At 35.6% G+C, this 576716-nt stretch overlaps 1 protein-coding gene and 1 pseudogene across 1 annotated transcript; both read left to right on the top strand.

The window, feature by feature from the left end:
• The first annotated feature begins 441477 nt into the window (after nt 1-441477).
• LOC131045005 (probable LRR receptor-like serine/threonine-protein kinase At1g67720) lies at nt 441478-446247 on the top strand. The gene is given in 15 exon segments (XM_057978502.2): nt 441478-441654; nt 442118-442667; nt 442755-443236; nt 443388-443523; nt 443643-443715; nt 443817-443884; nt 443977-444048; nt 444179-444247; nt 444360-444550; nt 444651-444853; nt 444978-445101; nt 445182-445250; nt 445341-445527; nt 445630-445738; nt 445816-446247. Coding segments are annotated over 15 exon segments (2676 nt in total). The 5' UTR covers nt 441478-441572; the 3' UTR covers nt 446077-446247.
• Nucleotides 446248-452640: 6393 nt separating this feature from the next.
• LOC131045004 (probable LRR receptor-like serine/threonine-protein kinase At1g67720) lies at nt 452641-457107 on the top strand (annotated as a pseudogene).
• The last annotated feature ends 119609 nt before the right edge of the window (nt 457108-576716 follow it).

Below are 576716 nucleotides of genomic sequence, written 5' to 3'. Positions count from 1 at the left end.
ATATAATATTATATTATATTATATTATAATATAAATATAATATAATATAATATTATATTATATTATATTATATTATATATAATATTATACTATATTATATATAATATAATATTACATTAATATATTATATATAATATAATATTACATTATTATATTATATTATATTATATATTATTATATTATATATATTATTATATTATATATATTATATATAATATAATAATAGATTATATATTATATAATATGTAACATATAATATATTTTTTAAATTAAAATTACAAATAAAAATTGGATATCCGATTTTATCGGATATCTGATTTGCATAGGTAATTACCAGGCCAAGGTGTACTGACACCCAGGCCAAACAAAAAGTCAACATAGTTTTTCGCATTTTTAGGCGAGTGAAGAAGGCTATTTTTTTCACATTGCCACTTTTTGGACCCCCTTGATCCTGCACTAACCCATAGGAACAATGCGTTATACATTCAAGAAAATAAAACTAGAATCTTGGGAATATTATTACCACTAATATTCGAGAGTGAATATCTTATATGAATATACACGAAGCATGGTGATCTAATTAGCACGAGTGTGACATAAACACTGATCATGCTTGATGTAAGGTTGTAAAAATTGGACATGTCTTTAGGGATTAAGAAGAAATTTATGTGGCTTTAATATTATGATGTCCTATATACTCAAAGCATGGTCGAAGATTTTTCCATATTCTCCATCATCGATATTATGACTACATGATGAATATTGATCTCTTAAGTACAATAAACTAGATAGAGGAATATCATGGGATCTAAGGAAGGGTAATATAGTTGTGTTGGAATATCATATGTGTGTGTAGGAATCATGGCTTAGGAAATGATATGCCAATGTCATGAGTCCTATGAGGTTTAATATAGTTGTGATATTAAAAATATTGCACATAGTGTTATATTGAGACTATAAGATATATATATTAATCTCCTCAGTAGAAGAACCTCTATACTAAACCTATTAGGTCAATTCTAATTGGTAGTGTTTTCTTGTGGGTTTATGTGAACCAAGGTAATTTTTAGTTGAGTAATAAGGTTAGCTGCTAAGTTTTTGTTTATGAAACAAACAGGTTTTGAAGGGACCCGAAACACTTTAACAATGAACTACATCAAAAAGTTGCATCAACACAAATAGTTGCATTGCAACCCCAGAGACAACATAAAACCAACACAAAACCAAAAGCAAGGAAAGGAAAAACAAAAATGAAAGAAAGTAGTGCAATTTCTTGAGGGCCTCAATGGCTTCATTTCCCATCTATGTCATCTTCAAAGCAATCTTCTTCAGCCCCTGAATTTCTTGATTAGCAAATTTCTTCTTCAAGTTAGCCCTTGTTCTCTTGTATGGTCCCATTATATCCTCCATCTTTTTATCCAACATCACAATATCCACTGTAGTACCTTTTGGGTGATAGACTTCAAGCTTTCCAACCATGGTACTAATACTCTCAACCAATCTCTTAGAAACTTTTTGATTGAAGGCCACAAGAGATATCAGATTTTCTTTAACTTTTTGGAATTTGTTTTCCATCTTACTCAGTCTCCCTTCAAAATATTTCTTGAGTTTTTCCTCCACCTCAGAAATCCTACAATCATAATATTTCTTCATATCACTGGCTATTCCCACATTTTTTTGCATTGAATCAATAATAGCTTTTCTCTAATCCATATTCCACTACTCATTAGTTTGAGACTCTTGTTTATTTCCTATATCCCTCATTTTCACATTGATGTCTTTGACTTCATGAAAATCCCATTTAAACATCCCAAAATTATCAACAACCGTATCATGGGCTACAACCAGAACACCATCATGATTCTCCCTTTCCATGCTGAGAAGAGAGGAGTTGGCATTGAGCTCTTTAGGGAAGGGGGGTCTACCACTTTGGCTCGACACCTGGATAGATTTATCTGGAAGAGATTGATGAGATAAAAGAGGGTCAAAATGTGATGTGGACACAAGGGAAGATCTGCTACATTTAGTTTGATGACCTCCTTTCAAAGAAGACCTAGAATCAGAGTTTGAACCATCCAGATCCATGTTCCATTCTTCTACATTTGAGGAAAGACTGAAATGGTCCCCTTGATCAGAATCACTCGAAGCTTTAGAAAACCTAGCCAAGGGAGAAGGTAGGGTTTTGATGTACTCATGAATGAGGAAAATCAAACCCCCATGCAAAACAAGGGACTTATTTTTTGTATGGTCCTTTATGCTAGCATTAATTGAAGCCATCAAATAGAAGGGGAACAAAATTTTCTCTTTATGCTTAAAATGATTAAGCAACACAAAATGATGCCCATAGGCCCTAGTAAATCTACCATCAAGGGTGACATACTTCATTAAAATCACTAAAATAGAATGCCAAATGGATTTGATATTACTCGTATTGTTGCTGCTTTTATGGACCTTTGCAATCTTCGCCCTTTCCTTCTCGATTCTGGGGGAATTTCTTGACTACAACATCTACCATTTTTATTTCTCTACAAAAAATTTCACCTTCCATTGAGAGACCCATGACTTTAGCAATGATTTTCTCATCAATCTCTATTGTTCTGCCTTCAAAATTAATGTTTCCTTCCTTAAATCCCTTAGCAAATTTCTTGGTCACATTTGCATAAGCTCCATGTAATCTTTCAATGAAGGGAGTGAGCCCTCCTCTATCTAGAATGCACTAGATTGTTTTGTTTTTCTTGATCTCCTAAAAATTTAAGGGCTCCACCCTCTTCCTTTCTCCACCCATGGAAACAATATTGGAAGTGTTGAACAAAGTCAAATAGTTGCAGAGAACCCTAAAGAACTCGGACATAATGTGATCCAAGGAATAATAAATGAAACTAATAATTGGAATGTGAGCCATCAAAATAGGGTTCTTTATGATCATTTAAAACCTATCTCCACTGAGCCAAATCATATAATATTAAGGAATTTATTTTGGCTGAAATATTATCTCCTAGCCCCCATACTTTTTCATCATGATTCATTGATACTAACTCCAAGGTTAGCAAAGTAACTAGCCAACCCATTGGATTCCCAAAAGGCATGATAAATATTATGGTTTTGGAAACTGTGCACCAAACTTATTGTGCCTAACCTACAAGGCAAGAAACACTCATCAAATGCATGCATGAAACACTATGTTAGAGGTTAGAAATCAAAATTCAAAACCAAGAAGTTAACTTGAAAACCTAAACTCTAAGCATGTCCCATGTTCCTCTATCTATAAAGATCGTTAATATTGAAGGTGGCCCTCACTTGGAAGAGCACTTGATCTCTTAGATGACAACCTAGAGAACAAGATTTATGAGAATGATTCTAGGATCAAAGTGGATGCAACTAAGATCCTAGTGAAATACTAAGATGAGATGATGAAGATGAAATGAAAAACTAGACGATTAAGATTCTAGATGAGTTCCAAATTGAAAGTTAAGATGATGCTAGATGAGTTAAATGAGCTATATGAGTATGCAATGCTAGAAAATATGTGAAATTAAGTTCAAAGATGAGGAAAAATGAATCTAATTGCTATGAGATGGATGATTGATGCTCATGCTTGGATGCTTGAAGATGGAAAAATCAGTTTCTTAACTTGCAAATTGATTATAATTTGGATGCACAAGATTGTTAGATGAATTGAAGGAGAAATGGGCTCTATTTATAGGATTGAAAGTTATCAATCCATGGGATGATTCAATCAAATCTCAAGTTGACAAATGTCACCTTGAGATGTATTGAGAGGATTATAAGAAAGAATTAGGGACTAACTCCAAGAGGATGGAGCATTCGATAAAGCTATTATCCAAGAAAGCATGCTATTACCCAAGAGGCAACCTCTTGTGCAACATGGGAAAATGGTTAAAGGGACAACCATCATGGCCAAGGGGTGTGGACTTGTAAGAAGCATTAAATACCTCTTGATGACTTTGAAGGTTAATTTGTAAGAGGGTATATAACCCTTAAGTCTCATGTAAGAGCCTTACAAGTTTGGAAGACTCAACAAGTTAACTTGTTGAAAAAGATAAAGTCTTAAATGGATTTTGAAGACTTTCTTCCAAATTTGGAGAAGCGACTCCCCCAAATTTAGGGAAAGGATATGATAAGGAGATTAGATGTGATTATGATGGGATTAGAAGGGTTCTAGAAGAAAATTAGAAAGATAATGGAAAATGTAGGATTTTGCAAGTGGGTGATGGAAAATAGGTATTTTTGGTAAATAAAATAATTTATTTTAGTCAAAAGGGATACAACTTGCATTTGTATGATTTTGCAAGTGGGGGAACTATTCATAAATAAATATTGATTTATTTATATGCAAAGGGGATTTTCAATTAAATTTGAATTTAATTAAAAAGGGAAAAGGGGATTTTAATCAAAAATAAGATTTATTCAATTAAATGGATAAGGGTATTTAATCAAACCTTAGTTTAATTAATGGATTAGGCTAGGAGAAATGGATTTAATCAAATCTTTAATTTGATTAATAGGCTAAATAGAAGAAAAGGGATATTAATTAAATCATAATTTAATTAATTGGAAGAATTAGAGATAATTAAATGAATAAAATTCACTTAACTTATTGTGCAACTTTTAGGTGTCTACATTTTGCCCCTCTTTGAGTCAATGTGTGACCACATGTTGATTCAAAGAAAAATGCTCGATTTGTCACCAAATTTTTTGATAGGATACAGTTTGTCCAAAATTGTTTAATATGAATCCCTAGACATGAAAAATTTATTTTGATACTAAGCGCCGATATGGAATTTGATTGGTCGATGTGAAATTGATGTGATGTTGGTTTGATATGAAGTTATCGATATGAAACTGATGTGATTTGATGATGTTGATATGCCCCCTCAGGCAGTAAATTGAGAAAAATTGTGTTTATCGAGGGAGCAGCCCGATGCATGATAATTTTTGAAATTCTAGTGATTTTTGAAATTTTGTGATTTTTTCAATTGTTTTGGAATTTTCAAATTTTTTTATTTTTTTAATTTTTTCAGAGTTTTTGGATTTTTTTTTTTAATTTTTCAAAAATTTATCACTTGATAGATTTTATTAAAATGATTTTGAAAAATGGGGGTGAGACTATGTGGGGATAGTGTGTACATGCCCCACTTGTCTACTGAGGCAACACAACTACTTGCATCAACATGGGCTATATAAGCTTCCAAGGGCCCATTTCCAACTCATTTGCACACTTGTCTTTGTAGAATTGGAGCTTGGACAAGAGAGAAGAGATGGCACCTCCTTACCATAAACATTGATTTGAGCGAGTTCAACAATTTGAGAGGCCAACGGAGTATGGCCCATTGGTAAGTTCAATGTTCTAACCTCTTTTGTGAATTTTTAGCTTAGTTTTTTCTTGATTTTGGTAGATTTTGAAAGTTTTTTAAATTTTTCTATGGCTTTTTCCACATTTTTCTTTTATTCTCTTTTTAGCACATATGTTTATTTTAATAGCACATATGAAATTTTTTTTTACACATATGTATTTTTTCATAGTGCATATGTTTTGTATCGTGGTGGATATGTTTTTTATTTTAGCGGATATGTTTATTATCGTTGTGCATATGTATCTTAGTTTAGCACATATGGTTTTGGAAATAACGCATTTGATAAAAGTTTTAGCGCATATGATGATTGTTTTAGTGCATATGACACAGTGCACTATTTTTTGATGTTTTGATTAATTTAGACATGTGCAATTTCAATTTTTGAGTTTGTTAGGAGGTTTTGCACGCTATCAATGTGCTAGTTGAATCATTTGTGTTTATTTTTTTTGTTAATTTATTGTTGATGTTGTCTAGTCAATATGAGTTGGTTTGATATGGGTTTGTTTGATATGATTCGTTTGATATGGGTCTTGATATGGGGCTCGATATGGATCTTAGTATAGTTCTTGATATGGGTCTTGTTTGATATAGGTTTGATTCCATATGGGTTCAAATATGGGTCAAATTTGATATGGGTCCTTGGTCGATATGGGTCAAGTTGTTGATATGGTTCAATTTCGATATGGGTCACAATTCAATATGAGTCAAGTTGTTGATATGGGTCTCAAACTATCAATATTTGTCTTGATATGGGTCCTTGGTTGATATGGGTCAATGTTGATGTGGGTAGAGGTTGGTCAAAAGGATGCGAGATATGCATCCTTAAGTCACTAATTTAGATATAGGTTCTGATGTTTATATAGTACTGATTTCGGTATGATTCTGATTCTTGATTTTCAATATGGTTCTAATTTCAGTATGGGACTTGATTAATTTGTTTGTGATATGAGTCTTATTATTTTGTGGATATGAGTTACTGTTTGGTTTTTGATATGATGTTTGATCTAATGTGGAACTTGATGTTGGTACTTGATGCTAATAGGATTATCCTCACTTGATAGGTGCCCCTATTTGATTGATTTTTTATTGCTTGATTGCTTAGAATAGATGTAATTGATAGTATGGCACCCATATGTTGATATAGGTCCATTGAGGGGTTCTCATGCTTTGGGAGAAATACACGAAGACTTTTGTGATGAGAGATCAACTGACTGCTGATGATTTGATAGTTATAGAGGCTTGCAGTCTCATTCACTTGTTGTACATGCCATCCTATCAGAAGAATAGGGCACTACTCACTACACTAGCCAAGAGATGGCATAGAAAGCATAATACTTTTCATTTACCGATTGGTGAGATCACAGTTACTCTTGAGGATGTATATCAAATTTTTTGAATTTTGATTTAGGGAGAGCTTGTAGTGTATGATGTGGAGGAGGTCAGTGGTATAGATGCACTTTAGGAGGTGTTTGAAGATCCTCACATCGTAGGGTACTTAGTAGCTTGGTAGGATATGGTCGACAGCTATGCCCCACTCCCTTTAGTTTTGGTAGGTTTGATTCGTAGCTTCCTTAATCCTGACAAGAGATCAGATGGACTATTAGTTGGATGGGGTAGGGTTCTTCAGTAGATGGTTCATCACCAGATGGCTATGCATGCAGGATTTGCCTCCTTTCTCACCTATACCATGAGATTCACCAAGTAGTGTATGATGATGCACGAAGCCTAGCTTCCAGGTGCACATTACTATAGATTTGGGCATGGGAGCATATTGCAGTTACTTGACCAGTGTGTGATAGATTCAGGGTACCAAGAGCACCCTATTTAATGATGTATAGTCAAGCCACTACACAGCATATGCTCGAGAGACTAGAGTATTGGAGATAGGTGCTCAATGATATGGATGTTGTTGTATGGAGGCCCTATCATGATTGTGAGGCATAGCCAGAGGATGGATTGGAGGTTCCATACATGTACTTGAGTAGGTTTTTGATAGATCAAACTCCTTATGTGGTAGAAAGGTTTATTCTTTCTTGGGTATACTGTCAATTTGGTCGCGTGCAACCTATGTCATAGGGGATAACCTTATATGCTAGGGTGGTCAGGGATAGAGGAGATTGGGGGGCCCCATTGGATTATTCTATAGCTCGAGAAGAGTTCTACTCCCTTCCCTATGTTGTATGGGATATGTATGTAGAGATTGTAGATCTTGGCATGACTGATTATTACGTAGAGTATATGAGGAGAACAGGTTTCCCAATCTGATAGGCCCAAGAGAGCATATTCCTACACTAGAGGATGTCAATAATGATGATGACTGAGGTGGTGGGGGGGTTGTCGGGGTGGTAGGAGAGGACGAGGGAGAGGAGGTGGTAGAGGTGGAGCAATTTGCCATGGTAGAGGATTGGGTGGTGGCAGGGGTGATGGTAGTGATGGAGAAGTAGATGGGAGAGGAGGTGGTAGAGGAGGTGGCCAACCAGGTGCTTGTGGTAAAGGAGGATGGAGAGAGATGCTAGGATGAGGGGGGTCGGTGTTGGCTGAGGATGTGATAGTGATGGAGATCAAGGAGGATTCAGATGATGATGGATCCGAGGATGAGAGATATGATTCATCCAATGAGTAGACTAAGGCTGAGGAGGTTGGTGGGGGAGAGGGGGTGGTTGGATTAGGTGGAGTGGCTATAGAGGAGGAGAAGGAGGATATGAAGCCTCTATCTCATTGAAGGGGAGTTTATATGCCTCGATCAACTCCTATATAGGTCAATGCAGCATAGGATCCACAGCCCGTACAACAATAGATAGTGTAGATTAGGGTGCCTCCATAGCAGCAATAGGCATAATTAGCTGCATTGCAGGCCATGCTACAATGATTATAGGGTCAGTTGACACAAGAATAGGCCTAGATTGTGCAGCTGTAAAGACAAGTTATGACTGTCACACGTGAGGGAGATATGACACATCATAATCTGTAGACAACACAGGCTCAGGTGGCTCAACTCATAACTGAGCGAGATACAGAGAGGGATCTGTGGGGCAAAGCTGAGGAGATAGTACAGATCCTCTAACAAGCCACTACATAGGGGGGTGATGGGTGAGATGATCAAGAGTCTCACGTACCAAACCTCATGAGCCACATATTATGTGGATCTATACTTTGTCATGGTGCCAATAGGTTAGCGAGATCCTAGCTATGCTACTAGCTCTCAACAGGGTGGTTCACACATGCATGATGGTAGTGAGGGGGTCATGGGTCCTAGGAGGGATTCCCCTAGCAGCACAGGTGTAGGGTCTTCTAATTCTCGACTAGCAAGTTCTAGAGGTGGTCAAGATGATCCTGCCCCTTGATTTTGATCATTGATGTTGTATTTGTACTTTGATGTATTTATTGATATGTACACATTATTGTGTTTTGATCATCTCTTGCTCATGATACATTGTTGTATTTTTATCTCACTAATATGATACTTTGATGCTCCTGTGGATATTTCTCTTTGATGCTCTCAATGATATGGTACTCATTGATGTTTTGATATGATGCTTTGATGATCTCATTGATTATTGATCTGATTTGATGTGATGGACCTTGATTATTGATGGACCTTATTGATATGATAACCAAGGACTTTGGACATTTATTGTTTCATTATGTATCATTGTTTTTCCTTTGGATTAACATGTGGTCACACATATGCATTATGATATGATACTATATATGTTTATACATGGTATGAATGTAGCTACTTTGATTTCAATGATCTATATGACTCTTGCTTAGATGATGATGCAGTTGATGTGATGTGTGTGATTTTTGATTCTATGATGGAATGATCTTCATGATGATTTTAATGCATGCCTAATGAATACTATATGTTTTTAAGGTGATATGCCTATATGATGATTTGATGCTTATTATTATGGATATGCAAATGCTCTAACATGTTTTTGTTTCTTTTATATGCTTTTGATGATGCAATCTATTATGCAAAAATATTCTTGATATGACATGGAATCACTTATGTATGGAAATGCAATTGGATATGATAATGAGATGATAATGATTTTGATATGTAGAAACAATGCACCTAAATGCAATGTGATATAATAATGATTTGAAATGTGAGATGTATCTCAAAAATGATGTGAAATGTATCTTGAAAATGAGATGTATGATACAATGTCACTAATGTACTTAAAATGATGTGGAAATGATAATGATATGATAATGTAACTATCTATGATGATAATGCATCTAAATGCAATTTTAAATGATAATGTAATCTAATGCAACAAATGCACCTATGTGGGAAAGATGATAAGGATAATGATGTGAAATCTAATGATAATGGTGTGATGGACAACCTAATGCCAGATTAAAATGATAATGATATGCAGCCTAATGCTAGATTAAAAATGATAATGGTATGCAACCTAATGCAAGATTAAAATGATAACGATATGAAACCTAATGCAAGATTAAAAATGATAATGATATGGAACCTAATGCATTCTCGTTCCCAAATGTTGCCATATGTTTTGATCAAAGTGCCAATGCTTCTTTTGTTTTCATCATCGGGCCTTGATTTGTTGAAAGTTAATACAAGAATCATGGTATAATTAGATCATAATGACCTGAGTATAACTTACATGGATTTTGATATTACAAGGTGGCACAAGTGTCGAGGTATAATTGAACCAAGCCGACCTGAGTGTTGCTTGCATAAAATAGACAAGAGTTAACCTTAGTCCTATACAAATCTGAAATATCCTTGGCGATATACCACCTGATTGCTTCGTAGGACAAATTTCCATAGCACAAGGTTTTACTCCCAAATAGTAGACAAAGAAAACATCACATTCCTTCCTCATTCCTCTAGTCGTGAGACGTCCTTGAGTTACTTAAGAAATATGATAAGCAAAAAACCAACAACCATAGTGAAACATGCTTTCTATTCGAAATGTATTCTTGTCAGATAAAACATCTTGCAAGTATTATCTTTCATTCAATTGAAATCAATTCAAAGCCTTGATGTTTACCCTTCCTATTGCACTCTTACATTAATATGTTCACAGTTGATTGTTTGGTCCCTATTGTAGTTGGTTTGGTGTCTAAACTCAAAGATGAGACACTCCCAGTGAGGTCAAGATTTTTCCCCAACTCTAGATACTACTTTGATATGAATATACATTACATTGATCACCAAGCCATGGTGGGATATGATGCAAATAATTGTTCAGATAATCAAGGATAGTGACTACACTAAGTATGTCTGAGATTATGTTGCATGCTAAAATGTTCTACAATGGCCATTGGCTTAGACTAGATGGACCTAAGATATGTTTATGTATTGATAGATAGAGGAGCTACTTTATCACAAATAGCGCTTGTTGCTAGGTTTTTACCACTTGTTTTTATTGCACTTTTTGATTTGTTTTTGATTTTTTGTATTTTTCTTGATTTTTTTATTTTTTGTGTTACAAGGTGCCTGTTTACTAGGTTTTCACCATAGTAACAAATTTTTATTTTTATTTTTGCTATTTTTTGCTTGAATTCTTTAATCTGTGCATTAGATGACTCAAGTATAGAACTTCTTTAGATAAATTTTGTTGGTAGGCTCATTGAGTATGTCCCCTCCCCTTCAGATGTAGATAACTAATATGCTCCCGATCCATAGGCAAATATGATGACAAATGGTCCCAACCAGTTAGGTTCAAATTTTCCCTTCCTTTCCCAATCTTGCTAATTTAGGGGATTTTCCTTCAGGAGTAGATCACCAATTTTGAATGCCCTTGGTATGACCTTGTGATTGTAGCTCTGGCACATGCATTGTTGATATGCCTTGAGATGATCAAAGGCATATTGTCATCGCTCGTCTTGCAACTCTAACTCTTGCAATTTGTTTACTTGGTATTCTTCATCCAGTATGAGACCTTTCAAGGATACCCTAAGTGATGGAATCTCTACCTCAATAGGTAGTATAGCTTTTGATTCATAGACCAGTGAGTATGGTCTAGCTCCTATAGGTATGCAGATGCTTGTTTTGTATGCTCAAAGTGCAGGATTTAGTTGGACATGTCAATCTTTGCCAACATCATTTACTATTTTCTTCAAGATCTTCAAGATTGTCTTGTTCTAGGCCTCTGCTTGGTCATTCCCTTATGGATAGTAAGGTGTGGAGAAACGATGCTTGATATGGAATTTCTCACAAAGCTCTTGCACATCTCGATTCTTGAATGAGCATCCATTATTAGTAATAATAGACCTACGAATGTCATACGGACAAATGAGATAGTTCAGGATGAATGACGATATTTACTTGCCAGTAACTATTGTCAGTGGGATGGCTTCAATCCACTTTGTAAAATACTCGGTGGCTACGAGGATAAATTTGTGTCCATTTGATGAGGAAGGATGAATCTTTCCTACCAGGTCAAGTCCCCATTGACAAAATGGCCATGATGTAGTGAATGGTTGTAGCTCTTGTGTTGGCACATGTATGACTTTTCCATATATTTGGCATTTTGAACATTTTTTTGAAAACCAATATGATTCCTTCTCCATGGTTGGCCAATAATAACCCATCCTGAGGAGTTTATTAGCTAGGGTAGTACCACTTGAATATTTCCCATAAATACCTTTGCAAAGATTGTGTAAGGAAGATTCATATTCATTACGATCGAGACATCAAAGGAGAGTACCATCAACACCTCATCGATAAATCGTATCAGCGGTTAAGGTATAATGAGTGACTTGAAAAATAAAGCAGCATTTTTTGTTTCAAGAAAGATCTAGTGGAAGGGTATTGTATTCTAGGTAAGCACAGATCTTTTTGTATAAGGGTGAGTTAGAACCGACTAGGGTATAGATGAATTGGGATTCTAAATTATCATAGATGGGGGAAAATAATTGCTCCACTGGGAATTCATAACCATTTTGTTTTGCTGGTATTTGTAGGAGTGAGGCAATGGTTGTCATTGCATCGGCAACTTTGTTGACTAGCCTTGGAATCTATTCAAACTGGATGTCCACAAAGTATTTCTTGAAATCATCCACCATGCGCTTGTAAGGCATCATCTTGTTGTTCTTTGTTTGGTAGTTATTATTGACTTGATTGATGACTAGTTGTGAGTCTTCATAGACCTCAAGCTCTTTGATTTTCCATTTGATGACCACCTTGATACACATCACTAGGGCTTCATACTTAGCTATGTTATTTGTGCAAGGAAACATCAGTCTATAGGATCTCATAATTGTATGCCCCTTTGGAGTGACGAACAGGATGCCAACACCTAATCCATGTTTAATGTAGGATCCATCATAGTATGAGATTCATTATTTTTTATGTGATAGTGAGAACGTGTATATCTAGAAACTCCAGCTGTAGTGGATATTTTTCTGGTAGTGGTGCTTCTACCAGTTGATCTGTTATTGCTTTCCCTTTGATAGATCTTCATTATGTGTATTGAATGTCAAACTCGCTTAGGATCATGACCCATTTAGTTATCCTCTCTATGAGAGTGGCTTTGTTGAGTAATTATTTTAATGAATTGATCTTTGCTACTAGCTTGATAGTGTGGGCTAGCATATAGTGTCATAATTTTTGGGAAGAAAACACCACAGCTAGACAATCTTTTTCGATGGAGGTGTAATTGAGTTCATAACCATTCAGTTTCCTACTGATGTAATAATTGGGCCTTTCCTTTCCTGTTGTATCTTCTTGTGCTAGCAAAGCCCCTAGTGATACCTATGTTGCTGAGATGTAAAGGATGAGAGGTTTGCCAGGTATTGGTGGAACCAAGATGGGTTGATTCATAAGGTATTTCTTGTGCTGATGAAATGATTCTGCACATTTATCTTCCCATCTGAAAGGTACATTCTTGTGAATTAGATGATTAAATGGGAGACATTTGTCTACTAGCTGAGTTGTGAATCATTAGATAGATTGTAACTGACCTTGTAGTGATCTGAGCTGACTAATGTTACTTAGAGGTGGCATTTCCATGATAGTTTGGACTTTTGTGGGGTCCAACTCAATTACCTTTTTGGACACTATATAACCCAATATTTTACTTGATGTGACCCCAAATACACACTTTTTGGGATTTAGCTTGACTTTAAATTACTCCAATATTTGAAATATTTTGTCAAGAATCTCTAGGTGTCCCTCCCTGGTAAATGATTTCGCTATAATTTCATCCACATAATATTCCATGAAAGTGCATCATGTCATGGAAGATTGTTGTCATTGCTCTTTGATATGTTGTGCCTGCATTTTTAAAACAAAAAGGCATGACGTTCCGAGAGTAGGTACCCCATGGACATGTGAATGCCATTTTATCCTAATCTTTTGGAGCTATTTTGATCTAATTATATCCTGAGAATCCATCCATGAGTGATAGCATGCCATGACCTGTCATGAGATCCACAATCATATCAATGCTTGGTAGAGGGAAATCATCTTTAGGACAAGCCTTACTGAGATCCCTAAAGTCTGTATAGATTCTGATACTTTTGTTCATTTTAGAGATAGACATTATATTATAAATCCACTCTGCATAGTCGATATGTCAGATGAAACTGACGTCCAATAATTTCTTAAGTTATTCTTTGACTAGTAGTGCCACATGTGGATTCATCTTCCTGAGTTTTTGTTTAACAGGTTTTACTCCTGGTGCTATGGATAAGTGATGCATGATTAGATTTGGATCGATCCCCAGAATGTGTGCATAGGACTAAGCAAAATTGATTTTCTTTTCTTTGAAAAACCTTATGAAATTTGGTCTTTCATTATCTGTTAATAACTCCACCAGGTGTACTATTTTTGTTGTCTCTATCGTGCTGACATTTATTAATTATGTAGGCTCAATTATTATAGGTGACATTTCTTGATAATGTTCTGAAAGAGTCTCAAGTCTTTCATCCATCAGTGCCTCAAAGATGTTTTCACCATTGGATGCATCCTTTCTTTTTACTTTTTTACAATCTAATGCTACCATTGGATGGTTTTCACCATTAGATTGATTTTGTCTTTTATTTGTTTTGTGACTGAAATACTTGGAACTCTCCTGATTGGAGAAATCTTTATGTGATTCACTGGTGGAGCATGTTTTAGGATTTACTAAATAAAGATACTGGAAAATGGCATCATCATCGTGGAAGGTTGGTATTTAAATACATTCAAGATGTTCTCAGTCTATAAGTTCTAGGTGTATGAGAGGTAAGGGATTGTCTGGTGGGTTAAGGTCCATGGCTATGAGGGTCATGATGAATATGTTTTCATAATTGTCATGGGATGTATCAAGGTCTATGACAATATCAAGATTTAGAATGGTACCCTCCCTTGAATCACTCAATTTGTATTGATGTTGCTCATTCTCACTATCTTCATCGATATGTAGCGGTCCAAATTCAAATGTTCTAGTCCTTGAGATTTGTCCCTCCTCAAGTGTGGATGTATATGTATGGATTATATCCACCTCAATGTCTTTAGTTATATATGAGCAAGTATCCCATTCATATTCATGTGAGTCTATCTCATAACCACTCTCAAGGACTCTATTGTTGTATGTAATGGGGATACCATTTGGTGAAAAGGGTTTTTATTTTGGCATAGTTCTTGCTTCTATTTATGTACTTGTTTGCATTTTGTTTGAATCAGGCTCTGTACTAGGCTGCAATCTATGAATCTATTTTTGAGAATTCTCTTCTATTTTGGTGGCTAATTCCTCTTGTCGATTTTCATGCTCTTCTTCTACTTATTGTCTTTGTTTTATCTTTGCAGATGCTTGTTGTTGGACCACTTCCTATAGCATCTACCTTCGTGCCATTCTGTTGTTTGGATGATGGTATGAGAATTGATCTTAGTGTTGTTTATGTTGAGTATGCTATCCATACCCAAGTCTATATTTGTCTCTAGCTTGTTGAGAGTGAGGTTGAATGGGTTCAATAATGCCTTCTTGGCTCTTTCCAATCAGTCCCTTCCCTCTGTATCCCATTCTCTGCATGATTTTGAATCTATTACCATACTATTTTGTGGGAATGATAACTTCTAGAGCAGTTACTCCTATTTCTTCCTCATCTTTGTAAATCTAGTTGAGAACATCTTTGTCTTCTAACTCATCTACCAGTGTGCCTGCTTGGATGAATTTACCATCAAACTTCCTGATGGGTTGTGCTGCTTTGTGCCTCGATGTTGAAGGTTGTCAATGGGACTTTGGTGATATAGGTAATTGAGATAGACATATGGATTCAAAAGAATATTCCCCCATGCCCTTGTCTTTTATTTGCATCTTTTTGTCAGTCTATAGATAAAGACTTGAGCTTGTCCTGACGACTAGATGATGTAGAATCAAGAGCCTCCCTATTATGTGGTACCAAGGCATTTTCAGCTACCTTCATGGTGTTGCAATACTAAAACATTGATATTGATATCTCCTATCCATTGTAGGGGAACTTAAGACATTGATGATATGTGGAAGGTATTGCTTGCATCTCGTGGATCCAAGGACAACCCAATAGAATGTTGTAAGACAACTCTATGTCTAAGACTTGACATATAGTGTCCTTTTGGATAGGGCCCACATGAATGGGTAGTACCACTATTCCTTTTGATGACAACTCTTCATCATCATATGCTTTTATAGTGATTTTCCTTTTGGGATCAATTTCTTGTTTTGAGAAGCCCAATGTATGGATTCGCTTTAAAGTATATATTTAAACTGGCTCTTCCATATATCAATACATGTTTCACCTAATGTTTGTATACTAAGAGTTTAATGTGGAGTAGGGTGTTGTGTGGATGACTCAAGGAGACATCATCATGCTCTGAAAAGGATAGATTGTGTGGCATAGTCAAATGTGTCACCATGGATTGGAACTGATTAAGATCTAAATCAGTTGGAACAGTAGTGTCTAGAGATTTCTCTAAGATGTCCTTATGTGCCAGTGAGATTATCAATAGCTCTAAGATTGATATCTGGGCGAGCATCTTTTGCAATTGATCTACCAAGTTTTATTAAGGTTTAGGAGGAGTTGTTTCTTTAGATGTGCTCCCCTTCAACACATACTTGGATTGTGGCATTGTTGTCACATTTACCAATGCATACTCTTGTTTCTCTTTAATTTTGATGACATTCGCTTGGTTGTCATATGCTAAAATATGGTTAATGACATTGTCATAGATATGGTTGATGTGGGTGCCTTTGTTATTGGATGGCATCACTCCTCCCTTGTCATAATTAGGAAGAGTATCTTTGAATGCCTCGTGATTGTTATGTGTCTTGTGATGATCCATGGTTATATCTCCTTTGTCCAAAAAGTCTTGAACTAAGTTTTTCAACCTCATGCAACCATTTGTTTGATGCCCCTTGTTTCTATGATAGTCACAAAAGTGTGAGTCATTCCACCATGGTGGTTTAACTTGGGGTTCGTAAGTGTTTATGCTTGGAAATGTGGTAACCTTGTTTGCCAATAGTTCTTGAAATGAAGACTCTAAAGTTTTTCCTATTGGTGTGAAGGTTCTTTGATACTTGGGGGGTGGAGTATTGGTATTGCTTGCTTGATTGTTGTTAGGGCTTTGGTTTTTATTGGTGGTTCGTTGATAGTTGTTGTTGCGTTGATAGTTGGGTGTTTGGTTGTTGTTTATTAGGTAATTATTATTTTGATTATGGGATGGAGGTGTAGCATCTGATAAGTTGAGCACTAGTTGTTTGGGTTTTATGTTGTCTACCACACCATCATTAACCATACCCTTGTTCCTAGTCCAAAAATTGGACTTATCTATGTTGTTATAGTGGTTATTGTAGGTGTTATTGTTCGATGAAATAGCACCTTCTTTAGTGAATTTCAAGGTTCCCCTTTTGATTGATGCTTCTTCCACTTGGATTCCATTCTCAATGAGTTTTTGGAAACTTGGTAGATATGGTAATTTGAGTTGATAACTCATTTCATCATTCAATTTATTTATAAATATATTCATCTTCACCTTTTTAGGTATGTCACATGGATATCTTGAGACCATGTGCCTCCACCTTTGTAAGAACACCTTGAAAGTCTCATTGCTCTTTTGTTTTATATTAGATAGGTCAAGCAGGGTAATATCATGTTGGATATTGTAAGAGTATTGTGAAATAAATTTGTTCACTAACTCATTGAATGACCTGATAGGAGGTGTAAGCTTTGAAAGCCACTCCATTGTTTTCCTTCCCAAGCTCCTTGGGAATAGTCTCATCATGTAGGTGTCATTGTGACAAAACTCCAAGATCATAGTGCAAAATTCCTTGACGTGATCATGGGGATCACTCCTACCATTCAAAGATTACTTTAGTGGCGAATATTTGCCAATGGAAATTTTTTCACGTCAGCGACCTAGGAAATGGCAAATATTTTGTACCGACTGGGGGTGGCCATGTCGCCAGAATATTATCAATTTCCATCAAATTCACAGCCCGATCACCATATGTTTTATGTAATTAAATGTTTATGTGCGAGGATTTCGCCAATACAATATATGATGGACATGCGATAAATTTAATTTTTTCGCCTACACTCTCCGAGGTTGCCTTAATAGATGACCATAATTTGCCTATAGGCATGTGAAGGTTTGTTAGCTAGGAGGACCCAATTCGCCTAGTATTTTGCCAATGCGTGTCTCCATTCACCCTAACTTTTTCCAAATATATTATATTTGCCAATTGTTTGGATGACCCATAATCACCTCAAAAATTACATAAATCGTGTTATAGTTATGCGGGATTTGCCAAATATTTGTATACCGTATAAAATTCCCACGGAATTCCCCATATAAGGATTGGAATAAATACATGAAAAGATTAGATCTATCTCTACACAATTTGGTGGGTTCTAGGCTCTGAATTCTTATCAATAGCGAAGTTTCAGGCTAAGAAAAATCATTGTTATTGACTGCATTGGCGACTCCTAGTGACCTAAAGGTGAGCGATCATATTTTTGAAGTGTTCTAATGTTATTGTGAGTTTATCTATATTTGTTTGCACTATTGAGTTCATTTTTATTTAGTGGAGACTTGTCAGTGCCAAGTGGGTAGCTGGGACATTTAGACCTTAGACATCTAGCTTGTAGGTTGTAGGGCCAATAAAACATATATTATACTTTATAGTCTAGTATTGCTTCTTCAATAAACTGATATTTTTTTTGCAGCCTTTATTTCATTGGAGATGTCAAACAGGAAGAAGGGTAGGAAACGTGAATGTGGGGAAGGCCATGAGAGGCCAACAAAAAGAAGAACATTGTCTTCGTACTTTGGCTTTGGAAAAGATTGTGGTGAAAATCAGGAAGGTACATCATCACAAGTACAAGTACAAAATTTGCAACCTACACTGCATCTTGAAGATGGCAATCAACCTGATATCTCAGATTAGGATGATCTTGAAGAAGATTATCTAGTAGATGCCCAAGTTAGCCATAATGATATAATCGACTTGGGTGATAATGCCATTGATGATAATGCACGAAAGTAGAAAAGAAAAGCCAGATCAAAAAAAGGATGAACCACAATCAAAAAAGGATCGGGAGTGGGATTTGTCAGTGAGGAATTTTCAAATTAATTGGGTATCAAAGTATCCATTCATTGAACCAGTGGAGAATCCAATTGAAGGTGAGCCTCCAATAGAATGGAGGTGTAAGATTTGCACTTGGAAACCTAACAAGGAAATTAGGTTGTAGCTAAAATTTGACACCATAGAAAAGCATATGGGTAAAGTTTATGAAAAACAAATGATAGACGGGGTTGCAAAATCAGTGATAAGATGAAAAACAAAGGAGGAATGTAAGAATGTGAGGAATGACGAAGAGTATTATTTTCATGAGAAAATATAGATGAATCTTGCTGAAGTTAAAGGTTCTATTGGAGCTAGTTTTGGAAAAGCAATGTAAATAGAACAATTGGAAAAAGCTTTTTAGTTAAGTGTTGTTTTTTATATTATGAGCAAAGGGCGTGCTATGATAGATTTCCCATCAATTAGTGGTTTATTATACTTTTTGAAACTTCCTAACTATCCTTATAGAAACTGGTCAGTAAACATTGGATGGGAATGGGCAAGTTGTCTTTCTGAGGTTGGAAAAGAAGATGTAAAGGAAAAAATAAGGGAGTCAAACTTTATTGCATTTTCTATAGATGAAGTTATAGTAGTAGACAATACTTCATGGGTATGCATGCATTTTTATACTATAGAGAATCATACCCTCCAACCTCATCTACTATTTGTTACTAAAATGAAGGAGAGTGCGACAATCGAAAATTTATTTCAACTAGTAAAAAGAATTTTAATTGAATATGGAGGTATCGATGACATGATGGTAGCCAAAAAATTGGTTTTTGTTGGAGCAGATGGAGCTTCAATAATGCAAGGTCACAAGAACGGTCTTTGTACAAGATTGAAACTTGATTTGCACTATACATTACTACAATTCACTGCATGGCTCACAAAATGAATCTAGCTTTCGGAATTGTGAGCAAGTTTGCTTTGGTAAAAAAAATTGAAGTTTTAATCAGAGAGCTCTACTCACACTTCTGTCGAAGTCCCAAGCGATTTATAGAATTTCAACACTTTGTTGATGGAATAACTGATGGGAACAAGCTTCTCAAGGGTAATGATAACAAATGGATCTCTTTGGATGGTCCAATGCATCGATTTTTTTCAGAATATCCATCCTTGATTGGACTATTTCACACAACTCGCGAAAAATCAGATCAACCAAAATTTCCCGACCTTCTTCAGAGGTTAAGTAATCTAGAGACAATCTTAACTTTAGCATCTCTTTTTCCCATGCTAGAGGAAATGAGGAATATTATGAAGGCTGCCCAAAAAAGAGCTCTGTATATTGCAGAATATGCTATGCTACGTACTTGATGACATGCATGACCCTCGACAATCTCTATCAAAATCAACCAACACTATCTCATGAAAAATTTGTTAAGTGGCAGACACTCATAGATTTGAACAATCCTAATAAAATTTTACAAATTAGTGTAGATGGGGAGGTATGTGCCAATGTATAGGGAGTTGGGATACCAATGCACTTCTATGCCATGGTCGACCCCAAGGAACCAGGAAAGCGACCCAGGAAGCAACTAGCAAGAGTTACAAGGGAAGATTTTGACAAGATTGTTGAGACTGTAACTACTTGTGTGAAGAAAATTACATATGATATTTCCTCACAAATTAGAAGAAGATTCCCTCTTGACAACCTACTAGAAGCCATGTTTATTGTGTTTCCTCATTATTGGAGCCTCAACAGTGCAGCTGATTTTCAAAGTAAGCTACTGACTTTGATAAAACAATTTTGTATATCCAGAGAATTGAATGGAGTAACTATAAATGGAATATTAGATGAAACTCATCATTGAGAGAAATCATCTCATTTTACATACACTATGAGAGAACAATATGGCAAAATGGACAACCCCTGCAAAGAGGGATTAGTAATAAGACTTTGGAAATTTATAGTTGAGAACGCAACATTGCGTGATTCAATGCCAGAATATTTAAGGCTTTCTGATTTATGTCTTACCATGATATTGGGTTTTATGGAAGATGAGAGAGTTTTGAGTGCTTTGGGGTTCCTAAAATCAAAGCTAAGAAACAAACTAGACAAAAATTTGGAAAATTGCTTGAGGCTCTATACATCTAGGTATGATGTCCACACTTTTCCTCATGATAGGGCACTGCAAATCTAGAGGTCCAAATGTGAAACAAGAGGTTTGGGAAACACTTCAAACCAAAGTTCTAGTGGGACTATTGACTCATGTACTAGACCTACTAGTAGCATTGAGATGCAGTTCAATGAAGGTATGCAGACTCAGAGTGAAGAAACCACAGAAAAGAATCAAGAAAGCTCTGAATTTGATGAGGATGAATGGCAACTATAAGAGATTGGTATTTATTAATCTTATTACTATATCTCATCATTTATATTACAAAAGAATATTACTTTTTGCAATTATAATTAAATATTGATTTGTAATTGTATTTTTCAACTTTCTATTTCTAGATTTAAAATAGCATAATAAAAGATCATAATGTGTTTATTGATAAAGAGATGTTTATTGTTTATTTAGACATGCTTGAGAACTTATATTTTCATTAATTCTTTCAAAATATAGCCATATGATAAAATTCATTCAATAGTAATACACCAATTTGTGTGATTCTCCATGCAAAAGTCAATACAAAGTTTCAGAACCCTTTGCAAATGACCTTGAATTCCCTTTTATAGAAATAAGGGAGCAACAATAGGTTCAGGTTGAATTGAAACATGTGAAGACTCAACATCAAAATCACAAACTCAGCATAGATTTACATGACCATCATAGGCGAGATTAGCAATTTAAAAACTACTACATGTCTGATGTCTCCTGTTCAAAAAATAGAGTTCAAAATTAAATATTAATTCACGCCATGACAAATTAAATATAGATAATGGCAGTGCCCAAAACCTACTAATCAGAAATAGAGAAATGCATAAATGTTAAAGCTTGAGAGAATTTGAGAATACAAATTTACAGGATGAAGTTTTGCACTGTACATCATAGATTCATAGGATGATGGATTAGAAATTTAGCAATACCGAGTGCTAGTTTTTTCCTATTCATAAAATAGAGTTATTTCAAGAGATACCAAATTCCAAATAGAAAAAAACATAAAACCTTGAAATTAAGAGTAAAATAAGAAAATTTGCAATACCTACTATGATTCTTAAGATTTTTGTGCCAGTTTTTGTAGGGTGCTCCACTCTTTGTCTGATGGAAGGTCAATATTCTATAAAATATGGAAAGTCAACTAGAACTTTGTCAACATTCCATATTTAGAAGAGTGACTTGACATCATTGTTTCACCCAATACCAAATTCAGAGTTGTAAATGGTTGGACGAGTTCCAGAAAGATTTGCGGAGTTGTGCCCTTAGGAAGCAAGTCTAAATCAAACTTCATTTTTATCTCCATTCTTTTTTTGTAAGCTTCTTTTCCAATGAATTTATTTGATGGGTCAATGGTCTTAGGCAAAGAAAGTTTAATCAAATTATTTTTCTTTTCTTGCAGCTTCAATATCCTTTTGTCACATTTATCTATAACTTCTAATGTTTCCCTTAGTTTCTAGCATTTTTGAATGATAGATGATGTCTTAACTACGGCATCAATGTGACTCTTAATTATTGTGGATGCCAAGTAGCTGTCATTGGTATTGTAGACTACTTGCAGAATCTATTTTGCCATATCCTCTTTTGAATAAACATGTATGATCTTCTCAAAGTCCCCTTTGATTTTCATATAAATTACTCTCAGATTTTCATTCAATTCAAACCATTCACACAACTTGTCACTCCTTTGCATTATTTTCCACCAAATGTATTCTTGTATATACTTCATTGTATTTTTCATATTATCTTTCAATTTATCCTCCAAAGTTTTACTTTTATCATTTGCATTGTGCAGGTTTTCTTTCATTTGTGCACATTTTTTTCTTTCTTCCTCTACTTCCTCTTGCAAATGTTTTTCTTTTTCCTTCTCATGATCCAATAGGTCTTGTGTTTTTCTTATTTTGGCAGCAGCAAACTCATAACTTTTGTATAATTTTTGAAAACTGGCTCTTTCCTCATCAATTTTTTTACTGCTTTTAGCCATTTTTTCTCTCAGGTTCTTCAATTATGCATTCATCTTAACCTTCTCTGCAATTTCTACATCAGAGCCCGAATTTTTTATCCTTTTGTGTAAATAATTGCACTTGTTATCTGCTGCTTTCCTCTTTTATTTTTTGTTTACCAAGTCTGCTTGTAACTTTTCTATTTGTTTCTCCAGCTAATTTTTTGCTCTCTCCACCTTTAGCAGTGAAGTGTAGAACACTTCATTAGTCCGTTTTGACACACTAATTTTGTCCACATTATGTACTTTGGAAAAATCCATTTGGAGGGTGCTAACTTAAAATTCAGAGGGATTTATTTGACTGTGTGGTAGATTTTTATCTTTAGTTGGGGGCATAACAACCATGAAATCTATCATATCTTTGTGTGGGTCATATGTTGGAAATACCATGTTCCTTGCAGGTTGTTCATCTAAAACTTCAGTCAGGGCAACCCTATGAAATGCTCTCTTTTTTTCTTTATTTGCATTTTTTGTGTGTTCAATTTTTTCATACTAATCACAAAATTGAAAATCTAGGCTTGCTAAAGAAAGTGAATGTTTGAAAGGTGACATAGAAATAACAGAGACTCTAGTTCCACCTATGCCTGTGGTTTTAACTAATGCATTACTAGGATTACCAACAACCTTTCTTGATCCTATCCCATTGACACTTTCATGTGTAGTTTTCATAATCTTTTGACGTGTGTAATCTGAAGCTACAAATGATTAATTTGTAGTGTCAATGGCACTTGATATAGGATTCTCAATAGTATGAGATTGAGTATCTACTACTAGCGGTCTCTTGTGAGATATATTTTGTTGTATCCCTTGTCCAACACCAAGACAACTAGTATTAGTAGGAGTACCCATGCCAACCCCACCAATCACAGCGGTACTTGACTGAACAATAATAGGAATACAATCCCAGATTCCCCACCAGTGGCAGTGGCACTTGATTCACCACCAATGGGAATACCATGATGTGGTGGTGGTTGTGGATTTGAACCTAAAACAAATGTAGGTGGACCCTAAGGGTAATGAGTAGTACCTTTCCATGATGAATCTGAAGAATCAAGTCCAATGGCTGGTTTAATAGGAGCTTTTGATTTTGAATCTAATGGAAGTTGTACCTCAAGTGGATACCAAATGCCTTCTCCTCTGGGACCTAGACCACCACCTTCAAAACCCATTTTTTCCACAATGTTTTCCCCTTTGCTATATTTTTCTTTCATGGACTCATTGACTCCACCTTAAATTTTAGGGACTATAGTAGTTGTTGGAGTGGGCTCAACCTCATACTCATCATCATCTTCACTCCTATCATATGTTGTTGTGGGATGCTCCATATTCTACAATTTGCTAAACTCTTCATCCTCGTCAATGGTCTCAAATTTTGTACTGGTCTTTGGTTCACCGAGATTCTTCCTCATAGTCCAAAAATCATTTATTTTGGTTTGAGTCCAATAAATCTCTTTACATTCTTGCTGAATTGATTTGGGAATAGATTTGTTAGATGGATTAGCAGATTTTTGGTAGAAATTGTAAGACCTCCTATTTTGGATGCCCTAGCCCTCCTTTGTTGTCCTCTGTGTGTACAATGCCATAATTTGTGATGAAATTTCTACTATTGAAATGTTATTGTCAGTGGAAATTTTCTCCATCTCTTTTTCAACCTCATCCCAAGAGTCCATGTTTCTAAGATTTTCTAGCAATGGTTTACTTTCATGTTGACATAATGCTGAAGAGTTCCCATTTTCCTAAGCCTTGCTTGAACTACACCGATTGGATCATACTGCCAGAGACCCTCATCACCAAAGCTAAAAACTGTCAAAAAGTCATGTGCCACATTGAATGATTTTCTCTAAAATGTGAACCCTCTGTTGGCAAATGCACACTCCAATGAGACATTGTAGGTGATTGAAGGTTTTTTCATTGATGGCAACCTTACAATCCTATGTCACCAGCAAGGCAATCCATTGGCACCAGCAAAGTTAGATTCTACACCGACATCGGCAGTGAAAGGAAGCATACCGGCATAGAAGCCGACAGGAATTTTGCTGTTAATATATTTTGTTTATTATTGTAAAATCATTGTAAGCTGACTTGGGAAGTTGTAAAATGAATCATATATATAAGAGATCATTGTAGAACAAATAAGTAATATATGGAAGAAAATATATAGGCGAAATAAGGCAGACCTATTATGCGAATTATAGGTTAAGGGTTTATGTAAGAAGCAGAGCTATAAACCAGTATTGGATCTGGCATAGTAGATACTATTTTGAAGCAGTACAAGACTTTGGATTTATATCATCTATTTTGTAAGTCAGTGAGACTTCCCATTTTGTAATTGAGCAGTGAGCTTTAGGAACTTGGCCTTCCTGCATGTGCAGGCCCCTCTTATAGCAGTAATATTCTATTATTGGCCAGTAAGTGAATATTGTGGGTCACAAATCCCACTGAGGTTTTTCCCACACCGGGTTTCCTCGTTAAAATATTGTGTTATGGTTTGTTTTTCATGTGGTTGTTTTTATCTCTGCTTATTGCATTACTTTCTGTTTATTGGTAAATAGTATTAATATGCTCTACATGTTTTAAGTTAAGAAAATCTTATTACCAGTTAGATACTGATTCACCCCCCCCTCTCGGTATCTATGGGAATCCTAACAACTGGTATCAGAGCTTGGTCCTCTATTTTCAAAAGCCTAATAGCTTAAGGAAGATCTTAACACTAGTAGAGATGGAAAACTTGATGAAGCAACTAGAAGGAGGTCTCTCAGACTATGATGCAGAAAAATTGAAAAATGTCAAACTTGAAGATGATCTAAAGGCTGCTTAGGATATTATTCAAGAATTTCAAGAAAATCTTACTATTTCAAGAAACAAGAGAAGAGAACTTTGTGAAAAGATGCAAAATGAGAATGATGAAAAGGAAACTCTTAGTGATCTGATAAATAAGCTGAAACAATAAAACATTACAACAAAGAATGAGATGCAGGATATGACTATGAGATTTTGTAAAGAAATTGAAGATAGAAAGAAGAATGAAGAAGACTTGACTAGAAGACTAAATGATGCTGCAAATGAAAACACAAGACTTAGTTATGAAAATGATATGTTGAAGACAAATCTAATGCATGCACAAAATGACTCAAATGAACTCATGAGACAAAAAGGTATCTTGGAAGGAGAACTAGCTACTGCAAATCAACATAAAGAAAAATTCAAGAAAAGCTCAGAAGAAATTGGTGACTTGTTGAAGAATCAGAAACCTAATGGTGATTGGCTTTGAAACTGGTGAAAGCTCTAGTACTGCAAACACACAAGATCATGGCAAACCGGTAAGACAACCTACTACTTATAAATTTAATGGCAAATGCTTTAACTGTAATAAGTATGGTCATAGAGCAAATCAATGTAGCTCTAGAAATTATCAGAATATGAGTACACCCACTGGTCAATGTTCAAAATGCAACAAAGTTGGTCATAATTTTGAAAATTGCAGAATGAATGTGAGATGTTATATTTGTGGAATATTTGGACATTTATCTAATCAATGCAGAACACAAACTGGCATAGGTTATGGAAAGGCTATTCAGAGAAATAATGTGACTTATTATGCATGTAAAAAAATTGGGCATATTGCTAAATTTTGTAGAAGCAAGTCCTCACCGGTAAACAACAAAGGTCCTAGTTTGAAAGGTAAAGAAAAGGTTGAAGAAGTAAAGTAGGAATTCTCAAAACAATGGATCAAGAAATCAGAACTAAATGTTGATAGGAATACTCCTCCACCGGTAGAACAGAGTAACACTCCACCGATAGAAGAAAGTAACATTCCACCGGTAGGAGGGTCTTCATCCAACTGAAGAAAATTCCCTTGAGGGTTTGGCAAACAAATGAGAAATATGTTATTATTCCCTCGGTTGATGGTAAGAAGTTAAAATAACTTCTATATCGGTAGATATGTTAAGTGAGTGTGGTAGTTGGCTGATTGACATTATAAATTAATGTTTTTTGGCTCCATTTTACTTCACCGAGCATTCAAACATTCAAAGAGTGCAAAATTTCTAGAGCTAAGGCATTTCGAGCAAAGAAGCAAAGCAGTTTAGCAATCAATCTTTCCAAAGGCAGAAAAAGGTATTTATAATCATGGCATCCTCTTCTGTACCTGAATTCATAGAAAACCCTACTGTAGTGGAAGTAATCAAGCGCCCTAGGCTCATTTTTCAGTTAGTTCCCGAAATAGCAAAGAAGGATGATAATGTTGGTGATTCAACATTATAATTAGGAGATGAAGAAATTAAGAACATGTACAAGACTGTTATTTGTGATGATTCCGGTAATGTGAAACCTAAACACAAAATAATTGAAACCCTAGGATTCATAGAATTCTCTACATTCTGGATTTCCCTAAGGAAGTGATAAGGATAGTGTTGAGCAGGGTTCATGGTGAATTTTTCTGGCTGGATTCAATTCAAAAAATTACTAAGGAAGCTATAAAAGCTGTAACAGGGTTACCCTCCATCGGTAATAAATTTAACAAGACAAAGAAGGTCTCAAATGACCTAGTAATGAACCTAACAGGTGCAACATCTGACAAAAGGTCTTTAAGGGTGAATGATGTAACTGACATAAATGTGAGATTCATTAGCATGATTCTAGGCTACAAAACAACACATGCAAATAGACTAAATTCAGTTTCTAGCTTTTGCATAAAGAATGCTCACAACATGATTAAGGATAATGTGAAAATTGATGTGTGTGAATGGTTGAAGGATGAATTGATTGACAATCTGGGAAAAATCAAGAAGGATAAGAAAGGGACATTTAGATTTGGCAACTTACTTGTTTGCTTAATGCTACATATAACCAAACAGGTGTCCAGTATAGGTAATAAGAACCTTGGATTTGACATACCAGTAGGAAAATAGTTATCTGACTTATTGAACAACATGGATGAAAACAAAGAGAAGAATATTAATGAATAATTTCAAGCATTAAAGGCCAGAATGAACGCTAGAGTAAGATTATCACAAACAATTATAGATAAGTATAAGGATGACATGTTTTCTGATTAAGAAGGATGAGATCTAGATGGAGGCAGTTATCCCAAGAACAATTTGGGTTACTGAAATGGGATATGAGACAGATGATCACATCATTGAAACATATGCAAAAGCCCTTCTAGAAGCACCTAGTGAACCTAAGGAAGAAGTATTTGGCAGTGCTAAAACCAATGAAAATCAAATTCAATCCAAGAAGAGAGTGAAGAAAGTAGAAGCAATAGTGAGGAGAGGTTCAAGGCAGGCTAAGGCTATCAAAGAAGATGTACTTAAACAAACCAGTATCACTGAAGATGAGTTACAAGCACAACAACCAGTAACTCACCTCTCACTAGTAGCAACTTCTTCAGAAAGTGACATGGCAACAACATTTAAAAGAGTTGTAAGGAAAAGGGAACCTTCACCGGTATCCACACCTTTGCCTAGAAGAACCAAACAAAAACAAGAAGCAGTAAGGCCCCCGGCTAAGAAGATAACTCCAAAGAAGAAAAAGTTAACACTAAAGAAAAGGACTCAACAAAATATTGCTCCAATTGACAGAAGAACAGACGATGGATAGCTGAAAAACATCAACAAATTATATGATTCACTATCAGTTGATGATAAAGATAAATTTGAGAATAGTGTAATTCTACACTTGGATATCTACAAGAAATTTTTGATGCAAATTGTAGATGAAGTACACTAGTAGAACTATTTAAGAGACTTGAAGCTAGAAGGCAAGTTGTTATAGAGCTTGACAAGAAAATGAAAATTGAGAAACTACTTGTTGTTTATCCTATTAACTCACCAAAGGAGAGAGATGATATAATCTTTGAGGCTAACCGGACAGTATTCTCAACTGCACACCAGCATGTAGCACTTATGGTTGGTAGAGTAAATGAGGTTGTAGAGGAAACTGCTAATGCATGGGATATATTCCTTGTTGAGAAAGAAAAATAGGAAGAATATAGAAACCCCAAACCAATCAAAGTATATCAAAAAGACAAGGATAAGGGAAAAGGAAAGGTTGGTGGACCTCCAAGCATCAAAATAATAGATAATCTACCCCCATAGTCAAGATACTCCACCGGTAACAACAACTAAAGATCAACCAATTGATGAGAGTATGGATATATCACAAGAGGATACAAATCCTAATTCTGAGGTATTATATACAGTAGATGTTGATACTCAGAAGGTCAACATTGTGGTAGATAATGACACAATCGGTAAGACAGATATGGTTAGTGAGTCACCGGTAACTGATAAAACATATAACAAAGAAGGTAAACCAGCAAATGGTAACTCAGAACAACAGGTAAAACAACAAATAGAGCAACAAGCAAAGAAACAGGCTCTAGCATAGGAATGAGTTAATACAAAATCAGTTCCATTAGCAACTACTAAGAAAAACAAACCATTGCTTAAGGAAATGAAAACACAGACTGACCTACCAAAGGTCACCGCAAGCAAGGATATTGCTCCCACCAGTGAAATTCAGAGTGTTGGCTCTTCAAATATAGGATTCAAGACAACAAATGTAACTGAAGTTATTTTAGACTCTATAAAAAAAATAATAGATTGTAGTTCACAGGCATATAAGGCTATAGATGACACAATTCTAATTTTGAAGATGATAGCTCCAAAATGTAATGTGGATAATAAGGATTCCTTGAGTCAACTTGACACTTTGTCTAAGTATATTACTGACAACACAGTGATAGTTGAACAAATAAAGGAGGATGCATTCAAAGAGAAGTTAGAAAAGGAAAAACTGAAATTCTTTGAGGAACAAATAAAGAAGTGTACAAGGTAGTTTGACACACTTCTACTGAAATTATGTAGCACATTAAAGGAATTCAAAACTTTGTACAGAGATACTTGTAAGACTAACTTTCTAACAATTGATATAGACAAGAAGATCAGGAAGATATAGGAGGAAATAAATCAACTAGCTAACAATTTCATTAATTCATCTGATTCATTATCAGTTTTTGAGCAAAAGATAACAGGTTTTGAGGAAGAATTACTAAAACTAGAAAGAGAAAAGGAGAGAATAAAAAGTAAGGCTAAGGATCTAAAATTAAGACTAAGTCCAAAACTGGACTACCTAGCATCCTTAAGGAAAGAAATATCTGATGCATTGGTACAAGGACAGAAAACACCGGCAGAGAAAATGCAACACCTCATCGGTACAGTTCAAAGGATAGAGGCTGCAATAAAAGATAGTAAAAATTTCATTGAGAACTTGAATCTGGTTTTGGCAGAACTTTTTCAAATTGTAACCAACTGGTTACAAGGTTGAGACAGGAAACTACACTCTATTGACACTTTGACAACCTTTGTCATTGATGCCAAAGGGGGAGTAGTGGTATGAGAAAAATCCAATAACTTAGGGATCATTTGCTCAGGGAGAGCACACATTTTTGGTAACAATTTTTGGACTTCAATTTTTGGATACTCTTCTAAATTTTTCTCATGAGTGTTGCCATCAATGCCAAAGGGGGAGATTGTTGGCAAAGGCACACTCTAATGAGACATTGTAGGTGATTGAAGGTTTTGTCATTGATGGCAACCTTACAATCCTATGTCACCGGCACTAGCAAAGTAAGATTCTACACCATCACACAGACCACCGGCACCAACAGTGAAAGGAAAAATACCAGCACAAAAGCCGACAGGAATTTTGTTGTTAATATATTTTGTTTATTATTGTAAAATCATTGTAAACTGACTTGGCAAGTTGTAAAATGACTCATATATATAAGAGATCATTGTAGAACAAATAAGTAATAGATGGAAGAAAATATATAGGCGAAATAAGGCAGACCTATTATGCGAATTATAGGTTAAGGGTTTATGTAAGAAGCAGAGCTGTACACCGATACTGGATCAGGCATGGTAGATGCTATTTTAAAGCAGTACAAGACATTGGATTTATATAATCCATTTTGTAAGTCAGTGGGACTTCCCATTTTGTAATTGAGTAGTGAGGTCTAGGCACTTCGCCTTCCTGCATGTGTAGGCCCCTCTTGTAGCAGTAATATTCTCTTATTGGCCAGTAAGTGAATATTGTGGGTCACAAATCCCACCGAGGTTTTTCCCACACTGGGTTTCCTCATTAAAATATTGTGTTATGGTGTTTTTTTCATGTGGTTGTTTTTATCTCTTCTTATTGCATTACTTTCTGTTTATTGGTAAACAGTATTAATATGCTCTACATGTTTTAAGTTAAGAAAATCTTATTACTAGTTAGATATTGATTCACCCCCCCCTCTTAGTATCTATGGGAATCCTAACACCCTCCACATGAGAAAGGCAAGGAAGGAAATGTGCTCTAATTTTGTTGACCATGGAAGTGCCTATCTATGCTCTCCAACTGTCGTACATATTCCAATGCAAATACCCTATCTGTCACATGTATTGGAAGTCTGTATGGTTTTACTGCTGATCCGTATTGGAAGTCTGTATGAAGAATGAGTCAGCCAATTGTATTTGACTTCCGAGTTGAATACAACCTCTACAAGACATAGGCAATCTAGGCATTGGAGTACTTGTAATTTTATTATACATTGGTGCCAAAAAGAAGTCTACAAAATGGTTGTAGTTCTTTCTATTATCATGCATTCCTATCTTTGGTGTCCATTCATATATTGGACACTTTGTTTTGTTCCAAGTCTTCTCATCAATCTTATAGTTCACAAGATTGTTGGTCTCAAATATTGCATGATACTTGGATAGAAGGAGATAGCACAAGTAGGATGAGAACCTAAATGTCTTACAAGAACCTTTTTTGATCATTAGTAATTTTTTTTGCATGGATTGAACAATGTGCTCAATAAAACTATATCTTATTGGCTGACATACACAATAGATCTTAAAAATCATTTCAAGAAGGCTTGCACTCGCTTCCCTATCATTTTCCAATCCCAGGAAAAATGACAACAAGGAAATAGTATCCCCAACCCATGGAACAAAAATCTTAGAATCATAACGAGGCTTATGATTCTGATCCAACTAAGTACCACGCTTTATTAGAGCTTTGATAAATGAATCTCTACGACTTGGATCAAGAATCTCATAATTCTCTACCACCTTTCCTAGGTCAATTTGGACATTTGAGTTTTGTGCTTCAAACCCTAGGTTCAACAAACAAGCAAATTCTCCCATGTTTATGGATAGAATTTCCTCTTTTGTATTTTTATTGACAATTGCTTTTTTATCTTCATCATATTTTTTTAAGTAGAGCATGACCAAATTAGGGGAAGGGAATACTTCAGGTAACACCATGCTTCCCAATCCAGCATCCCACGATGCAATTTTATTTGTTCTTAGTTTTAACATTGCATTGAAAATAGTAAATTTTTCCCTGGATGGATTTGTCGCCTTATTAGACAATGCATATCTAATATCCATGATACGCTTTTCAGCATGGATAGAAGGGTCATAAATATCATGGTATTTATCAGTGAAACATGGTGTTTTAACCAGTTCGGTCAGGTACATTTTTTTTTTCACTTGGCTTCCTATTGAACAACTGCTTCCTGTTTTCCCCAATGTTGTTATTGTAAATAATTCAAAATAATGCTAGATACAAACCAGAAAATGCTAACCCTCAAATTGGACCACGAGATTAAAAAAATTAGAAAAGGCGGGATGTGTTCTAGATTTTACTCAAAATTTCTATTTCACTAGATTGGCACAGACAGTCTCTATTGCAACTTGCATTCCTCAATCTAGTAGATGTTTCAGAATCTCCCTTGATTTACTGGTTTGTCCATGAAATGAAATATGATTATGATTTATGAATCACTTATTTTGACAACTCTGAAAAGTACAAAAGTAATACTTAGGAAAAAATATCTAGAATCATGTTGTAATTTTATTAATTATTATTAATATCTATTCATCGCTGAGCAGCCGAAGGACAAATAATTCATTACTTCAGTCTTAATTCTGAGGACATTAAATGTAAAATGTTCAATTCTAGGCGAAGTTCTCACAAATGTGTTCACTTCTCACATTCGGGCCGAAATCTGCCCTAAGCCATTGATCTTTTCTCATCCAATGGACGATGGTACTTGCTGTCAAATGTCATGGGCCCCATGACTTGTGCCATTTCTCGGGCACGTAACCACACTTGAGTCACTTTTCGAGACTATTTTTTAAGTCTGTTTAATCATTTTAAAATTCCACCCGAAAAAGAGATTTATAGACTTAATTATATTTAATTAAATTTAAAACGTTCAATTCCGGGTGAAGTTCTCACAAATGTGTTTACTTCCCACATTCGGGCCAAAATCCACCCTAAGCCATTGATCTTTTCTCATCCAATGGATGATGGTACCTGTTGTCAGATGTCATGGGTCCCATGAATTCTGCCATTTTTCGGGCATGTCACCACACTCGAGTCAATTTTCAGGAGTCAGGACTATTTTTTAAGTCTGTTTAATCATTTTAAACTTTTACCCAAAAAGGAGCTTTATAGACTTAATTATATTTATTTAAATTTATAACATTCAATTTTGGGCGAAGTTCTCACAAATGTGTTCACTTCCCACATTCGGGCTGAAATCCACCCTAAGTCGTTGATCTTTTCTCATCCAATGGATGATGGTACCTATTGTCAGATGTCATGGGTCCCACGACTTCTGCCATTTCTTGAGCACATCACCATACTCGTGTCACTTTTCAGGACTGTTTAATAAGTCTTTTTAATCATTTTAAACTTTCGTCCAAAAAGAGCTTTATAGACTTAATTATATTTAATTAAATTTAAAATGTTCAATTTTAGGCAAAGTTCTCACAAATGTGTTCACTTCCCACATTCGGGCCGAAATCCACCCTAAGTCATTGATCTTTGCTCATCCAATGGACGATGGTACCTATTGTCAGATGTCGTGGGTCCCATAATAAGAGACATTTAAAGATGTGCAATAGTTTGAGATAACTATTAAATATAATGTTAATATTATTTGTAAAAATATGAAATTAAAAAAAAGTATAGAACATGAAACTTAGTTTCTAGAATAAAAAAAATAACTAAATAAAAATATAAATTTTGATATACAATTTGAAAGGTAAAAGTTTAATATAAAAAAAAAAACATTCAATATTAAATCTAACATATTAATTTAAAGTTTAACAAAATTCTTTAAAAATATGTTTACGATATATAATTTTTAAAAATAGTTTAAAAATACATATAAAAGTTCAACATAAATTTAGTGTAATATAAATTTTAATTTAATTTAATTTAATAAATAAATAAAGACTAAAAATATAGATAAAATTTCAACATAAATTTAGTTTAATATAAATTTTAATTTAATATAATTTTATTGATAAATAATGTGGCGAATCTTATTGATAAAGTTGCACCTCCTAAGGACCTATGCAATATGCATTACCTTTGATCCTAGTGAGACTATTAAAATTTGAAACACCTGATGGCCCACTATAAGTCTATATATCACCTGCAAAGATCAAAGACATACTCTCATGAGAGGTTATCAATGATGATTGATCCAACATGTATGGTGAATGTAATAAGTTAAGAATATCTTTATACTTTACAATTGCATGAAGTAACATATTGATCTAATAAATTTGATTTATTGTTTAAGATCTTAGATGGTTTCTCTTGTCCTACTATAGGTTTTATTACTCTTCCCGTTAAGGTTGGTACTAAGTGCTTAGATGTCATTTTTGCTATCATTCATAAATCCTACTTCAGATCAAATTTGTGTGAAGTTTGGACATCCTTGCCCTTCGTTCTCTTCCATGAAAGCGATCCCATCTACCCTTCATAAATATCTCAAATTTCTTCATTTCAAAATCTTAACTATAAATCATAGCATGTACCCAATACCAACCCACGCATGCACTAGTTCAAAACTTCAACAACAAGTAAGTTGGACTTTTAGTTTTAATTCACTTGTTTTTCATGAGATAAACTTATTTTATATATATATTTATAAAATTATAATCAACCATAATCAATGTACAAATAATTAATGGAATGAACTGAATTTTGTTTTTATATATTAAATATAGAGGAAGAAGCATTACATAAAAAACATCACAGTATTAAATTTATTTCCATTGTTTAACAAAATATTGAAATAACATAGCTCATAGACAAAAAGCATTTGAAAAAATTTCATTAATAAAAATGAAATAGAATTATAGAAAGCATTTTTATAGCCATAAGACTCTAAGAGGCAAACTGAAACAAACTGGAATTTGAAAAATTATCATTAATATTTATGCTTTGGAAATTTACAATTTTTACATCTGAGACTTGAGTCCCTCAAAAACTTAAAAGCCAAAATGAGTGAGCCACTGAGCCTATGAGGTTTTGAGGACATAGGCAAAAAAAAAAATACTAGGGGGTCAGGGAAAGGGCATAGGTAGTGGATGGTTTACAACTTTGCCCTAAGAATCTAGCCCTCCTTCCATGTAGAATTCTTCAGATAGCATAAGCTGCGAGAATTCTTCAAGCCACATGTAGTTTGTAAAGTCATCCAGGAGCAACCATTTTCGGAGGAAGTCTCTTCCAATTGGTGCCCATTTCCTATGACACGTCAAGTGCTCCGCATTCAGGTTTAGGAGAAACAGTTGCCTAGCTACTAGCATTGTTTGGTCAGGGAGGAGAAGCTTGGATAATTCAGTCACCCAAGGGATACCCACCCCTACTTTTGCAAGGATGACAATAGTAATGTTGTCTCCAAGGAAGTCTTCCTTAAACAAATTCCTCAACAACATCAGTGTATCTGCCTTGTCTCCTCCGAGGTCCAGAAGAGACACCAAGAACTGGGATGTAATGTCTGTGTTAACACAGTATCTATTTTCATTTCGTAGAAACTCTCTGCCCAACACCATCCATACAGCCTCATTGGTGAACGACCCAACCTCCTTGCAGTCTGATTGGAGGGTTGGGTATCTAACAGATCCCAGAAGTGCCCTCTGGTCCTCTGTAGAAATGCTTCTCAAGTAGATGGGAGTGTCTGTCTTGAGAAATCAAATTAACAAATTAAACAACCTGAGCATATAAATGTAAACAAGAGGAAGAAATTAAATACCGTGAGCTCCGACGATTTATCTACCAAATGGTAAAGGCTAATTGAAGATGAAAGAAGCAGATATCGTATATAAATAGTTGAAACTCTTGATTGTAATAATTACTTCTCTAATCGTATTAATTTCTTTAAATTTTTTAAATCTTTCGTATCTCTGCAAATCTTTCCCATTAATGCACTAGTGTGCGAAATTGGAAACAACTATAAACCAGTACCAAGTTGGCAAGTACCACATTGGAAGTCATGGGGATAGAGTGGATTGCAGTTAGTGAATAGATATATATTAAATGACCAAAATTATTGATCATGATTCAGAAAATTGGGCCGAAATAAAACTTTAGCCATTGATCTACGATCATCGAATGGTTTAAAATTATTGATGGATTTAAGGTATGTGTCACCCTTCACGTGTCAAAGAGGCCACACTTATTGATACATCGTGTAGAGTCTGGACTCAATGTGATATACTGATGTGATGTGATGTGCCTTGTCTATTAATGGAAATGAATTCATGAAATCGCCAATAAATTATATATTTTTCCATAAATAACAAAATATTTGCCAAAACAAATTAAATAATTTTCAAGCGGTGGATAAAAATTGCCAATACATTTAAATAATTTTTCCTTTGGAGTAAAAATTTTTGCCCATACAATTATATATTTGTTCCTTTTAACAAAAATTATTCGCCTCCTACAATATATATTTTCCCCATAGAACAAGGTATTATTCACCAGAAATTTATGGAATTTTTGTACCCTAGAAAAAAATCGCCAATACAAAATAATTTTTTTCCCTATTTTGAAAAAAAATTTCGCCATCAATATGAAAATTTCCCCCTGAAAAATAATGTCTGATTTGCCAGCATTTTACATAGTTGCCTAAGGGGTGGTTTCTTAAAGTTATCCCTCCTACCATTGTATTTGTCATACTTTGGTATATCTGAATTTGGTGGGAATGGTACCATGTTCAACCTTCTATCAAAAGGATAGGGTCAAATATACTCTAAGGAATATCTTGTTGTGGTCCCTTGTTGCATGTCTCTCATTTTTTGTTGGAGTTCTTGGAGTTGTGTGATGTTGGCTAAGGGAATGCTCTCATCATTATTCTCTTGATGATTGGTATCATGATGTTCATGGGTGTTGTCTTGCTCATCATCATGATCATCGGTTTTGTCATGATCATTAGTAAAGTAATTGTAGGTATATGTCCTTGATTTTGTCCTTTTGACACTTTCACGTGTTGATTTTAATTGATCTATGTTAGAACTTTCTTGGAATTTCACATCCTTTTTAACCAACATGAGGAGATAATTTTGTTTATCCATCTCAATGAGTTTTTCCATAAGTTTTTGTAGACTGCACTTTGTTGGGCTTCTTGGAAAACATCTTCACTTCAAGAGTTAGTTTCTCTATACTCCATGCTTGATCCCATTTGTGAATCTTGCCCCTTGTTTTTTTGAGGTCATGTGTAAATTGGCGTATGGCTATTTTGACTGATATTTGACTCAATAAGTGATAAGCTCCTTGGGTAGATAAGCGGGATTAATATTTCCCCCTTTCTTAAGAGTTTGACTAAATACCGACTTTCATGTGAAGGCATGTGTTTTCAAATATTCTTCATCAAACTCGGTCCCTTTACCACATAGATAGACATGAAAGTAGTGTAAGAAAGTGTGATGTTTTAGGAAGAGTTTATGGTTTATGTAAAGGAACTTCCTTCTCTTTATGAGTTCCTTTTGACTAGGTTGTCTCCTTTTCAACTTAGTCTTTTGACAAAGATCCCTCCTTCATAGATGTTGAGAAGTGTTCATACAAGTGATCAAAGTGATGTTATTGGTTGATATGGATACTTCATTTTGATACTTAAGCCTCCTAGTCAAATAGAGGGTTTGTTCAATATTCCCCTATGACAAAGTACGTCAAATGATATGGGTCAAGTTTCCCGATATGGAAATTGAATTTGACAAACTTGAGCACCTAGCTAGGTATTGTTTTTGAGATAGTTGGATGATAAACTCTTGATCACTTGGTTTGATACTCTTAATTTTGTTGGATGAAAGTCTTGCCTAAGATAGTTGAAAATTTGATAACCACCTCCAAGGATGCTTGTTGGACTTGAAAATCTTCTCCACTTATGATTTCTCTTTGTTTGAACTAATTTTTGAATTAGTTGATTGATACTTTGCAAGATGTTTTAATGTTTGTGACAAGAATACATAGCACACATGAAGACAATGGTCATCCCTATGCTAAACATTAAGTGTATGTTCTTTGAGGATGTGTTCAAATCCCTAATGTTTTTACTAGTTTGGATACAAACAAAACACACCAAGTAGACTCTTTATTCAAGGGTCATTGAAAATATCATAGCCCACTAGTCTTGATACTCCTTCAGCTCAAACATCCATGTCACCCCCTAGAGGGTGCCCATTTTTTTGCCTTTTTCCATAAATTAACCCAAAGTGGATTTCTCCTAAATTGGGTAGTTATCTTGGGAGATGTAAGGTGAGTGATCTTGGGGGCGGATTCTTCCCCACCCTTGCACTATGATATTGCCAATGTATGGAAATTGACTCGGCTCAAAGTTTCTACTTCTATGGTTCATAGTAAAGGTTCTGTTTAGCATGACAAATGATAAACTCAATTAAGAGAATTCCCAACATTTAGAACAAAGGCTTTTCACATCACAAGGATACTAGGGGAAGGTTATCAAATACACACTACTGTTGGAGGGGATTTTCATCAACCTCCACATTTGATTATAGTGGGTTAGTAAACTTGGTGATAAAATTGTTGCCCACTTGGGTCCTTCCCTTCTCCCTAGCCCCCTAAAGACATTTAGGAAGGCAAGCCCTCTAAAGGTTTTAATTGTTTGAAATAAAATAAAGCATGAAAAGAGTGGGTTTAGCTTTTTGGTCACCCAATTAAGGGGAGAGCATATACCTACCACTCAAGACAAAGCATACAAGATATATATATATATATATATATATATATATATATATATATATATATATATATATATATATATATATATATATAACCTTCAAGGAAATGACTTTAATGACTTTCTTTTAAGTCATATTTGGAGATGTTGCTCTAGGAATCATGGTGTTCTTTTTATCCTAGAAAGAAATTTGTTGTCTAACTAGGAAATTGAAATCCCGGTCAACATAAAGTAAAGCACATTGCCTGAAATGAAATCATTTTGCAACAAGGAAATATTTATTGTTCTTTTTAACTTGCAATAATATGGATTGATTGTTAATTTTACCTTTCCAAGTAATGAAAGACTATTTTGTTCTTTTTAAAGCCCAGATTTGAGGTGTGAACCCTAACTTGCAAGAAGGAAATATTTTGAGTTGTTGTTCTTTTTATCCTTGCAAATGAGATTCTTTTTAAACCCAAATGAAAGATGAGGTACTTCTTAGAACAGAAAATTGAGAAATTGAAGTTCCTTTTAACCAAAAAAAAAAGCATGAGTTCTTTTTAACCAACTTTTGAAAAAGCTAGAAAAAGGAAATCAAAAATCATAAATTAAATCCTCTAAATTTGCAAGAAACTATTGGAAACTTGCAAAAACATTGGAAAAAATAGAAGTTAGTGAAATATCAAATCTCCTTGTGGGCTTCTACAAGCCTAATTTCAAATTTTGATTACAAATTTTTCTTTCTGTTTCATATGTGCTAGAAGAGACAACATATGCGCCACTTCATATGCGCAACATAATTGAACATATGCACTAAAACAATTGTAAAATACGCTAATGTACATAGAAATAAAATGGAGCACAGAGAGGAGTAGGTTCGCGAGGAAAGGCAGATGCGCAGGGCGCAGGTCCGTGAGGTAAGGCAGTCGCACAGGGTTGGCTCTGAGGATGCGGATAAGCCGATGCGTGAGGTTAATCGGGTGTACAGGTTCACTCTAGGAGATAGAGATAATGAATATCTACAAGACGACACTAATAAACAGAAATATTCAAATTGGAAAGTGTTTGATGTGGATTGCGAGGAAAATGTTATCTCTAAACATGAGGGGAATTGGGAATCTCCCATCGGGATCATTTTTTAGATCCACCATCCAAATGTAGTCTCAGAAACCCTAATCAGTGTGTTGTGGATTTATCTAAGGATGTTGTTGATGATTGTTCTATCTTTGAAAAACATGCAATTATTGGAAGAATTATTGGCCCTAAATTTCCCAGGAAATAAATCAGGTCATGGGCAGATGAGAATTGGGGTAAACATGTTGTCATTAAATTCCTGCCAAAAAGTTTCTTTGTTGTAGTCTTCGTGGAGGTAGAGGAGAGAGATAGGATACTCTGCTCTCAAAATTGGTTTTTTGATAGCCATCCCTTTTATCTACAGCCCTGGTTTCCTAATTTTGACCCTACCCAGTTGGTGATATATGATAAACCCTTGTGGGTCCGTCTATACAATCTCCCTTCTGAATATTGGAGTAACCCTTGTTTAGAATGCATTGGTAGGACTTTGGGCACTCTGTTGGAAATTGATGAAGCAATCATTGATGCGGATCTATACATCTATGCTAGAATAAAAATTGTGGTGGTCAAAGAGATTCCAACTTCCATTTTCATTTTAATAAATGAGGGGAGTTGGGTTCAACAGGTGGAGATTGAAAAATATATTACTTCATGTGCCAAATGTGGTAGTAGGGGACACCCTATCGGGAGGTGTAGGATGTTTGTCAGAAGGGCATTCAAAAAGCCTCCCAACAAATCTGGCAAAGCTTGGAACCATATGCCTCCTGTGAATTCAGAAGTACCTCTACTGATTGGTTTGATCTTGGCCAATACTGATCTGCCACCAAAGGCATTATCCCAAGATAACGGAACTACTTTAGAGGTCCCCATTTACAACAAATACTCCTAATCCAGGATTGGTATCCCCTTCCCCTCTATCTAATCAAGTTGATATTAATGAGGATAGGCTTTTCGCAGAAGGATCTGAATCCTCCTGGCCTGATGAAGAACCAGAAAATTTGGATGATTTGGATATTTTGGATCCCAGATGCATTAGTCAATCTACAAATACACTCTTGGGTAGAGCCAAGGGACCCAAGGGTCGCAAAAGCCACAAAGTTATTCATGAACAAAGAGCTCATGAAAAGGGTATTGTTAGTGTTATTGATTATCTTAAAGTATCCAAGGGAGGAAAGACCTCCCTTGGAGAAAGATGAGGATTTCCTCCTGGAATGTCAGGGGTTTAGCTGCCCCTAACAAGAGATGCTTGGTCAAAAGAACCATGATCAAGCTGGCATCTGATATCTTTTTGCTTCAAGAAACTAAGCTAAATTCAGAGAAAGCTCTAGATTTTTTTAAAAATTTCTATTATTGGGATGGTTTTTTCAGGAGGCTCGAGGCTCGGCTGGGGGATACGAGATCATGTGGAACCCTTTGCACATCGAGGTATGTAGTATCACTTCCCATGAGTTTTGGATGGCATGTTCTGTCAAATGTAAAAAGTCAAACCTGTGCTTTCCATTGTTGAATATTTATGGTCCAATCAAAATAGCAGATAAGCGTAAGGTGTGGTGTGAGGTGACGGATTTGGCTCTTAATTTGGATCTTGGGAAAGTTGTCATGGCAGGGGATTTCAATGCAATCCTCTATGCAGAGGATAAAAGGGGTGGTCTTATGCTTCCCTCGAAGGTGGCAAAAGACTTTAGAGATTTTGTTACCAATTGTAAAGTGGTTGATATTATCCCTAACAATGGTTCCTTTACTTGGAATAATAGAAGATGGGATTTTGTGAATATTGCTGAAAGATTGGATAGGTTCTTTGTTGGGGAATGGTGGATGCTGAGCCATCACTCCATTGACTCTGCTATCGAACCCCAGAGTGGGTCAGATCATTATCCTATATCACTTAACATTGGACAAGACAAGGAGGAGCATAAAAATTAGTTCAAATTTCTAAGTATGTGGTGGCTGGACCCAACACTTCTCAGTCATGTTAAAATTTGGTGGAGCGAGAGTAATGTTTTCCCTGGTTCCCCCAGTTTTAAATTCACCAAAAGATTATAGTTCATTAAAAGGAGATTGAAGGAGTGGAACTGAACCTCCTTCAAAAACATATTTGCAAAAAAAGCCAAGATTGAAGAAGATTTAGAAGTAGTTAACTTAGTTGTTATGGCCCAAGGAATGACAAATGTGGAATTCGAAGCTGAAAAATCCCTCAAAAATCAGTATTCTGAGATTCTGCGGAGAGAATAATTGTATTGGAGGGACAAGGCCAGGGAGCATTGGGTTTCTGAGGGGGATATGAACACCAAATTCTTCCACGCCTCTGTAAAGGCAAGAAAATGTGCAAACAGAATCTGTTTGATCCACGATAGGAATAATTCCTGGGTCCATACCCCTAAAGAGATAGAACAAGTGGCTCTTGACTACTTCAAGTGGCTATTGGGTGATTGTAGGAAGGATGAGCCCTCCTCCTTCCTGGCTTTAGATGACATAATACACTTGGTGTTATTAGACGCAGATGGGAAGACATTGATGGCTCCTTTTACCTTAGAAGAAATCAAATCGGCCACCTTTACGCTACATCCAAACAAGGTGCCTGGCCCGGATGGCTTAAACACTAAGCTTTTTCATAAATGCTGGAACTTTATGGGGATTGATATTTGGAGAGTGGTAGAAGATTTTAGGAAGAATGACAAATTTGTCAAAGAGATAAATTACACCCTGATATGTCTTATTCCCAAAAAAGCAAAGTGCACTGCTATGAAGGATTTTTGACCGATTTCTCTTTGAAACACTCTATACAAGATCATCTCCAAAGGTATGGCAGAGAGACTTAAAGCTTTACTCCCAAAGCTGATCTTAGAACATCAGAATGGTTTTACACTGGGTAGGGAGATAGAAGATAGTATTATCCTAGTCTCTGAAGTCATTCACTCCTTGCATAAAGATAAGATTGGGGCAATGGTAGTTAAATTGGATGTGGAAAAAGCATATGACCAGGTAGTATGGCAGTTCCTGCTTCGTGTACTAGAAAAATTTGGTTTTCCTCCCCAACGGATAGCCTGCATTAAGTTTTGTATCTCTTCGGTTAAATTTTCCCTACTAGTTAATGGGAGTGTTTGTAGTTTTTTCCCAGCCACGAACGGACTAAGACAAGGCGACCCCCTCTCCCCCTCAATTTTCATCATTATGGCAGAAATTTTAGGAAGATTAATTTAGAAAAAACATTTGCAAGGGACATTGTGGTTTTTGGGGAAGCCTCTATGGAAGAAGCTAGATGCATACTAGATACGTTGAACTAGTATTCATAAATCTCAAGCCAAGTAATGAACAAGGATAAGTCACAACTCTTTCTCTTTAACACCAGCAGACAAATTCAGACAAGAATCTTGAGTATTCTGGGGATCAAGATTGAGGAACTTCCTATGAAATATTTGGGCATTAAAATTGACAAGGGATGTCGTCAAACACATATTTGGGAGGATGTGAAACAATCCTGTATGGCCAAATCAACACAATGGAAGAATAGATGGTTATCTCAGGCTGGGAGCCTCACAATGATCCGATCAATTTTGTCGACTATTCCAATCTATAGCATGTCTTGCTTTAGAATGCCACAAGCGGTCGGGAAGAATTTAGATAACATGTTGAGAAAATTCATGTGGGATGGGGCTAGAGATACTAGCAAAATTCCCCTCATCAATTGGGAAATGACGTGTTATAATAAGGAATCGGGGGGGGTGGCTAAAGGAAAATGGATCTCCAAAACATTGCCCTTGGAGCAAAACTCTCTTGGAAGATGTATCGTGAACCCCAAAAACTCTGGTGCAAAATCTTTCAAAAGAAGTATCTTGACATGGATCAACTAGACAGAATCCTTACAGTGGCAAATGTAGACAGAGGGTCTGCAACCTGGAATTTTTTATGGGAGTGTAGATCTGTGATAACTAACCACATCTCTTGGCACATTGGTCATGGGAATAGAGAAAAATTTTGGGAGGATTCATGGGAGGGTGAACTTGCATTAAATGAATTGTTTTTGGAGCAGGATTGGATCAATTCAATCAAAGACACGTACGGTTCTTATGTTGAGGACTATTTTGTCCTAGACCACTCAAATAGTAATATCCAGAAGTGGAAACAGGTGGATTTTGGACATTTGGATCTATGTGAACAGTTAAGATCCATCCTTAGCAGAAGAATTATCCCTATGTCCAATGTAGACAATAATATTTTCTGGTGTGGCTCAAAGTCAGGTGAGTATTGCATGAAGTTGGGATATAAGGTCCAAAGGGCAATAGGCCTATTCATTGATTGGTCATCTAAACTATGCTGGCATAATAGACTTCTCCCCAAAGCTGGCCCTTTTCTATGGATCGCTCTTCATAACTGAATCCTCACAGGGGATAGGCTCAAATTAATAGGCATCTTAGGTCCAAGTATATGTGTCATATGTATGAATGCGGAAGAGTCGGTTGATCATCTACTCTATACTTGCCCAATGGTAGTGACCTACTGGAATTGGTTTTTAGGAAAAATATGCTACACAACAATTAGGAATTTGAATTTGAAGGGTTTCCTTGCTTTGTGGCCTATGAATAGGTCTTCTATGTAGAGTGATATTTGGATTACTGGCCTATCAATGATAGCTTGGCATTTATGGAAGGAAAGGAATAGGAGGATTTTTAAAGACAAATGCCTCTTAGTGGATAGACTCATCAACTACATCAAAGTGTCCATTGAGGAATTGATCAATGGAAAGCAAAGAAAGTAGTTTTGACACTTTACTAATTAGGATAGAAAAATGGAGGAAAATTGGTCCCTGGCCACCCTCTCTCAGATGCCAAAGCTCTCAAAGAAGAAAGGCAATAGAAAACATATCAAATGGAAGGCTCCCCCTGCGGGGTTGCTGAAGTTGAATTTTGATGGTGCTTGTCGGGGAAATCCCGGGGCCTCTGGTTTTGGAGTTGTTATTTGTAATAGTGAAGGCAAGTTATTATTGGGTAGTTATGGGACCTTGGGTGTGGCTACCAATAATGAAGCAAAAATTCGGGCCCTCTTGGAAGGCCTTAATTTATGCGTTACCAATAAAATGACCAAGATCATCATTGAAGGGGATTCCTCAGTTATTATGCAAGGGATTATCAAAAAGGGATTTGAGAGTAGGAACCTAAACAAATGGGTCCCATGCATATCTCAACTCCTCAATGATATTAATCCCTATGAATTTACTCACACATATAGAGAGAGCAATTGGGTGGCAGATTTTGTCACTAATTTGGGAGTTGACTCCCCACTTGGTACTTCCACTTTTGATATACAATTAGTCTTAGAACCAGTCTGTGAACTAATCAAAGTTGATCACGCACAATAAGGTTCTACATCAGGTTCACGTTGTGGCAGTGTGCTAGGACACTTTTGGTATGTAGGGTCTATTTTTGAACTGTAATGGCTGCGGATGTTACAGACAAGTGGACCGTGTGCATAGTAGATCTATAATCTACACTGACACTTCTCGATCTCTCGGTTTACGAGAGATTTTACAATCCTCATTGTGGAAAGTGTTGTTCGGTGGAAGCTCCTAGAAAGGGATGTTTCCTGCTATTTATGGGATCATTCTTTGAATATCTCCATACCTGAAGTGTCTTTTTCTGAGTTGGGATTGTGGATAATGGCCTTCTTTGGAGACGTCTCGTGTGTTAACTGTGAAGAGGACCTAAGGGGGCAACTACAAAACTTGTTCTTTACAATGGACACGGCCTATGATGCCATGGAGGGGTTGGTAGGTGTGGTCCTCAACCATCAAAGGCACTGGTGTGACTCAAAGGTCCTTGAAGCTGCGCTTATCCCATTGGTGGATGTTTTGGAGTCAAAGGAAAAAATGGTTGAGTTTTTAGGTGGATTTGTTAAATCGCTCCTGGTGGATGCAGTGGCTAACTGTATTTTAAGTTTACTATCGGATCAAAGACTGAGTATCCTGAAAGTTTTTTTTTAGATGGAAAACTATTTGCCATCTGATAGCTCGGAAGATGGCTCATCTACGAAGGATGGGGAGGAGTCGGACAATGAAAGGCACAATAGTACTATGGAAAAATATTTGGCGAAGCTAGAAGAACGGAATAAAATGAGAATCTTTTGAGAGAATGCTTGGGAAGTGTTTTGCTGTGCTGTTATGAATGGCAATATGGAACCCTTCAGGCGTGTTACCCAAATTGAGGAGTGATGGATGTCAGATCAATTGACTAGCAATGTCATCCATGTTGGTGAATTCGTTTCTGTTATTCTACAAGCCTTGCGTGGCATTTAGTAGTTGTTAGGCCTTCATGGAAGGGTTTATGGTTTTTTGATTCGAAACTTTATGTAATCTTTTTATTATTAATATAGGGCGGTATCCCCATACTTGATAGCACTTACCCAAAAATAAAATAAAAAATAAAAAAAAATTGTCAAATACGCTAAACTATCTATCAAATGCGGTAAAATATATGTCAAATATGCAATGAAAAATATTGTATGTGCTAAAACACATATTTGACAAATGCACCTAAAAAACAATCATATGCATGAAATCAAAGAGCATATGCGTCAAAAAAAGACAAATGCGCTAAAATAGAGAACATATGCGCAACTCTACGCGCAAAAATTCTGGACGTGTTCCTTACAGAAAAATGTTAATTTTTTTTAATTTTTAGGGTTTGAGCCCCATGGTGGGCACAAAAAAGTGCACCAAATTTATTGTACTTGACCTACAAGGAAAGAAACACTCATCAAATGCACACATGAAATATTATTTTAGAGGTTAGAAATCAAAATTCAAAACCAAGAAGTTAGATTGAAAAACTAAACTCTAAGCACATCCCATGTTCCTCTATCTCTAAATATCCTTAAGATTCAAGGTGGCCCTCACTTGGAAGAGTACTTGATCTCTTGGATGACAACCTAGAGAACGAGATTTATGAGAATTATTCTAGGATCAAAATGGATGAAACTAAGGTCCTAGTGAAATGCTAATATGAGATGATGAAGATGAAATGCAAAACTAGATGATTAAGATGCTAAATGAGTTCCAAATTGAAAGTTAAGATTATGTTAGATGAGTTAATTAAGCTATGTGAGTATGCAATTCTAGAAAAGATGGAATTAAGCTAAAAGATTAGCTAAAATGAATCCAAATGCTATGAGATGGATGCTTGATGCTAATGCTTGGATGCTTGAAGATAGAAAAATGAGCTCCTTAACTTGTAAATTGACTATAATTTGGATGCAGAAGATTGTTAGATGAATTGAAGGATAAATGGGCTCTATTTATAGAAAAAATAGAGAAATGGATGGTTGAGATTGAGTAATCTCAACAAGGGCTAGGATTGAAAGTTATCGATCCATGGAAAGGATTCAATCCAATCCCAAGTTGACAAATGTCACCTTGAGATGGCTTGAGAGGATGTTAAGAAATCGTTAGATGCTAAGCAAGAATTAGGGACTAAATCCAAGAGGATGGAGCATTGGATAAAGCTATTATCCAAGAGAGCATGCTATTACCCAAGAGGCAAACTCTTGTGCAACATGGGGAAATGGTTAAAGGGACAACCATCATGGCTAAGGGGTGTGGGCTTGTAAGAAGAATTAAATGCCTCTTGAAGACTTTGAAGGTCAATTTTTAAGAGGGTAGATAAACCTCAAGTCTCATGTAAGAGCCTGATAGATTTGGAAAACTTAACAAGTTAACTTGTTGAAAAAGATAAAGTCTTAAATGCATTTTGAAGACTTTATTTCAAATTTGGAGAAGTGAGTCTCCCAAATATAGGGAAAGGACATGATTAGGAGATTAGACATGATTAAGATGGGATTAGAAGGATTTTAGGTGAAAACTAGGAAGATAATGAAAAATGTAGGATTTTACAAGTGGGTGAGAGAAAATAGGTATTTTTGGTAAATAAAATGATTTATTTTAGCCAAAAGGGATGCAACTTGCATTTGTAGGATTTTGCAAGTGGGGGAACTATTAATAAATAAATATTGATTTATTTATTTGCAAAGGGGGTTTTCAATTAAATGTGAATTTAATTAAATAGGGAAAACAAGATTTTAATAAAATAAATAAGATTTTTTCAATTAAATGGCTAAGGGTATTTAATCAAACCTTACTTTAATTAATGGATTGGGCTAGGAGAAATGAATTTAATCAAATATTTAATTTAATTAATAGGATGAATAAAATAATAGGGATATTAACTAAATATTAATTTAATTAATTGGAATAATTAGGGATAATTAAATGAATAAAATTCACTTAACTTATTGTGCAACTTTTTGGTGTCTAAATTTTTTTTTTAATAAATCTTGTGCTTTCTCAATCCAACATTTAATGTTCCATGAGGATTTATACTTACCCAATAGACATTGAATAATGTTATTAGATTCCTCTTCTAACAAAATTGCCTTAGCATTAATCTTTTTTGGCAAAAAGAACCCCATGATAGGCGACAACTCCCTCAACAAAGTGGTTAGTCTGGCATCCCAAGGGAAGTGCCATTGCTGCCAACAACCTACCATTTTCATCCCTTATCACTCCCCCACACCTAGGTGGCCCAGGATTTCCTTTGGTTGCTTCATCAAAATTGACTTTGACCCATCTAGACAGGGGAAGTGTCCAATGAGCTTGATCTCTAGGAGATTTAGTCGATCTTTGATCCTTAGGATAATCCATCTTAATGTTACATTTGGGAGCCACAACACAATATAAAAGAGAGAGAACATTCTCCTTAATATTTTGATGGCTCTAGTAAAGAAATTCTCAGTGATAGCTCTTCAAATTTTGTTGACAACAACAACAAGAGAAGAAGAAATGTTCTTGAAAATTATATTATTACATTCTTTCTGGAGACTTCAAACAATATGTGGAAAAGATAGGGACCAAATTATCTTTAAGGAACAATTGGCACTCAAACCTTTCCACTGAGAAAATGCATCCACCATAGAAGTGGGAGTCACCCAGTCAACATTTTATAACTGCCATAAATATCCCCACACCTCAAAGGCAAAATCACAATGAAAGAACAAATGTTGGATATTTTCCATCTCTTTCTCACATTAAAAGCATCTATTAGTAAGATAGAAACCTCTTTTGCATAAATTATCAATTGTCAGGATTTTATTCTGCATCAAGATCCAGAAAAAAATATTAATCTTAGGAATGATAATTTTTTACCACACACCAGCCTAAGGGGGAGGAAGATGGTTATATTCACTGAGTGTCCTAGTTGAGGCCATAGAAAAATCTCTCAAGGATGAGATTTTCCAAACCAAATGATCTTCAACATTCCTATCCAACATATTGGGATATAAGGCCTTCTACAAAGGTTGTAGATCAGAGCTAATTTCCCCTAACTTAATCCATCTTTTGTCGATGTAGTAATCAACCACTCGAATTCTAAATATGCTCTTACATCTATTCATGTGCTTACTGAAGATTGGATGGTTGCAAAGAAGTTCATGACCCATCCATCTATCCTCCCAAAACTAGATACCCCTTACAGAACCCAAATTCCAAGCAACTCTAGTGTTAATAACAAACCTCGCACCAACATTAAAAATTTCTAGAGGGGAGAGTTGATAGGAATATCATTGGATATAATAAGATTGTGAAGAGAATTAGAATTTTGGAGAAATTTTTTCTTCCAGATACCATTCCATCCTCCGTTGGATTTAAAAATTCTCTAGAACTGCTTTGCCAAGAGAGCATTATTGAAATCCTGAATATTTCTTATTGTTAGACCACCCCATTTTTTCGGTTTATAAATAGAGTCCCAAGGTACAAGGGGCATTCTCTTCTTTTCCTCAACTCTAGAACAAATAAATTTATTTTGGATACTGTCAATAGTTTCAACAAATTTAGGAGGAATTTTAAACAGGATGAGGGCATAGATAAGGAGGTTTTGAAGAGTCACTTTTAAAAGTTGCACTTTCCCCACTTGACTCAACAAAGTTCCCTTCCATCTAGCCACTTTTTCATGAAATTTGTCAATCAAAGAAGTCCAAAGAGAGTTAGGCACTTTGGAACCAAGTTAAAGACCCAAGTAAATGGCAAGAAGCTCTCCAATATAGCACCCAAGGATTTTGGAAATTTTCCTTTGTCTGGCATTAGGTGTATTTATGAAATATAAGGAACTTTTAGCATAATTAATGAATTGTTTGGAAGGTCTAACATAATCATCCAAGATTTTCTTTAGGACTCAAGCTTCCCTAGTAGAAGCTTCCCCCAAAACTATGGTATCATCCACAAATTGCTGATGGGAGAAAATAATTCTATCATATGTGGGTTTTAACCTTTCAAATCTCCTCTATTTATCATTTTAAGCATATATCTACCAAAGGTTTCAGCTATGAGAATGAAAGGAATAGGAGATAAGGGGTCTCCTTGGCGAAGGCCTCTTGACACTTCAAAGAAATTAGAAGGGGCTCCATTAATTATCACAACAGATCTAGAGGTAGAAATATGAGCTTACTGCAGAATTCGTAAGCCATCAAAACCTTTATTAAGAACTTGCAATAAACTCTTTCATAAGCCTTCAAAGATCCAATTTGAGCAAAAATCCTTGAAAAATGGAATTCTCTAGGGAATGAATATTCTCATGAACCATGATAATAGATTCCAAGATCTGGCAACCAAGAACAAGCCCATTCTACTAATCTACAATGAGTTGAGGGAGGACCTTCAAAATTCTAGAGATAAAAAATTTGGAGAAAATTTTCTAGATGGAGTTGCAAAGACTTATGGGCTGAAAATATTCAAACAAATCCACTCTAGGAAATTTCAGAATAAGCACAATAAATGTGGAATTGATCTCTTACAAAATTCTTCTAGATCCAAAAAACTCTTTGACTGCATTTCCCACATCATTCCCCACAATCTCCCAAAATATCTAAAAGAAAAACATGGGAAATCCGTTAGGTCATGGGGCCTTATTTCCTTCAAATGAAAAGACTGCATCCTTAATTTCCTGCAGTGAGGGAATAGAAGCTAGAAATTTGTTGCAATCATCATCAACCAATCTCAGAATGACATCTAGAAAGTCCTCCTGAATGGTTTCCTCAAGCAAGCTTTCAACTTTGAGTAGTTTAGAAAAGAAACTCACTGCTTCCTCTCTTATATTTTCTTCATTTTCAAAAACTACCTTATTCCTTTGAATCTTGGAAATTCTATCTGTTTCTCTATTCTTAAGCGTAGACATATGGAAGAATATAGTATTATTCTCCCTAGAGGCCAAGTATATTGATCTAGATCTCTATTTCCATAATTCTAAACTTCTTTTGAAATGATGTCATGATATTGAGAAAGGGTCTCATTCTCCTTAGTTAACTAGTCCTCAATATAACCTTCCCTTTGGATTTTGTCATGGATATCCTTTAGATCTAACTAAATACTAGCTTTGTTCTAAAAATTATTTCCAAAATATTCCTTGTTCCATTTTTTTATATTTGATTTGACCATTCCCAGTTTCTTGGCTACCTAGATCATGGTCATGCCCTCAACTTTGGTGCTCCACCATTCCAGAATCTTACCTCTAATTTAAGAATTTTGAATCCACATTTGTTCAAAATGAAAAGGAGGATTATTATTACCTTTCATTGGTTCAACAATGAGGATAAGGGGATAATGGTCAGTGTTGGATTGTTGGCATTGACAAAACCGGTCAATCTAGAAAACCGGTATATATGCTAATGTTTTTCATTGATGTTGAATACTTACCGGTGAAGATGCTAACTGGTGTAGTGGTATAGGTAAAGTGATGTTTCTTTTTAGTAAGGAATAATGAATGGGTATTGAATGATCAAAGGGTACTTCAACTCAAGGAAAGATAAAGTAAGTCAACCAATCTATCATTCAAGAATATCGGTCACCTTGATGATGGTGAAGTCATAAAAGGTGACTCAGACAAAGAAACTTGTTTGTTCCAACCAACCGGTAACTCTTTGGTAAACAAGGGACAAACATGATGCTAGAACAACAAACCAACAACCAAATAATGAACCGGTAAAGCAAAAAATTGTAGTTACATACTGGTACACTGGTATGACTGAAGGAAGATAGGTGATCACCATAAGTTTTAGAGCAGTGATCAGCCATTTAGTTGCACTGGCAAAGAATGAGTTGGTAGGCTTGTGCCTACACTAAATCATTTTTTGATAGAGTTAACTTTCAGTTACCATGCAGTCAAACATGATTAAATATGGATTCTCTGGTTCACATTTATTTGACTGGACATGTCTCAGAGGTTTCTAACCTTGGAAGATGTGGTGGCAGAACTGGTTGAACACTTGGCAGAATTGCTGAAAGGCACACAAAAAAAGAGTGGGAGATTTTGAATTTAAAATCTTCCAAAATCCTTGATTGATTTTATTGAGGATATGCCTATAGGTGTCGACTGAAAATATATAAAGATTTCTTGAGCTCTTTCAAAAAGTTTTTGATCATGAAATTTGAAACAAGGAAATCTTGTTGAAGGCAATCTAAGGTGAAGAGAAAAGTGAGAGGAAGTTATAAGAGGTGTTATCATAGTTGAGTGTATGTGTGAGGTAGATTGACTAAGTGTAGAGTCGACATATAGAGAACTGGCTAAGTGTAGAGCCGAAGGATAGAGAACCGGCTGAGTGCAGAGCTGAAGGACAGAGAACCGGCTGAGGGCAAAGCCAAAGGATAGTGGACCAACAGGGTGCAGAGCCAAAAGTTAGAGGACCGACAGAGTGCAATGCTAAAGGAGAGATGACCAGTTGAGTGAATAGCCGAAGGTGTAAGAAGGAAATTCGTATTGTGCAGAGAAGAAACAACCAGTGTGTATTGAGTGGAAAGCATATTGAGATCTAATCAATCCATCAGTGTCTAATTTAGTAGATCATATATCTGTTTCTTTCTAACAACTACAACATAAATCTCTCCATTGGGTGGACTTTAACAGGTCCCTATTGTAAAATCCATTAATCAGGTAACATCTTAGTTGATGTTCTAAGTCCTCTAACCAGGCTACCTTTAACAGGGTAAAGGCACTAACCAGCCTTGTTCAAAATTGCTTAATTGGGTGACACCTAACAATTTCTTTGTAATCTCCTAATAGGGATGGCTCTTAACTGGGTGTACTCTAGAAGAGCACAAATTTTGTGAGTTCCTACTCACACCATGGTTTTCTCCCTATTGGGTTTCCATGAGATAACTTCTTGGTGTCATTGTCAACTTTTCATGCTTGCATATTTTACTTCAGTGATTAAGTATATTGTTGGATCTTAGATGAAAGAATATTTAAGATAAAAGTTAAATTGTGAAATTTTGATTAAGTGTTGATTCACCCCTCCCCTCTCAGCATCGTTTGGGACTAACAATTGGTATCAGAGATTCACGTCCCTAGAATCAGAAGAAGCTTAACTGGCTTAGGGAGAGATCAAAGGTGATACGTAAGGAGGGTCCTAAGTTCTCTAAGGAGAACTACATCTTATGGTGTGGAAGAATTAAACTCTATTTAAAATCCCTAGGTGAACACTATTGGAATCATGTGATCACATAATACAATAAACCTATAGGGACTCTTACTACAGAAAAAATCAAGGGAAGGCAAGATAATACTATTGCTATGGATCTGATTGTTAGCACACTTTTAGATAATGAATTTGCTGAGGTACAAGATTTGAAAAGAACTTTTTCAGATATGGAATAAGATGAAGACAGTCTATGGGGGAGATCCCCATGATCAAAAGGCAAAAGTAGATAGCTTGAGAGGAAAAAATGATGAGATGAGAATGTAGGAAAGTGAAAACATATAGTAGTACACTAAGAGGATAAAAGATGTATTAAACTCCATTAAAAGTGTAGGAGGAAAACTCGAGGAGGAGGATGTGGTTAGAAAAATCCTAACAACTCTGCTACCACAATATGCCATAAGGGTCTTTTCTATCCAGACACTTAGATCATTGGGAACAGTTAGTGTAACTCTTGACTCACTGATCGATAAGTTGACTGCTTTTGATTTGAGTAATTATGACAATAGCATACCAAAGATTGATGCTTCTTTTAAAGCATCCATGATGCATGCACCCACAAGGAGATGGAAAGAAACTGGTAGTAGCTCTACTACCAAAATTGGTCATTCCCATGAGAATGACAATCTGCTCTCTGAGGAACAGGAGCAAGATGAAATTGAAGCTCTACTAGAAAGAAGATTGCTAAGAGGTAAAGGTAAATACAAAGGTAAATTACCCTTAAAGTGCTTCTCTTGTAATAAGATAGGTTGTATTGCTTCACAATATCCTGATAATGATAGGGACATGAAGGATAATTTCAAAAGTTATAGGGACAAAAGCAAGAAGGAATGTTATATTGCAGAAGGAGTCACTAACGAAGAATCAGAGAGATCTGATGAAGATGGCATTGCTTTTGTGGTTGTCAAAGAGGACAACATAGAGGAAGTAGATATGGCATTGATTTCTAGCACAAACTAGTGTGGAGAATGGGTGATTGACAATTACTACACTCACCACATGACCGGTGATAGAAGTAAATTCCTCAGCATGGAGGATTGTAATGAAGGAATGATGAGATTCGGAAATGATGTCCCATGTATAGTAAGAGGTAAGGGATCCATAACCTTGAATGATAAGACAAACTATGATGATGTATTTTGGGTAGAAGGATTATAGTACAACTTTTTAAGTGTTGCACAACTTAACAATAAAGGATACCGGTTAGAGTTCAATAAAGGGATATGCAAAATAAATGACAAATCTGGAAGTTTAATTGCCACTGGTAAATAGTGAAGAGGCAATTTGTTTCATCTAGACACCACCATAGGTAATTTTCTAGTGGCTAAGGTAGAAGATAGCTAGTTATGGCACAAAAGATTGTGTCATGTTAATTTTGATAGCATAGCTAAAATCAGCAAGGCAAAATTTGTAAGAGGTATACTTGATATAGTAAAACCTGAAAATGCTATGTACAAAGAGTGTCAACTAGGGAAGTTGACTGGGTCCAGCTTCAACAGTAAAACTTTCTCATTTGAAAGTGTGTTGGATGTAGTTCACATAGACCTGTGTGGTCCCATGAGAACCAAGAGCTTCTATGGAGACCAATATTTTATGTTATTTGTGGATGACTTCTCAAGAATGATGTGGACTATCTTTTTCAAAGAAAAATCAGAAGCTTTTCACATGTTTAAAGTGTTTAAGGCTCGAGTAGAAAGAGGAACTGGTAAGAATCTAAAGTGCCTATGATCAATTAAAGGAGGAGAGTTCACTTCTTAAGAGTTCATGAACTACTATGAGGAACAGGGAATCATGAGACAAATGTCGGCACCTAGAGCTCCTCAGCAAAATGGAGTTGTTGAAAGAAGAAACAAAATTCTCATTGATTGTGCCAGAACTCTTATGATACAGAAGGATATCCCACATACCTTCTGGAGAGAAGCAATAAGCATTGATGTATACACTTTGACCCAGATACAGGTAAAGAAGGGAACAAACAAAACTCCTTATAAATTATGGAGTGGTTACTCACCTAATGTTTGCTAATTCAAAGTATTTGGAAGTAGGTTCTACATCAAAAGGGATGAGTACACTAGAAAATTTAATCCCAAGAGTGATGCGGGAACCTTTTTAGGTTACTCAACAGAGAGAAAGGCATATCGGTGTCTAAACAAAAGGACTAGTAAGATTGTGGAAAGTGCAAATCTCAGAGTACATGAGTTCTCTGAGAAAAATGAACATGACAGTAAGAGTGAACCAAAGGACTATAAAGGGTTCAAGTACAATGTACTGGTGGAACCTACTGAAGAAGATCTTTTTGAAGTGGCTAATGAAGAATCCTGTGAGATAGAACCTACACAACCGGTAGAAGAAGTTCCAAGGAGTGAACCAGTATTGGCTAAATATGTCAGAAATAATCACTCTGTAGAAGATATCATCGATGACAAGGATGCAAGAGTTCTAACCAGAAGAAGAGAAAGAGAGAATGAGTGTATGCTCTCCATTTTCTAGCCCAAAATATAAAATGAGGCTCTGAAAGATGATGACTGGGTCAAAGCTATGGAAGAAGAACTAGAGCAAATAGAGAAAAATCATACATAGACTCTAGTACCTAGATCGGAAAATAAAAATGTAATAGGCACCAAGTGGGTGTTCAAAAATAAGATGGATGAAACCGGTAAGGTGATAAGAAACAAGGAAAGATTGGTTTGAAAGGGATATACTCAAGAAGAAGGTTTGGAATATGGAGAAACCTTCACACCGGTAGCCAGACTGGAAGGGTTCAGAATTCTATTGGCCTACGCTTCTTATAAGAGGTTTAAAGTATACCAAATGGCTGTCAAATTGGCATTCTTAAATGGTGTGTTAGAGGAAGAGGTATACATAGAGCAACCGGAAGGGTTTGCATCTAAATATGGGAGAAATATGGTATTCAGGTTCTAGAAAGCTCTGTATGGGCTGAAACAAGCACCGAGAGCTTGGTATGAGAGATTACACTCATATTTGCTAAGCATTGGGTTCAAAAGAACTAGTGATAATAGTAACCTTTATCTGAAGAGTGGAACTGAAGGACAACACCGAATTGTTGAGATCTTTGGGGGAGATGATGAGATGAGCAGGAGCTTTGTAGGACAAATGCAACAAGAGTTTGAGATGTCCATGATTGGTGAGATTAAGTTATTTATTGGCCTACAAGTCTCTCCATTAAGGAATGGCATCTTTATCGGTTAGACTAAGTACATATGAGAAATTCTCAAGACTTTTGGAATGGAGGATTACAAACCTGTTGGAACTCCAAAGGTTATAGGTTGTAAGCTATCTAAATATGATGAGGCTGCAGAGGTGAATGAGATACTTTACCGGTCCATGATCTATAAATTAAAGTATGTTGTTCATAGCAGACCAGACATAGCACAAGTTGTTGGCTTGGTTGCCATATTTTTCTACAAATCCAAAATAAACTCACATGATGGGAGTCAAAAGAATATTCAGATACCTAAAGGGGACTCAAGAGTAGTATCTCTGGTATCCACACAAAGGAGACTTTAGCTTAAGTGTCTTCACTAATTCAGATTGGGCTAGAAACATCGATGACAGGAAGAGCACCAATGGAGGACCATTCTTTCTCTGAGAAATAATTGTATCTTGGACAAGTAAGAAACAAAACTATGTATCTCAATCTACAATTGAGGCTGAGTATGTAGTTGCTGCAATTAACTGCACATAGATAGTTTGGATCAAGTAACTACTGGAAGGAATACAAGAAAAGGTGGTTGGACTGGTAGTGGTTCATTTTGACAACACTAGTGCCATTGGCGTATCTAAGAACCTGATGATGCACTCCAAAAAAAAGCATATAGCCATCAAATATCGCTATCTAAGGGAACAAGTTCAAGAAAAGGAAGAAATGTTGGAGTACATATCAACAAAAGAGTAGGTGGCTGATATATTCACCAAGCCACTACAAAAGGACACCTTTGACTATCTCAGAGGTAAGTTGGGGGTGATGCCCCTCCATTCAGTAAAGTAAGCAAACAAGATTCTACATCGATCTGGTATGCTTTCAAGTTTTGTTTACACAAACTAGATTGATGAGTGTTGACTACTACGGTTAGGGGGAGAAGTCTTGTAAGTGGTTAGAAAGGAATCTTTGGCATTGTTGTCAAAGGGGGAGATATGATTAGAGTCCAACACTGGCAGGTAGTGATTGAGTTGAAATTGTTGTATCAGAGTATGATTAGTGATAGGGAGAGATATTCATTACTGAGGGAAGAAGTAATGACTGGACTATTACAGAGATGAAGAAACATGCTTCTAAGTAGCCAAAGTTTGAAGTGTTTGCCATCAATGCCAAAGGGGGAGATTGTTGGATTGCTGGCATTGACAAAACCGGTCAATCTAGAAAACCAATATATATGCTAAGGTTTGTCATTGATGTTAAACACTTACTGGTGAAGATAATAACTGGTGTAGTGGTATAGGTAAAGTGATGTTTCTTTTCAGTGAGTAATAATGAATGGGTATTGAATGATCAAAGGGTACTTCAGCTCAAGGAAAGATAAAGTAAGTCAATCTATCTATCATTCTGGAAGATCAGTCACCTTGATGATGGTGAAGCCACAAAAGGTGACTCAGGCAAAGAAACTTGTTTGTTCCCACTACCCGGTAACTCTCTAGAAAATAGGGAAGAAACATGATGCTAGCACAACAAAATGGTAGCCAAAGAATGAACCAGTAAAGAAATAAGTGTAGTTACATACCGGTACACCGGTATGACTGAAGGAAAACAAAAGATCATGATAAGTTTCAGAGCAATGATCGGCCATTTAGTTGCAATTGAAAAGAATAAGTTGGTAGGATCGTGTCTACACCAAATCATTTATTGGTAAAGTTGACTTTTAGTTACAATGCACTCAAGCATGATTATATGTGGATTCTTTGGTTTGCATTTATTTGAGTAGACATGTCTAAGAGGTTTCTATCCTTGGAAGATGCAATGGTAAAATTGGTTGAACACTTGGTAGAATTGTTGAAAGGCGTGCAAAGAAAGAGTGGAAGAGTTTCAATTTGAAATCTTTTGAAATCCTTGATTGATCTGATTGAGGATATGCCTATAGGTAGTGATTGAAAATGTATAAAGAGTTCTTGAGATCTTTCAGAAAGTTTTTGATCTTGAAATTTGAAACAAGGAAATCTTGTTGAAGGCGATCCAGGGTGAAGAGAAAAGTGAGAGGAAGTGCTAAGAGGTGTTATCACAGTTGAGTGTATGTGTGAGGTAGATCGACTAAGTGTAGAGTTGACATACAAAGAACTAGATAAGTGCAGAGCCGAAGGATAGGGAATCGACTGAGTGCAATGCCAAAGGATAGAGAACCGACTGAGGGCAAAGACAAAGGACAGTGGACCAGCAAAGTGCAAAGCCAAAGGTTAGAGGATCAGCAAAGTGCAGCGATGAAGGAGAGATGACCGACTAAGTGAATAGAAGAAGTTGTAAGAAGGAAACCAGTACTATGCAGAGAAGACACAACTGGCGTGTATTGAGTGAAATGCATATTGAGATCCGATCAAGCTATCAGTAGCTAATTCAATAGATCGTCCATCTTTTGCTTTCTAATAACTACAACATAAATCCCTTGACTAGGTGCACTTTAATAGGTTCCTATTGTAAAATCCCTTAACCAAGTAACATCTTAGTTGATGTTCTAAGTCATCTTACTAGGCTAACTTTAATAGGGTAAAGGCACTAATCGGCCTTGTTCAAAATCCCTTAACCAGGTGACACCTAACAGTGTCTTTGTAATCTCCTAACAGGGATGGCTCTTAATTGGGTGTACTCCAGAAGAGTGCAAATTTTGTGAGTTCCTACTCACATCATAGTTTTCTCCCTATTGGTTTTTGATGAGATAACTTCTTGGTGTCACTGTCAACTTTTCATGCTTGCATAGTTTACTTCAGTTATTAAGCATATTGTTGGATCTTAGATGAAAGGAGATTTAAGATAAAAGTGAAATTGTGAAATTTTGATTAAGTGTTGATTCACCCCTCACCTCTCAGCTCTAGTTGGGACTAACAATTAGATCCAACTGTAGAAAGAGCATTCATAGAGTAGTCATAATGAAAAAACCACCCATTAGAAATTAAAGAACATTCCAACCTTACCTGGATAAGATCATTACTATTACATATATTGATCAAGTAAAGGAAGCTCCCCTTAGGTCCAAATCATGAAGACAATGATTATTTATAAAGTCTAGAAGATCTTGTTTGTTGTCAAATTGAACTTGAGAACCACCAAGCTTTTCCAAATCCTGAAGGGGAGTATTGAAATCACCAATAATTGACCAACTTGGTATATTAACATGATACATCCTTAAAGTTATAGATGAATTACAAATTGATAAAATTAATACCAATTTGTTATAGATGTTATGCTGGAAGTAAATTTGATCTACTTCATACAAGAATTGAAACCCATTTTTAATAGAAAATTTGCTTCTAGCATCTTCTATTCGGATCAAGCAATCATGATAGAAAAGGATGAAATTATAGTGGACGAAGAAGAGAAATGAAACATTCAAAAGTGGGTAACAATTCCAAAGTTCCTATTTGATTGCCCCTCTCATGCCTTATTCCACCCATCCCAATCTTTCCAATTCCACCCATCCTTAGTCTGTGTGGAATTCATCTCATTTTTCCTCTAAAAATACATAGCTAGATGGAGGAGGATTTATAGTACCCCCAACAATACATTTGAATCATCTTTAATACTTTTTAACCTAACAGAACACTTATCAGAACTGATAAATGAGAACACTGCATTCAAAACTCACAATCATCCATCCCTTGTGCCTCTTTATAGGAAAAACATGTTGTTGGTAAAGTAATTCATCATCAATTAAATATCAAAATTACATCTCGATGTGGATTTTGCAGATCCTTGAAATTACAAATGATAGCAATCACCTTGAAAAGATAAACATCAAAATAACCTCAAAAAAATACAATCAACTATCATGATCAGTTGTTTATAATGCAAATCACATCAACAATAATAGTTACCCTTACCAAAAAAAGACAATCAACTATCATGATCAGTTGTTTATAATGAAAATCACATCAACAATAATAGTTACCCTTGCCAAAAAAATAAGAACAAAACAACTCCTTTGTCATTGTTGATTGTGCAAATGAATAACCCTAAGAAGACCTCAGAAGATTCTCAATAAAGCCTCAACTTCCTAAATTGCATAAAAGGCCCCATAGTGGAACTCCTCAGTTGACACCTTCACCTCCAGCTTCACTTGCTTTGAATACTAGTACCATGAAGGTTTTGGTATAAGACAAAATACAAGTGTTCACTGAGGTTACAAGTGATCACCATGGTTAGAAGTAATCTACTTCTGAATCACCACCAAAAACAATAGAACAAGGCCACAGAGACCTCAAGTAATGATATGAAATAGTTCTCTACAACATTCACATAAGACCTCAGAATATGCCTAATATAGAGCTCCAAAGTTGCACAAAAGCCCCGTAGTTCCTATTTTAGAAAGAGTGGCTTCTATTGTAAATATCTTTTTTAGGTGTACAAGTAGCTCTATTATTACCACATGTGGTACCATTAGCATCTACTAGTACCAATACTTTTGAAGAGAGAAATTTGGCATTATTATTCCATTGCTCATTTTTGAGAGCCTCTCTCTTGCCTTATTCTATGCATTGAATTCTTTCCAATTTCGTTCATCCTAACACTAAATGGAATTAATCTATCTTTCCCTCTAAGAGTACATAACTAGAGGTAGGAAAATTTATAGTATCCATAATAATAGGATGGTGTCATCCTTATTAACCTCAAAAATCTCATATCAGAACTAAAAGAACTCAATACTGCATTGAAAACCATTATGTGGTTGATTCCAATTCAACTCCACATCCCTATTTATAGAAAGTTTCAATGGTTATTATTAACTAAATGAAGTTAGTGGTTTTATATTGAAAACATATCAGATGTGATGTCATCAAATCATTGAAGATCTGAAATGTCAGAAATCACACTCGAAAAAATATCAATCATTAAATGAAGGTGTTGGTTTTGTATCAAAAATATATCATAAGTGATGTCTTGAAATCCTTGAATATTTGAAATGTCAGAAATTGCACTTGAAATAACATTGACAAGATCAGTCAAGTACAATCAACATCTCATCAATATTAATGCTAAATGCATTGATATTCGAGAACGTAACACTATATTGCAGAGAGGTTGCATACACATATTAGAAACTACTAATTATTTATGACTAATTTCATTTTTGTAGGCTTTTTTATAAACTACTAATTCCTAGTGACTTTTTTCATTTGTGTGAATTTTATGAATAGAAAATAGGAAGATCACGACAAATTGTTCAGACAAGATCACCTCTAGATAGGATAATCATAAAACTTTGTGTGGTAGAGTTTGGCAGATGCAAGGAAATCAAAGCGGAGACATGAAAAGTTGCACGGGTATGGACAATGGATTGTCATTGAAGAAAACTGAACTGGCAGTTAAGAGATTATAGACATTTTGAATTTTGTGCTTTTCCCAAATTTCATAATAAGTAGATTACTTGAGAGACATTTCAAGTATCCCCCTCTGTGCTTGTTCAAGAATGATTTTAGAAATGGAGCGCTCATATGCGGGTATGGATTGTGTACGCACAAGATGTGAATTCTATGACACTAGGTGGAGGATACTATAGTGATCTGCCTTGTAGTTAAGGAGATATTGAAAGCCTAGAAGATAATTAAAGAGATATTTAAAGGTAGCTACAATTGCAAAAGGCATTTCAAAAGCTACTAATCATCATCCCTTCTTTACTTGATGACTAAGAGGCAAGGGGAGAGGATAGGAGAACAATGAGGGTAGGGATATCTAACTCTAGTGAAGAGCCTATTAAATTCAAATTGATTGCCTGAGTTAGAATCCTTGTTCTAATTACAACATTGCTCCTCTAGCTTTGTGGAGCTCCTCTAACTTTTTGGAGATCCTCTTCTAATTTTTTGAGCTCCTCTGCTAGTTTGTTTAGTTAATTTTGCTTCTTCAAGGTCATTCAATAATGTGATAGTGGCATGATTAGAGTTGTCTATTTGTTTTGTCTTTTTTGTTTTGAGTTCTATTCTATGAGAATTTTTTTATGTACGTATAAAACAAAAATGTGTCAAAATAAAAAAGGACAATTGTATTCACAATTAATTTATGATCTGTCAATACTTCTGCAAAAAAAATCTCCACAATGTATTCCTTGTCTTACATGAAAAACAATATCAAGGGTTTTGTTATTTGTCTTTTCAAAGATCTTGTGAATTCATAATACTTTTTGTTGGTTCTCTTTGATGAAAAGATTAATTTTTTCACGTGTAAATATAATTATTGTTTAATGCCAAAAATAAATTTAATATATTTTTCTATGATATTCAATATTTAAATTACAATAGTAATATAAAAAAAGTAAAAAAGGGAAGTACTTGTCACTACATGTAACATGGGTATCATTACATTAAAATAATTGCTCGACATGTGTAAAACTAAATATAAAGTATAATATGTCCTAGTGGCAATGACCGTTGTCATTTCTTGAGTCAAGAGAGTGGGGACTCGACAGTCGACACTTGGGAGTAGGGTTTTCTATTTCTTCTTAGCAGACTGGGTATTCAAATTTTGTCTTCGAATATTCAAATTATGGGTAAGGGGTGCAATTTCAAGCTTTCCAGACAGTTTATAGTAGTGATTTCTTAAGGTTCAAGGTTGTCTAATTACAAGCATGTCTACCACCAGGAGTAGCAGTAACCCTAAAATAGACTATGTCAAACTAATTAAAACTCTAGGTTTAACTGATGAGTACCATGATATTTATGATCTTGTAATCTATGGTTATCTTACATAAAGACTTATATATTCATCTCAAAATAAGGGAATCATCAAGGTACATCCTCCAAAAAACCCTAATTAGGGGGCATCGTGGATTAGTGGATTGGGTTGCATGATTTTGCTTAAGGTCTTCCCTTGCCCATAATTTATAATGGCTTGTGCCTAGAATAATGATGACAATGAAAAATAAATCATCAAGAGAGATATCCAGGAAGTAGTGTTATGCATCACTGCAAAAGGACTTGGTCAACTATTAGGGTTTACTAGCACCACAAAAATTTTTGGAGTAATCCCCATTGACCTTGAAAGTCTCCCAAGTTAGTATGAAGGAATCACTCAGCATCAAAATTTTGATTTTATCAAAAAAATAAAACATGAAGGCATTGAAATCCAACAAGATCATAGGCCTCCTTATGATATTGAAATTTTTAAAACATGGGTTCAAGAGGCTTTCTCAATGTTAGGATTTTACTTTGGATTGGATAGTAATAGGGAAGTGGGTGCAAGCCTCCTTGAAATTTAATATAATATCCATTTTGCTAGTCCACCTGCTAAATATATATTTATTGAGCATGTTATAAAAACTATGCAGAAATAATTTGCAATGACTAAAGGAGGTTCCACTAGGACATTCAGGTTGACAACCTACTTGTGCTATTTATTTTTGTAGAAATATAATAAAAAATTTGTGGAAATATGCAACAAACTTGAGACTACATTCCATAAGACTGATGGTATTCCACGTCTAGTATATGAGTGGAACCATAAGATAAGAATACATAATAATAATCTAGGAACTACAAAGATTTTGTTGATTAATTTTTGGGTCCATTGTATCAAGTAATTACTGATACTCCAATGCCTCGATTGCCTTGTTCTTGTACAAATTTCATTCAATTGGGATCACAAATACAATTGGTTGATTGGTACTTAATGGGAGATTTAATTGTGCTAAGATTTTATGGATCAACAGAAGAACCCTATAAGCTTCCCATTCATGTCATAGACATGGTTTTTGCATTGGAATACGTACGACAACTAAGAAGTATAGATGTCAAATACTTCCAAAAGTATAATAAGAATTCCATATTTCCTTTGTTACCTTTCTCATGTGGAGGGTTCACATTTGATAGAAAAGCATTGAATGTTGTAAAGTCTGTTTTTGAAATTTACAATTTTGAATTTGTCAATCATTGGTAGTATGACCCATGTGATGCTATCAAACAAAGAATTGTAGTTGTAGCATCCTAAAATTGTGACCCTTGCAATTTTGACCACATTTTAGGCCCTCACCCTAGCAATGAAATATTCCCACCTAATTGGGACCTTACTCTCAATTTTGTACCCATCATTCATCATTCTTAACCCCTTTGCACCTTTCTCTAGCCTTGTCTAAGCCCCAAAATATGGCAAGATAGGGGCGTGGGCACCCCTATCCTCTAAGGAAAGGGGTGTGGGTGCCCTTGTCCTCTCTAGACAAGGGAGTGGGTTCCCTTGTCCCCCCTCCTTGTGGTCCAAAATAAGTCTTATATGGCCCTAAATTAGAAAATCATGCCTAGGGGAATTAAATGTCTCTCAATGTCAGCCTTTGAGTGGGAAAATTAACACCTAAAGAAAATATAAAAGGAGACTTGATTCCCTCATAAGGATAAGAAAGATTAATAAGGAAGAGGAAGGCAAGAATAAGCAAGAAGAAGCAAGATAGGTGCAAGCAAGAGGTCATTATCATCAAGCATCAAGCATTCAACCATTCTTCATTCATCCATTGGAGCAACATTACAAAATTCATTTGCAAGAATGTATGTGTGTTAGGGTTTTGTCATGTTACATGCCATTAGCAAAGCAACCATCATCAACAAAGTGCAGATCTACAAGGTATTTATTTCCATTATTTACATGCGAACATTTCCAATTACTTTCTTTCAAGGTTGATTCCTCAACCAAGGTTTGATTCAGGCAAACCCCTATCCACAACCATTCCCTCTTTCTTTCTGTGTGTAGGTTGCAGGTGCACAGTTGTAATTGTAGGTTTGGGCATCATTTGCAGGGGCGAAAAAAACCCTTTTCATTTTCTGGATTTTTTCGAAGGACCAAGATCACTTTGTACTCGGTCCCAATAAATTTTCTCCAAATTTGCAAGGAAAATGTGTATCAGTCTAAATATCTCAGATTTGAAGTTACAACATGATTCTGAATAGGTAACTCCTTACTTCACCCACTTTCTCTCTCTTTCCTGTATAGTCAACAAGTCAACTCTTCTACTTAGAAAAGAGGACAAATACATCATCACACTTGCAATTCACTTAGAATCCATATACTTATTCATCTTAGGGTTTGGCTCTAGTGGATCTAGTTCCTATTTTGAATGTAAAGTACCCACAAAAGAGAAAATCATCCTACTGACTTCCTTTCTCTCTCCTAGGTGGGGAGTCACTAGGGTTCAATTTTTCACTTTAAATTTGGTGAACCCAACGTCTTACATCATAATTCTAATTTCTTATGGTTAGATCTGAATACTTGTAATTTCAATTTCAAAATCTCATTTCTAAGTTTGAACTTTTTGCAAATTTTAGAGGTTAAATGCATACAAACCATAATTTTTCATTTTAAGGAAATTAAGCTTGTGAAGTGCTTCAATTTAATTGTTAGTTTCATATTTGATTTCTATTTCAAATTGTCAATTCAAATCTATCTTTTGATTCTAAAAATTAAGAGGTTAAACATCAAAACCATAAGTTTTTTCGATCTCCTAGTCCGAACTTTGATTGCTAATGTGACCTATCTAGAGATCTCCAAATCAACTGTTCTTTTGGATTCTGCAATAAAATCATAATATCTGTCATCGATGAAAATTCTAAAAAAACTTTGCTAGACTAGGTACAAAGTGTACTCGGTCCCTGACTTTTTCACTGAAATTTCGGGAGATGGGATTTATTGTAATTTTTTGCTAAAATCCAGGAGATTGGTGGATTTCATTAAATCTAACACTTTCAAAATTCAATATCAATTTTAAAATTTCATTACTTTTAATCTTCATAACAAGGTCCTAACTTAAATCTTCTTTTTGGGATTCTAATTAAGAGGCTTTTAATGGCAATCAATGGATAAATTTATTTGCTATTACACATATGGTTACATTGTTTCTAACATACATTTATTACAATCATGTGTTGGATAATAGCTTCTTTCACTTCATGTTGCTTCTTTTTGTGCATAGCACTTGGTCATATTGTGTTATTAGGGTTTCAAAATTATTTCAATTTTATCTCAAATCCTTTATGTATCATTTATGTTGCATGATGGTGATATTTTTAACAAAATGCATTTTATATATTAATCACCTTAAGGTTGTTGTAGATCCCAATTTTAGAAATCCTAATCCTTGTACTTCTCCTAGGGTATCTAATATGAATGAGATAAGAGTTAATACTTCTCCCAATGATCTCTCTAAAAGAGAGGAAGCATTGGAAAATAAAATACACCTATCTTCTTCTCATATGCATACCCTTGAGCAAGGGGGGCAATACCAAAAATTTAATATTGTTACTTCTTTAACTCATCCTCATTCCCCTAGGACCTATGTTCAATATCAAAACATATGTAGAGAGGATGAGGTTATGCACTTTATTCATGATCTTTCCCCTCACATAGAAATTAGTAAAAATGAGCCCTTAGATGAAGAAGTTCATTCTCAATTTCCCAAAAAGAATAAACATGATAAAGGAAAGGAAATTATCACTTTGAGTGATATCCCTTCTTCATCTACAAATTATTAAATTTCCCTTACACAAGATATCAAATAAGCCTTAGGAGATAGGCATCCTCTTCCTATGGATGAATTTATTAATCTACAAAACTTTCAAAATTATCTTCAAAGGCAGCAAATCTTAAGAGCCCGCAAAAATGCTTCTTCTTCAAAATGCCCTTTTTGCTCCTTTCATCAAACCCATGATCACAATGCCGATGATTGCCCTAATTTTAAAAAATCTATTAAAGATGGCATAGACAATGGAACAATTAGAATTGTGGATAATACTCCTTCTTCATCAAACAACTCTTTACCTCAATATCAAGAACATGAATCTAAAAACATTTATCATCCTTAAAGACTAGCTAAAATAATTTATTGGAGATTAAAGTATGACAAAAACATTTCCTTTCCTCCTAAAAAGAATAACAATCTTAAGCAAGTGAAAGGTGATGAGTATTTCATTTTTCATGATTTATATTCATATTCCCTTGGAAAATGTCATGGATGGAATAATTTTGTTGAAACACAATATGATCTTGCAAAAAAATATCTTACAATAGATCTAGTTGTCTTTCTTGGCAAGAAGATAGTTCCTTAGCATTTTCTTCCCCTTCATGTTTCTCCTCACCCTATGACATAAGTAGTCACCTTCATTGGGGGCTCTTTATCATTTGTGGTGTGGTTAATTTAGCTTTTCATACATTGGGGTTAGTAACATGAGGTTCCTCCTTTTTTCTGTATCTCTATCTTTGTGCATTGTTCATTGCTAGATATCCTTTCTTGCATATCTTTTCTTGAAGAGGAGAATATTTAATGAATAATCCTCCTCTTTCCCTTTTCTTCATTCTCTTGGAGGAATTTCCTCATCTATAGCTTTGGCTATTTACAAATCTGATATGCCCCCCTAGAATGGAATGATCTATCATAAAGCACATGCCTTCTCTTGAGAGAATTTGTTTCATTACGAAGGCATATCACTTGAAAATGACCACCATTAAATGAAGTGTAAAACTTCTCCTTGTTCCTCTCACTTGGGGGGAAAGGATTTCCTTTTCCTTTCTCTCTTTCTTCTTTATCACTATTACCCTTGGGAGATGCATTTTTCATATATAAGTATTGTTTCTTGCAATGATATGTTTGTTATGGTTAATCCCTCCTTGGGGAACATGTGATTCTTTCTCTCTTTTTGTAGAATATTACCACTTCTTGTGAGATGCATTTACGTATATTCTTTTTTTCTCTTTCTAAGGAGTACATTATTCATAAACTTGACGTTCTTTCTTGTATGGATATTTCCTTCATGTGAGTGCATATCTGTTCCGTGAGTGGGATCTTTTCCTTGCTTGAAATGCCATGTCTCTTATGAGTAATCTCTCTCTAGAATTTGTGTAATTATTCTCATTGTCCTACACTTGGGGGGAAATGATTTCTTTCCCTCCCTCTTTCTCTAAGGACCCACTTTTCCCTATTGTGTGAATGGTGTGAGTTTTATTATGTGATGTCATTCCTTGTGTGGACTTCTTAGTTATTTTCTCAAGGGTTCTCTCTTATACATGAGGTGTAATTCCTTGACTACAACCTCTTTCACTCAGTAATGAACATCTATAATGAGACCACCCATCCCCATTAGGGATAAAAGTTAGTCATCCTTCATCAAGAATCCCTTTCATCTAGCAACGGGTGAAAGTATTGCATTCTTATTCTCCTCCTTGCTCTATTCTAGAAGATTTTATATTTGTCTAAGATGACTCCTCTTGGGGGTAGATGTCTTTTGAACAAATATTTCTTCTCTTCCAAGGATTTCCTTTATGCTTACAAAAAGATACCTCTTTTCAACTATCTTGTCCTTCCTTAAAGAGTATTACCTCTCTTCCTTGGATTCATGACATTGTTGCATAGCGGATATGTTCTTTGTGATGAAGGAAGGTATCCTTGTTCTACTTTCCTTAAGATATCAAAATCAAACTATGTTGACATCTTAAGGTGGGGGCACCCATGCTGCTCCTTTTGCACATGATATCATTTATATAAAGTGGACAATTCTCAGAACCAGAGCGAAGTCTCTTAGAGCAAGATGTCTTCATTTTTTGTACAGTGGGTTATTCTTGGAACTAGAGTGGAGTCTCTTGGAGAAATATGTCTCCACTTTTTCTTTGCATTGGGTCATTCTTGGAACCAAAGTGCAGCCTCTTAGAGCAAGATGATGCCAATTTTTGTAGGGTGTTTATTCTCAGAACCAAAGCACAAACTCTTAGAGTTGGATGTCATGCCTTTCTTAACACTTGTACTATACATTTTATATAGGTTGTAGTGTACTCAAGCACATACTCCTATGAGGCACTTCGAACATCACTTGCACACATGCACATGAGGTTGATTAGAACTAAGGACATTCTCACTCTCCTCCCTTGCATGGATCACCTAGATAGGCTCTAGGGGCTATTTTTCGATGCCCTTTTCCCTATGGATCACCTAGATAGGCTCTAGGGACAAGATTTACATGGTCTCACTTGTTCGCCTTTCTTCTCATGGATCACCAAAGTGTGTATTCATGTTCTCTCTCTTCTTCCTCTCATGAACTCATAGTTTTACTATTGATGGTTCATGGATGATGTCAGATTTTCTCTTTTATATGGTTACTCATGTTTATATGATCGCATTTGTCTTTGTGTTTCAATTAGTTGGTGAGACATTTGCATATTGAGGTCTCTCCAAATAGTTTATTTGTGGTCTTGTGTTTTGATTTTTGTCTTTATTTTGTTCTTGTTTGGGTTTGTCCTTTGTTCTTTGTTTTGTGCTCTTGCATATGTGTGAGTGAGTTAAGATCCTAAGATTGCAGGCTTTGTTCCTTGAGATTAGTGATGTCTTATACTCCTTGTGGTCTTGCTCCACATTCCTTCATCTCTCTTTTCTACTTTATCGGCAGTATTGGCGTAAGCCATACTCTCATTAAAGTTGGGGCTAAATGTAGCATCCTAAAATTACGATCCTTGCAATTTTGACCATATTTTAGGCTCTCACCCTAGCGATCACATATTCCCACCTAATTCAGACCTTACTCTACATTTTTCACCCATCATTCATCATTCTTAACCCCTCTCCAGCTTTCTCTAGCCTTGTCCAAGCCCCAAAATAGGGCAGGACAGGGGCATGGGCGCCCCTATTCTCTCTAGATAGGGGCATGGGTTCCCTTGTCCCCCCTCCTTGTGTGGCCCAAAACAAGTCTTACCTAGCCCTAAATCATAAAATCCTTCCTAGGGGAATTAAATGTCTCTCAATGTTGGCCTTTGAGAAGGAAAATTAACCCTTGAAGCAAGTATAAAAGGAGACTTGATTCCCTCATTTGGCTAAGAAGGATGAATAAAGAAGAGGAAGGAAAGAATAAGAAAGAAGAAGAAAGCTAGGTGCAAGCAAGAGGTCACTATCATCAAGCATAAATCATTCAACCCTTCTTCATTCGTCCATTGGATAAACATTACAACATTCATTTGCAAGAATGTATGTGTGTTAGGATTTTGTCATGTTACATGTCATTTCATGCAACACTTTTGATTACATTCAAGAAGCAAAGAAACCATCATCAACAAATTGCATATCTACAAGGTATTCATTTCCATTATTTACATGCAATCATCTGCAATTACTTTCTTTCAAGGTTGATTCCTCAACTAGAGTTTGACTAAGCCAAACCCCTATCCACAACCATTCCCCCTCTCTTTTCTATGTGTAGGTTGTAGGTGCACAATAGTAATTGTAGGTTTGGGTATCATTTGCAGAGGTGGAAAAATCATTTTTGTTTCGTAGAATTTTAAGAGGACGAAGATCACTTTGTACTTGGTCCTGACAACTTTTATCCAAATTTATAGGGAAGATCCATATCAGTCTAAATATCTCAAATCAGAAGTTATAGCACGTTCCTAAATAGGTAATTCCTTATTTCACCCACTTTCTCTCTCTTTCCCATATAGTCAACAAGTCAACTCTTCTACTTACAAAAGAGGGCAAATACATCATCACACTTAGAATCCATATCTTTATTCATCTGCAGGTTTGGATCTAGTGGATCTAGTTCCTCTTTTGAATGTAAAGTACCCACAAAACAGAAAATCATCCTAGTGACTTCCTTTCTCTCTCCTAGGCGGGGAGTCACTAGGATTCAATTTTCCACTTTACAGTAGCCAATAACAAAAAAGAAAGTTTAATTCAACTTGAAAGAAAATCAATGCTAGGAAGATTGAAAAATAGGAACTCTTGGGAAGAGATAGAAAAAAACATTAGAGGAAATAGTTGCTGAGATAGGAGTTTCTTTTGATCAGATGTTAGTTTCTTTTGATCAGATGTTAGTCAAAATAATGAAATTGCACCAACATAAAGCACCATAAATACCAATGAATAGATAAAAAAAATTCTATACAAGAGTTGTCAAACCATGTACCATACAAACAATACTAGAGAGACTAGAAAATGCTTGTATAGAAAAAAATTGGACATGGTCAAAAATCACTAAGTTCTGGTCTATGAGGAAGAACCTAGGTAATCCAAAGACTACTATAGATCTTGATGACATCCGAGAGGATAATGAATTTAGAAAATTGTGGAATAAAGAGCATCCAAATGAACATGAAAGTGAGAGTGGTGCTGAAAATGTTGATGATGATTATGAAACTATAGAACATGGTGCTGATACTGCTTAGGTAAAATATGATACACACCTTTTGCAAATGAAGCCACACAACAAAAATATTCTTCAGGGGTAGTAATTGTTGAAACATGGGTTATGATGGTGCTGCATTGGGATGTAGTGGACAAGGATTTTTTTGTACCAGTAGTAACCCCTAGAGATGTGCATGATAAAAGTAGAATTGGAGCACCTAAACAATCAAAAAGTAAAACTGCCAATGGGGAAGCAATTGTAGAAGGACCAGTTCAATTAGTTTCATCTAAAACTTCAATTCCACAGCCTCACACTAATAGTCAGAAGAGGCAGTTTGTATAAGAGTCTGAAAAACAATAGGATCTTAGTGAACAAACCATTACAAATAAAAAAAATATTATGGCAGCTCAAAGTCCAAAGGAATTATTTCCAGAAGTCACCCCTCCAAGTATATTTTTTAGTATGACCATGATGGAAAGCATTTTAGTTTCTCCATTCAAGCATTCAATTGTTTAAGCAATCCAAGTTTTTGATTGGACACAATTTGAAGTTGATATAAAAAAAGAAAAGAGAAATGTGTAAAGAAGGAAATAGGAAATTGTTAGAGAAAATTACTGTAACTTTAGAGCCTATAGCAACTAGGGTGCTTCCTACATTTTATCTAGATAAAGAAACCTTGGAGGACATGATTTTAGTGCCCCGAGTCAACTATAAAATAGAGATTTAGATGGATCCATTTGAATATGATGTGAGCAATGTCCAAATAGATTGTTTAGGAATGAATAATAGTGACAAAATCAATGTATCAAAAATGAACAACCAAGTGGTGTACATGTCATTGCTAAAGCTAGAGAGAGCCAAAAATAAATTGTACTCAAATAGATAAGATGAAGAAAGACATAGAAAATGAGAAAGCAGAAAGGAAAGCAACAGAAAAGAAAAAAAAAGTGTAAGGATTTAGAGAAGATAGAAAAATATGGCTCTACATCTTAAGGCCAAGATAATGATCAAGTATAGGTGGAACTGAGTAATCAAGGGCAAAGTTAGATAAATTGAAGAACAATTGTGAAGATATGAAGAAAAAATATGAAGATGAAAGAGCCCACAAGAAAAAAATACAACAAACTTGGTGCAAGCCAATGTCACAAAGGATGAAAGCAATAAAAAAGGATTACAATTATAGACTGGCATTAAAAATTTGAAACATTCCAATAAAAAGTTGATCGAAGACATAATGAAATAATAGGAGGCAAATGAGTCTTTTACAAAAAGACTATCTAAAGTATGTAGTCAAACAATAAGGCATACAAAACAAAAGATTTGGGGGGAAATAATGAAGATGAAAGATCAATTGTTCCTATTTTTTTTATTGTTGGAAAAAATGGAACATTATAAGATGCTCAAAAAATATGTCACCGACAAAAGAGACTTGAAATCAGAAGAGAAAATAGTTGTTCAAATCTTGCAAAAACTCTACATGGGCAGTGATAGTGAATTGGCATTGAAATATATTCAAAACCAAATTGAAGCCTCAATAAAGGTATCAAATATGATTCAAAAATGTTATAGTCTATGTGAAACTGGGGAATTTCTAGATCATGTGGAAATAAAGTTGTAGGGCCTACATGAAAAAGTTGAATTATTCAGAAACCTTAGGTTGTCAAAGCCTTTTGACACATCTAAGAAATACATTGGCAATAATCAATTTCAGAATAAGATGGAGGAAAAGATGAGGAATGATCTAGAGTAGATTCCTTCGAATGTAGATGAGGCAAAAGTTTTGGATTCAATCAAACCACTAATATCATTGAATGAATCATTTATTGTTACATTCCAATCAATTTTATCTATCAGTTGAGAATTGTCAACATAATTTCAAGTCAGATATAATAAGTGTTTTGATTAATTAAAAAAATAGGTTTTCAAGACCCAAAACCTTTAACATTAGTTTTAAGAAAGAACACCAAAAAGATCAGAGCTTAAGAGTTGCATACAAAAAGAATGGCAAAAAAACCAATGAATAGAAAGGACAACAAAACTAACAACAACTAATAAACTAAGAAGGCGCTACATAGAAATTTTCTTCAACAAGTCTTCCACCTTTGTCACCAACTCATCGTAAGAAGCCCCGATAGCTTTAAGGTCTTCTAGATCCTTATTAGGTTTTTTGTCCTTCTTTTTGCCTCTGGTGCGGGTTCTGGGGCCTTGAGCTTCTCCTGTCCCTTCTGTTTCTGGGTCAATGTCCAGGATTTCCTTTTCATCATCCAACTTACTGATGAGATTGTTGGTGTTGTTGGCTGAAATCTTCAGGATGCTAAGGCTCTATTCAGTAATGTTCTTCAGGCACTCCTCAATTTTACCAATTTTTCCAATAGTTTCCATGAGGGTGTGGTCGCTAGTGTCAGCAAGATTCTTTCTTTCAAGCAAATCCTTCTCAATTTTTTCGAACCTGGGGTTGAAAGCATCTCTTATGTCTTTAGCTTTGGTGATGGTACTTTTTAGGTCCTCTATTAAGTTGGCCATGGTCTTCCCTTCCCCTATATTGATGGTTTCCAGGATCAAGATTCTGTTACAGAGTTTTTTATTTTCGTCCACAGTTTTATTGTAACCATTGATGAGCCACTCCATAGTTTCCATGAAACCTTGCAAACCCTCGGAGGGAGGGTTAGAGGGGGAGTCAACTTTTCTAGGGGTTGTCTTTTCCTCTTTAAGAGTGTGCTAGAATAGCCCTAAGAACCTCATCCATGGTCTCCTTTTCTAGATTTTGATCATCTTCCAGGGCCTCAACCTGCTTGTGGGATTTCAGTTCCTTAACAGTCTCCTCTTTCTTCTTGTGCATTTTCCTTGCCTGGGTGTGAGCTTTAGTCTTCTTCTTCAGTCACCCTTGAGGGTGCTCCTCCTCAGAGTCATCTGAAGTCTCTTCTTCCAAAGAAATGCTAATCAGGGGTCTGCCTTTAGGCTTTTTGCCCTTAGAGGATGAGGGTCTGGTTTTTATGTGTTTCCTCTTCTTCCCACTTTCATAGTTCGAGACATCCATGTTGTCCTTAGTATCAGTCAAAGGGTAACTTTCAAACTCCTCTTCCTCTAAGAAGGAAGGGTCAGACCCCTCATCCTCATAATCCACAGAGGGCTACATCCAAGCAATTTCGTTGGCCTTAAGATGGTCATAGATTAGTACCATAAGGCCTTGGTGCATGGTCGTATCACCCCGTGGGTTCTCTTTGTAGGCCTTGAGGGATGCATTCATCAAACAAAGTAGAAAATAAGGGAAGTTAACCTTATCATTGTGCCTAAAGTGATTCAATAGAACAAAGTGATAACCATAAACTTTAGTGAACCTACCATCTAGAGTGATGTACCACATTAAAACAAAGAGGACTTCCCGCCAGGGTTTGGCAAAAGCCTTGGGCGGGTAGTAGGTTTTGCTCAACTTTACCAGTCATTTCTTCTCTTTCTCGGTGACCAGGTATCTTTAAATAGCTTCCCTACTGACTTTCCTATCTCTGTAGAAGTTGCACCCTTCTCTTGTGAGGCCCATAGCTTGAGCAATTAAATCTTCATTGATTTCTACAGTTTGGTATCCCATTTTTAGCATGCCCTTTTTCCAGTTTTTATAGAAAAAACTAGTGATCATACCATCGTGACTGTGGAGTCTCTCCATGAATTTCAAGAAGCCACCCTTCTGCAGAATGTCCCAAACCTCCTCCTTCTATTTCCATTCTTTACAACTACTTGGTTCATATTGCCTCATGTTACCACCCATGTTGTCACTGCTCAACACCAAATTTTGAACCTTGCAGAGCAAATTAGCCAGTGAGTTTTTCAGAACTATCAAAGTCACCCAGAAAGCATGGGAACTTATGGCATTGGTAATATAATAAATGAGTCTCTCATTATTATAATGACTCAAAGTACTCAAGTCAGTTCTTTTTGTAATTATCCTATCCATCAAGTATATTAGGAGTACTTTTATAACGATCATAGCAAATGATTTGCCTGACATCTTTGGGGAGTCCTTGTGCTCCCATCCACATGGTAATTGTTTCCTTGTTGACCACCACAGTGGCATCCCAATCAGCAGAGCCATTGGCCTCCTGGTATATGTGGGATATGTAGCTTTTTTTAAAGGTGCTAATAATGTCTCTAGCAGAGATGATGATATTGTTGATCGACCATGAAGGTTTTGAGACCCCCTTAAGATAGTTTATAATATTGTTTAAGTCCCCTTCAATCCATAGGTGGGAACAATTCCATTTCTTTTCTAGGAGGATACCTTGGAGAGTAGCCATCACTTCAGCTTTATGATTAGTTTTAATTCCAATAGGGACAGCAACCATTTCCTTACACATTCCTTTGTCATCTCTTAGAACAGCTCCACAACCTAAAGGACCCAGGTTACCTTTGGTAGCACTATCAAAATTGACTTTGAACCAACCATGAGGGGGGGTTTGCCATTTAACTTCAAGCCTTTTGTTATGAGTGAGGTTTGGACTATCGGTACCCTTCATATTCCACACCCTTAAAATATTTGCTTCTAGTGTATTATTCAAAAAACAAGGACCCTCAGTGATCTCTATATTTTCTTGAATCACCCATTGGATTTTCTAGAACACAATATCCTGATTGAGGGAAATATCCCTAAAGATTCAATTATTTCTTTCTTTCCATAGTCCCCATAGGATGCAAGGAAGCAAGAGCTGCCACAAAGATCTCAAAAAAGAATTAGTCCATTTTATGTTCCAGGAGGAAAGCAGATCTGTGATGGTGTTGGGAAACACCCAAGCAATGCTAAAACTATTGAGAAATATTTCCCATATTGAGGCTGAGAAGGGGAAGTGAATGGTAAGGTAGTCCACAGACTCTTCTTCCTGAAGGCATAGATCACATCTATTGGGGATAGCAAAGCCTCTACATTTTAGGTTGTCAAGGGTCAAGATTTTATTATGGAGAGCTGTCAAGAGGAAGAAATTGATCTTGGGGGTTAGGCCTCTAATACAGACTTTAGACCAGAAGGGATTACCTAAAGGATCAGGGGATAGAACATGATACATAGAGGAAACATTAAGGATACCTTTTGGATCATGTTTCTAGATCAGGGAGTCAACCTCTTTGTTCAACCAAACCACAGACAAATGGATCTTGAGCTTAGAGAGGCTTGGGTGGATGCTTTCAATATTATGCCATTCATTACCAGTCCAGTACTTAGCAACTAAGGAGCCAAAAGATCTTACACAAGAGGGAGCATAAGGGGCCCATTCATTGATTTCTATCAAAGGCTTATCAAAAAGCCAGGGATCCTCCCAAAATTTGACTTTCCTACCATTTCCAACTTTCTAGATCACACCTTTAGATATAATAAGTGCTGGTATTATGGATGTGTTGCATTAGTTTTGTCATTGATGTCAACACTTATCCTTCTGAAGATCTACATTTTTGTTTTGGCACTATGGTTATATTGGTTTATTGATGAATTGACACATTGTGTTCACCGGCAAGGTCAATGACTTATGCACAGTCATCAGTATATGCTCATGACAAGATTTATGGTTCACCGGTATTGATGATGACTTGTTATCATCTGGAGATCACTTGATTATGTCAAAGACATAGTTTGGATAATTGGTTTTGGTATTTTGGTTATTGGTCTAATTAGGTTGACATACTTGCTCTTACCGACAGATTAGTCTAGGTTATGGACTAGTATGCATTATCTATTCTAGATCAGCATGGCACGTTATGGAGATGATTTATTGATTGGATATTGTTGTAAATGTATTGAGCCAACATGATGCATTGCATCAAGACTTATTTGTAATTGATTTAATTGTAATATTCTTAGTGGGCCAACCTACACATTTGGTCTTAGGTCTTCTATATGTAAGAGCTCATTTATGAGATAAATATATGATATGGTTATAGTATGGTATTGTAGCATGGTATGTGTGAATATTGAAGATCATATGAGCAGACCATAGAGAAGGTTCAAGGAAGGTTTGAAGATGTTTATCAGAGCTTAACCGGTACTGAATCCAGCATTGGAAATGCTATTTTGAGCAATACATTATTTGAGGATTTAACAACATTAAGCTTGGTTTACCAATATTGAGTATTAAGTTTGATTAAGTTATAATTGGGTTGAAATTCATTGACAACTGATTCACCCCCCCTCTCAGTTGTCCTTCTGGTTCCTAACAATTGGTATCAGAGCCAAGTCCTCTTTTTGTAGAAGCCTAACAACTTGAGGAGATCCTATGACAACAAACATTTTTAGGAAGGACAGTCATAAACTTGATGGAACTAACTATGGTATATGAAAGATCAGAATGGAGACACATCTGAATTGCATTGAAAAAGATATATGGGAAGTTACAAAGATTGGCTATGTTGGTCCTACTCAGAATCAACCTAATCCACCAACATTGGGTAAAGATCAAGAAATTGATTGCAAAGCAAGAGAAGCACTTTTGAGCGCATTATAAGATCAGCAAATTATGGGATTATCAGACCAATCTACTGCTAAAGCTATTTGGGATAAATTGGAAACATTGAATGATGGAGATATTGTTGTTCTCAAATTCTAATTTCCCCAATCCCTTCTATAAGAAAATTTGAAACCTCTGTTGCATATGGAGAGGACAATAAGAAAATAGAATTCCTGAAAAACATATAGCAAGGTTTCTACAAAACCTTCTACACTTTAAGCCTATCCAAACCTTAGGTGGGTATACCTCTTGTGAATACTTTCACAATTTTAATTTGAGATCCATAGCAAACCAATGCTAAAAACCTATGAACCTCATCACCTCAATAATACTGAAACATTAAAAGAAAACATGTGTTCATTTTCAGTCTTGACCCCAAGAATGATAGAAAAAACTCCACAACCCATACCGATGCCTTATCCAGGTTACAAAGTCACCCAATTTAAACAAGAGTTCCAAATTTGGACATTCTCATACATCTCATCACTTCGGCTTTCATTAACCTAATATATGTCTAACATATATATAAGTTCTTTTCCTTTAAACTAAAATTGTTTATCAAATTCAAATCAGCAAACAATTGATTTACTAACAGAGATATTTCACGTATATTTAATTCCTCTCCTAAAGCGAAAAGGCTAAAACATATCTGTAAGATTGCCTTGCAATCCCTATTCAATTGAATAACTCTAAATTATCCAAAAGAAACCAGTAAATCAATGAATATACACAAGAAGACAATGAAGATTTAGGCTCAGAAAGCTTTGATTTGTATGTTAATATGCATTTTTGTTAATCTTACATAACTCAAGGTGGTTTTTGAAAAAACCAGAAAACCCTAGATATATTTCAATAGAGTTTTTTTACAAATTCTTGTGATAATTTTTTCGTAAAGTCCTAGTATCCATTTATAATGATATGGATGCAAAAAAGCTTCAGAATTCCCTAGGAAAAGTTTGTTACGACCATGATTCCCATTGAAAAGAAATTACAATCATTTCATTCCTAACGGCTTTGAAGTTTGTTATTCTGTTGCAGCATTTTCTAACTATTCTTGAACCTCCGCTTCTTGCACTGCATACTTGTTTTTCCACTCTTGGAACACTTCATCACCAGGCCAGGAGAATTTAACAATTTTCTTCTTCAATTTATTCAACCTTTTCCATGTGTTCCTTAATTGCTTAACCTCTATCTCCAAAAAATCATAATGTGACTTCATTTTCTCAATTTTTTCAATTGTCCGAATAAATAAAGATGTGTCATATGTGTTGATGACTTCATTTATCCATTGAGACAAGTTACATCCTAGATCATCAAGCCACACCTTTTCATCTTTCAACTGACTTGAATTAACAAAACCACTGGGTAACAGTTCAAACTTATTGTTAGCATATTCTTTTCTATACAAGTTGGCCTTTCTCTCTACACCAGCTCTTCCTTTTGCTAACCTGGTAATGTTTTTCACTAACTCACAAGTGGGTTTAATAGTTGCATCAACCTTTGCCTCTTCATAAGATGAACACATAAGTTCCAAATCCACCTCTCTAGGCATCCATTTATTCAAAATTGGCTCAAGAGTAGCCTTGTCTTCTTTCAAATCAATCAACATGTTCAAAATTCTCTTCACATAAATGTACACAATAGAAGCTCCTACTATGTCATTAAACTTCAAAATTGTGCCTCTAACCTTTTCCTCATACTTACTTGCACACATGACCTGAGCCTGCATCAACTTTTCCATTTCATCTTGTATGGTCTCAGCTGCTTGAAAACCAGAAGTCATAGGAGAAGGGGGAAATTCAATGATTGGACTGGTGGATGGAGGTTTTGCTGGAGAGGAGGCAATCATTAAAGTAGAAGATTCACCTTTGTGGTATTGTCTTGCTAATTGATTCTACAACTTGGCAATGATGCTATCCCTGTGGGCTATCTCCCCTTTTGCCTCATTATAAGCCTTTAGAATTGTCTCTAATTTTACCTGGAGATCAACCTTCTCCTTGGCTTCCTTCTCGGCTAGTGCCACATTGAATTTTGTTGATTCCAAAACTATGTTGGTAGCTTCTACTACCCCTATGTCCTGCACTCTTTTCACAATCATACCTCCAAGGTAGCTGGACACTGAAGTGTCCTTCCTCTTTCTACTCTCATCCCTCCTTAGAGACCACATGACCAAAGCAGCATGGTCCTTGCTAAATGTCACTCCTTCCAAGGGCTTTGTTTCTTTCCTTACTACTTCAAGTACGAGTGCATTTTCTATATCCCACTTAGGGAGAATTAGGACACCAGCTTTTGCTACCATTTCTCTCCCCTGCTCTAGAGTAATGGTTTTGAATTCAGTCATCATTTGTTGTTTCACTTCTTCCTCTACTACAGATGCATCTTTGTGAGGCTGTTCACTTTTCCTCTTTTCACATTTGGCTTTGAATTTTTTTATATTTTGCTTCCAAACAAATTGCATGAAAGATCCCATTGTAACAAAATTATTATCAGCCAAGAATTCTTCACTGGCCTGTTTGATGCTAAGGTCTAACTCTTTTCCATTAAACTCCTCTACAGTCAAATCCATTTCAGCACTTGGTGGCTCTTCAGGCATCCCTTCTTGTACTTCTTCATAAGTATATGCAATCTCCCTAAGACTTCCTAACTGCAATAATTGCTCAGCCACTATATGTTCATCTCCCACATGGATTGGGGATTGGTATGGAGAGTATAAAGGCTCACCTATTTTCCCACCCTTTTCCTTTTAGGGGAATCTTGGATGTCAACTACATCTTCCATTGTTCTTTTCCCCTTTGAAGTAGAAGGCTCACCTATGTTTAGCACTAGCACTAGCACACTATATTTTGGCCTCTTATCCAACACATATTCACCTAGAGGGATGGCCTTAGCAAAGGTAGGCTTGGATAGAACCAACTAAGCCTTTTCAAGATCATTTTTCAATATAACTTCCCTTTTCTCCTTTAAGGTCTGCATTAAATCTTCAAAATAAAGTATTAAGAATTTAGCCTTTTCCTCAAAGGGAGTAAAACTAGACAAAGGGTCATAACCAATATCAAAATGGTGGATAAAATCAAGGGCCCTTTTATATGCTATCCATTTTTCCTTTCTCAATTCCTGTTCATCAAGGTTGAATTCATTTCTGATCAAATCCTTAGGAAAATGGAACTGGTGTGGTCTACCTTTACATACAGCTCTCTTCTTGAACATACCATTAAAAAACTCTTCAAGGTCAGCAAACCTTGATACTGTAGTAGACAACCTATATGGCTATAAGAAATCATCAAAATGTTTCCAACCACCCTTAGTGATTACAAATTGATGTGCAATGGTGACAGTTGGGAAAATTGTCCCTTTCCCCCTATTTGTTAGTGCTACTTCTTGCAAGCCTCCGATTTGCCTCAGGACCTTTGCAATTCCTATCTTCAATGGGACTTGATAGGGGAGAAAATGTGGAGTTCCTCTAAAACCATAGAATCTGAACATAGTAGAAATAGGGTATAGGTATATATCACCCCAATTATGAACAATCCTAATATCTTGAGCAAATTCCTTAGGCCTAAGGAATTCAAGGAGAGCTTTAGAAATTCTAGGGTTTTGTGGGCACAAGAGGATCCTAAGCCTAGATGCAAAACATCTATCAAACTTTAAATAACTTGCATCCTCTCTATCCCAAGACAAAATTGTGCTCCACAATTGAACAGGCATCTCCTCATCATCCTTTTCCTTAATCAGGTCCATTTCACTAGAAAAATAATCAGCACCTTTAAATAAAAACATGTGCATAAGAAGAGAATACCATCCAAAAGGTCTGTCTACCTTAGCATTTTTTATCCCCATCAACCCTTCATGAATGGCATCAATAAGACAAGGTGCAAAGTTAAAAGTTACTGCCAGGGATGGATTCAAAGTCTGTACTAACATGAGCATATAGTGGGTTGGCATGGTTGTTTCAGCATCTTCTCCAAAAATCTAACATAGGGACTAATACATCCCTTTATCCCTCAAAGTAAATAGATTCAGAGAGAAAGGTTCCATGGTGCTAGGGCCTACAATAGTCAATCCTCCTATTTCGAAAAAAAAATCTTTCAAAAGGCCACTCCTGAGGTGATCTCTCTACAAATTATAGACATGTGCAAGTGTTTCAAAGTTGACGGGCTCTAAATAATTCGACACCTCACTGAGTCTGAATACTTTCCTAAACTCATCATCATTTATTTCAATTAATGACCCCCCATTCACATTTCTCACACATCTAGCAATAGGGTCATAGTTATTTGCAATCTGGGTCAACACGTCCACATCCATGAAAACCCCAGGGACTATGAGCTTTCCAACATCTAACTCCCATATACTATTCATTGGAGTAGAGGAATTTATTTGGCCAAATCCCACTTTGAAGAGTCCCAGACTTGATATCCCTATTTGTGAATCCCTTAACCAGTTCCCTTTGTCATACAGACCATCGCCAATTCTTAGACGGGGAGCCTTGGGCACTAATTCTTTCATTTTAGCTGTGGCATTAGTAGACATAATTAATTGTTCTAAAAAATCAGCACAAATGGCTCTCTCCTGATAATTCACCTTCCCTATGAAATCTCTTCGAGGTGCCATCTTTGAATTACATTTATTTCAATTAAAATGTAACAGACCTCTATGAATTAAAGCACCCAATGATATCAATTCAAACTGTAACTGTCAAGCAATATGCAGAAACTTACTTGTTGGCCTAAATAAATTCACTCTATGCACTGGTTCCTCTGCAAGACTTTTCAAAATGATGCCAAGAATTCAGTTGATGTGAAGCTTATTATGGCAACTGAGCATTGAATAGGAACATTAAACCACATGCTTCGGTAGTCAACTCGCAATTGAATTCAAAAAATGGCTCCAATGGACCACAAAGAATTTTCAAAGTATCTTGCCTTTTCATTGCTTCATGAAAGATAAAAACCTCACACCTTTTCATTGCAAAACAGTGCCATCCATTGGATCCTAAAAGATGTGCAAGTTCTTTACCTTACCTGAGTAGTCTTCCTTAGAAGTGGGCCCCACCTTCTTTTCGTTGTTCCGTGAAACATAAATTTCATGCATCTTTCCTTTGTGAAACAACACTGAGTGTTGGATCTTCTACCATCTGCTCCACTATTATTCTCCATGGTGACCACTAGTCTATTTAACTAACTACATCAAACCTTCACTGCTAATGGTTTTCTTTGTTTCATGAAGCCTAATCATGTCGCATCTTCACCATACAAAATAGCACGCATCGTTGAATCAATTTAGAGATGCGTAACTTTTAACTCCTTTAACCTTTTAAAGTGGTCCCTCTACGTGGAATCCACTTGTCCTACCAATTTATGGCAAATAACCTCCACATGTTGGCCATTCATTCGCTCAAAAACTCTGTCAGTCTCCACATCTGAACCACCACGTGTCTTATTCGGCCGTGGATTTCATCAATATTGCTACTTAACCAAACAGGCCCCTCACCATCCATTTAGAGCCATGTCTCCTATTGACAGATCAGGTTTTACCTTAGCCAGACATCCAGCTATATTGCCACCTATTCCACCACGTAACTACCAGCTCCTTTTCGCTACTTCGCGAAGAGTAAAGTTCATGTTGCTTCGATCTGCAAAACAATGCACACCGTTGGATCTTCTCAGAGATGCACTTCTTTTATCTTCCAAGTCACCTTTTCACTGGGCCCACTGCCCTTTTGCTACTTCATGAAAGGTAAAATTCGCACATCTCTACTATGTGAAATAGCGCCAACTGTCAGATTATAAAAAACATGCATCATTCTTAACTCATTCTTTAGCTTACCTACAGGGCCCACCAATCTTTTGTTGTTTCGCAAAGCATAAACCTCACCCATCTTTTCATCATGAAACAATGCAGACCATTAGATCTACCAAAGGATATCTGTCCTTTAGCCTTGTGACCGCTTTACTCGAGCCTACCACCTTTTCACCACTTCACAAAAGGTAAATCTCATGCAACTTCCCTTTGCGAGATCATGTGCACCATTGGATTAATTTGAACTTGCACAATCTTTATGAAGCCTGACAAAGAAATAAAAAATTAGGAGAAGGCAAAAAATTAAAACATTACTAAAGACCTGCCTAAGGAAAAACTAAAAGGGGGAACCTCTCCTCATGATGAACTGACCCTTCCAATTAAGTGGAAAAAGTAACAAGGAAATAGAACGCAGGGATTTCAAGATAGAAAAAGGGTAAATTGCAAAAACCTTAAACCCTTAGACCAAAAACCCACAAAGGCAAAATGAAGTACTAAGCACAATTTTGCAAATTTTAGCAGATTAGAGAACAAAATCACCCAATAGTCAAAATAGGGATAACAGATACCACTGCCAAAATTCCAAAACTAGAATGTTACTGGGTTAAGTATGAACATTTGAAAATGGAAGAAGATGAAATAATTTCTGCTTTTATGTAAAGAGTTAATGAAATTGTTTTAGGAATACAATGTTGTAGAGGATCCTTAAGTGAAGATGAAATTGTTTCTAAAGTCTTAAGAGCTTTGCCACCAGCATACAAAATGAAAGTAATTGCTATTAATGAGTTGAGAACAATGCCTAATACTTTAGTATCTAGAGATACCTTGGCTGGAAAACTATCAACATTTGAGCTTGAGGAATTTGGTGTTGTTGCTACAATTAAGATAGATTTAGCCTTCAGAGCATCATCATCATCATCTGACAAATCTGATTGGAAAGCACTGTATGCAAAATAACTTGAATATATCAGGAGGGAAAATGAAGGATTGGAAGAACTTGAAGCACTATTTGCAAGGAAAATGCCTAAAGGTCTAGTTGGAAGTAAGTGTGAAGGTAACGCATCATTTACATGTTTTTATTGCAATAAATTTGGTCATATAGCATCTAGATGACCTGATAGACATGCAAGATTGAGAGAGGAAGCTAAAAGAACATATGAGCCTAACCCTAAATATCAAAGATACAAAGTTAAGAAGAACAGAGATAAATCATGTTACTATGCTGATGAAGGAGTTAAAGATGATTCTGATGAAGAACTGATAGACAATGGATGGGCATTTGTTGCAATAAAAGAAGATCAACTGGGACCTACTGTCCCACCGGTAGGGCAGGCCCTAGCAACTAAAATTGAAGAAAAAAATGAATGGATCATTGATAGTGGATGTTCACATTGTTGGCATTCTACACTCTAGTGAGAAATGATGGTGTTGTCATTGATGGCAACTTACCGAAAACCTTGTGGACACCTTCAGGTGCCAGAACTGGCAAGCATCGGCACCAGCAGACACTTCACCGGCAGCGACAACAGTGTATACCGGCATCCCAACCGACAAGAATAAAGTTTTGCTTATTGTATTTAATTGTAAATATCTTTGTAAAGACGACATGGCATATTGTAATAAGACTCATATATGTATGAGATCTTGTAAATCATTTGTAATAATGATAAGATGGATACATGAACATGGTATAAGTGATGAGTGAATATTAAGGTAGATTTTGTATAAGGTTTATGGTTATTGTATGAGCTTAAACCGGTACTGAACCTGGCATAGCAGATGTTGAATTGTAGTAGTATATTATATTGGATTTTCATAATCCATTTTGTAAGTCAATGAGACTTCCTTTTTGTGATTGAGTAGTGAGCTCTAGGTAGTTGGGCTTCCTATATATGCAGGCCCCTCTTGTAAGTAATATCCATTCATTGGCCAATGAGTGAATATTATGGGTCACAAATCCCACCGAGGTTTTTCCCACACCGAGTTTCCTTGTTAAACATTTTGTGTTATGGTGTGTTTTCTATGTTGTCTTTACTATTCATATCTACTGCATTAATTCTTGTTTACTGGTACACTATTTTGGAATGCAAAATACTTAATAAGGTTAATAATCTGTTAACCAGTTAGATACTGATTCACCCCCCCCCCCCCCCCCCCCTCTCAGTATCTTTGGGACTATCATCAATCCTAACAATCGGTATTAGAGCCTAGTCCTCTATTTAAAAAAGTCTAACAGCTTGAGGAAGATTTGACACCAGTATAGATGGAGAAATTAAGAAAGCAATTAGAAGGAGCTCTTATGGACTATGGTGCAGAGAAGTTGAAGAATATCAAACTTGAAGATGATCTGAGGACTGCATAGGAATTCATTCAAGGACTTCAGGAGAACCTCACTATTGCTAGAAATAAGAGAAAAGAACTTCATGAAAAGATGCAAAGTGGTGATGATGAAAAGGAAACTCTTAATGAGCTTGTAAGCAAGATGAGGCAAGAAAACATGACTTTAAGGAATGAAATGTAAGACATGATTATGAGATTTGGTAAAGACATTGAAGACAGAAAGAAAAATGAAGATGACTTGACTAGGAGACTCAATGAAAATCTAAGACTTAGTCATGAAAATGATATGTTGAAGACATATTTGATTCACATGGAACATGATAAAACTGTACTTATGAGACAAAAGGGATTTCTGGAAAATGAATTGGCTATTGTAAATCAACATAAAGAGAAATTCAAGAAAAGTTCAGAAGAACTTGATGATATGCTGAAAAGTCAGCAACCTAATGGAGATACTAATGGACTTGGATTTGAAGTTGGAGAAAGTTTTGATACTGCAAAAAATCATGATCACAGTAAACTAGTAAGAAAACCTAATGCTTACAAATTTAATGGGAAACGCTTTAACTGTAACAAGTATTGTCATAGAGAAAATCAGTGTAGATCTAGAAACAATTAGAACATTAATGAACCCACTAGTCAATGTTCCAAATGTAACAAAATTGGTCACAATTTAGAAAACTATAGAATGAATGTAAGATGTTATGTTTGTGGAAGATTTGGGCACTTATCTAATCAATGCAGAATACAAACTGGCATAGGATATGAAAAGGCTATTTAGAAGAATAATGTGACTTGTTATGCTTGTAACAACATTGGACATATTGCAAAATTTTGTAGAAGCAAGACTTCATCGGCAAATAATAAAGGACCTAGTTTAAAAGGCAAAGAGAAGGTTGATGAGGTAAAGAAAGAATTTTCAAGACAATGGATTAGAAAGAGAGATCAGAATGTTGATGAGACTATTCCTTCATCGATAGAATAGAGTATTACTCCACCGGCAGGAGATTCTTCATCCAACTAAAAAGTAACCCTTGTGGGTATTGCAACAAGTTGAGAATCATGTAAGTTTACCCTTGGTTGATGGTGAGAAGATGGACTTCTTCTCTACCGGCAGATGTGTTAAGTTTCACTTAACCGACGAGCATTTAATGTGGTTGTTGGAGGAAAAGACATTATAAATCAGTGATTTTCCCTCTTTTCCAATTCACCAAGCATTCAAACTTTCAGAGAGTGCAAATTCTAAGCAAAGGCATCCAAAGAAAAGAAGTGAAGCAATCTCTTTCAAGCACTCAAACCATTATCAGACAGATTAAGGTATTTATCAATGGCTTCCTCCTCTGCTCCAAAATTTATTGCAAACCCTACTGTTGTAGAAGTTGTGAAATGCCCTAGGCCCATTTTTAAGATCATTCTTGAGATAGCGAAATAGGATGATTCCCTAGGTGCTTTTTCAAAAATTCCAAAAGGTATTGCTTATGTTGAAGACCCTAGAATCTATATTCATTGCCATATTGAGGAATTCGGTTATAAGGAAATATTGAACATGTTTAAAACTGTTATCTGTGATGAAAATGGAAATGTAAAACCTGAACACAATGTAATTGAAACTTTAGGTTTTGTGGAAATCCTAGACATCCCTGATTTTCCTAAGGAGATAGTAAGGATTGTCCTTAATAGAGTTCATGGAGAATTCTTTTGGCTATATTTTGCTTGTAAAATCACCAGAGAAGCAGTTAGGGCAGTGATTGGTTTACCCTCCACCGGTAGCAGGCCAGATAAGACTAAGAAGGTTCCTTAACATAGTGATGACATTAATGGGAGCAACCTATGATAGAAGATCCCTGAGAGTTAATGATGTCAAAGATAAGAATGTCAGATTTATAAGCATGATCCTAGGTTACAAAACCACACATGCAAACCGACTCAACTCTATATCCATTCTTTGTATTAAAAGTGCATATGATATGGTCAACAATGACTCAAAAATAGATGTATGTTAGTGGTTAAAGGATGAATTAATAGATAATCTGGGTATATGCATGAAGTTGTGGTACCAAAAAGGTGCCACACTTCAAAAAAAAAGAAAAATTCTCATAAAGTGCACACCTTATAAGGTGCGCGCACTATAGGGCATGCACCCTATAGTGTGTGCTCCTTATAAGGTGTGTGCCTTATGCGCATTTAAAACTTAAAAAAAACCCTGCTCTGCATTTTGGATGCATTTTACATTCCCAAATCCACGTTTTGGCGATTTCGGGTGCCATTTTCTTGTGCTCGCCCTTTGTAAAAGCTTGATATTGGGCACTAAGTTGTCCATCTCTCATCAAAATTCTGCCAGGCCATCAAAGAGCTCGAAGAGGTATGTATTTTTATTTTCTTATTGTCATTTTTTAATTAATTTGAAGATTAAACTAGGTTTATTGATTTAAATTTATTTTCATTATCAAGAAATGAGATTAGACAAGAAAATGTTGAAAACACTCAATCACCTCCTCATGAAGACCATATTGAAGAAGAAGCACACCAATCACCTCCTCATGAAGACCATATTGAAGAAGAAGAACATCAAGAACCTCCTACAATCCCTAGACATCCCATAGGTACACAAGAAAACCTATTAGGTTAAATAGAAAATAGCCAAAAAGAGCTTGAAGGTTTAATCACAAGGCTAAAAGATCCCACTGGAACAAACTCCCATAGGACAAACCTTTCTAGTTCTTTCCAATATATTGCATCTCAAATACAATCTATGAGAGGGGAAAATAAATTTTTGGTCTAGTAAGAAGGAAGAACAAGAGCAATTTTATGCTGACAAATTATCATATGTGGCAGTGAAGAAAGAAAAAATTAATAAATTTGACTTGTGTGCTCTTTTTACGGACCCCCGAATGAATCAACCCTTACACCCTAGATGTAGGAGATTCCCTATTCATTGGTGTCATCATGAAGGGATTAAGAGCAATTTTTGGGATAGGTGGTGGATGGTATTTGATCAGCCCCCATGCAATAATCATGAGGTACCCCAATAATTTTTGAGAAAACTATATTGTGAATTTGTCCTTAATGAGATCCCAAACTATTTTTGATTTTCTAGATTTCTAAGGTAGAGGTGGGGGTTCCTCACATGATAGAGAGGGTGCATAGCATGATCCAAATCTCCCACCAAGACCCTTGGCCAGACCTATGGTGGAGCATGTTATTATTTCTTCCATTGTGAAGGAGAGTATTGAGGTCGAAACTCTAGAATCGATTAGCTCACTCACTCAGACCCTTATACAATATGCTAGCCCTCTAGTAGAGGGTGATGCAAGTGATGATGTTGATTCTTCTAGGCATTGATTTCTAGCTTATTTTTTCCGATCTTGTGGTTCTCTTTGCACTTATGATCCTAATAGTTCTGAGAATACACGTGCACGAGTGAAGTTTGCTACATAGAACATTGTCATGACAGAATCCTTGCTGAACAAAACATTTGGCATTAATACCCAAGTGAATTTCATTACAAGTTCATTTCATTCTTTTTATTAAATGTTATATGTAAATTTGAGAATATATCTAAATTAGTAAATTATTATGATAAAAAATCAGGGTCAAAGTGTTCACAATACTAGCAACATTCCTGCAGCACTCTTTTTCATGACTTCGTCGACTCCACAGGTATACAATGAGTGAAGAAATATAATTATTATATGTAGATAGTTGAACCTTATGTGAATGATTTTCTAATTACTCATTTTGGATGTCGAATAGTTTGATGCTAGAGCTTCAACATCAACACCTCGCAGTGTATTTCATCGACAATCTTTCACCTAGGTAAACAATTTATCTTTAATGTTGTTATTAAATAATATAGATAGTTTTGGCAATTAATCAATATACTTTGTTTAATTTTTCAGATGTTGACATCAAAGACTCCTCCTGCTGTCTGCGTGTCAATGGAGCGTGGTGTTGCTGTAGCAATAGCAAGTTCAACTGCTTTAACAGAAGTATGAGACATATTTGTAAATTTAGTAAATTTAGCATTACATTTGTTATCTTAATAATATGTTATTGAAAATTTTAACAACACTTGTATTTAGTTTAATTTATATTGTGATGCTTACAAGAGGGGCTTGTCACTCTAGATCATGAACATGCACTTGTTGTGGATGAACATCATGATTACTTGTATGCAGTAAGTGACTATTCTATTATATGTCATTCAAAAATTCAATTTTTGTATATGCTAACATCATTATTTTCATTGTATCAGGTGGAGTTACAAAAAAGTCTGGAGAGGAGGTCAAGTGGATGTACTTGAAAGACACTTGCATCATATACATCTCCATCCCCTCAATAGGCAAAGATATCTCGTGATCTATTTCCTTCCCCTAGAGGGAAATGAATAGAATAGGGTCCTATGTTGTATGCCTATATGGAAATTTTGAACATATGTTTTGTATTACGAATATGTGACATTCTATCTCCATATGGCTTTTGGCAAGCTCCTATTTGACTTTATTGGATACCATGTTGTATGCCTATATGGCAAATTTGAACATATGTTTTGTATTACGCATATGTGACATTCTATATCCATTTGGCTTTTGGCAAGCCCCTATTTGACTTTATTGTATATCATGTTGTATGCCTTTATAGAAATTTTGAGCATATGTTTTGTTTTATGAATATGTGAAATTCTAAGTCCATATGGCTTTTGGCAAGCCTATTTGTTTGTATTGGATATATTTGATAGTTTTAATGGTATACAATGTTGCATGGATTTGTAGATTTTTGGTTAATGCAAATCATTTATCATGGTTATCCATAATTGCAGTACAAATGATTAAATGAATAATTGCACAAAGTTTATTGTTACTTAAGCTTTGAACCTAAATATGTGTTTGTAATCCAAGACACAAGCTTATGGAGATCAACGCAAATTCAATAGTTATAGTTGAAATAAGACTATATAAGAAAACATGGAAAGAACCAAAATTAGACAATGTAAGACACCATTGTACCAATACCCATTCTAAAATAATTGCATAGCCCATAAACTTATATTCATCTAATGCATGCACTTAGGCGATTTCACTGATAGGGTGTGGCCTACAATGATCGGGCGAGTTGGAGAGCAAAAAGAAGGCATTCCTAATGTAAACCTAGCTGCCCCAACGTGTACGAGCTGATAGTTTGGTGCCGCGATGAGTGGATTGAAAGATGGGGCATTGTGAAACTTTTCATTGAACTCATCTGATGCTTTTTGTCACAATCGAGAAAGTGTCACCACGAGCAACTGGATCCGAGTCTACCAAAACTGTGAGAGGATATTTTAGAGTTCCATAACATGACCCCGCAAGATCAGACGTCTCATTCTTATGATTAATGGGCGCCAAGAAATGTGATACCGAATATTGACAACTTCGAGCAACTTGAGCACTTAGGTGATTTCACTAGTAGGGTGTGGCCCACAATGATCGGGCGAGTTGGAGAGAAAAAAGAAGGAATTCCTAGCATAAACCCGGCCACCCTGATGTGTATGAGCTGATAGTTTGGTGCCGCGATGAGCAGATTGAAAGATGGGGCATTGTGCAACTTTTCCTTGAACTCATCTGACGCTTTTTGTCACAACCGAGAAAGTGTTGCCATGAGCAACTAGATCCGAGTCTACCGAAACCAAGAGAGACTTTTTTAGAGTGCCATAACATAGCCCCTTAGTATTAGATGAATTGATCTTACATGTCACTTACATCGAGAAAAACCATGCTGAATTTTGACAATTTTTCACACTTTGAGTGATTGACAACAAATGAGCAATTTTTACATCTTTTGCCATATTAGCATGGTATACTTCACGAAATGATCTCATGTGATCTCTAATGGTGTAAAATGACATTATTTACATAAAATCACACAAAACAAGACAAAAAGAAAAATTTTCATATTACAATGCCTCGAGTAGTCAAAAATACAAGTCATGTACATATATCCAAATAAGATTGATATTACATTTTTTTACATTTACATTTAATCCAATGAACCATCTGGATCTGCTCTACTCTTTATCGTGTCTAGTATGGCCTCATGGTCAGACTCACGAACCTTCCATAGGTTCTTGTTTAGTGGTCTACCCCCATATCTGATCAATTGAACATTTGAAGCTACAACAAGGTTAGAATAATGAAGAATTTTCCTATGTGTCTCAAAGTCCTTGAACAACCACAAGTTAGACTTCTTCACTGATTACCTTCTAAGCCATGTATCAGTAATAACTACTCATCCTATGGGGTAGCCAATATTTTCTCCATCTACCACAGGGCCATCAAATTTCTTTTTTGCTTACACACAATGACACAGGTAATAATATGTTCCTTCTTCATTGTCTTCAGTTGTAATTACTGCATAAACATGCCCTGCAATGATAAAGTGAGAAGAATTTAGCAAACAACTAAGGTAAAATATTAAAGTACAAAAAATTGCAGGTGGATAATTTACCTGGTTGCACTAAATCTTACACATGGTCAAAGTCAATTGATGCTTCCATCTATGTGAGTTGTAGTGCACTCAGACGTCGGTATGTCTCAAGTGGGATTAGAGGCCTCACACATGTTGGCATTATAACAGACAAGGAGAGATTGTTGGCATTTCAATAAGGATATTGAGAAGGTTGTTGATGATTATGGATATAACTGATTAAGGATGTTTACTGTCTTAATATTATTATTTTGTCATTGATGTCAAGAAATTGATTTTCTAATTTAGTATGATGTTTCCATATATTGAGAAGTATGATTTGATGAGTATAAAGATGTCAGTAAAAGACACAGAAAGAATATGATGAATAAGGGGAGGAATAAGTTATTCAATGGGCAACTATTACCGAGTTAGACAATGATGAGATCATGATGTTTAGGTTATTTTGATAGCATTCATATGTTATTGATTGTAAGGTTAATACTATACTATGTTACCGAGCAAAGAACCTAGTCGGTAAACCCTAAGGTTGTCGCTATCGATTAATGAAGGCAAAATGTCTATCAAGTGAAGTTTGGTATTTACCAAGTTGCAACTGAGTAATAACAGAATGCATTGAATGAATAAAATCATTATTTAATGAAGGAAGGTGATGAGCTAGCTATGATTAAATGATTGGTATGCCATGAATGAAGTTTGTTAAAGAATCTATGGCAAAGGAAAATCGGCAGGAAGATCTACAACTCAGATTGAACTGCAATACCCTAGCACAAGTTCCAAGAAATGTATGCAAGTTCCAAGGTGGGGTAAAACATTTTTAGATCGAAGGATACATTGAACCTAGTCAAGTTTGAAGATCTGATGGCTATGATTGATCATGGGAAATGTGATCAAGGAGATTAAGCGGTTGGCAAATTGTTTATAAATAAGGAACTGTTGATAAACAATGAATGCGGGCAAGTGTATGCACAGGGATGCTACATAGTGATTACCGAGCACTGAAGCTTGAAGACCCATTTGAATAACAGAGTATAGAGCCTAGCAGATGGACAAGATTAGTCCTATTGTATTGAGAAAATAAGAATCTTCTTTAGCATTTTAGATGTGAAGTTATAGATAGATTTTTATTACTGTTATTTTGTCAAGTGACAAAAAATATCTTAACCAAGTGGACTTAACAGTCTTATTTGTAAAACCCTCTAGCAAGGTGACATTCTAATTGAGTGTTTGAAATCCTTTAACAAGGTCACTTCTAACAAGGTGAAGATCCTAACAGATCTGAATAAAATACCTTAACCGGGTCACATCTAGCAATGTGTTTGTAACCTTTAACAAGATTTGCTTTTAATCGAACATACTCTAGAAGAGTATATTTCTTAGTGGGTCCAAAATCCCACAATGGTTTTTCCCTATTTGGGTTTCCACATTAAATCTGGTGTTATGAGTGTTATGATGTTTATATACTTTTGAGTTTGCATGTTTAGCAGTTTTGGTTATATTACTGAAGTATATGTTATCGAGGTTGAATCTGTTATTTTTATGGAAGATTAAGTTTGTATGATTCACCCCCCCTCTCATCCTATTAGCTTGGCATTTTTACTTACATTAAGTATCAGAACTATCAATTGGTATCAGAGCTTTGGACTCCAGAAGAAAAAGTTTAAAGGTACTTGAGGCAAAGATCCAAAGATGTATAAGAGGGATGCACCAAAGCTGAACAAGTCAAGTTTCTCTACATGGCAGAAAAGTATGAAGCTACACCTATCAGGAGTTGGAGAATATGTTGTATATTATCTGGAGAATGATTTCATCACACTGAGCACCTATCCATTGACAATGGAAGAGATAAAGGCAAAGCAAGAACATATTTAAGCAATGATTGAAATAACATCTGTATTGACCGATTCAGAGTTTAATGATCTAGAAGGATGCAATGATGCAAAGGAAATGTGGCACAAGCTCATATCTATGTATGGTGGAGATGAACATGTTCAAAGAGAAAAAGTGGATAGTCTAAGAGGACAACTTGAATCTATGAGGATGAATGAAGGTGAGAACATAACCTAGTATAGTACAAGACTAAAGGAGATTGTCAATCAAATCAAAGGAGTAAGTGGAACTATTGAAGAAAAGGATATGACAAGTAAGTTGTTAAGAACCTTTCTACTGGCTTATGCAATTTGAGTCTCTACAATTAATGAATTGAGGTCTATACCCAATATGCCAGTTTCCTTAGATGCTACTATTGGTAAGCTACATGCATTTGAGTTAAGTAACTTTGATAATAGTGGGTCATCGGTAAATAAAGTTGAATCTACATTTAGTTCTTTTCATATTGGTGAATCTAATGATTACAATGATAGAATGAGTATGTACACTAAAGGGGATCATAGTGGAGCAAGTGAATGATTTTGCAAGAACATGGAGGAAGTACACAAACTATATGAGGAAATCAGAAAGAAAGAAGAGTTTGAAGCACTATTAGCCAGAAGGTTACCGAGAGGCAAAGGTAAGTATAAGGGAAAACTACATTTGAAATGTTTCAATTGTGATAAGATAGGACATATGGCTTCTAACTGCCCTGACAAAGATTCTACTAAAAAGAGAGATTACCAAGATGATAGACAGAAAGATAATTATTATAGAGGACACCGAGACTTCAGAAGAAGAGATAGAAAGTCATGCTTAATAGCCAATGAGGAATCCAGTGATGATAATCAGATGAAATTGATACAAAGGAAGTAGTTTATGTGGCTATCAAAGATGGATCATATGAAGAAAGGTATGAAGAAAAAGCCCTAATATCTCACATAAATACTAATGATTCTTGGATCATAGATAGTGGATGCTCACATCACATGATAGGTGATAAACACAAATGTGTTATGTTAGAAGACTATGATGGAGGCTATGTAAGATTTGGTAATGATGCACCATGTCCAGTAAAAGGTAAAGGATCTATAACACTTCTTGACAATGCAAGATGCAATGATGTTTATTGGGTTGAATGTTTGAAATACAATTTGTTGAGTGTAGCACAACTAAACAATATAGGATACTGAATAGAATTTCAGAAAGGAATTGTCAAAGTTCATGACAAGCATGGAAAGTTAGCTACTATTGGGACACAAACAAAAGGTAACATATTTCACCTTGACTCAACTTGGAATAAATGTTTGTATGCAAAGATAGATGATACATGGTTATGGCATAAAAGGTTTTGTCATGTAAATTTTGATAATCTGGTCAAAATAAGTAAGTAGAACCAAGTAAGAGGTCTACCGAGTCTTGAAAAACCTGAGAATGCTATGTGCTAAGGATGCCAAATGGGTAAAATGACAAGATCAAGCTTTACAAGTAAGTCCTACACTTCCAAGGGAATTTTAGATCTTGTGCACACTGATCTTTGTGGTCCTATGAAAGTTCAAAGTTATTATGGTGATAAATATTTCATATTATTTGTGGATGATTATTCAAGGATGATGTCAGTTATGTTTTTAAAAGAAAAATCAGAAGCTTTTCAAATGTTTAAATGGTACAAGGCAAGAGTTGAAAATGAAACAGGAAGACAACTGAAATGTCTTAGATCAGATAGAGGAGTAGAGTTCACATCTGATGAGTTCAACTTATTCTACAATGATCATGGTATAAAAAGACAAGTCTCTGCATCGAGAACTCCACAGCAAAATGGAATTGCTAAGAGAAGAAAAAGATCTATTGTGGATTGTGCCAGAACCTTGATGATTGAAAAGAAAGTGTCACAAACATTTTGGAGAGAAGCAATAAGCACAGCGGTTTACACCCTGAACCGAGTACAATTGAAGAAAGGAACTTTGAAGACACCATATGAAATCTAGTATGACAAGAAACCTAATGTAAGTTATTTTAAAATCTTTGGAAGTAGATGCTATGTACACAAAGATGATAGAAATGGCAAGTTTGATCAGAAAAGTGAAGAAGGAACATTTCTTGGTTATTCTTCTAGAAGTTAAGCATTTAAATGTCTGATCAAATCATCTAACAAAATAGTAGAAAGTGCAAATGTGAAAATTGATGAATTTGTAGAAAGAAATGATGAAGGAAATTCCAAAGAACCAAAAGATTATGATGAATTTGTCTATGTTCAATCGACAAGTCCTACTGAGAAAACTGCAGAAGGAAATGAAGAAAATATTCAGTTATCGAGTGATGAAGAAGATCATACAGAGCCTACCGAGCCTGTATTAGCCAAGTATGTCAGAAGACATCATGCATCAAGTCAGATTATAGGAGATAAGGATGATCTAGTAATGACAAGGAACAAACTGAGACAGAACACGTCTGATATCTGAATTTGAACCGAGAATAGTGAAAGAGGCATTTAACAGTGAAGATTGGATAAATGCTATGACAAAAGAGATTGATCAAATCAAGAAGAATGACACATGGACATTGGTCCCAAGACCGAAGGACAAAAATGTAATCTGTACAAATTGGATTTTCATAAACAAGCTAAATGAAAAAGGCGATGTCATTCGAAATAAAGCAAGACTAGTTTGCAAAGGTTATGCCCAAGAAGAAGGAATTGATTATGGTGAGACTTTTGCACCTGTGGCAAGACTTGAAGGAGTAAGAACATTGTTGGCATATGCTACTTCCAAGAATTTCAAGGTTTATCAAATGGATGTCAAATCTGCATTTCTGAATGGTATATTAGAAGAAGAAGTTTTTATTGAACAACCTGAAGGATTTGTTGAAGACAAGAATAAAGATCAGGTATGTAAATTGAACAAAGCTTTATATGGTTTGAAACAAGCACCTAGAGCATGGTATGAAAGAATGCACTCTTAATTTAATCAAGATTGGTTTTATAAGGACAAGTGAAAACATCAATATGTACATGAAGAATGATGAAAATGGAATACTGATCTCAGCCATATTTGTTGATGATATTATCTTTTGTGGAAATGACTCTCTATGTAAGAAATTTGGAAATGAAATGAGCAAAGAATTTGAGATGTCATTAATCAGTGAGATAAAGTATTTTATATGTTTACAGATACTGCAAATGAAAGATGAGATTTTCATTACTCAATCCAAGTACATAAAGGAAATCTTGAAGAAATTTGGAATGGAGGATTCAAAACCAGTAAGTACTCTTATGACTACCAATTGTAAACTATCAAAGAATGATGAATCTACATCTGTTGATGAGACACTTTACCGATCCATGATTGGAAAGTTGCAATATGTTGTTCACAGCAGGCCAAACATAACACATGTAGTAGGTATAGTTGCAAGATTCTCTACAGATCCTAAGGAAACACACATGACAGCAATCAAGAGAATTTTCAGATACTTGAAAGGCACTAAAGATTATGGTTTAGTATATCAGAAAAGAAATGATTTTGATTTAAAAGTTTATACTAATGTTGATTGGGCAGGCAACATTGATGACTGGAAAAGAACAAGTGGAGGAGCTTTATTTTTAGGAGAAAGACTAGTGAGTTGGCTTAGCAAGAAACAAGGATGTGTTTCATAGTCAACAACAGAAGCTGAGTACATTGCTGTAGCATTGAATTGTACTAACATAGCATGGATCAAACAATTGTTGGAAGGTATAAATGAGAAAGTTACTGAGCCAGTAACTATATTCTGTGACAATACTAATGCCATTAAGATTTCAAAGAATCTAGTTATGCACTCTAAGACAAAGCACATCTCTATCAAATATCATTATCTTAGAGAAGAAGCTCAAGAGAAGAAAGTGGTGTTGGAGTATGTTAGCACAAAGGAACAAATAGTAGATATCTTCACCAAGCCACTACCAAGGGACACTTTTGAGTATCTCAGAAGTAAGTTAGGGGTCCTACCCCTATCTTCTACTCATTGACTGAGTTCGGTGAAAGCATCAATTCGATGACTCTATAGAATATCTTTTAGGAGTTGATGCTGATTTACACACTTTAGGATGTTTTCTAAAGGTGTGCAGGAAATAATACAGGGAACGGGAATTGAAGACAAAATGCTCTAACCGAGACTAAGTTGACACATAACAGCAGGAAATCACTTCATATAGGAAGAAATTATCTTTTAGTTTTTTACTTTTTGGCATTGTTGTCAAAGGGGCAGAAGACTGGAGAAAAGGAGTGGATACTAATGTATGGGGGAGAAGATTGATGACAGGGGGAGAGTATTTCAGTATTTCAGAATCTCATAGCAATCCAAATCAATTAGGTCAAATCAATTGGTTTTGCAATCAATGCCAAAGGGGGAGATTGTTGGCATTATAATAGACAAGGAGAGATTGTTGGTATTTCAATAAGGATATTGAGAAGGTTGTTGATGATTATGGATATAACTGATTAAGGATGTTTACTGTCTTCATATTATTATTTTATCATTGATGTCAAGAAATTGATTTTCTAATTCAGTATGATGTTGCCATATCTTGAGAAGTATGATTTGATGAGTATAAAGATGTCGGTAAAAGACACGAAAAGAATATGATGAATAAGGGGAGGAATAAGTTATTCAATGGGAAACTATTACTGAGTTAGACAATGATGAGATCATGATGTTTAGATTGTTTTGATATCATACATATGTTATTGATTGTAAGGTTAATACTATACTATGTTACCAAGCAAAGAACCTAGTCGGTAAACCCTAAGGAACCTAGTTGGTAAACCCTAAGGTTATCACTATCGGTTAATGAAGGCAGAATGTCTACGGAGTAAAGTTCAGTATTTACCGAGATGCAACTGAGTAATAACAGAATGCATTGAATGAATAAAATCATTATTTAATGAAGGAAGCTGATGAGCTGGCTATGATTAAATGATTGGTATGCCGTGAATGAAGTTTGTTAAAGAATCTATGGCAAAGGAAAATCAGCAGGAAGATCTACAACTCAGATTGAACTGCAATACCCTAGCACAAGTTCCAAGAAATGTATGCAAGTTCCAAGGTGGGGTACAACATTTTTAGATCCAAGGATACATTGAACCTAGTCAAGTTTGAACATCTGATGGCTATGATTGATCATGGGAAATGTGATCAAGGAGATTTAGCAGTCGGCAAATTGTTTATAAATAGGGAACTGTTGATAAATAATGAATGTGGGCAAGTGTATGCACATGGATGCTACATAGTGATTATCGAGCACTAAAGCTTGTAGACCTATTTGAATAATAGAGTATAGAGCCCAATAGATGGACAAGATTAGTCCTATTGTATTGAGCAAATAAGAATCTACTTTAGCATTTTAGATGTGAATTTGCAGATAGATTTTTATTACTGTTATTTTGTGAAGTGGTAGAAAATTTCTTAACCGAGTGGACTTAACAGTCTTATTTGTAAAACCCTCTAGCAAGGTGACATTTCGATTGAGTGTTTGAAATCCTTTAACAAGGTCACTTCTAACAAGGTGAAGATCCTAATAGATCTAAGGGAAATCCCTTAACCAGGTCACATCTAGCAATGTGTTTGTAATCTTTAACAGGATTTTATTTTAACTGAGCATACTCTAGAAGAGTATATTTCTTAGTGGGTCTAAAATCCCACAATGGTTTTTCCCTATTTGGGTTTCCACATTAAATCTGGTGTTATGAGTGTTATGATGTTTATATGCTTTTGAGTTTGCATGTTTAGTAGTTTTGGTTATATTACTGAAGTATATGTTACCGAGGTTGAATCTGTTGTTTTTATGGAAGATTAAGTTTGTATGATTCACCCCCCCCCCTCTCATCTTATTAGCTTGGCATTTGTACTTACATTAAGTATCAGAACTATCAATACACCATTCGTCCACCCACTCCTTTGAGTCACACTCATTATAGGCACCATCTCTACATGAATAACAATAACATGCCATCCACCACATATGGATAGTCCATGAACCTGCATTAGAGATTTTGAAAGAGTGTAGCTCACTCGATCCTATCAATGTACAAAAATCTTCTAATTTTGCAATGTTAGTATCATCTACCAACCAAAAAAATCTGCAAACTAAAGACTTACCTTGATTACCTGGACCAATTGTACCATTGCACCACTGAACAATTGATTTTGCATCTTTCAAGTTTGCATTCCCTTTGTACTTTAACTCTTCTCGTGCTAAATCTCTTTTAATACATGCTCCTGCACCATCATTCTCCCCTTTTCCATGCCTAACCTTTGAGAAATTCCATATATGTTGAATATTAGTCAACTTATGCATCCTACTCAACCAATAAAACATCTTACAGTTCTTAAATTGTGATGCACAATTATCTGACCATATGATATGTTGACGGAATGATATTCCTCGGCTAGCCAAATCATCGTAGAATATCTGAAAACAACCTTGCACAAACTTTGTAGAGTGTGAGCAATCATCACTAATGTAAAAATGATACTCCCTCAATATCTTCCTATCCTCTTCCATAATATCATGTGCATGAATGAAAGCTATATGCACAAATATAGAAACTTGTGTGGAGTTATAATATTGTGAACGCACCTCATTCTGTGGTTGTAGTGTGTAGTTCTCTGCAAAGTCAACAATTGAAATGATTGTATGAAGTGGAAATGTGTCCTTGCATAGCTTAAATTGTGAGTCCAACCAATGAGCTCGATGGTTATGCCTTGCATACTCATACACTATATTCTCATGAAAGATGCCCATAAACTGATACACTAGAATCTTCTCACTAACCAATTCACACCGTTTTGCTTCTTTTCCATCTTTTAGCATGTAGGCCACTATCTTATATTTTCCAAATTCTACTAATTCATTACCAATTTCTTGTCCAATATCCATATGTTGACAAATTTATAAATGTCACAATCCACCACAATCAGCACATGTGCCATCCAAGCAACACTTATTGTAATATACTTGACCATTTACTCTTTCACATAAGATGCTAGATATGAATTCCCTTGAAGATGTTGGTGTACCATTTATGTTACATTCCTGCAAAACATTGTTAGCATGAAAATCTATACATATGTGTTGATAAACATCATAATGGTTAGAAAATTCAATATGTACTCTACAACAACTAGTTGTGCGTGTGTGATTTATTTTGACATAAAAAGGCTTTGCCATTTCAAAGAATCTTTGACTAATTTTTATTTGAGGATACATATGTTGAAACTTGGCAAAAAATTATGTTTGAGTCATATCCAAAAAATGTTTCAGATGTGGATCATAGATTTTACTACCAATCCTCCTTCTTACAACATCTCTTTGATTTGGAGAGACCCTTGCGTTATTCTTCCAAAAATCTTCAATTAGGGATCTCAAGGCTTCAATAATTGCTTTATCTTTCTGTGGTAATCTACCAGAAAATGCCCATAACTCATTGTTATATGGATCTTCCCCTCTTTGTCACCTTCCCCTAGCTCTCATTAGAGTTTGTCTACTTATCTTCAATTGTTTACTTGTCTTTCTAAGGAGGTGAGCTTTCTTAGTTTGAGTGCTTACAATTGCTGATGTAATGACACATCGTGTGGCATTACTATCTTTTGTGTGTGAGTTAGAACCAACAGTATCATATGCATTCATCAAATTCTTCACAATAGATTTGTCGCTTGATTCAATCGATGTTCTTAGCCCAAGAATCTTCATTATGGGCCTAAATTTCAGATTTCTCATCATTTCAACAAATAGTTGACATCTTCATGTCTCATTTAAAAGCTCAAAAAATATTTTCCATATCCGGTTAGCATGTCTTTGACAAGTACGCTTCGAAATCTTGTCAACCATTGGTTTCAAAACATTAGCATCAATATCAATCAAATACTTAGGATTTTTATGCAAAACTCTAGGAGGTGTTTTCAAACTTTGAGTTACCTCAAGATTAGGAATGTCAACAATATTAGGGATAGGTGGCATACCTTCAACCAGAGATGAAAATGATGACATACCTTGAAATTGAGGTGTACAAGATGGTGTAGCTCCAATACTTGATGTCAGTCATGAAGTACTTGCAATGTCAAATGTCATAGAGGGAGTGCATTCAATATGAGATGTTGTAGACACCAACGGTGTGCTAATAAGAGATGGTGTGCCTTCACCTTGAGATGTAAGAGATGGGGTGCCTTCAACTTGAATTGTGGTAGACATGCTCTCAACCTCGGGATTCAATTATCTCATTGCACGAAGGTTTTGCATCTATTGCCTTTGTGTGGCCAATTTTGTCTCTCTCTTAGATTGGATGGATATTTCATGTTCCTCTTCAATTGGCACCTCTTCTTCTATGGTATTCAATTTCCTTTGTTCACAAAGTTGCTTCATTCCTTCTCTTTTTTTTGCATTCTTATCTTCATGCTCTTCCGGTGTTACATTTTTTGGTCATTTCCTTGGCATGATGATGATTTCTACATGTACATGCACATAAAAGAGAATAAAGTGAAGTTATGCATCTATGACTATCCTAATTATGCATATGTTAAAATGGATATATGAAATTGAAATTATTTCATGTATTCCCTTTTTAAATTATTTCATAAGATCTTAAAAACGATGTATGGAATTGCAGATTTTGTTTTAAACCACGAAACAAATAATTTTCTTATGCAACTTCCTTCAAATGCATTGTTAAATCTAATTTAAATTTAATAGGATTATAATCAATTTTGACTCACACTTTTATTCTAACATTTAAACAAAATAACACTTAATAAGTATTTGAATTCTAAAAACAAGAAAATATTACCTCAATTATTCAAATTTGATAAATAAAACTATGTTCTTCCTCTTTGACGTTGCCAAATGAAAAAAAGGGTGGTGGAGAGCTAATGGAATGTATAAAATAACCTTGCATAAAATGTCAACACCATGCAAAAAGCATTTTTTTTTCTGATCATGTGCAAAAAGAAGACAAAATGAGAGAATGTGGGCTTGGATCACGGGTCAAGGGTCCCATATAACCATTTTTTAGTGCAGCTCATTTGGCTAGCGCCAAATATTTGGTGCTAGCCAAATGACTTCCATTGAAATTTTTTAACCTTTGATAAATTTCTACTCTATACCGTATAATCGTTTTTCAGTGCAACTCATTTGGCTAGCACAAAATATGGTGCTAGCCAAATGACTTCCATTGAAAATTTTTAAACTTTGATAAATTTCTACTCGATACCCTATAATCTATACTCTATACCCTATAGTTTGATAGCCACAACCATAAAAATTAAACCATATGACCCTTTAGGACACAATATGGTGTCATTATGGGTCGTATAGTGTTGTAAGGGGTCATATGGTGTCCTATGACCCCTTAGGACACCATATGACCCCTTAGGACAAAATATGGTGTTGCTATGGGTCGTATGGACACCTAAGGGGTCATATGGTGTCCTATGGGGCCTTAGGACACCATATGACTCAGGTGTCATTAGGGATCATATTGTGTCTTAACGGGTCATATGGTGTGTTATGACCCCTTAAGACACCATATGACCCCTTAGGATACCTTATGTTGTCATTATGGGTCATATGGTGTCCTAAGGGATCATCGCACACCATAAGATGATACTAACCCCATATGGTGTACTAGGGGCTCATATGGTCTCCTAAGGGGTCATAGGACACCATACGAACCATACTGACACCATATGGTGTACTAAGGGGTCATATGGTGTCCCAAGGGGTCATAGGACACCATATAACCCCTTAGGACACAATATGACCCCTAACGACACCAAAGGGGTCATATGGTGTCCTATGACCCATTAAGACACCATATGGTGTCATTATGGTTTGTATGGTGTCCTAAGGGGTCATATGGTTTCCTATGACCACTTAGGACAAAATAAGGTATCGTTATGGGTCCTATGGTAACCTAAGAGGTCATATGGTGTCCTAAGGGGTCATATGGTGTCTTATGACCCTGTAGGACACCATATGACCCCTTAGGACACAATATGGTGTCGTTATGGGTTGTATGGTGTCCTAAGGGGTCATATGGTGTCCTATGACCCCTTAGGACAACATATGACCCCTTAGAACACAATTTGGTGCCATTATGGGTTGTATGGACACCTGAGGGGTTATATGGTGTCCTGTGGGGCCATACGATACCATATGACCCCTTAGGTGTCGTTAGGGATCATATTGTGTCGTAATGGGTCATACGGTGTGTTATGACCCCTTAAGACACCATATGACCCCTTAGGACACAATTTGGTGTCGTTATCGGTCATATGGTGTCGTAAGGGGTCATATGGTGTCCTATCATCCCGTAGGACACCATATGACCCCTTAGGACACAATATGGTCTCATTATGGGTCATATGGACACCTAAGGGGTCATATGGTGTCCTATAGGGTCATAGGACACCATATGACCCCTTAGGTGTCGTTAGGGATCATATTGTGTCTTAACGGGTCATATGGTTTGTTATGACCCCTTAAGACACCATATGGTTTGTTATGGGTCATATGGTGTCCTATAACCCCTTACGACACCATATGACCCCTTAGGACACAATATGGTGTCGTTATGGGTCGTATGGACACTTAAGGGGTCATATGGTGTCCTATGGGGCCATAGGACACCATATGACCCCTTAGGTGTCGTTAGGGATCATATTGTGTCTTAACAGGTCATATGGTGTGTTATGACCCCTTAAGACACCATATGACCCCTTATGACACAATATGGTGTTGTTAGGTGTCGTAAGGGGTCATATGGTATCCTATGACCTTGTAGGACACCATATGACCCCTTAGGGCACAATATGGTGCTGTTATGGATTGTATGGTGTCGTATGGGGCCATATGGTGTCCTATGACCCGTTAGGACACAATACATTGTCGTTATGGGTCGTATGGTGTCCTAAGGGGTCATATGGTGTCTTATGACCCCTTAGGACACCATATGACCTCTTAGCACACAACATGGTATCATTATGGGTCGTATGGTGTCCTAAGGGGTCATATGGTGTCCTATGACCCCTTAAGACACCATATGACCCCTTAGGACACAATATGGTGTTGTTATGGATTGTATGGGAACCTAAGGGGTCATATGACGTCCTATGGGGCCATAGGACACCATATGACCCCTTAGGTGTCATTAGGAATCATATTGTATCTTAATGGGTCATATGGTGTGTTATGACCCCTTAAGAAACCATATGACCCCTTAGCACACAATATGGTGTTGTTATGGGTTGTATGGTGTCGTAAGGGGTCATATGGTATCCTATGACCTCTTAGGACACCATATGACCCCTTGTGACACAATATGGTGTCGTTATCGATCGTATGGTGTCCTAAGGGGTCATATGGTGTCCAATGACCCCTTAGGACACCATATGACCCCGTAGGACACAATATGGTGTCATTATGGGTCATATGGATACCTAAGGCATCATATGGTGTTCTATGACCCTTAGGACACCATATGACCCCTTAGGTGACGTTAGGGATCATATTGTGTCTTAACGAGTCATATAGTGTGTTATGACCCCTTAAGACACCTTATGTTGTCATTATGGGTTGTATGGTGTCCTAAGGGGTCATATGGTGTCCTAAGGGATCATCACACACCATAAGGCCATACTTACCCCATATGGTGTACTAGAGGCTCATATGGTGTCCTAAGGGGTTATAGGACACCATACGAACCATACTGACACCATATGGTGTACTAAGGGGTCATATGGTGTCCTAAGATGTCATAGGACACCATATAACCCCTTAGGACACAATATGACCCCTAATGACATCTAAGGGGTCATATGGTGTCCTATGACCCATTAAGACACCATATGGTGTCATTATGGGTTGTATGGTGTCCTAAGGGGTCATATGGTGTCCTATGATCACTTAGGACAAAATATGGTGTCGTTATGGGTCCTACGGTAACCTAAGAGGTTATATGGTGTCATATGACCACTGAGGACATGATATGACACCTTAGGTATCGTTAGGGGTAATATTGTGTCCTAAGGGGTCATACGGTGTCTTATGACCCCTTAGGACCTAGAGAGAGGAGGGAGTGAGGAAGAAGCTAGGTGAAAGAGGTGAGAGAGGGAATTAGATGGGTGTAAGGATGAAGAGGGAGATAGCTCGAGGGATAGGAGAATAAGGGAATTGTGAGAGCTAGAGAGGGGAGGGACAAAGAAGAGTATGTATCTATTCCACATTTGGCGTGCCCCAAATATGGAGAGTTCCAAATGTGTACATAGAAACCCCCATCTCACCTCTCCCTTCTTTATCTCCCTTCCCTCGTAGTTCCATCTCTCTCTATGAACTATATCTCATATTCTCTGTCTCCTCTTACCTCTTCCTGGGCTCTTCATTCTTATAGATACATACTCTTCTTTGTCCCTCCTCTCTCTAGCTCTCACAATTCCCTTATTCTCCTATCTGTCGAGCTATCTCCCTCTTCATCCTTATTTGGCATGCGCCAAATGTGGAATATGGACCACATTTGGCGCACACCAAATGGAATATCAATTCATCACATTTAGTGCACACCAAATAGGGTGTGTGCCATATTTGGCACGCGCCAAATGGCCCGCTTTGGGAAACACCAAACCTATGGTTTGGATTTGCCTTGGGCATCCAACCCAAACATTTGGATGACCATTTCAGGCTAGAGATGTGTTTTTATCAGAACATTGAAAATTTTGACATATTTTTGGTTGTGGTCTCCGTCAGGTTTGCACGTGTTTCAATGAAGTTTAAAAAAAATACCGTGGTAAACTTGAGCTCCCTCTTAGCTATCCAACAATGTAATTTATTTCAAATTTTGATTTTGTTAAGTCTTTCATCTATAATTTCTTTTGTTAGTGTGTCCATTTTTTGTCAAAAACCAGCATGCACTATTTTGGGTATAGATTTTTACACGTTCATTAGATTTTGAAAAAAATTACATTTTTAGAATCTAGACTCCATTCTACACAATTTAAAAAAAAAGTTTTTTTTTTAATTTGTTTTCAATGATTTTAGGGGGGAGCACGCTCAAATTTTTGTTTTTCTGGATGTGTCCACTTTGAAAATTAGTAAAAAATCATATACTAATTCAAAAATTAGCTGAAAATTCTGACATAAACTACAAGGTGTTAGCTAATTTCTCAGTGAAGCAATTTTAAAAATTCAAAAAAAAAAAAGTGAACATTTTAGGGGGGCCACAACAGACACTATGTTATGTTTTTTGCATAAAAACAAGACCACTTTTTGTGGCCCCCCTTTTTGAAGCCCTTAATCTCCACCATTTTAAAAAAAAATTAGTAGTTTAGAAAGTAGACTTGAAGCACTCTGACTCTTGTTCTTGTTGCATCTTCAAATTTGGAGTGTAACTATCTTCAATTTGTCATTGAAGTTTAGACTTTGCTGATTTCAAAAAAAAAAGTGGCATTTTAGGAGCCTCTTTTGGTACCATAACTTGGTGCATATACCCATCTGAAAAAGATAAAAGGTGATAAGAAAGGTACTTTTCATTTTGGCAATCTTCTTGTATGTCTGATGTTGTATCTCACAAAAGAGGTTCCTAGTATTGGTAAGAAAGACTTTGGTTATGCTATATTAGTAGGCAAACAACTATTACAAATCTTCACCGGTATGGGCATTGATAAGGATAACAATATAATAGAGTACTTCAAAACATTCAAAGAAAAAATGAAAACAAGAGAGAGATTACCACAAAGTATTGTAGACAAGTATGAAAAGGAAATATGTTTTGTAATTAAGAAGGATGAGATTTGGATGGAGGCAGTTCTTCCTAGAACTGTATGGGTAACAAAAATGGGGTATGAGGTAGATGTAAATATCATTGAAACCTATGCTAAAGCCCTATTAGAAGCCCCTAGAGAATTGAAAGAAAAGGTTTTTGGTAGTGTAGAAACAATAGAAAGTGGTGTACAGACATTGAAACAAAGAAAGAGAAGAGAAAAATACATAAGAAGTGCATCTAAAAAAGTTAAGGAAATAAAAGAAAACATCATGAACATAACTGGAATAAAGGAAAGTGACTTAGAAGGATTAAAACTGGAGGCACATCTCTCACTGGTTGGTACATCCTCTAATAGTGAAATTCTTGCTGAGTTTAAGCAAGTTGATAGGAAGAGAAAAGCCTCACCGGTACCCTCTCCTCCTCCCAAGAAAATGAGAACAACAAGGCAGAAGCAACAAGTAGTGAGACCACTGGCAAACAAGTTGAGACCAAAGAAGAAGAAACAACAACAAGTTATACCACCTCTAGAAAACTTATTGAGTGAAATAATTGATGATGGTAACTTAGCTAATGTTAGCAAACTGTACAATACATTCACTAATGAAGAAAAGGAAAGTATTGAGAATAGCATAATACTACATCTTGATATATACAAGAAAGTATTAATAGAGTTGTGGATGATTTGCGAAGTGAATTGTACAAGAGGTTAGATACAAAAAGAATTGTAGTCATGGAGCTTGACAAGAAACTAAAGATTGAAAAACTACTAGCTATACATCCAGTCAACTTTGTAGAAGAAATTGATGAACTTATTAGTGAAGATAACCGATCAGTTTTTGCAAGTGGACACCGACATGTGAGCCTAATGGCTGGCAGAGTAAATGAAATTGCAGAAGAAACAACAAACAAATCGGATATCTTCTTTGTAGAGAAGTAAAAACAGGAAGAGCTTAACAAACCTAAGAAAACTTTCAAATTTTATCAAAAGGATAGAGACAAGGGGAAAGGTAAGGTAGGTGGATTACCCAACATTAAAGTAACTAACAACCTACCACCACCTTTGGTTACTCCATGGGTATAGACTGATAGCACATCGGCTACTGAGAATGTGGATACACCACATGAGGATACCAACCTTGAGTCAGAAATTTTGTTCACCATGAACATTGACACTCAAGAAGTAAACATTTTAGTTGATAACGAGAAAAGAGAGGAAAAGAAAAATGATATTGCTACTAAGCAATCGACAGATAGTATTGAGGTTGGAACATAGACAGATAATATTGGGGTTGAGACACAAGTAGAGCAAGCTGAGCATTCCGTGGAGACATTGGATAGTGGAATGGTTACTGGTAGTGTATATGCTGGCACAATACAACTGACAAAGATACCAACAGTAGATAACATAGAGATACCAGCAATAGATAGTACAGAGAAACCAACTGAGAAACTGGCTGATTCACAGGTACACATTGAGGTAGTGAAACTGACAATCATAGAGAAACCAAAACCATTGCTAGTGGAAATACAAACACTGACTGACCCACCAGAGATCATTTCAGGCAAATTGGTTAATCCCACCAGAAGCACAGAATTGTAAAGGTAGTTGGCCAAACATCTAGTACTTCACTAACAGAATTCAGACCTACTAATGTGACTGAAGTACTTTTGGACTTAATAAAGAAAATAATAGATTGTAATGCATTGGCCTATAAGGAAATTGATGACACAATTCCTATTCTTAAGATGATTGCACCCAAATGCAATTTAGATCAAGTAAAGGATTCTATAGGATAGTTAGACACATTGTCTAAATATATTACTAGTAATATACTGACAGTTGATCAAATAAATGAGGAAACATTCAAGGAGAAAATGGAAAAGGAAAAAGGAAAATTCTTTGAGGAAACAATAAAGAAGTGCAAGGAACACATCAACAAACTTTTACTGGCATTGAACAAGACAACTTTGGAGTACAAGGAATTGTACAAAGATACTTGCAAGACAAATCTATTGACAGTTGATATTGAAAAGAAAATAAGCACAGTAAATAATATCATTGGTTCATTTGAACCTATATCAGTTATTGAGCAAGAAATTGCTAGATTTGAAAAAAAACTGGAGAATTTAGAGAAAGAGAAGGAAAGGATAAAGGGAAAATCCAGAGAGCTTAAGTGAAAACTCATTCCTAAGTTAGATAACCTTATCTCTCTAAGGAGAGAAATCTATGAGGCATTAATTCAAGGACAAAAGACACCAGAGGAACATATGCATCATATCACTGGTACAATATAGCGAACTGAGGCAACCATGAAGGACAACAACAAATTCCTATAAAGTTTAAACTTGGTTTTGGCTAACCTATTTCAGATTGTAACCAACCGGTTACAAAGTTCAAGTTGATATTTTGCAATCATTTGACAATTTTTTGACAACCTTTGTCATTGATGTCAAAGGGGGAGTAGTCGACAAACAAAAATGCAAAGGATATCATCTGCTCAAGGGGAGCACACATTTTTGGTAACATTTTGGACTTCACTTTTTGGGACAGATTTTTGGATTTTTCTTATGAGTGTTGCCATCAATGCCAAAGGGGGAGATTGTTGGCATTCTACACTCTAGTGAGAAATGATGGTGTTGTCATTGATGGCAACTTATCAGCAACCTTGTAGACACCTTCAGGCATCGGCACCAGTAGGCATAGGCACCAACAAACACTTCACTGATAGCAACAACAATGTATACCGACATCTCAGCCGACAAGAATAAAGTTTTATTTATTGTATTTAATTATAAATATCTTTTGTAAAGTTGATATGACATATTGTAATAAGACTCATATATGTATGAGATCTTGTAAATCATCTGTAAAAATTATAGGATGGATACATGAACATGGTAGAAGTGATGAGTGAATATTAAGGAAGATTTTGTATAAGGTTTATGGTTATTGTATGAGCTTAAACCGGTACTAAACCTGGCATAGCAAATGTTGAATTGTAGCAATACATTATATTGGATTTTGATAATCCATTTTGTAAGTCAGTGAGACTTCCTTTTTGTGATTGAGCAGTGAGCTCTAGGTAGTTGGCCTTCCTGCATGTGCAAGCCCCTCTTGTAAGTAATATCGATTCATTGGCCAGTCAGTGAATATTGTGGGTCACAAATCCCACTGAGGTTTTTCCCACACCAGGTTTCCTCATTAAACATCTTGTGTTATGGTGTGTTTTCTATCCTGTCTTTACTATTCATATTTACTACATTAATTCTTGTTTACCGGTACACTGTTTTGGAATGCAAAATATTTAATAAGGTTAAAGAATCTATTAATCGATTAGATATTGATTCAGACCCCCCGCCCTCTCCGTATCTTTGGGACTATCATCAATCCTAACACACATCATATGACTGGTGACAAAAGTAAATTCTTATAATTTCAGGAATATAATGGAGGTCTAGTAAGATTTGACTATGATAAAGCTAGTTTAATAAAAGGAAAAGGCACTATATTTTTGGATGGTAAGAACAATAATGACAATGTTTATTATGTTGAAGGTTTGAAGCATAATCTTTTGAGTGTTGGTAAATTAGTTGAAAAGGGATTTCAGTTACAATTCAAGAATGGTAAATGCAAAATCATGAACAGAATTGGATTGGAGATTGGAATCGGTAATCAGACTAAAGGTAATATCTTTCATTTGAACAACAATGATAAGACATGTTTGATTGCACATATTGATGAAAGTTGGTTATGGCATAAGAGACTTTGCCATGTGAATTTTGATTACATTGTAAAGATCAGTTCAACTAAGGCAATAAGGAATTTACCTAAGATTGTGAAACCTCATAATCCGGTATGTAAGGAATGTCAAATGGGAAAGCAAGTTAGAACAACCTTTAAGAGTATTTATGAGAAATCCAATAATGTTCTTGATTTAATTCATACTGACTTGTGTAGTCTGACAAGAACAAGAATTCTACAAGGAGATAGATATTTTATGCTAATTATTGATGATTATTCTAGAATGTGTTGGGTTACTTTTCTCAAGGAGAAATCAAAGGCTTTTGGAAAATTCAAGTTATTCAAGGCAATGGTAGAGAATGAACCGGTAAGAAAATCAAATATTTGAGATCTAATCAAGGAGGAGAATTTGCATCTAAGGAATTTAATACTTTCTATGAAGTGAATGGAATCAAAAGACAACTATCAACACCCCAGACACCTTAGCAGAATGGAATTGTGGAAAGGAAGAACATAACTATTCTGGAAGCAGCTAGAAGCATGATATTGGAAGCAAATCTACCTCATTTGTATTGGAGAGAAGTAGTGAATACAACGGTTTACACTTTCAACAGAGTTCACATCAGAGGTGAAAGTGGTAAGACCCCTTACAAAATATGGTTTGGTAATACTCCTACCCTTAAATACTTCAGAATATTTGGAAACAAATGCTATATTAGGAGAGATGAGTATGTTGGTAAATTTGATCCTAGAAGTGATGAAGGAATATTTCTTGGTTATTCATCTAAGAGAAAGGCATATAGATGTTTTAATAAAAGATTGTAGAAGATCATTGAAAGTGATAATGTGAAGATACATGAACACTTTAGAGGAAATTCAAGGTTTGTAGATTCTGAACTGACAGTTGAGATGATCATAAATGAACCAATACAGAGTGCACTGGTACAAAATCTGGATCCAGACACACCGACATCACCAGAGAATTCCAAAATGACTGAAGAACAACATTATGTGAATAAACCTAGGTATGTGAGACTGAATCACTCAGAAAATCAAATAATTGGGAATAAGTAAAAAGGTGTTATGACAAGAGGAAGACTGACAAATGAAGAGGTATGCTTATTTCTCAAATTGAACTAGCATCTATTATTGAAGAATGTCAAGATGAACATTAGATAAAAGCAATGGAAGATGAATTAGAACAAATTGAAAATAACAATACACGAGCATTAGTTCCCCAACCTAAAGCCAAAAATGTAATTGGACCTAAATGGGTATTTAGAAATAAACTTAATGAAGATGGTAAGTTAATCAGAAACAAAGCAAGAGTAGTTTGTAAAGGATATTCACAGAAAGAGGGAATTGATTATAATGAAACCTTTGCATCGGTAGCTAGAATTGAGACAGATAGATTATTTCTTGCATTTGCAGCTCATAAGAACTATAAAGTATATCAGAAGTATGTAAAATGTGCATTTAAAATGGTGATCTTGAAGAGGAAGTTTACATTGAACAGCCTAATGGATTTTCATTGATAAAAGTTAAAGATATGGTTTATAGATTAAGGAAAGATTTGTATGGATTGAAGCAAGCTGCTAGAGCTTGGTATTCTAGATTGGACAAATATCTTTTGAAGCTTGGTTACACTAAAGGTAATGCCGACAATAACTTATATTACAAAGTGACTAATGATGACATCTTGGTTATTGAAGTTTTTGTTGATGATATCATTTTTGGAGGAGAAGATGGATTGTGTAAGGACTTTGCTAACAAGATGTAGGAAGAATTTGAAATGTCTATGATTAGGGAGATAAAATTCTTTTTAGGATTGTAGATTTCACAAACTGATAAAGGTATATTCATATGTCAAACAAAATACTTGAAGGAACTACTGAAGAAATTTGGTATGGAAAACTCTAAACTAGTAAGTACTTCTATGACTACAACTTATAAATTGACATTGAAGGATGATTCAGCTCCTATTAATTCGACAAGATACAAATCTATGATTGGAGGTTTACTGTATTTGACACAAACTAAACCTAATATAATGAATGTAGTATGTAATGTTTCAAGATTTCAAAGTAATCCTAAAGAAAATCATGAATCAACAGTAAAAAGGATTTTTCGGTATCTAAAAGGCACAACAAATCTTGGTTTATGGTATCCTAAAGATGAAAATTTTGATCTATGTGCATACACCAATGTAAATTAGGTAGGAGATGTAGATGATAGAAAGAGTACCATTGGTGGTGCATTATTTCTTGGTAGCAGATTGATTTCATGGATAAGCAAGAAGTAGAGTTGTCATCATTATCAACAACAGAATTAGAATATGTTGTGGCAACAACTAATTGTACTCATGTATTATGGATTAAACAAATGTTGATGGACATAAAGGTAAAATGCAAAGAACCAATAATCATTTATTGTGATAATTCAGTAGCAATTGATATATCAAAGAATCTAGTATTTCACTCTAAGACTAAGCATGTTTCTATCAAATATAACTTTCTAAAATAAAGTTGTTGAAGTAAAAGAAGTAAGATTGGTTTATGTGAATACTAAAGAATAGAATGAAAATATCTTTACAAAGCCTTTGCCTAAGGAAACCTTTGAATATCTCAGAGAGAAGCTTGGGGTAATACCCTCAATGGCAGAGACATAGATGATTGAAGATTGGCATCAAACTGATAGAAACTAATAGAGAAATCTTTTTTTGGCTTTGATGGAGGAGAGCTACTTCTTAGGGGGAGTAGTTGGTTGTATGTTTTGGTATTTCTTCTTAACTTATTTGGCATTTGATGTCAAAGGGGGAGAGAGATCTATGGAAAAACATTCTTTGGAAAGATATTATTCATTGAGGGAGAGATATATACTCTTTGTATTTTGATTTTGATTTTTGGTATTGATCTATTTTGGAGATTGTTGGTTTTTGGTTTTTGGCATTCTGTTTTGGCACTTAGATGTTTTTCCATCTAGTGTTGTCGTCAATGCCAAAGGGGGAGATTGTTGGTATTATGGATGTATTGCATTAGTTTTGTCATTGATGTCAACACTTATCCTTTTGTAGATCTACATTTTTGTTTTGACACTATGGTTTTATTAGTTTACTGATGAACTGACACATTGTGTTCACCGACAAGGTTAGTGACTTATGTACAGTCATCGGTATATGCTCACCAGTAGGATTTATGGTTCACCGACACTGATGATGACTTGTTATCATCTGGAGATCACTTGATTATGTCAAAGACATGGTTTGGATACTTAGTTTTGGTATTTTGGTTATTGGTCTAATCAAATTATAATATTTGATGTTACCGACAGATTGGTCTAGGTTATGGACCGGTATGCGTTATCTATTCTAGATCAGCATGACACGTTATGGAGATGATTTATTGATTGGATATTGTTGTAAATGTATTGAGCCGACATGATGCATCACATTAAGACTTATTTATAATTGATTTAATTATAATATTCTTAGTGAGCCGACCTACATATTTGGTCTTAGGTGTTGTATATATGTAAGATCTCATTTATGAGATAAATATATGATATGGTTATAGTATGGTATTGTACCATGGTATGTGCAAATATTGAAGATCATATGAGTAGACCATAGAGAAGGTTCAAGGAAGGTTTGAAGGTGTTTATCAGAGCTTAACCAGTACTGAATCCAGCATTGGAGATGCTATTTTGAGCAGTACATTATTCTAGGATTTAACCATCCTACTGTAGTCATTGCAACTCCCATTTGAGTAGTGTGCCCTAGGCTGTTGGCCTTTCTGCATGTGGAGACCCCATTTGTATACACATACTATCTACAATAGTATAATCTGATTGTGGGTAAGGTTTTCCACCATGGTTATGTGTTGTGGATGTTGTTTCTCTTTCTGTTTCATGTATTAAGTTTCACCGGTATTGATATTAACTGCTAATCTGTTAACCTACATTAAGCTTGGTTTATTGATATTAAGTATTAAGTTATATTAAGTTATAATTGGGTTGAAATTCATTGACAACTGATTCACCCCTCCTCTCAGTTGTCCTTCTAGTTCCTAACAATAAGTTTGGACAACTTCCAACTACATCAAATCAATAGTGGAGGATGCTAAAGATGCTAATTGGATGACCCACTTCCAGTGGACCAACAATTACTAGGGGCCAGAAATATAATTTTTAAATTTGTTGATTTGAAATAGATATTGTACTTTGTAAAGTAGTAATACATCTATGTATTAATTAATGCAAAAATCAATACAAAACTAAAACCCATTTTTGTTGTCTGGGATATGAAATAGATATAGATATTGTACTATGTAAAGTAGAAATACTTCTATGTATTCGTTAATTGGAAAATCAATACATTGATACAAAAGTAAGCCACATTTTTGGGTTGGTTACCCATTATATTGTGATCCAAGCATGATAACAAATAATAATTTATGCTATTGATTTTATGAAAATATAATTGCATATGTAACAATGTTGCTTGATTTCAAACATAAAATTACATTTACAATTACAATGGAGGAAATTTTTATTCTGTTCCAAATTCTCTGACTCTCTAGGCTTCAGGCTAGAAATTTTTTTTTACCATTGTCACATGATCAATGTAATTGTCATGACCTGAACGCCCTATTACTATCCTCACAACAACACAAAGATTTCCCATTGCATGTTCAATGGAATAAAGCTTGTCTAGTGTAACAGTTAGCATATTGAAGTTTATAATGCCATCATTATTAAAACTTCAATTTGTGTGACCAATAGCAAAGAAAAAATTAGTCTTCTAGTAAGAACATTTCACCAACTTACCCTCCATTGTCAGAAATCCAGGCATCTCATCTACTAAAACTAGAATTTGTTCACATTCTCGTAGCAGCTTAATAGACATGAAAATACCCATGAGCATGGAGGATCATTCCCAAGTCATCAAATTTTGTGAATATTTGTGAAATGGAATTGAAACTATTAACATCAAAATTTTCATGATCAAGCAAGACTTTTAGAAATTTAACTTGACGAGGCCAAATTTTTTGGAAGCATAGAAATCTCACCCCTGCCTCTTCATGGACTTTGATTTCATCTCTCAATGTTTTATAAAACTCCCAAAACTTTTCAGCACTACCAATGATGTTGGATGTCAAGTGTTTTAGCAATTTTGTAATTATCTTAGTTAAAACATATTGATCTGACATCAATGACACAAATTGAGAAGAGTTTGACAATGATGCCACCTTATTATATTAAAAAAGAAAATCACTGCTTCTTTTTTCTCCATCATCTAGTTTCCTTTTTTGAGCCTCTTTGCTCCTTTTGAGCTCTTCTTTCAAACTTGCTACTTCATCCCTGAGGGCCATTAACTTGTGAACTAAATTTGAAGCATCTGATGCCAATGGTTGGGAAGATGAAGAAGGAAGAGAACTAGAAGTATTAGTAGAACTAGAATATTGAGAAGGGAGGGGTGAAATATCATTTTTATTCTCCTCAAGAAATTCATTGACTGTTTTCTCTCCATCATCTAATGGCTCGAAAGAAGCAACAAAGAAGTAGATCTAAAGTATGGAGAAGGGATGAGTGAAACCACCTTACAATACTTTGTAAGAAATTTTTTATTGACAATTTTCAATTTACAATCAGCTTATAGCTTGTCAAAACCTTCCTAATTATACACTACTTGCATTGCAGATGTATCACTCAACCTTGTAATAACCAAATTGCCAATAAGATCTCCTACCTTCTTTGTAAACTTATTCTTATGGTCTTCAGGAAATATTTGACCATATTGATAGTACCTTATATTGGGAGCTATAACCTAATCCAAAATACAACTCTTGAGCCTTCTCTTCAGTTGGTAAAGCTAGGAAGTCTGAAGATTCCCTTCTTATAGAATCCAATACAATTGTAGAATAGAGGTCCCATTCTTCTAGTAACAAGCATACACTATTCCTTACAATATGCCTTGCCTCCTCAAGGGTCATCTTTGATGTCTAAAAATTAACTTCCTCTAAGACTTCGGGTATAAATCTATCATTAACTTCTTGGTTCCCCGATGCCAACCTTTCTTTGATCATGATAGAAAATTTCTCCTTTTTAATCTTCAGGATAAAGTCCATAAATTCTAGGGATTGCATAAACTTATCAACAGACATGAATGTAGAGCATGCTAATCCTCTGACATCATCTAATTCCTCTCCTCCTATTTCAAACTTTATGATCATTCTATCATAATGCCTATCCTCCAAATCAATTTTCTCCCCTTTGTATGTTGTGTCAATCTTTATCATATTTTCATTTGCTATTTGTAACTTAATCCATATCTCTCTTCTCCCTTGAACCTGAAAAATTAGAAGCAACATTTTTTATTAATTCCTTAAACTGATCCTGTTCATGGTCAAAGCCTTTCAATTTAACCCTAAGCCCGGTGTAGTGAATAAAGTGTTTTGTATCAAACTTTCTAAGTTTTTCAAAAGCCATCTAATATGGCATTAACTTGAAATATACCAAGTCCAATCCTTCTTTGCCCATGATCTCAAAATAAAAGAAACATAGATTTGGTGAGATGAAGGATCCCTTCTTGTTATTTCTTAAATGAAACTTGTGAGACTCATTCAACTGCCAAATGATTTCTAAAAAAAAAATCTATTTGGTACATCTCTAGGAAAAATATGGGGTTTAAGTGGTGCACTGTAAACTCTTATGATAGTTTACCTAGGTTATAAAAACTAGTCTCCCCAATTATGATTCACTCCTAACTCAAGTGCTTTCTCAAGGGGCCTTAAAAAATTTCTCACCCTATTAGATAACCTACAATTGACAACCAACCCAAATTTTGCATCACAATATTGACAAAGAATTCCTCAAATATGACATAATTGGAATTATCACAATGCATGTCCCATAAGTACATGTCCATTCTTGGATCGACAAGCTCTTATTCTACCCATCCACCTTTCTTAACTTCATCTATGGCCCTGAATGCCAAGCCTTACTTCCACAATACAAAATAATGTGGCACAATAAAGAATACAACTTAAAATTACCAATAGGGCTACTTTGCTTGATATCCAGAAGGGATTTGTGAATGCCATTAGAAATGAACAAGGAGAATTCATAAAATCTATTGGTATATGTGTGTTGAATGTCAGTGGTCAACATCATCAAATGCATAGGCATCTTGGTCTATACATCGATTCACAACACTTGGCAAACTCCAAAGTAGGTGTTTATAAAATAATTCAATAATCAAAGGGCTCAACATCTATCCTCCAAAATGAAATAGGCTTCCCTTACTTATTCTCCCTTATATGTAATAGAAGCCATTTTACCTTGAAGCTACCTTCAAGTCCTACTTGTATTCCCTCCCTAGAGATAGAAAGTCAATAGGCATGTCACTATTAGGGTATATTATAAATGTTTTACAAATAGATCCCCTATCAAACCTGACCAACAAAACACCTTTCTGCATGTAGACTGGCCTAGTGTCTTGATTATAGCTTTTTTCCACTACTCTAATTAGGTCGACATTGATAAAAACATTTGGGATGACAATCTTTCCCAAATCCAATCTCCATGCATTGTTCATTAGTATTGGGGCTCCACTCTTTTTGTAAGAATACATGAACAAATTCCTTCCACTAATTAGGATTAAAGGATCCCCACAAGATGCTGCCCTGTCCACAAGTCTATCAAATACAATACCGGTACCCTGGGCATGATCTCCCCATTTTGAAGATCCATACAATTGAGCAATAATATCTTCATCCAAGGCACTCTTATTATTAGGAATTTTGACCCATCTTAATAAAAATTAGGGTTTTAAGAAAATGTAGATGCTAGGCTTCCTAGGGAAATTGAATAATCAAAATTTATTTATACAATCTAATGAATATTTAGCCTTCAGACTACACAATTTCAACAACTATGCCATAGAAAATTTGGAAGACCCTTTCACTGCTAGAAACAAACAAAACCTATGCAAAATCAAACCCTTGCAATCATGAGTTACCTGTAAATTTTTAATTGGTCACACTGCTTCAATTACCGTGTACACCCACTCTTCTTAGTTCTTATCTTTCCAATTAGTAATATCAATGGAGATGACCATTAACGCTCGAAGGAATAGCCTACAACTAAGCCATTGTTCATACCTTTGAAATTGGACTGTTTGATCTTCATCGACGTTATTTTGCATGATCGCATATTGTTAATATGACCCACCATATGAATATGTGATAGACTAATGCAATAAGATCTAATGGAAAAAAAAATTAAAAAATTTTGTTTTTAGTGAACTTTAAAAAGCCTTAGTCCAAGCTAGGTTCCACCTTGACACGTGTCTCAATTATTGTTACGCTTTGTACAAATTTTGTTTTGTTGGATCATAGGCCCGAAATTAGACCTAAAGGTTCATCCCACATGTGAAAGGAAATCAAATGCTCACAGCTCAACCAATTATAATTCATTGCTAAGACTCTCACGATATAATAGAAAGATGACATTTGTCTCAGTTCTTGTAGATGTGGTGTATGGGCCCCATTGAGGATGATGATGCACACTTGGGCTAATAAACAAGCTTTCATAATTATAAAGTTGCAATATAAAAACCTTGCGATAGATGATTGCAATATTTAATAATAAAAGCATAGTAAGTGACAAATGGTGCAATATGACCCACCATACGAATATGCGATAGACTAAATAAAGGTGATCAAATCGAAATAATAATTAAAAAAGATATTTTTGATGAACTTTAAATATCCTTACTCTAAATTGGGGACCACCTTGACACATGTCTCGATTTCGGTTATGCTGTGTACGAGTTTTGTTTTGTCTAAAGGCTCGAAATTGGACCTAAAGGTCGATCCCACATGAGAAAGGACATCCAACACTCACGACAACCAATTATAATTCATCACTAGGGATCTTTCTATACAATAGAAAGATGACATTTGTCTCAATTCCCATAGATGTGGCATATTGGCCCCATTGAGGATGATGATGCACACTTGGACTAATAAAAAAGCTTTCATAATTATAAAGTTGCGATATAAAAGCCTTGCGATAGAGGATAAAAATATTAAAAAATAAAAGCATATTAATTAACAAATTGTGTAATATTAAGTTGATCTATGGGCCCGACCTATCCACCTGATTAGCCATAGTATTTACCCTCAACACATAGACCACATACAAAAAATATTCAGTTAAGTCATGCCCTTTTGGCCCTTTTTTCCCCCTTGAAGGTATTGTTAGGTTGTATATAGGTTTTGAGCCATAACGGGGGCTTATGTTTGATGAATACTAAGAGGTGGGGGTGAATTAGTATACCAAAAAATATTGTAAACAAACTTTTAAATAGTTTAGCAGATAACTGGTATAGAAGATTCACTAATAAACCGGTTAAGATAAATGCAAACCAAATAGAAAACAAAGAATTCACCCACGAGAGCACAATCACCATAACACAAGATATTTGACGTGGAAACCCAAATGGGAAAACCCATGGTGAGAAGAAACTCACAAGTAACTATCTGCAGAATAGAAACTAGACTGCTTAAGGTCAGACCGGTTAAGGTCATACAATGTTCTTCACCAGAATAGATCCTATACGGAATCTACATCTCTGTTAGGAGATAAGTCCTATTAAAGACTACCTTGTTAAAGGATTTCAAATCCACAATTTTGAACCACCTTGTTAGAAGATTTACAAAGGCTTTGCTAGGCCTACTCGGTTAAGGGTTTCAGACTTGTCGAAGATATGAGTAATCAACAAGTAGGTGATCTAAATATTAGCTAGCATAGTATGCTTGATTAGATCCTTGATAGCTCACTATTAATGCATTTTAGCATTACTTCAGTCTTCAATATCTCCACACTCCTACTCTTCACATAGACCTAATCTCCTCTTCTATGATCGCACATACAAAACCCTCATCATTCTCTATACCCTAGACATGATGTCCTTATAAAGGAGTCTGATTTCATGTCAGTCGAATAGGATTAAATTACAAGTTCCTAGGTTCGGTGCATCTAGACACATTTGGTAACATGATACAAAATCACTGCCAAAGTGTCAGTGGATGAGAACTCATCACCAAAATACCGATTGGTAACTTATCACAGAGTAATACCGATTCATACAATTTACCAATTACTCATCAGATCGTGTTGCTACGTCAGCCTTGTGCACATGAAAGATTTCCTTGAGGATCTTGCATGGAGCTTGATCCTACCTACCTTAGGAATGTGCAAAGGCTCTAATACCAATTGATGAATACTAAGAGGGGGGGTGAATTAGTAGACCAAAAAATGCTGAATACAAACTTCTAAATAGTTTAGCAGATAACCAATACAATAGATTCACTAATAAACCAGTTAAGATAAATGCAAACCAAATACCAAACAAAGCATTCACCCACAATAGCACAATCACCATAACACAAGATGTTTTGACATGGAAACCCAAATGGGAAAAACCACAATGAGCAGAAACTCACAAGTAACTATCCACAGAATAGAAACCAGATTGGTTAAGGTCAAACTAGTTAAGGTCATACAATGTTCTTCACCAGAACAGATCCTATTAGGAATCTAGAAGTCTATTAGGAGATAAGTCATGTTAAAGACTACCTTGTGAGAGGATTTCAGATCCACAATTGTGAACCACCTTGTTAGAGGATTTACACAGGCTTTGCTGGGCCTACCCGGTTAAGGGTTTTAGACTTGTCAAAGATATTAGTAATCAACAAGTGAATAATCTAGATACTAGCACAATATGCTTGGTTAGATCCTTGATAGCTCATTGTTAATGCATCTCAGTATTACTTCAGTATTCAATATATCCACACTCTATCTCTTCACATAGACCTAATCTTCTCTTCAATGATCACACATATCACACATCTCACATGCAAACCCTAGACATGATGTCCTTATAAAGGAAACTGATTTCATGTTAGTCCAATAGGATTAGACTACAAGTTCCTAGGTTTAGTGCATCTAGACACATTTGGTAACACGACACAAAATCACCACCAAAGTGTCGGTGGATGATAACTCATCACACATTATAGTAATACTGGTCGGTAACTCATCATAGAGTAATACTGATTAATACAATATACCGATTACCGGTTGTAAAAAATGAAGACTGGTAGATCAAAGTGTTCTGATCAAAAGTTTACTACCACTTGGTTCCTTCATACTGCTTGAGCTCCTCGAACCTCTTGGGATCCTCGTACCACTTGGGGTCTTCATACAATCTATGACTGGTAAACCATTTTTTGCAAAACACCAATAGTCTAAAGACTATACATTCAATTATACACAATACTAGTTGGAGCAATTACCGGTTGAGAATAACTCATACATCAAGAAAGTGTGTCCATCAATGACAATCAAAACATCATCAAAATGCCAACAATCTCCCCCTTTGGTATTGTTGGCAACACTTAGGAAAATTTTGACATCTAAGTGTTCTTACAACAAAAATGCCATAATCAATATTACTCCCCCTAAGCATATACACTACCCCTTTTGCAAAGATTATAATGTACACTACTCCCCAAAATGGTAACATGAAAGTACATGAAATGGTAACATTAACCAAAATTTTAATGTACACTACTCCCCCTTTGCCAACAATGACAAAGTAATGCAAAGTAACCCCTTTTTGCATATATAATAAAAATAAAGTAGATGTTCATGACAATAAGGAATGAAATTTCTCAAAAACTTATTTAAAGTCTTGCACAAAAGTTTTCATGGACAATGTCCATGACTCAAGTAATGAGGTAGCAACCTCACTTTCAGTCTTCATCTGGAATGCCAGTTCCTCCATTGCATTGATGGTACTCAACTCTTGAGTTACCATGATAGCTTCCAGGTTGAGAAAATATTTCTAAAGAATCTGTAGTCTTGCATATAGGAGCAGTTGAAGCTCCTGCAAATCTTGAGTCCAGTTCCTTATCTCTAAGTCCATCTTGGCAGTCTGATGCTGATAAAAATGAATGGTTTGTCCATAGGTAGTGAATGAATCATATGGCATCTTGAAATTGTTGATATATGCCTATAACTCTGATTGGAGTTGAGCTTTCTGTTCAAGCACATCGTCACAAAATAGATGGGGTTGGACGATTTTACTCAACAGTAATTTACCTTCACCCATAGAAACACTGATATCATTCTGTTGTTTCAGTAGTTGTGTCTGCAATTCATTCATTTGCTTGACTATGGCAGTATTGAGTGCCTTTTCATGGTTCTTCTTTGCAGTTGCTTCAGCAACATCTTCCAAGCATTGTACATGGTCCTCCACTATGATAGTGAGAAGTTTGAGCTTGAATAGAGAGGAATCAATACTGGGGAGGTTAGTATCAGGAATTAGACTAGTAAGGGTGTCAACCGTAGTTTTTATGACATCCTATTCTTTCTTCCTTCGCAATTCTTCTAGTCTCTCCTGTGCAAGTTTGATGCTTCGTAGTAGCTCAAACTCATCTGCTGATTGAGTCAAACTTGCAAGAGTTAGATCAATAGGACTGGTGGTACCAACCTATTTGGTTTGATCACTAGTTGCCTTAGGAGTTTTCCCTCCTTCTTTTTTTTTGATCTCCGCTTGTTTGTTCTTCTCTACTTCCTTCTCCTCTTCTCCTCTTTTCTTATCCTCTTCTTTCTTCTTTTTCTCCTCTTCTTGTGTTTTCTTCTCTTCCTCCTTCTTCATTACTTCTTCCTTCCTCTTCTCTTCTTCTCTCTTCTTCTCTTCCTCTTTCTTCTTTTCTTCCTCTTTCTTTTTATCTTCCTCTTTCTTTTTCTCTTCCTCTTTTCTCTTGTCTTCCTCTTTCTTTTTCTCTGACTCTTTCCTCTTGATTTTTTCTTGCCTTTCTTTTTCCTCTTTCTCTTTCTCCGCTTTCTCTTTGTCCTATTTCTCTTTCTCATCTTGTTCTTTGTTAGGAGTGACATCCTCAATATCTAATGCATCAACATCAATAGTATCAATTTTTTATGTCACTCTTTCTCCTTGACTATCAAATACCTCATCTGGTTGGCCTGAGGATAGGTCAGGTTCTTGATCAGCCTTCCTAGCAACTTTAGATACTTGATGTATTTTGATAGCAGCTTTCACATGTATGTGAGTATCCTTTTCCACTTTAGAAGCTTTAGCTTCTAGTAGCCTAAGTCTTCTCCTTCTCATCAAGAAGACGCCTTTGATCTTATCCATTATTTCAAATAATTCAGAATTTGAAGCATCAGGAAAGTATTATGCAAAAAATTTCTCCCAGATCTCCTGTTCTCTTTCAATGGCAATGCGCCATTTATAATCTAAAGAATTATACAAAGAATTTGGTGTAACCAATCTAATCTCAGATGGTGACTGATCATTACTACATAAGTATTTAATGACTTCTTATTTACCTCTTCTTTCTCATTATCATTAAAATCATCAAAATATTCCTTTAAATCATCGAGCACTTTCCTCTTAATATTATTTAGTGTCCTCTGACAATGTGTCACTGGCTTATAAGAGGAAATATCTATATTTACTAGTGCTGAAGTTGTAGGAACATTACCGGTAGACTTCGCCTTCTTCCTTGATTGCCTTGTCTTCTTTGTTTGAATCTTTGGTTCAGTGTCCTCTGACTCCGGTGAGTGTTTCTTGAATTTCTGCTTCCTCTCAAATGCCTTTGTTGGAACAATCTTAAGTTTCTTCTTAGCTGGTGATAGCTTGGTCACTTTCAGACTGGCAGAGGTAACCAGCGCAGAAACCGATGGCACTGCTTTGCCCTTTTTCTGTTTTGTTTCTTTAATCGGTGTGACCCTTTCCATGTAGGTACCCGTTCTCTTTTTCTTTGCATCCAGTGGTGAGGCAAGTAGGGTAGAGGCATGCTCGGTCAACATGTCATTCACCACTTCATACCCCATAGGGCCAACTACTTCCTTTCTTGGTTCCATCGCTTCCATTATGCAGTCATATATCCTTATTGTGAAGCAGATGTTATCTTCATACTTCTTCACAATATCATCAGGTATCCTCAATCTCTAGCTCATCTTCTTCTTGAATTCATCAAAATACTTGTTAATAACCTCAAGATATCTAGGTCCTACTGCTTGTAGACTCCTTAATTTGTCTGGAAACCGGTAGGTTAGCAAACCATTGAACATCACCTACTCTAGGGAAATAACCTTGAAAGTAGAAGAATAAACCAACTAGAAGTTGCCCAAACCTAAACCTTAGAGAATTGTCCTATTTAATGGACTTCAGATTCAATAGCATTGCTTTTGTAGATAGGCACATACGTCAAATGTAGTGTCTTCGTTGATCATCCTATAAGCGGCATTCATTGCAGCAGCAGGGACAAAATTCATTCTGCGAGCATAAAACATCAGGTAACCAATCACCATGCAAGCATATTTTACTAGATCATCAAAGATGGTGTTGACGGTCATCGCTCCTTGGTCACTCATAGAACTGGTGAGCTTTGTCATTTCAGTTTTGGTGACTATCCATAGAGTTGGTACCTCTCCAATATTGTAGAAACTGGTGATGACATAAATTGCTTCCAATGTGATGTTGTGGGTCCGCTTGAGACACATCTTGTCACCATGCACTCTGCTAAGGATGATGTGAATATGTTCTTTTGTGAACTCTTCTAGAAAATATACCGCATTGTGTAGTTTCATCTTCTCAAGGACACTATACTGAGGTTTGATCTTCTTTTCATCCCCACATAATATACTTAGTTGGGAATGAATCACTAGAGATCCTAGGTCTTCCAATTCATAGTCTATATACCCTAAAATATCTCCCTCAACAATAACTTTGGTAGGTATTTGAGATATGGCATTATATTTCATTTTCTTTTGAAGATATTTAGCTGAATATTCAGGTGCACTAGAACTAGAGTGCGATGCAGAAGCCATGATCAAATGATAAGTTAGAATTTCAGAAAATACCTTCACAAACTGGAATTTAGGTTTTCCAATGTCGCGCACAAAACACAACTTTGGTTGCAAGTTCATTGCTTAGATTTCTTCACTGATTGCTTGAAGATGGTTACAAGATTTTGCACAAGATTTCGTCAAATGCTAGACAAATCTCTCTGGTTGCTCTGCTCTTGAAAAATTCTTCGTTCGAAAACATATAAGTGAAAATGATGACAAAAACCCCTTTTAAACAAACTCTCACCAACCATAATAAATGCATCACTACTAGGGCACAAACCCTAATTTTGCCTTTTACCTCTTCAAGTCTTCTATCGACTGATAGGTAACATATATTGGTTAAGGTCTTTACTGATATAAACTGGGGGTTCAAAATATTTCACTGATATGTTCCCCCTAAGCTTTTTTGAAGCTCAGTGTGCCGGTTCAGAGACTTCCACACTAGGTGCAGAAGCAGGTTCATCCTGTGACTCTCTCTCTGATTTCTTTTTCCATGTTTTGTTCATTTCCACTTGAACAGTTTCAACATCAATCTTCCCTTTTGGAGTGATCGATATATCATCCGATAGGTTCTTTCTCAGTCTGCAAGTTTTGGTAGTGTGTCTTGGTTTTTTGTAATGATAGCATACCATTCCAGGTGTTCTCCATGGTCTGTTATTCATACTTCCATTATTTCTTCTGCATGTTGCACCAGTGTGACCACTACCATGACAGATCAAACAAGTTGCTCTCCAACTAGTTGCCGCTTGATAACCACCTGAGTGATGGTCATAGGTATTATACTAGTTGGGATTCCAGTTCACAGGAAGTTCTGGAATAACACCTTGAGTCCTTGGAGGATATCTCCCAGTTTTGTGCAAAGTCGATCTGCATTCAAATGCTCTATGCCCAAACTTATTGCATGGATAACAGTTTCCATTGAATCTATTGGATCTAGGCACATTGCTTTGAAAATAAGGAAAATTTTTGTAGGCCTTGCTTCTGTACACATTGGCAGTATGTCCTTCTTTGAGACAATTAAAGCAAACAGGTTTAAATTTTGGCTTACCTTTATCCTTGGATGTTGGTTGCTTCTTTGATGCTTCAGCTTTTGTTCCAGAGGTCTCACCTTCCTCATATCTAGAGAAACCAAGCCTAGTGGTATTCTTTACTAGCTTTTGCTCTAGCTTAGCAATACTCTGATTGAATTTGGCAAGTATCTCCTTTGACTCAGTAGGTTCCTTGGAAATAGCAGCATTAGATTCCATCAAGGTTGCATTCTCAGAAATAGCCATGTTTAGTTCACCTTGCATTTCTTATTTTTCCACTTTACTCTCTTGGAGATGAGCGGTAAGGATATTGATTTCTTGCTTCAGCTTGGAGATCTCATGATCTTTGTCTTTTACCAGATCTTCAACTTTCCTTCTGTTCTCAAGCTCTTGACACATTCTGATAGTCAGTCCTCCCAACTCTTTTCTCAGATTGGCTTTTGATTCATTAAGTTTTTCAACTTCTTCAACTAGGGCATCCACACGAGCTCCATCAAAAGAGCTATTTTGAGTAAGTTCCATCAATTTTTTAGCATGCTCTCTTCTCTTGGCCAAAGAGGCTTTGTACTTGACTTTGAGTTCATCATAGGCTCTCTCAGTCCGAGTGAGATGATGAGTAAGTTCCCTCATGCTATATTCCCCCATATCTCCTTCCAAGTGATTAGACTTATAGAAAGGTTGGATCTGATACCAATTGATGAATACTAAGAGGGGGGGGTGAATTAGTATACCAAAAAATGTTGTAAAGAAACTTTTAAATACTTTAGTAGATAACCCATATAGAGGATTCACTAATAAACCAGTTAAGATAAATGCAAACCAAATAGAAAAAAAACATTCACCCACAAGAGCACAATCGCCATAACACAAGATATTTGATGTGGAAACCCAAATGGGAAAAACCACAGTGAGTAGAAACTCACAAGTAACTATTTGTAGAATAGAAACCAGACCAGTTAAGGTTAGACTGATTAAGGTCATACAATGTTCTTCACGGGAACAGATCCTGTAAGGAATCTAGATCTCTATTAGGAGATAAGTCCTGTTAAAGGATTTCAGATCCATAGTTGTGAACCACCTTGTTAGAGGATTTACAAAGGCCTACCCAGTTAAGGGTTTCAGACTTGTCAAAGATATTAGTAATCAACAAGTGAATAATCTAGATACTATAACAATATGCTTGGTTAGATCCTTGAGAGCTCATTGTTAATGCATCTTAGCATTACTTCAGTCTTCAATATCTCCACACTCTATCTCTTCACATAGACCTAGTCATCTCTTCAATGATTGCACATATCACACATCTCACATGCAAACCTTAGACATGATGTCCTTATAAAGGAAACTAATTTCATGTCGGTCCAATAGGATTAGACTACAAGTTCCTAGGTTCAGTGCATCTAGACACATTTGGTAACATGACACAAAATCAACGCCAAATTGTTAGTGGATGATAACTCATCACACATTACATTAATACTAGTTGGTAATTCATCATAGAGTAATATCAGTTAATACAATATACCGATTACCGGTTGTCAAAAATGAAGACTGGTAGATCAAAGTATTCCAATCAAAAGTTCACTACCACTTGGTTCCTTCATACCACTTGAGCTCCTCGAACCGCTTGGGATCGTCATACCGCTTGGGGTCTTCATACTGCTTGTGGTCTTCATACAATCTGATTGGTTAACCATTTTATGCAAAACACTGATAGTCTAAAGACTATACATTCAATAATACACAATATCGGTTGGAGCAATTACCAGTTGAGCATAACTCATACATCAAGAAAGTGTGTGTCCATCAATGACAATCAAAACATCATCAAAATGCCAACAATGTTTAATGTCTTCCCTCGTCACCATGCAAAGTTCATTTGGCACTTAAGAAAGCACCCCAGGATAGAGGTATGTCTATGTTGCTTAGTAAACTTGGTCTTTATAGAGGTTCTACTGGTCTATCAATCTCCATTATGTTCAATGATATTAGGGATTCAAGGAATTGGTGTAATTTTGGGGAAAGATTAATGTATACATGATATACATCAGTATCACAAAAATTGAAAAATTATGTTAAATAAATAAAATTTGAAGACAACATTTACAATTTAAATTATGGAATGAATCATGGAAAATTAGAAAATTACAATTGCATGTCAACATCCATTTATATAGTAAAAATTATAAAATATCATCATTTAGATAATTACAGTTTTCATTTTGCAATAGCCCATGGGATTCAATATGAATTGAAGTAAAAACTATAGATACCTAGAAAATGTTGTTTTGTCAATCCTTAGTGTCATCCAACTTGAAATGCCAATCAGAATCTGACTCCTCTTGTTCTACAATTTTTTCTACATCCTTTGAATCGTCTTATTGCATCTGCGTACCTCTTCTTAAAATAAAACCATCACTATCATTGGTTCCACCACCATCAATTTCTCCACCCAAAACACTACCTCTCTTTGAAGTGTTGCAATACCCTCTCCTCTTAGTAATGGAATTCTATATTGTTAGTGCCTTTCATAAGGAAAACTCTACTCATCATACTTACTTGTATACACCCTCAAACAATTTTCCAAATTCTTGTCTAGTTTGTTTCTTGTGTTTGATTTCAAGTACCTCAAAGTACTAGAATGTCTCTCATCCTTAACAGAGCCCAATATCATGGTTTGACATTAATCAACAAGTTTTACGAATTCTGATAGTGGATTAGACAATACCGCGCTTTGAGTTATTTTTTTCCAAACCATTGTTATTGATCCCGGTCAATGGGGACTTTCCAATGCCTTCTCCCACTCCATAATTGTTGTTGAATATTCAGATGATTTCTTTGAGAGCTTATGCTTATCTAAAATTCCTTCTATTTTTATTTCCTTTCCATGGACATTACATATGGATTTCTTACAAATATGACCAATCAAGAACTATAACTTGTTAAAATAATCTTTTTAACTACAACTGAGCCAATAATTAGGATACACAATAGGCATGGCTTCTAATAGTTCATCTCAAGGGAATCGACTTACAATCTCATCATAAACCTCTTTGGCAATTTTCTTTAAAGTATCTTTTAGAGAACTAATGATTTTGTTAAAATCTTCTCTGGTAACATGTACGTCTCTCATTCTACTTGAGTGCCCATAACCACTAGTGGCATACTGGTGCATTGGTATATCATATACATGTATTCATATAGATAAGTCTCTGCTAGAATTAAACTTTAAAAAATTATCAAGATTTTCTAGATCTGTCATTATATGCTAGCTATTAAATTCTTCCTTTATAAAAGGCTCTCGTGATAGATACATATTATCAAGGGTCATTACTAACCTTCTACACAAAATAGTATATTCTTGAATATATAGAGCTCTTTCTTGAGCTAATTTCACAAGCTTGCTCATTTCATTCAAAAGGGGGGAATACTAGCAAATGTTAAGAGTCTCTCTACATCACTTAACCTATGCAAATTCTTTGAAGATTTGTCTACTGACCCTTGTTGTTCATACATTAATCCAATCAAGGATTTATATTCAGAGAAACCTATTTCTAATGGTCTCCAAAAAGAGATCCATCTGGTATCAACATCCTTAAGAAGATTGTTTCCATTGATTATTCCCTCAAGAAAATTTTGATATTCTACAAATTGTTTATGACTTCGATAGAAGAATGAGTATAGATTGAAAACCGGATTTTCAACTCTAGCAACTAAATCAAATTTTCTCACAATTCTATAAGATAAATTCAGTTTATGGGCCATGCAGTGAATGCCAATCATATATTGTGAAATAGATGTTTGTAGTTTTGTGCAAAGACCATTCCTATGACCTTTAAACACTACATCTCCATCAACTCCTACACATACCAACTTTTCAGCAATTGATAAGTCATCCATACCGCCAAACTATTTTAAAGATTTCTTAAATAACTCAAATATATTTTGCATTGTGGAATTCTCCTTCATTTTAACAAAATAGAGTAAATGATATTGGGAGACATGTTTCCTTATGGTATACACATGCATACATATCCAAGAACTATTATCTATTACTGTAACTTCATCTAAAGGTAATACAAAAAAGTTTGATTGTTTAATATTTTCCTATACATCATCTTTTTCCACATCAGCAAGACAACTTGTCCATTCCTATCCACTATTTTTTGACCAATGCTTGTGAGGAAATCTAAGAACATTCAAAAATATTAATAAAGTATCGAAGTTAGGGTAGTTGGACATAGGATCATTTTTAAAAAAATTAAAAACAACACTCAATTGAACAATTTTTTACTTGAATGTTTCTGATATCATATGTTTGAATTGAGCCTCAATCAAACCTCAATGTTTAGCATTCTTCTCCTCTCTTTGCATATTCTCTTTATACTATTCTTCATACTTAACATGTTTACATTCTTCCTTTGTTTTCTATCTAATAATAAATTGTTCTTTTCCATCTATGATTTGTTTTTCATACTTTACCGATATGCTTCTCTATGGTGTCTAGTTTTAGCTGCAACTTCTTGTCCCTTTTTAGTTTCCAACTATAGATCGTACACTTGCATTTTGTTGAAGGCTCATATTTTTTGGGGTTTTGCACTTCTTCAATGAATGGGTACCTTGACACCTAAACCAACTGAAAATTTCTTTCCATTTCCCACTCATGGGCCGATTTTAATTTTCCTTTTCTTTTCCCTTTTGTGTACTTCCACCAACATCATTTGTGCCTTTCTTAGCAACATCATCTGGGTCATTCACATCAAAATTTCTTGTGGCATTAACATCATCAATTGACTTATTTCGACTATTCTAAGAATCCAATTCCATTAGAACATTAGATGCAGCATTGGGATCTATCTCAATTATGTCATTTCGGTCTTCCTTGGAGGTTTCTTCTTCAACAATATTTTTTGGTGCATCTCCAAGTATAGATGCTATACCTTTGTCTGATGGACCACCAATATTAACATTACCAAAGTATGACCTTATACTTCTATTTCTGCCCTTTGATGGCCTCCATTCAATAGTTTCAGGACTTTGGCTACTCGACATCTCTCAAGAAATACAAACTAAAAGAAATAGAATCTAATAACTAAGAAGATAGACCCCTGTATCCTGATTACTTAGGTAATGGATGAAACCCTACTAAATAATTTTTAAAAATGAACTAAAGATCACAAACTCTACAGATAAATAATCTTGTAATACTAAAAATGAAATTTTCACTCACACTTATAGATTGTGTTTGTCAAAGTCCATTATACACCAATGCCTGTAGTAGAAAATTGTGACAATAATAGAGAGCTTAGAACATAACATATTGTGAAAATGAAGTACCAACTTTTGACTGAATTTATACCAATCCAAATTTGGTGAATTCTGTGGGGCATTATAAAATTAATCTTAAATATTGGAAAATTTAAGCGAGCTATTGGAATCATTGAGTAAAAATAGGTGAATCTTCCTAGCTAAAGTAATGATAAGTTTCAATTTCCAAGGCGATCATGGACCTATATTTACCGTTTTGTTACAACATAGCTAGCAAAAATGGGTCCTCCTAGATGATAACTTACAAAAGTGTTGGTGATATGGGACCTCCTAAATGATTGTTGTATCGAGCTGCTTAGCTAGAATTGGTGAATAAATGGATGCAAGTTCATTGGAATTTTCTAAGCTGTTGGCAAAAAAAGGAAAAAAAGTATGACTAGCCCCTAAAAGTTAGTGGAAAAACACCTTGCCTATGACCAAAAATATGGAAAAATTGAGCGAATGGGAGATAGAACCTCAATCATTATATTTTCCAATTTTTAAATACCCGATCCCAACTATTTTCCAATTGGAAAAAATTCACCACTAAAATTTACTCTGATATATATATATATATATATATATATATATGGAAGTGTATGAATATATGACAGTTCATGGAGTGTGCAAGCGATAGAGTAGTGGTATGCAAGGTATGCAAGTAAAGTGAGTAGTAGAAGTGCACCTGGGATTCAAGAAAATTGGAAAGATGGATGAACAAAGTGTATGTGAGAAGTGTTGCAGTAAACCCTTATCGGACCTACTGCAATTAATTGAATTGACAAAGTTTAGGAAGTGCTGGAGTAATCCCTTACCAGATCTATTGTAGGCAGTTGAGGATGGATTAGAGAGATTTATCAGATCAGATGTGAGTTTTTAGGTGGTTATCTGAGCTTACCTTGGAACTAACCTCATGCATTTAGAGATTAAATTTTTCCTTAGTTCAATTATTTCTATTACAGTGAGCATTTCGGTAGTGAGCTACATTGTAATCTGGCAATGGGCCATCCAGAAGTGAGTCACCATTTCCATAAACACCATATAACTAGTTATATTATCTTGGGAGTTAACTCTCTTCATCATTTTTCTCATTTGGGTTTTCCACGTATAAAATTTTGGTGTTCATTTTGTAGTTATATTATTTCTTTATTCTTTATTACTGTTTCATGTTAATGAGATTAATTGCTAAGGTTAAAATAATAGTAAAATTTTTATGTGCTATGGGAATACTGATTCACACCCCCTCTCAATATTTTGGTCCATTCAACCATTCAAGCTCATCTCCATTGGGGCAATAGATTCTCAACTAGCAGTGGAGCTATGTTACAAGGAAATTAGAGGTATCTTTATTGAGGCTATGGATGCCTAACTAGAAGAAAAACTATGCCAAAGAATCTTGAGAAACACAGTGTGTTAAAACATATTCTAACTTGGTTCCTCTCTAGGGAAATCTTTTAGGATTTTTGGGATAGATGAATGCATTTACCACACACTTGGCCTGAATATGTTAGGATGGATTTCATGTTTGCATGATGAATAGTAATGCAAGATAGGTACCCCATTTTTATTTTGTCAAATGAAGGTGGTCTAAGTAATTTTTAGGGTAAAAAAAATATGCTTAAGGCACTTGATGTTTTTTAGGAATATTTGTTGTGCTTCCACAACTCATACCCCTTATCTCACTTCAAGAAAAGAGGACCCCTTAGTTTTTTTCATTTTTGTTTCCCCCCTGTTGGTTCCCAAAACCACATATTAGAAAACCAAAAGACATGCCAAATCCTCACTAGTACATTCGGAGCTGATTTTCGATGACCGTTTGTTGGATTTTCAATGAATTTTTGTCGGAGTGTCGACAAAATCCATCGTCGAAAACTTGGTGTCAGATTGGTCGACGATGCCATGCTCGTCAGAAATTTGACAATCCAATGGACTCTGCCGACAGTCAAAGAAGTCATCGGATGAAAGCTTGGTATTCGTCGTAATTCCGACAATGACCATTTTATTAAAAAAAAGTAATAATTATCATCGATATAAAAAAAAATAATACCAAAGAAAAGCCCTTTTGGTTTCTAATTTGGCATTACTGTACTATTCACTTAAGCGATGGGTCCATTTATCATAAAAGTGTTCTCCCCTTGTCATTTACCTAGGCGGTCCCTTTAAATATTTTATTCTTGTTCGCTTTTAATCTACCTTTTCTAATGTCTGTCAGGACTTATAACTATCATGAGATTTTCTATTGATCTGACGGCCCATGTTGATTCATGACCACAAAGTGCTCGAAACTTAGTTTTTGTGAAGTAGAAAAAGGCAAAGGTGGACCTGGCATATAGGTTTGGACCAAAGCTAAACACTGATCAAGTTTCATTTGATCAGATGGACAGCGTGGTTTCGTGAGATCAAGCTGAATGTGTTTTAACCTTCATGAAGTGGTGAAAGGGTTTGGTGGGTCCCAGAGATAAGTGGTCTTCTTTGGTTAAAGAATGATCGGGTTGGAAAAAGATCAATGGCTTCTCATTGTTTCGTGGCTAGGAGATGCATGAGCTATACCTTCAGTGAAATAGTGAAAAGGTGGAGGGCCCCGCTAAGAGTGGTAGTAAATATGGTAACCCCAGTTGGTGATGACATGGTGGTGACAAGACATTGAGTTGGCGGTATGCAGTGGGTCTGGGCAAGGTTGTCATAAAAAAAGTAAACAATGAGAAAGTTCCTGAGATCTAATGGCTCGTGTGAATTTGTGAAGATAAGATGCTAGCAAGTTAGTCATTGCGAAGTAGCGAAAAGGCCGATGGGCCCAAGGGACAGGCATGGCATGAAGTTAAAAGAAGATTAGGTCTATTTTGATCTAACGGTTCTCGTGGTTTCGTGGCTGCAAGCCAAACAAAGAATAATGTTCACGAAGTCGTCAAAGACAGGTGGAAATCACACAGAGGAGTGACGTGGCATAACAGCTGCTGCTTTTTGTAGATCTTGGAAAAAGATCTATGGCTTCTCATTGTTTTGTGGTCGGGAGATGCACGAGCTATACCTTCAGTGAAATAACAAAAAGGTGGAGGGTCCTGCTAAGAGCGGTAGTAAATGTGGTAACCCCATTTGGCGATGACATGGTGGTGACAAGGCACTAAGTTGGTGGTATGCAGTGGGTCTGGGCAAGGTTGTCATAAAAAGAGTAAACAAAAAGAAAGTTCTTGAGATCTAACGGCTCACGTGAACTCATGAAGATAAGATGCTAGCAAGTTAGTCATTGCGAAGTAGTGAAAAGGCTAATGGGCCCAAGGGATAGGCATGGTATGAAGTTAAAAGTAGATCGGGTCTATTTTGATCTAACAGTTCTCGTGGTTTCATGGCTACAAGCCAAACAAAGAATAATGTTCATGAAGTCGCGAAAGATAGGTGGAAATCATATGGAGGAGTGATGTGACTGTGGTTTAAAAAAGTGGTTGAGGGCCCGCCTAGGTGTAACCGGCACTTATGTAGGAATAGTAAAAGGGAACACGTGGTGGATTAAGGGTGGAACCAAAAGGAGTTTCCAGGGCTAATGGCCGACTACCATGTGGCATTTATTAACTAGATAACAAGTGGGGTAATTAATTCCTGAATAAAGGGCCCACTTAAAAGGCATTCATCTCAAGATTGATCCAACGCTTCTCATTGTTTCGTGACCCGAAGATGCCTACAGCTTTGTTAGGGTTCCCACAGATACTGAGAGGGGGGGGGTGAATCAGTATCTGACTGGTAATGTAATTTTCTTAAAACTGAATATGTAGAACATAAAGTAACAGTATATCGGTATGCAAGAATTAATGCAAATAACATAATGAAAAACATCCACATGAAAAGAACACCATAACACAAGATGTTTAATGAGGAAACCCGGTGTGGGAAAAACCTTGGTGGGATTTGTGACCCACAATATTCACTTACTGGCCAATAAGAGAATACTACTTACAATAGGGGCTTGCACATGTAGGAAGGCCAACTGCCTAGAGCTCACTGCTCAATAAGAAGTCACACTGACTTACAATGAGGATTTACACAAATCCAATATTCTGTACTGCTTTACAATATCATCTTCAATGCCAGTGTAATGCCCCGCTAGGAAACCCCAAAGGGATTAAGCCATAACACAAGATTAGAGTGCAATAATTTTTATTTTTTTTTAAGTTACACAACATTAAGATACAACAAGATATCAAAGATTTAGATTACATAGCGGAAGACATCAACTAACACCTAAAGAGTTTCCCAACGTGATTACTTAATTACGCCTTTCACTTAACACTCACAATTAATCCAATAAGTTGATTATCTTATAACGAGATAATTCTTAAACAAGGATAATTTCTTTCAAAAGATGGAAATATAAAATCACATGCTAATGTTTATCCATTATGATTCATTCATACTTTACATTCAAGCTTTTCATTAAAATATAAGCCATGCATCTACTATTCTAACACACTAGAATTTTATCATAAACATATGAGATCTTTTCACGCATACTTAATTTTCTCAACAACAACTGAATATATTCCACTACTCTAAGTTACATTCCTTCATGATACAATTTACTGCATTTTAAAAGACGATTGCATACATGCATCTATGATAAATCTCATCTAAACCACTTATGCATTCGATCAAAATGGCATTCATACATGCTAACACTAAACATGAAATATAAGAAATAAAAGCATCACATAACACCAAGATGATATCGGAGTTCACCCCTAAAGGGCTACATCTCCGGGTCTGCTCAACTGCAAGACCCCTCTGATAATTAATAAATTTATGAATACATGAGGTTCTCATAATTTACAATCGGGCCATCAAGGCGAAACATAATCAATATACAAACGACCGCATCGGTCAATAAATACATAAACGAACCCTGAAAAGAAAAGTATCCAGCTGAACATAATCAAAGCTAATACAAAGGTCCATTGGAGCATCCACAAAACTGAGTCATCACCACCCAAGGTCTAACATGAAACCACCCAAGGTCTAACATGAAACCAAGTACTCACAAGGGTAAAGACAATAGGATGACCCACAAACGTGCTCCTAACAGGACAAAATGACAACACACTAGCAAACGTAGGGACAAGTGTCATCACACAACCTAGTATGGTTACCATGGCAGGTCTTCATAGGTTTCGGCCCCATACACCGGTTACCCTGGCAACCTAATCCGAGCCTCCGGCCCATCCAAGCCTCATGTGGACCCACACATCCTCTCGTGAAGACAAGGATGATGGTTTGCCATTTTAGGCCTTCTCATAGCATGTCGAGTCTGTGTTAGCACTCGTCTCATGTGTGAGGCACAATTATCTTACTTAGAGATTAGCATTATAATCTACTGTTAGGTTATCACTTATTAGACTCACTTTCGACGGGTTACCCAGCAACCACTTTGGGCGTGGCCCCCAATCGAAAGCCACTTTCCCATATGACACTAGACTATACTCAAGCAACCTCAGACATCGAGGACACACATGGTCAAGCCAACGGAATTCAAAAAGGAGGGAACAACCATCTGGTCAAACACGACTCAAAAGAGGTACACTACTGACGGTACTCTAACCAGAGACCTGACCAACTATGGTCAACCACGAATCATCATTTGACACCCACACAAAGGATATGACCAATTACGACACTACCACAAAACAACAATCAACTCGGAACTGAGGACTGAAACAGGTACCCAAATCAACCATACGACAGGGTCCGATCAAGCAAGTCAAAGCTTGCCATTACATAAGCAAAAGTGAATACAGAAATTAAACTTGCATAGGCAATAACCGAAAAAGACAATCTTTTTCCATATTGATTTAAACATTAAAATTGATCCAATTTTCTAATTGATCTATGTTTGATTGCAATTTGTCTACCTTGCCTAGGCACAGACCGTTCATGGTTTCTAACTCAGTAAAGTTCATTCGCATCATAAAACTACATAAATACGTCTTCATGAGTTTTCAAACCAAATTCACATGAATATAAATAAATAGACATAAATCAATTAAAATATGATATTTATTCATCAAAATAAAACATCACTCTCACACTAGTTCGAAAACAATTTCTCAAAATTCTTTTTTTTTCGGAACCAAGTTACTCTCTTCAAATTAAGGAAATATACATTTAAAGAAACCAAAAATAGATAAACATCTCCCAAATTACCCAAAATATTTCCTTGCGTATATTTAAACAAATATACAAACCTAAAATAATAATCAGTATATATATCTCTAACTATATATACCTTAATTTATAAATTCATAATTCAACCACAATTAATATATATTTAAAAAAATATATACATTAATTAATAAAGATAATTAATATATAATTAATAATACTCATTAATTATAATTCACTACAATTAATATACATATAATATACATTAATTAGTAATTAAAAATTAATATATTATTAATAATATACATTAATTTAAAAGTAATAATAATAAAAAGAAACTTAATTTATTTATTTTTAAATAATAAAAAGAACTTTAATTAATAATAATAAAAAAAAAAACTTTCTTGTCTTTTAAAAGGGTAAGGGGAAACCCATGTGGTTCCCCTTTCCTTTAAAAAGGGAATGGTAACTCTTGGCTGCCCATGCGTGAGGTTGGGGTTGAGCCTTGGCTCCCCCACCTCACGTAAAACAATATATATATATATTTTTTTAATATAATTTAAATTTTTTTGAAATAAAAATCTGTTGTTACAAAATTAACAGAACACAGCAAAATACAGTTTCAGCAGAGACTTAAAAAATAATAATTTATTGTTATTTTTTTTTATATTTAAAAAACTATGAGTTTTTTTTTTTTTTTTATTAATATTGGCAATTTCAAATGCCTAGATCTAGAAATGGGAGGACTTCTCTAAAACCAAATCCATATTGGCGAAATAAGATTGTTTAACATCCATATATCCAAACACACGCGGATTTCTTTGATAAAAGCTTGAATTTGAAAGCATTTAATTGGAATTTTAACAATTTTCCATAGTAAACAGCCAATCTCAAGTTTATTTTTTTTAATTTTAAAACAATCAGAGAAACCATAATCTAAACTTGGACTGGAAACAGAACAAGAGGGGATTGGATTGGAATTACAATCACAACTGTTTCATTTTTCCCCAATAGCTGAGATTTTTCAATCTTCACAACTAGATTTCTTCAAAATCCAAAACAATTTCTGATAAACAAAGAAACCAAAAATATAAACCAGAATCTTACCTCATATAGCAATCCCAGAAAAGATTTAGTGAGGAGCCCAACCTACAGGTTCAAGAAATTTCTCCTCCTCCAAAACCCCCAAATTTCATCCAAAATATTTTTCAAAAAATATATATTTTTTTTTTCTCAAAAAATTCAATCCCCAATATTTTCCAAAAGTCTAGGTTATATGAAAAAGTTTGACCAAAAATCTCATTTTTTGATTTAAAATTTTTATTTCAAATAAATCACAAAAATCTTTATTTTCCAACTATATCAATATATTTACTTGTTTTTCAATCTAAAATTGATTTTTTTTTCCAAATAACTGAATTTAACCTTTCTATTTTAAAAAGCCAACAGAATACAATTAATTCTACTACAATTAAATTCAAAACTTTCCTTTTCTAACAGCATTTAAGCGTATCAAATTTAACATTACAATTAACTATTTAATTGAACTTGCTCCCAATTTAAATCGAGCAATTCAAATAATGATTAATCACATAAAAAGGGAGACTATTTAATTTAGTCCCCGAATATACTAATGCGTAAACACACATTAAATCAATTTAAATACTTAGGCTAATAATTCAATTTAACCACACACACCAAACACGCAAACCAAGAAAGTCAATCGGACAGACGACTCGCAAACCCAAACAAAAGGGAATACCGACAATGACTAACGATGCTCACTTGAGCACGACTATGGTCAACTAGGGTCTTACAACCACCTAATCCAACTCTAAGGATTAAAAAGGTACTCTCAAACCTGCAAATCCAGGTGAAGAGAAACCTCGCACTCATGCGGCATGTTACCTGAAATCTCCTGCAACCAAGAGTCATACATGCATACATATATAAACTTAATGAAAGCATTAGCCTGATTTTAATACCATGAAATAGGAACACTAAGCAACTTGCATACAACTAGTGTGAAAACCACATTAACAGATATGCACTAAATCAATACATCTGACTATAATCGTTATATTATGATAAACTAACTAAGATAAAACTGAGATTAAAAATTGATTAGGGCAGGGGTACTACATTCTTCCCCCCTAGGTTTCGACTTACTCCTGGAAGTCGTAAGGCTAGATGAAGAACATGTCGTACGCATCAGCCCTGAAACTCATTCAACAAAGATCAAATTGCACATAGAAATCTTTCCATAATCAAATGAAATATTATTGCAAAATCCTTTACAAACGCCATTATCCATTGGCAAGATACATCTAAATCCGTACATTTCTTAAAATATTCTAGGAATTATCAATAATCATAGGAGAGATAGAAGAACTTTCTTCCTTTCATTACACCGAATTAAAGCATTACAAAGAGGTAAACAACAATTACCATAATCATCTACCAAAAATGACAAGAAAACATGCCATCATGATCAATTTATGTTACCAATACATCTTTTCATAAAACTTTATTGCATAGAACTAGCTTAAAATATCAATTTCTACAACCAAATTAACTTTCATGAAATAAGAGAAACGTAAATAACTCAATTATTTACACTTGCCAGGCATAAAAAAACCTTTCCAAAGACTATGTCCCATAACATAGTGACAAGTTAACACAATTTACTCCATGATACAAATAATAACCATCCACATAACTGGAATGCATAACTCAAAAGGCCACATGTGAGCATGTCTAATGCTCGGTCAAAGATAACATGCATGATCAACATCTCTATGCCTGATCTCAGAACAACAATATGATCATAAATATCCAATATCTCACTCAAGGGCTCGATGGTGCTAGGCACACCATAGTGGTGCTACCTTCCATACAAGACCTTTGTGAATATCCCTTGTTGAGCAAGGTGGTTAGCCTCCAAGAGATAGTCACCACACATAGGTAGGTAGTGGATCCTAGCTGCATCACAGCCTCACATACCCCCATCCTCAAGGTTCCCTACGACTACTTCCTCGTACACACTCTACCAAGTCCGTCACATACGTCCTTGGAGAGGAATTTCACATTTCAACACAAGACCAACATCCAAAAACAATAAGGATAAACCAGTTTAGCCACCAAAGTACAAATTAATAAAGATAATAAATCATCAATTCGAATAGTAAGGCAAGAAAATAATCCAAAATTTGCAACACCAAATCAAATATGCAAAAGATCACAAGATCGTGGCTAAACCTTCAAACTCAAAGTAAAATAAATTGCTAGTCCCCAAAGAAATAATAAGAATATCACAACTGCACATAACATCACTATGTGACTAACATCTAGCCACCAACGAGGAAGGAAGGAACAATTGACTAGCTATTGCAGTAGCTCATCATGTGGTGCGACATAGTCACACTACCCACATGGCATGTCGGTGTGCACCTCAACATCACCCCGCATCATGTCGTCAGGCGGCATGGCAATACCCCAAGCAGAGAAGACAAGCAATGGGCATATCCCGCATGGTAGTGTACCTCAGGAAAACAAGCACATGCAGGTCACGTCCCGCATAGCGACGTATCTAGAAGGATACTCGCCATAGCTAGAGGTATACATTACTAGGGTCCACCCACATGCCCACCAACATGTACTAACTGGCAGCACATGTGAAATAAACCTACCTTTCATGAAGACAAGGCAAAGGATCCTCCAAATCACACCATCACTATACACAAGAATCAGCATCGAAATGCTCAAATAAAGGAAAGGAATAGGCTGTCACATATAAACCTATAAATAGATTCATCAAAAGGGAAAGTATTGAGTACACCTTTGATACAGTTTAATAGTACAACTATATCATTCCTCAAAGTAGAGAAGATAAAGTCACTTCGCGCTGACATTACTCGTACGCCAATCCATACTATTCAAGGAACGGTTACTTCAAATACTACCCCTTAACATACTGAGTTACCCACAACCCGAGGTTTGGTACTCAATAGGGAAACAAATAAGCAACATCACATAAATAGTATGGTTTCCCATACTCATAAGCAACATATCCTCCATGGTTGATTACTTCACCAATCCATGGGTACATATAATAAGCACTGGTTTCTTACAATACACACAGTTACACTAGTACTGGTTTAGTCACATTTACGGGGAGTACTTTTCAATACGTTAACATCTATTCAAGGAAGATTTTAATTATGCTTTCTACATGAATAATTGAATCAAGTTTACTCTAGATACAAGTACTGAAATTATTAACAATTCACCATTACATAAGGAATAACATCATTCCTATATCTTTCTCGAATTTCACTAAGCATCCGTAACTAAATTACTAGCTATGCAAATTCTTTTCCCAAAGAGGACTTTCATCTTTCAATATGAAGCCAAAATGCAATAGTACAATTTCACATGTTTTATAAACATTCTATTTAAATCAATGCATTCTTTAATACCATTTCTAAAAATCTGATACCCTAGGCAAAGAGAAGGGAAAGAGAGTTTGATAACCAAACTATTTCCTACAAAGACACAAGATCAATCAAGATCACACTATAATATAAAATTTCTCACTATAAGCCTATCATTTCAATTGCACGGTTTTCATTTCACTACCGTTTAGAAGGATGACAATCAGCCTAACAAAGCATTTCCAATAGTTATGGTTGCAATAGAATGTTCTAGTTTTCCAACCAACAGAGATCAAAATAGGCAATCTTTTCGATAATACCAGACCTCTTGAAAACACTCACTTATTCTTAATACAATACAGACACATGTCATAATTTTGCAACCTATCATTTAAAGATCAGATTACGATCAGAAGGTAAGCAAGGAGTTATCACCCAAATAAAACATATTAATGCATGCACATCAAACAAGCTTTTCATTTGCACATTCAAAACATAATAAGGTAATTACATATACCCAAAAGTAAGTTCAATGGAGCATTACTAAAATAGATCCTCAATCAATTAGTTTAATGAAATACATAAAACAATCTTTCGGGGAACACATTAATACTCTCTCGAAGCTACAATAACATGCTCCCTTTAATACTTCTTCTACAAACCAAGCAGTTTCACATAATTCAACTATTCGCATATTAATGCACCTCACTTAAGATAGAATTTAATTATGTTACTCCTACAAAACACACATGGAGAATTCTTTAAACGTACACATACAATCTTCTCCCAATAATCAAATGATCCTTTAAACCCGTAGCCCCTTTATTATCTAAACACACAGACACATCATAGGGTTCACACAAGGGTTCAAGAAGTCACAACCTTTCTCTTGCAAAAAGAAACCTCATATCAGAGATAATTACACATATCCCAAACATTTTTAATTTCTAGAAAGAGAGAGAGAGGAGGAAGGGTGATAATCATTCAATTTGCTACAAAATAAGCATTCAATATTTACCATACTAGTCCTTCAGGTGGACAACACTAAGCTACATCATAATTTTAAACAAGCACACTTCGCACTTTCAGATTCAAAACTAGCACAGACCAACCCAAATGGATTAGTATAAAGAATACAACAGTCAATAAGAAAGGTTCATATGACTCTCTTTCAGAATATGAGTAATCATAGACAAGGACATCAATGAGCACATAAAGCCCGATCAATCACTCAAAACACCAACATCAAGAAGGTGAGAACAAGGTGTGAACACACACGTTACACACAAGTTAAGGTCTGCTCAATCACTCACATACAAAAGGAGGACAAGCATACACATAAGGTCGATACACCTCACACCAACAGAGGGCACACGTGACACCAGAGATCCCAGTGTTTGCAACATGGGCTCTGATACCAAATGTAATGCTCCCCCAGGAAACCCCGAAGGGATTAAGCTAGAACACAAGATTAGAGTGCAATAATTTTTATTTTTTTTTAAGTTACACAACATTAAGATACAACAAGATATCAAAGATTCAGATTACATAGCGGAAGACATCAACTAACACCTAAAGAGTTTCCCAACGTGATTACTTAATTACGCCTTTCACTTAACACTCACAATTAATCCAATAAGTTGATTATCTTATAACGAGATAATTCTTAAACAAGGATAATTTCTTTCAAAAGATGGAAATATAAAATCACATGCTAATGTTTATCCATTATGATTCATTCATACTTTACATTCAAGCTTTTCATTAAAATATAAGCCATGCATCTACTATTCTAACACACTAGAATTTTATCATAAACATATGAGATCTTTTCATGCATACTTAATTTTCTCAACAACAACTGAATATATTCCACTACTCTAAGTTACATTCCTTCATGATACAATTTACTGCATTTTAAAAGATGATTGCATACATGCATCTATGATAAATCTCATCTAAACCACTTATGCATTCGATCAAAATGGCATTCATACATGCTAACACTAAACATGAAATATAAGAAATAAAAGCATCACATAACACCAAGATGATCTCGGAGTTCACTCCTAAAGGGCTACATCTCTGGGTCTGCTCAACTGCAAGACCCCTCTGATAATTAATAAAGTTATGAATACATTAGGTTCTCATAATTTACAATCCGGCCATCAAGGTGAAACATAATCAATATACAAATGACCGCATCGGTCAATAACTACATAAACGATCCTTGAAAAGAAAAGGATCCAGCTGAACATAATCAAAGCTAATACAAAGGTCCATTGGAGCATCCACAAAATTGAGTCATCACGACCCAAGGTCTAACATGAAACCAAGTACTCACAAGGGTAAAGACAATAGGATGACCCACAAACGTGCACCTAATAGGACAAAACGACAACACACTAGCGAACGTAGGGACAAGTGTCATCACACAACCTAGTATGGTTACCATGGCAGGTCTTCATAGGTTCCGGCCCCATACACTGGTTACCCTGGCAACCTAATCCGAGCCTCCGGCCCATCCAAGCCTCATGTGGACCCACACATTGTCTCGTGAAGACAAGGATGATGGTTTGCCATTTCAAGCCTTCTCATAGCATGTTGAGTCTGTGTTAGCACTCATCTCATGTGTGAGGCACAATTATCTTACTTAGAGATTAACATTCTAATCTATTGTTAGGTTATCACTTATTAGACTCACTTTCGACGGGTTACCCAGCAACCACTTTGGGCGTGGCCCCCAATCGAAAGCCACTTTCCCATACGACACTAGACTATACTCAAGCGACCTCAGACATCGAGGACACACATGGTCAAGCCAACGGAATTCAAAAAGGAGAGAACAACCATCTGGTCAAACACGACTCAAAAGAGGTACACTACTGACGGTACTCTAACCAGAGACTTGACCAACTATGGTCAACCACGAATCATCATTTGACACCCACATAAAGGATATGACCAATTATGACACTACCACAAAACAATAGTCAACTTGGAACTGAGGACTGAAATAGGTACCCAAATCAACCATACGACAGGGTCCGATCAAACAAGTCAAAGCTTGCCATTACATAAGCAAAAGCGAATACAGAAATTAAACTTGCATAGGCAATAACTGGAAAAGACAATCTTTTTCCATATTGATTTAAACATTAAAATCGATCGAATTTTCTAATTGATCTAAGTTTGATTGCAATTTGTCTACCTTGCCTAGGCACAAACCGTTCATGGTTTCTAACTCAGTAAAGTTCATTTGCATCATAAAACTACATAAATACGTCTTCATGAGTTTTCAAACCAAATTCACATGAATATAAATAAATAAACATAAATCAATTAAAATATGATATTTATTCATCAAAATAAAACATCACTCTCACACTGGTTTGAAAACAATTTCTCAAAATTCTTTTTTTTTCAGAACCAAGTTACTCTCTTCAGATTAAGGAAATATACATTTAAAGAAACCAAAAATAAATAAACATCTCCCAAATTACCCAAAATATTTGCTTGCGTATATTTAAACAAATATACAAACCTAAAATAATAATCAGTATATATATCTCTAACTATATATACCTTAATTTATAAATTCATAATTCAACCACAATTAATATATATTTAAAAAAAATATACATTAATTAATAAAGATAATTAATATATAATTAATAATACTCATTAATTATAATTTACTACAATTAATATATATATAATATACATTAATTAGTAATTAAAAATTAATATATTATTAATAATATACAGTAATTTAAAAGTAATAATAATAAAAAGAAACTTAATTTATTTATTTTTAAATAATAAAAAGAACTTTAATTAATAATAATAAAAAAAGAAACTTTCTTTTCTTTTAAAAGGGTAAGGGGAAACCCACGTGGTTCCCCTTTCCTTTGAAAAGGGAATGGTAACTCTTGGCTGCCCATGGGTGAGGTTGGGGTGAGCCTTGGCTCCCCCACCTCACGTAAAACGATATATATATATTTTTTTAATTTAATTTAAATTTTTTTGAAATAAAAATCTGTTGTTACAAAATTAACAGAACACAGAAAAATACAGTCTCAGCAGAGACTTAAAAAAAATAATTTATTGTTATTTTTTTTATATTCAGAAAACTATGAGTTTTTTTTTGTTTTTTTTTCAATATTGGCAATTTCAAATGCCCAGATCTAGAAATGGGAGGATTTCTCTAAAACCAAATCCATATTGACAAAATAAGATTGTTTAACATCCATATATCCAAACACACGCGGATTTCTTTGATAAAAGCTTGAATTTGAAAGCATTTAATTGGAATTTTAACAATTTTCCATAGTAAACAGCCAATCTCAAGTTTATTTTTTTTAATTTTAAAACAATTAGAGAAAACATAATCTAAACTTGGATTGGAAATAGAACAAGAGGGGATTGGATTGGAATTACAATCACAACTGTTTCATTTTTCTCCAATAGCTGAGATTTTTCAATCTTCACAACCAGATTTCTTCAAAATCCAAAACAATTTCTGATAAACAAAGAATCCAAAAATATAAACCAGAATCTTACCTCATATAGCAATCCTGGAAAAGATTTAGTGAGGAGCCTAACCTGCAGGCTCAAGAAATTTCTCCTCCTCCAAAACCCTCAAATTTCATCCAAAATATTTTTCAAAAAATATATATTTTTTTTTTTGTCCAAAAAATTCAATCCCCAATATTTTCCAAAAGTCTAGGTTATATGGAAAAGTTTGACCAAAAATCTCATTTTTTGATTTAAAATTTTTATTTAAAATAAATCACAAAAATCTTTATTTTCCAACTATATCAATATATTTACTTGTTTTTCAATCTAAAATTGATTTTTTTTTCCAAATAACTGAATTTATCCTTTCTATTTTAAAAAGCCAACAGAATACAATTAATTCTACTACAATTAAATTCAAAACTTTCCTTTTCTAACAGCATAAGCGTATCAAATTTAACATTACAATTAACTATTTAATTGAACTTGCTCCCAATTTAAATCGAGCAATTCAAATAACAATTAATCACATAAAAAGGGAGAATATTTAATTTAGTCCCCGAATATACTAATGCATAAACACATATTAAATCAATTTAAATACTTAGGCTAATAATTCAATTTAACCACACACACCAAACACGCAAACCAAGAAAGTCAATCGAACAGACGACTCGCAAATCCAAACAAAAGGGAATACCTACAATGACTAACGATGCTCACTTGAGCATGACTATGGTCAACTAGGGTCTTACGACCACCTAATCCAACTCTAAGGATTAAAGAGGTACCCTCAAACTTGCAAATCCAGGTGAAGACAAACCTTGCACTCATGCGACATGGTACCTAAAATCTCCTGCAACCAAGAGTCATACATGCATACATATATAAACTTAATGAAAGCATTAGTCTGATTTTAATACCATGAAATAGGAACACTAAGCAACTTGCATACAACTAGTGTGAAAACCACATTAACAGATATGCACTAAATCAATACATCTAACTATAATCATTATATTATGATAAACTAACTAAGATAAAACTGAGATTAAAAATTGGTTAGGATAGGGGTACTACAACCAAATTTAGTACCGGTTCTTGCTTTGTTCTTTACATATACCCTTGACCTACAATTCGCACATTAGGTCTGCCTTATAATTTATTTATGCTTCCTATCCATATATTACAAATGCTTACAATGATCTCTTTTATATACAAGAGTCATTTTACAATTTTCCAAGTTGTCTTACAATAATAAACGAAATATTACATATCAAAAATCCTGTCGGCCTCAGTGCCGGTATACATGTTCTTTTCTGTGCTGGTGTCAGTGTAGATTGATCTTGCTGATGCCGATGCACTGTCTTGTTTGAGTAATGCTTTGCCGATATAATGTCTTGCTGGTGCCATAGGATTGCAAGGTTGCCTGAGTAATGCTTTGTTAGTATAATGTCTTGCCGGTGCCATAGGATTGCAAGGTTGCCATCAATGACAAAACCTTCAATCACACACAATGTCTCATTGGAGTGTCCATATGCCAACAATCTCCCCCTTTGGCATTGATGGCAACACTCATGAGAAATTTGAAAAAGATATGCAAAAATGTGTAGACCAAAAATGTTACCAAAAATGTGAGAGCTCCCCCTAAGCATGTGATCTCTGTGTTTTGAATTTTCTCATCTGCTACTCCCCCTTTGGCATCAATGACAAAGGTTAGTAGATTTTGTAGTTGTACCAATTCATAACCTCAACCTTGTAGTTGGGTGGTTATTATCTGAAGAATATCTCCCAAAATTAAGTTTATGCCATCCATAAACTTCTTGCTCTCCTTTATTGCTATCTCAGTTCTGTATACTATACCAGTGAGATGCTGCAAGTGCTCTGCTAGTGTTTTGCTACCTTGTGTTAGTGCCTCTGAGATTTCCTTTTGTAGAGATGCTAAATAGTCCAATCTTGGACTTAGTTTAGATCTCAAGAATTTTGCTTTGTTTATTATTTTCTCTTTCTCTCTTTCTAATTTGAGCAATTCTTCCTCAAAATTTGTTATCTTTTCCTCAAAAACTGATAATGTATTGGGTGAGTTAACAAAATTATCAGCAAGTTTATTGCTCTCTTCCTGTACCTTGCTCATCTTTTTGTCTACATCTATGGTCAAAAAGTTTATCTTACAAGTGTCTTTGTACAGAGTTTTGTACTCTTTCAATAAATTGCACAGTTCCGATAGAAGTGTGTCAAATTCCCTGTTACACTTCTTTATTCCTTCCTCAAAGAATTTTTGTTTCTCTTTTTCTACACTTTCCTTTACAGTTTCTACCTTTTTTTGCTCAAAATTTCCAGAAATATATTTACAAAGTGTATCCAACTGGCCTAAAGAATCTTTGCTGGCTATATTACAATTGGGAGCTATTGATTTCAAAACTAGAATTGAATCATCTATCACTTTATAGGCTTGTGAGCTATAATTAGTTATTTTCTTGATAGATTCAAGCAATACCTCTGTTACATTTGATGGTGACCCAACAAACTAAGTGCCAGTGGAAGTGACAATGCTAGTATTGACCTCTGGTAGGTCTGTTTGTGTTTCCATCTCTTTAAGAATTGGTTTTCCTGCATCATTTCTTACCTATGGCATATGTTCTGGAGCCTTTAGCACTATTGGTTTCTCAGTTTGTGTTCCAGATTCCATCTTTTTCTCTATTTGTGTTCCAAATTCCATCTTTTTCTCTGAATCTGCTACCGATTGCTCTTTGTTTCCTGTTGCCGATTTCTCTTTGTTTTTTGTTTTATCTGTTGTATCCTTGTCTACCACTATGTTGATTTTCTGAGTATCAACATTCACAATATATAGGACTTCAGGATTAGGATTATTATCCTCTGTGTCCATGCTCTCAGCTACCGGTTGATCTTTTGTAGTTGTGGTTTTTACCGGTGGAGTATTTAAAGGAGGTGGGGGTAAGTTGTCTCTAATCTTGATACTTGGTGGTCCACCAACTTTACCTTTCCTTTGTCCTTTTGATATACCAAAATGGGCTTGGGATTCCTATATTCTTCTTGTTTTTCTTTTTCAACCAAGAATGTATCCCAACCATTTTCTATTTCCTCTGAAACTTCAGTAACTCTACCTGCCATTAGTGATATTTGTCGGTGTGCAGTGGAAAAAACTATTCGGTTGGCTTGAGTTATCAAATCATCAATTTCCTTAGGTGAGTTGACCAGGTATACTGCAAGTAATTTCTCTATTTTTATTTTCTTATCCAACTCAATTATTCCTTACCTTCTGGCCTCAAGTCTTTTATATAGTTCATCAGGAATTTCATTTAGGACTTGCATCAAAAACTTTTTATACATGTCCATGTGTAATATAACACTCTCCTCAACTTGTCCTTTCTCATCATCTGATAGGGTGTCATAGATTTTCCCTATGTTTTTCAATTTACCTTCCTCTATGATCTCATTCAGTAGTATGTCAAGAGGGGCAAAGTCAGTGTTTGTCTTCTTCTTCCTTTTGGGGGTCAGCTTCTTCTTAGGTGTGGCTTTCTTGACTGGAGACCTCATAGCTTGTTGCTCCTGTCTTGTCCTTCTAGGTTAAGGAGTGGATACCGGTGAGGGGTCTCTTTTCCTAACAACTCTTTTGAAAGTTGCTGGCATATCTCCTTCTGAGGAAGTATCTACCGGTGATAGATGAGTTTCAGATTGTTGGACTGCCAACTCATCTTCTATTATGCCGGTTTTCTTTAGTACATCTTCCTTTATGGCTTTTGCTTGTCTGGTTCCTTTCCTCACAAATGCCTCAACCTTTTTCACTCTCTTTTTAGATTGAATTTGACTTTCAATGGTCTTAGCACTACCAAATACTTCTTCCTTTGGTTCATTGGGGGCTTCCAGAAGTGCTTTGGCATAAGTTTCCACAATGTGGTCATCTGTTTCATACCCCATCTCTGTAACCTAGATTGTTCTTGGGATGACTGCTTCCATCTAGATCTCATCCTTTTTTATCACAAAGCATATATCATCCTTGTATTTGTTGACAATTTATTGTGATAGTCTGATTCTTTTATTCATTTTGACCTTTAGTGCTTGAAAATACTCATTGATATTCTTTTCTTTGTTTTCACCCATGTTGTTGAATAAGTCAAACAATTGTTTTCCTACCGGTATGTCGAATCCAAAGTCCTTGTAGCCTATACTAGGAGCCTATTTGGTTATATGTAGCATTAAGCATACAAGTAAATTTCCAAATCTAAAGGTTCCTTTCTTATCCTTCTTGATTTTTGCTAAGTTGTCAATTAACTCATCCTTTAACCATTCACAGATATCAATTTTTACATTGTCCTTCACCATGTCATAAGCACTTTTTATGCATAAACTGGAAATAGAGTTAAGCCTATTAGCATGAGTTGCTTTGTAACCTAGAATCATGCTAACAAATCTAACATTTGTATCGGTCACATCATTAACCCTCAATGATCTCTTGTCGGATGTTGCACCAGTTAAGTTTGTTACCAAGTCATTGGAGACCTTCTTGGTTTTGTCGGGTCTGGTACGGGTGGAAGGTAACCCTGTTACTGCTTTCATAGCTACCTTTGTAATTTTATGCACTGAGTCAAGCCAAAAGAATGAACCATGTACCCTACTCAGAACTATCCTAACCACTTCCTTGGGAAATTCAGGAATGCGGAGAATTTTAGTGAATCCTAGGGTTTCAACAATTTTATGTTTAGGTTTCACATTCCCAGAGTTGTCACATATAACAGACCTATACATGTTTTTGATTTCCTCATCACCTAATTCCTTTATGTTGCAATGAATATACATTCTAGGGTCTTCTGTATAAACAACACCTTTTGGAATTTTTGAAAAAGCACCTGTGTTGTCATCTTTCTGAGCTACCTCGGGAACTAGCTAAAACACGGGCCTAGGTCTTTTTATAACCTCGTCTACTATAGGGTTTGCTATGAATTCAGGTGCAGAGGAGGATGCCATGATGATAAATACCTTTTTCTGCCTTTGGATGGATTGATTGCTGAAGTGCTTTGCCTCTTTGCTCCTAATGCCTTAGCTCGGAAATCTTTGCACTCTCTGAAAGTTTGAATTCATGGTGAAATGAAATGGAGCCAAAAACCTTATTTTATAAGGTCTTTTCTGCTACCTACCACATTAATTGCTTACCAGTAATGTATTAGCTCAGCTTTATTTGCCGATAATGAAAGATTTTCAACTTCTTTTCTCTAACCAAGGGAATAATAGCACATGTGGCATTTGATTGACAAACCCTCAAGATAATTTTCTTCAATTTGATGAAGAACATCCTGCCGGAGGAGCATTGCTCTATCCTGTCGGTGGAGCATCATATTGTCCTCCCGGTGAAGCATTTGTTGGTTCTACCAGTGGAGGAGTAACCCCAATATTTAGATCACCTTTTCTAATCCATTGTTTTGAAAATTCTTGCTTAACCTCTTCAATCTTTTCCTTACCTTTCAAGCTAGTACTTCTCTTATCTACCGGTGTACCTTTACTTCTACAAAATTTAGCAATATGACCAATCTTGTTACATGCATAACAGGTAACATTATTTTTCTAAATAGCTTTCCCATAACCTATGCCGGTTTGTGTTCTGCATTTATTTGATGAATGACCAAAACTTCCACAAACATAACATCTTACATTCATTCTGCAATTTTCAGAGTTATGACCAATTTTGTTGCATTTAGTGCATTGATTGGTGGGAGGATTGATGTTTTGATAATTCCTAGATCTACATTCATTCGCCCTATGACCATATTTATTACAGTTAAAGCATTTTCCATTGAATTTGTAAGTATTAGAAGGTCTTATCGGTTTGCTGTGATCCTAGGTATTTGCAGTACCGGGGCTTTCTCCAACTTCAAATCCAATTCCAAAAGTGTCACCTTCGGGTTTTTGATTATTCAATAAGGTACCAAGTTCTTCTGAGCTTTTTTTGACTTTTTCTTTGTGTTGATTTGCAATTTCCAATTCCCTTTCCAAGATTTCTTTTTGTCTCATTAGTTCATTTGAGTCATTTTGAGTATGCATCAGATCTGTCTTCAACATGTCATTTTCATAGCTAAGTCTTGTGTTCTCATTTGTTGTATCACTTAGTCTTCTGGTCAATTTTTCTTCATTCTTCTTTCTATTGTCAATCTCTTTGCAAAATCTCATAGTCGTGTCCTGCATTTCATTTTTTGTTGTCATGACCTCTTGTTTTAATTTGCTTATCATATCATTTAGTGATTCTTTTTCATCATTCTCATTTTGTAATTTTTCACAAAGTTCTCTTCTCTTATTCCTTGTAATAGTAAGATTTTCTTGAAGTGCCTGAATAATGTCCTGGGCTACTTTTAAATCATCTTCTAATTTGATATTTTTTAACTTCTTTGCATCATAGCCAGTAAGAGCTCCTTCAAGTTGCTTCAACAGATTTTCCATCTTTATCGGTGTCAAGATCTTCCTCAAGCTATTAGGCTTCTGAAAATAGAGGACCAGGCTCTGATACCAATTGTTAGGGTTCCCACAAATATTGAGAGGGGGGGGTGAATCAGTATCTGACTGGTAATGTAATTTTCTTAAAACTAAATATGTAGAACATAAAGTAACAGTATATCGGTATGCAATAATTAATGCAAATAACAGAATAAAAAACATCCACATGAAAAGAACACCATAACACAAGATGTTTAACGAGGAAACCTGGTGTGGGAGAAACCTCAGTGGGAACTGTGACCCACAATATTAACTTACTGGCCAATAAGAGAATATTACTTACAATAGGGGCCTGCACATGCAGGAATACCAACTGCCTAGAGCTCACTGCTCAATAAGAAGTCACACTGACTTACAATGAGGATTTACACAAATCCAATATTTTGTATTGCTTTACAATAGCATCTTCAATGCCAGATTCAGTACCAATTCTTGCTCTGTTCTTTACATATACCCTTGACCTACAATTCGCACATTAGGTCTACCTTATAATTTATTTATGCTTCCTATCCATATATTAAAAATGCTTACAATGATCTCTTTTATATACAAGGGTCATTTTACAATTTTCCAAGTCGGCTTACAATAATAAACAAAATATTACATATCAAAAATCCCGTCGGCCTCAGTGTTGGTATACATGTTCTTTTCTGTGCCGGTGCCGATGTAGATTGATCTTGCTGATGCCGGTGCACTATCTTGTTTGAGTAATGCTTTGTTGGTATAATGTCTTGCCGGTGCCATAGGATTGCAAGGTTGCCTGAGTAATGCTTTGCTGGTAAAATGTCTTGCCCATGCCATTGGATTGCAAGGTTGCCTGCGTAATGCTTTGCCGGTATAATGTCTTGCCGGTTCCATAGGATTGCAAGGTTGCCATCAATGACAAAACCCACAATCACACACAATGTCTCATTGGAGTGTCCATATGCCAACAAGCTTAACCTCGATGAAATGGAAAAAACTGTTAGCCGTCAAGATGAGGCACAGTTAGTTAAAAGGATTGATGGTCCCGGTTGGAGTTAAAGGCCGGGTGATTTGATTTTGATCTAACACTTGGCACGGCCTCGCGAAGGAAAAGTGCACGACTATTAAACTCTATGAAGTGGTGAAAAGGAGGTAGGGCTTGACACTAAAGCAAAGAGATTAAATGGAGATAAAGGCGATGTAAGTTCTTGAGATCCAATGGCCAACATTGTTTTGTGAAAGAAAAGAGCACGGGTTTTATGTTCTGCGAAGTAGCGAAAGAGTGAAATAGAGGAAAGACTTAGAGAAATTATGACCCATTGGAGCCAGTTTTGAATTTGATTTGGCAAATTTAATTCTGAAAAGAAAGTCGAAGCATGCAGAGTTAATTTCTAAAAACTTAAATGCCAACTTGCCCTATTCAGTTCGCATCAACTTGATTGCTAAGTATTGTTTCATCGAAGTTTGTTGCAGAGCGAATTGTTGCAGAGCGATTTTCTTCAGGCGAATAATCAGGTTTCTTGTGCTTTTCTTGATAACTCTTGGTTTGTTCTCAAATACTGCTATGTGAATTACTTCATTAGAGGTCTGTGCTAGCTTCTAGTGGTATAATTGTTTGACCAAAATGGCACCTAGAAGAGAATTTACAGGGAAAGTGAATTACCAGGACCAAAATATCTGTGATGATTTTTTAGAGCAATTAACCATGTCCACCAATGCTAGGGATAAGGCCAAAGAGCTAGTACCTAATAACCCTCATCTAAAAATTGGAGATGGCCTTTATGATAAGGGTAATTGGTTGAGGGACCCTGAAATAGGATTGTCAGGCTTAGGACTCTTCAAAGTCGGTTTTGGGCAAAGGAATTCCCCAGCTCCTTTGAATGGCATATGGGAGCAGGATGTAGGAAAGCTTGTGGTCCCAGGTGGTTTTATGGATGTAGATCTGTTAGCCCTGATTGCATAGAATTATGACTCTGTGGCAAGATGCATCAAGAACATAAAGGGATCAGTCTTGATTGAGATAAATGAAGATGAATTCAGGAAAGTGTTTAAACTCAGTGAGTCCTCCAATTTGTTAGAACCTATTGACTTTGAGTCGTTAGCCCAGGTTTACAACACACAAAGGGATCATCTTAGAAGTGGCCCATTGAAATAATTCTTTGTAAAGATAGGGGGGTTAACAGTTGTAGGCCCCAGCACAATGGAACCATTCTCTCTCAACCTATTCACTTTGAGAGCTAAGGTTATGTATTGGGCATTATGCCAAATTTTTGGAGAGGATGCTGAAAAGAATATGCCAACCCATTATATGTTAATGATTGCACAAATTCTAAACCCCTCCCTAGCAATAACATTTGATTATGCCTCATACCTTGCTGATGCAAATCATAAAGGGATAGTAGGAATCAAAAATGGTAAGGTGGATAGGCCATTTGGATGGTACTCCATGTTAATGCATATGTTTCTGTTCAAAGGAGCTGATTATTTTGGAAAGGAGATGGCCCTGATTAAGGTCAAGGATAAAGAGGAGATGCCAGTGCAATTGTGGAGTACTATTCTATCTTCGGATAGAGAAGATGCAAGTTATTTAAAGTTTGATAGATGCTTTGCATCTAAAATTAGGATTCTTCTATGCAGACAAAACCCTAGAATTCCTAAGGCTCTTTTGGAGTTTCTCAGACCAAAGGAGTTTGTAGAGGATATCAAGATTGTTCACAATTGGGGAGACATACATTTGTACCCTATGTCTACTATTTTTAGAGTGTTTGGATTTAGAGGCACCCCCTTTTTACTACCCTATCAGGTCCCATTGAAGATAGGGATTGCAGAAGTCCTGAGACAAATTAGGAGAGTACAAGAAGCAGAGCTAACCAATAGAGGTAAAGGCACTATTCTCCCAACTATTACCATGGCTCACCATTTTGTGATCACTAAGGGTGGATGGAGATTTTTTGAAGAATTATTTAAGCCATATAGGTTGTCTACTACAATGTCAAGATGTGCAGACCCTGAGGATTTTTTCAATGGCATGTTCAGAAAAAGAGCAGTGTGCAGAGGTAGGCCACATCAATTTCAGTTCCCAGAAGATCTAGTTAGAAATGAATTAATCTTAGATGAGCAAGAACTGAGGAAGGAGAAGTGGGTGGCATATAAGAAAGCCCTTGATTTTATCCATCAATTTGACACTAGCTATGACCCCCTTTCTAGCTTCAATCCATTTGAGGAGAAAATAAAATTCTTGATTCTTTATTTTGAAGATCTCATGCATACCTTAAAAGAAAAGAGGGAGGCCATAATGCAAAATGAGCCTGATAAGGCTAAGATGATATTGGCTAAGCCTGCCTTTGCTAGAGATATCCCACGTGGTGACTATGTAATGCACAAAAGGTCAAAGTACACTGTGATAATGCCAGTGACAGGTGAGCCTTCCACTTCAAAAGGGAAGAGGAAAATTGAAGATGTCATTGACATCCAAGATTCCCCTACAAAGCAGAGAGTGGGAAAGGAAATTGAAACTAATGAGCCTCAATATTCTCCATCTCAGTCTCCTATCCACATTGGAGATGAACAAGTTGTGGCTGAACAATTATTGCAGCTAGGGAGTCTTGGTGAGATTGCCTATACCTATGAGGAGACCCAAGAGGGGATGCCCAAAGAGCCACCTAATGCTGAAATGGATTTGACTAATGGTGAGTTAAAGGGCCAATAAAAGGACCTTATTGTTAAGCAAGCTAGTGAAGAATTCCTAGCTGATAGTAATTTTGTCACATCAAGAGCTTTTATACAGTTTCTATGGAAGCAAAATATTGATCAGTTCAAGACTAGATGTGAACAGAGGAAAAGTGAACAACCTCTTAAAATTACAACTCGGGTAGAAGAAGAGGTTAAGCAAGAAATGATGGAGGAGTTCAAAGCAATCACCCTTAAGAAAGGAAGATAAATGGTAGCAAAGGCTGGTGTGTTGATTCTCCCTAAATGGGATATAGCTGATGCCTTAGTGCTTGATGCAGTGAGGAAAGAAACAAAGCCTATGGAAGGAGTGACATTCAGCAAAGATAATGCTGATCTTGTCATGTGGTCTTTAAAAAAGGATGAAAACAAAAGAAGGAAGGATGCATCAGATTCTAGCCTCTTAGGAGGCATGATAGTTAAAAGAGTCCAAGACATAGGGGTGGTGGAAGCTGCAAGCACAGTCTTAGAGACTGTAAAATTTAGTGTTGCGGTGGCAGAGAAAGAGGTACAAGAAAAGGCTAATCTCCAATTGAAGTTGGAGACTATTTTAAAAACTTACAATGATGCTAAAGAAGGAATAGCCAACAGAGAAAGCATAATTGCTAGACTACAGAGTCAACTGGCTGGTCAATATCATCCTGGTGAATCTTCTACACTCGTGATAGCTTCCTCTCCAGCAAGACCCCCTCCTACTAGTCCCATCATTGAATATCCCCCTTCTCCTATGCCTTCTAGTTCCCAATTACCTGAAAATGTCCAACATGAGTTGGAAAAATTGAAACAAGCTCAAACAAATATGAGGAGAAGGTGAAAGCCACCATCTTGAAGTTTGCTGACTTAGTTAAAACCTCCAATGTATACATAAATATGAAGAGGATTCTTGAGATTTTGATCAAATTGAGAGAAGAAGAAGCCACTTTGGAGCCAATCCTAAATAAGTGGGTGCCTAGAGGTAAAGAGTTAGAGCTCATGTGTTCTTCCCATGCAGATGCAGAAGAGAATGACAATCTAAGGTCCACATGTGAGTTTATAAAAGAGATGAATATTCTTTTAGTGGAAGGAGCAGGTATAAAAAGAAAAGCCCAACTTTATAGGAAAGAATATGCAAATCATAAATTTGAAATGTTTCCAGGAGGTTTCATTGGTCCTATCCAGCTAAAGGAAGAGAAGACTTGGTTAAAGGAGGTGGACCACAATTTGTCCCTAAGGATCAATCAGATTATTAGTACTGATGAACATCCTTATTTGTCCAAATAATTGCGGAAATTGAAAAACGGAAATCTCATGATGGTTTCATAGAAATAGAGATTGGGCATGTATGAGTCACTTGGAAGCGGCTAGAAGATATGAAACAAAAGATTGCTAGTTTTACTTGGCCTAGTGATGATGTGTATCATGAGTGGAAAGATAAGTATATGGGATAGAAAGAAGATGCTCAAGAGCAGTTACAGGAGGTTGCAACAGAACAACAAGTAGAGGAAGTTGCAGATGCTGAAAAGGACTTATAACCGCTTCTTGAAAACAACCGGTTGTTTGTAACAAACTTTCTTTTGAAGGGTCCAAAGCTTGTATGCATCCATACTATTATAAATGGATACCAGGACTCCTAAAAAAATGATCGCAAGTAATTGTAAGAAAATGCTGCAGAAATTTATCTGAGCTTTTTTCTAGTCTTATGGAGAATACTCTGAGTTTTGTAATATTTTCTCCAAATTAATATCAATATACAGACTAGAAATAGTGTATATAAATAAATGTGCATAGCAGTCATAGGGCAACTCATGTCAAATGTGCAACTCAATACAATAAATAATCTTAGTTTGTAGCCCTATAGCATCATAATGTAGTCCTTGACCAAGTATGCATACAAGAAACATCTAGTTCTATTAAAGAACAAGCATCAAAGTTAGAGGTTATGACAACTAGTGAAAAACATCAAGAACAGAAAGTTTAGTCTCAAGAATTAGGAGTTGTAATAAAAAAACTTACAAGGATGAGGCATATTCATAACTTTTGCAGTCCCACCTTGGATATCAACACTAGAAGAAACTCATATTGTTCATGTAAAGACAAGACAATATGGGAGTTCATTATACCTAGCAACTCATGGTGTTGTTATTCATGTTGGCTCTGTTGGACCCTACAATTAAGATTCAATATACATTATTCAATAAGATTAACTGTGCAACATAATGAAATATTGAAAAGTGTGTTACCTTGTTGAGCTTCGCTTGGTTTTGAGAATAGTTTAATATTCTCTGCTTAACAGGGCCAACCACGTGAAGGTGGAAGCTCATTTTCCCCACCCCTATTATCACTCTAAATTCCCCATTAACATCTTATAACATTCATTCATTAATTCTTTCTACCATTAATAAAATATAGCATTCATTCATTAATATCACATAACGTTCATTAACACATAACATTAATTAACATTAATTAACATGCAACATTCATCAATATTAATTAACACATCATCCATAACCATTAATTTAAACATAATTACATTCACTAACACATAAAAATCAGTCATTATCAAATAAGTTAGATTACAATCATTTCTTTCTTTGTTTTTTCTTTGAAGCTATGAAAAGACTAAGTGGAACATCAGTGTCTTCATCATTTTCCACCTCTGCAGATGTTTCGCCAACTGCTTGTGATCTCAATGTATGCCTAGTCCTATACTGAGGATGAGGACACTGAGGCGAAGGGGAGTCCTCTACAATAACAAAGAAATGGGTTAAATTCAAAAAAAAAAAAATTATTGTTACAAGTATTTCATTAATTTAGAGAACATAATTGTTGTGCTCTTTACCTGATGGGGCCACATCATTTTGAGTAGCCTCAACCTCAGCATGCTGAACACCATGGTCCTCTTCACTTGAGTGGGGAACATCACGTTCTTGAGATTGTGTACCTAGATCATGCTCTAGTTTTTCACCATCGACTACATGCTCTAAAATATTAACAAGAAAGGTTACATTAATTACTACTCTAATTACAAATTAAGATGTTTAATTGTATTAATAGCCAAATAAATAAATTTGAATAGCAAATGAATACCTCCACTACTGGGATGCACATTCAGACGTTCATGTGCAGGTGGTGTTTCACAATTAGCAAGCTGCATTCCAATGACATGCACATTGTTATCATTGCTTGCTTATTTAAAACAAATATAGTCACTTTATGTTGGAACTCAAAATCAACTAGATTATTGGTAAAGTATTCAATTTGAAACAACTTCCATTTACCATATTTACCTATGTGACGGATGCACTCAAATGTTGTGTATGCCCACTCAATTCTCATAGCCAATCAGCCACGGCTGAATAGCCTTGCTGGTAGGCAATTCTCTTGTCATCTTTTGTGGGTGCTCTATTGAATTCAGAGCCCTGCATTTTTGCTTGGTACCATGAATTTTTCTTGCATTGTTTGATAAAAAAAAACATTTGCAATTTATTAATAATTTGAGACAATATGGGAGTTTACATGAGATACTTACAATTCGTGCAGCAAGTTTCATGTAACCATCAGAGCCGAGTTTGTGTTGCCAGTGCTTTTCTTGCCTTGCCTTGGTTGCCTTTGACGTGTCACTCAGTCTATAAAAAGTTTGAAATATGTTAGATTATATAAATATAAAGTGTAATTAATTAGTACATAATTACATTCTTAATAGTATCACGTACCTTCTTCTGGCGTCTCCTGGTGTATTTCCTTTTTTCCTTTCAATTCTCTCCTTGGCATCCAAAATCAAGTCCTTCCACTCCCTCTCTGGAATCATAGGGGGATGCTCATACTTTAGGTTCCTCTCCAAATGGGTCCTATATTGGTCCCTCACATACTTTAGATATGTGCCATCTTTTTCAAGGAGCTTGGTTTTGTCAAAGGTGTCATTTCCAAACCACTCAACCATTTGGTTTGTCAATTCAGCTTTTAACCTTTTTTCTTGGTCATTCCACCTTTTAAAGAAAAAACAAACCTATTAGATTCATAAATGAACTGAAGCTACATTTATTACACTTCAAGAAATGGATCAAAGGAAAAGTATTCTAGCAATGATATGAAATCAAAAGTGGATAAGGGTTAGTTCACATATGATGTACCATCTTTTACGTATGGTGGGCCCAAATATCTGCAATGCAATGTCACTAAGATGTTTATAGAAAATATCATTTCTTGCAAAAAATTCATGGGATCAATATTAGTCCAAAATGAGTGATCATAAAGTAAATTACAATTAGAGTATATATAATAGTAATTTTAAAGTACCTGGAAGCTTTTGTATCTTTAAGGGAAGTATTTCTTCATCGCTCACCATGAATGTGGTCTGCAATGTTCCTATACTAGCAATACTAGAAGATCTAGGAAACGATGCTATGTTATCAGTAGTAGTCACCTGTGGCACATCCTCATGTGCATCTCCTCCTGTAAAAAATGAATCCACTGTGAAATGGCATTAGAATTCAAGAAAGAACGCTTGAAGGGAAATAAACACATGACAGAAGATAGAGAAAAAGAGGGATCTACCAACAGTGGGCATGCCAATATGATGTGCACTAGAGGATGTCTGCATGCTATGTGTTGCCAGCATTGCAGTCAGCAATATAGGTGAGGGTGACCTCTGATGAGGCGGCGTCAGCATTTGCACAGTAACATTGACAACACCTAAAGAATAATACATTAAATATATGAAAAGTGCAAGAGTTGTAAACAAGGATGAACCTTTATTTTGAAAATTGATAGTATCAAGTATGATGTGTTTTGGGTACTCAGAGTGATAAGCCAAGCAAGTGATAATACAAGAAAATTGTCATCACTTGATCCTGCAACACCCTGATCGTAGGAACGACTTTCATGAGGGCAGATAAATTGCTATAAAAACAATATGTACATATTTTAGTTAATGATATAAAAAGAGAATAAAATATAAACCATTATTGAACTTTTGTTATAATTAAAGCTTTCATTACTGCTTACTTGCAAGTTTTCTGTTGTCTTATACAATAATTCCACCCTCTATCGTATCTCATTAGTGGTAGGATGCATGGCTGCCAAAGAAACAATCTCTTTTCTAATTTTTATAAGAGGCATTTTAAAGAATTTCACAAGGTCTGTGAGATCTTCAGGGTCATCATTGCTTAACCCTAATGATTCCACATCCATAGAAAGCTGCTCAGGTACTCCAACTCCCTTTCCCTTTCCCCAAACATCTGTCTATGTCAAGAATATCATTAACAATTACAAAATTAGTATAAATCACTAAAAAAAAGAGCATAATAATGTAATAGTTTGCTTCTACCTAATTTGTACAATTACAATGAGGTTTACCTGCTCGGTAGAAGTGTCGTAAGGTACATCTCTATCTGTGATATGTGATGGATCCATGTCGGCTTGTGACAAAGAAAAAATATAAAAAACGTTAGCGAAATTACATCATACACAACATGAACAACATGAACTTTGTAGACAAAAAGAGTATTAAATAATAAAAAGATGTTGTCATCAAAATCATTGTAAATTTTGTAATTCCTTACCTTTACTTTATGTAGACTATGCAGGATCCTCAACTAAATGGTCACATAAATAGTCGCATAGCTAATAAACAATCCAATTTCGATAAATAAACATAGTTTAAAAATTGTCACATAAATAGTCGCATAGCTAATAAACAATCCAATTTCGATAAATAAACATAGTTTAAAAATTGTCACATAAATAGTCACACCCCCTATCTCCATCTCCATATTAAAAGGTGCATCATGAATTAATTATGTAATGGCATTAGAATTCAAAACAAAATGAATTAATTATGTAAAAGAAATTCTATCAAGAAGTCAATATTCAATAGATAATATACTAATCGCTTTCCTCATACATTTCATTCCTCATCATCATCATCATCATCATCATCATCATTGTCATCATCATCATCAACGTCTTTGCCATCATCATCACCATCATCGCCATCACCGTTATCATCATCATCATCATCATCATCATCATCATCATCATCATCATCATCATCATCTTCTTCTTCTTCTTCTTCTTCTTCTTCTTCTTCTTCTTCTTCTTCTTCTTCTTCATTGTCATTGTGAAAATGTCAATCGTGATCATCATCCACTTCATCTTCTACTTCTTCGGTATCTTCTTCTTCAGTATTTTCTTCTTCCATCACATTATACTTTATCGGCCTTCCTCTTGGATCATGTCTAACAACAAATGACCAACCCGGTTTATGTGGAACCTCAAAGTAAAATACTTGCTCACATTGGCTTGGAAGAACATAGGGCTCATCCCCAACTGGTTCAAATGACCTTGTATTTAGCATTATAAAACCATTATCATGTTCAATAACAGTTCTATCAGGATCATTTTTATTCAATTGTAGCCTATAGCATTTGACGATGAACAAAACTAATTTGAAGGAATTAAAGTCACACTCAAGTATATCATCCAAAATGCCATAGTATCAATTTTGAGACTGTTGAGGATGAATGTCATTTCTCGATGAAATATTTGTCACCTCAAATACTGCAGGGATGCCAGAATCACAAGTTTTCTTCGTGTCATCCAACTTTTTTATGCTATATTTATGACCATTATAGCACATAGCATTGTGGTGTTTGACCTATGATATGTCAAACATGTAAAATTTATTGCATTGTGAGTTGATAAACATATGGGTGATTAATAAATTTATACGTACCTGTTTATCTCTTAAACCATATGCTAAATCAATTTCCCTTTGCGTAACATTAGAATCTCCATTACGATGTGCTTCTTTAACCAATGAAGCCACACCTTCCCATGTTAACGTGCATCCAAAATGTTGACAACGTTCAATCCATACCGTCATCCAATCAAGATTGTTTTCAATATACAAATGTAGTGCATCCCACTCTCGACCAACTATACAAAAAATAAATAGACATCTTACAATCAATTTATTTTGAAGATTAAGAATTAATTAACTACAATAACATCTTATAATTACCTCTCACTTTCCTCAATCTACCTTTCCCCATCAAGTACTCCCCTTCGAATTTGTTAATGGTGTTGGGATCCCAAATGTGATCCACGTGGATCTTTGCTGCAAACTTAGGAAGATATTTAGAAATGTACACCATAGTCTGGTATACCATATATCCCTCCACCATAGAACCCTCAGGATGTGCTCTTTGTCGAACCAAAGCCTTCAAAAATTTCAAGTGCCTTTCAACCATCCACATTGACCTAGTGTGTATAGGTCCACACAATTCAATCTCCTCAACTTGGTGTATGAGGTAGTGTTCTTGTGCATTGAAAAAAGTTGGAGGTAGACACTTTTGCATTTCACACATTAAATGAGGAATTTTTCTCTTCCAATATTTAATATCATCTTTATGGATTTCTTTACATGACAACCACCTACAAGGTATTCAAGATGCAAAAGAATATATTACATAAGAAGTAAAACAAATCACAACTATAATATCTATACAATGAACTAAACAAATATCACTACTTACCTTATGTATTTTCCAAGATCATATATGACTTGCTTGACATTATTGTCGAAGTCATCTTGGAGAGATAGAGGTAGAATGTACTGCAACAATTATAAAATTATCTTTTCATTTTCTTGTAACATAATGAAAAGTACATGTATGCTCAGTACTTAAATACATACTAAAAGCACAAGAACATGAATTACCTTAATGAAGGTATGCCAATCATGCGTTTTCATCCCTGGCCCAAATTCACTTTTCTTTGATATGAGATTGTTTATGTTCGCAGCAAATCCTGTGGGAAATCAAATTTTTCGTATGACTTCTTTTATAGCATTGCTTTGCTGGTCCGTTAATAACCAAGGAAGCTCACTTATATTAATCTGGTCTCCATGGCTATTTGATTGAATGACATTTATCATTGCAAGATTGGAATCCTGAATGTCACTACATATTTTGACAATTTTTTCTTTGTCATGCCTTCCATCCAATATTTTCCATAATGTCTCTGTTATATTCTTTCCAATATGCATACTATCAAACAAATGAACAATTTGTAACTACTCATAGTAGGGCAACCTACTAAATTATCAGGGATAACTTTTTATTCCCTTAGGAAGGTGGTCATTTATGCCTTCACGACCATCATGATCATCAATCACATCATCAGTAAACAAAACAAAATAGAAAAGATGTTTTATGACAAACCAATAGATGGAATGGCATTACCTTGACGATTAATTCTATTATATTCCAACTTCCACAGATGAGGTGTCATTCTTCGTGGCTTTGATGCATTCTCTTCTTTCCCATTGAAAAGATGTTTTTCAGTTTCGATACTTATGATTTTTGTGGAGAAAGTGCCTGTACTCATCAAACACTTGCTTTCCTAAACTTTTTGAATGACGAGATTTCATCTTTGGACCACAAACAGGACATGCAAATTTTCCCTTTGTTTGAAGACCTACAAGATAATGTATAATTGGATTAAATATGATAATTTTTTGAATTATAATGTTCATGCACAACTTAAACACTATAACATACCACAATAATGTGTTAGCCCCGGGGCATCGTGTATTGTCCACAGAAGCATCGCATGGAATTGAAATTGTCTTTGTCCTATTGGTCTAGAGACGTCATACATAGTGACACCATTCCATAACTCCAGCAACTCATCGATAAGAGGCTTGATATATACATTCATATCTTTAACTTGGTACTTACCTAATCGAATGAACTAAAACATTACATAATTATTATGACCATTTTACTGCAATATTTATAATTAAATTTAGATGACTATATTTAAATGATAAAATACTTGGAACAATCATTGCCAACATTATGTGCTCCCTCTTTATTGACATCCATGGAGGAATACTATTGTTGATAACAAAAATAGGCCACACTAAGTAAACAGATCTCATCTCTCCAAATGGATTGACATCGTCCGCTACCAATAAAAGCTTGAGATTACGAGGTTCTTCTTTAAAGTGTGGCCACTTTTCCTATATGTCCATTAATGCTGAACCATCCATAGGCATTCAAATAATGTCATCTCGACTTCTATTGCATGCATGGTAATCCATAAATTCTGCCAAGGTAGTGCACTTGAATAATCGTTGCATACATGGAATAATGGGAATATAGCGAAGAACCTTGTGAGGAACCCTTTTTGTTATATGATCTATTCGATATCTACTGATATGACATTCAGGGCATTCAGTTTGAAATTCATGTTGTTTGTGATATATAATATGAGCATTGGGACAAGCATCTATTTCTTGATACTCCATTCCAATATCTTTTATAATGACAGATAATTCTTGGTATGAGCGAGGTAGAATATTTGATGGTGGTAACAAAAACTCACCTATCAATCTACAACAACAAAATATAATTTATTATAATAAAGAATATTAATGGTATAGCATGATTCACAGTTTATTATGACATATATGACATGCCTTAACATACGTGACATTGTTATGTTAGATAAACCATTCATAACCTTCAAGTTCACCAACAATAATACAATGGAGAGAAGAGTTGCCTACGAGCCTTCATAAATGGCCTCAGATGCCTTCTCAAGTAGAGGAACATCATGAACAACATCAAGGTCCTCTTCATAATCATGATCAACTGCGTGAGTACTAAATGAGTCATGGATCAATGTATTTGTACCATCATCTTCAATTGTGTTTTCTGGCTCATGATCATCATCTTCCATGGGATCATTATCTTCAACTTTGATATTCACACCTCCATGTTCATCCACTTCGAAAACCATATCCTCAGGGTTGTGTTGATCCATACCATGTGTTCCGGGGTGCTCGACCTATATAAAATTGATATACATAAATAAACCATGATCATGATCTCATCATCACGTGATTTATTATGTATATAAATTGTCAAAATGATATAATGAAAAACTTACCAATGGATGATAATCATGTCCACCTTCAATATGACCATGCAGCCTACAATGTTTCTTCGCTGTTTTGATTAGAAGTCTTCTAGTCTTTAACCCCTTACAAATTTTGCATGGACAATAACATTTTCCATCACCTTTTCTTTTCAAGTTAGACCAGAATCTAGCAATTGTCTCCTTATTTTGTTGTTCATTGATATTGTCTGACATGGTCTTTCTTCATAGGCAAGAAAATAGAAATTATTGTCTGACATGGTCTTTCTCTCAGGAGCTGGCAGATCCTGCTTCCATACTTTAATTCTATTTTCTCAAAGGACAATCCTAAAAATCCATGCATTGCAAACAACTTTTTACACCTTTGTTGTTTGTGGTGGCATCACAGAGAGTTTACATCAATAAATGAAGAACATGCCAATGCTTTTAATGAAGTAGTAGAAGTCTATCTCTTATTCAATATCTCTAGTGAAACCCCCATGATCTTTTGCTGGAGTAGAATTTGTTATATTCTAGAAAGGGTCTTGTCCTTTGTTGATGGGATATTCATCTACCTCAAGAAATAACTGTTCTTATCTCCAACAAGAAGTGGAACTAAATGAAGATCTAGCACCATGAAATTAATCCTCAAAAGGATTACTATAGTTAGTTTTGGTAGATAATGATCTGGGTAAAATACTAATGTGGCTTTACGAAACATTATGTACTAGCTTAGAATACTCTAACAACTTTGGTGTGACATGCTACATCCAATTAAGTCTCCATCGGTATCTCAATTTTGTTTATGGATTGGGATTCAATGTACTCTTTTTATACACAAATTTTACTTTCAACTAAGGAGGTTTGTATGTACTTGTCTTTCAATTGTATCCCTATTTCAAGAATTTCTTCTATCAACAAATCATTTGTTGTAAGTTGTACAAGTGGAAGCTTGAACATTCCTTCCATGCTAGTCTTGTTGATACATTCAACACCATCTTGTGCAATAAATCTTTAGAACTCCATTTTTTTGAATTGAAGAGTGAGTAGTAGGGACAATCTAGGACACTTACAGAGGTTTTGTAAGAGAGATAAATAGACCTAAATATTATGGCTTAATAATGATCAATAGGTAAATAGATAAGAAACTCTCAATATCAAAATGACTTTCTCAATTGTCTTTACTAGAAATGGATAGATCTGTTAATAATGGCTTTATGACTGTATGTCAACTTTAGACTCAATCCAAGAAGAGCTATAACTAATATGCGATATCTAGATTTATGTTCTCTATAATATAACAATCCAATAATTATGTTTCCACACATCTATACCACAACACAAACATCATGCTAGTGTTTAGCCATAGAAATTGATATCCTAATTATAGAATGTGAAATATGCACATAACTATGAATAAAGATTAAGAAAAACAAAGAAAGATGCTTATTGCAAACATAAATGACTACTGGACAAGAATTGAATTCATTGTAGATAGTTTTGAATATCAAATTCACTCATTTGTGTGCATTTAGTAACTCATGTAATTGTGGCCAACCATTTATCTCTTTCATAAATTAAACACTTATTAATAACATTAAATGGTTGAGTAATTATGTTTTAGTAGAAATTGAAAATAAAATATTTTATTTCAGGATAGCTCACACTATTCCCTATCATATTTTAGACTCTCGGTTTTGTTAGTAGTGGTTTGATGTCTTTGGAGCTGATCATTGCATTTCTTTAGTTACGTTTGTCAGCCTACTCCCAGCCTGTGCCAAAATGGGAGCTTTGGAACAGGGTATGGACATCCATCAAAGCATAAAAGATAGAGGAATTTTGTCAGATGTAGTTGCAACTGCACAAAATGGATTTGTTGAGATGGCTTTAGAAACTTTCAAGCAAATGCAATCGGCAGGTGTAAAGCCAAATTCCATGACCATTTCTACAATCCTCCCTGCCTGTGCCAAAATGGGAGATTTGGAACAGGATATGGACATTCATCGAAGCATAAAGGATAGAGAAATTTTGTCAAATGTTGTAGTTGTAACTGCCTTGGTAGACATGTATGCAAAATGTGGAAGCATACAAAAGGCACATGAACTATTTGATAGAATGCCTGAAAGAAATGTTGTCTCGTGGACTGCAACGATTGTTGGATATGCACAAAATGGATTTGTCGAAAAGGCTTTAGACATTTTCAAGCAAATGAAATTGGAAGGCATAAAGCCAAATTCCACAACCTTTGCAAGCATCCTCCCTGCCTATGCAAAAATGGGAGCTTTGGAACAAGGTATGGACATCCATCAAAGCATAACAAATAGAGGAATTTTGTTAGGTGTTGTACTTGCAAATGCCCTGCTTGACATGAATGCAAAATGTGGAAACATGGACAAGGCTTGTGAATTGTTTGATATGATGTCGCAAAGAGATGTGATCTCATGTGAACAATCAACACACATGTATATGGGAGGAAGGGATTGCTGATACAAAATTGAATGCTCACTCCTCATTCACAGTTCTATGGTTTTATGAGATTAAACTAGGATAATTAATCACCACATGTATATTTTTTGCAACATGAAATTAAAAACTAGGGCAATTTGAATCTACCTCCTGCGTGGGATTGCCTTCGATGTGGGTTTGATGTTCTTGAGGGTTGAAGTCGCCATGGACGCCTACGTGGGATTGCAATTCACAAATGAATTCCCCACCTCTTTTTTTATTTTGTAATGGCCATTGTTGTTAGAATTATGATGAACTCGAGCACTTTTTTGAAAAACAGAAAATTCTCATTGCTAATGCCTTCTTTTTCGAAACCAAATGGGTAATTTCTGTCAGAATTATGATGAATGCAGGCATTTTTTCAAAAAAAATCAAATTTGGCCACAATATACCTTCTCCGTTAGAAACCTTAGTCGAAAATCTAGTCCAAATGTATTACTGCCTCAAGTAGTCCAATCGACCTTGGCCAACAAATAGGGATGGTCAAAGACCAAATCCCTTTGCACTTTAGGCTCCACTAAACCTAGGTGGGTATGCCTCTTCCTCTCAAGCACAAAAGAGGTTATTTATAGTGGATTTAAACCTTTTAGCAAGTTTACACAACTGACAAATTATTGTTCTGCAATGATGCTTTATTATGTGCTTTAAACGAATGCTTTGAAAAGAAATGACTGTGAATGTTATTTAAAATGAGATTGCTTTGAGGACTTAAATTAAATCTACATAGATCAGTTCATATAGGATTTGGAAAGAACGTTTCTCTATCAAGGACCTTGAATGCATATAGATCAAAACCTTAAAAGATCAATAACAGACCAGTGCCTCTATCCAGGGATACCTATGACACTTTGTGGACAAAATATCTTATCAACCCAAGAGACAATTTCTCGTCAACTATGAAGGTTCAGTATGCATTACACAAACAATAAGAACTCAATCTTTCACTTAATGGAATGAAATGTGATTCACATCATAGAAATGTTGGCAAATACACACTCCAATGAGAAATTGTAGGTGATTTAAGGTATTGTCATTGATGGCAACCTTACAATCATATGACACTGACAGGCAGACACAGGCACCAACACCAGTAGACTCTACACCGACATACAGATCATCGACACCAAAAGGAAGATTAATGACACCCTAGTCGATAGGAATTGTGTATATATATTTTATAATTAATTGTAAAATCTTTTGTAAGCCGACTTGGCAGATTGTAACATGACTCATATAAGTATGAGATCATTGTAGATCATTAAGAAATGTGAGATATGAAAAGATAATAGCAGACCTAATGTGTGAATTATTGGGATAAGGGTTTATGTATATTGCTGAGCTTAAACTAGTACTGAATCTGGCATAGTAGATGCTAATCTGAAGTAGTACAAGACATTGGATTTGTATAATCCAATTTTGTAAATCAGTGTGACTTCTTTTGTAATTGAGCAGTGACCTCTAGGCACTTGGCCTTCCTGCATGTGCAGGCCCCTATTGTAAATAGTAATATTCCCTTATTGGCCAGTAAGCAAATATTGTGGGTCACAAATCCCACCGAGGTTTTTCCCACTCTAGATTTCCTCGTTAAAATGTTGTGTTATGGTGTGTCTCTTATGTTGTGGTTGCTATTCTTATTTACTGCATTATTTTTAGTTTATTGATACACAGTTTTGAAGTGATTTTCATGTTATAATTCAAGTAAATTCTTTTACTGGTTAGATACTGATTCACCCCCGCCACCTCTCAGTATCTTTGGGAATCCTAACAAGAAAATCTATAAAAAGATTTATCAAGAGGATAAAGATAATCATCAACACAAAAGTGTACACAATATTTGGAAAAGGAAACAACGAACCTTTTATATTGATCTTCAGGAAATAATTGCATACATAAGCTACACTTGTAGATACTCCAATATAGATTCCTTGAACAAAAAGATACTTCTTCTTCCTATATACTTCTCTAATACAAAATGATATTCAATCCTTACAACAGTATCTTGTTCTTATGACTCCCTCTGATAGATATAAAACTAACTCCTTATAAGTATGTGAATAAAATGACACATATGAAAGAACACACCCTTTCATACACAAAAGGGAGTTACAGATAGTTGCATTCCAAAGGAAACACCCTTTGGTTTTAGAAATAATTACAAATGAAACCTAAAATACATACTAAATAAAAGCTTTAATAATGTGCCTTCTAATCTTTCACTTTAACAAAATTCTATTTCCGTTTATGAACTCCTCGACATTCATCATCACCAAGTTTTGATAAAATATCCTGCACACAAACTAAACTAATGAGGTTATTTTAATTAAAATCTAATCTCACTCTACGTTCCATTAAGGTTAGCTTGGGATAATTAACATAAAATGACTTCTCTCTGATAAAGCATACATCATCTTAAAATATCAATGTAATAATCTTGTTTTGCTTGAGATATTTTACAAATGATAAATGATAATTAAGTTTGCTAAGTAAGAAATACTCCCTCTTAATATTTGCCCAAGAAATTTAATTTTCTGCACATATAGTGAAACATAATTAGACATTCATTCATTTCTCAATAAATAGAATTTACCCTTAGATATTAAATTTATTGATTAAGGGTAAAACATTTACAAAAGAATAAAAGAATATAATAATTAAAATCCAATGTTATCCATATTCCCTTAGGGTAAAAAGAAACCTTTTCTAACAAAATACATTTTCTCTTTTAATAAAATACTTCTTTGTAATTATAATACTCATATTTTGAAAAATAAGTTTTACCCTAACATATAATAAATTCAATAATTTTGGAGGGTAAAAATATTTATAAGAAAGAGATAATGTCCATAATGGCAACAAACATTCTAATGATCTTCAAAAATATTTGGTATATTTGTTTATAATTTCTCAAAAGGAAAAGATGAAAAATATTGTCAAAATAAATTTATTTTCTAAAATGCTTTAATAATTTAAAACATTATATCTCAAAATATCAAAATACTGTCTCTGTATAGGAAAACTCCCTGTTCCCTAATGTGCCTAAGGAGAAATCTAATATTTTCATATATGTAATCATCCTGCACAAAAAACAATATAGTAAGATATACTAACAAATCAGAAATCATTTTGTTAGGGATAAAATAATATATATTTTTGAGTTCATTCCCTACACAAAATAATTTATTACATAACTCTACCCTAAAGAAAATATATTTCACCTCCACATATATATTAGGCTAAAATTATAAATGTCACCATGATACCATTATGGTTTTTACAAATGAAAAGATTATTTTAAAAAATTACAAAGAATTTTCAAATATAAAAAACTTAAATACTTACTCATTTTGTAAAAATTAAAATAATATTATGTCATTTATTTCCACCGGAGTAGCTTACTCTATCGGGAAAGGCTATTCTAAGTCATCCTGCTACCCAATGGATTAGGGTTAGGGCTGCAGGAAAAATAAATTCCTCTAATACTTTTATTGAGTTGGGCTTGTTGGTTGTTGAGGTGGCCCATAATTAGCATAACCAACATAAAGAGCATAGCTAGACATCTACTATTGAGGTTGAGCTTGAGGAGCCTATTGAGCAGGTGGCTTCTGCCAACTTTACGACTGTTGAGCATAGAGAGCTTCCCACATAGCCTGGTCATTTGGATAAGCAACTGTACCAGATTGATATCTCTTCTCTATCTTGAGATGAGGCTTTGAATAAGGAAGAATCTGAAATGCTTTAGTCAAAACTTATTTTTCTCTCTCAGCATTCCCTTCCACTATTTGAAGGTATCAAGAGTACTGAATAAATAACAAATGTAGTGACTGTGAGTGCTCTTCACTTTTCTCATCTACAATAGCCATGTCAAACACTGAGGATGCTACTTCCAGGTTTCCTAGATGATGCTCCATATTGGCATGTTGAACTACACCATCCATAAGGCCAGGAGCTATTTCTGTATTAAGATGTTGATACTCTACACGGCCCCCCCAGTTCTTTCTTGAACCGAGCTACAAAAATGTGTATTTCTGGTTGCCTCTTCACAAAAATCTGTGTAGCCCATGCAAATGCATCATTTGCAACTTCCATGCTTCCAATAGCTTGTATGCATTGCACATACCAGATCAAGTATTCAGGATAGTTTGTACATGCAATAAGACAACTCTCAAATAGCTTCACCATCCGATCAAAATCATTGGTTTTCTCAATGAAATAAAGATAGTGATGCCAATTGCCTAGTTGTGCATCATCTAATGGCTTAATATGAAAATATAGCCGACAAATGGCATTCTCAAAATCTTGAATATTTGAACCCATCTCTTTTGTTGTTTTGTACATTTCTTCTCTCATCTCTATATACTTCTCAAGTCTCTTGTAGCATGACAGTTTTCAATTTTGGCCTCACTGCGTAGATTAATTGGATCGATATTTGCCAAGTGCTCCAGCCATAACACATTCATCCAATTTATAATATTCTATTCTACATCTACAATGGATTGATATTTTGTTGGATCTAACAACGGACTTCTACATTTTCTTTTGAAACTGTTGCAGACACCATGAGTGCCCACAGGTAGGAATCCCTCATCGGGTGATCGGGGAAGGCCAAAAACACCTATACCGATACTCGATGGGTTTCACCCATCGGGCCCCACCCCCACCTTGTGCAAATACCACTCTAATTAAAATAATTTAATTTTTTGGAAAAATTTTATTTGTTTTGAGATAAACTCAGTATTTCCTTTTGCAAACTACTTCAAACTATGCAAAAAACTAAAAAAAAATTAATTTTTCCTGCGGCTCATTCTGGTGTAATTTCATTGCCAACTAACCAAGCATCCGATTACTATGAAACTTGGCCAAAAGTTATGATAATTTAAATAAAACATGTCTTTTATTTCAAATTTCAATTAGCTCACCAAATTTTGGTACTTGCTTTGTAAACTAGCCTGTCGGAGCTAGTTGCGAGCAATATGAATTTTAAATTAATACATCAAATAACCTCTGATCTCTATGAAAATTAAAATGGAAGGAATTGACATAAAAATATTAGGTGGAGGCCCCCACAGGTTAGTAGAGTTGGTCAAGTCTTGGGTGTTCATGCCTGAGGTCTTGGGTTCGATTCTCTAGCCTGAAATTACCCCATCACAAACACTTGGGGGCGGTGTTGGTTATCCCGTGGCCGTAGGGACTAGTCTCACCTCACCGCTCACCCCATAAAGGGAAATCACTAGGTGGTGAGTCGCAGGGATACCCTTCGAAATCAAAAAAAGAAAAAATATTAGGTGGGTTGTCCTTCGATCGTTCAAATTCAAAAAAAAATTCCGACACATTTCTATGTCAAGATCAATCAAGAAACAATTAAAAAGCATATTAGAACTTCTTCGATCCTTGCGAAATCACTCAGGGTCATAATCCCATATACCAAAAAACCTCTCACCAACCGATTTCTTGAGATCATTACTAAGTGCAAATATTTTGACCACCAAAGTTGACAACTTTTCATTTATGAAAACTCCACTGGCATAAACATTTGAAAACTGCCTTTGGTCTTACCTTCAAAAACATTTGAGATGGGTTTATGAAGGATTGAAACCTAAAACATAACTTCATTTTCATACATAGAATCACAAAAACCAATTCATCTGATAAGAAATCTATCAGGCCAAAAGATAACAAAGTCCACAAAGAGCTCCTGACCAATGTTGTCATCCTAGAATGATTTTGCCTTTGCAACCATATACATACCTGGAAATAGACCACCTTGTTCATGCATCAAAGTAGGTTGCAGGGAACTCAGAGTGGAATACATACTTGATCTCAATAATTTCAAAGAGAGATTTGCTTCCTAGTATGAATTTGGAACCTTTAAAAAAATTTAAGGGTCCAATAGTGGCTCTTTCTAGGGACATATGCTCCCTATGAGCATAGCGAGATCTCAGTTATCTATAGAAAAGCAGACCATTAGATAGCACCCCTTTTGTAGGTTCTCTTCTGAATAAAATTGTGTGGCCTGAGGCCCCCCAACACTTTACATTATTTCTTCCCTCTGTCAAACACTTGATTCTGGTCATCTAGTAATATACATCCTCTGAAAACATCATTACCTACTTTACCATTGCTTAATGCATTGTTTCTCTCCTCAATATAAAACTCTTTTCTATTCAATTTTCTTTTCATATTGATTGGAAAATAACACATGTTATCCCCTTGGCATTCTTTTATTAACTTTAATTGAGATAAAATAAAAGCTTCAATGTTATATCTCAATAATATTTCATCTCCATTATGAAACCCTAACTCTTCATTATATCCTTTCTCCATTGGAAAATTTTCAAAATTGACCTTGTTGTCACATAAGAAATTTACTCGCATATAGTAATGAAAATTTTCAATGTCATAAATTCAATTACCCTCTTCACCAAGCAACCAATTTTTTGCCTGTGCAATAATACTTTTTGTAGGATAAATCTTTAGCACATTTTCTTTACAACCTTGATCTTGGGAAATATTTATGCCTTCCAATGTAATATCTTGATTGTATTGCACATTATTTATTTTTACCACCTCCTCATTTTTGAAAATATTTAATATTTCTCAAATAGTGAATTGGGGCAGAAATGAGAATTCTTTTCACATATGATTTTATCATAATGCAAATTTGAAAAAACTTCCATGTTTTCTTTAGACATATTTTCTTCTTCCTTATGGTTAAAGAATATTTTACTTTTTTCACATAAGGATTCGGGACATGTATCCTTCTCAGTAATATTTTGCAAAAACATTACCTCCTTTTCACCCATACTTTTACTATATGATATTTTTGGAACATTATTTAGGGATGTATTTTCCATATCCCCTTCAAGTAATGGACTTGAAATCACCAAACATGTATGCATATTTTTCTGAAAACCCTCTTCTAGTTTGTTGGCTAATAGATTTGTCTCCTTCTTGAAATTTTTATTATTATCTTCTTAAGCTAAATGTGACTCCATTTTACCCTTTTAGAAAGAAACAAAAATACCAACAGTTGGAAGAATTAATGATAATTCAACCTGTGTATTAGACGGCAGCTCCTCATATGATTTACAGTGAATTAACTATACAATTGATTTCTTTTATAACACTTTTAACCAGAAAGTATTGAAAAGGCTTTAGCATTTATCCATCTGCACAAATAAATGCCTAAATTTTTCTAAGAAATTTCTCAAAGAAAAGTTCACAGACTCTGATTAGCATACATTTACTGCATACATTCAAAACAAAATGGTAACTCAACATGAGAAACTAGCAACTTAATCGAGACTCTCTCATGCCTCACAGGGCAAGGGGGATCAAGCTAATTAACAACATGTGAGTCATCCAACAATCTATAATAAATATGAACCAAAAGGAAATGTAGAGATAATTGATTATCAGATTAAATTATGCCCACATAACAATCTAAGAAGAATTAAGAATCTCAGAATGCACAGATCCAAAGATGTCCCATCCTTCCATTAATAATCAGTCATTACTTCATTTTCCACAATTTGTATCAAAAACTCTTCTATTGTTTCCAAAATCACAGTTTCAGAACCTATTCAAAAGCAATCTTTTCAGCTTAAATAGCCACCAGGCCATAGTTTTTACATAATTAACAAATAACATTTACTTTCACCTTAGTGAAAGAAATCATTCAGATGAAACAAAAGAAAGATAAACTAATAGCCGCTGAAAGGCCGACATTTCATTGTAGCATAACTAAGAAGCATCTTCCGCAACTGAGGAAGTTACAGGCTTGTCCTATTTTGTCGCAGATCCTCGCCATTCAAGGTGTGTAGTCAAAAAGTTCAGGATAACTTGTAAATAGGGCAGGCCAATGTGTATGATCCTCTGCTTCCACACTTCCTTATCCATATTCACCCATGTGACCTTTGCCTTGTGAACCTCCAAGTGATCTGAACAGACAATGAGCATTGATTCAATCCTTGCTACTTTCAAAAATTCATCGGTAGTCAAAGATTTAGTGGTCTAAATGGAATGAACTCTATCTTGAAAGACTTTGATCATGTCTGCAGCTTCCTCAATCACCTTAGCTCCCTCCTTCATGAGTTGGATATAAATACATTTAAGGTCCTTCTGTATAGTGTCAATCAAATCAGTCAGTCCCCTAAGTAGCTTAGTGGATTCTTCATGACCCTGCCCGATGATTGAGTTGTGCCATTCCACATTTTTCTTTGACACATATAGTACATTATCATCTATGTTCTCTACTAGTTTCTTAGCTAAAAACTTCATCAATCCATACTTCTGAACATCATTCATTTGTGCGAGAATCGCTACCCACTTGACCCTTTCCTTTTCCCAGGTGACTGTCTGCAGCTCAAGTTCTTTACTCACAATTTCTGCATCTTTATAAACCTTGACCAGATTAGTAATATATTCTGATCCTTGTTGAATTATTAGATCTAGCCATTTGTTGAACATCTTCGTCACTACCCTGTTCTTTGAACTTGATCAAGCATCTTCTGGTTTGCTGGGTACTTAGGACCAAACAACACTGGTATTTGTGCAACCATTTGTTTCATTTCTCTCTTGTCTTTTTCATCTTTCCAAGTCCTCAAGATTATCCTCTTTGTAGAAGATTCCAAATGTTTTACATCCATGACCCTTGATGCGACGCCCAAATCTATTTTCTCCACAGTAAAATATTCCTATGTGGCCTTATCTACATCTCTCCCAGGAATGGGCTGTTAGGACCAATATGGAAAGCTAATGTACTGAGAGGGGAGGGGTGAATTAGTACTTCAAATCTTTTCTTCAACAATAATTTTACTGATAAGCATAAACTGAATATTGCTGAAACATAATATAATGCTAAAAAAAAAATAACAATCATAGATGATTTACTCCATAACACATATATTTTGGTTACACAGAAACTCCTTGTTAGAGAGAAAAAAGTGGTGGGGATGGCACCCACAACTTCACTACTACAATAATAAAGGTTGCTCGGTTAGAGCTACATGTTTAGCTATTTCTGATAGCTTACCATGTTAGGAGTATCAAGATCTTTAGATCTACCCTGCTAAAGGATTTTACAACACATATTCTAAATGTTGCACCTTGTTAAAGGCTTTACAATTTATAGACTTTGTTAAAGTCTTTTACCCTGTTAAAGGTTTCTCTTATAACTCAAAATATTACAATCAAAATCTTACAAAATATTTGCAACTTCACATCTAAAATGCTATAGCAGATTCTATGTGCTCAAAATGAAATTACCTTGCTTATAGCATACCTTGGTAAACCTTTCTGTTTACTCTGTTCCTTGACTGTTCTCTGAAATCCTTCTCAGTGACCTTTGTGTATCTCTGCCAATTGTAATAGTCATAACACTCAGTGCTTTCCGATGATTTTTCTTTTCACATATGTCTTGCTTCACACACATATTTGATCCTCAATTCATGGTATATAAATAGATCTCTTATGACAGTGATCTTGTTCATGCTTTGATCTTACAAATATGATTCATCGAATGAATAACCATACAAATTATTTCATTGGATAGATGTCCTCAAAATCATACAAAATCTTAAGGTGCAATTACCTATGTGATAACAGTTTCTTGTTCCTCGATCTTGTAACATGTTTCCACTTATGTGTCTAGGTTCAATGAATCTGGTAACACGTTTCACTTGGTGTGTATCAGCTTGGTATACCATCTTTGTTGCTTGATAGTCATAGAATGTTACTCAGTAGACAACTTGGTGTATACTAAACTGTGTGACTTGTAACTTCTGTAACCAACTACTCTTGTGCTTACTGACTAAATATTTCGGTAGTAATAACCGACTAGAGTATATAGAATGACTTTGGACATAAAACTAATGACAACTTAGTAAATAGTAACAATCTTTCCTTTTGAGATTACTTTTGAGATGTTTGACAAAACTTCTTTCAAAGTCATAACTCAAAAAATCTATATACTTACAAAATTTTGACTAAACTGACAGTATATACAATTGTCAATAAAATAGTATACTCAGATATACTCCCCTTATCAATATACTGTACATAACTCTGATTATGCATGCGCTATGATCAATATTCTGTATTCACTGCTCGGTGATCACTACTCCCCCCGTCAAAATTATCTATATACTCGAATATGCTGATCTATTCGGTATACTCCTCTTGAATACACTATACTCCCCCTTTTTGACAAACATCAAAACTAGTTACCATTTGGTGGAGGCAACTAGTCAAAAATGGATTTATACTTTGTTCTTGTATCGGTGAGAGTGGCAGAGAGTGCATCCTTAACACTATCCATGAGTGAATTCTGAGCTGTAATATCAACTAACAATGAAATTAGTCCATCTAAAGTGCTTCCCTCTGGCTGAGTGGATAAGGAGTTAGCCTTGTTGATCTGTTCTTGGACGGAGGACAAGTGTGGAATGAATAAGGTTTGAAGAGTCATAATGTCCATCCTTATTTTGTGCTCTTCATTCCTAAGTTCCAATTGTTGATCCATGAGCATTTGTAACTTGGTATAGAAATTCTGAATAGAATTTGGCTCACTGGTCAATTTATTGGAGAGATCAGTGATCTCTTTCTCAATCTCTTTTGTTTTATTTGTGATATCTTTAATGAATAAAGAAAATGTATAGAGTTTCTAAAATAAATAAAGAATGTGCTTGAGTTGAGGGGACAACTTAGCAATAAATTTGACAAGTTTTACTTTACTGATAGCAATGGCTTTCTGTACCTCTTCAATCATTTTTGTAGTGAGCTCTTTGTCCTTCAATTTGCTCAAGTATTCAGATGCTTCTACTCCATATGTCTCGATTTGATTGAGGAGTTCATCCAGTTGGATATGGATGGCTACATCTTTTGTCACTGTAGCTTCAGGTAGCATATCTGTTAATAGTGCTTTGACCTTCTGAAGTACTCTATTTTTCTTTTGTATAGCTATTTGTCTCTCTTGTTCTACTTTGGATTTGCATAGTTCACTGAATTCAATAAGTTCTTGCCCTTTTAATTTGGATATGTCTACATTCGGCAACACAATTGGTTTTGACAAATCTAACTTGAAACTATGCTTTTTCATTTTCTTTTCTTTAGAGGAGGAGGAGGCTTTCACCGGTTGAACTAATACAATGGCTTGGGAGGTTTGTTTACCCTCGGTAGGTTGCTTAGTAGAGGCAACACTTTTATCAATTTCTTTAGCCTTGGATGTAGCCTTTGGTGAATCCTTGCTCGGGGTCTCAGTTGTAACATTTTCAGTACTTGAAGGGGCTTGAGAAGTCTGTTCCCTAGTAGCCTGAGAAGTAGCTTCTCCTTTGGTAGACTGTTGACCCTCTTTGCCTTGTTTAGTATCCTGAGGTGTCTCAGTTGAAACATGTTGACTTACCAGAGGATAGGACTTGACTTGTTCCAAAATTGACTCACTTGATACTAGTTTGGCATAAGCATTCCCTTCTATCATTTCCTGTTCTTGTACCTCGGTATCCATGATATCCTCATCAGGTTGTATAGTTTTAGCAGGATCTTGCTTGGTGATATCCACTATTTCAACTTCACCTCACTCATCAGTACTCTTGATTCGAAAGATTTCTTGCGATTTTTCTTTTGTCTCATTCTCTACATCAAGATAAAGGCCATTCATCAGTTTCAAGGCTCTTTGCTTGACTAGGAAGTTTGTGTGGTAGTTTTTCAGATGTTCACTTATCTCATCTACTGACATGTCTGGAAAGAGATGTACCAGACTTCTTTCTCTGATCTTCTTTTCCAAGTCTATAGCATATTTCCACCTGTTATCAATATGTAAGTACAATTCTTTTGGAAGAGAATTAGTTACTTGTAATGGGACTAATAAGAATTTTAGAAGAGTGCAGATTACAACTTCTTCAATTTGTCTCTTTTTTGCATCAGATCTAGAGTCATATTCTACATATCTAAATGCTCCAAATCCACCATATTGTTTCAGATTGGCACAAAAATTATCAACACTATGTAAATCTTCCTTTTTGCTCTTAACAATCTAAAATTTACTTACATCTTCAGATTCAGTGTCACTTGACTCTTTATTCAAAATGAGTCTCTGAGTAGATTTCTTATAAGTTTTTGTTACCTTTGGAACTACAACATTTTTTTGTTTCTTGCTCAGTGACACTGCAGATGATCTAGTGTTTGGGCATTTCACTGGAGGAGTCGGTGATACTTGTGATGTATCATTTTTCTTCCTTTTCAAAATTTTCCCTTTTGGCAACTCAGTGCTCAATGTGATAGCTACTTCTTGGGCTTTAGATTCCTCCTCGGTGATGACTTGAATGCTCTTGACAGGAGTGGAGGAAGAACCTTCTCCAAATTTCTCCGTTAATGCTTTAATCATTTTTGTTGCTTTCCTTGTAGCCTTTGGTACTACAATGCTCATTTTGACTTTTTCTTTAACTTCTTCATATGTACCATATCTAATCTCGGTAGCATGCCTTGGCAGTGCAAGAAAGGCATCTATTTGCTACTGTGTAATATCAAAATCAATCTCATAACCCATAGGTGGCAAAGATTGAGTTCTTGGTTCTACCACATTGACATAGCAGTAGTCGGTGTCCACTTCAAAACATATACTATCCTTATATTTTTCCACTAACTAGGGTGGTATCCTGTGCCTGCTATGCATCTTTTCCTAAAACTTGCTAAAATAATCATCCATAATCTCATTGAAGTTATCACCTAGCTGTTTGATGAAGTCATTGATTTGATGGGTAATTGGTCAGTGTAGCTCCCAAACTACATTACTGACTAATGGGAATAATTTCTCAAAATAGAAAAACATGCATACCAAAAGTGATCCAAACTTCAATGTGTTTTCCAAGTTGTTCTTCTTCGGCTTCCTTATGGTGTTGAGATTTTCAAACAAATTTTTCAACAACACTTCGCATAGATCAATCTTCATCCCTTTCTTCACAATTTTATAGGCTAAATCAACAACATCACAGGGTACACTGTTTTCCCTTGCCAATTGAAAGAAACAATAACCTATGACTCTAATTGCAAACTTCAGCTTTGTATCTATGACATTGTTCAATTTCAAATTTCTGCAATCAGATTCAACTCCAGTTAAAGTGATCAATTCTTTCTGTGAAATCATTTTCTAAGCTCAGGCATGGTCAAAAATAGGGTAACCAGTGATCAAGTGGATGATTTCCTTGGTGATCTTGAATGGTTGCTCCTCTAACCACATAAAGTCATCATGAACTCTGCTCAAAACAAATTTAACCCCTTGGGGTTTGAAGACTCGTGGGTAGGTTAGGGCTTCGTTCAATCCCTTGATTTTAATATGTTCAAACTTGCTATCCAGTTTTCCATCGATACACAATTCATCATATGTGTCCTTGATCTCTGTGTGACCTAGTTCCTCAACACGACACTTAGTGAAGCATCTAACATACTCAACCAATAAAACCCTATCCGGAATGAGTGAAAATATGGTTTTATCATCTGTTTCAGATGCTACTTTGGGAGGTAGTGAGTATTTCAGTGAGGGCTTCTCAATCTTCTCAACAACAATGGGTTTCTGAATCTTAGGAGCCATTTCAAACTTTGGAAAATCACTAATGAATGAGCCTTAGGGTTTGAAAACTTTTAACAAGCAGATGCTTTCCACTTAGTAAATATAACACAACTGATATGATCGGTTAACTTGCTTGACAATGCATTGTGATTGATATAAATACCTTGAATTTCACTTCGGTAGTGATTTGATCACCTTTGAATTGCTTCGCTTTGCTTTCTGAAAACTTGGTAAGTGTAAAATGACCATGCAAAAGCTTTAAGTACACATTATACCTTATCGGGCTCTATGCAATTAGGTCAGAAAACATTAAATGCACTTGGTTCCACTAAACCAATTTACCTTCCTTTTTATGCTTTTACCGAGTAGCCAGACTTCCTGCATTTACCGACTTGACAAGCTTCCTGCATTTACCGACTTGACTAATGCTCCAAAGGAATTGATAAAATTTCAAACTTGCTAATGCATCTTAGCTATGCAAATTTTGAATTAAGTACATGATAAGATAGGAACTGTTTAAGATTTTAACCTTGACAGAATGCAGTCCCTTCATACCTTTACTGATTAATTTGGAATAGATGCACCTAACTCGGTAGGTAAGGTGCTTTCTTCATTTGACACAATTTCCTTCTTTTTCCAAATCATCTGGAATTTGCTTTTTATTTCTTCAGTATCTCCTCTAGGTTGATCTCTGCAATCTCTAGCCAAGTGTCCAACTTTGTGACAATGAAAACATGCCATACCAGGATTTCTCCATGATCTTTTGTTTTTCATTCCAAACCTTATAAAGTAGTTGGCACTTATATGTCCATATCTTCCACAACATCACACCATATCCTTGTATTGTAATCCCATGGTACTACAGTATACTATCGGTTAAGATCTATGTGAGTTCAGTAACTTCTAGCATTTGCTCAGTGTGAGGACCACATATAGTTTTTCTGCTTAAACCAACACTTCTCGGTACTGTGTCCATATCTATTGTAGTTTTTACAAAACCCTTTGAATTTTGCCTTCTAATAATTTCTAGTAGACTTTGTCCTACATTGGTTAGATGTGTGACCATGCTTATTGCAATTATAGCAATAACCATTAGACCTAGTGACATTTGGTTGCTTACCTTTTCTAATTTGGCACATGTTTGTAATATGTCCTTGTTTTCAACAATAGTTGAAAATAGGCATCTTTCCTTTGATGTTTTTCTTGTTTCCAACTTGCTTTGATGATTCTCCTCTCTCAGTAGTGTGGATTCCCTTCTCGGTAGAGTCTTTTCCTTTGTAACCGAGTCCTGCATCTTTGTTGGGTCTTCTTGTAGTTAGTTGCTCATCCAACATCTTTGATGCTTCATAACTCTTCTTCAGTGTTTCTTTTGACTTCTTTTCTACTTCAAGTTCATTGGTTGACCTTGATACTTCAAGTTTCAATGCTTGATTCTCATCATCTTTTAGATTTGCTTCATGATGTGCATAACCCAATTGATCTAACAAATTACTTTGAATTCCAGTTATCCTTGTGATTTCATCATTATTTTTAGACACTAATGCTTCAAGCTGTTGTTTTTCTCTTTCTAGATCTCTTAATTTATCCTCGGCTGTCCTCAATGATTCAAGATTTTCAGTCATCTGTGTGCTGAAATGTTCATGTTCTCTTTTCATTGCTTTTAGCTAATCAGTCAGGTCTTTGTTCTTTTCTTTCAATGCTCCAATCATTTCTTCAGTCTCTTCAAATATATTATTCTCAGATGATGTCTCAATTTGTTCCACCGGCTCTTGAGAGTCTTGCAAATCACTAGACAATCTTCTTCTAACTTTCAGTGATCTTTGCATTTGTTTCTGCATGCCAGCAATCACTTGATTAGCATGATCCAATTCATTTTGAAGATTCACAATTCTCTGAGATTGTTTGTAGCCTTCCATTGATAAGATCTTTCTCTTTAGGCAGTTAAACCCTTTTCCAAGATTCAAGCTCTGATACCAATTGTTAGGCCCAATATGGAAAACTAATGTACTAAGAGGGGAGGGGTGAATTAGTACTTCAAATCTTTTCTTCAACTATAATTTTATTGATAAGCATAAACTGAATATTGCTGAAACATAATATAATGCTAAAACAAATAAATAACAATCATACATGATTCACTCCATAACACATATATTTTGGTTACATAGAAACTCTTTGTTAGAGAGAAAAACTGCAGTGGGGATGGCACTCACAACTTCACTACTGCAATAATAAAGGTTGCTTGGTTAGAGCTACATGTTTAGCTATTTCTGATAGCTTACCCTGTTAGGAGTATCAAGATGTTTAGATCTACCTTGCTAAAGGATTTTACAACACATATTCTAAATGCTACACCTGGTTAAAGGCTTTACAATTTATAGACTTTGTTAGAGTCTTTTACTCTGTTAAAGGTTTCTCTTACAACTCAAAATATTACAATTAAAATCTTACAAAATATCTGCAACTTCACATATGAAATGCAATAGCATGTTCTATGTGCTCAAAATGAAATTACCTTGCTTATAGCATACCTCGGTAACCCATAAAATAACTCAATAAAGCTTTATGTTTACTCTATTCCTTGACTGTTCTCTGAAATCCTTCTCGGTGACCTCTATGTATCTCTGCCAATTGTAATAGTCATAACACTCAGTGCTTTCCCATGATTTTGCTTTTCACATATGTCTTGCTTCACACACATATTTGATCCTCAATTCATGTTGTATAAATAGATCTATTATGACAGTGATCTTGTTCATGCTTTGATCTTACAAATATGATTCATTGAATGAATAACCATACAAATTATTTCATTGGATAGATGTCCTCAAAATCATACAAAATCTTAAGGTGCAATTACCTATGTGATAACGGTTTCTTGTTCCTCGATCTTGTAACATGTTTCCACTTATGTGTCTAGGTTCAATGAATTTGCTAACACATTTCAATTGGTGTGTATCAACTTGGTATACCATCTTTGCTGCTCGGTAGTCATATAACATTACTCGGTAGACAACTCAATGTATACTGAACTTTGTGACTTGTACCTTCTGTAACCGACTGCTCTTGTGCTTACTGACTAAATATTTCAGTAGTAATAACCAACTAGAGTATATAGAATGACTTTGGACATAAAACTAATGACAATTTAGTAAATAGTAACATGGGCTTGGCCACTTCAGTTGTCCAGTGTCCTGTTGTGTCATCCACATCAAGCATCACTTGTGTTTTGAGCTTTTTGGGCTTTAATGCTTTTCCTAATCATTTACTAACCATGTTCTCCAATGGTATGGTGACTAGCACCACACTCCTTTTCTTTCCAAAGGTGGCTTCTAGCCATCTTGGAGCATTGGTAGATCCTTTAGGTGGTAGGGTGACCTGTGTATCTAGGGAGGTAATGATTACCAGGGCATTCATGGGATCTTGTTGAGTTCCTACCACTTCATTTTTATCCATTTATTGTATCCTAGGTTCACTTTGATCCTCTGAGTCCATTATTTGTTCAGGCTCTGGGGTCTAAATCCACTACGACCTATAGCAGAACAGGCTCTCTACTCTTCTTCTTGCTTCTTGACCAGGTTACTCGGGCAGCTTTAAGACTGGATGGCGACCTTCCTGACCTTCTTGGATGTCTTTTCTCTAAAATGGGCTTTGAGACACCTGCAATATCAAAAAATTTATTAGTGGTAAAAACAAGAGATTGAACCAGGATGTGTGAATTACTTCCTGATTCGTGTGGTGACATGGAAGGACCCTCCTTGAATTTCAGTTTCGTCAACTATCTCTTCATTCTCCCAACAACATTGAAGGTCCTTGTTTGAATGCTATCATCTTGTTTTTTGTTCCAATCAATTTCTAGAATCGGTTTCCCTTCAATCTCAGTACCAAACTTAGGGTCTAGGACATCTTCCTCTATATCTTACAATACACCTAATGTATTAATTGGGAGCTTCAAGACAGCTATCTACTGCAAAGTGAATCTTGACCACAGCCTCTTTCTCACTTCATGCTCGTCCTTACAATTTTCCCAATAATCTTCTATCTGGGGTTCATGGCAGAAATGTCTGTCTATGTTAAGATTCTCCTTTGCATAACCTTTGCTGTCAAATGTTTGCCTAGCTACATATGGCTACAGATTCATCCTTTTGAACTCTAGTTCTAGATTCAAAGCATTTGATACCGATTTGCAATTGTAATACCCAAGCTCAACGGGAAAAACCACCCCAGATTCTCCCTTTGCCCCTAGTCTTTTATGTATATGGGCTAGCTGTCTACTCACCTTTGTAAGTACGAAGCTATCAAACGCATACCTGTGCAATTGGAATGGTTGGCCTTAAAAACTACCTACCCATATGTAAGTGAACCATAGAAAATGGATAAAGAAGCTTCCATAAATACTCACTAGCTCCATAGCCTTTGCATACATCCTCTTGTTGGCATCACCCTAGAGTTCAAAGGTCAGTCTTCCCCCAAAGACTCCATTCCATTTGTAAATTTGTTCAACATATCTCTGTTATTTCAACAAAGGGTAAAAATCATAAACCCTCATTCCATCAATCCAAGGTTCATTGGGTAATCCAAACCAATCCTTTGTATAGGCTAAAATATAAAATAGGTAAGAAGACATGTAAAACCCACTCATACCCACAAAGTGTTTAGCCCTTCATGCAGTCTCTCTACAATTACCTGAGACCAATCTAGAAATCGGTCACCAGATAGAACCACTTGGATGAAATAGTACATCCAATCTTCCCAATAGAAGGAATGTGAATTCCCTTTTACTTTGTTTAAAAGCACAACAATGTCCCACACCTCAGTGATGAGGTGTTCTCTAGTTAAGGGTTTGGGTAGTCGGGATCCTCCTTTCTCAACCCTCAAGAGCCAATTTCTTGCAATTACACTTCTGTACTTGCTCTTCTTCTCTGAGAAATAGGCATATGAATTTCCAATGGTCCAATCCTCATACTCCTCTTTATGTGGAATACCCATTGTCGCCATCACCGTTTCCCTATTGATATGGACTAACACTTCCCCATCACTAGTTCTGATACATCTGTTCTCAGAATCATATCTGTTCATGCAAGCCAACACTAAATTTGTGAGTAATGCAAAGGCAACAACTTCCACAAGACCTCTCTGAACTATCTTTTCCATTAGCCACCCAACTTGAGGATTCTTAGTCCTTTCAAGGAAATTTCCCAAATCTGCATGAACTAATGGGGTGTCTTCCATTTTTGGCAAGATACTCACTAAACATGAGGTTCGGTCAAGGTTTGGCAGCACAGGCCTCATTCTAACTATCTATTTCCTCAACTAAGAAATTCTAACAACAATACAATATGCTACCCCAACAATTTTTAGACCTTCCCTTTTTCAATACTGATAAAACTTTAGTGCACAAGAAAACACAACATAGGAGAAGACAACTAAACTTACCCGAGAACACCATGAAAACTAGAAACTCTTCCAGAGAACAGAGCTGGATTTACCTTCAGTGCTTCCAATTAATTGATATTAGGCAACTATGATCTTCCTAAATATGGAAATAAACTCATACATCTTCCTTTAATCAGACGGGCAAATATCAATAGGGTTGCACATGCTTTATCATGATTTACTTCAAGCATGCGAAGTAATGGTAAAACGACAAACCTAACACCTTCTTAATTAGCCATCACTTCTACAGAGGAAATTTGATATTTTCATGATTACTTTCCACATTTAGAATTTCAAAGAGCCGAATAAGGGAATATTCCTTCTTGTCACACCGCTTTTATTTCCCCCAAAAAGCTTTTCGAATTAGTTTGAAAAGAAATTATGAACCTTGAACCACTTGAACATGAGGTTCAATGGTTCAAGTTCATTTAAGCAATAAAATAGTAATGGTCAGCACATAAACAACACCAAGAATGAGCGACAAAGAAAAAGGAATAATTAAAGTGAACCTTGAACCACTTGAACCACTTGAAATTTAGTTCAATGTTCAAGACCGCATATCAACTTAATATAATAAGAAAGACTCACGCTCGTTATATAACAATACATTGTCATGACCCATTAAAAGGGCATTATTGAACCTTGAACCCTTGAACCACTTGAACCACTTGAGCATGAGGTTCAATGGGTTCAAAACTTCAATGACCAAAGACCAAGTGAATGCGTTTGAAATTTTGGTGACAAAGACCGGAACGACTGACTTTTTCTTTTTTAACATTGTCCTTTGAACCTTGAATCTTTGAACCATTTGAAAAAGAGTTCAACGGTTCAAGTATGAAGAGAACAAATGACTTGATAGAACAAAAGGCACAAAAAGACAACCCACAAATTAGAATATATGAAAACTTACGGGTGGACTAACATCGGCTCTAAATGGGGACTAGAACTACGAAGGAACTAGAAATGAACTTTAGAATCTTTGGTTTCACATGCCAAACTTTATTCAAAGATACAAACTAACTAAACTAAAAAGATACACAAACACAAAAATAACTAGACACTATGTACAAAAACTATGAGGGGCTCTCATTTACAGTTGATACAATTTCAGATCTTGACCATTGTAGGTCAAAGGAAGAACAGTACCATCCAAATATGCAAGTTTAAAATAATTCGGTCCCTTCCAAGGTAGCTCAAACTTAGCATGTGCTCCCTTAGGTTCTCTTCTTCTGTCCTGGAGCAGTACCTGATCACCTTGCATGAACTTTTGAGGCCTTGCTCGCTTGTCGAATATTCTTTTTACTCTCATTTGATGTTCTATTATCTGGTCCACCAGTCTATCCCTCTCTTCATCAATCTTTGTCAAGTACATGATTTGCTTTTCCAAAGAACTCTAGAAGTAAGCATCTTCAATCACTATTTGTAAGTTAGTGGTTGCCAGTTCTAGAGAGGAAGTGCTACCTGAGAGCCAACATCATAGACCAATTCAAATGGAGACATCTCAATTTCCCTCTTTGGTGATGTATGGTCGGCCCAAAGAGCTTCATATAGTTTCTTATGCCAATCCTTAAAATTCTCACTCACTAATTTTTTCATGATATTAATAAGGTTTTTGTTATTGGATTCAGCCTGGCCATTTCCCTGAGGATAATAATTAGATGAATGAGCAAGAGAGATTCCATGATCATAGCAAAACAAAGAGATTTCAGTGGAGGAGAAATTGGTAGCGTTGTCTACCACAATTTTTAAGTGGACTCCAAAATGAACTAAAATGTTCTCCTTCAGAAAATTATAAACAATCTCTGAGGTGGTCTTTTGTATCGGAATGGCCTTGACCCATTTGTTAAAATAATCTGTAGCTATCAAAATATGGGTATGACCAACACTTGAGGTTGGTGTCAAGGAACCAATAAAATCTAGACCCCACTGTTTGAAAGGTTCATCTACAATCATGGGTCTGAGTGGTAATGCTGCAAGCTGAGGTTTACCAATGAACAACTTACATTTTTCACACCTAGCCACCCATGTATATGCATCCCTGAACATTCTTGGCCAATAATAACAGTTCCTTAGGATCTTATAAGCAGTTACTGTTGAAGAAAAGTGACCCCCACAGGCTTCATTATGAAATGTTTTCAAAAGAGACTCTTGGAGTGATTTATCGACACATCTTAGAAAGGTCCCATCTAGTCCCCTTTTATAGAGTACATCATTAAATATGATGTACTTAGCAACTTTCAGTCTCAAGTTCCTCTTTTCTTTCATAGAAAGGTGTTTTGGACAATCTCCATATGTCAAGAAATAAGCTACATCCGCAAACCAGGAATCTTGTAGGGTGACAAATAAAACTAAAGGTAATTCCTCTGTCACTTCCTGCTTACTTTCAGCAATCAACCTGCACAAACCTTGCCCCCTCACCAACTTTGTGGGTCAAATGTCAAAATCGAACTCCTAAATTTTTAATACCCAAGAAGATCTTTCATTCATTCCTATGTCCTGTTGCATTAGAATGCTCTTGACATCTGAATGAGGTACATAAACCACAACGTGAGAATGGAGAATATAATACCTGAACTGTTTGTTTGCCTTTATGACCACATATGCTTGCTTTTCCATTCTTGAGTATTTAAGTTCATTTTTTTTCAAAGGTGCACTCATGAATGCTATTGGGACCTCATCATTATTATCATTCTTTTGTAGCAAAACCCCTGACATAGCGTGCTCTAATGCGTAGCAATAGATGATAAAATATTTATTGAAATTGGGGTTAACTAAGACAGGTGCCTAACCAATTGCATCTTTTATTGAGGCAAACACCTTCTTCCCCTCCTCGCTCCATTTGAAATGTTGTTTCTCACTCATCAAGTTCATGATATATCTGGTAGTCTCAGAAAAGTCTGGAATAAACCTCCAAAGAAAATTCACCTGCTCGAAGAAGGATTTGACAACATTCCTGTTTGACAACAAAGTTAATTGTTGAAATGCTCTTACCCTTTCAGGATCTATTTTCACCCCTTCTTTGGAGACAATATGACCAAGCAACTTACCCTCTATGACTCCAAACATTGATTTCTTGGGGTTCAAGGATACCCCATGCTTGCAACATCACTGTAACACTCATTTTAGGTCCCGAATGTGATGTTTTCTATGCTTTGAGAACACTATCAAATTATCTAGATATACAACAATGATCTTGTCATTTAAGTGGCCAAAAGAAAAATCCATGGCCCACTGAAAGGTTGCTCCTATGTTGATCAAACCGAAAGGCATCCAGCTATATGCAAATGTAACCTAGGGAGTAATAAAGGCAGTATTGTGTTGATCATTTTCCTAGACACTGATCGGGTTCTATCCAAAAAATCCATCTAACATGGACATAATCTTTGACCCTAAGATAGTTTACAAAATGTGGTCCATAGCCGGCAAGGGATAATTGTTTTTTAAGCTGGCTTGGTTTAGATTTCTAAAGTCGATGCAAATCCTTATTTCCCCATTTTTCTTTCTGACTGGTAAAATATTTGCTATCCATGTAGAATGATGGATGGGGTATATAATTTTGGTTTTTAGCATCTTATCTACTTCCTAGAATATAGCCTGTGCCACTTTTGGATTAAAGCTTCTAACCTTTTGCCTGAATGGGCTTGCTCTGGGCTTCAAAGGAATCTGATGCTAAAATTTTCCCTCTCTGAATTTCTTAAGGTCGTCATAACACCAAGCGAACACATCCTTAAACTGCATCAAGAGATTAGTGAACCTCTCCTTTTCTGCCAGTGTACAACGTTTTCCCAGATTGATACATTTAGGTTCATTCTCAGTGCCAATGTTGACCTTCTCATAGTCTCAACTATCTTGAGCCTCTCAAGACTTGTCACCTTTGTTATTTTTGTAGGCATCATTACGATCAAACAAATACTCCAAAGAAACTAGTTCTCTAGGAATCTTATTTCCTTTCAATTGCATGATTCCACTAGGTAATTCCTTGGTTCATTCAGGCAAAAATTCTTTGCATTCTACATCAGAGCCTTCAAAATACATGGCTGAAAACATATCCAAACCTTGCATAAAATTATTTATCTGTTTATCATTCTCAAATACCTGCCATGAGTCAGAGTTGTCTGGAACACTGGGTCGATATATCAACTCTATCCTATAAGTTTCTTCAGCAAATTTAGGGTGTGGGACAAGCAATGAAGCTAAGATTGCTAATGAATCAGCTTTTGAGTTCAATTCCCTAGGTATTACCTCAATGGAGAATGCATCAAAACCTTCAATTTCATCCCAAACTCTATTTTGATAGTGCTTCAACCTTTCATTCTTAATGCTAAACAATCCCCTAACCTACTTAATAATGAGTTTAGCACCTCCTTTAACCAGCAGCATCTTAACTCCCAACCTTTTAGCTTCAACTAAGCCTAACAACAAGGCCTCATACATCACTGTATTGTTGGTGTTTTTGAACTCTAGTTTAAAGGAAAAAGGAATAGGATTGCCGGAAGGTGGTATCAACACAACTCTTGCACTAGATCTTGACGCTACACAACTGCCATCGAACTCCATTAGCCATAGGCTTTCTTTTTCCCCATTTTGGGATGAATACCCCTCCACTTCACTATCAGATAGAATCATGTAGTTCCCAAATTGACAATCATGGTACAAAATCTAGGCCCTAGGGTCATCAGATGGGAAAACAATGAATTTGGACTTTGGTTCAGGCTATAGGATGACTCACTATTTTCCAACAGGGATTGTGGCTTGGGACCAATCCATTTTGATTTCTCCACCTAAGTCTCTACATAACGCACGACTTAAAAGCATGCCGTAACTGGCTGGGATATCACCTATTAGAATCGTCAACTTGATCCTTTTATCTAGGTGAGAGGCAAGAACTACCTGAGCATCCTTAATTTGGCCTAGCAAAGGAATTTGTTTTGAGTCCATGGAATAGCATCTACCGAAGGTTTTGGTCAGGGATAACCCCAATGCTTTGGCTACAATGGAGGGAATTATATTATTAGATGCACCTGAGTCTATAATACAATTATTCAACCTATGACCATTAATGAATAATGATATATAAAAGGGCTCTGGTTTTGACTCAAGAAGGGGAACATAACCATCTGTTTGAAGAGCAGTAATTTTAGGTATCTTTTCACAAACCGGGGAATGAACCGACTCATTGCTATGTGAGGGAAAAAAGACATTTACTGACTACTGCATATCATTAATCTATTGTGTATTATTTCCTTTCACAAATTGCACCAGTCTATCTAATTCTTTAGGATTTAGTTTTAGGTACTCAGCAGGTGTGATTTGAATTTGTGAGGAATTGCAAAATTCTACTATATCAAAGGAACTTTCTTTTTTAGCAGTCTTTAAAAATAAAAGGTTCTTGCAATTCTTGATCATTATGATGCAACTTCGAATCAATTCTTTTACCTTTGAAGGCCATTGTAGATGAAGAAGAAGACATCTGAGGTTTCTCATTTTGCTGATTTCTCATGAGCACCACACATGAAGGATCCTCCAAAGTAACCAAAATGTCACCACCTCTTTCCAAATCAAACTCGTACTCAAGAAAATGGATTTCAGAGTCGCCAGGTTGCTTTGGAGATCCCTCTTCACCCCACTCATTCGAGGTATCTTTAAAATTGATCAATTGTTCATACCGTACCATCTCAGGGTAGGAACTACCATCATGTTCATCAGTTAGGTGAAATACACACATATTTCCTTTAGCAATAGGTGCTTCAATTGCTAGTCTTTGTTGAGCAGGGGGTAACTGCATGGTCTTATTCCCATAGCCTGGAGAATGGTTCACATTTCTTCTAGGTATATCTTGGTAAGGAGGTGGATACAAGGTACTAGCTTTGGGCAATTGTCTTTTTAGGGTGATCACATCATTCATTAACCTCTAGATAATAGGATCAAAAGAAGAAGAAGAAGAAGAAGAAGAAGAAGAAGAAGAAGAAGAGGAAGTTGAAGGCTAAGCATTAGGTGTCTGTACTTCCCTTTTCCATTTACCTGCTATGATTAGATCATCTTCCAATTCAACTGCAAGGGTTTTGGCAACATTTAGATCTATAACTCTTTGCTTACGGATCAGGAAACCTATTTTAGAAGGCATTGAATTAATGAAAAAATACTTAAGATTATCATCTGAGGGCTTTTGATTAGAGGGAATGCTCATCCTATCAAACTTTGCTATGAAATCTCTCATTGATTCAAGAATTTCCTTATTTAATTGGGTTAATTGGGCTAAGAGGGAATGCTCATCCTCTACTACTTTGAACCTTGCTTCAAATTGTGTTTTTAGATCCTGCTAGGTCGTTATCACACTATTTGGTAAGTGATAAAACCAATCTACTGCTACCTTGGTTAGAGTTTGGATGAACAATCTCACTGCAACATCCTCATCTTGAACTGCTATTATTCCATAGGCTACATTAAAGGCATTCAGATGCTCATCAACAATAATATTTCCATTGTCACTAAATTTTGGCAAATGATCCCTAGTGCCCTTTGGTAAGGGGTTAAGATTTAGATCTAGGTTCAACGGGCCTACAATTGCCCCCCAAGGATTATTCGCTGCCATTGGAAATATGATATTGAGGGGAGTAGGGTTTATTATATTAGGTAGAATAACATCATGCAAGGTGAGAGCTTGACAAACTGAGGACACAAGTGGTGATGGCAATGAGGAAGGAGGCCTACTTCTGCCCTTCCCTGAGGTGAAAAGGTGGGTTGAAAATCTAGGTTCTGTAACTCCTCAAAGATAGAATCAAAAACCCCTTCCCTTCTCCAGGATCTAGTATATCTCCTTGACTCCAGACTTGCAACTAGGCAACCAGTTTTATAATTCGACTCCCCAGCAAAGTCGCCAAAAATCTGTTGGTTAACAGATTTGTCTCCTTCTTGAAATTTTAATTATTATCTTCTTAAGCTAAATGTGACTCCGTTTTACCCTTTTAGAAAGAAACAAAAATACCAACAGTTGGAAGAATTAATGATAATTCAACCTCTACATTAGAGGGAAGCTCCTCATATGATTTACAATGAATTAACTGTACAATTGATTTATTTTTATAACACTTTTAACCAGAAAGTATTGAAAAGGCTTTAGCATTTATCGATCCGTACAAATAAATGCCTAAATTTTTTTTGAGAAATTACTCAAATAAAATTTCACAGACTCTTATTAGCATACATTTACTGCATACATTCAAAACAAAATGGGAACTCAACACGAGAAACTAGCAGCTTAATTGAGACTCTCTCATGCCTCACAGGGCAAGGGGGATCAAGTTGATTAACAACATGCAAGTCATCCAACAATCTATAATAAATATGAACCAAAAGGAAATGTAGAGATAACTGATTATTAGATTAAATTATGCCCTCATAGCAACCTAAAAAGAATTAAGAATCTCAGAATGCATAGATCCAAAGATGTCTCATCATTCCATTAATAACTAGTCATTACTTCATTTTCCACAATTCGTATAAAAAACTCTTCTATTGTTTCCAAAATCACAATTTCAGAACCTATTCAAAAGCAATCTTTTCAGCTTAAATAGCCACGAGGCCATAGTTTTTACATAATTAACAAATAAAATTTACTTTCACCTCAGTGAAATAAACCGTTCAGATGAAACAAAAGAAAGCTAACTAATAGTCGTTGAAACGCTGACATTTCATTGTAGCATAACTAAGAAGCATCTTCCACAACTGAGGAAGTTATGGGCTTGTCCTGTTTTGTCATGGATCCTCACCATTCAAGGTGTGTAGTCAAAAATTTCAGGATAACTTGGAAATAGGGCAGGCCAATGTGTATGATCCTCTGCTTCCACACTTCCTTGTCCATATTCACCTACGTGACCTTTTCCTTGTGAACCTCCAAGTGATCTGAACAGACAATGAGCATTGATTCAATCCTTGCTACTTTCAAAAAATCATCAGTAGTCAAAGATTTAGTGGTTTGAATGGAATGAACTCTATCTTGAAAGACTTTAATCATGTCTACAACTTCCTCAATCACCTTAGCTCCCTCCTTCATGAGTTGGATATCAATACATATAAGGTCCTTCTGTATAGTGTCAATCAAATTAGTCAATCCCCTGAGTAGCTTAGTGGATTCTTCATGACCCTGCTCGATGATTGAGTTGTGCCATTCCACATTTTTCTTTGACACATATAGCATTTTATCATCTAGGTTCTCTACTGGTTTCTCTGATAAGAACTTCATCAATCCATACTTCTGAACATCATTCATTTATGCGAGAACCACTACCCACTTGACCCTTTCCTTTTCCTAGGCAACTGTCTCCAGCTCAAGTTCTTTACTCATAGTTTCTACATCTTTATAAACCTTGACCAAATTAATAATATATTGCGATCCTTGTTGAATTATTAGATCCAACCATTTGTTGAACATCTCCATCACTACCCTATTCCTTTGAACTTGATCAAGCATCTTCTAGTTTGTTGGGGACTTAGGATCAAACAAAATTTGTATCTGTGACAATGGCTGAGGATTTGGATTATGAATAGCACTGACGTACTCTACCATTTGTGTGACCATTTGTTTCATTTCTCTCTTGTGTTTTTCATCTTTTCAAGTCCTCAAGATTATCCTCTTTGTAGAAGATTACAAATGTTTTACATCCATGGCCCTTGATGCGATGCCTAAATCCATTTTCTCCATAGTAAAATCTTCCTCCATGGCCTTATCTGCATCTCTCCTAGGAATGGGCTTGGCCACTTCAGTTGTCCAGTGTCCTATTGTGTCATCCACATTGAGCATTGCTTGTGTTTTAAGCTTTTTGGGCTTTAATGTTTTTCCTAAGCATTTACTGACTATGTCCTCCAATGGGATGGTGACTGGCACCACACTCCTTTTCTTTCCAATGGCAGCTTCTAGCCATCTTGGAGCATTGGTAGATCCTTTAGGTGGTGGGGTGACCTGTGTATCTGGGGAGGTAATGATTACCAGGGCATTCATGGGATCCTATTGAGTTCCTGCCCCTTCATTTGTATCCGTTTCTTGTATCCTAGGTTCACTTTGATCCTGTGAGTCTATTATTTGTTTAGGCTCTTCACTGGGGTCTAAAACCACTATGACCTATTGCAAAATATGCTCTCAACTCTTCTTCTTGCTTCTTGATCAGGTTACTCAAACAGTTGTAAGGTTGGATGGTGACTTTCCTGACCTTCTTGGCTGTATTTTCTCTACAACGGGCTTTGAGACACCTTCAATATCAGCAATTTTATTAGTGGTAAAAACAAGAGATTGAACCAGGACGTGTGAATCACTTTCTAATTCGTGTGGTGACATGGAAGGACCCTCCTTGAATTTTAGTTTCCTCAACCATCTCTCCATTCTCCTGACAACATTAAAGGTCCTTGTTTGAAGGCTATCATCTTCTTTTTTGTTCTAGTCAATTTCTGGAATCGGTTTCCCTTCAATCTCAGTACCAAACTCAGGGTCAAGGACATCTTCCTCTATATCTTCCAATACACCTAATTAATTAATTAGGTGCCTCAAGAAAGCTATCTGCTACAAAGTGAATCTTGACCACAGTCTCTTTCTCACTTCATGCTCATCCTTGCAATTTTCCTAATAATATTGTATCTGGGGTTCATGGCAGAAATGGCTATCTATGTTAAGGTTCTCCCTTTCATAACCTTTGTTGTCAAATCTTTGCCTGGCTAGATATGGCTGTAGATTCATCCTTTTGAACTCTAGTTCTAGATTCAAAGCATCTGATACTGATTTGTAGTTGTAATACCCAAGCTCAATGAGAAAAACCACCCCGAATTCTCTCTTTGCCCTTAGTCTTTTATCTATATGGGCTAGCTGCCTGCTCACCTTTGTAAGTACGAAGCTATCAAAGGCGTACTTGGGCAATTTGAATGGTTGGCCTTCAAAATCACCTACCTGTATGTAAGTGAATCATGGAAACTAGATAAATAAGCTTCCATAAATACTCGCTAGCTCCATAGCCTCTACGGGCATCCTCTTGTTAGCATCACCTTGGAGTTCAAAGTTTAGTCTTCCTGCAAAGACTCCATTCCATTTGTCAATTTGTTCAACATATCCCTATTGTTGCAACAAAGGGTAAAAATCATAAACCCTCATTCCATCAATCCAATGTTCATTGGGTAATCCAAGCCAATCCTTTGTGTAGGCTAAAATATAAAATAGGTAAGAAGACATGTAAAACCCAATCATACCCACAAAGTTGCTTAGCCCTTTGTGCAACCTGTCCACAATTACCTGAGACCAATCCAAAAATTTACTAGATAGAACCACTTGGATGAAAAAGTACATCCAATCTTCCCAATAGAAGGAATGTGAATACCTTTTTACTTTATTTAAAAGAACAACAATGTCCCGCACCTCAATGATGAGGTGTTCTTTGGTTAAGGGTTTGGGTAGTCGGGATCCTCCTTTTTGAACCCTCAAGAGCCAATTTCTTGCAATTACACTTCTGTACTTTCTCTTCTTCTCTGAGAAATAGGCATATGAATTTCCAATGGTCCAATCCTCATACTCCTCTTTATGCGGAATACCCATTGTCACCATTACTGTTTCCCTATTGATATGGACTAAGACTTCCGCATCACTAGTTCTGATACATCTGTTCTTAGAATCATATCTGTTCATGCAAGCCAACATTAAATCTGGACATGACGTAGCTAATGGAAAGGCAACAGCTTCCACAAGACCACTGTTAACTATCTTTTCCATTAGCGACCCAGCCTGAGGATTCTGTCTTTTCAAGTAAATTTCCCAAATTTGCATGAACTAATGAGGTGTCTTCCATTTCCGGCAAGATACTCACTAAGCATGAGGTTTGGTCAAGCTTTGGTAGCATAGGCCTCATTCTAACTATCTATTTCCTTAACCAAGAAATTATAACAATAATACAATATGCTACCCCAACAATTTTCAGACCTTCCCTTTCTCAATACTGATAAAACTTCAGTGCACAAAGAAACACAACATAGGAGAAGACAACTGAACTTACTAGATAACACCATGAAAACTGGAAACTCTTCTGGAGAACAGAGCTAGATTTACCTTTGTCACTTCCAATTAATTGAAATTAGGCAACTATGACCTTCCTAAATATGGAAATAAACTCATACATCTTCCTTTAATCAGACTGGGAAATATCAATAGGGTTGCACACACTCCATTAGGATTTACTTCAAGCATGCAAAGTAATGGTGAAATGACAAACCCAACACCTTCTTAATTAGCCATCACTTCCGCACAGGGAATTTGATATTGTCATGATTACTTTCCACATTTAGACTTTCAAAAAGCCGAATAAGGAAATATTCCTTCTTGTCGCGCCGCTTTTATTTCCACCAAAAAGCTTTTCGGATTAGTTTGAAAAGAACTTATGAACCTTGAACCACTTGAACATGAGGTTCAATGGTTCAAGTTCATTTAAGCAATAAAATAGTAACGGTCGGCACATAAACAACACCAAGAATGATTGACAAAGAAAAAGGAATAATTAAAGTGAACCTTGAACCACTTGAATTGCTTGAAATTTGGTTCAATGTTCAAGACCGCATATCAACTTAACATAAAAAGAAAGACTCACACTCGTCATATAACAATACATTGCTGCGACCCATTAAAAAGGCATTATTGAACCTTGAACCATTGAACCACTTGAACACGAGGTTCAATGGGTTCAAAACTTCAATGACCAAAGACCAAGTGAACGTGTTTGAAATTTTGGTGAGGAAGACCGGAACGACTGACTTTTTCTTTTTTAACACTGCGCTTTGAACCTTGAACCTTTGAACCTTCTGAAAAAGAGTTCAACAGTTCAAGTACGAAGAGAACAAATGATCAGATAGAACAAAAGGCACAAAAAGACAACCCGTAAATTAGAATATATTTTGTTTAAAAGGAAAACTTATGGGTGGACTAACATGGTTCATTACACAAAAGATTATCATACTGCATACCTTTATTGCAAGTATTCTCCTAATAATTGCTATCTATCTCATTGATAGGAACAATATCTTCATTATTGTTATTTGCTACAGTTTCTTCATGTCTGTATACTGAATGTAAATCCATTTTGCCTTCACTTCCTGAATGGTCAATGTTAATTTCACAGGATGGCCTAAAAAATGATTCACATTTAAAAATTGTTTCCTCATATTCATGTGGAGTTTTATGATACTAAGGATTTAAAAATATTTCAAAAGGATTTTCAAGCACACATTTCCTATTACATTCCTCACTGTGTATATATTTCCTGATGTATTATTTTCCTAGGAATCAACATTTTATTCATCAAATAGACCCTGAATGTGCCCTAATCCATTAATATGTTTATTCTAAAAAAAATTTGGATCATTCTTCTGAACATATCTTTCATATTCTTTATCTAACAAATACAAAATTTCTTCTGGACCAAGGAATGTTTCCTCTTTATTATTTATGTCTATACCTACACATCTGGATTCTTCCTTACTTAAATCCATAATTTCTTCTTTATCATTAGATTCCTCCTCTAACATGCTTTCATATAGAATTTCAAGTAGAAGCCTTACCTGAGGATCACAATAAATCCCCAACTCCTACATTTTTCTTTTAAAATGAGGGCTTGATGTTTAAAGGTATTTTTATGTATATACTGAACATCCTCATACATAATTGTGTTGTAGATTTACCTTCCTATTTTTCTATGTCAAGAAATGTATCCAAAAGAGAAATGAAAGACTCTTCTTCCATAATATAAATATGATTTTCATCCCGCTCATAGAAAATGTCATCTTCTTCCTCATCCTCATAGCACATGCTTCCTTCTTCACCTGCATCATAAAATACATCAAGGAACCATTGTTCCAACTTCCTCCATGATGAGATGCTCTGTGTAGGGAGTGATTCATAAGCTTCTCTAGCATTATCCTTCAATGTCCCAATGAATAGTTTCATCACATAATCTTTTGTTCAAACCTCATAATCCTTTACAAATGTATAAAATACATCCAAATGATCAATTTCTGATTCATCATATTTCCCATGGAATTTTGGTACAAGTTGTGAAAGCTTAGGGAACAATTTGTTTGGAATACATTAAAAGCTTTTGAGATTCAATGGCCTGATGCCATCTGGAATAAATGGTTTTTTTTGAAACATTTAAAAAATGAGATTTTTCATCTCCCTCTAGGTCCCTTCCCCTAGTAGAGTCACCAATTTGTTGTAAAAATTATTATTGGGTAGAGTCGCCACTTCCTATGGAGGAAAAATTACTTATTAAGCTCTTGGGTTATTCCTTCTATAGAGTCACCAACTGAATAAAAATTGTTAATATAGAGTCACCACCTCCTAAGAGGAAAATATTACCAACTTAACTGATCTTCTAGGATCCTCCCTCCAGTAGTCTAAAACAAACTACTAGAGATTATGAAAACTTTGTATAACAACTCCCCAGCAGATTCGCCAATTTTTTGTGTGACTCGGATGGGGAAAACAAAACTTATCAAATCTTCAATCAAAAAACACCCGAGCTTCTAGGTGAATGTCAAACTATGTATGAAAAATCCCCAACAGAGCTGCCAATCTATTGGTTCCAAAAACCACAGATTGGAAAACCAAAAGACTTGCCAAATCTTCAAGTAGTCCACTCAGCCTTGGCCAATGAATAGGGATGGTCAAAGACCAAATCCCTCTGCACTTTAGGCTCCACTAAACCTAGATGGGTATGCCTCTTCCTCTCAAGCACAAAAGAGGTTATTTATAGTGAATTTAAACCTTTTAGCAAGTTTACACAACTGGAAAATTATTGTTCTGCAACTATGCTTTATAATGTGCTTTAAACAAATTCTTTGAAAAGAAATGATTGTGAATGTATATTAAAAATGAGATTGCTTTCAGGACTTAAATGAAATCTGCATAGATCAGTTCATATAGGATTTGGAAAGAATGTTTCTCTATCAAGGACCTTGAATGCATACAGATCAAAACCTTAAAAGATCAATAACAGACTAGTGCGTCTATCCAGGGATACAAATGACACTTTGTGGATAGAATATCTTATCAACTAAAGAGATAATTTCTCATCAACTATGAAGGTTTAGTAAGCATTACACAAACAATAAGAACTCAATCTTTCACTTAATGCAATGGCATGTGATTCACATCATAGCAAATCTATAAATAGATTTATCAAGAGGACAAAGATAATCATCAACACAAAAGTGTACACAATATTTGGAAAAAGAAACAACGAACCTTTTATATTGATCTTCAAGAAATAATTGCATACATAAGTTGCACTTGCAGATACTCTATTACAAATTGCTTGCACGAAATGATACTTCTTCCTATATACTTCTCTAATAAAATTTGATATTCAATCCTTACAACAATATCTTGCTCTTATGACTCCCTCTGATAGATATAAAACTGACTCCCTATAAGTATGTAATTCAAATGACACATATGAAAGGACACACCCTTTCATACACAGAAGGGAGTTACAGACAGTTTCATTCCAAAGGACACACCCTTTGGTTTTAGAAATAATTACAAATGAAACCTAAAATACATACTAAATAAAAGCTTTAATAATGTGCCTTCTAATCTTTCACTTTAACAAAATTCTATTTCTGTTTATGAATTCCTCGATATTCCTCATCACCAAGTTTTGATAAAATATCCTGCACACAAACTAAAGTAATGAGATTCTTTTAATTAAAATTTAATTTCACTCTACCTTCCATTAGGGTTAGCTTGGGATAATTAAGGTAAAATAACTTCTCTCTGATAAAGCATACATCATCCTAAAATATCAATGTAATAATCTTGTTTTGCTTGAGATATTTTACGGATGATAAATGATAATTAAGTTTCCTAAGTAAGAAATACTCCCTCTTAATATTTTCCCAAGAAATTTAATTTTCTGCACATACAGTGAAACATAATTAGACATTCATTCATTTCTCAATAAATAAAATTTACCCTTACACATTAAATTTATTCATTAAGGGTAAAACATTTACAAAAGAATAAAATAATATAATAATTAAAATCCAATGTTATCCATATTTCCTTAGGGTAAAAAGAAACCATTTCTAACAAAATGCATTTTCTCTTTTAATATAATGCTTCTTTGTAATTGTAATACTCATATTTTGAAAAATAAGTTTTACCCTAGCATATAATAAATTCAATAATTTTGGAGGGTAAAAATATTTATAAGAAAGAGATAGTGTCCATAATGGCAACAAACATTCTAAAGATCTTCAAAAATATTTGGTATATTTGTTTATAATTTCTCAAAAGGAAAAGATGAAAAATATTGTGAAAATAAATTTATTTTCCAAAATGCTTTAATGATTTAAAACTTTATATCTCAAAATATCAAAATACTATCTATGTATAGGAAAACTCCCTGTTCCCTAATGTGCCTAAGGAGAAATCTATTTTTTTCATATATGTAATCATCCTGCACAAAAACCAATATACTAAGTTATACTAATAAATCAGAAATCATTTTGTTAGTCATAAAATAATATATATTTTTTAGTTCATTCCCTACACAAAATAATTTATTACATAACTCTACCCTAAAGAAAATATATTTCAACTCTGCATATATATTAGGGTAAAATTATAAATGTCACCATGATACCATTATGGTGTTTACAAATGAAAAGATTATTTATAAAAATTGCAAAGAATTTTCAAATATAAAAAACTTAAATACTTTCTCATTTTGTAAAAATTAAAATAATATTACCTCATTTATTTCCATTGGAGTAGATTACTCTATTGGGAAAGGCTATTCTAAGTCACCCCGATACCCAATGGATTAGGGTTAGGGTTGTGGGAAAAATAAAATCCTCTAATACTTTTGTTGAGTTGGGTTTGTTGGTTGTTGAGGTGGCCCATAATTGGCATAACCAACATAGAGAGCATAGCGAGGCATCCACTGTTGAGGTTGAGCTTGAGGAGCCTCCTGAGTAAGTGGTTGCTGCCTACTTTGTGACTGCTGAGCATAGAGAGCATCCCACTGAGCCTAGTAATCTGGATAAGGAGTTGCACCAGAATGATATCTCTTCTCTATCTCGAGACAAGGCTTTGAATAAGGAAGAAGCTTAAATGCTTCAGTCAAAACTTATTTTCCTCTCTCAGCATTCCCTTCCACTATTTGAGGGTAGCAATAGTACTGAATAAATAACAAATGTAGCAACTGTGAGTGCTCTTTGCTTTTCTCAGCTACAATAGCCATGTCAAATATTGAGGATGCTGCTTCCAGGTTTCCCAGACGATGCTCCCTATTGGCATATTTAATTACACCATTCATAAGGCTAGGAGCTATTTTTGTATTAAGAAGTTGATACTCTGCACGGGCCCCCCAGTTGTTCCTTGAACCGAGCTACAAAAATGTGTATTTCTGGTTGTCTCTTTACAAAAATCTATGCAGACCATGCAAACACATCATTTGCAACATACACGCTTTCAACAGCTTGTATGCATTGCACTTACCGGATCTAGTATTCAGGGTAGTCTGCACATGCAATAAGACATCTATCAAATAGCTTCACCATCCAATCAAAATCATTATTTTTCTCAATGAAATCATGATAGTGATGCTAATTGCTTTGTTGTGCATCATCCAATGACTTAATATGAAAATACAGCCAATGAATGGCATTCTCAAAATCTTGAATCTTTTCACCCATCTCTTTTTCTATTTTGTACATTTCTTCTCTCATCTCTATATACTTCTCAAGTCTCTTGTAGCACGACACTTTTCAATTTTGGCCTCATTGCATAGATCAATTGGATCGATATTTGCCAAGTGCTCTAGCCATAACATATTCATCCAATTTATAATATTTTATTCTGCATCTATAATGGATTGATATTTTGTTGGATCTGACAACGGACTTCTATGTTTTCTTTTGAAACTACTACAAACAACATGATTTCCCATAGGCGGGAATCCCTCATCGAGTGATCAGGGAAGGCCAAAAACATCTATGTCGATCCCCACCTTGTGCAAATGCCACTTTACTTAAAATAATTTACTTTTTTGGAAAACTTTTATTCGTTTTGAGATAAACTCAGTATTTCCTTTTACAAACTACTTCAAACTATGCAAAAAACTAAAAAAAAATTATTTTTTCATGTGGCTCATTCTGGTATAATTTCATTGCCAACTAATGAGGCATCCGATTACCATGAAACTTGGCCAAAAGTTATGATAATTTAAATAAAATGTAGATTTTATTTTAAATTTTAATTATCTTGCCAAATTTTGGTACTTTCTTTGTAAACTAGCCTGTCGGAGCTAGTTGCGAGCAATATAAATTTTAAATTAATACATCAAATCACCTCTGATTTTTGTGAAAAGTAAAAAGGAAGCAATTGACATAAAAATTTTAGGTGGGTTGTCCTCCAATCGTTCAAATTCAAAACTTTTTCCTGACACATTTCTATGTCAATATCAGTCAGGAAATAATTAAAAAGCATATTAGAACTTCTTCGATCATTGCAAAATCGCCCAGGGTCATAATCTCATATACCAAAAAACCTTTCACCATCCAGTTTCTTTAGATCGTTACTAAGTGCAAATATTTTGATCACCAAAGTTGACAACTTTTCATTTCTGAAATTTTCACTGGCGTAAACATTTGAAAACTGCCTTCGGTCTTACTTTCAAAAACATATCAGATGGGTTGATGAAGGTTTGAAACCTAAAACATAACTTCATTTTCATTTATAGAATTACAAAAACCAATTCATCTAATAAGAAATCTATCAGACCAAAAGATAATAAACTCCACAAAGAGCTCTTGGCCAATGTTGTCATCCTAGAATGATTTCGCCTTTGCAACCATATACATACCTGGAAATTGACCACCTTGTTCATGCATCAAAGTAGGTTGCAGGGAACTCAGAGTGGAATACATACTTGATCTCAATAATTGCAAAGAGTGATTTGCTTCCTAGTATGAATCTGGAACCTTTAAAAAATTTTAAGGGTCCAACACCCCCTTTCTCCTTGCTCGTTCTCTTTTCTTTCTCTCCTTTTCCCCTTTTTTTCTCTTTTCTCTTTTCCTTTTTTTAATTCCTTTATTCAATTGACACTTTTTCATTTTGGGGATCAAAGATCGATATTTCTATCTTCATTTTCAATTTTTGAGGATAGGAGGAAGGTTGATCCTCGACCCTCGCTTCTCTCGAGTCAAAGATCAAGGATTTCATACCCCCAATCTCAGTTAGTCCCACCTACCTTGTACTTGCATACAAAATTTGCATCTCCACTCTCTTTTTCTCATTTTCACTTGAGCTTCTTATGTATTATTTTGTTCTTTTACGGTCCCTTGTGTAGTGTTCAAGCTTGCGTTGTGAGTTGAGGAGTACAAAGAGAATGGTGGTTGATTCAAAGATTTCTTCTTTAAGGCTAGTTTTGTTTTGCTTAGATATTCCTCCTTGCTATTTTTTTCCTCACTTTTGTTGCTTGGATTTTCATGAAGCCCTATCCTTCCTCTTGTTGCTTTAGGATCACATTGTGGCTTCTATCTTATATTTTCCTCGCAACCCTAGTGGGATTACTATAGCATCCTAAAATTGTACCTTTTGCAATTTTGACTGCATTTGGGTCTTCATCTTAGTGTTTGTGCCCCTTGGCCTGATTGAAGACCTGATTATGATCTTGCACATCATTAATGGAACCTAAAATCAAATTGCACCTCATTTGGAACCTTATGCCTACCCCAAAATAGGGCACGACCATGGCACCATGCCATGGTCCTCCCTAGTTTGGGCCCAATTTGACCCCTTGGTCCTATTTCAAAATTGAGTAGAATTTCCCTCTTTGTGTCATCTCATGTCAAAAAATTAGCCAATTCAGCCAATGGGAAAGCATATAAAGAGGGTTTTCCCTCTCATTTGAATATCCATCAAGCATATACATCCATAACAAGAAGAGCTTGACATCAAGCATTCGAGCATTCAAGAGAAATTGAGCAACAATCAATCTTCTTTTAGCTTAAGAGAATCAATAAAGTAAATTTTCAAGCATTGAATGAGACATTATTCATCCCATTTTGTTGAATACTTCCTAAATCCTAATTTCATGTGGAGGCAAGCAAAACTTCACAAGGAGGTATCATAATTTGATTCTCAATCATAATTTAGCATCTCCCTCAAAAGGAGATCCCTTCCTTTCAGTCATTTGAATTATATTGTTTTCAATTTCATGGTTAATTCAAAATCAGGGGTTTTACCTAAGGCAAACCCCTCTTCCTAACACATTTCCCTTTCTTTCTATGTGAAGGAAACAAGTGCAGAGATGTACTCTTTAGAATAAGCTTCATTCATAGAGACAAATCAACCCTTTTCAATGCACGAGAAGTTTGAAGGACCATTGTGATGCACCACGATCCCAACAATTTTTGAGTAGCTTGAAGAAGTAGGTCTGATTCAACTTACATTTCTTAATTCAAGGTGTATGCAAAAGTCCTACAACTATAGCTCATTGTTTTCATGCTTTTACCTTCATTTTTGAGCATCTTACCTAATTTTATCATTTCAACTCACGAAAGAGGAAACCTCCTTGAATCCAAATTCAATTAGAATTTTGTTCTAATCTGATTCATGACTAGATCTAGTGAATTCCCCAACCTCTTTTGCATGTGAAGGCCCCAAGTGAAGAATATCCCTAGTGGTTTTCATCCCCTTTGGTGGAAACCCTAGGGAATCATTTTTCCCCCTTCACATTTTGGTGAACCTGACGTATCTAATGCTTACTTCTGATTTTTTATTTTAAGATTTGATTCATATGCTATTAATTAATTCATATTTGTAATCATTTTTTAAAAATATAGCTTATGCACTTAATTGTTACATCACTTCCATAGCTAGTGTTCACCTTTTACATTTTGGTGAACCTAGCATGTCCTATGCTTGCTTTTGATTTTTTTTTTCAGATATGAGTACCTATGCAATTTACAATTTAAATTTTCATTTACATGTTTGATTTCCATGCAAATTTTTAAAATTTAGAGGTTAATTTCATTAAAACCTTAATTTTTAATTTCAAAATTGAACTTGTGATTTTTTTAATTTGGATAATTTATTTTAAATCTGAGTTTCTTCAATTCCCAAATTCAAATTTTCCTTTCAAGTCAAATTTCAAATTCAAATTTTAAAATTAAGTGGTTATATTTTCAAAACCCCAATTTTAAAAATTTTAAAAATTGAGCTCGTGGGTGGTTTAAGTTTTGAATTTCACATTTCAAATTTGTTTCAAATTCAATATTGCAATCTTGGATATAAATTCAAATTTTAATTTTAAAATTAAGTGGTTAATTAAAATTACCTTAATTTTCAAATTTAAATTAATCTTGTGCATTTTCCAATTTTCCATTAATTATTTCAATTTTCAAGATTTCAGCCTTACATCTAATTTTAATTTTAAATTTTCAAATTAAGAGGTTTTGTTTACAAGATCCTAATTTTAAATTAAATTTATTGTGGATAATTTAAAATTAAAATTTTAATTAAGTGGTTAATTACGAGAGCCCTAATTTTTAAATTCAACATTAGATCGAATTTTAAAATTTTAAAGTTAAGTGGCTCTTTAAACAAGACCCATTTTAAATTCTAATCTCTTATGCATAATTTTAAATTTAAATTTCTTTTGTATATTTTTTAAATTAAGAGATTATTTTTAGCCCTAATTTTAAGTTTAAATTTCTATCTCCTAGTGGGTAATTTTAAATATAAATTAAGAGGTTATTTTAACAAAACCCTAATTTTAAATTTCCTAGGGGATTACATAATTTATCATTATTGTTCTTTCAATCAGACAGTTTTTCCTAAAACTTTGCATTATTCAATTACTATTGCAAGTTTCAAAGTTAGATTTCAAATTTCAAAATTCCAATTTCCCTCCCTTAGTGCATGAGTTTTACTACTATTAGGCTAACCTACAATATCCCCATGAGAAGAAGTTGTATAATTAAGGCTTCCCAAGGTTTAATGACTGAGGAGATGGCACCTAATTTGGATAACTTGTTCCATGAGGATTTTGGTAGTTCTTCCAATCCTACAAATGCCCCCCTTTATCCTTATTCTTTAGACAATTCTCGTGATGTGGAGGAATCACTAACTAAGGTTTCTATTGAAAAATTGGTGAAGATTGACAATCAATTTGAATATCTTCAACAATGGATGAACCAACAATACCCGAAAAGTGAGGCTCTCCAATTGATTGAAGGATTGAAAAGAATGGCTCAAAGTGATCAACTTGGTGTTGATGTCTTGTGTGGTATTACTCATATTTTTTATTGTAATATCATGTCCATGAAGAGTTGTGCCAAATTTCTTGATTATACACAACCTCCTAGTCAAGTCAACTAATCCATCCTTTTGACTACTACTATGGCTAGTGTTCCTACCTTTATATCCAATATCATGGCTACTTCTACTCAAAATGTCATACCTACACATGTTAGTCAAGGGGGAAATCCCTCTAATCATAATTCCTTCATTTCTTCCACTATGAGTCTTCCATTTGTTACCCAATCCTCTACAATACCTACCTACCATATCATTCCACCTCTTTATCCTCAACCCCCACTTTCATATAATAATCTCCCTCCTTATTCTAAACCACAACCTTCATACAAAAACATCACCCCTCCCTCTTTCAAAAATTTTACCCCTCCTTCTCAATCTAATATATCCAATTTCAACTCTTCCACTAAAGCTACCATCAATAGTCAAGCCCAAACAATGTCTTCCTTGCAGCAAAAAATAGCTTCTATGAATCAATATAAGTATAATGTGCCCACATTTGATGTAGCGAGCTCATTATCCAATGACATTGTCTTAGTTGTCCCTCCTAATCATGTAGAAGTTCCTCAAATGGATCTTTATAATAGAAAAGGTGACCCCTTAACTCATGTTAAAACATTCCAAACTTTGTGTTGTTACTTTTCTCATGACCAAAGATTGTTGGCTAAATTGTTTACTAGAACATTAAGGGATAAAGCTTTGCAATTCTATTATTCTTTGACTCCTTACTCTATTACTTCTTTTCAACAATTGGCTAATGCTTTTATTCAGAAATTTCACAATAGTATTGGTCCTAAAATTACTTTGACTTATTTGATGCATTGTAAGGAAGGTGTCAAAGAAAAAGTAACCAATTTTAATGGTAGATATAAGCATTTGTATTCTAGAATTTCTTTTCCTATGCCTCATCAAGATATTCAAAGAATTTTTATTTTTAATTTGCAAAATGATATTAGGGATAAAATTCTATTTTTTAAGTTTACTTCCTTTATGTATCTGTGTGCAGTACTTCACAACTATCATCTTACCATGAGTCAATTGGAATAATAATCCTCTTCAATGGCTCTGAGTGATAAAAGTGAAAGTGCTCAGCAATGTTTTGTGAATTTCAAACCGAATAAGGGATTCATTAAATCTAATGTCAACAACAACACTCAACTGGTAGCTATAATAGGTGTGCTTCCTTTGTCAAACTACTTTAGAAAATAATTCACTCTTAATGAATCTTTCCATAGTATTATGATGCAATTGTTACAAAGGAATGTATTAAAGTTTTCCCCTATGAAACCAATTGATACAACTAAGCCCATGTAACCTTCCTTTGATTCCAAAGCCTTTTGTCAGTACCATCATCAACCCGGTCATGATAATGAAAAGGTTTATTCTTTAAGGACTAAGATTAAGGAATTGATTGATAACAATACCATTTTTCGTGGCTGGTGTGAATGATAAAGGAAACAAATCGGTCACTCCTCCTAACCAAAACCTTCAAATATTCATTGATCCTTTACCTTTTCATTTTGTTAATGTGATTGGAACTGGACAATATGCCTATTCTCCTAATGATGTTGGCCTTGAATCTAATAATGTGTTGAACCTTATTGATAAAAATGAACAACCTAAGGAATTTTGTATTATGTTTGATCCTAACAAGACTATTAAAGCACCTGATGGACCTTTATATATTGCTACAAATATCAAGGGCATGTCCTCATGAAGGATTCTTATTGATCCTTCTTGTATGGTTAATGATATCATTGAAGAATTTATTTATACTTTGCAATTGCATCAAGTGACCTATGAGAAATATGAGGGTAAGTGCACCAAGATGGTGAACAAAACTAGTAAACCTGAACTTCAAAGAGATATTTGAATGTCATACACTCGAAACTAGGAGTTGAGAAAAGAATAAGAATTGTAGTACTCTAAATCTAGTTTCTAAACTACTAATTTTTTTTTAAAATATTGGATAAGATTAAGAGAGTCAAACCTTTCACGAACAAAAAATTGTTCCTGATTTTTTTAGAAAAAACATAACATAGCTGTTTTTATGCGTTGCACAAAATATATAGTTAGATTTAGTATTTTGAAAACCCTTTGGTAGGATGATAGGTAAGAGTGAGATCTAGAAGTTGTGTATTTTTTTGTTATTTTTTGTTGAGTGTATTTTTTTATGATTTTTTGAAGTGACCACATCCTGAAAATTTGGTACATGTTCATACGCTGGGCATAGCTTGCATCAAAATAATAAAAAATGCATTTTTTTTTAAAGTGTATAGAATATAGTGTACAACAATAATATGTAATTTATTTTTAATTTGGTCAAGTATATCAAAAGTTATTAAAAAATTGGTAGACATATGTCTGTGAGGACTTTCAGGGCACTGATAAAGAAAATTAAAGTTTACTATGCTAATTTTGTGCAAAAATAGGAAAAAATATATGGTTAGAAAACTGAGAAGGTGTGTGAGATTATGGTGGTAATTTTAAAGTTACCCACCTGATCAGTTGTAAACCTGATGACGACGAAGTTGAGAAATCATGTTGGACAATGAAAAAACATATAAAGGAACAAAAATGGGGTAGAAATGGGCTTGCAAGTCTTAGGGTCATTTTCCAATCCTCTTACCAAGCCAAAACCCACACGGGTTTTGAATAACAAAAAGTACTATTCGCAGTTTTACATAACCCATACAGGTTATGTAGAACTAGAACCATTATTTTGTATTTCACAAAACTCATACGAGTTATGAAGACATAATAATGTATGCTTGTAAACTTAGCATTTACTACACATATGTATAGACATACATATATAATATGTGTTTGTGTATGTATATATGCATATCTATATATGTATATATGTTTGTATACATGCATGTATCTCTTCTTTTCCTCTCTCTCTTGTCTTCCTTCCCCCATCACCATCTCTGACTATTCTAAGCCCTAATTATTTTCCTTGGGTTCTATCTCATCTCTCTCCTACTCACACTTCTCTCTCTATCGATTCTATCACTACCTCATGTTTCTCACCCTCTCCTCCTTCACCTACTCTCTCTCCCTGTCCCACTCTCTCTCTCTCTTTCTCTCTCTCTCTCTCATTATCCTATCCTATTCTCACCCTCTTCCCCTTCTCTCTCTTTCTCTCCCCCTCCATCTCCATCCCCCCCCTCTCCCTCCCCCTCTCATTATCTTATCCTATTCTCTCTCTCCCCTCTCTCTCCCCTCCCTCTATCTCTCTCTCTCTTTCTCTCTCTCCCCCTCTCTCTCTCTCCATCTCCCCCTCTCCTTTTCCCAATCTCCCTCTCTCTCCATTTCCCCCTCTCCTTTTCCTAACCTCCTTCCCTCCCCCTCTCCTTTTCCTAACCTCCTTCCCTCCCCCTCTCCTTATCCTATTATCTCTCCCTCTCCCTCTCTTTATCATATTATTCCCATCTCCACCCTCCCTCTCCCTCTCTCCTAATCTCCTCTCCCTCCCCCTCTCCTCATCCTATTCTCTCCCTCTCTTCATATCTCCTATTTTCTCTCTTACCTACTCTCTGCCTCTCTCTCTCTCTCTCTCTCTCTCTCTCACAAATTTACCTCTCCCCCTCTCCTTTTTCCCAATCTCCCTCCCTCTCGCTCTCCTTATCCTATTCTCTCTCTCTCTCTCTCTCTCTCTCTCTCTCTCTCTCTCTCTCTCTCTCTCTCTCTCTCTCTCTCTCTCTCTCTCCTATCCCAGAAATAATTGTGCAATGGTGTAACTCTATGACGGGACTAGGTAATGTATGTAAGTCTATGGTTTCTAGATATTTTTGGTTAATACATGAATCTAGCATTAAAAACTATCTAGATTATTGTACACTTACGAGATCAAGTGGCATGAATTCATTTAGAAGTTCAAATGCAACATCACTAGTTATTCATACTAGACAGATTGCATGCTTTTTATCTTTGTGTATGCATTTTGTGTGGGATGAATGTGAATCAAAAGAGTGGGTTGACCAATGGTCTTGTAAACCTTTGCAAACCCTAGATACATATCAACTTTCTAGAGCACTACAAATGAACCAGATTGAAGCATTAATGGATTTTGACCATGTATCAGACATAGTTGAACCAGGTAAAGGGTTGCAATTTGCTACTTGGGTAAAATCATTTTTAAGCTCAATTTATTAGTATTAACTTATGTTGATTTTGGTATTAACTTATATCCTTCTATTAAATGCGGGTCATGTATATGTAATTATTGTGGATGAGAACAACGAAGAAGGAAGAATTTAATTTTTGTGTCATTGTATTTAGGCCAAAAATAAATTGACTTCTACAATGGTTAATGGAGAGGGTATTGAGTACCCAATAGGATCTGTTGTTGTGATAGGGACATGGCTTAGAAGGTACCATTGCTATGTCGAGTTGTATTGAGTCCTCTTAAACTCATTTATTTATCAATCGTTGTATTGATTTTGGCATTAGCTTATCCTTCTCTAAAATACAGGTACCCTATCAAAAATTCTAATTCCTGGTTGTTTGAGGACTTTGAGACACATAGACATATTCTTCATTACTCAAACCTTCTTGTTGCAACAAATATTCATTTGATTAAATATCATGGTAGACCTCTTAACAGAGATTTTTTGAAAGTTTGTGAATCTGATCATGAGGCAATAATTGAGACACTAAGGGTTAGAGATGATCTAGAAGGTTCACTTGATTTATTTTGGGCCATCTATAAGAATAATTCTACAATATGGTAGAATAATTTTGACAATTTTATATATATCTTTTACGAAACGTTGTAACTTTACTTTTTGGATGTGCTCTACATGCATATGAGTTGTAATATGCATATAAGTTGTAATGTGCATATGTAGATACCAAATTTTGTATTTAAAAAGATGAGTTGTAATGTGCATATCTAGATGCTAAATTTTGTATAAAAAAACAACAATGAGTTGTAATGTGCATATCTACATGCTAAATTTGGTATAAAAAAACAACGAGTTGTAATTTGCATATTTAGATGAAAATTTTTGTAAATATAAATAGTAATGAGATTGATCATTTACATTACATGCCAAATTTTATATATAAAAGTGCCCATGGGGTTGGCTCTCAAAATTTGTACCATTGGATTATAAATTTGTACTATTTTATTATAAATAACTGTGTCTGATTTTGACATATGTTAAATAACTTGCAAATGGGTATCTGAATATGCAAAAAAATTTCCAAGTGTTTTGGGAAAGTTTTGAGTTATTGTTGTGTTACCCAATTTGAAGGGCTAATAGGAATAAGCCTCCTAAGTGTAGTTTTATGTATTGGGAAGTAAACCAATCAACTTGGGCATGTGAAACCTTGTGTCAGGGTGTCATAGGTGTGTTAAACCCGTAAGTTATGTTTAGTTAAGCCGTTGAAGTTGAAAACCCCATTTGAGTGGTTGGGTGATGCCTTGAGAGTGCATTGAGATAAGGTGTGAAAGGGTGAGAAACCTAGTATTACATGATTGGAGTTTGATTGGTGAGAAACCTAGCCATATGGACACACTCACATTGATGGTTCTTTCCGATGACAAGCAGAATGAAAGATGCACTATTTTGCCACCTCTCACTGATGGTTTTTGATGCAACAGACAAAATCTCACCAAAAGAAAACAAAATCGGGTTGTCCAAAACTAAGAGAGTATTTTTTAGGCAGTGAGAACATGACCCCATAGGTTTAAATGGATTGTCCATAAGTTCCATGGTCTCCAATTTATGCGACGTCAAAGTTTGACCATTTTTTCCACTTTAAGTGCTCAAGGGAAAACATCGCTACGAGATGGCTTAGAATGATCAGACATCTTGGGAAGAAAGACAAGGGAACACCTAGCATAAAATCGGTCACCCAGACGTGCTTGCACTGATGGTTTTTTCCCATGCTGAGCAAAATGAAAGATGCACTATTTTGCACCCTCTCACTAACAATTTTTGATGCAACAAAAAAAATATCACCACAACAAAATAGAATCAAGTTGTCTAGAAATGAGACTCTTTTTTAGGTAGAGACAACATGACCCCATAGGTTCAAACAGGTCGTCCATAAGTGCCATGATCTCTGAGTTACGTGACATCAAAGTTTGACCATTTTTCCACTTTGAGCGCTTAAGGGAAAACGTTGCTACGAGGTGGCTCAGAATGGTCAGATGTCTTGGAGAGTGAGACAAGAGCACACCTAGAGTAAAACTAGCCACCGGGATGTGCTCGCACTATTTTGCCACCTCTCACTGATGATTTTTTATGTGATAGAAAACATCTCACTACAAGAAAAAAAATTGAGTTGTCCGAAACCGAGAGAGGATTTTTGAGGTAGAGACAACATGACCCCATAGGTTCAAACTGATTGTCCATAAGTGTCACGGTCTCTGAGTTACGCAATGTCAAAGTTTGACCATTTTTCCACTTTGAGCGCTCAAGGGAAAGCATTGCTACGAGGTGGCTTAGAACGATCAGACATCTAAGGGAGTGAGACAATGGAACACAAAATGTAAACCTAGCCACCTGGATGCACTCGCGCTAATGGTTCATTCCCACGATGAGTAGAATGAAAGATGCACTATTTTGCCACCTCTCACTGATGGTTTTTTACGGTTGTTGATGCAACAGAAAAAATCTCACCACAAGAAAACGAAATCGAGTTATTCAAAATTGAGAGATTATTTTTTAGGAAGTGACAACATGACCCCATAGGTTCAAATGGATTGTTCATAAGTTCTATGGTCTCTGAGTTACACGATGTCAAAGTTTGACCATTTTTCCACTTTGAGCGCTCAAGGGAAAGCATCGCTACGAGGTGGCTTGGAATGATCAGACATCTTGGTGAGTGATACAAGGGCACATCTAGCATAAACCCATCCACTTGGACTTGGTCACACTGATGGTTCATTCCCACAACAAGCAGAATGAAAGATGCACTATTTTGCCACCTCTCACTGACGGTTTTTGATGCGATAGAAAAAATATCACCACAAGAAAATGGAATCAATTTGTCTAAAACCAAGAGAGGATTTTTTAGGAAGTGACAATACAATTCCATAGGTTCAAATGGATCATCCATAAGTGCCATGGTCTTCAAGTTACGTGACATAAAAGTTTGACCTTTTTCAACTTTGAGCACTCAAGGGAAAAAGTTGCTACAAGGTGGCTCAGAATGATCAGACATCTTGGGGAGTGAGATAATGACACACTTAGCATAAACTCAACCACCTGGATGTGTTCATGCTGATGGTTCATTCCCATGATGAGAAGAATGAAAGATGCACTATTTTGCCACCTCTCACTGATAGTTTTTGACGGTTTTTTACGAAAGAAGAGATAATTTATTTGATTTGATGTTAAAATGTTTTCTTCAACTCTTCTTTTATAGGCAATTTGGATGAATAGGTGTGTCTCTTACCCTAAGGCCGACTTGTTATGGAATAAAATTTAAATAAAAACCTTACCTATGCAGACTCATCCTTAGATAAATTTTAAATATGCTTTGAGTGCTCAAATATTATCTTAATTGATTCTTGAAATGATGAACTTCACTCCATAAGCATGAGTTTATGAAATAATAAATTCAATCCAATCTCTTCATGCATGAAGGACTCAAAGAAAATTCACAATATCAGCATTACCAGTGTCGATACTTGGGTATGTGGGTATACACAATATGATCAATAGATAGTTTAAAAGTATATGCCATATGAGTTACAAGTAATGAACAAATTGGATCACATTTCAAGACATATACACAATGAACAAGTTTGATCATATTTCAATAGAAAATAACTAAGTTTCATGAATATCAAGTTTCATATATATCAATGAATAAATTGGATCGAATATCAAGTTTCATACATATCAAAATGAATAATAATCATGTACATATCAAAAAATGGCATAGATGCCAAATCAATAATAGTTACAAAAATGTGGCATGTGCCATGTCTGTCAATGTCGATATATACATATATAAATGTTAAATATATAAAAAAATTGGTCCTTCAATGACCAAAACTATAACTATATGTCTCTATCGGTATCTATAACTATGGCGGATCATCAAAATCAAGTCTCTTCAAAGTAGTACGTGGCTATATAGGTGGTTGCACAAGGACAATTCAAATGTCGAATCAGATATATTTTCTCAATATAATATCAAAATAACTAAATACTGAACTCTAAATTGTTTGAAGTTGAACTGTTGATTACCAAATCTCTGTCTTCTACAATTGGGTGAGGCTGAGGATCCATGGGATGTCTTGAAGGGGGATGTAAATGGTAAAACAACATTAATACATGTTAATAACATATATGCCAAATAACACATAATAATTAAAAATGAATAGACTAAAAAACTAAAGCATACTAGAGCCATAGATGGATGTGTTGTGGTCGTAGGAGGCAAAGTCACAGATGAATCAGTACGATCATTTCCTATATCCTTGGTAAGTGATCCAAAAGGAGTTAACTAGAGGCTTTTAAGTCCATTGTGCACTTAGTGGAAAGGAGTTGATCTAAGACAAACATACCTTTTCCCTTGGTCGTGTTGGATCCCATATTATACATGTAGGACTTCTACTGAAATGGAATGGTAAAACATCAGTACGAAGTTTGGAAGGGGGCTATAATAGGTTAAAGACAATTATACAAGTTAATAACCCAAAGTTGTTGACAACCTAGATAGAAAAAATATTTTTAACATATGTAGAACAAATGCACACCAAAGCCTCATATAGTTCTCCTGTAACCTTAGGAGGCCTAGTAAAATCTGATGCAGCTATTACCATTTCCTGTATGAAAAATGATAACATATGATATAGACATAAAAGGATTTAGTTATTTCAAACAAGAAAGAATGCAATCCAAAGTGAATATGAAGATATCACCTCTTCCCTCTATTGAACCTCATCAACATCAGGTGCATTCATTAATTTCGTAAACCCCATATGTTTTTGTATATAGAACAAATAAATTAAGTGCATTTATCAATATCTACATATACATGTTTAATCATAATACATTTCAACAAATGAATTTAAATTCAACTGAATTACCTTCTGTTGTTTGGGTGTTCGAGAGGATATCTTTTTCTGCCTCGGAGTGCTAGAGGATGGCTTTCTCACATGAGATGTCCTCGAGGTAGGTGGGGTAAACTAACAAAAAAAAAATAACATAAGGGAAAAGAGCATTTATTTAATATATCACTTAAGTCAAAAATATATAAATCTAAATGTTACCGCAAAGCTATCTTGGCCAAACTCAATGGCCAAAATCTCGATATCATCAAGTTGGGAAATCTTAGGCCCTAATAAGCCCTATAAAACACTAAGTAATGATACATATAATTAACAAAAGATATTTTGAAACAAATGTATTATTATATTTTTAACAAATTTACAAATCTTTACCTCTGGTGGTGAAACTACTCGTGACCGTGGAGTCGACTGAAAAGTATATGGTGTACTCCTAGCACCTATTGCACACTGCAATGCATTTTATTTATATGTCACTTGAAATTGTTCTAAAAATAAAAAATTCTCTTTTTATAAGATTTAGTCACTTAATTAATAACATGTCATAAACAAAATTAAATGCACCTATGTCTGATAGAGAGGGTACAACATACTGATTAGGTCATTGGTGAGGGTCGCATCCTTTGTAGTGGAAGCATGGCATCTACTCCTGCAACATGTACACAAATGAGATGTCAAACCATCCTCATCTGCATTAGTGTCTAAACCAGAACATACACCTTGGCAGGTGGGGTACATAGGTTGAATGGGTTGGCCCGTGCTAAATGATGCATGAGGTGACACTGATGAAGGAGGTGTTGCTGATGAAGGAGGTGTTGCTGATGAAGGAGGTGCTATTAATGAAGGAGGTGTCCTAGGTGCTAGTACATCCTCTACTCTAACCAATGGTGTGCTATGTTGAACAATGACATGAGTCAATGATGCAACTTTCTGAAGAGTCTATAATTCCATAGATTCCTTCAAGGATATAGGGACAGTGACATGAAACATGGATTTAGGAGTTGTATGCCTCCTATGTTGTGGATGTACCACCCTATGGGCCCCAAGTCTATCTTGCGCAGAGCCTCTCCCTCTACCATAAAATTGTTAGATGTAAAAGTAATTCGACTTCTCACCGAGGATAAAATCATACTATAACTTTCTCAAAAAATATAGAGGCACCTCCCAATTATTACAAGGTGGTTGGTCAAAGACCATATACCACCTATCCTAAAAATCTTCTTTCAGCCTAGCCTGAACACACTAATGCATAGAAAACCAAGTCGTATTTAGTTCTAGGTTGTTACTGGTAACAAGATTAGTGAAAAGAGAACATATGTCAGCCTTAAGTATGCCCTTTTTTTTCACTTGATCATATGGCAACCCATTTGCATAAAATGTTTGACATCTATCCCTCCATGAACCCCATTTTGTAACCTCCCTAGATACCTCATTTGTACTCTTGTCTTGCTAAAGTTAAAGTCTTTGATGGCTTCTCTTGTCTTGCTCTTGGTTCTATTACACTTCCTTTTGAGTTTAGCACTAAATGCTTAGATGTTGTCTTTTCTATCATTCCTAAATCCAATCAATTTATGTGATGTTGGGACATCCTTGGCTCTCTTCCATGAAATTGGTTGCTTCTATGTTTCATAAGTGTTTGAAATTTCCTCATGATGGTAAAATCATAATTGTTAATCATAGAATGTATCAACCTACACTGAGGCATGGAGGTGTTTATCTTGATTACTTTTGGTCCGAACAATTCCAGCCTCTTCAACCTAGAAGTGATGCTCTCTTTAAATCATATCAAAATTAAAAAAATGAGAATATTTCATCCTTGAGTAAACCTAGAAATCTAGCATAGTCTTCCTTTAACTAATCATCGTATACCTCTTCTTGAGGATAAGATTGTTCTTCCTCCTAAGGAAAGAAATAATCTTGTTCCCAAAGAGGAATCAATCCCTTCTCATGAGACTAGTATTCCTCCAAAGGACATAAATACTCTTCCTCCAAAAGAAAAATCTATTACTTCTCACAAGGATAAACATATTATTCCTCCTAAGGATAGACCTATTCTGCCTCATCATGATGGACCTTGTCTCCTTCGATACACCCTCTATTCCTCCTCTATATGGTGTGGTTATACCTCCTAAAACCTATAAACAGAAGCGCCCAACACCTCCTATTGTTCAACCTAAAAGACCCCAACCTATTCATCCTTCCTTAAAAGAAGAAAAGAGAGCCTAAACCAGTTGAACCTACACCTTTGCAACTTTTGGCTAAAACTAAATGAAACCGTTGTGTGAGACAACACCGATGGAGATGTCTTCCTTGATCTCGTGAGCTTGTTTCCCAAACCATTTCTTCTCCCAAGACACCATATCTTGATATAATTACAATTAATCAACCTTCTCCTAATGAATAATTTCAACCTAATTCTCCAAGATGTAAAATGCTTAATACAAATGATAGTTCAAGTTCTATTCCTATTAGAGCTCCTATTTTTGTTAATCTTGATGAAGAAATAGGTGAATGTTTTTAATGATGAGAGTGTTGATCTTAATATTTTTGATGATGAATATGAATTTGTTGATGTTGACAATTATTTATCTAAGATATTTTCACAAGCCTTAATCCTAGCTCCTGGAAATGAACAAAGTGATCCACCATTAGAGCATGGTCCTTGTTTGGAACTTGTGATAACTTCATCTACCGTGCTTAATATAGCTCCTCTTTCATATCCTCTACCTTCCTGAAACAATGATGAGCAAGATTAGGAGGTGGATAAGGTGCATAATCAGGTACATTAGCATTATAGATTCTCTCTCCCTCTCTTCTCTTGATTTTTTGTGTCATTCTTCTATTTGTCTCTCATTTATTCTATTTGTTGTCCCTATTGTTGTCTACTTGAGGATGATGCAAAACATTGAGATCTCTTTTGGTCTCTCCTATATTGACTCAAAAGACACATGTGCCCTTCTTCCAAGGTAGTTTCCTTTCTTTGGAGACTGAGGACAATTCTATATATATATAACTCCAGGGTTACATGAAACCACCCTATGTTTATGTTTTTTGATCATTATCCTTTGACTTGTCCCTTCTTGGGGGATAAATCATTGTGATAACGTTCTTGTCTTATTGGGGTGTATCCTACCTTAAAGAAATTTTCCCTAATAAGGAATGCACATTCTATTTAATGTGGGGGCATACACTTCCTTCAATGATTCTCTCTCTTGCGTATCTTGATACTTAAAGTTACTTAGCGAACTCTATCTTTTGTCTTGTAATTGTTTGTATTTTTCTTTTCATGAATCATAGTAAGAGAACCTTACTAGTATGTAGTCATGGTTCTCTCTATTTCTCTCTCTCTCATAATGTCCCTTTTTATCTTTCTATCGAAGTTGTAAGATCCTAAAGTCCATTAGGGGCTTGGTGGATCTTTCCTACTTGATGGCATGGTGAAAGTTTTCAATTTGAACAATTTGTACTTTACCAAGAGTATGGTAGATTTATATTCTTGCTAAAGTGTGGGCTAAATGTAGTGTCCTAAAATTACCGCTTTAGGAATTTTTACCACATTTGGGTCTTCACCTTAGTGTTTGCACCCCTTGGCCTGATTGAACATGTGATTAGGCTCTTGTACATCACAAATGGCACCTAAAATCAAATTGCACGTCATCTAGCACCTTATGCTTGCCCCAAAATAGGGCAGGACCATGGCGCCATGCCATGGTTCTCACTAGGACCATGGTTCTATGTCATCGTCTTCCCTAGTTTGGGCCCAATTTGACCCCTTGGTCCTATTTCAAAATTGAGCGGGATTTCGCTCTTTGTGTCAGCTCAAGTCAGAAAATTAGCCAATTTGACCAATGAGCAAGTATATAAAGAGGTTTTACCCTCTCATTTGAACATCCATCAAATGTATACATATATAACAACGAGATCTTGACATCAATCATTCAAGAATTCAAGAGAAATTGAGCATCAATCAGTCTTCTTTAAGCTTAGGAGCAATAGTAAAGTCCAGTTTCTAGCATTGAAGGAGACATTATTCATCCTATTTTGTTGAAGACTTCCTAAACCCTAATTCCATGTGGAGGCAAGAAAAACTTCACAAGGAGGTATCATAATTTGATTCTCAATAATAATTCAACATCTCCCTCAAAAGGAGATCCTTTCCTTTTAGTCATTTCAAATACATTTGTTTCATTTTATGGTTAATTCCAAAAATAGGGGTTTCACCTAAAGAAAACCCCTATTCCCAATGCATTTCCCTTTCTTTTTGTGTGTAGGAAATAGGTACAGAGTTGTACTCTTCACAATAATCTTCATTCATAGAGATGAATCAACCCTTTTTCTCGCACGAAAATTTTGGAGGACCGTTGTGATGTGCCATGGTCCCAACAATTTTTTAGAATCTACTAACATTTCTTAATTCCAAGTGCATGCAAAAATCCTACAAGTATAGCTCACTATTGGCATGCTTTTCCCTTCATTTTCTTAGCATCTTACCTAATTTAAACATTTCATCTAACAAAAGAGGAAACCCCCTTCAATCCAAATTGACTTAGAATTTTGTCTTGATCTGATTCATGATTAGATCTAGTGAATTCCATCCTCTTTTGAATGTGAAGCCTCGAAGTGAAGAATATCCCTAGCGGTTTTCATCCCCTTTGGTGGAAACCCTAGGGAATCATTTTTTTTCCTTTACAATTTGGTGTCTGCCCTAGTTCCTTTATGCTAGTTAATTTGTTTTGTTGAATAGGTCTAGTTTCTTTTTTCTCCTTAGTCTTGGTTTGTATCATTAAGTGGATTGATACCTAGTTCGAGAATCAGTGTAAGCCAAAAACTAAAAGTAGGGTTTTATTTTCATTTTTTTCTTTTCACTTCATGCTTTTCATCGATTTACATGATCCTTTTCAATGACTAGGGATGCTTAATCCCCAATTCCTATTATCAAGGATTAGGGATAGAACAACCTTGATCACCAATAAGGTTGATCTCCAAGAGCATGGATTAGGGATGTTGTCTTCCTTGACTCCGAACACTTTTGTATCAGGGATTAGGGATGACAATAGGCCCAAACATTGTCAATATCATTTCATGAAGCAATCGGGGATTGAGGGTGATGAATTTCCTAACCCCCAAAAGGTTCTAAGAGCTTGTCATTACCCCTTACTCCTGAATATTTGCAAAACTTGAAACCGGCGCATGGTTTCAATAAGGTGTTTTCACCATTAGAGTATTTGTTATTTTTATTTAGTTTCAATAATAAGACTTAATATTACTTTTTGGTGTAGATTTGATGATGTTTGAATCAAGGGTGGTCGTGATGAAGTAAATATTTGACTCTTTAACTTCTTCCAACTAAGATGCATTCTTTGGACTAAGATGCCATTGATAAAAAAATTAGATATGTGGGCCTGAATGAGTTCCTACAAAGGATGACTAAGTTGGATGGAAGGACTACTTGGGCCACTTCATTGGTTTGATCAGGATTGGTTCAAGCAGTAGGCTCACTAGTAGCCTTATAATATCTCGATTTAATAATGGTTGTGATTATAGGTATAACTCTAATGAAAGAAGGGTTTATGGCCCACTTGATAATGTGATCCTGGATATCTCCCCTAATGCTATTGAACATGTGTTTCATATTTACAAATATGAATCATATGCACATGTCACCGTAACATGGGGGGAATAATATTTTTGTGAATAAAAGGACCCCATGAGCTACATCAATGATAACTTAGTCGATAAGTCTAAGAAACCAATCCAACTTGAGCAGATAAATATTTTTCATCAAGCTTACTTTCACTTAGATGACAGAGAATATGTCACTCTTATCAGTAGGGTAGTAGGGCTACTAGATGCAAAATATTTTTTCCCTTTGATATTGTTATTCATCAAGAAAATACTTTCTAGGAGTGAATACATTGATTGAGGAAGAATGACAAGTGAAAATTTGGACAAGAAGGTATAATGAGTCAATACAAACCCAAAGTATTATATGACTTCATATGTAGTATATTTGTATCTCAAGTTACTTACCTTGGATTGAGGAGAGAGGGTTCTCTTGCATATACTTTTGTATAGCATCATTACCATCAAGTTCAACTGGATAGGAGTAAGAAAGATCATTGTGTTATCAATGACTTATTTGTGTTTTTAGTGATCAGATCAATTGAAAGAAACATTAGTAAAAGGTTGTCTCCTAAAGGAAACAAATAAATCAATCATTTTGGGAGCTACTTCACTTAGTTTAAAAGTTTCATTTATATAAGGGTTGCTAGTTGGACCATACCACCTTACAAGCTACCCCAATACCCTTGAAACAATTTAGTAATGTTGGAGTTGTGTAGACAAATACTAGATGTCCACAAGTTGGTAAAGAGAAAACAAAAGCCATTCTTTTAGTTTCTAGTTAGTGTAGGAGAACATTCATGATCAGATATAAAAGTTTCTAAACATTTAGAGGTAGAGTTCTTCAAGTTTTCTTTGGAACTATTGAGAATTGACTGGGATAGGTTAGATTCAGTGGGTATATTTAGTAATGTCATGGGTTCTCACTTTAAACATGTGCCGCACATTGAAGCTTATTCGGTCAATTATATAGATAATCATGAGGTTCGAGTTAGGGACTACTATAGATTAAGCTTGGATTTGGCAGATAAGGTAGCTTATTTATGGGTTTATGAACATATTAGAAAAATTGATGATGAGAATATTTTACATCCTCTATATGAAAAGAAGAAGATTTTTGATATCTTGATTCATAATGTCTATCCCAACCTAGTAGAGAAAGAGGATATCAAACTAAAAGCTAAGGATGTATTACATTGGACTAAGCAATAGATGGGTAATCCTTAACCCGTGTACCTAATTCATTTACTTGATACTCCATCACAAGGAGAACTAGTTGTTGCAACAAAAATGAATAAAATTATAGGACCATCTTCTTCAAGGAAGCATTCATCTCCATGAAATCGAACAAGACATGTCAGACCTTATGTGGAGTAACTTCCTCCAAAGGTGCATAAGCAAATGAAACAAAAGAAGATAGAACATGTAGCACCTTTACCAACTAATCCTCCCCAATATAGTAAGACAAAGGAACCTCCTAGCACACCTAATTCCATCACTCCTTCTCCAGTGCATCAACGGACCAGATCAATTACTGTAAAGACTAAAGAAAAGAAGGAAGTAAGGGTAGCCTCAATTTAAGGCACTAAGGTTTTTAGAAGATTGAGGAAGAATAAAGGGGTGCCTCCAATCAATATAATAAGAGATTGGTCAGAGGAGGATGAAGAGGAAGATATTGGCCCATAATTGATTAGGAATAAATGAACAAGGGTTGAATCCTTACTATAAGAGTAAGAGGACCTTGTCCCACAAAATTATAATGTCCCATAAGTATCCACTCTCCAAGGAGAAGGTCCTTTGTTGTCTTCATTTGCTGAAATTGTTGGATATTGTTGAGAAGTTTACTAGAATGTTTTGTTGTCATTCATGTCAACATATTCATTTGTGTGTTCTAATGTTGGAGTCAAATTAAGTGAGTTGATTTGGCCAGTGTGTTGCAGGTGAGTTGTTGTGGATTAAAGGGTTTTGAGATAACTATCTCTAGTTGATTCAACTTAAGTTTAAGTGGTCCACACACAAATTTGATCAAGTTGTGAGATCTAGTATTACGATTGGTTTTTTAGTTGTTCAATGCTGATCAGTGTTCTAGATTTTTCTCTACATTGCTCCATGTTGCAATATCTTGGTTTGTGTATTTGGAAAAGTTTTTGGGATGTTTTGGTGTGTCCTCAAATCAAATAATTTATGATTTGGAGGTCTACAAGTGATTTTTCTATGCTGACAGTCAATTCAATCAGTATTCTTAAAGTTAGGTATGATAATGATGATGATTCTAGTAAGTGGCATTGGTGAGGATATTTTTGGTGTAATTCATGATGCTTGTAGATGTTTCTAGATCATGTTCTATTTGTTTTGTTGGTCCGCATTGATCGTTGTGCTCAAAATTGATGATTTCCTTGGTATGTAAGTGTTATACGACATTCTTGGCCAACTCGATGGTTATAGCATGTTGTGGATGATTAAGGCATAATTATTGGAGGTGTTTCATGTTCAAGGTGATGATTTAGGTCCATGCTATGTCTTAGCAAACATTGTTTTGGTTTGCATGAGTTAATTTGTATTTGATCTCATTTGTATTGTGTGTGTTGAGCCGACCTTGAAATATAGGTTTATGAATTGTACAAATATATGTAATAATGATGTGAGAGATGTATTTGTGAGTGTATCTGAATAGGTGTGATCTGATAAGTGTGCGAGAAATTTTTTTGATCTTTCGATAGTGTGAAGAAGTATGGTAGAGCAGATCAAATGGTGTGCTTAATTAGAACTGTTACCAGTCATGTGGAGATGTTATTTTCTCAATTCATGATCTTTTGGATGTAATCCGAATATGTTTTTAAGACAATGAGTCTTCCCTAGGTTGTAGCCCTTTGTTGTTTTGGAGTTGTGAGCTCTAGGTAGTGTGCCTGAATTCATGTAAATTCCCATTGTAATATTTCATATACTTCTAACTGGGTATCATCATTTTATTCGTGGGTTCCGACCATAGTTTTTCCCTTGACCAGGTTTTCCATGTCAAAAATATTGATGTTATGTGTGTTATTAATATGGTGTTGATCTTTTCTTTCATGTTTAATTATCAAATCTGAATTTTAGTTGAGTTGTTTAATGTTTTGAGAAAAATGATTCACCCCCTCTCTCAATTTTATGCATTGTTGTTTCCAACAATTGGTATTAGAGCCAGATCCTCTGAAAGAATCTTGAGGTGATCCAAGATGATAACCTATGCTTACAATAAGGATAGTCTGAGATTTGATGGAATAACCTACTCTCTTTGGAAGAACCGGATGGAGTGTCACTTGAGATGCATCATTGAAGATCATAGGAAGATTACTAAGAATGTGTGCAATGTTCCTCCGAATTGTGCTACAACTTTGGATGAGATCAAGGAAGTTGAATACAAAATTAGAGCCAAGGAAGCATTGTTGAGTGCCCTTATTGATTCTAAGATGACTAGTGTTATGGATTTGTAGACTGCTCATCTGATCTAGAAGAGGCTAGAGACTTTGTATGAAGGTGACAACCATGTGAAAGTTGCTAGTTGCAGAGCCTAAAGGGAAAGAATGAGATGTTGAGAATGGGAAAAGATGAGAACGTTACCTCTTTTATGCAGAAAGTGAATGAGCTTTAATTGAATATCAGATGTTCTAGTAGAGGATTAGAAGAACCAGAGATTGTAGCTAAAGTCTTGAGATCATTGCCTCCTTAAAAACACAAAGCTACCACTATTGAGGAGATCCAAATTGTAACAGATGTGACTAGAGACATGCTGATTGGCAAGCTTGCTTCCTTTGAGTTGAGAGAATTTGGTGAATCTCTTCCTAAGTTAGAATATTCATTTAAAACTACTATTTCTAGAAAGAAGCAATGTGATCTAGGAGAAAGTTCTATAATGGTATCCAGCTATGAGAAGGAGATGAGATAACTTGAAGAAGAAGATGTTAGGCCCAATATGGAAAGCTAATGTACTGAGAGGGGAGGGGTGAATCAGTACTCCAAAACTTTTCTTTGATAGTAACCTTACTGTTATGCATAGACAGAATAGTGCAGTAACATAAACTAAAACTAAAATCAACAGATAACAATCATACATGATTCACTCCATAACACATATATTTTGGTCATGCAGAAACTCTTGGTTAGAGAGAAAAACTGTGGCGGGGATGGCACCCACAACTTCACTACTACAATAATAAAGAATGCTAGGTTAGAGCTACATTTAGCTATTTCTGATAGCTTACCTTGTTAGGAGTATCAAGATCAGTTAGATCTACCTTACTAAAGGATTTTACAACACTATATAAGTGTAGCACCTGGTTAAAGGATTTACAATTTATAGAATTGGTTAGAGTCTTTTACCTTGTTAAAGGTTTCTCTTATAACTTCAAAATATTACAATAAAATCATTACAAATATCTGTAGCTTTACATCTGAAATGCTAAAGTAGATTCTATATGCTCTAAATAAGATTACCTAGCTTGTATCATACCTCGGTAACCCATTATGAAACTTGGTAAACCCTTCTGTTTACTCTGTTCTTCGACTGTTCACTGATAACCTTCTCGGTGACCTCTTTGTGTCTCTATAACAGTCTTCCTTCATGCATACACACTATTGTTTTCTAGCCCTAGAATCATGCTATATAAATAGATCTCTCACAGTGGTGATTTAATTCATTGCTTCGATCTTATAAAAAGATTCTTCGAATGAATAACTAAACAAAATATCTCATTGGTTAGATTGACCTTGTAATCATACACAATTTCCTAGTGCAATTTCCAATGCAAAAATGGTTAGATGTGCCTTGATGTTGTAACACATTTTCATGTGCATGTCCAGGTTCAATGTATCTAGTAAAATGTTTCACTCGGTGAATATCAACTCAGTGAGTTAACTTTATCACTCGGTAGCCATGAAACTTTACTCGGTAAACAGCTTGATGAATACTGCGTTCTGTGACTGCTTTCTTCTATAACCAACTAGACTGTTCATACCGACTTCTCTGTGTGTACCAACTGCATGATTCAGTAATACTAACCGACTAGAATATATTGTATGACTTTGGATATGAAACTAATGGCAATTTGATAAGTAGTAACAATCTCCCCTTTTGACAGTAGTTGAGATGTTTGACAAAAACTACTTACAAAGTCATAACTCAAAAACTATATACTTGACAAAATGACTATACTTGACAATATATACAATAGTCAATAAAATAGTATATGCAGATATACTCCCCTTATCATTATTTTGTACATAACTCTAAATTTTGCATGTTCTATTCTGTTCTGTACTTGTGTGCTCTAAATTCCCTATATATTCTCCTCGGTATACTCCCCTTGTATACAATACTCAAAATTGTGTTAACAAAATTGTATTACTCTCCAAATGTAGAATTACTCCCCCTTTGCTGGGCTTTCCTCTTTGTAGTATCATAATATTACTCCCCCTTTTTGACAAACATGAAAAACTTAATTTCCATGTGGAGGTGGTAACTGATAAAAAATAGTCTTATACTTGGTCCGGGTGTCGGTGAGGGCGACTGAGAGTGAGTCCTTGACACTTTCCACTAATGAGTTTTGTGCTTGAATATCAGATAAGAGTGATATCAAGCCATCAAGAGTGCTTCCCTCTTGTGTAGTTGATAAGCGTGTAGCTTGGTTGAGTTGTTCCTATACTGATGGGAGATGAGGAAGGAATAATGTTTGAAGGGTCATTATATCCATCCTAATTTTATGCTCTTCATTCCTCAGTTCTAACTATTGAGCCATGAGCTGTTGTAGCTTTTTGTAAAAATTCTGAACTGAAGTAGGCTCAGTGGTCAACTTAGATGAGAGATTGGTGATCTCTTTTTCAATTGCATCAATTTTATTTTTGATATCTTTAATAAATAAAGAAAATGTACACAATTTCTAGAATAAATAAAGAATGTGCCTGAGTTGAGGGGACAACTTAGCAATGAATTTGACAAGTTTTACCTTGCCAACAGTAATTGGTTTTTGTACTTCCTCTATCATTTTTGTTGTAAGCTCTTTATCCTTGAGCTTGCTTAAGTACTTAGATGCATCAACTCCAGATGTTTCAATCTGATTGAGGAGTTCATCCAATTGAATATGGATGGCTGCATCAGTTGACACTGTTGCTGATGGTAGCATATCTGTTAGTAGTGTCCTAACCTTCTGAAGTACTTTATTCTTTTTTTGTATGGCTAGTTGCTTCTCCTGTTCGGCCTTTGCTTTGCATAGTTCACCGAATTCAGTGAGTGCTTGCCCTTTTAATTTGGAAATGTCTACATTGAGCAACATGATCGGTTTAGATAAGTGAAATTTAAAACCATTCTTTCTCACCTTCTTTTCTTTTCCTTTGGTCTGTGACACTAAGACAAGTGCTTGTGAGGCTTGCTGATCCTCAGTAGGTTGCTCGGTAGATGTAACACTTTGGTCGGTTCCTATAGTTGTTGCAGTGTCTTTGGGTGGCTCGGTGCTAGGGGTCTTAGTTGTAATATTTGCAGTGCTTGTTTGTGCTTGAGATGTCTGATCTTTGGTTGTGTCACCTACAGCTTCAGATTTGATTCCTTCGGTAGCTTGCTCAGTGTCCTTGGGAGCTTTGGTTGAGATTGGTGGCTTCACTGGTGGATAAGGCTGAACTTGTTCTAAGACAAATTCACTAGAGACAAGTTTTGCATAAGTGGTTCCTTCAATCATTTCCTGCTCTGGTGTTGCTTCATCCATTACATCTTCATCAATTTGTATAGTGTCAACTGAGTCTGGACCTTGCTCAGTGACATCTGGATCTTGCTTGGTGACATCAACAATTTCAATTTGAGATTGTTCACCGACATCCTTTTGTTTGAAGATCTCCTGCCACTTGGCTTTAGTCTCATTCTCCACATCAATATATAGCCCATTCATCAATTTTAAGGCTCTCTGTTTCACAAGAAATTTAGAATTGTATATGGTCAGACGCTCCTTGATTTCAGCTATGGACATGTCAGGAAATAGATGGACTAGACTTCTTTCTCTTATTTGTCTCTCCGAATCCATTGCATATTTCCATCTATTATCAATCTGTGAGTAGAGTTGACTCGGAAGTGACTTTGTTAATTCTAATGGTGCTAACCGAAACTTCAGAAGTGTACATATGACAGCTTCTTCAATCTATTGTTTCTCATCATTATTCCTAGCCTCATACTTAACATATCTGAATTCTGCAAATCCACCATATTCTTTAAGATTGGCACAAAAATTTTCAACACTGTGAATGTTTACCTTTTTGCTTTTCACAACCTAGAATTTGTTTGCATCATCAGACTCTGTATCACTCAACTCTTTTGCCAAAATGAGTCTCTAAGTAGATTTCTTGTAAGTCTTGGTTACCTTTGGAATGGCAATAGTCTTTTGTTTCTTACTCGGTGATGCAGCTGATGCTCTGGTGTTGGGTCTCTTTGTTGGTGGAATCAGTAGGGCCTTTGTGATGTCCTATTTCTTTCTTTTCAGAACTTTTCCCTTTGGCAAGTCTATGCTCAATGTTATTGTAGCCTCTTGAGCTTCTGTCTCCTATTCAGTAATGGCAAGATTACCTTTGATAGGTGTAGAGAGAGGAGGATTCTTCTCCAAATTTCTCAGATAAAGCCTTTATCATCTTTGTAGCTTTTCTTATAGCCTTAGGAACTACAATGCTCATTTTTACTTTCTCCTTCACCTCTTCATAGGTTCCATACCTTAGTTCAGTTGCATGCCTTGGCAATGATAGATAGGCATCAATTTGTTGCTGTGTAATATCATAATCAATCTCATAACCCATTGGTTGCAACAATTGAGTCCTCAGTTCAACAGCATTTACATAGCAATAATCAGTGTCGACTTCAAAACATATATTGTCCTTGTATTTTTCGACCAGCTGTGGTGGGATCCTGTACCTATTGTGCATTTTCTCTTGGAATTTGCTAAAGTAATCATCCATGATATCATTAAAGTTATCTCCTAACTTCTTGATGTAGTCATTGATCTAATGGGTGATAGGTCGGTGTAGCTCCCATACTACTTTACCGACTAAGGGAAAGAAATTCTCAAAATAGAAAAACATACATACAAGTAGTGAACCAAACTTTAGTGTGTTTGCCGAATTGTTCTTCTTTGGCTTCCTTATTATGTTCAGGTTCTCAAACAAGTTCTTTAGTAGTACTTCACATAAGTCTACTTTCATTCCCTTCTTCACTATTTTGTAGGCCAGGTCCACTGTAGCACATGGTACACTATTTTCCCTTGCAGATTGGAAGAAACAGTAACCAATAACTCTAATTGCAAATTTTAGTTCAGCATCAGTTACATTATTCAATTTTAGTCCTCTGTAATTAGATTCTACTCTGGTTAGACTAATTAGCTCCTTTTGTGATATCATTTTATGTGCACGAGCATGATCATAGAGGGGATATCCGGTGATCAAGTGAATGACTTCCTTCATGATCTTGAATGGTTTCTCTTGTAGCCACATGAAATCATCATGTACTCTACTCAATACAAACTTAACCCACTGGGGTTTGAACACACGGGGATAGACTAGGGCTTCAGTTAATCCCTTGATTTTGATATGCTCAAATTTGCTATCCAGTTTGTCATCAGTGCACAGTTCATCATATGTGTCACTAATCTCTACATGACCAAGTTCCTCAACATAGCATTTGGTAAAGAATCTGACATCTTCCACTAACAAGACTCAATCCGGGATGAGTGAAAATGCAGTTTTATCATCCAGTTCTGAGGCAACTTTAGGAGTTAGGGAATATTTTAGTGAGGGCTTCTCCACATTTTGGACAACTACAGGGTCTTGGATCTTGGGTGCCATGGTAGATTTTGGGTAAGATTCAACAAGTTATCCTTAGGGTTTACAAGTGACTAACTCTTCACACTCATTAGACAATAGCAATTTGACTAGATCGGAAACCAGCTAAACAGTGTGAATAGATTGATGTAAATACCTCAAAATTCACTCTGAATGAAGTTTTATTGCTTTGATTTTCTCTACTCTGCTTCTCGAAAACTTGGGTGAATGAAAATGACCGCGAAAACACTTTTAAGTACTCAAAAATACCTTATCGGGCTCCGTGCAAGTTAGGTCAAGATATTAAATGCACTCGATTCACCTTTTACCGATTTACTCTTTTTTTGTTTTCACTGAGTACCCAACTTTGCTTTATTAACTGACTTGACAGGGTTCCTGTATACACCGACTTGATAGGTTTCCTATATAGTATATAAACTCACTAATTGCATCTTAACTATGCAGATTTTGAATTTTGTACATAATAGAATAGGAACTATTATGATTTAACCTTTTAAAGAATGTAGTCCCTTCATACCTTTCCTTGACTAATTTCAAGTAGGTGCACCTAACTCGGTAGGTAAGGTTCTTTCTTCATCAGACATAATTTCTTTCTTTTTCCAAATCATCTTGAATTTTTCTTTAATCTCTTCAGTGTCTCTTCTCAGTTGATCTTTGTAATCTCTAGCTAAATGTCCAGCTTTGTGACAATGAAAACATACCATACCAGGATTTCTCCATGATCTTCGGTTGTTCATTTCAAATCTTATAAAATAGTTGGCACTTATATGTCCATATCTTCCACAACATTTGCACCATATCCTTGTATTGTAATCCCATGGTACTATGGCATATTGTCGGTAAGGATCTATGTGAGTTCAGTAACCTCCAGTGTTTGCTCGGTGTGGATACTTCATGTAGTTCTTTTGCTTAAACCAGCACTTCTAGGTACTATGTCCATATCTATTGCATTTTTTACAAAACCCTTTGAATTTTTCCTTTTGATAGTTGTTAACAGACTTTGTCCTACATTGATTAGGTATGTGACCATATTTATTGCAATTGTAACAATATCCATTGGACTCAGAGATATATGATTGCTTGCCTTTTCTGATTTGGCATATGTTGGCAGTATGACCTTGATTTCTACAGTAGTAGCAAATAGGCTTCTTCCTTTTGATGTTATTCCTTTTTCCAGCTTGTTTTGATGATTCTCCTCTCTCGGTAGTATGAATTCCTTTCTTGATAGAGTCTTTTCCTTTGTAACCGAGTCCTCCATATTTGTAGAGTCTTCTTGTATTCAGTTTCTCATCCAACATCTTTGATGCTTCATAACTTTTCTCCAATGATTTTTTGGATTTCTTCTCAGTTTCAAGTTCACTAGTCAACCTTGATACTTCAAGTTTCAATGATTGATTTTCATCATTCTTTAGAATTGCTTCATGATGTGCATAACTTAGTTGATCTGTCATATTTTGTTGAATACAATTTAACCTTAATATTTCATCATCCTTATCAGATACTAGAGCTTCAAGTTGTTGTTTCTCTCTTTGTAGATCTCTTGCTTTAACCTTAGCTATCCTTAATGCATCTAGATTTTCAATCATTTGTGTACTGAAATGTTCATGTTCTCTTTTCATTGCTTTTAGTTGATCAGCCAATGCTTTGTTATTTTCTTTCAACATTCCAATCATTTCTTCAGTCTCTTCAGATATACTATTCTCAGATGATGTCTCGATTTGTTCCACTATCTCTTGAGAATCCTGCAAGTCATTAGATAATCTTCTCCTTACTTTCAGAGATTTTTGCATTTTCCTCTACATGTCTGCAATCACTTGATTTGCATTATCCAGCTCTTCTTGAAGATGCACAATCCTCTAAGATTGTTTGTAGCCTTCCATTGCTAAGATCTTTCTCTTTAGGTAGTTAAATCCTTTTCCAAGATTCAAGCTCTGATACCAATTGTTAGGCCTAATATGGAAAGCTAATGTATTGAGAGGGGAGGGGTGAATCAGTACTCCAAAACTTTTTTTTGATAATAACCTTACTGTTATGCATAGACAGAATAGTGTAGTAACATAAAATAAAACTAAAATCAATAGATAACAATCATACATGATTCACTCCATAACACATATATTTTGGTCACACAGAAACTCTTGGTTAGAGAAAAAAACTGTGTTGGGGATGGCACCCACAACTTCACTACTGCAATAATAAAGAATGCTCGGTTAGAGCTACATTTAGTTATTTCTAATAGCTTACCCTATTAGGAGTATCAAGATCAGTTAGATCTACCTTACTAAAGGATTTTACAACACTATATAAGTGTAGCACCTGGTTAAAGGATTTACAATTTATAGACTTGGTTAGAGTCTTTTACCCTGTTAAAGGTTTCTCTTATAACTTCAAAATATTACAATAAAATCATTACAAATATCTACAGCTTTACATCTAAAATGCTAAAGCAGATTCTATGTGCTCTGAATAAGATTACCTAGCTTGTAGCATACCTTAGTAACCCATAATGAAACTCAGTAAACCCTTTTGTTTACTCTGTTCTTCGACTATTCACTGATAACCTTCTTGATGACCTCTTTGTGTCTCTGTAATAGTCTTCCTTCATGCATACACACTGTTGTTTTCTAACCCTAGAAGCATGTTGTATAAATAGATCTCTCACAGTGGTGATTTAATTCATTGCTTTGATGTTATAAAAAGCTTCTTCTAATGAATAACTAAACAAAATATCTCACTGGTTAGATTGACCTTGTAATCATACACAATCTCCTAGTGCAATTTCCAATGCAAAAATGGTTAGATGTGCCTCGATGTTGTAAACATTTTCATGTGCATGTCTAGGTTCAATGTATCTGGTAAAACGTTTCACTGGTGAGTTAACTTTACTACTCGGTAGCCATGAAACTTTACTCGGTAAACAACTCGGTGAATACTGCGTTTTGTGACTGCTTTCTTCTATAATTGACTAGATTGTTCATACCAACTTCTCTGTGTGTACCAACTGCATGATTTGGTAATACTAACCGACTAGAATATATAATATGACTTTGGATATGAAACTAATGGAAATTTGATAAGTAGTAATAGAAGAGTGAGAGATTCAAGATCTTGAAGCACTTATTGCCAAGAGACTACCTAAAGGAGTTGGTAAGTATTAAGTAAAGTTACCTGTTAAATATTTTTCATGTAATAAGATAAGAAATTTTGCCTTAAGGTGTCCAGAAAGAGTTCCTAAGTTCAAACCTAACAAACCTAAATATCAGAAGAAATTTTATTATACTTTTGATGAAGGTGTGTTAGATGATGAATCTGATAAGGTAAATTCAGAAGATAAATGGGTGTTTATTACTATGAAGGAAGATGATCTGGTGCCTATTAATTCTACTAGATTCATTAATGAGGAGAAAAATTTGGCTACTAAAATCAAAGAGAAAGATGAATGGGTGATTGACACTAGTTTCTCTCATCACATGATAGGTGATAAGAGTAAATTTGTGAGTACAGAAAAGTATAATGGTGATGTAGTAATATTTGGAGATGACAAAGTTGGTATAATCTATGCTAGAGGGTCCATTTCTCTTTATGGTAACCATAACACTGATGATGTCTTGTATGTTGAAGGTTTGAAGCATAATCTTTTGAGTGTTGGACAGATGGTTGATAAGGGTTATGATTTGAAATTTAAGAATGCAAGTGTAAGATATTGAGTAGCTCTAAAATTGAGATTGCATTAGTTACAAAGACCAAAGGTAATATCTTTCACTTGAATGTTGGTGGTAAAATTTGTTTGATTACTCAGATTAATGAAACTTGGTTGTGGCATAGGAGAATGTCTCATGTGAATTTTGATTGCATGATTAAGATAAGTTCTACTCAAGAAGTGAGAGATCATCCTATGTTGGTAAAGCCTACTAATTTGATATGCAAGGAATCTTAATTAGGGAAGTAGACAAGAGTTACTTTCAAAAGCAAACAACATTGTTCTAATAGATTATTGGATATTGTGCATATTTATTTATGTGGTACTTCTAGAGTGAGAAGTTTGCAAGGTGATAGGTACTTCATGTCATTGATTGATGACTATTCTAGGATGGTGTGGGTTACTTTCTTAAGGGAGAAATTTGAAGCATTGGAGAAGTTCAATATTTTCAAAGCTATGGTTGAGATTAAGAATGGATTGAAGCTAAAGTATCTGAGATTTGATAGAGGTGGTGAATTTACTTCAGTGAGTTTAATGCATTTTGTGAACAACATGGGGTGAAGAGACACTTATATGCTATGTGGACCCCCCAATAGAATGGAGTTATGGAGAGAAATAATAGGACAATTCAGGAAGCTACTAGAACCATGATGATTGAAGGAAATGTTCCACACATCTATTGGAGAGAAGATGTGAGTACTATTGTATATACTCTTAATCAGGTTCATATCAAGGTGATACTGATAAGACTCCTTATGAGCTATGGTTTGGTCACGTTCCTATAGTTTGATATTTTAGAATTTTTGGAAGTAAATGCTATATCAGAAGAGATGAAGATTTAAGAAAGTTTGATGCTATATGCAATGAAGGAATTTTTCTTGGTTATTCTACTATGAGAAAGGCCTATTGGTGTTATAATAAGAGATTGAGAAAGATAGTTGAGAGTACTAATGTGAAGGTTGATGAAAGCAATGAGAGAGATAAGATCTTGTGGATATGATTTAGATGATTAGCATATCATTTCAAGTAAAGGAAATCAAGTGCAGACCCAGAAACAAATTTAGATTGTTCTAAAAAAGTCATAAAATCAAGGAGAATGTGCAAGTGCTAGTGCTAGTGTAGAAGAAAGAGCTTAAGAGTCTAAAAATCAAGAAAATCCTAAGACTCCTAGGTATGTAAGATTGAATCATTCAAAGAATCAGATCATAGTGATAAGAATAAAGGTGTGTAGACTAGAAGAATACTTACTGAAGAGTATTGTTTGATTTCTAAGATTGAACCTAAGGATGTTAATGAAGCATGTAATGATGAGAATTGGGTAAAAGCAATGGAAGAAGAATTGAACCAAATTGAAAAGAATAATACATGGATTAGTGTTCCCTGACCTAAGGATAAGAATGTGATTGGAACTAAATGGGTCTTTTCAAACAAATTTGATGAAGAAGGTGAAGTGATTAGGAACAAAGAAAGACTTGTTTTTAAGGGATATTCACAAATGGAAGGAATTGATTTTGAGGAGACTTTTGCTCCGATGAGAAGAATTGAAGTTGTTAAATTATTTCTTGCTTATACTACCTACAAGGACTTCAAAGTCTATCAGATGGATGTCAAGTCAACCTTTCTTAATGGTGAATTGGAAGAGGAAGTATATATTGAGCTACTAGATGGCTTTTTGTTGACAGATCAGGGAGATATGGTTTGAAGATTGAAGAAAGCATTATATGGACTCAAGAAAGCCCCTAGACATTGGTACATCAGATTAGATAAGTATTTGCTGAAGCTAGAATTTAATAAAGGTACTGCTGATAGTAATCTATACTTCAAGATTGATCATTATAATATTTTGATTATTGAGGTATTTTTTTATGACATTATTTTTGGTGGAGATGATAGTTTGTGCAAGAAGTTTAATGATGATATGCATAATGAGTTTGAAATCTCTATGATTGAAGAGATGGAATTCTTTTTGGGAATACAAATTACTCAGTTGGACAAAGACATTTTTGTAGCTCAATCCAAGTATGTGAAAGAGTTGTTGAAGAAGTTTGGTTTGGATGACTCAAATCTAGTTGGTACTCCTATGGTGACCGGATGTAAGTTGATCAAGGATGATAATTCTTTGAAGGCAAATCAGACTAGATATAGGAAAATGATTGGTGGATTTATCTATTTGACTTGGATTAGACTGGATATTATGAATGTTGTGTGTCTTGTTGCTAGATTTCTACCTGACCATAAGGAATCGCATGTAACTATTGTGAAGATAATTTTTTGATATTTAAAAGGGACAGTTGATTTTGGCTTGTGGTATCCTAAAGATTATGACTTTACCTTGAGTTCCTATACTAATGGTGATTGGGAAGGTGATGTTCATGACCAGAAGAGTACTAGTTGTGGTGCATTTCTCTTGGGTGAGAAGTTGGTTTCATGGATAAGTAAGAAGCAAAATACTAAATTTTTTGGTCTACTATAGATGCATAATACATTGTTGCTACTAGCAATTATACTCAGATGATGTGGGTGAAGTAGATGCTAAAGGATATTAGAGTTGTTTATGATGATCCTATTGCTATATACTATGATAATTTATGTGCTATTAATATTTCTAAGAATCTCATGATGCATTCTAGGACTAAGCATATATCAATCAAGTTTCATTTCTTGAGAGAGAAGGTTAATGAGAAAGAAGTTAGATTGGAGTATGTATCTACAAAGGAACATATTGTAGATATCTTTACTAAGCCTTTGCCTAAGGATACTTTTGAGTATCTTAGAGAGAAGATTAGGGTGATTTCCCCTTGCAATGACAACTAAGATGCATTGAGCTGCATTAGTCTAGTGGATTTCATAGAAATATCTTGTGATCTAAATTGATGAGGTGGATGCTACTCAGGGGGAGTAGTTAGTGTTGTTGGTGTAGGAGCATGTAAGGGTTGAAATGCCCTTAACCAATTTTGGCTTGTGAGACCTTCCAGTGGTCATGTAAATACATAAGGACTGGCTCTAGTCCATTTGTATGGTTATTTAGTTGTAGTTTTTAAAATGTCTCTTATCGGCAACACCTCCCCCACTTGGCAAGTCTTGCCCCGATGAGTTCGCCAGAGTTTGGAGTGGTTCACACTGACGCTGATGACCTGATAAGTCGTTAGTGCTTGGAGTATCAGAAGGAGTAGTTTCAAGTGTTCTCGATGATTAACTTGACCTATACTCAGATGGTGATCGTGGGTGATCCTATGGCTGTGGCTATACCGTGATGGGAGGATGATCGAAAGTTATTCCTTGTGACTTGGCAACCAAGTGGTGGGAACTAGAAAGAGAGAAGCTCAGGCAACTTAACGAGTGAGAAATTTTGGGATGATCGAACAATTATCACTATACCGTTATGGCGAGATGCACGAAGTTTATTCCCCACGACTTGGCGACTATGGTAGGACCCAGTGACAAAGAAGAGTTTCATTTCAGGTGGTTAGTGAGGTCATGCTAAGGTGGTAGGATAGGGACCCTGGAGCCAATCAGGGGTGCCACATGGAGGAGCGCAAAAAGAGAGATCGAGCAAGATCAGACGATCGAGATAGCTGTTTGGTTGTCTTCCCGATGACCCGATGGAAACGCCTGATGGAAAAGTGTGAATGGTGGACATGGTTATCGGCCATCGGCAAAGGTGTGTTTTGGTTACCCTGATCACCCAATGGAAAAGTGCAAACTTTGCATGTCACCAATGGGCATCAGAAGCCAGGTTCTCAGGTTACGCCCATGACCCGTTATGAAACCATTTTCTCTAGTTTGTAACCATTTGTGTTTCACAACAGATGGATGAGCTATTAAAGTCTAATTTTAAGGCATTGGATTGGTTGGATATTACAAAAAAACACAAGAGAAATACATACAAGTCTTTTTTCTGGTTTTCTATTGCTAAGTGTTGTACAGTCTTGTTTTTGTTAAGTTTTTCATTACAGTTCTATAATTAAAGTTTCCTTTTTGTTGTTTGTTTATTTGTTTTGAATCCATAGTGTAAATATGGCTCTGTCTTGAACCTCTTTCATGGGATCTACATAGCCATTGGATTTCTTCAGGAAGAGCTGAAAATGTATAGTAAGAGTAGAGTAGCAGTAGGAGGAAACTAGGAAATGGTAATCGCCATTTTTGCATGCTGAGCCTAGGCGAGATTGGAAGAAGTCTGGCTAGGTTTCAGTGACCGTAAATGAGTAAGTGTAGGGGAGGACTATTGTAGAAGTTGAATTGCAAAATTAGACAGGATCATGACTTTATAGACTATGAGTAAGCAAGGGTAGTCCTACACCTCTGCAACTTATAGTGATAGAATCTAGGAGCATGGAGAACAAGCTTCTTTATGAGCTTGTATCAAGTGTGTTAAGAAAATACTAGTAGGGAAGCACTTAGAATTCTAGAGGGGTAGAATTGAAACCCAATAAGGGATAGAAGCAAACCGACAAGAAATCTAATTAATGGTAAACTAGGTAGCCTCCCTATCATATTGGTATCAGAGCAAGGTTAGACTTGGGAAGAAAGTATTTGATGTTAGGCACTGAATCAGTAGGAGAAAATAGTCTCTAAATGGTGACCAATGCAAAGTTAGCCAAGAAAGTAGAAGATCAGAAGGAAGAGAATAGACTCCTAAAAGAAATATTGCTACAATTGGAGAGCAAACTAGACGCGGCTGAGGATAAAACTAAGAAGGTAACAATCCAGGTCAGTGAAGGGAAGGGTAAAGAATCAGTGGAAGAGGATAGGATACCTACCCCAGACCCTATACTACCTGAAGAACCTTTCCTTAAAGTAATTAAATCCTTAGGAGGAAAATCCTTATAAGGATTACCACTTTTTTATGGGAAAATGGAGCCTAAAGTAGTTATGGAATGGATTGAAGATTGGAGAATCACTTTGAGTGTGATGGAATTAGTGAAGCCCAAAAGGTGAAGATAGCTAAGTCTAGATTGAGAGGAGCGGCCTTGACTTGGTGGAAATTTATCCAAGAAGAAAGGGAAAAAGAGGGTAAGAACCAAATAGCCAGTTGGAACAAAATGGTAGCCAAGGTGAGTGAAGCCTACATCCCTAAAGATTATAAGATCCAACTTCACAAAATGAGACAAAACTTGAGACAAAGAGACTTGGATGTGAGCAACTACACTAAGGAATTTCAGAAGTTGTGTCTGAGATCCAAGGTGGTAGAGGATGAGAGCATCAAGGTAGCCAGATACTTGAATGGCTTGAGATGGAATATTCAAGAGGAGTTGAGTTTGTTATGTCCTAACACTGTACATAAGTGCTATCAATTGGCATTGAAGGTGGATGAAAAGAGTAAAAAGAAGCAAGAACAAAGCAACAGAGGAAGAGGCAAAGGAAAATATGGTAGAGGCCAAAGAGGCAGTTTTGGTGGAAGAGGAATAAATCAAAGGTCCCAAGGAGAGTCCAAAATTATAGAGAAAAGTAAGGATTCACATAGCAAGAGCAGCTATAGAGGAAGGGGATCATCTAGCAACCCAAGAAGAGGTAGATCTAGTGGACCAGGAAGAGGGTCCTACTTCTCCACCATAAAGTGTTACAATTGCCAAAAGTTGGGTCACCCTGCCTATAGATGTCCAGATAAAGCCTCTTCATCTCAAGGAAGTGAAAGAAGAGTGACATATGTGCAAGAAGATGTAGAAAGAAGCAAGACATAAGATGTGAGCTTAGCTCCTAGAGATGGAGAAAATTTAATGATGAGAAGAGCCTTGATTAAGGAACCAATCAAAGAAGAACCAACTCAAAGAAGAGCTTTGTTTAGAATCAAATGCAAGGTCCTTGGTAAGGTTTGTAGAGTGGTGATAGACTCAGGGTCTACTAACAATATTATGTCAGAAGAAGCAGTAAGTAAACAAAAATTGAAAAGAATTCCACATATTAATCCATATAGGGTCGCTTTGTTCAACAAGGAGCTGCATGTGGTAGTGAATGAACAAACATGGGTTGAGTTCAACATAGTTAGTTATAAGGATAAAGTCTTGTGTGACATCCTACCTATGGATGCTTGGCATCTACTTCTTGGTAGACCATGGCAATTTGACAAAAAGGCCATTCACAACGGAGAGAAGAACTCTTATTCTTTTCAAAAGGATGGAGTTACATACCATATTCAGTCCCTAAGTGATGAAGGAGAGAGCCGAAAAACTAAAGGCCCAAATGCATTACTGGTAGGTGAAAAAGAGTTCATTAACACTCTCAAGGAAGGAGAAGGACTGGGGTTTTCAATTATAGTGAAACCAAAGGAAGCAAAACAAGAAAAGAAGGTTCAAATACCTCATGAAGTGCAACAGATACTAGACAACTTCAAAGTGATCATAAGTGATGGAGCACTAGCAACCTTACCTCTTATTAGAGCCATAAGCCATCAGATTGATTTCATTCTAGGAGCATCATTACCTAACAAAAAAGCCTATAAGATGACTCTCAAACATAAAAAGGAAGTGGCTAGACAAGTCCAGGAATTGTTGGACCAAGGGTTGATAAAAAAGAACATAAGTCCTTGTTCCATAGCTACAGTGTTAGTACCCAAGAAAGGAGGAACATGGAGACTATGCACAAATTCTAGAGCCATAAATAGAATCACTATCAGGTACAAATTTCCTATCCCAAGAAATGAAGACTTGATGGATTGCTTGGGAGTTGCAAAGTACTTCACTAAGATTGATCTCAAGAGTGGATACCACCAGATCAGGATAAAGGAAGGTGATGAATGGAAAACAACCTTTAAAACCAATGAAGGACTTTATGAGTGGCTTTTTATGCCATTCGGTCTTAGTAATGCTCCCAGTACATTCATGAGACTCATGAATGAAGTGGTGAAATATTTTATTGATAAATTTGTTGTTGTATACCTAGATGATATCTTGATTTTCAGTAGAATTAAATAGGAACATCTAGAGCATCTTAGTATTGTATTGCAAAAATTGTATCATGAGCAACTATCAATAAACTTGGAGAAGTGTGAGTTTATGAAGAAGGAACTTGTCTGTCTTTGATTTGTAGTTTCAGGAGGAGATTTGAAGATGGACACATCAAAGGTGGAAGCCATCACAAATTGGCAAACACCACAGACAGCAAGTGGAGTATGCATTTTTCATGGTTTGGCATAGTTCTACAGGAAGTTTATCAGAATGTTTAGTGAGATTTGTGCACCCATGCTGGATACCATCAAAGGAGGAGTTAAGACTAAGTTTCAATGGATGAATGTAGCTAACAAAGGGTTTGAACTTTTGAAACAAAAGGTAGCTACACAACCAATACTCATTCTTCCTAGTTTTGATAAGTTGTTCATAATTGAATGTGATGCAAGTAATATAGCAGTTGGTGTTGTTTTGAGTCAAGAGAATAGACCTATAGCTTTCTTTAGTGAGAAGCTCAATGATGCCAAGAAGAAGTATTCATCCTATGATCTCTAGCTATATGCTCTTGTCCAAGCTCTTAGGAAGTGGAGGCACTACTTGTTACCTAAGGAGTTTGTTGTTTACACAGATAATCAAGCTTTAAGTTTTCTAAATTCACAAGAGAAGTTGAGTCATAGACACGTTAAATGGGTTGAGTATTTGCAGTCATATACTTTTTCTATTAAGCATAAGAAAAGATAGTGTAATAAAGTAGCAGATGCTTTGAGTAGAAGGCTACTAACAGTGCAAGAAGTGCAGATTCAGAGTATTGGAGTTGATTACTTCAAGGATTTGTACCCCAATGATGAAGATTTTGCAGCCATTTACAAGGTTTGTCAAGAATTTCATAATCACTTTCATAGTGAATATGCTAACTTTACTTTGCAGAATGGTTTGTTGTTTCAAGGTAGACAGTTGTGTGTTCCCAATAGATAGATGAGGGAAAATATGATCCAAGAAAAGCACAATGGATGTTAAATGGTCATTTTGGCCTTAATAAGACATGGGAACTTGTTCAAAGGTTCTACTATTGGCCCAGAATGCAGAGGGATATCCGAAGGTATGTTGAGCAGTGTATGGTTTGTCATAAAGCTAAAGGTGCATCTACTAATGCTAGTCTCTATCAACCATTACCTATTCCTGCAAGGCCATGGGAATGTGTAAGTATGAATTTTGTGGTTGGATTAACCAAAACAAAGCTTGGCTATGATAGCATTTTTGTTGTTGTTGAGATTCAGTAAGATGACACATTTTGTTCCATGTAAAACTACCCATGATTCTAGTCACATTGCACACTTGTTTTTCAAAGAGGTTATAAGAATCCATGGTTTGTCAGTTAGTATTGTTTCAGATAGAGATGTAAAATTCCTTGGACATTTTTGAAAAACTCTTTGGAAAAGACTGGTAACTAACTTGTTTTTTGGTCCAGCCTATCATCCCCAAATAGATGGTCAACTAGAGGTGGTCAATAGGACACTTGGAAGCCTTTTAAGGTGTTTGACAAAAGAGTATGGACATATTTGGGATTAGGTTCTTCACTAGCCAGTGTTTGCATACAATGACAGTGTCAACAGGTATACTAGGAAGAGCCCTTTTGAGATAGTGTATGGTATGCACCCACAAGGTGTTATGGAATTACAAGATCTTGGTAATTTGTTGCACATAAGTGGTCAAGCTGATGATGTCTCTCACTATATGAAGGAGGTTCATGACCAAGTCAGGCGCGCTCTCCAAGATTCTTCACAAAAAGTTAAAGCCCGATTTGATACCACCCAAAGAGATGTGCAATTTTCAATTAGAGATTTGGTGATGGTACATTTGAACAAGGCTCAACTTCAAAAAGGGATTCCCAGCAAGCTACAAATGAGGAGAATAGGCCCATGTAAATTTTTAGCCAAGTATGGCTCTAATGCCTATAAGATTGATTTTCCATCTCATATTGCTTCGTCTCCCATTTTTAATGTCGCAGATTTGGTTCTCTACAAGGGACAACTTCCCAAGGAGGACGTGCGAGTTTTAGATGTTCAACACTCACTTGCCGACCTACCATTACTTTCTCCTTCCATGCCTCAGGCTGAGGAAGTGTTGGATTCCTGCATTCTCAAGAAGACTAGACAACAAGTCTACATGAAACATATGGTTAAGTGGATGCATAAACCTGATTTTGAAGCAACCTGGGTCCCTGAATCAGACTTTGTTAAGTTGAGAATTGATCTTTCCTTGTTGTCAAGTGTAGTCACTTGACTTATTTGTTTTGGGGGGAGCATGGTGTAGGAGCACCTAAGGGTTGAAATGCCCTTAACCAATTTTGGCTTGTGAGACCTTCTAGTGGTCATGTAAATACATAAGGACTGGCTCTAGTCCATTTGTATGGTTGTTTAGTTGTAGTTTTTAAAATGTCTCTTATCAGAAAGACCTACCTTGATTGGAAAGTCTTACCTCGATGAGTTTCCCAGAGTTTGGAGTGGTTCACACTTACCTTGATGACCCAATAAGTCATCTGTTCTTAGAGTATCAGAAGGAGTAGTTTCAGGTTTTCCCCGATGATTAACTTGACCTATACTTGGATGCTGATTGTGGGTGATCCTACGGCGGTCACTATACCGCAATGGGAAGATGATCAAAAGTTATTCCCCATGAATTGGCGACCAAGTGGTGGGACCTAACAAGAGAGAATCTCAGGCAAGTTAACGAGTGAGAAAGTCTGGGATGATCGGACAATTATCACTATACCGCTATGGTGTGATCCATGAAGTTTATTCCCCACAACTTGGTGACCATGGTGGGACCCAGCGACAAAGAAGAGTTTCATTCTAGGTGGTTAGTGAGGTCGTGCTAAGGTGGTAGGATATGGACCCCTGGGCCAATTAGGGGGTGCCATGTGGCAGAGCACAAAAAGAGAGATCAAGCAAGATTGGACGATCGGGATAGCTGTTTGGTTGTTTTCCTAATGACGCGAAGGAAAAGTGCGAATGGTGGACATGGTTATTGGCCATCGGTGAAGGTGTGTTTTGGTTACCCCGATCACCCGATGGAAAAGTGCAAATTTTGCAAGTCACCAACGAGCATTGAAATCCAGGTTATGAGGTTATGTCGATGACCCATTATGAAACCGTTTTCTCCAGTTTGTAACCATCTGTGTTTCACGATGGATGGATGAGCTATAAAAGTCTAATTGTAAGGCATTGGATTAGTTGGATATTACAAAGAAACACAAGAGAAATGCATACAAGTCTATTTTCTGGTTTTCTATCACTGAGTGTTGTACTGTCTTGTTTTTGTTAAGTTTTTCATTACAGTTCTGTAATTAAAGTTTCTTTTTTGTTGTTTGTTTCTTTGCTTTGAATTCACAGTGTAAATATGGCTTTATCTTGAACCTCCACCATAGGATCCACACGGCCATTGGAGTTCTTCAGGAAGAGCCAAAAATGTACAGTAAGAGTAGAGTAGTAGTAGGAGGAAACTAGGAAATGGAAATCACCATTTCTACATGCTGAGCCTAGGCGAGCTTGGAAGAAGTCCGGCTAGGTTTCAGTGACTGTAAAGGAGTAAGTGCAGGGGAGGACTGGTGTAGAAGTCTGATTTTAAAATTAGACACAATGATGACTTTACAGACTATGAGTAAGAAAGGGTAGTCCTACACCTCTGCAACTCATAGTGACAGAATCTAGGAGCATGGAGAACATGCTTCTTTAAGAGCTTGTATCAAGTGTGTTAAGAAAATACTAGTAGGGAAGCACTTAGAAGTCTAGAGGGGTAGACATGGAACCTGGGAAGGGATAGAAGCAAGCCGACAAGAAAGATAATTGAAGGAAAACTAGGTAGCCTCCCAATTAGTTGTGATTCAAATGTTCAAATTTTTTAGTTATGGGGGAGAGAAAGCTATGTGAAAAAGTTCCTTTAGCATTGATGTCAAAGGGGGAGGGAATGTTATATGAAAAAACTGTGTTGAACTATGTGCATGATCTAAGGGGGATCTCATTATTTTCTTTCTTTGCATTGATTGTATTTCACATTCATATGTTACCATCAATGCGAAAGGGGGAGATTGTTGGATATTGTTGAGAAGTTTATAGAAATGTGTTGTTGTCATTGATGTCAACATATTAATCTATGTGTTCCAGTGTTGCAGTCAGATTAAGTGAGTTGATTTGGCCATTGTGTTGCAGATGAGTTATTACGGATTAAAGGGTTTTGAGATAAGTATATCTAGTTGATTCAACTAAAGTTTCACTGGTCTACATGGAGATTTGGTTGAGTTGTGAGATCCAATATTAGAGTTAGTTTTTTAGTTATTCAGTATTGATAAATGTTCTGTATTTTGCTCTACATTGCTTCATGTTGCAATATCTTGGTTTGCAGATTTGGCAATGTTTGGGAAATTCTAGTGTGTCCATAATTCAAATAGTTAATGATTTGGAGGTTTGCAAGTGATTTTTCTATGTTGATAGTTAGTTCAGTCAGTGTTCTTGAAGTTCGGTATGATAATGATGATGATTCTAGTAAGTGGTGTTGGTGAGGATTTTTTTGGTGTAATTCATGATGCTTGTGGATGTTTCTAGACCGTGTTCTATTTTTTTGGTTGGCCCACATTGATTTTTGTGCTCGTAATTGATGATTTTATCAGTATGTTCATTTTATATGACATTCTTGGTTGATTGGATGGTTATAGCATGTTGCGAATGATCAAGGAATAATTGTTGGAGGTGTGTCATGTTCAAGGTGGTGATTTAGGTCCATGCTATGTCTTAGCCGACATTGTTTTGGTTCACATGAATTAATTTGTATTTGATCTCATTTGTATTGTGTGTGCTGAGTGGACCTTGAAATATAGGTTGATGACCTGTAATAATCTGCCCATTCACCTACTTGTCAACAACCAACAATGAATTATATTTGTGCTCAAAATTTGGGTTCTCCCTCATCCATCTACCCCTGATGTGAACTACAAATTGGTAGTAGAAATTAATATGGTTCTTGTGAGCTTGAATTTTGAGTGGACAACAATAAGAAATAAAGGGAGATCATTTTCTCTAGATAGTGAGTAGCAGAATAGAAATTTCTCTAGCAGAGAGAAGTTGCAGCTCTAGATTGTCAGCAAAAGAATTTCACAGTAGTAGCCTATGTGTTATGTGTTTTGTTAGTTGAGAAAGATAGCTCCTGATTGTTTTGCCTGCCATTAGAGTAGTGATCGCTCCTAATTGTGTGTAGCTCCAAGTGAGCATTGTTTTGTAATGAGCTCAGAGAAGCTCCAAATCACATAATATTGTTTGTAGTTGAAGCAACTCCTGATTGATGCCTAGTAGCTTGTAGTCAGTACATTTTATTTCTGAGTTTGTTTTGTATTTTATAAATCATTTGTAGCTAAATAGAGAAATTAAGCTTGCATGTCTCCTGTGTGTTATTGACATTTGTGTTTTGAGACAACAATCTTTATTTGTGTGCATTATTTGGGTCCACCTAGCTTGAGAGAATCTTGATCTCTCAACAATTGTCACATTTATGTCATTGTTGTGAGAACATAATAAATTTATATTTCCCAAGAAAGGATAAAAAATATAAAGTTTTATTCTTCATCATCTAATGTTGCATAAGGTATTTTATTCCACTTTATGATATTTTAAGTTTTATTCTTTATCATGTAATGTGGTATCGGGTATTTTATTCCACCTTATGATATGACTTTTTCTTGGAAAAAATTCTATATTTCTTTGAAATTAATTAAATGAATAGACCATGTCAAGGCTCAGTAACTATCCTTTGTATATTGGTCCTAGTAATATAATATATGTTTGACTTATGGTTTACTTATGTTTGATATTGTCCTGAAACCACATATGAATGTACAAATCTTTGAAAGATTTTACAAGAGGCCATAGGAATGGGCCTCAACTTGCCTCAACTCGCCATATCCTACCCAAATAAGATCCAACCACATATAGAAACATAACTAGAATCAACATGAATCCACTCACAAGTTTACATTGCACAACTAAAATAGGACTTCCAATACAAGACCCTATCAACAAGGGTTAAGTCTTGAAATTGAAACTAAAACATCATACATTGATTTATTTTGTAAAAAAACATAGGATAGGTCATGAAGACACCAATCACACAAAAATTGGATGACTAACAAGATACTAGACCAAACTAGGCATCTTGGACAAACCAAGAGTTGAAATAGACCTGAATTGAAAACCCAAAACCCAAAATTGAGTTCCTTCACACTTGGCCTCTATTACTACATACTTGGTCTCATTTTTTCTACACTTGGCTCCTAAAAATACACAGTTGGCACCCAAACCCATGTAGTTGGAAGGAATCTGAAGGAGAACAAAATTGACTCACTTCTAGGGCCTGAAATTGAAAATTGAACCCAATTGAAAAGGGCTTGTTTTCAATCTAGAAAACTAAACACTTGATCAAGAAAACTCAAAATTAAAGTTACAAGACCCAAAATTCAAAAATCAGTCCCTTAAAAATGCATTTGAAGAGGGGTTTCAAACATGAAACTGCAAATTCATACCCAGAATAAAAGAACACTTCTAGATAACCAATAATAGCTTTTCATACATAAAAAAATCCATCGAAACACCAAAATAACAATAGCCCTTTCAAAATTATTGAAATCCCTTCAAAAATCACATTACTTACATAGGGAAAGAGAGCGCATACAAGATTCAATGGATACCTTTAAATACCATTAAAAATAATAATAAAAAAAATTCCCACACACAAAACAAGAAAATATTGAAAGATAATTGAATATGGATTTCAAATCCTAGCTTGGGTCCTACAGAGACAAACAAAACAAAAGTAGATTGATGAAGAATGAAAACATAGACGCAATCCATGGACCACTAGAAAACATTAACCAACAATAAATTAAAATCAATAAAAGAATATTTTCCCAAAACTTGCAATCATAAATCCAAGCAATCTTCAATGAAATAAAAACCCACTCAACAATAGGTTTGAATCCTCAAGTAATTTTCATCTCAAAAATTCCCATTCCATTCTTTTACAAAATTTCTCCTGAATTTTTCCAACAAACCCCCATCATGAATGATCCTAATAAGTCTGGTACCTACATCTTGAATAACACAAAATATCCTGCAAAACATATATATATATACATATAAACCAATTAAAAATCTAGTGAAAGGAAATCGTGGCATTGCATTGCTCTCATGAATGAGTGATGTGATATCATTCCTTTCACCCTAATAACCAAATAGTAGTGCAATAAAGATCTAATCTACTGATGAAATTCATATTCATTAAATAACATCAGTAACCATCTAGCATATCCAATAGTGTCACCGACAACATAGGTTAGCACATCATAATTCATCATTGTAATAACACTAATAAAAATAACATCTTAAACCAATAGTATCAGTGCATCCTCAAGTATGAATCATCATTTGAAAGTTGTTAGGAATCATAATATTAATAATAAATAATTTCTAACATGATCAATAAGTCCTAAATAATAATAAAACAATGTGTATATGTCCACACACATGCCAATTAGAGTATCACACACACATAAAAGCATCAAGCATATATCCAACAAAGACAATGAACCCTAATATAATCAGGTATCATAAAAGTATGAATCAAGTGTCATCACAAACACATCAACTCCTGGAACATAAGGTTAGTAACATAATATTATCATCAATTCAATACATCATTAACAACTATTGGATCTATAACATCATTGTTAGCAATTGCCACTTGTTCTCTTTAATGAATAAAATAACATGAATATAGTTTATCACTTGATACAACCATTAATCAAGCATGCAAACACATCCAAGTTTGTAGATGAGGTAGAGTTGGATGTAATATTGCTTGACATCTATGGGATGGTTTTGGGAGCTCCTTATTTGTATGACAGGAAGTCCATTTTCTACAAGGAACATAATAGGTATCATTTGTATAAGGATGGAATAGAATACATGGTGAAAGCTCATCGCATGAAGAATGATAGATCTCTTGTAAACATAGAGCATATGAAGATGATTATGAATGTAAGAAACAAATTAACCCTTATGTCTATAACAGATAGTGATAATAAGCATGATGATTCTAATCATCATAAGGTGTCACAGATAGTACAGTATGAGGATCAGTTGCAAGAAGAGTCGGGCCTTCAGCCAGAGGTGGTAAAAGAGGATTTGAATGGTTCATTTTCTATTGATTTCTTTTTCAGGATATCTAGAAAGTTGATACTTTTTCTTCTGCAATATTCTATTCAGTCTTGTTGTTTACAATTTTGATAGTTAGTCATATGTGGATGGTGGATGCGACAATGAATATTGGTGAATATATAGTTGATTATATCAGAAATGCTATCTCATTTTTCATTTTGTTTCTTATAAGTCAGATGTTCAGAATTCTAGTAGGAAGGACAGATGATATTGGACAGGTGAGGCAACAATAACCTCACTTAGATGATGTATAAAATAAAACTTTTGGTGGTCTAAAAGCTTCTCAATGGGAAGGGATGATCTAGGAGGATCCAAAAATCCTCACAAATTTCACAGTCTTAGAATCCAATAGAACCTGTATCATTGGAAAGAGCTCGTAGACACAATCTTGGCACAACTTGGACCGCGTCAAAAGGAGGTCCTATGCAGGAGTTATGCTCGATCAAAATTTGGTCAACACATGGTCAAATATGGTCAAATAGAAAGATTGATGATCATGGGACATTTCTTTGCTAGTTCCATCACATAGAACTCAATGAGAGCATTCTAATGCATTTTGAACGAACCAAATCCAAGTCCATATGTAGAAGTTATGACCGATCAAAGTTTTGGTCAAACTTAGTCAAGATAATGATGTGGCTTGACACTTGGTAGTTCACTAGATGATGATGTGGAAAGTGTAGGTGATGTGGCAAAAATTTGGATCCCCCTAAATTCACGTACCACTACACCATGCTTTATTTTTTATAAATAAAGTGGTGGAGGTTTATTTTATTTCACAAAATCCATTTTTGTGGGATTCCAAGCGGATTTTGTGGGATCCCAAGATTTTATGGGATTTAAAGGCAAATCTCCTAAAAATTAACAAAACAACAACTAACCCATTTAAAATAATTTATAACTAAAATAACCTTTAATGGTTATTAAATAAAAGACAAAAATCTAATGAATAAAAAAAAACCCCCAAAACTAGTATAGGTCGTGAATGGAAAATGATAAGGGCTTAAAAAATAAATTAAAATGGTTTTTAATGGAGATTTCTATTATTTTATTTGTAGAATAAGTGAAATTGGTTGTAAGAGGGTTATATTGTTGTTTTGATGGTTAGGCCTTATTAAGGGATATTTTTATCTATAAAAGGGGGGTAAAGGTGTTTGTTTTTTCATGGAAATGATTTTTGACAAGAAATTATTGTGAAGAGAATTAGTCAATTGGGAGGATTTTTCCAAGCACAAAGACATTTGTCATTTGTAATAGTTTCCTTTGTAATTGAGTTATGAGGTAAAATTGAAGCCTAACCTAAGTAAGAGAGTACGAGGGCATCTTTAGGTGCAAATAGAGACTGTGAGGGATTTTGATGTAGTAATAAAGTTTGGGTGATGTACATAAGCCATAATTTCTTGGCATCATTAATAAAGTGATTCCTTGTTGAGAAGTGAACCTGAAGACGTAGCTCTAATTTAGCGAACTCCATTATCAACCGTGATCTCTCGTGTTTTATGTCTCATAATTCTTTTCAATGTTTGACTCTTTAAGTTTTCTAATTACAACATTTAAGTAATTATTTTATGTTTTATTAATTTTGGATAAATAACAACTGAATGCTAACTTCAACAAATTTCAATGGTTAAAATACATAATCATGCAATTCTGTTGGATCGGGAAAAATCTGTAATTAGGAGTTAAGTGCAATTATTTTGTAAACTTCTAAAATAAGACCACCATAGGCTACAATGAGACTTCTAATATATCAGACATGCTCCACAAATTGTATCCATACCTAAGAATAGGTCAAACATAGAATATGACAACCAGCAACAGTCAACACCATAACCCCCAGAGAACACAAAGATGTTTTTGAACCTCAAAACCATCATATCCATGATACCAAAAGTATATCAAATGAAGATACCAATAATACTCATCACCAACAATAGATTCTAGACCCAAGCATTTCTGGAAAAACCAACAAAATAACTTATCTAACAACATAGCAAGATAACTCTTCATCACAAACATTCCAAACAAAACCGAAACACCAAGTTTGGCATCAATGACAACCACAACAACACATCAACTCATACTTCCAACAATATTATCTTAAGATAGAAGGTTGTAGAGAAGGAAGTAATATTTGGAGTATGTACATACTAAAGAATAAATTGTAGATATTTTTACTAAGGCATTGGTGAAGGATAATGTTGAGTATCTCTAGTAGAAGTTGGGTGTTATTGCATCTCCTTTTTTAAACTAAGTTCATTTAGGTGATACATCTATCTAGGGGAAGTTCTAGAGTTCATCTTTTCCTCTTGGATTGATGTGGTGACTTCTCAAAAAGGGAGAAGTAGGTATTGCAGTTATCAGAGCTCATTAGTAAATAAGATAGATAGGTTTGCATGGTGCCCATTTTTTTGATGTCAAAGGGGGAGATACCGATTAGGAGAAAGATTGGGAGAGAGATCAGTGGTATGTGAGGGGAAGAATGTTGGAAATGTGAGTTGTTGTGGTATATTTTCATTGATGTCAACCTGTCATGTATTATCATTGATGTCACTATTCTTTGTCAATGGTTATAAAGTGAGTGTTTTAGTATTTTTGAATGGTCTAGTGAAGATGTTGAGGTGTTTCCAGAAGGTTGGTGTAGTGAAAGTTTTAATATGCAGGAAAGAGTATTTGATGTCCAAGTGGAATAATTCTTTGCAATCTTTTTGTATGTGAATATTATGGGTTGTGTCTTTGGATATAATGTCTATGTCCTATGTATAGTCCACTATTAGATTTGTAAATCTTTTGTTGCTCAAATGGTAGAGTTGGTTGTTTTTATTTATAATATTAAGGTTGTCTATCAAAACAAGTCTAGAGAATTTTTGGTAGCTTTCAAAAATGTGGATTCAAGTGTTGGGGTTTTGAGGACATGTCTATGTGGTTTATACAATGTTCCAATTTGGTTTTTGGGTGAATATTTTGATTGGAAAATGGAGTTATGGTGTTCTAGGTGTAGTGCTATTAGCTGGCTTAGTTTTTAGTTGACTATGATGATGTGTCATACTTGGAGGATATCTTTTTCATCTAATTTTGATTTGGAGAATGAGTTTGATTAATGTTTTGGGTCTTATCATGGAATGTGTAGATTTACATTGTTTAATTTGCATTAGATCTAATAGTTTTGTGATGATTGGTTAACGTGCTTTAATGTTTATCCATATGTTTCATTTGATGCTAACCTTGGAGGATGTCTTATCATGTTTGATTCATTGGGATTATTTGGAAAAGATGTTTTGTTATGTATCTAGTTCCTCTCTATCTCTTGGAGTGGACCAAATTAATTATTTTAGGTATGTGTAGCCAAATTTGTGTAATATTGCTTATTTTGTTTGAGGTCAACCTAGTTAAGGGTTTTAGTGATTAATATTGATTATAAAGGTATGCATATGTGTGAGTGAATGCATGTGATGTGTTTGAATTGACAATAAGTAGATGTAAATTATTTGCAAGAAAATTTGATGTTAGAGATGTGCGGAAGTCAGTTGTGAAGAGCATTGATGATGATATCTTCAAAAATGATAGTGTTTGAAGTTAAATGTGTTGGCCATGATATTAGTCACTTGACACAATCCTACAAGGATAAATTCATGATTAGGAGATCTTATTCTTTTCAATTCATCTATTCCTTTCTCTGTCGAATGACAATGTGTCTCTTGGTAACTTATTGTATCTTGCCTTGAAATAGTGTGTCTTAGTTCAACAAATTATTTGTATCTTTTCCTAAGGTTGTGCACCATAGTTCCGCAAGTCCTCTCAAGAGAAATGGGTTAAATAAGAAAAATTCTAATACATTTTATTCATATTGTGATTTTGATTCTCACAATAGTTTTTACCTACTTGGGTTTTCCACATTAATCTCGTGTTCATATGTTTGTTGTGCTTTGTGCTTTCATGATTTATTACTACTATGATTCTATGGTTGTGGTTCAAAGTTTTAAGATGTCCTAAAAATTAAATATTTTTGAGGTCCATACTTCATCAACCCCCTCTCAGTTTTTTGGTGTGTTCAACACTCTTTACTTTCCCAACGTAGCCCCTCTCTAAATTTTCACATAACTTTGTCTCTCCTCCCTTTCCTACAACCACACACTTTTCTTTATCAATACTACCATCGATGCTTTATATAGTGAACAATTGTTACCACTGATTCATATGTTGGTGTGTTTTGAATTTCATTGGCCGATGCTACTAAAATTCTCCCATTTCAGTAATTACCAATTCTCTCTTTCTTGGTCAATAGCTCTTCACATTCTATCTTCACCTTCTCTATTCTTCTACACACCCAACTATAAATTTTTTTTATTTTTCTCTTTTTCAAATCTCCATGTGACGTATATATGTCCCAACCCTTTTTTAACAAATTATACTTGTCACGTCCCTCTTTTCAAATGCCTTTGTCTAGTTTTTATCCTCCATGTAGTACCACTATCTCTTCCAAGAACATTCTTTCCTATTATAGTTTTTATCCTCCATGTAGTACCACTATCTCTTCCAAGAACATTCTTTCCTATTATTTATACACTCTTGACTTTTTCTTCTCTATGTAGTAGTGCTCTCTTTGTTATCAAACTCCCAACATTTTTGTCTTTGAACGTCTTTTAATATATTTGTATTTTTCTTAGTTGTGCGACACCATAACTCTATATTTTTTCTTGATTTTACTCTTATCACACGTGCCTTCACTTACATCTTTCACTAATTTGTCTTCTTCCATGGATTTGCTTTCAATTTTCTATAAATTAAGTATTTGTTTCCCTACACATTACATATATACTTAATCTTACATATTTTTCATACCATGTATCTCTACCTACACTTCCTCCCTTTGTTTGGAATCTACATGATCTCTTTATTATTATCTTTCACTATATATAGATTTCATCTTATATCTCCACAACCTTTTTGACAAGGTCATTTTTAACAATGATTACATTCCATGAGATTGTGTTTCGATGAAACTTCTGGTCAAACAAATTGTGCATTTTCTCCATCCTTCCACATTTTTCATATATATCTACTAGGTAGTTAGAACTTTTCTCATGAACAAATCTATATTTTAAACTTTCCCTTTCACCCTCCATAGTTATTGTCTTATTTTTTCATCGTCTCATAGTATGCCTTTTAAGGTTGATGCCATAGAGCTAGCCAAATAAGGAAAAAATGAAACTTTGAAGGAGGGATGCCAACTAAAACCCTAAACATGCCAAAATTGAAAGCTAAACTAAAAACTTATTGGGTGATGTCAACCATCATAGGCCTAGGATGCTCCTACATAAGAGTTGAATTTGGACAAGAATTATGGATCCCATTTAAGATCATTGGTTTTTTAAATTTTTTGTCCTAATATTTTGTAATCCATTATGTTTTATTTATATATGTTTCGTACTCTATTTTTTTAGGTTAACTTAAGAACCTTCAAACAAATGTAGTTGAATAAGAAACAATTTATTTTAGGACATTTTAAGAACTTTTGAATGATAGTACCTTGAAATTAAGATCTTTGGATAAATTCATTAAGAGGCCCTTTGGAAGGTCCTTAGAAGGGCCTTCTTACACCGTTTCTCAATATTTTTTTTTAAACCTTTGTTTGAACTAGAAAATGGAACTCACATCATAGAAAAATTTGTAGGATTGTAGCCCTCAAAGTAACCTCTTTAAAAAGTATAATTTTTAAATCTAATTTGAATATTATATTTATTTTCTATTTTCTAATGAGCATATTTCTCATTAAACATCATTCTCTTCATTCCACACTTGTGAATAAAGAGTAAAATAGATTAAGAAAATTTAAAATATATATGAATTAATAAGTATTAATGTTTTTGATTAAGTGAAAAACAGGTTTTGAAGGGACCCCGAAACCCTTTACAACATTACATAATAAGATTGAACCTTATAGACCCACATAGATAGAACATAAAAACAAAGATGAAATGACTGGAAAACAGACAAAAAACTAGTAAAGGGCCAAAAACCAGAAAAAGGATAGCACACAGGCGCACAAGGGACAACAAAGGACCCGCCAAGAAATAGACCTAAGTAAAATTTTTAAGGAGCTCCACAACTTCTAGCTCCAGTTGGTCCATAGAGGCAATTGCACTCTTAACTTCTTCAATCTCCTTATTATCTCATAACGCCATCTTCTTGGTACTTGCATGTGCTCTCTTACCTAGACCAACAAAATCATCTTTAGGGTTCGCATCCTTGTCTTCCATAACTTCAATAATATCTTTCTCCTAGTGGACATGCTCCAACTTGGCTATCAAGATCTTTAAGTGTTCAACAGAGGCCTTGAGGATTATATAACTCTGCTCTCCAATTTTCTTGAGGGTACCCTCCAAACTAGAAACCCTCATCTCCAGATCTTTAAACCTAGCCTCCACCGCTTTTAAATTGGAGACATAAGCATCAATAATGGCTTCAACATTGCTAACCACTTTTGTCAACTTCCTCAAATTATCAGGGAGAGAGCTATGATTACCAGTGCTAATGGCTTCAAGAATTTCAATCTTGTTGGAGGAAGCACTTTGCTTGGATTTTATGTCCTTGACCTCAAGAAAGACCCATTTCATTACCTTGTAGAAATAGAGCATCCCATCCTTGGCATTTTGCAGCACATTAATAGTAAGATCTTTGTTGTCATTGTTCAAGTCAATAAAAGTAGCCTCTTCTCCAAGGGTTTCCAAATCAATGGGGATTTTGTCATTGATAAGAGGAAAACCCTCACCTACCATGTCTGTAAGAATACTATCAATAGGTCGAACAAGGCTCTTATAAGCTAGAGGAGGGGACAAAGCTTTGGAATTTCCCATATCCTCCCCCAGGCTTCTAGCAGAAATGGAGGGTGTAATCTTTGTCTTCTTCTTCGGAGGAGAAGCAACTCACTCATACTCATTCTTCATCTCCATACCCTCATCGTCATCATCTTCTTCCTCATACCAACTATCCTCCTCTTGATTCTTCTTTCTCCTATTCTTAGTCACTTTCCCCCAATTCTTCTTGGTAGACCCAATGACTATCTCTTTACCTTTACCTTTACCTTTACCAGTATTTTGTTGGGATCTAAGAAAACTGAGAGGGGGGGGTGAATTACTGTTCTGCCAGTAAAATAAGATTTTATCCTTTTATACCATACACATATAAAATGGTAAACAAATAAACATATAACTTGAAGCAAATAAACCATACACATGAATGAACACCATAACACATAGAATTTATATGTGGAAAACCTCAAAGAGGAAAAACCATGGTGGGATTTGTGACCCACAATATCAGTTCATTGACCATATGAAAGGTTATTACATAAAATGAGGGCCTGCACATGTAGGAAGGCATACTACTCATCACTAAAGAGTCTCACTGACTACAAGCTTCTCCTGAAGTAAAACAATGAAAATGAACTCACAAAATGCATCTACTATGCCAAATAGAGTTTCGGTTCTAGCTCTGCTCTGTACCGGTTCATAAACCCTAAACACTACTACCTATATCACCTTCCCTCCAAGAATGTCTTACAAAGCATTTATAGATCATTGCATGATACAATATTCACATACAAATGATCTTCGCATTCACAATGCACATCCACAAGTTCTATCCTCACACATAAAATCATGATTTATCATAATGACCTAACACACTGAGCTATATACCCATTACAAAATAATATGCCTTATGTCGGCTTACAATACACTACAAAAGATATTCAATGATGACCTTGACAATAATTACAAAATGATTTTCTAAATAAATCTTCCTTGATGTCAGCTTCAATGAAGTAATTGATGTCGGTGCTCGTGCCTATGTAATTCTGGATACTCCAATGCCGATGTCTTCCGGTAAATGCCTCCTAATGCCAGTATATGATTTCCATTTGATCTTTTTGCCATCAATGACAACAAAATGAATCTTATGAGTGTCAATTTCTAACAATCTCCCCCTTTGGCATTGATGGTAACACTCATGTAAAAAATAGATTCCCTATCGATTCAACTAAAATATGCTCCCCCTGAGCAATACACTCCTTTTGATATTCTAATGTCCTTCCCATATGTTCATGTCTGATATTTTTTACATATATACACTCCCCCTTTGGCATCAATGCCAAAGATTGGTGAAATAATTGAAAGAATTCAGAACAAAAGAATGAATAAATATTATTTGTTTTACTGCAACTTAACTAACTTCAAAATTTCCGAGTAAGCCTTATCCAACTACTGTAGGTATGTATCCCAATCGGTTTTCAAAGTTTCAAATATGGTTGATAGTCCACTTAGTAAGTGTGCTAGTGTTTCCTTCTCTTTGACTTCTTCTGGTGTGGGTTTAGCAATCATGTCCATACACTCTCTTTTATGTACACCTAGTGAATCCAATCTGGGGCTATCACCAATCCTCTAAGAATCCTTGCTCTCTGAATGATTTTATCTCTCTCCTTCTCAAAAGCAAAAATTTGGTTCTCCAAGGACAAAATTTATCCATCAATAGATGTTGTTAGTAAGGTTAATCCATCAAAAGAATTAGCAATGCTAGCTACCTTATCATGTAATTCCTTTAATCTGCTATCTATACTTGTTGTAACAATTTCTATGTTACAACAGACCCTATAGATATTTGTACATTGTTTCAAACAATTCTCAATAAGAATGAGTTTAACTTCGATTTTTTTTTCTCTTTCAATGATCTAGTCAAAGGCGGATTTCTTAGCCATAGTAGATCTTTCTAATGCCTATCGGTTTGATATTTGCTGCAGTGATTGAAAATTGTTAGATATGTGCTCTGTTAGTGTTTTAAGCTTGTCAAAAGGGCTTGCTTCATTCTCAATCTAACAATCAGGGATTAATTTATGCAGTACTGTAACTGATTGATTTATTATTCCCTTATCTGCAGATCCCTCCTTTAATAGTTTTTGAGTAGCCATCATCATTAACTTAGTTGGACTCATCTGAGTGACTAGTTTCTTCTCAAGTTGAGAAGTGTCAATTGCCAAAACCTTTGTTGGGGAATCAATATGAACTGTCAGTGTAGACTCAATTCCCTTTACCTTATCTTCTTTAGTACTGGTGGCTTCGCCACTTGCTGTAGTGTCAATTACTGCTGGTGGATTATTATCCACAATATTCATAGTATCCTATACATTTCCTTTCTCAAAAATAGTTTGTGCTGGTACAGACTGTACACTTTCCTTTACTATCGGTTGTTTCTGTATATCTATAGTTACTACTAGTTTAGTCAAAATTGGAGTTGAACTTCCCAAAATACCTTTCCCTTTTGATTTATCTAGAATGGTGGAAGTTGTTGCCTTAACAAACTCTTCATGAGATGTAAGAAAATTTGGATTCTTCTGGAAGAATTTTGTCTAGCCCTCACTAGTCTCATTTATCACCTCATTAACTCTGCCCATCATTGGGCTTATTTGCTAGGGTTTACTATTGAAAACTATCCTATTAGCAACATCAATACATCTCTTCATTTCATCATTACTAATAGCACCACATAAAGTCAAAAGTTATACCTCTTTGATCTCCCTGTTGGCATTTTTGTTGTTTATGTTGTGATTTTCATTGATGGACACACACTTGTATTGAGATCCCCTTTATGTGTATGAGCTTGTGCTCAATCGGTATTTGTTCCAACCGGTATGTTGTATACTAGTCTTTAGACTAGTGGTGATTTTGTAGAATGTGTTTCCCAGTTTGAAGCAGCATGTCGACCCCAAGCGGTTCATAGATCCCAAGCAGCATGAGGGAGCAAAAGGGCACAACACATTCTTACCAATCTTCATTTTTGTCAAACCGGCAACCGGTATTTTTTATGAACCGGTAATACTCTGTGATGAGTTACCAACTGACATTTTGTGATGAGTTACCAATCCACTGATTGTTTGATGGTGCTGACACATTGACGATGCTTTTTGTGTCGTGTTACTAAGTACATCTAGATGCATTGAACCTAGGAAATTGTAATGTAATCCTATTGGGCTGACATGAAATCAGATTCCTTTAAAAGGACATCATGTCTAGGGTTTTAAGTTGTTGCTGAAAGGGTTAATGTCATGCTAGGGTTTAAGGTGGAAGTTGAGAACGATCTTATCTAAGAAGATCAAGTTGTAACTGTGAGAGAGAGAGAGAGAAGACTGAAGTAATGCTGGAATGCATTATCTATGAGCAATACTGGATCTAACCAAGCAGTTTGTGCTATTAGATAGATCAAACACTTGTTGATTACTCACATCTTTGACAAGTCTATAACCCTTAACCGGGTAGGCCTCAAAGCCTTTGTAAAATCCTCTAACAAGGTGGTTCACACATGTGAATCTAAAATCCTCTAACAAGGTAGTCTTTAATAGGACCTATCTCCTAATAGAGATTGAGTTTCCTAATAGAATTTGTTCTGGTGAAGAACATTGTAGGACCTTAACTGGTTTGGTTTCTATTCTGCAAATAGTGACTTGTGAGTTCTATCTCACCGTGGTTTTTCCCAATTGGGTTTCCACATCAAATATCTTGTGTTATGGTAGTATTGCTTTTGTGGGTGAATTCTTTATTCACATTTTGGTTTGCATGCGTGGTAACCAATTTGACTATTAGACTGTTGTGCCAGTTTATCTTTAGACTGTGTAAGTGTTTTAGTGCATTGATTTTTGGCATACTAATTCACCCCCCCCCTCTTAGTATTCATCAATTGGTATCAGAGCCTACCTTTCTATAATTTTAACCACTTGGAAAGAGATATGGGGGAATACACCATGAGGGAACTTACTCAATGGGTCACTAAGTCTAAGCAAGCCTATGATGATCTTATGGTCAAATACAAGGCATCTTAAGCAAAAAGGAGAGAACATGTAGAAAAAATGATGGAACTATCTGAAAGTAGTTCTGAAGATGAAGCTAACATGGAAGCCATGATTGCTAAAGTAAATAAGCTGAATGATTCAAACTCCAATCTGAGAAAGGAGTTGGAAGGACTGACTATTCGGTTTAGTCAAGAGCTTGAGAACCGGAGAAAAGCTGAAGATCGGATAAAGGACAGAGATCATGAGATCTCCAAGTTGAAACAAGAGATTAGTGCACTGACTGCTTGCCTTCATGAGAGCAAAATGGAAAAGGAAGACATGCAAGGAGAACTGAACATTTCCATCTCTAAAAATGCAAGTCTTATGGAGACAAATACTGCTATTTCCAAAGAACTCTTTGAGTCAAAGGAAATACTTGCTAAGTTTGGCAAAAGTACTGTCAAGCTAGAGCAAAAGCTTGAGTCATCTAGACCGGCAAAGAATACCAATGGTCTTGGTTTCTCTGGACATGAGGAAGGAGAATCCTTAGGAACAAATGTTGAAGCATCAAAGAAGCAACCGACACTCAAAGGAAAAGGTAAGCAAAAATTCAAACCTGTTTGCTTTAACTATCTTAAAGAAGGACACACTGTCAATGTATGTAGGAGCAAAGCCTACAATAATTTTCCATATTTTATCAATAATGTTCCTAGATCCAATAAGTTTAATGGTCATTGTTATGCATGCAACAAGTTTGGGCATAGAGCATTTGAATGCAGGTCTGTGATGGATAGCATTGGAAGATATCCTTAGAGGACCCAAGGAACTAGTCCTGAACCTTTTGTGAACCAGAATCACAACAGGTTTAATGTCTTCAATCATCAGTCAAGAAGCGGTGGCCATCAAGCGGCAACCGGATGGAGAGAAAGTTGTATGATCTATCATGGTCATGGTCACACTACTGCAACATGCAGAAGGAAGAATGGAAACATGTACAATGGACCTTGGAGAGCACCTGGACTTGTTTGCTATCACTGCAACAAACCGGGTCACATTGCAAGATTCTGTAGAAGCAAAAAAAGTATATCTAATGATATACTGGTCACTTAGGAAGGAGAAATCGATGTTGAAAAAGTTCAAGGTGACATGAAGAAAACATGGAGGAAGAAACCAACAATGTTGGAAGAGGAACCAGTTTCTGCACCTAGTGTGGAAATATCGGAACTGGCAAACTAAGCCTCAAAGGCTTAGGGGGAGAAAACAGTGAAATTCTTTCGAACCCCCAATTTACACCGGTAAAAGACCTTAACTAGTATGCGATACCTATCACTGGGCAGAAGACCAGAAATGGTAAAAAGGCAAATTAGGGTTTATGCCCTAATAGAGGAGCATTAATGGTGGTAGGTGAGAGACATGTATAAAAGCATTTTTCAAATCATTTCTCACTATCTGATTTCGAGCGAAGAGAAGTTTTTCAAGTGCAGAGCGAAGAAAAGGCAATTTGAGCTTAGATTTCAAGAAATTGACAAACCTTGAAAGAGATTCAAATCCAGTTTGCAAGCGATAGTGGAGAACACAAAGTGGTGATTTGGCAACCGACAAAGAGTGGAGTAAAGGAGAATCAGGAAGCCCTAAATTCATGTTTGAAAGGTATTTTTTGTGTTCTTGAAATACTCTACAATGACTTCCACATCTCATACCAATTTGAGTACATCCATAGAGTCAGAAAGTTTTATTTAGAGGAAGTGCAAATATAATGCTTTATCACAAGTTCCAGCTAGAGTCATAGTTGAAGAGGGAATTTCTAATTATATTGATTGCAAAATAGAAGACCTAGGGTCTTTAGCCATTCACACTCAGTTAGGTCTATTTTGTGGCAAGGACAAAAAGATAAAACCAATGTTTAGTGTCTTAGAGAAGAAGAAATTCCACAATGCAGTATATTTTCTAGAAGATTTCACGGAGGATCACATCAGAATTATTTTGAGCAGAGTCCATGGTGACAAGATGTACCTGGAGAGGACGCATGATATTACACCACAAGCAATTCATGTAGTCACTAGTTTTTATAACACAGGGGAAGTGCCAGCCCTGAGAAAAGTGAGAAAAACCAAAATAGCCAAGCTCACCGGTTCAACCAATGATTCATGGGATATGACAGTCAATCCTATCAAGGATGATCTAGTGAAATACGCCTGCATGGTGATAGGCTATAGAACATTTTCAGCCAGCAGGATTAATTTTGTATCTGCTGCAGCGGTAAATGCTGCTTACCGAATGATTAAAGAGGATGCATCTTTTGACTTATGCACCGGTATGCAGAGGCAACTCCTATTGAATCTTAAGGCAATCAAACAAGATAATTCACTAAGGTTTAGGTTTGGACAACTACTGGTAGGGTTGTTCTTCTATTTCCAAGGCTACTTTCCTGGTGTAGGGGATGTCCAGTGGTCCCTTGACCAACCGGTAACCAAACAGATAAAGGAAAGCGTTCAAGCCATTGGAACCAGCTACCCTAAAGTACTGAAAAAATATTTTGATGAGTTCAGAAGAAAGATGAGTCAAAGGATAAGAATCTTAGGTGATATAGTGAAGAAATTTGAAGATGACATCTGTTTCACTATTCAGGTGGACAAATGTTTAATGGAGGCTGTTGAGCCTAGAATGGAGGAAGTGGAGCCAATGGGCTATTAGGTTATGTATGACATGCTGGAAGGGTATGCCTCAACCCTTATTGCCTCGCCTCTTGATCCAAAGGCTAAGAGGACCGGAACCTACTTGGAGAGGATTGCACTGGTTGAAGAACCATCGGTGAAGAAAGGAAAAGAACCAATAGCTAAGAAAGCCAAGGTAGTGCCTGCAGCATTGGCACCGGCTACCACTGCAACTCCAAGAGTGACCAAGCGGTCACCAGCAAAGAAGAAACCGGAGGTAAAACCGGCAAAAGTCTTTGAAAGAAAGAGGAAGACTAAGGCAAATGAACTGGACTCTGAAGAAACTGAGTTTGATGAACAGAAAGAAGGAAAGACAAACAAAGAAGATGAAGAGGAATGAACCGGCAGCATCAGCACCGGTAAATATTGATATCTCCTCATACAAACCTTTGACACATTGTCAAAGAACAGTAAAAAATATTAGGAGAAAATTACTTCATGATTTAGTAGACTATTATGATGAATTTAATAGTGAGGAGAAAGATGAAGTACTACCGAAAATCATTCTTTATTTGTGTAAAAATGATCGGTCACCATCAGAGATTAAATCTCAGACACTGGATTCACTATTTAAAGCATTAGATAATAAAGGGCTCATTACCATTGAAAAAGAAAAGGAGATTAGGGAGAAAGTCTTTACTTTCTCAAACTCTCAAATTCAAAATTATTTGATGCCCTAGATCAAAATAAAGGTCTCTTCTTCACAAGGAGAAGAAGACTCTAGTTGTTGGACGAGAGAATTGATGATGTTGAAAAAGATACTTATCAGCATATGGCTCATGCTATCAACTCTCACAAAGCATGAATGGACAACCTCTAAGCGGAAAAAGAACTGGTTATTTCCAAACTGGATGAGGTTTTTGATGAGGAAGGAAACCTGGTGGAAGAACCAATCGACACTATTGATGTCGATGCCCTAGATGTAGAAGATGTCACTCAGGATATACCTTCTGAGGGAACTGAATAGGGGCACCAAGCTGAATAGGGTGGTGAACAGGCTGAGGACACACAACAAGAAGAAAAGGAATAGGAAGAGAAGAAGAAGAGGGATGAAGATGAGAAAAAGAAGAAAGAGGAAGAGAAGAGAAAAGAGGAAGAGGAGAAATGAAAAGATGAAGAAAAGAAGAAGCAAGAAGATGATAGAAAAAAGAAAGAAGAAGAGGATAAGGAAGAAAAGAGAAAGAAGGAAGAAGAAGAGAAGAAGAAGAGAAGAAGAAGAAGGAAGAAGAAGAAAAGAAGAAGAAGGAAGTGGAAGAGAATAAGAAGAAGGAAGAGGAAGAACAAAAGAAGAAGGAAGAGGAAGAACAAAAGAAGAAGGAAGAGGAAGCAAAGAAGAAGGCAGAAGCAGAGCAGAAGCAAAAAGAAGAGGAAGATAAGAAGAAGATGGAAGAGGAAGAGAAGAAAAAGAGAGAAGAGAAAGAGAAAGAAGAGAAGGAGAAGAAAAAGAAGGAAGAAGCAGACAAGACAGCTAAAGCAATGCAGAGCACACAGATGGAGACTCCTAAGGCAACCGGGAGCCAAGCCAAACCGGTTGCTATCTCGAGTCCTATTGATCTCCAATATGCAAGTGAGTCTGAGCTTATGCAGAGCATCAAGGTTTCCCAAGAGCACCTTGAAGTCATTCACAGGAAAAGGGAACAGGATATTATTTAGGCGGCTGTAGACACCCTTACCAGTTTAATCCCCGGTACTAATCTTCCTGACACTGAATCATCACTAGCATAGCTCAAACTAATATGTACTATAATGGATGATCAGGTGCAGAGTCTAGAAGAAGCAATAGAGGCCAATGTAAAGAAAGAGCACCAAAAGGCTCTTAATGTTGCTCTAGTGAAAAAGATGAATGAGCTTAGGACTGAACTGCTAAAAGATCGAAAGGACATAAGGAATGCCTTAGATGAGGGAAACTTGCTACTCAACAAAATCTGTCAACCTCATCTATTCTATGATGATGTGCTAGCCAAGAAGCAAAAGCTTCAAACAGACTTATAGTCCTACTTGGGCACATTTAAGACACCTTATGATTCCTTTATGGCATATGGGCAAACCGTTCACCAGTTCCAGATCCAGTTAGCCAAGATGGAGCAAGAGATTAGTACAAGGTCTAGGGATTTGTAGGAGCTTCAACTAGTATTACTTCCACGACTACAAATTCTTCAGAAGTTTTATCTAAACCTGGATGCCCTGACAGTCACACAGGAACTGAGCACAGTAGATGGCATGGAAGAATAGGTATCCCAGATGCAGACAACGAAGGAAGTGGCAACCTCCCTACTTGAGTCCTAGTCTCTATCCATGAAACAATTTTTGCAGGACTATAAATCAGGTTTTGACAAGTATTATTCATTATTGTCATAAACTTTTATATATATATATGGAAACAAGGTTATTCAGCAGTACTTTGTCATTGTTGGCAAAGGACAAAAGTATATCTAGTTTTTGGTTATAAAATTTTGATCTTCTGACACAGGGGGAGAAATATTTGGTTTTGACATTTGATATATGCTTTGATATATGCTATATGCTCTGATGTCTCAATAATTATTCTTTATATGGAAAATTGCTATACACTATGTTAATTAAGGGATAGTGTATATGCTTAAAGGGAGCAATTTTGTTAATGGCAAGTTTTTGTTGTAAAACACTTAGATGTCAAAATTTTTTATTTTCCTAAGTGTTGCCATCAATGCCAAAGGGGGAGATTGTTGTCATTTTTGTTGTTTATGTTGTGATTGTCATTGATGGACACACACTTATTTTGAGATCCCCTTTATCTGTATGAGCTTGTGCTCAACTGGTATTTGTTCCAACCGGTATGTTGTATACTAGTCTTTAGACTAGTGGTGCTTTTGTAGAATGTGTTTCCCGGTCTGAAGCGACATGTCAACCCCAAGTGGTTCGTAGATCCCGAGTGGCATAAGGGAGCAAAGTGGCACAACACACTCTTACCAGTCTTCATTTTTGTCAAACTGACAACCGGTATTTTGTATGAACCGGTAATACTCTATGATGAGTTACCAACCGGCATTTTGTGATGAGTTACCAATCCATCGATTGTTTGATGGTGCCGACACATTGATGGTGCTTTTTGTGTCATGTTACTAAGTACGTCTAGATGCATTGAACCTAGGAAATTGTAATGTAATCCTATTGGACTGACATGAAATCAGATTCCTTTAAAAGGACATCATGTCTAGGGTTTTAAGTTGTTGCTGAAAGGGTTAATGTCATGCTAGGGTTTAAGGTGGAAGTTGAGAATGATCTTATCTGATAAGATCAAGTTGTAACTGTGAGAGAGAGAGAAGACTAAAGTAATGCTACAATGCATTATCTATGAGCAATACTGGATCTAACCAAGCAGTTTGTGCTATTAGATAGATCAACACTTGTTGATTACTCACATCTTTGACAAGTTTGTAACCCTTAACTGGGTAGGCCTCAAAGCCTTTGTAAAATCCTCTAACAAGGTGGTTCACACATGTGAATCTAAAATCCTCTAACAAGGTAGTCTTTAATAGGACTTATCTCCTAATAGAGATTGAGATTCCTAACAGGATTTGTTCTGGTGAAGAACATTGTAAGACTTTAACCGGCTTGGTTTCTATTCTGCAGATAGTGACTTGTGAGTTCCATCTCATTGTGGTTTTTCCCAGTTGGGTTTCCATGTCAAATATCTTGTGTTATGGTAGTATTGCTTTTGTGGGTGAATGCTTTATTCACATTTTGGTTTGCATGTGTGGTAACCGGTTTGACTATTAGACTGCTTTGTCGGTTTATCTTTAGACTATGTAAGTGTTTTAGTGCATTGATTTTTGGCATACTAATTCACCCCCCCCTCTTAGTATTCGCCACTCCCTATCTCCCCTGACTATGTCAAGTCTTCTAGCATCTAGTTTATTGTACTATGACAAAGGTATTTCCTTCAAAATTTCTACGAAGGCTTTCTTATAGATATCTATATGAAACAAAATCTCCTCTTCTATCTCATTCTAGTCACTTTTCTTCTAAATCCTTATAATACTTAGATACATTTTTTAAAATTCCATCCTTTGTAATTTCATCAATTAATTCAGCACAGGTCATTTTGGTCTTACCAGATTCAATATCACCACTCTTCTTCTTTTTGCTTAGGGTTGTTGGAGTAGATGTGTTGTCACTATTTTGACTATTGGGTGATTTTGTTCTCTAATCCGTTATAATCTGCAAAAAATTGTGCTCTATACTTCATTTTTGCCTCTGAGGGTTTTGGTCTAAGGGTTTAAGGTTCTACAATTTAACATTTCCTATCTGAAGTCTATGCATTCTATTTTTGTGTTACTTTTTTGACTTAAGTGGAAGGGTCGCTCCACCATGAAAAGAGGTCCCCCCTTTTACACTTATCCTAGGTAGGTCCTTAAATATGCATTATTTTTACGCCTTCCCCTAAGTTTTATTTCCTTGTCGATTTTCCTAAAGATTGTGCAGGCTATAGTTGATCTGATGGGGCACCTTGATTCATGAAGGGAAGATGTGTAGAACTTACCCTTCACGAAGTAGCAAAAAGGTGGCAGGCCTGGGTAAAGTGGTCACAAGGAAGGCTAATGGATGATCATCTCCTAGAAGATCTAACGGACCGCATTGTTTCGCAACCCAAATATGCAAGAGATTTATCTTTCATGAAGCAGTGAAGGGATGGTGGACCTGAGTGGGTGGACTAAAGAATGAAGTTAAATATTGAGCATGTTTCTCAAGATCTAACAGTCCATGTTGATTCACAAAGTAAAGTTGCTAAAGATTTATCTTTCACGAAGTAGTGAAAGCCTGGCAGGCCCCAAAAGGTAAGTGAATCCTCCGATTAAAAACTGATCATCTCCAAGAAGATCTGGTGGTCAGCGCTTTTTTGCTTGGGGAAGATGTCCAAAGTTTACCTTCCATGAAGTGGCGAAAAGGTAGTGGGCCCAGCGAAAGGATTGCTTGTAAGGTAAAGAGGGTGCATCTTGAGATTGATCCAATGGTTTGTGCTATTTTGTTGGGTGAAATAGCATGAGGTTTATCCTTCATGAAGTAGCAAAAGGATGGTGGGTCTGACAGATAGACTGTTCCTAGTTTTTAAAGGCCGATCAACTTGGAGTTGATCGGGCAGCCCACGTTGATTCGCAGCCAGAAACAAGACAAAAATTACCTTTCGCGAAGTGGTGAAATGAGATGGTAGTTACGTGGTAGATGATGTGGCAAAATAGTTGGATGCCTGGCTGAGGCAAAAGGTAATCTGTTAGACACATGTGGCTCCAAAGGATCATGAAGGGCCCACTTTGATTGAGTGGCAATGGTGATGAAATTCATGGCTAAAGTAAAACACATGGTAGTTAAGATGTGGATTCCGATGGAGTTCTTGGATGAGTGGGTGGCTGACATGTAAGAGCTATCTACCAATAATCAATAGGGCAAGTGGATTTCGTGTAGAGGGCCCACTCTAAGGGTTAAGGGATGTTAAAGGCCGCACATCTCGAAAGTGATCCAATGATAAGCATTTTTTTGTAGCCCAAAGATGTAGGGATTTTAACCACTGTGAAACATCAAAAACCTTTAGCAGTGACGGTTGTGTGCGGTTAGTGAAAAAGATTAGCGGTCACCATGGAGAGTAAAGATCGAGCGGATGGTAGAAGATCCAATGGCCAACATTGTTTCACATGAAAGACATGCATGATTTTTAATCATCACAAAGCAGTGAAATGAAGGTGGGGCCCATTTTTAAATAGGATGACCCAGGTAAGGTAAGAGACGTGCATGTTCTTAGGATGTGATGGATGGCATTGTTTCACATGACAAAGATGTGAGGTTTTTAACCTTCATGAAACAACAAAAAGCCGGGACACTAAGAATTTCTTTGTGGTCCGTTGGAGCCTTTTTTCAAATTCAATTGTGAATTGATTGCCGAAGCATGTGGATTAGTGTTTCAATTCAATGCTCTATTGTCATTTAAGCCTCACATCAACTAAACTTTCATTTCATTTCAAAGAGTTTTGTAGAGGAACCATTGTACAGAGAGAATTTCTTTAGGCAACAAGTAAGTTCTGCACATTGTTTAGAAGTTACAGTTCGAATTGATATCACTGGGTGCTCAAATTCTTAGAGGTTGATTTAAGTGTAAATTGAAATAGCTGTAATTCAAAGATGGCACCTCGAAGAGATTTCACAGGGAAGGTAAATTATCAGGATAGAGCTATATGTGATGATTTCCTAGAATAATTAACATGTCTATAGATGTTGCTGCTAAAATAAAAGAATTAGTGACCAAGGCCCCCCGTTTAAGAATTGGAGATGGTTTGTATGATAAAGGGAATTGGTTAAGGGATTCATAGATAGGGATATCAGGTCTAGGACTCCTCAAAGTGGGATTTCGCCAAAGACATTCTCCTACTACAATGAATAGTATATGGGAGTTAGATGTGGGAAAGCTCATAATCCCTGGGGTTTTTATGGATGTAGATTTATTAACCCAGATTGCAAATAACTATGACCCTGTTTCTAAATGTGTTATAAATGCAAATGGGGGAGATTTAATTGAGATAAATGATGATGAATTTAGGAAGATGTTTAAACTTAGTGAGGTATCAAATTATTTAGAGCCAATCAATTTTGATACACTTGCACAGGTCTATAATATGCAGAGAGATCAACTCGGGAGTGGCCCTTTGAAAGAATTTTTTGTCAAAATAGGAGGATTAACTATTGTAGGCCCTAGTACCATGGAACCCTTCTCTCTAAATCTTTTCACTCTGTAGGCTAAAGGCATGTATTGGTCGCTTTGTCAGATTTTTGGGGAAGATGCTGAAACCACCATGCCAACTCACTATATGCTAATGATAGTATAAATTTTGAACCCCTCTCTAGCAGTAACTATTGATTTTGCACCTTATCTTGCTGATGCAATTCATGCAAGGCTAATAGGGATAAAAAATGGTAAGGTAGAAAGACCTTTTGGGTGGTACTCTCTTCTTATGCACATGTTTTTGTTCAAAGGTGCTGATTATTTTGCCAAGGAAATGGACCTAGTTAAGGAGAAGGATGGTGATGAGATGCCTATGCAATTGTGGAGCACAATACCATCTTGGGACAGAGAGGATGCCAGTTACCTAAAGTTTGATTGATGTTTTGTGTCTAGGCTAAGACTCCTCTTGTGATCACAAAATCCTAGGATCCCTAAGGCTCTTTTAGAATTCCTTAGGCCTAAAGAATTTGTTGAAAGTATCAAGATTGTTCGCAATTGGGGTGATATATATTTATAAACTATCTCTACTATGTTCAGAGTTTATGGTTTTAGAAGCACCCCATACTTACTCCCCTATCAAGTCCCATTGAAGATAGGAATTACAGAGATCCTGAGGCAAATCGAGGGTGTGTAAGAGGCAGAATTAACAAATAGGGGAAAAGGGACCATTTTCCCAACTATCACTATGGCTCATCAATTTGTAATCACCAAGGGTGGTTGGAAACACTTTGATGATTTCTTTCAACCATATAGGTTGTCTACTACAGTATCAAGGTTTGCTGACCCTGAAGATTTCTTCAATGGCATGTTCAGAAAGAGAGCAGTATGTAAAGGTAGAGCTCACAAGTTCCATTTTCCTAAGGATCTGATTAGAAATGAATTCAATTTAGATGAGCATGAATTGAGAAAAGAAAAATGGGTAGCATACAAAAAGGCTCTTGATTTTATTCACCAATTTGATAGTGGTAATGACCCTCTATCTAGATTTACTCCCTTTGAGGAAAAAGCCAAATTCTTGATTCTTTATTTTGAAGATCTAATGCAGACCTTAAAGGAAAAGAGGGAAGCTCTAATGAGAAATAATCCTGAGAAGGCTAAGCTGGTTCTAGCTAAACATTCCTTTGCTAAGGCCATCCCTACAGGTGATTATGTGATGCACAAGAAGCCAAGGTATAGTGTGTTAGTGCCAATAACTGGTGAGACCTCTATTTCAAAATGGAAGAGAACAATAAAAGATTTCTTTGACATCGAAGACTCCCCTAAGAGGCAAAGGGTGGGCAAAGAGGTGCAAACAGGTGAACCTTTATACTCTCCATCCCAATCCCCTATTGATGGGGAAGATGAACATGCAGTGGTTGAACAATTGTTGCACTTAGGGAGTCTCAGGGAGATTGCCTACACTTATGAGGAAACACAAGATGGAATGGAATGCCTGAAGAGCCCCCTAGTGCCAAGATGAACTTTACTACAAATGAGTTCAAAAGAAAGGAATTAGACCCTACTATCAAACAAGCCACTGAGGAGTTCCTAGCTGATAATAATTTTCTTACAACAGGGTCCTTTATACAATTTGTTTGGAAACAAAACATTAGGCAATTTTAGGCAAGATGTGAGAAGAAAAAGAATGAGAAACCCCACAAAGATGCCACTGCAGTGGAGGAAGAGGTGAAGCAAGAAATGATGGTAGAGTTCAAAGCCATTACTCTTGAAAAGGGGAGAGAAATGGTATCAAAGCCTGGTGTGCTAATCCTTCCTGAAAGGGACATAGCAGATGCCTTAGTGCTTGAAGTACTCAAGAAGGAAACTAAGCACATGGAAGGGGTGACATTCAACAAGGAAAATGCTACTTTGGTCATGTGGTCATTAAAGAGGGATGAGAGAATAAGAAGGAAGGACACCTCAAAGTCCATCTACCTTGGAGGTATGATTGTCAAGAGAGTATAGGACACAGGGGTGGTAGAAGCTATGAGCAGGGTTCTAGAAACTACAAAATCCAATGTGGCAGTGGCTAAGAAGGAAGCTAAGGAGAGGATTGATCTCCAAGTAACACTAGACACAATTTTAAAGGCTTATAATGAATCCAAAGGGGATATAGCCAACAGGGATAGCGTCATTGCTAAATTACATAGTCAATTGGCAGGGCAAAACTAGAAAGGTGAGTCCTCTACTCTAATGATTGCATCTTCTCCAACAAGACCCCCACCCATGAGTCCCATTATCGAATTTCCCCCTTCTCCTATGTCTTCTAGGTTTCAACCAGCTAGGACCATACAACATGAGTTAGAAAAGTTGAAAGGTAAGGGCCACAATTTTCAATTTTCCTGACATAGTAGGAGCCTCCATTGTGCACACTAACATGAAAAGAATTCTGGATATTTTAATTGAGTTGAATGAAGACAAGGCTACTCTGGAGCCGATTTTGAATAAGTGGATGCCTAGAGAGGTGGACATGGAGATTATGTGTTCATCTTATGATGAGGCAGGGTCTGATGCCAATATTAAATCCGCTTGTGAGTTAGTCAAAGGCATGACCAGGTTGGTAGAAGAAAGAGCTAGTGTAGAGAGGAACGCTAACTTATACACGAAGGAATATACTAAACATAAGTTTGAACAGTTTCTTGGAGGTTTCGTTAGTCCAAATTAGTTGAAGGATAAACAAGCGTGGCTTGATGAACTAGGAGATAACTTGTCCCAGAGGGTGAATGAAGTCATCAATACAGATGACACATCTTTGTTTATCAAGACAATTGCAGAAATAGAGAAGACAAAGTCACACTATGGTTTTTTGGAATCAAAGGTTAAGAAAAATAGAAATGCTTGGAAAAGGTTGGACAAATTGAAAAAGAAAATTGTTAGTTTCTCCTGGCCTACTGATGATGTGTTCCAAGAGTGGACAAGAAAATATGTGGTGCAAGAAGCTGAGGTTCAAGAAGATGTTGTAGCGGATTAACAAACTAAAAGGCTGCTAAGATTGAAAACGACTTGTAACTTCTTTTTGAAGAAAAATTGCAATTGTAACAAACTATTCCTAGGAAAGTCTGAAGCTTGTGTTGCATCCATATTATTATAAATGGAGACTAGGACTTAGAGAAAGATATCACAAGAATTTGTAAAGAGACTCTGGTGAAATATATCTAGGGTTCTGGTTATCTCAGAAATTACCTTGGGTTATGTAAAATTTTCAAAAATGAATATGAATATACATATCAAAGTTTTTCAGGCCTAAATCTTTGTTGTCTTCTATCATGCATTCATTAGTTTGCTGGTTTCATTTGAATAATTTAGGGTTATTCAATTGAGCATGGATTGTAAGGCAATCTTATAGATATATTTTTGACTTTTCTCTTTAGGAGAGGAATTAAATATGCGTGAAATATTTATGTCAGTAGATCAATTGTTTTCTGCTTTGAATTTGATAAACGGTTTTAGTTTAAAGGGAAAGAACTTATATATATGTTAGGCATGTATAGGGTTCATGAAATCCGAAGTGATGAAATGTATGAGCATGTTTATTTTTGGAACTCTTGCTTGATTTAGGTGACTCTGTAGCCTAGATAAGGCACTGATATCGGTTGTGGAATTCTTTCTATCTTTCTTGGGATCAAATACTGAAAATGAGCATAAGTTTTCTTTAATGTTTCAGTTTTATTGAGGTGATGAAGTCCATAGGTTTTTAGCATTGGTTTACTGTTGATCTCAATTTAAAATTGTGAAAGTATTCACAAAAGGTATACCCACCTGAGCTTTGGATAAGTTCAATGTGTAGAAGGTTTTGTTGAAACCTTGTTATATGTTATTCTAGAATTCTATTTTCTTGGTGTTCTCTTCATTTGCAAATAGATTTATCAAATTTTCTTACTGGGAGGATAGGAGGAAATCAGAATTTGAGAACAACAAAAGTGGTGACTCTACTGAGGATAGTCATAGTGTGAATCTATGGTACAGATTGGTGCTTGTATTAGCTTTGAGATTTTGTTCAAATTTATGTGTATTTGGTCTTTGTAGCGGGCCGTGTTATCCCTCATCTGTGTTATTTCTCTTTCTCTAAAAATATTCTTGTTATCTAATCCCTTACAAGTGATTTGTCAAATATTGTTTTCTTATTCTCCCATATTTTTTGGGTGGCGACTCTGACATAAAGTAACCAGTGCTCTTAAATAAGCATATTTCATTTTAAGGAAAACAAGTATAATGTAGAGAGGAAGGAACACTAGATCATTCATGAGGAAACATCCTCATGAGATGTTGCAAAAAGGATTACCTAAGTGGGCATGAAGAGGCCAGAAAAGATCAGTTGCACATGAGCCATCTAGTGCTGCATGGGTACAAAAAGGCATCCATACGGGTAAGTTATCTAATAGAGCCATATATGCAAATTCAAATTCCTGTTCTCGTGAATCCTAGCAAGACATTTTGGGTTTCCATTCTATTTTATTTGGTAATAATGAGGATGTCCAAGTTTTAAATCAGAGGATTTCTCATGCTAGTTTATCTGGGAAGGATAGGAATAGTTAAAATGTGAAGATGGATTATGTGCCTAGAACAGTAGATGGAAACATTAGTCTGATCGATATAGATCAAGTCAATATATCAGATTCTGAAGAGATCTTCTCTGATGAGGATAAGGTATACCAAGAAATTGAGGTTCTCAATAGAAGAGTTCATCACTTGATCTCCCTAAGAGCACAAAAAGAAGAAAATAGAGAAAAGGAAGTGAAAGAAAAATTGATTAAGAGGGATAGGCTTTTAAGATAGATTGTTGATCTTGAATTGTTCACCCAAGAGAAAGTTAATAGTGACGATGAAGGTCCAATCATCAGAGAAAATTTAGTTGCCAAAATCAAAACTGCACATAAATTTGTTGTGCAACCTAATAGGGAGGTCCTAAGTGACCCACAACCCATTAGGAATAATGTTGACAAAGGAAAATAGAAGTGCATGGAAGATGGGTCTAGGTCTAAGACTATAGTAGAAATTTCTCATATGTTGTTTGCACATGAGAGAAAGATAGACAGGATGAGGAAAGAGAAGGAAGACCTGCAAAGGGAATTGGAAATGGCTTAATTAGAAGTAGCCAATCAAGAGGTTAAAAGAAAAATTTATTATCTAAAAGCTCCTCCCATAGATTTTCCTTCAATAGACCCAAGTAAACCTTTACCTTAGCATGCCTCACTCCCTCCAGTCAAAATTTAGTCAACCTTGCCTATGAGCACTGTTCTAGCTAATCAAGTCCCTATTACCAACCAAAGAAACCAAGTCTCTCCAACTCATGGTCCTAATGTGAGAATGAATATGGGTAATAACCCTATTGGGAACTAGTTCCAGAGAAGACCCATTAACCTAGAGTTATACATACAACTCTTCTTTTATGGAATCCCAGGGTACCCTAACCATGTTCCTACTGAATTAAGGGACATGCTTCATAAGTTTGCTAGCAATATTGCTATAAGTGCATAAGAACATTTAAAATGTTTTGGTGACATGATAAATGATTATGAGATTATAGATGAAGATGTCATCATGAAATTATTCGTACAGTCATTGGTGGATGATGCAAGGGATTGGTACAGAGATCTTCCTGTAAATAGCATTGGTTCTTGGGAAGAGTTCAAAAATTGCTTCCAAGGACAATATGGTGACAAAAAAAATGTGAGTTTTATGCTTAATGAGTTCAAGAACATTAGAAAGTCTGAAAATGAAATTGTGATAGGTTTCAATGCAAGATTTTAGAAAGCAATGCATAGGCTTTACTAGGTGATGAGACTAGATGATAACATGTGTCCGAACACCTATTATAATGATTTTGACTCTAAAATGGCTTACATTTTGAGGGATAAAAAACTGCATATCCTGAGAGATGATTTTAGAATTGCCATCAATGTGGAAAGTAATAGGAAAGAATCTAGAAAGGTGGGAAGGAGTACTGACAAAAGGTTGTGGCAAGAATCAAAACAACATCCTAATAAAGTTGCTAAGAAAGAAGACAAACTAGAAAAGTTGATGATTGCTATGAAAGATCTTACTACTAAGGTAAGTAAAAGTGATAAGCCTCATTACAATTTACAAGATAGGCCTCCTAGATTACATGATATGCCTTACAACACTACTTGGAAGGATGGCAAACCTCAGAATGATAAGTTAAAAAACACTCAAAGCCAAGACACCCTAGATCCTTTGAAAGGAGGAAATTTACACAATATGGAAAATACTCCTTGGTGCATGGCCTGTGATGGACCAGATTCTCCTCACCAGTGTGTTGTAGCTCAAGCCCTTGAAGAATCCATGAGAATGGAGGGTGAGCCTAATATTAACATGTTTGACACTATTATTGAAAGTGATAATGAGTCCTCACAAAGTGAATCTAGTGAGTGTGATGTGCTAAATTATAATAAATGTTATCAAAGGTAGTTGAAGCTTGACTGGCATCCCACTTTAAATGTGGTAACCATTGAGGATGAAGAATTTCATCTCAGAAGACCTAGTGATGAAGAGGTTAAAAAGTTTACTAAGGCTGCCATAGCCAAGGCCAAGCACAACTACAATTTGAGAAGCAATAAAAGGGATGGAGATCAGGGTGAACCTGGCTCCTTGTTTATGAAAGAAGTATCTCAAAAGGGGATAACAAGTAATGACACCTTGCCTCAAGATGGTCATGCAAAAGGCAACCAAGACAAAGATGCAGTCAAAAGGACAAATAATAACACTACTGGTGATTCACAAGGGACTACGACAACTAAGAAGGCAAGTCAACCTAAAGCAAAAAAAGCCAAAACTAATACTGAGTTAATTAACAGTTCCACTTTTGATATGACTCAGGCTCTGACCCAAATGAAGGTTACATTCACATTGGTAGAACTACTGAAAATAAAGGAACATAGAGAAGTTGCTTTGTCTTTATTTTCTAAAATATCTGATAATGGTACAGCTTTGCCTACAACTACCATGAAGGATGAAAAGGATCATGAGTTGCAGACTCCAGAGATATATGTGGGAACAACTATTACCTAGGAACCTTCACAGGTTGATCCTTTCTATGTAACTTTGTTAGTGAATAATCAGTTAATTAAGAACTGTATGATAGACTCTAGTGCTGCTACAAATGTGATGCCATATGGTGTCATGAAAGATTTGGAATTATCAATAAACACTATTTATGGGAAATGCTATGCTATGGATAATAGAGAAGTACTTGTGATAGGTACAATGAAAGATGTGGAGGTAAAGATATCAGCATTTCCTGAAGCAACATATAAGATGGATGTCATAGTAACTGATACAAAATCTTATTATGGCATGCTACTATCTAGACAATGGGCTGCAGTAGTGGGGGGAAATGTTCAGTTAGATATTTCATATGCTACAATCCCAATAAATGGAAGCCAGGTTAAGTTGTATAGAGAACCACATGCCCCTAGGGTAATTGAGAAGATAGACCCTAGTATGTTAAACTGCATGATTGGTATAGATCTTGATAATTTCATAATGCAACTAATTCTACCTTAGCTAAAAAATATTGATTCTATTGTGACTGAATTGGAATCTCAGCAACATGGTTTGTGGCACATGTACTTTGATGGAGCTTTCTCTAAAGAAGGATCTAGAGAAGGGGTTCTTTTTGTGTCCCCATCAGGTATAACTTTCAAATACTCTTTTCTGTTAGCCTTCCGGTGTACAAATAACACTACTAAATATGAAGCCTTGTTATTGGGGCTTGAAGTTGCAAATAAGCATGGGATTTAGTTGTTAAGAGTATTAGGGGATTCAGAATTAGTTGTTTCTCAGGTTAGATCTAAGTATGCATCCAAAAATGATCACTTGAAAAGATATAAACATGTTGTTTGGGATGTGATTGAACATTTTTATGCATTCTCTATCAACTAGATAGAAAGATCAAAGAACATCATGGCTGATTTCTTAGCTAATGTTGCCTTAAAAAATGATGATGTAACACTAACCGGTGTATCTACAGTTGAGATAAAAGTGAGGCCTACTATTCCTGATAACATATATAACTAGCAAGTGTTTGCGGATGATGAAGATATTCTTAAATTCATACAGTGCATCGATGACTACGATGGACAGAAAATTGATTGCAATGCATTAGTAGAAATGGTGGAAAATAGAGAAACAATGTTTGGTAATGACCTGGTCCAATTGGAAACTAATGAAATCCGCAGAGGATTGGTAGAATTGGAAGGTATGTTCAGTCACAGTGATAGCCATTTGCATCAACAGTCAACCACCAAATTAGAAGAGTTGGAGGAAGTGAATTTAGGGACAAAATCATCCCCTAAGTTGGTCTACATTGGAAAGAACTTGTCTCCTCACATTAAAGCTAACCTTATTAATTTATTGAAAAGGTATAAACATGTTTTTGCTTGGTCTTATGAGGACTTGAAGGTGTATAGGCAATATCTTTTTCAACATGAAGTCCCTTTGCATCCAGATGCTAAGCCTTTTTGGCAGAAGAAAAGACCTATATCAACCCCCTTTTGGAAACCAAAATGCAACAAGAGTTAACTAAGTTGAGGGAAGGGGGGATTGTCAAGCCTATAAGACATTCATCATGAGTGTCTAACTTAGTCCCAGTTAGAAAAAAGAATGGGGATATAAGGCTCTATGTTGATTTCAGGAACTTGAATGTTTCTTCCCTGAAAGACAACTATTCTTCCCCCAATATGGAGGCAATGTTGCAAAGAGTAACCGGTTGTGACCTGTTGTCTATGATGGATGGTTTTTTAGGATACAATTAGGTATTAGTAAAGGAGTCCGAATAGTTCAAGACTGCTTTTACTACACCTTGGGGACCTATGTATATGCAAGGATGCCATTTGGTTTAAAAAATGCTGGAGCTACTTTTCAGAGAGCAATGGATGTAGCTTTCAAAGAATTCAGCAACATTATCATGGTTGTATACCAGGACGATTTAACATGTTTCTCCAAAAGGGCAGATGATCACTGTGGGCATTTGGAAAAGGTTTTCAACAAAGCCTTGGAGTTTGGTGTCTCTTTAAATCCAAAAAAGTGTCATTTTGTTGTTACTAAAGGGAAGCCACTTGGGCACATTGTCTATAAGGAAGGGGTTAGGATAGATTCTGAGAGGATTGAAGCCATAAACAATGTAGCTAAGCCAAAGAGTGTCAAAGGTATCCAATCTTTCTTAGGTAAGGTGAATTTTTTTAGAAGGTTCATTGCTAACTTTGCTGAAATAGTCAAGCTTATTGTTAGATTGCTTAAGAAAGATACAAAGTTTTATTGGGATGAAGAAGCTACAAAGGATTTTGGTCAAATTAAAAGGGATATTTAGGAGGCACCAACGTTAAAATCCCATGACTACAATAAGCCCTTTTCTCTATTTTCTTTTGCTTCTTATCATATAGTGGCTGCAATCCTTCTTCGAAAGGATGCTGAAGGATATGAACACCCTATTGCCTTTTATAGTAAATCTCTACAAGCTCCAGAGCTGAAATATGAAATCATGGAGAAGCTAGCATATGCTTTGGTTAAATTTGTAAAATCATTTAGGCCATATCTTGTGAATGCACAAGTAGTTGCTTATGTCCCACATGTGGCTATCAAGGACATCTTATCTCAGTCCGAGGTCACTAGTAAAAGGTGCAGATGGATAACCAGGATTCAAGAGTTTGACTTAGAGATTAAGATCACTAAATTGGTAAGAGGGTTAGGTCTTCCTAAGTTAATGGCTGAATCAAATCTCCTTGATGTAGAAGTTAACAATGTTGAAACTAAGAATATCCTTGTCACAAGTACTGAGACACAACCCTGGTATTTAGAGATAGTATATTTTTAAAGGGATGCAACATATTAGGAGGGAATAACTCCCAACTAGAGAAGGACATCGAGACTAAAGTCTCAAAAGTATGTCCTTATTCAGGGTGATCTATATTAGTGAAATAGAGATGGGGCATTGTTGATGTGCCTTGACAAATCCCAAGCTAAAAGGATGCTAACTAAAATGTATGATGGAGTATGTGGAGGCCACTATTCTACTAAGACCATAGCTGGCAAGATAGTCTACGCTGGATACTATTGGCCTACTTTGTTCAAAGATGCCCATGAGCATGTCTAGAGGTGTGACCCATGCCAAAAAATTTCTTCCAAATAAAAGTATGAAGGAGCTCTGCCTCTTAACCCAGTTACAGTGGAAGCCGCTTTTGTCCAGTGGGGGATTGATTTTATTGGGGAAATAATTGAGAAGTCAAGAAGAGGTCACAGATGGACCATAGTGGCCATTGATTACTTCACTAAGTGGATTGAAGCTATACCTACTAAAAGAGCCACTAGTAAAGTTGTCATTGAATTTTTTATGGATAATATTATAACAAGATTTGGTGTTCCTGTGAAACTGATAATGGATAATTCCATGAGTTTTAGATCAGAAGAGTTCACTAAATTTTGTACTAGTCATGGAATAATCATGTCTTATTCTTCACCATACCATCCACAAGCTAATAGACAAGAAAAATCTAGCAATAAAAGCCTTTTGAATATTATCAAGAAAATCCTTGAGGAAAACAAAAGGTCTTGGGATCAGAAATTAAAATTGGCCTTATGGGTAGATAGGATTACTATTAAGAAAGAAATTGGTGTATCACCATTTGAGTTGGTTTAAGGTACACAATCTAGGGTGCCAATCAATAACCTTCTTCCTGTACACAAGTTCCTACAAGCTGAGGATATGGAGTTGTCAAAACCCATGGAAGACAAAATGATTCAAATGGTAGAAGTGGAAGAAATCAGGACTTCAACCCATAAGAGAAATCTGAAGATTTAGTTGCAATCCAAATATCTATTTGACAAAAGAACTACATTAAGGAAGTTTCTAATTGGTGACATGGTTCTTCAATGGAATGCAAGAGGGCAAGATAAAGGAAAACACAAAAAAATTGAGTCACTATGGATAGGCCCTTCTATTGTTTGTGATCATAAAGGAAAATATTCATATTTCTTATAGACAATGGATGGTGAGGTACAAGAATTCTGAGTGCATGGACAATTCCTAAAGCATTACTTCTCTTAAGTCCATGCACAATAAGTCTTTGTTTGTATATATTTAGGTTTGTTTTTGTTGGTTGCTTTTGGGCTTGTTTTGGTCTGTTCTCCAGAGTTTTCTGTGTTCTTGTGTTGATCTTGCAATCAACCATCCCCAATCAGAGCCATTGTTGTCACTTTTTGACTATTGGGTGATTTTTTTCTCTAATCCATTATAATCTACAAAAAATTATGCTTTATACTTCATTTTTGCCTCTGAGGGTTTTGGTCTAAGGGTTTAAGGTTCTGCAATTTACCCTTTCCTATCTGAAGTCTATGCATTCTATTTTCATGTTACTTTTTCCACTTAAGTGGAAGGGTTGCTCCATCATGAAAAGAGGTCCCCCCTTTTACACTTATCCTAGGCAGGTCCTTAAATATGTTTTATTTTTACGCCTTCCCCTAAGTTTTATTTCCTTGTCAGTTTTCCTAAAGATCGTGCAGGTTCTAGTTGATCTGACAGGGCACGTTGATTCACAAAGGGAAGATGTGTGGAACTTACCCTTCGTGAAGTAGCGAAAAGGTGGCGGGCCTAGGTAAAGAGGTCACAAGGAAGGGCTCTGATTGGGGATGGTTGATTGCAAGATCAACACAAGAACATAGAAAACACTAGAGAACAGACCAAAACAAGCCCAAAAGCAACCAACAAAAAAAAAACTAAATATATACAAACATGCTCAAAGATGGGAGAGATTTATCTTTCATGAAGCAGTGAAGGGATGGTGGACCCGAGTGGGTGGGTTACAAAATGAAGTTAAATATCGAGCATGTTTCTCAAGATCTGGCAGTCCGCATTGATTCGCGAAGTAAATTTGCTAGAGATTTACCTTTCGTGAAGTAGCAAAAGCCTGGAGGGGCCCTAAAAGGTAAGTGAATCCTTCGATTAAAAATTGATTATCTCCAAGAACATCTGGTGGTTAGTACTTTTTCACTTGGCAAATATGTCTGAAGTTTACCTTTCACAAAGTGGTGAAAAGGTAGTGGGCCAAGTGAAAGGGTTGCTTGTAAGGTAAAGAAGGTGCATCTTGAGATTGATCCAACAGTCCACACTATTTCACTGGGTGAAATAGCATGAGGTTTATCCTTCATTAAGCAACAAAAGGATGGTGGGCCCGACAGATAGACTGTTTCTAGTTTTTAAAGGCCGATTAACTTGGAGTTTATTGAATGGCCCATGTTGATTCGTAGCCAGAAGCAATACAAAATTTACCTTTTGCAAAGTGGCGAAATGAGCTGGTGGTTACATGGTGGAGAATGTTGTAGAACAATTGGATGCCTGGCTGAGCTAAAAGGTAATCTATCAAACACACATGGCTCCAAATGATTGTGAAGGGCCCACTTTGATTGAGCAGCGATGGTGATGAAATTCATGGCTAAAGTAAAACATGTGGTAGTTAAGATGTGGAGTCCGATGGAATTCTTGGCCGAGTGGGTGGCTGACATGTAAGAGCTATTTGTCAGCAATCAATAGGGCAAGTGGATTTCATGCAGAGGGCCCACTCTAAGGGTTAATGGATGTTAAAGGCCGCACATCTCAAAATTGATCCAATGATAAGTAATGTTTCGTAGCCCAAAGATGCAGGGTTTTTAACCTTTATGAAATAGCAAAAACCTTTAGTGGTGATGGTTGTGTGCGGTTAGTGAAAAAGATTAGCGATCACCATGGAGAGTAAAGATCAAGCGGATGGTAGAAAATCCGATGACCAGTGTTGTTTCACATGAAAGAGATGCGTGGTTTTTAATCTTCGTGAAGTAGCGAAAGGAAGGTGGGGCCCATTTTTTAAGTAGGATGACCTAGGTAAGGTAAGAGACGTGCATGTTCTTAGGATTTGATGGATGGCGTTGTTTCGCATGGCAAAGATGTGAGGTTTTTAACCTTCGTGAAACAGTGAAAAGTCAAGACACTGAGAATTTCTTTGTGGTCTGTTGGACCCTTTTTTCAAATTCAATTGTGAATTGATTGCCAAAGTATGTGGATTAATGTTTCAATTCAATGCTTTGTTGTCGTATTAAGCCTCACATCAATTGAAATTTCATGTCATTTCAAAGATTTTTGCAGAGGAACCATTGCGCAGAGCGAATTTCTTCAGGCAACAAGTAAGTTCTACACATTGCTTAGAAGTTACAGTTCGAATTGATATCATTGGGTGCTCAAATTCTTAGAGGTCTATTTAAGTATAAATTGAAATAGTTGTAATTCAAAGATGGCACCTCGAAGAGATTTCACAGGGAAGGTAAATTATCAAGATAGAGCTATATGTGATGATTTCCTAGAACAATTAACCATGTCTACAAATGTTGGTACTAAAATAAAAGAATTAGTGCCCAAGGCCCCCCATTTAAGAATTGGAGACAGTTTGTAAGATAAAGGGATTGGGTTAAGGGATTCATAGATAGGGATATCAGGTCTAGGACTCTTCAAAGTGGGATTTGGCCAAATACATTCCTCTTCTCCAATGAACAGTATATGGGAGTTAGATGTGGGAAAGCTCATAGTCCCTGGGGTTTTTATGGATGTAGATTTATTAACCCAGATTGCAAATAACTATGACCCTATTGCTAAATGTGTTAGAAATGTAAATGGGGGAGCTTTAATTGAGATAAATGATGATGAATTTAGGAAGTTGTTTAAACTCAATGAGGTATCAAATTATTTAGAGACAATCAATTTTGATACACTGGCATAGGTCTACAATGTGCAGAGCGATCACCTCAGGAGTGGCCCTTTGAAAGATTTTTTTGTCAAAATAGGAGGATTAATTGTTGTAGGCCATAGTACCATGGAACCCTTCTCTCTAAATATTTTCACTCTAAGGGCTAAAGGTATGTATTGTTCACTTTGTTAGATTTTTGGGGAAGATGCTGAAACCACCATGCCAACTCACTATATGCTAATGATAGCATAGATTCTGAACCCCTCTCTGGTAGTAACTTTTGATTTTGCACCTTATCTCACTGATGCAATTCATGCAGGGCTGATAGGGATAAAAAATAGTAAGGTAGACAGACCTTTTAGGTGGTAGTCTCTTCTTATGCACATGTTTTTGTTCAAAGGTGCTGATTATTTTGCCAAGGAAATGGACCTAGTTAAGGAGAACGATAATGAAGAGATGCCTGTGTAATTGTGGAGCACAATTCTATCTTGGGACAGAGAGGATGCTAGTTACCTGTAGTTTGATAGATTTTTTGTATCTAGGCTAAGGATCCTCTTGTGCTCACAAAACCCTAGGATCCCTAAGGCATTTTTAGAATTCCTTAGGCCTAAAGAATTTGTTGAAAGTATCAAGATTATTCACAATTGGGGTGATATATATTTATAAACTGTCTCTACTATGTTCAGAGTTTATGGTTTTAGAGGCACCCCATACTTACTCCCCTATCAAGTCCCATTGAAGATAGGAATTGCAGAGGTCTTGAGGCAAATCGAGGGTGTGCAAGAGGCAGAATTAACAAATAGGGGAAAAGGGACCATTTTCCCAACTATCAACATGGCTCATCAATTTGTAATCACCAAGGGTTGTTGGAAACACTTTGATGATTTATTTCAACCATATAGGTTGTCTACTGCAGTATCAAGGTTTGTTGACCCTGAAGATTTCTTCAATGGCATGTTCAGAAAGAGAGTAGTATGTAAAGGTAGAGCTCACAAGTTCCATTTTCCTGAGGATCTGATTAGAAATGAATTCAATTTAGATGAGCAGGAATTGAGAAAAGAAAAAAGGTTAGCATACAAAAAGGATCTTGATTTTATTCACCAATTTGATAGTGGTTATGAACCTCTGTCTAGTTTTACTCCCTTTGAGGAAAAAGCCAAATTCTTGATTCTTTATTTTGAAGATCTAATGCAGACCTTAAAGGAAAAGAGGGAAGCTATAATGAGAAATAAGTCTGAGAAGGCTAAGCTAGTTCTAGCTAAGCCTTCCTTTGCTAAGGACATCCCTCCAAGTGATTATGTGATGGACAAGAAGCCAAGGTACAATGTGTTAGTGTCAGTAACTAGTGAGCCATCTACTTCAAAAGGGAAGAGAGAAATAGAAGATGTCATTGACATCGAAGACTCTCCTAAGAGGCAAAGGGTGGGCAAAGAGGTGCAAATAGCTGAACCTTTATACTCTCCATCCTAATCCCCTATCCATGTGGGAGATGAAGAGTCAGTGGCCGAGCAATTGTTGCAGTTAGGGAGTCTTGGGGAGATTTCCTACACTTATGAGGAAACACAAGAGGGAATGCCTAAAGAGTCACCTAGTGCCGAGATTAACTTGACTGCAAATGAGTTCAAAGGAAAGGAATTAGACCCTGCTATCAAACAAGCCAGTAAGTAATTCCTGGCTGATAATTATTTTGTTACAATAGGGTCCTTTATGCAATTTGTTTGGGAACAAAACATTGAGCAATTTAAGGCAAGATGTGAGAAGAAAAAGAATGAGCAACCCCAGAAAGATGCCACTACACTGGAGGAAGAGGTGAAGCAAAAAATGATGGTAGAGTTCAAAGCCATTACTGCTGAAAAGGGGAGAGAAATGGTATCAAAGGTGGGTGTGCTAATCCTTCATGAATGGGACATAGCATATGCCTTAGTGCTCGAAGCAGTTAGGAAGGAAACTAAGCCCATGGAAGGGGTGACATTCAATAAGGAAAATGCTGCTTTTGTCATGTGCTCATTAAAGAGGGATGAGAGAAGAAGAAGGAAGGACACCTCAGACTCCATTTACCTTGAAGGTATGATTGTAGAGAGAGTCCAGGACATAGGGGTGGTAGAAGCTACCAGCACAATTCTAGAAACTGCAAAATTCTATGTGGCAGTGGCTGAGAAGGAAGCTAAGGAGAGGGCTGATCTCCAAGTAAAACTAGAAACAATTTAAAAGGCTTATAATGAAGCCAAAGGGGAGATAGCCAACATGGATAGCATCATTGCTAAATTACAAAGTCAATTGGTGGGGCAATACTAGGAAGGTGAGTCCTCTACTCTAATGATTGCATCTTCTCTAGCAAGACCCCCACCCACCAGTCCTATCATCAAATTTCCCCCTTCTCCTATGTCTTTTGGTTTTCAACCAACTAAGAGCATACAACATGAGTTAGAAAAGTTGAAGCAGGCTCAGGCCCTGTTTGCAAACAAATATGAGGAAAAGGTAAGGGCCAAAATTTTGAGTTTTCCTGACACAGTAGGAGCCTCCATTGTGCACATGAACATGAAAAGAATTATGCATATTTTGATTGAGCTGAATGAAGACAAGGCTACTCTGGACCCGATTTTGAATAAGTGGATGCCTAGAGAGGTGGACATGGAACTTATGTGTGCATCTTATGATGAGGTAGGGTCTGATGCCAATATTAAATCCACTTGTGAGTTATTCAAAGGCATGGCCAGGTTGGCAGAAGGAAGAGTTGGTGTAGAGAGGAAGGCTAACTTATACAGGAAGGAATATACTAAACATAAGTTTGAACTGTTTCCTGGGGCTTTCGTTAGTCCAAATCAGTTGAAGGATAAACAAGTGTGGCTTGATGAGCTAGGAACTAACTTGTCACAGAGGGTGAATGAATTCATCAATATAGATGACACATCTTTGTTTATCAAGACAATTGAAGAAATGGAGAAAACAAAGTCACACTATGGTTTTTTGGAATTAGAGGTTAAGAAAATTAGAAATACTTGGAAAAGGTTGGACAAATTGAAAAAGAAAATTGTTAGCTTCTCCTGGCCTACTGATGATATGTTCAAGAGTGGACAAGAAAATATGCAGTGCAAGAAGCAGAGGTTCAAGAAGATGCTACAACGGAATAACAAACTAAAAGACCGCTAAGATTGAAAATGACTTGTAACTTCTTTTTGAAGAAAAATTGCAATTGTAACAAACTATTTTTAGGAAAGTCTGAAGCTTGTGTCGCATCCATATTATTATAAATGGATACCAGGACTAAGAGAAATATATCACAAGAATTTGTAAAGAGACTCTGCTAAAATATATATAGGGTTTTCTGGTTCTCTTAGAAAATACCTTGAGTTATGTAAAATTTTCAAAAATCAATATGAATATACAAATCAAAGTTTTTCAAGCCTAAATCTTCATTGTCTTCTGGCATGCATTCATTAGTTTTCTGATGTCATTTGAATAATTTAGGGTTATTTGATTGAGCATGGATTGTAAGGCAATATTATAGATATATTTTCGGCTTTTCTCTTCAGGAGAGGACTTAAATATGCGTGAAATATTTGTGTTAGTAAATTAATTATTTCCTACTTTGAATTTGATAAATGGTTTTAGTTTAAAGGGAAATAACTTATCTATATGTCAGGTATGTATAGGGTTCATGAAATTCAAAGTGATGAAATGTATGAGAATGTTCAGTTTTGGAACTCTTGCTTGATTTAGGTGACTCTGTAGCCTAGATAAGGCACTAATATTAGTTGTGGAATTCTTTCTATCTTTCTTGGGATCAAATACTAAAAATGAGCATAAGTTTTCTTTAATGTTTCATTTTTATTGAGGTTATGAAGTCCAAAGGTTTTTAGCATTGGTTTACTATGGATCTTAATTTAAAAGTGTGAAAGTATTCACAAAAGGTATACCCACCTGAGCTTTGGATAAGTTCAAAGTGTAGAAGGTTTTGTTGAAACCTTGTTATATGTTATTCTAGAATTTTATTTTCTTGGTGTCCTCTTCATTTGCAAACAAAGTTATCCAATTTTCTTACAGGGAGGACAGGTGGGAATTAGAATTTGAGAACAACAAGATGTAACTAGTTTTCTCTCTTGTATAGGCTTCCTTGGCGGAGGTGGCGGTGCAGTAGGTTTAGTTGGCTTTCTAACAAGTCTCCTCCTAGGCTCCACTTTCTTCTTCTCTACTTTTGGCTGATCTACTTTCTTCCTTTGTACCATTCTAAAAGCTAGAGGTTCATTGTCCTCAGGGTTAGAATCAGAAGTGGTAGAAGAAATGAAAGTTTCAGGCTTCTACAGTACTAGCCACTATCGGTTTCGCTGTCGGTTTGGATCTAGAACCCAGTTGAGTGTTTATCTTATGAATTACATCCTATATATATGCATACATCTTGTCTATTTTCTTCTCTCTTCTCTTCCTATTGAAGACGGTTTTGACTTCAAAGGCCTTCTATTTTGCCATGCTAAAATGCTTTGTTTTGTCATCCAATGGGGCATCTAGCAACATTTTTGAATAGAGGTCCAGAATGTTATCATCCACCTCATATCCAAGTTTTGTAACTCATATGGTCCTTGGTTCAACTACTTCCATGACGGTTTCATTGGTCTTCACCATGAAACAGATATCGGTGGAGTACTTTTCCACAATGTTCTTTGATAACCTCTCCCTTTGCCTCATGTTTTCTTGGAATCTTTTGAAATAATCCCAAAGTTTCTCATCTCTATCAGTACCAAGACTGGTTATTTTTTCCTTGATCTTCATACCTACCGATATGTCATGACCCAGCACTTCTTCCCTAGACCACATAGCTCATTCAGGAAGTAAAGAATTAAACAAACAATCAAATTTCCATATCTAAAAGTTCCTTTCTTAACTCCCTTGATATTTCCAAGGTTCAACATCAATTCACTCCTCAACCATTCACATAAATCATATTTTGCATCATTCCTTAGCATCTGATATGCAACATGAATGCAAGAACTAGTAATAGAATTCAATCAGTTATATTGAGTTACCTTATAACCTATTATCATGCTTGCAAATTTCACATCAGTTTCTATGATTGTGCTAATCCTCATTAATCTACTATCATGAGTTGCACTGGTGAGTTTCTCAAGCTTAGTGTTGGAAATTTTCTTGCCTGGTTCTTGTCTGACTTTGGGTAAGTCGATGACTACTTGAATAGCCTCCTTGGTGATCATGTAAGGTCGATCTAGCCAAATGAACTCATTCTGAACCCTCTTCAAAATGTATCTGATGATCTCATCTTTGAATTCTAGTATATACAAAATACCAAAAACCATATATCCTTGATTGCTTTGTATTTTGGCTTGATGGTTCCAGAGCTACTCAGTATCACAGATTGATACATGCCTTTGATTTCCTTTGTGCCTAGATCCTCCAAGGTGAAGTGAATGTATGCCCTCACATCTTCTAAATACATCACATCGTCATGAACCCTAGAAAATTCTTCTTTCTTAGTAATCAAGGGAACCTCCTTGAATACGGTCCTTAACCTATTCTTTCATGGCATTATGTAAATTGGTATGAGGACATAATAACATTGTATGTTGTCATTGATGTCAATATGATGAAGAGAAGAGAACCGGTATAACACTGTGAACAGGCATTTTTGCCAAAGGGAAGTGGTGTGTTTGTTCAAGGTGAACCGGCATATAGTTATGGGAACCGGCACATGAAAGCTTCGTATGACTACTGGTTGGTAGTGTCAACTTCAGGGTTTTCGGTTGAAGTGCTTCAAGCCTGTGTGGCTCAATCAGTGACTTTGGGTGATGAGTTAGCATGGTAATGAATAACAAATCATGTTGCCATGTCAACCTTGGGCGCGTGAAGGATCTTGCATTAAGGAGATTGTTCCCATCTACCTCAGGAATGTGCGAAGCCTGTAAATGGTGATAACGCGTGATGGGTTATCAGCCACCATGAATTTGGTGGAAAACAAATGATGGAGAATGTCTTGAGATTGGATCAAGATTTTTGTATTTAATGCAATATGCTCAACAGTCAGGATTGAACCGTTTGAATTCCTTAACCTAACAGGTTTAGGGTTTAGGGTTTATGCTACTGACCTATCTGTTTTCCTATAAGGTCAATGTTGTGTTTCTTTTTAAGGTTGTTGGCAAAAGTTGTGTGTGTGTATCCAAGAAAAGAGATACGTGATTCTTGCCAGACCAAAGGAGAGAAGTGATACCTGCAAAGTGTAAGTGCAGAAGGTGAAGAGGAGCTAAAGCGGATCTGCATTAGCATTGAGTGTTGTTACCAGATCATTGTAATACCTGTTGATCTCTAACCACCTCAATAGTTGGGAAATCCCTTAACATGGTAGCTTTAACTGGCTTGTTGTAAATCATTTAACAAGGTGACTCAAAACCATTGAGTTCTTGAAATCCTCTAACAAGGTAACCTTTAACAGGGTTTTACCATTAACCGAGTATTATAGCCATCCCTAACAAGATCGGTTCCTAACAAAACCTATTGTATTAGTCTTTAACCGGACACGACTCCTAATAGAGTGGACTTCTAAAGAGTTCAAAAAAAAGCTTGTGGGTATTCATCCCCATTGTGGTTTTTCCCAATTGGATTTCCACGTGAAAATAATGTGTGTCATATGTGATGTCTTCTTCATGTGATGCTATGTTATTTTCTATCAAGTGGTGAATCATGTTGATCTAGCTGTTTATATGTATATCTTTGATGGTAGATTACTAGTTCATGCACTAGGGTGAAATAGAAATGAAGTGTTAGATTGTATGAGAAGATAAGTGTCAACTGGTTTATGCTTGTCTCAGTTATTCTAGGTTTTGCCAGTTGTACTCTATTTAAAGACCGATGTTACTGTTTGTCTGTCGATGCACAGTGTCTGCTGACAAATCGGTTTAAGATTGTGTTTTTGTTTGTACTGATTCACCCCCCCCTCAGTACTGGTTTGGTACTATCTGTTCATCATTGAGTTATCAACTGGTATCAGAGTGTCCTCTAGGTCCTCTCTGTTATAAGCTTAACCGCTTGAGGTAGAGATCCCAGTCTAATGATGAAAAGGGAAGGTCCAAAGTTCAACAGAGAAAATTTCAGTATATGGAAAGATGGAATGAAGATATACATCAGAAGCATGGGTGCTCAACACTGGAGTTATGTTGAGAATGCCTATGTTTCTCCTAATGGTACTCTCACCGATGACCAAAAGAGAGAGATGTGGGAGAATAGGCAAGTCATGGAAGCCCTAATTAGTAGTTTATCTGACACTGAGTTTATTGATGTCCAAGATAAGGTAAATCCCAAAGAGTTATGGGATACTCTTGAAAATATCTATGGTGGTGATGAGCATGTAAAACAAGCTAAGGAAGAAAGCCTTAGAGGGAAGTTTGAAGACATGCGGATGGTTGAAGGTGAGACCATTCAACAGTATGGAATAAGAGTAAAAACCATTGTTGGAGATATCAAGAGTGCCGGTGGTAAAATGGAAGATTCCACTATGGTAAGCAAAGTCCTGAGATCCTTATTACCGGTCTATGCAATTAGGGTTGCTGCTATTCAAGAGATGAGATCAATAGACAATACTAAGGTATCCCTAGACTCCATCATTGCAAAGTTGATAGCCTATGAGCTAAATAGCTTTGATGGTAGTGTTTAAGAGACTGAATTAGCTTTTAAAGCTTCTGCTATACCATCCAAAAAAAGAAAAGAAGCCAACACTAGTGGTGAACCAAGACAGGGTAGAGAAATGGATGATGAGGAGATTCTGATGGCATTTGAAGCTCTTCTTGCCAGGAAACTTCCTCAAGGAACTGGCAAATACAGAGGTAAGCTCCCTTTGAAGTGCTTTTCTTGTAACTGGATAGGACATATTGCTATAAACTGTCATAATGGCGACAACAAGGACAAACCGAAAAGGTTCAAGAAATTCAAAGGAGGAAACTGGAGCAACTATTTTGTGGCAGTTGATGAAGGTGTCATAAATGAGGAATCAGAAGATGAAGAAAATGAAGATATTGTGTTTGTTGCTGTCAAGGAAGATGTGTCAGACAAGAAGGCTCTTGTCTCCCAGTTTGATAATTCCGATGAGTGGAATATTGATAGTGGCTATTCTCACCATATGACTAGTGATCGGAGCAAGTTTCTATCCTTGGAAGAGTATGATGGTGGTGTGGTTCACTTTGGTAATGATGCACCATGTATTGTCAAAGGCAAAGGGTCCATCTCTCTAAATGGAAAGAGTAGTGCTAACAATGTGTATTGGGTTGATGGTCTCAAACACAACCTTTTGAGTGTTGCCCAACTGAATGATAGTGGTCTCACTCTGAAATTCAAGAATGGAGTGTGCATAATCAAAGGAAAGAATGGTGAATTGGTGGCCACCGGCATGCAGACCAAAGGTAACCTATTTTAGCTAAATGCAAATATAAGTACATGTCTTATGAGTAAATTTGATGATATCTTGATATGGCATAGGAGACTCGGCCATGTAAACTTTGATAACATTGTGAAGGCTAGTAAGATCAAGGTAGTTAGAGGGTTGCCAGTGCTAAGAAAACCAGATAATACCTTGTGCAGAGAGTGTCAATTGGGGAAAATGTCTTCCTCAACCTTCAAAGGTAAACCTTTCACTACTGACAATTTGCTTGATCTTGTGCATACTGATTTGTGTGGTCCCATCAAAACTAGGAGTGTGCAGGGTGATAGGTACTTCATGATTCTCACTGATGACTGCTCAAGAATGATGTGGGTCACATTATTGAAAGATAAGTCTGAAGCTTTTGTAAAGTTCAAAGCTTTCAGAGCATTAGTAGAGAAGGAAAGTGGTAAAAGAATCAAGTGCCTGAGAATTGATCAAGGAGGGGAATTCACTTCCAGTGAATTCAACAAGTAATGTGAAGAACATGGCATCAAGAGACAACTGTCTGCCCCTCAGACTCCATAGCAAAATGGCCTAGCAAAGAGGAATAACCAAACTGTGGTTGAAGTAGCTAGAACCAGGATGATTCAAGGAAAGGTAGCCCACACCTTTTGGAGAGAAGCGATGAGCACTGCAATCTACACAATGAACCGGGTACTCATCAAGAAAGGTAAGGATAAAACTCCTTATGAGTATTGGACTAGTAAGACACCTGTGGTTAGCTACTTTAGAGTGTTTGGTAGCAAATGCTACATCAAGAGGAGCAAAGACTAGAGAAAATTTGATGTGAAATGTGATGAGGGAATATTCTTAGGGTATTCCACCAAGAGAAAAGCTCTCAAGTGTTTCAATAATAGGACTCAGATAATTATGGAAAGCATCAATGTAAGAGTTGATGAAACCTCTGAGAAAACTGAGGAAACCGATAGTGAGCAAGCGGTAAATGAACTAGTTGTAACCTTCTAGGAACCGGTTGTCAATCAATCGAGTACCAGTAACAGTGTTCCTACACTGGTAGATGTAGATGCTAATACTGATGGAGATGAGGATGAAGAAGAAAACAAAGAGGAATCTATCAAGACCATTCCTTGGTATGTCAAGCTGAATCATGATCCTAAGTAGATCATAGGAGATAAGGATGCAGGAATCCTTACAAGAAGAAAGGTTAGAGAAAAATCATGTATGATCTCTGAATTTGAGCCTAAATCATTCAAAGAGGCACATAAAGATGAAGACTAGATCAAGGCAATGGAAGAGGAACTTGACCAGATAGTGAAAAATGGTACATGGTCTTTGGTACCCAAACCGAAGCATAAAAATGTCATTGGTACCAAATGGGTTTTCAGAAATAAGCTGAATGAGGATGGCACAGTGATTAGAAACAAAGCCAGACTAGTGTCCAAAGGATATGCCCAAGAAGAAGGAGAAGACTATGGAGAAACCTTTGCTCCTATAGCCAGATTGGAAGGAGTTCGTATGCTTCTTGCATATGTAGCTTTTAAAGGATTCAAAGTATATCAAATGGATGTAAAATCTACATTCCTAAATGGTGTACTTGAAGAGGAGTTGTATATAGAGAAACCAGATGGGTTTACCCTATCTGAAGACAGTGACATGGTATGTAGGCTGCATAAAGCCTTATATGGTCTAAAGCAGGAACCTAGAGCATGGTATGAACACCTGCATTCCCATCTTGTGAAGATTGGCTTTGAGAGAACAAGCAAAGATAGCAATATCTACTTGAAGTCTGAAGGAGATCTGATCCTAATCTGTGAGGTATTTTTTGATGACATTATCTTTGGTGGAGATGACAAGATGAGTCATGAGTTTGTAGATGAGATGAAGAAAGAGTTTGAGATGTCACTCATAGGGGAGATTAAGTTCTTCATTGGACTGTAGATCCAGTAGATGAAAGATGGAATCTTTATCACTCAGTCCAAGTATGTCAAATAGGTGTTAAAGACCTTTGGCATGGAAGATAGCAAACCAGTTGGTACACCGATGGTGACCGGTTGTAAACTATCCAAAGAGGATGACTCAGCATTGGTTGATGAGAAGGAATACTGATCAATGATTGGTAAATTTCATTATGTAGTGCATAGCATACCAGATATTACACATGTAGTTGGCATTACTGCAAGGTTCTAGAAAAGCCCAAGAGAATCCCACTTGGTTGTAGTCAAGTGGATTCTTAGGTATCTCAAGGGAACTATTGACTATGGGTTATGGTATCCATACAATAATGATTTTAACCTGAAAGTGTTCACAGATGCTGATTGGGCTGGTAATATAGATGATTGGAAGAGCACAACCAGTGGTGCATTCTTTCTTAGTGGTAGACTGGTCTCATGGATGAGTAAGAAGCAGAGTTGTATCTCTCAGTCCATAGTGGAAGCAGAGTATGTTGCAGTTTTCATGAACTGCACTCAGACAATTTGGATGAAGCATGTATTAAATGGATTCAAAGTTCATGTATCTGAACTGGTAAGTATATTTTATGACTATACTAGCGCAATTAACATCTCCAAGAATCCAGTTTTATATTCAAGAACCAAGCACTTTGAGCTAAAGTATCATTTCTTGAGGGAAAAGGTTCAGAACAAAGAGATTGCACTGGAACATGTCTCCAATAAGGAGCAGTTAGAAGACATATTCACCAAGCCTCTCCCAAAGGCTACATTTATGTACTTAAGAGGTGAATTAGGGGTTCTATCCCTTCAGGTGGTAAACTAAAGGTATATGCTCAACATCAGTCAGGTATTGCATAGTCAAATTTTTCTTTGGATTGATGTGTTGAAGGATGCTACTCCTCAAGGGGAGTAGCATAATGGAACAAAGAAGCTTGTGCCTCCACTTTGGCATTGTTGTCAAAGGGGGAGAAGAAGATAAGCAGAGAAGATATCTACAAAAATTGGGGGAGAAGATGTGAAGCGGAGAGATATCTTTGTATATTGCCATCAATGCCAAAGGGGGAGATTGTTGGCATTATGTGAACCGGTATGAGTACATAACGATAGTGTGTGTTGTCATTGATGTCAATATGATGAAGAGAAGAGAACCAGTATACACTATGAACTGACATTTGTGCTAAAGTGAAGTGGTGTGTTTGTTCAAGGTGAACTGACATATGGTTATGGGAACCAGCACATGGAAGCTTCGTATGACTACCGGTTGGTAGTCTCAACTTCAGGGTTTCTGGTTGAAGTGATTCAAGTTTGTGTGGCTCAACCAGTGATATTGGGTGATGAGTTAGCATGGTAATGAAGAACAGATCATGTTGCCATGTTAGCCTTGGGCACATGAAGGATATTGCATGAAAGAGATTGCTCCCATCTACCTCGGGAATGTGTGAAGCCTGTAAATGGTGATAATGCATGACGGGTTATCAATCACCATGAAATCGATGGAAAATGAATGATGGAGAATGTCTTGAGATTGGATCAAGATTGTTGCATTTATTGCAATATGCTCAATGGTTAGGATTGAACCATTTGAATTCCTTAACCTAATAGGTTTAGGGTTTAGGGTTTATGCTACCAACCTATCTATTTTCCGATAAGGTCAATGTTGTGTTTCTTTCTGAGGTTGTTGGAAAAATTTGTGTGTGTGTATGCAAGAAAAGAGATACATGATTCTTGCCAGACCAGAGGAGAGAAGTGATACCTACATAGTGTAAGTGCAGAAGGCGAAGAGGAGCTAAAGCGGATCTGCATTGGCATTGAGTGCTGTTATCAGATCATTGTAATACCAGTTGATCTCTAACCATCTCAACAGTTGGGAAATCCCTTCACAGGGTAGCTTTAACTAGCTTACTGTAAATCCTTTAATAGGGTGACTCAAAACCATTGAGTTCTTGAAATCCTCTAACAAGGTAACCTTTAATAGGGTTTAACCCTTAACCAAGTATTCTAGCCATCCCTTAACTGGGTGATCCCTAATAGGATCGGTTCCTAACAGAACCTATTGTATCAGTCTTTAACCGAACAAGGCTCCTAAAAGAGTAGACTTCTAAAGAGTTCAAAAAAAAGCTTGTGGGTATTCATCCCCATCGTGGTTTTTCCTAGTTGGGTTTCCACATGAAAAATATGTGTCATATGTGATGTCTTCTTCATGTGATGCTATGTTGTTTTCTTTCAAGCGATGAATCATGTTGATCTAGCTGTTTATATGTATATCTTTGATGGTAGATTACTTGTTCATGCACTAGGGTGAAATGGAAATGAAGTGTTAGATTGTATGAGAAGATAAGTGTGAACCAGTTTACGCTTGTCTTAGTTATTCTAGGTTTTGCCGGTTGTACCTATTTAAAGACCGTTGTTACTATTTGTCTGTCAATGCACAGTGTCTGCTGACAAACTGATTTAAGATTATGTTTTTGTCTATACTAATTCACCCCCCCCTCTCAGTACTGGTTTGGTATTATCCGTTCATCATTGAGTTATCACCCTTAACTTCAACAATGGTGGGATTTACAATGAAATTAGGAGCAGATGATCCGGATGCCATTTTTGAAGAATACCTGAAAGTGAACACCGGTGGAAGATTGAGTGCTTCTCAAATAACTACTCGAAATCCTTTTAGAATGCCTTTTCTTTCTCTTAATTCACCTAAAATTTGCCTTTACTTCCCTCTGAATGCTTGAATGTAGGGTGAGTGAAAATGAATCCACTTTCCCTTTTTATCAACGAATAAACCCTAATATTTCACTGTCATAAAAGCTTCATGATCTACCCTACCGGATGTCAGTTTCCTAGTCTTATGCCAGCTGAACCTTAAGCAATGATGAACTCAACTCTCTAGATCTCTTCTCATCTCTTCCAAGGGAATAAAGAAGATTTGCAATGAATTTACCAACCCCTAAGGCCTATGCCTCAGTTATCAGTGGAATTTCCTACCGGTGTTGTTGCATTTCTACTTGGTTCTTCAGACTTTCTAACCCATCTCTTGGTGTCATCTTATTGTATTTCATCTACCTTCTACTTTCCTTTGTCATTATCTTTATCATTGCTAATCGGTTGAGTCTTTCTTCTACGGTGCTTAGAAATATGACCTATTTTGTTACATGTATAACATGTAACATTGTTCTTTTGAATTGCTTTGACCTATCCAGTGTCATTCCCTAACCTACAATGAATATGAAAATGACCAAAATTTCCACTTGCATGACTTTTAACATTCATTCTACAATCTTCTGACTAATGACCATACTTCTTGCAATTTGTGCATTGATGGGGAACATAATTGTAGTTTTGATTTTCTCTATTTCTACATTGTTTAGCCATATGCCCAGATTTATTGCAAACAAAACATCTACCATTAAATTTATAAGAATTATATTGCCTTACCAACTTCCTTTGTTTTGATGAGTTTTGCATACCGATTGTATGATCTTCATTTGGAGTACCAGAGCTTTCACCTTGTACAAATCCAAGTCCTCTAGAATCATCATTCTCCCTTTGTCTTTTCAATAAGTCATCCAACTGTGCAACACTAATCTTGAATTTTTCTTTATACTCACTTGCACTAGTTAGATCATCCCTCAAAGTAGTTATTTGTCTTTCAAGATCTTGTTCATTGTTCTGGGAGTGTGCCAAATAAGTTCTCAATAGATTATTCTCATGAGTCAATCTGCCACATTCATCAAATTTTTTCTTCAGAGATATAACAAGATTATCTTCCTTCTTCTTTCTATCCTCAATATATTTTGATAACCTCATAGTCAGATCTTGCATTTCATTCTTCATGATCATGTTTGCTTGACTTAGTTTCTAATGTTGTTCCTTAAGTGCATTTTTCTCCCCATCATCTGGGTTTTGCAAAAGTTCCTTTCTCTTGGCTTGAGATGATGATAACCTTTCTTGTAGGACAAGGATGAATTCATTAGCACAATTCAATTCATCTTGCAGTTTAAATTTCTTCATCCTTTCAGCATCATAATCCTCAGGAGCCATCTCAAGTTGCTTCTCCATAGCCATGTTCAAATATTTTGGTTTCAGGATCTTCCTCAAGTTGTTAAACTTCTTTCGAGGGACTAGGATTTGATACCAATTGTTAGGATCCAAGAACACTGAGAGGGGGGGTGAATCAGTGTTCTATCGGTAAAATAACATTTTATCCTTTTATACCATACACATATAAACTAGTAAACAAATAAACATATAACTTGAAGCAAATAAACCATCCACATGAATGAACACCATAACACATAGAATTTATACGTGGAAAACCTCAAAGAGGAAAAACTACGATGGTATTTGTGACCCACAATATCAGTTCACTGGCCATATGTAAGGATATTACATAGAATGGGGGGCCTGCACATGCAGGAAGGCACACTGCTCATCACTAAAGAGTCTCATTGACTACAAGCTTCTGCTGAAGTAAAACAATGAAAATAAACTCACAAAATGCATTTGCTATGCCAAATAGAGTACTGGTTCTATCTCTTCTCTATACCAGTTCATAAACCCTGAACACTACTACCCATATCACCTTCCCTCCAAGAATGTCTTACAAAATATTTTACAGACCATTGCATGATACAATATTCACATACAAATGATCTTCGAATTCATAATCCACAGCCACAAGTTCTATCCTCACACATAAAATCATGATATATCATAATGACCTAACAAAATGAACTATATACCCATTACAAAATAATATGCCTTGTTTTAGCTTACAATACATTACAAAAGATATTCAATGACATCCTTGACAATAATTACAAAATGATTTTCTAAATAAATCTTCCTTAATGTCGGCTTCCTTGAAGTACTTGATGCTGGTGTTGGTGCACGTGTAATATTGGATACTCCAATGCTAGTGTCTACCGGTAAATGCCTCCTAATTCTGGTATATGACTTCCATCTGATCTTATTGCTATCAATGAAAATAAAATGAATCCGATGAGTGTCAATTGCTAACATATTCATGTTCCCATCCTCTTCTAATTTCATATCAAAGCCCCCTTCCTCCTCATTATAAGAATAATGCATTTCCTCTTTTGAGGCAAAGTGGTTAGAAATAGTTTGTTATATGGAAGTGGATTTAACATAATCATGCCATAACACCATTAAACCTTCATGGAGAATAGGGTTGCTATCCAAATTAGCCATAGCATCCTTAATACTGGTATTCAGCTTAAAAAGAAGATAGAAATGAATGGATACCTTATCTTCATGACCAAGATGATTCAACAACATAAAATGATACCCATAGACCCTAGTAAACCTCACATCCAGAGTAATGTACTGCATAATTGCAAATAAAACCACCTCCAGACCTTCTTTATCACCTTGGGAGAGTAGTAGGTCTTATTGCCCTTGACCAATTTGGCCTTTTTGGCCTCCTCTTTCTAGAATCTCTTAATGGCAGAGTCAATGAGTTTTCAGTCTCTATACAACTTCCTACCATCAAGGGGGAGACCAGTAATATCAAAAATAGCACCCTCATTGATATTCACCATACTTTTGTAGATAGTAATCCTATCATCCTTCCAATGTGTTTTAAAGATTTTGGTGATGGAGGGGTTCTGACCTTGTAGGCGCTCCATGAAGCCAGTCATATTACCAACATCCAAAATATCCCATAGCTTAGGCTTTTTCTTCCATTGATCATAGGATAGATGCTCCATTATTTTCCTCTTTCCTCCCATCATGCCTCTATCCAAATTGATAAAGCATTCCTCAATAAAACCCAAAATGAAATATGAACTGCAAAATTTAGAAACCCCAAGGCTAAAAACAACAAGAAAAAGCCAGAAAGTATGCGAGGTCATTTCAGAATTAATCTCTGACCTGTCAATCGAATGCCACTCTTCACAAATAATAATAACTTTATTCATTAGACTGTACATTGTAATCATTGATAAGAACTCCCACTTTACCATAAATCCTATCATAATTAAGGATGGCACATGCATGATGGGGAAAATCTAGTTAACCATGCCAACAAATCGGTTGATTAGCTCATACCACCATATTGGCAATCTGGTCTGCCATACCATTCTTCTCTACAACCGTGAGATATAAAGCATCGCTCAAAGGAGTTAATTGTAACTTTTGCTAAAGTTATGATATTGTTGATTTTTCAAGAAGCGGGGGTAAGACCCTTAATACATCTTATTATATTATTAGAGTCCCCTTGAATCCAGGCTTTTTTATATCCCATCTTTTTAGCTAGAAGAAGGGATTGAAGAGAAGCCATAGCCTCTGCTAAGTGGTTAGTCTGATATCCCAAGGGGAGAGCCACCGCTACAATACATTGGCCAAATTCATTTCTTATCACTCCCCCACACCTAGCCGGCTCATGGTTACCCTTGGCTGCCCCATCAAATTTAATTTTAACCCATCCATTCAAAAGAAAATTCCACTTACAATTTTCTCTATTATCTTTCTTGTGGACCATAGTTGAAGTAGCTGATATTTTCCAAGTTTTGAAAATAGAATTATCACCTTCACTGTTGGGAGGATGAATATTTTCAACATCATTCAAATTATCCATAATAGTTCTCTTAATTTTAGTGAACACCGATTTTGGGGGGACATAGAGTCTCTAAAAATTCTATTGTTCCTCTCTTTCTAGATTCCCCATAAAACATGAGGCAAAACAAAATCCTACAAAATTTTGATGGATTTGTTGGAAGAATAACACGTCCATTCTCTGAAGCAATCTTGAATAGAAGAGGCAAAAACTAAACTCAAATTCCACATCTGCAAGATTTGGGACCAATTAAGGGAGGAATAGGCATAGTGGATCGAAATGTGATTTAATGATTCTTCTTCACTCAGATAGAGATAACACTTATTAGGATAGTAAAATCCCCTTCAACATAATTTGTCAGTGGTAAGAATCTTATTTTACAGAAGAATCTAAAAGAATATATTAACTTTAGAGACAAGACCCTAGATCTAGGCTTTGGACTAGCAAGGGGGGGGCTCCTAGGAATGGGAAAACATAAGGACACCAGAAGCCACCAAAAAATTACATGAAAGGGCACTGGCCCAGATAATTCTATCTTTAGAGTCCGAGATAAGCACAATAGAGTTGAGAATCTACATCAAAAGATTAAGCTGAGGATCAATGTTATTCAAATTTATCCATTGATTCAAATGCCAATAATCAACAACCATAATACCAAACCGCTCTTTATAGATTTGCATAAAAGGAGAGAAAACATCAGAGGGGTCTCCATTATCCAAATATCGTCCTAGAATTTGACTTTTCTATCATTTCCAATAGACTAGGCCTTTCCTATACTTGCAGTCTGCATAGCTTGAACTATATTATTCCAAATCACAAAACCTATAGGAGCTTCAAAGGAAGATAGAAACATAGAAAAATATGGCTAAGAGTGCAAATATTGGTTCCTCCATATTGAGCTCCACTCACCATTCTCACCATACTTCCTCTAGACTTGTTTAGTGAGGAGAGATTTATTGAGAGTTTTTATGCTTCTCAAACCAAAGCCTCCCATACATTTTGGCCTACAAAATTTTTCCCAAGAAATTAGAGAAACACATTTTCTCTCCTCCATACCCAACCACAAGAAATATTTTGGATTTTTCAATAGCTTCAGCAAATTTAGCCGAAATTATAAATAGAATTCAAGCATAAACCAACAGACTCCAAAGGAAAGACTTCAGAAGTTGAACTTTCCCAACTTGGCTTAAAAGAGCACCTTTCCAGCCAGCAAGCTTCTTGTGGAAGTTGTCCACCAAACTGTTCCTGAATGAATCAGGAGGTTTACTGCATAGGGTGTGGCCCAAATAAATTGAAGGAAGCAAGCTGATCTAGCATCCCAATATTTTTAGTTATACAAATTTTTCTATCTTTAGGGGTGTTGATAAAGAATAGGGAGCTCTTATCCCAATTAATAAGTTAGCTCGAGGCTTGATTGTAGCTATTAAAGGTAGATTTAAGAGTCCTTACTGCCTTGATTGAGGAGGAGCCCAAAAGGATTGTATCATCAACAAATTGTTGGTGTGCACAAACCAAATTAGCAAAGGATGGGCAGACACCATTAACATGACCTTCAGAAACAAGCTTGCTAATGTACCTTCCTAGACACTCAACCAAAATTATAAAAAGAATAGGGGAAATAGGGTCCCCTTGTCTGATACCCTTGGACGGTTTGAAGAAGGGAGTCACAAAACCATTGAAAATAACCGAGAGAGAAGGATTAGAGACCAATTGATAAATAAGGTGAATAACTCTCTCCCCAAACCTAAAAGATTTGAGCACCTTTAGTAAGAAACACCAGTCCACCCTATCATAGGCCTTAGAAAGATCCAATTTCATCAAAAAACCCTTCTTCTTAAATGCTTCCAAAGAGTGAATATTCTCATGTACTGTGATAATTGAATCCAAGATTTTCCTTCTTGGAACAAACTCATTTTGCTGAGGAGAAATGATTTTAGGAAATAAAGTGAGAAGTCTCAAGGCGAAAACCTTGGAAATGATCTTATAAAAGGAGCTACACAGATTGATTGGTCTAATGAGGTCCATTGAATCAACACTCGACACTTTGGGGATAAGAACAAGGAAGGTTGCATTAAGCTCCTTGAGGATATGCTTAGCTCCAAAGAATTATTTGAGCCCCTTAACAATATCAGATTGAACAATATGCCAAACAAACTGGAAGAAGAAAATTGGGAAACCATCAAGACCTGGGCTTTATTGCCTTCAAAAGAAAAGATAGCCTTTTTAACTTCTGTAGCTGAAGGGATAGCTGAAAGAAATTTATTCTACTCTATCTCAATCATTGAAGGGATATATTCAAGAAGAAAATCTTGTGCAGTAAAATCTAGGTTACTATCAACTGAAAGAAGAGAGGAGAAAAAGTGTCTAGCTTCCTTTCTAATATCATCCTCCTCAACCGATATAGATCCATTAATGGAACGACATGAGATTCTAATGGCAACCTTATGTTTCATAGCAGTCATGTGAAAGAATCTTGTATTTTATCATCAGCTTTCAACCAAAGAGAATGATATATTTGCCTCTATAATTCCTCTTCTTTGGAGATAATATCATGATATTTAGTTAAAATCCCATTCTCAATGTTGATGGAGACCTCATTATTATTAAAAATAAGCAATCAGTTGTTCATTTAAGTAATTATATTATAATCAGACTATGAATGAACAACAACAACAATAAAACACAGGACAAAAGACACCAATACCCTGGGAAAACCTCCCTCTTGGAGGTGAAAAACTCAGCCTCAAATACAATATGTATTATCTCAAATGTAGGCAATTACAAGGCAATACACTTATCTTAGATTGCTATTCAATATATCAATGAAGCTTTCAGCCCTCATAAACAACAAATGTATAAGGTTAGATTCACACAATATAAGTGCTTCTCAAGTTCGTATGAGGGTCTTTGACTACTTAGCCATAATCAACCTTGAAGATTTCGCACAATAGACTTGTATGAGTTTGCTTGAGTGAAGGAGAGATCACTTCTTGGAGAGCAAATAACATTTTCATGAGATTATTTTATTTTTTAATGACTTTGTTTGTTGTTATATTTATATCCCATCTTTGGCGCCAACCCTCAAGTCGGCTTGCATCTAATTTATTGATTTATTTTCATTTATTGCCTTTCACATTACAAATTTGGGTCCAACCCAAAGCTACAATTAAGTGTCTCCACATTACAAGTTTGGGTCCAGCCCAAAGTTACAATTGATTTCCTCCATGCTACATGATTGGGTCCAGCCCAACATAATTTGATTTACATAAGAGATAACACATTTGTATTTATAATACAATAATTAGGTATCCAAGCTAGCTATTATTTTCAACACTCCCTCTTAGCTAGAGAGGATATCCACCACTTGTCATGATCCATTCATGAATTTCATCTTGCATTGCTTGCAAGGATGAATGTATAAGCTCCATAGAGTATACTTGCAATAAAACACATAAATATCATGAACTCATTTCATGATGTCCATCTTGCATTGCCTACAGAGGATGGATCCACCTTGCATTTCTCACAGAGGGTGGAAGAAGTCTTACACCTCAACCTTCTCCTAGAGAAGGATACAATGTCACCTTGCATTGCCTACAGAGGGTGACTCCACCTTGCATTGCCCACAGAGGGTGGAGGATGCAAACTAAATTGCATCACTGAGATTGAGAGTCCCTCTCAATCAATGTTGTGTTCTCCACAATTTAAAGATTCTCTCTAAAGTACTCAAACTTGACTCAAGCTAGAGGCTTGGTAAGAACATCTGAAACCTGTTCATCAATGCTGATATATTTCAACTAGATGGAACCTCTTTGTTCCATATCACGAACATAGTGATAATGAGTTTCCACATATTTTGACCTGTCATGAAATACGAGATTATTAGACATTTCAATACAACTTTGACTTTCACAGTGAATAAAAGTGGATTCCCAAGGTTGTCCAAACAACCCAGCAAGAAGCTTGTGAAGCCAAACTACTTCTCTAGTTTCTACACTTGAAGTATTGTATTCAACTTCTCTAGTACTCAGTGCAATTGAGGACTATTTTCTACTGGCCCAAGAGATCATAGCAGAACCCAAGCTAAAGCAGATTCTTGAAGTGCTTTTCTTGTCAATAACACTTCTAGCCCAATCAGAATTAGAGTAGCCTTCCAAATTGATTACTATGTTGGTTGAATACTTTAGTCCATAGCCAACTGTTCCATGCAAGTATCTTAGAATGTGCTTGGCTACCACCAAGTGAACATGCTTTGGTTGGTTCATGAATTGGCTAAGTGCACTCATTGCATAGCATATATCTGGTGTAGTGTTAACTAGATACATCAAGGATCCAATCAATTGCATGTACTCTGAAGGATCTACAAAATTAGAGTTAGTTACAGAAATACTCAACTTCTTCAAGTTAGTTTCCATAGGAGTAGACATAGGTTTACAATCCATCATACCGAATCTTTTCAATATATCAATAGTATATTTACCCTAACTTTGAATAATTTCATTAGGTCTTTGCCCCACTTATTACCCTAGAAAGTAATGTATTAGACCTAGATCCTTCATTTCAAATTCAGTAGCTAGTTCTTTCTTACACCTAATGATGAGACTATCTTCACCAGTTAGAAATAAATCATGTACATATAGAACCAAAATTAGCATTTCACCATTAAATACTTTAAAGCAAATGTTAGGATCAACATCATTCTTATAAAATCCTAAACTAACTAAGTACTTATCAATTATTTCATACCAAGCTCTATGAGCTTGTTTGAGGCCGTAGAGAGCTTTCTTCAATCTGCACACATGAGTTTCTCTATTATGAATCTCATAACCTTCAGGTTGTTCAATATAGACTTCTTCCTCAATAACACCATTAAGGAAGGAAATCTTTACATCCATCTAATGTAATTTCCAACCTTTGGCTGCAACAATAGCTATAATAGTTGTAATGGAAGTATATCTAGAAACAAGAGCAAATGTTTCTTCACAATATATGCCTTCCTTTTGAGAAAAAACCATGAGCTACAAATATAGCTTTATATTTCTCTATAATACCATCAGTAGCATGTTTAATTTTAAACAACCATTTGGAAGAAACAACAAACTTACCTTTAGGTCTAGGCACAATATCCCAGACATCATTCTTGATGATGGATTCATACTCTTCATCCATAGCTAACTTCCATGCTTTCTAGTTCATGGCTTCTTCTATGCTCGATGGTTTAGCCTCAATGATGTTGTACAACATTGCAACATAGTTGGAGAGTTTTCGAGGTCTCTTACTTTCTCTGAAAGTGACACTAGGAGCTACAAACTATTTTGCATCTTGAATTGTGCTTCTAACCCAAAGTGGTATTTTCTTGCTAAGTGTAGTGTCTCTAGGTCCATCAGTTGGAACCAGAGGCTCAAGAGGATCATCATGCTCAATAGGTTCAAGAGGTCCAATAGACTCCCTTTGAATCTCAGGTTTAGTATCAATATCTATATTTTGATTATCATTGACTTCTTTGTCATTATCAATAAGAGAACCGTTAGATTTCTTGAAAGCAATATTTTCTTCAAACGTGACATCCCTACTTACCTCAATGTACCTTTGACCAAGAATATAGATGCGAAATGCCTTGGAAGATTCACTATATCCAACAAGGATACCCTTCTTCCCGGAAGGCCCTAAGTTCGTCCTTTTTTCCTTTGGCACATGAACATAGACAAGACTTTCAAAGATCCTTAGGTGGCTGATATCTGGTTTGACTCCAGTGAAAGATTCCTCGGGAGTTATGTTCTTGAGGACATGGTGAGGGCATCTATTCTAAATGTACACTACAGTCTTGGATGCTTCAGCCCATAAGAAGGTCTACAGGTCCTGATCGTGAATCATAGATTTGGTAGCTTCAACAATGGTTCTATTCTTTTGTTCAACTACACCATTTTGCTGAGGTTTGTAGGGAATGTAAAACTCCCTCTTAATTCCTATTTCTACACAAATTTCATTGAAGCCACTTGAGGTGTATTCACCTTCATTGTCAGATCTTAACACTTTAATCCTTTTACCAGACATATTTTCAGCTAGAGCTTTAAATTCTTTAAACCTACTTAACACTTCATCAGATTCTTTATATTTTAGAAAGTAAATCCAAGTCTTTCTAGAAAAATCATCTATAAATGTAATATAGTATAGAAATCTGCTAGGTGAAGGAACAAACATGGTTCCACATAGATCAGAATGAACAAGTGCTAATTTTTCCTTAACTCTACTTTCACTTTTATGAAATGGACTTTTAGTGTTCTTACCTAATGCACAACCTTTGCAAGCATCATCATGAAAATGATTAAGTTTAGGCATACCTTTAACCATCTTTTCGAGTAAACAAAGTGCCTGATAGTGAAGATGACCAATCCTTCTATGCCATAGATCGCTATATTCAAGAGCTTCATGAATGAGTGCTTGAATGGGGATAGATGAAAGCTTATACAAACTATCATATCTATTTCCAATAACACAAGAAGATTTAATACTAGATTTTTTAGGCCATGCAAGTACTTTACCCTCATAAAATGTTATTTGATAACCTTTATCTTCTAGGGCAGAAATAGAAATTAAATTCCTCTTAATTCTAGGGACAAATAAAATATCACTAAGATGCAAGGACATGCCAGATTCTAAATTTAAAGAAGTGCTACCAAAACCTCTTACCGAATACTAAGCATCATCACCAATTACCACATGAAGGTTGGTCTCTTTCTCCATCAAGTTTGAGAGATGCTCTTGATATCTCGTGATGTGTCTAGATGCACCACTATCTATCAACCAAGTGTTACTATCAGTTGGCACATTGTTGGACAAGGGAGAAATGAAGAGATAGTCTTCATTATCCTCTGAGTTTGCAACTTCATTTAGGTTGGCCTCTCCTTGCATGGGTGGATTCTGACATTCTTTGGCATAATGTCCAAACTTGTCACATCTAAACCAACATACATGTGAAAGATCCCTTGGATTCTTCCTTGAATCGAAAGCAGGAGGTCTGAAGTCTTTATCTCTTTTGAAGTTGTTCTTCCTCAAATGGCCGCCCTTTCTTCTAACATGTTGACATGCAAGAACATGTTGATCTCCTCCATGAGATCCTTTATGCATTTCTTTTGTAGCAAGGCATGACTCCTCTTGAATGCAATCTAATTGGAGGTGATCGAAGGAAGGGAATTCAACTCTTCCACTTATGCTTTGAATGAAAGGATCCCAAGAGTTAGGAAGACCAAAAGTAATCATGACAATATTCTTGTCCACAACCTCGCTTCCAATGGCACTGAGTTGGTCCTTCAATTCTGAAATCTTCATGGAGAAGGACATGACTGAATCTCCTTTTCTCATTTTGACTTGAAGAAGTTGATACCTCAATGTAAGTGTTCGACTGATATGTTGATCTCATATATCTCTTCAATATGTTTAAACATCTCTTGGGCTATCTTCAGTTTGGAGATAACTGAAACTAGATGATCCTTCACAAAATCAATAAGGAACTTATTTTCCTTGAGAGTATTCTTCTTGAATTGCTTTAGTTCTTCCTGATCCAAAGGTTGATTCAGATCCTTGTCTTCCACAAACTATAATAACTCCAATTCTTCAAGAGCAATGGGGACACAAATCTTCCATGATGTAAAATTCAAGGCACCTTCAAGTCTGTCCTCTACTTTCAGACCTATAACCATCTTGCAAAAATAAAACAACAAACTAAAAGTGAAGTACAACTAATAATCTGATTATTTTGAATGAACCTAAAGCTCCGATACCATGTTAATTTAAAAAAATTAGTTGATGATTTAAGCAATTAGGTCATAATCAGACTATTAATGAACAATAACATCAATAAAACACAAGACAAAAGACACCAATACCTTGGGAAAACCTCTCTCTTGGAGGTGAAAACCCAACCTCAAATACAATATGTATTATCTCAAATATAGACAATTACAAGGAAATACACTTTTCACAGATTGTTGTTCAATATATCAATGAAGCTTGCAGCCCTTATCAACAACGGATGGATAGGAGGATCAACAATAGATGTATAAGGTCAGATTCGCATGATAGAAGTCCTTCTCAAGTTCATATGAGGGTCTTTGACTACTTCACCACAATAAACCTTGAATATTTCTCACAATAGACCTGTATGAGTTCGCTTGAGTGAAGGAGAGATCACTACTTGGAGAGTAGATAAAATTTGCATGAGATTATTTTATTGTTTAATGAATTTGTTTGCTGTTATATTTATATCCCATCTTTGGTGCCAACCCTCAAGTCAGCTTGCATCTAATTTATTGATTATTTTCATTTAGTGCCTTTCACGTTACAAATTTGGGTACAACCCAAAGCTACAATTAAGTGTCTCCATGTTACAAGTTTGGGTCTAGCCCAAAGTTACAATTGATTGCCTCCACATTACATGACTGGGATCTAGCCCAAGATAATTCGATTTACATAAGAGATAATACATTTGTATTTATAATGCAATAATCAGGTATCCAAGCTAGCTATTATTTTCAACAATTATATCAAGCAACTTGGATGTTTGATTGAATATCTTTTAGTTCTAGCTGATGGCAAATTTGGTAGGAAAGATATCCCCAAAAACCTTCTTATTCCATTTCTTCACCATATCCTTATCATGTCTTAGTTTTTTAGTGACCCTGTATATGGTAGTTCCATTCACCAAAATGATCCATCATTCCTTAATGGCCTCCTCAAGATCAGGATGAGCAATCCAAATTTTCTCAAACCTGAACATTAAATTCCTTCTTCCCAAGATAGGATCTGCCACAATATAAATAAGGAAATGATTTGATATGATGTGGGAAAGGGAAGATAGAGAGCAATGGTAATGATTGAACCATTCATTTTATATAAGATCCCTATCAAGGCGTACCTGAATAAGATCAACTCCAACACATCTATTGGTCCATGTGAAGTTAGCTCCCTAAAGATCCACATCATGAAGGGCTTGATTATCAATAAAATTCATGAGATCCATTCTACTTTCAAGTTGGGTCAGTATTCCCCTAAATTTTTCTCTCCTTTAAGGGGGTGTTGAAATCTCCCATTATAATCCATCCTTCTTTTCCATATTGAGCTCTAATAATCTAAAGCTTTTTCCAAAACTTGCATCTCCAATGTCTAGTGTTTGGAGCATAAATGTTAGACAATAGCTAAGAAGTACCATCTTTAATGTGATGAATTCTAACAAAGGACATGTTATCTTCCAAATAGATAGGATCACCTTTGATATGTTTAAGGTTCCAAAAGAGGATGATACCACTAGAGGCACCATCTAAGCTTCCCCCCAGAACACTACAATTTTTAAACACTTTGATTATTTCCACTTTTTCCTTAAAAATTTTTGTTTCTTGGATCAAGACAATATCAGGTTTACGGTCCCTAACTAAGTTCCTAAGAACATCTTGTTTATGTGGTCCATTTAGTCTATGAATGTTCCAAGATATGATCTTCATTTTCTTGTAAGAGAACAAACCTCATGGATGGTCAATTTAGTTCCAATTGACACTCAATTGGTTGGTTTCACCATGTTTTCATTGATGGCAACATCGTATTTTGTTTTGGCTTCATGTTTTGGTTCAGTTGTGTACCGGCAGGCACTTTACAGACACTACACTAGCACCGACATTGACAAGATAGGAGGATATCTTTTGTTATCGACAATGTAGGTCAACATGGTTTATAATATGGTTAGTGGTATTGGAGACCGACATCTCTTGGATCCAGCATCGACAATTATTTTTGATATTCATGCATTTATGTTATCTAGCTAACATGTAATTTGATATTGTAATTATCTTTGTAAGCCAACATAAGGCATGCCAAGTTGTATAGGATATACAGGTCTGTTGGATTAAATCATCTTAAATATAGAATAATAAGATTATGATGGATATGTGAATGTGATATAATGCAAAATATATCAGACAGATTATGTATGTAAGGATATTTGTGTAAGGGTTATTCCGGCAATGGATTTAGGGTTTTAGAACAGAACAAATAGAGCTTAAACCATAACTATATTCTGGCATACAAGATGCTATCTTAGCAGTTCAACACTTCTCTGAATTGTAGTTTGGATTTATATGTAGTCAGTGAGGCTCTATTTGTGATTGAGTAGTGTGCTCTAGGCTGTAAGCCTTCCTGCAAGTGTAGGCCCCTTATAGTTTGTAATATCTCTTCATATGGAAAATGGATTAATATTGTGGGTCACAAATCCCACCATGTTTTTTCCTCTTTGAGGTTTTCCACGTATAATTTTGTGTGTTATGATTCTCATTTATGTGATTGGCTTATTGGTTGCTTTACTTCTTTTAATTCTGTCTATACCGGTATACCAGTTGGTGTATGCATGTTTTAATAAGGATAAAATTAATTCATTGGTATAACACTGATTCAACCCCCCCTCTTAGTGTTATTGGATTCCAACAATTGGTATTAGAGCCTTGTTCCTCAGAGGAAGTTTAACAACTTGAGGAAGATCCTATTAGGGTTTCAAGCAGATCCAAAGCAAATATGAACTAACAATTATATGCAGATTTAAATACAAAAGATAAAGAAATAAAACGGGACACAGATAACACAAAGATTTAACATGGTTCACCCAGAATGGGTTATGTCCACCATACACAGTCGTCCAATCTTTCTTATTATCCAGCAAAAATAGTACATCAACCTTACAATGCCTTAAGCATCCCAGCCCCTTATAACATGCATTTTTAGGGCAAAAACAAAGTCGGCCTTTTTAGGGTTTTATTACAATGTCAGTTTTCTTCAAAAAAAATACCCAAATTTTTTTTTCTCGGGGGCTCCCAGCCCCGAACCCTCCCTTTTCTTGGAGGCTGCCACTCCCTAACCCCTGCCTGAGGCTCGACCCAGCCGCAGACCCTGGTGAGGATACGTGTTGAGTGTACAATACTTTGCTGATCAGTACCACATTTCAACAATCTCCCACTTGGAGACTGATCAGGCTCCACACCGAACAATCTCCCACTTGGAGACTGATACTACATGACACCACTATACATGCAACATTTGCTAGATAAAACACTAGGACTCAACTGGTATAAATTCCATAATTATCAATCAATAAGACCAACAAAAACTAATGAAGAAATCAGCTTCTCCTGTGGAACTAACTTCATGAACATATCAGCAAGATTCTCATTTGTGTGAATCTTTTCAAGCCGTAACTGACCCTCCTCCAAAATAGTCTGGATGAAGTGGTACCTAAGCTGAATGTGCTTTGTCCTTGAATGAAACGCAAAGTTCTTTGCAAGATGAATGGCACTCTAGCTATTAGTATATAATGGGCTATCCTCTTGTGTCTGACCCAATTCCTCTAGAAAACATTGCAACCAAATCATCTCCTTGCTAGCTTCTATAGCAGCAACATACTCAGCTTCAGTAGTTGAAAGTGCAACAACCTTTTGCAGCCTAGAAATCCAACTGACTGCAGTTCCCCCTATAGTAAAAACATACCCTGTAGTACTCCTCCATGAATCAATATCACCTGCCAGATCAGAGTCAACAAATCCACTCAGAGCAGCATTAGATCCTTTGAAATATAATGCCTTCGTAGTAGTTCCTTTCAAATACCAAAGAATCCATTTCACAACATTCCAATGTTCCATACCCGGATTACTCATAAACCTGCTCACAACTCCCACTGCATGTGCAATATATGGTCTTGTGCATACCATTACATACATCAGACTGCCAACAGCTAATGAATACAGGATGTTAGACATTTTATTAATCTCTTCCGGTGCCTTTGGGCACATCGCCTTAGTCAATTTGAAATGACTAGCCAAAGGTGTACTAACTGCTTTTGCATCGTGCATGTTAAATCTTTTCAACACCTTCTTTATATACTCACTTTGGGACAAATTCAAGGTTCTATTTTTCTTGTCCCGTGTAATCCTCATATCGAGAATTTGCTTAGCTGCACCCGAATCCTTCATAGCAAATGACTTGGCTAATTTCTATTTAAGATCATTTATATGTTGCATGTTAGACCCGGCAACAAGCATGTCATCAACATAAAGCAACAGGATAATATAACTACCATTATCAAATCTCTTAAAATATACACAATGATCAGAATGACATCTATGATAACCATGTTCAGCCATGAAACTATCAAATTTTAAATACCATTGTCAGGGTGCTTACTTTAAGCCATACAGACTTTTCTTCAACTTGCACACCAAGTTCTCCTTACCTTTGACCTCATATCCCTGTGGTTGCAACATGTAAATTTCCTCCTACAAATCTCCATGGAGAAAAGCTATTTTGACAACTAATTGTTCAAGATGTAAATCATCTGCAGCCATAAGACTAAGTACAATTCTAATTGAAGTCATTTTTACAACTGGAGAAAATATTTCATCATAATCTATACCCTTTTTCTGTGCAAAACCTTTTACCACCAGTCTGGCCTTATATCTTTTCTAACCTCCTTCCTCCTCCTTCAGCCGATAAACCCATTTTTCAGGCAAGCCTCTTTTTTCTGTAGGTAAAGGGACTAAGTCCCAAGTCTTATTTTTCATCAAGGAGTCCATCTCCTCTTTCATGCCTAGCTCCCACTGGGCAATCTAGCATGCAATCTCATGCTCCTCGCGTGTTCCATGATAGTCCTATTCATTCTCTCTGACACACCATTTTCCTGTGGAGTTCTTGGAACTGTCTTCTACTTTAGAATCCCATTTAAGGAGTAGTAATCTTCAAATGCTTTGCTGCAATACTCACCTCCATTATCCAATCTGAGACACTTCAACTTTTTTCCTGTCTCATTCTCAACCAAAGCTTTCCATTTCTTAAAAGTTTCAAAAACATCTGATTTTTGTTTTAGGAAATATACCCATGTTTTTCTGGTTGAGTCATCAATAAAAATAACATAATAACAAGAGCCACCAAGAGATGATACTTGAGTCGGTCCCCATACATCTGAATGTACAAGCTCTAACTTCTCACTCTTCTTCTCTTTGCCAACCTTGAGAAATCTGACTCTTTTCTGTTTACCATAAACACAGTTTTCATAGAACTCTAAATCAATCTTCTTTAGTCCTGGCAATAGATTTTTGGAGTGAAGGGTTTTCATCCCTTTCTCACTCATGTGCCCAAGCCTATGGTGCCACATTATCGAATCTGTTCTTGCAACATTTATTGTTGTTGTCCCTACAGTAACTTTATTTGTAGCAGCTACGGTAGAGTAAGTGTTACCTATACACAGATATAATGTGCCTACCTTCACACCTTTAGCTATTACTAATGATCCTTTAGCGACTTTCCACATACTTTTTAAGAGGGTAACTATGCAACCTTCACTACCTAGTTGCCCTGCAAAAATTAAATTTCTTCTTAAATTAGGAACATGTCTTACCTCCTGTAGAAACCATTCATTTCCATTCTACAACTTGATCTTTATCTTTCCTTTTCCAACAATTTGATAGGGCTCATCATCACCCAAATATACCTGTCCAAAATCACCTTGAACATAATCTAGAAAATATTTTCTATGGGGTGTAGCATGAAATGAAGCCCTAGAATCTATTACCCAGGAATCATTAACATTATCCAAACATAAGATTAAAGAATCTTGTACAGTATTACTTGCAATATTAACTTCCTTATTGTCATTTTCATTTTTGTCTCCTTCTTTGTTTTTCCGAGACCAACAGTCTTTCTTTAGATGACCAGGCTTTCTGTAGTACCAGCAATTTTTCTTTCCTCTAGATTGAGAGCATCCTTTCTTTGACTTCCCTCATGACTTCTCATTCCCAGGGCCTTTTCCTCTTTCCTTTGATCTTCCTCTATTCTCCACATTCAGAACACTACCTGATGATGTTGGAGTCTCACCTGTGCTTTTCCTTCGTATTTCCTCGCTTAGGATAATACCAACAATATCATCAAATACCAAAGTATTTTTACCAGAGACAGAGTTACTTACAGCCATAACCAAGCTATTCCAGCTTTCTGGCAAAGAACATAAAATCAAGAGAGCCCTAACCTCTTCTACAAAAGTAATTTTTACCAAAGACAATTGACTGGTAATTGTATTAAATTCATTTAAGTGCTCTACTACAAATCCTCCCTCACTCATTTTCAAATTAAATAGACACTTCATAAGAAATACCTTATTCGAAGCCAAGGGTTTCTCATACAACTTAGCCAATGTCACCATCAAATCGACAGTCATTTTTCCTTCTATTATATTGAATTCTACAGATGGTGCAAGGCACAATCGAATGAATCCCAGTGCCTTTCTATCTAAAATGTTCCACTCTTCATCTGACATTGTGGTCGCTTTCTTTGCCTTTCCTTCTAATGGCTGCCACAAATCCTTTTGATACAGGTAATCCTCCTTCTACATTTTCCATAACTGATAATTCTGGCCATTAAACTTTTTGACCTTGAATTTGGAATCCTCCATTGCTCCCACTCAAATTTGAAAGTCCTGCCAATTTACAAAAAACCTCACTCTGATACCAATTGTTAGTGTTTCAAGCAGATCCGAAGCAAATATGAACTAACAATTATATGTAGATTTAAATACAAAAGATAAAGAAATAAAACAGGACAATAATAACACAAAGATTTAACGTGGTTCACCCAAAATGGGTTGCATCCACCATACACAGTCATCCAATCTTTCTTATTATCCAGCAAAAATAGTACATCAACCTTACAATACCTTAAGCATCCTAGCCGCTTATAACATACATTTTTAGGGCAAAAACAAAGTCGGCCTTTTTAGGGTTTTATTACAATGTTGGTTTTCTTCAAAAAAATACCCCAAAAAAATACTTTGCTGATCAGTCGCCACATTTCAACAATCTCCCACTTGGAGACTAATTAGGCTCCACACCGAACAGATCTTGAATCCGGAATCCATGGATATAGGTTTTGAGAAACAACATGAGATGGCACTTAAAGATTATCATGCTGAAAGGTTGAAGAACTTAAAGCTACAAGATGAATTAAATTCTCCTAAGGAATTCATTATTGTCCTACAAGAGAGGTTATCATCTGTTCAAGCTAGGAGGAAGGAACCTTTGCAAAATCGGGATGATGAAGAGAAAGATGCACTTAAGGAACAATGCCAGAAATTGAGTCAGGAGAACATGGTTATGAGAAATGAAATGCAAGTTATAACTATGTTAATTTCTAAAGAGATTGAGGACCGAATGAAAAAGGAAGAAAATCTTGTTGTATCCCTAAAGAACAAATTTGAAGAATATGGTAGGTTGGCTCATGAGAATGATATGTTGAGAACTGATTTAGTACAATCCTAGAGTAATGAACAAGAGCTTGAGCTTTCTAAAATTGCCACCATATTTTCACCCATCTTCTAAGCTTTCTAACCATATATTTTAAAAAAAAATTTAACAACAATAACATATTATTATTGAATTTGTTTTATGAGTGTCTCCATAGTTCTCATAGACATACGCATACCATTTTTTTTAATAACTTTTGATCTACTTATCCAAATTTAAAAAACTTTATATATTATTGTAGTACACTTGATTCTTTACAATTTAAAAAAAAAAAAATTGCATTTTCAAATATTTTAGTGAAAGTTATGCTTCGAGCACGAACAGGTACCTAATTTTCAGGATATGCTTGATTGGAAAATCCATTAAAAAAAATACTCAACAAAAAATTACAAAAAATAAACATATTCTAGTGCTCACTCTCAACTATCTTTCTGCCAAAGGATTTGTCAAAATAATAAATCTAACTATGACATTTTTGATGCTCACGTCAGACACTATGTTATGTTTTTCAAAAAAAATTAGGGTCTATTTTTCATGCGTGAAGGATTTGACCTGTTTAATCCTATCCAATTTTGAAAAAGTTAAGTAGTTTGGAAACTAAATTCAAAGTATCACAATATTTGTTGTTTGATTATCTTCATATCTTGAGTTGATGACTTTCAAATTTTGCCTCCAAGTTCAGGTTCACCTGATTTCAGAAAAAAAGGTGTCCACTTATACCACCCTTTTTGACCACCATCTTTGTGCACTTACCTAGTTATGAACATTAAAATTAGGAATTTTTTTGGCATAGTGGACAAAACCATGCACCTCCTTAAATATATTTGTGTTAGTTTCTTGATGAAATAGACAATGTTAAAGTTGCTTCCTCTTATGAAATGTTAAAACAAATCCATCGGCTTCAATGGAATCGATAATGCAACAAGAAAAAAAAAACAAAAAAAAACCAAAATAAGGAATGAAGGCTATGGTACCAGATCATCATACTAGTTGAATGATGGCCTCGTGATATGACCACTAATGGATTCATACAATAGGATTCCACTCTTTTAAAGGGACTATGGGTGGAGAGTTATAACATAGCTGAAACGTCTAACAAAATGCATGCATTTAATATTCTCCACTTCCTATTTGTAATTGCCCCAAACTATTTACTATGGACACAAGATGGAAGGACTCTTCCAATTCAGTATGCTGCAACTATAACTGCCCTTTCTTTTTTGTTTCATGAATGTGCTGACATTCGATAGGATTCCTTGTTATGCCTTGCATATCCACCCCATCATTTTTTTTGGCTTGAAAATGTTGGTCCCCCTTTTCCTATCTTTTTCTTTTCTTTCTTTTTCCTTTCCCTTTGTGTTTTTATTTTGTCACTTCAAAACCCTGGAACCCCTAAGTCTAGAGGTTCTCTTTTGTTTTGTTCTATCACTTCAGAACCCTGGAACCCTAGAGTTCTAGAGTGGTCCCTTTTTTGTTTTGTTTATGTTTTGTTATGTTACTTTGTGACCCCGAAACTCTGAAGTTCCGAAGTCCTTTTTCTATTTTCAGAACACCTTGGAGCCCTAGAGATTTGAAGTGTTCTTGGTCCCTCTATTTGGCATTATTGTCAATGATGTCAATAAGTGTTGCAGAGTGGATGTCAGAGAGGTTGCAGATTGGTGAGTGCAGAGAAAGAAGTGTTGCAGGTTGAAAATCGAGATAGCTATACTGATCAAGTGTTATGCAGGTGAAGTGATCTTCTTGGGATAGCAATGCCGAAAACAAAAGGAAGATCCACTTATCGGGTTAGCTGATAAAGATGACATAACAAGTTTGTGTTATGCCAATAGTGTAAACTAATCTGACATCGTTGTGTTAGAATAGCTATTCGGATAAGGATGTTGGTATTATGAATGTGTTGCATTGATTTTGTCATTGATGTCAACACTTATCCTTCTGGAGATCTATATTGTTGATTTGGCACTATGGTTATATTGGTTTACTATTCAACCAGCACATTGTGTTCACTGGCAAGGTCAATGACTTATGCACAGTCACTGGTATATGCTCACCGATAGGTTATATGGTTCACTGATACTGAAGATGACTTGTTATCATTTGGAGATCACTTGATTATGTCAAACATGGTTTGGATAATTGCTTTTGGTGTTTTGGTTATTGGTCTAATTGGGTTGACATATTTGTTGTTACCAGAAGATAGGTCTAGGTTATGGTCCGGTATACGTTATCTATTCCAGATCAGCATGATGCATTATGGAGATGATTTATTGATTGGATATTGTTGTAAATGTGTTGAGCCAACATATTGTATCACATCAAGACTTATTTGTAATTGATTTAATTGTAATATTCTTAGTTAGCCACCCTACACATTTGGTCTTAGTTTTTGTCTAAATGTAAGATCTCATTTATGAGATGTAGTGTGGAATTATGGTATGGTCATGGTATGTGTGAATATTGAAGATCATATGAGAAGATCATAAAGCGAATCAAGTAGACATCATTTGAAAGTTCAAGGAAGGTTTGAAGGTGTTTATCAAAGCTTAAACTGGCACTGAATCTAGCATTGTAGATGCACTTTGAAGCAATACATTATTCTAGGGTTTAACCATCCTACTATAGTCATTGTGACTCCCATTTGAGTAGTGTGCTCTAGGCAGTTGGCCTTTCTGCATGTGTAGACTCCATTTGTATACACATACTATCTATAGTAGTATCATCTAATTATGGGTAAGGTTTCCCACCATGGTTTTTCCCTTTACCTAGTTTCCATGTCAAAAATATTTGTGTTATGTGTTGTGGATGTTGTTTCTCTTTCTGTTTCATGCATTAAGTTTCACCGGTATTGATATTAACTGCTAATCTATTAACCGAAATTAAGTTTGGTTTACCAGTATTAAGTATTAAGTTGGATTAATTTATAATTGGGTTGAAAATCATTGACAACTAATTCACCCCCCCTCTCAGTTTCCCTTCTAGTTCCTAACAAAGGAGACCAAGGAAGTGCATCAGAGTAGATATTGAAGGCGGATTCACAAATTATTGCTATACCGATAGTGTTAGCCATTTCGATGGCTGTGCATTTCAGAATAGCTATGCCAATGAAGGTTGTCACCATCATTTCAGAATAGCCATGCTAATGAAGGTTATCACCATAGAGTTTGAACATTTGAATAACATATGTCAAGAATGAGAGATTGATAGTATGACATCGGTATAACTTGTTCTATCATTTTGGCATGTTTTCTCTATGTTGATAGTTATGGCTAATCTGATGAATGGTCATTTAGCTTGAAGTCTTTAGTTCGAGATAGCTTATGGCAATAAGGGGTGTTAACATGGAGAATGTGGTTTAGTATAGCTTATGATGATAAGGAAATTCAAAGGGGAAGTTCTCATTGGAGTAACCTATGCTGACAAAGAGAGCTTGATAGTATGATTCAAAATAGCTTACATTGTCGATTCAACAGGATTTTTCTATGCCAATAGTTAAGGGTTATTCTGATATGAGCTCATCTGATCTAGAATTTCTCTTTCAGTATAGATATGGAGATTAACATGTGCAATGAGAATTCCATTTGAAAGAGTAGATCATGATAAGGATCTATTGTTAACCTGATACGTGTAACATAACATGAAAGTTAGTGACAACATGAAGATTGACCAATTTGAGCAGCTTGATTGTCTACATGGTTTCTAACTGACCTTGACCATCTGATCTAGATGAAGAGTATGAAGACATGTGGCTCCTTGGTGGACTGAACAAATCAGATATGCTATAGTCAATGACTATGGATCTCATATAGTCGTCAAGCCTATCTGGGTAGATCGATAAGATGATAGTAATCTCATTAATGGCTACTGAGTTGTAGATGCTTGATGGGCTCAAGATGATTGACATAGGTAGAATCAGATTTGGAGTACAAATTAAGCTTGCTAAAAATAGCAACCCCACAACAGAAATAGAATCAAACATAACTGCAAAGGGCAGAAAATAGAGCATGGTCAGTCAATTCAAAAGATCAAATCCAATCTACTGCAGATCGTATTAAAGAAGGGCAGATTCAGATTACTAATTTTAGTAATCTATGTATTCATTGACCTGAAGATAGATGAAACACATTTAATGTATGCAGTCAATCTAAAATCATTCTATAGACAAAGAATAAGAACTTTTTGAAAAAGAGAGCTAACAGGAGGGAGAGTAATATGATATGATTCGATGGGAGTCGAGGAGAAAGTAATTTTTTGTGAAACTAAAGACATCTCTTGAAGTTGGTTGTGTGTGAGATGTTATGTGTTGAAGTGAAGTGCACTATTGAATAGTATAGAAACAGAGCGTTAGAGACAGCAGCTGCAAAAATAGAGTAGTGAGGGTTGTTGTAGTAGGAGAAGATTGAGGACAAAGAGTAGTTTGAGATAGGTGAAGCTGAGGCAAAGTAAAGAAGACAAAATAGTATATAACAAAGAAGAAGACTATAGAATTTTTTGTAGAGAACTGATAGAGTGTAATCCTCAAAAATAGAGAGATTCATTCTCAAGATATGAGAATTTTGTAGTATTACAAAATTCATTTGTAACCTAGCTTTATCATTGTAAACCTAAATCTTATTGTATTTTCTCTAAGTGGGTTCTCAGAGCAGGGGTAGGTTCTCATTTGACTAGGTTCTCATAAAACTATAGATTGGTGCTCCTTGAGTTGGTGCTCATAATACCAAGGGTTGGTGCTCCTTGGGTTGGTCCCTAAAACATATTGTAAATTGTTATTTACCTGTGAGGTTGGATTGGAGTAGTAGACTCCAGTAGCTATTCTCACCGAGGTTTTTACCACATTAGGTTTTCCTTATAAATATGGTGTTATGTGTGTTACCACATTTGCATGAATATTGCATTAATGATATGCTATGTTGTCATTGATGTTAATTGAAATAGTAATGATATTGTTGATATTGCTGTTATTGTTGATATTGTCTTGTAACTGGTAGGAAGAACTTTGTGAAGGATATTGTAAACCAGTATGTAATTTTGTGAGTTGAACAAGTAACTGGTGTAAAAGGTTAAACCCTATCTATAAATGTAACTGGTAAACCCTACCAGTTGTTTTTGTTAAACCCTAACTGATTAAGGTTGTTGGATTGGTTATGTTGGTTTATGATCTAATGTTGAGCGGTAATGATGGTGACACATATGGTCATTGTATGAAGACAAGTTCAAGTTGTTTTGGTGCATTTGTTTGTCTAGGGGATGAGAAAAATGTATTGCATCTAATGCAAAGCGCGTGATAAGTTACTCATCTCGATGAAGTGGTAATTAAGGAGCGGTTGAGATTTTCTTAATTGATGTGCAGAGATTGCTATGTAATCCAATGGTCATACTTGAACCGACTTGTTTATATCTTGATGAGAGAATTAGGTTTTTTTTGTGTTGCAAACCTAATTAATTTGTATTTAAGGTTGATGAAGTTTTTTTGTTTAGAGTTGCCAAGAGTTGGCAAAAATTAGTTGAGTGTGTGGTTGCCAAACTGGATAATGAGTCTGGAGTTTGAGTAAAGGAAAATAGGGGCTTAAAAGGATTTGATCAAGCAAGTCTAGTTCTATTTAGATAGATCAAGCAAACTCCTGTTGTTTTCTAACAAGTACATCAGAATAGAAATCCCCTAACCAGGTAAGCTCTAACAATCTTGGTTACTTATTAAATCCTCTAACAAGGTGATCCATTAGATTGGATTTTCAAATCCTCTACTGAGGTTACTCCTTACAGGGTATTTGCTTCTAACAATGCATTTGTAGTCAATCCCTTAACTGGGTGATTCCTAACAGAATCAGTTCTTAATAGGGCTTTTATAAAAGCTTTAATAGGCTTGGCACCTAACAGGGTGAACTTTAGAAGAGTTCAGATAGTATCTTGTGAGTCTCATCTCACTGTCATTTTTACCTATTTGGGTTTCCATGTCAAAAATACTTGTGTCATGTGGTGGATGTTTTTTGGGTTATGATCTTATGGTTGGTTTGATTAACTACTTAACTATTCTGATAAGGCATGATAACCAGAAGCATTGAGAAATGGAATATGTTGACATACGATAAAGCATTTGGATGTTTACAAGTTTAATTTTGTTTACTATTAAGTTGTTGTAACACTCAACTAGGTTTTCTTACGAGTATTTACACTGGTATTTCATTTGATAAATTTTACTTTCTATGATTAAGATTGAGATTGGGAAAGTTTGTATCAGTTTTTCTATTTACTGATTCACCCCCCTCTCTCTGTAATCTACTAGATACTTATTATTTCATCATACCATCAATTCGTATTAGAGTTTCTCAGGTCCTCTAAAGTCTAAGCCTAACATCTTGAGGAAAATATTTGCTAGATTATGATGAAGAAGGAAGGTCCAAAGTTGAACAGAGAAAACTATAGGATATGGAGCGACGAAATTAAAATTTACATCAAGAGTCTAGGAAGTCAGTATTGGGATCATGTAGATACTAAGTATATTGCACCTACTGGGATTCTAATTGATGATCAAAAGAAGGAACATCAAGAGAATCATCAAGCACTGGAAGTTATTATCAGTTTCCTATCTGATGCTGAATATGTAGATGTTCATGCTCTTGAAACTGCATATGAGGTATGGAAAAAAACTTGAAGAAATTTATAGTGGTGATGAACATGTTAAGATTGATAAAGATGATAGTCTAAGAGGAAAGTTTGATGACATGAGGATGACTAAAGCTGAGAATATCCAGCAGTATGGTCAAAGGATAAAAGAGATAGTCAGTGAAATTAAGAGTCTAGGAGGGAAAGTGGAAGATGCCACAATGATCACTAAGGTACTAAGAACCCTGCTATCGGTCTATGCCATCTGAGTTGCATCTATTCAAGAGTTGAAGTCCATTGAAAAAACTAAGGTAACTCTTGACTCCATCATTGACAAGCTTACTACTTTTGAATTAAATGGTTATGATGGTAGCATACAGAAATCTGAGTCTGCATTTAGAGCTTCTATTTCTAACCCATTTGTGAGAAAAAGTAGAAATACTCACCATGGTTATGAATCTAGATCCAACAAAGATGTTGATGATGAAGACTGTTTAATGGAGCTTGAAGCATTGTTGACAAAATGGTTACCTAGAGGTACTAGTAAATATAGAGGTAAATTAACTTTAAAATGTTTTGCATGCAACAAAATTGGTCACATTGTGGCTAATTGTCCTAATGGTGAAAATGAAAACAAGAGAGATAAATTCAAGAAGTATAAGGGTAAAGGCAAGAGATATTGTCTTATTCATATTGATAGTGGTATCATTGTAAGGAAGTTAAGTAGCGGAAACAACTTCCTACACTAACCTTGAGAGGAGGGTAATGCAAAACTTTTTCAGATTGTTACAACAGTTACAGAAAATAGAAATAGATACAATAGCATTCATACCACAACACAGTGATTTACGTGGGGAAAACCCTTTCGGGAGAAAAACCCCACCCTCCAAAAGCAGCTCAATATTTTATTCAGCAATCAAAAATAGATTACAAAATACTTGCAGAGCAAGCTCTTCGCAGGAGTACCACTAATCAGAGATTCAGAGGCAACTCAATAGCCATAAGACTCTTACACACAACCTCTATCTCACACACCTCATAAATAGGAGATACAATACAAGAAACCGTCAAACGGTATTACAAAACCATGGGCTAAAACCACCCAATAAGGTGTAGCCGACCTTATCTCCCTTCTATGACATGTTAAAGCACACATCAACACGTGTCGCTCCCTTTTACAGCTCATTTATGTATTCGATACAAATTATTTTTCCTATTTCAGGAGTACAAACTTCCGGAGGCCATAACTTGAGAACCGGGTGTCCGATTGACGAACCGTTTGAAGCGCCGGAAAGCTTGCGAAGTGCTCTATCACCTTGTAACCCGCTTCGCCGGTTACGGCAACTTTTCAGGGCGTTTCGGAGCCTCTAAAGTCCCCAAAATTAAGTTTAAACATTTTATTGCACCCCTCCAAGATGAAAACTTTAATATCTTCAAAACTAGCTGTGACCTTGCGACGAAACTTTACCGGAATGCTTATCTAGCCAACCAGAAGCTTCAGGGAGAGTTTCGCACCATTTCGTGCTCAAATAAAAACTTACTATAAATAGTAACCTCGCATAAATGCAAGGTTGAGACACCATTTTTCCCAACAAATCTCCCACTTGTCGAACACCTTGCATGAGCGGAAGGGAATGTCAACACAATGAATCAATTGCTAGGGGCCATAAGGCCCATAGACTCTGAACACCATCTGAACTTCTCTGTGCTCACAGCCTTAGTTAAAGCATCTGCAACATTCATCAAAGTGTCCACCTTAACCAGCTTCACCCTACCATCTTCGACCATATCTCTAACAAAATGATACTGAACATCAATATGTTTGGTCCGGGCATGAAATGTCGGGTTCTTAGCTAGGCTAATTGCACTCTGATTGTCACAGTAAACTGTCACTGTACCTTGTTTTATTCCAATATCCGAACACAGTCTCTTAAGCCAAATGGCCTCTTTACAAGCATGAGTAGCTGCCATATACTCTGCTTCAGTAGTGGATAAAGCAACCACAGCCTGTCGCTTACTCATCCAACTAATTGCACCACCAAACAAAGTAAACACATAAGCACTGGTGGATCTTCTGCTATCAATATCACCTGCCCAATCTGAATCCACATAACCATGGATATCAAGGGAAGTCATGTCTCCAACTGAATTACCATGATAACACAAAGAATACTCTGAAGTACCCTTTAAATATCTGAAGACTCTTTTGACTGCATCCCAATGAACTCTACCAGGATTAGACATATATCTAGAAAGTACTCCCACTGCTTGGGCAATATCTGGTCTAGTACAGACCATAGCATACATCAAGCTTCCAACTGCACTCTGGTAAGGCACTCTGCTCATGTCTTCCATCTCCAATGGGGATGTAGGACAATCTGAAACAGATAGTTTCGTTCCAACTGTAAAAGGAACACTCAATGGTCTACAATTCTGCATGTTGAACCTCTGTAACACTGAATTCACATACTTACTCTGGCCTAGCCATAGCTTTCTGTTCACCCTATCTCTTCTAATTTCCATCCCAAGAATGTGCTTTGCTGCACCAAGATCTTTCATTTCAAATTTAGCAGCGAGCTGAGACTTCAGTTCTGAAATCATACCTTTCCCTTTACCAATGAATAACATATCATCAACATACAATGCAATGAATAAGAAATGATCACCATAAGATTTATAATAAACACAGTGATCTGATTTAGAACGTTCAAATCCCAAACTCAACACATATGTATCAAATTTCTGGTACCACATCCTAGGACTTTGTTTGAGGCCATACAAAGATTTCTTCAATTTACAGACCAAATTACTTTTGCCTTTCACCACATAGTGCTCTGGCTGTGTCATATAAATATCTTCCTCCAAATCACCATGAAGGAAAGCAGTTTTCACATCCATTTGTTCAACCTCTAAATCATAAGCAGTAGCAATAGAAAGCAAAAATCTAATGGACGTCATTTTTGCAACAGGAGAAAATATCTCACCGTAATCAACACCCTCAACCTGAGAGTAGCCTTTTGCAACCAACCTTGCTTTATACTTCTCAATGCTTCCATCTGAACCAATCTTTTTCTTGAACACCCATTTACAACCAACAGGTTTTCGTCCTTCAGGCAATGGTACAAGATCCCATGTATCATTCTTTTTCAAAGCTGCCATTTCTTCCTTCATAGCAATCTTCCAGGATTCTGCATCATTCATACCTAATGCCTCTTCTACAGATTTTGGTTCATCCACACTAGTATTCAAAGCAAAAATACATCTCCAATCATCAGGTGAATACCTTTCAGGTGGTTGTCTATGTCTTGTAGACCTTCGAACAAGCTGAGTTGGAGGTTCTTCCTCCTCTTCTGAAGATTCAGAGCTAGATGAGCTCTCCTCAAATTCTTGCCTATCTAGGGGTCTCGATTCAACTCTTTCAGGTGTAGAAGGAAGTTGAATCACATCTTCCTTTTTAGTCTGTTCTGGCTGCAATGTAACAGAAGGAGACTTAATTTCTCTAAAAATAACACTTCTACTGTGAATTACCTTTTGTGCAACAGGGTCCCAAAGCTTGTATCCTTTCACACCATAACTATACCCGATGAAGATACATTTCACAGCCTTGTTCTCCAACTTTGTTCGCTTCTCCTTTGGCACATGTGCATATGCCTCGCAACCAAAAACTCTAAGATGTCTCAATGAAGGCTTGTGACCTGACCATGCTTCCATAGGCGTTTTATCAACAAGAGCTGATGTAGGAGACCTGTTAATTAGGTAGCAAGCAGTGGCAACAGCTTCAGCCCAAAACTTTTGTTCAAGACCAGCACCACTCAACATACTCCTAGCCTTTTCCATCAGTGTCCTGTTCATTCTTTCTGCAACTCCATTCTGCTGTGGAGAATACGGAGTTGTCTTCTGCCTGTTAATTCCACAGTCTTTATAGAATCTATCAAAATCATTAGAGCAAAACTCACCGCCATTATCAGTTCTCAAACATTTTATTTTCTTTCCAGTCTGCAACTCAACCATTGCTTTAAATTCTTTAAAACGATTAAAAACTTCAGATTTACTCTTTAGAAAATAAACCCATGTCCTTCTACTAAAATCATCAATAAATGAAACATAATATGTGGATTTTCCAATCGAAGAGACATCTACTGGACCAAACACATCAGAATGGATAAGATCCAAAACACCACAAGTTTTATGAGAACTAGAGTAAAACTGAACGCAGTTTTGTTTTCCATAAATGCAATGCTCACAGAAATCAAAGTCAAGGTTACAGTCATTCAAACCTTCAACAAGGTTTTTATTTTTCAAGGTCCTTAGACCCTTTTCTCCAATGTGGCCAAGTCTCTGGTGCCATAACATAGTCTTCTCTGCAGGTAACTTTGCTTCAGACGAAAGAGCACCCTTACGTACCCAAAAACCATTTCCATCTGCTGAAGGTGAAACCTTCAAATCTTCCAGTGAAGTATCCACAGATTTGCTTTTTACAGAAGTGCTATTACACTCAACAGTGTATGCTTCAAGCTTATACAAAGTGCCAAACCTGACACCTCTAGCAACTACCATAGCACCCTTAATCATCTTACATCCTGTTTCAGAAAAGACTACCTGCACACCCGCATCTATCAGTTTGCTCACAGATAACAGGTTTCGTTTTAATCCAGGGATATGCAGCACACCATTAATCCCTTTTATTCTACCATCAGAAAACCTGATTCTAACCTTACCTCGACCAACAATGTCTAGAGGTGAATCATCACCCAAGTACACCTTACCTCCATTAAATCCTTCATATTCAGAAAACCAATCTCTATTGGAAGTCATATGAAAAGATGCACCTGAGTCAATTAGCCAGGCATCATTACCTGCATGAGTCGCCAAAGCCGCAATAAATGCATCGCCATCTTCCTTGTCGGACTCAGAATCAGAATCGAACTTTTTCTTTTTCTTCTTCTTTTCTTCTTTGCAGTCCTTACGGATGTGACCCAGTTTACCGCAATTCCAGCAAATGACTTTGGACTTTCCAGGAGATTTCGATCTCCCTTTGGATTTGGACTTGCCGCGCTTCTCATTCTTCTTGCCTTTCTCCTTAGGTCTTCCACGAATGGTTAGGGCTTCCTTTGAACTGATGGATACCTTCCTTCGCATCTCTTCACCGAGTAGGGCACCCACCACGTCTTCAGATTTCAAAACAACAGAAGTACTACCAATAGCCATAACAAGAGAATCCCACGAATCAGGCAAAGAACAAAGCAAGATCTGGCATTTCTCCTCCTCATCCATCTTAACACCGACGGATACTAATTGAGCCACAATCATATTGAATGCTTCTAGGTGGTCTGCAATTCGTCCACCCTCTTCCATCTTCAAGGAATACAATTTCTTTCTTAAGAAAATTTGATTTAATAAAGATTTCACTTGATACATCTCACCAAGCTTAGTCCATAGCTTCTTTGCAGAGTTCTCTTCATGGACATTGATTAGAACAGAGTCTGCCAGGCACAGTCTGATTAGACCCTTGGCTTTTCGGTCCATAACATCATACTGAGCTGCCGCAGTAGGATCTGAGGGCCTTTGGACATTCGCATCAACAGCATCCCAAAGATCTCGATCTATTAGCAGATCTTCCATCTTCAGCTTCCACATCTCAAAATTACTTCCATTAAATTTCTCCACCTCTATTCTCCCTGACGAACTCGCCATCTGAATATTCCTGCAACAAGATCAAAAAGTGTCTTCTGCACAAGCTCCCACTCAAATCTGGATTAGTTCAAAAAACCCAACTGCCCACAATTGAAACCAAAGGTGATCAAGCTCTGATACCACTTGTAAGGAAGTTAAGTAGCGGAAACAACTTCCTACACTAACCTTGAGAGGAGGGTAATGCAAAACTTTTTCAGATTGTTACAACAGTTACAGAAAATAGAAATAGATACAATAGCATTCATACCACAACACAGTGATTTACGTGGGGAAAACCCTTTCGGGAGAAAAACCCCACCCTCCAAAAGCAGCTCAATATTTTATTCAGCAATCAAAAATAGATTACAAAATACTTGCAGAGCAAGCTCTTCGCAGGAGTACCACTAATCAGAGATTCAGAGGCAACTCAATAGCCATAAGACTCTTACACACAACCTCTATCTCACACACCTCATAAATAGGAGATACAATACAAGAAACCGTCAAACGGTATTACAAAACCATGGGCTAAAACCACCCAATAAGGTGTAGCCGACCTTATCTCCCTTCTATGACATGTTAAAGCACACATCAACACGTGTCGCTCCCTTTTACAGCTCATTTATGTATTCGATACAAATTATTTTTCCTATTTCAGGAGTACAAACTTCCGGAGGCCATAACTTGAGAACCGGGTGTCCGATTGACGAACCGTTTGAAGCACCGGAAAGCTTGCGAAGTGCTCTATCACCTCGTAACCCGCTTCGCCGGTTACGGCAACTTTTTAGGGCGTTTCGGAGCCTCTAAAGTCCCCAAAATTAAGTTTAAACATTTTATTGCACCCCTCCAAGATGAAAACTTTAATATCTTCAAAACTAGCTGTGACCTTGCGACGAAACTTTACCGGAATGCTTATCTAGCCAACCAGAAGCTTCAGGGAGAGTTTCACACCATTTCGTGCTCAAATAAAAACTTACTATAAATAGTAACCTCGCATAAATGCAAGGTTGAGACACCATTTTTCCCAACAATCATTGATGAAGAATCCGATGGTGATGCTAGTGAAGATATTATGTTTATAGCTATTAAGGAAGAGATATCAGACCAGAAGGCATTAGTATCTAGGATGGATAACTTTGATGATTGGATCATTGATAGTGGTTGTTCACATCATATGACTGTTGATCGGAGAAATTTTTTTTCCTTGAAGGAATTTGATGGTGGTGTTGTTAGATTTGGCACTGACTCACCTTGCATGGTTAAAGATAAAGGAGTTATTTCTCTTAATGGAAAGAGAAGTACAAATGATGTCTACTGGGTTGAAGGACTAAAGCACAATGTTTTGAGTGTGATACAACTCAATGAAAAAGGATACCCACTGGAGTTTAAAAATGGTATGTGCAAAATATTTGAAAACAAAGGTGAATTGATTGCAATCAGGAAACAAACTAAAGGTAACCTGTTTCACCTCAATTATAAAGTTAGCAACTATTTTATTAGAAAAATTGATGATAGCTAGATTTGGCATAGGAGATTTTGTCATATAAACTTTGATAACATTGTTAAAGTGAGTAAGTCCAAGATAGTGAGAGGTTTGCCTCAGTTAGACAAATTGGTTAATGCTCTTTGCAAAGAATGTCAGTTAGGAAAGATGACTTCTTCAAGTTTCAAAAGAAAATCCTTTTCAGCGAAGAACTTGTTAGATTTGGTTCATACAGATATTTGTGGACAAATAAGAACAAGAAGCATTCAAGATGACAGTTATTTCTTGATTCTCATTGATGATTTCTTAAGAATGATGTCGGTCACATTCTTGAAAGATAAGACTGAAGATTTTGGTAAGTTCAAGGTATTTGGGGCCTTAGCTAAGAAGGAGAGTGGTAAAAAGATAAAATGTCCAAGGACATATCAAGGCTATGAATTTACTTCTGATGAATTCACTAGGTATTATGAAGAGAATGGTATCAAACACAAGCTTTATACACCAAGGACACCACAATAGAATGGTATCACAGAGAGAAATAATCGACTAGTTGTTGAAGCTGCTAGGACAATATTGATACAAGGAGGTGTAGCGAAAACCTTTTGGAGAGAAGCTATCAGGACAACTATCTACACTATGGACTGGGTCGAGATAAAGAGAGGTAAGGAAAAGACTCCTTATGAATATTGGTATGGAAGATCACATGATGTTAGCTATTTTAAGATATTTGGAAGAAAATGTTTTATTAAGAGAGGTGATTACATTAGCAAATTTGAGGCTAAAAGTGGTGAAGGTATATTTCGTAGCTATTCCACCAAGAGTAAGGCCTACAAATGTTTTAACAACCAGACATAGAGAATTGTTGAGAGTGTTGGTGTTCATGTGGATGAATTTCCCAAAGTCTCAGAAGGAACCAGTTCAGAGAAAAAGGATGAAGATCCTTGCATTGTGTTTTTGGAACTAGAAACTGTGAAATCTGAAACCACCAAAGCAAATTCTGATGCACTTGTTCAACCAGAACAGATAAATTCAAAAGATGATGATAACGAAGAAGTTGAACCTGAATATAATGATCATGTTATTCTTAGATATGCGAGACTGAATCACAATCCTGAACAGATTATCAGAGATAAGGATGCTAGAGTGCTAACCAAAAGAAGAATCAGAGAGAATTCTGGTATGATCTCCACCATTGAACCAATAGCAGCTAAGGAAGCATCTGGTGATGATCATTGGGTTAAAGCTATGAAGGAGGAATTGGATCAAATTGACAAGAAAAACACTTGGACCCTAGTAGCCCAATCGGTAAATAAGAATGTTATAGGTACTAAATGGGTATACAGGAACAAGTTGAATGAAGCTGGTGTTGTAGTTCACAACAAGGCAAGATTGGTTTGCAAGGGTTATGCACAAGAAGAAGGAGAAGATTATGAAAAAACTTTTGCACCAGCAGCAAGACTAGAAGACATTAGAACTTTACTTGCATTTGCAGCCCATAAGAAGTTCAAGGTATATCAGATGGATGTTAAGTCTACGTTTTTCAATGGGATACTTGAAGAAGAAGTATACATAGAGTAGCCAGATGGTTATGCTTTGACTAATGACAAAGACATGGTATGCAGATTGCATAAAGCTTTATATGGATTAAAGTAGGCACCCAGAGCATGGTATGAAAGGCTTCATACACATCTGATGAAGATAGGCTTTTTGAGAACCAATGATGATAGTAATATATATCTCAAGTCTAAACGAGATGAAATACTGGTCACTGAAATATTTGTTGATGATATCATATTTGGAGGTAATGATGTCATGAGCAATGGTTTTGCAGATGAAATGAAAAATGAGTTTGAAATCTCTTTAGGAGGGGAAATAAAAAATTTCATAGGCTTGTAGATATAGCAAATGAAGAATGGTATTTTCATTACACAGTCTAAGTATGTGAAAGAGGTCTAGAAGACATTTGGCATGAGTGACTATAAACCAGTTGGGATACCAATGGTTATAGGTTTCAAGTTGTCTAAGGAAGATGTATCTAAGTCTATTGATGAGAAATAATATAGGTCAATGATTGCCGAATTGCACTACGTTGTTCATAGCAGACTGGACATAGCTCACGCGGTTGGCATAGTTGCTAGATTCCAAAAGAATCCTAAGGAAACACATTTGATAGCAACCAAAAAAAATTTTAGATACTTGAAAAGTACTATTGACTATGGATTATCGTATCCATATGTAGGAAACTTTGATTTGACAGTGTACATAGATGCTGATTGGGTAGGAAAAGCACAACCGGTGGAGCATTTTTTCTTGGAGGAAGGCTTGTTTCATGGAGTAGTAAAAAGCAGAGTTGTACATCACAATCTACTACTGAATTTGAGTATGTTGTAGCTTATATGAATTGCACATAGGATATTTGGATGAGGCACATTTTGGAAGGTTTTATGATGAAGATTTTAGAACCTATAAAGATTTTATGTGATAATACAAGTGCCATAAATATTTTCAAGAATCTTGGTTTGCATGCACGAACCAAGCATATTGAACTAAAGTATCATTTCTTGAGGGAAAAAGTGCAGAGAAAACATGTTATCTTAGAGCATGTTTCTACCAAGGAGCAGCTTGGAGATATTTTTACCAAACCTCTATCTAAGACTACATTTGAGTATCATAGAAGTCAACTAGGGGTTGTACCCCTTCATGAGGCTAGTTGAGAAGGATGTTGATTGCATGAGTCCCTGAACTACTTGCAAAATATCACAAGGATTGGTGTAGTAGTGGATGTATTCCATAGGGGGAGCATCAAGTTGTAGTATGTTGTTGTTGCATAGTAAAAATTTGACATTACATGTTTTACTTTCAATTTGGCATTGCTGTCAAAGGGGAGAAGAATTATGTAATTATGGGAAGGAAATCCAGTCACAAACACAGAGTGCATGGTGAATACTTGGTAATGTAAACAAGGATTCCTATTCATAGTCACAACAACAACCAATGGTGTTGCTATTTGTATTACCATCAATGCCAAAGGGGGATATTGTTGGCATTTGCATGACGATTTAATTCATAATATGTTATGTTGTCATTGATGTCAATTGAACCAATAATAATATTGCTGATATTGTTGTTATTGTTGATATTGTCTTGTAAATGGTAGGAAGAACTTTGTGAAGGACATTGTAAACCGGTATGTAATTTTGTGAGTTGAACTGGTAACCGGTGTAAAAGGTTAAACCCTATCTATAAATGTAACCGGTAAACCCTACTGGTTGTTTTTGTTAAACCCTAACTGATTAAGGTTGTTGGATTGGTTTTGTTGGTTTATGATTTGATGTTGAGTGGTAATGATGGTGACACGTATGGTCATTGTATGAAGATAATTTCAAGTTGTTTTGGCACATTTGTTTGTCAAGGGAATGAGAAAAATGTATTGCATCTAATGCAAAGTGTGTCATGAGTTACTGAGCTTGATGAAGCGGTAATCAAGGAGCGGTTGAGGTTTTCTTAATTAATGTGCAAAGATTGCTATGTAATCCAACGGTCATACTTGAACTGACTTGTTTGTAATCTCAATGAGAGAATTAGGTTTTTGTTGTGTTACCGACCTAATTGATTTGTATTTAAAGCCGATCAAGTTTTTTAGTTTAGAGTTGGCAAGAGTTGGCAAAAATTAGTTGAGTGTGTGGTTGTCAAACCGAATAAAGAGTCTGCAGTTTGAGTAGAGGTAGATAGGAGCTTAAAAGGATCTGATCAAGCAAGTGTAGTGTAATTCAGATAGATCAAGCAAACTCCTGTTGTTATCTAGCAATTACAGCAGAATAGAAATACCCTAACTAGGTAAGGTCTAACAAGCTTGGTTACTTATTAAATCCTCTAACAAGGTGATCCATTAGATTTGATTTTCAAATCCTCTACTGAGGTTACTCCTTATAGGGTATTTTCTTCTAACAAGGTATTTGTAGTCAATCCCTTAACCGGGTGATTCCTAATAGAATAAATTCTTAATAGGACTTTTGTAAAAGCTTTAATAGGCTTGGCTCCTAACAGGGCGAACTTCATAAGAGTTCAGATACTATCTTGTGAGTCTCATCTCACCTTGGTTTTTACCTATTTGGGTTTCCACATAAAAAATACTTGTGTCATGTGGTCAATATTTTTGTGGTTATGATCTTATTGTTGATTTGATTAACTACTTAACTATTCTAATAAGGCATCATAACCAAAAGCATTGAGAAATTGAATATGTTGACATATGATAAAGCATTAGGATGTTTACAAGTTTAATGTTGTTTACTGTTAAGTTTTGTAATAGTCAATAGGGTTTTATTATGAGTATTTAGAGTGGCATTTTATTTGATAAATCTTACTTTGTATGATTGAGATTGAGATTGGAAAAGTTTGTATCAGTTTTTGTATTTATTGATTCACCCCCCGCCTCTTAGTAATCTACCAAATACTTATTATTTCATCATACCATCAATTAGTATCAGAGCTTCTTAGGTCCTCTAAGGTCTAAGCCTAATAGCTTGAGGAAAATATCTGCTAGATCATGATGAAGAAGGAAGGTCCTAAGTTCAATAGAGAAAACTATAGGATATGGAGTGACAGAATTAAAATTTATATCAAGAGTCTGGGAATTCAGTATTGTGATCATGTAGATACTAAGTATATTGCACCTACTAGGATTCTAACTGATGACCAGAAGAAGGAAAACCAAGAGAATCATCAAGCACTGGAAGCTATTATTAGTTCCCTATCTGATGTTGAATATGTAGATGTTCATGGTCTTGAAACTACATATGAGGTATGGAAAAAACTTGAAGAGATTTATAGCGGTGATGAACATGTTAAGATTGCTAAAGAGGAGAGTCTAAGAGGAAAATTTGATGATATGAGGATGACTGAAGGTGAGAATATCAAGCAGTATGGTCAAATGATAAAAGAGATAGTCATTGAAATTAAGAGTGCAAAAGGGAAAGTGGAAGATGCCACAGTGATCAATAAGGTACTGAGAACCCTGCTACCGATCTACGCTATCTGAGTTGTAGCTATTGAGGAGTTGAAGTCCATTAAAAAAACTAAGGTAAATCTTGACTCCATCATTGGAAATCTTACTACTTTTGAATTAAATAGTTATGATTGTAGTATACAGAAATATGAGTTTGTATCTATTGCTTTTGTTTCTAACCCATGTGTGAGGAAAAGTAGAGATACTAGTCATGGTTATGAATCCATATCCAACATAGATATTGGTCATGGAGATAGTTTAGTGGAGCTTAAAGAATTGTTGGCAAAATAGTTGCCTAGAGGTACTGGTAAATATAGAGGTAAATTACCTTTACAATGTTTGGCATGCAACAAAACTAGTCACATCGTGGCTAATTGTCCTAATGGTGAAAATGAAAACAAGAGAGATAAATTAAAGAAGTATAACGATAAAGGGAAGAATGATTGTCTTATTGCTATTGATAGTGGTATCACTGATGAATAATCTGATGGTGATGCTAGTGAATATATTTTGTTTGTAGCTATTAAGGAAGAGATATCAGACCAGAAGGCATTAGTATCCAGGATGGATAACTCTGATGATTGGATCATTGATAGTGGTTGTTCACATCAGATGACCGGTCATTGGAGAAAATTTCTTTCCTTGAAGGAATTTGATGGTGGTGTTGTTAGATTTAGTAATGACTCACCCTGCATGGTTAAAGGTAAAGGAGTTATTTCTCTTAATGGGAAGAGCAGTGTAGATGATGTCTACTGAGTTGAAGGACTAAAGAACAATCTTTTGAGTGTGGCACAACTCAATGACAAGGGATATCCACTGGAGTTTAAAAATGGTATGTGCAAAATATTTGACAACAAAGGTGAATTGATTGCAACCGAGAAACAAACTAAAGGTAACCTATTTCACCTTAATTCTAAAGTTAGCAACTATTTTATTGCAAAAACTGATTATAGCTAGATTTGGCATAGGAGATTTTGTCATATAAACTTTGATCATTTTTAAAGTGAGTGAGTCCAAGACAGTGAGAGGTTTGGTTCAGTTAGACAAAATGGTTAATGCTCTTTGCAAAGAATGATAGTTAGGAAAGATGACTTCTTCAACTTTCAAAAGTAAATCCTTTTCAGTGGAGGACTTGTTAGATTTGGTTCAAACAGATCTTTGTGGACCAATAAGAACAAGAACCATTCAAGGTGATAGATATTTCATGATTCTCACTGATGATTTCTTAAGGATGATGTGGATCACTTTCTTAAAAGATAAGATTGTCCAGCTTTTGGTAAGTTTAAGGCATTTAGTGCCTTAGCTGAGAAAGAGAGCGGTAAGAAGATAAAATGTATGAGGATAAATCAAGGCAATGAATTTACTTCTGAGGAATCCACTAGGTATTGTAAAGAGAATGGTATCAAACGACAACTTTCTGCACCAAGGACACCACAATAGAATGGTATCATAGAGAGAAACAACCAGTTAGTTGTTGAAGCTACTAGGATAATGTTGATACAAGGAGGCATAGCGAAAACCCTTTGGAGAGAAGTTGTCAGCACAACTATCTACACTATGAACTGCATTTTGATAAAGAGAGGTAAGGAAAAGACTCCTTATGAATATTGGTATGGAAGATCACTTGATGTTAGCTATTTTAAGATATTTGGAAGAAAAATTTTTATTAAGAGAGGTGATTACATTAGCAAATTTGAGGCTAAAAGTGATGAAGGTATATTTCTTGGCTATTCCACCAAGATTAAGGCCTACAAATGTTTTAACAACTGGACATAGAGAATTGTTCAGAGTGCTAATGTTTGTGTGGATAAATTTCCTAAAGTCTCAAAAGGAACCAGTTCAGAGAAAAAGAATGAAGATCCTCACATTATGTTTTTAGAATCAGATACTGTGAAATGTGCAACCGACAAAGCAAATTCTGATGCACTTGTTCAACCAGAATAGATAAATTCAGAAGAAAATGATGATAATGAAGAAGCTAAACCTGAATATAATGATCATGTTATTCCTAGATATGCGAGATTGAATCACAATCCTAAACAAATTATTGGAGATAAGGATGCTGGATTACTAATCAGAAGAATAATGAGAGAGAATTCTTGCATGATCTCCACCATTGAACCAATAACTGCTAAGGAGGCATTTGGTGATGATCATTGGGTTAAAGCTATGGAGGTGGAATTAGATCAAATTGAGAAGAACAACACTTGGAACCTAGAAGCCTGACTAATAAATAAGAATGTTATATGTACTTAAAGGGTATACAGGAACAAGTCGATTGAATTTGGTGTTGTAGTTCACAACAAGACAAGATTGGTTTGCAAGGGTTATGCACAAGAAGAAGGAGAAGATTATGGCAAAACTTTTGTACCATTAGCAAGACTGGAAGGTGTCAGAACTTTACTTACATTTCTAGCCCATAAGAAGTTAAAGGTATATCAGATGGATATTAAGTCTACATTTTTGAATGGGACACTTGAAGAAGTATACATAGAGTAGCCAAATGGTTATTCTTTGACTGATGAGAAAGACATGGTATGTAGATTGCATAAAGCTTTATATGGATTAAAGCAGGCACCCATAGCATGGTATGAAAGGCTTTATAAACATCTGATGAAGATAGGCTTTCTAAGAACCAGTGATGATAGTAAAATATATCTCAAGTCTGAAGGAGATAAAATACTGGTCAGTGAAGTATTTGTTGATGATATCATATTTGGAGGTAATGATGTCATGAGTAATGGTTTTGCAAATGAAATGAAAAATGAGTTTGAAATGTCTCTAGTAGGGGAAATAAAAATTTGCATAGGCTTGCAGATACAACAAATGAAGAATGGTATTTTCATTACACAGTCTAAGTATGTGAAAGAGGTTTTGAAGATATTTGGCATGTGTGATTGTAAACCAATTGGAACACCAATGGTTATAGGTTGAAATTTGTCTAAGGAAGATGTATCTAATTTTATTGATGAGAAGGAATATAGGTCAATGATTGCCAAATTGCACTATGTTGTTCACAGTAGACCAGACATAGCTCATGTGGTTGGCATAGTTGCTAGATTCCAGAAGAATCCTAAGGAAACACATTTGATAGCAACCAAAAGAATTTTTAGATACCTCAAATGTACTGTTGACTATGGATTATGGTATCCATATGGAGGAAACTCTGTTTTGATGGTGTACACTGATGCTGATTGGGCAAGAAATGTTGATGAATAGAAAAGCACAACTGGTGGAGCATTTTTTCTTGGAGGAAGGCTTGTTTCATGGAGTAGTAAAAAGAAGAGTTATACATCACAATCTACTGCTGAAGCTAAGTATGTTGCAAATTGTATAAATTGCACATAGGCTATTTGGATGAGGCACATTTTGGAAGGTTTTAAGATGAAGATTTCAGAACCTATAAGGATTTTATGTGATAATACAAGTATCATAAATATTTCCAAGAATCCTATTTTGCACGCACAAACCAAGCATATTGAATTGAAGTATCATTTCTTGAGGGAAAATGTGCAGAGAAAAGATGTTATCTTAGAGCATGTTTCTACCAAGGAGAAGCTTGGAGGTATTTTTACCAAACCTCTATCTAAGACTACATTTGAGTATCTTAGAAGTCAACTAGGGGTTGTAACCCTTTACGAGGTTCGTTGACCATGATGTTGATTGCATCAGTCCCTAAACTACTTGCAGAATTTTACAAGGATTGGTGTAGTATTGGATGTATTCCATAGGGGGAGCATCAAGTTGCTGCACAGTGAAAATTTGACATTACATGTTTTACTTTCAATTTGGCATTGCTGTCAAAGGGGGAGAAGAATTATGTAATTATGGGAAGGAAAACCAGTCATAGAAATAGAGTGCATGGTGAATACTTGGTACTGTAAATTAGGATTCCTATTCACAATCACAACAACAGCCAATGGTGTTGATATTTGTATTGCCATCAATGCCAAAGGGGGAGATTGTTGGCATTTGCATGAAGATTTCATTAATGATATGTTATGTTGTCATTGATGTCAATTGAACTAGTAATGATATTGCTAATATTGTTGTTATTGTTAATATTATCTTGTAACCAGTAGGAAAAACTTTGTGAAGGACATTGTAATCCGGTATGTAATTTTGTGAGTTGAACCGGTAACTGATGTAAAAGGTAAAACCCTATCTATAAATGTAACTAGTAAACCCTACCAGTTATTTTTGTTAATCCCTAACTGAGTAAGCTTGTTGGGTTGGTTATGTTGGTTTATGATTTGATGTTGAGCACTAATGATGGTGACAGATATGGTCATTGTATGAAGACAAGTTCAAGTTGTTTTGGCACGTTTGTTTGTCTAGGGAATGAGCAAAATGTATTGCATCTAATGCAAAGTGTGTGATGAGTTACTGAGCTCGATGAAGTGGTAATCAAGGAGTGGTTGAGGTTTTCTTAATTAATGTGCATATATTTCTATATAATCCAATGATCATACTTGAACTAACTTGTTTGTAATCTCTATGAGAGAATTAGGTTTTTTTTGTGTTACCGACCTAATTGATTTGTATTTAAGGTCGATGAAGTTTTTTTGTTTAGAGTTGGCAAGGGTTGGCATAAATCAGTTGAGTGTGTGGTTGTCAAATTGGATAATGAATCTCTAGTTTGAGTACGGGAAGATAGGGGCTTAAAAGGATCTGATCAAGCAAGTGTAGTGATATTCAGACAGATCAAGCAAACTCCTGTTGTTTTCTAACAATTATAGTAGAACAAAAATCCCCTAACCGAGTAAGCTCTAACAAGCTTGGTTACTTATTAAATCCTCTAACATGGTGATCCATTAGATTGGATTTTCAAATCTTCTACTGAGGTTACTCCTTACAGGGTATTTTCTTCTATCAAGGAATTTGTAGTCAATCCCTTAACTGGGTTATTCCTAACAAAATAAGTTCTTAACAAGAGTTTTGTTAAAGCTTTAACAGGCTTGGCTCCTAATAGGGAGAACTTCATAAGAGTTCAGATAGTATCTTGTGCGTCTCATGTCACTGTGGCTTTTACCTATTAGGGTTTCCACGTCAAAAATACTTATGTCATGTGATGAACATTGCTACTAGCTAGAATAGTAGGGGAAGGAGACTTAATCAGCTTGGTAGAATAGGTAGATGTCATTAGGGCCCTTGTTGCAGGGTGGGTGGGAGGAGGAGGTGGGAGGATTATATCAGGCTCCCCAAGTTGCCAAAGATTACCTGAATATTTGTTAAGAAACACTGGGTCACACACCACATACACTTGGCATAGCATGTTACGTATAGAGTGAATAGGAGCCTTTAGGCGAATGAATAGGTTATTATGATAAGGCAAGATAATCAGAAGCATTAAGAAATGGAATATGTTGACATATGATAAATCATTTGGATGTTTACAAGTTTAATGTTGTTTACTGTTAAGTTGTTGTAACAGTCAACTGAGTTTTCTTATGAGTATTTACAGTGGTATTTCATTTGATAAAGTTTACTTTGTATGATTGAGATTGAGAATGGGAAATTTTGTATCAGTTTTTCTATTTACTGATTCACCCCCCCTCTCAATAATCTACCGGATACTTATTCTTTCATCATACCATCAATGTGATGTGTTCTTGTGTGTGTGTGTTTATGTTTTCATTATATCCTTATAATCTACACAGTGAACTTAAAATTTTAAAATACACTGATTTACCCCCCCTCTAAGTGTCCATTTGTGTTCTTCAATTGGCATCAGAGCCCTAGGTTCTCCTGTAGTAAAATCATTCACTAGGTTGGGTAGATTATGGTTATTAAACACAATGGCTAGGTATGAATCCTTGTCTTCTAAAGCCTCTATGTTTGATGGCACCAATTATGCCTTCTAGAGAAGAAGAATGGAAACTTACTTGTCCTCTTTAGGATTTAATGTCTGGATGTCAACAAAAAATGGTTACACTATTCCTCAAGTTCTTCCTACCGACAATGATGCTAAAATGGAATATGAGAATGTTGCAAAAGATAAGAATGCAATTTTAAGTGGTCTATTAGAAATATAGTTTGTCAAAGTCATGCATTGCACATCAGCAAAAGAAACTTGGGACAAGCTACAAAGTGTATATGAAGGGAATATCAAAGTAAAAGAAACCAAACTAAAAAATCTAAGAACTCAGTTTGAAAATCTAAAAATGAAAGAAGAAAAGAAGATAGCTAATTATCTGCAACAAGTAGATGAGACTGTGAGTCCTATAAGAGGACTTGGAGAAGAAGTCAAAGATGAAGTTACTATCAAGAATGTTCTAAGATCATTAACCTCAAAGTATGATACAAAGGTATCAGTTATTGAGGAAGGTAAAGACTTAAAAAGTTTCTCTATGGATGAATTATTTGGCTCCTTATCAACTTATGAAATGAGAAAAATAATTGTTGAACCTTCAAAGAGAGAAGTTGCCTTCAATACCACATAGAAAGGGAAAGAACAAGCTACAAATGAAGATGAAAATGACTCTAATACTATTGTAGCAAAATTTGTTAGAAAACTCAAAAGAGGCTCAGGAAAGTACAAATGTAATTTTCTGTTCAAATGTTTCAACTCTGGCAAGATTAGAAATTTTGCATCTAAATCCCCTTATGGAGAAAAGAATGAAGATGAAAAGAAAAACATGAAGTCTTTTGGCAAAGAAAAGATGAAGAATTCTTAAAAGCTAGAGAGAAGAAAGTTTAAAAATAAGAGAAGCCTTTAAACTTTTTAAGATGATGCCTCTGATGAAGAAAGTGTCTATGAAGATTGTTTCAATGAAGGTGAAGGATAATTTAATCTCTTTATGGCACAAGGAGAGTTATCTAATGAACATATTGTTGATGATGAAGAAGATGAAATAGAAGTTGAAGTTGACCTTGAAGGTGAACTTGTGAGTGCATTAGAGGAACTTAGGAAAGTAAAAACATAATATAAAAAGTACAAGAATGTTGTTGCTAAAGAACAAGAGCTATTAAACAAATCCCTTGAGGAATCAAAGAAAACAATTTCTGATTTGAAGATTGAGTTTAAAGAAGCTAAGAGGATGTATGAAGTATTGAAGTCAGATTTAGAAAGAAAGGATAAAGAGTATCAAAATTTGGAGGAAGAGATTGTGACTCTCAGAAAAGAACGTTAAAAGAAGAAAGATGAACTAAACATGAGGATTAAGTATGGGGGAAACACTCATGATTTGGATAAAATGGCGAGCAAGCAAAAGTACTCCAAAGACATAGAGGGCATTGGATTTGAGGCCGGTCAATGTTCTAACAGTAAAGATTCATCAGACAAGGAAATAATATTCACTTCTTCAAGTGAAAGTGAAGTCAAACAAACCTTTATAGTTAGCAAGCCCAATGAGAAGAAGACATATGCTTATACTACAAAGAATCAGTCAAGGAACCAGTATGTTGATCCTAAAGGAAAAGCCAAGATAGATGATGGAGGTTTCACAAGATTCAAGGATATGAGGAAGAGCTCAAGAAGACTGAGTTATGCTGATCCAATGAGAACAATGAGAAATGACTTCAACAATGATTGGTATGTACCTCAGTTCCATGGCTACTCTTATAAATGCAATACTTATAGTCATAGAATTGTAGAATGTAGACTTATGCATAGCTCCCCTCCTAGTTATGAAAGTATAAATCCTTTTGCTGCTCTTAGAGATGCAAATATTATTTGTTACCATTGTAACAGTATTGGTCAAAGAAGTTATGAATGTAGGAGATATAGTTTTCAGTCCTGTGACAGTCCTTTAAGTTCATCATTCAATAGAAATGTCAAATGTTATCATTGTCAAAACCTTGGACATATAGAAAAGCATTGCAAAATTAGAACAACTAAGCAAAAAAAGAAAATGTTAACTTTGGAACCAAAGACAAAATCGGATCAGATAATGGCAGTAAAAAAGAAACAAGAATCAAAACACATATGGGTAGAGAAGGATAAAGATAAGGTTGAGTCAAGTTTGATTGTTTAAACTGCTTTGCATGCTAAAAGGAAAAACTTGTAGGTAGTGGATAGTGGTTGTTCCAACCACATGACTGGTGATAAGAAGAAGTTTATAAAGCTTGAAGACTGTAATGGTGTTTCTATGAGGTTTTGGAGATAACTCATCAATCAAAATCAAGGGCAAAGGTTCACTAAACATTCATGGCAAACTGAAAGCTCGTGATATATATTATGTGGAAGGTCTGAAACACAATCTTCTTAGTGTGAGTCAAATGTGTGACAAAGGATATATGTTTACATTTGATTCAAAATGATGTCAAATTAGAAAAGAAGGAAATGGATAGCTTGTTGCTAAAGGAAAAAGGATAGATGGAAATGTATATAATCTTAAGGAATGCTTTGAGTCTTAATGTATGATGGGACAAGTTGATGAGAGATGGCTATGGAATAGAAGACTAGGTCACACCAATTTTGATAAAATTGTTAAAGTAAGCAAGAGAGGGTATGTTAGGCACATACCTCAGATTATCAAAGCATAAGCACTTTCTGTGATGAATGTCAAAGAGGAAAACAAACCAAGGTTAGCTTCAAAACAAAAGAATATTCTACCACAAGGCCTTTAGAACTTGTGCATACAGATTTGTGTGGGCCTACAATAACAAGAGCCCTAATTGGAGAAAAATACTTCATGTTGTTCATAGATGATTTCTCAAGGATGACATGGGTCGCCTTCTTGCAAGACAAATCAAAAGCTTTTGAAAGATTCAAAATTTTCAGGAAGATGGTTGAGAAAGAAAGTGGATACAAGCTGAAGTGTTTAAGATCAGACTGTGGAGGTGAATTCACATCAAATGAATTTGAAGACTACTTTGAAAGGCATGGAATCAAAAGACAAATTTTAGCTCCTAGGACACCACAAAAAAATGGTGTTGTGGAGAGGAAAATAGTCAAAGAGATGGCAAGGACAATGTTGAACAAAGCCAATCCACCTAATGTTAATTGGAAAGAGGCAATCCACACTATTGCATACATACTAAATAGAGTGAAATTAAGAGTGAACAACAATATGACACCTTATGAATTGTGGTTTGATAGAAAACCCTTAGTTAACTACTTCAAGGAGTTTGGGAGAAAATGCTTCATCAAAAAAGATGAATATGGATTAGGAAGCTTTGGTTCAAGAAATGATGAAGGTATCTTCTATTAGGATTGATGATAATCCCAAAGATATTGAGAGGGGGGGTGAATCAGTATCTAACTAGTTGACAAAATTTGTGACCTTATTAAGTATTTTGCATTCCAAAACAATGTATTGGTAAACAAGAATTAATGCAGTAAATAAGAATAGTAAAGACAACATAGAAAGCACACCATAACACAAGATGTTTAACAAGGAAACCTAGTGTGGGAAAAACCTTGGTGGGATTTGTGACCCACAATATTCACTCACTGGCCAATGAATGGATATGACTTACAAGAGGGGCCTACAAATGCAGGAAGGCCAACTACCTAGAGCTCACTACTCAATTACAAAAGGAAGTTTCACTGACTTACAAAATGGATTATGAAAATCCAATATAATGTACTACTACAAAACAACATCTGCTATGCCAGGTTCAGTACCGGTTTAAGCTCATACAATAACCATAAACCCTTCTACAAAATTTTCCTTAATATTCGCTCTGCATATCCATCATATCCATCCTCTATCATGTATATCACTCGAAATGATCTACAAGATCTCATACTTATATATGAGTCTTATTACAACATTCCATGTCGGCTTACAAAAAGATATTACAATTAAATACAAAATACAATAATCAAAATCTTGTCGGCTAGGGTGCCGATAAACATTATTGTCATTGTCGGTGAACTATCTACTGGTGTAGAGTCTAATGGTGCCGGTGTCTGCCGATGTCATAAGATTGCAAGGTTTCCATCAATGACAACACCTTCAATCACCTTTAACTACCATTAGAGTGTGCAATGCCAACAATCTCCCCCTTTGGCATTGATGGCAACACTCATAAGAAAAATCCAAAAATCTGTCCCAAAAATGAAGTCCAAAAATCTTACCAAAATTGTGTGCTCCCCTTGAGTAGATGATCTCTTCTGCAAGTCATTTTTCTCAGTTCTACTACTCCCCCTTTGACTTCAATGACAAAGGTTGTCAAAAATCTATCAAATGAGTGCAATTTTCAGCTAGAACTTTGTAACCGGTTGGTTACAATCTGAAATAAGTCTACTAAAACCAATTCAAACTCTGAGTAAACCTATTGCTATCCTTCAATAATGTTTTTGTTCTTTGAATAGTACCGGTGGGATGATGCATTTTCTCTTCCAGTGTCTTCTGGCCTTGAATAAGTGCCTCAGAGATCTCTTTCTGTAGAGAGATGAGGTTATCCAATTTTGGACCGAGTCTGCATTTAAGCTCTTTTGCTTTGCCCTTTAACCTTTCCTTTTCCTTCTCTAACTTCTCCAATTTTTCTTCAAATCCAATAATTTCTTGCTCAATAACTAATATTAGTTTAGATGAGCCAATGATATTATCAGCCATGTCATCAATTTCCTTTTGTACTTTGCTGATTTTCTTATCGATATCCACTGTCAAAAGATTAGTCTTACAAGTGTCTTTGTATAGTTCCTTGAACTCCAGAATTGTTTCGTTCAGTGCCGGTAAGAGGGTATCAATATGTTCTGTGCACTCTTTAATTGTTTCTCCAAAGAATTTCTCTTTTTACTTGTCCATTTTCTCCTTAAATGTCTCTTTGTTTATTTGGTCCATAGTCAGTATATTGCCGGTTATATATTTAGAAAATGTGTCTAACTGACTCAAAGAATCCTTATTATCTACATTACACTTGGGTGCAATCAATTTAAGAATGGGTATTGTGTCATCTATAGCCTTATAAGCCAATGCATTACAATCAATAATTTTCTTAATAGAATCTAAGAGTACTTCAGTCACATTTGTTGGTCTGAATTCTATCATAGAAGTACTAGATGATTGTCCAATTACCTTAACAATTTCAGTGCTTCCGATGGGAGCAATCACTTTTCTTGCCTCGACCTCTGGAGGGTCAGTTTGTGTCTACATTTCTATTAGCAAAGGTTTAGGTTTCTCAGTAGATGTCGGTGGCATTGTCTCTGTGTGTACCTATTTCTGTGCCTGTTTCACTATGTTGTCAGCCGGTTTTTCTTATGGTTTTTCAGTGTTATCCACTGTCGGTTTCTCTATCAGTACCTCTACACTGTCCATTACTGGTATCTCAATTGGTTTCTCTATATTCTTAGCAGTCGGTAACTCTATCTCTATTGGTTTTTCAGTGCTTGCATTGATAGTATTATCAGTAAGCATTTCACTAACCCTAATCTCAATGTGTTCTCTCTGTGATCCAATCTCAACATTATCAGTCAGTTGCTCAGTAGCAACATCATTTTTCTTTTCCTTTGTGCTTTCTTTTTAAAATACAATATTTACCTCCTGGGTATCTATGTTCATAGTATACAAGATTTTAGACTCAGGGTTTGTGTCCTCATTTGGTATTTCCACATTCTCAGTAGCCAGTGTATTGTCAGTTAGTACTGGTGGAGTAACTGAAGGTGGTGGTAGATTATCTGTCACTTTTATATTAGGTAGTCCACCTACCTTGCCTTTTCCCTTGTCTCAATCCTTTTGGTATACCTTGAATGTTTTAGGTCTATTTAGTTCTTCTTGTTTCTCTTTCTCAAGAAAGAAAGTATCCCATTTGTCAGTTGTTTCTTCTAAGATTTCATTAACCCTATTGGCCATTAGACTTACATGTCAGTGTCTACTTGAAAAGACTGTTTTGTTAGCTTCACTGATCAATTCATCAATTTACTCAACTGATTTTACTGGATGTACAGCTAGCAGTTTCTCAATCTTTATTTTCTTGTCAAGTTCCATAATAGCTAACCTTTTAGCATCTAACCACCTATATAGCTCACTAGGCAAATCATCTACAACCTCTCCTAAAACTTTTTTATAAATATCAAGGTGTAAGATGATGCTATTTTCAACACTTTCCTTCTCCTCATTGGTAAATGTATCATATAATCTGTTAACATTAAATAAGTTTCCATCATCTGTCATCTCATTTAGTAGGTTGTCAAGAGGAGGAATGACCTATTTTTCCTTTCTCTTTCTAGGTGTCATCTTCTTAGCTGGTGGCCTCATTGCTTGTTGCTTCTACCTTGTTGTCCTTGTTTTCTTGGGAGGAGGAGAGGGTACCGGTGAGGGTTTTCTCTTCCTATCAACTCTTTTGAACTTCATAGGAATTTCACTGTCAAAGGATATACCAACCGGTGAGAGATGAGCCTTCGGCTGTAATCCTTCCAGATCACTTTCCTTGATACCAGTGATATTCATTATGTTTTCCTTTATTTCTTTAACCTACTTAGATGCACTCCTTATGTATTTTTCTCTTCTCTTCCTTTGTTTAAGTGTCTGTAGACCACTCTCTATTGTTTCTGCACTACCAAAAACCTTTTCTTCTGGTTCTCTAGGGGCTTCAAGTAGGGCTTTGGCATATATTTCAATTATGTTCTCATCAGTCTCATATCCCATTTATGTTACCCAAACAGTTCTAGGAAGAACTGCCTCCATCTAGATCTCATCCTTCTTAATTACAAAACAAATTTCCTTTTGATACTTGTCTACAATGCTTTGTGGTAACCTTTCTCTTGTTTTCATTTTTGCTTTAAATGCTTGGAAATACTGTGTGATATTGTTGTCCTTATCTATCCCCATACCGGTGAATATATCTAACAATTGTTTTCCTATCGGTATATCACAACCAAAGTCTTTCTTATCAATACTGGGAACCTCTTTTGTAAGATACCACATTAAGAATACAAGATTATTACCAAAACGGAAAGTACCTTTCTTATCTCCTTTGATTTTCTTCAGGTTGTCAATCAACTCATCTTTCAACCATTCACATATATCTATCTTAGGATCACTATTGACCATATCATATGCACTTTTAATACATAGACTGGAAACTGAGTTCAGTCGGTTAGCATGTGTGGTTTTGTATCCTAATATCATGCTAGTGAATCTAACATTCTCATCCTTTACATCATTAACTCTCAGGGATATGTTATCATAGGTTGCACCTGTTAAAGTCATCACTATGTTAGTAGGAACCTTCTTAGTTTTATCTAGCCTGCTACTGATGGATGGTAAGCCAGTCACTACCCTAACTGCTTCTCTAGTGATTTTATGAATAGAGCCAAGCCAAAAGAATTCACCATGAACTCTTATAAGCACAATCCTTATAACTTCCTTAGGGAATTCCGCGATGTCAAGGATTTCCACAAAACCTAGGGTCTCAATAACCTTATGTTCGGGTTTCACAAGTCTATTTTCATCATAGATAACATTTTTGTACATTTTCATAGTTTCCTCATAACCTAATTCCTCAATGTGGCAATGTATGTAAATTCTAGGGTCTTCTGCATATGCAACTCCTTTAGGGATTTTTGAAAAAGAACCTAGGGTATCATCCTATTTTGCTACTTTGAGGATAATTTTGAAAATGGGCCTAGGTCATTTAACTACCTCTATAATAGTAGGGTTTGCAATGAATTCTGGAGTAGAGGAGGAAGCCATTGATAAATACCTTAATTTGCCTGATAGGTTTGCATGCTTGAAAGAACTTGCTTCACTTCTCGCTTTGGATGCCTTTGCTCAGATTTTTCGCGCTCTTTGAAAGTTTGAATGCTTGGTGAATGAAAAAGAGGGAAAAATACTTATTTATAATATCTTTTCCTTCAACAACCACAATAAATGCCTGTCGGTTAAGTGAAACTTAACACATCTACCGGTAAAGAATAAGTTCATCTTCTCACCATCAATCGAGGGTAAACTTGCATGATTTTCAATTTGTTGCAATATGCCCAAAAGGTTTATTTTCAGTTGGATGAAGAATCTCCTGTCGGTAAAGTAATACTTTGTTCTACCAGTGAAGGAATAGTCTCATCAACATTCTGATCTCTCTTTCTAATCCATTTTCTTGAAAATTCTTTCTTTGCCTCATCAACCTTCTCTTTGCCTTTCAAACTAGGTCCTTTATTATTTGTCAATGAAGTCTTGCTTCTACAAAATTTTGCAGTATGTCCAATCTTGTTACAAGCATAACAAGTCACATTGTTTTTCTGAATAGCCTTTCCATATCCTATGTCGGTTTGTGTTCTACATTGATTAGATAGGTGCCCAAATCTTCCACAAACATAACATCTTATATTCATTTTGTAGTTTTCTGAATTATGACCAATTTTGTTGCATTTGGAACATTGATCGGTGGGTGCATTAGTGTTCTAATTATTTCTAGATCTGCACTGATTTTCTCTATGACCATATTTGTTATAGTTAAAGCATTTCCCATTAAATTTGTAAGTATTAGGTTTTCTTACCGGTTTGTTTTGATCATGATTGTTTGCAGTACCGAAGCTTTCACCAACTTCAAATCTAGGTCCATTAGTGTCTCCATTAGGTTTCTGACTTTTCAACATATCGTCAAGTTCTTATGAACTTTTCTTGAATTTCTCTTTATGTTGATTTGCAGTAGCCAACTCATTTTCAAAAAATTACTTCTACCTCATAAGTTTAGTTTTATCATGTTCCATGTGAATCAGATATATCTTCAACATATCATTTTCATGACTGACTCTTAGATTTTCATTTCTAGCATCAGAGTCTCCTAGTCAAGTCATCTTCATTCTTCTTTCTATCTTCAATGTCTTTACAAAATCTCATAGTCATGTTTTGCATTTCATTCCTCAAGGTTATATTTTCTTGCCTCATCTTGCTTACAAGCTCATTAAGAGTTTCCTTTTCATCATCATCATCATTCCATATCTTCTCATGAAGTTCTCTTCTTTTGTTTCTAGCAATAGTGAGATTCTCTTGAAGTCCTTGAATGAATTCCTGTGTAGTCTTTAGATCATCTTCAAGTTTGATATTCTTCAACTTTTCTGCATCAAAATTTGCAAGAGTTGTTTCCAATTGCTTTATCAAGTTTTCCATCTGTACCAGTGTTAGAATCTTCCTCAATCTATTAGGCTTTTGAAAATAGACGACTAGGCTCTGATACCAATTTTTAGGATTGATGATAGTCCCAAAGATACTGAGGGGGGGGGGGGGGGTGAATTCAGTATGTAACCAATTGACAGAATTTCTAACCGTATTAAGTATCTTGCATTCCAAAATAATGTACCAGTAAACAAGAATTAATGCAGTAAATAAGAATCGTAAAGGCAACATAGAAAGAACACCATAACACAAGATGTTTAACAAGGAAACCCCGTGTGGGAAAAACCTCAATGGGATTTGTGACCCACAATATTCACTCATTGGCCAATGAATGGATAAAAATTACAAGAGGGGCCTGCACATGAAGGAAGGGCAACTGCCTAGAGCTCACTGCTCAATTACAAAAGGAAGTCTCACTGACTTACAAAATGGATTATGAAAACCCAATATAATGTACTACTACAAAACAACATCTGCTATGCCAGGTTCAGTGCCGGATTAAGCTCATACAATAACCATAAACCCTTCTACAAAATTTTCCTTAATATTCGATCTATATATTCATCATATCTATCCTCTATCATGTATGTCACTCCAAATGATCTACAAGATCTCATACTTAAATATGAGTCTTATTACAACATGCCATGTTGTCTTACAAAAAGATATTACAATTAAATACAAAATACAATAATCAAAATCTTGTCGGCTATGGTGTCTATAAACATTATTGTCATTGTCGGTGAACTATTTGCCAGTGTAGAGTCTATCGATGCCGATGCCTACCGGTGCCATAAGATTGCAAGGTTGCCATAAATGACAACACCTTCAATCACCTTTAACTACCATTAGAGTGTGTAATGCCAACATTGTCTTGGGATACTCAACTCATAGAAAGGCCTATAAATGTTTCAACAAGAGGCCAAAAAAGGTGATTGAGAGTGTACATGTAAAAGTGGATGAATATCTACATAAAGGAAAACATAGCATAATAAATCAGATTGATGAGCCACATGTTGAAGATAATGAGCAATCTGAAATTTAACAAGAAGAAGTACCTAGAAATACTCCAAATAGATATGTGCAAAAGAGCTACCCTAGAGACAAGATCATGGGCAACAAAAATTAGGGTGTACAAACTAGAAGAAGACTTGCAAGAAATAATGAACAAGTAAACTTTTTCCTCATGACTGAGATGGAACCCAAAACATATGATGAGGCCAACAAAAGTGAGAAGTGGATGAAGGCTATGGAAGAAGAGATGCTATAGATTGAAAAGAACAAAACATGGGAATTGGTTCCTAGACCTGCTGATAAAAATATCATTAGCACTAAATGGGTTTATAGGAACAAGATGAATAAAGAGGGAAAGGTAATAAGGAAAAAAGCAAGGCTTGTATGCAAGGGGTATACTCGAGTAGAGGGCATATATTTTCAAGAAACATTTGCACCAGTTGCAAGGCTTGAAGCCATAAGGATGTTCTTGGCATTCTCAGCCCATAAAGGATATAAAGTATATCAAATGGATGTCAAATATGCATTCTTGAATGACAATCTTGAAGAAGAAGTCTATATTGAGAAACCTATAGGATTTAAGCTACATGAATATTTGAACTTTGTATGTAGATTGAGAAAAACTTTGTATGGTCTAAAGAAAAAATCTAGACCATGGTATTCTAGGTTGGATAAGTACCTCTATCAGCAAGGTTTCAAAAAAGAAAATGTTGATAGCAACTTGTACATTCAGGTGGATGGAGATTACATGGTTATAGTTTTGGTATATGTAGATGGCATCATATTTGGAGGAAACAAGGACAACTTATGCAAAGAGTTTGTTGATCAAATGCAGTCCAAGTTTGAGATGTCAATGCTTGGAGAGCTATCATATTTCTTTGGTTTCTAGATCTCTCAATTAGATAAAGGAATATTTATAACACAAACCAAGTATGCAAAGGACATGTTGAAAAAGTTTCAAAATGGAGGACAACAAATTGGTTAGTACTCCCATGGTGATACGATGAAAATTAAGAAAGGATGATGAGTCACCTAGTGTAGATCAGACCTTGTATAGATCCATGGTTGGTAGTCTATCGTATCTCATAGCTTCAAGGCCCGATATTATGCAAGCAGTATGTATGGTAGCTAGATTCCAAGTTGCACCAAAAAAATCACATGTAAATGTTGTTAGAAGAATCTTCAAGTATCTATAGGCAACACTTAGTTATGAATTAATATGGTATTCATAAAAAGGAAATTTTACTTTACAAGCCTTAATTGATGTTGATTGGGCAGGTTTCATAGATGATAGGAAGAGCACCAGTGGTGGAGCTTTCTTCCTTGGAGACAGATTGGTTTCATGGCACAACAAGAAGTGGGATTCTATTTCTTTATCTATGGCTGAAAGAGAGTACATAGCTACTGCTACATGTTGTTCATAGGTTCTTTGGATGAAGAAAACACTCAAGGACATCCAGGTAGAGTATGCAGATCCAATCTCCATAAAATGTGACAATTCAAGTGCAATCAACATCTCCAAGAACCCTATCATGCACTCAAGAACAAAAAATATAGCAATTAAGTACCATTTCTTGAGGGAGAGGATAACTAACAAGGAGGTAAAAGTTGAATATGTTCCCACAAGAGAGCAGGTTGCTGAAATTTTCACAAAGCCTCTTCCAAAGGACACATTTGAGTATCTAAGATACAAGTTGGGTGTTGTTCCACCATCCTTTAGTACTTAAACATACTGTTGATTCTATGGTTCAGGGGGAGCATATTGTTTTACTACTTTTCATCCTTGAACCTCATGTTTGTCTCAAGGGGAGTTCTAAAATTTTTATGAGCAGTATTAACACTATTGATTATATTGTAATAATGGTTCATCTAATTGACTTTACAAAAAAAAAACAATTTCCAGGCCTTGTTGAGGATGAACATCTTCGGGGGAGAAAGAGAAAACATCATGTTTGCAGGTCCCTTTTCCATTGTTGTCAAAGGGGGAGAAAGTTATATGCCAATTTTGACATGAAAGGAGGAGAAAGAACTGCTTGTGTGAAAAAGAGTTGCTTGTGTGCGTTGTTGTTGTGTGTTGACATCAATGCCAAAGGGAGAGATTGTTGGGATTATTGTCAATGTTGTCAACAAGTGTTGTAGAGTGGATGTCAGAGAGGTTGTAGATTGGAGAGTGTGGTAAAAAAAAGTGTTTCAGGTTGCAGATCAAGATAGCTATACCGATCAAGTGTTATGCAGGTGAAGTGATCTGATATAGATACCAACGTCGAAAATAAAGGTAGAGCCACTTATCAGGTTAGCTGACAAAGGTGACATAACGAGTTTATGTTATGCTAATAGTGTAAAATACTCTAACATCATTGTGTCGAAATAGCTATGTCAACAAGGAGATCGAGGAAATGTATCAGAGTAGCTATTGAAGGTGGATTGACACATTATTGCTCTGCCGATAGTGTTAGCTGTTCTGATGGATGTACATTTTGGAAAAGCTATGTCGATGAAGGTTGTCACCATCATTTCAGAATAGCTATGTTGATGAAGGTTATCACCATGGTGTTTGATCATCAGAATAACATATGTTGATAATAAGAGATTGAGAGTATGACATTAGTATAACTTGTTCTATCATTTTGGCATGTTTTCTCTATGACGATAGTTATGACTATTCCGATGAATGGTTGTTTGGCTTGAAGTCTTCAGTTTGGGATAGCTTATGCTAATAAGGTGTGTCAACATGGATAATGTGGTTTAGTACTGCTTATGGCGATAAGGAAAATCTAAGGGGAGGTTCTCATCGGAGTAACCTATGCCGACAAAGAGAGCTTGATAGTATGATTCAGAATAGCTTACATTGTTGATTCAACAAGATTTTCCTATGCCGATAGTTAAGGGTTATTCTGATATGAGTTCATTTGATCTGGAAGTTATTTTTCAGGATAGCTATGGCAATGAACATGAGGAATGAGAATTCCAATTGTCAGAGTAGACCAAGATAAGGATTTACTGTTAACCTGATACATGCAACATAACATGAAAGTTAATGACAACATTAAGATTGACCAATTTGAGTAGCCTGATTGTCTACATGGTTTCTGACCGACCTTGACCATCTGATCTAGATGAAGAGTGTGAATACATGTGGCTCCTTGGTGGACAAAACAAATCAGATATGTTGTAATCAGTAACTATGGATCTCATATAGTCGTCAAACCTGTCTGGGTAGATCGATAAGATGACAGTAATCTCATTAGTGGCAACTGAGTTGGAGATGCTTGATGAGCTCGAGAAGATTGACAGAGGTAGGATCAGATTTGGAGTATAGACCAAGCTTGATATAAATAGCAACCCAGTGACAAAAAGTGAATCTAACATAACCCCAAAGGGAAAAAAATAGAGCAAGGTCAATCGATTCAAAAGATAAAATCCAATCTATTGCAGACCGTATTAAAGAAGGGGAAGATTCAAATTACTAAGTTTAGTAATCTATGTACTAATTGACTTGAAGATAGATAAAACACAGTAAATGTATGCAACCAGTATGAAATCATTTTGTAGAGAGAGAATAAGATCTTGTTGAAAAAGATAGTTGACACTAGGCAGAGCAATCTAATATGATTCAATGGGAGTATATGAGAAATTGATTTTTTGTGAAACTAAAGACATCTCTTGAAGTTGATTGTGTGTGAGATGTTATGTGTTGAAGTGAAGTGCATTGATTAATAGTATAGACAAAGAGAGTTAGAGACATCAATTGCAGAAAAACATTAGCGAGGGTTGTTGTGGCAACAAAATATTGAGGATAGAGAGTAGTCTAAGATTGGTGAAGCTAAGGCAAATTAAAGAAGATAGAAGAGTATAGAACAAAGAAGAAGAACAAAGAATTATTTGTAGAGAATTGATGGAGTGTTATCCTCAGAAATAGAGAGAGTCATTCTCAAGATATGAGAATTTTGTAGTGGTACAAAATTCATTTGTAACCTGAATCTTATTGTATTTTCTTTGAGTGGGTGCTCAGAGAAGGGGTAGGTGCTCCTTTGAGTAGGTGCTCATAAAAGTAGGGGTTGATACTCCTTGAATTGGTTCTCAGAATATCAGGGGTTGGTGATCCTTGGGGTGGTGCCCTAAAATATCTTGTAAACTATTGTTTACCTATGAGGCTAGATTGGAGCAGTAAACTCTAGTAGCTATTCTCACCAAGGTTTTTCCCACTTTAGGTTTTCCTTGTACATCTGGTGTTATGTGATGTGTTGTTGTGCATGTATGTTTATGTTTGCATTACATCCTTAGAATATACACACTGAGTTTTAAAATACATTGATTCAACCCCCCTCTCAGTATCCATTTGTGTTATTCACTTTGTTCTTTTGTTATTTCTGTTAAGACCCTAGAACATTGGAACTCTGAAGTCCTGAAGTCTTCCTTTCATCATTTGGTTCAAGACCCCAAAACCATAGAACCATGGAGTTCTATAGTCTTGTGTTTTATTTTGTTGAATCCTTGGAATCTTGTAATTCCTGAGTTTTGAGTTCTTCATGTTTTGTTTTGTTTAAGTTTTGGGATCCCGGATCCCCAAAATCCAAAGCTTGTTTGGTGTTTCACCTTGAAACCTAGGAGCCCCAGAGTCTTGAGGTGCGATTTTGGTGTTTTGAGCCTTGGAACCCCAAAACTCTGGAGTTCTGAGCTTTACTTTGTTGTGTCTCGGGATCTTGGAGCTCCAAAATTCCAAGGTGTTGTTTAGTGAAGTTGTACGGATGACTTATGGGGGGGTATATATATTGAAGATGAGTTGTTTGGAGTTCATTTGTAGATTGAGCTTTCTGAGTTTCTTACCTTTGAGTCCTCCTGCCAGTTCGTGTATTCCTATCTTTGAGTTTTCGGGTCATTTCATTCGCTAGGTTGGTGATTTTTTTTTATTTTCGCACTCTTTTGGTTTCTTGTTTTCTTGATTAGATCTTTTTTTTTGTTGTTTCTTCATTTTCTTTTGAGGGTATTTAGTTTTTGTGTTTTAAAGTTTTTGGTGTGCCCTAGTTTCAAGATTTTAGATGCCCAGAATCTAGAAGTCCTTTTGTCTTCCCCAAATTTTTGAACCTTGGAACCCCGAGATTACGAAGTTCATCCATCTAATGTCTATCATCCCATCTTGGAAATTTGAATTCTTGGAGTCCCAAAGTCATTTATCTAAAGACCTATTTCCTACCTCGGAACCCTGTAGCTCCAGAGTTCCAAAGTTTGCTTCAGTCCATCTTAATTTCATCTTGAAACCCTAGAACCTCAGAGTTCCAAACTTTGCAGTTTTTATCCTATTTTCACTTCCAAACCCCAGAACCCCAGAGTCCCAAAGTTAGTTGTCTTTAAAGTGTTTTCTGACCTTGTAACCCTGGAGTCCTAAAGTAGGTTATAAAATTGATGTTTTGACATTATGATAAGATAATTTTTGGTTTCTTCTTGTAGATTAAAGTAATTGAATGGACTTAACATCTAGCAAGAAGGCCAAGGACTTGAAAAAACTACCCATAACAATGAAGTACCATTATCAGGGCCAAACCCATGCATCTAAATTGGAAGATCAGATCAGATGGGTAATTGATATTGAGGTGGGTCATATATAGATGGAAGATATCATAACATAACTAGATAGGCCAAGGTTGGATTCTCCTTATAGGAGAATACAAAGGTCAGAGTTGGTGGAAGCAACAGGTTTTCCCAAAATCCTTACAAGCCCCAGAATTCATGATTACTTTGCATAATTTTATTATGATGACACCAGGAAATGTGTAGATGGCAAAGGCTAGATAGTAATAGATCTATCAATAGACATTCTTGGTTTGGTATTCGGTATTCCCAATAGGGATAAAGTGTAGTTGACTATTGAGGAGGAAGCTGCAAAAGTTTGGGATAAGGATAGTACTTCTTGTAAGAGACATATGAATGAACATTGGCTCGAAGAAGAAAGAAAGATGGGCATAAAGGCAAATGATATATTGAGGGATAACTTTAAGGAGCCACAAAGAGATATAATAATCATGCTGAGCAAGGTCTTTGACAAACTAGATTGTAGATATTTTTACCTGTGGATGTTCCAATTCATGACCACTATCTTGATTGGAAAACAATAGTATGAGTGGGCTCAAATATTATCAGATAAAATAAATAACCAATTGGTTAATGTGCACAAAACGAGGAAGTTCTTCTTTACTTCTTATGTAATCTAGGTAGCTTCTTGGGCAAGTAAGTTCCCAGGAATACAAATAGAAGGAGAACTTGGGGATGAAGAATGAAAGAAGAATGTGTGGGAGTATTATACTCAACTCCCTCTAAACAACGAAAAGCCATATTTTAAGAGGGTAAATAATGCCTTCCTCTTCCCTATTATTAAAAGGCTCATAGGTGAGGAAGGTTATAGGATAAGCCCAGAAGCAATGGTAGTAATTATAGAATGGGGATGTTGATTACTCCATAACCAACATTCTACATACATTCAAGCTAGTGGATATACATGAATTCCAGTGCTTTTGCCTAGGTATTTTAGTTACAAAGTGATTCTGTTGGAGTATACTAGGCAGATGGTAGGGTTACAATCATTGTTCTTTGTAAAACATAAAACATGTATTGATCTTCTTATTACAATTGGTTACTTTTCATGTTGAAAAAACAAGTAGCCAAGGTAGCAGAACATGAATTACAAGATTTGCATCTAAAAGTGTTTGATTATGCTCACGAGTTTTATGATCCCTATGGTAAACTGAAGGCATTGATGTTGAAATCATATGAGGGACATAAACTAGCCTTGGAGGATTTTTGGGCAAACCTCCAAGATAGTTTTGAAGCCAAAGAGAAGATTTATTATCAGCTAACCATACCTCAAATAAGAGCTTTTGAGATAGGAACAAATATTCCTAGTGAATTCAAGGATGATTGTGAATTACAAGATGCAGTGTTTAAGGAAACTCAAATTAATAAGAAACCCCTCTCTCTAGTCAAATGGTTGGGTCAAGAAGAGGTGGATGTTAATACTGTCTCTGCAAAGGTCATTGAAAGGAGAATACAATGGTTTAGTTTGAGGATCAGACAAAGTGCTGCTAGAGAAAAGAAGAAAGTAAAAGCTACTGATAATCCTCAAACTAAAGTCCATAAGAAATATGCAAGAAGGACAAGATCTGATTCCAGGAAGAATACCTCTACTGATCTTTTGGAGTCTGCAACACCAATCACCTACCAGGAGTTCAAAAGGAAATTGGATGCAAAAATGAGATAGTGTGAACTATTAAAGAAATTTGCAGATCTTGGAATTAGTACAGGGCTACAAGCTATTCCGCAGGCTTTTATTAGTCCTATTGTTCCAACTATTGGTATGATTCTAGGTGAGGGTGTCTCTCAAGCTAAAACCACTAAAACACAACCTCCTCCTACTTCTTTAACGCAAGAGGCTACACCTCCTCCAACGCCAACATAAGAAAGGGTTGTCATCCACAATATTAAAATAGATTCTGATGAATATGATGAGCCCATTGCAGCCATAACAAAGACGAGGAAAATTGAAAAGAAATCAAAAGAGTCATAGGAAGATCCTATTGCAACCCAACTAGAGAAACAACTAGGAGTTGTAAGAGAGCTAATAATACAGGTGCAACCAATGAAAATTCATGTACAAGTTATGGGAGAAGAAGTGCAGGAAGAGGCCAATGATGATGAAAATGATGAACAAGATAAAAGAATGGTCCTTACTCTTCAAGACCAAGAAATGTTACTTCAACAACTAGGAGGAAATGAACAAGGGGGAATAGAGAAACCATTTGAAGAAGAGGTTTCTGAGAAGTTGCAACACCAACCTGATCAAGCCCTTCATATTAATCTGGCTCAACAAGTTGCTTAGTTTCAACAAAGGCCACTAACTCAGGTCCCAATCAACAAGGTCAAAAACAAGATCAATAGGAGGAGCAGCGAGATGAAGACAAACAACAATAGGAAGAAGAAGAACTACAAAATTTGGATGTCCATAGAGTCACTACAGAAGTGACAATGCATGGAGAGGAGAAAGACAAATCAACGGCTCAATGTCTAATTTTTACTTTTAAAACCAAACAGAAGGTCATTCTCCCCATTATAACCTTATAAGATGCAATTACAGAATCCCCAAGGAGACCAAAAATAGAAAATCTAATTCATCATCTCTCAAGGATGGATTCAGGAGATATAATTGCTGATATAGCATCACTGGTCTAGGATGTTGAAGGATCTTTCCATGCTACCTGTAGATATCAAGTATCCAAGGTGAACCTAGGCAAATAGAATAAATAGGGAGAGATGGCTACCTTAGTTGCTGCAACATCTATTGTGCAGTCAAGGATGGAGAAAGAGTATAAAACTAAGGTAGAGGTTAGGGCACAATTGAGACAATATAAACAATTGATTAGGAATATAGCCAAGCTTCTTGACTCTAGAATAGATGATGTTTTTCCATATACTTCATCACTCCCACCTGGTGATATTAAAGCCCTATATGTAATGAAAAAGGTAGCTACAATAATTAATACTTGGATGAAGGACCAGTTAGGCAAAGTAAGAACATTTTTGTAGAATACAATGGAGATAGTTGAGGAAGATCATTGTAATGAGAGTTCTCTTATATATTGTGTTACACAGTGGGAGCAACAACTTCTATAGCTTTTTAAATGGCAAAAGTTTTTGAATAAAAGAAAAGTGTTGAAAAAAGGGATGATTACAAAAGAAATCCTGTTAGATTTGAAGATGGAAATCATGGAGTAGAGTCATATCAAAGAAGTCAAGGAACATCCTCCACTACTCGATGCATTGGACCGATATGAACAATTTTTGGTTAAATTGCTAGGAGGACATGGTCATGGTCTTAAACAAGATGACCTGTTACAACAAGAATTTGTACTCAGTAAATTAGACTCCTATGTTTCTGACCATTTTGCAAACACTACTAATTTTACTATAGATACAATGAACGGGTACATGTATGTAATATTCTAGTGTCAAGAAATAGAGACACTAATGGATGAAGTGGTTGATAAGTTGGAGAGTATTAAAGAGATACTCAAAGTATCAAAATTCAAAATAGGTTACATTGTTGATCCACCTACCACTTCCTTGGAATTTTATCAACTATCAAAATAATAAGAAGTAAATGATGAAGATGTAGCTCTAAAAGGAAAATGCATGCTAGACCATTGTCATCGCCATCACAACTGAGCTGTCAACTGAAGCTACATCTCGTACAAGATTTTTGGGCATTATTTTTGTATGGTTCGATATACTTGGATGTTTAGTAACACTTAATTGGAGTTCACAGGCAATGACTTTCATGTTGACTGTGACTCCTCCCTTTTTGAAGTGGACATGGAGTACCAGTTTAGTAACACTTAACTCGAGTTCATAGGAAGGGACTTGTATGTTGACTGTGACTCCTCCCTTTTTATAACCCTTGTCTGTAGGTAGGATTCTTTCCTAAGATGTAGGGTGAAACTCTATAAATTGTAGGATTTGGGCCATTTTGAGGGTCCATGAATTGATGATTCAAGGACATTTTAGCTAGATAATTTTGTTTTATGCAATTTCTATCCCTTGAACTCTTGAAGAATTTTGTTATTCATTTTACAAGGATTAACAAAAAAGTAGCTTGTGGATTGCCTGATCTACAATATGTGTTCTATAAGTTTTTGTTTTTTCGTAGTCTGGAATCTTCTTTCATTTGAATCATCAACTTGTTGTTTCAAGATTTATTGTTTTATGAATCATATTGCACATGATAATGGTGTATGAGGATAAAATGGTAGAGTGATTATCTAATATTGTGTATTCTATTTCCATTTATATGTGGCTTGTATGACTTCACATGTTTTTTGGAACATCCCTTTTGAATGCAGATTAAATGTTATTCATAATACCTTACTATGATCCATTGACTTTGTAGTTCATTAATGTGTTCAGTATTGGTTTAGTTATTATCTCTTGTTACCTTGACCGAACTTTTGAAGTTTTTTTATCAAGTGAAAATTAGAAAATACAAAAAAAGGATTTTGTTTGTCTTGTTTCAACTAGTAAACCCCTTGCAGGTACAATCACATCAGCCACTGAGTGACCCAACACCATCGTGACACGACTATAGAGACGTTGGAGTAATTAGTCTTTCAAGATTGATTTCTTTTCAGGAGAGGTGGTATACATTTTATATTCTACTTGACTATTGGTGAGTGTATCTAAACACTCGTCAAAAGAAGCTGGTGCTAGAAGAAGGGCCAATAGTCTAAATTGAATTCTCATATGCACTATTATAGTATGACTTAACATGGTGCTCCCAGGAGACAGGCTTCTTCCATTTACACAACCTAACCTTGGTTACAAACAAGAAGAAATTATTTCCCAACTATATACCCTTGCTTGGAATAGTATAAAGAATTGTAGTGATTGGTTATGTATGTGAGAAGTGCTTGACAATGAAAGGTAGAAGGGTATATGCATAGAAGTTGAAGCACAAAGAAAACTCCTTGCCCAAAGAAACCGTCAACCACCTCCTCAACCACCAATCAATTGAGGTAACAAGATAGAGAATATATCATCTTTCTCTATAGAGAGGTTTCATAAAGTTCTTAGGAGTAATTCTTCCCCATCTGACTTAGTTGAGTTAGGACCTACGTCTAGGAAGAAGAGAAACAAAGCTAAAGGACAATATTCAACATATTCACTGGTGTAGTCATCCAAATCCAACCTAGAAAACTAGCTAATCCCTAGTCCTCAACCCATCACTGCACCTTTCGTAAGTTGCAATCTACCACAACCTCAAATTGTATTTTTCAACCAAATCCATACACCATTGGGAGTGATACCCAGAGGAATTCATGATCTACCTAGAAACTAGGACAAATTTTGTAGCAAGTATGAGTTTGGGGGACCCAAGACATCAGAAGAGCATATTGAAACAATCAAGGATGTGGTCATTCATAACCACATTGAGCATGAGGATGTGGTATGTAGAATCTTCTCATATTCACTTGGAGACAATGAGTATAACTGGTATTTAACGCTGCCTGCCAGCTCTGTCACTAGTTGAGATATTTTGGAAAAAGATTTCATTGCCCGAATCCGGGTATATGTAGATCTAGTAACCCTTTACCATAAATTTGCTTCATTGAAAAATTTACCTAATGAACCTTTGACTACCTTCAATACAAGTTTTTAGAGAGCTTACAAGAGACTTCAAACTCCTTATCTAGTCGAACAACAAGTAACTATTGAAGCTTACTTTCGGGTCAAAGGCCCTTAGAGTGCAATGTTTATCAAACAAATAGTGGCTAAAGCTGATAGAGACACATTGGCAAAATTATATGCCTTAGCTATCAAAATGAATCAAAATCTAGGAGGAATTGGACACAACCTTCCTATTGGCATTAGTTATGGAAACTATAACCAACTTCCAGGAGTATCATCATCATCACCAATTGGAGCACCAACTATGAATCTGGTTCCATTATATGGACCACAACCAACATCAAATCAACAAGTGAACCAACAATTTGCAGCTCAAGATTTGCATTGGACTAACCCCAACATCACTACCGCACATGGAACAATACAACCGTATAATCCTCCTAGCACAATTTTCCCAAATCAAGTAACATCAGCATTAACTGACCAAGGCTCACACCTCTCAGCTGAAGTAGAGGCATTGAAGAAAATTTAATCCCAAGTCACTACTAATTTAAGCCAATTAAGGATGAACCCACAAGGATGGTATAGCTAATCTCAATCATATAACAACCAGCGAGGTTATCAAAACAAAAAATAAAATAAAAAATACAACCCCAAACCTTACAATAAACAATGGAATACTGGTCCTAATAATGGGGCTGTAAACCATGATCATCCTGATGCAAGAGATAATCCTAATCTGACTCATATGGTTAATATGGATGACATAAATTTAATGACTAATTGGTGTAGGTTACATGATATGACATCACACTTGGAAGTTATTTGTTCTCAAATGAAGAATATGATTAGGATTGCACAAGTTGATTCACAACCGAGGGGATCTTCCACTGAGGAACCTAAGGAAGTCAACACTGCGATGCTAATGGATACTTTCCTATTTAGGGAGTTTGAAGGAGGAGCCTAAGAAAAACCATGGGTTTATGATGCAGAGGCCTTTCAGAATACAAGGAATACCCATAAATTAAGGAGTCAAGCAAAAGGGCCATTTACTACACCGATGCATCCCAAAGACAACCAAGTCCCACTAGACCCAACCACAAGCAACAATCCGCCTCCACCCTTCCAAGGAGTAAAAACTAATTGTAAAAAGGGTCAAGAATATTCTACCAAGAGGTTGTATGATGTCACCAGAGAAATGGAGAATACTGCTACCACAATGTCTCTCATGGAAATATTACAATAATGCCCCAAGCAGAGGGAAGCTCTCCTTAAGAGATTTGATCAGTCGAAGGCCCAAAGCTATGAAGTCAAAATAGAAGGAATAGAAGATGGTAATGCAGCCTCCTACACTGATAACAGTGAGAACCCTCCATTTTTCTTAAGTATAAAAATCTTTGGGAAAAACTTACACAACTATTTGGTAGATTCAGGGGCATCAGGGAATGTAATGCCTTACACCATTTTCCATAAACTGGGCCTCAATCCAATTAGTACCAACATAAAAGTGGTATAGCTAGATAAGACTAAAGTCAATGTAATTGGGGAGATAAAATATGTTTACATTCATCTAGGAGTTGATCCTTGAATATCCCGTTACATAGCTATCCAAGTTGTTGACATACTTGAAGTGTACGGGATGCTACTCAATAGAGAATAGTCTAAGACTTTGGGAGGATAGTTTTCAACATGCTTCACCTATGTGTGGCTTCCCTAGAAAGGGTTGAGTAACCAGATATAGATTGATAGTGAACCTAGATTGAAGAAGTTGATTACTGACTACGGAGCCACTAATGAGGTAACTTGCATTGAAGTAAGCCCTAGAGTTTACAGAATGAATGAAATTTTAACTTTCACAACTCCACCCATACCCAAGCCACAACAAGTTGATGCTCCTTATCAGATGAAGATGATCAAGAAGTTAATTATGAAGATGCAACAAGGGATGTAGTTGTTAGGAAATGACCTTTGAATCAAAGATTTGTTATTGCCCCAATGGTGTAGAATTCACCACCAGGAACACTCAGAGGTAGATTGAATTACTTGTAGAAATGAAGTTACGAAGTTGATGAGTCCTTTCGAAGAAGACACTAATTATGATACTACACCTAAAGAATGTGAAGACCAAGAACCTAAAGTAAAAATTCCAAAATAGGAGAAGGATGGACAAGCAAAAGATGAAACCATGATCATAGTAGAGCCACCTATTGAAAAACATGTTCCTTCAACTACACAAGTCCCCTTTGATATACATGAGTCAGCAGTAGATCCTATGCAAGATTTTGCAAATACTATTCCTGGAGAACAACAATCAGACTCAAATACAATGCAGGTTCCTATAATTACCATTTGAAAAGAACATAATATAAAGAAGATCAAAGATGAAATTTGGCTTTTGAAGTTTGATGGATCTAGAACCAAGCAAGGAAGTGGAGATGGCGTCAAATTAACTAGTCCCAAAGGGAAAACTTTCCTAGCCTCATATCGACTCCATTTCTCTTGTACTAACAATATGACTGAATATGAGGCCTTAGTTAGAGGACTCCTCTTTTCTCTCAAGAAGGGAGCTAAATATTTAAAGGTGCAAGGAGATTCTGAGTTGGTGGCCAAGAAAGTAAGGAGTCAGTATGCATGTCATGATAAAATGCTGATAGCATATAGGAATTGGGTCTGGGGTTGATCAAAGATTTTGATTCTTTTGACATTGAGTTAGTACCCAGAAAAAGAAATGGAATATCAAATGCATTGGCAGTAGCAGCAAGAACATTGGAACCCATAAGACAATCCCCTTTGAAAATATTCTTTGTAGAGCTGGTCTCAACACCTACCATACTTGACAACATCACCCATTTCCAAGTCTTTGAAGACAATCGACATATTCTAGATTTCCTTGCTAAATATGCTGCCTTTGAAGAACATATTATGAATGAAGATGATAGATCAAACACTGCTGATGAAGACAATAATGAAGATATTGTTAATCTTCTCACAAATGTAATTCCTAAAGGTATTGCCACCTTAGAGCGACTTTTCAACTCCGATCCCAGGGTAAAATAAAGATTAATCATTGATTCAAATGCTGGAAAATATGAACCACACAATATTGGTCAAGAAGGTCAAGAGAAGATAGTTTACATTGAGAAGATTTGTACTCCCACTAAGAGGGAGAAAATATTACAAATCCTGAAGGAGTACATTGATGTTATAGCATGGGGGTATGAAGATCTTAAAACATTGGATACATCCATTATTATACATGTTATACCATTAAAAACCAACACAAAACCATTCAGACAGAAGCAATGACCCGTCAATTCATTGATATAACCTCTTATTTTCAAAGAAGTTCAGAAATTGCTTGCTGCTAGGATTATTTTCCTTATTCGCCATTCCACGTAAGTGGATAACCTAGTACTAGTATGGAAAAAGATTGGTGGGATTAGGCTGTGTATAGATTTCCAAAATCTCAACAAGGCATAAGAAAAAGATAACTATCCATTGCCTTCCTTGGATGAGGTTTTGTAGATTGTGAGTGGTTCATAGATGATGTCATTCCTTGATAGCTATTCTGGGTATAATAAAGTGTTGGTCAATCATGAAGATCATTTAAAGACAACTTTCACCACTAAATAGGGTACTTATGCATATCATCAGATGCCATTCGGGTTGATAAATGCTAGTGCAACCTTTCAAAGAGCAATGAATATTGCCTTCAAGGAGTTAATTGACAAATGCATCATCATATATATGGACGATCTCACCATATTCTCCAAAATCAAGAAAGATCATCCAAACCACCTGCGTAAAGTGTTAGAAAGATACCAAAAGTATGGGATATCTCTCAATCCCAAGAAGTGTGTGTTTGGGGTTGTTGAAGGGAAGCTCCTTGGTCATGTAATCTCTAAAAAGGGAATATCTATTGACCCAGACTAAGTGGAAGCCTTGCTGAAATTGCAAATGCTAGGAAGTAAGAAAGAGATGAGATATTTCTTTGGGAAGATTAATTTCATGAGAAAATTCATCATTGGATTTGCAGAGATAGTCAAACCATTGAATGAGATGATGAAAAAGGATGCCAAGATAGAATGGAATGTGGAAGCAAGAGACTCATTTTCCTAGATTAAGAAGTCCATTGTAGAAGCTCCTATATTGACTAGTCCTGATTACACCTTTCCTTCTACATCTATTCTTTTGCTTCATTACACTCTAGTGTTGTTTTTTGGCACAGAGGCAAGTAGGAGATAAAAATCCCATTGGCATCATGAAGTTTGGAGTACTTAACAAGTTGTCATTCATAGCAATACTGATTCAGATGTCATCATAACTGATTGGAAAAGGGTTAAAGAGGATTTGTAAGGAACAGGGGACTAAAGACTTCCACCAGTGAGTAGAGACCAGTTTATAGGAAGAAACCGGTAGATTAAGTTGAGTAAAACAGGTTCATCGATATAAAGAAAACAACCGGTAGTAGATCACAATGGTAAATTCTAGATTTGATCAATTTAGAAAGTGCCAGTTGAAGTTGGAGTTCTTATTAGAGAACCAATGATTTTTGTGGCATGAATGGCTTGTCCAACTGGTATAATCAGCGAGATTTGAGGGACAAACAAATTGGCACATAGAATGATTTTTTTGATTTCAAGTTTTTGAGGGAAAGTTAGTGCCAAGATAGAACATAGCTAAATACATGTTTTTCATCAAGAGTTTGTTGGGTTGATGGCGTTGTGAGTAGATTGAGGTTGAAAGTTAGAGAAAATGTGTAGAATAAGCATAGTGCAGAAGGGTTCCTCATGGATCGGTGAAGCCATCATCGAGAAAAGATTGAAGTAGATATCGAATGGACCTATATGACAGAAAAAGTGTCATCATCAGATCAATGACTTGTTGCTCTCTAATAATTGTAGCATAGTAAAATCCCTTAACTGGGTGACATCTTATGTGATGATCCTAAGTCCTTTAACAAAGCTACCTCTAATAGGGTAAAGGTTCTAATAGGATTTGAAGAAAATCTCTTAACTAGGTGGCACCTAACAATGTCTTTGTAATCCCCTAATAGGGATGACTCCTTACTATGTGTACTTAAGAATATTGTAGATTTTGTGAGTTTCTACTCACACCGTGGTTTTCTCCCATTTGGATTTCCACATGATAAATATTGATTGTCATGTGTGTTTGATTTTGTATGTGCATGTTTCTTATTAATGTTTCTTATACTGATAAGTGTTAAAGTTTAAATAAGAGTTTTGATTAAAGTTAAATCTGGAATAAACCAATATACTATTGATTCACCCCCCCTCTCAGTCACCAATTAATCTTAACAATTGGTATCAGATCTTTGGTCCTCTGAGGAAAAGTTTAATAACTTGAGGAAAAGATCATGGAAGAATATTGGTATCAGAAGCAACTTGATGAAGCTAATGAGATGATTTCTCAAATGAAGTAGAGATAGAAAAAATCACTTGCTAAAAGGAAGGAACTCGCTCTATAACTTAATGAGAGTCAGGATATCTTAGATCAACTCTTTGATCAGAGTGGATCCAAAGAATCAAAAGAGGCAGTCTCAGAGATGATGGAAAAGAACAAGAGGTTGGCTGAAGAAATCACAAATCTAAAAAGAGAGCATGAAAGTCAAGCCCTGAGAATGACTGAAATACTAGAAGCCAATAGGATAGTAGAAGAAAGAAAGAGAAATACAAATGAAGCACTGTCAAAAGTTGAAAGAGCCAAAATGCTTGTTGAAGAATCCCTAAGAGAGAATGATGCAATCATCATTGAAAAGGATGAAGAAATTCAAATTCTTACTCAAGAGAGTACAATTATGTATGAGTATCTACATGGGAAAACAAAGGAAAATGAGAAGATGATGAAGAAGATTAAACAACTCAAAAATGGGTTGAAAGCTATAGATGAGAGAAATGAAAAGCTGAGAAAATTTAATGAAAGCTTTGAGAAGATAGATGGAAAATTAAAATCTCAGAGGAGAATAAAGGAGACAATCGGTCTTGGTTACTTCGGTACAGGTCCAATGGAAATTGGAGAATCATCTAATCCTGAGAGGATGAAGGATGATAAAAGGAACAAATCAGGAATGAAAGTTATGAATTTTTCTAAATCCTCTTCCAACTATTGTGGTAAATTGGGTCATAAGTCTGATGTTTGTAGAAATCAACCAGTTAGTCACAAGATGCCATTCACCTTTGATGGTTATTGCTATAACTGTCACAAGTATGGACACACTGCTTATGAGTGTAGACCTCAATCAAGTAGTATGTCTAGTAGAAGAAGCTTTAATGGATATTCCTTTACATGCAATAAATATGGACACAAAGCTAAAGAATGCATGTTCAAGAAAAATGCATCAAAATCTCCATCCAAACCAGTTAACCCTAACAGAAAGAGTACTAAGCTCAATGCCACCTATTCTACTTGTGGCAACTTTGGTCATGTTGTAGCAAATCGTAGGATGAGAATGGGTCAAACAAACAATGCAAGACCATGGAAGACAAATGGTATGGCATGATTCAATTGCCATAAGATCACTCATTTGGCCAGAGAGTCCAGGAACCGATCCTACAACCGGTCTAAGGATAGAAACTAGTTTAGCAAGAAGAAAGGGACAAATGATTTGAAAGGAAAGAACATAGTTGAAGAGGTGAAGAATGAAATAAAAAGGATATGGACTAAAAAGGAAGAAAGCAAAGAAGAAGAGAAACAGTCTGAAACTAAGTCATCATCCACGAGTGATGACACTACTTCTTCAAACTAAGAAAACCGATGCTCAAGGGGAGCACTTATTAAAAAATCATGGCTGATTCCCCATAACCAAAGTGAGGTAATTCTTATTTGCATTACCTAGATGCAAAAAAGTTGACATATTGTTTGTAATTCTTCATTAGTGAATTGTTAAGAGTATAGGTGTTAAAGGTTGTAAGGTTACCGATAGGGAAGTAACACTAGTAAATTATAAAATGTTACCATTTGAGGTTGTACAACTTAACCATTGTAAAAGTGTATCGAACAACTTAACTAATAAATAAGGAAATAAAAGCTCATTTTGTTTACCTTTCTTTCATCTGTGCATTTGAGAGCTCCTAGTGCAATCAAAGGCTTTCTAAATCTATTAAGTTCATTACATGAAAAGTTAGGTTGGAGATCAAGCAATGAAGCTTTTGTGATCGGAAGCTCTAGCATAAACGGTAGAGGAAATCAATCTATGAATTTTATTGTAATTCATCATGGAAACTTCCATGTCGGCTCCTGTGTTGGTTGAGGTAGTTAAGGAACCACAACCTAAGTTCAAGCTACATCCTATGAATGTTGGAGAAGTCGATAAAACTGATGCTCTATCATCTATGCCCTACGATGTGTTACTGATTGAAGATGTTTGTTCCTTCATCCACTACAATCTTGAATATCTTGGAGACATTCATTCAAGATGAATTCAAAGGGTTCTACAACAATGGTCTATTGAAGGTAGAACATATGCATCTGAAGACCAAGGTTTTGTCATATGATGTTGATCTTTCAAACCAATTCCATGCCAATTGGATTAGGTATCTACTAAGTAGAGTGTATGACCAATTTCTATGGTTGGAGGTTGAAGCTCCAATCAAAATTACAAAGGATGTGATCCAAAGAGTAATAGGGTTCAACAAAATAGGTGAAGCACCAACCCTAAGGGCAATATCATCCAGTGAGGTCACTTGGTTGACTCAATCCAAATATGACAAGAGAGCAATGGAAATCACTCACATTGAGGATCCAAAAGTAAGTTTTGTATCTGTAGTGATAGCTTATAGAGTGTACCAATCAAGTCGCATGTATAGTGTTCTGAGTGGTGCTATCCATCTAGCTTACCTAATCATCAAAGAGGATGCAACATACTACATTTGTGAGATGATAAGGAGTCAATTCTTGGTGAACATGGACTGAATTAAGATGGACAAAAAGCAATCATTTAAGTATGGTTCAATACTAGTATGTATCTTCTTCTATGTGCAAAATTTCTTTCCCGGTAAGGGCAATGTAGTGTAGTCTATAGATAAACCTATCACAATTTAGATAAGTGAAATTATTAGACACTTAGGTGATAAGTTTAGAGAGACAATGTGCGGTTATTTTAAAGAATTTCAAACTAGAATGCATCAAAGAAAAAGAATCCAGACTGGTATAGTTCAAAAATACAAGGACACTATTTGTTTTCTTGTTTATACTGATTATTGCATCATTCAAGCGGTTGAACCTATAACTTTTTGGGTACCCACTATGGGTTATGAGATTGGGGCAAACATGTTACCGTCTAAACCGATAGACAAAAAAGCTAAGATATTTGGAACTCATGAGGAGGCAAGCTCCAAAATTAAGAAGGAACTCAAAGAGGCTATCATTCAAAAGAAAGTTAGGAAAATGATTGACACCTTAGACATGAAATATGGAGTTGAAGCATCTGGTGCCACTGCTTCCACTGGTACAAGTGAGCAAACAGGCAAAAAATAAAGCAAAAATGAAGAGCAAATAGATGAAAAGAAGAAAATGTCCAAGATAAGATCCAAGGGTGCTGCATCCAGCAAATCGGTAGTATATATGAAAGAAAAGGACTCATATACTCCTACATCTTCCCAAGATATAAGTGGACTGGTAGGAGTCACATATGCAAGAAAGAAAAAGAGAGAAAGGTCAATTGACACAAAACTAAGAAGAAGCCCAAGAAAGATGAAAAGGAGGATGATAACTCTGACACCCAATCTGATGTGGTAATTAAAGAAGTCAAAAGAAGTGGTAGGAATAGAGCTCCAACTATTGATGAATTGGTCTATAGGATCAAAGAATATTGAGGTTTAACTGGTGTTAGGAGAAAGTATCGCCTCTCTAATGAGGAAGACAAAAGAAAAATTGAAGATGCACTCATCTGGAACTTACATATTTTTTGCAGAACCCCCAGTGAACTACATGGATTAATTCCATCAGATTTACAAACTCTTTTTGAAGGGAGATGGAAAATTGCCTTGGCAGTTGAGAAGGAACACAGAATAAAGACATTCATGGAAGTGCAACATGAATTGGACTATAATCAAGCAACTTTAGTGGCTGAAGCATGTGTACAACGTTTCAAAATAAGGAACAAAATAGGGAGACTGGCCATAGGAGACATTCAAGGTGTGCATGATGAGGGCATTGACATGTGGAAAATAATTTTGAGCCAACAAAAGGAAGCTGAGGAGGAAATAGAAAAAGAAGTGAAACAAGGACAAGATATAACTACTCAAGAAAAGAGAAAAGGAAAAGACAAGGACACCACTGATGGGTTTGATGAATTTTCAGTTTAAGATATCATAGGTGATGTTGTGTTAGATATTCCTAATGTGACAAGGATGTAAGCCACCAGTTGAAATCAATTGTTGAAACTATTGATATTGATGATACACCAGCAAAGGGAACCGATCAAACCAAGCATCTCAGAGATAAAAAAGTTACAATTGAGGATATCCCTTATGAGTAAATACCTCAAAGGCATCCAGTGACAATAAATTTTCCCACATCACACTTTACTAGCTACGAACCTCATTTGCCAGAAAAATGTGCAAAGTTAGAAAACCCAAAGATGATAGACTCATCAATACCATCTATTGATGAAACAAAGGAGAAGGAACAAGAAAATAAGGAAGTAGAAAAGAAGAACAAAGAGTTGAAGGAAATAGGAACAACCGGTATTAGTCTAGGGGAGACCAAGGAACCAGAACAAGATAGAAGATTCTTCATCCGGTCAACCTGAAGGTGGTCAGAAAATAGTGGTGGACACTCCTCCGGTAAAGAGGAAGTTAGTTTTAGAAAAGGAAACTAAGAAAAAGAAAGCTAAACTCCCCATCTCAGCTAGCTCTGAGGTAGAAGCTAAAGAAGAAGAAGAACAAACAAAGGATGAATAAGGGGAAGACTTGGTAATTGATATCAAGAAGATGACCCCCAAATAGTTAATAAAAGTTTGAGAAAAACTGAGAATTCAATCTGAAAAGGACAAACTTAAAGAAAAGAAAAATAAGGAAAGAATTCTTAATACTGCAAATATAATCTTATCTGATCTCATTCTTGATATTGTTGTTGATGAGAATGCACCTATCATTGATCAATTGGGCACTCCTATCAAATAAATCAGCTTAGAGGCAACGGATCTCGAGGAGGTTGTAGCAAGGTAGCATGAAACTAGAAGAGGTGAGCACTTAATGGAACAAATATCAGTTGAAAAATTTGCTCTCTACCAACACTAAAGAGGTGAAATCAATCTTAAAGGAAGTTGGCCAATTATTGGTTAGATTCTCAAACTTTCATGATTTCATCAAAGATCTTGAAGTTAAAAGAGTAAAGGATCAACAAGAAATTCAAGATCTACTAGGTTCCTTTGATCCTCTTACAAGATCAGTAGTAACTTTCAGTGGAAAAGTCAAACAGTTGACTCATGAAATCAACAAGATGAAAGAGGAACATGGCAAACAAACTCTAAATCTGCTAGAGATGTAGTGCTATCTTTCCCCTTTCATTGATTTATTACAAGGCAATGTGAAACAAGCAGAAGGCCTCATCAGTAGACGTGACTACAAGACTATGGATGACATGGAGGATTTGGTCACACACCTGCATGGACAAATCATCACTATGAAACAAGTAAAGCCTACATGGGAATCTTCTTTGGAGGCTGCTAAGGTCAATTTCAAAGAAATTTCTTATTTACTCTCATAAATTATTTTGTAAACTTTGATTCCTTTATTCTATCATTAGTTCAAAAAGGGGGAGAATGAATGTATAGTGGATTGTACATATGAGAAGGCAGAGATCCACTGGTAGAGGCAAAGTAGTATTGGTAGAGGCAAATAGCGACTAAGTATATAAGCAGGCACCTATAGAGGTAGAGAAGGTAGAGATCCACTAGTAGAGGTAGAGTAGTACTAATAGAGGCAGAGAAGGCATAGAATAGGGGGAGAACCAAAACATAAGGCAAAGAAGGTAGGGAATAGGGGGAGAACAGGAATAGGGGGACATTGAGTTCAATCCAACTAGATGTTTTGCCACCAATGCCAAAGGGGGAGATTGTTGGCGTCATGAAGTTTGGAGTACTTAAGAATTTGTCATTGATGGCAATACCGGTTCATATGTCATCATAACCAATCAAAAAAGGGTTATAGTGGATTGGTAAGGAACAAGGGACTAAATAATTCCACTAGTGAGTAGAGACTGGTTTACAAGAAGAAACTGGTAGATTAAGTTGAGTAAAGCAGGTTCACCGATATAAAGAAAACAACTGGTAGTAGATCACGATGGTGAAATGTAGATCTGATCAATTTAGAAAGTGCCAGTTCAAGTCAGAGTGCTTGTTAGAGAACCAACGAGTTTTGTGGCATGAACGGTTATTCCCATCGGTATAATTGGTGAGATTTGAGGAATGAACAGATTGGCGCATAGAATGATTTTTTTGAGTTCGAGTTATGGAGGGAAAATTAGTGCAAAGATTGAACATAACTAAATACATGTTTTTCATCAAGAGTTTGTTGGGTTGATGGAGTTGTGAGTAGATTGAGGTTGAAAGTTAGAGAAAAGGTGCAGAATAAGCGTAGTGCAGAAGGGTTCCTCATGAATTAGTGAATCCATCACTGAAAAGAGATTGAAGCAGATACAAAACAAATCTATATGACAGAAAAGTGTCATCATCAAATCAATGACTTGTTTCTCTCTAATTTTGCAACATAGTAAAATCCCTTAACCAAGTGGACTTTAATAGGTCCCTTTGTAAAATCCCTTAACTGGGTGACATCTTAAATGATGATCCTAAGTCCTTTAACAAGGCTACCTCTAACAGAGTAAAGGTTCTAATAGGCCTTGAAGAAAATCCCTTAACCAGGTGGCACCTAAAAGTGTCTTTGTAATCTCCTAACAAAGATGGCTCCTCATCGGGAGTACTTAAGAATAGTGCAAATTTTGTGAGTTTCTACTCACATCATGGTTTTCTCCCATTTGGGTTTCCACATGACAAATCTTGATTGTCACCTGTGTTTGATTTTGTGTGTGCATGTTTTTTTAATGTTGCTTATACTAATAAGTGTTAAAGCTTAAATACGAGTTTTGATTAAGGTTAAATTTGGAATAAACCAGTATAGTGTTGATTCACCCCCCCTCTCAATCACCGGTTAATATTAACAAATCTAATTGCATTCATGAGTTCGACTTTTAAAAATACTAAAGTAAGATACTCTGCTCTTGAGAAGCAAGATTTTTCTTTGGTAAGAGTTGTTAAGAAATTTAAACACTATACCTTGAGGAGTAAGATATATGCAATTGTGCCTCACCAAGCAGTCAAGTCTCTATTAATGCAAAGAGAACTTGGAGAGAATCATGGGAAATGGATGACCATTTTGCAAGAGTTTAATTTAGAAATGCATCCCATGAGGTTAGTGAGAGGTCAGGGTTTGTCACAGGCTATGTCAGCCAATACTCCTCACATTCAATGCCAACAATACACCCTCAAGTCATTGACCCAAGATTGCTGGTACACTGACTTGATATTTGTTTTGATAAATAAAAAATTCCTAGAAGGATTGACTCCAACACAGAGGCGAGCCTTGAGACTCAAAAGTGCCAATTATATGATTAAGGCTTCTACACTTTATCGAAAAAAATATGAAGGCATCTATGTCAGATGTATAGATCACCAAGAAGAAAGTAAGATGATTGAATAATTTCATGGGAAGTATGGTACTAGCCATGGGTCAGCAGATGCAACATCACATCAAATCCTAAAAGAAGGTTATTACTGGCCTAGTATCTTCAAGGACACTGATGAACATGTAAGACACTGCCATACCTATTAGAAAACAACTTCTAGAGAAAGGAATACAACTATGCCTCTCTAGCCAGTATTTGAAGTTAGACCTTTCTCCCAGTGGGCATTGGATTTTGTTGGAATGATTAACTTGAATTCATCTACAGGGCACAAATTCATCTTGACAGCCACTGATTATTGCACCCGCTGGATAGAAGCCCAAGCATGTAAGAATGCTACCATAGAAACAGTCCTTAAATTCCTTGAAGAACATATCGTCACTAGATTTGGAATGCCCTTCACTCTGGTATGTGACAATGGCCCAACTTTTACTTCTACACAACTAATGTAATGGGCATATGAATTAAAGGTAGTTCTTAACTTTTCATCTAACTATTATCCTCAGCGAAATGGAATAGTCGAGTCTACTAATAAAAATATCTTAGACGTCATTAAGAATCTCCTTGAGAAGAATCCTAGGGATTGTAACAACCAATTGAAGTACGCCCTTTGGGCTGATAGAATAAGAATTAAGGTTGTCCTAGGGACTTAACCATATTACCTTGTCTATGGCAAAAACTTGTTTTCCAGGTCAATTTACAAATCCCTATCCTCCAATTGATGAAAGAACTTGAAATTGAGGACCAAGTAGAAGTTTGCCTCTTGAATTTGTTAAAACTTAATGAGAAAAGGATAAATACCTTACAACATTTTGCTAAGCATTAAGCTATCATTAAGAGATGGTTTGATAAGAGAGCCAAGGTGAAAGCCTTCCAGATCTCTGACTTAGTTCTTTTGTTGGACAAAGCCAAAGAAAAGAAGGGTGATCACCATAAATTTTAGAGATTATGGTTAGGTCCTTATCAGATTTCTAAAATCTAAGGAGAGAATACCTTTTGAATGAGCTCATTGACTAGAGAACCTATCCTATTTCCCATCAATGGTCAGTTTCTCAAGCATTAATTTGTTTAACCCTCAGTGGAGCTTGATCTCTTTTATTATATTAGTTTAGTTTTTTTGTTTGTTTGCTAGCTTTGTTTTCTTTTCCTTTTGTTGTGTTCATTGGCTTTTGTTCGTTGTTTGTCGTTCTAACCTATTTTGGGAAAGCATTTAGTTTCAAAGTATCTGACATGGTTGATATTGTTTGCATAACATGGTTGCCTTATTGAGAGACTTTGACTCTTAGCTCTTTGTAACTTCATTATTCCCTTGTTTAGTTTTGAAATCCTTGCCTACATTCGTCCAAATTGGGATATAAAAGATTAATAATGATTTGAGTTTTTGATATTCGATTGGTGAAGAATAATATGATTGCTCGGCACCATCATCACAGTAAGATACATCATGAAATTATTGAAGGTCTCAGCAGAATTTGTTTCCAAGTGAAAAATCCAAAGTCAACTTGTTTTCGTTGTCCACTGTGGTCCCCAACCCGGTTTTAGAGCTTCATTGTTTTGAAAGTTGCTTCAAAGTTTCAAGAAGTCAAGGCTCTATATCGAGCCAAATGAAAGTATGTTCTAAAAAAAAAGAGAGAAAAGAATAAGAGTGAAAATATTAATCTAATGAAACTTATTAGGGTGTCTCAAGTAATCTCCACCTAGGCTATAGACACCTGGCTAGCAGTGGAGTATTGCTTGATGAGGAGTAGAGGTATCTTTGTTAGGGCTATAGAGGCTTGCCTGGCATCAAAGCTATGCCCAAGATAATATTGCACAAAACACATAGGTGACTTCACCCATGTAGCTTGGGCCAATATTTTGTTGTCTATCTTCCTGATCAAAAAGATAGAGTAATGAATTAAACGCACACACTTAAGAGTTGATTTTGTTTTATTCCTAATGTAATCATCTAAATCTTTTATTCATTCATGCTTTTTCCTTTATATGTTACCCTGAATGACAATAGGCTTGGAGGTTTGCAAAAATAGAGATTCTGAAGTTCTAAAATGCCTAGAGTCACTTTTCCCAGAAAGTCACCATTTGTTATGCCTTTCATATCCACCCCATCATTTTCTTTGGCTTGAAAATGTCGGTCCCCCTTTTTCTTTCTTTTTTATTTGCCTTTGTGTCTTTGTTTTGTTACTTCAGAATCCCAGAACCCCAGAGTCCTGAATTGCTCTTTTGTTTTGTTCTATCACTTTGGAACCCTAGAGTTTCGAAGTGGTCTCTTTGTTTTTTGTTTATGTTTTGTTTTGTCACTTCGGGACCCCAGAACTCCGAAGTTCCAAAGTCCTCCTTTTGCTGTTTTTAGAACACCTCAGAACCCCAGAGTTCCAAAGTGTTGTTGGTCCCTTTGTTCTTTTGTTCTTTCTATCAAGACCTTGGAACTTTAGAACTCTGAAGTCCCAAAGTCTTCCTTTCATCATTTGGTTCAAGACCTCGAAACCCCAAAACCCTAGAGTTCTGAAGTCATGTGTTTTGTTTTGTTTAAGCTTCAGAATGCTGAAATTTCAGATTTCTGGGTTCTTCATGTTTTTTTCTCTTTAAGTTTCATGATCCCGGAGCCTTGTAATCATGAGCTTGTTTGGTGTTTCACCTTGGAACCCTGGAGCCCCAGAGTCCTGAGGTGCATTTTTGGTGTTTTGAGCCTTAGAACCTCAGAACTCTGGAGTTCTAAGCTTTTCTTTGTTATCTCTCAGGATCCCAGAACCCTAGAAATCTAGAGTTCTGAGCTTTTATTTGTTATGTCTGGGGATCCCAAAGCCCTAGAATCCTGAGGTGTTGTTTAGTGAAGTTGTATGAACAAAATATTGGGGGTATAAATAGTGAAGATGAGCTATTTGGAGTTTATTTGAGTATTCAACTTTCTGAGTTTCTTAGATTTGATTCCTCCCATGAGTTTGTGTGTTCGAGTCTTTGAGTTTTTTGATTCATTTTGTTCACCAGGTTGGTGAATTTTTTTGATTTTCACACTCTTTTGGTTTCTTGTTTTCTAGATTAGATTTAATTTTTTTTGGTTTCTTTGTTTTCTTTTTTAGGGTTTTTAGTTTCTGTGTGTTTAAGTTTTTGGTGTGCCCTAGTTTTGGGATTTCGGATCCTCGAAATCCTGAAGTCCTTTTGTCTTGCCCAAATTTTTGAACCTCAAAACCCCAGGATTCTAAAGTTCATCCATCTAACGTCTTTCATCCCATCTAGGAACTCTGGATTCCCAAAGTCCTGAATTCATTTATCTAAAGACCTATTTCCTACCTCAGAACCCTAGAGTTCCAAAGTTTGCTTCATTCTAGCTTCATTTCATCCCGAAACCCCTGAGTTCTAGACTTTGTAGTTTTTATCCCATTCTCACTTCGGAACCCCAAAACTCTAGAGTACCCGAAGTTAACTATCTATAAAGGGTTTTCTCACCTCAGAACCCCGAAATCCCAAAGTGAGTTATAAAATTGATTATTTGACAATACGATAAGCTAAATTTTGGGTTCTTCTTGTAGATTAAAGTAATTGAATGGACTTAACATCTATCAAGAAGGCCAAGGACTTGGAAAAAATACTCATAACAATGAAGTGCCATTATCAAGGCCAAACCAATGCTTCTAAATTGGAAGATCAGATCAGATGGGTAACTGATACTGAGGTCGGTCATATAGAGCTGGAAGATATCATGACAAAACTAGACAGGCCAAGGTTGGATACGCCTTATAGGAGAATCAAGAGGTCAGGGCTAGTGGAGGCAACAATTTTCCCACAATCCTTACAAGCCCCAAAATTCATCATGACTATTGCACAATTTTACAATGATGACACTAGGAAATGTGTAGATGACAAGGGCCAAATAGAAATAGATCTATCAACAGACATGCTTGGTTTGGTATTTGGTATTCCCACTAGGTATGAAGTGTTGTTGACTACTGAGGAGGAAGCTGTAGAAGTTTGGGATAATAATACAACTACTTGTAAGAAACATATGAATGAACATTGGCTTGAAGAAGAAAGAAAGATGGGTGTAAAGGCAAATTATATATTGAGCGCTGACTTTAAGGAGCCACAAAGAGATTTAATAATCATGTTGAGAAAGGCCTTTGACAAACCAAATTGCCGACATTTTCACCTGTGGATGTTCCAATTCATGACCACTATCTTGATTGGAAAACAATATTATGAGTGGGCTCAAATATTATCAGATAACATACAAAACTTATTGGTTATTGTGCACAAAACGATGAAGTTTTTTTTACTTCTTATGTTATCTGGGTAGCTTCTCAGGTAGGTAAGTTGTCAAGATTATAAATAGAAGGAGAATTCAGGGATGAAGAAGGACAAAAGGAGGTGTGGAAGTATTATACTCAACTCCCTTTGAACAAGGAAAAGGCACATTTTAAGAGGATAAATGATGCCTTCCTCTTCCCTGTTATTATAAGGCTCACAGGTGATGAAGGTTATAGGATAATCCCAGAAGCAATGATAGTAATAAAGGAATGGGGATGTTGGTTCCTCCATAACCAATGTTCTACATACATTCAGTTTAGTGGCTATACAAGAAATCTACTACTTTTTCTTGGTATTGTAGTTACAAAGTTATTCTTTTGGAGTATGCTAGGCAGAGGGTAGGGTTATTATCATTGTTGTCTATAAAATATAAAATAAGTATTGATCTTCCTATTACAATTGGTTACTTTTCATGATAAAAAATACAAGTATTCAAGGAAGCAGAACTAAAATTGCAATATTTGCATCTAAAAGAGTTTGATTATGCTCGCGAGTTTTATGTTCCCTATGGTAAACTTAAGGCATTGATGCTGAAATTATATGAGGGACATAAACGAGCCTTGGAGGATTTTTGGGCCAACCTCCAAGATAGTTTTGAAGCCAAAGAGAAGAGTTATTATCAACTTACCATACCTTAGATAAGAGATTTTGAGATAGAAACACATATTACTAGTGAATTAAGGGATGATGGTGAATTGTTGGATCTAGTGTTCAAGGAAACTGGAATTCATAAGAAACCCCTCTCTGCAGTCAGATGGTCGGGTCAAGAAGAGTTTTATGTTAATACTATCTCCGCAAGGGTCATTGAAAGGACAAGACAATGGCTTAGTTTGAGGATCAAACCAAGTGCTGCTAGAGAAAAGAAGAAAGGAAAAGCTACTGACAACCCTCAAACTAAAGTCGATAAGGAATATGCAAGAAGGATGAGATCTGAATCCAAGAATAATACCTCTACTAATCTTGAGGAGGCTGCAACACCAATCACCAACTGAGAGTTAAAAAGGAAGTTGGATGAAAAAATGAGGTAGTGTGAACTATTAAAGAAAGTTGCAGATCTTAGAATTACTATAGGGCTATAAGCTATTCCACAGGCTTCTATTACTCCTATTGTTCCAACTATTGGTATGGTTCCAGGTGACGGTGTCTGTCAAGGTGAAACCACTGAAACACAACCTCCTCCTACTTCTTCAATGCAACAGGATACACCTCCTCCAACACCAACACAAGAAAGGGTTATCATCCACAATGTTGAAACAAATTTTGATGAAGAGGATGAACCCACCGCAACCCTATAAAAGAGGTGGAAAATTGAAAACAAATCAAAAGAGTCACAGGAAGAGCCTGTTGCAACCCAACCAGAGAATCATCCGAGAGTTGCAAGAGATCCAATTGTATAGGTGCAACCAATGAAAATTCATATACCATTTATGGGAGAAGAAGCACAGGAAGAGGCCTATGATGATGAAAATGATGATCAAGATGAAAGAATGGTCCTTACTCCTCAAGACCAAGAAATGTTGCTTCAACAACTAGGAGGAAATGAGCAAGGCGGAATAGAGAAACCATTTGAAGAAGAAGTTTCTGAGAAGTTAGAATAAATATCAAAGCACTTGATCAAGCCCTTCACACTAATCTTGCTCAACTAGTTGCTCGGTTTCAATAAAGGTCACCAAATCCTCCCGATCAACAAGGTCAACATCAATATCAACAAGAGGAGTAGAGAAGGTCATTCACCCCAATATAACCTTACAAGATGCCATTATAGAATCTCCAAGGAGAGAAAAAAGAGAAAAGGTGATTCATCATCTCTCAAAGATGGATTCGGGAGATATAACTACTGATATAGTAGCGCTGGTCTAGGATGTTGAAGGATCTTTCAATGCTACCCCTAGATATCAAGTATCTAAGGTGTGTTGGCATTTTTTATGATTATGTTATGATTGTCATTGATGGACACACACTTGCTATGAGATCACTTGTTGATTGTATGAATTATGCTCAACCGGTATTTGTTCCAAATCGGTATTATGTTGTAGTCTTTAGACTATTGGTGTTTTGCAGAAAGTGTTTACTGATCTCAAGCGGAGACCTCAAGTGATTTGAGGATCTCAAGCGGAACGGAGCAAAGGAACTAAAAGCGACAGTTATCATTTTCTCAGTCTTCATTTTTGTCAAATCGGTAATCTGTTTAATAATTAAACCGGTATTACTCTGAGTTACCAACCGCTAATCAGTAAAGTTGCATAAACCAGTAATACTCTGTGATGAGTTACCAACCGGTATATTTTTGTGATGAGTTACCATCCATCGACACTTTGACGGTGATTTTGTGCCATGTTACCAAATGTGCCTAGATAAACTAAACCTAGGAACTTTCAATGTAATCCTATTGGACCGGCATGAAATTAGATTCCCTTTTAAGGACATCATGTCTAGGGTTTTACGAAGTGTAGCTATTAGGGTTTTTGGTGGTTGATGAGTTCTTGTATGTGCGATCTTAACAGAGAAGATCAAGTCTATGTACTGTAATAGAGTGTGGATTTATTTAAGACTGAAGTAATGCTGAAATGCATTAGCAATGAGCTACCATGGATCTAATCAAGTAGACTCTACCATTTGCTAGATCATTCACTTGTTGATTACTCACATCTTTGACAAGTCAGAAACCCTTAGCCGAGTAGGCCCAGAAAAGCCTTTGTAAATCCTCTAACAAGGTGATTCACATCTCTGGATTTGAGATCCTCTCACATGGTAGTCTTTAATCGGACTTATCTCCTAACAGAGATTGAGATTCCTAACAGGATCTATTCTGGTAAAGAACATTGTATGACCTTAATCGGTCTGACCTTAACCGGTCTAGTTACTATTCTGCAGATAGTTACTTGTGAGTTTCATCTCACCGTGGTTTTCCCATTTGGGTTTCCATGTCAAAATCTCATGTTATGGTGATTGTGCTTCTATGGGTGAATGTCTTACTTGCTATTTGGTTTTCTTTTGTGTTAACCGGTTTGTTAGTTAAACTATTATACCAGTTTACTGCTAGACTGTTAAAGTATTTGAGTTCAGTAATTTTTGGTATACTAATTCACCCCCCCCTCTTAGTATTCATCAATTGGTATCAGAGCCAACCTTTCTGTAAGTCTAACCACTTGGAAAGAGATATGGGGAATACACTTTGAGGGGACTTACTCATCGGCTCACTTAGACTGAGCAAGCCTATGATGAACTTAAAGTCAAATATAAGGCCTCTCAGGCAAAAAGAAATGAGCATGCTAAAAAACTAATGGAGCTAACTGAAAACAATTCTTCTGATGAAGCGGACATGAAAGCCCTAGTTCAAGAAGTTGAAAAACTGAATGAGTCCAATGCCAACCTAAGAAGGGAACTTGAAGGACTAACTATCACAGAGTTTCAAGAGCTTGAGAACTGGAGGAAAGTTGAAGATCTGGTAAAAGACAAAGATCATGAGATCTCCAAGATGAAGCAAGAGATCAATGTACTTACTGCTCATCTTCATGAAAGTAAAGTGGAAAAGGAAGAAATGCAAGGTGAAATAAACATGGCTATTTCTAAGAATGCAACCTTAAAGGAATCCAATGCTTCTATTGCCAAAGAACTTACTGAGTCAAACAAAATACTTGCCAAATTCAATAAGAGCATTGTCAAGCTAGAGTAGAAGCTTGAATTAGCTAAACCGGTAAAGAATACCAAGGGACTTGGTTTCTCTGATTATGAGGAAGGTGAGACCTTGAAACAAAAGATGGAGCATCAAAGAAACAAGCGACACCAAAGGATAAAGGTAAGCAAAAGTTCAAACCTATTTGCTTTAATTGTCTCAAGGAAGGATACACTGCTAATGTATGTAGAAGTAAGGCTTACAATAATTTTCCTTATTTTCTAAATGATAAGCCTAGACCCAATAGATTCAATGGTAATTGTTATGCATGCAAAAAGTTTGGGCATAAAGCATTTGAATGCAAGTCTGTCATCCACAACACTAGAAGGTATCCTCAAAGGAGTCAAGGAGTTTTTTTTTAACCCTCTGGGAGCCGGAACCCAAACTGATTTAATACCTATAATCATCAGTCAGAAAGCAGTGGCTATCAAGTGACAACCGGATGGAGAGTAACCTGTTTGATCTGTCATGGTAGTGGTCACACTACTACAACATGTAGAAGGAAGAATGGAAACATGAATAATGGACCTTGGAGATCACCTGGAATGATTTGCTATCATTGCAACAAACCAGGTCATACAACAAGATTCTGTAGAATGAGAAAGAATATATCGGATGAGATACTAGTCACTTTGAAAGGAAAGATTGATGTTGAAACTGTTCAAGTGGATATGAAGAAAACCTGGAAGAAGAAGCTAGAAGAAGTGTCTCAAGAAGAACCAGTTTCTACACCTAGTGTGGAAGACACTGAACCGACAAACTAAGCATCAGAAAAGCTTAGGGGGAGCAAATGGTGAAATAGTTCGAACCCCCAGTTTACATCGATAAAAGACCTTAATTGGTATGTGATACTTGTCAACTGGCAGAAGACCGAAAATGGTAAAAGGAAAATTAGGGTTTACGCCCTAATAGTGGAGCATTTATTATGGTAGGTGAAGAACTTGTTTAAGAGGATTTTTCAAGTCATTTTTCACTTATCAGTTCTTGAGTGAAGAATTTTTTAAGTGCAGAGCAACGAAAAGCAATCTGGATTGCGATTCGAAGAATTTTCAAAACCTTGACGAAGAATCAGAAGCTAATATCAATCGGTCAAGTGTAGAACACAAAGCGGTATTTCAACAACCGAAGGAGTGTGTGGCGAAGTGTAATTTGCAAGCCCTAAATTTTGATTTGCGAAGGTATTTTTCAAATTTCTCTATTTATCATGGCTTCTACATCACACTCTAGCTCTAGTGCACCCGTTGATTCAGTAGACTTCATCCAATGGAAGGCAAAATATAATGCCCTATTTGAAATACCCGCTGGTGTTATAGTGGAGGAAGGTATTTCAGACTATATTGATTGTAAAATTGAAGACCTAGGATCTTTGATGATCCATTCTCAGTTAATCTTATTTTGCAGAAAGGATAATAAGATCAAACTGGAATTCAACGTCTTGGAAAAGAAGAAGCTTCACAATGCAGTCTATTTCCTTGAAGAGTTTTCAGATGATCACATCCGCATCATTCTGAGTAGAGTGCATGGTGATAAAATGTACTTAGAGTAGACGCATGACATTAGACCGAAAGTGATTCATACCGTCACCGGTTTCTATAACGTCGATGAAGTGCTAGCCCTAAGGAAGATCAGGTAAACGGAAATGACCAAGCTCACCAGTTTTGTGAGCGACCAATGGGGAATGACCATCAATCCCATCAAGGACAATCTAGTCAAATATGCTTGCATGGTAATAGGTTACCAGACATTTTATGCTAGCAGGATCAACTCTGTCTCTGCTGTAGCAGTAAATGCTACCTACAGGATGATCATGGAAGATGCATCATTTGACTTATGCACCTGTATGCAAAGGCAACATTTGGTGAACCTGAAGTTGATTAAAGAGGACAATGCCTTGAGATTTAAGTTTGGACAACTATTGGTTGGGTTGTTCTTCTACTTTCCAGGAGTCAGAGATATTCAGTGGTCTGTCGACCAACCAGTTACAAAGCAAATCAAGGAAAGCCTTCAAGCGGTTGGAACCGGTTATCCAGAAGTTTTGAAAAAATACTTTGATGAGTTCAGATGCAAAATGAGCCAAAGAGTGAGAATATCAGGTGATATTGTCAAAAAATATGAAGATGAGATCTGCTTCACCATTTAAGTTGATAAGTGCATAATGGAGGCAGTTGAGCCTAGACTGGAAGAAGTGGAACCCATGGGATATGAGGTAATGTATGACATGCTAGATGGGTATGCCTCTACCCTACTTGCCTCGCCCCTTAATCCAAAGGCAAAGAGAACCAACACCTATTTGGAAAGGGTTACACTGGTTAAAGAATCTTCAGTAAAGAAGGGAAAGGCAGTGCCTTCAGTATCAGCATTGGTTACTGCAACAAGTCCGAAAGTGACCAAGCGGTCACCAGCAAAGAAGAAACCGAAAGCTGCACCCGCCAAAGTCTTTGAGAGAAAGCGAAAGACAAAAAACAACACACCAGACTTAGAGGACACTGTGTCTGAAGAATAGCCTAAGAAGATTGGGAAAATGAGGAAAAAGACAAAGAATGATCCGACAACATCTGCACCGGTAAATATTGATATTTCCTCCTACAAACCTTTAACACATTGTCAAAGAACTATTAAGAATATTAGAAGAAAAGTGTTTGCTGATTTGAAAGAGTGCTTTGATGATTTTAATGATGATGAAAAGGAAGAAGTTGAACAGGAAGTCATTAATTATTTATGTATTAATGACCGGTGGCCATCAAAAATTAAATCTCTGACACCTGATTCTTTATATAATTTTTTAGATAATAAGTGACGCATTGCCATAGAGAAGGAATAGGAAATAAGAGAGGAAGTATTTGCACAATACTTTCCTAATGTGCCTAAATCAGAATTTTATGAAGTGGTGGAAAGATATAAGGGCCTCTTCTTCATGAGAAGAAGGAGACTCCTATTGCTAGAAGGAAAAGTCCCAAAAGTGGTAAAAGATGCCCACTCCCTTGCTCAATCCGCTCTAAAGTTGCACCAAGTGGTAGAAGCCAATAGGAAAGCTGAGCAAGAATCGGAAATCAATCAACCAGATGAAACGTATGATAGTGAAGGAGTACCGGTCACTGATCAAATGGAACCCCTTGATGTTGATGCCTTGAACGATGAAGATGTTACTCCGGGTACACCAACTGAAGTGGTAGGATAGGAAAAAAAGGTAGAGGAAGAGAAGAAGCAATAGGAAGAAGGAAAGAAGAAATAGGCAGATGAAGAAGAAAAGAGAAAAGACTTGAAGAAAAGAGGAAACAGGAAGAGGACAGAAGGAAAGAAGAGGAAAATAAGAGACAAGAGAAGGAAGCGGAAAAGAAGCGAAAGGAAGAAGAAAAGAGATAAGAGGAAGAGAAGAAGAAGAAGGAAGTGGAGAAGGAAGAAGAAAAGAAACAGGCAGAGGAGAAGAGAAAGAAAGAGGAGAAGAGGAAGCGGGAAGAGAAGAGAAAAGAAGAGGAGAAGAAGAAGAAGGATGAGGACAAAGAGAAGCGGAAAGAAGAAGAAGAGAAAAGAAAAATAGAGGAAGAGGAGAAAAAGAAGGAAGCAGAAGACAAGCTAAGAGTGAAAGAGAAGGAGGAAGCGACATAGAGCACTCAAGTGGAGACTCCAAAGGCAACTGGTAGTCAAGCCAAACTAGCTGACATTACTAGTCCCATTGATATCCAATCTACAAACAAATCAGAGCTGTTGCAAAGCATTAAGCTTGCTCAAGAATGCCTGGAGGTGATAAGGAGGAAGAAGGAGCAAGACGTGATCCAAGCTACGGTGGACACTCTTACTGGTTTGATACCCAATACCAACCTCCCTAGTACTGATTCCTCTTTGGCCCAACTGAAACTCTTATGCATAGTTGTGGAGGACCAGGTCCGATCTACAAAAGGTACATAAGGACATCAGAGATGCAATGGATGAGGGGAAATTACTACTCAGTAAGATATGTCAACCCCATCTATTCTGTTATGATGTGCTTGTGTAGAAAGACAAACTGCAAACTAATTTGCAGTCATTCATAAGCACCTTCAAGTCGCCATATGATTCCTTTACCGCTTATGGGCAAACCGTTCACCGGTTTCAACTTCAGGCTACAAGAATTGATTTGGAGATCAGCAACCAGACCAGGGATTTGCAGGAACTACAACTAGTTCTACTACCAAGACTGCAAATACTTCAGAAGTGTTATCTCAATCTAGATGCCTTGACGGTTACTCAAGAGATGAGTACCTTGGACGCCATGGAGGAATAGGTATCCTAGATGCAAATGGAGAGTGAGGTTGCTACCTCATTAGTCATGGTCCTTATCCATGAAGCAATTTATGCAGGACTTTAAATTTGTTTTTGACAAGTTTCACTCTCTATTGTCATAAACATTTATTTAGCTAATAGAAACAGGGGTTATTCAGCTGTATTTTGTCATTGTTGGCAAAGGGGGAGAAGTATTTTAGTATTTAAAATTTTGATGCATGCTATGTATACTCTCATGTTTATCTCTATAAGGAAGTAGTATACATTGTATTTTCTGCAAAGGGATAGTGTATATGCTTAGGGGGAGTAATTTTGATTATGACATATTATTTTAGTAAAACACTTAGATGTCAAAATTTAGATATCAAAATTTTTCCTAAGTGTTGCCATCAATGCCAAAGGGAGAGTTTGTTGGCATTTTTGATGATTATGTTGTGATTGTCATTGATGGACACACACTTGCTATGAGATCACTTTTTGAATGTATGAATTATGCTCAACCGGTATTTGTTCCAAACCGGTATTATGTTGTAGTCTTTAGACTATCAGTGTTTTGCAGAAAGTGTTTACCGATCTCAAGCGGAGACCTCAAGCGGTTCGAGGATCTCAAGCAGAACAGAGAAAAGGAACTAAAAGCGACAGTTATCATTTTCCCAGTCTTCATTTTTGTCAAACTGATAATATGTTTAATAATTAAACCGGTATTACTCTGAGTTACCAACCGATAATCTGTAAAGTTGTATAAACCGGTAATACTCTGTGATGAGTTACCAACTGGTATATTTTTGTGATGAGTTACCATCCACCGACACTTTGATGGTGATTTTGTGTTGTGTTACCAAATGTGTCTAGATACACTGAACCTAGGAACTTGCAATGTAATCCTATTGGACCGACATGAAATCAAATTCCTTTTTAAGGACATCATGTCTAGGGTTTTATGAAGTGTAGCTATTAGGGTTTTTGGTGGTTAATGAATTCTTGTATGTGCGATCTTAACAAAGAAGATCAAGTCTGTGTGCCGTAACAGAGTGTAGATTTACTGAAGACTAAAGTAATGCTGAATTGCATTAGCAATGAGCTACCATGGATCTAATCAAGTAGACTGTGCCATTTGCTAGATCATTCACTTGTTGATTACTCACATCTTTGACAAGTCAGAAACCCTTAACTGGGTAGGCCCAAAAAAGCCTTTGTAAATCCTCTAACAAGGTGATTCACATCTCTAGATCTGAAATCCTCTCACAAGGTAGTCTTTAATCGGACTTATCTCCTAACAGAGATTGAGATTCCTAACAGGATTTGTTCTGGTAAAGAACATTGTATGACCTTAACCGGTCTGGTTACTATTTTGCAGATAGTTACTTGTGAGTTTCATCTCACCGTGGTTTTTCCCATTTGGGTTTCCACGTAAAAATATCTTGTGTTATGGTGATTGTGCTTCTGTGGGTGAATGCCTTACTTGCTGTTTGTTTTGCTTTTGTGTTAACCGATTTGTTAGTTAAATTGTTATACCGGTTTACTGCTAGACTATTAAAGTGTTTGAGTTCAGTAATTTTTGGTATACTAATTCACCCCCCCCCCCCCCCCCCGCTCTTAGTATTCATCAAGGTGAACCTAGGAAAATAAAATAAATGGGGAGAGATGGCTACCTTAATTGCTCCAACATCTACTGTGCAGTCAAGGATGGAGAGTATAAGACTAAAGCAGATGTCAAGGCACAATTGAGACAATATAAACAATTGATTAGGGAAATAAGCAAGCCTCTTGACTCTAGAATGGATGATGCTTTTACACCTACTTCATCACTCCCACCTAGTGATATTCAAGCCCTATACGAAATGAAAAGGTATCTACAATAGTTAATACTTGGACAAAGGACCAATTAGGCAAAGTAAAAACTTTTTTGCTAAATACAATGGAGATATTTGAGGAAGCTCATTTTAATGAGAATGCTCTTCTATATTGTGTTACACAGTGGGAGCAACAAATTATACTATTTTATAAATGACATAAGTTTTTGAAGAAGATTAGAGCATTGGAAGAAGGGATGATTACAGAAGAAGACATGTTGGGAGGTGAGATTATCGCCGATTTGCAATCATATATATTTTAGATTTGAAGATGGAAATCATGGAGTAGAGTCATATCAAAGTAGTCAAGGAACATCCTCCACTCCTCAATACATTGGATCGATATGAACATTTTTTGGTGAAACTACTAGGAGAACATGGTCATGGTCTTAAAGAGGACGAAGCGTTACATCTAGAAGTCCTACTCATTAAGTGGGACTCCTATGTTGCAGACCATTTTGTAGACACTGTTGAGTTTACTGTAGACACAATGAACATGTACATGTATGTAATATTCCAGTGTCAAGAAAGAGAGACACTAATGGATGAGATGGTTGATAAGGTGGAGAGTATAAAAGAGATACTCAATTTATCAAAATTTAGAATAGGTTACATTGTTAATCCTCCTATCGATTCCTTGGAATGTTTTATCAACAACTACCAGAACTATAAGAAGAAGTAAATGATGAAATGTAGTTCGAAAAGGAAAATGCATGCTAGACCACTGCTGCCGCCATCACAAATGAGTTGTCAACTAAAGTTGCATATTGTACATTCTTTTTGGGTGTTATTTTTGTATGGTTTGAAATACTTGCTACTGGAGCACCATTTTTGAAGTGGACATGGAGTACCAGTTTAGTAACACTTAACTGGAGTTCACAAGCAACGACTTGCATGTCGACTGTGACTCCTCCCTTTTGTAACCCTACTCTATAGGTAGGATTATTTCCTAAGATGTAGGGCGAAACTCTATAAATTGTAAGATTTGGGCAATTATGAGGGTCCGCAAATTGATGATTCAAGACCATTTTAGCTAGATAATTTTGTTTTATGTAATTTATATCCCATGAAATATTGAAGAATTTTGTTATTCATTTTACAAGGATTAATACAAAAGAAGCTTGTGGATTTCCTGATCTACAATACATGTTATATGGGTTTCTATTCTTTGTAGTCTGGTATCTTTTTTCATTTGAATCAGCAACTTGTTGTTCCAAGATTTATTGTTTTATGAATCATATTGCACATGTTAATGGTGTATGAGGATAAAATGGTATAATGATTATATGATCTTGTGATTTTTATTTCCGTTTATATGTGGGTTGTATGACTTCGCATGTTTGTTAGAACATCCCTTTTGAATGTTGATTAAATGTTATTGATAATACCTTGTTGTGATCCATTGACTTTGTATTTCATTAAGTTGTTCAATATTGGTTTAGTTGTTATCTCTTGTTACCCTGACCAATCTTTTGAAGTTTCTTTATCAAGTGAAAATCAGAAAATACAAAAAAAGGATTTTGTTTGTCTTATTTAAACCAGCAGACCCCTTGATAGGTACAATCGCATCAGTCACTGAGAGACCCAACACTATCGTGACCCGACTATAGAGACCTTAGAGTAATTAGTCTTTCAAGATTGATTTCTACTCAAGAGAGGTGGTATACATTTCATATTTTACCCGATTGTTAGTGAGTGTGTCAAAACACTCGTGAACACACCTCTCGACGTAATTATAATTTTTTTAAAGCACCAAAAAGTAAATAAAATATTTTATTCTTAATTACGTAATAAAGCTTAGTGTATTCCTTGTGCCTAAACATTTTTCTTGTCTTTGCTTCCAATTCAAATTCAGATTCAATTAATTTTACTTTTTTTTTGCCCGCATTTGAAATGATTATTTTTGGCGACATTTCAGCAAAGAGAATCAATGGTGATATTTAAGGAGAGGAAGTCAATTAATGGCAGAATTTTATTTATTTCATAAAAAAAAAATAACGTAAAATAAATCTATTTTATTTCTCCAACTTCAACAAAGTAAAATATGTAAAATTGACATCGAAGAAGAAATAGTTGAACATTGGAATTTTGGGTATGCTTTCTTTGGATTTTTGTGAGAACATTGTAATGTGAAGTCTAAGTGTCACATATTTGCCTTTTCTCAATTCTTCATTTTCTACCTTCTTATAAATGTATAAATAGATGGGTAAAGTCTATGTATTGAATATGGGCTAATATGAGGTTTTCATTGCTTTTTCATGGATGTAGCTAGTTATGGTGAACCATGTAATTTGTTGTTTATTGTGTTATTTTCTTTTTGTTTTGTATTATTGATATGTTTTCTCTGCTCGTTTAAAATTAACAATTGGTATCAAAGCTTGGTTAGATTGGTCAAAGATGGAAGACGATGGTGAAGCCGATTTAGTCATCAAATAATTTATTGGCAATTTAAACTCTGCAGAGAGTAGTGTTGTACAAGCAAAAGCTAAAACAAAGTGCCATGCACATTAGTGGGATGGCTGGAAAATAAGAAGAGGTTTTGGCTAAAGAGGAGGAAGATGCTAAGTTTATTACCTTCTTGACTCTTGATGCAGCTTCAACACAAATAAATGGTTCAAGCAACCATGAACTTTTGAAGAGTTATGTCGAAAAAATAAAAAAATATGATGCTAAAGAAGGGTATGAAGAATCAGAGGGTGATCATGAGAATGTTGGGACAAGTGAAAATGAAATTTGGGAAGATGAGACATATGATGCCGAAAACTGAATGAATGATAAGAAAACAAAATTTTAGGCTAAAGGAAAAGAATCCATTACTCATGGATCAATTGATTATTATGGAACAAGAAATGGAGCTGATAAATTTGGAAAAAGTAAAATTCAAGAAAGAGCGAGGAGTTTTTTTGAAGAAAAAAGAAATGAAGTGAAGAAGGATCTAGTAGTGGTTAAATAAGAGTCCTCTGCTAAGGAATTTGATGGTCAGGACATGTTGATGGTGCCTCAACTCAAGATTAAGCCAGATGGACAAATTATGGCCCAGTCTATTTTTGTTGATGGCTTGTCGGCTGCCTAGGATGAGGAATGTATTCTGAATCAAGGATTTATTGATTTCATTTACCCCTCGAAACTCCATGAAGGTCTATTGATCGATACATCCAAAGACTCTGGTATTGTAAATTCTCAATTGAGTTTTAATTAGATCATACTAATGTTTTTGAAGGGAACGATGAAAATGAGGCCCCCAAAGATTGTGGGGTAGAATCACTAGGATTTGAAGTGCCTCAATCCTTTAGCGAAGTGCAGGTTTTTGGTTTTTATCAGAATGGAGGAGTTTGCACGATTCAGAAATTGGGAAGAATTTTGTGAAGGGAGGAGTTATTATTGTTGCAAAAGATGTTTTTTACAAGACATCTCTATCTAAAATTGAAAACAAAAGAAGTTTTACAATCGATATGCCTCTGTCAAGTCTAGAGGAGACACATGCTGCATACACAGCACTATTTGAGAGTATTCAATCAGGTTTGATAAATTATATTATACACCTATATGGAGTATGTGAAAGTGTACAAAATGGATGCAATGTGTGTGATAAAATGTTGTAGCTTGTTGCATGCTCTCCCAGAACAATATGATTGCAGAGGTGATGGTGGATATTAAGAAACAACTTGAGTCTAAGATGATGTTTGATAAATGGTTTGAGAGTTAGGAGGATCCTCTGTTTTTGAGTCTCAAGGCTTTGAATGAGGAAAGGAGATAATTGGCGCAAAGTTTTGAGGATAATGTTTTGTACATTGTGGAGAGCGTTAGTATCCTAAAAATTGAGACAACTCTCCGGTCCATGGAATGGGAAATTATAAAGAAATTCTATTTAGATTTCAATGAAGATTGCAAAGTGTGATAGAGTTGACACCTTCTTGTTGAATGTTATGGATGGAATCATTTTTTTTGTGCATTAGCAAAGGTTCTGTTTAGTGATGCACATAATGGTTTTACATGGCCTGATAAGTGTGGAACAGAGGTCTAGATATTTTAACAGATTATTGTTAAAATAAATTATCATTCTTTCAAATATTTTTGAACAAGTTAATGTGGGAATTTTTTAAGCTCTATCAAATACTTTGAACAAATGAATGTGAAAAAGAATCATAATTGTATTAAGCACATTAGAAACAAGTTAATGTGAGAAAAAAATGCATTTGTATCGAATATCTAGTAAATAAGAAAATATGATGCTTATCAAACTTCCACTCTACCCTACAATAGAACATTAATGCATTATTTTTTACTTGTGTGAAGATCATTTTAAACTGAATCGTCCTACAGTTTTCATAATTTATTTTTTAAAATCCATTGCTGCATATCTACCTCACACCATACAAATTGCAAACACCCTTTATTTGTAAATCTTAATCTTTTTTTTCACTCCTCATCTTTGTTGCACCTACACGTTTGAAGGAAGTTGAGTCTCATTTCTTCAAACCAAGCTAGAGTTTATAATAGTTTCAATTCTCATTGCAATTATTAAATCATGGTTTCTCAATATAAGTATTATAAAGAACTGTTGTGAAATATGGATCGAAGAATAATGACAGCGATTTTGGAAGACTGATTGCCGTGAGTTATTGATTGTCTCCATCATTGAATCTGGTTTAAATACAAGAGGAAAGGTTGCCTACGTAGGGACATGTCCATACGTGGCAGTTGCCACGTATGGACATGTCCCTACGGAGGCAACCATTCATAACAATTAGTTTGTTTATGTTTAATTTCCAAACTATATGCTCTATTAATATATCACTCTCCAGATAATAACTGATTTACCATTAGTTAGATTCATGAGGGCTATATCTTAACACTCCCTCTTAGCAGGAGTGGATCTAAGTAATTTTCTTGGGAGCATATTCTATCATGACTTCCGACACAATTCGGGACAACATTTAATATAGTCTTGTCATGACAATAAACTCAATATCATGATATCTGGCTTAGTCCGGGACAATCGCTTAAGAAGTCAATCATGAGATGATCACATACTTTAGGATCAAGATATCCGGCGCAGTCCGGGACAACAACTTAATGTAGTCAATCTTGACACTTGGTCAACTATTGTCAAGATTGTCACCTTGAAATAGTAACCTTAAACATAAGAAGATCGTCATCTTCTTGAACATGGTTAGAATATTGCAATATACATTTTATTTATTTATTCATGAACAAATTACACATGGTAGGAATTTCATCCTAATAATCTCAATTATAATCTAGTCATACCAAGTTTACTTCTGAAGTATTCTATCTTCAATCTTGCAAGTGGCTTGGTGAAGATATCAGCATTTTGTTCTTCAGTATTGATGTACACTAGTTTTATGACGTTTCGATCTACCATATCTCTTATGTAGTGATAAGGGATCTCAATATGTTTGGATCGATTGTGAAAAACTGGATTTATTGAGAGCTTGATATAGCTCTGATTATCACAGTGAATTATTGTTAAATTTAGAGTTTTTCCAAATAATCCAAATAATAACTTTCTTAGCCATATGCTTCACGAGCTGCCATGGAGGCTGCCATATATTCTGCTTTAGTGGAGCTTTGTGCAACTACTGGTTGTTTTCTACTAAACCAAGATATCATAGCAGAACCAAGACTGAAGCAACAACTTGTAGTACTTTTATGGTCAGTGGTACATCCAACCCAATCAGAATCAGAATATCCTTCAAGTTGAATCTCAACATTTTCATACTTTAAGCCAAGTCCGATTGTGCCTCATAAATATCTTAGAATGTGTTTAGCAGCCATTAGATGTATCTTCTTAGGTTCACACATGAAGTGACTTAATATATTTGTAGCATAGTAGATATCAGGATGAGTATTTACCAAATACATGAGTGAACTGACGATTTGTCTGTAGAGTGTGGGATTTGTAGGTTCTGAATCTTCTGCGTCAATTTTCAGCTTGTGCAAATTAGTTTCCATTGGTGTAGCTAATGGCTTACACTCCATCATCCCAAATCTAGTTAGAATATCTGTGGTGTACTTTCCTTGATTTAGGAAGATGTAGTTTTTCTTCTGCCATATTTCTAATCCCAGAAAATAATGTAGAAGCCCTAGATCCTTCATATCAAATTTTGCTGCCAGATCTTGCTTACATTTCTCAATGAGATTATCTTCTCCTATTATCAAAAGATCATCCACGTAAAGGACCAATATAATCATATTGCCATTTGAAGCCTTGAAGTAGATGTTGGGATCTGCTAGGTTCTTGGAGTACCCTAGTTTGGAGAGATAGTTGTCTACCCTTGCATACCAGGCCCTAGGTGCTTGTTTTAACCCATAGAGAGCTTTCTTTAGTTTACAAACATAGCAATTTTTATCATGTATGGTGAATCCTTCTGGTTGTTCTATATATACTTCTTCTTCAATTGAACCATTTAGGAAGGCAGTCTTTACGTCCATTTGGTGAATTTTCCATCCTTTGGATGCTGCAATTGCAATGATTGTTCTTAATGACGTATACTGGGCAACTGGGGCAAATGTCTCTTCATAATCAATTCCTGCTTTCTGAGAGAATCCCCTGGCCACAAAGTGAGCTTTATGTTTTTCAATGCTGCCATCAGATGCATATTTGATCTTGAATAACCACTTGGATGAGACAACTGATTTGTCTTTTGGTCTAGGCACTATATCCCAAACATCATTCTTTAGTATAGATTGATATTCTTCAACCATAGCATCTTTCCAAGCCTGTTTTGATAAGGCTTCTCTAACATTTGTTGGTTCAGAATTTGTGAGTTCGGTTAGAAGTGCAGCATAACATTTTAGAGTCCTTGTTCTCTTATTTTCTTTGGAAATTTCATTTGGTTCTACATTATTCTCTTCAATAATTTTCCTTGCCCATAGAGGTCTTTTCTTGTTATTGAGTGTTTCAACATTTTCATCAACAAGAGGTTCAGAAGCTCTTATGATGTCCTCCCTCTCAGTGTCTGAAGGTTTGGAATTTTCTATGATATTCTCCCTCTCAATCTCAGTTATGTGATCTTCTTCTTCTTTAGTAATGTTATCATCCTCAAGTTCTTTGAGTGTAGTGTTTTCTTCAAACTTTACATCTCTACTTATCTCAACAGATTTTTTCCCTAGAATATAAGTGCGATATCCTTTAGTATTTTCACTATAGCCAATGAAGATACCTCTTTTTCCGGATGGTTCTAGTTTTGTCCTCTTTTCTTTAGGAACATGTATATATACGGGACAACCAAATATCCTTAAATGACTTAAGTTTGGTTTGTTCCCTGTAAAAGCTTCTTCAGGAGTTATGTTTTCTAGAACTGAGTGCGGACATCTGTTTTGAATGTAGACTGTCGTATTTGAAGCTTCTGCCCAGAATTAAGTGTGTAAGTTTTGGTCATGCATCATGGCTTTTGCTGCTTCAATTATGGTTATGTTCTTTCTTTCTGCTAGTCCATTCGATTGTGGATTATATGGTACAATATACTCCCTCTTAATCCCAACAGAATTACAAAAGTCTTTGAAGTTGTCAGATGTATATTCTCCCCCATTGTCGGATCTTAACACCTTAATTTTCTTCCCTGACTGGTTTTCTACTAGTGCCTTGAATTATTTGAACTTAGATAGTAGTTCATTTGAGTCTTTCCACTTTAGAAAATATATCCATGTTATTCGAGAGTAGTCGTCAACAAAGATTATGTAGTATAAGGATCTAGTTAGGGATCGTGTTGACATGGGACCGCATAGGTCTGACTGAATTAGTTCTAAAATAACTTTTGATTTGTGCTCGCTTGAGGGAAAAGAAACTTTCACATTCTTTCCCAAGGCATATCCTTTGTAAATGCCTGTGTGTTCAGATTTTAGTTGGGGCAGTCCTAAAGTAATCTTCTTTATGTTGGATAGAGCACTATATCTTAGGTGTCCTAATCTTTTGTGCCATAATTCATTCTTATTTGAAACTTCAAGATTTAGTGCTTCCTTTTGATCACTGCATAATTTGTATAGGCTACCATCTCTTGAACCTACTGTTATGGCATTTTTGATATTTGTATTTTTAGGCCAGAGTAGAACTTTATCTTCATTGAAGGTAACCCGATATCCTTGATCAGCTAGGCCTGAGATTGAGACTATATTTCTTTTTATTCCAGGTACAAAAAGAACATCCTTTAATTGTAGAGATACTCCATTTCTTAGTTTGATAGTACAAGTCCCAATTCCTTTCACATGATATGTGGAGTTATCTCCAATAGTAACCTCTTCACTTGAGTGCCCGTTAAGTGTTTCAAACTGATTTCTGAATCCAGTTATATGCCTTGATGCTCCACTATCTACGATCCAAGTGTTTTTATTTGTATTTATTTCTCTTGATAGGGCTAAGAAGAAAAGTGAGTTTTCTCCTTTGACTTCGGCTAGACTAGCTTGTGTTTTCTTCCTTTCTGGACAATTCTTGTGAGTGTGCCCATATTTGTCGCATTTGTAACACTAAATTTTAGACATATCTCTTTTCTAATGGTTTTTACTTCCTCTCTTCCATTTGGAGAACTTTTTCTTTTTGTTGAAGGTATTTGTATTAAGTGCTTGGATTTATCGTTCTTTAATTGTCCCTAATCCTCTTGAGATTAGTCAAGATTCCTCTTGAATGCACTCATTCTTAAGTTGTTCAAATTTGGGTAAGGGGGGTGTTCTGCTAATACATTGAATGTAGGATTCCCATGAAATTGGTAATCCTCTTAGGGCTATGAGAGAGATTTCTTGATCATCTACTTCATTTCCAATAGTTTGTAATTCGTCTTTTACTTCAGATATCCTTGAAAAGTATGTAGATATTGTATCATCTTTATTCATCTTTATGTTTAAAAGTTGTTGTTTCAAGGTTAACATTCTACTCGCATTGTTAACTTCATATGTATTTTAATGGTTTTAAATACTTCATATGCTTTAGGCAGTCTGGCTATAGATGGAAGAATGTGATCTTTGACTGAGTCAATAAATATTTTCTTTGCTTTATTATTACGCCTTTTCCAGGTAGATTTCTCTGGTTCATCATTTGGCATGTCTAGATTTTCTTCTATGTAAGACTCTAATTCTAGTTCTTCAGAAATGGCAATGATTCATATCTTCCAGGAAACGAAGTTGGAGGATCCTTTGAGTCCATCTTCCACTCTCATATTACTTGACATTTTGAATATTTTCTTAGTCGGATATATCCTCTACGTATATAGCCTCTGCGTTGATTTGTTATTTACTTTTGATAAATGCTTATGAGTAATATGGCTATCTAATTTATTCTCTTAATATGCTGGCTCTGATACCATGTTGTGAAATATGGATCGAAGAATAATGACAGTGATTCTGGAAGACTGATTGCCGTGAGTTATTGATCGTCTCCATCATTGAATCTAGTTTAAATACAAGAGGAAAGGTTGCCTACGTAGGGACATGTCCATACATGGCAGTTGCCACGTATGGACATGTCCCTACGGAGGCAACCGTTCATAACAATTAGTTTGTTTATGTTTAATTTCCAAACTGTATGCTCTGTTAATATATCACTCTCCAGATAATAACTGATTTACCATTAGTTAGATTCATGAGGGCTATATCTTAACACATATGTATTAGTTGTCTATTCTTTCAACTTGTAAGAAACCCTAGCATGTTATGGTTAAACATTCCAAAGTTTTTTTTGAATTTTTATTTTATTTTAAATATGATCATTTTTGTGTTGTTGGTTCAATCCTTGTATTTTTTTCTCTTTCACATGTTAATGGGTTTGATTAACATCTTTCAAATTTCTATGTGATTTTCCCATTTATTTTGTTCAAAGGCATACATATTATAGAAAATTAATTTTTTCTTCATTTTATATAGCCCAATCCTCATTCTCCACCATTTATGCATTATAGGATTTTTAAAGCTAAGAAATAATTAATAGTTTTCACATGATACACAACCTCATCTTTTATCTCTACATACCCATGGGAGTTTCATATGTTTCTACCACAAGAACATAAATTACATGATGTAACTCAAATTTAAATCTTTATGTATAATGGTGAAGCACAAATAATAATAAAATTATTTTCTACTTCAATCCCAAAATTTTACCTAGTACAAATGTATTAGATATTTATAGTTTCACAATACAAAAGAAAAACATGTAAAATATATTTAAAATTTTGAATCCTATCTACAACTACACTATCAAGATTTTGAGATTGTAGAGAATACTTACATGTGTTGAAACTTAAATTTCATACTTCAAATCCTATCACCATACTATAACTTTAAAAAAAAAATCAAAACAAAAGAATAACTTATATGTTTCCTATAGAACCCTAATGATGTAGATAGAGTTGGGGATAATCCTAAAATCCCATCCAAATTCTATAGGTTTGTTTGTATTAAAAAATTAAACAATTGAAACCTTAATTCAAAAATTCAATAGATACAAACAGTAGTCATTTTCTTATTTATAATGAATCTAAATATACAACATATAGAAAAAAATATAAATAAGAGTAGTTATCTTCTATTCTCAAATCAATTTCTTGTTCCCCCACTCTTTCTTTTTCTCTAATCCCGAATTGCCACCCCCAACTTTGGCTTTCAATGCCCAAATCTACACTTTCATTTTCAACACATTCTTCTTTCTTTATCTACAATGAATTAAAATCTACAACTTTCTTTCAAAAACACCATACAACTTCCTTCTAAACTCTTGTACCTCTTTGCACATCTCTCTATCCTATGTAGCTATCCATTTATCTTTTTAGTTGGCTAAAATGCTTTATAATTGCCTTGTGCAGTGTCTACCCTTTTGTGTATGGGACTCCTCTCTTTATGCACTCTAACATCATTTTTTCTTCACCTTTCCCTATTCTCACTTTAGGTGGTATCTCTTTTCACGTTTTCAATGCCAAATCTACTTTGTAAAAATTTAATAGAAATCTATTCTTACCTTGCATAGGATACTCTATTAACCTATGTGTCTCTTCTTGTATTGCACAACATTCTTTCCTTCCTCTCTACAAATTTATTCCTCCAATCTATCTCCCCTATGTTCCTTCTACTTTGATTTCAAATGGAAAGTTATTCTTTTGGATTCCTTGTGAAGAAAATGAAGAGCTAGAAAGCATCACCTCCCTTTCCAGAATGCTTCTGCAATACCCAATAGTAAATATCATTAATCATGGTTATCAAATTCCTCTGTATTTACAATATGAATTAGAAAACTAATAATTTGAAAACTATTTATACATGATGAAAATTTCCCCTCCCAGATGCTCTTGCATCAGGCACATCAGGTAGGAAATAGATTTGAGTGGTTGGATCAATATTCCATATTGATTTAAATCTCTATTGAACTCCACCACTAAAACAATTATCGCATATTTAATTTTTTACCTCTACTTCCAACACCTAGTCATAACAATTATCACTCTTCTCCAAAAAAAATTCTCTACAGTCCTTCCTCTAAATGTAAAATTAGTTCCACTATAACCTAACCTACTCCACAAATTGTAAACCTGAATCCTCTCTAACCTTGTGGGATTTCACCCATTACATATTGAGCACCTCCACCAATACACATCATGCAAAGTGTACTCTAAAACAAAGTCCACTTGCACTAACTCTTGTTCCATACTTCTACTTCATTCATCACATCATCTTTGTTAAATTTAGAAAGGCAAGTTATAATTATAGCTTTACCCCATCTACTGTGTCCTTTGTCTTACATTTTGCAACATCTACATACCTATCTATAACTACACACAAGTCACCATCGCTAATATTATGGAAATCAAAGGTTTCCATTTCCTGTCTTGCACTCTTTTGTACTATTTTATCTACCAAAGGATCCACCACTACTAAATTTTCTTCCTCTTTAGTACCATCCACATGAAACACTACTCCATATTCTTTTCTAGCTTCATTCACAAGAATGTTCTAATTCGATTAAATTGGGAGAGGCCTAAACCATTACATAGTTGCTAAAGTGATGAAACCCAAACTAGAGGGTAAACTATCAAAAAGAATAAAAACCAAAGAACACTCAACACTAAACACCACAAAACTAGAAGACAAGACAAGACAAAAAAATAAATAGTCACACCCCCATGGAAGACACAAACCTATGGCCTACCTAGTGGGGGGCTTCTCAATTTTCCAATATTGACTCATCACTTTCACTTTGTCAGAGAAGGAGAGCCTCTTGTGAAGAAGTAGTAGGGGAATTTGGCATAACTTTTACTCTTGACAGCAATGGTTTCATTCTAGTAGCAAGAGAAGAACCCAAGTGAATTTTCTTTCTAGCCTACCTATTTTAAATTTTCTCTTAAATGGCCTAGAGAGCCATAGAGTTCTTCAACATTTGAATGTTCTAGGATATCATTTAATTAATTTTTATCTTCATGGATGCTTAGTTGTCCTACATAAACTTAATTTCTTTCATCATCTCCTTTTTATCATCCTTCTGGTCCATCTTTTCATAGAGCCCCTTTAATTCCTTTTCCAGCCCTTCCCACTTCTCAAGCTTATTTGCTAAATCATATGCCACCACCCAAACCCTTTGATCCTTATCATCCATTACCCAATTGATAACTCTCATGTCCACCTCAGCAAGGGCCTCAAGCTTGTTAATTTTCTTTTTCTACATATTTAGTTGGTCAAGGAGCCAATAGATTATAGCTTCCTTTTAGTTGTAAGAATCACAAAGCTCATTGGCCTTATCAAGAAAGGCAGGGAATTGCCATTTCCTCAATGAATTAGTAGGTGAGGGGGGAGGATATCCAAATGAGGGGTAGAAGAGGTGGCCAAATTACCAGTAGAGCTATCTGAAGCCCACTCCAACCCAGTAGACCATGAGGAAGTAGATTGCTCAAAAACACTTGCCTCTTCCTCTGTCTCTTCAATAATGTATTTAATAATGGGAGGGGCTAGGGGGTTCTTGTTTTTAGCCAAACTATTAGGGTTAACTTAGGTAGGGGCCCCTTTGGGATTAGGAGTGGATATGGTGACATTACTTTCTACATTATCCAACAATTCAACACACACAGTGGGATTAGAGGGGGGAGTAGGGGGGTTGTTAATCGGCTCACAAGTGGGGGTCAAATTCAATTGGAAATTATACAAACATAGAATAAACCCCTGGTGTAGGGGACAGATACTTTCAATTTTATCTATGATCATAGATTGGGAGATAGAAGAAAAAATCCAATAAGGGAAAGTCATCTTCACACCATACCTTAAATGGTTGAGCATCGGTTTTCGGGAAGAGCTAAGAATATAATTATTTGAATCTCCTATCCAAAGTTATGTACTCCATAAAGAGTAGCATGAACCCTTTCCAAACCCTAAGCAAGTCATCTCTTTTGAACCCATTTTGTAGGTGAGAAAATTTATCTCCCAACTTTAGGAACCTCATAAAATTCACCTTACAGTTACCTTTAAGGTTCTTTGGGAAGGTCATGCCTTCCACTTCAAGAATCGTAGTGGCCACAAATTTTTCCATTGACATCATGAACTCTACACCCCTCACTCTGAATTTACCCTCATCCTAAGATTAGGGAAACTACTTGGATAGAGAAGGGTTGAAGCCTCTCATACCCTCAATGTACATCACCATATTACCTTCTCTGCAAGCATTTTCCAAAGAGCTTCATTTTGTTTGAAATTTTCTCATTTGTCTAGATAAGTTTGAATAGGATCACCACCAATGGTTTTCTCAGAGAAGCAAGTAACAGGGGCTAGAAAGGGGATGCAAAAACCAACTTTGGGATAATAATAGTTAAAGATGGTTTTGAAGGATGCATAGCTTTCACTAGATTTAACAAAGCAAGTTGAAATCAAGAAATGATTGATGTACAATGTGGATTAGATAATAAAATAAAAGACCAATTTAAATGTTTAGGTCTCATTGGGACTAATGTATTCAAGAATTATGGCATGAACATAATCATATAACTCATGCAATGCCATCCAAATTTTGATCTCATTGGAGAAAGGACCAAGGTTCGCCAACCTATCCACAATCCTATTGCCTTCCCTAAGGGTAGGTTGAAACCTTACTTGGCCAAAGGAGGCAAGGAAACCTTGGCATTTGGTGATACATTTCACCACAGTCCAACCTAGCTTAGCCTTAGCTTACAACATTGTGATGATGTTTTTTGAATCACCTTCGATAATGATATTTTTTCAGCCCTAGTCCTTGGTGATGGAAATGTCATATAAATCCATGATCACTTCTTACACATTAGAAGTTTGAATTCCTAAGTTAGCCACATAGGCCACCACCACCCTACCATGCAAATCTCTAATGAACCCACTCCCACCCACCCGACTTGGGTTTCCTTTAGAAGACCCATCGAAGTTTAGTTTTAACTAGTTGGTTTCATGAGACCATTTAATGTTATTCCTAAACCCATAAGGAGGGGAGATAAAATTATAGAGAGAATCAACCATTTTCTGATTCTCAACTCTAATTTTAATCCAAAGATGAGGGAGACTGTGAATGTTTGAACTTACCAAATATTTCATATTCTCCTTAACTTGATTGATAATGGTGTAGTATTGAGATTTATATTGAACCTTGCAATCTCTAAAATATTTAATATTTCATTGTTTTTGGATAGTCTCCATCTTTTGTGAAGAAAAGTCTACTACCAGAGTTCCCTTATAAAAGGATGGGTTGGTGGGGAGGTCCAACTTGATGAGACCAACTTAGGTTCCACATAACACACCCAAGACAAAAAGAACATGCTAATAATCTTCTACATGACTCTCCATGAACATTAATAGTGGAACAATAGATGGTTAATACTCTCCTCCACCTCTTCACATAGGAAAAATCTATTCACAATCGAGATGTACCCCTCTTCTAGAGATTTTTAGTTGTCACAATCTTATTATGATATGCCTTCCACCAAAAAAGAAAACCTTTAGGGTAGTTTTAGAGCTCCAGTTATTCAACCATTTGAAAGAAGATTGATGAGAATGGAGTAGAAGCTCAAGACCTAATTTCATAGAGTATTGTCCATCTTTAGAACAATCCCACACCAAATTATCCTCAACTTCCATTCTGAAAAAACATATTTTAATTTAGAATCCTAAGAATTTTCTTAGCATTAGTTCGAAGTAGAGGTTCAAATTCCATTGGGTTGAATTACTTTTTAGGACAAGGAGAGCTAGGATACCAATAATTCATTAATAGGATCTTAAATTTTTCAATCAGAACTTTTTCAATAGCTAAAGAGATCAGGTGTGACTCCAAGGAAGTATTTGAGCCCCAAGTATATTTATGGAACTTAATACTCCTACCACCCCCAACCTACCAAAGAAATCCTTCCTAGAGTGGTGAACTGTATTTAATATAATTGTTTGTGAGATCCTCTAGGAAACTCCTCACTAGAAAGAAAGGATCTATTGTTTCTTCCATTAAGTTTTTTTATCTTCATTGCATTTAACCATTCCACCTCTGCTGTTTAAGTCTCCATCCAATTTTAGCAAGGAGGGCCAAATTAAGATATTGTGAGTCTCTAATAACAAGATCTCTTGACTCCTTACTAGAGAAGATTGATCCTTGGTCAACCAACGATATTTGATTCTTCTGTTCCACTCCCAATCAAAAGAATCTCCTCTATATTTGATCTATTTTCTTTTCCCAAGCAACAAGGATATGGAATAAAGAGAATATACATTGAAGCACTTCGGAGAGAAACTTTCAAAATTTGAAGTTTACCCATATTAATCAGAAGGAATCCATTCCAACCCACCAATTTTATTTGGATTCTCTCAAGTATTCCAGACCAAATATAATTCTCCACTCTACCAGAAGTGAGAGGTAAGCCCAAATATAAAGTAGGAAGACTAGTAATCTAGCAATTCAAAAATTTGGCAATGTGAATCTAGAGATGAGGGTTTATGAAGTAGAGAGCACTCTTATCTAGATTGTTTTATTTACAAATGCAGTTGCATACTCAAAAAAAATAGAGATCCATTCTTTATATTTCACCATCGATGTTGAACCCAATAGAAGAGTATCATCAATAAATTGTTGATGTGAAATAATCAAGGGGACTGAAGAAGGTTTAACACCTTTCAAGGAACCTTAGTGGATACAAGCTTCAATATTCCTATCCAAAACATCAACCATAAGAATGAAAGCATAGGGAGACAAAGGGTCTCCCTATCTAAAGCCTCCAAAAAACAAAAAAATAACCTCAAGGGGAGAGCCATTAACTAACATAGAGAACATGGGAAAGTGAAATCCAATCTCCACCATATTTTGAAATTTGCCCCCAAAATCTAAACTAATGAGGACCTTAGAAAGGAAGGGCCATGATACCTTGTCATATGATTTGGAGATGGATAGTTTAAGAAGAATACTCTCTTTTTTACCATTTTCCATAGAGTATCTTGGGATTCATGAACCACAAGAAGAACATCAAAGATCTAACAACCTAGAACAAACCCTTTTTAGTGTTCATGAATTAATTTTTTGAGAAGGGGCTTGATTTTGCTAACCAAAAGTTTAGAAAAAATAATGTATAAGGAATTACAAAGACTACTTAGCCTGAACTCTGTCATTTATTTGCTTTTACTTTTCTTAAGAATCAACACAATATAAGTGTTGTTGATCTCTTTGAGAAGTCTCGCCGAGGATAGGAACTCTCGACCTACAAGAATGAAATCCTTCCCCATAATGACCTAGTATTCCTAAAAGAAGAAGGTAGGGTTCAGAGGAAACCATCTAGACCCATGGATTTATATGAGACCATGGAGAAAACCACCTCTTTTACTTCCTCATCCATAAAACCAAATTTCAAAAAATTATTATCTTCTAAGTTTACAAGGTTTGGGACAACTCAAAGGAGCTTCTCAAAAATATCAATAACCCTTAAGTGCGATATATGAGGATGATTGAGAAAGGATGAGAAGTAATTAATCATTCCTTTGAAAGCCTTCCTCTTTAAAGAGGAGAGCATCATCCAAACCAATCAAATCCCTAATCATGTTCCTTTTCTTATGACGAATAGCAGACTAGTGAAAGAAACTGATATTATTATCACCTTCTTTCACCCATTGGGTGTGGGATCTCTATTTCCAAAAATAGATCTTCTTTCAATCATCTAGAAGGAATTTTTCAATCATAAGTCTATTAGGAGTATAACCAAAACATTTCATGCCTGGTTGCAGTTCTTAAAGCTATGATTTAACATCTTTGTTTTGGATGAAAATATTACTAAAAGATGATTTACTCCAACTTCTTATATTATTCTTTAATAATATTAGTTTTCAAGTGATTATGAACATATTCATTCCCTTAAAATAGGCATTACACCATTGAGCTACCATATCTTTAAAGTTGGGGTGATGAGAACACATAAGTTAAAATCCAAAAGGGTAGAACAAGAAAGGTCTAGCCAAATCCGAATGAAAGAGGATATGAAAGTGATTATAACCAAAATGGATTTTAGAGAAAATATGATATGAGCTAAAAATATCCCAAAAGGCATAAAGAATGCATCTATGAAGTTTGAATCGAATGAGACTATCACCAGTAGAAGGGTTAGACCAAGTGAAATTCTTTCCCTCCAAATCTAGATCAATTGATATACTCTTTGATAATAAATCATGAAGTCTTAAATACTATCAAAGAAGTTAGAAGAACCTCCCATTTTTAGAGAGAAAAAAGGGGTATTAAATTCTCCCATGAGCATCTAGTTAGAGTTTTGAAAATTCTCCCATAAATCAAGGAGTAAATCCCAAATTTTCTTCTCAAGACCAAATTTTTAGGCACGTAAACATTAGTGATGATCCACTCCACTTTAAAAATTCCATCTAAAAATGAAATATTTTGATAATTTTCACCTTGTCCCCTAAGGGTCCCATTGAGTTTGCTAGATTTTTACATAGTAGCCAAACCTATAGAAGCACCATTATCATTCATAGCTATAGAATTAGACAAGGGCCAAATGAAGTTGCACACCTTATTGAAGGCATTAGAACTCATTTTAGTTTCCTTAAGAAGAAAAATCTCTAGTTTTGATTCTTTCACTAAACTTTTAACTTAAATCAGCATGTGGGAACCATTTAGTCCTTGAATGTTCCAAGATAAGACAATCATTTCTTAAGTTTCTAGGAGAAAACCCACTCCAAGGTACTTTGGCTACCATTAACCACATCTATAGCTGCATTATATTCTATCAACTCCCTTGCCAAATTCCTCCCCAACTTTGAACCCTTTCCCATATCTATATACTTACTAGCACTCTTAATCAATATATGTTGGGGCGAGGGGGAGATCCCCAAGAAATTAAAATTCATCTTGTCTGAAGAGGAGTCTTCATTGGTAGACATACAAGGGGAAATGACAACTGCTCCACTATCCAGGGATTCCTTATCCCAAGTGAAGGGGACCTGACCATGAAGAGGAGTAACCTACTAAGGAAAGACTTTAGGGTCACTCATAGGGGGGATCCCCTTGAGAAAATCCAAAACCACGAAGGGAACAATATATCCTTCTAGCTCTCTCTATATTTTACTTCTCGTATCTTTATCTTTATATGTCTCCCTCTCCCCCTATCATTGTCTCCCTCTTTCTATTTCTATTTCTCCTTCTCCTTCTCCCTCTCCCTCTCTCCTTCCATCTTTGTCTCTCTCTATCACTGCCTCCTTTTATATCTCTTTGCTTCTCTCTCCTCTCTTTATTTCTCTCCTTTCCTATCCCTACCTCTCTACCTATCCATATATCCATCTCCCTCTCCACCTATTGTACAAACAACAACAATTTTAAAATGGCCTACCAATTGAACTTACACACTACAAAACAATCATTCCAAATGTGGGAAAAAAAAGGTAAAATCATTTTGAATACTAAATGTCTTGTTTACATTTGGATTGTGGGTGTAGTGTTTGTGTTTCTCTAAATATAGTATAAGTTTCTTTAGACATTTTGCCCTTCATTTATTGATTTCTTTCATACTATTTCTATATAACTTATTTCATATCAAGACTTTTAATCAATCGAGTACTATTTATTTGGGTGATGTGCTGATTTCTTGGTGGTCTTGGAATATGTGTAATGGACAACATTGTTGTCATTTGTATGTCTAATAAAAGAATTTATTTTATGCAATAACTGTTGGAATATATATAATTGTAGTATTCTTTTCAAAATGACTCTCAAAACTAGTTAAATTTAAAACAACCTATTCCAATTTATAGCTAAAACTAAGTATCCATATTAGATAAAGAGGATATTAAAAAAGAAATACGCCTGAAATTTAAAAAAAAAACATGCTTCCTCCTCTCCTCCTATAGAAGTATACTTATTGAAATTCCAAATGGAGGTGCATTTTTTTTTGTATCTCAAGTAGTAATAAACACTTGATGATCATTCAACATACCATTCTTAGTAATAATAATTAAATCTCAGTCTGAAATTTTTTCACAAATATTATCAAATTGTTTTCTTAATTTTTAAGCTCTAGACAAACAATCGTTTTAGCTTTTGATTAAGATAAACAAGTTTTACAGGGACCTGAAACCCAAATCCAACAAAAAATAAAACATAGTAACCAGATTCTAACCAATCGCTAACTAGCTATAGAAACAAGGGATTCGCCCTAGAATAAAATACCACAAAAACTAGACCTAAACACAATGCAACAACATAAAAAGCTAAGAAAAAGCTTTCATAAGCTCAACTTTTTTCTGGATCACTTTATTATTAATCTCTTGGAGTTCCTGTGTAGTACCCCTACTCATTTGAACTCATTAGACCCATACTCTATTATTGTTTGTTTTTAGTGGATACATTACCATGATGTGTTATTCAGATTTTTATGACATTATTTCACGCTTTATCTGGATATGAGATGCATAATTTATTTGCAGTATTTCAGCTCTTGTAATTTATTGCATTTTATGGATTATTGCTATGTACTGACATTTTACTTTATCTATCCAATGTGGAATTATATGTTGTGTGTCTGAGAGTGTATTGGATGCAAGGGGATGATTTTCTTTCACTCATTTTGGTGAGACAGGGAACATCGTGATTCTCCTTCATAGGTGTGTTTGCCGTGTTTTCTATATTGTATATATGCATGTGTCATTCGGTGATGCAGGCTATTGCAGGTACAAGTACCAGGTAGGTATGGGGTATCATCTCCACTTGGCTTCACAGGTCTAAGCGTGCCTTATATTTTCCGATGGAAGTAGAGGAGATAGTAGTTGACCCTATTTTACTCAGTTACACTCGTATGAGTGTCATCAGTTGGTCGTCTTGTCAGTTTGTTCGGCCTTCATATTTTGTCGTTTGATCTTTTTATAATTATTTTCTTGAGATTTGTTTAGTTTGAGTGTTTTAGTGGATTTAATTAATTAATTAATTAAGTTTATGGAATTGTCTCATAGTTGAATTGTTTATGCATTCAGATTATAAATTTAGTTAATTAAAATAAATTATTAAATTAAGTTGCAAGCTGCATGATATTAGAAATATATTTTTATTTAAATTTTTGTGGAAAAATAGATTAAATTAATTGTATTTATTATTTCCTAGAATTTTAAATAAATAAAAGAATAAATAAATAAAAGAATAAAAGTTTAAATAAATAAATGAATAAAAGAATTAATTAGAATTAAAGTATTTCTTTAATTCTTTATTTAGAAAATTAATTAATTTGCATGAGAAAATAAAAGAAAGAATAATATTTTTTAATTATTGCATGTGATAAATTTAGAAAATAAAATAAAAATTACTATTATTCTAAATTTAGGTTTTTTGTGAAAAAGCTATTGAACCTAGAATTTTAGTTTAAATAGGGGTTAGGTATTTATTTTAGTTACATAGGAAACAGGTTAGGAAATTTAGGTGAAGAAATTTATTGGAAGCTTGTTGAAAAGATTAAGGCTCTTCTACAGATTTCTTAAATCCTGTCTGATTATTTCTTGTTCTTGGCTAAAGTCTATTCCTGAAGTTAATTTCTAGTTTGTGGAAAGAAGTTATTACCTAGGTGTTTGTAGATTAAATTTTGAGAAAATTGGGAAAAGTTATTTTGACAAATTTTGCCAAGATTTTTATTGTGCATGGAACTTTGTGATATTATTAGTTATTATAGAAATAAATTTAATTATTAATTAAATTTATTGTATTATTAAAAGTTAAGGGAAATTATTTTAGTATATTATTTTGGAGATATTATGTATTAATTAATTTCCTTGTAAATAAATTTGATTGGAAATAAATTTTGGGTGAAAAGAGAATTTACTTGTTTTAGATTATTGTATTAAAAAATAATAATAATAATAATTACAAAAAATAATAATTTAATTAAAAATAATAATAATAATATTATATATATATGTATATTGTATTTTCTGTGCTTTTAATTATGTTATTTTGGAAATGAAAGATATTTGAAAATTAAATCTTCTTTTTATTATATATTTTAATGTGATAAAATTATATAATATTATATTCATAGAATATATATATTTATGTAATTATATTATATTATTTTATATAATTTTAAATTTGGAATTTAATTTATATTATTTATAAAATCTAATCGGGTTTATTTGTAAATTAATCATGAACATATAATTAGGGGGTTAATTTTTATGTGATTTTATTTAACTTTTTTGGACAAATGACAACATTGATTTCTTGTATTAATATAGTTGTATTTTCTTATTTTCTGGAAAATTCCTTATTTACAAGTTATTTATGCTTTTGGTTGTTTTAAGAAAAGATTGTCTGTATTAGGATCTTGTGTAAATCATGTTTGTAGTCAAGCTTAATTTCATTGGTAATCTAGTTGAATTGTCATTGTGTCATATGTTATTATTTCTCCTTGACCAGGTGTTGTTGTATAACCTTTTTGATATGAGCCATTGTGTGTTTTTGTCCAAATGGTCAATCTTGGGTTAGTGATTGTGTATCCTTCACCCGTGCTTTGTCAGGATTGGTTATGGTTGTCTATTTCGCCATAGAGTTCTCGTAGAGAGACATTTCCTGTTAGTGTCCTATGAGAGAGAGTGGCTTTCGAGTGGGGGCCGTGCCCAAAGTGGATGACAGGATAACCCGTTGAAAGTTGCTTAAAAAGTGATAACCTAATAATATATTGGGGGGGAGTGAGATAAATATTAATTAAGATAAGTGTACCTCGTGCATAGGTGAGTGCTTGTACAAGGCTCGTAATGTTATGAGAAGGCCTGGAATGGAAAACTTACCACCTTGTCTTCATGAAAGGATTGGTAGGGTCCGCATGAGACTTAGTTGGAACTAGAGGCTCGGGAGAGGTTACTAGGAGAAACCCAAGGATGGGGGCCAGGACCTATGGAGGTTGTACCATGGTAACCATCCAGCTATGAGATGACACTCTCTTCTTAGAGTCACATGGATGTTTGTAGAGTCTTGTAGTCCTTTCGTACTTGTCTTACTTTGCTTGCTTGAGGGTTTTCTACTATCTCCTAGCACAGTGGGGTGGTTCTGTTTCGGGATCACATGGTCGGGTGGTAGTGTCACTTCCCATCAGATGTTTTGGATTGTATCTTCAGGCAAGGAAAGGCTTCGCTAGTGTTTTTTGGTTCGTGGTTCATGTACCAGCTCTTGTTTGAGATCATTGTTCAGTTGAGACCTTGTGGTCATTGTATCAGACTTTTATGTAACCTTGATATTGTAACTTTGTAAATCTGTGGCATTATTGGAAGCCATGTATTGGGGATATTGTAAATAGTATGTCAGTGGAATGTATGTTATTTCAGTTGCTTTGATCTTATGTTAAATTGTTTTATGGAATTTGGGTACATTGGAATACTTTCATTTCTTCATTATGGAATTTTAGATGTATGTGTAGTTTTAAACTTAAGCATTTATTTTATCTAATAAAATGGACAATTGGATTAACTATGGTGTTAATATAATCTACAAATTAATCTTCATTGGTAACCCTTAGGAAATCATATGTTAGACTTCCGCTGTGTTATTAAACATGCAATGGTTTTAGTTAGTGCACTTAGTCTTTAACAAAAAAAATTATTTCACCCTTTAGCTGCCTAGTTGTGTTGTTTTCCTTTAGGGTTCCTAGTGGGGCATTACATCCTGCATAATGAACCTTGAACTACCAGTCACCTGATGTTTTCTCCTAGTCCTGGTACACAATTCTGTGGATGCCTGCATCTCCTGGTTCATCTTAGTCAAGTTGCTATCTGAGGATTTGACTTCTTTGGTCATCTTCTCATTCTTCATGGTAATTTCCTCACTGAATCCCTTGGGACCCTCGACACTATTGTGCATGGCTTCCTTTCTAACCTCCACCAAACCCTTTAGTTTACTCTTCAATTTTTATATCTCTCTTTCTTTCCTGTCGATTTTTGCTTCATGTCCAGTATTGATATCTTTCACAATTTGCTAAGATAACTTCAGGAGTTCATTAATCTTATCTAGAATAGGAATCTCAATGAATGTGGCAATGAGATCTTTAATCCCCTATTTTAGAATATTGATTTCCCCAAAAAAACATCGGAAACACTTTTCCTGATACATCAACGACTTCCCCAAGAGCTTATCAACATCCATTTCATCATCTTTGGTCTCTTTAGGGTCCACATTGATGGGGATATTTATATTTATTTCATTATCCTCCTTGTCAAGATTCACCACCTTATTTCCAATCTTCTATTTTTTTAGATTTTGCGGGCCCAAAATGTAGGTTTGTAAAATAGGGGTTTTCTTTCTAGCAGCCTATCTAGGAGGGTTTTTTCTGGTACTGCTAGTACCAAGAGTGGTCTTTTTCAGGGGCCCTCATCCTCCGAGGTTTTATAATCCAAGTTGTCCGACACTCGGACATAGTTCTAATCCATAGCCTTCCTACCCTCTGCATAGTCAAACTTCGTATCTAATACATCATGCATCTCCTGGCTGGCTAAAGATAGGGTTTTCAAAGCAAGAGAGGGTTTAACCTCATGGTACTTTGCATACTCCTTGATTAGGAGGATTAAACCCTCATGAAGAATCAGGTTATCCTCATTCTTAGCATTCTTACGAATAGATAATTCTAGACAAGATAACAGATAAAACAGAATGGAAATTCTCTTGTTATGCCTAAAATGGTTCAAAATTGTGAAATGGTAACATAAAATGCTAGCAAAGTGACCATCGAGGGTAATGTACCTCATAATGAATTCTGCCATGTCTACCCAGAGACTCTAAAGGTCTAGCCGGTTCTAACTTCCATTCGGGTTCATCTTAACCCTACTTCTTTCACTTTGTTTATCGTAGAAAACTAAGAGGGCTTCTTCCGAGTTCTTCCTTTCCTTGAATAAATTTCTACCCTCCATACTGAGCCCAAAAATATCGGCAATTAATGATTCATCGATTCTAAACTCTACCCCATACACACGTAGCACCCGATCATCCCAATTACTCCAAAATAAGTCTGTGAGCTGGTGATTCTATCCATGAAGTTTCTGCACAAAGGGCTCCATTCCCCCGTCCAAAATTTCTCTCTAGACCTCCTCATTTTATTTTGTCTCATATTTTATTGAAATTAATTTACTCTTTTAAAATAGTGATATGAACCTTTCATAAATTTCTATGTATCAATAGAAATAGTGATTTTCTTATATATATGAAAGATGATTGAATCCTTTATGAATATGAATAAGAAAATTTTAACTTTGAATTATCTTTTCTCACAATCTTAAAAAATAACTTATAACCTGATAAATTTAGCATGAATACGATTTACAATAGTCCAAATTTTATACCTTCAATTAGAATCTACATCTAAAACTTTCAAAACTACAACATAACACAAGATTTTTATTTTCTTTGGCAACAAAATGATTTTAAGTTTGCCTCATGGATTTTCAAAACAAAAGATGTGAAAAGTAGGTTAGGCATCAAACCTCATTTTGGACATCATAGCTCCATATTTATCTATGAAAATAAATATTTTATTAATTTAGTGATAGGTGTTTGATAATTTGGTGAGTTTTTCACATTATTACGTTGAAATTTTTCTCAAGAGTGGTGGAATAAGTATAATATTTAAATAACTTGAAATTTAAGGTAGTGGATACTCATTGAGAGAAAGACACCTTATTAACTTGTTTAAAATTATTTGATCAAATGATTGATTATTTTGCACATCATTAACATTTTGAAATTTAATAGAATAATAGGAGTAAATATAATACATGGAATCTATATGTGTGCAAAAGTAGACTACTCTATATTTTCTTTTATAAAGTTTAATTTTATCTAAATATTTGATAGAACCTGAAATTAATTTTCCTCTCTATGGATCCCATCCTAAAAGATATTCCTAATGCGATTAATTTTTTTTAAAAAGTTTTATGTGTAACAACTTAATAGATTGTGTTTTTCAGTTCTATTTGTTCATTAGATGAAAGGCTTTATATGTTTTTTCATCCACACACTCAAGAAATCCTAGTCAAATAATTATTCTATTTGTAGAAGGCATGCGTCATTTTTTTTATACATGATAATTATTCATCTATCCATATAGATAATTATTCTTCTATCCATAAATGATACATGCTCATCATTCTATCCATATAGGATAGACATTCATATTTTCATATGAAGTGTGCATTCTTGTTGTGGCTAGAGACTTTTACATTTTGAGATAATCCTAATCCTAAGACTTCTTGATAGACTATTTTTCCCTGTTTCAAAACCACTAAGGTCATTTTTTATCAATACTAACAAAACTAAATTTTCATTCCACCTCAAAATCCAACCTAAAGCCTTAGAAGCTTTTAAAAGTTTATCTAAAACTCTTTTTATATAGTGAATCTTAACTTTTTGGAAGTTGATGATCAACAATAGGAGCCAAATTTCATTTCCAAGCAAAACGCCTATCACACAAAAGAGATCAACAAAAGATTGTATGCTCTATAGCAACTAGAGAATTATGTATTATTGAACAAAAAAATTGGAGATAAAATATTGAAGGTACATGATATTAGAGGTAGATTACAATTAATGAATCCTTATAAAGGATGAATGAAGCTCTAGGTGCAAAACTAAATGCTAAAATTAGGAGAACTATAACAATGAAAAGTAGGTGCTAAATTAAGGTGAACTACATTTAGAACTAAAACTAGAAAAACAAACTTTACATAATAAAAAGAACCTAAGTTTAGCTTAAGTGAAAAAGAAATTAAAGAACCTACTTAATAAAAAAATAGACAATTGTCCTAAAATTACTTCAACAACCCCCCTTAAGATTAGCTTAGGGATGAACTAAAGAGATAAAGATGAATGAAAAATGCATGCATGAATGAGTCCTAAAAACAAAGGCTTGATTAGGTAATCATGTAAAAACCAAAGTAAAGAAATGAAAATTACTTAAAGGAGATCTCTCTAAACAGAGAGGAGAAAACCCATATGTTAAAAAAAACCCTCTCCAAAAATGAGAGATAAAATGAAAAAGAAAAAAGTACTACATGTGACTAAGATGAAGGACTCCAAGTGACCCCCCAAGTACATAATTAGTCACAAATATAAAATGAATATTCTCCCCATACAAGAGATAAAATGAGGATAAGAATCCCCCCAATGAAGAAGTATCTCCTCTACCAATGATGAATGCCTAAATTCAAAACATAATCGACTACCCACAAACAACATTTCTCCCCTTTGGAAGAAACTAATTCAATGGATATAGGAGAAGCCACTCCCATTAACTAGAAAATGTAGGAATCCAAATACAAATTGTATGTGCCTCTAAAAGTTTCTAAGATACGGATATGTCCATGAAAGATAATGATGCCACAATCTAATTAGGTACATGCCCAATCAATGTAGGAGGTGAAAAATTAGGACTCAACAAAAATTGATAAAGAATAAGACCCATAGGCAATAAATATAATCTAACAACATTGACATGGCTATCACTAAAGAGGAGATGAATGTTTTCAACATAATCCTCCAAATCTACAATATGAGACTCTACAAACAAGGATTATATGTTTGCAAGATATGAGTCCCAAGTAGTTGTGTCTAGAAGAACAATATTTTGTTTCATTGAATCAATGAGAGATATGCATGAGCCGATGCTAATTTGATCAAGAACAATAAAATATGAAGATGATTGAGATGGGATCTCAATGCAAGCAATAGGAACATGAAGATAGACTTTCGACCATCAGAACATGCAAGACCTCTAATATACTCAAGCTCCTCTAGAGTATCATAATCATAGGGCATGCAATCTACATGTGCAAGGGGAAGAAGACAATTTGTTGCACAATCCTCTAGAAATAGATAGATATGAGGGTCTCCAAAGATCTCCCAAAGGTGACTCCAAAGTGTGCAAGGAATGTAGTGCTCGCCCTCTTTTTGTCTTTTAAAATTCTATGGTTTTGAGTTTCTTATTGGGTTAGACCTTATATGGTGCTGGTTTGGTTATGACTCTAGATATGATGCACTCTATGTCTCATGGATTTATATGTGCTATTCATGTTTTATGCTTTATGGATTGTTGGATGCTTATTTACATGATGATGACTATGATGCGATTATATGATGTTAGCTATATTCAGTTAGTCAAATGATTACTGAGATGGATTATATATGTGTGTTATAATTTAATCAATATACTTATCGATGCTTACTTGATCATACATATGTTGCATTCTATCTTGATGTATATGGGTGAAAGGGAAAAGCACCATACTATTCTTTATGAGTAAGCTACGTCACTTCCATTCTCTTTTGACGAAATGATGTTTTATAGATTATATGTATATGCTTGACAGTGTGTTTATGCAGCTGTAGGTACCGAGCATTGACTCCTCCTGAATCTTCAGTTCTGAGTGTGCTCTATGACACAATGGATATGTGAAAATTTGGAGTTATCAGTCAGACCCTTGACGTGACCATCATTCTTGCGGGAACAAGATGCTAGTCAAGTATCCTTGTGTTTTGTTGTCTGGTCATGTCAGTTGTTTTCCCTGTTGGTCCTTCCTGTTTTGTTAGTTTGCAGTTTATTATCTTAGAGTATAGTTTAATATTTATTTAATATTGTGTTAAGAAGAAGATTAATATTAACACATTAAAGAAATTTATGAATTTAATGTATCAATGTTAATTAATAAATTGAAAATTTTGTTGCAACGTTAAATTAAATTAATTAAATGAGCTAAAAGGTTTAATTATTTTTTAAATTCATTTTAAAAATGTGAATGTGGATAAATTTAAATTGTGGATTAAATATTCAAATTGGTAATTTAAATGTACTCAGAAAAATTAATAAAAGAATCAATTAAAATTGTTATTGGGAGAGGGGAGTTATGAAACAACTATTTTGGAGTTAATGGAAAATCTTGCATGCAGGATTTTAATGGGGGAGTTCTCTTTTTGAAAAGGCATATCACTTATTTTTTGAAAAACCAAGAGGGAAGAATTCTCTATTGTGCAAATTTTCTGAGAACTTTGGGGTGTGGGCTTTGGAATTTGAATGGTGGATTTTGGGGTTCTACTTTTGAATCTGGTGTTGATTTAAAAAGATTGGAAGGTGCTTTCGAATGTAATATTCTAGGAGAAATTTGTGGATCACTCTGCAATGTCGGGAATCCTTCATCGAACGTAGGACTCCAGGTTGGAGTTGTTTTTTATTGTTCTTATTTTATTAGTTCCTGCCTTCGGCATGGAACTATTGGAGAGGGTTTGCATTAAACAATTATTAAACATGTTCTACACAACCAATAGCATATCTTAGTTTTTCTTTTGCAACAGTTTAATTCTATATTCCCTATAGTAATGTGATCAGTCTTTAACGACTGTCTATGAGATGTGTGTTTTGGCAAGGTCTCGTTGGAGGATGCAGGGGCACTCTAGAATTCAATGCAAGAGAAGGCACAAATATGAAGGAAGGGGGTGAAAACCAAAATCTCTGCCAACAAAGACACAGGCCAGGTGTTGCACCAAATGCTTTAATGAAATGTGCAGTATTGGGTTGGTATGATACTTGGGTTAATGAAGTATATGAAGATGGAGGCCAAGTGATTTCATGGAGAGAGAACTTAATTCCAAACTGCTCTCTTAAATATTTCTTCATTCTCCTATGTTCACCTTTTGAAGTTGCGTATTTTTTAGGGCAAATATTTACAAAAGCTTTTTTGGCATCTGTTGATTGGGGTTTTTGGTAGTTCCTAGAAGGCTGCTCAATTTTCAATAGGAGAGAACACACACCTTCAGAGGCATGCATAGCTTGAGAGGAGCTTGCGGGACTGACGAAGGCTTAGTCTATAGGTAACAGTTGTCCCTTAAGATTTGAGTTGTATGTGCATGCTACCTTCAGGTGGATGAGCAAGATGAGTTTAGGGCATATGATAGCTTTTTTCCATTCTTTCCATCTTAGAATTTAATTGTTGTGGTTAGTGTGGATAAGAAACCCTCTATGCAAAAACCCTTCAAAGGATTTTGAATGAATAAAACCTTAAGAAAATTGTCAAATGATGCAAGCTTTTAATGATTTTGGTGCTCATTATGGATTTGTTGTTCAATGGTTGGGGCGAATTTCTCTGTAGTATCTTCTTTGACTTGGTAGTGGTTGTAAAATATGATGGCTCTCTGTTGCAAAAAGTATTAAATCACATTAAGAATTTTTGTTTTTGTTTATAATTTGAAACTTGTATTGTTTAGGCTATGAGGATGACCATCTACATCATGTTTTCTTTATGGTGGGAATAATTGAAACCTAATGTAAGCCTTCTTTTGCAGGTCAAGGCCAAAAATGGTGATACTTTTTTGGGTGGTGAGGATATTGACAATGCCTTGTTGCAGTATTTAGTTAACGAGTTCAAGGTGTTGTCGACTCTCACTTTACACTTGCACTTGCATTTGTTTAAAAATTTCCATGACCTTTCAACTTATCCATTTTGTGGATATCCACATTTATGATTTCAGAAACTTGTCCATTTAGGGAATTGTCAGCGAATTTATAATTCTCTGAATCATTTTTAGCAAGTACTCTTGTAGTTGGTTCTAGTTTTCAGAACATGAGATATTTTGCATAGGTGATATAAAGCCTTTAGAGGGATATGATTTTTTGTTGTTTTCATCATGTATTGTCAAATTCAACTAGATTTGTGAGCTTGGTTTCAAGCAATTTAATTGGGGCTCTTCTCACTTGATTGAATGTAGAGATTTAATTGACAGGTTCCTCCTCTTTCCATTCTTGTTTCACAAAATTCAGTGCTGAAGTTTATTTGGATTTAGCTGAAGTTGAGTACTTTTTCTATAGCTATAGATGGATTTTATTGCGGGTTGTGCACTCATAGATTATGTTTTAGCTTGTTTTGAATGCTAATCTCCAATCCCAATTGGTGCATGGAGAAGACGTAAATGCTTATATGAACATGGTGAGGCAAACAAATTACCCTAGAGCACTGGGGGATATTGGGAACCTTCTCAGTGCCCTCTCTACCAGATGTACTATTAGTGAAGGGAGAGTACTAGCAGTAGTAGGAGAGTATGTGTTTCTCCAATTTTGCTTCATGCACCCATTAATTTTCTAAAAAAGTTCCACATTTATATAATATAATGTTTTCTTTATTCTATGCATTTTAGGAATAATATTGTAGCTGTTAAGAATTCTTTTCAAGTGGATCGTCCTGTAACTAGGTGAGGATGGATCTTATCTACAAACAATTTCTTCTTGGCAACTCAAGGCTATGGAATCTTTACGGTTTTAAAAATTATTTGATGTGTTTCATTCGTATATTTCCAAGAGATTTGGTGCCACTTTGGTGAAAAATGGACTCTTGACATAGGTTTGTCTTATTTTCTAACAAATGGATTGTTTGTTATTTTTCAATTTGTCTATTGGAGTTGCTAAGTGTACAATTTTTCCCTTAACCCAAATTAGTTTGTTGTATTGATCATGTCGCTTAACCTTTATGCTATAGAAAACCTAGTGTAGAAAATATGGAACAGAGGAAAACCTAGAGAATCATTATAACTTGTGTATGATCTAGGCACTAGCTCAGGAACACATGAAAAGGAAGCCAAGAAAAGGAGAATAAGGGAGACAAATCACATCAAGAGAAATTTGAAGAATTATGTTGTGCCTTTGGCAGACAAAGCATTCGAATCTGTACCATCCCCACATGAAATTATCAGTTGGTCTTGAGCAGCATTGTTGAAGAATGACACTGAATCAATGATAATAAATTTAATGGAGGAGGATGAGGTCTGTTGGAACCTATCTTTACTCCAAAGAAGGGATTAATATTGTGCTTTGAAATGCATATTCATCCTAATATTTGTCTCAATAGGTGAGACAATCATTAGCTTCCCTTAACCTATAACCAAGCCAAGCCATAACTGAGGATTTGATCTTGTTGTAGGACGATGATGAATGTTGTGAAATGAAAATGGAGGTAGAGGGTCAAATGCCTAATATTGATGAGGCAGACATGGACAATCTATTAGCTATGACAGATTATGTCCGGGACATTTATAGATTCTACCATGAAAGAGAGGTGAGTTTTTGCTCTTCTTCTTTGCATCGCATTCCCTATATAGCTTGTATTATAGGTAAACCAGGTCCAGCACTTTGTTTTACTTTTTTAAGCCATTTGAGTGAGGAAAGACAAGTACTTGAAACTCTCTTGACAGGCCAACTAAACCCTTTGTTTTATTGGTAAAAAGTGTTATTTTCTAATATTTTGGATTGGTATCTGGTTGCAAGTAATTACCAATTGTTTAAAACTCATAACAGATCATTAGCTACATTCCTCCATAAAAAAAAAGTGATTCCTTTTCTTAAATCTCCCATGACATTGAAAGGTAAAATACATGAAAACTAAAATTGTTACTGCAATTGCTCAAATTTTCAAACGTTGGACTATAATATATTCAAAGTCTAAATATGAGGAGATATATGCTCCTATCGTTGAAGATTTTGTCCTTGTTTCTGACAATGCATACAGAAAATTTGACACTACACAAATTGTGAGTATAATATGCATTATTCTTTTACTTAAGTGACAACATGACTCAAATGATACTTTTCTTATGTTTGGTTTGATCTAACTTATAGTGATTATACAATACATTGTTGACTGCAGGAGAAATCAATCCTCAATACATTGCAATTCAATATTACGGTTCCAACTCCTTGCCTCTTCGTGAAGAGGTTCCTTAAGGAAGTTGGATCTAAGATGGATATAAGTCTCATAGTCTTAATAAGGGTTAATGCATATTTTCTTTTCCAATGTAAAGTAAATTGTAATGGAACTTTTTTGGTCTTTTTAGTTAGATAAGGTGTCCTTGTTTCTCATGAAACTGTGCCAGGTGGACTATATTATGTTGAAATACCCCCATCAATGCTAGCAGCTGCAACAGTGTACACTGGTCGATGCATCCTCAAAAGGTCTCCATCTTGGAGTAGGACAATGGAGTGTCATACTACCTACACTGAGGAACAATTAATGTATATGGAAAAACTCTTCCCTGGTTGTTTCTGTATATTTTTGCTGAAACTAGTTCTGCTTCTCTATATTTATGTCTCTCATTGTTCGCTATTATCATGCATAGAATGTGCCAAGTTGATGACTGCATTCCATCAATGAACTCTATGGTATAATAGCCTCTTGTTGATTGTTTTTAAGAAACCTTTTATCTTGATATTAGATACTCCCGCCGCTGAGAACCACACATTTGTTCTCAAGACTTCGAAGCTTTTGAGCAACAAACCGGTCGAATCACAGAGTTAGTCAGCTTAAGTCAGCTAAGTTACAGTTCACAGTACGACCTTTGTGGTTCTCCTTGTAGGTTCCTTAATTAAAGGTATTATATTAATGGCTCATTCAATTAAATAATTTGTGTGTTAATGTAGATTATGTTTGGACATACTTGGTACCCACTGTTTAAAAGTGAGCATTTATGTGTGTCCATTATCAATATATAGTGTAAACCCCAATCTATTTTCATAGGTGCTACTTCTCTCTTTAAAAGTATACGTACCGAAAGCTCCTTCGTTTGCCACAATACTTCACAGTCCTTGGTGAATTCATAAGAAATTCTATTAGGGCTCTTAAGTTCGATAGTCTAGTTTGAAATTATTGTCTTTATTCATATCAAATTTAAAACAAAATTGTTTACAACAACTAAAGACATATCCAATCTAAAAACAATTCTGACATCTTTCATCAAATTTGTTCACTTCTAGTTAAGTTTTAGACTTACTAAACAGATTGATGTTGCTATAATATCTGCCATAGAATAGGAATTATATTTTAATTTTTAAACTAACATTTAAGCTTGGATGCCAATGGTAAGTATCTACCCCACTCAAATGGCTCAATTACATCCATGAACAGACCTCCAACACTGCTATTCTTCGAACAAAACCAATCCACAACCACCTTAGTAGCACTGGGCAGGAACTACGCTGCCTTGCAGCACTTGCTTCTATAGACTAATGGGTTAAAAGTTTTCATTAGGATTTTGGATTTGGGCGTTTCGTTGCTTCTCCTTGTGTTTCCCCAATTCTGTTCTTCAGCTGGGTTGAAATTATTTTAGTTTGTAATGTAGATTCTATTGTAGATTATATCTCTATTTGTGTTCTTCCTACGTGTAAACTTTGCAATTCTGTGTGTGGTTGCATGTCTTAGCGCTGGGAAATGAATCCCTTGGCATCACCTTGTTTGATAAACCCAGTTTCTTTTAGTCCTGATTGGCCTATGACTATTGTATAAATCGATTGGTGTTTCCTGTAGTCACTGTTTCTCTTTCATATAATTGGCAAGTATCTATAATTTATGCTTGCTTATGAGCTATGTTATATAGTGTCTCCCTGTTCGATATTTCCCCAAATTATTTTAATTATTTTTTACCCTTAATTCATGTTGCTAACCAATTTTCAAAATCGGTACGTTGCATTTGTTAACTGATTATTAGATCGGAATGCTTATGTTATTTTCAATGCTATCTCTGGCTAGAGTTGTAATGCCTATCCTTATCTTATGCTAATTTCTTTTAATCGGTATACATATGTTATCAACTGATTTATAAAGTTGGTTTGCATCCTTTATTAACAGATTATAAAATCGGTATGCTTTCTGTCGCAAAGTTGTTCTTTTACCATTGGTTTTCAATCTTTTCTAACCGATTATCAAATCGGTATGCTATTTTTTTTTATGTTGTTTCTTTAGTTTCGGTATTCATAAGTTTATTGACCGATTTGAGTAGGTATGCCTTCTCCTCTCGGCGTCGACCCCGCTATTTGGCTTTGGATTTTGGTGTTTGTGCAATCATTGTATACTCCATCATTTTCTACCGAGTATTGAAGTCAGTATGTCTTCCTTAGTTTGTAGTAGTCATCCGTTTAATAACCAGCTATCAAAACCAATATGCATCATTAGTTATCCGATTGATATGCCTTAATTTTTTTTACTCGTCATTTAAATCGGTTATGCTTTATGCTCTCTTGTTAACCGATGATTATAATAATCGGTATATGTATCCATTCACTCATGCAAATGCGTTATTATTTTCCTCCACTTAAATTTAGGCATGCTATCCTCCTTCGTTGTCATCCGATTGGTGGTATCGGTCTACTTGAGTTATTAACCGATTAGTGTAATCGGTGTGTGTTTCATATTGTTAACCGATTATTAATCAGTGTGCTTCATTGTATAAAGTTTGTTTGCTGTATTTAAATGGGTATTCATTCCTGCACTATCTGATTATTAAAATCGGTATACAGTTACTATTTATGCTGGCTTTGATCAACATTATATTAGCATCGACTCCTGCGCAGGTCTAAGTAGTACGTTTGTATCCTTCGACTGCTTTAGTTTTTACGGTGATATATATATATATATATATTTATATATGCATATGTAAAATTTAACATATAATATTCATTCAAGTAAATTGTGTGTATGCTCATGAATAGTTATAACCCTTTGGTTTATTTAATGAATTATAATTCCTTGCAAGTTAATATGGCGGAGTAACAGTTATATTGTGTGATTTATGAAGTATCAAGGTGATGTTAGTGTTGCGATCCGGAGGCAACTGAGAGGAGGGGGGTGAATCAGTTGTCTAATAATTTCAATCCAAATATACTTTAATTAAACTTGATACTTAATACTGGTAAACCAAACTTAATACTGGTAAATAGATTAACAGTTAATAACAGTATCGGTGAAACTTAATGCATGAAACAGAAAGAGAAACAATATCCACAACACGTAACACAAAGAATTGTACGTGGAAACACTGCAAGAGGAAAAACCATGGTGGGAAACCTTACCCACAATCAAATGATACTACCGCAGATAGTATGTGTATACAAATGGGATCTACACATGCAAAAAGGCCAGCTGCCTAGAGCTCACTGCTCAAACACAAGATGGGAGTCACACTGACTACAAATGGATGATTAAATCCAATGATAATGTACTACTCAAGATAGCATCTCCAATGCTGAATTCAATACCAATTAAGCTCTGATTGTCTCCTTCAAACCTTCCCTGAATCTTCAAATGATGTCTGCATGAGTAGCTCTACTTATATTCGTATATACTGAATATCATAACCTTATGATACCTTATTACATCTCCTATATTAATCTCACAATTGAGATCTTACATATATACCAAAACCTAAGACCAAATGTGTAGGTCGACTTACTAAGAATAATACAATAAAATCTATTACAAGTAAGTCAAAATGCGATGCATCATATCGGCTCAACAACAATATTGATTGATTAAACCATCTCCATAACGTGTCATGTTGATCTGGAATAGATAACGCATGCCGGTCCATAAGCTAGATCCATTCGCCGGTAACAACAAATATGTCAACCCGTTTAGACCAATAACCAAATCATCAAAACCAAGTGTCCAAACCATGTCTTCGACATAACCAAGTGATCTCCAGATGATAATAAGTCATCCTTAGTGCCGGTGAACAATATAACCTGTCAGTGAACCAAATACCGATGACTGTGCATAAGTCACTAAACTTGTCGGTGAACATAACCAAAGATCTCCATAAGGATAAGTGTTGACATAAATGACAAAACCAATGCAACATATCCATAATACCAAAAATCTCCCCCTTTGGCATTGATGGCAACACAAGATGGAAAAACCATCTAAGTGCCAAAGCAAAAATGCCAAAAACCAAAAACCAACAATCTCCCAAATAGATCAATACCAGAAATCAAAATATAAATCATCTCTGCATTTATATAATTACTCCCTCAATGAATAATCTCTCCTCAAAGGATAATGTGTTTTTCCATAGATATCTCTCCCCCTTTGACATCAAATGCCAAAGCAATACAAATACCGGATACAACTAGAAAAATACCAACTTATCCAACTACTCCCCCTGAGAAGTAGCTCTCCTGCATCAAAGCTGAAAAAAGGTTTCTCTGTAAATTTTGTCAGTTTGACACCAAGCATCAACTGTCTAAGTCTTTACTAGTGAGGGTATGACCCCAAGCTGCTATCTGAGATATTCAAAAGTTTCCTTAGGCAAAGGCTTAGTAAAAATGTCTGCAATCTGCACTTTAGTATTCACATAAACCAATCTCACTTCTTTTGCTTCAACATTCTCTTTTAGAAAATTGTATTTGATAAAAACATGTTTAGCTTTAGAGTGAAATACTGGATTCTTAGATATATCAATTGCTTCCATATTATCATAGTAAATGATTATAGGTTCTTTACATTTTACCTTTATGCCCTTCAACATTTGTTTAATCCATAATACCTAAGTACAATTGGTTGTTGCTGTAACATATTTTGATTCTACTGTTGATAATGATGTACAACTCTTTTTCTTACTCAACCATGAAATCAATCTGCTACCAAGAAAGAATGCCCCATCGGTGGTGCTCTTTCTACCATCTACATCTCCTACCCAATTAGCATCGGTGTATGCACATAAATCAAAATTTCCATCTTTAGGATACCATAAACCAAGATTTGTTGTGCCTTGTAAATACCGAAAAATCTTTTTTACTACTGATTCATGATTTTCTCTAGGATTACTTTGAAATATTGAAACAATATACACTGCATTCATTATATTAGGTCTTGTTTGTGTCAAATACAGTAAACCTCCAATCATAGATTTGTATCTTGTCGGATTAATAGGAGTTGAATCATCCTTCAATGATAGTTTATCAGTTGTAGTCGTATGAGTACTTATCGGTTTAGAGTTTTCTATACCAAATTTCTTCACTAATTCCTTCAAATACTTTTATTGACATAAGAATATACCTTTATTAGTTTGTAAAATTTGCAATCCTAAAAAGAATTTTATCTCCCCAATCAAAGACATTTCAAATTCTTACTACATCTTGTTAGAAAAGTCTTTACACAATCCATCTTCTCCTCAAAAAATGATGTCATCAACAAAAACTTCAATAACCAAAATGTCTTCATTAGTCACTTTGAAATATAAGTTGTTGTTAGTATTACCTTTAGTGTAACCAAGTTTCATAAGATATTTGTCCAATCTAGCATACCAAGCTCTGGGAGCTTGCTTCAATCCACATAAAGCTTTCCTTAACCTACAAACCATATCTTTATTATTTGTCAATGAAAATCCATCAGGTTGTTCAATGTAAACTTCCTCTTCAAGATCACCATTCAGAAATGCACATTTAACATCCATTTTATATACTTTATAGTTTTTGTGTGCTGCAAATGCAAAAAATAATTTGACTGCCTCAATTCTAGCTACTGCTGCAAAGGTTTCATTGTAATCAATTCCCTCTTTCTATGAATATCCCTTACACAATAGTCTTTCTTTGTTTCTAATTACCTTACCATCTTCATTAAGTTTATTTATAAATACCCATTTATTTCCAATTACATTTTTATTTTTAGGTTGGGGAGCCAATGTCCATGTATTGTTCTTTTCAATTTGTTCCAATTCATCTTCCATAGCCTTAATCCAATGTTTATCTTCACATGCCTCAATGACAGATGCTAGTTCAATTTGAGAAATTAAACATACCTCTTCATTTTCCAGTCTTCCTCTTGTCATAACTCCTTGATACTTATTCCCAATTATCTGACTTTCAGAGTGATTCAATCTTACATACCTGAGTGTGTTCACTTGCTGATGTTCTTCAGTCACTGTGGAATTCTTTGATGATGCCAGTGTGACTGGATCAACATTTTGTACCGGTGCACTATGTATAGGTTTATTTGTGATTATCTCCACTATCGGTTTAGAATCCATAGACCCTGAATTTCTTCTAAAGTGTTCAAAAATCTTCACATTTGCACTCTCAATGATTTTCTGCAATCTCTTATTAAAACACCTATATGCTTTTCTCTTAGATGAATACCCAAGAAATATTCCTTCATCACTTCTAGGATCAAATTTACCATCATACTCATCTCTCCTAATGTAACATTTGCTTCCAAATATTCTAAAGTACTTAAGAGTAGGAATATTACCAAACCATAGTTCATAGGGTGTCTTACCGGTTTCAACTTTGATGTGAACTTTGTTGAAAGTCTAAACCATTGTATTCACTACTTCTCTCCAATATACATGAGGTAGATTTTTCTTCTAATATCATGCTTCTAGCTACATCCAGAATAGTTCTATTCTTCCTTTCTACAACTCCATTTTGCTAAGGTGTCTAGGGAGCTGATAGTTGTCTTCTTATTCTATTCACTTCACAAAATGTATTGAACTCCTTAGATGTAAATTCACCTCCTTGATCTGATCTTAAACATTTGATTTTCTTTCCAGTTTCATTCTCTACAAGTGCCTTGAATAATTTGAATGTCCCAAAAGCTTCTGATTTCTCCCTGAGAAAAGTAACCCAACACATTCTAGAATAATCATCAATGATTAGCATAAAGTATCTATCTCCCCATAGACTTCTTGTTCTTGCCGGACCACATAAGTCAGTATGAATTAAATCAAGAACATCATTGGTTTTCTCAGAAATACTCTTAAAGGTTGTTCTAACTTGCTTTCCCATTTGACATTCCTTACATATCAGATTATGAGGTTTTACAATCCTAGGTAAATCCTTTATTGCCTTAGATGAACTAATCTTCACAATGCAATCAAAATTTATATGATAAAGTCTTTTGTGCCATAACCAACTTTCATCAATGTGTGCAATCAAGCATGTCTTTTCAATGTTATTCAAATGAAAGATATTACCTCTAGTCTGATTACTGGTTGCAATTTTCAAACCAATTTATTTCATGATTTTACATTTACCATTCTTGAATTGTAACTGAAACCCTTTTTCAACTAATTGACCAACACTCAAAAGATCATGCTTTAAACCTTCAACATAATAAACATTATCAGTATTGTGCTTACCATCAAAAGATATAGTGCCTTTTCCTCTGATCAGACAAGCTTTGTCATCTCCAAATCTTACTAGACCTCCATTGTATTCTTGAAAAGATAAGAATTTACTTTTATCACTAGTCATATGATGTGAACATCCGGAATCTATAATCCATTCATCATTTTCTTCAATTTTAGCTGCCAGGGCCTACTCTACCAGTAGAGCAGTAGGTGCTCGTTGATCTTCTATTATTGCAACAAAATCCCATCCATTGTCTCCTAGTTCTTTATCAGAATCAGTAACTCCTTCATCAGCATAGTAACAAGATTTGTCTCTATTTTTCTTGAATCTGTATCTCTAATATTGAGGGTTAGGCTTATATGTTCTTTTAGCTTCTTCTCTTAATCTTGCATGTCTATCTGGACATCTATATGCCATATGACCAATTTTGTTACAGTTACAACATTTAAAAGGTGCTTTACCTTCATACTTACTTCCAATAGGACCTTTAGGCATTTTCCTTGCAAATAGTGCTTCAAGCTCTTCAAGTTCTTCATCTTCCCTCCCGATGTCTTCAAGCTCTCTTGCATAAAGTGCTTTCCAATTATATTTATCAACCAATGATGAACATGTTGTAGATGATGATTCTTTGAAAGCTAAATCTATGTTAGTTGTAGCAACAGGACCAAATTCCTCAAGCTCAAATGCTGAAAGTTTTCCAACCAAGGTATCTCTAGACACTGATGTATTAGGCGTAGTTCTTAACTCATTAATAGCAGTTACTTTCATTTTGTATGTTAGTGGCAATGATCTTAAAACTTTAGAAACAATTTCATCTTCACTTAAGGAACCTCCACAACATTGTATTCCTAAAACAATTTCATTAAAGCTTTCCATAGAAGCAAAAATTCTTTCATCTTCTTCCATTTTCAAATTTTCATACTTTACCCAGAAGCATTCCAGTTTTGCAATTTTGACAGTGGTATCTCCTTCATTCAATGTCTCCAGTTTGTCCCAAATAGCTTTAACAGTAGATCAGTCTGATAATCCCATGATTTGTTGATCTGACAAGGTGCTCAAAAGTGCTTCTCTTGCTTTGCAATCATTCTCTTGATCCTTACCCAATGTAGGTGGATTAGGTTGATTTGGTGTAGGACCAACATAACCATTTTGTGTAACATCCCATATGTCTCTTCCAATGCAATTTAGATGAGTCTCCATTCTGATCTTCCATATACCATAGTTAGTTCCATCATGTTTTGGAATGTCCTTCCTAAAATAGTTAGTTGCCATAGAATCTCCTCAAGTTGTTAAACTTCTCCAAAAAGAGGACTAGGCTCTGATACCAATTGTTAGGAGGTGGAGGAAACTGAGAGGGGAGTTTCATGCCCCCACTTTATAAACTCCACAATTTATGCTACCTAACATTAACAATGGGTTTCCAGTTCCCGAGCCTCATGCCATGGTGTCCTTAAAAGCTTATATTTAATGGCCCCATCACTGTACTTGAACTTGGACTTATTAGTTGTAACTACAATCATTTTTTTCTACTAAATGGGATTTTTTTCAAGGATTTTTATATTATTCATGAGTTCATAAATGGGAGAATGAGTGTATGCTGTCATTTTTGGCTGAGAGTCAAGAAATGATTGTTGTTCAATTTGTCAAAATCATTTAAGAGATCTCATTTTTATATCATAATTTATCAATTATATTCAATCAATTTTCATCTGTTGGGTTTCTTATTTATACCATAAGAATTTTCTTTATGGATTTTTAGTACTTATCTGCTTTAATGACTATTTATAGATACCATAAATTATTTGACCTCATGAACATTATTAAACTTTGTTTTTGAGTCTGGTATTGTCATTGTTTGCAGGATAATCAAAAACTTGTGGATTTTTATCCATGTGAGTTGCACACAAATCACATGAAGATGTACTTATAGAATTACTTGCCACATCCTACCTTTGGCGAGTGTGTAGAGGATGGAGTGCCAAGGCATCATCTCCTACGACCTGGGGTTGTCGGGAGTGCAGGGAATGGGGAGCCGTGGTGGCATCCTCCATGGTCTACATTGGAGGAAGACTCCACGGTGGGATTGTGGAGGTGGAGTCTACGGGGACCTCATGGAGTGGACTGTAGGGAGCCTACGAGAGTGGGGAGAAGACGACGGGAGGCTTACGAGGAAGACCACATGGGGTGTGCATGGAGGTTGCGGGTAGCTCAGGGAGAGGAAGAAAGGAGCCTATGGAGGAGTGGAGGAAGCTGAGGGTAGGTCACGCGAGGAGTGAGGGGAGGCACAAGCTTGTGGAGGCTGTCGTGGAGGTGGGTGTGGGGACTGCGCAACATACTATGAGGAGTGTAGATCATGATGTGCAAAGTGCGGTGGAGGTGCAGAGCATCGTGGAAGTTGCCCAACCAAATAATGTGAGCCAACATCACCGTGATAATGATTTTCCAAGTTTCCTCCAACATCAGTGATATTTTGGGGAGGATTTGCTCTGTTTTGTAGACCCCCAAATTCTGAATTAAATGAAGACCAAACATTTTCAACACTCACTTCATCATTCTCAGACTGAGAATTATATTCAACAGATGTAGATGTCATAGGAGCTCCCACTGAATGAGAGACCGAACGCAGAGCACTGGTAGTTGAATTCAGAAATAGAGACATAGGGACATATTCTGTCTCTGATTTATTTGCATCTTGTAGTGCGGGAAAGGAGGTTTCATGAAAGACTACATCTCTACTGTGAACAATCCTTTTGTGAACTGAATCCCACAATCTGAAACCAAACCGCTCTTCTCTATACCCCACAAAGATACATTTCAGCTACTTTGGATCCAATTTCATTCGCTTTTCCTTGGGTATATGCGAGAAGGCTTTGCATCCAAACACATGAAGATGTGAATATGAAATCCTCTTCCCTTGCCATTCCTCTTCTAGAATTCCAAAATCCAATTTAGATGATGGACTTCAATTAATTAAATACATTGCTGTGTTACACGCTTCTGCCCAAAATTCTTTGCCTAAACCTGAATTAGACAACATACATCGTGCCTTTTCAAGAATTGTTCTATTCATCCTCTCGGCTGCACCATTTTCTTGAGGAGTGAAAGGAACAACCTTGATTCTTCTAATCCCATTATTAGCACAAAAATCATCAAATTCATGTGAACAAAATTTCCCACCATTATCGATTTGTAAGCATTTAATCCTATGCCCAATTTGATTTTCAACTAATGCCTTGAAAATTTTAAATTTTGAAAATACATTAGATTTCCTAGAAAGCATATAAATCCATACTTTTCTTGTACAATCATCAAGAAATGTTACAAAATAGTTAGCTCCTCCAATGGAGGTTACCTCGGTCAGTCCAAAAACATCCAAGTATACAAGCTCTAGCGGTGTTGTCTTTGTGTCACATTCACCTTTCAGAAAAATGACTCTCTTTTGTTTGCCATAAAAGAATGTTCACAAAAGGCTAAGTCAACAAGCTTGAGGCCCGGTAGTTGATTTCTTGTATGCATAAAATGGAGACCTTTCTTGTTAATGTGCCCAAGTATTTGATGCCAAAGATCCGCTTTGCTATCCTCAATCACCATTGCAGCTCCCATTTCACCATGAGTCTTAAATATGTATAGACTTCCCAATTTATTACCATTTGTAATCAGCATGGTACCATGTGTTACTTTCCATGTATCTGGGAGAAAATTAACATTAAGACCTTGACCAAAAAGTTGTCCAACGGATATCAAATTTTGCTTCAATTTTGGGACATGGTGAACATCTTTGAGCATCCATGTTTTACCACCTTCTAATGGCAGCAATACATCCCCTTTGCTTGTAATTTCACAAGCTTTGTTATCTCCTAAAAAAACATTGCCAAAATAGCCTTCATGGTAGTTAATGAACGCTTCAAGACATGAGGTGGCATGATAGGAGGCACTGGAATCAAGCACCCATGAATTCGGAGTAGTGTCGGTTGTTGAAAGGATTAAAACACTATCATCTTTATCATAAACTGTATTTGCTTCTCCGTCCCGCACTCTCTCTTGTGCTCTTTTGAAATTTCTGCAATCCTTTTTCACATGACCAGCTTTGCCACAAAACCAACATTCACCATTTCTATTTCTAGACTTCGATCTCTTTGTTGATTTCGAATGTCTATGGTAATTATTTATGTCTCTATTATGACTTCTACCTCTATTATCGATGCTGACCATCGTTAAGGCTTCACCGGATGAAGGTTCATCATTCTTTGTTCTCAAATCCTTGTTGAGAAGAGTAGCTACTACATCATTAAAAACTAACTTATTTTTACTAGATATAGATGTGCTAACTGCTGTTACAACACCATCCCAACTACTTGGTAAAGAACATAATAACAAAACAACCTTGCTTTCATCATCTTGTGTCAACCCCATTGAAGTCGCTTGACTAATCAATGTATTGAATTCACTAATGTGGTTTGCCATAGCACAACCTTCCTTCATTTTCAATTTGTACAAGCACTTCATAATTAAAACTTTATTTGCAGTCGATGCCATTTCATACATGGCTGAGAGTCTATCCCATACTTCTTTTGTTGTTGCATCACCTGTGACATTGAAGAGAACATTATTGGACAGCGAGAGAAAAATTGTCGCTCTTGCCTTCTTGTCCAATTTTTCCCAATCTTCATCAGTCATCCCAGCTGGTTTCTTTGCTTTCCCTTTAAGCATGAGTGAAAGGTCTTGCTTTATCAGTGAAGACTCCATCTGCACTTTCCATAACCCAAAGCTCTGACCGGAGAACTTCTCTATCTTCGATTCTTTCATGATTCTGGAAATTCAAACACCAAAATCTAAATAGCGATCTAACCTCGCTCTAATACCAATTGTTAGGATGAAAAATCGAATTGAAAAAAGAAGATAAACAGAATTAACAACGCACAACACAAACAATGAGACACACAGATTTATCGTGGTTTGGCAATTGCCTACATCCACACTTGAAGCAGGGGAATCACTGTATTATTCACCAATCTGGTTTACATATACACAGTTGCAATCAGCTCCAGGAATTAACCTTCAGAAAAAAATTACAATCAACTCTTAAAGAGCTTGCAAAGAGAATATGAATAGCCAAGAGTTTTGGCGGCAAACAAGGAAGGAGTTAGTTGGACTTCAACTTCCAACATTTGTTTGATATTTTCTTTTGGGATTTGAATTTTGGAATGCCAACGAAGACATTTTAACAGATTTTTGGACCACTGGGGACATTTAATTGATGCCCTATTTTAGAATTATTTTCTACAAAAGTGAAGTTGCAGAATTTTCTAAGGCATTTCTCTACAAAGCAGCAGCAATACAAATACACTGTTCTGTTCGATTCTGTTTCTGCATTTGGCTCCTAAGTTTCGATGGGGCAACCAGAATCAATCGCTCTTGAAAAATAAAACATTACAAAAATTAAATAAAAAGTTCAAAAGACATTCAATGTCTATTAAACTCAAAGGATAGTGATGTAATAGGCATTTGGCTCCTAAGTTTCGATGGGGCAACCAGAATCAATCGCTCTTGAAAAATAAAACATTACAAAAATTAAATAAAAAGTTCAAAAGACATTCAATGTCTATTAAACTCAAAGGATAGTGATGTAATAGGGAAAAAGATAGAGATATTATAAAACCAAAACTATGTAGGCAGAACCAAGAACACAAAGCATCACTGAAGAAATGAGAAAATGCTAAGACATTTCTATTTGACCCTTTGCTACTACTTTTCCTAAAACCACAATTAAAAGCTAAGAATGCTTTACATTTCCACATCTGACCATTAAAATCTAGAGTATTGAGCAGGGGAGGATTTTAGGGTAGTTTAAAATCCTGCATGAGCATGGATGTCTGTTGCTGTCACGTCATTACAATCACACGTGTTGCTTCTTTGTCGACTATGAGTATACAAAAACCCTGCTTGCTTGCAGATATACACCAAGAACTGTGAATAGATGTGATAAAATGTGAGCACATGCATCCTCCATGCATCATATATAAAAGGAAAATGCGCAAGGTTACAAATTCCCTAACTTCGTTTGCTGTCTATTTGAGTTTAAAACCCTTACCCAAAATTGACTATAATTTAAAGAGCGTCAGTAAATCCATTTTGAAACAAACAAATATTCTACTAGCATTTTGATTGGGCATACAAATAAGTTCTGTTGAAGCACAAGAAAAGAACATAAGATGCTAACTGTGAAAAGAAAAATGGTAATATTTTCTGGCAATTTGATCTTTACTCTTTTGATAGAATATTCCTTAGTGTTGCCTGTTGCTTGCAGACCTGTTGTTTCAGTGTCTATTCCAGCCCAGACTTCATAAGCAAGTAGGCGGCCGAAAAGTTTCGTGAAAAGAAAATCAGTTAAGTTTTATTTTTTATAGCAAAATTTAACTGCAGGAACCAATGAGAATAAGAATAAATAATTTTATTTAAATTATTAAATATTTTAAATATTAGAACATTTGAAAAAAATCAAAAGTTAAATACATACTACAAATTGATTGGTCAACTAAAAATAAGATATGCATCAAACAGATGCTTTATATCCTTGCATGGCAGGAACTAATAAATGTCCTTGCATGGCAGGAACTAATAAATGTGTATTTCCATGTAATGGTAATTATGCAAGAAGAAATTCCATGGGGACGCAAAATTAGACGAGGACTAAAACCTACTAGAAGCAGTAAAATATATTTATTGTTCAAATATAAATTTGGTTGTGAAAAGTTTGGAAATGAAGTAAAATTGTTATAATGCTTTTCCCCACAACAACCTTTATTTTGGGAATCATAATTTTCTCCCAACATTTCAATCTTATTTCTTGTTTTCTATGTACCACACAAACAAAAAAATATGATGACCATAGATTAAGATCTAATACTTCATTTGAGAAAACCAAGAAATTAGAAACAAAAAGCACTGGACATTTGGAAAATTTAGCTATGACTTACTATAAGAAGGAAAATGAAAAGAAAAGAAAATCTGGAAAATTTAGTTCTAGTTGGGAAAAGAATTATTTCAGAAGGAAAACAAATATTACTAACCAGTTTTTCTCATTCTCGTTGCAATTGTTTCAATGCTTTTGGAATCATTCGGAAACAGTCAGCAGAAATAGTCACTTCTGGAATCACCTAGAAACAGTCACTTCTGGAATCATCCAGAAACAGTCGCTTCTGGAATTATCCAAAATTAGTCAATAGAAACAGTTGCTTCTGGAATCATCCAGAAACAATGAACAAAAACAACAAACAAGCAGAATTTTTGCTCTGGCTTACAAGAAAAATATTTCTTTAATGAAATTAGATACTAACCAATCTTTCACAATCATCCGAAACAATGAACAAATATAGTGAACAACAGAAAGTTGGCTCTAGTTTACAACAAGCAAGGAAAAAATTTCTTTCAAAATGAAAATAGATACTAACCACTAGTCTTTCACACTTCTGGAGTGAATACTGACTAGTCTTAACCAGTCTCTCATGCTTGTGGAATGAACATATACTAACTAGGCTTTCACACTTCTGAAATGAACTAAAACAATGGATAGAAAAGCAGATCCTAGAATGAACAGAAACAATGGATAAAAAAGCAGATCCTGGAATGGACAAAAACAATGGATAAAAAAGCAAAAAGTTAGCTCTGGCTTAAAGAAAATTTAGCTCTGGTTTAATTTCTTTTAAAAGAAACTCTCACTGAAATTGCTTCAACACTTCTAAAATTATCTAGAAACAATGAATAGAAATAGGGAACAAGCAGGGCAATATGCATCAAATTGCTTCAAGGCTGCTTTAAGGCTTCTAGAATCATGACGAAACTAGAATCATCCAGAAACAATGAACGGAAATGGGGAGGGCAATATGCATCAATTAGGCATTCAATGAGTATTAAATGATATTAATATTTCTTAGCTGTCAAAATATTTAATATGTGCTCAATCAAAGGTTTTTGCTTGGATATAAAATAATTCTTTATTTAAACAATCAAGAAAAATAAATTATACAACTACTATTTTCATAATTAGCCAATGGATGAACAGATAAATAGTAATATTTAAATTATAAAAATATACTCATAAATTCTATCTATAGCAAATACAAAGAAATATATTAAATTTTACAATATATTAAATTTTGCAATGTGATTGGCCACTCTTCTATAAATGTATGTGTAAAGAAAAACAATTTCACATATATTTCTATATTAAATATGCAAAGAGCTCAAATATTATCACATATGAATAAGACAATGACATATAACCACTAGAATGAGACGTCAATTGACTTGCTTTAATAAGATATGGACAATTCTTATAAAAATCTGAATGTAAATAAAACACATCTCACCTAATTTTTTATATTAAAAATTCAAAGAACCCAAATACTATCATTTAAGATTAAGATGGTGACATATAACCATTAGAATAAGACGTCAATTGACTTCTTCCTAATAATAAAATATAGACCACTCATATAAATGTAGTTGTGAAGGGGAAATATCTGACCTATTATTTTGAGACGTTAATTGACTTGGTAAATGAACTTGATATTTAAAATGTGAGAAAAGTAAAACCATTTCTAGTGTGACGGAAGGTGATAAAATCATTTGAAATGTCACCGAAGAAAAGTAAAATAATGAACTTATGATGCCAGGTTTATATAATTAAGAATAAATTTATTTATTTATTTAATTTTTCTATAGATGAAAAATTAGGAGTTATTCTGGTTCCAAAACGGTGTGTGTTATTGATTCTTTTGAAAAATTACAATCGTCGATTTTACGATTAACTGTTAACATTGCATCCATAACTACATGTTATGCACATGCACATTTCCTTAATAAGTTAGATGGGTTTCGGAACCAGAATAGCCGCAGCCCAAAATTTATCCCTTATGAATTCGTCAATGATGACAAATTCAAAGTAAGTTTATTAGCTAATTTAAGCACTTCAAAATACAGACCTTCTACATTATAACTCAAAAGACTCAATGCCACTCAATATATATATAAATATAGGCCAACCTTAATATATGAATTGCTGGCAATCTCTTATACATATTCTGATCTTATTGATTCCCTGCTTGCATTGATTATCATGAAATTTACAAGTTCAACCTTGTTAGCGATCACAGCTTTCATTGGGTTATTCAGTCTCTCCACACTCGCAAATCCAGATGGTAAGTTATGATTTGTTCCATTAAATTTATAAGATAGTATATTTGCCTTAAATAAAATACTTTCTTTTTTTAAGTCTACCAATTTAGTATGAACCCTCTGCATGTTAAATTAACTTTTTAAAGGGTTATATTTAGTTTTGCTCTTTGCTATGTTGAGATTAAAACAAGGCTTTACAAAACTGTAACTACATCGCTGGTTGTAGACAGAGAATCTTAAGAATAAACCGTAAACGCTGATTATTATTTTTATGCTAAGCGCCTCAAGATTGCAGTATGGTACTTTTTTAATGGTGTGTGAGATTTATTTATTTATTTGAATTTCTGAATATTTAGTGTTGTAAGTTATTTCCGTAAGTTTCGCCATTGGCTACAAAGACCAGTGGGTTGATTTTCAATTCTTGAAATTGTACTTTGATTGAATAAATTTTTACCCTGATTTGTGCTGGCATTATTTTCAATGAAGGATTTCTAAGTATCAGCTGCGGCGCTTCAGAGAATAGAACGGGTGAAGAATTCGAGTGGATTACAGATTCCTTATACATCAACTTCAGAAACAACTTCACTAAGCCTCCATTGAGCACTACTGACTCCTATGAGTATCAGTCCGTTGCTTATTTTACAAATCTGGAACTAAATAAATATTGTTACCTCCTCCCCGTGATGCCTCATAAACTTTTACTATTAAGGACTACGTTTCTATTCGGAGGATTTGAAGATCTTCCTTTAGCAAGCGTCTTTGATTTAATCATAGATGGAATCAAATGGGAAACAGTCCGCTTGAAGGGTTTAGAGAATATTTATTACTACTTTTACGAGATCATCTTGGTCCCCAAAAGTGAGACTCTGAGTTTATGCCTGGCTAGAAATTCACAGACAGAAGATGGTAACTATGTGTTCATTTCCACCATTGAGTTGAGGCCGCTACAATCTCGAATGTATAACTCCACTGATTTCAACAACAATGCTTTAGTTTGCTTCTTTCGTACAAGTTTTGGTGATCATGATTTTTCACGGTAAGTAGAATAATGCATCTGTTTGGACGTGAGTTTTGAATCTTTTTTATTGGTATTATAAAGGGTAATGTCCTTGTGGTGTTACAGGTATCCAGAGGACCCGTTTGATCGCATCTGGCTTTCTCCTGCGGTGTCGACAAGCACAACAAATATCAGCACCAACTCCTCTTTGAAGACAAGCTTGTGGAACCAACCACCTTTTTCTGTATTAGAGTATGCCATTGCAACGCAAGTAGGGGAAGACCTGTTAATTCCAGTAGGGTCCTATTATAATGTACCTGACAACGGCTCTTATTATATTGCTCTTTACTTCTGTAACATCATTAACGAGTCAAGCCCTTCAAGGAACCAAACCTTCCAGATTTTTATAAGCAATCGTAAAGTATCAGAATTAAAGTTTCCTTCATACCTAAACTGTCGGGAATGGTATCAGATTTTGAAGCTTAGCCCACTGAAATCTATTGATATAAGATTGCATCCCTTAGAAGGATCTGAAATGAGGCCATTCATAAATGCAGCTGAAGTCTATCGAATTGTAGACATAAACAATATTACACACACCGGAGATGGTACATATAAGTTTCATTTTCTGTCGACTTTGTTGAACTCAGTCCTTCAGTTCCATTATCGTCACGCTATTATTAAATTTTTAAGGAGGCAACTATTTAGTACTATATTTTCTTCTCATCAGCGCCTAACGAATTAAGGTCTGTGTGATAGTACTTGCTATTAGGAAAGTATCGAAGACAACGAATGTACCAGATGATTGGCTAGGAGGAGATCCTTGTTTGCCTGCAGGTTTTCCAATAACCGGTGTCACATGCAACGAGGAAAAACCCCCACGAGTGATTATTGTGTAAAATTCTTTCCGTAAAAGCCATTAAATTTTTTTAAAACTCACAGCAATTAATACATTATTACGTGTCATTTAGGCACCAAAGACTCTTAACCCGCATAACTTCCAAATCTTTTCAGGAATTTAACAAACAGGGGTCTAATTGGCCACATACCTCCAAGCATAGCCAACTTAACCGCAATAACTCAGTTGGTAAGACTTCCCTCCCCCTCCACTTGCCAGTTCTAGCTATTTATAGATGTGGCGCCACTCAATTTAATAAGTAACTCTGAAGTTTATACTGTTTGTTTTAGCTGTTAGGAAACAATAATCTGTCGGGTTCTATTCCAAACCTCAGCTCATTGAAGAAGCTTAGAAAATTGTAAGAGATCCTCAACTGTTTTCTACTCATATATACATAGATGAAAAGGTAATTTGTATGTATTGATTTTTAATTTGCTTTGCATATTTAAGGCAACTGCAAAATAATCAGCTGACTGGAGATATTCCAAGTTCATTGGAGAAACTACCTATGTTGAATGAACTGTATGTTTACTCAAGATTTCTTATCTTTTCTCACAACAATTTTATGTATATTTTTAATGGTTTAGATAAAGTAATGTTTACTGTTACTTAACGGAGCATGTTTATAAATAATTTGTTTGCTGTTGATTAGTTTCTTGCAGAACAACAAATTAGATGGAGATGTGCCTCCTGGTTTAATTAGGCCAGGTTTAAACCTCCGGTATGAGGACAGTCTTTCTTATCTTTTGTCCCTTTGAATTCAAAAGGAGGACTAGACAAATAGTTAATTATGTTTAACGTTGCGAGTCTGAATTTTTCACTCTACGCTACAGAGTTTATCCTCAGAATAATTCTCCAATAAACAAGGAAAGAAGAGAAAAAGGTTGGATTATAGGACCCGCTATTGGTTGTTCGGTTCTGTTAGTCCTTTTGATATTCGGGATTCATCTATGGAGGCGAAAATATAAGCGAGGAAATCTCAACACAAACAATTCTATTACGCAATCTCAACATTCATGCACAGGTCTTTTCTCAATTCCTTCGGCTTGAAAAAGGTTTATTCAAAAACAATTTATATAATTTTAACTCTCGCAAAGCTTTGTTTTATTTGCCTTTCGAAACAGATAAAGATGACCCAAATGAATTTCACAAGCTGGCGTTAGAATATACTGAAGAAGATATTAAAGCAGCTACAAATAACTATTCTACATTCCTTGGTAAGGGAGGCTTTGGATCTGTGTTTTATGGTCAACTTTCAGGAAATGATGTTGCAGTGAAGGTACTTTCAACGGATTCATTTCAAGGAAAACAAGAATTTCGAAATGAGGTATATGCTTTCTTCACAAAAAATTGAACGTTTTATTGCAGACAATAATTTTCTATATCTCTGATACTTTTACTTCAGCCCAAAGTGCCTATTAAACGTATGTTGCTTGTGTTGTTGGATTCAGGTAACTCTCCTTTAAAGAATATACCATAAGAATCTTGTATATTTCATTGGGTACTGCAGACAGCCTATTGTGGCATTAGTATACGAATTTATGGAATGTGGGGCGTTGACGGATCATTTACACGGTATTATTTATTTCATACTGTTGTGAATAAAATTAAATGCGATCAAAGTTTAGTAAAAGGAATTACTGTTCTATTTGCAGGCCCAGCCAAACTAGAGAAACCACTTGATTGGCAAACCAGGGTCAACATTGCTCTCCAAGCAGCAGAGGGTAAATTGTTTAAACAATTGGTTGCAATCTTTATGGTTGTGCCAAGTAAAACTGCTCTTCTACATTACAAATGTCTTACATGGTTTGCAGGTTTGCTATACTTGCATGAGGGTTGTAGTCCTCCAATCATACACAGAGATATTAAGTGCAGTAATATACTTTTGGATAGAAGAATGTTTGCCAATATATCTGACTTTGGTCTATCGAAGTTGTTAGACAACTCCAAAAGCTATATATCAACTAATGTCAAGGGAACCCTCGGCTATTTGGATCCTGAGTATTTTTCTACTTAACCTTCATATTATCTTTCTATCAACCAAACACCTGTTTAACATTCATTAAATGATTGATAATACAGTAAATTTGGAATTTGATGCAGATATTTTGGATCATCAACGTTAAGCGAAAAAAGTGATGTTTATAGTTTTGGTGTAGTTTTGTTGGAGATTATTTCTGGAGTACCACCCAAGGAAGGAATAGTCGAATGGGTAATACATTTAATAGATAATCTATTACTGTTCTCTTTAATAACCAGCTTGTTGTTCTCACCTTCTTTATTATACAGGCAAAAGAACTACTTACATGTGGGAGACTAGTAGACTTGATGGATTCTTCCTTGGGTGGTCGATACAGCTTAACATCTGCATGGAAAGTTGCAGAGATTGCATACAATTGTGTGGAACGAACATCAATAAACCGACCCACAATGAATACTGTTGTGAAAGAGCTAGCAGAAGCGAAGGCACGTTTGTTAGATGATAACGATGAATCTGGATTCATTCTGAGTGTATCATCAAACGTACTTGACATGCCTGAAGCTAGGTAGCCGTAAACTTATGAATCTACTTTACTTGTGGAAAGATGCCTTCATATGGTGTTTTTTATTATAGACTTTTAGCTCTAATATGTATTGTATAAAATGGACGTGGATCGCTTATGGACGATACCAAACATAGTCAAAATTGAAGAGTGTTGCTTATTTTATTTGTTTAGTCTATATTAACTTATCATCTTCCAAGTTTATGTTGCTCGTCTTCCAATAATAAAATAATAAATTTTCTATTACAATTTCAAATAGTGGAAGGTAATATAATATTTTAAATCTATAATATTAGAATATTATGGGTAATTTATTTATAATAATTAATAATACTAATTTTGTAGTACATGGTGATTCAGTGTTTTCTTAATATCTTATTATCACATTAGATTTTATATTTTAACATCTATTTGATATTGTGCAGCCCCCGGTTTTTTTTGGCCCTATTGTTCTACATTCAATTTAGTACCATTCAAATGTAAGGACAATTTACAATTTATAAGCATAGAAGCTACATAGAAATATGAACCTTTATTCTTTGTATTTATTATATGAAATCCATCAAATTATGTATTTCAAAATTATATTATAGATTTTGTTCATTAAATTAAGTGTGGATGTTAGAATCACGATTAATAATTGGATATGTGCAAGACCATGGGGACCAAAAAGTGGTGATGTAAAAAAAAAAATCATTTTTAATTAGACCAAACATGCCAAAATCCATGTTGACATTTTTGTTGTGTTGGGTGATAGTACATGTAGTCATGGAATACATCTATGAGGAACGAGTATCAATTAATAATAGATATTAGGTCCGAGGTTAAATATCTGATCCAATTTCAGATCTGATATCTGTTATGTGACCATGATTCAACAAAAATAAAAATAAATATCATATTTTCATATATATTAATATATGTTAATTATATTATCAATATATTAATATATTAATAAATATACTAATATATATAACCATATATATTTCCTTGAAAGACATTTTTACAAGTTGGTCAATACTTCATAAAGGTTTTGTCTCGGGTGGGTTATGGTACTCCATCCCTACAATGATATGCTAGCATATTTGGGGGGAATGGAATGAACAAATTTTTAGAGATAAAGAGTCTTCACTTCAAATTGTGATAAACAAAATTGAAGTGGAAATTTGTGAGCACATCAATGCCCAAATCATTGAAGAAAGTATGATTTTTTTGTTGTTTGGGATGATCAAATAATAAGAGAATGGCCACACTTAGTTCCCTTTAAGCTGATACAAAATAGAAAAACACAGATAGAAGTCAAATGGTCACTCCCACTAAAAGGTCGTTTGAAACTAAATTTCAACAGTGCCTCCATGGGAAACCCTAGCATGTTTGGTGTTGGCTTCATTATTAGAAATGATAAGGGAGAATTTGCATGGGGTGGCTTAGTTAAGCTCCCTATTGACACCATTAATGACGTTGAATATGCAGCTCTTCTTGACAGCCTAAAACTATGTATGGAGAAAAGTATGTGGCTCTTCTTGGTAACCTAAAACTATGTATGAAGGAAAACCTTAGGTAGATTGATATTAAAGGTGACTCCCTTAATATGATTCATGTTGTTACTTTAGGAAAAGCACTGAACTGAAAATCCATAATGTGGCTGACTAGAATCAAAGAGATCCTAGGCACAATGGATTACTCAATCAAGCACATATTTCATGAGGCAAATCAAGAGGCATATTTCCTATCAAATCGTGTGATTGATTAGGGATGTGAATCTACTTCATCAAATCATATGTCTTCTTGGGATGAATTTAGTCTTGGTCATGGCATCCACCATACGTCGAATGCCTCTATTACAAATACCAATCCTGTAAGAGCTAAAGATGCCCTCTATACAAAGAGTGGTATGGCAAGATAAATTAAGACACATGATGCCCGCATGAGTAGAAACTTAGAAAATAATTCTTTGGGATATGCAGGATTTGATAAAATATTCAGACCACCCCACCTATATAGATGGAATTACAAAGATAATTTGGCAATTTCTTCTTAGGTTGCAGATCTCAAGTGGTGAATATGGCGAGTTCCTCTGTGTCGAGCGATGAGGAGATGGAGTTCATTTTATCCTCGAATGCAAGTGTGACTGCTCGCAAGATTCTATTAGAGATCGATTGAAAGAATTTTTTTATTTCAATGGTGAGGTGGAGGAGGATGTCATCTGCAGGGTTATCGGTAGAAAAATGTTGGACGAACTGCATGTACACAAGGTCGAGCTGCTAGAGAAGTTCGTGTATAGTATCACTAGGATGACCGGGGATTATGATGTTATTAAGAGGGTTGTCTGTCTAATTGTAAATGTAGAGTTCACAGAACCTATATTCAAGGCCCTAAAACAATTGTAGACCAAGTATTTTAAAGGGTGGGTTGCAGAAGCTTTTAGCATTGAGCTGGTCATCAAAAATGAGGATATGTTAAAGGGTGGGTTGCAGATGGTTTTAGCATTGAGCTGGTCATCAAAAATGAGGATATGGCTTATACTATTGTTGTCTGAAGGGACTACATGCACGAGACTTATAAATGAAGATCAAGAGAGCTCAAGAGGTCATTTAGGTCATACGCATCCTGATTTTCACTTTGTACTGAATCTCATGTATCTTTTTTCATTTTTTTTTAATGGAAATGAGCATTACTCCTATGATAGCAATATATATGAAAGATTATACCATCTCCTACTCATTAGGGCTTGATCTCCATTGTTTCCTATTTCTAATGATCTTGCTTTGATATTTTGGTTGCTCTTAGATTTTACGTGTGCAGAAGAGCTCAATAAAGAATGGATTGTTGTTGGGTATACTCTTGATCACTATGAGGATTAACACGAGCATTAGGATTTATGATTACATTAGAGTTAGGATTCATTAGGATTTGATAAGGAAGAAATTATCATCTTATATAGAGAGCACCCTAGAAAATGGAGGGATAGGATTAAGAGGTGTAGGGATAAATTGTCAGGTCAGATTAGAGGGTAGGTATATATAATGAGAAAATATTAGGGATATGGTTCAATGTAGACTATGAGATGATTGACAAGTGCATGGAGGGAAAAAGCTAATAAATTAATAAAATAAATGAAGATATATTTAATTACTAGAAAAAGTGGGGCCAATTAAATAAATAAAGTAGTTATTTAATTTAGAGAAAGGATAATTGAAATATTTTTTTTTTAATTTAAATAGGGAAAGGCTAGAAAAAGATTAATTAATTAATTAAATAAAAAAAAAGTCTACTTAATTAATAGAAGTCTTGGAATAATATAATTAATTAAATATTTATTTAATTAGACTAGGACAATTTTAGGTGTGTGTGTGTGTGTGTGTATACATATATGTAGACACACACACACACACACACACACACACACACACACACACACACATATGCTAAATTTGGCCAGTAAAGTTTGGAACCAATGTGATTCTTTGAACATAATTAATTATATGAAGGGCATCCAAACACCCTCTTCGACCATCTAAGGGCTTATTGGGGATTGTTTGGAGATTATTAACACCTTGGATGATTGCCTTTTTTCCATATTTATAAGGAAGGTAACAATGTTGCAAACCAATTTGCTAATCTTGGGATCGTTACAGACTCTAGGTGCTCATGGGGGATGAATGGCCCCCTTCCCCTTAAGATTATCTCATTGATTCCCAATGATGCCCATGATTGTTAATGTTGATCCCTAAAAATGCTCTCACCTTAAATAAGGGTAGTTGAGAAGCTCCACAAGTGTGAGACCAAGTGCGACCTATAAAGTGACCTCAAATATTTTAGAAGTCATCTCTTTGTAATTCAAATGGGAGGGGAAAAGGGAAGGAACGATTAAAAAATGCTTGACAATAGGAAAATCACTTTGACAATTCATGAGCTTGTAATGAATGAAGATATTTTACAACACTTTAATCCTTATGATATGCAAACATCTAGGATTCACTTGTTTTGTGAAACAAACATTTTACACTAGAAACTTTTTATGAAAAGGGAGAATAAGTCATCAATATAAGAAAAACATAAGATGGAATATTTAAAATTCTGCAACAAAGAGTATATCTAAAGATCAAATAAAATTAAACAAATCCTTCAAGTTTCCACAATGATTCACAATCTTGTTAATTCTATATTGAATGGTGTAATTTTTTATTTACCCTTTATACAAAATAGAATAGTAAATTTCTTTACCTTATCCATTAATCATTAGAGATAAAAAAAAAATAACCAAAAATTTAAAATAAGAGCACATAACATGTCTCCAAAAAAATACTAGAAAGGCGAGTAGGGTACAATTTAATATTTTATTAAGGACCAACATATTGAGGCTAGAACAAAAGACTAGGAACTAATTTATATAAATGTAGCTGTAAACAAAACACACGTCAGATATTTTTTTATACTAAATGTTAAAAAAATTCAAATATTATCATGTAGGATGAAGAATCAGACGTAAATTAACTTCTAATAAAACATGGACCTCTCATATAAATGTGGGTGTGCTGAAAAACTATCATACATATTCTTTCTAGACGTTAATTGACTTCGTAAATCTAAAATGTGGCCGAAAAAAGTAAAAGGTAGAAATGTTCATTGGCATTTATTGGGAGTTGCATGGGTGTTCAACGGGCGTTCCACCGGAGTTCGACGAACAGAGCTCTCCTACAATCCGAAAGAATGTTTCTTTCCATACGCTGGTTCCCCACCTACAACTGATGGTACCTTAGATTGACCCAGATAAGGGGTTTACTATTAATAAAAAAATTAATAGTAAAGAGTATAGCTTATAAACGATCGATGAATTAAAATAGATTGTCTATATCTCAATAGAGCAAATCATCTAATATCTTAATTTAATGGTAATTTAATGGTTATATGTTTTCATTTATGTTTAATATGGTAAAATGCAAGATAAGTTTTTTCTATAATAAAAATTTTAATCATAAATTTCTTAGTGACATTTCAAATAATTAGTGATATAATTTGTAAAATGACAAATTATTTGAAATGGCTAGTCGCTATTTTAAGAAAATCTACGGATATCTTATTTGGCTAGTCATATGCCTCCATTTGATTCTTACATATCAGTGTTAAGGGTTCCTTAGATATTTAATATGGAAATAAATGTTAGATTATCTTTCATTTGTAGCATTCAATTGATGATACAATCTTACATCAACATCTACACAAAACTCACTCCCAAATAAATATGGATTCAAAGGAAAAAATATCTCACATATTTTTTTCATACTTAAAACATTCAAATAAGTCAAATATTATCATATACGAATAAGATAATGACATCTATAATGATTAAACGAGATGTTTATTGACATTCCCTAATAAAATATGGACCACTCTTCAATAAATGTAGGTGTAAAGAAAAACAATTTCACATATATTTCTATATTAAATATTCAAAGAGCTCAAATATTATCACACATGAATAAGACGATGACATACAACCACTAAAACGAGATGTCAATTGACTTGCTTTAATAAGATATGGACCATTCTTATAAAAATCTGAATGTAAATAAAACACATCTCACCTAATTTTTTTATATTAAAAATTCAAAGAACCCAAATACTATCATTTAAGATTAAGATGGTGACATATAACCATTAGAACAAGACATCAATTGACTTCTTCCTAATAATAAAATATAGACCACTTATATAAATGTAGTTGTGAAGGGGAAATATCTGACCTATTATTTTGAGACGTTAATTGACCTGGTAAATGAACTTGATATTTAAAATGTGGCTAGAGAAAAGTAAAACCGTTTCCAGTGTGACGGAAGGTAATAAAATGGTTTGAAATGTCACTGAAGAAAAGTAAAATAATGAACTTACGATGCCAGGTTTGTATAATTAAGAATAAAATTATTATTTTTTTTTTCTTTTTTCTTTCTGTAGATGAAAAATTAGGATGCAGTTATTCTGGTTCCAAAATGATGTGTGTTATTGATTCTTTTGAAAAATTACAGCCTACGATTAACTGTAAAAATTGCATCCATAACTACATGTTATGCACATGCACATTTCCTTAATAAATCAGATGAGTTTCGGAACCAAAATAGCCGCAGCCCAAAAATTATCCCTTATGAATTCGTCAATGATGACAAATTCAAAGTAAATTTATTAGCTAATTTAAGCACTTCAAAATACACCTTCTACATTAAACTCAAAAGAGTCAATGCCACTCAATATATATATGAATATAGGCCAACCTTAATATATGAATTGCTGGCAATCTCTTATATATATTCTGATCTTATTGATTCCCTGCTTGCATTGATTATCACGAAATTCACAAGTTCAACCTTGTCAGCGATCACAGCTTTCATTGGATTATTCAGTCTCTCCACACTCGCAAATCCAGATGGTAAGTTATGATTTGTTCCAGTAAATTTATAAGATAATATATTTGCCTTAAAATAAAATACTTTCTTCTTTTAAGTCTACCAATTTAGTACGAACCCTCTGCATGATAAATTAACTTTTTAAAGGGTTATATTTAGTTTTGCTCTTTGGTATTTTGAGATTAAAACAAGGCTTTATAAAACTGTAACTACATCGCTGGTTGTAGACAGAGAACCTTAAGAATAAACAGTAGACTGTAATTATTTTTTTGTATGTTAAGCGCCTCAAGATTGCTGTATGGTACGTTTTTAATCGTGTGCGAGATTCATTTATTTATTTGAATTTCTGATTGTTTAGTGTTGTAAGTTATTCCCGTATGTTTTGCAATTGGCTGATTTTTTTTTCAATCAATTCCTGAAATTTTACTTTGATTGAATAAATTTTTACCCTGATTCGTGCTGGCATTATTTTCAATGAAGGATTTCTAAGTATCAGCTGCGGCGCTTCAGAGAATAGAACGGGTGAAGAATTCGAGTGGATTACAGATTTCTTATTCATCAACTTCAGAAACAACTTCACTAAGCCTCCATTGAGCACTACTGACTCCTATGAGTATCGGTCCGTTGCTTATTTTACAAATCTGGAACTAAATAAATATTGTTACTTCCTCCCCGTAATGCCTCATAAACTTTTACTATTAAGGACAACGTTTCTATTCGGAGGATTTGAAGATCTTCCTTTAGCAAGCGTCTTTGATTTAATCATAGATGGAATCAAATGGGAAACAGTCCGCTCGAAGGGTTTAGAGAATATTTATTACTACTTTTACGAGATCATCTTGGTCCCCAAAAGTGAGACTCTGAGTTTATGCCTGGCTAGAAATTCACAGACAGAAGATGGTAACTATGTGTTCATTTCCACCATTGAGTTGAGGCCACTACAATCTCGAATGTATAACTCCACTGATTTCAACAACAATGCTTTAGTTTACTTCTCTCGTTGAAGTTTTGGTGATCATGATTTTTCAAGGTAAGTAGAATAATGCATCTGTTTGGACGTGAGTTTTGAATCTTTTTTAATGGCATTATAAAGGGTAATGTCCTTGTGGTGTTACAGGTATCCAGAGGACCCGTTTGATCGCATCTGGCTTTCTCGTGCGGTGTCGACAACCACAACAAATTTCAGCACGAACTCCTCTTTGAAGACAAGTTTGTGGAACCAACCACCTTTATCTGTATTAGAGTATGCCATTGCAACGCAAGTTGGGGAAGACCTGTTAATTCCAGTAGGGTCCTATTATATTGTACCTGACAACGGCTCTTATTATATTGCTCTTTACTTCTGTAACATCATTAACGAGACAAGCCCTTCAAGGAACCAAACCTTCCAAAGTTTTATTAGCAATCGTAAAGTATCAGAATTAAAGTTTCCTTCATACGTAAACTGTCGGGAATGGTATCAGATTTTGAAGCTTAGCCAACTGAAATCTATTGATATAAGATTGCATCCCTTAGAAGGATCTGACATGAGGCCATTCATAAATGCAGCTGAAGTCTATCGAATTGTAGACATATACAATATTACACACCGGAGATGGTACATATAAGTTTCATTTTCTGTCGACTTTGTTGAACTCAGTCCTTCAGTTCCATTACCGTCACGCTATTATTAAATTTTGAAGGAGGGAAGTATTTAGTACTATATTTTCTTCTCATCGGCGCCTAACGAATTAAGGTCTGTGTGACATTACTTGCTATTAGGAAAATATCGAAGACAACGAATGTACCAGATGATTGGCTAGGAGGAGATCCTTGTTTGCCTGCAGGTTTTCCAATAACCGGTGTCACATGCAACGAGGAAAACCCCCCACGAGTGATTATTGTGTAAAATTCTTTCCGTAAAAGCCATTAAATTTTGTTAAAACTCACAGCAATGAATACCTAATTTTCTTAACCCGCATAACTTCCAAATCTTTTCAGGAATTTAACAAACAGGGGTCTAATTGGCCACATACCTCCAAGCATAGCCAACTTAACCGCAATAACTCAGTTGGTAAGACTTCCCTCCCCCTCCACTTGCCAGTTCTAGCTATTTATAGATGTGGCGCCACTTAATTTAATAAGTAACTCTTAAGTTTATACTGTTTGTTTTAGCTGTTAGGAAACAATAATCTGTCGGGTTCTATTCCAAACCTCAGCTCATTGAAGAACCTTAGAAAATTGTAAGAGATCCTCAACTGTTTTCTACTCGTATATACATAGATGAATGATAAAGGTAATTTGTATGTATTGATTTTTAATTTGCTTTGCATATTTAAGGCAACTGCAAAATAATCAGCTGACTGGAAATATTCCAAGTTCATTGGAGAAACTACCTATGTTGAATGAACTGTATGTTTACTCAAGATTTCTTATCTTTTCTCACAACAATTTTATGTATATTTTTAATAGTTTAGACAAAGTAATGTTTACTGTTACTTAACGGAGCATGTTTATAATTAATTGCTTTGCTGTTGATTAGTTTCTTGCAGAACAACAAATTAGATGGAGATGTGCCACCTGGTTTATTAGGTCGGGTTTAAACCTTCGGTATGAGGACACTCTTTCTGATGTTTTGTCCCTTTGAATTCAAAAGGAGGAGTAGACAAATAGTTAATTATCTTTTAACCTATTGTTCACTCTACGCTACAGAGTTTATGCTCAGAATAATTCTCCAATAAACAAGGAAAGAAAAGAAAAAGTTTGGATTATAGGACCCACTATTGGTTGTTCGGTTCTGTTAGTCCTTTTGATATTCGGGATTCATCTATGGAGGCAAAAATATAAGCGAGGAAATCTCACCACAAACGATTCTATTACGCAATCTCAACATTCATGTATAGGTCTTTTCTCAATTCCTTCGGCTTGAAAAAGGTTTATTCAAAAACAATTTATATAATTTTAACTCTTGGAAAGCTTTGTTTTATTTGCCTATCGAAACAGATAAAGATGACCCAAATAAATTTCACAAGCTGGCGTTAGAATATACTGAAGAAGATATTAAAGCAGCTACAAAAAACTATTCTACATTCATTGGTAAGGGAGGCTTTGGATCTGTGTTTTATGGTAAACATTCAGGAAATGATGTTGCAGTGAAGGTACTTTCAACGGATTCATTTCAAGGAAAACAAGAATTTCGAAATGAGGTATATACTTTCTTCACAAAAAATTGAACGTTTTATTCAAGACAATAATTTTCTATATCTCTGATACTTTTACTTCAGCCCAAAGTGCCTATTAAACGTATGTTGCTTGTGTTGTTGGATTCAGGTAACTCTCCTTTCAAGAATATACCATAAGAATCTTGTATATTTCATAGGGTACTGCAGACAACCTATTGTGGCATTAGTATACGAATTTATGGAATGTGGGACGTTGGCGGATCATTTACACGGTATTATTTATTTCATACTGTTGTGAATAAAATTAAATGCGATCAAAGTTTAGTAAAAGGAATTACTGTTCTATTTGCAGGCCCAGCCAAACTAGAGAAACCACTTGATTGGCAAACCAGGGTCAACATTCCTCTTCAAGCAGCAGAGGGTAAATTGTTTAAACAATTGGTTTCAATCTTTATGGTTGTGCCAAGTAAAACTGCTCTTCTACATTACAAATGTCTTACATTGTTTGCAGGTTTGCTATACTTGCATGAGGGTTGTAGTCCTCCAATTATACACAGAGATATTAAGTGCAGTAATATACTTTTTGGATAGAAGAATGTTTGCCAAGATATCTGACTTTGGTCTATCGAAGTTTCTAGACAACTCCAAAAGCTATATATCAACTAATGTCAAGGGAACCCTCGGCTATTTGGATCCTGAGTATTTTCCTACTTAACCTTCATATTATCTTTCTATCAACCAAACAACTGGTTTAACATTCATTAAATGATTGATAATACAGTAAATTTGGAATTTGATGCAGATATTTTGGATCATCAACATTAAGCGAAAAAAGTGATGTTTATAATTTTGGTGTAGTTTTGTTGGAGATTATTTCTGGAGTACCACCCAAGGAAGGAATAGTCGAATGGGTAATACATTTAATAGATAATCTATTACTGTTCTCATTAATAACCAATTTGTTGTTCTCACCTTCTTTATTATACAGGCAAAAGAACTACTTACTTGTGGGAGACTAGTAGACTTGATGGACTCTTCATTGGGTGGTCGATACAGCTTAACATCTGCATGGAAAGTTGCAGAGATTGCATACAATTGTGTGGAACGAACATCAATAAACCGACCCACAATGAATAGTGTTGTGAAAGAGCTAGCAGAAGCGAAGGCACGTTTGTTAGATGATAACGATGAATCTGGATTCATTCTGAGTGCATCATCAAACGTACTTGACATGCCTGAAGCTAGGTAGCCGTAAACTTATGAATCTACTTTACTTGTGGAAAGATGCCTCTATATGGTGTTTTTTATTATAGACTTTTAGCTTTGATATGTATTGTATAAAATGGACGTGGATCGTTTATGGACGATCCCAAACATAGTCAAAATTGAAGAGTGTTGCTTATTTTATTTGTTTAGTCTATATTAACTTATCATCTTCCAAGTTTATGTTGCTTGTCTTCCAATAATAAAATAATAAATTTTCTATTACGATTTCAAATAGTGGAAGGTAATATAATATTTTAGATATATAATATTAGAATATTTATGAACAATTTATTTATTATAATTAATAATACTAATTTTGTAGTACATGGTGATTCAGTGTTTTTTTAATATCTTACTATCACATTAGATTTTATATTTTAACATCTATTTGATATTGTGCAGCCCCCGCTATATTTGTCATATTGTTCTATATTCAATTTAGTAACATTCAAATGTAAAATTAAGTGAAGATGGATTTTCTTTAGGTTTCTCTTGCATAAATTGGATTCATTGTTATTTGAATTTTTATGATTGACTAATCTTTTCATTGATTCCCCATTTTAAGCATATTCATGTGTTACTATTTACAATTTACAAGCATAGAAGCTACATAGAAATATGTGAACCTTTATTCTTTGTATTTATTATATGAAATCCATCAAATTATGTATTTCAAAATTATATTGTGGATTTTGTTCATTAAATTAAGTGTGGATGTTATTGGGGGTGTTAGAATGACCATTAATAATCGGATATGTGTAAGACCATGGAGACCAAAAAGTGGTGATGTAAAAAAAAAAACATTTTTAATTAGGTCAAACATGCCAAAATCTATGTTGACTTTTTTGTTGTGTTGGGTGATAGTACATGTAGTCATGGAATACATGTTAGAGGAATGAATATTGATTAATAATAGATATTAGGTCTGAGGTCAAATATTTGATCCAATTTCACATCTGATATCTGTTATGTGACCATGAATCAACAAAAATAAAAAATAAATATTATATTTTCATATATATTAATTATATTATCAATATATTAATATATTAATAAATATACTAATATATATAACCATATATATTTCCTTGAAAAACATTTTTACAACTTGGTCAATACTTTATAAAGGTTTTGTCTCGGTTGGGTTATGGTACTCCATCCCTGCAATGATATGCTAGCACATTTGGGGGGAATGGAATGAACAAATTTTCAAAGATAAAGAGTCTTCACTTCAAACTATGATAAACAAAGGTGAAGTGGAAATTTGTGAGCACATCAATGCCCAAATCATTGAAGAAAGTATGACTTTTTTTGTTACCTGGAATGATCAAATAATAAGGGAATTGCCACACTTAATTCCTTTTAAGTTGATACAAAATAGAAAAACACAGATAGAAGTCAAATGGTCACTCCTACCAGAAGGTCATTTGAAACTAAATTTTGACGGTGCCTCCAAGGGAAACCCTAGCGTGTTTGGTGTTGGCTTCATTATTAGAAATGACAAGGGAGAATTTGCATGGGGTGGATTAGTTAAGCTCCCTATTGACACCATTAATGACATTGAATATGTGGCTCTTCTTGACAGCCTAAAACTATGTATGGAGAAAAATATGTGGCTCTTCTTGGTAACCTAAAACTATGTATGAAGGAAAACCTTAGGTAGTTAGGTAGATTGATATTAAAGGTGACTCCCCTAATATCATTCATGTTGTTACTTTAGGTAAAGCACTGAACTGGAAATCCATAATGTGGCTGACTAGAATCAAAGAGATCATCGGCACAATGGATTACTCAATCAAGCACATATTTCATGAGGCAAATCAAGCCGCATATTTCTTATCAAATCCTGTGATTGATTAGGGATGTGAATCTACTTCATCAAATCATATTTCTTCTTGGGATGAATTTAGTCTTGGTGATGGCATCCACCATACGTCGAATGCCTCTATTACAAATACCAATTCTGTAAGAGCTAAAGATGCCCTCTATACAAAGAGTGGCATGGCAGGATAAATAAAGACACATGGTGCCCGCATGAGTAGAAACTTAGAAAATAATTCTTTGGGATATGCAAGATTTGATAAGATATTCAGACCACCCCACCTATATAGATGGAATTAGAAAGATAATTTGGAAATTTCTTCTTAGGTTGCAGATCTCAAGTGGTGAATATGGCGAGTTCCTCTCTGTCGAGCGATGAGGAGATGGAGTTCATTTTATCCTAGAATGCAAGTGTGACTGCTCGCAAGATTCTATTAGAGATCGATTGAAAGAATTTTTTTATTTCAATGGTGAGGTGGAGGAGGATGTCATCTGCAGGGTTATCGGTAGAAAAATCTTAGACGAACTGCATGTACACAAGGTCGAGCTGCTAGAGAAGTTCGTGTAAAGCATCACTAGGATGACCGGGGATTATGATGTTATTGAGAGGGTTGTCTGTTGAATTGTAAAAGTAGAGTTCACAGAACCTATATTCAAGGCCCTAAAACAATTGTAGACCAAGTATTTTAAAGGGTGGGTTGCAGATGCTTTTAGCATTGAGCTGGTCATAAAAAATGAGGATATTTTAAAGGGTGGGTTATAGATGCTTTTAGCATTGAGCTGGTCATCAAAAATGAGGATATGGCTTATACTATCGTTGTCTGAAGGGACTACATGCACGAGACTTATAAATATATGATCAGTGTTAATGGGGATTTGTTTTCCGTTGAGAAGATTAAGAGAGCTCAAGAGATCATTTAGGTCATATGCATTCTGATTTTCACTCTGTACTGAATCTCATGTATCTTTTTGCATTGTTTTTAATGGAAATGAGCATTATTTCTATGATAGCAATATATATGAAAGATTATACCATCTCCTACTCATTAGGGCTTGATCTCCATTGTTTCCTATCTCTAATGATCTTGCTTTGATATTTTGGTTGCTTTTAGATTTTATGTCTGCACAAGAACTCAATAAAGAATAGATTGTGGTTGGGTATACTCTTGATCGCTATGAGGATTCACATGAGCGTTAGGATTTATGATTACATTCGAGTTAGGATTCATTAGGATTTGATAAGGATGAAATGATCATCTTATATAGAGAGCACCCTAGGAAATGGAGGGATAGGATTAAGAGGTGTAGGGACAAATGGTCAGGTCAAATTAAAGGGTAGGTATATATAATGAGAAAATATTAGGGATATGGTTCAATGTAGACTACGAGATGATTGACAAGTGCATGGAGGGAAAAAGCTAATGGATTAATAAAATAAATGAAGATATATTAAATTACTAGAAAAAGTGGGGCCAATTAAATAAATAAAGTAATTATTTAATTTAGAGAAAGGATAATTGAAATAAAAAAAATATTTATTTAAATAGAGAAAGGCTAGAAAAAGATTAATTAATTAATTAAATAAATAAAAATCTATTTAATTAATAGAAGTCTTGAAATAATATAATTAAATAAATAAAATATTTATTTAATTAGACTGGGACAATTTTAGGGGTGTGTGTGTGTGTATACATATATGTACACACACACACACACACACACACATACATAGATATGCTAAATTTGGCCAATAAAGTTTGGATCCAATGTGATTCTTTGAACATAATTAATTATCTGAAGGGCATCCAAACACCCTCTTGGACTATCTAAGGGCTTATTAGGGATTGTTTGGAGATTATTAACACCTTGGATGATTGCCTTTTTTCCATATTTATAGGGAAGGTAACAATGTTGCAAACCAATTTGCTAATCTTGGGATTGTTAATGACTTAGGTGTTCATGGGGGATGAATGGCCCCCTTCCCCTTGAGATTATCTCAATGATTTCCAATGATGCCCATGATTGTTAATGTTGATACCTAATAATGCTCTCACCTTAAATAAGAGCAGTTGGGAAGTTCCACAAGTGTGAGACCAAGTGCGACCTATAAAGTGACCTCAAATATTTTAGAAGTAAGCTCTTTGTAATTCAAATGGGAGGGGAAAAAGGAAGGAATGATTGAAAAATGCTTAACAATAGGAAAATCACTTTGACAATTCATGAGCTTGTAACGATTGAAGAGATTTTACAACAGTTTAATCCTTATGATATGCAAACATCTAGGATTCATTTGTTTTGTGAAACAAACATTGTACACTAGAAACTTTTTTATGAAAAAGGAGAATAAGTCATCAACGTAAGAAAAACATAAGATGGAATATTTGAAATTCTGCAAAAAAGAGTATGTCTAAAGGCCAAATAAAATTAAACAAATCCTTCAAGTTTCCACAATGGTTCACAATCTTATTAATTCTATATTGAATGATATAATTTGGTGTTTACCCTTTATAGAAAATGGAATAGTAAAATTCTTTACATTGTCCATTCATCATTAAAGATATAAATAGCTGAAATAACATAAAAAAAATAACCAAGCATTTAATATAAGAGCACATAACATTTCCCCCAAAAAATACTAGAAAGGCGAGTAGGGTACAATTTAATATTTTATTAAGGACCAACATGATGAGGCTAGAAGAAAAGACTTGGAACTAATTCCTTTCAAACAAAATAAGTAAATGTCTACCACATAACGTATGACGAGAAGGGTTGTAAAAGCCTGCTCTTCATTAGAAGAAGGAACGGTTCCATTCAAAAAACTGTGTCATTTTAACGTTCTCTCTGTATTTTATATTTTCTCTTCTACCTTCCAAGCATCTTCATCAGTTACAGAGAATATCTTTTTGGTGGCAAAATCATGATGGCGAGGAAAACCATTTTTGCACTGGAGAATCTTATACCATTGATCTTCCCTTGGTCACGAACATTACGACCATCTGCATCTTCATCATCTCTTTACCATAGTTTGACGGAATAAAACACCCAGTTCTACTTGCATGATTGTTTCTTTTCTCCTTGTTCGGTTTAACCACTAGCGCATGCGTGATTTTGTCAACTAGGATTACTTGGAATCTTCTACATAACCGTTGCATGATGCTTGATCTTCAAGCTGTATTTCCTGGTTGCCTAACTTAGACGGGGACACAAGGACATGCATCAGAAGGGCATAAATATTTTTGGGACGTTTGTTTCATAGCTACTAGATAATATGAGATGTTGTCATGTGGTATATTGGTGGGCTCCTTTTATCGTATTTCCCCAATCATTCATAGTTTCATAGGGTGCCAACATGTTGCCTATCCACGAAGAATCTTCTTGAGGTGGGGAATGTTTCTTCAAAAGATGCAACAGACTCCCACGTGTCCTTCCTATACTTCCTTTTGTGTAGGCAAGGAAAGCAATTGGTATTATTAGTTAGAAAACCGACTGTTGTAGGCGAAGGCTGCAACTAATTTGGGGAAATTTTGGCATTTTTGGTATTTTTTATTCCCTTATTTTTTCTTCTTGTGAATTGGATATTTTGGATCCTTCTTGATCAATATTTCATTTATTACGAGTTCTCATGGTTGACTCTATATATACAACTTATAATTTCTCATTTTCCTCTCTCTCTACACTCCAGAAGGATTGTGTTTTTTTTGTTTTACTCTGACCTCTCTTGGTCTCACCATTCTCCTACGTTATTATGTTGCTTTCCCTTGCCATTTTTACCCTATTTTTGTGCATTTTTTATTTTGTTGGGGTCCCACTAGCTCTATGGATGGGGAGAGATTTCAATTAGAGCATAATCCTATGAAAAATGGAACAAGATGTCTTCAATTTAGGGTAAATTAGTGGTGAGCGGGCTTACCCCATTTATAAAAAAATTTCATGGTCATCAATCTATGGCAACTAAGGCTTTCCTAAGTGGATGGAAGATTGGAACCCTTTTAGCTAAGGCAGATTTGGTGATCTCTGAAGACTTGATTATGGAAGCAACTGGCTTGTGTTGTGAGGGAAAGAAGGTTTATAGAGATAGGAAGGCATCCAAAGGAGCTACTAATCTATTTTTCAAGGAGAAGACGTTTGAAAAAGTACAAACAACTAATTCTAGGGACTACAACCATGACATCATCAAAACCTAGTTGGGTAGAGATGGCTAAAGTTATTATGAGGTATTTTAATTTGGATGGCTTCTTTTCTAGTCTACTTGGGCATCATTTTATTTTGCTTAATCACTTCCATCATAGGCATCAGGTTTAGTTTCCATTCTACCTTTTTTCCTCTCTTACTTCTAGTATTAATGAGAATAGAAATAATTCCTTCCCATTCCTCTATGAGGGTCTTATCCTCCTCATCATGGAATATGCAAGGGCTATGTCTATTTCCCTTACACCCCCCATGGGGTAGCATAAATTAGAGTATGCCTAAAATGTCACAGTGCACTACTCAAACATTTCCATTGGCTCTAAGGATGAGGTCTCAAATGAAGAGATCTGCTATCGTATTCACAAAAAAAAGAAGTCCTCGGCCAAGAAGAAAAGAAAGAAAAATCCCTCTCTTTCCTAGTCTAAGGGTATTGAAACTAAGAAGGATGAGGTTGAGACTGTGTCTCCCATGAGGCCTAACCTATCTAAAGATATGTCAACGATTTCTCTCAAGGATAAAAAGGTAAGTATTGAGCCCCATTGTTGACGTTGGGGAGCCCTTAGACCCCTGCAAAGGTAAGAAGGTCCCTTATGCTAACAAAACTAGAAGGGGGATTGTTTATGTGGGTGGAAGTGAATATGTGGATGACGAGACTCCTCTTCTTGATAAGAATTCTAGGAAAGGGATGGTAGAGGATAGTTATGATGTCCCTTAGGAGGATGACCTACAAATTGGTATTGATCCCCATGATGGTGTTGAGCAAGAGATCTCGAGTGAAATCCTCCTAAATTCCTTTGAGGATGTGAAGATGCATCTTTTGAATGCTATTGATGGTCAATCCAACCTAGTCAATTGGTTGGTCTCTCAAATTATTGATATTAAAAATAACCTCTCCTCCATCTCTAACATGGTCGAGAATATTTTATCGATGGTAAATAGGGCATGGACAATAAGGAGGCTAAGAAAATTATATATATTATTGAGGTTGTTACCAGGGAAATAGGGGCATGGACAATAAGGAGGTTAAGTAAATGCTATGTGAAAGAAAAAGATTAAATATTAAAGATCTGATGTTGATGGTGTATGGAGGTTGAGGTCGGTGATCTTGCTCGTGGTTCTAGGAAGCAATTTTCATCCAAGGTGCAAGGGCCTTCTAATAAGACCCATAGCTAGTCTAAGGTTGTTGGTAATTTTGCCAAGGTTATTAAAGAGGTCATGGATGTGCATGACCAAATCATACAAAAGGATATGGAGGCTACCAATATTTTGAAAGATCTTTATGAAGTCTAGATAACATTATGAAATTAAAAATGTTACTCTCAATAAAACTTCATCCCTTGCTCTTAAAATTTTTGTAACAATCATAAGTTTATATATAAGCATGGCATAGGTTTTATAAATTATTTCCATCATTTCAAGATAAGTGGGACAAGAAATAATAAAAGAAAAAAATTCTTTATCTATGCTTTCAAAGAGTCTCTTTCTCAATAATATTTGTGATTCCAAGAAGTTAATCTTATATCAATACTAATTAAACAATTAAACATTTAGAGCATGCTAAAATTTGGACCAAAAACATATCATTTGAAGGATTTATATGACATGCTAGTTAATCTAGTTAGATATAGATCCACTAAGCTATACAATGGTCATTTATATATTATGTTCAAAATAAAACATAAAATTAAAAGACACTTCCCCTATGCATTTGATATTACAAATCCATCCTTTACCCAGGGACCACCTAGTACCCACTTCTATATGGAACAAAATTACATGTAATTCCCTTGAATTTTTTTCTCAAATGATAACTATAGACTAACTTCCATAACCAAATCATCATTAAGTATTATATCATACTCCAATAGGATTCCCTTGAGTGCTTCTCAACTTTGACTAGTTCTTAAAAATAATTAGAAGATCTTGACACTATTCTTAGTTTAGCAAACCTAAAATATAACACATTCAAGTAAGGGAAGTAGGATTTCTAATTAGATTTCACCATGGTTATTATTCCACAATTCAGTATGGGCAACCCAAACTTATTACATTACAATTAACTATGAAAGACATCAAACCTTATTTGGTACCCTGAGTAAAATATCACATAGTTTATAACATAAGGATATCTTTAGGCTTATAATGTGACATCATTTATACAATATTTTTTTATTAAAGAGTCAAACAGGTTTTGAAGAAACCTAAAACCCTATATACATCAAGTTGTCATCCGCAAAGCATCAACAAAACAAAACAGGAGTAATAGCAAAATAAAAAACAAGGGAATGAGTCTAGACAACAACAAGGCACTAGGATAAGACAAGAAGAAACACAAAAAATAAGCTACTTAAAGTTCATTAAACCTTGAACAACCTTAGCCTCATGCTTGGAAGCCTTTTGAGCAAGATTCTTGATGTCCTGCAAGTCCTTTAGTAACTGATCACCAACCTTCTTGACACAGCCTTCAGTACAGGTACATGCCTGATCTGATTTATGAAAACCAGATTACAATACCTGGTGTGATACCTGCGGTATTGTAGATTTCAACACAAAAATTGACAACAAGAAGATTGCAAACCAAAAACTGCCTCCATTCTATTCAAAATTGGAGTTTATACAAGTCGAATGTATCCCAAGGGTCACACAAATCCCTTGGAATTGAAACGAAGAGTCACCATAATGTTTATTACAATTAAACTATTAAAACTATCAAAATTATCAAAAAACTAAATATAAAATTTCAGTCCACTTTGAGAAGGCATAACTTTCTCGTCCTAGCTCCGAATTACAAACCATTTGATGCGTTGGAAAGGTATTCAAATAATCTAGAACCAAATTTCAGAAACATCCATGATGTCTCATCATGTTTCCCCCCACCATATTTGTCCAAAAATGCACCGAAGACCCTCAAAATTGCAATTTACTAAAACATATAAAATTTTAGAAAAATTAGATTTCAATATTTTCCCAATTTAATCCTGATCATTCCTCCCCCCTTAAGAGGCAATGGGCCCCATTGCACTAATCTGCTGCAATAGATGAGGAAATTGTTCTTCAATTTGTTCCTTAGTAAGCCACTTGCCTTGATGAGAATGCTGACCAGCTCGAACCACCCGATACAAAGGGATTTTCTAATTTCTCAAAGTCTTTAAAATGGCTTCAGTAACATGGTCACACTGGACTGGAGCAGTAGTAGAGGGGTTTAACTCTGCAGCTTGAATGTATTCAGTAGCTTGGGAGATATCCAATAAAGGAGGAAAATAGGGTCTCAACAACTCCACATTGAAAACTGGATGCAGTCCCAAAAAGGATGGCAAATTAAGTTCAAAAGCATTCTCACCAACTTGTTTCACAATAGTGTATGGTCCATAACGAAGAGGTCGAAGCTTCCTATTTGGTCCATGCAGGCGCTCTTTCTGAAAATGTAACCATACCTTGTCACCAACTTGAAACTGATGGGGAGTTCTATGTTTATCATGTCTTTCCTTATACTTCTAATTACTCTGCTCCAATATCTCATAAACTTGTTGTTGTAGGTGTCTAATGTTATCAATGAATTTTTCTGCTTTATCTACCTCCTTGTCACCATTCAATGGACTACTAGACTGTAGAGATGGTATTGCTACATCCATAGGTGCCAATGGCTGGTACCCAAGAGAAACCTCAAATGGACTGTGCCCTGTAGTACTATGGAGTGCACGGTTGTAGCTGTGTTGCACATAGGGTAAGCTTTCATCCCACGTGCGAGGATGTTTTGAATGATACATCCGTAAAATATGAATAATCATTCGATTCACCACTTCTGTCTGCCCATCTGTTTGGGGATGGAATGCTGTGGACTTTGTCAGTTTCGTGTCCATTTTAGCCCATAGTGCAGACCAAAATTTGCTGATGAACCTGCTATCCCTATCAGAAATAATGGTTTTTGGCAAACCAAAATGAACCCACACATGTTCAAAAAATAGCTTGGCAGTATCTTCTGCAGAAATCATCTTTTTACATGCCACCATGATAGCCATTTTAGAAAACCTATCTACCAACATATACACAATCATGCCCCCGCTTGGTAGTTGGAAGCCCAGACATAAAATCCATTGAAATAGACTGCCATGGCTTATCAGGAATAGGTAATGGTAAGTATAGACCCAACTTACGGTTTGCTGGTTTTGCAATCGCATAGGCTGCACAAGCTTGTATATGTGAAATGACATCTTGCTTCATTTTTGGCCAATAGAAATACTTTTGAAGGATAGCAGTAGTCTTACCAATACCAAAATGTCCTGCAACACGACTATAGTGAGCTTCCCATATCATTTTCTTCCATTCTTCGGTGGGTACACATATGTGACCATTATGGCAAAGAAACCCATCCTGCAAGTGAAAATCAAAGATAGATTTTCCTTCTACCAAATTACTATAGATGTTAGCAAAATCAGGGTCAGTACTATATAGTTGTTCCCAAGTGGATGATTGATGACCGCATGAATCCAACACTATTGTCAAACCTGCAATTGGAGGCCTACTCAAACAATCTGCCACCTTGTTACTGCTTCCTTTTTTATGACGAATGTTGAGGTGAAATTGTTGTAAATAGACTGACCACCGTTGATGTCTATCATTCTGTAGCTTTCCTTGTGTTTGCAAGAATTGGAGTGGTTTATGGTCTGTATGTATAACAGTTTCTTTTCCCAGTATATAGTGTTTCCATTGTTTGCAAGCCTGAACAATGGCATACAACTCCTTATCATAGGTGGGATACTTACGTACTGTATCAGAAAAAGTTTCACTGTGATAGGCAACAGGATGCCCATTTTGTGTGAGTACCGCACCAAGAGCATAATCTGATGCATCTGTTTCTATCTCAAATGCTTGGTGTAGATCTGGAAGGACCAATACTGGTGCTGAACATAGTCTTTTCTTTAACTCCTCAAATGCTTGTTGCTGTGCCTCTGTCCACTAAAATTTTGCTTGTGCTCCACCCCTGAGTGATTGATTAAGAGGCCATGATATGTGTGAGAAACCAAACACAAATCTACGATAGAAGTTGGCTAAGCCCAAGAAGCTGCGAAGCTCTGTGAAATTTTTAGGAGATGGCCAATCTTGAATTATTTGAATCTTTGCTGGATCAACATGAACACCCTCAACGTCAATGATATACCCTAAGTATTGAATACTCTGCATACCAAAAGAACACTTCTCAATGTTGGCATAAAGTTTGTGTTTTTGCAGAGTTGAAAGAACTTGTTCAACATGCTGCAAATGCTCAGACCAAGTTCTGCTAAAGATGAGTATGTCATCCAAATAAACAACTACAAAGGAATCAATGAATGGTCTAAGCACATCATTCATCAATCTCATAAATGTGGCTGGGGCATTTGTTAGGCCAAAAGGCATGACCAACCATTCAAACAAACCTTCCTTAGATTTAAATGCAGTCTTCCACACATCTGCTGGATCAATTGGTACTTGGTGGTATCCAGACTTCAAGTCAACTTTTGTAAAGAATTTAGCCCCCCTAAGTTGGTCCAACAAATCATCAATTCGAGGGATTGGATATCTATTTTTAACAGAGATTTTGTTTAATGTTCTATAATCAATACAAAGCCTCCATGTCCCATCTTTCTTTTTAGCAAGGACAATTGGACTTCCACAAGGTGAAGCACTTGGACGAATGTGTCCTTTCTGAATCAACTCCTGAATTTGTCTCTTAATCTCATTATTTTCCAAAACTGACCTCCTATATATTGGCTCATGTGGTAGCGGTGTGCCTGGAATTAAATCAATAGAGTGCTTGACTTGACAGTGTGTTGGTACTCCCACTGACCTGGTGTAAACACACTGTGATATTCTTTCAAAATTTTATCTATTTGATTTTGTTGATTCTCTGTTACCTTAGCATGTGTATTAAGAACAACTGACTTTGTTTGTTCAGGGCGAATCATGAGTACAATAAAAGCTCTAGTTTGAGCAATCAAGCGTTTACATTGTTTAGCACTAATTAAAGATGTAGTTTTTGTTGGACATACCTCTAGTATTCGGTACCTCTTCTCACCAAGCTTGATTGTAACACTACGTGGCCTTGACTCATACACCCCATGCCTCTGATACATGTATGGCTGCCCCAGCAAGACATCGCATACATCTAATGGTGCTACATCACATATCACTTCATCCTTGAAAGGCTTGATTGAATATGGCAAACGACATTGTTGATTGATTTGAATATCTTGTCCCTCATTCACCCATCCCATAGAGTATGGTTGTGGGTGTCTTGTCACTTTCAAATTTAATCTTTTGACTGTCTCCCTAGAGATCAAATTCTTTTGACTCCCACTGTCAACAATAAAATGTAGAGGCTTTCCATCAACCCACATCTGTGAATGAAAAAGTCTCTCTTCATCTTCACGGGGAAATACTTTAGCAGTTCCAACTACAGCATATGGGTTTGCTTCTATGATGGAATCATTCTCCTCTTTCTTAGAATTATCTATTGGTGACGATTCAGATTCAACTTCCTCCCCTCGTATTTCTGTCATCAAATTTTTAATACTTCGACAATCCTTTGTATTATGGGTTGGGGACCTATGCAGCTCACACCACATGCCTATGTCTGTCTTTTTAGTAGACCACCATGTGTTCTTGGGTGAATTTGAATGAGGTTCCTTGGTCACCTGTTTCCCTGCAAATTTATTGCCACCTTCAGCCCTTGGCTTGTTGTTTGCAAAGTAGTCCCTCTTCCATCTTTGCTTGGATTTTTCTTCAATTTTTGTAGCATATTTATAGGCAGTTGCCAATGTCTCAATATTTAAAAAATCCATCTCTGTTTGAATATACCTGTGAAGTCCACTCTGATATTTCAAAATTCTATGCTTCTCTGAATCATTAATACCGAGTTTTGCTGAAAGTGAATGGAATGTATTGGTGTAATCTTGCACAGACTGATCCCTCCTTTGGCGAAGAAGCTGCCATTCTATGTATTTTTGTTCATATACATCCTCCGGGACGTAGGCTTCTTTTATATATTCCACAAATTCTCCCCATGTGGGCTTCTTATCAAGAGATAGTATAAAACCATCTTTAGCAACTGATTCTTGTTCTTTATTTGCTACTTTAGTTTCCCATGCTAATTTCACATGGGTTTCAGCTTTGAGGAGAGCAAATGTTATCTTTTCAGCATTTGAGAAATTATTTATAGAAAAGTACCTATCCAACTTTGATAACCAGTTATCAACAGCTTTAGCATCGACCTTTCCTTCAAAATTTAAGATGTCGAAATTGACCTGCACTTTGAAAGGGGTATTTTCACAAAATGGTGTTTCAGATTCAGAGGGTTTTTGCTTCTGTAGGAGGTTTGAAAATTGACTCATCATCTCCTCTCGTTGCTTATTTAAAGCTTCCTCGACCAACTTCTTAACATCATTGTCTGACATCTTCGATTGTGTGCGTCTCAAAGGTGGGTATTTTGACAAATCTTGTGTATCCAATCCTAATCTTTGGTAGGAAGACCTTGTGTAAATTGGCATAAAGGAGCGTTCCCACTCTGATACCACTAATCTGATTTATGAAAACCAGATTACAATACCTGGTGTGATACCTGCGGTATTGTAGATTTCAACACAAAAATTGACAACAAGAAGATTGCAAACCAAAAACTGTCTCCATTCTATTCAAAATTGGAGTTTATACAAGTTGAATGTATCCCAAGGGTCACACAAATCCCTTGGAATTGAAACGAAGAGTCACCATAATGTTTATTACAATTAAACTATTAAAACTATCAAAATTATCAAAAAACTAAATATAAAATTTCAGTCCACTTTGAGAAGGCATAACTTTCTCATCCTAGCTCCGAATTACAAACCGTTTGATGCGTTGGAAAGGTATTCAAATAATCTAGAACCAAATTTCAGAAACATCAATGATGTCTCATCGTGTTTCCCCGCACCATATTTGTCCAAAAATGCACCGAAGACCCTCAAAATTGCAATTTACTAAAACATATAAAATTTTAGAAAAATTAGATTTCAATATTTTCCCAATTTAATCCTGATCAATGCCTCTTTTCCCTCTTCAGCACTAGCCTGATTTATTTTGTCCTTTAGATTGATGAACTGAGGCTACCATATTGCATATTTTCAAATTCATCAACTAGGATCCTCATACTGCTTACTGGCCCTTTAATCACATTATGGCTGGATTTGACCAACTTAATCAGGTTGTCATTGATGTTCACCATTTTTGTTTATAGTGTCATAATATACCTTTTATAATCTTATTTCAAGATGGCTACATGCGTCATAGCCTTTTAAAGAGACACAACAACATTCCTGCCTTCCTTATCCACCCACGAGTCACCATGTTGTGCACCCTCATCCAACCTATCTTGAATAGATCTAATCTTGATGCTCATCTATTTAATTTCATGAAAAATCCATTTATACATTTTAAAGGTATCCATGGTCACATCCCTAGGAAGGCCTAGGACATCATATACCTCTAGACTCAGAACCCTTTGCATAATTACCTGAAGGAGTAGAATGTCAATAACTTTGTTCCTTGGAGTAAGAGGAAATAAGGGGTGCCCTTTCATTTTGTCTCGCTTCAGGGCTCTATTAGAGCTCTGTTTCCCCATCTCGATTCTAACCCTAGGAATAGAATCCTCATCAGTATCCCACCCCTCATCCTCTAAAATAATAAACTCCAAACCCTCATCTTTTAAAGGGGTCAAATCCTCAAAAATATTGAGCTTACTTTTAGAAGGGCTACGAAAGGATTTAATATGTTCCATGATGAGCATAATAAGGCCTTCATGCAAGATAGCGTTGTTTAGGGTTCTTCTTAAAATATCTGATACCCTCATTCAATGAAGATAAAAGATAAAAGGAAAGGAAATCCTATCCTTATATCTAAATTGATTAACCATAAAAAAATGATGTCCAAACATATTAGTAAAGAATATATTAAGAGAGGTATACTAGAATAGTACCTTAAGGACAAAAGTCCAAAGGGGTTTGATGGAACTCATTTTAAAGGTTCTCTTTGGCTTCCTGATTAAGTATTTCTCCAATTTATTTTTTAGGGAATTTCTGAACTACTTCCTCTGAGGCTTTTCTGTCTTTGAAGAACTTCTTTCCATCCACTAGCATGCCAGTGAACTTATAGATAAGCTCATTAGTGAGGTCCACCTTCTTACCATACATTGAGACATAGGTCTCCTTCTAATCCTTGATGAAAATTTTAGATAATTTTTGGTCATACCCATGAAAGCTTTCTAGGTAAGGAGTAACATCCCCTTTCTCCAAAATCTTCTAGATAGTAGCATTCTTCTTCACCCCTTCATAGTTAGTTGGCTCCATGTGGTTCCTATCTCCCACCATAATAGAATCTCTATACCTCTCACTAGTAACTCGAGGCCATGAAAAATAAAAAAACCAAATCCAAACTAGTATGAAGAGAACCCACAAAGCATGGGAGGTAGGCGACGTGGCATAAAAGAAATAAGGCAAATAATTTAATATATTAATTAATCAATGTTTCCCACATGAGAATGAAGTATATCATGCGCAATCAAATCCAAAATATTGAATGGAAAAATATTCTCCTTAGTCCATAATTGTTTGTCATTGCTAAGAACCCCGACATTAGCAAAATAATCGACAACACAATTGTTCTCCATAAAATCATGGGAAATAAAATAATTATCAAATAAATCAATAATCTCTTGAGGATTGCTTAATCCAATTTTGGATAGACCATGAAGGACATTAGGGCCCCTTAAGACATTAAATTATATTCTAAGAATTTCCTTCAAGAAAATCATTTTTTGTAATTCAACTGAGAGGCTAGACTCAAACCATGGTAGGAACAAACAATTTTGCCAAGATGATCTGTTTGAATTCCCAAGGGGAGTGCCACCACTGAAACAAACCCACCATTATCATCCCTCAACACTCCCCCACAACCTATCAAACTTGGATTATCCCTCACCACCCCAACAAACTTCACCTTCACCCACCCCGAGGGGGGAAGTTTCCAAAAGATATTATTTCTCAAAGTACAAGGATTCTTCGAGGGGATTGAAATGTCAAAATTGAGTCTCTAGTTGGTAGCAACCTAAAAATCATAAAATAAAAGTCAGTACTGGGATGAACTAAAACATCAATAACCACACAATGAAAGTTTTCCACAATAGCCTTGTAAATTTTTGAGGTACAACTTGGGCAGATAGAGAGGAATTTTTAAGACATAGTTATTTATCTCTTTACAAATACCAGAGGCCACATGGTGAAGTCAAAGAGACCACAAAAATGAGAGGGTAGTATTAGAAGTAGGGGGTCCATTAATCCCGCAAATCAGCAAGGGAGGAAGGGAAGACCCAAGAGATATTACAAATAGCAAAGAAGTGAGACCAAACATCCTAAACAAAAGAGAGGTGAAGGATGAAATGAAGAGAACTCTCATAGTTATCACAACATTTGAACCACTTGTTAGCTATGGAAAGGCCCATTTTACAAAGGTTGTCCAACGTGAGAATTTTTTGTCGAAGGAGGATTAAAAAAAATATTGATTTTAGGGATCAATTTAGAGTTCCAAACCCCAACCCAAACGGAAGGAGATTGGTCCAAACAAATGGAAATCTCAAAAGAAAAAGAGAGAAAAATTAACCAAAAGGTGAAGTCAACCAAATGAGAGCATCCTCAATAGAAGGATCCAAAGACAAGTTAATCAAATTAAAGTTGCACCACAAAATACCCAGCTCTTTGTTAATCTCAGTAAGATCTTTCCAACGACAATCTTGGAAATAGTCTTGAACACGAGACTCAAATCTTTTAAAATAGTCCTCCTTAAAATGGCTCAAAGGAGAGTTAGCAAGAGGAATATGTCCCAACAACTAGTCATGCCAATACCAAATTTGATTACTAGAGTTAGATTTGCATATAAACCCCTTGGTCAAGATACATCTAGTTTGCTGTAAGTGGTTCCAAATAGACAACCCTAGAGGAATGTTTTGAGACAATAAATTTACTAAGATATTTAGAGTCTTGGAGATATTTATTCCTCATGATCAGATTCCATTCACTAGTGGCATTTAAAATACTCCAAGTTATTTAAGGAAAAAGTACCATATTGAAATCTATTTTTTTGCGAATACCCAAGCCACCATATTTTTGGGGTTTACAGACATGATCCCAAGAAACCAAAGGGATAACATTCACAAACTTTGTAGAAATTCTAAAAGGATTCTTGACATACACAATCAAATTTTGAAGGGAAACTTTGAGAATATGAACTTTACCAACTTGGCTGAGAAGAGCCCCCTTCAATCCATCCAACTTTGAATTGAACTTGTTAATCAGTTGAAGCCAAAAAGTGCTATGGGCCTTAGAGCATAGGGGTAGGCCCAAGTAAGGCATAGTGAGAGAATGAACTTTATAACTAAGAATATCAGGGGTATTAAAGAAAAAAAGGGATATTTTGAGTAGATTCACCCTTTGGCTAGAACCAACAACATATGAAGTAAAGAAACTAGCTAAATTCTGAGCTTCCAAGACTAAAGAATCTCCTAGGATTATAGAATCATCACCAAATTATTGACGAGAGCAGATAAGAGGTCTAGAGGATGAAAATAGGCATCTCAACTTAGAACTTGAAACCATCTACAAAATAGATTTTCCAAAGGCCTCCGCCATGATAATAACAAGGGATAAGTAGGGTCCCCTTACCTTAGGCCTCTAGAGCTCAAAACAGAATCCAGAAGGGGAACCATTGATAATCACTAAAAAATTGATAGTTGTGAGGAATTGCCAAATGATATCCTATAACCTTTTGTCAAAACCAAAATCATTGAGAACCTTGAGAAAAAAATTCCAATTAACTCTATCATAAGCCTTTATAAAATCCAATTTTAGGAGGAATCCCACCTTTCTGTTAATCATTAGAGAAAGAATATTCTCATGGACCATAACAATGGATTCTAAGATTTGGCAGCCATACACAAATTCATTATGTTGGTCCACAATAGTTTTATGTAAAATTCTCTAAAGTATGATTGCAAAGATATTAGAAAACAATTTATAAATATAATTATAGAGGCTAATCAATCTATAATTATCAAAAGACTTATCCTTAGGAGTCTTCAGAATGAGCATAATAAACATCAAATTTAAATATTTGAGTAATCTTCTACAACCAAAAAACTCCTTAACAAGATCCCTACTATCATCAACAACAATGTCCCAAAATGACTAAAGGAAAAACGTCAGGAAACTAACTAGCCCAAGGGTTTATTACCATCAAATGAAAATATCGTTGCCTTTATCTTATCCAAAGAGGGTCTAGTAGTAAGAAACTTATTCTAATCCACATCCACCATCTTTGAAATGACTTAATGAAAGGAGCACTCTATATTTTCATCCAAAGGACCTTCATCAGACAAAATACAAGACAAAAAATGTCCCAACCTCATTCATGATATAATCCTCTTCAACCATCCTCCTCCCATCTTTAAGTATGTGGTAAATTTTGTTAAAGGCTCTTTGTTTAAGGCTTGAAATGTAGAAGAATCTTGTATTTCTATCTCCACATTTCAACCATAGAGTTCTAGATCTTTGCCACCAAAATTCTTCTTCCTTCACAATAATTTAATGCAATTCGGAAAAAGCCTATTTTCCTACTCTACGTAATCAACAATATAGCCCTCCATTTAAATTTTTTCTTAAATGAACCTATACATTCTACATTCTTTTGAAGAGAATCTTTAATGGAAAAGAATGACCAAAATACTCCTTGTTCCATTTTCACACTCTGACATTGACATGGCTTAACTTCTTAGCAAATGAATACATAACTAAACCCTCAACCATAATCCCCCACCACTATTTGATTATATCTCTGAATTAAGGATGGAGGAGCCACATCTTCTCAAATAGGAAGGAAAATCTCTCTTTTACTGTCATCATATCAGCATCTAGGAAAATTGGAAAATATCCTGAACAAATTTAAGAAAAGGAAAAAGGGGAGCACAAATAATTAATCAACCACTTAGTCAAGATAAGATCTCTATCCAACTTAACCTTCATTAAATCTTCACTAGCATTCCTATTAGACCATGTATAGGAAGCTCCTCTGATGTCCAAATCAAACAACACCTAATCCTAGCTAAATTCCATTAAATCTGATCCATTGTCCAACAAAACTTGAGAGCCCCCAAAAATTTTATCTTTTGAGAGTGGGGTATTGAAATCAATGAAAATCCAGTTATCATTAACATTAAGGTGTTGAAGTATAAATCTCCCAGTGCTTTCCAAAATATTCTCGCTGCCACGTTATTGTTAGGAGCATATACATTCAACAAGATCTAATAGAAACCATCATGAATATAAGGTTTATGATCTCTAGCAATATTGGATAAGAGATTATTCTTATGGGGATCATTTAATCCCCTAATATTTTAGTATAATCTTCATTTCTTGAGAGGTGCACACTTTTCAACAATGTCTCAAAGATTATCTTGTAAACCCCATCTGCATTGTCCTTAAGACTCTCCTATTTTCTACACCATTTGTGGGATTTTCTACCTAAGATTTTAGATGAACCATAGTCATCTTTAGATCTATTCTAAGTGGTAATCACCAAAGACAATAGTTTTCTCCAAGTCCAAATGAAAGGATCCTCATCCTACAAATTAGATTCCTTTAGACCGAGGTCCTTTGAATTATCCATCTCCACCCATTTGGAGTTAACGGTAACTTCAATGCTCTTAAAACTTTCTTTTGGATCCATCCCTCCTAAGACAGCACAGTCTACATGACCCAAGAAAGGAGAAGAACTATTAACCACTGGAGTCATCTCATCAATGTTAAGATCAACCCAAACAAATGGAAGAGGATTAGACTCTGCCATAGTCCTATCTGAAGGGCCAAGATTATAGTTGATTATGTCCTTTCCAGCCTTAATATCTTCATTGAAATAAGACAAATTAGAATCTTCATTGGACATAACATCCAAACCATATGCAATATTGATAGCAAGGGATGGATTCTCTACTAGCCCCATACCAGGGCTCATATGCTTAGTCTTATCCTATAAGGGAGAGGGAGAATCAGATTTCTTGCTTTTCTCTACAATAATAGTAGGTTTGTCTTTATCCTTAAGACCCTAACCATTAGCTTGACTAAAATGGGATGTTGGGGGGCACTTATTTTCCCTTTTTCGGTGTCTTATTCTCACCCTTATGAAGTAGAGGACTTTTTTCTTTCCAAATTTTCTTCATTTTAGCTAGAGGATTTGAAGAACATTGCTTGGCCCAATGACTAGATTTTTTGCCTAGGAAACATACAAAAGGGAGAGTCTCAAATTCAGTACTTTGGGTCCAAATACACAACTTTGAGTTAATCTCTATAGAAGATGATAAGTTAGAGGATTTCTCAATACCAACACAAATCCTAGCATACACCAGACGCTTGCATGAAGGTGTCATCTCATAAATCAACAAAAGTTCACCAAAAGAACTATCAATCTCCTTGAAGATTTCTTAATCCCAAAACTCTTAAGGTAATCTATCCAGTTTGACCTAAATAGGAATGGTGTTGAGAAAAGCATCTGAAGGGTCTAAGCCTAGTTCCCATTTATTAAAAGCCAAAGAGATCTTGCTAAAGACCCAAGGGCCCCCACAAAGAATGGTATAGAAATCCTTGTCATAGGAAAAGAAAAAGAACCCTATAGGAATAGCTAACACATCAAACTAGCCCTTAACCTTCCATTTTCTTTGGGTAAAATCTCTCACCACTACAATGTTTGGACAAGGACCTAAAAATTTCCTGACCAAGGATTGAGCCATAATAGATATATTTAGATCAATAATTAATTTAATAACTGAAATGGAGAACTTACCTTTACTCGAGTTAGATGGATTCAATACAAGGGTTGAAGAACACTTCAGATAGCACCCACATAAGGCTTTCTAGGATAAATTTGAGGATTCTACCCTTCGTATGTGTGAGGAGTATCAAAAGGTCCCCCTTGGCTAGCACCTTGAATGGGGTCCACTTTCTAAGTATTTATCTCTTCCCCATGATTCTTCCCTTGGAAGAAAACAACAGACCCATGAGCCCCACAATCTTTACCTTGGGACCCATTAGTAATACGATCACCTTCATTCAAATAAAGATCCTTGTGCTAAAGAAGACTGATACCACCACCTGTTGTTGTTGATTGTGAACCTATCCTTGTGTCCTAAACCATGGAAACTACATCTTGAACACCCACTCCCTATCTTGGGCACTGTTTTCCCACTCCTCACTTCATTAAAATTATTTTTCATTTATACAATGTTATTTCGTACAAATCCATTATATTAAATTAGTTCCATATAACCTAATATATTATATTAAACTAGTTCCTTATGACCTAATCATATTTCTCAAGTGTATACAAGGATACCAACATAAATAATTATCATCTTATCATACTATGATGATATTAATAAATCTTGAGTGTTAGTTATAAATATATGTTAAACTTAATAAATCTTATTTCCCACTTGTAACAATAAAGACTTCTAAATGAGAATCAAGTATCACTTATCTTTATTTTATTTCTAGAATATAATAACAATCAAAGATATAATATTCTTTAGGACATATGCCTAATTTCCCATTTGATTGATAAATATTATTATGTGTAATAATTTACCAACTTGAAAAGTATATGAATCGCTACATACACCCCAACTTAGGAGTATGTCATTATTTAGAGTTCCCACAAGGGATGAAATACTATATTTATTAATAATGACATGTATGATAATTATTATCATCTTATATATAGCTCATAGAGATGGAGCTATGGAAGAAAAAAGAGCAATAGATGGCCATTTATGAGTAGAACAATTCAAGGGTATCAAAACAATGTGTGGTGGCCTTCAAGATAGGGTTGGAAGATTTTGGAAAATAATGCTCAATTTTGGCGCTTGGTAGGATCGTATATTTGGTGATAAAAATTAAAACCTTAAAAAAGAAAATTGATGGGATTTCACTAGGGTACGCGTTGGTTAGAAGGTGGACTTTAAGAGCCTTGAAAAAATAATTTGGAGGCCTCGAAGAAAAAATATTTTTAACCACCTTCAAAGTAGGTATGTATCATTAAATTGAGAGAAATTGAATAATATCTTTGAATATTGATAATATTGAGCGGAAGGATTTGGTCAATTTTTTCAAAGAGAAAGTTTTTTTATGAAGTGGGTAGGGGAATGGCCAACTTTTTATAGGTTCCAAAAGTGTTGTGATGAGCATTGGGAAATGATTTTGTTTTAAAAACCCTTCCTAATGGCTTCTATATGGTCATTTGTACCAAAGAGAGGGAGAAACTATGGATTTTGGAAAATGGCTCATTCATGATGACTAGTATGGGTTTTGGGTTCCTAATTTTGAGCTAAAGAAGGAATCCATTGAAGAAGTGTCAATCTGGATCAAGTTGTATAGCCTTCTTGATGAGTACTTGGACCTTAAAACCCTAAAGTGCATAAATTTGTGAAGGCGAATGAGGTGCTAGATGATAATGAGCATAATATGTACACTGGGATATGCATCCTTTGGAAACCTTTCCCTCCTCTTCCAAAAGCAATTAAAATCAGATTTGGGGAGCTATGTTGGTTACAAAAAATAGAGGTAGTCGACAAGTGAATAAATATTTGGAATGCAATAAAGTGAGTCACTTAGTAGAAGATTGTCTAAAGAATAAGAAAGGGAAAGGTTCAAAGAAAAATATTATGATTGACAAGCTGATGGGTATAAATGTTAATCAAGATGATGATGCCAATATAGTTGGGAAAGAGGAAATAGGTGATCAAGACCTGATAGAGGTTTTGAATGGAGCAATCCTTGCATCTCCTAGGGAAGCTTTGAGTAGTGGTGATCTTCATGATAAGATGACATGGCATACTTTGAGTTAAAGGTGAGTACTCCCTAGGATGAGTCAATCAATGCTCCCTCTTTGTAGAGGGTAGAGATAGTGAAAATAGATGATGGAGTTTTACCAGAAGAAAAAGGGTTGCCTCAAGGTGAGGTCACCATCTTTAAGCCTATAGAGGAATCACCACTAGAAAGTTTCATTGAAAATGAGAATTAGGCAAATAGGTTTGTAATATTGGAGGAATATTTTAAACAATGAGAGATAGAGGTGGGTCATCAGTGTATGTCTTTTGTAGGCTCTAAAAAAGAGGAGAATATTGAAAATAGGGAAGATATTCAATTTAAAGATATCTAGATTTCTCCCATCAGAAATTTGGAACTAAATGTTGGAAGAAGCTAAGGATGGTGATATTTCAACCATTAAGGAAATTAGTGAGGATGAATATTGGGAGGAGCAAAAGGAGGAAGATGAACTATGCATTTAGTCATTGGATGGCATTTTGGAGAAACAATCTCTGGGCCAATCAATATTAGAAAGGAGTAAGGCTAAGTATAGGAAGAAGAGACAAAGAGGTCCAAAAACTAGTAAGATGAACCTATAAATTATTGGTAGTGCAAAAGAGAAAAGAAAGCTTAGATTGACAAAAGGATATGTTGTTTCTTGAGAACAATGAAGATCTTATCATGGAAATCCAAGGGCTGTAATGCCCCTAACAAAAGAAAATTAATCGAAAGGTGCCTTGATCAATTAGGACCTAAAGGCATTATTCTTCAAGAGATTAAATTGAAAGGTGATGACATTATTTCTTTCAAGAAGAAATTACTTTGTTTGGATGGTGTGTTTGTTGATGTTGTTGTAGCATCTGAAGGGTTAGGGATGTTGTGGAATATCACAATGGTGGTGCCAAATTTGTTGAATCGAAAACAAAATTGTCAATTGTCAATTTTTATGGTACAATGAATATAGAACAAAAGTGAGCATTGTGGGCTTGGCTTTTTGAAATCATTTGGGATCTTGTTGATGACATGATTATCTGAAGAGGCGATTTCAATGCCACTTTGGATCCAGTGGTCAAGGAAACGAGAAAAAATAGGTTTGTTCCTTTCCAAAAGGATTGTAATATCTTTATAACTAATAATGAGTTGTTGGAGATCAAATTAAAAAATGTTGACTTTACATGGACTAGTCGTCAACAAGGTTTCTTGAACAGTGATGAAAAATTAGATTGTTTCTTTTTTGGTGGTTAGTGGATAGATCTACCTTGGGATTTTTAGGCTAATATCTTTCCTTTTTTTGATTTTGATCATTACCCTATTTTCTTTGTGATTCATGATGATGTTTCCCCTGTTAGATGTCCTTTTAATTTTCAAAAGATGTGGTTTTGGGGAAAGGGATTTAGAGATCTGGTTCTGGATATTGGAACGCTTCTCCCAAGAGAATGGGAAATGTAGCTTTTATCTTTTTTAATAATTGCAATACTTGAAAGAATTCCTAAAAGATTGGAATAGGATCCATTTTGAGAATATTTTTGTTGAAAAGCTTAGATTGGAAGAGAAATTGGAGAAGTTTCATACTAAATTCATTCAAGAAAGAATGATGGAGAGTGATTTTTTAGAGCATAAAAGACTCAATCTCTTCTACTCATAGATTATTTCAAGGGAAGAAACCTTTGTTGAACACAACATGCCATTGAGAGGGGGGGTGAATCAATGGTTTCCAAACTTTTCCCTTGTCTATACTATGTGTGTTTACCAGTTAATAGATCTAACATAAAGAAGACTTACCAGTTAGATGGGAGGTTAACACAAATTCCACCACACATAAAAGGGACATCACATAACACCAAATGTATGGGGAAAACCCAAGATGGGAAAAACCTCGGTGACAAATGTTGTTGGAGACTATTTCTCCAATCCAACCTCACAAAGAAACATTCATTTACACCATTTAGGGCACCAACCCAAGGAGTACCAATCCTGCTTTAGGGAACTAACCTAAGGAGCACCAACCCCTAATTTTAGGGTACCAATCCAAGGAGCAACAACCCCTGCACTGAGCTTCAACTTAGTGATTACAAAAACATATTTTGAATAGAAAAGTTATCTTCTTGTTACAAAAGAACTTTATAACTCTCATTTATGTCTCTCCACTAGTTCTCCTCTCTATAGATCAGTGTCAGTTCTCTATCCACCCTCTCACTGCAACAAGCTTATCTCCTACTACAACTCACTCTCTGCGCCAACCTTACCGATTAAACCCCTTCTTCTTCTCTGTCGGTTCTTCACTTTGCCATAGTGCTGCTATTCACCACCAGTCTTAATAACTTAGTCAGATGTCAACTATCTGATTCCTATCAGTTCTCATCTTGCCTTCTCTACAATATTCTATGGCTCTTCTCTTCCAGTTCAGTCACCTCTGGTGTACTCCTCTGTCAGACTCAATGGAAGACTATTAGTTGCCTCACTCTTGTCAGTTGAAATCTTCAATCCGATTCTCTCTCACATAGTCTCTCCTTTGATTCTTGTTGAGCACTTGACTGGTCTATCCTCTCTTGCAACATCTTAAACAATATATTTGGCTCACATACTTATAGCCAAATTTTACCACCTAAATGTGAGTTTTAATGTTGCCACACTAGGGTTTCTGTCATGCACTGAATCCACATCCGATCTGATCTCTTATCATTGTGACATATCATATCAAATCTTATATCATGTCCTTGATTGTTTTTTAACACTCAATCAATGAGTATTGCCCATCTATGTACTTTGCAAACCACATCTTCTATCTTTTATCATTTGTAGCATGATTTTTGACCTTTTGTCTAATCGATCACATGTGTGATGTAGTTTCCATCATCCTCTTTGATCTAGAAGATCAATATTTTTTGGATCTCTATTGTTTCCTTCATCTCAAGCTGTAATCCTCTACCTTCATTCCTCAAGCTTCATAGTCATCATAAATGTTGGACGAGAAACCAACGACCTCATCGACTCACCACATCAACATGTGTATGCATGCCACTTCACCTCCACCTAGCACCTTTGTCCACATCCACCTTTGCTAAGGTTTCTATGTCATTCCAGTCAGGATCACCAACCAATCACACAACGTACTGGTGGCCTGCACATACTTCTCCTCTAGTGTTGATGTGATTTAGGTAACATTCCCCCTCTTCATCACAATCAACCACCCAACATCCTACTCTCTTGTTCATTGGTAACTAGGCACTGCCAACATGTCACTTACCAGTCTGCAGTCCTTATGTATTCAACACAAGTCAACACTAACTTGTGTACCGGTGACTTCAATGGCCATTAAGCTATATGACACACTCTTCCTTACTGGTGACCTACTATGCTAGATGACATCAATGGTACCATTTCTAGTATTCATCAATGCCATCACTACTCATCAATCTCCCTACCAGTTGCCATCCTATACCGATTGACATTGATTACAAAAGAATGCCAAAAACCTTGTAGTAGAAAAAAATGAGATACATGGCTTAAAGAGGGTGATTGTAATACTATTTTTTTTCATAACTCAATGAAAGAAAGAAGGTCATGCAATAAGATTTGTATACGATGAAAAATGATGATGATAAACTATTGTAAAACCACAATAAACCCTAGCTCTACAACCAAAAATTCACCATACACCAATGAAGATACCTAAGAACATGCAAATCAATAAATGAAGCAATATTACAATTCACATACCAAGTAGGGTTTCAATCTCTATTGTTGCCTATGTTGGAATCAATGAACACTAAGAGGGAGGAGGTAAATCTATATTATGCAATTAACAATTTTCTTAAATTGATTCTTTAACCATCAAATAAAAAAAGTATAGAAACTGAATCCAAGTAAACACAAAACTATAACACCGTAATTTTTACATGGAAACCTAGAAAGGGAAAAAAAATGGTGGAATTGAAACCCACAATATTATAATACTGTGATCAAGAGTAATAATATTACAAGAGGGGAATGCACTTGCATTCAGGCACACTACCTAGAGCTCACTGCTCAATTACAAGAGGACTACAACTCGGAGGAAGGCTCATTGCCTTACAAGTGATTACAAATTAGAACAAGAATGACTAAACTAGATAGTAGCATCTACAAATGCCAAAAAGAAGTTCTGGTTATGCTCAATTAGTAATCTACCACTATATTATCTCTTTGATATGTTATGTTGCTCTATCATATATTAGAGCACAAAGACATTCAATCACACACATAATTTCGCACAATCTCCCATACAATTTTCTCTCTTTTTCATCACATATCAAAATGCTAAAATTAATTGGTCTTAAGGGATTAGAGAGAGTGAATAGACAACTGGTGGTAATAGAACTAGTGAGACAGAGAAGAGTTAAAATGGACTGAAGATATTGACTGCAGGAGTTACAAAATTCATTTGTAACAAGGAGTTTTCATTGTATCTAAATTTATCTTATTGTAATCACTGTGTTGGTGCCTGATGTAGGGGTTGGCACCCATAAATCATTAGGGGTTAGTGTTCCTTGGGTTGGTGCCATAAACATTATAATTGTTGTTTCATTGTGAGGCTAGATTGGAGCAGTAGACTCCAACATAATTTTTACCGAGGTTTTTCCTACATTGGGTTTTCCTCATACATCTAGTGTTGTGATGCATTCTTTGTGTGTGTTTGATTATTAGTGTTTTCATTACTTCAATGGTTTCGCACACATAGTTGGAAATAGTTTGAAATCACTGATTCACCCCCCTTCTCAATGACACATTGTGTTCTACAATTGGTATAAGAGCTATAGGTTCCCTTTTGGTCAAAGCTTTCCCTATCTTGAATAGATTTTGGTCCAAAGAAAATAATGGAAAGAAATGAGTCCTCCTCCAAAGCTCCCATGTTTGATGGAACCAACTATGCCTTTTGGAGCAGAAGAATGCAAAGCTATCTATCCTCACTAGGTTTTGATGTTTTCATTTCTATAAAGAATGGGTATACTATCCCTTATGTTCCAAAGATCTGGATGCTAAGAAGGAGTATGAAAACAATCCAAAAGCTAAACATGCTATCTTAGTGGGTTGTCAGATAATGAGTTTGTCAAGGTTATGCACTGCTCATTCACCAAGGAGACTTGGGATAAGCTGTAGAGATTATTTAAAGGAGACGCCAAGGTTAAGAGAGATGAGACTCACAAGATAACTATCTGAACTCTTATAAAGTTCACCTTGTTAGAAGCCTAGCTTGTTAAGCCTTACAAAAAGTCATGTTAAGAACTGATCCTGTTAGGAATCACCTAGTTAAGGGATTGACTATAAATGCCTTGTTAAAAGCAATACCCTGTAAGGAGTAACCTCGGTAGAGGATTTGAAAATCCAGTCCAATGGACCACCTTGTGAGAGGATTTTAATAGCACCAAGATTGTTAGAGCTTACCCAGTTAGGGGATTTCAGTTCTATTGTAATTGTTAGAAAACAATATGGGTTTGCTGATCTGTCTAAATAGAACTACACTTGCTTGATCAGATCCATTTCATGCTCCTATCTTACTTTACTCAAACTGTAGATACATCATCTGGCTTGGCAACCACACAATCAACTCAACTATGTCTATCTCTTTGCCAACTCTCTCAAACTAAACAAATTGATCAATCTTAAATACAAATCAATCAGGTCAATAACACAACAAAAACTTAACTCTCATCAAGATTACAAACAAATTCGGTTCAAGTATGACCATTGGATTACATAGCAATCTCTGAACATCAAACAAGAAAACCTTAATCTCTCCTTGATCACTGCTTCATTGAACTTAGTAACTCATCAAATGCTTTTCATTAGATACAATACATTTGTTCATTCCCTAGACAAAACCATTACAACAACTTGCCAAAATCTCTTGGAACTGTCTTGATACAATAGTCATGCATGTCATCATCATTACCGCTCATCACCAGATCATAAACCAATATAACCAATTCACCAAACTTAATCTATTAGGGTTTATAAAAAACAACAGGTAGGGTTTACCAGTTACAACAATAGATAAGGTTTACACTGGTTATCGATTCACTCCACAAATTCTTCCTATTGGTTATAGTAACAATATTAGAACAATATCAACAATATCATTACCAGTTTAATTGACATCAATGACAACATAACATATCATTAAACCAATCTTCATGCAAATTCCAACAATCTCCCCATTTCACATTGATGGCAATACAAATATCAATACCATTGATTGCTACGTGATTGTGAATAGGAATCCTGGTTTACATCACCAAGTATTCATGTTGTTGACTATGTTTTGAACTTGTTACTGGTTCTCCTTCCCATAATCACATAATTCTTCTCCCCCTTAGACATCAATGCCAAATTAAAAGTAAAACATGTAATGTCAAATTTCACTATGCATCATCAACAATCTACATCATACTTAACTGACTTCATGAAGAGGGAGAACCCCTAACTGACTTCTAAGATACTCAAAAGTATTCTTAGGCAGAGGTTTAGTAAAAATATATGCAAGCTGCTCCTTGGTAGAAACATGCTCCAAGATAACATCTTTACACTGAACTGTTTCCCTCAAGAAATGATACTTCAATTCAATATGCTTGGTTCGTGCATGCAAAATAGGGTTCTTGTAAATATTTATGGCACTTGTGTTATAACATAAAATATTTATAGGTTCCAAAATCTTCATATTAAAACCTTCCAAAATGTGCCTCATCCATATAGCATGTGTGCAATTCATGTAAGCTGCAACATACCCAGCTTCAACAGTAGACTGTGAAGTACAACTCTGCTTCTTAGTACTCCATGAAAGAAGTCTTCCTCCAAGCAAAAATGCTCCATCGATTGTTCTTTTTCAGTCATCAACATTTCCTACCCAATTTGCATCTGTGTACACCTTCAAGTCAAAATTTCCTCTGTATGGATACCATAACCCATAATCAATAGTACCTTTCAAGTATCTAAAAATTATTTTTGTTTCTATCAGATGTGTTTCCTTAGGATTCTTCTGAAACCTATCAACTATGTCAACTACATGAGCTATGTCTAGTCTGATGTGAACAACATAGTACAATTTTCCAATCATTGACCTGTATTCCTTCTCATCAATAGATTTGGACTCATCTTTCTTAGACAACTTACAACTTGTAACCATAGGTGTCCCAACTAGTTTACAATCACTCATGCCAAATTTCTTCAAGACCTCTTTCACATACTTAGACTATGTGATGAAAATACCTTTCTTCATTTGTTGTATTTGCAGGCCTATGAAATTTTTTATTTCCCACACTAAAGACATTTCAAACTCATTTTTTATTTCATTTGCAAAACTATTGCTGATGTCATCATTACCTTCAAATATGATATCATCAACAAATACTTCATTGACTAGTATTTTATCTCCTTCAGATTTGAGTTATATGTTACTATCATCACTAGTTCTTAGAAAGCCTATCTTCAGCGGATGTGTATGAATCCGTTCATGCCATGCTCTAGGTGCTTTCTTTAATCCATATAAAGCTTTATGCAATCTGCATACCATGTCTTTCTTATCAGTTAGAGCATAACCATCTGGTTGCTCAATGTATACTTCTTCTTCAACTATCCCATTCAAAAATACTTTCTTAACATCCATCTAACATACCTTGAATTTATTGTGTGTTGCAAATGCAAGTGAAGTTATGACACCTTCTAGTCTTGCCATTGGTGCAAAATTCTCACCATAGTCTTCTCCTTCCTCTTGTGCATAACCCTTGTAAACCAACCTAGCTTTATTGTGAACTACAACACCATCTTCATTCAATTTGTTCCTGAAAACCCACTTAGTTCCTATCACATTTTTATTTATCGATCGGGGTACCAAGGTCCATGTGTTGTTCTTCTAAATTTGATCTAATTCCTCCTCCATAGCTTTAACCCAATGATCATAACCAAATGCTTCCTTAGCAATTCTTGGTACAATAGTGGAGATCATGCAAGAATGTTCTCTGATTCTTCTTTTGGTTAGTACTCCACCATCCTTATCCCCAATAATCTATTCAGGATTGTGACTCGGTCTTAAATATCTTGGAATAACATGATCACCATCTTCAGGTTCAACTTCTTCATTATCATCATCTTCTTCTGAATTTATTTGTTTCGGTTGAACTGGAACATCAATATTTGCTTTGGTGGTTTCAAATTTCACAGTTTTTGGTTCCAAAAAAAAAATGCAAGGATCTTCATCCTTTTTCTCTGAACTGGTTTCCTCTGAGACTTCAAGAAATTCATCCACTCGAACATCAGCACTCTCAACAATTCTCTGTGTCCAGTTCATAAAACACTTGTAGGCCTTGCTCTTGGTGGAATAGCCAAGAAATATACCTTCATCAATTTTAGCCTCAAATTTGCTCATATAATCACCTCTCTTAATAAAACATTTTCTTCCAAATATTTTGAAATAACTAACATTAGGTGATCTACTATACCAATATTCATAAGGAGTCTTGTCCTTGCTTCTCTTTACCAGAATCTGATTCATAGTGTAGATAGTTGTGTTGACAGCTTCTCTCCAAAAAATTTTCACTACACCTCCTTGTATCAACATCATCCTAGCAACTTCAACAACTGACTGATTTTTTCTCTCTATGATACCAATCTACTGTGGCGTCCTTGGTGCAGAAAGTTGCCACTTAATACCATTTCCTTCACAATACCTAGTGAATTTTTCATAATTAAATTCACCACCCTGATTTGTCCTCTGATACTTTATCTTCTTACCACTCTCTTTCTCAGCTAAGGCGCTGAATACCTTGAACTTACCAAAAGGTTTAGTTTTATCCTTCAAGAATGTGACCCACATCATCCTTGAGAAATCATCAGTGAAGATCATGAAATATTTGTCACCTTTAATACTTTTTGTTCTTATTGGTCCCCAAAGATCTATATGACCCAAATCTAACAAATGTTCTACTGAAAAAGATTTTCTCTTGAAAGTTGACAATGTCATCTTTCCCAACTGACATTCTTTGCACAGAACATTAATCGGTTTGTCTAACTAAGGAAAACCTCTCACTGTCTTGGACTTACTTTAACAATGTTAGAAATTTTTTTATGACAAAATATCCTATGCCAAAGCCAACTATCATCTATCTTTGCAATTAAATAGTTGTCGATGTTATGATTAAGATGAAACAAGTTATCTTTAGTTTGCTCCCTAGTTGCAATCAATTCACCTTTGTTGTCATAGATTTTGCACATACCATTGTTAAATCCCAATGGGTATCCTCTATCATTGAGTTGTGCCACACTCAAAAGATTGTGCTTTGGACCTTCAAACTAGTAGACATTATCTGCACTACTCTTTCCATTGAGAGAAATAGTTCCCTTACCTTTAACAATGCAGGGTGAGTCATTACCAAATCTTACCAACTCCGCCATCAAATTCCTTCAGAGAAAGAAATTTTCTCCGATCACTAGTCATGTGATGTGAACAACCACTATCAATGATCTAATCATTAGAGTTATCCCTCTTGGATACTAATGCCTTCTGGTTTTCCATCTCTTCTTTAATGGCTACAAACACAATTTCTTCATTAGCATCACCATCAGATTCCTCAGCAATGATACCACCATCAACAATCTCTTTTTCCTTTACACTTGTAAATCTTGAATTTCTCTTGTTTTTTCTCATTATCACCATTAGTACAACTAGTAGCAATGCATCAAATCTTGTTGCATGCAACACATTTCAAAGGTAATTTACCTTTATATTTATTTGTACGTCTAGGCAACCACTTGGCCAACAATGCTTCAAGCTCAAATAAACTATCTTTATCATCAACTTCTTTGCTGGATCTAGATTCATAATTATGACTAGCATCTCTACTTTTCCTCATAGATGGGTTAGAAACAGAATCTCTAAATGCAGACTTAGATTTCTATATACTACCATCATAACCATTTAATTCAAAAGAAGTAAGCTTGCCAATAATGGAGTCAAGAGTTACCTTAGTTTTTTCAATAGACTTCAGCTCCTAAATAGCTACAACTCGGATAGCGTAGACCGGTAGCAGGATTCTCAATACCTTACTGATCACTATGGAATCTTCCACTTTATCTCCTGCACTCTTAATTTCACCTAGTATCTCTTTCATTCTTTGACCATACTATTGGATATTCTCACCTCCAATCATCCACATGTCATCAAAATTTCCTCTTATACTCTCCTCTTTAGCAATCTTAACATGTTCATCATTGTTATAAATCTCTTCAAGTTTTTTCTATACCTTATATATAGTTTCAAGACCATGAACATCTACATACTCTTCATTAGACAAAGAACTGATAATAGCCTCCAATGCTTGATGATTTTCTTGTTGCTCTTTCTTCTGATCATCAGTCAACATTTGAATAGGTGCAACATACTTAGTATCGACATGTTCCCAATACTCACTACCCAGACTCTTGATATAAATTTTCATTCTGTCACTCCATATCATGTAGTTCTCTCGATTAAACTTCAGAACTTCGTTCTTCATCATGATCAACAAATATTTACCTCAAGCTGTTAGGCTTAGACCTTAGAGGACCTGAAATCCTCTGATACCAATTGATGGTATGATGAAAGAATAAGTATCTGGTCAAGTATTGAGAGGGGGGGTGAATCAGTAGATATAAAAACTTATATAAACTTCACCAATCAAAAATCAATCTCTCAAAGTAAACTTAGAACAATCACTTTGTCAAGATAAAATCTCATAAGATAAACCGATTGTCTGTTACAATAAATTAACAGTAAACAACTTCTTCATATCTCAATGCTTCTGGTTATCATGACTTATAAAAAATAGTTAAGTAGTCAAATAAATCAACCATGGAAACATAACCACAAAAACATTCACCACTTGCCACAAATATTTTTGACATGGAAACCCAAATGGTAAAAACCATGGTGAGATGAGACTCACAAGATAACTATCTGAACTCTTCTGAAGTTTGCCCTGTTAGGAGCCTAGCCTATTAAAGCTTTCCAAAAAGTCCTTTTAAGAACTGATCCTATTAGGAATCACCCAGCTAAGGGATTGACTACAAATGCCTTGTTAGAAGCAATATCTTGTAAGGAGTAACCTCGGTAGAGGATTTGAAAATCCAACCTAATGGACCACCTTGTTCGAGGATTTGAATAGCACCAAGCTTGTTAGAGCTTACTTGGTTAGGGGATTTCAATTCTGCTATAATTGTTAGAAAACAACAGGACTTTCCTAATCTATCTGAATAGAACTACACTTGCTTGATTAGATCCATTTCATGCTCCTATCTGCCTTTACTCAAACTGCAGATACATCATCTGGTTCGACAACCACACACTCAAGTGAACTGTGTCTATCTCTTTGCCAACTCTATCAAACTTAAAAACTTCATCGACCTTAAATACAAATCAATCAGGTGGGTAACACAACAAAAACCTAAGTCTCATCGAGATTATAAACAAATTTGGTTCAAGTATGACTATTGGATTACATAGCAATCTCTGCACATCAATCAAGAAAAACTTAATCTCTCCTTGATCACCACTTCATTGAACTTAGTAACTCATCACATGCTTTTCATTAGATGCAATACATTTGCTCATTCCCTAGAGAAAAACCATTACAACAACTCGCCAAAATCTCTTGGAATTGTCTTCATACTATAATCATGTGTGTCATCATCATATCATAAACTAATATAACCAATTCACCAAACTTGATCGATTAGGGTTTATCAAAAACAACAAGTAGGGTTTACCAGTTACAACAATAGATAAGGTTTATACTGGTTACCAGTTCACTCCATAAATTCTTTCTATAGGTTACAGTAACAAAATTACAACAATATCAACAATATCATTATCGGGTTAATTGATATCAATGACAACATAACATATCATTAATGCAATCTTCATGCAAATGCCAACACATATAATCTCTTAGAACACCATATGACCCCTTAGAACACCATATGATCCATTAGGACATCATATGGTTCTCACAGGGGCTTCACTTATGAACCTAGGTTATGGCACGTGTGTTCATGACATACTAAATAATCCCCCTATTTTCAAAAAATATTGCCCTAAACTCCTTTTTTGTCACTCCCTCCTAAAACACAAATTGAATTAAAAGCCCCCCTATTTTCACCAGATATTGTATTTTTTGGTAGCCCAAATTAAAAATCCCCCTATTTTCATCAATAGGAAAATATATTGTACCCTCATTTTTGGGATATTAAAACCCCTAATATGAATGCATGTGATATAATATTTCCTAGCTAGTGAATCCCCCGTGATTGTCCTAAGGGGTCATATGGTCTCTTGAGTGGTCAATTGATGTCGTTAGGGGTCATATGGATTCCTATGGGGCCACACATGTGTTATAACATCATATGACCCCTAAGGACACCATATGGATATCATATGGTCCTAAGGGGTCATATGGTGTCGTAACAGGTCATATGGTATCATTAGGGGTCATATGGGGTCCTTAGGACCCACACATGTTTTAGAACACCATATGACCCCTTAGGAAACCATATGACCCCTTTGGACATCATATTGTCCTAAGAGGTCATATGGTGTCATAAGGGATTATATGGTGTCTCACCTGGATCACATGGTGTCATTAGGGGTCATATGGGGTCCTAGGCGGCCACACATGTGTTAAAACACCATATGACTCCTTAGGATATCATATGGACATCATATGGTCCTAAGGGATCATATGGTGTCCTAAGGGGTCATATGGTATCCTAAAGGATCATATGATGTTGTTAAGGGTCATATGGGGTCCTAACGGCCTACACATGTGTTAGAACACCATACAAACTCTTGGAACACCATATGACCTCTAAGGACATCATATTATCCTAAGGAGTCATATGGTGTCATGTCATGTACTGTGATGTTAAAAGGGGTCATATGGTGTCCTCAAAGATCATATGGTTTCCTAAGAGGTCATATGGTGTAATTAGGGGTCTCTATATCTCCCCCATTCCCTCTCTCTCTCTCCCCCTCTCTCAAGTGTCTCTATTCCATTCTTTCCCTCTCTCCCTCTCCATCCCTTTCTCTTTCTCTCTTCCACCCCTTCCCCCCCCGCTCTCTCTCTCTCTCTCTCTCTCTCTCTCTCTCTCTCTCTCTCTCTCTCTCTCTCTCTCTCTCTCCCTCCCTCCTTCACTTTCAAGTGTCTATCCCATTTTGTCTATTTTGTTCCTCCCCCTCCCTTTCTCTTTGTCTCTCAAGTATCTCTCTCTTACTCTCTCAAGTCTCTCTCTCTTTCCCTCTAGATCTTTTTCTCTCTCAAGTCTCTCTCTCTTTCCCTCTAGCTATTTTTCTCTCTCTCCATCCTAGTCCCCTTCTCCCTCTTCCTCTCTACCTCTATCTCTCTCTCATTATCTCCATTCTTTCCCTATCCCTCCCCATCCCTTTCTCTTTCTCTCTCAAGTCACTTTCCCTATCTCTCTCCCCATTCCATTCTCTTTCTCTCAAGTCTCTTTCCCTCTAACTCTCTTTCCCTCTCTCCCTCCTAATCCCCACTCTCTCTCTTTCTCAATTCTCTCCCTCTCTTTCCATCACCTCTCTCTTTCTCTCTCTCTCATAAACCCCCCTTCCTTTCTATCCTCTCTCTATTTATCTCTCTTATGTCTCTCCATCTCTTTTCATCAACCCCTTCCTCCCTCCATCCATCTCTCTCTCTCTCTCTCTCTCTCTCTCTCTCTCTCTCTCTCTCCTCTCTCTCTATCTCTCTCTCTCTGTCTCTGTCTCTGTCTTTGTCTCTCTCTCTCTCTCTCTCTCTCTCTCTCTCTCTCTCTCTCTCTCTCTCTCTCTTTTAGGTATCTCCCTCTCTTTTCATAAAACCCTTCCTCCCTCCCTCCATCTCTCTCACTTGGGTTCTCTCTTTTCCTCAACCCTTCCCTCCCTCACCCACTTAATTTCTTTTTCTTTTATCTCTCCCTCTCTTTCCATACCTTCCTCCCTCTTATCCCTGATATATTCCTCTCTCTCTCTCTCTCTCTCTCTCTCTCTCTCTCTCTCTCTCTCTCTCTCTCTCTCTCTCTCTCTCGCTTAAGATCTCTCTATCCTTGATATTTTCCATTCTTTCCATCAACCACTCCCTTCCTCTCTCCATCTCTCTCACTTTCTCTCTACTCTCTCTCTCTCTCTCTCTCTCTCTCTCCCTAGTATTTTATTTTCTTTCCTTCAACCATAGAGAGAGAGAGATGAAGAGAAGGAGGGAGGGAGAGACTAGAGAGAGAGAAATCCCAAGTGAAAAAGAAAGAGGGATGTAAAGAGAAGGAGAAACTTGAGAGAGAGAGAGAGAGAGAGGTGGGGGGGATGCAAGGAAGGAGAGGCAGATACTAGAGAGAGAATGTTGATACAAACATGTTGATTATTAAAATTTGACTGTCTTAAATTTGTATGAATACTCTGGAAACTAGAATCTACATCATAACTCCTAGAGATCTGAAACCACTCTCAAATATCCTACCAATATATACATAAAATGTAACTTAAAGTATAAGAAAGGAAAAATATGAATAGAAATGTCACTCATACTTAAATGTTATATTTTATGTATATTTTATGAGATAAAGAGTGAAAATGAAAGACAACTTGTTCTTTTCAAAATGAAGATGCAATTCTCAAAATGCAATGCCATTTGGTTCTCACCATATTTAGCACATGTGAAATAGATTTGGCATGACCAAACCTTAGGTTTGACACACCAAACCTATTTGGCACTTTCCAAATAGTGTCAATGCCTTATTTTTTGTGCACCAAAGGGCTTGATGGGGGGCAAAAAAAATTTTGCCATCTTTTTGGTCCCCCATCTTTATGCACTTACCCACTTCTCTAATGAGCTTGGAATATTTCCAATCAATTGATTATTTTGTAGTTGCCTTCAAAATTCTAAAGAAATTATGGATCAATACAGACAATCTACCTCTATGACTAATCTATGTATATATCAATAAGGTATCTGAGAGAAGATAGTCAAGAATATCTTACAATTTTGTAAGGTTTTTCAATTTCTATAGGTAGAAAATAGAACCTAATAGGTTATTGTTTCCAAGAAGCATAACTTACTAAAAATAGTGGAGATAAACCTATAGAGTGCAAAATAGAATGTATAACTATTTTTTTTACTAACAACTTTACAATATCGTTGTGGATGCAGTTTGATGTCTTACCAAGTGAGTTAATGTTGGCTAGCTATGCTCAGAGGTATGTCACCAGTGAGACCCCTATTTGTTAAATGCCTGAAAAAGATTTGAATTTATGTGTCTTAGCAACTTTCAGTGCTTAAATGACACTTACTATATTACCTGCTATGATTTTTAATGAATTTATTTGGTTTTTAAGGAAAGACATTTACACAATAATCACTTGTGGGGGACTTCCTCATTGCAGATAACACCCATTAATGGAAAGCCTACAAGTAAACATGGTTCTTCTGTTGTCCAATCATCTAGAACATTCAATATATTGGTTATTTTCCTAATAGCAAGTATTGTTCCACACATCCTAAAACATTAGAAAATGTTGAAAAGAAAATACATTGGACACTCTTAAAGTAATAGATTATTTTGTTAGAAATAAGGGAGAAAATAATATAGATAAATACAAACAAAATCCATATTTTCATAAATCACCAAATTGATTACAAATGCCTCTTTTTTTTCTAAAGGATTTTAGAACAATCTAGAATTCTAGATATAAGAATGGTTTGAGAGACATCTAGAATCTCTTGAGAAAACTATATAAAATTATATTTCATCTTACCCATAATAAATATGAAGACTTCAGATCATACAATGGGCAGGTTGGAGTAGTTGATGAAAATCAATTTGATTCTTGCTGAGATTTGTTTTCAATGTAGGTATTTAATTCTAAGATATCTTGTAGATAACTTGTGCATATAGAGAATGTATAGTTGAGGTAGTTGGGATTATTGTCATCTCTAGTACTCCCCCTTAATCTGCAACTACCATGAATGTTGTGGCATTCACAATGCTTAGATTTATTTGACAATTTTTCTTTTCTCTAATAAAGTCTACGAACTTTCTCAAATCCTTTCTTTGCATAGAACTAAAGTTGTCATTTGTTTTTCTTTCTCAGTTGTTGTGGCAGTCTCTCAAACTCTTTGTTTTCAGGTTTACAAAACATCTTGAAACTTCCCGCATCTTTACAATCTATAAATGTCTTTCTAGATAATGATTTCTTTTAACTCATAATATTTTTCATTCCTTTTGAACATTCAGATCTTTTAAGATTGCTATTATTCTTAATATATGAACATTTGTACAACCTTTTGAACATACATGTAAGTTTTTCCCAACTGTATCCATGTCCATCCACAATCTATTTTTATACAACCTGACATATATTTTTTCTTCCATTCTTTCTTCCAACACATTTTTTCATAATGATTTCTTAAACCATAAATACTATAGGGATGTAGATCCCAACACATGTCTTTAATGTGACCTTCTCTATTACAATGAAAACACTTGGTCTCTTTCTTTATTTGGATTGATTTGTTTAAATAGTTCAAACATTTATCATGTTGAACATCTTTTTCACCTTTTCTATATCCAAGCCCTTCATATTTTGGCCTCTTTATTGACTGAATGGGCTCTTTGATTCCTTGTCCATATTTTCCCAATGCTTTACCATCATAACCCATTTTCTTCATAATATTCAACCCAACATTCTTATCATAAAAAATAACAATATTTGCGAACACATTGTCATATTATCTCTTACATTCTTTATCAAAAACACATTCACACTTACCAATCATACAATCATACAAATCATCAGTGCCACATGATATATCACATATATATAACTTTAACTTAAAAAATTCATTCTCTTGTTTTAGTTTTGATATTTTCTCCTATTGTAAACTATTTTCTTCTTCTACCCTTTTTGAAATTTCTTCGAAATCATCAAACATCCTTTTGAAATCATCAAATAACTTTAATTTCTCTTCTAATTATTAATTTTTATCTTTAAGTTCATTTGGCTCTTTTTCAAGATTATGGTTTTCATCTAAAAGTTTACATTTTTCCATTTGTTTCTCTTTCAAAAAAATATCATTTCTAAATTTTTTTTTACATTCCTTCAACTCTTCTTTTAAATAATTTGTTTTCTCTTTCTTTACTCTATAAGCTTTTCCCATTGAAAAAAAATTAAACTCACCTTGCTTAGACACTTGATTGTGTTTCTCCTACTGCAAATTACCTCCTTTAAACAACTTTGTGCACATTTAATTTACAATCTTTGACTAACAATCTTTCCTTTTACTATAATTTCCTTTTTTATTGGCAATGACTCCACCTCTTTCAAAGAGTGGATATGCGTCTACAACTCCTCTTCTCTCCAGATCAACAACAACTTCATCTTCCAAAGAAACAATGGAAGTCCCCATTTCAATTAACAAACAAACAACAACTTCCACTTTCTATAGCGACTTATATAGAGTGGGCAGCCAACTCTTTCAGGAACTTTCAACTTCAACAATTTGCTTTGACAATTTTTGATAGGAACAAATCTGCACACTTCAAACTCCCTTCCAAATTACACTCAACAACAACTATTTTAGTGACTCTCTTTTGACGCACAATTCAAGGTTTTTAAGTACCAACGATTTACTTGGAATCTAGGTTGACTACTTCAAAAAGACTGCAGATGCCTTTGACTAACCACAACAATATATTCACAATCTCTTATCTTGACAACTATAGCTCCTTCTATCTCCCACAGTCGCCATGCCTCTTACACAATAAAATCCTTTCATTGCAGCTGCCATGGTATGCTATTATGAACTCTTCAAATACTCTCCTTCAAAAACCTCCAACTTCTGTGTGACATTTCGTGGCTTCACCAAATCAAATCGTGGAAAACTCCACTGGCATCTATACATAATGTAAACAAGTCTGCTACCACTCATAGCACTAAAAATCCTCAACAACAACACCACATAGGTCTTAAGAACTTTGCCTTCACTACAAACAATGACACTTCCTCCACTCCCTCAAATTCATCTGCCTCTCCAAGATCTTCTAGATTATCCATCATTAACTCTAATACCACTATTAGAAACATGGGAGAAAACAGGGAAAAAAATACAAAATAAAGCCATATTTTCATTCATCACCAAATTATTTACAAATACCTCTTTTTTTTTTTATGAAGGTATTTAGAACAATCTAGAATTCTAGATACAAGAATGGAATGTGAGACATCTAGAATCTACTAAGAAAACTATATAAAATTATATTTCATGTTAACCATAATCCACTAAGAAAACTATATAAAATTATATTTCATGTTAACCATAATCCGTGCAAAGATTTCAGATGGTACGATGGCCGAGTTGGATTAGTTGATGAAAATCAATTCGAATCCTATTGAGATTTATTTTCAATGTAGGTCTTTAATTCTAAGATATACTATAGATAACTTGTGCATATAGAGGATGTGTTAGTGATAGGTTTGCTTCATGCATCATAGAACTGACGACGCGCTTCTTCTCTGTAATTGTATAACTAAAGTGATAGTTTGCTTCACTACTTCTCTATAATTTACAGGCATTCAGCTCATACGAATTACTAAAATAAGCTAATTAAAGCTAACTGTTGTTAGCACTTATGCTAATACAAGAAAGAAAACTTCAAGGAGCCACTGAAGTTTTATGTCTTTTATCTCTAGCTATGAGGCTAGATCTTCACACCGACATACCTTGGTGTCTTTTGCCCGAACCTTCAGCTCTAAGATGCATTTCTCTGATTCTCTAAGGCATTTGACTAACTAATTTTGTTCCACAATAGAAGCATTCTTCAATAGCTTGTATTATGTTTTAACTCTATTGAGTTCTTCAAATGTATTTACAAGCTCTCCTTGAAGGTCAATTTATTCCTCTCCCTCACCATCAGAAGAGACCAGATGGCAGGATTTATCCGCCATGTCTTCCTCTTCATCATCATCACTGCTCAACATATCTTGTTGAGGAGAAGTGGTTGCCCAACCACTTTTAGATTCTTGGGCCACCAGAAGTTGAACACAATTCGCTTCACAGTAGTGGCTGTTGGAAGCACCATCTTCCTCATTCAGGAAAATATGAGATGTGTCTCTCATAATGTCTTCAAAAGAAGGATCTATGATTGAGAGTTTATTTCCACAAACCTTTTTCAATCTTTCCCATAAGCTCTTTGTTGTCTTACACCTGTCAAACTGTGAAGAAACATCACCGGTGAGTGCACTGAAAATGGCCTACATGACTTCTTCATTGCACAAGTTTCTTCTTTCTTCTACACTTCCAATAGGAACACTGATCTTTCTGGGGAGACCTTCAACTATTGACATCCATACATCGAACCCTAGAGAGGACAAAAAAACTTCCATTCTGCAACTCCAAATAAAAAAGTTTGAGCCATGAAAAACTAGAGCATATGTAGATGCTGAACAAACCATTATGTCCATAGGTCAGAATCTACCCAAGCTAGAGAACACTCTTCTAACTGGGAACCTAGGCTCTGATACCAATTGTTAGACACAGTGCACCACTAAGAGGGGGAGGGGGTGAATCAATGGTTCTCAACTCTTTTCCTCTAGACTTTCTTTTGTGGATGACATCAGTAGGTAAATCAAGCATAGGGAAGACTTATCAATTAGTGCTGAAAACCATCTCAAGTATACATACACAAGAAAACATCACATAACACCAGTATATATGAGGAAAACCCATTGTGGGAAAAACCTCGATGAGCAATGTTGCTGGAGTCTATTGCTCCAATCCAACCTCACAGAAAAACATGGTTGCATAGTTTAGGGCACCAACCCAAGGAGCTACAACTCAATGTTCATAATGCAGACTTCAAATACATAAGTTATTATCATGTTACAAGTGAATCTTGCAGCCCTAACATATATCTTACTCTGTCATTGAAATACTCTTCTCTTTTATCAACTCACTCTTCTTCGTGCTCTGCACCTGCTTCTTCTCCGTTGGATTTGCACCTTACTCTCTGCACATCATCGATTTCACACTCTTCTTGTGTGGTCACTACCAGTTCTTCTTTCCAGCTCGTTGAAAGCTTCAACCAGATTTACTACCCCTCTCTTGCTCATTGAGCACACAAATAATCTTTTCTCTACTTGCAGAAGTCTACTACTTCACAATAACTCAATATTCACACTATTGAGCAGCAACAAACAATCTCTTATGCCATTTTCCTTATCGCCCTGATTTCCCACCAAACACACATTCAAAACTCAGGCGGCTAGGGTTTCTTCCCCCTCTTCGAGACAAACCAAATCCAATCAGATCTTGCAAGATCTGATCCTTCTCACATCTATATGCATATCTCCACCATAGTCATGTTTCCTTAACCATGCCCTTTAATCCTTATGATTTTCTTTGCAAATCCTTCGGCAAGTCACAAAGATCCGTCAAGCTGTTTCCTTCATCACTTTGATCTTCTCAATCTCTTAGCTAGCTTGTAGTTGTCATCCAGACCTCGAGCCTCAACCCTCTATTGTCCTTTTGCAACATGCCCCATGATTTGAGTGACTTTTCATTAAAGCTCACTAACCTATACAACAACCCCTTCATTGTACATTCTATCCTTATCCAACCATGGGTTTTCCATGTTGACTCTAGGTCAACAAACTGCCAGCTTGTCACTACCAGTCAGTCAGGGGACTATCACTGACCACCTTACTTTACCAGTTCCTTAATTCAGCTGGTTTGCCAATCCTCCTGATCTCAACCATTCTACCGGTTGCCTTGTAACATTTATTTCCATGTGATCTGTCGATGGAACCCTCAAACCCGACTCCCAACTGCTAAGTCCTTAGTATGCTTATTTCCACAGCAGAGAGGCCTTATACAACTACACTTTTCTTATATAACTAGTAGACTTACATACCAGTTACCACTCTTGATGTAATTATGTCATCATTCTTCTCAAGGCTCGCTCTTGATTTAGTCAGGTCAGATTCCTCCACTTACATCGATGCATTCTTTCTTCCTAATCAAGGATGTTCCTTCCTCTACCAGTTTCTCAGAGAGACAATCCACTTTAGATTTCCTCTGACTACTTCTTTAGGATGACTGCAACTTATTCAGGTGGGGTCTTGCTATTTTACAACCTCGCGAGATAGCAGTTCATTGTTCTCTGTCATGCCCAAACTTTTGGGCACGAACGGAATAATTTTTTTTTAAAACATGCCCTAATAAAACTAAGTTTGCTAAAATAATGCAGTATCAAGTCTTTTCTTAACTACGTTAGAATTCTTCTCCAACTAAAGTTAATTTAAACAACTATATCAAGTAAGTGGGATAATCTAAATTACATGCGAAAAATTAACTCTCCAAAGAATTTATTATTATCTCATCAATTAATAAATAATAAATTCATTTAAGCAAAAAAGCCCTAAATTAATTGACAAGGGATATTATTAATGTCAATTAATCTTTTTAATCATTGCAGGAATTAATTAAATTAACTCTAGCAATTGGATTTTTAAATCCCATGATTTATTTTAACAATAATTATAATATGTCTAAAATTTGACTAAAGGGCTAAATAATTCCATAATAAAAATTCCCCTATAAGGTTTGATCTTGACAAGCCTAAATCTAGGTGGATTACAATAATCCCCCTATAGCCAAATATCTTACAAAAGGAATCATTATAATTTCCTACAATATAAAGCTTTAAAGAATTAAAATTTAAACCTCATATTCAAATGTTTATATAATCGTATATAAAATATGAATGTTTAAATAAAATACTTTAACTAAAGTTAGATTTATACATTCCTATATATATATATATATATATATGTAAGAATTAGGATTCTACAAATAAAAACTAACATTTAACACCTAAAGGAAAATAATGGGGAATACCCCATTCAAGATTGAATGGGTTTTTTCCCCCATTTTTGTTTATTTCAAAACCCAAAATAATAAAATAACAATGATAACCTAATTTTTTTCTATAAACATAACCCTTCATTCTAATTGTTTTATTACTTTCAAACTACCCTAACTTGAACCGGGTTAGGGTTTCATGTTTTTTTTGGCACAGGGAGGAGGCCAAATGCCAAGTCGAAGGAGGGGCACGACAAAGGCTTTTCACAGGGGGGGCAGCATTTGAGGGCACGACTGCTGTAGCAGCGCCGTCAGCGCCACTACGGGTCGTGGCCTAGAGAGATGCCGCGACGTCCCTATAGGATGCGGCCCACAGCGGCAATCATGGTCGCCTCTATGAGGCGCGACACGCACAGAGCCTGCGCCGCCCATGGGGGGGGTGTGGGAGGCATCTCTGTGCGACGCGGCTCACACAAAGCCTGCACCGCCTAGGGGGGGGCGTGGGAGCCTCGGCCCTGAGTCCCCTTGGGGTAGGGTTGGAAGATCAAAAAAAATTATAATTTTTATTTATTTATTTATTTTTTTAAATATATATATACATATATATATGTATATACATATACATATACATACATATATATGTATATATACATATACATACATGTATATGTATATATGCATATACATATATATATATATATGTATAGATACATATACATACATATATATATGTATATATATTTGTATATATATATATATATTTTATATGCAAATGATATCTAGGGCTAAATTTAATATGCAATTATATTTTATTTTTTTGAAACAAAGTTGTAGGATATTAACAAAATAATGATAGTAAACAAAAAAACAACAAGTTTATTATTTCATAACGATCATTTCTTTGATAAACATTAGACTTAATCTATCTAGCATCCATTAGATTTTATCCCTGTTTGTTATTAATATGGGATATTAAATCTAACTAGTTTCTTTCCATAAACAACATAGCATTATGAAAGCAAAGCATTTTCTTAGGCTTGAGGCATTTTTTTTTCTTCTAAGAACTTTTAAATAGATTAATTAAAATTTTCAGATTTAAAACAATGTATTTCTATTTCTTTTAAATACCTTGTTGCTAAAATTAGAGATAGACTATTAATTTTAGATTTATTTTCTGCAATAAATAAAAGGAAAAGTGACAGAATTTAAGAAACTTTATTCAGCAACTACATTAGTCTAGAATCATTTAAATTAACCTTAGAGATAGACATGTTAAATCTATTAAACCATGATTTGTATTTGGGAATAAATAATTAGGACTAAATGCTTAATTTTATCTTACTAACATGCAAGCTTACTACTTTACTCATTTCCATTATTTCAATAAGCATAAGGAGATAAAATGAACTTTTATTTTCAAAATAACATGTATACAACCAATATTATTTCAAGAACAATACATAACTTAAACCCAACATAAATATTTCATTTTGCAACAAAATAATACTTTTCTTTTAAAGAATACTTAGAATACAAGATAGTCAACATTACATAGGGGTGAGATACCCAACTAGTCCCTCATCCCTATTAAATGGGGACTTTAAAATGAATACATTTCTTTTCCAAAATAAATACAACATGCAACTTTTCATTTACATTTCTGCAACTAAAATATAGCATCCCATTTCTTATTCTCTTTCTACAAATCAAGTAAAAAAAAACCAGCAACTCCTAGCTTGTCTTTTCCCTATTCTTTCCAAGCAACCTGCAAATAAATCATAACGCTCTGACCATGGAGAGCTCACCTCCCAGCCTAGGCTTTCTAGAAGCCACACCCGAGCTTGGAGAACCAAGCCCTAGACAGGTTACACTCAAGCAAACATAACAAGCAAGGGAAAAACACATAACAACACTTTCCCAATGAAGGCTACACTTCATCACAAAATGTGATGTTTTTACATCGGTGGAAGTGGACCAAATACCATGAGGAGACTGCAAGAATGGTAGATCACAAAGCCATCTCATGGAAAACAAAGATATATCATAAGTTCATTAACCCCACATCCTTATGCCCCCCAAGGCATTCATGCCATACTTTCTCTCCTTATGACCCCCAAATGCATAAACTAGGCTATACAACAAGGGTCACATATACAACCCTTGAGACCACTCTCATAATGAGAGCCTCTCACTCGAAAGCTATCAAACTCCTTCCACCCACAAGACCATCCTACTCTCCCAAGAGTAGAAGGCCTTTGTTACTCTCAAATCACAAGAAAATACATAAAAGAAATACTCAAATAGGTTACATAATAATTTCACAAAGGAAAATACAAGAAAACAACTTTTACATATAAACAATCTTTCCAACATAAACATGCAATGTGAAAGGGAGAAGATGAACCAACCTTCAATCTGTCCAAAGGTTTACTAGAACTAGTTTGAGGATGAGCAACCCAATTCCACAATCCTTTCTTCTACACTTAGCCAAATTTCTATCGCAAAACTATTCATTTCAAAATTGCATGATCTCCAAAAATGGAAAGTGGGTGATTACCCACTAAGTCCCTAATCCTTTCCTAAGCAGGCCTCAGTGAGAGTTCTCATAGGTTACTAAAACTGAAAAAGGATCTCACATAAACAAGGAAGGTTATCTAACCTAGATGGAACCTTCTAAATTGAATTTTCGCTCACCTTAGGAAATCCACTTTTTGAGGTAACTAAACAGTCACATGGGAGTAGTCACATGCCTAAAAATACTCCTAACACATAGGTATACCTTATAGACTTTAGGAAAAACCTTTAAACTACCCCTAAGAGTCCATTTGACCCCTTAGAAACCCATCTGAACTTAACTTTTGGGTCAAACTTGAGTTGACCACTCCGAAGGCTCTCTACCCAAGGAAAATTTGGGACCACATTCAAACGTTTGAAAAGGCTATGGTTAAAACAACTCCCTCCAAGAGGCAAGTCAAAAATCAAGACACAAATCAGCACACGTGTCAAGTGACACAATAAAATACATAAAATTACACATGGAATTTGTCTCTTGTTGGATTTACACGAATTAATAAATTCAATTTAACACACATGCAACATTTACTTTCACAAATAAAATACGATACATACAAGGTGTTGTCTCTCCAAATAGACAACCCCTAGTTTTACGAATGTACATAGGTCTAGGTTTCGTTCTCCATAGTATTTCCATGGTCACATGGATAATTTTCCTGCGCAACTCAATTACACATTAGTAAATTCCAAATAACCTCATATAAAATTAAACACATGAATAACAATACACATCAAACACTCTGTATACAATTTACATTAAACAAAATCAATATATCTTATATCCAAATAAACCCACATAAGTAACTATCATAATCCTCATAATTTTGATCCATACATAAGACATGCATCCTATTTCTATCATCATAGTAAAGTCCTCCAAATCCAATAATGGCATACATCATCTCAAAGTTATCCTATTCTAGAATCATATAGAGTTATATACCTATAATGCATAGAAATGAAGCATCAATATACATCAATGTTATCCAATTCATGGAATCATATAAGTTCTAAATCCATAATGCATAAAAATAAAGCATCCATAATAGTCTCAACATGAAAATCACTGAAATGCTAGGATGAGTCAGGGTAGGGCATCACACCCTCCCCCTCTAGGCATGAACTTCCTCCTCGAGTTCATCAAAAAGATGGGGGTATTGTGATCTCATACGTGCTGCATCCTCCCATGAAGCCGTAACTTCATCATAGCAATCCCACTGGACCCTAACCTAGTCTAGCTCTCGACCTTGAAGGGCCATCATCTAGCGTGCCAAAATGCGAATGGGCTCCAAAGCTAGCTATCTGTCCAACTCCACCTGCAATGCATCCCAATCTAAAATATGAGACTCATCATAGATATACTTTCTCAATACTGATAGATGAAACACATCGTGGATGCATGACAGGCTAGGTGGCAAAGATAAATGATAGGCAACTGGTCCTATCCTCTCAAGGATCTCAAATGGTCCTACAAAGTGAGGTGTGAGCTTAGAACCCTTTCCATAATGGATTGGAATCTTATGTGGTAGCTCTCTCAAGAAGACTCTATCTCCAACCAAGTAGCTATGATCTATCCTCTTTGCATCTGCATACTTCTTCTATCTATCTTGTGCCTCTCTAAGATGCTGCCTAATCAAATCCACCTGCTGCTGCATATCCTGAACTATCTCAGGAACAATAGAACCTCTATCCTCTATGTGTTCCCAACTCAACAATGTCCTACAAGGCCTATCGTATAATGCCTGATAGGCTGGCATCCCCAACAAAGTGTGATACCCATTGTTATAGGCAAACTCCACTAAGGGAAGGTACTCTTCTCATCTGGTCTGATGATCCATGATGTACATGTGAAGCATATCTTATAACACCTGGTTAACCCTCTCTGTTTGACCATCCATTTCTAGATGATAGGCTATACTAAAATTGAGCTTGGTGCCCATAGCTGCCTGTCATGCCTTCCAAAAGGAATAAGTGAAGAGGGAATCCCTGTCAGAAATAATCTTGCATGTGACGCCATGAAGTCTAACAATGTCTCACAAGAACACCTGTGCTACTACTGGTGCTGTGAAGGTAGTCCGAACTAGTGAAAAGTGGGCCACTTTGGTCAACTTGTCAACTGTCACCAAGATGGCATCATGGCGACGAGATGACATAGGGAGACCAATGATGAGCTGCCACATTCCTGACCAATGATATAACTATCTCAAGTAAGCATGCATCTTCTTAACTTTGGGATGTGCTACATAAGGAGCTCTATGAGCCTCCATGACAATGAACTCTCGCAATCCCCTGGAAGAGGGTACATAGATGCACCCTCTATGGCATAATAGCCCATCAAACTCTAAGGAATAATCCACATATTTCCCTTCTAGAGTATCCTGAGTTCAAACCATTTGACAAACCTCTAAGTACCATCCATCCTCTGGCAATTGTTGCAATATATGATCTCTCAAATCCGTGCCCATAGATATGGTGTATACCTTGTGACATCTCCTACTCAGAGCATCTGCAACTACCTTTTCTTTCCCTTTGATGTAGTGAACGTCAAAATCATACTCACACAAGAACTCCATCCATCTTCTTTGACGTGCATTAAGGTTCGGCTAAGTGAATATGTATTGAAGGCTCTGATGGTCTGAATGAAGCTCAAAATGATGACCCAAAAGGAAGTGTCTCCACCTCACAAGTGCATGCACTACTATTGCAAGCTCAAGGTCATGAGCAGGGTAGTTAAGCTCATGAGTCTTAAGTTTCCTAGACTCAAAAGCTATAGCCCTACCATCCTACATAAGGACTGCTCCTAAACCCTCTAGGGAAGCATCTGTACAAACCATGAAGTCAGCTGAGGGATCTAGTACTACAAGGATAGGTGTGCTGGTAAGTGCACTTTTGAGTTCCTGAAAGGCCCTCTCGCACTTCTCTGTCCACTCAAATTTCTTCCCTTTATGCTGAATAGAATTAATAGGATGTGTGACTCTAGAGAATCCCTCAACAAAGCGTCAGTAATAACATGCTAAGCCCATGAAGCTCCTAACCTCTGTCACACTGGTTGGCACTGGCCACTCCATAATAGCTCTGATCTTTGATGGGTCAATTGAGATCCCATCACCAGAAATAACGTGCCCAAGGTACTTGACCTCTGAATGAAAGAATGCACACTTTGACAAACTACCATACAATTGATTGTCCCTCAAACACTCCAAGACCTATCTCAGGTGCTCCTCATGCTCCTTCTCATTTTGAGAATATATCAATATGTCATCGAGGAACACAATCACAAAATGGTCAAGAAATGTGTAGAATACCCCATTCATGAGGCTCATGAAAATAGCTAGCGCATTCGTAAGACCGAATGGAACCACGGTGAACTCATAGTGGCCATATCTAGTGCGAAATGCAGACTTATGGACATCGCTTTCCACTATTCTCAGCTGATGGTATCTTGACTTCAGATCAATTTTGGAAAATACTTTGGCACCCTAAAGTTGGTCGAATAAATCATCAATCCTAGGCAAGGGATATTAGTTCTTGATGGTTACTTTGTTCAACTAACGATAATCCATGCATAATCGAAGAGATCCATCCTTCTTCTTCACAAAGATGATTGGTGCACCCAAATGGGATATGCTAGGACGTATGTGACCCTTCTCTAGGAGTTCCTCAAGATGCATCTTGAGCTCATTAAGCTCATTTGTGGTCATCCTATAAGGTGCTCTTGAAACTGGCTCAGCTCCTGGTACAAGGTCTATATGAAAGTCAATCTCTCTACGGGGTGGCATTCTAGGTAGCTCTGAAGGAAACACGTCTGAATATCCCTTAATGATAGGATGGTCATCAATCGATGTTTCCTTTTCATCCTCTTCCTCTCTATCACTGATGGTGATGGCAAATAGATGACATCCCTTTCGCATGCTCCACTTAAGCTGCATTGCAAAAATCATACGAACAGATAGGGGTCTCTGAATCCCGGTGATTACTATGGGCAAACCATGATCATCCTCACACTTGATCTCTTTCAGGTAGCAATCCATATTGGCTCTGTGGGCATAAAGCAAATCCATGCCAAGTACGATACCATAAGATCCAAGTGGTGTAACTCTAAGGTCTACTAAGGTGGTGGTATTGCCAATCTGAAGCTGACATGCCCTAAACTTTGATTCCACTGACACTCTAGCCCCCGAAGCTAACTCCACTTCCCAACTGACACCTTATCTAGTTGCCACTAGCCCACAATGCTCCACAACCAATGGAAATATAAAGGAGTCAGTACCTCTTGAATCAAATAATATAGATTCACTACTACCTCTAATCATACCTGCAGCCTCAATGACTATGGCCTGGTACTCTGCCTGGTGGTTGTCAACTGCTACGAAGAATCTATGGGATTTGCCCATATCTCCAACTGTAGGCTCTGATGCTGCCATCCTCTGATTTCCTACCATCTAACCCTGAGGACACTCTCTGGCCATGTGCCCCATGGCCCCACATGTGAAACAAGCATCGCGTGCCTGAAACTAAACGCCCTAAGGCCTAGAGAAAGGTTGTCCCCCTATCTTGCTAGAACCACTGTACCCACCCCTGGAGGATTGCTGAGTCCTCGCTGGAGGTGTGTAAGGAACCTGGGATCACTGATCTTGCCTATGACCTTGAGACTGCCATTGCTTGGGCTTTGCACACTGTTGACTCTATGGAGGCCTCGGCCACTGGTTCTGCTATGACTATTACGGAGGATGGTGTTTGGAGAACCCTGATGTGTGTCTATTATTATCCTTCCAATGGGGTTTCTAAAACCCATATGTCTGGGGTATAGGGTTTCAGTTCTGGAACCAATCCCTTATGTCTTGTGGCCTAACTTGAATCTCCTTTTCTATCAAGGCCTTCTCCACAGTAACCCAAAGGCTCCCTGGGATGACCATCCTCACTGGTCTTGCTATGCTGACATTCAACCCTCTGATAAAATGATTGACAAGAAGCTTCTCGTCTTTCAGGTAGTCTACATATGGCAAGAGCTCAAAGAACTTTCTCTCATACTGGGTCACTGAGAGACCCTTTTGCTGGAGGTCATGGAACTCATCTATCCTACGCTATTTGTAATGCCTTGACAAGTACCTCTCCCTGAACCTCTCTATAAAATTCTCCCATGTGAGGGTATCTGCCAGTAAACCACACTTGTATTCCTCCTATCTCCACCATGTGGAGGTCATTCCTCTCAATAGGTGGACTACTACAGGTTCCTTTAGATTGATCTCATAGGAGCACAATGCAAAGCACCTATCCAGGCTCAAAAGCCAAGCCTTAGCTTCTACCCCATCGGTAGATCCCCCAAAAGATGGTGGGTAGAGGTTCATAAGCTCTTTGAATAGATCCCCTGGATCCCGATGTGATCTCTCATGATACACTAGCTCTACTACTAGAGGTGGTCCTGGTAGGTGAATGGACTCGGGGTCATGCCCATCCTGTCTCTCTATGGGATTAGGAGGTGGACTATCACTGACCACCTCACTTTATCAGTTCCTTACTTTAGCTGGTTTGCCAATCCTCTCGATCTCAACCATTCTATCGGTTGCCTTGTAACATCTGTTTCCATCTGATCTGTCGATGGAACCCTCAAACCAGACTCCCGACTGCTAAGTCCTTAGTATGTTTATTTCCACACTAGAGAGGCCTTCTACAACAACACTTTGCTTATATAACTAGTAGACTTACATATCGGTTACCACTCCTGATGTCATTCTGTCATCATTCTTCTCAAGGCTCGCTCTTGATTCAATTAGGTCAGATTCCTCCGCTTACATCGATGCATTCTTTCTTCCTAATCAAGGATGTTCCTTCCTCTACTAGTTTCTCAGAGAGACAATCCACTTTAGATTTCCTCTGACTACTTCTTCAGGATGACTGCAACTTATTCAAGTGGGGTCTTGCTGTTCTACAACCTCGCGAGATAGCAGTTCATTGTTCTCTGTCATGCCCAAACTTTTGGGCATGAACGAAATAATTTTTTTTTAAAACATGCCCTAATAAAACTAAGTTTGCTAAAATAATGCAGTATCAAGTCTTGTCTTAACTATGTTTGAATTCTTCTTCAACTAAACTTAATTTAAACAACTATATAAAGTAAGTGGGATAATCTAAATTACATGTGAAAAATTAACTCTGCAAAGAATTTATTATTATCTCATCAATTGATAAATAATAAATTCATTTAAGCAAAAAACTCCTAAATTAATTGACAAGAGATATTATTAATCTCAATTAATCTTTTTAATCATTGTAGGAATTAATTAAATTAACTCTAGCAATTGGATTTTTAAATCCCACGATTTATTTTAACAATAATTATAATACGTCTAAAATTTGACTAAAGGGCTAAATAATTCCATAATAAAAATTGCCCTATAAGGTTCAATCTCGACAAGCCTAAATCTAGGTGGACTACAATAACCCCCCTATAGCCAAATATCTTACAAAAGGAATCATTATAATTTCCTACAATATAAAGCTTTAAAGAATTAAAATTTAAACCTCATATTCAAATGTTTATATAATCGTATATAAAATATGAATGTTTAATTAAAATAATTGAACTAAAGTTAGATTTATACATTCCTATATATATATATATATATATATATATATATATATATATATATATATATATATATATATATATATATATATATATATATATATATATATATATATATATATATATATATATATATATATAAGAATTAGGATTCTACAAATAAAAACTAACATTTAACACCTAAAGGAAAATAATGGGGAATGACCTATTCAAGATTCAATGGGTTTTTTCCCCTTTTTATTTTATTTCAAACCCCAAAATAATAAAATTACAATGATAACCTAATTTTTTTGTATAAACTTAACCCTTCATTCTAATATTTTTATTACTTTCAAACTACCCTAACCCGAACTGAGTTAGGGTTTTATGTTTTTTTTTGTGCAGGGAGGAGGCCGAATGCCAAGTCGAAGGATGGCCATGGCGGAGGCTTTGCACAAGGGGGGCGACATTTGAGGGCGCAGACGCCGCAGCTATGCTGTCGGTGCCACTGTGGGTCACGGCCCATAGAGAGGCCGTGGCTTCCTTACGGGATGCAGCCCGCAACAGAGACCACGATCGCCTCTGCGAGGCACGGCCCGCAGTGGCGCTGTGGTTCCTCTGTGGACCGCGGCCCAAAGTGGCACCTGCAGTGTCTTTGTGGGATGTAGCTCGCAGAGAGCCTATGCCACCCGTGGGGGGGTGCCGTGGGAGCCTCGGCTCTGGGTCCCCTTGGGGTAGGGTTGCAAGATCAAAAAAAAATTATAATTAATTAATTAATTATTTATTTAAAATATATTTATATATATATATATATGTATATATATATATATGTATATATATATATATGTATGTATATATATATGTATGTATATATGTATATGTATGTATATATGTATGTATATATGTATATGTATGTATATATGTATACATATATATATATATATACATATATACATACATATATACATACATATACATATATACATACATATATATATATACATATATATATACATACATATGTATATTATATGCATATGATATCTAGGGCTAAATTTAGTATGCAATTATAATTTTTTTTTTGAAACAAACTTGCATTATATTAACAAAATAATGACAGCAAAAAAAAGAACAAGAAGTTTTTTATTTCATAAGGATCATTTCTTTGATAAACATTAGACTTAATCTATCTAGCATCCATTAGATTTTATCCCTGTTTGTTATTAATATGGGATATTAAATCTAACCATTTTCTTTCCATAAAATACATAGCATTATGAAAGTAAAGCATTTTCTTAGGCTTGAGGCATTTTTTCTTTTTCTAAGAACTTTTAAATAGATTAATTAAAATTTTCAGATTTAAAACAATGTATTTCTATTTCTTTTAAATACCTTGTTGCTAAAATTAGAGATAGACTATTAATTTTAGATTTATTTTCTGCAATAAATAAAAGAAAAAGTGACAGAATTTAATAAACTTTATTTAGCAACTACATTAGTCTAGAATCATTTAAATTAACCTTAGAGATAGACATGTTAAATCTATTAAACCATGATTTGTATTTGGGAATAAATAATTAGGACTAAATGCTTAATTTTCTCTTACTAACATTCAAGCTTACTACTTTACTCATTTCCATTATTTCAATAAGCATAAGGAGATAAAATGAACTTTTATTTTCAAAATAACATGTATACAACCAATATTATTTCAAGAACAATACATAACTTAAACCCAACATAAATATTTCATTTTGCAACAAAATAATACTTTTCTTTTAAAGAATACTTAGAATACAAGATAGTCGACATTACATAGGGGTGAGATACCCAACTAGTCCCTCATCCCTATTAAATTGGGACTTTAAAATGAATACATTTCTTTTCCAAAATAAAAACAACATGCAACTTTTCATTTACATTTCTGCAACTAAAATATAGCATCCCATTTCTTATTCTCTTTTTGCAAAGCAAGTAAAAAAAAAACCAGCAACTCCTAGCTTGTCTTTTCCCTTTTTTTTCCAAGCAACCTGCAAATAAATCATAAGGCTATGACCATGGAGAGCTCACCTCCCAGCCTAGGCTTTCTAGAAGCCACCCCCAAGCTTGGAGAACCAAGCCCTAGATAGGATGTGATAACACTATGCCTCTTCATCACAAGTAACCGCTCCAACACTTCTCCATCTCATCATACAAGTCAGGCACTAGCTTGTGTGTAGATGACCTCTGATGTCACCTTCCTTTCCTTTACCAATGTTTAGTAGCACAAGGTGATATCCAGGATATCACATCCTGTATTCTTTCATCACAGAGTTGCACATACATTTCTTCTACCGGTAGACATCCCATACTAGTTGACATGAATGACAACACAATGCAAACACCAAGGTCATTACATTTTCACCTCATGGGTAATATTAAACTCATTAGGCTTTATTTGTGTCTTTGTCTTTGGGTGGTCCTACACCATACTCCTTGGGTATTTGAATCTCAAGTCCACTTGAGATGAGTTCCTACAATGTAGTCACATGTTCCTTCATCTGGTCTTCATCCATCCATACTGCATCTACCTCATGGATTCCTTGCCACTTCAAAAGGTATTCTTTGTAGACCTTATTCCTAGTTTTCTTCACAATCTTAGTGTCCAAGATCCTCTCAATTTTGGATGACCCTTGAATTGGAAAGTCTTTCAGTATGTCTGTAGTATCTTCCACTAGGAATGTACCATCTTCCTACTCCGTACCTTTGAATGGTGTCAGATCTACAACTTTAAAGATTGGGGATATACCTATATCTGAAGGTAATTGGATTTCATATGCATTGTTCCCAAACTTCTTGAGTATTTGACAAGTTCCAACCTTTCTCATCATGAGCTTTGTGTTTTTCCCTTTTGGTAATCTCTCCTTTTTTAGATTTGCCCATACCATGTCTCCAACTTGGAACTACACATCTCTCTATCTTCTGTCAGCCTGCTCCTTTTACTTCTCTATACTTCTCTACAATTTCATCCTAACTTGTTCATGAATCTCCTTCATCCCTTCAACAAATTCTTCTCCATAAGCACTGGTATGTTTAGTTGAAGGTAGGTTTCTCAATTCTAGCACACTTCCTGGATTCAACCCATAGACAATTTGGAAAGGTCATTTTCTTGTACTCCTATTAACAGAGTCATTATAGGCATATTCTTCTTGGGAGATGATGGAATCCCACTTTTCACCATGCTTCTTGGTGAGGCACCTTAACAAGTTTCTAGGTGACCTATTGACCACTTCTATTTAGCCATCCATTTGAGGATAATAAGTTGAACTAAAAGACAAGTTTTTGCCTAACTTCCTCCATAAAGTCCTCCAAAAATGCCCTACAAATTTCACATCTCTGTCTAACACAATGTTTAAGGGTAAACCATGTATTCTCACAACCTCATTAAAGAAAAGGTTTGAAACATATGTAGCATCACTTGTGCTCTTGCATGGCAAGAAATGTGCCATCTTTCTAAACCTCTCAACAACCACATAAACATTGTCAAAAACTTTTTGAGTTCTTGGCAAACCCATCACAAAGTCCATGCTCACACTGTTTGAAGGTCTTGAAGGAATGGAAAATGGTTGGTATAGTCTTGCATTTGTTGTTGTCCCCTTGGCATTTTGACACACCACACATGAATCCACAAATATTCTAACATCTATTTGCAATTTAGGCTAGTGATAAAATCTTCTCACCAACTGAAGAGTTTTGTCTAGTCCAAAGTGTCCTCCCATGCAACCACTATGCTTCTCCTTACTTATGTTATCCCTCACTGAACATTTAGGAATGCATAACTGGCATCCTTTGAAAATAAGACCATCTTGAATCAAATAATTAGAATACTCTAAATGATACCTACTACCAAACTCAGTGCATACATTTTAGATGTCTTTGAAATCTTCATCTACAACATACATACCCTTGAGGGAATCAACTCTCACACTCTCCAACTAGATTTTTGAAACTGTTAGTTCCCTTCTACTAAGAGCATCTGCAACTTTGTTTGGGACACCTTTGTTGTGTTTGATTGTAAAGGTGTAGGCCTAAATGGACTCAACCCACTTCATATGTTTATGGTTTGATTTCTCCTGACTATTTAGGAAGCTTAATGCCCGATTATTTGTATACACAACAAACTCTTCGGGAAGAAAATAGTTCCTCCACTTCTTTAGTGCTTGAACTAATGCATACATCTCCAAATCATAGAAAGAATATTTATTTTTATCATCATTCAAGTTTTAACTAATAAATACAATTGGTCTACCTTCTTGGCTGAGTACTGCACCTATTTCCAAATGACTTGCATCACATTCAATCTAAAATATTTTGTCAAAATTAGGTAAGGTAAGAACCGGTTGTTGGGATACCTTTTTCTTCAATATTTCAAATTCTTCATCTGCCTCCTTGGTCCATGAAAATTTGCACTTTTGTCCACCCTTGATGGTCTCTAACATGGGAGCACAAATTTGGCTAAAATTCCTGATAAACTTCCTATAAAAGGTAGCAAGGCCATGAAAAATCCTTACATCACCAATTATTCTAGAATTTGGCCATGCGAGAATGAAACTCACTTTATCAACATCCATTTTTAGATTTCCTCTAGAAATCACAAACCCAAGGTAAGTCAGCTCTTCCTGTAAAACCACACAATTTTCCATGTTTATCATTAGTTTCTCTTCATTCAACCTTCTCAAGACCATATCCAAATGTTCTAGGTGCTCCTCCTTTGTCTTGCTAAAAACTAGGATGTCATCTAGATATACTATGACAAACTTACCAATGAACTCCTTCAACACCTCATTCATGAGTCTCATGAAAGTTCTAGGGGCATTTGATAATCCAAATGGCATCACCCTCCATTCATACAATCCTTTGTTTATTTTAAAAGTAGTTTTCCACTCATCACGTACTCTAATCCTTATTTGGTGATAACCACTTTTTAAATCAATCTTAGAATAATATCTTGCACCTCCTAAACAATCAGCAAAATCTTCTATTCTAGGCATAGGGAATCTATATTTGATGGTTATCTTGTTAATGGCCTGAGAATCTACCTGATGGTTATCTTGTTAATGGCCTAGGAATCAGTACATAATCTCCATGTTCCCTCCTTCTTTGGTGCTAAGATAGTAAGGACTGCACAAGGGGTCAATCTCTTCCCTATCAAACCTTTATCAAGCAGCTCTTGGATCTTCCTTGCAACTTCCTCATTTTGTTGGGGAGTCTTTTTTTTGGCTGGCTTGTTTGGTAAGGTGGCATCGAGAATGAAGTCAGTGCAATGGCTTATCTCCCTTATTAGTGGCAGGGTCCTTGGCAACTCTGTTGCAACTATGTCCTTTTATTTTCTCAACATTTCTTTCACCCCCTCAGGGACTACCACCCTTTTCTTTTCTACCTTTCCATATTTAGTGGGCTCTTCTTTTTGCCTTGGTACAGACATCATTGCAAAACAAGGTGATCATTCTTCCTTGATTTCCTTGAGGAGCTCTTTTCCTTCCATGATCATAATCTTGGCCTCCTTCTCCTTTTGATCCTCACTATTATCAGGAAGGGGTATCAATTCAATCACCTTTTCATCTTTGGTGATGGAGTAGGTGTTCTTGTGTCCATCATGATGGGCCTTGAGGTCATATTAGCATGGCCTCCCAAAAAGAAGATGACATGCATCCATCTCAACAATACCAAACATAATTTTGTCTTTGTATTCTCCCATCTAAAATTCAAACCATGATTTCTCCTCTACCAAGGTTTGTTTTCCTTTAATAAGCCAAGAAAATTTAGATGGAAATGGATAAGGAATTCTTCTACGTTTTAGTTTCTTTACCATTTCTAAGGATACTAAATTTTTTTAGTTGAACTTGAATCTATTATAACCTTACATACCTTGCCTCCTGCTATGCATGTGGTCTGGAAGAGTGTCTTCCTTTGTGGAGGTTTAGTATTTCTTGGTACCTTCAACAATGTTCTCGTCATCATCAAGGCTTCTCCTGTCTCTAGAAGTCCATAGGAATCAGGTGAATTGACACTCTGACAATCAATGTCCTGAACCAAATGTGTTCTCCTCTCTCCTTGGGAGCTTGATCTAGTCTTCTTAGGGCACTTGTTTGTGGTATGACCTACTTTATTACAGTTGTAGCATTTGAAAGGCTCTGAGCTTATTCCACCAAATCTACCTCTATGATTAGGTCTTCTTCCTCTAAAACTCCCTCTTGTGTTACCATATTCGTGTTGACTTTCTTGATTATCCTCTCCTTGTGGCCTAGGACTCTATCCTCTACAATTTATATGGCCTTTGCCCCTAAAGTTCTTGCCCCCTCTATCTCTATTATTTTGATCGTTATTTCTCTTTAAATTCTCCTCTGCCCTTAGTGCTAGTTGAAAGAACTTGTTTACTGTCTCTAGTGCTAGTATGTTGATCTCATCTTAGATACTATATTTCAATCCACTAAGATATCTTGCCACTTTCTCTAGTTCCTCCTCATGGTGTTTTGTTGTTAGACTCAACCTATAGAACTCAGTATATGTACTCACATCAAGGTCTTTTTGTTTCAAACCTTGTAACTTCTTGTAGAATTGGACTTCATAGTCTACTGGGATGAATTGTGCCTTCACTTTTGCCAACATTTTATCCCATGAGGTTATCATACCTCTACCTTCCTTCACCCTCTCACCTTGGAGGTAATTCCACCAAGTGAGAATTGCTCCTTTCATCTTGGACTTAGAAAAGATAGCCTTCTTATTCTCAGGGGTCTCATTGCATTCAAAATGGTTGTTCAATGCCTCAATCCAATCCACCACTTCTTCTGCATTCATTTTCCCACTAAACATAGGGATGTCATCTTTACTTGATGAGGATTCTCTGCCAATGGACTTTAGGACCTCAACAAATGCTCATTGATTTGAAGGTAAATCATCTTCCTTTCTTGGGGTTTCTTCTTCTCCCCCTATTCTTCTTCTCCATCAGAGTCACATTCACCAACCTTTCCTTTGTCTTTGGCCTTCTCTAACTCCCCCACTCTGTTTCAAACATCTCCTCAAACAACTTCTTGATGACATCTTGAGATATACTCTTAAGAGGCATTTTTTCTAGCCTCTCCCTCACTTCCTTCCATGGACATACACCAAAAATCACTTTCCCCAAGTGATCCAACTCGCTCTGATACCAATATGATGCAGAGCCATGGGAAAAAACTAGGTGGTAACCTTCTCTCACCCACAACTACTATGTCCAAATAAAGTTGTTTTGATATCTCAATGTGTCAAATAACACATTTACCAAGTTCTCAACTCACACAACAATTTGTTTGACCAAATCCATAAATGATTAGTATCTTCCGGTACTGGTGGGATGAAAACACTCTACCCCTATGTGAATGGTAGATAATCTTCTAGTACCAGTAGGATGGAAACCTATTGGATTTTGTCTATTGGTGGTCCAACCAACACAAAACATCCATAAGGTCTGACTTTCAAATGTGTTAGGGGGTACTTGTCTCACAACTATCCTATTTGTCTAGTAGCCCTACCGGTTGACTAGTAGACCTACCAATTGAGTTATCCACACACAACTTAATAAAATTTCAAAGGAAAAGACAAGATAAGGGAAGATTGAAATACCCTTTATCAATTTACACATTTCTCCAAAAAATGAGACCCTAACCCCAAGTTTGAAAGGTCTATATCCTTATTGTCCTTCTAGACCTAATTAAGCTAATTAGGCCTAATTTACAAAGAAAGTACCCCTTGTATTAGTCCAAAAACTAAACCAACTCTTCTTCAAGGTTGATTAAGGTTTCAAACCACCAAATCCAAGGTTTCAGGACTTGATCCCATCTTCTTTGTCTACTGCAAGTGATTTTCACTTCTTCAGTTTACGTGGTCACATAGAGATGTCTGCCTAGGGTCAATTCAATCTCTTTGGGCTTGGAGCCTCCTTGCAAACCAATACAAAAATATTTTGGTAGAATTTCCCCTCTAACATTTTCCCATAGGTTAGTTGTTCCTCTAGTGAAAATTTAAGATTAAGGGTATTTTTATAGTGAAACCCTAGGTGCTGGCAAAGTTTGTGACCAGTCCGGATAGGGTTTGATGGATCTCTACAACCCGATTGTTACAAGACCAGAAAATTGATTGAAATGAAAGGTAAGAGACTTCCCTAAATCTTCCAATTGGTTTTAGGCATCCACCAATTTGTACTGGTCAGAAATGAACATCAAACACGCAAAATCTGAGGAAACTCCAAGTATATTATATTGCTCGAAAACTCCAAAACATCACCAACTTCAACAAATTCAACAACCACAACTACTACAACCTTGGAATCGATCCAAGTGGGCCTAATATATCCTCCCTAATGGTTTCTGACCACTTTTCCAACTTTGGAGCTATTGGACGATTAGTTACCCCCTTTTACAACATTTTGCAATGACAACAAAAGTTGTCAACTTGCACTTTTCAAATTTGGTGACTCCATGATGTATTTGGCCTATTCCAAGAATTGGTTTGATGTTTCTAAGACCAATATTTATTGCATGACTCATGCATAGACTCCTACTAACCCACATGGTCATTTGTCCATGGTGGCTTATAAAATGCAACCATGACAATGCCTTACATCAATTAGGTCTTATTGACTCACAAACCTATCAACCTACTACATATGATTTCAATGTGACAAGGTAATTACATTTTCACCTCATGGGTGATATTAGACTATTTAGGCTTCATTTGTGTCTTTGGCTTTGGGTGCTCTTGCACCATAAGGCACATTCCAAGGCTGAGTAGGAATTTAATTTCAGCAGGGCAACTAGGTGATGAAGGTTGCATAGTTACTTTTAATGATAAAAATTGGAATGATTCAAAGGGTGCCTTGATAGTAGAAAAAGGTGAAAAAGTAGGCATGTTATATCTTTGTACATGACATATTGTTCCATCTACTTTAGTTATTGTAGATAAAATGCAAATAGATTTAGAAACAGTTGCTACAGATTCAGAGGAAGAAACTAAAATAGTTGTTGTAGGTTCCGAGACAACACCATGGAACAAAAGACTTGGGAATATGAGTGAAAAAGGTATAAAGGTACTTCATTCTAAAAAGGTTTTACCAGGTCTAAAATTCATTAATATGGATTTTTGTGAAAGTTGTGTATATGGAAAACAAAAGAGAGTTAGTTTTCTCAAGGATGGGAAGCAAAAGAAAGATGAAAATTTGGAGGTTGTACATATAGATGTATGGGAGCCGACTCAGGTATCTTATCACTGTGGCTCTCAGTATTATGTTACATTCATAGATGACACAACTAGGAAGGTTTGGATTTATTTCCTTAGAAAAAAATATGATGTCTTTGAAATATTTATGAAATGGAGAAGCTTGGTTGAGAATGAGATAGGTAAAAAGACTTAAATGTCTCACGTCTGATAATGATGGTGAGTATTGCAGAAAAGAACTTGAGGATTATTTCTCCATTAATGGAATTCATTGGCAGAAAATGGTTCCAAGAACTCCACAAGAAAATGGAGTGACTAAGCGCATGAATAGAACAATAATAGAATGTACAAGGAGCATGAGATTGCATGTTGAGATGCCTTTAAACATGTGGGTAGAGGCTATCAATACAATTGTATATTTAATTAACAGAGGTCCTTAAAATGCTTTGGGTTGTGGTATTCCAGAGGAAACATGGATAGGTAAGAAGGTGAGTTATTCTTTTGTCAAAACCTTTGGATGTGAGGAATATGCACATGTAGATTTTGAAAATAGAACCAAGCTAGATGCAAAATCAAAAAACTATATTTTCATTGGATATGGCATTGATGAATTTGTTTATAGACTTTGGGATGTCGAAAATGTGAAAATTGTGAGAAGCAAGGATGTTGTATTCAATGAGAAGGTGTTGTACAAAGATCAGCTGCAACAAAATGAGAAGAAAGAAAAGGATTTTGTTGTGATAGATGATATTCCAGATAGTGATGTTCTAGTGGTTCCTCATGCTCTGCAACAACAACCAAAAATACCATAGCCTCTAGTGAATATTAGACGATCAAAAAGGCTAGGTAGACCTCCTAAAAGGTTCTCTCCCTCTTTGTATTATATTTTGTTAACAAATGCTAGTGAACTAGAAGGATATGATGAAGCTATGCAGGTGGATACAAAGATTCAGTGGGAGCTTGCCATGAAAGAAGAAATGGACTCCTTGCACAAAAAATAGACTTGGAAATTATGTAAAATGTCTGAGGGTAAAATATATTTACAAAAAAAATGGGTTTATAGGTTTAAAGAGTAATATGGAGGTAAGCATGTATTTAAAGCTAGGATAGTTTTTAAAGGATTTGCACAAAAAAAGGGCATTGATTTTGCTGAGATTTTTTTCCAGTTGTTAAGATGACCTCTATTCGTACTGTTTAAGTATTGTGGCTATTGAATATTTATATTTGGAATAGCTAGATGTGAAAAATGTCTTTCTCCATGGTGATTTGGAGGGAGAGATATATATGGAACACCCCCAAGGATTTGAGGCTCAAGGTAAGGAGAAATTGGTGTGCAAATTGTATAAGAGTTTATATGGCTTGGAACAAGCACCTCAGCAATGGTACTTGAAATTTGATAGTTTTATGACTGAATGAAACTACAATAGGTTTATTTATGACCACCATTGTGTTCATTTTAAGAATTTGGACAATGATAGCTACATTATTTTATGTTTATATGTTGATGACATGCTTGTAGCGGGGTCTAACATGGATCACATTAAAGAGTTAAAACAACAGTTAGCAAAATCATTTACTATGAAGGATTTGGCGGTAGAAAAACAAATCCTTGGTATGAAAATTTTTAGAGATAAGAAGAATAAATGTAGTTGACTCTATCTTGGGTTGATTATATTGAGAAGGTGTTCTAGAGATTCCATATGGAGAATGCAAAAGTTGTCAGCACACCTTTGCCTAGTCATTTGAAATTGACTAAGGAGATGTGTCCAAAGACACAAGAGGAGAAAGAAAAAATGTCCAAGGTACAATATTATTTAGCTATAGGAAGTTCAATATATGTCATGGTATCCATGAGACCGGTTATTGCACATGTTGTTAGAGTTGTAAGAAGGTATATGAGTAATCCAGGATTGGAGTACCGGAATGAAGAAAAATGAATTCTCGGGTATTTGAGAGGTACATCCAATTAACATTTATGTTTTGGGAGCTCTAATATTGATTTAGAAGGTTATGTAGACTCAGATTTGGCAGAGGATATTGATACTAGGTGGAGTACTACAAGTTATGTCTTTATTGTTGGTGGGATAGAGGTGAGTTGGATCTCCAAGTTGCAAAAGGTGGTTGCTTTATCCACCACAAAGGTAGAGTATGTAGCTACAATAGAGCCAAGCAAAGAGATGATATGGCTGCAATCTTTCATGGAAGAATTGGGCAAAATATAGGCTCAGTTATTTGTTTACAGATAGCTAGAGTGCCATTCATTTTGTAAAGAATTTTGCCTTACATTCAAAGAAAAAATTGTTGGCATTTGCATGAAGATTGCATTAATGATATGTTATGTTGTCATTGATGTCATTTAACCGGTAATGATATTCTTGATATTAATGATATTGTCTTGTAACCTATAGGAATAGCTTTGTGAAGGACATTGTAAACCAACATATAAGTTTTTGAGTTAAACTAGTAACTGGTGTAAAAGGTTAAACCCTATCTATGTAATGTAACCGGTAAACCCTATAAGTTGTTTTTTGTTAAACCTTACCTAATTAAGGTTGTTGAATTGGTTAAGTTGGTTTATAATCTAATGATGAGTGGTAATTATGGTGATATGTATGGTCATTGTATGAAGACAAGTTCAAAATATTTTGGCGTGTTCTTTTTTTAAGGAATGAGAAAAGTATATTGCATATAATGGTAAGCATGTGATGAGTTACTGAGTTCGATGAAGCGGTGATCAAGGAGCGGTTAAGGTTTTCTTGATTGGTGTGTAGAGATTATTCTATAATTCAACAATCATAATTGAATCGAATTTGTTTGTAATCTCTATGAGAGAATTAGGTTTTTGTTGCATTATCGACCTAATTGATTTGCTTATAAGATCGATGAAATTGTTTAGTTAAGAGAGTTGGCAGAGATTAATTGAGTGTGTGGTTGCCAAACTAGATGATGAATTTGTAGTTTGAGTAAACGCAAATAGGATCTTAAAAAGGATCCAATCAAGCAAGTGTAGTGTTATTCAAACATATCAAGAAAACCCTTGTTCTTCTCTAACAATTACAATAGAACTAAAATCCCCTAGCTGGGTAATTGCTAACAAGCTTGGTTACTTCTCAAATCCTCTAACAAGGTGATCCATTACCATAGATTTACAAATCCTCTACAGAGGTTACTCCTAATAGGGTACTTGCTTCTAACATGGAATTTGTAGTCGATCCCTTAACCAGGTGATTCTTAACAGGATTAGTTCTTAACAGGACTTTTGTAAAAGCTTTAATAGGCTTGGCTCCTAATAGGATGAACTTCAAAACAGTTAAGATAGTTATCTTGTGAGTCTCATCTCATCATGGTTTTTACCTATTTTGGGTTTCCATGTCAAAAATACTTGTGTCATGTGGTGAAACTTTTTGTGGTTATGATTGTATGGTTGATTTGATTAACTAATTAACTATTCTTATTCGGCATGATAACCGGAAGCATTGAGAAATAAAGTCAGTTGATATATGATAAAGCATTTCGATGTTTATAATTTTAATGTTGTTTACTATTAAGGTGTTGTAACTGTCAACTAGTTTTCTTATGAGTTTTTATCTTGACACTGGTATTTCATTGATAAGTTTACTTTGTATGATTGTTATTAAGATTGGAAAAGTTTGTATAGTTTTTTTATTTACTGATTCACACCCCCCCCTCTCAGTAATCTTTTGGATATTTATTCTTTCATCATACCATCAATTGGTATCAGAACATCTCAGGTCCTCTAAGATCTATAAGCCTAACAGCTTGAGGAAAAGATCTTACAGATCATGATGAAGAAGGAAGGTCTGAAGTTTAACAGAGAGAACTATAGGATATGGAGCAACAAAATGAAAATTTACATCAAGAGTCTTGGAAGTCAGTTTTGGGAACATGTCAATACTAAATATGTTGCACCCACTGGGATTCTGAATGATCATCAGAAGAAAGAACAACAAGAAAATCATCAAGCATTAGAGGCCATTATCAGTTCCCTGTCTGATACCGAATACATAGATGTTCATGGTCTATAGACTGCACATGAGGAATGGCAAAAACTTGAAGAGATTTATAGTGATGATGAACATGTTAAGATTGCTAAAGAGGAGATTTTAAGAGGAAAATTTGATGATATGCAAATGAATAAAGGTGAGAATATCCAGCAGTATGGTCAATAGATAAAAGAGATAGTCAGTGAAATTAAGAGTGCAGGAGGGAAAGTGGAAGATGCCACAGTGATCGGTAAGGTACTGACAACCCTTCTACAAGTCTACGCTATCTGAGTTGTAGCTATTCAGAAGCTAAAGTCCATAGACAAAACAAAGGTAACTCCTGACTCCATCATTGACAAACTTATTGCTTTTGAATTAAATGGTTATGATGGTAGTGTACATAAATCTGTCTGCATTTAGAGCTTCTGTCTCTAACCCATCTATGAGAAAAAGTAGAGATACTAGTCATGCTTATGAATCTAGATCTAGCAGAGATGCTGATGATGAAGACAATTTAGTGGAGCTTGAAGAATTATTGGCAAAGCGGTTGCCTAGAGGCACTGGTAAATATAGAGGTAAATTACCTTTAAAATATTTTGCATGCAACAATATTGGCCACATAGCTGCTAACTATCCTAGTGATGAAAATGAACACAAGAGAGATAAATTAAAGAAGTACAAGGGTAAAGGCAAGAGAGATTGTCTTATTGTTGTTGATAGTGGTATCACTGATGAAGAATCTGATGTTGATGCAAATGAAGATATTATGTTTGTAGCTATTAAGGAAAAGATATCAGACCATAAGGCATTAGTGTCCAGGATGGATAAATTTGATGATTGGATCATTGATAGTGGTTGTTCACATCATATGACCGATGATTAGAGAAAATTTATTTCATTGAAGGAATTTGATGGCGGTGTTGTAAGATTTGGCAATGACTCACCATGCTTGATCAAAGGTAAGGGAGTTATTTCTCTTAATGGGAAGAGCAATGTTGATGATGTCTATTGGGTTGAAGGTCTAAAGAACAATATTTTGAGTGTGGCACAACTCAATGATAGAGGATACCCACTCAAGTTCAAAAATGGTATGTGCAAATTTTTTGACAACAAAGGTGAATTAATTGCAACTAGGAAGCAAACTAAAGGTAATCTGTTTTACCTTAATCCTTAAGTTAGCAACTGTTTAATTACAAAAAAAGATGATAGCTGGCTTTGGCATAGGAGATTTTGTCATATAAACTTTGATAACATTTTTAAAGTGAGTAAGTTCAAGACAATGAGAGGTTTACCTCAGTTAGACAAACCGGTTAATGCTCTTTGCAAAGAATGTAAGTTAGGAAAGATGACTTCTTCAAGTTTCAAGAGCAAATCCTTTTCAGTAGAGCATTTGTTAGATTTGGTTCATACAGATCTTTGTGGATCAATACGAACAAAAAGCATTCAAGGTGACATATATTTAATAATCCTCAGTGATGATTGCTCAAGGATGATGTGGGTCACATTATTGAAGGATAAGACTGAAGCTTTTGGCAAGTTCAAGGCATTCAAGGCCTTAGATGAGAAGGAGAGCGACAAGAGGATAAAATGTCTAAGGATAAATCAAGGTGGTGAATTTAATTCACTAGGTACTATGAAGAGAACAACATCAAATGACAACTTTCTGCACCAAGGACACCATAGTAGAATAGTATCATAGAGAGGAACAACTGGTCAGTTGTTGAAGCTGCTAGGACAATGTTGATACAAGGAGGTGTTGTGAAAAACTTTTGGAGAGAAGTTGTCAGCACAACTATTTATAATATGAACCGAGTTCTGGTAAAAAAAGGTAAGGACAAGACTCCTTATGAATATTGGTATGGAAGATGGCCCGATGTTAGCTATTTTAAGATATTTGGAAGAAAATGTTTTATTAAGAGAGGTGATTACATTAGCAAATATGAGGCTACAAGTGATGAAGGTATATTTCTTAGCTATTCCACCAAGAGTAAGGCCTGCAAGTGTTTTAATAACTGGACACAGAGAATTATTGAGAGTACTAATGTTCGAGTGGATGAGTGTCCTGAAGTTTCAAAGGAAACTAGTTTGGAAAGAAGGATGAAGATCCTTGCATTTTGTTTTTGGAACCAAAAGCTATTAAATTTGAAACCGGCAAAGCAAATTCTGATGCACTTGTTCAACCGAAACAAATAAATTTAGAAGGTGATGAAAATGATGAAGTTTAACCTAAAGATAATGATCATGTTATTCCTAGATATGTGAGACTGAATCATAGTCCTGAACAGATTATTGGGGATAAGGATGTTGGAGTATAACCATAAAGAGAATAAGAGATAACTCTTTCATGATCTCCACCATTGAACCAAGAGCTGCTAAAGAGGCATTTAGTGATGATCATTGGGTTAAAGATATGGAGGAGGAATTGGATCAAATTGAGAAGAACAACACTTGGACCCTAGTACCCCAATCAGTAAATAAGAATGCTATAGGTACTAAATGGGTATTCAGGAACAAGTTGAATGAATATGGTATTGTAGTTCGCAATAAGGCTAGGTTGGTTTGCAAGGGTTATGCACAAGAAGAAGGAGAAGATTATGGTGAAACTTTTGCACCAGTAGTAGGAGTGGAAGGTGTTAGAACTTTACTTGTATTTGCAGCCCATAAGAAGTTCAAGGTATACCAGATGGATGTTAAGTCTACATTTTTGAATGGGATAATTGAAGAATAAGTATACATAGAGCAGCTAGATGGTTATGCTTTGACTGATGAAAAAGACATGGTATGTAGATTGCATAAAGCTTTATATGGATTAAAGGACACACCTAGAGTATGGTATGAAAGGCTTCATACACATCTGATGAAGATAGGATTTTTGAGAACCGGTGATGATAGTAACATATATCTCAAGTCTTAAGGAGATGAAATACTGGTCAACAAAGTATTTGTTGATGATATCATATTTGGAGGCAATAATGTCATGATAAATAGTTTTGCAGATGAAATGAAAAATGAGTTTGAAATGTCCTTAATAGGGGAAATAAAATATTCCACAGGCTTGTCGATATAGCAAATGAAGAATGGTATTTTCATTACACAGTCTAAGTATGTGAAAGAGGTCTTAAAGACATTTGGCATTTGTGACTGTAAACTAGTTGGGACACCAATGGTTATAGGTTGTAAGTTGTCTAAGGAAGTTGAATCTAAGTCTATTGATGAGAAGGAATATAGTTCAATGATTGGCAAATTACACTATGTTGTCCACAACAGACTGAATATAGCCCACATGGTTGGCATAATTGCCTGATTCCAAAAGAATCCTAAGGAAACATGTCTGATAGCAACCAAAAGAATTTTTAGATACCTGAAAGGTACTGTTGACTATGGATTATGGTATCCATATGGAGGAAAATTTGATTTGAACATGTACACGGATGTTGATTAGGCAGGAAATGTTGATGACCGAAAAAGCACAACTAGTGGAGAATTCTTTCTTGGAGGAAGACTTGTTTCATGGAGTAGTAAGAAGCAGAGTTGTACTTCACAATCTACTATTGAAGCTGAATATATTGCAGCTTATATGAATTACACACAGGCTATTTGGATGAGGCACATTTTGGAAGGTTTTAAGATAAAGAATTCAGAACCTGTAAAGATTTTATGTGATAATACAAGTGCCATAAATATTTCTAAGAACCCTTTTTTGAACGCATGAACCAAGCATATTGAATTGAAGTATCAATTCTTGAGGGAAAAAGTGCAGAGCACAGATGTTATCATAGAGCATGTTTCTACAAAGGATCATCTTGTAAATATTTTTACCAAACCTCTACCTAAGACTACATTTGAGTATCTTAGAATTCAACTAGGGGTTGTACCCCTTCATGAGGTTAGTTGAGCATGATGTTGATTGCATCAGTCCCTGAACCACTTGTAGAGTTTTACAGAAGGATTGGTGTAGTAGTGGAAGCTATTCCATAGGGGGAGTATTAAGTTGCAGATTATTGTTGTTGTAAAGTGAAATTCGACATTACATGTTTTACTTTCAATTTGGCATTGTTGTCAAAGGGGGAGAAGAGTTATGTGATTATGAGGACGAGAACCAGTGACAAGATGAAGACATGGAGAGCATGGTGAATACTTGGTAATGTAAACAAGGATTCCTATTCACAATCACAACAACAATCAATGGTGTTGATATTTGTATTGCCGTCAATTCCAAAGGGGGAGATTGTTGGCATTTGCATGAAGATTTCATTAAAGATATGTTGTGTTGTCATTGATGTCAATTAACCGGTAATGATATTGTTGATAGTAATGATATTATTGATATTAATGATATTGTCCTATAACCAGTAGGAACAACTTTGTGAAGAACATTGTAAACCAGCATGTAAGTTTTTGAGTTAAACCAATAACCAATGCATAAGGTTAAACCCTATCTATGTAATGTAACTGGTAAACCCTACCAATTGTTTTTTGTTAAACCCTAACCAATTAAGGTTGTTGAATTGGTTAAGTTGGTTTATGATCTAATGATGAGCGATAATGATGGTGACACGTATGGTCATTGTATGAAGACAAGTTAAAAATGCTTTTGCCCTTTTTGGTCTAGGGAATGACCAAAGTGTATTGCATCTAATGCTAAGCGCATGATGAGTTATTGAGTTTGATGAAGTGGTGATCAAGGAGTGGTTAAGGCTTTCTTGATTGATGTGTAGAGATTGTTATGTAATCCAATGGTCATAATTGAACTAGATTTGTTTGTAATCTCTATGAGAGAATAAGTTTTTTATTGTGTTACCAACCTAATTGATTTGCTTATAAGGTCGATGAAATTGTTTAGTTAAGAGAGTTGGTAGAGATCAGTTGAGCGTGTGGTTGTCGAACTGGATGATAAGTCTATAGTTTGAGTAAAGGCAGATAGGAGCTTAAAAAGGATTTGATCAATCAAGTGTAGTGTTATTTAGGAAGATCAAGAAAACCCCATTGTTCTCTAACAATTACAACAAAACTAAAATCCCCTAACCGGGTCAACTATAACAAGCTTGGTTACTTCTCAAATCCTCTAACAAGGTGATCCATTAGCTTGGATTTACAAATCCTCTACTAAGGTTACTCCTTATAGGGTACTTTCTTTTAACAAGGCATTTGTAGTCAATCCCTTAACTGGGTGATTCTTAACAGGACTTTTGTAAAAGCTTTAACAGGCTTGGCTCCTAACAGGGTGAACTTTAGAAGAGTTCAGATAGTTATCTTGTGAGTCTCATCTCACTGTGGTTTTTACATATTTTGGGTTTCCATGTTAAAAATACTTGTGTCATGTGGTGAATGTTTTTGTGGTTATGATCTTATGGTTGATTTGATTAACTACTTAACTAGTCTGATTTGGCATCATAACTAGAAGCATTGAGAAATGAAGTCAATTGACATATGATAAAGCATTTGGATGTTTATAAGTTTAATGTTGTTTAGTATTAAGGTGTTGTAATAGTCAACCGGTTTTCTTATGAGTTTTTATCTTGATAGTGGTATCGCATTGAAAAGTTTACTTTGTATGATTGATATTAAAGATTGGAAAAGTTTGTATGAGTTTTTTAATTTATTGATTCACCCCCCCCCCCTCTTGGTAGTCTTTCAGATACTTATTCTTTCATCATACAATCAAAAATGCATACAGTTGAGGTATCACTTCATTCAGATAGTGTTTGATGATAGACAATTAAGGTTGGAAAAGATACATAGAGATAAAAGTCCAGTAGATATGTTTACAAAGGTAGTGGCAAGTGAGAAGTTGAGCTCCTCTTTATCTTAGGTTGGTCTTCAAGACTGAAAACAATAAAAGTAGAACAATAGAGTTCATGGCGTTTCATTCTAGTGGGAGCTACAAGGTCAGTGGTGTTATGGTCAATCTCTAAGTGGGAGATGATATATTATGGAATCTGCCCAATCTCCAAGTGGGCAATTGTTGTTATATGGAGACTAATCAGACTTAGAGGTTAAATTTTCCCTTCTATCGATACTATAGTGCTTTTATCCATAATATGATCTATACAACATAGCAGTTCCAAAACTATGTTCATCATTTTGAATCAATCTCCTTAAACATTAAATCAAAGGGATTGCCTCTCCACCCAAGTGTTCTTGCCTCACACATTGTTAAATACATTTCAATTTCTTGTCAATCTTCCCTAATTCTTGAATAGTTACTTGAGTTGAAGAGTCATCCTCATCATGAGAAGTGAGAATTGGAGGATTATTAACCATGTTACGCATGTTCTAGGTGTTGGATTGAAAGAAGAGGATTCACCTAGTCTCTTAGGTAATAAGTTAGTCAACATAGGCTCAACGCCCTTAATGTTTAAACCTTGGGAAGCCATAAGTCTATAACTTCTTCTCATCAATATATTAGATTTGGGACAACAAGTGATGAAACTCATCCATAGAAAAGGAAAATCTAATGGAATAAGTTTATGCTCATAGCACATTTTATACAATTGTAAATGATAATGCAAACAATTAACAATTGATGTGCAAATATAGATAATAAACAAGTGATGAAATAATGCAATATATCAATAGAATGATCAATTAACCACTTAATTAAGGAAAATGAACTATGTACAAATTATTGATTTCATCCAATAAAATACAAACCATAGCATGCATCAGGCTACCAAAAACACTTGTATAAGGAACTCTAGTCATGTCCTCCATCTCAGTAGGAGACTTTGGATAGTCTTCCATAGAAAGTTGCATCCCCTATAGAATATGAAAAACTATCTATCTGCAATCTATCATGTTGAATCTCTCCAACATAGAGTTCACATACTTTCTCTAGCTGATCAATAGCTTTCTATTAGCTCCATCTCTTCTGATCTCCATTCCTAGAATATACTTTATTGCACAGGTAGATCTTTCATCTTAAACTATGCTCACAAATGATAATTCAAATCTGAAATCATTCTCTTCCAATTCCCAATGAAAAACATATCATCTGGACATACAAGACAATAATGAGAATATGACCAATTTTAGCCTTGTAATAAATACAATGGTTAGATTTAGATCTCATAAATCCTAGTGACAACACATAGGTGTCAAATTTTTTGGTACCACATCCTAGGCGATTTCTTAAGACCATAAAAATATTTTTTTAACTTGCATACCAGATTCTATTTGCCTTTCTCCACAAAGTGCTATGGTTGTGACATGTAAATCTCCTCCTCCAAATCACCATGAAGGAAAGATATCTTCACAACCATCTGCTCGAATTTCAAATCATGAGCTATTGTGAGAGATAACCAAAGTTGAATAAATGTTAGCTTAGCTATAGGAGAGAATATCTCCCCATAATCAATTCCATCCACTTGGGAATATCCCTTTGTGTCCAACCATGCCTTATACTTCTCAACACTGCCATCAAGACCCAATTTCTTCTTTAACACCAATTTACAACTAACGAGTTTCCATCACTTAGGAAAAGGTACGAGATCCCATGTCGCATTCCTCTTCAATGCAACCATCTCTTCATTCATGGTTTCCATCTAGGAATCTGCATCATACATATCCATTTCCTCTTTGACAGTACTAGGCTCATCAACATTAGTAATCAAAACAAAGATACAACTAGAATCTAACAATGAATAACCAAACCTTTCTAGTGAAGAATCATATCTTTTAGAATGCCTCCTATCACACACAAATATACTCAAAGACTAAGGTTGAGGATCTTGTTCCTCTTCTAAAATTTGTGAGGTGATATAATTCTCATCATCATCAGGTCCTTCAGGAGTTCGTAATTTAGCTCTCTTGAGAGTGGACTGTGGAATCTAAACTACCTCCTCCTTCTATTTCTCTTCCATCTCTTGCTTCAAATCAATTGTGGAAGGTTTTAGATCTCTAAATATTACACTCCTACTATAAAGAACCTTCTCTACAACTAGATCCCAAATCTTGTACTATTTTAACCGCCTTGTTCTCCAATTTGGAGCCCTTTTAATTAGGTACATGAGAATATGCCTCAGAGACAAAGAATCTAAGATGTCTCATTGAGGGATTATTACAAGACCATGCTTTCATAGAGGTCTTTTCAACAACTACCAAAGTTAGAGATCTATTTATCAAATAGCATGCAGTGGCTACTGCCTTAGCTAAAAACATATGTTCAAGGCCAACACCACTTATCATACTCCTATCCCTCTCCATCAGTGTTTTGTTAATCCTCTCCACAACTCCATTTTGTTATGTTGTATATGGAGTTATCTTATGTCTTTCAATCTCATGGTCCTTAAATAACCTATCAAACTCAACAAAACAAAAATCACCACCATTATTCATCCTCAAACACTTAATTTTCCTACCAACCTGATTTTCAGCGAAGGACTTAAATTCCTTAAACCAACTGAAAACTTCAGATTTACTCCTAAGGAAACAAACAAATGTCTTTCTAGAATAGTCATATATGAAAGAAACAAAGTACACAAATCTATTTAATGAAGGCATATTAACCGGACCAAATTCATCAGAATGAACATAGTCCAAATTTTGAGAAGACTTATGAGAACTAGAATAAAAAAGAAACATGGTGTTTCATTCCATATATGCAATGTTTGCAAAAGTCAAACTTGAGATTACAATTATCAAGGCCTTCAACAAGGCTGTTATTTTTCAAGGATCGTAAGCCCTTTTCACCTATGTGGCCAAGTCGTTGGTGCCATGACATTGTCTTCTCAATTTGGAGCTTCATCTCTTAAGCATTAGTACCCAAGTACACCTTCTAACCATCATATTCTTCATACTTTGAAAACTAACCCCTGTGAGAGGTCATGTGGAAAGAAGCCTTTGAGTCAATCAACCATACATCTTTTGATGCATGGGTTTCCAAGACAATAACAATAGAATTTGCATCATCTTGAGAGGATTGATCAGAAGCTTTCTTGTTTTGCTTTTTATTTTCTTTCTGGAAATGACCGTATTTGCTGCAGTTCCAACATTTAGCCTTGGGAATTTTTACTAGGGTACTTTGATCTCCCCAAAGATTTTGACTTGCCTTTATTGTCCTTCTTCTTGCCTTTCTCTATTGATCTACCATGAGCAAAAAAGGCCTCCTTATCCATCTTAGAAGACTTCCTCTGCATTTCTTCAAACAATAGTGAAGCAACCAAAACTTCCATCTTGAAAGTGGTTGTTGTGTTTCCAACAGCCATAACCAGGTGGTCCCAAGAATCCAACAAAGAACATAATAGGAATGTGCAATTTGATTGATCATCAATTTTTGCACCAATTGAGTTTAGTTGGGAAACAAACATGTTGAATGCATTCATGTGATCCACAATAGATCCTCCTTCCTCCATTCTCAAAGAATACAACTTCTTTTTCATAAAAACTTTATTTACCAAGGATTTCCCTTGATAAATGTCAGAAAGATTTTTCCAAAGCTCAGTTGTAGTCTTCTCCTTACAAACATTCAAGAGAAGAGAGATAAACATAGTCTTATTAGACCCTTAGCTTTCTAATCCATTGTATCTCAAACATCTTGGGCTGTAGTCTAGGGGTTTTGCCCATATATCATAGCCCAAATGTCTCTGTCAATGAGCATGTGCTCCATTTTGAGTTTCCACTACTCAAAATTGTTGTCTTTGAATTTATCCATTTCAATCCTTCTAGATGTGCTTGGCATCTCAAATCTGCAACTCAGTTAATAGATTTCTGCCTACAAAATCTCTCACTAAAAGAATATGCACAAAAAAACCTACAACCCACCAAGGATAACAAATTTGGCCAAGCTCTGATAAAAATTGAAAGGAAAGTAGAGGAGTAGAAACAACCTTCCTAATGCAAACCCACAAGGAGAGTGAATGAAAATTTCTTTGCAAACCCATAAACAAAGTTACAAATAAAAGAAAAACACACACAAACAAATTTCAGATTTAACATAAATAAATGACAAAGAAGATTTAACGTTGGAAAACCCTTTCGTGAAAAAATCCACCACACCAAAGCACAAATCAATTGTATTACAGTAAAAAGCTAATACAAACAATATGTAGAGTCTATGCTCTTACAAGTGTCTTCAACCATGATATCTATTTCTAGAATAATTTTGGCAACATAAGGACATCTTTTAATTTAATACTTCACTCTCCTTTTATATAGCACAATGTATTTATAGAGTTTACAATGCAAAAGGAAACAACCTCTCAAAAGCATCCACATTCAATGTATCCAACAAATAATTAGAAACTTCTTTTGTGCATAAATCTTGCATAAATAATATTTGATACAAATATTATTTATTCCACAAATACAAGGTGTCCAATAAAATCAAGCCTTTTGCCATAATAGAACTTTTTATTTTGCTCGAAGTCTATCCATGCGGAAGATTTGGTCCTACTGAAAATCTTTCCAAAATCGTAAGAAGAAAGGAAAATAAACTATGCAGCTACTTGTCACAAGGAGGGGGTTTTGAAGAGCTCCAAGGAAATTTGTTCTCCAAAGTTCCCTCCTTGTGACAAGTATCACAATTTCACTTCCTCATCAATGCTTGTTGTTTGCACTTTGGAAATTTATATTACAACCATTAAAATAATTAAAATCAGTTTGTATGACCAATTAAATAATTAATTAAAAACCATTTGGGACTCATAAGTTTGAGGCACCTTAATCCCAACAAACATAATGGAAATGGTCTCAAGAAACCTCCACATTCAAATACAAGTGTTTTAAGAATCCATGGGACTTTAAAAAGGTTAAAATTTAAAACCAATCAATATTATCTTAACTCTTGCATCTTGTTGAAAATTTTTGTTTTAATCTTTTCTTTTCAAATACATAAAGATGATCCAAATGAATTTAAAAAAGTGGTGGTAGAATATAGTGAAGAAGATATTAAAGGAGTTACAAACAACTATTCTACAAGCATTGCTAAGGGAGGCTTTGGCTCTGTGTTTTATGGTCAATTCTAAGGAAATAATGTTGCAATGAAGATACTTTCAACTAATTCATCACAAGGAAAACAAGAATTTCAAAATGAGGTTCTTCCATTCTTCAAGATAATTGAATGCTTCATTTAAGAAGAGAATTTTATTTATGTCTCATACTCCTATTTCAGTCCAAGTTGCCTATTTAACACACGATACTTGTGTTCTTGGATCCAAGTAATTCTCCTTTGAAGGGTACACCATAAGAATCTTGTAAATCTTAATGGGTAATGTACGCAACCTGTTGTGGCCTTGGTATACGAATTTATGGAATGTGGAAAATTGACAGACCTTCTACACATTATTGTTTATTCCATAGTAGTCTAAATAAAGTTTATGTAAACAAAATTTTGATAAAAAGACTTACTATTCTATTTTCAGGCTCTGCAAAACAAGAGAAACCACTTGATTAGAAATTAGGCTCAATATCGCTCTATAAGCTGTAGAGGTAAATTTACACGAGTAATTGCTTTATTTTCTTTTAATGGTAACTCATTTAATCCATTATCTACTTCACTTTTTTCATTAATATAAATATACAATTCTCATTTTCTTTATTATACAGGCTAAAAATTTGCTTTCACATGGTAGAATAGAAGACTTAATGGATTCTTCATTGGGTGGCCGATATAGTTTAGAATCTTCATTGGGTGGCCGATATAGGCTAAAAAGTTGCAGAGATTGTGAAAGAGCTAGCAGAAGCGAAAGCACTAGCAGAAGCGAAAGCACTTGTATTACACGATGACGTTAAATCTGCATCTTTAAATGTACATGATCAGCTGCCTAAATCTCGGTAGCCAAACAATTTGTGAATCTGCTTCACTAGTGCAAAGATGCCCAAATAACTTGCCTTTTCAGAGTTAGACTTTGTAGTAATTATAATATTAAGTGGTTAAGGGTCACCTATTGATGATCCAAAACATAATATTATTTAACTTAATCTTAAATATAGTTCTAAATGGTTATTGTTATTTTATTAGGTTGATTATATTTAAATTCATAATATTAGAATACCTAATAAGAATGATTTCTTAGTATAAAGTGTTTGTGTTATCATATTAGATTTTACATTTTATATTTATATAATATTGTGGACCTACTATGTCTTTTAGTTTTTATTATGAGAGATGGTTCCCTTCTCATTGCAAAATCAAAGATAAATTTTCTATAACTACTTATTCAATGGATTACATTTGTTGTTTGTTGAATTTTGATGACTACCTTTTATTGTTTAAAGTTTTATAAATGTATGCACTGCATAGAAATATGTGAACTTTTCATTATTATATTTTCAATAATAAACATCAAAATAAGAGTCATTTATAACCATTTTCTATCCCTAGAGAACAATAATCCCTCTCAATAGATCTTTTAAAAAATGTGCTTTTGTGTTCTTAATTGACTTATTGTCATTAAGGAATGCTATTATATATCCATATATTTTTACAAAAGCTACTAGTAAACAATGGGGAATATATATTCTACATTTTACTTTCAATTTTAATGACAATAAACACTAAATTGGTGCCAATAATTTGATCAAGGGTGATTTGTTGCGATTGGATTTTAGAAATCTAATATGAAAATTCATTTGTAATAAATATGGCCAAAGGCCACAACTAATATAGACTCCACAAAAATCTTTATGCCCTAATTTATCAAGACATCAATGATGATTAGGAGGTACAATACAGAATTAAACATTTATGAGAAGAAGCCCACCATCAAACATCTATGTAGATCTCTTTATAACCATTACTAAAGAATAAATTTCCTCTACAACAGTGGCTATATAATTGTGCATCTTTACCCTCCCCAATCTCAAATTGTATCACACTAGACAATGGTGAGACAATATGTTACAACTACCCTACTATTCACAACAACACATGTGAAACCTATAAGTTAGGATTATGTGATGGTAAATCTATCTTTTGTTATAGGATATTTTACTCCTTTTCTTTTATGCAAGGTCAATCATCTTTTCCTTAGATCAATTTTTATGACATATAAAAGGAGTTATAAGCATAATAATGACTCATGCAATTTTCATCACTAGGCATTGTACTTGCACACCATTAGAAATTCTAGGTAATTAACACATTTCTAATGTGTCTCATATTTACTTCAATATTGAGTGTTAACATAACATCTCAAAACTATTCTTCAACACTAAGAATAAAAATCTAAAATTATTTCCATGGTAATAATTAGGAATCCCTATTAAAGTCAACTAAAAATATGGGAAATTTAAATAAGATACAAGAAAAATGACAAGAGGTTGGGAAAATAGTACTATGATTTTTCAATGTGTTGTGTCATGAGTACCTAGAAAGTATTTAAGATAACATTCTATCATTTTAGAGTGACCAATGACATACTATTCCCAATAGGTAAATAAGAATGAAAAATAAATATAAAAGAAAACTTAAAACTATAAAATAAGCGATCTATATTAACCCTACAATTCATTGACTAAATTTTTAGAAGTTAAGCTAATTATATTGATGGTAATCTCAAAGGTAGAGGAGGTATAAGTAAATGAACATAAAAATAGAAATACAAATAAAGGACTAAAACATATCAAGACAATTAAATCCCTATTACTAAATTCCACAAGAAAAATTGAGACCTAGCATACCATAATAAATTGATCATGAAAGGATGCAGATATAAATTAGGTATGTACACTAATAGATTTGGCCTAAAACTCCGATGGAGAAGGTATATTGTGACCAAATTTGTTTTTTTTGAAAAATTTCCTGCATTCTTCAGAATTCCGATGATAATTCAATATTTGGTTTCGCCAGGGAAGGAATTGGCAATGAAATTTGTGCTTTTTTACAAAAAGTGCCCGCATTCGTCAAAATTCCAACGACTGTGGGCATTACTTAAAAAAAAAAAAGACCAAGACATTTCAAACATTATTCTCGCGACCTCTTCCCATTCTCATGTTGCCACTCCTAGTAGCGTAATAATGGGTGGGTTGGGCTTAAACATACATTCCTGCCCAAAATCAAACCCCATGGAACAAATAGGTTTCCATCGACATAGCTGTGTTAATTTTCAGTGTACTCCATCTTTTGGATGAGGCATGTGAACTGTTTGACTGATTAATTCCTCCAAGCAATGTTGGCTCATGGAATAGGGTTTGCAAAAGTGGGAGCAATGTCGGCTCATGGAATAGGGTTTGCAAAAGTGGGAGCAATGTCGGCTCATGGAATAGGGCATGTGTAAAGCTCTGTCAATATCCCCCAACCTATGTGAAAATGGGAGCAATGTCGGCTTATGGAATAGAGTAGGTGTAAAGCTCTATCAACATCCCCCAGCTTGTGCCAAAATGGGAGCTTTGGAATAGGGTGTGGACGTCCAGGAATTGTATTAGTTGGTGTAGCTGCAATTGTCCTAGCAGTCACGTATGCAAAATGTGTGAGATGAGATAAGGCACATCGACTATTTGACAGACTACCTCAAAGAAATTGGAAGTTTTGGAATAGGGTATGAACATCTATCATAGGATAAATAATAGAGGACTTTTGTCACATGTTGTAGCTGCAATTGCCAAGGTACATGTTTTAAAGATGTTTTATATCATAGAATCGGCATTCCAATGTCTATTTATTTTTTTAAATTTGGATATCGTATTCTGAACTGATGTCTATTTTCATGAAACTATTCCTTTAGGCAAGCAAAAAAAGCCTAAAAAAACTACACAAGGCTTAAATCATTATTCATAGCCCCTAGAAAATCTCTTCATTACCAAAAAAACTAATTCATACTTGAAAACATTATTCACACCTGAAACATTGTCCATGCCTAAAACATTAATCACAACATCAAATAAAATTCATATTGTAAATAAACACTATTCATGTTTAAACTACTGTTCATAGATTCATTTAACCTCAAAAATTACTCTAGAAGCTCTTGAGTCCAAATTTGTTGTTCTCTGTATGAATTGTGGGGTTTGAAATCTATTTAGTATGATTGTGAGCTCTTTTTTACATTACTATGCATTGATTATACCCTTATGTGTAAAAATCAAAAAAATTAAACAAAACATTTGTAGAACTAGAATTTTGATGCCATGTTAGAGTTATGATCTTCAATACTTTCTCTTAGACAAGAGATATAATTAAAAAACCACATCATTACTACAATAAATTTATTTTCTTATTAAAAATATAAATAATTACATTAGATATATATTCCACGTAAAGAAAAGAAATGATGAAAATCATTTGTGTCTTAAATAATGAGATCAATAACTAAAAATGGGAAAATAATATCCTAAGTACGACTCCCTAATTAGTATAAGATACTATTTCCAATATTATACTAAGGATAAATATTCAAAAAGTATAATAATTACACTAATACATATATCACTCTCATGCCTTCCTTAATTTGATAGAAGGTCCCTCTATCCAAATATGAAGTCTCAAGGGAGTTGTATGTGTCAATTATTCAAGCTTCTTCTAAATCTATTCCAACCTCTTCTTCCAACACATGTCTTGATGATGGTTGAGGATCTTTAAAATTTCAAAATATGAATGAACACACTCATCTAGACATGATTTAAATACCACATTTAATTATAAACAAGGATGCAATGGACATGATTTAGGATGTGTGCAATAAAGTGTGGAGGTTCATGAGAAATATACATTACATTTTTCTAAAGAAGATTTAGGTTTCTATCCTCCTCCTTTGTTGACATCCCCTCCCCCATTGTCTAATATATATATGACTTTTCCAACAACTGTTAATCACAACAAGAGATAATTTTGTATGAGTTTCTTAAATCCAACTTTATTACTCTCCCTTTGAAAAATTGAAGAAAAAACCATAAACAAAATTAGGACAATCCTTTTTTCAAGCATCATCAACTATTCCACTAATGAATGTCATGATTTGGAGATTAAAATTCAACAACTTACTGTAATTCTAGCAAAATTTAAATAATAGGTGACAATGAGTTATACACTCATAATATCCCTTCTAAATAATATTTATAGCCTATTATGTTTTTATCTTGCTATATGACATCGGTAGCTTAATTACCTATTAAGGGCTCATTGGCATTCATGGTAATACGATTTCATGTCCAATCATACTTGGGAGGCAATGTAATAGCCTAGTTCTTCTTGTCTCTACATTGTGGAGCAATAGTAATAGTTGTCAATTGTTCCTCTTTTTTAAGGATCCACTTTACCTTTGTTGATTTTTATCTTTTATAACTTGATATCCTTTCTTGCATAGAATTGTCCTCAATCCAAATTCTCTCCTTTCTTGGACATGTGGGTTCCTTGATTAGGACCTCTTTCTTTCTTGAAGCAGTATTTTATAAACGATCTCTCCTTAGTGATAGAAAGTGTGCAATCCTTCATCAAGGATGCCATTTCCTAGCAATATGGAAGGTCTGTATTCTTAATCTCCTGCCCATTTCTTAATTTAAAAGATGATATCTTTAATGAATATCTCCTCTATTTTTGGAGGTAGACATATTTAGGAAAAGATCTCTTCCTCCCTCTTTAAAATGATCCCTTTAAACTTGTTGAAAAAGATCTCTTTTACAACTATCTCTTCCTTTCTTATAGCAATGATGCATGTACAAGGATCTTTATTCCTAGGTTGGAATGCATGCATGTTTATTAAGGGTATCTTCTTGGTGTTGAAGGTGCTTATCCTTGGTCACTATCTACCTTAAGATATCAACGTAGAGGTATGTTGACATATTAAGGGGAGGTATATGAGCTCTCTTTTTTTCTCATGTTAATTCATTTATGTATCCTCAAACTAGAAGTGTTGTGTTACATAGTGCCCCCTAGGTCATGGTTATCATTTTTTTGAGATTCATTAAAGGTTACTTGGAATAGCATGGATTGCTAGTGTGATAATTGTTGTTGTTTACACCTTTGCAAGTGTTGGTTATTATTGTTGTTTGTGTTTTGTGTCACTAAAACAACCATTTTGTAGTAGAGTTTTTGGATTGCCTTGCGAACAAATGGTTTTGTTTGTTAATATTCTCTATCATGGATTACCTAGAATAACGCAACTTTCTAGCCAATGAAATCCATGATGTAGCATAGATCACCCAATATTACACAACTTGTTAGCTAGTAGTATTCACGTTTCTTCTCTTTCTTCTTATCATATGACTAATAGTAAGCATCTCCTTAGTAGACCTAGAAGTCATATTTCTTCTCCTGTGACACAGTGTTCAAGTAGAATTATTGGGACGAGGAGGTGCGGATTGACCAGATCCTCCACCTATCAGATGTAGACAAAATGAATGCTTTTTGGATTAGGATGGTACACAGAATTTACTATCAAAAGGTTGTCAAAAACTCTTGGGACTAGGAGGTGTGAACTATCCTAGTCTTCTTCTTTTCATACCATCAAAATTTGAGTTTGATTGTCACGATTTACTTTGCCAAATTCTTCACACGTATCTCCTGAATCAATTTCCTACACACAAAATGATGAAAATAGGTTTGTTGATGGAGGCTTTCCTAGGTCAAACCTTGGGTTGTGAATTAACCTTGAAGTATAACATTTTAATTTTGAGGGAAATGATAGATCTAATCTAAAAAATCTTGAAATTGAACATGATACCTTGATGAATCTTTCTTGAATCCTCAAACAAGGTTTTAGGATGTCATGTAGAATGTTGATCATGAATGTTATGCTTAACTTGAATTCTCCTTCAATGCTTGATTTCTTGTTCACTTGGAATTGAATTGATTTTATAATTAAGAGATGACTTGAATTGTAGGTAGACACCTTCAAATGATAGGGTAGGCTTCCTTTTATACCTAATCATACATAAAGTGTTTGAATTTTTGGAGCCGACTGACATGAAGCTAATTTTTTTTTCGCAAACATGAGACAAGAAATGAGGGGTCCTATTTTGGGTCCCAATCATGAGTACCAGGGCACCTAAGGCATCCTAGTCTTGTCAATGAGGACTTAAAATAGAAAAAAGGTTGAGGAAGGAGTTTAAAATGCAGATTTCAAGACAATGTGAGTAGAATCTAAGTGGGCACGAAGAAAAACATACCTAGGGGATATTTAGGATGGGACATGCTAAAGTAGGGACACAATAATGAGGTACATTGGTTACAATTTATGACACCCAACTAGTTATCAACCTCTTGATCTTAATAGTTTGGTTAATTCCATAAGTCAGAATGATTTTTTGATGGTGGCTGTAGGACTATACATGAATGCTCCTTTGAAAGAAAAGATAACAATAGAGAAAGCTATCATCAGGCACTTGATCATTTATAACATGCATATCAATGATCTCACTAGTAAAATTCTTGAGTTAGAAGAGGCCCTAACCAAGAGGAGAAAAGAGACAATAATTAAAGAATAAAACATCTGGACATATTTTTAAGACAAGGTATGTGGCTCCTTATCTCGAGATGATAGAGCTAAGATTTCTAGATATCTCAACACAAGGTTGACAACAAAAGAGAGCATTAACTACCAGATATTCTAATGATTATCAAAGATTGATCAAACTAATAGAATATGTAATAGCAGAAGTTGCAAAAGAATTGAAGAAGATTGTGTCTTCTCCTATGGAGAAGTTATTTCCTCTAATGTACTTCAGGCATCAATGTCTCAAGATCTGATGGACCTTAAGTGATTGTCTCCCTTGCATATGATTTTTTTGGGTGATATACTTCACCATTCTACTCACAAGAATTTTATTGTCTCAAATATAGGGCTCATAACTTATTAATGATGTAGTGAAAGTCCTTCATGAAGGACTTCTAGAAGTATTTATGGATGAGTCTTTGTCAAGTGCAGAGAAAATACAATTGATGCTTAATGGATTTAAGGAATGTGCTTTCAAATTAGAAGCCAAATTTTTGAAGGATGTAGAGAAGAAGGTGGAAGAGAAAAGACTAGAAGTTTTGGTGATTAGATGTGCAACAACACATATCCAACTACAAGAAAGCATACCTTTTTTTTTAGAAAAGTGTAAAGGATGTAGTGGTGGCATACATGTTTTAAAAGAAATGGCCTAAATATACTAAGGATATTAATAGTCACATAGATATTATAGCATCACAAATTGTACAACTATCCAATACTATAGACATGAAGAATGATGCAGAAGGAAACAAAAGGCTTCAAATAGAAAACTTGTACATGCAACTAAATCCATTGACTAATCAGAAGAACAAAATTAAGAAATGGTTTGATCATCTGAGAGATGTTGTAGACTTGCAACTCACTAGCATGGTGAGACTATTTGAAGACTCTTAGAAGCTTTATTTGGTGGTGAAGGTTTTAGATAATTGTAGGGAGTCAGAGGATATTCTTTTGAATATTTAAAGTCAATACAATATTTTGGCCTCTACGTAAGAAGATTAGAAGACCTCATGGTATCAACTCAAGTTTGTCTACAAGGGCATCATGCCCCCTGCCATGCAGGCTACTTAGTTTTTTTAGGTAAGATTTTTTTTTTTGGTACAAACATATGTAGATGAGTAGAAGATTTTTGGATCACAATTTTGGTTCTCAGTTTTGTTCATACACTAAGGGGGAGATGATGAAGATAGGAGAAGAAATTTTGTAGAGATTGATGGAGTTTGTACAATGATGAAGAGACGTCCTTATCTTTGATGTCAAAGGGGGAGAGATATATTGCTGTTTTGGTGGTTTGATGAGTGTTTCCATCAATGACAAAGTGGGAGATGTTTTAAATATGATTTTGTGTTGTCATTGATTTTTTTGTACTCATCAAGATAACATAAGTCGATGACCTCTCTTCTTGTTGATCGATGCAAGTTATCCTGCTAGTCTCATCGAGCATCGGGATAGCTTAAAATTTGTTCAGATGATGGGCATAGAGGTTGAATACCTAGTGGATTGTAATGTGGTATAGTGATTCAAGATTTTGAAATTATTGGCTTTTTATTTATCTCTTGCTATTTATGATTTTTTTGGTTATGGTTGTGGTGTTTGTAGGGAGACATTTACAAATTTATATCTATTTTCACTATTTTATGGTTTATGGGTTTGTAATGGTAATTTAATGTTCTTTCATATTTTTGTATAGATACTTTATAATAGCCTATTATGGTGATTTGTTCTATTATGGATAATGTTTTGGGTCAGACGGTTTTGTTGTCGGTGCATGAAAGCATTGCATGAGTTCTACTTTTAAAAATTACATGAAACATTTTTAATTTATTTGATTCAGTGTTATTTGAAAAAAAGATTATCGATGATGTTTACTTTCTCCAAGAATTGGATCTAGGATCTTTCCGTCAGATAATATTGAACATCCAATGACTAAATCTTTTCTTTACAAATGCTTATTTTATTTAATTATCATCTGAGCATGAATTATAATTTATATCTACATGGAAGTAGAAGACACAAGCTGAAGTCTTGTGTGAAAGTAAATTTTGTAAAAGAAACCAAGTAGGCATTACCTTGAATGACAGGGAAACAAGCTCATCAACTGCCTAGAAGAGAGAAATTGGAGAAAAGAAGAGGAATGTGCTAAAGGGTGATAAATACATAGAGAGTATGCAATACAAAGAAACAATGTCTGGAGTGTGATGTGATGTCTCTAATTTATGTCCGGAGGGACTAATTGGTTTTGGAGTTCCTCGGAAACCTATTGGGCCACGCTCGGAGGAAATCAGTGTGTTCATGCAAGGGCCACCTTTTCTCTATTATAAGAATGATTCTTTTGCACCAAAGGATATTTGGAAGACAATATCATAAAATTTATATAGTGTGGAACCAGAGTTGGTGGACTCGAAGTACTTTTCAGCTTCCAAAAGACCAAGAGGTTATGTACACAATCTCCCAATAGAACGGCAATTTCAAGCATTACCTCTCACCCCCATGACTATTTACGAAGCACCTCCTCAGACAAAGGACTATTTGCCTTCAGGGGATCAAAGAAAAAAATTGAATTGCATAGACTCTAGACGATGTGGTGGTGTCCTTCATGATGAGCTTTGCACTATAATTGAAAATTCATGAGGGAAACTACAAGATAGTGAACATAAATACATTCTTGAAAAGTGCGAAGAATGGAACTTGGTTTGGGTGGGGCTAGGTCAGTTCACTCTTGTAGAGGTTGACGAGATAGAAATTATATTAGGATTTGAAAAAGATCACATTCATGGAACTTTGTGTGCGACTAATCGATTGCACTGTTTGGGTAGTACATTCCAAATAGATATAGTTGCATACCATTTATCTATCTTGAAAGCATTTTATCTTGATGGCATTAAAGTAATTTCTCTATTTTCTAGTATTGGTGGAACAGAGGTTGCATTGCATCGACCGAGGATACATATTTCCACATATACAACACAACTTAAATGTATCCAGGTCGATGCAAAGCAACCTCTGCTCCACCAATACCAAAAAATAGAGATAGAACCTTAATACCATCAGGATAAAATGCTTTCAAGACAGATAAATGGTATGCAACTGTATCTATTTGGAATGCATTACCCAAACAGTGCAATCTATCAGTTGCACACGAAGCTCCACGAGTGTGATCTTTTTCAAATCCTAATATAATTTCTATCTCGTCAACCTCTACAGGAGCTACCTAACTTGGCCCCACCCAAACCAAGTTCCATTCTTCGCACTTTTCAAGAATGTATTTCTATTCACTATCTTGTAGTTTTCCTTGTGAATTTTCAATTATAGTGCAAAGTTCTTCACAAAGGACACCACCACATCGTCTAGAGTCTATGCTTCAATTTTTTCCTTTGATCCCATGGAGGGAAATAGTCCTTTATCTAAGGAAGTGCTTCCTGAATAGTCATGGGGGGAAGAGGTAATTCTTTAAATCATCATTCTATTTGGAGATTGTGTACATAACCTCTTCGTCTTTTGGAAGCTAAAAAGTACTTCGAGTCCACCAACTTTGGTTCCACACTATAGAAATTCTCTGATATTGTCTTCCAAATATCCTTCGGTGCAAAAGCATCATTCTCATAATAGAAAAAAGGTGGCCCTTGCATGAATACATTGATTTCCTCCAAGTGTGGCCCAATAGGTTTCCCAAGATCTCCAAAACCAATTAGCCCCTCCGGACATAAATTAGAGACGTCACATCACACACTCCAGACATTGTTGGTTTGTATTGCTTACGCTCTATGTATTTATCACCATTTAACACTTTCCTCTACTTTTCTCCAATTGCTCTCTTCTAGGCAGTTGATGAGCTTGTTTCCATTTCATTCAAGATAATGCCTTCTTTCTTTCTTTTACAAAATTTACTTGCACATGAATCTTTAGCTTCTATCTTCTGCTTCCGCGCAGATATAAATTATAATTCACACTCAGATGATAATTAAATAAAATATGCATTTGTAAAGAAAAGATTTTATCATTGGATGTTACATATTATCTGACGAAAAGATCCTAGACAATTCTTGGAGAAAGAAAACATCATTGATAATCTTTTTTTGCAAATAACAATGAATCAAATAAGTTAAAAATGTTTTATGCAATTTTTAAAAGTAGAACTCGTTCAATACTTTCATGCACTAATGACCAAGCCATCTAAACCATAGCATCTGATACCATCAAAATCTGACAACAACTAAAGAAACATCGGACAAGGATGTTGTATGTCCAACGTCACTTCCTTGTCAGACAGTCATAGATTCATGGTAGTGGAGAAGTATCAGAATTCCAATTGTAATTCGACAATATTTTTGGTTGGAGGAGCAAACATAGCAGTCGTTGAAAGAGTTCATAACGTCGTCGGACTGTCGATGCAAATGGCATCGTCAGGAAGACAGACGACGAGTTTTCAATGGTTACATTTCTCAAAAGTTTGATGTGTTGTCGTCGGACTTCCGATAATGAGCCGTTGGAAATTAGTCTCAAATGTACTAGTGGTAACACTATGATATTTTGATAACAAAAAATAAGAGACTAATCTTCCAGAAAAGACTTGCTATAAAAATGATGAATGATAGATGTATACACCTAAAAATGGTCTGAAGATCATTGATTAAATACATTGTTATTTAATTAATAACCCTTCCCAATTAGTTGAATTCACAAATAATTTGATTAATTTCCCTATTCAGTCTACTTATAAATAAATCTAAGGATTTATTCATTAAGTTCATTTCAATAATTCCCCTTTGATTAATTAATCTAAATTAATTATTCCTCCACCCATTTTAATTCACTCTTCTAATCTCATAATTAGTTAAAACAAATCAAATCATGATTTTATGAAATTAATTATCTTTTCCTAATATTGAAATTTCTAAATTCAAATATGAGCACATGGATCCTAACTTTTAACCCCCTAACCTAACCCATTCTATCTAATCCTAGGTTTAACTAACCCTATCTTATCTTGCACATCCTAACCTCTTTTATCCTAACCTCTTATGGGTTGTATATTCTCCCCTTGGGACACATGACACTTTTGCCACATGTCTCCTCCTTTGGACACTTTCCCTCTCATGAGAAAGGTTCCTTGACACTTGTCACCATAGAGATAACAATTGTCCCTTCCTCCAACTTTTTCTCCAACTTCCTCAATATTATCCCTTGGTATCTTCAAATCAAATCTAGACCATTGATTCCTGCCACCTCAACTTTAGCCTTGGAATTCCTATAAATAGCCCTCATTTTGGATCAATAAAGATCCCTTGCATCCTAGATGTTAGCATCATTACTATAGGCATTTTTATTTCAACTATGTAGTATAGTTAGCATCTTGGATTAATCATGCATACAATCATGTATTTCATATCATTTGCATAATCATGAAGTAGCTACTCAACTGTTGAGTTTCCACTTTGGAGGTCATTTCTTTGCTGAGAGCCAACAATCCAACACCTTCAAGGTCCTTAAGAATAGAGGAAGATGACACATCTGAAAGGAGATTTTGGTTTTCTTTTGTTTAGCTTTCAATTCGCTTCATAATTTCATTTTATTGTCTCATCTATGTGTATGCTTGCTTTCATTGATCCAAATTTTTAGCATCACATTAATTGACGCCCACCATGGGGCCCAAAACCCAAATTTTGGCCTTGCGGATCATCAAATTCTCATCCTTTGGATTATGTCCATACATTCTACAAAATCTCCTACGACATTATGTTATTTGTTGTACAGTTAGGTGAGAATTATCGTATGGCTAGGTGAGAAAGATCATATGAGTTTCTACTTTCTCATATAAAAAACAAATTGCATTTTAGGATTTTTCTTGATTGAATTTTTATGATGCTAATGCTAACCTTGATCTGTTTTGAGATTTTTCATAGCCTAACTATTTTTTATAGGACTATTGTCCAAGAACACGCATGTCGCTCAAAAACAATATGACTACTGATTTTTTGTTTTCGTAGGTCGCCTGAGGAGATTCAACTAAAATTTTTGTATTCTTAAGTTTTCTAGGCACTTAAATTGCGATATGGTAAATGAACAAATCTATTTTTCATGTTTGAGAAGAGTCTAAAAGGTAGGAGAGTATGCTCTTGTCTATATAGACAATCAGAAATCTAGACACTTGAAGCTTTTCAAGTTTGAGATTTGTGTTCCTTTAGCAGGCCTGTCACAGTGAGAAAAAGTAATGACCCTGTGAGAATGATCCAAGTGAGTACAACTAGACCTAAGCATTCTAACTCGCTCTAATAAATAGGCCTCTTGGGATTAAAGTATTGGAGGATGAATTTATTTGAGTTTTCTCTTTGAGATCTCTCATATTGGGTATTTTGTAGGGCCTCGCAGTATCAATCGTGCTTGTGTGATTACATCTTGTTTTGGTACCTTTTCGGGCTATAGGCCTCAATCGTGCTTGTGCTATTTCAATAGGTAATTTCAAATGAAAGTCCTTATTAAGAAATTTAAGATAGAAGCTACCCAGTTCACCTCTGAAAGGGGAATAATATTTATGCAAGAGAGATAGTAACTCTCCCAAGATACTTGCTATATTGTGCCCCATTAGCATTTGGAGTCAGCAAATATGGAGTTGAGAATCCATTGTGTGAGACTCGGTGGTCGTATTTTGATTAACTATTGGGTGTGTACTTAAGCTTGCAAGCAAAGGTTTTCTCTCTCACCCAGCTTCCTTAGGATTAGCATGCATGATTTTCTTGAGGTCACTTTACATATGGCATGTTTGCTGTGTTTTTTTCCTTGAAATTGAAACTGAATAAAATAATCAAAACATAAAAAATCATTGGTCAAAACTCTGTTCTTGCTAGAAACTCATCCCCATCCATTCCCGTGTCATACGATTCTTCCAGTTTATCATTTTGGTCTTTCAAAATTATCATTTGGTTCATCATAAAATGTCATCCGAGTCTTCCAATTTGTCATTTTGGTCTCTTAGAATTATCGTCTAGTTCACACTAAACTGTCATACGAGTCTTCAAGTTTGTCATTTTGGTCTCTGAGAATTATCGTCTGGTTCACACTAAACTATTGTATGAGTCTTCCTGTTTATTGTTCTGGTCTCTAAGAATTATCGTCTTCTTCACCCTAAATTGTCGTACGAGTATAGGTAGCAGCTCGTACAAGATTTTCCTTTTGTTGTTTGGTAGTCACTAAATTGTCGTCTGGATCACAATATATTGTCGTACGAGACTTTGTTCTCATCAGTCGAGAAACTTGTGTTTTTGTATGCCTTTTTGAATCTGTCGTACTTGCCTAATCAGTCTTGATACACCATAGTGAGCATATACCTGGTCTTGACACACTAAGGTTCTCAAGTATTCATCTCCAACAAGTGCAAGATCTAATATCTCAAAGTGCATTATCACATTTTCTTTGATAAATCGATCATTCAAACATAGTTTCTCATCAGGATCCGTCATCCATTATCACAAAACCAAAATGCTTGATCAGATTAACCTTGTTCTCTATCATAGGATATATCATTCCTATTGAACTTGGTCATATCAAAAATCACAAAATATTTACTCAAAACTAAGATCAAAAACCTTGCAAACTAACAAATACTTGAATGACCATTTCATGTCTTATCAATCTATCATATTTACCTCAACAATTTATCACTTACTGGGGCACATTATAAAAAAATGAAACCTCGCAAAACATTCAGAACACGTGTATGCCCATTTTAACCAGGGCTCAAAGATGAAATATCAAAGAAATAGAAATAGAAACACTTGAAATGGCAGAAGATCATGAGGAAATGACACAAGAAAATGAAATACAAGAAGAAGAGATAACTGATCAACACATCAGAGAAATCCAACAAGATCTTAAATTTGATAAATTCATGGAGAAAATATTGGAGGGTGAAAAAGAAAAATACTTCCTAAACTTCCCCAAGATTTTCATGTAAACAATTAAGACAAAGGGGAAGATCAAGTAACACTTACAATGACAATGAACAAAATAAAGAAAGTTTTAGTCGTAAAAAGGATGACACAAGAAATCCTGATGATGCAAGAACTCATGAGGACATGCGAAGAACTAATGATGACATAAGAAGGAATCGTGATGACACAAGAACTCATGAGGACACACAAAGAACTAATTATGACACAAGAAAGAATCATGATGATACAAGAAGAGATCATAATCACACAAGAACTCATGATGATACGAGGAGAAATAATGTCAATGATCCTCTCTTAGCTCTCATGCAACCAATACAAACTCTTCAAATGTAAATTAAAGATATACAAAGGGGAACTACTACGAGATATTCACTTCAATAAATTTGTCCTTATCCATTTGATAGAAGTCTCAACATGCTACCTTTTCCTCCAAATTGTGAAACTCCTAGATATGACAAATATAATGGATGAACTGATCCCCAAGATCATATAAGAGGATTTTGTACGATGAGAATGGAATTCACACATGAGGACACATACTTAATGAGGTTATTTCCAAAGAGATTAAGTGGACAATCTATGGAATGGTTCTCAAAACTTCCACCTAAAACTAGATCATTTGCAAAATTGGTGGACAAGTTTGATTCACAATATGTGTACAACATACAACATGAGATGACAATTCTAGACTTGTGTCACACCAAGCAAAAGAGTGGGGAACCTTTCATGACATTTTTACAAAGGTGGAGACAATTCCTTGTATGGTGCGAGAATATGAAAATATGGATATATTCATTGACAATCTAAATGAAGAAATGATTTATAAACTAAAAATGAAAATTCATCCAAGTTTTGAAAAGATGATTGATAATGGAATTGGGATTGAGGAAGCTAAGGTAAAGAAAGGAGAGTTGAAGATATACAAAGAAGGAGTTAATCCTCCTCCCAACAACAATACTAATAATAACAACAATGATAAGCCCAAGTTTTGGAAAAGAAATCAAAACATCGTCAATGATGGGATACTGGACAATAATAATGTGAAACCAAAGTAACTAGTTTTCAATTTATCAAGTCACACAACAAGGATTAAACAAGATAACAATAAACCAAAATCATATTTTAATAATTTCTTTTGCAAGAAAATTACCAACATTGGTGAACCACTTAGGTCAGCACTAAAGACACTTCTCGCAAAAAAGTTGATTACATTGCTAGAAGAAAGAAACATTGAACCCAACGTTAAACCTGCTTGGCGGAATGACAACCATTATTGTGATTTCCATCGAAACAAAGGACACCAAATAGATGAGTGTTAGTGGTTAAAACATGTCATCCAAGATTTGATTGACAATTAAGCAATAACTATGGATGGGCATAAGAGAAATGAATCACACACAACTTTCAAAACTCAACTTCCTAACTATGAGAAGGGTGAATCATCAGCAACACAAAATGGCAAAGTTAATGCAAAAGTGAACTATGCGTGGTCAATGTGATTATGGTCAAAGAGAAACAATAGCAAGAACCCGCTCATGTTATCACAAGAAGACAAGCCAAGATTACTTTGTTAGGTTCTACAACTGACATGTCATACACTTCAAAGCAATATAGTTTGGTGGATCAACTACAGAAAACTCTCATGCAAATATAAACTTGAGAACTTTTAAAACTTTCACCTGCACATAAAGAAATTTTAGAAAGAGCACTAGTAGATATAGCAGTATCCAAAGATCTTGATGTAGATCAATTCCAAACTATGGTGGGACACCTAACAACTCCTCATTGCTTATCATTTACAAAAGAAGATGACATGTCTTTGGAACATCCCCATTTTGCTCCATTTCATATTGAATTCCTTATTCATAAAAAGTAAGTTAAACATATCCTAATAGATGCAGGAGTTGGATTGAATATTTTCTCATTAAGTCTTGTTCATGATTTAGGTTATTCTGAAGATGTAGTTGATCCCCGTAAACATATCACAATCAAAGCATATGATGAAGAAGAATGTTCCTCCAAAGTAATTGTGGTATTACCCATCAAAGTAGGATCCTTGCAGAAAGATACAACATGCCAAGTTCTAGACCTAGATTTATCATACAACATACTTTTGGGAAGACCATGGATTCATGACATACAACCTATTCCCTCAACTTATCACCAGTGCCTGAAATTTCCATACAATGGGCAAAAAATCACAATTTCTACAGACTCAAATTCATTCCAATATTGTAGTAATTTGAAATTGGCACAAGAGGTCATTGTTCCGCATAATAGAGAGGCATCATCTTCAAGAGAACAATCCAAGGAAAATTTATTTTCCTCAATCTTGTCAAGTTTTAAAAAGTAAATATAGCTGGGAGATAAAGGGAACAGAGAATATTCACTATCATAGTTACTACTTTCTCCTAAATCTTACAATCAAACTCAAAACAACAACCACTTGTGAAACCTCTTCCAATATTTGATGGAGAATTTGTTAGTGCTGGGACATTATTTGAGGAAACAAAGGAAGAAGATGTGCTACAATGGCTATATAAAGATGAAGAAGTTCAACAAAACATCAATAATGTCAGAATACCCATAGAAAAATATGGGAAAGGATTTAACATTCTTCAGAAAATGGGATACACTTGAATAGGTCCTACAAAAAAAAGAAAAGAAGGTATCTTAGAACCCATATAACTTCATACTCAGCAGGCTATAGACAAATCAGGCTTAGGGAATTGAAAAAATACTCCACAAGAAGAAACATCTTCTAGGCAGCAAAAAATGAACATGACAAAAGACAAGGCCAACTTGTAATTGAAAGAGAAGAAGCCTCTGCCAAACAGCAACAACAAGTAAATATAAGATCACAAAAAGAGAGAGCTTTTAATCAGCAAAAACAATAGAATAATGGCACTTCCCAAACAGAGTCAACTCCCAATCAAAAAGACAAGAAGCTAGTATAAAGCAAGGAGAACTAATAGAAAGACTAATCGAACTAAATATCAGGGCAAAGGAAGCTAAATATGAGAGAAGAAAAGAGATAGCAAGGAAAAACAAAATAAACAAATGAAAATCTATATGAACAAATCTATAGATTGTAGGCTGCCAGTGAGACAGATTCTAATGAATGGGAATGGGATTCCTATCATTCTGAACAATCAGCTAAAGAAAACTGCTATGAAGAAGATGTGGGTGTTGATGTAGTTCATGCGTATGCAAGACAAATGTAAGGAACTAGATAACTTGAATTAGAATCACATTCGGTTGACTTGGATTTAATCGAGGATGATCAAGAACTACTTGTGAGATGTCATTCTGACAAGAGTATCTTCCTAGACATTGAAATACATATTGAAAACTTTGATGCTTCTATCATGACCCTTAATTCCTTCGAAACATCTCAACTTGAAGATCCCTTACCTGAATTAATACATCCTAAATGTATTGACTAGGATAATCAAGGACATACTAAAATTGAGACCTTTCCTAATGACCACGCTATAGCCTTATACCTCAATGCAATTGAGCCTACAACAACTTCCACCAAATATTTCACCAATGCATCTTCCAATCAAGTGGGTGCCAATTCTCCCAGTCGCAAAAGTAAAAATAAAGGAAAAAATATCAAGTCTAATGTTGGAAACCATTTATTGGCAACATTAGATCAAGGAAAAGTAAAAAGAAAGGACACATCTAATGGTGAAAACCTCCTTGAGGTGCCAAAAGATGGGAGATTTGACACCTTACCTGAATATTATCAAGAGAAATCATCTATACTAATTGAACCAACAAAGGTAGTCAACATTAGAACAACAGATAAACCAAAGATTCTACATCCAAAAACCTCTCTATTAGAACAAGAAAAGTAGAAATATCTGGAATTTTTCAAAAGACAACAGATCAATTTTTCTTGATCATATGCAAACATGCTAGGGTTGGATCCAGATCTTATAATGCATCACCTAAATGTCACTCCAGGAGATAAACCAATAAAACAAAAATTGAGAAAGATGTATCCTCATATAGCTCTCCTTGTCAAAGCAAAACTGAAGAAATTACTAAACGTTGGATTCATCAGACCTGTAGTATATCTTCAATGGGTATCAAACATAGTTCCTATTTCTAAACTAGATAAATGTATTAGAGTATGCACAGACTTAAGAGATATCAATAATGCATGTCGAAAGGATGACTTTCATTTGCCTAATATTGACATCATTATCGATTTAACTACTAGACATTCCATGTTTTCTCTAATGGACACTTTCTTGGGATATAATCAGATTAAAATAGCTATGGAAGATCAAGAAAAGATAACTTTCAAATGTCCATGGGGTACTTTCTACTGGAATGTCATGCCATTTGGACTAAATATTGCAGGTGCTACTTATCAGAGAGCCATGACAATAATATTCCATGACATGATGCATACATTCATGGAAGACTATGTAGATGAAATATTGGCAAAATCATACAACAAAGAGGAACATCTAAAAATTCTGAAAAAGATCTTTGACCGATTAGACAAATACAAGCTAAGGCTCAATCCTAAGAAATGTGCCTTTGGTGTCATGTTAGGTAAGCTATTGGGATACATTGTTTTAGCTAGAGGTATATAAGTAGATCCGGCTAAAGTTAAAGCAGTCATGGAAATGACATCTCCCAATAATATCAGTCAACTCAGATCACTTCAAGGAAGATTGCAATCAATTAGAAGATTTGTTGCTCATTTGGAAAATAAATGTCAACCATTTACACATCTATTATACAAGAATGTTCATTTCAAATGGGACAATCAATGTGAAGAAGTATTCAACAAGATCAAGGAATATCTCATGCAACCACCATTCCTAATGTCACCAATTCAAGGAAAGTCATTGTTACTATATGTATCAGCCATAAAAGTATCATTAGGAATTCTACTTGCACAACAAGATAACGGAGGAAAAGATCATCTATTTACTACATCAGCAGACCATTAGTGGGATACGAGCTCAATTATTCACCAACAAAAAAAGAATTCTTAGCAGTAGTGTTCACTTCTCAAAAACTGCGACACTATCTACTTTCTCACTCAATGAAACTAATTGCTAAATAGATCCCTTAAAGTATTTGCCTGGTAAGGAGACATTAACAAGAAGATTAGAAAAATGGGTCATGATCCTGAGCAAAATTGATATTGAATATGTGGATAGAAAAGCTACCAAGGGACAAGTTATTGCAGACCAGTTTGCCAAAGCACCACTTAAAGATGATCATCCCTTAAACATTGAATTTCTAGATGCTGATATACTCACAGTCACCAAACAAACATGGCAGTTGTTCTTTGATGGTTCATATAACCAGTATGGATCAGGAGTAGGCATTTTATTCATCACATCGCAAGGTCACACAATTTCAAAGGCATATAAATTGATATTTCCATGCACTAACAATACAATAGAATATGAAGCTTTGGTCATAGGAATCAAGATGGCCATAGAATGGAACATCACACAATTATAGGTTTTTGGAGATTCTTAGCTCATCATCAATCAAATTAATGACGATTATCAAACAAAGGATGATAAACTAATGCCTTATAAAAAGATGGCAGATGATTTCAAGAAGTATTTTGTAGAAATCACTTTTGAGCAGATTTCGAGAAATGAGAAAAAAGCAGCAGATGCCATGGCAACACTTACTTCTCTACTATAGACACAGGAAAATAAAGAGCATTATGAATTCCTGGTGGAAGAATTATTTTACCTTGCACATAATTGTTCTGATTCCCAAGTTATTTGTCACCTTGTTGGGCATGATTCCTCCTGCTATGGCAAAATTTATATATACCTGAAAGATAATACCCTCTCTCCTGACTTGTCAAAGAATCAAAAACAAAATTTCATTCGCCAATCTTCCCACTATACTCTTGTCACAGATACCCTTTTTAAACAAGGTCTAGATGGTACTCTCTTACGATGTCTTAAGAAAGAAGAATCTGTGAAAGCCTTAAATGAAGTCCATAATGACATTTGTGGCACTCATTCAAGTGATCTTACCCTTTCAAAAAAAATCATATGCTTGCGCTATTATTGGCCAACTATTGAAAGAGATTCTTTTCAGATAGCTAAAACATGCAAACAATGTCAGATCCATGGTAATTTAATTCATGCACCAACATAAGAACTTCATGATTTGACAACCTCTTTGCCTTTCTACCAATGGGGTCTTGATCTAGTAGGAAAGATAAATGCTCCTTCATCCAATGGTCACAAATTCATCCTTGTAGCTACATAGTATTTTACAAAATGGATTGAGGTGGTACCTCTCACAAATATCATAGGAAAATAAATTGTTGCATTTATCTTGAACGACATCATATATCACTATGGCATACCCATGACCATTATCACTAATAATGGGTGACCGTTCAAGAACCAAGATGTACAAGAGCTTTGTGAGAAATTTCAGATCCAACATAGATTCTCCACACCCTACTTTTTCAGTATTAACTAGTGAATGAGAGAAGGGGTGAATCAGTCAAAAATATTTATACACAATTCAAACTTTCAAACTAATCGATCTGTAGCTATCCTTCCAAATTAAGTTAAACATTGCATTAATCATGAAAGCAGAGAACACCAAAGAAGAGAAATTTGCATTCACAAATAAGCATCACATAACACTAGCAATTATACATGGAAACCCTCCATATTTAGAAGAGAGACTTTACATCACTATTTCACCCAATACCACATTCAAAGTTGTAAATGGTTTGATGAATTCCAGAAAGCTTTGGGGAGTTGTGTTCTTAGGAAGCAAGTCTAAATCAAACTTCATTTTTATCTCCATGTTTTTTTTTAAAGCTTCTTTTCGAATAAATTTATTTGATGGGTCAACAGTCTTAGGCAAACCAAGTTTAATCAAAGTAGTTGTCTTTTTTGTAGCTTCAATATTTTTTTGCCACATTTATCCATAACATCTAATGTTTCCCTTAGTTTCTAGCATTTTTGAAGGATAGATGATGTCTTAACTATGGCATCAATGCGGTTGTTAATTCCCTTGCATGCCAAATAGTTTTCACTGGTACTATAGACTACTTGCAAAAATTTTTTTTCCATATCCTCTTTTGAATAAATATGTATGCTCTTCTCAATGTGCCCTTTGATTTTCCTATAAATTGATCTCAGACTTTCATTCAATTCAAACCATTCAAACAACTTGTCACTCCTCTGCATTACTTGCCCCCAAATGTTTTCTTATATATACTTCATTTTATTTTTCATATTATCTTTCAATCTATCCTCCAAAGTTTTTAATTTTATCATTTGCATTGTGTACGTCTTCTTTCATTTGTGCACATTTTTTGTTTCTTCCTCTACTTCCTCTTGCAAAAGTTTTTCTTTTTCCTTCTCATGATCCAATAGGTCCTATATTTTTCTTATTTTGGCAACAGCAGACTCATAACTTGTAGAATTTTTAAAAATTGGCTCTTTTATCATCAATTTTTTTACTACTTTTAGCCAGTTTTTCACTTAGGTCCTTCAATTCTGCATCCATCTTTTCCTGCTCTGCAATTTCTACTGCAGAGCCTAAATTTTTTCTTTTTTTCTGTAAATCATTGCACTTGTTATCTGCTACTTTCCTCTTTGATTTTTCGTTTTCCTGGTCTGCCTATAACTTTTCTATTTGTTTCTCCAATTTTTTTTTCTCTCTCCACCTTTAGCAATGAAGTGTAGACCACTTCGTTAGTCCTTTTTGACACACTAATTTTGTCCACATTTTGTACTTTGGAAAAATCCATTTGGAGGGTGCTAAATTGAAATTCGGAGGGATCTATCTGACTGTGAGGTGGATTTTTATCTTTATTTAGGGGCATAACAACCATGAACTCCATCATATCTTTGTGTGGGTCATATATTGTAAATACCCCATTCCTTGCAGGTTGTTCATCTAAAACTTGAGTCAGGGTAACCCTATGCAATGCTCTCTATTTTCCTTTATTTGCATTAGTTGTGTGTTCAAATTTTCCATAGTAATCACAAAATTGAAAATCTAGGCTTACTGAAGCAACTGAATGTTTGAAAGGTGAAATAGAAGAGGCTCCAGTTCCACCTATGCCTATGGTCTTAATTAATGCATTATGAGGAGTACCAACAACCATTCATGTTCTTGTCCCAATGTCACTTGCATATGTAGTTTTTGAAGTCTTTTGAGGGGTCTATTCTGAAGCTACAAATGATAGATTTGTAGTGGCAGTGGCACTTGATATAGGATTCTGAATAGTATGAGTATCTACCACTAGTCGCTTCTTGCAAGAGATATTTTGTTGTGGTTGTGAGATTTTGCCAAGATCAAGGGCACAATGAAAAGTATAAAAGAGAGACAAAAGAATGACAAGAACAAATTGTATTATCATCAATATGCAAATGATCAATTGGATTAACCAATACAATGAATATAGGCCTTCTTATATAGGAAAGGCCATATGGATGTATGAGCACACAATCATGACATGTGGCTCAATGAGAAACAAGGGTAGGTAAGAAATACTAGGGGTAGGTAGGAGAAATAATATAATATTCCACAATAGGTGGATGACCCACCAAGTGTGGAGTGTAATAGCAAAATAAGACCACAAAAAGGTGGAATTTCTCCTACAAGCTATATCCCTAAGTGTACTCTTCCCTAAGTGTCTCAAATCCAAACTACGAAGAGATGCATTATCCTAAGTTAACTTAAGTAAAGTGTAATAATATCCATAATGAATAAATATTTACACCAATACCCCCCCTTAGGTGCAAATTTGCAAAATGAAGACTCAAGTCAACAATGCAAGATGGGTCTCGCCTACTAGGCAATGATAGGTACCTATGTACAATATGCAAATGCAAGCAAAACTATGCAATGCAATCTCTCACAAATGTAGAAAGGGAGTAAACCTAGTAGGAAAAAACTCCTCCCCAAAAGAGAGATGAATGTACAAAATACTCTCAAAGAAGGACAAAACCTCAAAGAGGAAAAATTCCCCACTAAGAGAGGAAGGAGAAATCAGTTGACCCTCCTAATGAGACATCTTGCACCCCCAAGAGAGCTTGCAACTACTGGAACTTACTCTCAGTGAAAGGTTTGGTGAATATGTCTGCAACCTGCTCTGCTATAGGACAATACTACAAATCAATGACCTACTCCTAAATCAGCTCTCGAATATAGTGCATATGGATCTCAATGTGTTTAGTCTGCTGGTGCTGGACTAGGTTCTCTAAGATTGCAATAGCACTCTGATTGTCACAATGTAGAACTGTCGACCATGGAGTGGTGAACCCAAACTTTGAGAGAATCTGCTGAAGCCAAATGGTCTCAGTTGCTACGTTAACAACTCCTCACTACTTAGCCTCAATCAAAGAGAGAGCAATAACATGCTGCTTCTTGCTCTGCCAGCAGATGGGGCCTAAACCAAGGTGGAAACTATAAACTAAAGTAGAATTACAATCATCAAGATTGCCAATCCAATTGGAGTTTGTTTAACCAACTAAGGGAAGTCATGTGCTTGCTGCATAGTGAATCCCATAGTGATGTGTACCCTAGATGTAATGAAGGATATGTTTGACGACTTTCTAATGAAGCTCATGTGGTTCCTGCATGAAGCAGGAAACCATGCCAACTGCAAATGAAATATCAGGGCATGTATGAGTCAAGTAGATGAGACTTCCCACAAGTTGATGATACAATGTGGCATCAACTGGTGGAGAAGAACACTGAGCCTCAAGCTTGACTCCTTAAAGAAAGGGAGTCGGTGTAGGCTTACAATCAACCATATGAAAGCGTGCAAGTAGATCAAGAGAATACTTGGGCTGCGATAGTGTAATCCTAGAAGGTGACTATGAAATCTCTATCTCGAGAAAGTAGTGCAAAAGACCCAAGTCAGTCATAGAAAACTTGTCATGTAAAGCAGATTTGACCCTACTAATGATGGATGTGGTGCTCCCTATAATGATCAAATAATCAACATAGAGCACAAGTATAAAGTGAGAGTCATCTTGTCACAAAATGTAGACATTCAGATTAGAATGACACCTGGTGAACCCTGCTAAGACAAGAAAGGAATCCATCTTGACATACCAAGCCCTAGGGGCCTGCTTGAGGCCATAGAGAGATTTCCTTAGTCTGCAAACCAAGGAAGTATCCTAGATGAAACCCTGTGGCTGCTCCATATAAATCTCCTCATCAAGATCCCCATGAAGAAAAGCACTCTTCACATCCATCTGATGTACAACCCAACCATGAGCTATAGCAATAGCAAGTGTCAAGTGAATGGAGTTCATCTTAGCTACGAGCGCAAAGGTCTTAATATAGTCAACACCTAGAACCTGAGAGAAACCTTTTGTAACAAGCCAAGCCTTATACTTATCCACACTACCATCCATTGCAAACTTGGTTCGATAGATCCACTTACACCAAACCATCTTTCTCCCGTTAGGGGGATGGACTAAATCCCATGTGTTGTTCCTCATCAAGGAACTATACTCTTCCTCCATAGCTTGGTCCCACTCAGGAACCCTTGATGCTTCTTGAAATTTCTGTGTATTAGAAGCAGTAGCAATGAATGCATGTGGAAGATCTTGATGTTGTGATTGATTCCTCCATGTATCTAAAGGATCCCCAATAACAGAACCCGTGGACTCAAGTGTCTGTCAAGCCAAATGAGGTCTAGGTGGAGGTGGAGAACGAGGCTACTCAACTACAAGTGGACCCTACGGAGGTGTAACCCTGCGAGTCAGAGTTGAAGGAGTCTGATCATCTGAATCACTAGCATCACTATCCACAATGGAGGAAGGTGGAGGAGGTAGAGAGGCTAAGCTAGGAGAGATTTCCTGAAAGTGAACACTCCTCTCAATAAACACCTCATCTGTCTTAGGATCCATCAATCTATATGCCTTAACACCCTCAAGATATCCAGCAAATATGCAAGGCCTACTTTGAGGTTCCAATGCCTTGCATTTTTGCAAAGGTATGCGAGCCCATACTGGACACCCAAAGACTCTAAAATGTCTCACAATCGGTTTCCTACCAGCCCAAGCCTCAAAAGAAGTAATACCTTGCAAAGCTTTGTGAGGAACCTGATTCTGGATGTGTGACATAACTGATAGCCTCTACCCAAAAGACGGGATCAAGAGAACATGCATGTATGATACAACTAGCCATTTCTTTGAGAGTTCTACTCTTGTGCTCTGCAACTCTATTCTATTGTGGAGTGTATGCAATAGAATGTTGAAGATCAATCCCCTAAAATGTACAAAAATCCTCAAGTCTCTTGTTCACATATTCCCTTCCATTAGCTATACGAAGAATCTTCACCACTTTCCCAGATTGCTTCTCCACACAAGTCTTGAAGTCCTGAAATCTATAAAATACTTCACTCTTATGAATGAGAAAGTAGACCCAAGTGAAGCGGGAGTAGTCATCAATGAAGGTGAGGACATAGTGGGCCTTGCTAAATGAAGGTGTTGGAAATGGACCTACTACATTGCTATGAACAAGTTGAAGAACTTCCAAAGCTCTCCAAGCTTTCCCCTTATCAAACTTCTCCTGGGGATGCTTTCCCATGGAACAACCTATACATACACCCTCTGAAAAATTGATTCGAGGTAGACTTGTGACCATGTCTTTAGTGTTGAGCTGTTGAAGATAGCGGTAGTTGATGTGACCAAATCCCTCATGCCATAACTTACTTTCTGAATTTGAATGAGTAAGCAAGGCCCTAGAAGGAGAACTTCGTACAAAGTGGGAGAATGAATAAAGCCTTGAGTTGTCATTGACTTGTCCTACTGCTACCAAGGCATCATCTCGAGTTCCTTTACCACAACTGCATCAGGTTTAAACTCAACCTTTTTCCCATTCCCATGGTGAGTGATTTGGTAGATAGAGAGGAGGTTGGTAGAAAAGTTAGGAACATAGAGAACATTCTCAAATGTTCCCTCATCCATGTCACCTCAACCTTTCCCTTCAACCTCTACTTGTGTATCAACACCTATGTAAATGTGAGGTATCTTAGATGCCTACAATGAAGAAAACTGCTCCTTTGTAGAACCCTTGTCAACTCATCAACTTGCTTGGTGTGGCATCGATGCTCATCATGACCATACTTCTTGCAATATGCACAATTTGGTTTATCCTTCTTAGGTGGAGTCCCCTTCTTGGAAGAGGATGAAAAATTGCCTTTTGATGGAGAGGATGATTGCCCTTTTTCCTGCTATGGTTTTGACTTGGATTGCTTCTTCTTCTTCTTGGAATCTTTTCCTTTACTCCCTTGACTCCCTTGATTAGCCACCAAAGCCTTGGAATTTGAAGACTTTAGGAGCCCCATGTTCAACAACTTAGATTGTTCCAATAGCAACACTTTTGTGAAAACATTAAATGAAGGCATAATGTAGGAACTTCCCACTATCAAATGATGAGTTTTGAAGCTAAATACAAATGTTGCATATTCTGGTGCAAGCTTGTCCAACAAGTTGAATATCAACTGAGCATCCTTTTTGTCAATTCCACAATCCTTAAGCTTTTCTCTTAGGTCATTTGATTTGGTGACATAATATTGGATTGTATCAAAAGTCTTGGGATCCAAGTTGGTGAGCTCATTTTCAATCTTGTAACCTCTGATTTCATCAACTTGACCATACAATTTTTCAAACATATCCCAAGCCTCTTTGATTCTAGTACACTTCTCAATTTGAAAAATGGGGTCATCTAATACATACTTACTCAAAGTTCCAAGAGCCATGCAATTCTTAGTGGGCCATTATAACTGATAATTAGGATCAACCTTAGGATCAAGTCGTGCTGCTATTGTTCCATCTATGTAATGTGTGAGACCTTTTTCCATTAATTTTCTCTATACTTTAATTTTCCATGATGCATAATTATGTGGAGTTAAAGATGGAAATATATGAGGACTTATAAAAATAAAAATGAAAGAGCACAAGGAAAGAGAGGCATAATCACACAAGAAACCCCTCCAAATTCACTCAATCAAAGAACCCCCCCCCCCCCCCCAAAATCATGATTTAGCACTTTATACTTAGTGTATGTACAATGGGACACTTACAAAAAATGGAAAAGTGGACTTCTGATTTCAACTTTACAACTACCTTATTAAGGCCAAGGAAGACTCAAACTAATAATGCAAGAGATCTAAACTAAGATCCAATCAAATTATAAGTATCGAGTAGGCCAAATAAGACCAATATCTGAAAGTACAATTTCCGCTCAAAATCTCTGAAATATGATCATAGATTATTGAAGTAGATGAAAACATATGCACTTTCAAAAAAAATGACACCTGAAAAGGTGGTCATATGAGCTCAAACGAAGCCTTTGAAGTTGCAAAATTGAGGATTGGATAGGTACAAGTGAGAGAATCCAAAAATTTCAAAAAACTATGCACCAAAATCAGCTCAAATCAAAAAAAACTGCACCCAAAAAGCAGCAAAATTGGGCAATTTATGAGCCTCCAATTTTGACTCAAAAATCCAAACTGCTCAACGGAGGGGGTCTAATTTTTTTCAAAAAATTATTGACTGGGCACTGATTGAGTGGCTGACTATGCGCTGCTGACTACACCCTAACTATGTGCTGCTGACTAGGCGCTGACTATGCACTGCTGATGTACGAGCACACAATCATGACATGTAGCTCAATGAGAAACTAGGGTAGGTAAGAAATACTAGGGTTAGGTAGGAGAATTAATATAATATTCCACAAGACGTGGATGACCCACTGAATGTGGAGTGTAATAGAAAAATAAGACCACAAAAGGTGTAATTTCTCCTACAAGCTATATCCCTATGTGGACACTTTCCTAAGTGTCTCAAATCCAAACTATGAAGAGATGCATTATCCTAAGTTAACTTAAGTAAAGTGTAATAATATCCATAATGAATATTTATTTACACCAACAGTTACATATATCCAACACCAAGACAACTAAAACCAGTAGTAGTACCCATGCCAACCCCACCAATCGCAGTGGCATTTGACTGAACACTAATAGGAATACTATCCCTCGATTCGCCACTAGTGGTAGTGGAACTTGATTCACCACCAATGGAATACCATGATGTTGTGGTGGTTGTGGATTTGAACCTATAAAAAATACAGGTGGACCTTGAGGGTAATGAGTAGTAATTTTCTATGATGAATCTGACAAACCAAGTCCAATGACTGGTTTAACAAGAGCTTTTGATTTTGAATCTGATGGAAGTTGCACCTCAAGTGGACACCAAATGCCTTCTCCTCTGGGACCTAGACCACCACCTTCAAAACCCATTTTTTCCACAATGTTTTCCTCTTTGCTATATTTTTCTTTCATGGACTCATTGACACCACCTAATATTTTAGGGACTCTAGTAGTTTTTTGAATGGGTTCAACCTCATACTCATTTTCATCATCACTCCCGTCATACATTATTGTGAGATGCTTTGTATTCCACAATTTTCTAAACTCTACATCCTCGTCGATGGACTAAATTTCTACACTAGTCTTTGGTTCATTGAGATTCTTCCTCATAGTCCAAAAACTTATTTTGGTTTGATTCCAATAAATGTCCTTACATTCTTGCCAAATTATTTTGGGAATAGATTTGTTAGATGGATTAACAGTTTTTTGGTAGAAATTGTAGGACCTCCTACTTTGGATGCCCTCCTCTCTTGTCCTATGTGTGTACAATGCTATAATTTGTGATGATAATTATTCTCTTGAAATGTTATTATCAGTGGCAATTTTCTCCATCTCTTTTTTACGTCATCTGAGGAGTCCATGTTTCTAAGCTTTTCTAGCAATGGTTTACTTTCATGTTGACAGAATGTTGAAGAGTTCCCATTTTTCTTAATCCTTTCTTGAACTACACCGATTGAATCATACTGCCAAAGACCCTCATCACCAAAGCTAAAAACTATCAAAAAATCATGTGCCACGTTGAATTCTTTTCTCTCAAATGTAAACCCTCCATATGAGAAAGGAAAGGAAGGAAATATGCTCCTCTTTTTCTGACCATGAAAGTGCCTATATGTGCTCTCCAACTGTCATACATATTCCAATACAAATACCCTCTCTATCACATGTATTGGAAGTATGAAGGGTTTTACTGGTGCTCTGTAAAACCTTAACACAGTGTATTCTTCCATGAAGAAATAGTTAGCCAATTGTATTTCACTCTGAATTGAATGCAATCTCCACAAGACATAGGCAATATAGGCATTGTACTGCTTGTAATTTTATTATACATTGCTGCCAAAAAGAAGTCTACAAAATTGTTGTAGTTCTTTCTGATATCATGCATCCTTATCTTTGGTGTCCATTCATATATTGGACACTCTATTTTGTTCTGAGTCTTCTCATCAATTTTATAGTTCACAATGTGAAGATTGTTGGTCTCGAATATTGCATGATACTTGGATAGAAGAAGATAGCACAAGTAGGATGAGAACCTAAATGTCTTACAGGAACCTTTTTTATCATTAGTAATTGTTTTTGTGTGGATTGAACAATGTGCTCAACAAAATTATATCTTAGTGGTTGACTTAAACAATGGATAATAAAAATCATTTCAAGAATGCTAGCACCCACTTCCCTATTATTTTCCAATCCTAGGCAAAATGTCAGCAAGGAAATAGTATCCCAAACCCATGGAACAAAAATGTTATAATCATGAGGAGGCTTATGATTTAGATCCAATGGAGTATCATGCATTATTAGAGCTCTAATAAATGAATCTCAGGACTTGGATTGAGACTCATATTTCTCTGCTATCTTTCCTAGGTCAATGTGGATGTTTGAGTTTTGTGCTTCAAAGCCTAGGTTCAGCAAATGATCAAATTCTCCCACATTTATGGATAGAATTTCCTCTTTTGTATTTTCATTGACAATTACTTTTTTTATCTTCATCATAAGTTTTGGTGCAGACCATGACAAATTCAGGGCAAGGGAATACTTCAAGTAACACCATGCTTCCCAATCCAGCATCCCACGATGTGATTGTATTTGTTCTTTGTTTTAACATTGTGTTAAAAATAGTAAATTTTTCCCTAGTTGGATGTGCCGCCTTATAAGACAATGCATATCTAATATCTATGATATAATTTTCACTATGGATAAAAAGGTCATAAATATCATGGTATTCATCAATGAAACTTGGTATTTTAACCAATTCTATTAGGTCTATTTTTTTCACTTGGCTTCCTATTGAACTACTACTTCCCGGTTTCCCCATCATTGTTATTGTTAATAATTCAAAATAATGCTAGATACAAGCCTGAAAACACTAACCCTCAAATTGAACCACGAGATTAAAGAAAGTAAAAAATGCAGGATTTAGGTGTTCTAGATTTTACCCAAAATTTCTATTTCTTTAGATTGGCACAGACAGACTCTGTTGTAACTTGCATTCCTCAATCTAGTAGTCATTTCTGAATCTCCCTACATTTACTGGTTTGTCCATGAAATGAAATATGATTATGAGTCACTTATTTTGAAAACACTGAAAAGTACAAAACTAATACCTAAAGGGCAAAATTTTGAGAATCCTATTGTAATTTTATAAATTATTATTAATATCTATTCATCGTCGAAGGATAAAACATTCATTGCTTCATTCTAAATTATGAGGACAATGGACATGTTACTAGACTTGAGTGACGAGTCACTTTTCTAGATTGTTTTTGAAGTTTTTTTAATACTTTTCAACTTCTGCCTGAAATAGAGCTTAATTATAGATAATTAAATATAAAATGTTAAATTCTAGGTCAAGTTCTCAAAAGAGTGTTTACTTCCCACATTTGAGCTAAAATCCACCCTAAGTCATTGATCTATGCTCATCCAATGGATGATGGTATCTGTTGTCAGTTGTCATGGATCCCATGACTTTTGCCATTTTTAAGGCATGTCACCAGACTCGAGTCACTTTTTTGGACTGTTTTTGAAGTCTTTTTAATCCTATTCAACTTCCACCCAAAATAGAGCTTTATAGACTTAATTATAGTTAATTAAATGTAAAACGTTTAATTTTGGGCAAAGTTCTCACAAATATGTTTACTTCCCACATTCGGGCCAAATTCCACCCTAAATCGTTGATCTGTTATCAATTGTCATGGGTCCCAGGACTTTTGCCATTTTTTGGCCACGTCAATAGACACGAGTCACTTTGTGAGAATGGTTTTGAAGACTTTTTAATCCTTTTCAACTTCTTCTTGAATTAGAGCTTATTAAATTTAATTAAGTATACAATTACAAATTTAGAATTTAACTATACTTAATTAAATGTTTATCATTTGTGGAAGTCTTCCGTTAGAAGTTCGCAAAAAATGTTTATCATTTATGAAGTCTTTCATTAGAATTTTGCAAAAAATGTTTATCATTCCCACATTCGACTCGAAATACACCTCATGTAGTTGATCTGTGCTCATCCAATAGATGACAATATATAACTTTATAATGAATAAAATATACAATTTAAATATGTAATTTCAAAACTTGCATGATATTTCATTTTTTTTTATCGATAATTTTTGTATTGTATTACCTGGAAATAAAATATTACAAATATGCAAGTATAGGTGGTATAGTAAAACCACCAGAGTTTTGCCATAAAAAAAAACACCCCCAAGAGCCAAAACCACCATTCCCAACAAAAAATAAAACCCTACTACATGCAAAAAACCCAAAATTCTAATTCGGTGTACCAAAATTTGTAGCAGACATCCCCCCATACATACAAAGTTGGGCTTGGAGAGAAAACACACATCGAACAAAAAGATACAAATAGATTAACCTAGAAATGGCCTATACTCTGGGTCATCATAGAATTTTGAGATCGGCTTCATTGCTTGGGTAGTCTCGGGTCTCGATCGGAACTCTCAACCTACCTTTGCATGTGCCACTTCATGAAGGACCATTAAAACCTCATCACATTGTATCAACCTTGCAAATATTTTGAAGGCCTTCCACTCATGCCAAGCAAGAGCTATGCATATTTCCTTCAAATCATCATTACCCCATTGAATGAGTGGTAGCGGCACCAACGGACCATCCACCCTTGCCTCAGGAAAAATGCCCACCTTCGAGACCACACAAGCACACACACTATCCATATTTAACAGGCAGTGCCCATCAATTACAATGCTTAGGGATTTTCTTATCTTGTCCACTTCATCCTCAAATTGGAAACCCCAAGTGGCAATGAATGAATATGCCTCGATGTTTGTCCTATAGTGATGACCTAAATGGACAATTTCCTCTCCCAACAACATTGTCACACTCTCATACAACTGCTCATCCTTAAACAAGAACAAACCTTTCAGCCTCCTATCCATAAATCATCCAAGAAATGGGGCTAATTTCTTATCAGTATGGAAGGAGAAATTGGCTTCCATGCTTCTTAAGAAACCCAAGACAATGGAAAATGTTGCAAGTGCAGATAGTATGATACTAAGACTTCCAATCCACCCAAGATTTAAATACCTCTCACTCAATTCTAATTTCTGACATCTAATGGTGGTGACCATCAACATTAATTACAAACTCTGCCATCATTCCTCCACATGCACTAGTTCAACTCCATAATTTGTACAAACAAGCCATCATTAAAGACACATAAAGGCTAAATGTTAACCATTCACTTTCATGATAGTGATGTGCAAACCATCGGTCCATAAGGCATTATCACTACATATTCATTTTCAGTTCTCGTGGGTCCCATTATACATAGGATTTCTGCCACCCAAATGCCACGACACTTGACGCTTCATCATCCCATTGGCCATATCCTTTATTTCATGTTGGTGTTCAATGTACATGTATCTAGTTAGTTCAACTTTCTTTTATATATTGAAATTATGCAAAAAAAATTACAAGAAGTAAGTTGGACTTTTAATTCACTTGTTTTTCATGAGCTAAACATCTTTTTTATATATATTTATAAAATTATAATCAATGATAATCAATGTACAAATAATTAATGGAATGAACTAGATTTTATATATATATATTAAATATAGAGGAAGAAACATTACGTAAAAGAGATCACAATATTAAATTTATTTTCATTGTTTAACAAAATATTGAAATAACGTAGCTCATAGACAAAAAAAATAATGTAGCTCATAGACATTGCAATCCTTATTGGATTCTATCACTTGTAGCCAATCCTTGACATTATGTTTTTTCAAATACTTCTTTATCAAGCACTTCAAATATCTTTTAGAAAAGGCCACCTCAGAAGTGACACTGAGTTTGTTCTTTAAATTTAGAGAAGAAATTAGAATAGACCTACTATATTTTTATGGTGAAAATTAAATCTTATATCCACACAAATTAATAACTATTTAAGCTATATCAAAACATAATGATTATGCTAAGTTTCCTGCCATGGCATGATGGCAGCAAAAAATAATAAAATGAAATAGAAAGCATTTTTATATCCATAAGAGGAAATTGAAATGAACTAGAATTTGCAAAATTATCATTAATATATATGTTTCAAAAATTTACAATTTTTACATGTCAGAGTCCCTCAAAAACTTTAAAGCCAAAATGAGTGAGCCTGTGAGGTCACGAGGATATAGCCAAAAAAACAAAACTACTAGGGGGTCGGGGCTAGAGCATAGGTAGTGGACACATTCATGGTTTACCCTAAGAATCTTGTCCTCCCTCCATGTAGAATTCTTCAGACATTATAAGCTGTGAGAATTCTTCAAGCCAAGTGTAGTTTGGAAAGTCATCCAGGAGGAACCATTTTCGGAGAAAGTCCCTACCAATCCATGCCCATTTCCTATGATGCGTCAACTGCTTCGCATTCAGGTTCAAAAGAAATGGTTGCTTGGCCACCGACACTATTTGGTTAGGGAGGAGAAGATTGGTTAATTCACTCACCCAAGGGATCCCCACCCCTACTTCTGCAAAGATGACAACAATAACGACATATCCAAGGAAGTCTTGTTCAAACACCTTCTTTAAAAACATCAACATATCCACCTTGTCTCCTCTGAGGTCTAGAAGAGACACAAAGAATTGGGACGCAACGTCCATGTTAAAATGGTATCTATTTTCATTATGCAAAAACTCTCTTCCCAACACCATCCTTACAACCTCATTAGTAAACATCCCAACCTCCTTACAGACTGATTGGCGGGTTGGGTCTCTAACAGAGCCCAAAAAGGCCCTCTGGTCTTCCACATAAATGCTTCTCAAGTGGATAGGAGTGTCCATATTGAGAAATCAGATTACCAAATTATACAGCCTAAGCCTATAGACCTAAACTAGAGGTAGAATTTAAATAGCGTGAGCTCTGATGATTTATCTACCAAAGGCTAATTGAAGATGCAATAAGCAGAGATCGTCTATAAATAGCTGAAGCTCTTGATTGTAATAATTCTATCTCTAACTGTATCAATTCCTTTAAATTTTTTTAAATCTTTCGTATATCTCTGCAAATCTTTCCCATAAATACACTAGTCTACAAAATTAGAAACAACTATAAACTAGTACCAAGTACCACATTGGCAGTTGTGGGGATAGAGTGGATTGCAATTAGTGACTACACATATATTAAATGACCAACATTATCGACGGTGAAATTTGATACGTGTCTATTGAATCCAATTCCATTCCAGGCACTTTCTGGTGAACTACATTCTCTTCACAAATTTGGGCCAAAATAAAACTTCAGCCATTGATTTACAATCATCGAACAGTTTAAAATCATTGATGGATTTAGGTACATGTCACCCTTCACGTGTCAAAGAGGTCGCACTTATCGACACATCCTACAAAGTCTGGACTCAATGTGATGTATTGATGTGATGTGATGTGCCTTGTCTATCAATGGCAATAAATTTATGAAATCACCAATAAAATATATATTTTTCCATAAATAACAAAATATTAGCCAAAAAAAAAATAAAATTTTCAATCGATGGATAAAAATTGCCAATACAGTTAAATAATTTTTCCTTCGAAGTAAAAGTTTTCGCTTATACAATTATATATTTGTTCTTTTAAATGAAAAAATATTCACCTCCTACAATATATATTTTCCCCATAGAACAAGGTATTATTTGCCAAAATTTTATGGAATTTTAGTACCCTAGAAAAAATTCCCTAATAATTTTTATTTTTTTTCCTATTTTGAAATTTTTTTCGCCATCAATATGAAAATTTCCCCCAAAAAATAATGTCTGATTCGCTACGATTTTACAATTTTTCTTGGGGCTGGTTTCTTAAAGTTATCCTTGATACCGGGCTCTAGGGGCTTGCTTTAATCCATAAAATTATTTCTTCAAATCATAAAATTATTTCTTCAAACAACAAAGCATGCCCTTTTCATATGTCAGCTGAAATCCATCTTGTTGCTTAATGTATACTTCTTCTTCTTCCAATTCTCCATTAAGAAAGGCTGATTTGCCATCCATTTGATAAACCTTGAAATATTTGTGGGTAGCATAGGCAATAAATAATCTAACAACTTCAATTCTAGCCACTGGAGAAAAATTATCCTCATCATAAAATTCTTCCATTTGTGAATAACCTTTACAAACAAGTCTGGCTTTATTTCAAACAACTTCACCCTGTTCATTGAAATTATTCTGAGAAACACATTTAGTTCTAATTACATTTTTATCCTTAGGTCTAGGAACAAGAATCCTTGAATTATTTTTCTCAATCTAATCTAATTGATCTTCCATAGCTTTAATCTAATTCTCATCTTTGCATGCTTCATAAAAATTCTTAGGCTCAATCTTAGAAATCAAACAAATTTCTTCAGCAAGTCTTCTTCTAGTCATCACACCTTTATTCTTGTCACCAATAATCTAGTTTTCTGAATGATTCAACCTCACATACTTCGGAGTTTTTGGATTTTCTTGAATCTCGGGTTCTTGAATATGTCTTATACTACCTTCATCAACCTTCACATTAGAACTTCCCACCATCTTTCTCAATCTTTTATTATAACACCCATAGGCCTTACTTTTAGTTGAATAACCAATAAAGATTCCTTCATCACATCCAACATCAAAATTTCCAAGATATTCATCTCTTTTGATATAGTATTTACTACCAAAATTTTTAAAATATCTAATAGTAGGAGCATGACCAAACCATAACTCATAATGAATCTTGTACTAGTATTACCTTTGACATTTATCTAGTTAAGAGTGTATACTATAGAACTCAAAAATTCTCTCCAAAATACATGTAGAATATTTCCTTCAATCATCATGGTTCTAGTAGCTTCTTGACTTCTTCTATTCTTCCTCTCCACAACACCATCTTGTTGTGGTTTCCTAGGAGTAGATAGTGTTCACAAATGCACACTCCAATGAGACATTATGGGTGATTGAAGGTTTTGTCATTGATGGCAACCATACAATCCTATGACACCGGCAAGGCAATCCACCGGCACCAGCAAAGTCAAATTCTACACCGACACCAGTAGTGAAAGGAAGCATATCAGCACAGAAGCCGACAAGAATTTTGTTTATAATTTATTTTGTTTATTATTGTAAAATCACTGTAAGCCAACTTGGCAAATTGTAAAATGACTCATATATATAAGAGATCATTGTAGAACAATTAGGTAAGCATGGAGGAATGTAATTAGGTGAAATAAGGCAGACCTATTATGCGAATTATAGGTTAAGGATTTATGTAAGAAGCAGAGCTATAAACCGGTACTAGATCTAGCATAGTAGATGCTATTTTGAAGCAGTATAAGACATTGGATTTATATAATCCATTTTGTAAGTCAATGAGACTTCCCATTTTGTAATTGAGCAGTGAGCTCTAGGCACTTGGCCTTCCTGCATGTGCAGGCCCCTCTTGTAGTAGAAATATTCTCTTATTGACCAGTAAGTGAATATTGTGGGTCACAAATCCCACCAAGGTTTCCTTGTTAAACTACTGTGTTATGGTGTTTTTTTCATGTGGTTGTTGTTATCTCTATTTATTGCATTATTTCTTGTTTACCGGTATACAATATTAATATACTTTACATGTTTTAAGTCATGAAAATATTATAAGCAGTTAGATACTGATTTAGCCCCCCTCTCAGTATCTGTGGGAATCCTAACAATTGGTATCAGAGCTTGGTCCTCTATTTTTAGAAGCCTAACAACTTGAGGAAGATCATGACACTAGTAGAGATGGAAAAATTGATGAAGCAATTAGAAGGAGCTCTCTCAGACTATGATGTAGAAAAATTGAAAAATATCAAACTTGAAGATGATCTAAAAGCTGCACAGGATATTATTCAAGCACTTCAAGACAATATAACCATATCAAGAAACAAGAGAAGAGAACTTTGTGGAAAGATACAAAATGAGAATGATGAAAGGGAAACTCTTAGTGATCTGATGAATAAGCTGAAACAAGAAAACATGACAACAAAGAATGAGATGCAGGATATGACTATGAGATTTTGTAAAGAAAGTGAAGATAGAAAGAAGAATGAAGAAGACTTGACTAGAAGACTGAATGAAGCTACACATGAAAACACAAGACTTGGTTATGAAAATGATATGTTGAAGATAAATCTGATGCATGCATAGAATGACTCAAATGAACTCATGAGACAAAAAGGTATCTTGGAAGGAGAACTGGCTGCTGCAAATCAACATAAAGAAAAATTCAAGAAAATCTTAGAAGAACTTGGTGACTTATTGAAGAAATAGAAACCAAATGGTGACACTAATGGCCTTGGCTTTGAAGCTGGTGAAAGCTCTGGTACTACAAACACACAGGATAATGGCAAACCGGTAAGACAACCTACTGCTCATAAATTCAATGGCAAATGCTTTAACTATAAAAAGTATGGTCATAGAGAAAATCAATGTAGATCTAGAAATTATCAGAATACCAATACACCCACTGGTCAATGTTCAAAATGCAACAAAGTTGGTCATAATTCTAAAAATTGCATAATGAATGTGAGATGTTATGTTTGTGGAAGATTTGGACACTTATCTAATCAAGGCAGAACACAAACTGGCATAGGATATGGAAAAGCTATTCAGAAAAATAATGTGACTTGTTATGCTTGTAACAAAATTGGACATATTGCTAAATTTTGTAGAAGCAAGTCCTCACCGGTAAATAACAAAGGTCCTAGTTTGAAAGGTAAAGAAAAGGTTGAAGAAGTAAAGTAGGAATTCTCAAAACAATGGATTAGGAAATTAGAACTAAATGTTGGTAGGAATACTCCTCCACCGATAGAACACAGTAACACTCCACTGACAGAAGATAGTAACACTCCACTAGTAGGAGAGTCTTCATCTAACTGAGGAAAATTTCTTTGAGGGTTTGGCAATGAAATGTGAAACATGCTATAATTCCCTTGGTTGATGGTAAGAAGTTGAAATTACTTCTATACTGGTAGATAAGTTAAGTGATTACTTAACCGGAAAGCATTAAATGTGGTTGTTGGCAAAATTAACATTATAAATAAGTGTTTTTGGCTCCATTCTACTTCACCATGCATTCAAACATTCAAAGAGCGCGAAAATTCTGAGCAAAGTAGCAAAGCAATTCAACAATCAATCATTCCTAAGGCAGAGAAAGGTATTTATAATCATGGCATCTTCTTTTGTAACTAAATTCATAGCAAACCCTACTGTAGTCGAAGTAATCAAATGCCCTAGGCTCGTATTTCAGTTAGTTCCTAAAATTGCTAAGAAGGATGATAATGTTGGTGCATTTTCTCAAATTCCCAAAGAAGTAGTTTTTGCAGAAGACCCTAGAATGTACATTCATTGCCACATAGAAGAATTAGGTGATGAGTAAATTAAGAACATGTATAAGACTGTAATTTGTGATGATTCCAGTAATATGAAACCTGAACACAAAATAGTTGAAACCCTAGGATTCACTGAAATCCTTAGTATTCCAGAATTCCCTAAGGATGTTATAAGGATAGTTTTAAGCAGGGTTCATGGTGAATTTTTCTGGTTAGACTCAGTTCACAAAATTAGTAAAGAGGCAGTAAAGGCTGTAACAGGGTTAACCTCCACTGGTAACATACCATATAAGACAAAGAAGGTCTCAAATGACCTAGTGACTAACCTGACATGTGCAACATTTGACAAGAGATCTTTAAGAGTAAATTATGTGACTAACATCAATGTTAGATTCATTAGCATGATTCTAGGCTACAAAACAACACATGCAAATAGGTTAAATTCAGTTTCTAGTTTATGCATAAAGAGTGCTTATGATATGATCAGGGATAATGCAAAAATAGATGTCTGTGAATTGTTGAAGGATGAACCGATTGATAATCTTGGAAAGATCAAGAAAGACAAAAAGGGGACATTTAGATTTGGTAACCTACTTGTCTATTTAATGTTGCACATAACAAAATAGGTGCCCAGTATTGGCAACAAAAATCTAGGTTTTGACATACCAGTAGGCAAACAACTATCTGATTTACTAAATAACATGGGTGAAAACAAAGAAAAGTATATAAATGAGTACTTTTAGGCATTAAAGGCCCAAATGAATACTACAGTCAGACTTTCACAAGTAATTGTAGATAAGTATAAGGCTGAAATATGCTTTGTTATGAAAAAGGATGAGATCTGGATGGAGGCAGTTGTCCCAAGAACCATTTGGGTTACTGAAATGGGTTATGAAACTGATGACGACATGATTGAAACATATGCAAAAGCCCTTTTGGAAGCACCCAAGGAACCTAAAGAAGAGGTATTTGGCAGTGTTGAGACTATTGAGAATCAAATTCAATCAAAGAAAAGAGTAAAAAAGGTAGAAGCAACAGTAAGAAGAGGATCTAGGCAAGCAAAGGCTATCAAAGAAGATGTACTTAAACAAACTCATATCACTGAAGATGAGTTAGAAACACTCTAGCCAGAAACTCACCTTTCACCGGTAGCAACTTCTTCAAAGAGTGATGTGCCAGCTACATTTAAAAGAGTTGTGAGGAAAAGAGAACCTTCACTGGTATCTACACCTTTGCCTAGAAGAACCAGACAAAAACAACAGGCAATAAGGCCCTCGGTTAAGAAGACAACTCCAAAGAAGAAAAAGTTAACACCAAAGAAAAAGACTCAACAAAACATTGCTCCAATTGACAAACTAAAGATGAAATAATAGAGGATGAACAGCTCAAAAACATCAACAAATTATATGATACATTATCAGTTGATGAAAAGGAGAAAGTTGAAAATAGTGTAATTCTACACTTGCATATCTATAAGGAATTTTCTATGCAAGTTGTAGATGAATTACCGGCAGAACTATTTAAGAAACTTGAAGCTAGA

Source organism: Cryptomeria japonica, chromosome 1 (assembly GCF_030272615.1).
Source record: "Cryptomeria japonica chromosome 1, Sugi_1.0, whole genome shotgun sequence".
Classification (NCBI taxonomy): Eukaryota; Viridiplantae; Streptophyta; class Pinopsida; order Cupressales; family Cupressaceae; genus Cryptomeria; species Cryptomeria japonica.
The sequence above is the reverse complement of the archived record's forward strand: the minus strand, read 5'-3'. Positions and strand labels throughout refer to the sequence as shown.